Raw genomic sequence first — 497,742 nt, 5'->3', positions numbered from 1 at the left:
GAGGACATATGCCTTATCGCTCACAAGTGATTTTGGCGAAATTGGGAACACGTGTGAATCTTTGTATTCATGCCACGTGCCACTATATGGGTGTCTGCAATATGCTGTGTAATGTCTGTTGTAAGTAGTCCCACTGTGATTTGAGAGTGCATATAGATTATAACGACAACGAGCCACATTGTCTGTTGCATAACTGCTCATATCTAATCCATCTGAAGGAAAGTCAATGGAAACAATCAATTTGCCTCTGAATATTTCCGTTGGAGAGACTCTTTTCAGATGAATTACTAAAATACGGGGAAACTTATAGATTGATAAGGACTTTGTACATTTTCTCCTTTGCTTGCACCTCGAACACACTGGTTTTTCATCTCCATCCAGAGTTTCCTCTCTTGCGAAAGAATCCAAGCTATGTGACAAACTCAATTGGCCAGTTCTTTGTGGTATGGGAAGATACAAATCCCAGAAAGGATCAAAGATTACTGATGAGTGTCCACAGTGTGTGCACTTTATAGTGGATTTTAATTGACTAACGAAATAGTCTACAATCTTGGAGTTGTTCATATTGAAATATATCTGCCAGTACTCTTGTGCTTTTCCGTTATCGCTCAATTTTTCGTCAATCTCAGTCAAGATCGGTTCAGGTTTCTCAGTGATTCTGTTGAGGTCCTCATGTAAACCTTCTGAAAGATATCGAAGGAATTCGTGGGCGTCTTGTTGGGCAGAACCCATGAATCGAGGGGCAAATCTTTGAATCAGGTATTTTTTAATTTCTTTGACTGCTTTTTCTCCTAACACGTTTTGAATCATATCCACAACGGCAGCGGCCGGCAGTAAAAGCGTCTCATCTATTGTGTGAGGCTTTCCATCTTTTGCAATTCTTAAACCAGCGAGGTATGACACCTTTATCAAGTTAGTATCAGTATTGACAAACTTCGTCAAACATTGGGTTTCTTTCTTTAAAAAATTAGATTTTATTTTGAAAAATTCAATGGGCTCACCACTCAAATCATGGTGCATAGTATTTTGGTGTTGTATCAGTAAAGAAGGCTTCATGGATTGGTTCGAAAGTTTTTCTTTTTTCGTTTTTCTAGCGACCCGTGAGCTGAGTCATGTTTGCTATGAACAGCATGTTGCTCACATCACCCAAGCGTACCACCTGAAACGTTACCGCGTACCACTGGTGGTACGCGTACCACCGGTTGGGAACCCCTGATCTGGAGGATGAAAAAATAATGTATCAGTCCTGAATTTATGATGCACTGTTTGGAACCACTGTTTGGAACCTTTGGTGTAGTAATGAATATTACTGGAGTTTTTTCCAACACCAAATCGTTATTTTCAACACCTCGACACGTGTTTCGATCACCAAGTAATCATCTTCAGAGAGGAAGATTAAAACTAGAAACTGATGCGAGCTAACCCTATTTATGCTATATAGGTATCCCATAGAGGTAAACCATCCAGGCGTACCACCCATACAGGTATACCAACCTGAATTAATTTTACAATTTTGCCTTATCTATTATTTTACAATATATGTTTATATAAAACAATTTTCAGCTATATAAAAATTAATTTCACAATATTGCCTATCCAAATTTGTTTTTGCAATGTGTCCTTATGTAGTGATCAGTGAACCCAACAACATTATTTTATTTTAACAAGCTATATAGTATGCTATTCGGTAAAGGTCCGTCATTGTTATTCATAATATTATTGTGTTCACTTATTTCTACACTCTCATAGGCATCTAGTTGCCTGTTGTTGTTAACTTGTCTAACTAATGTTAATGAACTGAAGTCTATGGAATGGTTTTGTTGTAAAATATGATTGGCGACTGCTGATTTTTCAGGTCTTCCATATTTTAAGTGTGTTATGTGTTCCTTATATCTCACTTCAATAGATCTTTTTGTCTGTCCATAATATTTTGCATCGCAGTCCTTACATTCAATTTCGTAAATTCCAGACTTTTCCAAATTCTCGACTTTGTCTTTTGGATTTCCCCAAAAGGCTCTGTAGTGTATGACTTGTTTTAAAAAAAGTTCCTCGTATATTGGTGGTATGGACTTTTTCTTCCTTATTATGTCATCTACAAAACCCCTCGAGAAACCGTCAGTGGCTGCTATTTCCTGTATTGTACGTCTTTCTTTTGTGAACCCACATGTGTTAGAGAGAAAGTCAAAAGACGATGCACTAAAATATTCAACCCAGCACGTTTGTGCTGTCCACAGTGATGTGAACTGTCAGAAATATACCTGTACGTGCTTGTTCCTTTCCTAAATATATCGTATTCTAACCCTCCATATTGGCTCCTCCAATATGGAGGAGCCAAAACGTCAAGAAATGGTAGTTGTCCCTTATTGTCTAACTCATACCTGAATTTCATTGATGGACATCTATTATTCAAAATGGAAACAAATTCGTCAATATTGATTTTTTGGTATCGAATATCGCGAAAATATCATCCACATACCTTAGCCGAATCCTAGGAAAATACTTCAACTTTTCTTTGATTTCCATTTTTAATCTGCTCATGAACAAGTACTTAGGGGGACAAGGGGTTTCCCATGGCCGTTCCTTCCTGTTGTTCATAAAAGCAACCGCACGTTTGTGCTGTCCACAGTGATGTGAACTGTCAGATATATACCTGTACGTGCTTGTTTCTTTTCGAAATATATCGTATTCTAACCCTCGAGATTGGCTCCTCATTACCAAAACGTCAAGAAATGGTAGTTGTCCCTTATTTTTTAAATCATACGTGAATTTTATTTAAAATAGAAACAAAGTCGTCAATATTCGATTTTTTGGTATCTAATATCGCGAAAATATCATTCACATACTTCAGCCAAATCCTAGGAAAATACTTCGACTTTTCTTTGGTTTCCATTTCTAATCTGCTCATGAACAGGTCTACCAGGTAGGGGGACAAGAGGTTTCCCATGGCCGTTCCTTCCTGTTGTTCATAAAAGCAACCTTCTACCTGGAACCGATTTTGTTTCATACACAAATTAGTAAGAGAAACGAATTAATCGATTTCGTTGTTATTGAAATTATTTTTCTCTAGTAACTCCCTGAGGTATTGCAAGGTCTGTGGAATTGGGACGCTAGAAAATAAGGAACTAACATCAAAAGAAACCAAAATCTCACCTTGATGCAGAACCACGTTTTTTGTATGTTTTATGAATTCTAAAGAGTTTTTTATACTTAAACTTGGTTCCGCAATAGACAAGGTTTCAAATTCCTTAGTGAGCCACTTTGCTATTTGGTAGGTAGGAGCTCCAATAGCTGACACGATGGGGCGCAGTCCTGAATGCCACATCATCAATAAAAATAGACGCCTGAAACATTTCTGTTGAATGTTTCATAGAATCCATCAGTAACTTCTGTAAAAAAGAGTTAATTGATAATCCACATGTTGCGCCTGCAGCTCATCAAAAATGAATTTAACATGTAAATTTGGCGTCTCGCAAGATTATTTCTCCTGCTAAGTGAATTTAAAATACATCCTGCTAAGTATCTAGTTGGAAGTTGCGAACTTAAAATTAACTTCAAGTTATAATTAAATGAACTCCCGAGCAGAATTAGTTTTACTGGTGATGCCGAGAAAGTTTTATTACTTTTATATTTGCTATCCATCTGAGATGTGGGAGTTGAATTGGCACACAGCAGAGGGGAATTCATTTGAGGGTCATTAAAGAAGTCTATGTGGGGTGCATATCAAAAGGAAAAGTTACACTTTACTACGCTGTTTAAAAAACAAGTTCAATTTTCGTTTTTATCTTCTCAATCGTTGCAAAACGATTGAGAAGATCTTGGGAAGAAGAGAATGTCGCAGGTGGGTAACTCTGAGAGTGTAGAAATAATTAAACATAATAATATTATGAATAACGATGACGGACCCATACCAAAGAGCATATTATATAGCGTGTTAAAATAAAATAATGTTGGGTTTGCTGATTACTACATAAGGGCACATTGCAAAAAAAAATTTGGATTGGCAATATTGTGAAATTAATTCTTATATAGCTGAAAATTGTTTTATATAAACATATATTAGAAAATAATAGATAAGGCAAAATTTTAAAATTAATTCAGGTTGGTATGCCTGTATGGGTGGTACGCCTGGATGGTTTACATGTATGGGATCCCTATACAGTGTCACCAATAAAGTCCGCATCAAATGGGAAACTTTTTTATTTATCGTTTTATGTGAAATTTGATTTTGGCAGTAGATTTTGCTTAAGAAATGATGTCAAATGGCGTCTACAAAATAGGTCACGTGATTTCCTTAACCTGTCAAAATTGACATTAAAAAAAAGAAACATCGAAAAATGACATTATTCTTCAAAATATCCAAAAATATCAAAGGATAAAAACATTTTCTTTTATAATTTTATATCAACACACCAAGTTTCAAACCCATAATAAGTATTTTATATTTTCACTATTTTTCCGCACTCCTGCTTTTTCTACTTATCAAAATTTAAGCACACCTGTACTAAATCATTTATTTTAACTAAACTCGTCACCGAATTTCTCTACAAGAAAAAATTGAAATTGTTCTAATTTGTTGTGAAAACACTTTGCATCGACAAGTGGCTGATATTTTTAACGCAAGACATCCTGGTAGACATGTACAGCAATCCACTGTAAGTAGGATTTAAAAAAATTTAAACTGACTGGTTCAGTTGAAAATACTTTTAAAAAACGTCATAATCCATCACGCAATAATGATGAGGTTCAGTTGGCTGTCTGCCTGAATGTTATAGAACAGGGAAAATCAAGTATTACCAATATTGTAGATAGAACTGGCGTTAAAAGAGAAAGCGTAAGAGCAATTTTACATAAAAATAAATTCAAACCCTACAAACCCAAATTTATAAATACCTTAAAGGAAAGAGATTTCGATGTTCGACTAGATTTCTCTTTCTGGTTCCAAAGAGAAATAGAATCAAACAGAAAATTTCCTTACAAAATCCTATGGACCGACGAAGCTACCTTCACATCGAACGGCGTAGTCAGTTCCCAGAATTGTAGGTGGTGGGCTCAGGAAAATCCTCATTTTGTGATAGAATGTCAGGACCAATATTCATTTAAAACAAATGTGTGGTGCGGTGTTTTAAATAATCAGGTAATGGGACCATTCTTTTTTAGACACAATTTAACTTCTCAGGATTATTTGCAATTTCTAAATACTGAGATCAGTGATATAGTGGACAATATGCCGGTTGAAATAAGACACAGTCTGTGGTATCAATGTGACGGGGCTCCTATTCATAGTTCAAGACAAGTCACTAGATTTTTTCTTGTGGGGTTACTTAAAACAAATCGTTTATAAACAAAGACCTTTTCGTGACGTGAATCACCTAGAAACTGTTATTAGAAACTCTATTTTAAACATAAACCCTGTGAGTATCAGCAACTCAATAAAAGATGTATCGAGAAGGACAATTATCTGCATAGAACGCGATGGAAGACATACAGAAATGTAGTGTATTTTAAGTCGTGAGTCTTTTTTTCGTGTTTTTTTGCTATTAGGTATAGGTACATGTTTATTTTCAGTTCCTTTTAATTAAGATTAAATTTCACTGTATTTTTTGTTAAAAAAACAATAAACACTCTAAGATATTGTTTCCTAATGTTCCGTTTTGTTCTAATTCATATTGTGAGGCCATTTGCTCATTAAAAAACTCAAGTACTGTATAGTTTGGAAAGCCCCGTTGAAACTAGATGAACTTTGCATCAAGTTTGACAGCTTTTATTTTTCAAAATTTGTTTTTAACATCAAAGAGGCTCTTAAAATATTATTGTATTACAAAAAAAGAAATTCGGTGACGAGTTTAGTTAAAATAAATGATTTAGTACAGGTGTGCTTAAATTTTGATAAGTAGAAAAAGCAGGAATGCGGAAAAATAGTGAAAATATAAAATACTTATTATGGGTTTGAAACTTGGTGTGTGGGTATAAAATTACAAAAGAAAATGTTTTTATCCTTTGATATTTTTGGATATTTTGAAGAATAATGTCATTTTTCGATGTTTCTTTTTTTAAATGTCAATTTTGACAGGTTAAGGAAATCACGTGACCTATTTTGTAGACGCCATTTGACATCATTTCTTGAGCAAAATCTACTGTTAAAATCAAATTCCACATAAAACGATAAATAAAAAAGTTTCCTATTTGATGCGGACTTTATCAGTGACACTGTATAGCATAAATAGGGTTAGCTCGCATTAGTTTCTAGTTTCAATCTTCCTCTTTGAAGATGATCACTTGGTGATCGAAACACGTGTTGAGGTGTTGAAAATAACGATTTGTTGTTGGGAAAAAACTCCAGTAATATTCATTACTACACCAAAGGTTCCAAACAGTGCATCATAAATTCAGGACTGTGACATTATTTCTTCATCCTCCAGATCAGGGGTTCCCAACCGGTGGTACGCGGTAAAGTTTCAGGTGGTACGCTTGAGTGATGTGAGCAACATGCTGTTAAGAGCAAACATGACTCAGCTCACGGATCGCTAGAAAAACGAAATACCCATAACCCAGGGAACGACCTGACATCTTTGTTTTTCTATTACATTGGAATTCATAATTCCTAGGTAATAAAACACTTTGGGAATATTACGTAAGAATCCCCAGATATTACAATTGGTGAACAAAGGGTGTTTCATTTTTTACCTGTGGATCTTTAAAAGGATTGTCTGGTACTTCCACTTGGCATTACAGGTTCGTTGTGGGTGTTGTAATTAATAATTTTGATTTCGTATAAGAAAACTGAACAATGAAACGATTTCTGACGTCCTCTTCTACTTCAAAGGATTGTGCTAGAAAACCTAAATTACCGGCCAATCGTAAATACTATGAAAACTATTGACAGTACGGTTTTATAGTGGAGCCAGGGACTAAAACTAGTGAGATTCCTATTCCTCATGTGTTGTATCAAAAAGAGCATATAGATAGAAACTATTATAAATTTTACAGATGTGTCGAACTGGGTATTTCATTAACACTTTGATCCGAGGCAAAGTTTTTACTCGTTTCTACTCCTTCGACTCGGTACGTGAAAATCTAGTTGAGATATTCTCTGGGCAGTCAACCAGATTATGGATTAATTAATATAGGAAGATACAGTCATAATATATTGTGTGTAAACCAGGTAATATTCTTTGTGTTGGATTTTCTCTATGTTTACTGTTTCTAGGAGTGTGTATTGTTTTGTGTAATATATTGAATGTTAGGCCGTTTTGATTTGTATTTGAATCTCGATAACTGAATTATGACAGTTAAATTTATGGATGTTTAAGTTTTCCCCGATGTCCATACGGTTTCCCTTATTGACTGGTTTTATGTTCTCTGGTGGGGGATAATTATGTTTTGTATGGCGTGTGTTGCGAGGTTTGATTTATATATTATTAGATTTATGTATGTCTTTTGTGCTTTGGATCAGTTTTTTTTTGGTTTTGCCGATATAGAATTTGTTGCAGTCCGAGCATTGTATGCTGTACACCCCGTTTAGATTTTTGTCTTTTTCTTTTTCATAGCTGTTTATTTTTTGTATTATTTTCGTTTTTGACTTGTTTGTGATGTTGATGTTCAAGGGTTTGAATATGTTTGTTAGTTTTTTGGTTTGGTGTCCTACGTACGTAAATGATGTCTATCGTTGTGTTGTTTTATCTGTTGGATAGCATTCACGCAAAGCAATACACAAAACAATACACACTCCTAGAAACAGTAAACATAGAGAAGATCCAACACAAAAAATATTACCTGGTGTAACCCAAATACGGGCAAATTCACCTGCAAGTACCTGAAGTACTTGCACTGAGGCGTTCGGACCGCATAAAAGGACAAACAAGAGGTATATATATATATATATATATATATATATATATATATATATATATATATATATATATATATATATATATATATATATATATATATATATATAGTAATTTCATGAACTTCCACGTATATCACGTTGTGTAGCATTTCTCTGTATAATAAATACATGAAATATTCGATTGTGCAATAAATATGGTTTTTTCAGAAGTATCTGAATCTGTATAATTACTCAAATGCTTTGATGTTTTCTTCATTGCTTCGTCAATTTTTCTGAATCTAAATATGACATCAATCTTTTTGTCACTTGGAATTTTCGAGAAATTTGTTCATCAACTCAAAAATGTGTATATATCTCGTATGTTTTCACATGAATATCCTATTGCTAGATTCAACGACATACAGAGCTTGAATGAATGACTTTCTTTCGCATGAATGATTGAACTTTCTTGAAGAAACCTTTCTCTATAGCAGTGTCATCATTGCTTAGACCTATCACATGGTTCGAAGGGTTCTGTGCGAAGTCCAATAAAATAAAACTAACCTTAATACTGAGCCTTGAAACCCTTCAATTCCAACTGGCAATTGGGCAAATACATTTCACTATTCGTCTTTCTCCATGGTTCAACTTTGCTTTCTGTAGGCGTCGAGAGTAGCTGTTGTTTACAAGTCTGTTGTGGTCAATTCTATGCCTTTTTCAGCCAAGGCTGATGCAATTGTCAAATGTATTGTCAAACCGTCCACCTCCAGAGGCAATCAAACATAAAAAAAAATATGTATTTGAATTCTTGGAAATGTTTCTCCGGAATTCTGAAGACCCTATTCACGAAAATAACGTTTCAACTGATAACCAAAGTTCATTTTCCGCGTGAAGATGTCACTTTTCTTGGGACATCACCTAGCCTCGACCTCGACGATTCTACTAGAGCAGTCTAGTCTCGAAACACTTCCATCCATCTAAGAGCCGCGTTTTATTTCCGTCACAAAAGATTATTCGAGGCAAAAGTCGAGTTTTTCGAGAGGGTTTCTCTTTGAGAGACGGAAGTGGTTGTGTTGATGTAGCGACTGCTTGCTATCGTAGCCCCGATGCCTATACATAATACATGCGAGACGCGAAACGCTTAGGAAAATCTACGAGGTAAATTCGGCGTGAAGGGGAAATAAGGATTTCCACCCTCTGGAGAGCTGGCGGCAGAATGGTAAATGGGTGGACATTTTTTTTATTCTGAACAGTGTGGAATTGAATTATAATTTCAATTGTCGTCGAATAGAATCATGATCTTTCATATCTAGCATTCAAGAAAAATATCTGCGAATGAAATTGATATTCCCATATCGGGGTGAAAGAACGCCTCTCAAAAAAAGTCACAGCAATGAAGAACTCGCTCCGCGGTAAGTATCAGCACAAAACTTGGCAGATCTGATCATAGGAATTGTCGGAGAAAAACAAAGTTGCTCCAACGAATATGCTTGCCGTTCCAATATGACTCTACTCGTCTAAAGTAGTGGAGTTGACTCGGGAAGAGCTGAATCAACCTGACGAAAAAACTTGAAAAATGTCGCATCTTCATGGGAGTTTGCATCCCAACCGTTCCACGGTAGTACTTTCCCCGACAGGTTGTGGACAGGTCGTGGAAGTTTGAGTTCGGAGTGTCTACATAGCAGAATGGTCCTGGATGGAGCGTTTCTCTGGCGAACTCTGTTTAGTTTTCGACACTGGAGGTGGTGATCACAACTTTGTCGCCTCCTTGGAACTCGTTCAGCAAGAGCTCCATATGAAAGCTGCCAATCCATGGGGTCTTCTTCAACAACATTGAAGACCTTGGCTTATCAAAGCACCTAATCTTCGCTTCACTCAGGTCGAGTGGGCTGATGTCGGAAACTGTGGGGTTAATCATGGTCTGTCATGGTGTCTTCAACAACTTAGTCTACTAAAGTCGCGTGATGTGTCACCTTGTCAAAAGTATCACTGTAGAAGCCAGCTCGTCCACCCAGTTGGAGGTTCAAAGTCGAATCTCCTTGTCGTGAATCAATGAAAGTCAAACCCAAATAACTTCCTCAAAGTCACCTTGACTACATCGTGCGCCGTAGGTGAATGTCGTTTTGAGTTCAAAAGTGGTGGGGGGAGGTTTCAAAATCGGCTTTAATCAACTAATGGGAGATTGGTACTCAGTTCATACGTGAGCTCGAGTTAATTTAATTTTCCATTCATTCAAAAAGGTTTGTGGAGATTTGTTCCTAATATTCGACAGTTTTGAATCAGTTTATATCTAACCTCTGGTTGGAATTTTCAGTCATCAAGTAGGTAGATGGTCATATGAGTGAGAATGGTAATTCATATGAAACTCTTGCTCGGTGGAAGTTAGTATACATACGGCCGAGGTAGCTCTTGTCTTCCAAAAAAGGATTTCAGGACTTTCACAATTGATAACCGCCATGCCATCGGTCAAATCTCCTGATTTATATTCGTTGTTATATTTCAGACATAATAGTATCAATAGATCTTCCAAACGGTTAAAAAAATTTGATGATATCTCACACACACTTTTTAACTCAGAAAAGTTTGATCCTATGTCACATAGTTGAATAATTTGTTCGCTAATCGAAGAGTCCAAAACCCATATCATCATCAGACTCTTCAGGTTCTTCTTCCTTCTTCTTTTTCTCCTTGGCAGGCTCAGCAGCAGTTGCTGCCGCAGCTGGAGCTGCAGCACCTCCTGTCGAAGGTGCACTTCCTACTCTAATGTTGGTGATCAGTTCCCTGACGTTGATTCCTTCTAGCTCTTTCTCAAAAAGACCAGGCCAGTATTGGTTCTACGTCAACGTTGGCTGCTTTGAGGATGGTCTGGATTTTCTCACCAGTTACGGCAATATCATACTCAACCAGAATTAGGGCTGAGTAGATACAAGCAAGTTCGGCGTCATTCTTCTAATTAGTGCAAGTTGCCGTTTGGCCTCAGTTCAATGAGAACAAGCACACATTTCAATTGAATGAAGGAAAACTTTCTTTTATTTGAATTCAAAAATAGGAAGTGCCCAATGAAAGACCCTATATACAGAAACACATGTTTCGGTTTTGTGAAATGTTCAGTGAAAAATCCCACAATGAAGTGCTTCTCAAATACGTTCTGGATGTCCATCAAGTTGTGGCTCATTTCATCACGGAACAAATGCTTTCCATCAAGAATGTACAACCAAGTCGATACTCATTTTTCCCGACAATATTGTATCATCTATCCTATGTAATGAATGAATACTGCGCAGTCCATTGACAATACCTCAAAAACCCCAATATAATTTCCTCTTATCTCTTCGTAGATCCCATCGGGCCCAAACTCTTTGAAAAGACATGTTTCAAGCGCAATATTTCGGAATTACTGATTCTTATGAAGCGCACAAAGCTTCATAGTGGTGCTTTATGGGAAAATTCGCCGGGTAAAGACTCTATTGGCGGACATAATCCCATGTTGGTTCAATAAAGTGTGCTACGAGACCGGTCACGTTTATTTACGAGCTACCAACCCAAATATATTAACTTCAAGGGCTAGACCGACCCGAATGGAGGGAAGGGGGTAAAGTACACAGAAATCTCGAGTACGGCTTTACGTGGGATACGTGTTTCACCTATGGATGTGTGGCACGTGTGTTTTCCTGAATAGGAATGCGGTGAGATTTATAATGTGCAGTATATTTTGGAAGAGTATAGAGAGAATAGAAAAAGGATCTTTTTTCAGGGTGAGCCTTTTAAAACGTACCCCTAGGAATTAGTGCCAGGGACACAGTTATGCTACAGCCTTACTCAACAATATTGATGATACGATAAACCACGAAATATTACTCTCCATTTCACATTTTTATGGTTTTCCGAACACTGCTATTGGTCTTATGTTTGATCATTTATTGGAAATGAGCCAATATGTATAGACAGCTGTGGGTCAGTCAGCGAGAGAAAACGTCACTTGTGGGGTTTCACAAAGGTCTTTACTTGGCCTCGTCTTATTTAGTATACAGGGTGTAACTAAATGAGTGTAAAACATTCAAGGAGGTGATTTCTCATCGAAAAAAAGATAAGATCATTCATATAAAGGAATTTCATTGGAGCATCCCTTGTCAAGATACAGACCCGTAAAGGGGGTACATAAAATTTGTATAAAATTTTTTTTCACAAGCACTAAAAAAGTTACAATATTGAAATTAATCTGCCGTTTTGTACTACCAAAAAGACACTTAGCCAGAAATTTATTTGGTTTACCCCATGGTTGTACGGGGTGGAAAACGCAACTCCTAAAATTCATTTCCAATGTAACTTTTTGTATTATTATTTGTTTGCTATATAAAAATTTATTTTCGATAGCCTGTTTCATTCTTAACAAAAAATGTCTCTTGGGTTTTTTGCCCAAAATAAACCAGTTCGCAGCAAAAAATTATTTTAGGAAAAACTACAGAGATACATCGTCATAAATACGAAAATACGAAACTAATCTATCTTGTAGGTCGCTATTAGCGATAGTGACAATCAAGTTGATATGACGCTGTCAGTTTGTGAATCTTAGAAAATGAATTAATACTAAATGTGTGTTGTTGTTCTGTTCTCAATTTGTTACTTTAATAATTCACTTGTTATTAAAATGGCATACACAAATGAGGAAATGGCATTACGTTTACGATCTGTCGCAGGGGAATGGGTTAGAAGCTTCTAGAAGATATATGCTGAAATGTATCCCCAACGGTAGCATCCTTCACATAGAATATTTGCTCGACTTCATCAACGATTACGTGAATATGGTTCATTCGACAAAAGAACGCAGGATTGTGGTCGCCATCGAGAAGGACGAACACCACAGCTTGAGGAAGCAGTATTTAATTTGAATGAAGAACACCCTATTACCAGTACTAGAGTACTGGCACTGTTACCGCGATTGGATGCTGGAAATGATTACAAGAAATTGTGACTTTCTGAAGACGATAGAATTCACAGACGAATGTAGTTTTTCTCGGGACAAGATTATTAATTTTCATAATTACCACATATGGGCTGATGAAAACCCTCACGCTATTGTCGAAACTAACCATCAAGAACAGGTTTCTCTTAACGTGTGGTTCGGAGTTATTGGGGATGATTCAATTGGGCCTCATTTGCTACCTCCTCAGAAGGGATATGTTTTTTATGCATGATGGGGCTCCCGCCCATTTTAGTCAAGTAGCACGTCAGCATTTAACTGAAACATATGCAAATCAGCGGATAGGTCGAGGAGGACCACAGAACTGGCCCGCTCGATCCCCGGTTATCAATCCTCTCGATTTCTCTATTTGGGGCCATTTACAGAATTTGGTCTATCGTACTCCTGTTCGCGATGTAGAGGACTTAAGAAACCGCATCATCGCAGGGTAATCAGAGAGACTCCAGGAATATTTGTGCGAATACGTGGCTCAAAGCGCCGACGTCTAGACGCATGCGTGATGTCTAAAGGTATGAACATTTACTATGATTTCTACATGTTGTGTGTTTTGTTATTAATAAATTAGTTTTGTTTATTACCCTTCAATCGTAATAAGACAAAAAGTTACATTGGAAATGAATTTTAGGGGTTGCGTTTTCCTCCCCTTACAACCACGTGTTAAACCAAATAAATTACTGGCTAAGTGTCTTTTTGGTAGTACAAAACGTCAGGTTAATTTCAATATTGTAACTTTTTCAGTGCTTGTGAAAAAAACTGTTATACAAATTTTATGTACCCTTTTCAAGGGGCTGTATCTTAACAAGGGATGCTCCAATGAAGTTTCTTTGTATGAAAGATCCTATCTTTTTTTCGATGAGGAATCACCCCCTTAAATGTTTTACACTCATTCAGTTACACACTGTATACACAAGTAACTTCATTCCGAGCATTGAAACTTGAAACGTCCACTTTCATGATGATGAAATACAGCTGTATCACTGATTTGCTGCAGACGATGGGTTAGATGCTTAAAAAGTTACATCCAACGATATAAATCGAGTAGAATAGGTATCTCATGCGCATAAATTGAAAATCGACACACTCAAGTCTAAAGTGGTGATACTTGGACAATTGTAATCAACTTTATCCAGCCCGTATTGTCACAACTCAGTACTCGCTTTGCCTATTTCGAGAATGTTTATCATTGTTTCCTCCGATTCCTCCGATTCCCAATCACTTCTAGATCCTCGTTGAGATATCCAACTGTATGCTGATATTCAATGTATTCAAATGTAACGACGGGACAAATGTGCTGTCGATAGCAAAGCAATATATCGGATTCTTGATTTTTTACAATCAGTCGTTGATATGCAATAAAAAAAAGGTTGGAGGCAATATGGATCCCTGAGGAATACCAGCGTTGATGGTGAAAGTATTCGAGAGATATCCATCGACGGTCACTTGCAGGGACCGTTCTTTCAGGAAGCTGAAGAGCCATACACAAAAATGATCCAACAAGCCATAGCATCGGAATTTAGCCAGAAAACGATCAAAGGCCTTAGAAACATCAAGCTCAACAGCTCTTGACTTTCCATGTTTCTCGATTGCGTTAGTCCAAGTATGGGTGACATGCGCATCCCTGCAAGTTTGCGTATTGGAGATTCTTTATTACCTCTATATCATGTAGGTAATCGTATCAATTTTGATATCTAAGAACTTGAAATATAAAAAGATGGAATTGTGAATACTGATTGTTTCGTTTTAGAATATTGAAGTTGAGTTTGAAACGTCTTTCAATCCATATTTTTGCTAGGATGGATTTGGATTATTTTATGACGACTTTTCATATTTGATAGTATCTTCAATAGTTACTTCGACTAGTTTTTGATGAATAGATATAAATAATCAAAAATATACAACCTGTTTATTGAAAAATGAAAAGAATTATCATTCCCTTTGATTTTTCTTTTTTTTTTGCAGAAATCTGTATTACACATTCAAGGCAAACAAAAACAGAAGTGAAACAACCAGTAAGTGTCTTCAGCAACTCTTTACATTTCAATAATCCTTCCTTCAGAAACATATCTGATTCAATTGAAGAATATATAATGTTAGAATGTATATATTCATGAACATCAGTGATTGATAGAAACTGTGAAAATCGTTATTCCTAGCATGTAGTTGCCTTCTATATTTAAGTCGGAATGAAACTTATTATCGTACCATCAAATTACATTTTAGAACTCTTTACTCAGTGCATAATTCAGGAGAATCGTTATTGCTTCCAATTCTTTGTATGGTTGTGGAAATAGGGTTGATTTGATATGCAGATTTTCCGTTTTTGCGTTGGTGAAATGATATAGCTATACGCACAGTGGAGATATTGAATTTTTGAATATGGTATTATGGTACAAATTTCTTGCCATGGATATGCACTCGTTTGTAACGAGAGTTGACTTTGAATGACAAAGTTCCCATGAGAACTAAAGTCATTGGGTTTCAAGAGTCAACAAGATTACCAGATGATTCATTGAGAGCGGCGTGGAGTAGTTTGGGCTGCCTTGCTATTCACTGATGATTTTATAAGTTAAACAAGGGTAAGTTTGCTTGACTTGGGCAGAAGAATTTTTCGTCAACTTCCGTGCTAGGAATCACACGTTGAAGAGTAAGACCCCGTTAGTTCTCAGCTCATACAAGTTTCGAATTTTGTGAGTTGTCGTTCTTAAGATTGGAAACCATGGAAGGACGGCATTTTGCGACGATTGAGGAGTGAAAAACGAATCGCTCAGAGAACTCATGGAAATACAAAAAAAACGCATAACAGAACTGTTTCAAGGACTGAAAAACCCGCTGAAATAATGGGAAAAAATCGTTATATATGTAAACCTACTTTTTATAGATAACCATTCTAGAGAATTCAACATTAAAGATATATGGGTACTCCTGTCACATCTTAAAATAATCGTCATTGCGCGATTCTGTAGTTTTTGTAGTGTTTGTGTGATTGCATAGTTAAGTGTTGGGACACTCTTGTGAAAAAATATAATTTAATCGAAAATTTTTTCCGTATGTAAGTGAAATGGATATTCATTTATGAATGCTTGTCCTTCATGAATCCTAGATATTTGAATTCAGTGATGAGCTCAATTCTGTCATTCATTTCAATTTGATTTAAATCTAATTATCTGTACTTAAACGGTGTAGTAAATATCATAGCCTTTGTTTTGTTGACATTCAGCTTCAATTTATTACTTTTTGAATATGTATCAATATTATTCGATGCTTCATTCATTTTATGAATAGCTTTATCTATATCTTTATCACTAACCGACACTAGGGCATCATCAGCAAAATAATGTTCATAATCACATTACATTCACTGATATCATCAATGTACATTAGGAATAGCAATGGCCCTGAAATACTTCCCTGCGGAACCCCGTGGTTTACGCTTATTGCTGTTGAGACTAACTCAATAATTTTGGTTACCTGCTTACTTTCTGTAAGGTAATCACTGATCCAATCAAGTACTTTATCTTCAATGCCATATTTTTTAATTTTTCAAATTGATTTATTGATTTGAAATATAAATGAAAATTGATTGGTGATAATTACTTATGATAATAACTATTACTGTAATGGAAAAAATGGTCTCTTTTGTTGAACAGTGACATATGTTTCTCATGTAAAACTGACTATTTTGTTATGTTTACATGGTTATGAGTGTTTTGCAGTATCCTAATTACTACTTGACACCTCCATGGTTTGCATATCTTTTTTTTTGTATATTATATGAAGACTCATGTCATTCCAATTTTCAGTATCTGCAGTTCTGAAAAGAAGATTGCAAATTCAACCAGAGTATCGTTTACTATATTTAATTCAACCGTTGTTTAGACAATTCCACAATGATCATCAGATTCATCAAAAATCATTTCTAGTTTGAGTTTGAAGACAAAATTTCTCTCAAAGTATTCATTTCATTCTCCATGAGCCACTCAAAGTTTGAATTTGTCGAAAATGTAACGAAAAACTGCATTTCATTAGTTCAGATTTCCACTGTCTAGTATGATATGGATTGATTTGAAATACCTGAAAAAATAAGTTGAATGATTCCAAACCAAGTTATTTCACGACATTTCGATTGTTAGTATCCATAATCATCTTCGGGTGATAACTGGACTCATTCCTCAGAGATCTGAATATGTATAGGTCATTGGAGTGCTTTCACCTATCCCCCCTTCCCTCTCTCCGCTTCATCAGTTTTAGCGGGAGCTGATCGTTTGGCGGGAGTTGGTCGTCTTCCGCTTGATTAGAGGTTTCTATATGTTGCGTATCTCTACGTTAACTTGGCTAAATGCGTTGTTTGAGAAGATATATGCGGCTTCTTTGAATTTTCTCTTGAACCAGTGTTCCTCCTTGTGGATGATTTCAGCTTGAGCTCCTTTGATATTATGCTGATGAGTCCAAACATGTTCTGCTATTCCTGATTTGCTGGTTTTTTCTTGCTGTGCTTGGCAATGCGAACTTTCAATGGCGTCTCAGTTTCACCGATGTATGATTCTCCGCACTCGCAGGGTATCCGGTATATGCAATTCTTGGAACCGCAGTCTGCGTTTGGTGGCCTAGTTTTCGTGAAGCTGCTACGGATAGTGTTCCCAGATCTGAAACAGGTTCTGATGTTATACTTGGACCCAATCCTTATCATTTCCGATAATCCTCTGATGTAGGGAAGTACAAGTACTGGTTGTGGCGGCTTCTCTGGAGTTTTGCTTACTTCTAGCCAAATTCTGATCCACCATCGCTTTGGAGTAACTATTCCATTGAAGGTAATTTTTGATGATGCCTAGTTCCTCGAATGGCCTATTAATAGTCAGATCTCCGAGGAATAAGTCCAGTTATCACCCGAAGACGATTGTGGATACTAAAAATCGAAACGTCGAGAATTAACTTGGTTTGAAAACATCTAACTTATTCTTTGAGGGATTTCAAATTGATTTATATTATACTAGACAATGGAAGTACGAACTAATGAAATGCATCATGAAACATTGTCAACCACCTTCAAACAAAAGCTGAACACTGTACAATTTTTCCTACGTCTCTGGTAAACAACCACTCCAATTCAATTCATGGCAATCAATCAGGTCCAACAGACCATAAATGGCACCAAAAACTCTGGAAATTTTTCATTTCCAATGCTTATATGATTCCGTACATCATCCGCCCGAAAAAACGAGAATACGAAATTGGTAGAGAGAATATGATGAATGTACGAGCCGGAATGGAAACTAATGTGTACCTGGTGAGTTGGACTCGAATGGAAACGAACCGGGAGTATAAATTCCGGTTATATATCGCCTGCTAATAAGGATCCTTACACAGAAATTTCCCGCGAGATTTTTCATTGGGAATCGCACAAAACTATATATTTCATTTTGCCGCGAGGCAAATTTTTGGAGATCGTATTGATTTCTCACTTGTTTTTATGGATATCTGGTTAGAGGAACAAGTATTTGATCATGTATGTTTTCCAGCAAATATAAAGGAATGGAAATATTTGAGCACAGCAATTCTCGATTTTGATTGGAGAAGGAAAAAGTTATGAAAATTCAAGAAAGTCAAATGAAATATCGGTGAATTATTGTGTTTCGAAAATCATAGATGATTATGATCACCAGTCAAGAATAAAGCTGCAGACAACCCCTTCATGAGCAGTGACTCATGTTCATTCCAGAATGTCGCAACCAAACACCTTCAGTTTTCAACCATTCGTCCTCCTGACGAACCTTAGTTACGCGAAGATGACATTACTGCATTGTACTATCTGCGTTGAGAACAATTCGAGCACGTCGACCGTTACCTCAACGCCTCTGAAAATGTCTACCGCAGTAGTAGACGATACGTCAGGTATAAAAAATCTGCAGACCATTGCCAAAACTCTGAAAATGGCTTCGAAACTTTTATTGAACTATCAGGATATAATCATAAAATTTGTCTACCTATGACTTGGGTACCATCAACTAACCATGCAACGAACCAAATTTTATAATTAATATTGTGCTAATGTTACATCTGCAACTTCTTCGGACTCCATAGAATATTTCAGCATCAACTTGTGCTGAAGGTTTCAAAGCTACAAAATAACAGTGTTGACGCTCATCTTAGTTTGAATTGCGTTTTGCTTGGTAGCTTATTATAATTTGTACTTTGTCTTTGTAAAATGTCTTTGGTAAATGAAATTATGGAATAATCGAAAGTTGATAATGTATACGCAATAACAAGAGGACGATTATGTGAAAACAATCAAAACAAGTTTATCAGGAAACAGGCTTTCACACTCACAACTGTGTATTTTGGATTAGTAAGGTTGTATGTATACAGGGTGTAACTGAATGAGTGTGAAACAATTAAGGAGGTGATTCACCATCGAAAATAAATGGGATCTTTCATATAAATAAACTTCATTGAAGCATCCCTCGTGGAGATACAGCCCCTTAAAGGAGGTACATAAAATGTGTATACCAATTTTTTTCACAAGCACACACAAGAAGTTACAATATTGGAATCAACCTGACGTTTTGTACTACCGAAAAGACACTTAGCCAGTAATTTATTTAGTTTACCCCATGGTTGTAAGGGGTGGAAAACGCAACCCCTAAAATTCATTTCCAATGTAACTTTTTGTCTTATTATTTGTTTACCATTAAGAAATTTCTTTCCGATAGCCTGTTTCATTCTCAACAGAAAATATCTCTTGGGTTTTTTGCCCAAAATAAACCAGTTCGCAGCAAAAAATTATTTTACGAACAACTACAGAGATACATCGTCATAAATGAGAACTGGATTTATTGTTAGTTTGTAGTTAGTATCTGCATTGGACGATTGAAGGGAATGAACAAAACTAATTCATCGATAACAAAACAAACAACACGTAGAAATTATAGTAAATGTCTCTCTGATTACCCTGCACGCATCGATGATGCGGTTTCTTAAGTCCTCTACATCGCGAACAGGAGTACGATGAACCAAATGCTGTGAATGGCTTCAAATAGAGAAATCGGGAGGATTGAGATCGGGGATCGAGCGTGCCAGTTCGTTGGTCCTCCTCGATCTATCCATTGATTTGCATATGTTCCAGTTGAATGCTGAGGTGCTACTTGACTGAAATGGGCGGGAGCCCCATCATGCATGAAAAACATATCCCTTCTGACGCCCAAATGAACTTCCTCCAGCAGTACTGGATGCACTTCTCTTAAAAATTGAACGTATGCCTCACCATTTGATCGAGGAGGTAGAAAATGAGGCCCAATTAAATCATCCCCAATGAATCCGAGCCACACGTTGAGAGAAAACTGTTCTTGATGGTTAGTTTCGACAATAGCGTGAGGGTTTTCATCAGCCCATTTGTGGTAATTATGAAAATGAATAATCTTGTCCCGAGAAAAACTACATTCGTCTGTGAATTCTATCATCTTCAGAAAGTCACAATGTCTTCTAATCATTTCCAGCATTCAATTGCAAAATTCAAGACGGTTCAGAAAGTCTCGCGGTACCTGTACTCGTTGCAGATGGTAAGGGTATAAGAGTTGTTTTTTTTAAATTCGAAATACCGTCATATGATCAACATTTAGCCGGAAAGCAATCTTCTCAGTTCTGGTAGTAGGTTGTCCTCCAATCAAATTAAGTACTGCTTCCCCAAGCTGTGGTGTTCGTATCTCTGTAGTTGTTCCTGAAATAATTTTTTGCTGCGAACTGGTTTATTTTGGCAACAAACCCAAGATACATTTTTTGTTTAGAATGAAACAGGCTATCGAAAATAAATTTTTAAATGATAAACAAATGATGAGTCAAAAAGGTACAGTGGAAATTAACTTTAGGGGTTGCGTTCTCCACCCCTTACAACCATGGGGTAAACCAAATAAATTTCTGGTTAAGTGTCTTTTTGGTAGTATAAAACGTCAGGGTAATTTCAATATTGTAACTTTTTTAGTGCTTGTGAAAAAAATTGATATAAAAATTTTATGTACATCCTTCAAAGGGCTGTCTCTTAACAAGGGATGCTCCAATGAAGTTTTTTCGTATGGAAGATCCTATCTTTTTTTTCGATGAGAGATCACCTACTCAAATGTTTCACACTTATTTAGTTACACCCTGTATATGTATATGTATAGTAGGGAGGGTGAGTGTATACCACAGCACTTAGGCCGCATGTGACCCATCGTACATCCTCTCGAGGAGTTGTCCTCCTAGGTTATCGTTCATCCTGTCCTTTCCAGAAAGGTGGACAGGTCACTAGGAAACATTTCCTTTTTATCGGCAGGTGTAGGCCAAGACACACTCTCTTTGGCAACCTTGATGTATCTCATGGCGGCCTCCATGAAGGTTTTGGAAGGTGCAGCGGCATTACTGTCGTTGCGTGGCTTCTTCATTCTTCCTGGGGTTCCTCTAGTGGAGGTGTTCAAGTGAGGGCGCTTTCCTGCAGGGGCATCCGGTTCCTTGCCTCTATTCAAGGCGGACCTCTTGGCGCCCGCCGCAGGAAGTGCCCTTGATGTTGGAGGTGGAGTGGGGAGAAGGAGGGTGCACTTATAATTGCTTCCACTCCTGCCTCTTTCGCTCTCTTTCTCCTTTTGGCCTCGGCGCCGCAAATTCGACGTCTTTTTATTATGTCTCGTGTTGATCTGGTATGTCCCGCCTCATTCCAAGCGGTAGATTGGGGTTGACATTTCTGTTCATCCCCAACCACCGCCAAAGATTGAGGTGAACACTCCTGTCCAGCTTTGGGATTGGTTTATGTTGTGTCTGTTTTGTCTGTTTCATATATGTGTGTTCCCACGATTAGCAAGAAAAGAGTTGGTCACCTCTAGCAGAGCCCCGCATTACCAGAGGAAGGCTGATTTCAATGAGGTTTCGCCCAATTCCACAAGGGGATCGTTCGTAGCCACATATCACCCTGCGGCCACTCAGCTGTTGGCACGATTTCTTACACCTCAGCTTGGGTAGGCTGGTCCACGGTGGCATATTCTGCAAAATCTTTTAGGGAGTTTTAGTTCCCCTCACGCTACTTATTTAGGCCACTGACCAGAAGTCCGGCGATCCCGTCCGTAAGTTCACATATTGGCTTCCCGGACAGGGCCCCCAGTCCCCTGGCCGTTCCCCTATCCGTCACCTGGAGACGCGCCCGATAGATAGCCCAATCCACGGGGACCAATGAGGATTATCTAGTGATCTGAGTCTTTCGTAATGGTCAATGAGGAGGTTCGAAACTTTTCCGTCTTGGATGATGTCGGATCCTCGATTAACTTTTTATTCCTTTCACTTGCATTTTCCTCTCCTTTCAACTCATTGCTATTATTTTCATCTGTGTAATGACCGATTGTAGTACAACTTTTTGTTTATTTGCATGTTTTCAGCATATTTCTTTCGAAAGTTTGTTTTCTCCTGATAATTTCTTGTTAAAATTATTTTTCAGTTCTCTCATCATCACTCAAAGTAACTGACAGTTTTTACATTCTATAATCTGAAGTTGTTGCTTCCCTCTGTTTTCTTCAGTTCCTTCCATATATTTTCCTTCATTTTATTCATCTGTAGTCCTAGTTCGTTAATTGCTTTGGTTACCCTGGTAACTGTTTCTCTCTGTTTTTATACGGTTTGCATACCAAATTATTCAAAATCAATGTGAGAATATGGTTTCTGTGTTTGAAATTGTTGTACTCAGTATCTGGTGACTAGTAGGTTGTATAGTAATAGATGGATCTCACTTTTGTACTCTTTGGTTCCTGTTAAACCTATCTATTAATCCACTTCCTCCACTTCCTCTACTACTATTTCTCACAGTGCCATACTCATCAGTTTTTCCATGTTTTTCGGTTATTTAATTATTCAATCTTATTTCAGTCCCATAATTTTCGTATGATTTGTTCCAGTGTGTGTACAGCATTCATTATAGATCTTCCTGGTAGATGAAAAACTACATAATAATGAAATATCTGTTCCCCCGCCCCACTGACGAAGGAAACATCTATCTTATCCTTAGTATTTTCATTTACCTTATTCTCATTCTAGAAATAAATGACATCCCTACAGTAATCACTCTTGAAGTTCATTTCGGTACAGTTAGGGATTTCGAGGAAGATCCGCGACATTCGGAATTGGACGGAATTGGAATAACGCGGCGGTGTCTAGGGAATCGCTGACACAGACTTTATCAGATAATTTGGATTTGCATGTCTTATTATACATGGGACTGGCAATGTGTATCGGTCCGATGAGATTGAAAATCAGGGTAGATGTTTGAAAAAGACATTCACGGTTTTTTAAGAGATTACAAAAAATTCCATAAACGAACGAATGCGAGATATTTGTTGATTGGAAGTATTCATGTATATTCCAGAAAAAATCTTTTTAGATTGATTCATGTGAACTTAGCTGAAGTTTATATGAAACTCCCGAGTGAAGTTTTACATTTCAGAAAACAATAATGGAAATTCTTAGTTCTGAAGGTACTAAAGAAATGTAATTGAGTGTCAACCTTTGCTTGGATGTTTTATATTTCGGTAAATTTTCCAATTCATATTAAACATTTCTCTAAAACTTTGAAAAGATCAGTTCATTCGTCAAATCAAGACGAAACTGATTCTTTTCTCATTGATTGACTGCGTAATTTCGAAGGAAACTATGTCTGAGGTGATTAATGAACAACACCAATTTGAGTGTGAGATGAAAAAAATATATTTGTGTCCTTATGAACAAATCGAATCAAATGACTTTATTGATCCTGTAGAACTTACAAAGTTATAGGATAGTTCAAATAACATTTTATACAAACATAAAATAATACTTGAAGTAAAATCAAACCAAACATACAAAATATGAAAGATTGTCATAGGTATACAATATATATCAACATCTATGCTATCAAAATTATGATTGAATGAAAACCTTTTGAGGGTAGTTTTCGGAACCTGAATTCTATCAGTAGTTTTCAATAATTCGGGCAGTTTGTTATAAAGTTTCAGCCCATTATAGTGAAATGAAATTCAATCATATTCCGACCTATTGGTGTGTATGAATACACACATTTCAAAAATGAAAATATCCGGAAATGTAGAAATTTTCAAATGTTTGAATAAATCTCTGCAGGAAGTTCCTTCATCAATGCCTGCTAAAATTTGTATAACCGTTTTTTGGGCAATAAATACATTTGGAACCAATGAAGAGCTTTCCCAAAGGCAAACGCCATATCTGATTCCAGATGATCATAGTGATAATTTACGGACTGTTCAGCGGTTAATATCGGCTCACTATTACGAAACAGAACTAAGTTTGGATATCAGTTTTTACAATGACATTTAACTAACGTAAGTCCCAAAAATGTACATTCATGGGATAAAAAAAGTGTGTTTTCATTTTCATTTATTTCAATTGCAAGATTTGTACAGATTTTAGCCTGTGATGAAACCTTACTAATGAAGTTTTTAAAGAGTTGAAATAAAGCAACCGTGGCCCCAACATCATTACAATATAATATAAATAATAGCAGGCCCAACACTGATCCTTAAGGTACTCCAAAAGTTGAAACTTGAGTATACGAAATACCTTTATAATAACTCTTTTCAGATGATTCACCAAAACAAATTGACTCCTGATTCTGGTGAAAGACTCTAATATAATTTTTTTGATAATATCGTGTGGTCGACGCAGTCGAATGCCCTGCTGAGATCAAAAAATATTCCAACAGGGCACGTGAGACGCTATAATTCGTTTTTAACACGCTTTCATTAGCTTCACCTGTATGTATGTATATTTGTTTGTTTGTTCGTAACTCCCAAGCTCGGAATCTCTATTTGACATTATTGCTTAATCTATTCGCGGGCAGATGGCGCTGTACGTAATTTTCTTGATATATCGACATTATTGCTTGATCTATTCGTGGGCAGATTCGTACGTCCATATATTGCCTGCCTCCAGTGATTCAGTGATTCATTCGCATAAAATGTGTAGAGCTGTTTCTATCCCTTCGTTGCATATTCTGCAGCTGAGGTCACCGTTGTACAACCCCATTTCATTCAGGTGTCCTCTAAGCGGAAAATGTCCGGTTAGTATCCCTGTAATTATTCTGTGCTGATCTCTACTACATACTATATATACTATATATACTTCGGTTCTTTTCTTGGACGGTTCCCTAATGAAGGTTCTACTGTGTTTGTTGCCAGGTACTTTTGCCCAGTACTCTGTGTGCTTCTTATTGGTCCATGTCCTAATCTGGTTTAGTACCAATAATTTCGGTACCCCCAGAGCTGGTTCAGGACCTATATATGAACTTGATGATCCTCGTCTAGCGCATTCATCAGCTTTATCATTACCTGTGATTCCTGAATGCCTTGGCACCCAGTAAAGAGTTAATTTGTTCCTGTCTGCAAGTGAATTCAGTTCTTGATGGCATTCCCAGACCAGTTTTAATGTCACCTTCATGTTTGTCAGAGCCCCTAGTGCGCTTTTACTGTCTGTTAAATTATTGATCAGCTCATTTCTTTGAGGTCTCAATTTAATAAGCCTTGCACACTGCAAGATAGTATACACTTCCGCCCGAAAGACGGATGTGTATAGTCCTAGCGGATAGCTGTAGTTTAAATTTCTATCCGCTCGGTATATTCCAGCTCCCGTTCCATGTTTGGCCTTCGATCCATCTGTATATCAGGTGTTTTTTCCAAACATGGTCATGGTCATGGTCTTCCATTCTCACAGCTTATGATTTTGGTCTTGAAGTTTGTGTTAAAGGTGTACTTCGGTGTCATGTGGTCCGTGCACATATTCAATATGTGCTCATCCACTTGTTCCGAAATTTCAGTTCGGTCCGATCTTTTGTAGTCCGGGGAGTTTTCCAGTCTGAACTGGCCATCCTGGCCTTCCCCATTATCACAAAGTGAAAAGAAAGTAGATTCAGGAGTGTCTCCAATGCAGCTGTTGGAGTAGTTCTTATTGCTCCCGTCATTCCCAAACATGCAAGTCTTTGCACCTTGCCTAGGCGGTCGCCTGCTTCATCTTTGGCCTCCAGACCAGAGACGCGTATGTTTTCATGGGTTTAACCATCATGGGTTTAACATTTAGTATGATTGAAATTTTTCAGACATTAATAATTATTATTTGTATCTATTGTGAATTCATCAATTCATGTGTACACTTATTAAATATCAAATAATAAATAAAACAAAATCAGTTTATGATGTGAATAAATAATACATTCCGTCAACTAACCTTGAATTGTACAAACGTACTCAAAGTAATATGTAAAAACCACCTTCATCACTCACAATCATAGTAAATTATCAATAAATTATTAATGAATATCAGTTACCACGATATATTTCTTGGAAAAATATATATTCATGTATATTTATATACAGGGGTGCGCAAAAGTCCGGAATAAAATTAATATCTTTTTATAATCAGTATTTTAGGAATAAAACGCTAAAACACGTCAGTTGATTTCACGTTGTACGCATTTTTTGGTAAAAAAATGATTTTTTTTTTTTCAACCCCTTAGCTGCAACCCTCCCCAACTTTTTTTTTCAAATGCAAACCTATGTCGTGTATGGGCTCATTGAAAAGCTCGTAAAAAATGGATTCTGACCATACCTTTTTTTGTGGTTACAACGAAATGAGAAAACATTCTTTTGAAAAGTTACAAATATCTAACTTAGTGCTTTCTGCGGGTGAATTAACGTAATAGATGCTGAAATTGGCCTCCACCCTCTACATGGCAGGCAGGTAAAACCCGTCTACGGAATTCTGAATGGCCTCAGCCGGTATGTTATGTGATTCCACTCTAATTCTGCTTTTTAGATCTTCAGTATTAGCCGGCCTATTTTGATAAACCTTGTCTTTCATATATCCCCAATAAAAATAATCTAATGGCGTTAAGTCTGGGGATCTTGGCGATATGTCATCGGGATATTCTCTGACATCAATACCAAATGGTGGGGGAGCGCCGTCCTGTTGGAACCAAAGAGTTTCAGTGGGGATATCTGGATCTGTTTCATTGGAAAACATAACAGCTGAAGCAGGGACTAATTCAAAGTGTAAAAAGTCTAAGTAGCGTGCAACTGTAAGGTTTCCCTCAAAAAAGTATGGTCCTAATATTCTGTTGTTGATGATGCCTGCCCATACATTTACTTTCTGAGGACGCTGCGTAGAAGCTTCGCATATTCAGTGTGGGTTTTCCTGACTCCAGAATTGATAGTTGTGCCTGTTAACTACTCCATGTAAATAAAAAAAGTAGCTTCGTCCGAAAAGAGTATGTTGAGTGGAAACCCATTATTCTCGTCACATCGCCTCATTATTTCCTCACAAAATTGCAAACGTCTGTCATAGTCATCTTCCAAGAGCTCTTGGACAAGACATACCTTATATGGGTGGTATTTCTCTGTTTTCAAAAACCTCCCAATCGTACGTCTAGATGCAGGATTTGTTTTGGGCTAATGAAACCGTTGAAAAATGTGGATATTCCCGCAGAGTTACGGCAATGTCTAATTTTTGATATTCGTCTAGAACATATGGCCGGCCACTTCTGGGCAAGTCCTTCACTGTACCATGTTTTTCAAATTTGTGTTAGATCTTACTCACAGTAGCCTGGGAAATGTGATTTTCCGGATATTTTGCATTAAATAAAGTACATACCTCACTTTGACTCCGCATTCTATTCACACATCCCAACAATATAAAGACTTCGATACGCTGTCTCTCTGACAATACCATTTTTGTTTAGCAACTTAGAACACTTTGAAGGTACCCAATTAATAAACTAAACATACATATTTTCAATTTCACTCAGAAATGCCACAATTTCAAATCCGAGTCAAGACAATAGTTCTTATCAGGGCATTCATTTTGGTACAAAAAATGCAACAACCGTTTTCTCTTTTTGAAGTACACTGGTCAACAATTGCTTGGGATGGAACTAATTTTAGGTTTGTTTTTGGTGAAAAAATAAAATCCACAGAATGTTGATGCCACATTACATTATCAGTTTTACATATAAATCAATGAAATTTGTTGTGGTGCCTGGCCCGGTTGGTCTGTTCTTAAAATTTGTAAACTTTTAGAAAGTAGGTACTGGTGACCCTTAGCAATTGTTGAGTAATGTACATCATCACCACTTATTTGTTTTTTACAACGTTAATTCACCCGTAGATAGCACTAAGTAGGTATTTCTTACTTTTTTGGTTTTGAAAGAGTTTTTTCTCATTTCGTGGTAACCGCATGAGTAAAAAAAAATAAAGGGTATGGTCAGATTTCATTTTTCGCGAGCTTTTCAATGAGCCCATACACGACATAGGTTTGTATTTGAAAAAAAAAGTTGGGGAGGGTTGCAGCTAAGGGGTTGAAAAAAAATATTTCATTTCATTGCCAAAAAATGCGTACAACGTGAAATCAACTGACGTGTTTCAGCGTTTTTTTCCTAAAATACTGGTTAAAAAGATATTAATTTTATTCCGGACTTTTGCGCACCCCTGTATATTTTATTCGGACTGATACAATACAACACGTTTTGTTGGTTCAAAAACACCGTGAATACAGTTGTTAATTCCCACTCAAACATACGTAGATGTCTCAACGTTCACAGAACATACAGCAAAACATTTAATATCACATTTTCAAGTTGATTCTGTATACGAGTATATCCCTAACTGAAAAAGAAAAGAGTCAGTTTCTGATGTATTACAAAAATACTTTGCCATGATGTAAGCTACTCTCCCACTCTTTCTGCATACACCCGAATTTGACGAGCCATGAAGATTTAAATAATATTTCTACTTTCTTTAGTTTGCTAGTTGCTTTATCACAATCGATTGCTTACTTTTTTGCAGCCCAGTGTCCCATCAATATAGCGATCTGACATCAAATATTGTAGCTTCTATACTTCGAAAAATATTGACATTTTCCTCAAATCGTTTATAAGTTAACACAGGACCGTTCGAGCTGAAGGCACACAATATCAGATACCTCATCAATCACTCAAAGTGAACCAGTCCATTAACGTGGTCCGATCGATGAGTGGATAAATCTGTTCTGCACTTTTATCAAGATCCAACGAAATAAAACAAAAGTACTGTCCACTGAATACTGAAAAATGGCAACGTAATTTCTTGAAGAGATTGAAAATGATGAGATGAAATGACTAATAATTTCCATTCAAATGTTCGACTGCTTATTTTAAAGAACCATACGGTTGGGTGTTGAGATGCATGCTGTCGTAAGATATTTTTTTCTACAAGTGAAAGAGGAAGATGAAACAGTTACCGTTTGCATTCGATTAGGGAAAGCTCTGAATAATGATATGAGTACTATCCCGAAAAGCGAATTTTTGTCGATTCCTAAGAAATACAGATCGATCAAAAGCTTGAATTAGTGCTATAAGTTGTTTACGAGTATATTATACATACGAATGCCCAACGCAGCTCAACGACTATTCGAACGAATATATGAGCAGGGAAGGTCGAAGAGAGGAGTCGCTGGATGTGAAGAGAATCTGCTCATAGATAAATGTGTAACGCAGGACTCAATACAGTGTTAGAGTAACCTCTTTATGTCCGGGATCGACTGCTCTAAGGTATTTGATATAACATCGCATGAGCTCATCTTGTATTTGCTTCTAACATAGCGTTTTGTTCAAACAGGGTGGGTCAGTTTCAGAAGAGTTGTATTTTGGAGTGATTTCTTCAATCTCCTTCTGTTCTGCATCTTAGGTTAGGTTAGGTCCAAAGTAAGTGGGTCTATTCGACCCTCCACCGAAACCCGCAAGGGTTTATTGTGGCTCACACATATTCACACTTAACCAAACATATCCAGGCTCTTGACTAACTGATTAGTTTGTATGGTGAGTAGTCTTTCAGGTCAGATAGTAAGATTACGGCTCTGCCGACCTCTAAAAACCTGATTCGGTTCCCAGCGGGGCGGACACAAAGTATATGCTCTGCTCTTTCATCGTTAATAAGTCGGATAGTAAATGTGCAAAATTCACACCTTGATATCCGCGACAACCTTCCCATATGAGGAATTTTGCACGTTAGCTACAACTGACGATGCCTTAGATTCAACTGTGCAGGGATTTTTCGCCTCTAGTTTTGGTGAATCATCACCAAACACAAACGTTTGGTGAGCTGCTCATTAGAGGTTTGTTCCTCCTCTTGAAACATATTTTGCGTACGCCGCTCAAGAATTTGGAGCAAGGTGGTTTTATAAGGTACCCCGCTCTTGAGGAGACGACTTAGTCTTTTCGTGGCTGTACCACCAAACCTCCTTTTTAGGTTCAGTTATTGGATCAGTAGTTGGAGAGTTCAGAAGCTCTCTCTCCAGATCTAAATTTATAAGGAGGTCAGTTGGAGTCGTAAGAGACATTCATCTCCTCTGTAGACTCAGCATGAGAAAGAATTTTTAAGTTTACTGTGCCCATAAAAGTCCCACGAGTAGCAACGGAAAGAAGGTCAATAACGGCAGATCCCCGCATTACCATAACAAGGCGATGCTACAACGAGAGGGCGCCCGGTATCTCGAAGGTCCCGTAGAGGCAGCTGATAGGCTCAGTGTCATTCATCCTTTCGGCACGGATACACACACCTTAGGATTAGGCCATCATTGGGGTGCCATTCAATTAGGAAATAACAGAATCACAAGTGATTCTGCCAACCCGCCACATCTGTATCTTGCTGTTTTCATCATTCGTTGCGCTCAGGAATATTCGAGGGTATGAAGGAGGTGGTGAAAGTGTACACGCATGCTTTCGGTATGGAATTCGGGACAGATGAATGTGCAACGGTTCATCTTGAAAGAGAATGCAGAGGATGTGCAGCTCATAGATATTAAATGGATGTTTGAAAAGTTTCTCATGAAGGATCTGATGAATAACGTTCGAGTCGAAACTGTCTTTTCTGCAATTCGTTTTATCAGATTTGACTCCTCATCAAACTCTTCTCATGACATTGAGTCTGTGGATCATATTGTGGCCAGCTCCTAACTTATGTTGATGTGCGTGATTGGAATTGCTGTTTATAGTTGTGTATGGGTTGATTTATGGGTAAATTGTATGGTGTATCAACTTTGCGAGGATTGGTGATCCAAATAATATTTTCAAATGCTTATTAGAACAAAAAACGAAAACTTCGATAAAGGCCAAAATGTTATGTAGGACAAACGACAGATTATCTGAACATGAAAGAGATACATGAAGAAAAAGTTGAATATTGTTAATCCAACAATTCTCGTTGAACACACAAGAGAAAACAACCACAGTTTTGACTTAACAAACCCTAATATTGCAGATGTTCAACCTTTATTAGGTAAACGACTGTTCAGTGAGATGATCCACATTTTCAAACAAAACATGTTAACACTAGAAGAGACATAAAAGAACTGAACAGTGCATATTTCAATTTGGTAAATTGAATTAATCAACAGTTTATTACAAATAAATTTCCACCATCCTGTGTACTCAGATATCTTTCTACCGTTCATAAATTCAAAAAATGATCAACAAAAACCTCCAATTCTGGTTGTATGAGTTTCATGTAGTTATTCCTTATTTTTGTTTGTTTTCGTTCATATGTTGTCTGTTATGAAACTAAATTATCAGAAGAATCATGTGCTGATCAAAAGTGCTGCTTTGTTTCCTTCTGTTCATAAAAGAGGACATATGCCTCCTCACTCACATGCGATTTTGGTGAAATTGGGGACACGTGTGAATCATTGTGTTCATTCCACGTGCCACTATCAGGGTGTCTACAATATGCTGTGTAATGCCCGTTGTAAGTAGTCCCACTGTGATTCGAAAGTGCATATAGATTGTAACGACAAGGAGCCACATTGTCTGCTGCATAATTGCTCATATCCTTCTGAAGAAAACTCAATGGCAACATTCAAATTGCCTCTGAATCTTTCCGTTTGAAATGAATTACTGAAATACGGGGAAAATCATGGATTGATAGATATTTTTTGCATTTTCTTCTTCACTTGCACCTCGAACAGGTTGGTTTTTCAACTTCATCCAGGGTTTCCTTTTCTGTGAAGAAATTCAGGCAACGTGACAAACTCATTTGGCCAGTTTTTTGTGGTATAGGGAAAGATGAATCCCAGAAAGGATCGAAGGTTACTGATGAGAATCCACAGTGTGTGCACTTCATGTTAGATTTCAATTGACCAACGAAATTGTTTACAATCTTAGAGTTGTTGATGTTCAAGTATCTCAGCCAGGACTCTTGCGCTTTTCCGCTGTCGCTCAGTTTTTCGTCAATTTACATCAAGGTTGGTTTGGGTTTCTCAGTAATTCTCTACGAAGAATTTTTTATTCATTTTCCAACAGATACGCATTTGAAAATGTATCGTGTATGTTGTTAACTTTGTAATTGGTTTTTGGTTCTATTGTGGATTAAATTCATGAATGAAGTTAATGTATTAAAAAAAATTGTAATTGTCGATGTGTTACTGTAAAACAAGCTATCGTATCGTCAACATATCAACAAATCTGAATGCCGTTTTATGGTTTTACGAATAGCTAAAAGGGCGCTAAAAGAATTTCTCATTATGAGACCTTTTTTGTTGGTGCAAGTTTTGCCATTAAATTCAAAATTATTTTACTTAGGACTCTTTTGACGATAGTGAAAGGATATCAGAGTGAACTGATGAGTTGGTATGATTTTTGAGAAGCAGTTCATTTATGGGTTTGTAAGAACGAAACGAATTGAGAATTAGGTGGCAGATGTATGTTGTGGATCTTCTCAATTAGGCCACCGTAGTCTCTCTGTTGTCGGGCAATATATAGGCGCGCAAGCACTATTTCCAAATTAATTCTCATTACTATCATTATTAAAAAGGTTAATGATATTTCATTGTTACCGTCTTCCGATATGCAGAGCTGTACATTCCTCTATAGATCTCCTCCGATGGAAATGAAATTGACATTGAGAGCCGCTCCTTCGTGCAACTAGCCACTCCAGATGATATTTTCGGAAGTTACATGGGTGGTGATCACCAACCGGGCAATCTCTTCACAATGCAGTCCACGTTAGCGTGATGACGAACCGTTAGTCGGAATACATTACCTACCCTGGAATTTATCACGTCCAAAGACGGATTTATACTGGATTTACGGCGGAATTGCGGCAGTTTGCGTAGAAAATATACACGGGATCCTAATTCAGAAGGAACGCTAGTTGATTTGATAAATCGCGTAGATATTTGGGAAGGTGTGTGGCGAACGGAGGTTTTTCATTGTGTCGGAAATAGAAGAGAAGGGTTTCCACATGGGGTTTACCGACCAATAGAGGTGAAATGCGGGCGATCTATATAGTTTTCGAGGTTGGGGATTCAATAAATACGAAAAAGTTATCAGCTAAATGATATCTGAGACCACAAGCATATTATTTATGATCCGGAATCATGAATGACGTTAACAATGGTGACTCTACTCTTGAGAAAACGCTATTCATTTTGTTTGAGTGTCTTCTGAATGAGCAGGGTCTGGTGATAAGTAATGTTATCATCCTGAGTCAACCTCTGCTGTATTGGAGTGGTCTTGGGTTCCATACCACTACTTTTGGAGTTAACCCCTCGACTGGTTCCAAACCTACATTCGGAATCGATGATCTGTATCTGCATACTCATCAGATGTATCGTTTTTTGTGTTCTTGATGTATCTTAACAGCCAATATGAAGTTATTCTTTTCCTGCCTGCGAATTCTTTTCGTTCTTCACGGCAGTTCTAGACTAATTTCGCTGCTATTCATGGATGTATCAATATCATAAGTCGCTGCTATGGTCATTCGTCTCGCGTTCTGAGTACGTTATATAGGATGTAAAATAAGTACGTTAAAATATTCAAGTGACGTATTCCAGAGACAATTTTAAGAAAAAAAGTCTATGTGAACTTGTGTCCGAAAATGCTTCGTTTCGGAGATACGGGGTGTTGAAATTGAATTTTTTTGTTCTCTTTCTGAAAATAATTCTTGCAAAAAATGAGTTATTTGCACGAAATTCGTTACCCGAGTTTTTTGACAGTGAAATTTTGGTACCTTTCATGAAAAAACCTAATTTCCATACCTTTTCCAAGTGAAACATTTCCTCAACAACGCTGAAGGTGGTCGTTTTCGAGATATTTACAAATTTCTATGTCGATACATATCACTCAGCTTCTGGGGCGCTAATAAAAGTTGCTGAGAACATTACAAACACTAAGTATGTGATGGATCTCGTCAAAATAAACAACTTTTTTTATAAAATGTTTAACGAAGAATGATTCGTTTTCGAAATGAAGATTGTTGAAATTTTTCAAAGCATGGTAGGTATTTTATGAATTTTTTGTAATTTTGGTCAAATTTTATACGCAGTATACTCGTACAGATTTCTTCTGAACCGAGCATTATTGAACTGCTTATTCAATCTAAATTAAAAAAAATTTGTCAGGTTTAATTATTCAATTAGAAAGTGCTTCATTCCGGAGTTTGTGAAAGAAACAATTCGGAGAAGTACTATGTTATTTATTGTAAACATATATAAATTGAACGAAACAACTATTACAACAACTGTACAAAGTGACGACCACCAACATTAATACAAGCTTCTGCTCTACTCATCAAAGAATTACGCACCCGTTGAAAAATGTCCGGAGTGTTTCTTATCGTTTCGCAGCAAGCTATGATGCGATCCCTCAACATTTCCTCGTTTTCAATGGGACAAGCATAAATTAGTGATTTCAGGTGTCTCCTGAAGAAAAAATCGACGGGATTGAGGTTCAGTGACTTCGAAGGCCAATGTTCAGTGCCTCCTCTTCCTATCCATCGTTGGGGATATGCTACGTCTAAAAAATTCCTTACTTTCACACTAAAATGAGCAGGAGCTCCATCGTGCAGAAACCAAGAGTGATTTCGGAGACCAATGGGAATATCTTCCATAAGCATCTCCATTCAAATGTAAGGGGAGAAAATGGGGCTCAATTGAATAATCCCCAAATATGCCTACCCATACATTAAAAGAGAATCTGTCTTGAAAATGAGTTTGCGTTATCGCATGTGGGTTACCTTCCGCACAAATGTGGTTGTTATGAAAGTTCATGATACCATATCTTGAAAAATCAGCCTCATCTGTGAAGAGGATTTTCGATAAAATTTGCGGATGTTCGACTTTTCTTTGAAGCCATTGATCAAATTCGATACGTGGTTGGAAATCACGTAGCGTAAGTGCCTGGACACGCTGAATATGATAAGGGTGTAGTTGCTGGTCCTTCAAAATTCTGTAAACTGTCATGTGACTAACATTTCAAGTTTTTCTTGTACTTGTCTCTGGATGTTCACCAATTTCTTCGAGAACCGCCTCCTCCAATTCTACAGTTCTTGTAGTCCGTGGCCGTCCTACTGCAGAAGCTTCCAGATTCGAAAAGTCGCCGGAAAAAAATCGCAAATGTCGCTGCACAAGGAGTCACGCGTTGGGGATACCTTTCCTGATAGATGCGTCTAGCCTCACTTGAATTTCCTTCAGCCAAGCCGTATGCAAAAACCATATCAGCCATTTCAGCATTCATAAAGTCGGGCATGGTACCAAAAAATCACTTTATAAACTCCGAACTGTGAAATAATAGTTTTATTTTTACAAACTCTTATTTTTACAAACAAACTTTCACAGCCTACTCGATTTGATTAACTTAATTTGCAAGCGGAGAGTGACAAAAATTATTGAAATCTGGCTATAAAATAATATGCATCGATATACAAAATTGTAAATATTTCAAAAACGATCACCTCCAGCGTTGTTGAGGAAATGTACCTTTTTTACTTGGAAAAGGTGTGGGAATTAGGTTTTTTCATGAAAAGTACCAAAAGTTTACTGTCAAAAAATTTATGGCAATTTGAAATAAATAATGACAGCTCCCTCTGGATGTTACATGAGAATTATTACAAAACTATGATTTCTTATATCAAAAAAACCCCGGGTACCGAATTTCGTGCAAATAACTTATTTTTTGCAAGAGTTATTTTCAAAAAGCGAACAAAAAAATTCAAATTCAACACCCCGTATCTCCGAAACGAAAACGATTCGTTTCAGTTTGAGATAGCTGACTTCGTTTAGACTTTCGACAACAGATTTTCGAATATTGAGTTCTAAAATATACCATTCTTGGTCGTGATTAGAAGTAACCAGTGTTCAGATGTCAATAGGAAGAATACCAGTTTCATAAGATATGTTCCTGATGGCTCAAACTATCATCTACAAAACAGAAAGGTATGACAAAACTCTCTTGTTCATGGACTCATTGCTTATTTCAAAAAATAATAATAGGGGAGCCCAAGTGGGGATCACGGGATTCACTAAAGCGCGGCAGATTAATATACAGGGGGATATCTTGTACCCGGATAACTACCTCCAGCAAATATGAGCCCCATATATAAGGCCGCCTGTGAAGGATGAAGGATCAGATTAGGGAAAAAAAATGATCATCAGAAATTTTCGAGCGCATCAGATTGAGGTAAGGTGAGTTAATTAAATGCTGAAAAGTGTATATTTCAGTAATCTGACAATTTAAGAGTGACGTAAAAAAAGGGGAAGGCAGCAAAGTTGTAAAAAAAATAACGTCATTTCGACATTATCGAGCGTAGTAATTTTTTTTTATTTTGAAGGAAATAATTCAAGGATAACAAAAAACATATAATCTGAGGATTTCCGCAAGCCGAAATAACAAAAATTCGTCGATAAAGTTTAATGCGTGCAGCTGTGTGATACCTATATTTCCGTCTCCAAATTTCTATTCCTGTTTCACTTTTTCTCTATCTATTACTCTCTCACTCCATCCCCACTCTGAATTCAGTTGCCATCACAGCTAATCACATAGATTCGTTCGTGATGGAGATGAAGATGATTATTAATTAATCGATTGATTATAAAAAATTAATTTTTTTGAGCATTTAAAAAAAAATATTTTCTTAAAAATACAAGTATTCTAATTTAAAAAAAATACATTCATTCATTTGCATGCTATTTCCTGAGATTTTCAATTAACTAGGTCAAATGATTTAAAAAAAATAAAAAAAAATTAAAGAAAAAGATTTTTTTGCCAGATTATGCGAATCTCTCTGAATAATCATCAGATTATTCAGAGAGAGATTGCACATTATAATAATGGCCGCGAGTTTGCGTCAGATCGAAATCGTCAGTTTATTGAATGAGAGCTTTTTTTTTGTTGCACTTTACACAATCTGACGCGCTCGATTAAACATACGAACATTATTAAAAATACGTAGGACATTGAAGCTATCAATATCTGACGCGCTCGAGTATGTCCATGCAACTGTATTTTTTCACATATTCAAAAATCTATAGCCGCTTCCCCCACCGATGAAAAGGTATATATTATATTACATTTTCTTCTTATCATTATCTAAGCTTTGCAACGTAATATGTCTCTATGACGCTCGAGTAAATCCCCATTTTGCCTCTTGGGCTCCCCTACTATAAAGGAAAATCCTGAAAACTAGATCTGTTCAAGTCTTTTTAAAATCTGTTTTTCCGTTATTCATCTGTCGCCCCCATACGAACGATAACACTCAGAAGTTGAGAAACTTTTGCGAGCCAAGGACTAACGAGGTCTTACCTTTTAACGTGTGATTCCTAACACGGAATGCTGAATGCTGAATGAATGCTGAAAAATGAGAATTCGAAGATATATGGAATGGTCTGTGAGGACTGTGACGAAAAATACATCGCTCAGACTGAGTGACCTTGGAGAGCAGCCTTGTAGTGAATGGAAACTCTCTGAAATTATTGGGATTGGTACATAACACCAGATTTTTTAATGAATGTCTGGACATAGCAAAGTGTGGTATGGGAACTTTAAATAGTGATAAATATATCATTCCAAACAGACCACTTCCCATCTTCATATGGGTAGATTTGTTGAAAATAGTAGAAACTTTCAGGAGCAAGTTTTCCGTTGGTCAATGCCGGAATTTTTTCCAGAAATTTTTGATGGGTGTGCCTGTGAGAATGAAGCAATTCAAATTGGATTTGAATTGCTGAAGGTTAAATCCATTTGAAAAAAATTTCTGAGGAAGTTCATCCCATATAAACGCAGTTTTTTGGTTTGAATTAAACTTGTTTTCAATACATTTCCGAGAAAGATGGCAACCGTAGGGATGTGAATATTACTGGAGATATTTTCCAACACCAAGCCATCATTTCAACACTTCGACACGTGTTTCTTCTTCAAGGGAAAGATCATTTTGAAGATGATCACTTGGTGATCGAAACACGTGCCGATCTGGTGTTGAAATAACGGCTTGGTATTGGGAAAAAACTCCATTAATAATCATTTCCTCATCAAAGGTTCTAAACAGTGCCCCACAGGTATGTAGGGATATGTTCAATTGAATTGGCTAACAAATATCTGAAGTTGGCGTACTGACTTAATCTTTGATGAAAATTCGACCCAGATTTTGAAGAACTCAATATTCTGTAAGTAGTATTCATTAGAAGTTAATACATCAACGTAATATGCAGTTTGATCAAAAAAAAAATTTGTTATCCATTTCAATATCTCCCACGAAAAAATGGATGACTTGGTTTCCCAAATTTTTTGAGGTTTCAAAAATTTCTAACAAGTGGATCCCTCCGAAACATATATTGTACTAATCACCTATTAACGATACCGAAACCACCACAACCCCAATAGACACAAAGTTTCTGAACTATATCCTGACCACCCTATTACAGTCAGTGGTGTAATGGTCCCACAGGAGGTCCAACTGGTGGAAAATTCGACCGAATTTCCTGAAACAGTCAAGAGTTTCTACGAACTTATTACCATGTTAGCAGAACACTTAATTGTCTCGGTACATGGTCTGGATCACAAGCGGCCATGAGGAACGAACACGTGGAACTGATGTGAAAATCCCATTTCACACGATTGATCACGGTTGCTCCAGAAAGAGAAATGCCTCACATTTAAGGTGGAGCAGAGGAAATGAAGGCGTAAATCTTGAGATTTCACTGTTTTAATTCGAAAAAGTTTTCTCAATTGCAGGTTTCGTTACTGAATGATGATTGGTTTCCAGGAATTTTGCGGAAATTTCCGATTATTTGATTATTATAGATTTTATACGTCAGCTAGAGAAAAAAAAACCTGAAACATGAAAATCAATAATAAAAAAAATTATACGGGCGGACTACAGTCTTTTAGAAAAATCGAAAACAGTGTACTCGCCGATGATTTTGTCTAATATCTGGACGTATTCACAAAACAACAATTATAATATAATAGTATATTGTTTGAAGGTGATTGACAATGTTTCGTGATGAATTTCACTAGTTCGGACTTCCATTGTCTACTATATATAATGATTTGAAATCCCTGAAACAAGTAAAAAAGAATAATTAAAAAAGAATAGTTGAAAATAACAATTATATTAAGCAACAATAAACCTGAAATGAAATGATAGTGAAATAACCTACAAGTAAAAATATAATAATTGAATAAATAAAAATTAAAGGAATGCAAAAAGAAAATAATAAAAAATAAAAAAGTGTAGAGATTCTAAGTCACGTTAGTTCACGACGTTTCGATTGTTGGTATCTACAATCGTCTTCGTCTTCAATATTAGTATTGATGTTTTACATCCGCCAGGCGTCCCGTGACGTCTCATATTTTTTTATTCAATTTTTTAATTTTTTTTGGTAATTGTCACATTAAATTTTTTTCATTTCTATATACTCTGTGGTGATTTCCATATTTTATTCCATTATTTCATTTTATTCATTATATTGTATTTTCATTTCACGTTTTATTGCTTATACATCTATCATCAATAGAATATGTACATATACTATTGATAATTCAGCTATTTATTTTATTTTTTTTAGTTCTTTCATAGATTTCGAATCATATTGGAATTATATTAGACAATGGAAGTCCGAACTAGTAAAATTCATCATGAAACATTGTCAACCACTTTGAAACAATTATAACTTTCTTCATAGAAGGAGTATCATCCCAAACGAAATTTGGGTTATTATTCAAAACATCTGTAGAAAAAACAAAAACTTTTTTATATCTGTGATATCAGCGAGAAACCAAAAAAAATCCAGATCCATCATTCATTTCCCAAATTAACTCCGCATTCTTCCATCTCCGATACTAATTCGCAAATTTCATGTAAACTTGTTGCTGTCGCTAAGCCGCGACATCAATAAGCGTCCAAGAAGTATTTGTTTAAACTAAACAGAACTTTCGCCTCCCCCGCGAATTCAGCTTTCAGCGAGTCATAATCTCCCACCATAATTCATAAGTTATTGCCTTCTGCCGTCAACAAAATGAAATTGCCGCCGCTTACATGGCACTTTGTGTAGAGTGTATACGTAAGCACTCATTATTGCTTATTAAAGTTTCCTTGGAAGAGGAGACGTAATTTCATAACTTCAACACTTGCTTCCAAAAATTGTTTTTTCCTTATACTAGATTCAATGATCATTTGGATTTTGAATTTTCATTTTCTTTCAAGATCACTACTTGGGCTGAAAAGTCACAGAGATGGCGCTAGTATTGCATTAACCCCCTTTTCAGTTGGCACTATCGCAAATTAATGAATCAACTTTCTTGAACGAATTTATTTTCAACAATCACAAAGTAATTTATTCATTTCAACACTCAGCAACTAACGCTTAATTTATTTCCACTATTTGAATTTTTTGTTTAGTCGCTCGATAAACTTTCTCAACTGCCCTCTTGGGTCGGGAAGACGGGCTTATATCGGTGAAGGTGCTTTCGAGAATTCTGTAGTCGGTTCGGTACTAGAATTTTACCGGCGGTTCCCGACTACATTCTTTTGAGGTGAGGTCATGTGGTTTTTCGATGAGTCGGCTGGCGTATCGGTCAGGGGCGATTTCAGATTCGGGCAGATGGTGTAAAGAGCGAAGATTTCTTGAGGAAATTTCAATACCTTGCGTCATTCAAGGCTTTTTATTTTTTATTTTGATCTTTTGAACAGGAAATGAAAAATTGAAAACTTTGGTGAGTTGGTTATGAAAAACAAGAAAAGGATCATTTTCGGATAATATGTTTTTCCATTCAAGTTCAAGACAGTTTCGGTAGAACCTATTATAGTTCGCACTGCTGTATAGTCTTCCGTATTTATATTTCTTACTTTTCATAATATCGAGATCTATAGTACATTTGATGGCTTCATGATCAATATCTGAAACATGTTGTGAAAGGCATGCAAGATTGGTCACACATGACTTTTGTTCCACGAACCCATGTTGATCGGCCGACATTATATTTCTGTCCTGAGGAAATAACTGTTCACCTGATATTTTTCAAGTGAAAATTATTCGAAAAATAATCAATACAAGACGACGAATATTGAGAAATGCGAGTATTTGAATTAACATGCATGTACAGACTGAAAGAGTTGAATAGATTATGAAGTGTTTGGGTGGTCGATGAATTCATATCCATATAATCTTTATTAGGATCTCCAGTCACAACTAAATTTGAGTATATCAGTTAATCGGTTAAAATTAATTTCAATTTATCTAAAAATAACAATCCATCTGAGGAGGGCGCTCTATAGAGGCACATAATATACAATTTAATTTCTTTGAAATAGCAAATAGAGCATTCAAATACTTTTTCAGAAAATAAATAATCACATTTTGTGATGTTCTGTCCTTTAAATTCAGAAATGAAATCATTATCAACTAATGTCATAGTGCCACCATAACCAGCTCTCCTACAATATGTAGAGAGAGATATATAGTTTTCCAAATAACATGGTTCATCATTCATCAACCAGTGCTCTGTTAATAAAACAACATCTGGTCTTCTAAAAGTATTAGTTATTCGTCGGTTTTATGGCGTATTTACTGAACATTTAGAAGAAATAGGGATATAGTTTGTTTTATATGATGATAGATTAAAATCACTGGAAGGGAAAAAATTAGGGGAAAGAAAAAAGAAAAAAATGAATATAAAAAACATACACCCAACACATCATTTGCCTTGCATGAGCTGAACAAAATGGCAGGTTACTGTTTCTTTTTTTGGGTAAGGTCCATAACTTCGGTAATTTTCAATTTGTATTCATCCGTTTTATCTTTTATATTCTGTTTTTGATTAGTTGAATACCTCAGCGACATTCATACATTTATTGTTTCCTGCTCTCAATAAGCTGTCATGAACAGGTTCACTAGAACCTGAATGACTTCTCTGTTTTGTTTGCAATACTGTAAATTATGAAAAGTTGGTTGTATTTTGGAACTGCAAATGAATTATTATTGGTTAAAATATATTGTGAAGATGTCAAAAAATGTATTTGACTATGAGAAAGCTCTGCGCGAAGTGGGTGCCGTGCGAGCTCACTGTTGGCCGAAAACAAGAACGACTTGATGATTCTGAGCAGTGTTTGGCCATATTTAAACATAAAAAACCGGAATTTTTGCGTCGATATGTGACAATGGATGGAACATGGATCCATCACTACACTCTGGAATTAAAACGATCGTCATCTGAGTGAATAGCAACTGGTGAACCTCGTTCCAAAGCACCCGAAAGCACAACAATCTTCTAAAACCGTTTATGGCCTCGGTATTTTGGGATGAGTGTAGTGTAATATTCATCGACCATCTTTAGAAAGAAAATGGTGAATATTATATAGCGTTATTGGAGCGTCTGAAGGCCGACATTTCGAAGGAAAGCCGCATATGGCGGTCAAGTCATCAAGATAATGCACCATGTCACAATTCGGTCAGAGCAATGGCAAAACTACATGAATTGAATGCCGAATAATGAAATCAGCCTTGGTATGCAATACCTTTCATTACTCCACCAAAATTTGAACTACCGGCATTTTGTTTCGGTTCTCCAATGTAAATATTGAATGTCAGAAGACGTTTTCTGAGCATATGAATTCATTGTACACATATAAGCAACAAAAACATTTTCATGAAACTTTCGACGCTCCTGTTTCTATACAGATACTTTGATTGATTGCTTGTGACAATTACACCAACTTTCAACGAACGAAAAATAATTTCGTCCAAATTTTGTCGGTATTCGATTATATTTTCTGTTGCATTGTTTCTTTTCACGTGATCCAAATTACTTTTGTTCCCGAACTGATATTCTCTTGACAGGAACAAAACTTTCCAATTATAGCCAGGCCTTTCCAGAATTAAATTGTTCGTTCGATTGTATTGGGGAAATCCATTTCCGTGATAATGACTCAATTTTTTGAGTTGGCTTTCCTTATACAACTCGATTTGCTCCGTTGGAATATCGTTGAATAGAATTTTCTCCTTGAGATTTATTGGTTGAAGAGGTCATGAAGGAGGGTAATTCCTTTTATTTATATCGTTCCCTGTATCAATACAGGTTGATGAAAATCTTGCCACCAATTTGAAACCACGATTTTCGTTGTATTCCATTTCAAAAAAGATATTCCATTCACATTTTATTATTTCCACATTTGAGAGTCTTCTCTGCGGAACTCAAAGCGGACTATTTTTTTTTGGACCGAGTGTGACCCTCAGTTGCTTCAAAAATGTCGAATAATTCGCTACTTCAGGACTTTCGTGGTAATTGAAACTCGTGAAATGGCATATTTGTTGAAGATCTCATGTTGCGTTCCCATATTTCCACAATTCAAATGTTTCCACAGATTGAAAAAATTTTTTATTATACGCTTTATATTAGCTTCACCTGTATGTATGTATGTATGTCCAGTACTGTTCACTATTTTTGTCAATGATATCACCTCAACATGCAAACAAGCGCATAGAATAATGTATGCAGACGACACAACTATGATAGTGAGAGAAAACAACTTAGCAAAAACAGTAGAAACTCCCAACAACGTTGCAAACCAATTTCACACATGGTGTGCTAGTACGGGCTTGTGTGTGAACAGAGAAAAATCAAATTTCATCTCATTCATTCCAAAAAACATCAATAATACGTTCTGTTCCCTGATTAGAATTGATGGCAAAAGTATTGAACAGGTCACATCAACGAAGTTTCTAGGTATTACCTTGGACCATAAACTAAGCTGGGAAAACCATATTGATAGCTTATGTAATAAACTAAGTAAAAACTACTTTTGTACTGAGGCAATTGAAGAATACAGTGTCAATGGACGTGCTGTTATTGGTTCACTATGGTTTGATACGATCAAATATATCCTATGGGTTGATATTTTGGGGAGGCTCAACTCAAATAGAAAAAGTATTTCTACGGCAAAAGAAAATTATTAGATGCATAAAAGGGGTACATCAAAGAATGTCATGCAAAGAAATATTTACTGAATTATCTAGTCCAACTGTGCCATCATTGAACATATTTTAAACTATTTTAAACGTAAAAAAACAATTGGAAGTACTACCTACAAATAGTGCTCACCATAACTATAACACACGAATTTGCAGCAGCCGTTTTCGAGACTTGCCATTGGTCAATGCTCTCACATATACAAAGGCATCGTATTTAATAATTATTTCAAGAACAAATATGGCAGTGAAAGAAATTTCAATGATTTTAAAACTTTTAAATCTCTTTTAAGTAAGTTCTTGCTGAGAAAAGTATTCTATTATGTGAAGGAATTTTCAAATGACTGAATATGACCTTTTTTAACAAATTTTAGCGTTGAAAGTAGGTTGTGTATGTAGAATAGTCTTATAAATAGGTATATATTCTGATTTTAGTTGATTAGTCTCATGAAGTAGTAACATTTGTGTACCAAATTATTTTGTAACATATTATGTTCTGCTTTTACAGATGATTGAATTCTATACTATTCTATTCTATTCTATTCTATTCTATTCTATTCTATTCTATTCTATTCTATTCTATTCTATTCTATTCTATTCTATTCTATTCTATTCTATTCTATTCTATTCTATTCTATTCTATTCTATTCTATTCTATTCTATTCTATTCTATTCTATTCTATTCTATTCTATTCTATTCTATTCTATTCTATTCTATTCTATTCTATTCTATTCTATTCTATTCTATTCTATTCTATTCTATTCTATTCTATTCTATTCTATTCTATTCTATTCTATTCTATTCTATTCTATTCTATTCTATTCTATTCTATTCTATTCTATTCTATTCTATTCTATTCTATTCTATTCTATTCTATTCTATTCTATTCTATTCTATTCTATTCTATTCTATTCTATTCTATTCTATTCTATTCTATTCTATTCTATTCTATTCTATTCTATTCTATTCTATTCTATTCTATTCTATTCTATTCTATTCTATTCTATTCTATTCTATTCTATTCTAATGAACTATAAATTGACCTTTTTGAAATATGTGACAACTTCTCGATTACCGTTTTCGAATTTTTCAGTTTCAAAGAGCGACCAATGAAACCAGATCTACTTTTCCGAAATAATCCGTCTTCTGGATAACTTTGAATACTCCTACGATGTACGTTCATTGCAGATAAGGACTCAAGGCACTCGTGATCGCACGAGCTCTTCCTGGAACCATATTCTATGTTCCGAAATCGCGTGGGACCGCTTAAATACGATTAGGGGAGAGAAATAAATTTAAAACGATCTTTCCTGCAGAAATTTATTGTTTGTACTTGACCGAACTCAGTTCGCAGAAAATCCTTTGATTTCGATCGAAATATATATTCGCCGAATATCCACTAGTGGAGTAAGTGTAATGTTATTAAAGGTGGGAAGTATGAAGTTCATATAATATGTGGAAAGAAGGTGCTTTATACAGAAAATAGTTTTCTAAAGAAATAAACTTTAAATGTTCATGCCCGTCACGGATATATCTACACAGTAGTTTGAATGGACTGACGCCTATCAGAAAACAACTACTCCACTGGCTAATACCACGAACGGCGTTAATAATAATAATAATAATAATATCAATAATGTTTATTAAATCCTTCAAGATCACAAAATGATATATATATATATATATATATATATATATATATATATATATATATATATATATATATATATATATATATATATATATATATATATATATATATATATATATATATATTGACATATACAGGCTGATTCACAGTGGATGGTACATTAGACGTTTCTGGTGAACCAGACAACGGATCACTTTGAAAATTTGATGGAGGGCATATTCGGACATTCTCTAGGCAACTAAAATTTTCGACAATGCGCTGTTGCCGCTTCTATTAGAAAGCAGTGGCAACTTTAATTTTTCAAATGAAACACTCTGTATATAATATTATTTTTGGAATCTCCAACAATTGCCCGACAACTTTTCTTGATATTTCCCTATACCTATCTGTTACCGTTTTCGAAATGAAAATTAATTTCAATTTTTTTCTTCGAAAATCATGACTTCTAAAAATGCCGATATCTTTTAGTTAAGGAGTACTATGATATCGAAATTTGGTTTGGAGTTAGGTGATACTTGGACACTTCCCACACGTCAGCCTAATCTCCGTTACTTCAATACAGGGTGGTAAAAAAATACAGTTTTTTCGTTTGCTTGAAAAAGTTGCTGAAATTTGATTATTTCAAATAGAACACCCTGTATATTATTGAAAATTCGGAAAGCTGCTGAAATTTGCTTTCTTTCTATGTATATCATACCTATACCTAACTAGTCAAGTTTCGGACTTATGAACATTTATTTGTGAAAATGTCCCTTCAGAATGGTATTTCCATTCGGTATTTGGTAAGCAGGCCATGATTACTATTTGACAGTAGCGTTGTGACATTCTCTTAATAATATCGCCATTTTCGTCACTTCAGAAGTTGCAAATACCTTCAAAACGATGGAACAAAACTATTCAATCGAAGTTCTTATGAATTTGTTTATTATTTTTGGACAGTGTGACAAAATTATCAGCAGAACATGTAGAAAGTTCAATGTCCGATTTGACATTTTTTCCAATTAATGTTCAGAAAAGCAGTTATTGCTCGAAATTTCGAAAATTGGTAAAGAAAAAAAGATGATTGTTTTTTCATTTTTCACCCATATACCAATTTTCAGGTCTCTAGTACAAATTTAGTTTTTTTACAGTTTTTCGAAAATTTGACATTTGCCGATTTCTCAAATTTAGCCAATCCTCAACAAAGTTAGTGCTTTATGCCTAACTCATCTTTCCAACGCATTTTCATTACCAATTGCAATTCTAAATACAACTTATTTCGCAAAAATTTAAAACACCAGAAAAAATTATGCCAAAACTGATGCAAAGTTGATACAGTTTTTAAAAACAGATGAATATTCCACTTTATTTCTACTTTTTGCGAAAGAGCTTGATACATAAGCATAATTAGAAAACAATATCAATGAAAAGTCAATAATTTATTCTTTACTGCACTTTTCAAACAGTTAAACTTTGATTTAGTAATTACGAAAAATTACAACGCAATTAAACTAAGGGTACTGTGGAAACAATTGAACTGAACTGAATTAGCAAAATATTTTATTGTCATATGACATTTGTTGAATAACTCAAAATAGTGTTTATCAGTTTTAGATTTAAAATAGTTTATTCGTTGTCTAGTGTGTTGGTAAAAATGCTGAATCTTCAAGAGAAAATTGAAATCGTTTTAATATGCGGCAAGAATACCGGTCACCGACCTGCTACCTATAGGAGGTCTCTATTTTAGTTTTGGTTGGATTATATCCGACAAGCGTCAGTGCAGGAATCTTCTCAGGAAATTTCCTGCATATGCAATTGGCAATACAACTAGAATAGTCGACACTCAATTTTGGAACAGGCACACTTGCAGATCGGTTTTGGGCAACTGCTCCAGTGACGTACAGAAAAAAAAACACACACAGATTGATACCTACATTATCAGTCCAATCATCCAAAACAGAAACAGCTGAAAAAAACACCGTAGTCATGCTTCAACCACCGTATTCTCCAGATTTGGCCTTCTGCGAAATTTTCTTATTTCCAAGATTGGATAGGTGCATCATTAAAGTACGGTGTTTTGCGACGATTGAGGAGATAAAACTCGTATCGCATTGTTTTTCGAAGATTTTGAATGAACGTACAAATCATTCACCTCTCAAATGGAGATGGTTACCCAGTGATGAAGTAATAAAAACAATTCCATGAGATTTTCAACACGTCATTAAAAATGTTCAATAAAAATATTCTACTACACATAAAACTCGCAAGTTATCCCCGACTTTTCAATTTAGACATGGAATGGACATGTCCCTATATCCCAACATTCACAGTATCTGTTTCTTCTCAAGGCTAGGAAAAAATGTTCCTCCACGGTAAATGGTATCTTTCTACGATGAAAATACATTGAGATATCAACAGGAAATTTGTTATTTTATGTCAATGGCAATACAATATAGAACGTCACTTCAGCGATTCACCGAATCCCCCACGATTAGCCGATATCAACTTGAGTGACAACTCAATAGCAGTTAATAGGTTCAACTTGTTCCGGAATATATTGATATCCGAACGATATTAATTCCATTCAGGCCAAATTTGTGGCAGGAACACTTACACAATCATTTCATATCTGGACATAATGGCTCTTGACGGCTGCCTCCGACGAAGTTTGGATAGGGTTTTAATTGAATTTATGAAGGTCCGATATTAGATGTAATACCGGTTTAGACGTGAGGTTAGGCTATTCATTCTGCTCGAAATAGATGACTCATGTATTGATCTATGAGTTATTTCCTGTGTTTGCAAATAGTGCGGTTAGGCTAGGAGCATCTCAACAATAACATAGTAAATACAAAAAAAAATAATAACAACAAGCAAATTCTCGTAGGAATGAATACAGGGTATAGCGTATTTGGAAAAATAATAGAATTCATATTTTGAAAATGGCCAAATATAGGTTTCTGTATCTGTATCTGTAGAGTAGGGAGGGTGAGTGTAGGCCCACAGCACTTAGGCCACATTAACCCATTGTACATCCTCCAAAGGAGTTGTAGTCCTAGATCATTGTCCATCCTGTCCTTTCCAGGATCGTGGACAGGTCTCTGGGAGACATCTCCTTTATATCGGCAGGTGAAAATGGCCAAATATAGGTTTCTGTATCTGTATCTGTAGAGTAGGGAGGGTGAGTGTAGGCCCACAGCACTTAGGCCACATTAACCCATTGTACATCCTCCAAAGGAGTTGTAGTCCTAGATCATCGTCCATCCTGTCCTTTCCAGGATCGTGGACAGGTCTCTGGGAGACATCTCCTTTATATCGGCAGGTGTAGGCCAAGACTCGCCGAACACAAACTCTCTTATTGACGATAACTCTGGACATTCGCATAGGACATGCATGACAGTTTCATCTTCCTGATCACACATCCTGCATAGAGGTGTGTCCACTAGCCCCATATTGTGAAGGTGTTTCCTTAGTTGACAATGGCCAGTTAGAAATCCTACTGTTAAGTGTGGATTTTTCCTGGTCATCGCCAGATATTTCTTCGACACCAGCATTCCAGGGTCGCCCAAGGTGATCTTGGCAAGAATGCATTCTTTATTTCCATTCCATCTCTTTAGGGATTGAGCATGCGTGTGATGTTTGGCTAGTTCCGCAATTGTCGAATTCATCAGGCCGTAGGTGCCACTTTTCAACACTTTTGGTTATACAGGAAGTTGGTTTCAACTTCTTCAATCTGAAATTGATACCCTGTATATTTTCACATTTTTGAATACCTGAGAAGTGGAAAACGGCTCGAATTTGTCCGATATTGAAAAAGGTGACTCTAGCGATATCACAAACTACAAAGTAATTTCCATTATATGTAACTTTTTCAAACTCTTCGAGATATGTGTGCAAAATATTATGCACTCCCATATTCAAAAAGTTATTTCTCCTACTCAGCATGGTTTCGTACAACAAAGATCATGAATGGCAAATCTTGCATGTTTAAATGAATATCTCTGTACGTACCTGGACAAGCAAAAACAAGTTGTTTATTCAGACTTTCAAAAAGCCTTTGATCTGATAGATCATTATGTTCTTCTCAGCAAATTGACAAAATTGGGACTCTCCAACCAACTGCTTACTCTAATTGAATAATACCTAGTTGACAGAAACTAATTCATTGAATATGAATCTTTCGAATCGGCTCAGTACATAGTTACGTCTGGGGTACCAAAAGGTTCTAATCTTGGACCTCTCTTATTTTTTATTTTCATCAGTGATTTGGCAACCTCTTCGAATATTCCTAGCCTACTATTTGCAGAAGGTCTGGAACTATATTATAAAATCGACGACATTACTGACTGTCAACAACAAAAAAGCGAACTCAAATGTACGTTTATACAATCAACAATACTACAATCAACCGCGTACTCGAAATAAAATATCTCGGTATACCATATGATAGTGAATTAACATTTACAACACATATAAGGAATATGATTGCTGATGCAAATAGGATGCTTGGATTTATTTACAGAAATGGCAACAACTTCAAAAGTATTGCCAACTTGAAATTCCTACATTGTGCGTATGCCAGATCTAAGCTAGACTCTGTGTTATAGAATCCAGTGTACTACTTCCAAAAAAAATCAATTGAGATCCTGAAATACTCATGCCTAAAAGTTGATGGACGGTAGTACCCCACGAGAGGCATCGATCATAACATTTTGTTGACACGATTTGATATGAGATCTTTGGAAAATAGGTGGGTTATCCTTGATTCAAAATTCCTACATAATTTACTTAACAACAATATTGACAGTACGGTTATTTTACCCAAGGTTAATTTCCTAGTACCAAGGAGTGAAGGTCGGCACAATCTGAAGTTCTATTGCAAAGCAACGCGCACAAATGTAATGACACGATCACCATTGAATTTTATGGCCAGTAGTTTCAATAAAATTCATGAACATTGCGATATTCATTTCGACTCTCTGATCAACTTGGTGTCATGTATCAACAATCACTTTGAATAATTCTATAAATGATATTTGTATCAGTACTGCTACATTGCATGATTTGTAACTTTTTGTGTTATATATTGAATTTTTCATTTCCTTTTCTGAAGTTCTACGTAGGTATATGAATATTTCATATATACTTTGTTTTATCAGTATTTATTTTCATACATTTCTATATTCCATTATTTTCAATATTCATTTCATGTATTATACTCTGTAATAATAGCATTTCCTGTAACTGGGTACTTCTGTTGGAAATGAATCTCCTTCTTTTGTAATTCTAATGTGATTTGATTCAAAACACCCTATACCAAATATGAACCGTTCCCGAGATATATGATTTCACAATTAAATTCAAAAGTTTCAAAAAATACATAAATAATCTATTATTGATTCATCAAAATACGTCATTCCATCATTTTGTAAGAGTAACATTTCCGAAATGATATACAAATATTCTGAAAATACAAAAATGGGCCAAAACCCAGGTAATATTTCACTTTTTCTTGGAAAAATCAAACATGCGCATATCCACTTTAAACTACGGGCTACGAAACCTCCATTTCGAACAAAAACATGAAGTTCACTAGAGCTATTAATTTACCGTCATGGTTTTTATTGAAGATAAAATTTCAGATGAATATATAATGAGTTGAAAAATGTTACTTTAAATTTTAATTGTTAAGTTGGCGGGAATTCGGTCAAAATGTTGAAGATAACCAATTTCTAAATTGCCGACGTTTCGAAACTTCATTGTATGAAAACAAGACATACATATTAAAATGGAAATTTACAAAGCAGTTCTGTTAGAAACAAAATAAATTATGTGATATAAAAATCGTTAAAAAATAATAAATGTTTCGAACACTTTACAAAAAAACAACGTTGATGAGTACTTTCAGGAACCTGTGTACGTATTTATATTTTATGTCGAAATTATTCACTACACCCTTCAACTCGGAAAGCCGCCCTAAATGTAAGTACTCATCAACGTTGTTTTTTTGGAAAGTGTTCGAAACGTTTATTATTTTTAAAGGATTGTTATATTACATAATTTATTTTGTTTCTAACAGAACAGCTTTGTAAATTTCCATTATTTTAATATGCATGTCTTGTTCTGATACTTCAGAGTCCTGAAGATGAAACAATGAAGTTTCGAATCGTCGACAATTTAAAAATTGGTTTTCTTCAACATTTTGACCGAATTCCCGCCAACTTGACAATCAAAATCATATTCAACGGTGGCCATCCTATTCAAAGTTACTTTAAATGTTTTACGAAAGAACAAAAATTATAAAATATCATCGAGGAATTCAGTATTATCGAAACGTCTTTAGAAATGAAGAATGCCCAATCAAGAGCAGTCATCAAAATTCTCAGCGTTTTCAGCAAAATGGTGAATGAGAATGGCATCATTTTTGGCGAACGACACTGGCATAATTTTTGGCGAATGACACAGGCATCGTTTTTGGCGAAGTCGCAAGTAAACATGAAACCTTATTTTTCTCTGAGCTAACTGTTCAATCAGTCTGATCAATTGACAAAACTTTATCAATCAGCGAGCATCCAATTTGGTCTTTATCAACTATTTTGGCTGTCCGGGAAGTTCAAAAAGCTTCGAACGCTTAAGCAATTTGTTACAGTTGGTGGAGTGTAATTGAATACCTAGTTAGATGTATTTGTTTATTTTCGTATGCTACCATACGATATTAATCACACCGTGTCCTGGAGGTGCAGTTTTCATTTGCAACTGTAGGAGTAAGCGTACTGTTGAATATTACAGAAACTCTGGCAAATATTTGACCAAGGCATATGCCAGGTGCAGTCAGTTCCAAAACATAATTACTTTGATGTTGGTGGGGCGTGCTTGCAAATCTAATCGGTAGGTCAAAAGTCGAACATGGAAAATTGAAAAAACGATACAAAACTGCAAAGGAAACTCTTTATGTGCCTTTAACCAGGTGTGAGATAAAGAGACGATATTGGTCATTGGTTGAAATAGAAATTATGAAAAAGTGAATACACTGAAAATACAAAAATGTATAGTTACGAACAAATATGTTTTTGGGAAAATATATCGTTGTGAAAATGCCTGAACACTGAAGAGACTTCATTTTGATTGTTCGGTAACTGTACGCATTCATGAAATTGTTGTCAAATAATTTGAAACTCCGTTAAAAGGGGTGATATAAAAATATATTGATTCGAAACTAGACACAATGGACAACCATATTTTCGACATATAGAATTTTCTAAAAACCATTACGTTCCAAATGAACTGCTATTCTTACTGAGAGATAAAAATATATCAAATATAGTGCCATTACCAGTAAACGTCAAAATACGAATACTGCTATATTTGTAGGAGTGGGTTCCTCGATATGAATATTTATGTGAATTCAAAAACACGTATCTTTCCGATTTTCTCAAATTTTATTGACTACATCTGTGATAGGTTTTCGTGTTAGGCGATTTTTTGATATCGAAAAATATTTACAAGATAGAGAATGTGAATGACGACGATCGGCCTGGACAACCAACAAAAATGTTGAAAAAGTAGAGAAAATTGTTATGTAATAATCGTCAAAATCCTATTAGAGATGTTGTTGAGGATGTCGATGTATAAGCAAATGGACTGCTTCATGACATGCAATTTTTTGTAAATTTCGGGCAAGAAGCGTGTGGCAGTGAATTTTGTTCCCAATTTGCTGAATTCTGAACAGAAAAACCGTCGCATGAGCATCGCTCACGAATTTTTGAAAAGCGTCAACTGCGATCCAGATTTTCTTGAAAAGATCATAGCAGGTGATGATTCATGGGTTTATGGTTATGTCATGAAAACGAAATTCCAATCGTCCCCATAGAAGAGCCAAGTTCGAACAAATGTCAAAGTTTTGCTCAGAGTTTTTTCGATTACTGAGGCATCCTGAGTTCTCACCACATGGTCGTACGGTCAATAAGGAGAATTATCTTGTTTTTTTCAAACCGGCATCAAACCGGAAACCCGTGGGTTGGGTTACCTATCGGGCACGTCCCCACCTGGCGTACGGGAAACCAAATCTCCCCAAAAGCCTTTGCGAAACATGCCACCGTGGACCAGCCTATACCCAAGCTAAGGTGTAAGGAATCGTGCCGACAGCTGAATGGCCGCAGGGTGATATGCAGTTACGAACAATCCTCTTGGGAAACTGAGCAAAACATCTTTGTAATCAGCCTTCCTCTGGTAATGCGGATCTCTGCCAGAGTGATCAACTTTTTCACTGCTACTCGTGGGAACACACATGAAACAAATACAAAAACAGACACAGAAAAAACAAAAACCAATCCCGAGGCTCGACAGAGATGCTCACCCCAAACTATGACGGCGTCTGGGGATGAACAAAAATGTCCACCCCAGCTTACCGCTGGGAATGAGGCTGGACATGATATACTACAAAGGCCAAGAAGCATTTGCCGCACCGAAGCCAAAAGGAGAAAGAGAGCCATAGAGGCAGGAGTGACAGCAACTATAAGTGCACCCTCCTCCTCCCCCACTCCACCTCCAATAGCAAAGGCACTTCCTGCGGTGGGCGCCAAGAGCTCCGCCTTGAATGAAGGCAAGGAACCGGCTGCCTCTGCAGAAAAACGCCCTCACTTGAACACATCCACAGAGGGAACACCAAGAAGGTTGTAGAAGCTGCGCAGCGATAATGATGTCGCTGTACCTTCGAAAACCTTCACGGAGGCCGCCGTGAGACACCTCAAAGTTGCCAAACAGAGTGTGTTCTCGGCGAGTCTAGACCTTCATCTGCAGATATGGAGGAGATGTCTCCCAGAGACCTGTTCACCTTTCTGGAAAGAACAGGATGGACGATGACCTAGGAGGACAACTCCTCGGGAGGATGTACAATAGGTCACATGTGGCCTAAGTGCTGTGAGTCTACACTCACCCCCCCTACTCTACAGATACAGATACAGATCAAACCAGAATTTATTTTGCCACAGAATTTTCGAATTAATCGAATTACTACGTTTTATATTGATATTTTAGATTCAATTATGAATGTTGAAATTATGTTGTATATTTATTCATTGAGTGGTTGGAAATGAAACATTCGAGGAAAGCAAATTATTTATGGTCCGGTACATTTCGAAGTCGGAAATGTGAATAGGATATGATTTATATCCGTGCACATTTTTCCAGATATGCATGGAACTTACTTACCATGGTTCATTTTTATTCGTGTGATGGTAGTGGCGTAAAATCTTAAAAAGTCGAAGTTGCCTATGTGGAGGATACTTTTGGGGATAGTGATGTGGTATAATGATTTTTTTTATTCAGAAGAGAATTATTTCCAGAGCCTCCCCCAATTCAATCGTATTTCATATCTAACGTCTGAGATAAAGCTTGTGGGGAGCTGATTTCAGTTATCAATTCTGCCACATCTATAGCTGCCACATCTACACCTTGAAGTTATGTGAGAAGCAATCGGTGTTGCGAAAAAAACACTTCATGGCTTTTGGATCACGATAATGCATCTGTTAACTCGTCATTGCTCGTTCGTGAATTTTTTGCCAAAAACAACACAGCCATCATATTCACCAGATTTGTCACTTGCCACTTTCCTGTTTCCAAGATCGAAAAGACGCATCCTCTCGACTTTCTCTGAAAAGCGTGTACCACTTGTGAACATTTTTCTGACTCAGAGCACAATCACCATATGCCACTGTCAACATTTCAAATGTTTTTGAGCACTTAATTCCATTCTTCACATGAAATTTCATGCAAATTCTTTGATCCTTTTTTTTTGATAGCAGAAAATCGTCGAAGACGCAAAACTTTTATGCCTCTCACCAACAAACCAAACATGCTATAGATAGACAGACAGATATACAGACAGACAGACAGACATTTTTATCGATCATGAAATCACCAATTTACATCGGGTTGGCAGGTCATAAAACTTAAAAATACAATTGTTAGTGCAGGTTAGCATTATAATAAATAGTAAATGTTTAAAGTGCACGAATTTTGACAGAATAAAAAGAGTTCATCAGCTCATCTCAGTTCATATTGCAGAGAGAGGAAAATTCCTGAATGTTATAAAATGTATTCGTGATCAAAAACGACTTAAGACTATGTTTGAATCTGGCTAGGCTTGTTATAATTTTCAAATCTTTTGGTAAAATGTTGTTGTACTGCATATCAGCGTAGTCTGGTGATTTTTTATAACTAGAGTATTCCCCTTTTTGCAATCTAAATTGATTTTTTTGTCGTGTTTGGTAGCCATGAATGTCGTTATTGAGCTCAAAGTCTTATTCTTGTAAACATATGGTAATAGTTGATATAAATAAATACCTGTGAAAGTTAATAATTGTTTTATTTTGAATACTTCTCGGCAGGACTCACGATAGTCTAGTCTGAACATAGCACGGATTATTCTTTTAAGTGCCAGAAAAATTCTGGTACTGGAAGTTGCTAGCCCATAGACTAAGATGTTGTAATTAATGGTGGAGTAGACGAGGGCATAGTAGACTGCGATTAGCCCTTCTTCGTTCAGGCAGCTTTTCAGGTTATTTACGGCAAAGTATTGTTTATTAAGTTTATAGCAAATCCTGTTAATGTATTCGTCCCAGCTGAGAGTTTCCTCTAGAACTGTGCCTAAAAAATTGCATTTGGAATTGAATAGGAAACTATATTGTCTAAATGTGATACTTTGGGCGATTATGCGATCTACACAGGGTCTGTGGAATCTCAGTGGTGTTGTCTTTGAGTGGTTCACCAGTAGGCGACACCATTCATCGAATTCGTGGAAGACCTTTTTTGTTTTAAATATCACTTCATCTTCGTTTATGCTAGATACGATTATAGATGTGTCGTCTGCATACATGAAGATTTCACCGTAACTTATGTAGTCAGGTAGATCATTGATGAATAATAGAAAAATCAGGGGACCGAGCACACTTCCATGAGGTATTCCCGAATTAACCAGGTATTCGCCTGAAATTTCATTATTCACTCTCACAATGGGTCTTCGCCCTTATAGGAATGACTGTATCCAATCAAGTATATTACCTCTCAATCCTATTGCTGATAATTTTGATAATGTAAAATCAAAATTGAGGCTATTGAAGGCACGCGAGTGCTCAAAAAACAGCCCGAGAATAAACTAATTTTCATCCATCTTGTTAGTAATCAGTTGTACAAAAGAAGTTGTTGCCGTTTCGATTGAGTAGTTTCCCCTGAATCCGTGTCGGTTTTGATTCAGTACATTGTATTTTATAAGAAAACTATTGATTCTTTTGCAAATACCCTTCTCTAATACTTTTGAGAATATACTGAGTAAGACGATGAGTCTGTAGTTGATCATTGAGAGCCGGTCGTCTTTCTTATGTATAGGTGGGACTACAAACAATTTCAGTCTAGGAGGAAAATGACCTAATTCGAATGAGATATTTAGTATCTCAGCCAACAAGGGGGTAATATTAGCGGAACACTTTTTCAGAAGGGATACCGGCACCTCATCTATGCCGGTTGATTTTTATTTTTCATTGCAGCTATAATCTCTTCTATTTCGGTTGAGGAGAATGGTTGAAATACAAATGAGTTGCTTACTAGGCGCTTGGAAGTTGTACACATTTCAGATAGGTTGTTTCCAAAATAAGATTGTAACTGATCTTCAACTATACCATCAAAAAATCTGCCAAAAATGTTTGCAACTTCAATGCCGTCAGTTATTAATTGATCCTGATATTTCAATGAAATATCTGTTTGTTGTTTTTTCCTGTTTAGTCTTGAGTTTACTATTGACCATATTGTTTCAATTTCATTATTGGACGAGTTTATCAAACATGCAAAATAGTTTTATTTTGCAATGACAATATTTTGATTATAAGTTTTTTCCGCAGTTCTGCGCTCAGTCTGTAGTTCATCGCTTATTGGATGTGACTATATAGCTGAAACTGTGTACAACATAAAAAAATCGCTAAAAGAATGTACATACCCCGCTAAATTTGAATATTCACGTTTTTTTTAACAATCACGTAAAGTTCTCAAATTCCTACGTTTTTATTCTCTTTTTCCATTTTGTTTCGCTCTTAATTTCATCACAAATGTTTTTGTAGTGTCATAGTTTGTTTACAGCGACTCCTCATTTCTGCTTTTAAAGTCAAATGGTAGAATTCAGTTCTCCTTTTCTCAACCGCTATGTTTTCTAATTGTTTCATCATTTCCCAAAAAAAACATTATCGATATCACTCACATCCAATTATGGAGATTTTGGAACGTATATAAAACTATTTCGGCGGTTCATTTTCATCAAACATTACCTAAAATCGAGCGGGCATCATAAATCGCCTTTTACAGGAAATATAAATTTCACGGGTTATAAATAGGCTGCGATTCACCCTCCTGAATCCCTATCTGGAAACTTCAAGAGGTCTTCAAGCCTGCATCCGCAGATCCTTTCGTCAATATTTCAACAGCCTTGCCCTGTTGAGACGACACAACTGAAATATCAAAAGATTTCGTGAATGGAATAACTCTTGTGAGGTCCCAACGCGTCAACCCCAACGTATTAAATGTCATCCCGTTTATTGCATTTTTCCTTTATCTGACCTTGGCGCCGTAAAAGTTTCAGCAATGTGTTTATACGAGCATGTTGGTCGCCCGCTTGATTCATCCTGCTTCTGTTTGTGATCTATTAGGAAGTATGTGCAGTGTTGCCAATGAAAATTGGGAAATAAAACTTTCTATGTTATTATACCACTTGTAACAAGTAACAAGAATAAAATTGTATTCGTTTGAAAGTGTCCGTTTGTTACAAGTGGTGAAAAACACAGAAAGTTTTATTTCTCATTTTTCATGAAGATCCACCACGTAGTAACGGCTACAACCATCAATTTATCCAATGAAAATTGTTGAAATAAAAGTGAATTTATATTTATTTCGGATGTATACAGGGTGTAACATAAGTACGTTAAAATATTCAAGTGACGTATTCCAGAGACAATTAAAAAAAAAAGTCTATATGAACTTGTGTCCAAAAATGCTTTGTTTCGGAGATACGGGGTGTTGAAATTTAATTTTTTGTTCGCTTTTTGAAAATAACTCTTGCAAAAGATAAGTTATTTGCACGAAATTTAGTACCCGGGGTTTTTGTTGACGTGGAAAATCATAATTTGGTATTAATTTTCAGGGCGCTGCGTACGCTGTCATTATTTTTTTCAAATTGCCCTAACTTTTTTGACAGTGAACTTTTGGTACTTCTTATGAAAAAACCTAATTTCCACACTTCCTCCAAGTAAAAAAGGTACGATTCATCAATAACGCTGGAGATGATCGTTTTCGAGATATTTACAAATTTCTATATCAATGCATATTACTTCGTAGCCAAATTTTATTCCAATAATTTTTGTCACTCTCCGCTTACAAATTAAGTTAATTAAATCGAGTAGGCTATGAAAGTTTGTAAAAATAGAAGTTCGCTGTCTCATTTTCAACTATTACTTGACAAATTCACAGTTCGGAGTTTATGAAGTGATTTTTTGGTACCATGCCCGAATTTACAAATGCTGAAATGACTGATATGGTTTTTGCATACGGCTTGGCTGACGGAAATTTAAGCGAGGCCAGACGCATCTATCAGGAAAGGTATCCCCAACGCGTGACTCCTTGTGCAGCGACATTTGCGAATTTTTTCCGGCTAATTTTCGAATCTGGAAGCTTTGAAACAAATTCTGCAGTAGAACGGCCACGGACTGCAAGAACTGTAGAATTGGAGGAGGCGGTTCTCGAAGAAATTAGTGAACATCCAGAGACAAGTAAAGGGTGTTTTTTATAGAGGTATAGAACTTTAAGTTGGCATTACTTTTCGAGATGGCGACCGATTTAACATCTGTCAAGTGATTTATTCTCAGTTTGGTTTGGCAATTCATCATGAATAGACTCACGCCTGAACAACGATTGCAAATAGTGCAATTTTATTTCGAAAATAATGGTTCTGTGCGGAAAACGTATCGCGCACTACGTCCATTTTATCGTCGACAAAATCGTCCATCAGAGCAGTTAATTCGATTAACCATGGGACGTTTTCGCACCACGTTTACTCTTATTGATAACTCGCATCCCCAGAGACGCCGTACGGTGCGTACAGAAGAAGCTCTTGCTGCTGTACAGCGTAGCATTGAGGAAGACCCGGAGGAGTCCATCCGCCATCGAGCACAGGAATTGGATCTGTGTCCATCCACTTTATGGAAGATTTTGCGGACGGATCTTGGTTTGCGTGCTTACAAAATCCAACTCGTGCAAGAATTGAAGCCAAACGATCATCAAGTAAGGCGTAGATTCGTCGAATGGGCCCAAAACGAGATTACCATTGTTCCCAATTTTCATAAGCAAATTTTGTTTAGCGATGAAGCGCACTTCTGGTTGAATGGCTACGTCAACAAACAAAACTGTCACATTTGGAGTAAAGGTAATCCTCAAGTGTATGTCAAAACACCGTTACATCCACAAAAACTGACTGTTTGGTGCGCTTTATGGGCTGGTGGAATCATTGGTCCGTACTTTTTCAAAAACGATGGTGGCCAGAACGTTACAGTCAATGGTGATCGGTATAGAGCCATGATTACTAACTTTTTCATTCCTGAATTGAATAACCATGATGTCCAGGAGATGTGGTTTCAACAAGACGGTGCAACATGCCACACAGCTCGTGGTTTCAACAAGACGGTGCAACATGCCACACAGCTCGTACCACAATAGATTTATTGAAAGACACGTTTGGTGACCGCCTAATTTCACGTTTTGGACCTGTGAATTGGCCTCCAAGATCTTGTGATTCAACACCGCTAGACTACTTTCTGTGGGGCTATGTAAAGTCATTGGTCTATGCGGATAAGCCACAAACGCTTGACCATTTGGAAGACAACATTCGTCGTGTTATTGCGCCGATATACGGACACAAATGTTGGAAAAAGTCATCGAAAATTGGACGTCCAGATTGGACTACATCCGCGCCAGCCATGGCGGTCATATGCCAGAAATCATATTCAAAATGTAATGCCACAAGATTATCTTTCGGATAAATAAAATTCATGTCAATCAAATAATCCATCGTTGTTTTATTGCAACTTAAAGTTCTATACCTCTATAAAAAACACGCTTTACAAGAAAAATTAGTTAAACTTCAAATGTGAGTCACATGACAGTTCACAGAATTTTAAAGAAACAGCAAGTATATCCATATCATATTCAGCGTATCCAGGCACTTACGCTACGTGATTTCCAACCACTTATCGAATTTGCTCAATGGCTTCAAAGAAAAGACGAACAACATCCCCAAATTTCATCGAAAATCCTCTTCACAGATGAGGATAAATTTTCAAGAAATGGTATCATGAAATTCCATAACAACCACATCTGGGCGGAAGATAACCCCACATGCGATAACGCAAACTCATGTCCAAGACAGATTCTCTTTCAATGTATAGGTGGGCATAATTGGGGATTATTCAATTGGGCCCTATTTTCTCCCCTTACGTTTCAATGGAGATGCTCACCTATATTTTTTGGAACACAAGCTTTCCCAACTTATGGAAGATGTTCCCATTAGTCTCCGAAATCTCTCTTGGTTTATGCACGATGGAGCTCCTGCTCATTTCAATGTGATAGCAAGCAATTTTTTAGGATAGGATGAGATCACTGTTTCGCGAAATTGCGTCGCTACTGTATCCATATCATTACAACTGTGAAAAGTACTGAATCCGTCCTCAAAGTAATATTGGAGGAAGTTTTTATACCCCCTTCAGTCAGTAGATTTTGAGTCACGATATTCCACTACTGGTCTTAGACTTATCTATGGTCTGAACAAGAAGGTTCAGTAGATACAGACCAATAGTGTATCTTATTGCTCAGAGAATGTGAGCTGATGGTTAAATCTAATACCTCTTGCCTATTACTAGTGACAAAGGTTAGATCCCATCTCTCATTAGTTACAGATACCCCTCCCCCTAGTATATCAAAGAGTAACTCACCTCTACGGTTAATATTCGTGCTGCTCCACGCTGTATGGTGTGAATTGGCGTCACATCCCATTACTATTTGTAGTTTGTTATTTTTGCTATAGTCTATGTGTCGTCTAACAGCAAGAGGAGGTACAGTATCAGAATCTCCCGGAAAGTAGGCGGAGCAGGCGATAAAATTCTTCTTACCGTTTCGAAGTGGGGTACTATCTCCCTTTCTGTAGTCGCTCCTGATGAATAGTCTGCTTGATGCTCTCAACGGAAGAAAAGTAGATCTGCAAGCTTATACAGATGACCTTGTCATCTTGGCAAGGTCCACATTGGGAAGGATACCCTGTAATATTCTCCAAAGCACGATGAACGTTGTCCACAGTTGGTGCCTTAGGGAGCAGATGTTGTCAACCCCAGAAAACTGTGATCATCCCCTCTACCAGGAGAAAAATTTCTGGCGATCCAACGCCACTCACCCTCAATGGTGGAGGTTATTCCATTAGGAACGCAGGTGAAATATCTTGGCATTGTATTCGATAAAAAACTCACCTGGAACGCTCACTAGGAAAAAGTTTTACACAAAGCCAGACTGTCCCTATGAACATGTCAAAGGATTTGTGGTATAACTTGGGGTTTAGGTCTCAAACAAATCCATTAAATGCATGTGATGATTGTCAGACCAATGATCACTTATGGCGCAATTGCCTGGTGACCGAAGGCTTTACAGAAAACGGCCCAGGCGAAGCTCTCTGGCTTACAGAGACAGGCTTGTCTAGCCATCAGTGGTGCCATCAGTACCACATCATCAGCGGCCATGGTGATCCTTCTAGATCTACCTCCACACCACATTTTTCTGGAGAGGCTAGATGGACTGCATACAGACTTGTGCACATTGCCATTTGCACAAATTAATTTGATGCAGAGTGCAGCAGCCTGTTGGTTGACACTGGAAGTCACAGCATTCAGAAAATAACCTCTGGCTTCATGCCTCCAACGGTCAACTACGAACTGTCTTAAAAAATAATGACTACGAGTAGAGGGGACTGAATCCTCCGGGAGAAGGAAATATTGAAAGCAGATAGTTGTTGGTTCACAGATGGATCAAAAACATCTTCTGGTTCTGGTGCAGGTGTTATTAGTCGCAGACCCAGGACAGAGATATCAACCTGCCTAGGAACCTATGCGACTGTATTTCAAGCGGAAATTTACGCTATTGAATTGTGTGCGAAGAGATTGGAAAAATTCAACCTCATCCATAAGTCAATAAGAATATTCTTGGACAGTGGCGTTGGAAGCTTTTGTCTCCGACCGAGCAACGTCTGAATTGGTAGAAAATCGCCAAAAACTACTCTTCTCGATAGGAAGACTCCACATATTGTTTCTGGTCTATTCTATTCTATTCGACCATCCACCGCATCCCGCAAGGGTTTATTGTGACTGACACCTATTCACACTCAACCAAATAAACCTAGCTTCTAAACGAAGCCGATTAGTTTGAATTGTGAGTGGTGTTTCAGCCCACATGGTAAGAGTACGGCTCTGCCACACACACTGTCTTTCGACAGTCCGAGTCTCTGCATATGATGATTCAAATGACCGTGATCTGTAAGAATGCCTGTTGGACAACGTAGTTTATCCCTACTGTAGTCCAACAACTGTTTGGTATCAAGCTTCGAAGGGTGAATAAACGCCTTGGAGTGAGCCAATTTTGGAAGATTCTGCCATCCAGGTGTTCAATATTTATTTGGCAAAGCCTAAAGCGATGTCAATGACAGGTTCTGGTCCGATGAAGCTGCTTGCAGCACCCTCCTTTGCAAGGGAGTCAGCAGCCTCATTGCTTTCCAGGCCAACGTCGCTGCGCTCCAACAACTATTTGCTTTTAATATTTCCTTCTCCCAAAGGGGCATCTTGGGGTACTGTATTACTGAATAAATAAAGAATCTAATAGAATATCGAAGAGTCGAAGATTTTTTTTGATACACAGTACCATGACCCTGAGTTTCGTCTCTGATTTTCATAAGAGGATATCAAAATTAAAATTTCTTTCACTTGTATCAGAATTTGGCTGGAACATAATCAAACTAGCTTCTCTCTCATCGACGTACAAAGACATTATGAAAAAAGTTATAACGAACATCCATTGAAAGAGTGAGTTGAAATCTTTTTCTTCCATAAAATATTTGTTCCTATTTCAAAACCGTCATTCAGCAGCCATTCAAACTTTCGACCCTTACCGAAAGTTTTATTTGTAAAGCCACTGCGAAGCCATAAAAATCTATACAAAAAAGACCAAAACGCTCCCTGAAGCTGTAGGAAAGTTGCGTAAAATACGCTCTGTCAATGTGCTACATTCAAAGTAGAAGAAAAACAATTTTCCAGTGGCGCTGTAGAAAAAAGCGAAAGGATTTCAGAAAACAGTTATATTTATCACGTATTTAAATGTGAGATTTTAACTCGAGAGCTCACAAAACCGCGACGTGGCTGCCTTAATGATTGGTTTCTCTCTTTCCTCGAAAACCGAAAGATTATTGAAAATTGATGATGTTCTTTCAAATGAATCTGATATGGATCTTGGAACCCCTCAGGGCAGTGTCCTTGGTCCATTAATTTTTCTCACATTTATTAACGATCTTCCTAAATATCTAACTGAAGCAAAAGTTCTCATGTATGCAAACGACACATGCACAATAATATCAGATTACTCGAAACTCGCACTTTCAGAAAAACTTACCAGAACACTAAACCAATTCAAAGATTGGTGCTATTGTAATAGATTAATGTTGAATGTTTCGAAAACGGATTGTATTGAATACCATACAGCTCAAAAATTACCAACAGATTGCTCAGTATTAATCAATGACACTTTAATCAGTACATCGAAGTCTGCAAAATTTCTCGGAACCATATTCGACTGAAATCTGTCTTGGGAGGCACAAATTAGTAGTGTCTGTAAAAAAACAATCAGTGTTTCTATCTATTGACTGTTTTGAAATATATGTTAGATAGAGATACTTTATTGAGTGTCTATTATTCGTATGCTTACTCTGCGATTTCCTATAGAATCATAATATGGGGTAAGGGCTTGATAACCAAAAAGTGTTTGTACTACAAAAAAGAATATTGCGATCAATTTTCCACCTACCTTATCAAACTTCGTGTCGCGATGTATACAAAAACCAAAAAATTCTTACTGTTACTTCTATTCATTTGTATAAATTACTGAGTCATATCTACCGAAACCGAAATAAACTGCCAAAAAATTCTGATATTTACAACCACAACACAAGGCATAAAAACGACTTGCTGCAAAAAAAAATCGAACCACACTTACCACAAAAAATCACCTCTGATGATTGGAGCATCTTACTTCATTATGCTTCATAGTAATATAAAAAATAGTAACACGTACGGAATTTTAAAAAGTAGGTTAAAGAAAATTTTAACGGATCATTGTTTTTATAGCTTAGGGGAATTTGATGACTTCCTTTCTAGCAGTGTTAACTGAGTTCACAGTGTTTATTGTGCTTGTCACTGTATCATACAACAGACTTTTATTTATCCATTCTAAATGTTTCCACCCAATGAAAAACTTCTGTTTCATCAAAGTTACTTTTTTTAACTTTCGTGTTGAATGATATTTTCGTTATAATAGAGTTTTTATTATCACTCGTTGGCAAAACCACGGGATCTAAAAGTTCAAAAACGCAAACTTTTGCCAAAGTTTTTTTCTTTCGTGTAACTCAATGTTTATATAGACGTAGTTGTTTAGAAAAACTTCTTTCAGTTTGTGTCTGAAAGTTGCTTCTTTGCACAAACTACACGTCTTCATATCGAGCTTATTTTGAAATCCACTGCTTCTTTTATTCCTTGGAAAAGGAAGGAGTAGTAGAAAGCCAAAAGTTTTCCATTCAAAATCAATCACTCCTAACAAGAATTTCGCTAGTTTGGACTTCCGTTGTCTACTATATAAAATAATTTGGAATCCCTGAAACAACTAAAAAAGGAAAATTAAAAATGAATAGCTGAAAATAACAATTATATTAAGCAAAATAAACCTGAAATGAAATAATAGTATAATAAAATACAATTAAAAATAAAACAATTGAATGAAAAAAAATAAAAAGTGGAGAGATTCCAAGTCACGATAGTTCACGACGTTTCGATTGTTAGTATCTACAATCGTCTTCGGGTGATGACTGGACTGATTCCTCCGAGAGATGACTATTTATAGGTCGTTCGAGTACTTTCACTTATCTCCGCTTTCCATTTTCCGCTTCACTGGTTCCGTGGGAGATGACCGTTTGGCGGGAGTTGGCCATTTTTCGCTTGATGATGGGTTTCCATATGTTGCGTATTTCTACGCTGGCTTGGCTGAATACGTTGTTGGACAACATGTATGCGACTTCCTTGAATTTTCTCCTAAAACAATGCTCCTCTCTGTGCAAGATATCAGCTTGGGACCACTCGATGTTGTGTTGATGGGTCCAAACATGGTCTACTATTCCTGATTTGCTGGTTTCCCCTCGCTGTGTGTGTTTCTTGTGCTCGGCAATGCGAACATTCAATGGCCTCTTAGTCATCTCTCGGAGGAATCTGTCCAGTCATCACCCGAAGACGATTGTAGATACTAACAATCGAAACGTCGTGAACTAACGTGACTTGGAATCTCTCCACTTTTCATTTTTATTTTCTTTTTTCATTTCTTTATTTTTTATTTATTCAATTGTTCTATTTTTACTTGTATTTCATTTCACTATTATTTCATTTTGGGTTCATTTTGCTCAATATAATTGTTATTTTCAGCTATTCATTTTGTAGTTGTTTCAGGGATTTCATCTCATTTTGAATAGTAGACAATAGAAGTCCGAACTAGTGAAATTCATCATGAAACCTTGTCAATCACCTCCGAACAAACCCTTCTAACAATATAATCTTTCAAATTCAAACACGATTTCTATGACTCGCATTTATTCAAATAAGAAAAAAAATAGCATAAGTGGATTCAACTCATTCATGACATAAAGTCGTGATATTATGAATTAATTGAGTGATTCATTTTATAATCTTGTTCAGATTGGTGCTGTCGAAACTTTTTATTCAAATTTTCTAATTATTCAATTTGTTGCGGGTTTTTATATCTTTTTGCTTACCATATAGCTGTTTCAAAAAAGATAGACTGTCAGAAGTTATTTTGGGAAAGTCATCAAAATTTTGTTAGATTGAAATACAGTTTTATTGGCGATTCCTGAAAGGAAAAATAACTAGAATCTTAACATTGGTGACCTCAACGAATGTACGACATGGAAAAAGATACGTCGATAAATTCACAAACATCCTTGCTGGATAGACCTAGACGAGGATGATGATTATATCTGGCCTGATAAATTTGGCATAGAAAGAAGTAGTATACCGTCGAATCCTGTTTCAGACAAATCGTAATCAAGAGACAAAATGAGTAAAGTTTTCAGTTTACATTCACAATTGAGCAAAGTACGAAAGCGATCAGCATTCTAAAATGAGGAGAAACAAGAATTAGAGAAGAAGATGCGCCAATTAGAACAGGAAGAATTATTGAAAAGTCCGAAATTGTTAGAGCTAGAGCACCAATTAGGAGAAGCTGAAATTAATGCTCGACAAGAAACAGAAAGCGGCCAATCGAATTAAGAGAAAAATTAGGATTGAATAGCTCAAGTACCACTGATGATGCAGAATAAACTAAACAAAGAGTGTATCAATGGATAGAAAACTACCGAGAAGAAGGCAGACATGAAGAAAAGAAAAATAAGTAGAGTCTTAACTGGTGCTGAAGAAGTTATTTTTTTGTATGAACTCCACATTTTTGTATAAAATTCACTTCAAAAAGATTGCTCTCTTTTTTTTTCTAGAAGATTCTCACATTCATTTTATGAAAATGGAGAATCAGAAAGCTGACACTACTCTATTCCAAAAATTTCTCAAATACTCACTTCATGAAGTGGATTTTCACAGATACAGATAGATAGAGATACTACTCGTTTTTCATGTATTCAAGGTTGAGTTCACAAGTTCCCTTTTCGAAATATCTTTTCGTTAATCCATTTTCTCAGTTACAATTGTAATAACCAGTTTTTGGGTGTCACAGTTCTTCGGTCGATTTTTTCCACGATATCTTTTTATATTTCCTAGATAATGTGTCCTTTTCTGCTGTATATCATGATGATAATAATAATCTTCATCAATCCCAAGGAACAAGAATGTTTATAATAGGGATAAAATTTAAAATAATGATTAAATAAATTATTTCAATATTAAATATCAGTTACATATACAGCACATAAATATATGAATACGAACACAAAAATACATATATACATACATATTTATACATATACACATATACATATATAAATATATACATTTTTGAATCATAATGGTAATCAAAAACAAATAAAAATGTAATATGGATATCAGAATTTCAATTAGAGAAAGAAAGCAGAAACTTCAATTCCGATTTGAATTTTGTTTTTCGATTCACTTTTACTTTCTCTGGAAGATTATTATATATTTTAATTCCTAAATGAAATATTGATTTCTCCCCAAATTTTGAGCGATATGATTCAACTAGTTTTTTTTTGCTTGTCTTGTATTATAGTCATGGATGGTATTTATTTGAATGAATTCCAAATTCAAATGTTTGTGATTTTTTATAACAGAATGGATGAAACAACAAATTTTTAATTGAAAAATAGACTGAATATCTGAAAGATCACGTGGTATATATAAATTTGACGTAGGTTCAAGATATGGTAATTTGAATATACATTTTATTATTTTATTTTGCAGTCTCTTGAGAGGATTAATTATTGTTAAATTAGCCGTTCCCCAAATTGAAATTAAATAATGTATATTTGAATATACCAAACAGAAATATATACATTTGAGATATTTTAATTCAATAAAATTTCCAATCCTAAATGATATTCCTAAAATTGGTCCGATTTTCTTTTTTAACATCTCAATAAGAGTATTCCAACAGAGACTTCCATCAATGTATAGTCCTAAAAATTTTGTGTTTTGACAATATTTAATCAGGCTTCTGTATTTCTCAATGATGTGGAAAATCACCTTCATCACTCATCTAAATCGGTTTTAAGACTTGTTCTTTTTTTTCGGGGATTTTCACCATTTTCTACTTTTTCATCCCACACATTTCTTGAATGGTTTGAACACTCATATCGGTAGCTTTTACACGTTCTTGAAATTCATCCTTGCATGAAATGTATGATATTTGCAATAATGTCTTTGCTTCAATCATTTGATTAAAATTAAGTAGTGTTGAATATGTTGAAGAACTGAAATTGATTGTTTTCCTTTCAAATGAAGACATTCTGAAAAAAACAATATCTATGAGATCATTTTGAATGATGTTTTACAAAATCTTCGTTGAAGTATCTACAATACATGAAGAGAGAACATTGACAGATCAAGATCTTCAGATGTACTGCAGGTTTTTCCGGGTTTTTCTGCAGCTGAAAAAGCAAATGCTCCACTGGAATCAATCAAGTCACCCCGGAGCTCCAATAAATTTTTGTTGTCGTTTCATTATTTCATGATTTGTATTACTTTCCTCTTTGTTATTAATGTCAATCCATCATATATCAATCTTTTTTTTTTAACAGTTCTAAATTCAAATGTGAAAAACATATTTTCAAGTAACATTCGATAAAGTCCAGGGGCAAAAATCACTGAATCATTGATAACGTCATGATTTTTCAGTTATTTTCAGTACATCTGAAGAATTGCGTTGATTGGAATACACTTTCTTTCATATCCAAGAATCTCTTGATGTAACTTTCAAGTAGTTTCATTTGAATGAATGTTCTAGGTTCGAGTGTTCTTCACCACATTTTTGATTTTTTGTTATTATTCATATTCGTGACTCACCATCTTGGAAATTATTCCACACAGTATCATTCCCTCAGACATACTCGTATGTGTGTATCAGCACAGCAATACCTGAAGAGTATCCCCAGAAAACAACCCCACGAACGCCTATGTTTACTCGCGGCCCTTGGGTAAAGTTTGTTCAGATATCCATCGGATTATTCCGTGTAACCGGCACGCCAAATAGCTTTTCTGTCATGTAACTTTTCTCCCATAAGCCCCTGCGACCTTGCCTAGCGTCATATACATTCGAATCCCGACGCAATTTCGGCCTCCTACTCGATTATGAAGGATATGTTGTTTGATTTGTGTATCTTTCAGAAAGCCAGAGACCTATAGAAAAGATAGATTATTGGTATTCTTCTTTACCATTTCTGTTTATGAAAATTTTTTTGGTGTAATTTCAGTTCTTTCGTATGAGTTTTATAAAGATCACAAAAAAATGCAGGAGACATGAAGTGGAAATGAAGGAACTGCTGGATATTTAATTTTCTCATTTTGGAAACTATTCAAGGATAGATCCACAGTGATCTAGATGGCGGAACATTTCTGAAGGACAGTAGTGAACCAGATACTGATCATCAGCTAAATAAGGGTCTCGAGGATACCAGAATAGTAAAAACGATACTGATCAGTGAATATGCCAACAAGAAACATATAGAATGCATGAGATGAAGGGAAAACAAAAAAAAATGCTTCAGTTCAGCGAGGTTTGGTCCAGAATCAAAACAGAGCTATCAATTTCAGCAGAGCCTTAACCAGTAAGGATGAACCTGAGAAAATCTTTGGTGGCTCAGAGTAAATAACTCATTATACTCAGCAGCCATCAACCAAAAATGTGGGAGAGCTAGTGAGGGCCGGAAACATGACGATCATTGATTGTTCATTTGCCATGGTCTGCAGGTCGAAGATACCTTTTTGGCTGCGATGCGCAAACTGAAAATGGTCGTGGTGCTGACTGATGAATTTGAAAACATCGGACAATCTGTAGGACATCGGCCGTGAAAGTCAACACACTATAAACACATCACTGTCCGCAGTGTGCTGTGACACCAGTTGATGCAGGGTAGCATTGTCATTGATACCTTTACTGCAGTTCATCATGGTGAACAACATCTGAAACGTAGGCAATAAACCTAACTTCGTAAACATGAGACATAATAATAGGCATAGTACTAGATTTTCATGACTCAAGCATGTCCAAACCACTAGGGAGGTGCTAACTGGGTAGCCTGAGGATTTCAAGTGCAGAGTGAGCAAATTGCAAGGGCTGCTAGCTCCATCAACTTTCCTACGAGTTGATGTTCTACTAGTAATTGAGAAATTTCTTGTAGAAGATCCAGAAGAATGACATGGGAAACTGAAAAGGCCTTCAGAAGTACCAGCAAAGCACATGTTTGGGACCTATACGGAAAATTAGTAATTGAATTCAACAAAGCCCTAAGAAAATCTGGAAAGGCCTTGTGAAAAAAATTATGGAAATGAGTTGAACGAGTTTGAGTATCTGCTAGACTATTGAAGAGACTTTGGAAGAAAAATTAGATCCCAATGAATCATCTGAAGGAAATACCGGCAAAATTCCAAATAGCCTGTGACTACCGCCTTTGAAAAAAACTCTTGTAAATACTTTGAGGTATTTTAACGTGTCAAATACGAATCAGGAAATGGAATCGGTGCAATCCCCTATGTCGAGAGTTTCAACATTTTTCAGACTTCTAAAGGATTACAAATATTTATTTACAACATCACCTCTACACCTTACGACATTTTTTAGTTTGGAAAACTATAAATGAAGTCGATTCAACCTTCAGAACTTTGAAGGGCTGTTACTTTGGAAATGAAGCAGACTAAAGCTGACCAACGCTGCTGCTATTGACATGCTAGCCACCCCTGGAAGCCTCGTGCGGGCTCCAGAAAGATCTCGAGGAAAAAGCTCCTGTTTCCTGCAGCCAGGCTCCTAGGAGCCAGAGCAATTCTAGGACACCCTCGATGAGTTCCTGCTCGGGATCAGGTAGTGGACAGCGCACAGCCTGAAGTCACCCTAGAGTTCGAACACTGACTCAAATACTACCTCAGGCCTATCTCAGGTCGTCTAGTGATCGACCATCATCGATCACTAGACGCTACCACGAGGAAAATTATCACACACACCAGGATCATGAATCGTGATGACCTAGGACCATGAGGAAACCCACTAACCCTAGTTACCTAGAATTGGGAGCATGGTTACCTCATTGAACTTGTAGCTTCATTAGATAAGTGTTCTGTAGTATAACATATGATTGTATGATTTGGGAAAGTTCCCAATAGAATTTTGTTGAGGATACAGAATAAGCGAGAGAGATTACGTGGCTATGGTTCTCACCTGAGTGTATGTCGGCTCTAGTAGCAGCTTGTAGAGAGACTTCTGGTTCCAGGAGGATGATCGTAAGAATCCGTAAGAACACCACTAGCTGGCCAGCAACTTTCTTGATTCATTGAGTAGGTTGTCGAATCACCTGAGATGCTTTCTGTAGCGAGTCTATATATCGAATCCCTATTGTTCTGCTTCTGTTTCAGCGACAAACCAAATACATTGATTCAAGGAGCGCTCCATATATTCAATCAGAATAGGAAATACATCCGAATTTCGTGTTGAATACACATTTTGCAAATTGAGTGAAAATCATCGATAGTCGAATACACAAAGAGCAAACTGAAAATAAAAAATAGAAGAGAAGAAAACTGTTGAAGACGGAACAGAACTAGTGAACACTAATCACTAACGTATATAGATATACTAACTCAGACTAGGAATAACACTGTGAAGCCAAACCCAAAATTACCTTGTGAACTGACTCTTGTTTGAAAGTGGTTACCAATGTATCCCAACTGAACTTGAGTCTTCTTGTGGATTCCTTCAATGGCCAAAGTTCCAAACAACGTTGACGACACTTCATAGTATGGAAACATAGGAATACAGAACTAGACACCTTTCTGAAGTACGTCGATAGCGTAAAACCTCTTATCACCTCCACAATGGAGGAAGAAGTCAACAATGAATTGCCATTCTTAGAAGTATTGGTGAAGAGGTCCGACACTAAGTGGAAAATATCTATACATCATAAACCTACTATCACATGAACATTTATGAATCACGAATTTAACCAACATCAATCTACCAAAATGATGATGGGACAAATATTGACTAGAAGACAGTAAGGCCTCACAAGGAAAAGAAGCCGTCACAACAAGTGCGTGGCCTTCCCTACGTCAGAAGATTGTCAGAAAGGATAAGGACAATTTCATCCGTAGCAGCTTCACGAAAATTAGGCCACTAAACGCGGACTGCAATTCCAAGAATTGAATTTACCCAGTGAGTGCGGTAAATCCTATATCGGTAAAACTAAGAGGCAACTGAATATCCGCATTGCCGATCACAAGAGAAACAACAGCGAGGAGAAACCAGCGAGTCGGGTATAGCACAGCATCTCAAAACTCATCAACATAATACCAAGTGGTTCCAAGCTGAGATCATCCACACTTGGTTGAGAGGAAGTTCAAAGAAGTTGCATATATGTTGCGTATCTCGACGCTAGCCAAGCTGGCGTTGAGATACGCAACATACGGTAACCTGTAATCGAGTGGAAAAACGGTCAACTCTCATTAAACCGGTGAAGCGAAGAGAGGGAAGAGGGAATAAGTGAAAGCATTCGAGTGACCCATAAATAGTCATCTCGCGGCAGAATAGTCTAGTGTGTTTCTCTGAAACTTCGTGGAATGACTTACTTCGAAATCTTTATTAATTATTAAAATTTCTTTATAGTTGTTCAATTTTAACGTTTTTGCTTATTTTTATTTCATTTTCATCTATTTTCACTCTGTGATCATTTATATTTTTCACTTTGATTATTTTATTACAATTTCATTTTACGTTTCATTGCTCAATATGATTGTTATTGTAGCTATTTATTTTATTTTATTTGTTTTTTCGGAGATTTCAAATAATATTAGACAATGGAAGTCCAAACTAGTGAAATTCACTAGTAACACACAAAATCAAAAGGTACAGACTTTTCAAAATTTCACCCAATGACAAGTGAGTTTACAAAAATTGGTGGAGAAATTATTAAATAAGTTCTCTGTGTGTTCTCCGAGTGGTAAATCATCGATATAACATTGGAGTCCTTGACAAAGTAAAAACTGGAAGCCCACAAAAGGATGTCAATTAAAGAATGGAAAACAATGGAAAGAATGGCACATGAGTTTTTCGTCTCTCGAAGATGATAACTTGGTTGGTAATTGCATTTCTAGTGATTATGAATTTGAATATTACAACGATGTATGTTACTAAAACAGACGGCCTCTATCGGGTAGTACTGCAAAATACTGAAATTTTGTCTTCAAAATGTACCTTTTCCAAAGTTGACCCTACGTGGAAAATTGCTTTCACCTTGGGGGCGTATGTCTCCACCTCTCGGCAATAAAGAATGTTCCGAAATTAATAGTCCAAAGGAATCACTCCGGATTTTCATAAAACCATTTCATTACGCAAATAGTCGATAACGCCCTCAGGTTTTTCGTAAACAACTAACATCTTTTTATGTCTGATGTGAACACCTAAAAACAATGCTTATCAAGCAACCCTCTCAATCACCAGAATCCATTCCAGTCGAGACCTGAATATCTCCGGTGTATTTTGGGTTTTTGCCTGCTCTAATTCCATCACGAGTCCACTAATGCAGATTGATTAGGGTATTTTTTGAGCAAATGAGTGAAGAAGAGGCCCGACAATGGAACTGTGTAGGCGGCATCACTCAATTACGTTGAGTTTTCTATACAGGGTGGGCCATCGAAAACTTGACATGGAGGTTTTGGGTACTAATCTTACAAATCCAAAAAAACCCTCAGACAGGTCGATTTTTATTGAGAAGGGGACAGTTTTTTCCTCATTGACAGCGTCGTCACTTCAACCCCATAGCAGAGGGGTGAACAAACCCTAGAATTTTAGTAAGGAATAGGGGCGAGTCGTACATAGTTTGAAAGATCTTGGAATTCTCTAAACAATGGTGTACCTTTTTTTGAATTTTGAACGTATTTAAAAGAGTGTTTTCCGATAATTAACTTTCTCAATAACAACAAATTGTTCTACGCCACTGCTCAGTTGGAATGTATTTGGAACTCCTTCATTTGTTTCTTATGCTTATTCTTTTTTATTTTTTCAGTTCTTCTCTGATGAGAGAACTATTACAATTGAGAAATAGTTAAAAATACTGTTTCTATTTCTCATTTTCATGTTAAAAGTGATATCTATATTATTACTAGTAGTGAGTGCCGTAAAGTGTTTCTGAAGAAACAATGGTTCACACAACTGCAGAGAGGTTTGTACTATGTACTGTACTATGGAAATATACGTTGTGTTCCGAGAGCTGCTGAGCTGTTCAATCAACAACATGGGAAGAATGTGTCGCGACAGTATAGTTTTGGTTCAATTGCAAAATTTCGCGCAACTGGATCTGTAGCAAATAAAAAACGGCAAATCGAACTACCAGTTACAAATGAGGCGACACAAATGGCAATTCTGGGCCATTTTGAGCCTGACCATACTTTGAGCGCAAGAAAGTTCGCATTTGTTTCCGGGATCACGAACTAGCATTCGGCATATTTTAAAATCCGCAAAATGAATCCCTACAAGATTAAATTGACGCAAGAACTGAATGAAAATGACTTCTATCGACGCTTGCAACTTTGCGAGTTGGTTAGTGAACGAGCGGTGAAAAATCTACATTATGTTTTCAACATTTGCTTCAATGATGAATGTTTTTTCTAAATGACACAGTTAATCGCCATAATTGTCGCTATTGGGCTGATTCAAATCCTCACATTTTTCATGAACTGCATACTCAACGCTGGCCGCTGACGACGTGGTACTGATGGCACCATTAATAGTCAGACAAGCCTGTCTCTATAAGCCAGAGGGCTTCGCCTGCGCCGTTTTCTCTAAAGCCTTCGGCAACCAGGCAATTCCACCATTTGCAATCATTGGTCTGACAATCATCATATAAATCCAATGGGTTCATTTGGGACCTAAACCCCAAAGTTCGATACGTCTAAAGGGACGGTCTGGCTTTGTGTGAAACTTTTTCCAAGGAGCACTAACTTCAAGCTTTCCGACCTCTCCAATACGTTTTGAACCTTGAAAAACCACATAGGAGCTAATGCCCAGTTTTATCACAACCTCAAACACCATTTGTGAAGGTTTCATCTCCACCAGGGTCCTCAAATCTTCGTCCTGAATTACTGTTGGTCGACCACTCCAGGGGTCAGTTTAGAGGCTCAAATTTCGCAAACCAACACCTGGTTGATTTTTCGGGCTGTTTCGGCAGCACAATTTGAATTCGTGTAGAAAAATTGGTTGAAAAATTCACCCAATGACATCATATAGTAAGAGGCAAAAAAAAGATTCGAAAAATAATGAACAGCATCAATGTATTGACTACTTGAATAGAAGGGGTTATATTTTTAGGAGTGATTATTTATTGGGAAAGAAAGTTTTTGGCTTTCTACTACTCCATCTTGATACAAAAAAAAGTGGGAATCTTCCAAAGAAAAGAAGGAAGTAATCAATTTTGAAATGAGTAACTTCTATACATGGATGTGTAGATCATGCAAAGAAGCAACTTTCAGACAAAAACTGGAAGAAAGCCCACCTGAAACAGCCACTTCCATATGAACATTGAATTACACGGAAGAAAAAAAATATTTCGAAACGAATACGACTTTTATAGGAACACTGAATTATACAGAAGATTCTTATCTCTACTCAGTTTGTATTCCAAACATTCGTTATGGAATAAAATCAGATATCGTTCACATGAGATTTACTTTAAATGAATGGTAACAAATTGCACTTACATAGAACACTGTCATCCTCACTGGTAGACACCGATGTTTCGCCGTAAGACCCTTGTAAAATTGAGTTTTCATATAAAAGTATTTGTTTCGAAAGATTTTTTTTCTTTCGTGTAATTCAATGTTTATATGAAAGTAGCTGTTTCAGAAGGGCTTTCTTCCAGTTTTTGTCTGGAAGTTGCTTCTTTGCATGATCTACACATCCATGTATAGAGTTGCTTATTTTAAAATTGATTACGTCCTTCTTTTCTTTGAAAGATTCCCACATTTTTTTCTGTATCAAGATGGAGTAGTAGAAAGCCAAAAACTTTCTCTCCTAAAAAGTATTGACTACCTTTTGTAGTTTTCAACATCATCAGGAATTCCGCTCTACTTGAGAATTTTCATACCAAATCCCTCTTTCATTGAAATTGTATTCAGTTTTTTTTTCACTCTGTTCTCACATGGATGATTTCGTTATAATTTCTCCGGGTAAATTCAATTCATTATCATTGATATTATCACGGATAAAAACAGCAAGAAAGCAGAATAAATAACATGAAGTAATGATGAAAGGAACCAACTGTAAAAACAATATTGACAGTTCCCTTTGTCACATTTTTTCTCTCCGACGACCTTTTTATCGGAAATAACCGACTTTGAAGTTCCATTACAAAGGTCGGGTCACTGCATGTTATCGAATTCGCGGAATTCCTACTATCGAAGTGGAATACAGGGAAAGAACTCCTTTTTTTCCCAAACAATGCCTTTCTCCGGGAGTAAATATTTTGTCTCGTGGCTAAACAGAATAAAAGTCTTAAAACTCCTCCAGAGATATACCTCTATGTTTTATTTATGACTCCCAAACTCCTCTATTTATTCGCGAGCTTTTTCACCGACATTCTTTGCGGAAGCAATTTGTGTATTGGCAGAGAAAGCTTATATATTTGTTGGCGAACGAAATTCATGTTTCGAATTTTAAGGTTCTGTTTCCGATTTCGTTTTCATGTCCGCATTATAGTCTGAATGCCTGCGGATATTTTTAGAAGACGGTAGAATAGAGTTTTTCGAAAAGTCTGAAAGAATGCTTGTTTGGTATGACAAAGAATGGAGAGAACCTGGATTCATTGTTGTTGTATAATATTAGGTTGTGCCAAGAATGTTGTCCTTTTTGGTTTCATATGTTTTTGTAGCTCATTGAGCTCATTATTATATGATGGGATTTTGAGATAATTCAGGGCGAGGATTTGATGACCTTGGAGAAGACTCTCTCATCACAAACGGTGCGTAAGATAGCGGAAGTGTTGAGAAATAAACAAGAATTCAATCTAGATTTATATCAGCAATGTGGTGGATAAATTTGAGTCCACTGGTTCAGTAAACTACTGAACGACACCCGAAACGCAAGATCAGCCAAAAATAATACCGCTGTCTGTGAGAGTATGCCGGAGAATTCAAGGCAGTCGATTTCGAGTCGCTCACAAGAACTGGGCCTCTCGCAGACCACAACTTGACGAATTTAGCGTCGTGGTTTTGGCCTGCATCCGTACAAAATCAACTGACCCAGTGACCCAGTGAAGGTGAACGACCATATCAAACGACGTGTATTCGTTGAATTAGCTTTGGAGCAGTTAGTCACTGACCCTGATTTTCATCGAGAAATCATCTTCAGCGATGAGGCTCATTTCTAGATTAATGGGGAGGTGAACAAACAAAATTGTCGAATTTGGGAAAAAACCACTTCAAATGAGATCCAGAAGCGTCCAATGCATCCCGAAAAAGTCACTATTTGGTAGGGATTATGAGATAGCGGCATCATTGGTCCGCATTCCATTGGGAACAACGTTGACCAGGCCATCACTGTCAATAGCGAGCACTATAAGTCTATGACTACTAACTTCTTCTGACCTGAATTGGATGATCTGGAGACCAACGACATGTGGATTCAATCTGAATGAGGGCATGGTCATTTCACGAGGATGTCATGTGAACTGGACACATACATTGTGCGATTCGACTCCTTTACATACACACACACATACTTCGTTCAATTCAAATTGAAAAATAGGAAGCGCCTAATGAGTTTAAGTAATTTGAACTTGTTATTCATCGCTCATGCTGAAAATCTAGTAAACAGTTTACCAAACAGTTCAAAGGATGTAGAAGAATATTTAATAATACTGGAAATTAAATGTTTTTTGGGGCAATTGATGGATATGATATTCTAGCCGTGACACAGACGTCGTTTATTGTTAGACGTTCTTGAAAATATCATCAATACCTCTCTGAATGAAGGATGTTTTTCCTCAATGCTTAAGTTGGCAAGAATCTCCCCAATATATAGAATAGGATCCCCAGAACTACCTCAAAACTTCAGGCAAATATCAATCTTGCCTTGCTTTTCAAAAATATTTGAAACTATTCTTTATAATCAACTTAATTAAATCCAGACTAAATTCATTTATTCAAAAACACAAAATATTATCAAAATCACAATTTGGTTTTCAGGAAGGGAAATGCACCCAAAATGCACTATTGCAGCTAACTGATAGCATATACAAAGCACTAGATAGAAGCAAACCGTCAATAGGAGTTTTCATCGATTTATCAAAAGCATTTGACACAGTTAACCACTCCATACTATTAACCACTCTGGAGAACATTGGAATAAGAGGGAACGCAATCAAATTATTGAATTCATATTTGACAGATCGGAAACAAATCGTGAGAATTCAAAATATAAAAAGTACTGAAAGGAAAATTGAATATGGAGTACCACAAGGAACGGTTTTAGGTCCAGTACTATTCTGTATATATGTGAACTAATTATTATCTATAGGATCGTCAGGTGAAATAACTAGTTTTGCAGATGACACTGCGGTTTTCTACTCTGGGGAAACCTGGCTTGAGGTCAAAGAACAAGCAGAAAAGGACCTGGAAATGATTAAAGATTGGTTTGATTACAAACAACTTTCCTTAAATTTCAACAAGACATTTTTCTTACCTTTCTGTAATTATAAATCTTCCTTGCCACAATATTAATTCATAACTATTCAAAATACATTCAGAATATCTTCAACGACAAATATAAAATACTTAGGAGTTTTAATAGATTCTCATTTGAGATGGAACTTCCATATAAATTATTTGGTGAAAAAATTAAGAACTATTCTTTATAAGTTCCGCCAACTTAACAACAGATTGGATCTGAAACAAAAAAAAAATAGTTTATTATAGTCTGGTACAAAGTCATTTGACATACTGCCTAATAGGATGGGGAGGAGTATCCAAAACTTACCTGTATCCATTAAACGTAATACAGAGGAAATTCTTAAAACTGATGTTGAACAAGTCTCTCCGCTATAGTAGTGACAAGTTGTATGAGGAATCTGGGATGTTCGACCTAAGACAATTATTTTATAAGACACTTGTGCTAAATCAATTCAAGGAAAAGAGAAAACTGAGTCGGCCGAGCCATGAGTATATCACACGTCACAAAAATAAATATATTATACCATATGCATCCAAGAATGTAGGTCAGAGGTCCTATAATTTTCTGGGACCAACTGTATTCAACTCCCTACCAGATAGCATACATTCCCTAGAATCATTTTCACATCTGAAAAAAGCGGTCGATAAATTAATTAGAAGCGAACCTCGTGAGAAAATTGGTCAAATATTTGATGATGCCATTTGAAATGTTCTATTCAAATGAAAAAAAAAAATACTCACCGTTACGCTCTCGCAAGACAATTTCCAACTTGTAAGAAATTTTATTTACACCTCCCATGTGATCTATTTCATCCTTACACGTGTCCAATTGTTTTGTGATCCGAATGATTTTTTTTATACATGTGATTCATTTTATATATAAAAGTCTCGGATGTTCTTATGATTGTTATAATGGTTATTTTAATCTATTTTATTTATACCACATATGATTAATTTTATATCTACTTACACGTCTACAAAGTTTTTGAATGTTCTGTATATATTTATTTCACCCTTTTGTTAACCTCATACTTATTATTAATTTTAGTATCTGAAGTTATAAAAATTTATTTACACCACGCACAAGCAACACCTGTTGCTTCTGTGGGTTTCCCAATGTTTATTTGCAAAATGTATAGCCTTATTATGGTTGCTGTTTTTCTTTTGTGTAAATAAACGATAATGATGATGATGATGATGAACTACTTGATTACTTCGATAAGAAAAAAATCCCGAGTCCTAAGCAGTATGGTTATAGGAAAAATATGTCCACTTTGAATGCTATCAAATCATTAACTCGTGCCATAAAAACCAGTTTTGAAAGAAACGAAAAATTTTTGGAAAACTTCACAGACCTGAGTGCAGCTTTTGGTTGTGTTGATCATGACATACTACTGAGGAAAATGGAGTACTACGGAATAACAGGAGTGGCACTCAAACAAATCAAATCCTACTTGTCCATCAGCATCAGTATCAATAAAGGGGAGTGTCCAGCTACAATCCTTGGGGAAGTTATGGCACAAGCAAAAACCTGGTTCTTGACAAACAAGCTCATACTCAATGAAAGAAAAAACCATAAGTCTCATTTTCGAATTGAGAATATACAATATAAAAAACGACCTAGACATGCTGCAAACTAAATTTTTGTTTGTAGATGTAGATGTCAGGCTACTATGGAACATACATATATATACATATATATATATATATATATATATATATATATATATATATATATATATATATATATATATATATATATATATATATATGGCTTATCTCTCTGGAGCTCGGCAGCTCAGTTTCATTTGAATGTTATATTCGTCATTCAGAAGAGGACTGTAAGATCTATTATAGGAGTTAATTTTGAAGACTCCTGCAAATCAATCTTTAAAATGTTGAGAAAAATGACACTTTACTCTCTGACAATGGACACTGGATAATGGACTCTGGACCATAGAGCAAAGATGCCTTACACCAGTGTATGTATGTACTGTATTATTTTTATTGCACAGTTAAGTATCTTCTGGAGATTTTATATTTTACCTTTCGAACCAAATGAAAATTTGAATTTGAATGAAAGTTTCTTCATTTTCAATAAGTTCCGCCACTAGTTTGCCGTGTATTGTAATCGCTTTCCTGAGTTCGTGAGCTAGGCCCAGTTTTTCACATATCCCCAATATATCCAGGAACTTGGCTTCCTTGATTCATCAAATTGTCTCTCAAACCCCACTGACTTTATATCAGCCATTTCCGGAGAAACCATTCCTCCATAAAAAGTAAAAAAGCCGACGTGTCCTGGGAAAAGAAGTCCCGGCCTGTCATGTACAATAAATCGAACTTTTCTGGAACCGCGGTCAGCATGGCTTGGCAGAGAAACGACAAAACCTATCACAGTTATTGTTCGGGACGTCCAACCGGAAAAGATTTTATCTCTGAATTGGATGAGTTACATGGATTTCAAATACCTACTTCGGAAAAATGCTGGTAGTTTTCTTCTGTTTGATTGGCGATATGGAAAAGTACACGAAAATGCTTTGGTCTTAAGAGACGAAAGTATTGCTCCTACATTCTCCAACTTCCGATAATAGAAATATAGAAGATTGGAAAACAATTTTGAGCAGATCAAGGAAATTAAACTTGTTACGGTACAAAATAGTTTATAGTTTCAAAATTCGCTGTAAAATATATAATTCAACACAATTATTTCAGGTAATATTGAAAATGATGATAATAAATGTATTTGCATTATAGATAGAGAAACATACTGAATATAAAAAAAATAATGGAATCTCAACTTAGTCGAGAGAATTGAGATTGTGCTTTTAGTTGGTGATAATGCTCAAATAACGAGGGTGGCCGCGGAAAAATTTAACAGAAGACATCCAAATCGTGAACCAATTCAACATATAACAGTTTTCAGAATCAATACGTAATTCGATAAAACCGGGAGAGTAAATCTGTTTTTTCGTTAACCAGCTGTCGCACCCCTACGAACGACAACCCTCAAAAGTCGAAACTTGTGCGAGCTAAGGACTAACGAGGTCTTACCTTTCAACGTGTGATTCCCAACACGGGTTTGGGCGATACCAAGTGGAAATCGATCGTTCAGCCTGGGGCTTGAACCACCGACCAACACGGCGGTCGATTTGATTGAGTGAACAAAGCACCCACGTCGAACCGGCTACCGTCCGTTAGCCGTTAGCCGAGACGTTAGTATATCTATAAAACGTACATGTTTGAAAAAAATATAAAGTTATTTGCTTCATACCGAAATTCATACACACGTTGGAAAGAGGCGATGAGGAACGAAGTTTGGAATTCTGCTCATTCTGCCAAGGTGAATATTTGAATAATAATAACTTTCTGGACAATATTCTCTTCACCGATGAGGCGACATTTACCACTAACGGTAAAGTGTCTACTCAGAATTCCAGGTCCGAGCAAGGGAGAATCCACACTGGATGATAAATGCAAGACAATATTCACAAAAAAATCAATGTCTGTGTAGAAATATCAAAAAATTGTATAATAGGTCAAATGTTTCATGAAACACACTAAACGGTGGAGGATTTTATGATTTTTTGACAAAGAAATTCTTAGATTTCATGGAAGAACTAAGTATTGGAGAACGCAGAAATATTATATTCCAACTAGATGGTGCCTCCATTCAGAATGTGATTGCTATGTGGCAATATCTTGACGAAAAATTTTAAGGAAGATGAATTGGAAGGAACAGCTCTTTCATTTGTTGGCTTCCTAGATCACCAGACCTGACTCTGTGGGAATATTTGGAAGAAAGTGTTTCTATAAATAGACCATGGAATTTGAACGAATTGGAGAAGAGGATAAGGCAAAAGTGTGGTGAAATTATTTGAGACAAAAAATGTATAGAGCTTGAAGGAGGATATATTGAGAACTGCAATATCTGAAAAAACTGTTTCTTTTATAATTCAATTTATTTCTGTTGTTGGTTATTTTTCTGAAATCAAAAACACGTTTTCAACTTTCGATTTGTTGATTTCAATTGAACTAGAGACAACTCCATGAAATGGTTACAACCTATGTTACTGAGTATTCAAAATACTAAATCATTGAATGGTTACTTCATCGTTTCTGTGAAGTTCATAGACTTTCATAGAGGGACAGTCAAAAAATCATCGTATTCTAAAAACACTTTGTGTGATTTTCACTAGATAGTTTTACAAAAACGCAACACGTGTTTCGCCATACAATGGCTTCCTCGGGCGTGTCTTAATGGATTAACACACGCCTTTAGTGGATTAAGACACGCCCTTAATGGATTAAGACACGCCCTTAATGGATTAAGACACGTCCGAGGAAGCCATTGTATGGCAAAACACGTGAGACAGATTCTGCATACGCCGCTCAAGAATTTAGTGCAAGGCGGTTTCATAAGGTACTCCGCTCTTGAGAAGACGACTCAGTCATTTCCTGGCTGCACCACGCTGTCCCACGAGTAGCTAGGGAAAGACGGTCAATCACGGCAGAGCCCTGCATTACCGTGACAAGGCGCTTCTACGACGAGGGTGCTCGGTAACGAAGGTTTTGTATAGACAGCTGATAGGCTCAGTGTCATTCATCCTTTCGGCACAGATACATGGATTGAGTCATAGTTGGGATTCCATTCAATTAGGAAATAACAGAACCGCAAGTGATTCTGACATTCCCGTATCAGCGGGGCTACGTGGAAGCAGGCATCCTATGAGAGGTGTACTCAAACTCTACATCCCAAGCCAGTGCACTGGCCAAAAACAGCATACACAGTGGTTCAGGCAGTTAAAGATGAACAAAGACACGCCTCTAACATCCTAGCACCAGCATGGTGTCTCCTCAAGACAAATATCCCCACTATATCCCATCGATATTATTACCAATGTCTGGCCTATAAGCTATGCAGTTTTTCTGTGGAATATGTGCCATGATGAGGCAGCCAAGAAATTCTTCTATATGTTTTTTGCCATCAGAACACTGTAACATATACGACTGTCATGTCACTTTGCGGGATTTATTAGAGCTGAATTCTGCACCGATCCACCACAGCAGAAACACTGAAAGATTAATGAACATTTGCCAACCGCATTCCCTTCTAGACGAACCATAATTCATCGAATCATACGAATAACAGTCATTACGAAGGCGTTTTAGAATTATAGAGTAACGTCTACACGATTTGTGTCATGTTCTAGTTCAATATCATCCGGATTCTCGAGTTCGAAGTTTGCCTAATCAAGACTTATTAATTACGGCAAATATGCATTACCGCCCCAGAAAACGTCGGCCTATGCGAGAGGAAAGAGACATTGTCACTCATATTGAGGTGCAGAGTACGTCTGGGGTAATCAGTATCATGTGAATGAGTTTGATATTTGATTCTCGAATTATCCTTCAAGTAAATTTGGAACTACTATTTGTTATCAGAAAACATGAATTGAAAATTGAGGTTCTCTTTTCACTCTACACCTATCAACTACTCGTATAGTGTTAAAGCAGTGGAGCACTTTCTTAGAATCCCGTATTCAACAAACAAAAAGTGATTGATGATGAGATTCAGAAGATGCTTCAAAACGATATCTAAGCCTTGTGAAAGTCCGTGGTCTTCTCCTGTTTGCCTGATAGGGAAACAGGATAGATGGTACCGCTTTGGTGTAGATTATCGTCAACTCAATGCGGTTACAGTCAAAGACGCATATCCCCTACCCTACATATCATCTATTCTGGATCAGTTACGCGACGCGAAATACTTAAGCACGTTAGATATAAAAAGCGCCTACAAGCAGGTACCTACAGCCGAATCATGTAGAGATTTAACGGATTTACGGTCCCTGGTGACTTGTATTGTTTCAAAGTTATGCCTTTCGGTCTGACTAATACTCCTGCCACTTGGCAAAGGCTAATAGATTCTATCTTAGGACCAGATTTACAACCTTTCATTTTTGTATATTTTTGATGATATCATAGTGGTATCTAAGGACTTTGAATCACATATCAACATTCTGACAAACATTTTTGATAGATTACATACATCAGGGTAGATTGTTAGTTTCAAAAAATGTTACTTCTTCCACTCTGAACTGAGATATTTGGGTTACATTGTGGATCAGTTTGGTTTGAGACCTGATCCTTTAAAAGTTGAAGTCATGTTGAATATTTCGGTACCAAATAATGCCAAACAAATTCGACAGTTTGTAAGCACCGCTTTGTGGTATTGTCGATTTATCCCACAGTTCTCCACTATCGTTGCACCTGTAATTGATTCCACACAGAAAAATATACCGTTTTGCTGGACAGAGGATTGTAAGAAATCTTTTTAATATCTCAAGGAATGTTTGTTTAGTGCTCCTATCCTCACACGTCCCGATTTTCAGAAAACGTGTTATTTGCAAACTGATTCTTCAGCATTTGGAATTTGTGCTGTGCTCAGCCAATATATTGAGGACGGAGAGAAAGTAATCTGTACCTTTCTAGGTCGCTAACTCATCAGGAGTGAAAATAAAGTGCAACCGAAAGAGAATGTATTGCGATTATTTGGGCAATAGAAAAACTGAGACATTATTTGGAGGGATTTGGAGGGATTTCAAAATAATCATTGATTGTCACTCTTTGAAGTGGTTACATAATTTGAAAGGACCTCAAGGTCATCTAGGACGTTGGGCTTTACGACTACAACCTTATGATTATGAAATTATTCACCGAAAGGGATCAGAACATATTGGTCCTGACTTTTTGTTTCGATCTGTTAATCTTTCAACGGAGTCTGTAGAAAGTAAACGTGACCAGAATGCCAGAAAATTACCATACATATTTTCTTCAAGGGTCAGTAGTGAGCCCAATATTATTTCCAATATATGTAAGTGACTTCGTAATCTTCACAACTGGTTCTGCAGGAGTTCCCTGCAACTGGATGCAGGAAATCCAAGTCGATACATTTTAATGAAAGGAAAAACCTAGCGCCTACCATTCATGTAAACATCAATGATGGAGTTTTGGAAAATGTACCATGTGTAAGGTTTCTGGGCCTGTACATCGATGAATGTTTTGACCGGAAGAGACACTGTGACACAGTTATTTCGAAACTCAACTCTGTCAGCTGTCTATTCAGAAACATGAAATCAGGTTTCATGGAGATACAATTGATAATGCTATAAAATACACAGGTCGACTCTCCAGATACGGAATATGTTTTTGCATTCAATGCAATTTTGCTATCGTTTTCATTGATTTGTGATACTGTACATTGTCTCGATGTAGCAGCACTTTCTCTTCCTTCAACTGGGAGAGTTTCTCCGCAAATTCGGCATTCAAACGCTCCAGTAACACTTTTCATTATTCATTGTTTCCTTCTTAAGATAGTCGATGAATATCACATCACGAACATTCCAAAATACCAAGGACATAACCTCTCCAGACGATTGTTGTGCTTTCGAGCGCTTTGGACGAGATTCACCAGTTGCTCTCCAATCAGATGACGATCGTTTCAATTCCGTAGTGGAATGATGGATCCATGTGTCATCCATTGTCACATATGGGCCCAAAAAATCCAGTTTGTTATGTTTAAACATGGCCAAACACTGCTCAGAATCATGAAGACAAACAGAGATTTATCATAGTCTACTACACATGCAAAATAAAGTCAACACGTTAATGAAGAAAAGAGAATTGAAACTTTCTATGTTTTTACCACTTTTATTTGTTACCAACGTTACTGCAGTTTCGGCCTATGAGGACATTTTCAAACTCATACATTAAAATAACAATGGTTTGAAGATTAGCCCTTATACACCACCCCTGTAGGTGATAATAGAGGTACTTGACTTGATTGAGTACTTGAATTTACAATTTACAAAGCGGATGTGCCAATTTGAAAACCGGTGAGTACACTTAATCGATTTGATCATTTAACAGGTTGCATCCGCAAGGTTCATGGTTGTGAATTTCCAAGGATTCTAAATAATTGAGTTTGTATTTTTTGTCTCAAACATTTTTCCATACGTTGAATCGTTTTTGAGATAGAGGGCAGCGCGAGCGCAAATTGAATATTATTTGAAGTCAACTGGCTATCCCGATCGAAATCAGATCAAACTAGGAACTTTATACAAATGTACAGCTGGGTATGTCCACTTTCCTAAGCAAACTCCCTAAAATGATTAACGTCCAAGTCAGCAACCATCGTTTGATTGTTGTTTCTAATGAAGCCATTGCTTCCCTTGAACGGTATTTTTTCCCATCAAGTAGCAGTGTAAAATTGAAACACGAAATTGTTCATGATCAATTGTTTCAAAAATAACAAAAGTAGTGTCGCTCTTAGCACAATAACTCTCAAACTTATGAGTAAAATGTCATGAAATTTCAACAGCTTTCTTTTGAAGGTTAGTACCAACTGAAAAAGTGGTAAATGAAATAAGACTAGCGTCACTCATGTGAGAGGCCCGTAGCAAATAATTACCACATTCTCTATCAACAGTTTTCTTGCAATATCTTCATCTTTCAGTCGATTTCCTCGCATTTCATACACCTCGAGCAATCGAATAACAAAGTTAGTTAGTGTGCGGTTTGAACTTCCAGAAATTTCTTCGGGTATGATTATGAAAGGGTGTTTCTAACAGTTCCACCAATAAAAGCCAACTTATAACGTCGTTAATCATGAAAGCAAAGTTTCGAATGTTATTGAGCCTTCGGTAATTAACTTGGAGCTTTGGATTTATTCCAGTTGGATATATTTCCCTGGTAATTCTACAGAAGTTTAAGACATGTAAGAGAGTTACAAGCCGCGCTTGATGTTCCAAGTGTTGCTGAACGATTGGGGACTAGTTAATCGAATGATATATACAGGATGAATCGATGGTTGTTACCATAGCACTTTCTAATTGAATAATTAAATCTGATAATTTTTTTAATTTGGATTTCGAGTTCGATAATGCTCGGTTTAGAAGAAGTCTGTACATACTGCGTATGAAGTTTGATGAAAATAATTAAAATTGCAAATAATTTGTGACGAAAACCTACCATGTTTTGAAAAATTTCAACAATCTGTTCGAAAACAAATATTTCTTCGTTGACCATTCTGAAAGAAAAAGTTTTTTATTTTGACGAGAGCTACCACATACTTAGTTTTTGTTATGTTCTCAGCAACTTCACTCTCTCACTAAGTAATATGCATCGATATAGAAAATTGTAAATATCTTGAAAACGATCACCTCCAGCGTTGTTGAGCAGATGTACCATCTTTTTTTGGAAAAGGTGTGGAAATCAGGTTTTTTCATGAAAAGTACCAAATGTTTACTGTCAAAAAAGTTAGGGCAATTTGAAATAAATAATGGCAGCGTTCGCAGCGGTACCCCGAGTACTGAATTTCGTGCAAATAACTTATTTTTTTGTTTGAAGGTGATTGACAATGTTTCATGATGAATTTCACTAGTTCGGACTTCCATTGTCTGCTATATAAACTGATTTGAAATCCCTGAAACAACTAAAAAAGAAGAATTAAAAATGAATAGCTGAAAATAACAATTATATTAGGCAAAATAAACCTGAAATGAAATAATAGTGAAATAAAATACAAGTAAAAATAGAACAATTGAATAAATGAGAATAAAGACCTAACACAAGAGTAACTAAATGTCAATATATTTGGTAAACGTGTTTAATTTAATTAACTTTAACCCGTCATTTGTCGCTATATGAGCATTTTGCTTACATTTTTGGTAAAATTGTTGCAGTTTGGCAACGCCGATTTGAATAACTTTGCGCATACGTCTAGCTGAGTTTCTATCCTTACCTGAACGATTCGTGTTGAGCAAATTCAGTCAGTACCTGCATGCTTCATTTTGAGTTAGTCTGTTTGCATCAGCGTTACTTGCGGGAGCATTTTTCTCATCAAGCGACAAACCGCGTAGTATAAATTTTGTGTTGTGAACATTTTACTCATTGAGCGAATAAGTGTGTTTGTTGTAAAGATCGGTTTGATATAATGAGTCGTGGAAAAAGAATAGTACAAATGGCTTATGGTGAGTTATTGATGATTAATAGTATAAATTTGTACTTATTTTATATTTCTTCTCAGAGGCTAATATTCCATGGCTCGCTGCACAAAATGTCGATTCTAATGAAGAACAACGATTGGATGAATATGAATCAGATGCACCCTCGGTACATAGTAATCATCAAACTGATTCTTCTGCAGTACATTCTTCAGAGGAGGAAGAAGACATACTGCCTTCTGGTCTTTCATTTATTGGGAGGGATAAATCAACCGTTTGGGCAAAGCATGCGCCTCGTCTCAATGTTCGACGAGGGAGAGAAAATATATTGATAAAACTACCAGGCGTGAAAACAGTAGCAAGATCCGCAAAGACAATTGTAGATTCGTGGAACTTATTTTTCCCTGATGAAATGATATTGCTCATAACAAATTGTACAAATATATATCTTCAAAAAATGCGTCAAAATTATGCACGAGAGAGAGATTGCCCCGATACCACTCCTCAAGAAATAACTGCCCTCATAGGCCTTCTCTACATGGCAGGTGTAAAGAAATCCTCTCATCTCAATATTCATGAACTGTGGGCAGATGATGTCACTTCTCCTGTATGTTTTCGCGCTGTGATGTCAAGTCGCAGGTTCTATACGCTTTTAGAGGCTCTTAGATTTGATAATTTGAATGATAGAGATCAGAGAAAGGCAATAGACAATCTGGCACCAATAAGGGAAGTTTTTGACAAATTTGTGACCAAATGCTTGAATAACTACCAGGTGGGTCAGAACACGACAATTGACGAAATGCTACCGGCATTCCGTGGACGATGCAAATTTCGTCAATATATATCCAACAAGCCGTCAAAGTACGGCATAAAGATTTACGCTTTAGTAGATTCTACAATGTTTTATGTCTCAAACTTGGAAATCTATCCTGGAAAACAACCCGAGGGAATCTACAGTTTCAATAATAAAGCAGAAAGTGTAGTCAAAAGATTAGCCGATCACATTTTGAACACAGGTAGAAACATAACAATGGATAATTATTTTACGTCTATTCCATTAGCGTTAGATTTGCTGGAAAAAAGAACAACTCTAGTTGGAACTGTAAGAAAAAACAAAAAGGAAATTCCTCCAATTTTTGTTCAAACTAAAGAACGTCGGTCATGTAGTAGTATGTTTGCATTTCTAAAAAAGGGAGTTTTGGTGTCGTATGTGCCCAAAAAAAATAAAAATGTGCTACTTTTTTCAACTTTACATTCTGGCGACAAAGTTGATGAAGACACTCTTGGCAAATGTAAACCAGAAATAATAACATTTTATAACGCTACAAAAGGTGGCGTTGATGTTGTGGATGAAATGATATCCCAGTATACTGTTTCCAGAAACTCCTGCAGATGGCCATTGACAGTATTTTATTGTTTATTGAATATTGGTGGAATCAATAGCCAGATTATCTATACAGGTAACACAGAAAACAAACTCGAGCGACGAATGTTCCTGAGAGAATTAGCTTTGCAACTTATGAAGCCACAGGCACAAAGTAGACTATCTATCCCAAATTTACCTCCAAAGTTGCGGGAATCAATAAGGCAACTTGCAGGCATTGACGAAGTTCCAGTACCAACTGTTAGTGTCAGCGGCATGTGCTCATTGTGTCCACGTCGTAAGAACAGAAAAACCAAAAAAACATGTTGTAAGTGCTCTGTTTACTTATGCAATGAACATTCCATAGTGATATGTCAAAGATGTATTCAGAGCCAAGAACTCCCAACAACCCCCTAGCTCTGTGTTATTAGGCTAAAATGATTCACATTTATAATGGTTTATCAATATATTATTAAGAGACACTTGTTTGCTGAATTATTTTGGCTAAAATACCCATACAATCGATGAAATCCTTAATGTGAGCAAAATACTCACGCGCGACAAACCACGTTTGACAGTAGGTAGCGACAAATGACGGGTTAACAAATTTCACTAGTTCGGACTTCCATTGCCTACTATATAAAATGATTTGAAATCCCTGAAACAACTAAAAAAGAATAATTGAAAATGAATAGCTGAAAATAACAATTATATTAAGCAAAATAAACTTGAAATGAAATAATAGTGAAATAAACTACAAGTAAAAATATAACAATTGAATAAATACAAACAAAATAGAAATGAAGGAATGAAAAAAGGAAATATAAATGAAAAGTGTAGAGATTCCAAGTCACGTTAGTTCACGACGTTTCGATTGTTAGTATCTACAATCGTCTTCGAGTGATGACTGGACTGATTCCTTCGAGAGATGACTATTTTTAGGTCGTTCGAGTACTTTTACTTATCCCCGCTTTCCATTTTCCGCTTCACTGGTTCCGTGGGAGATGACCGTTTGGCGGGAGTTGGCCATTTTTTCGCTTGATGATGGGTTTCCATATGTTGCGTATTTCTACGCTGGCTTAGCTGTATACGTTGTTGGACAACATGTATGCGGCTTCCTTAAATTTTCTCCTGAACCAATGTTCCTCTTTATGCAAGATCTCAGCTTGGGACCACTCGATGTTTTGTTGATGGGTCCAAACATGATCTGCTATTCCTGATTTGCTGGTTTCCCCTCGCTGTGTGTGTTTCTTGTGCTTGGCAATGCGAACATTCAATGGCCTCTTATTGGTGAAACTAAGCTATTCAGCTATTCATTTTCAATTATTCTTTTTTAGTTGCTCCAGGGATTTCGCATCATTTCATATAGTAGGCAATAGAAGTCTAAACTAGTGAAATTCAACTTATTTTTTGCAAGAGTTATTTTCAAAAAGCGAACAGAAAAATTAAATTTCAACATCACGTATTTCCGAAACGAAACATTTTTGGACACAAGTTCATATAGACTTTTTCCTTAAAATTGTTTTAGGAATACGTCACTTGAATATTTTAAGGTACTTATGTTACACCCTGTATATCTGATAGTGGTATAGACATCCAATTCTAGACAATGATTACTTCTAATCATAAAGGCATCCAAGAAGGGTAACTTCTCCTTGTTTTCTAATTCATATGTACGATAGTTTCAAATCAAACAGAATCACAACAGATCCGTGAAATATGCCTATCGAGAAATCCACCTTAAAAAAGAAGCCCAAAGTACACTACCTCAAATGTGACGTGTAAACGTGTGCGTATTATGAATATTACAACTCTTCCAACTTTTCCAATCGGCGACTCTTAGAAAAGAAACTATATCAACATCTTTATAGATCATCTGATCTACAATTTTTGACGAAACTGATTTCATGATGAAACTGACGGTTTTGCCGAAAATCGCGACCTTTGACCCGAGTAAATTTTTTTCCAGGTATCAGAACGATAGAGATTTTTCAAATATCATTTACGATGATGCTTTGAACAACCCTACCAACTTTGAGCTGCATGCGAATTTTTGTACCCTCGGATGTCTAAATTGACCGGATTATTATGCGAGCATGTCACTTGCAATTCGAAAACTTCCACGCGCCTCGGAACTTGAGAATACTTGATATTCCTCTAACACTAACACCCGAAATCCAAACTACAAACTCACAAGTACAGCTCTTCTAAACGCAGGTATCAGATGTCTTTTGTGGCTGTAAGGGACTAAAGTTACAAATTACATCTGACACCCACAAACTCTATGAGGCATTGATATAGCTGAGGACGACTTTTTGAGGACAGAGAACCGCCTCGGGAATATAATTTACTGCAACAAACTTTGGCGTAATACCATTTAACGCCGTTTTAAGCTCTCAAAAGCCGTGGGTATCAGAAGAGTCTCGGCCTAAAACTTCAACGAAACAAATTATTCAAACCATCCCCACATTTCATCGAATGGAATGGTTGAGAATTCAATTATCTTGCTGAAAATTTTTATAGACGAGGAGTACATAATAATTCTGTGAATCAATCCATACAGTTGGGAAATTTGTGGGACGGGTAAATTAACAATAATAATTTTTCTTGGCTTGAATTTGACTCAACATATATAATACACCGTTGTTACTAGTAACATGAAGCATATGACTGAATGAAATGCGAAATGAAACAGGATGCCACGAAGTTGAATGTGAAATCTCTTCCGACATGAAATGGTGTTACTACTGTCTCACTTTATCCCTTGTTTTCTTGGTGTTATATCTGAGCTGTTGAGAGAACCGTCCTGTACTATTCGGTTACTCTACTCGTAACGCCGAAAGATTAACGTTCACCTCACGACGCAGAAGCGACGGTTCATTTCACGATTATTTACGATCACCATTCAAAATTTGATATTCACCACAATCACTAATGAAACAATCACTTATTTGTTTCCGAATTGTGATGAAAGATTCCGCCATAATCAACTAAGTACCATGTATTCGTTGCTGACCCGTTTGAGGATCCGCTTTCCACCCCTAAGGCGAAACCTGCACCCTCAGTCGCCTCAGATTCAACTATTTTCATGCAAAAACCTCTGTCAACTCTTCATTTTTCCAATACTCAGCTTTGTATGTCTGCTAATTTGCCCCCTGTTTTCGTCGATTTTACGCTCCTCAGTCATGATTTTGGAGTCTTTCGTCTCTTGCATCCAGTATGTAGGTCTACAGTACTTAGGCCACATGTGACTCATGGTTCATCCTCCTGTTAACAAAGCTAGAACACTATGGCGTGAGAGGAAGCCCACTTAACATTTTCAAATCTTACCTATCCAATAGACTGCAATGTGTTTCTGTCAATGGGGGTAACTCTGAACAAGCAAGTGTCCAATACGGAGTACCACAGGGCTCCGTCTTAGGGCCACTATTGTTCACCATATATATCAATGACATATTTAACTTCCTCTTGCCAGATATGTGTATTGCTTCTGCGGACGACACTTCTCTGCTCAATTCTTATCAGAGCTTCACTACACTCAAAACACACATGACAGCCACGAAATCTAGAGCAGAACCCAAACTATCACATTCTCCTCTAACAAAAATCTTACCAATGGGTCAACTGCCAAACTGTTGGGAATAATACTTGACGGTCTCAAGTGGAATAGCCACATTGATAGTTTGTGCAATAAACTGTCCAGTCAGCTATTTGTGTTACGCAAACTTAAAAAAATTGTCAGTACTGATGTACTGCTTATCTTATACCACTCCCTTTTTCACTCTCACATATCCTATGGAACCCTGCTGTGGGGTAACTCCACTCAGGCTATACGAGCATTTCGACTGCAGAAGAGAGCACTGAGAATCATCGATGGAGCACGTTTTGATGAATCATGCAAGCAAATTTTCATCAAACATAAGATAATGGCACTACCTTGTATTTACATATATCAAACTCTCATTGAAATTCATAAAAATTAAGAAATGTTCAAGCTGAACTCTGATTTTCACAGCTATCCAACACGCAGTGGCTGCCAGCTGCGACCACTAAAGTTGAGATTGAAATCATCACATTCTAATACATTGAATCTCAGCCTCTACAATAAAATTGATATGAATGCAAGATGTCTTGGTTTGTATGCGTTCAAGACAGTTATTGAAAAAGCACTCATTGATAACTGTTTTTATTCCGTTAGTGAATATCTGGAGGCAATATCAATTCAATCCAATCAATGCTGATGCCCCCATCGTATATTTTTATATATATATATATATATATATATATATATATATATATATATATATATATATATATATATATATATATATTATTTCTTTACATAATTGTATATTTTTTGTCTTTGTCTACTGCGAATAAGTATGTGTTTATATAAATCACGAAATGTTTCAACACTCTTTGTAAATTGACGTACTACCCATGTATATTGTGCATATCGTAGTCAATAAAGCATTTCTTTCTTTCTTTCTTTCTTTCCCAAGAAGTGTTTTCCTAGGTCATCTTTCATCCTGTCCTTTCCAGGAAGGTAGACAGGTAGACAGGTAGATGTCTCTGTGGGAGGCATCTCCTTTATATCGGCGGGTGTAGGCCAAGACTCGCCAAATACGCACCCTCTTATTGACGATAACTACGGACATTGGAATAGGACATGCCTGACAGTTTCATCTTCCTGTTCACACATTCTGCATAGAGGTGTGTCCACTAGCCCCACACTGTGAAAGTGTTTCCTTAGTTGATAGTGTCCAGTCAGAAATCCTAATGTTAAGCGTAGATTTTTCCTGGTCATCACCAGATATTTCTTCGACGCCAGTTTCCCAGGGTCGTCCAGGATTATACTGGCAAGGTTGCCTTCTTTGCCGTCTGTATATATGCGTATTGTATTTGTGGCATCTGACTGAGTGTTAGGCTATAGGCTTATTGAAACATGAAACTCATTGCTCTACTAGAGATCATCTTGGGTATCCATTCTTTTACTGCCAGGGGTACATTCCTGGAGTGGAGTTGCTGGGTAATTTTCGGAAAGGTCATTTTATCGAACGCTACCTCGATATCTATGAATGTACCCAGCGTGGATCTCTCGATTCTGCCAACCACATGGTGAGGGGCCGAATCAGTAGACCTTCCCGGAGTATATGCATGCTGATTTGGATGAAGTTGCTTGTACTTTTACTCAGTCAACGTATTACCTGATTGCTCTTGTGCTGATTTGAGATCCAATCTTCCAGAGACGACTGATCTCTTCTCTCAGCAACAATGATATAATAATAATAATAAACGTCTTTATTGTATTAAATGACATATGATATACAAATGAAATGAAAGTGTTGCGAAGTCTAGCTCAGAGCTATTCTACTCAACCAACAGGGGTTTGAACCCCGATTTGAAAAAGAAAGTTCACAAGTTAGGTAAACGATAATTTTAGTAAATGTCTGTGGATTACAAAAATTATTGAGTGGGGCAGTACACATGAATAAGTTATACAGATTAATCACCATCACATATACATTATTGAAAACTTACTAGCCTGAATAATTGCAGTCAATTAAAAGGTAAAATGTAAATTATCAGAATTTGCTATATTACATCATTGTGTGAGTAATAAATAGTTCTTCAATTTATATTTGGATTTATTTATGTTATATAACTTGAATTGGTCAGGAAGAAGATTGTACATTCGAATGGAGTTAAAAATAAAATATCGTTGAAATATCGCAGTTTTGTGCTGGGGCATGGTCAGGGCAGATGTGTTTCTGACATTTTTTGAATGTATTCTAGAACGTGGAATGAATTTATGCAATAGAGCTGGTGGGTTGGACTTGTTTAGGAGTCCATGTGTGAATGAACCCAAGTGGAGTTGCCGTCTATTCTCCATGTTCAGATAGTTGCACTCTTTGAGTTTATGGGAGATGGAGTCATATTTTCGTATTCCATAAATTAGTCTGCAACAATTATTCTGCACTTTTTGTATCCGATTACTATCATCTTTAGTTAAATAGGGACCATAAATGAAATCGCAATAGTTGAAATGACTCAAAACTAGACACTCACACAAGGTTCTTTTCATTTTAATACTTAAAACGTGTCGATTACTATAGATCAGTTTGAGGGATAAAAACGCTTTACTGACGATATTACTTATATGTTGAGAGAAACGTAAGTCTGTATCCATAACTAAACCAAGATTCCTAGCGGAATCACTAGCTTTGAGAATATTATTATCAATTTTCAGTGTCATATTATTTTTTAAAAAATTTTTATTATATCTGTTTCCAAAATATAGTACTTTAGATTTGTCAGGATTGATCTTTAAGTTGTGCTCATTGGAGCACATATCCTTCTCTGAATCTCAACTAACCTACATTGAAATACATGTGAGTCAGCGGAAGTTGTAACTCACAGTTATGTTCAATATTTGGCCCGGTACAAGCTCCTGCAGTTTCATCCGATGAACAATCCGTAACGAATTTTCACAGTCACTATTGAGAGTTCCTTCAAAATTCTATGTCTATAATCTTTCCCTTGATAGCATTTGCAAAACCTCAACTATCCTTCATTGAAATACTTATGAGTCAGCGGAACTCATACATCACAGTTTCTTTCTGTAGTTGGCCTGGTACAAGCTCCTGTAATTTTCTATAATAACAATTCGACCACTTCAAATAGTTCCTTGTTTTGCGGTGTATGGTGAAGGGATTTCCGAAGGGGACTTCTGAACTTTAACAAGTGAAAAAGGCCATTTTATTCAGTCTGTTTTGGTGAATATAGCATCCAACAACACGTATGTTGGTTGCAATGTGGTGGCTTCTGGCTTGAAATGGATGATCAACGTGCCATACACCTCAAGTCACATTGAATATTCTGCATGTAGCGATTTGAGGGCATGTTCATCTCACGTGGAGGTGATGTGAACCAGTCACTGAGATTTGCGATTTGACCCCGTTAGACTGTTCTTGTGGGGTTTTTCTAAGTTTGCAGGTGTATGTGAATGAGCTACAAATCACAGCGATCCTCAAATCCAACATAACCCATGTCATTGCCAAATTCAGCCTGATTTATGTCATGGAAAATTGGACGTTTCGAAGGCGCTCCATCCAAAGGAGCCACGGCAAACATTCGAATGCCGTTACATTCCACACATAATATCATCAATAGGTCTTTCAATCGAATAGAAATTCAGATATCTCTCACACACTTCGTTTTATTCAAACTCATTTCCATTTCAATCATCAGGTATTTCGCCACTTCAATAGTGATTCTCACACTTTTCACAACATAAAGTCAGCCACAAGTAATTTCCTCCTTTGAGATTAGCTAATGGCAAACATCTTGAACATCCCCATTCAAAAATAAATTCCTCCTCTATCACCGTCAAGCGTTGGGGACGTGCTTTTGCAAATTGCTTCTTTATTCCGTTCATTAGGGTATTGACAATGGAAAAGTTTTCTTTGTGGAGAGTTCAGTTCGTGGAGCGGTGCCCACAATTTTTTGTTGTACTTGGGGAATACAATACAAGTAGTTTGAAGTAGAGTTCGTTTTAAGAGAAGTAAATATTTTCAGTTTCAACTAGAAGCTGATGAAAAAGTTAGAATTTTCATGAGTTTCAATGTTATTTCACATCCATTGTTAGGATATTTGGATGTTTTTGGCACTCTTAAGTATACAGTTTGAAGTTTTGAAGTATTTGGATGTGAGTTTTTGCAAAAAATAGCCGTATATATGTTTCTTTTTCTTTACTCAACATGGTCTGTGCTATTGACTAGACGAGTAGTTATTTCCTGGAAGACATTTGCTAGATCCCAATAGGAAGGAAAACTACGAAAGGGGTTTGTTTTGAATTATCATTTCAAATGTTCATTTTATTTCCGTGTAGTCCGCTGACTGAATGAATTGCATGAATATTATCATTATTACCATCAATTCGTCGTAACGGAGGTATTCAGTTTTGCTGGAACTTAATATTAGGTTGAACCTTATTCGGGTTTGACAATGATTCAAGTCGGTAGAGAGATAAACATAATCTCTTCAGAATAGTCCGCTAGATTCCCTGATATAATGCCTTCAGATGTTAATGAAGGAATATGTGGCATCTGATGTGTATGATATACAGGCCTTATCGTTTCAGATAGGAAAAAAATAGGAAAAGAGGTGCTTGCAATCGAATTACTCCGGCTTGAGGCCAATGGCATGAAACCTCTAATGAAATCTTTTGCTCAACGAATTTTTGTCTGCACGAATCACGAGGTTAATTCTTACACATATACCTGATAGCTTGTTTCTGCAGTACTACTACAGACAGAAGTACTGATGAATTGCATACTCTCCAAAACGGTATTCCATAACGTAGGTGGTATTCAAAGAGGGCGTAATACACCGTTCTGGCAGTTTTGATTCCCAAATTTATTGAAGTTACACTCACTGCATAACATCTAGAACAAACTCTACATTCAAGTTGTTTGATGTGTTCAATAAATTTGAGCTTAATGTCAATGTGAATACCTAGAAATTTAGATTGAGTCTCGTCCTTGATCACTAAGTTACCACCAAATGACAGGTCATCAAGAGCATATTTGTTTCAGTTATATTGAAGGATAGCAAATTAGTATCACACCACTCGCTGATTTTTTTTATATCAGTAGATATTGCATTGTGTGAATCATTTGAGTTTTTGTTGTTCCACAATATCGTCGTGTTATCAGCGAAAAGAGTTGAATTTCCAGAAATGGTCAAATTTGCAATATAATTGACAATATTACTGAAGTTTTTTCCCAACACCAAATCGTTATTTTTAACACCTCGACACGTGTTCCGATCACCAAGTGATCATTCCATAGACTTCAGTTTATTAAGATTTGTTAGACAAGTTAACAACAACAGGCAACTAGATGCCTATGAGAGTGTAGAAATAAGTATACACAATAATATTATGAATAAAGATAACGGACCTATACCAAAGAGCATACTGTATAGCTTGTTAAAATAAAATAAAATAATGTTGTTGGGTTTACTGATTACTACATAATGACACATTGCAAAAATAAATTTGGATAGGCAATATTGTGGAATTGATTTTTATATAGCTGAAAATTGTTTTGTATAAACATATATTGTAAAATAATAGATAAGGCAAAATTGTAAAATTAACTTAGGTTAGTATGCCTGTATGGTTGGTACGCCTGGATGGTTTACCTGTATGGGTTACCTATATAGCATAAATAGGGTTAGCTCGCATTAGTTTCTAGATTAAATCTTCCTCTTTGAAGATGATCACTTGGTGATCGAAACACGTGTCGAGATATTAAAAATAACGATTTGGTGTTGGGAAAAAACTCCAGTAATATTCATTACTACACCAAAGGTTCAAAACAGTGCATCATAAGTATATCATTGACTTATAATAAGAATAAGATGGGTCCTTAAACTGATCTCTGAGGAACACCACACAAAATTTCTTTGTTTTTTTCTGAAAGGCCTGTTGTTCTTACCATCTGATCCCTTCCTGAAAGGCAAGATTCAAACCATTTGAGCGTCATTTCTCTGCAGCCGTATTGGTGAACATTGGCAACATTCTGTATTCAACAAAAGCAATCTTTACTAATGACGTTACTAAGCGTTCGTTGACACGACTCTCGCAATTAGGAAAAATACACGAAGTCGGCTCGGAGGTGTTGAAAGAGATATGAAGCGCATAAATTGTATCAAACGAGAAGAGTAGGCGTTGATCCTAATTTATTAGGAACTTATTCAATTAGCGCGCAATCAAGTCGACTGTTTATGATGCTCACCGAATCTTTTGTGTGAATTATAGCAGAATAAACAACAGTCTTCCTTGCGAATTCCTATTCGGGAAGACAAATTATTCCAGAAGATGTAAAATATAAGCTTCCACAGGATTTCCGCGGGAATATATTATTCCGAGAGTCGGTTAGAAAATGTGATATCCGCACAAAGATGAATGAATTAATAATAGAGGAGTTCCTTTTCTATGATTCTGCGATCAAAGTTGAAAACATCGATATTGAAACATATAATTAATGTGTAACTCCGCGCTGTCTGTTTACCTGATTGTCTGTGCGTTTGTCTGCGCCATTTTCAAAGAGAGTTCAACTGACTTTGTTGAGGTTCTCCCTAATGGGTAGTGATATGCTCCACTTGAAATTCAGGGTTCAATGTATTCAAATTGGATCATAAATGGAATAGTCAAATATTTATTGGAAAAAATATGTGACTATGTCAAATAAGTACTAGAAATTGATCAATGAAACGCAAAATATGTATTATTCATCAATGAAAATATGCATAATATGTATAATGAAAATATTCATCATACAATATAACAACTTTTATTTATTCATTTGGAAGGTTTTACACAAAATAATAATAATAGTAATAGTTGAAAAAAAAATGACGATAAGTTCAAAAGCACCTATTTCGTATATCAAGAACAACACAATTTCAAGAATTTATTAAAACACAGATATAATATATAGATATGAAGTAACAATTTTATTAAAACAACGATAAATATAAAATAAAAACAACAATAAAAATTAATTGGCGCTCCAGGGCGACTTCGTTGATTACAGTGGCACATTCGCTTTTTCGGCTGCAGGAAAACCCGGAAAAACCTGCAGCACCACATCATCTGAAGATCTTGATCTAACAATGTCCTCTCTCTTATAAAACAAAATGTAGAGTGTCTCCATAGGCTCCAATAAATTCAATGCATCGTATATAAAGAATTTCACTAGTTCGGACTTCCATTGTCTACTATATAAAATGATTTGAAATCCCTGAAACAAGTAAAAAAGAATAATTAAAAATGAATAGCTGAAAATAACAATTATATTAAGCAACAATAAACTTGAAATGAAATCATAGTGAAATAACCTACAAGTAAAAATATAATAATTGAATAAATAAAATTAAAGGAATGAAAAAAGAAATAATAAAAAGTGTAGAGATTCCGAGTCACGTTAGTTCACGACGTTTCGATTGTTGGAATCTACAATCGTCTTCAGGTGATGACTGGACTGATTTCTCCGAGAGATGACTATTTATAAATCGTTGAAATACTTTCACTTTCTCTGCTTTCCATTTTCCGCTTCACTGATTCCGTGAGAGATGACCGTTTTGGCGGGAGTTGGCCATTTTTCGTTTGATGGCTGGCTGAATACGTTGTTGGACAACATGTATGCGGCTTCCTTGAATTTTCTCCTAAACCAATGTTCCTCTCTGTGCAAGATCTCAGCTTGGGACCACTCGATGTTGTGTTGATGGGTCCAAACATTGTCTGCTATTCCTGATTTGCTGGTTTCCCCTCGCTGTGTGTGCTTCTTGTGCTCGGCAATGCGAACATTCAATGGCCTCTTAGTTTCACCAATATAGGATTTTCCGCACTCACAGGGTATCCGGTAAATGCAATTCTTGGAATCACAGTCCGCGTTTGGGGGCCTGGTTTTCGTGAGGCTGCTACGGATAGTGTTACCGGATCTGAAACAGGTTCTGATGTTGTACTTGGAACCAATTCTTCTTATCCTCTCCGATAATCCTCTGATGTAGAGAAGTGCAAGCACTGGTTGTGACGGCTTCTCTTCCTTGCGAGGCTCCTGCTGTCTTTCAGCCAAAGTCTTTTCTACCATCGCTTTGGAGTATCCATTCCGCTGTAGATCATTTTTGATGATGTTTAGTTCCTTCTCGAGACCTTCCTTCGTATTACAGAGCCCAAAAGCATGGTCTAATAGAGTCTTGATGATTCCTCTTTTTGTCGATTGATGGTGGTTGGATTCGTGGTTCAGATACTGTCCCGTATGAGTGGGTTTTCGGTATACAGATGTTTCCCACTTAGTGTCGGTCCTCTTCACCAAAACGTCTGAGAATGGCAATTCGTTGTGGATTTCTTTCTCCATTGTGAAAGTGATGGAAGGTCTCACGCTGCTTATGATCAACAATAAGTGAATTATTATTCAGAAAGTACGAATCTTCTCAGAATAGTATTACACAGTTTCGGAGCCAAGTAAGTCTGGGGAATAACATGATAATTTTTTCTGTGGGTGTTGTACAACTGAGTCGGTAGAGCAAATTTTCTGTTCTTATTGTAATGTATGATAATATTATAATAAAACAGCTGGCGAATATCAAAAACTTTGGCTTCGTTGAACAGAATTTCAATTGAGTATGCAGTGTTTGATGGTTTAAAACGTATTGAAGGGGTTGAAAAGCTCGAAAATTAGGTGACATATGACAATAATTGTCACGTAGAGAGGTCTGTTCTTCTTTGCTTTTGCGTAACCACAATGATCTTTTTTTGGAACGGCCTCTCGTTAATTGACTATCAAATTTTCAAGCACTTCGATAACTTTCTCACCGATAGAACCTACGCCAATCAGAACCAGGCAAAAACGGTCTTCGTCAACTGCATCCGATTCAGAGCATACAATTTTTATGGTGATGGTAAGTATAAACTCGTTGACAAAGCTAATCATGTATTTATGAATTTCACTATAATAACTATACATTATACATATACATTGGTTTAATGTATGTGTTATACTGACATATGGTTACGATTTTTAGTGCGCAGCTAAGACAATTATAGATAAATAAATGAATATGCATATATAAACCCACATAAATACCACACCCATACATATTTATACACATCCTAAATGAACGAATAGTTAGACATCAACAGGTAAATAAGAAAGTCAATAGATAAAATATATAAATAAATAAGATAAACAGACACTGTTTTCAAAATTGCAGGAGCTATTAAAATCAACATAAGCAGTGATCGAACAGGGAATAATTTTATTCCAGAATTCCATCCATATCTTTATCAAAGTACTCTTAAACACTATAAAACACCTGGTCAATGAGAACTTGCTTTACAGACTTCCTGAACTGATAAGGTGATTGGATATCTTTAAGACTGGTCGGTAGATGGTTATATATTTTAGCTGCATTATAAATCAATGAGTTTTTAATCAAATTTGATGATGGAATAAGCAGTTTTAATTTTTCGCTTTGGCGAGTGAAACCAATAACAACATAGGAAGATGATTTGTTCTTATGCACTAGGCACACAGTTTCGAGTATGAATAAAGAAGAAAGTGTTAGTAATTTTTGCTCCTTGAACAAGGGTTTACTTAAATACGAACAAAACTTCTGAATTAACATAATCATGACCATTTCCAAGAAAGAATAAACAACAAAATTTCGTAATAGACGCTACAAAAGGCAACGGCTTGAATTCTGTTCAAATTGTCAGAGTATATATCTGTCTACGTCGTACAACTGAACAACAAGGTTGACAAGAATACTATATTCAAAGTACCACAATAAACTGCAGAATATCTCAAGCTTCCAAATGCCGAACATTCCACAGGGCACCGTTTCAGAGGAACTTCAGCAACTCTTTTAGTAAACGCTTTGAAACGGCACGGCGGTTGGAAATCAAACAATATCGCAGAAGGTTGTGTGCTGAAAGAAAAATATGATTGAAACACTACATTCCCTCAATGATGTTCGTGGCTATATAATTAGTTATTATCGAACACAAATAAGATTTTTCTCCATATATTTTCGAGACTGAACATTTTTCCAGATGTTCGCACACGAAAGCAGCTTCATTGAATCACAAGAAAAAGCGTCTAAGAACGACAAACAAACAACCATTATCATTTAAAGATATATAAGAATACTCTTGTAATTTAACAAAATTGTTATTTTTCAAATACAAAGACTAGCTCAATGGTCCGTTAACCAATCACAGAGCCCTTCGGAAAACAATAATTTCCATCAGATTCTATGATTGAATTTTCCAATTCCAACATAATTCCGAAATTCCCTCACTTTGAACATTTCGCCTACGAGGTTTGTTGTTTCAGCAAGTGAATGTCAGAAAATTCCTTTTTGAAAATTGACGGTATAAATCTTGTCAGTGAAGGTAAAGTTATGCATGGCTGCTTCTGCTGGCGTAAACAAAAGAATATGGATGCGCTGGGTGGAACTTTTCATTTTCAATTAAATTTACTGTTGAACTCTTCGACTGGAAAACATTCGAAATCAAAGAACGTTGGATTCTATCGTTACCGAGTGAAAGGAATTCCAGAAGGAATAAACTGTTTTATTTGGTTATGGTGTATGAAAGGACCGGCATATTGCTGAAAGTTCTGCAATTGATCAAGTTTATTTCATCAGTTCGAACTTCCATTTGAAATATAATATAATTATATTCGAAATTCCTGAAAAAATATTGAGAAGATTAACCAAAAATAACAATTTTATTTGAATGAAAAAACTGAAATTACAAAGAAATAACATAAAACCAAAACAACAACCAAAAATGAAAATTGAATTATTAAGAAAAGCTGAAAATTACAAATTATTATTAGCAAGAAATGAAAAATAAAAATAAAAATTGACAGATTTCAAACCAAGTTATGTGACAACGTTTCGATTGTTAGTATCCACAATCGTCTTCGGTTGATAACTGAACTTATTCCTCCGAGATCCGACTATTTATAGGCCATTCGAGTACTTTTACATATCCCCACTTTTCTCTCTCTCTCTCTCTCTCTCTGCTCCATTGGTTTTTAGCGAGAGATGACCGTTTGGCGGGAGTTGGTCGTTTTTCGTTTGACTAAATGCGTTGTTGAGCAACATATACGCGGCTTCTTTGAATTTTCTCCTAAACCAGTGTTCCTCTTTATGGATGATTTCAGCTTGAGCCCACTTGATATTATGTTGATGAGCCCAAACATGCTCTGCTATTCCGGATTTGCTGGTTTCTCCTCGCTGTGTGTGTTTCTTGTGCTCAGCAATGCGAACTTTCAATGGCCTCTTAGTTTCACTGATTTATGATTCTCCGCACTCGCAGGGTATCCGGTAAATGCAATTCTTGGAATCGCAGTCCGCGTTTAGTGGCCTGGTTTTCGTGAGGCTGCTACGGATAGTGTTCCCAGATCTGAAGTAGGTCCTGATATTATACTTGGACCCAATCCTTCGTATCCTTTTCGATAATTCTCTGATGTAGGGAAGTACAAGTACTGGTTGTGGAGGCTTCTCTTCCTTGTGGAGCTCTTGCTGTCTTCTAGCTGAAGCCTGTTTTACCATCACTCTAGAGTAATCATTTCGTTGAAAGTCGTTATTGATGATGCCTAGTTTCCTTTCGAGACCTTCCTTTGTATTACAGAGCCCGAAAGCACGGTTCAGTAGAGTCTTGATGATTCCTCTCTTAGCCGATTGATGGTGGTTGGATTTCTGGTTCAGATACTGTCCTGTGTGAGTGGGTTTTCGGTATACAGATGTTTCCCATTTAGTGTTGGTCCTCTTCACTAATACGTCTAAGAAAGGCAGTTCGTTGTGGACTTCCTTTTCTATTGTGAAAGTAATGGAAGGACTTACGTTGTTGATGTGCTTCAGTGTATAGTTCTGTATTCCCATGGTTCCATATTATGAAGGTGTCGTCTACGTATCTCAACAAGACTTGGGGCTTTTTGCGGGCTTATTCAAACAAGCTTGTGAGTTGTTGCTCGATACGTGGAGTGTTCAAAAAATAAGGTGAATGTACATTCGATTATTAGTTTTTTCAATTTTACACCCATCTCAGAGGCTAGTTGGACTGCATACAGACTTGTACACATTGCCAAATGCACAAATCAATTCAAGACAGAGCGCAACACACTGTTGGTTGACAATGGAAGTCACCGCATTCTGGAAATGACCTCTGACTTCATACCTCCAACTGTCAACTACGAACTACCTTATGAAGTGCTATTACCGAGTAAAGGGGACTGGATCCTGCAGGAGAAGGAAATATTAACAGCAGATAGTTGTTGGTTCACAGATGGATCAAAAACACCTCCAGGTTCTGGTGCAGGTGTTTTCAGTCGCAGACCCGTGACAGAGTTATCTACCTGCCTAGAAACTTATGCGACTGTATTTCGAATGGAATTTTACGATATTGAATTGTATGCGGAGAGATTGGATAAATCCAACCTCACTCACAAGTCAATAAACCTATTCTCGGACAGTCAAGCGGCGTTGGAAGCTCTTGGCTCCCACCGAGCAACGTCTTAATTGATAGCAAACTGCCAAAAAAGACTCTCCTCGATAGGAAGATTAAATAGATTGTCTTTGGTCTGGATTCCTGGCTATACTGGCCTGGAAAACAATGAAGCTGCTGACTCTCTTGCATAGGAGGGTGCTGCAAGCGGCTTCATTGGACCAGAACCTGTCATTGGCATCGCTTTGGGCTTTGCCAAATAAACACTTAACACCTAGATGGCAAACAGAGTTATGGACTTCTGGCATAATCTTTCTGACTTGGCTCACTCCAAGGCGTTTATAGGTCACTGACCTATAAGAATCATCACATATACAGAGACTCAGACTGTCGAAAGACAGTGTGTGTTGTCTCTGTTTGGAAAATGATGCAGCAGAGCACATATTTTGTGCCTGCCCTGCTGGGAACCGAAGCAGGTTTTGAGAGTTCAGCAGATCCGTACTCTTACCATCTGACATGAAAGACCACTCACTTGCCTTCACGATATAATCATTCATGATATAGTAGGGAACTGACTAGGGACTTTTTTTTCCTAGTTGGTATTTCGGAAGAATATTTTCAATCGGTTTTTTAGTGATATTGATCAAATTTTTGAATGGAGATATCAATGAAGGATGTTGATGGTGAATTACTATTACCTATCTGATTCGATTACCTTCTGATATGGCCAAAAAAGTTTCGCACGTCTTTCACTACCACCAAATGATTTTTGAAAGTAGTGGAGAATTTTCACTCGTTTTCAAGTCATACAAATACAATCATATCAATTGCAAGCATTGGTCATTTCACGTGACTTACAGATAACATATTCAGTAGCAATTTCAAAGAAAATTCTATAAAGCAAATTGAGAAGGATATAGCTAATGTGAAATATTTCATTACTTTCTCTAGTTCAATGTGATATTCAGAACATGCTGTATGATTTCATGAAAACAGTTACGTGAAACTGCTGGGTTTATTTGGTCGAGTGTAAATAGGTGTGGGCCACAATAAACCCTTGCGGGTTGCGGTGGAGTGTCGAATAGACCCACTCACTTTGGACCTAACCTGACGTAACCTAGCCTAACACTCATCTCAAACATATATTCACATTCTCGGCTGTTCAACATGTAAGTTTTTTTTGTTACCAAGATTGAAGAGATCTATGGAAGGAAGGTGTTCTCTACGACGACTGAGGGGTGATGAAACAGTTGAATCACCAACAGCATATGCAGAAAATACTTCTATGAAGATTCCTGCACTGACAGCTGTTGTATACAATCAAACGCCCTTCGTAGAATTAGCCAGGGAAATGGTTGTTTTCTGATAAGTGACATTTTTCCAACCTACATCTTTCAGATGATTTGATTTACAGCCAGTCTTCAAGTATGCCCACCGAATGTATGTGAAAAATTCTTTCCTTACATGAGAAATTGGGCAAATTTTGCATACGTGATTTGTTAGTACCTTATTTACTAGATGGGGCGATGACAAATGTGTTGTTTGTCGTTCGTTTCAACTTGGTTAGAGGAATGATAGTCCGAACAGAATTCGATTTTTAATTATGTAATATCATCAACCTAATGTTGACTATGGCCACTGCATTGCACTAACGAGAGGCCAAATAGCTCGAAACTGGCCTGCAAGTGGTCTGTTTCTATAATTGAGAATCGATTTCAGCAGTTATATCCTCAACAGCATATGCAGGAAACATTTGTGTGAAGAATGCTGCACTGGCACCTGTTGGATATGATCCAACGCCCTTTGTGGTATTAGCCAGGGAAATAGTTATTTCTGATAGATATCAGTCTATTGATCAACAGTGTTTGTGGGTAGAGACTGGCACGAATAAATTATTTTTTGGTTAATTTGATTCACAGCCAATCTTCAAGTATGCCCACTGAATTTATATGTGAAAGAATGAAAAACATTCATGTGAATTATTTTTCGAAATATATTCATTTTGTCGTATCGAAATGAGGGGTTTGAAATATTGCTGGTATCAACTTGAAATATCCATCATTTGTTGTTTATTATTTACACAAAATTGTTGGTGTTTTGATGTTTTGTGGGTGACTGTGAGAGTGAGTGAGATACTGAATTTTGAAAGTAAGGTTCTTTATGGATATCCCAAATCATGTAAAGAAAAAAATAATGTAATTATGTTCCAAGTAATGCCCTGCGCAAATTGGTACAGATTTTTCCGGAGACTAACAAAATGAATGAATTCAAAGCCTCTCAAGGGGTAAAAAAATTTGTATTTGGTGTGTCATTTTCATCTCTAAAACCACTCTGAAGGATGTGACTCTCGTGGTTAATGGTCAATCCCAAAATGACTGGCGTTCAAATTCTGGAATGTGTCGCGTACTCTTGGGCGATTAAGATTATTTTCATATATATTACACTTGAGATTAAAAATAAATTTGAGTTCTTGCCAGTTTATTAATAACATCAAACATGCTACATAAACATCGGCGACGTTTTCCGCGGGACCTAAATCCAGTTTACGTGGGTTTAGAGATATCCACAAAAAACGAGTGTTTATTGAATATCTCGGTAATTAGGAAAAATAAAAATTGATAGTAAACAGGTGTGTTTTGAATTATTGAGATACCCACAGTTGTTTTAATTTGATTTTTACACGTAGTTCATACATCTTTTGAATGCAGGAAAATTTTCTAAAATAAATATTGATTTCATTTTGGAAATGATGCAATTGGTTCCATCTACCATTTTGTTGGTACCTACTACAAAATGGCGAAACATTTAGTAATTTTCTGAAGACAAACACATTAATATCGATATTTCTAGAAATATCGTTTCTTTGCCTTTATTAAACTGACACCAATCCTCACGTTTTCCGAAAAACACATACTCAACATCCAGACAAAATCAACGTTTTGGGAAGAAATATTGGGATACCATATTGTAGGACCTTCATTTATTGATCCAAATCCAATAGATAAACTGTATTCCAATATGCTGGAAACTACTATTGACCCTCTCATCACTGAAATCGTCGAAGAGAATCCTAATGAATTCGATATGGGTATTGTATTCCAACAAGATGGAGCACCACCAGATCTTTCCATACAAGTAAGAAACTATTTAGATACTACTTTTCCCGGTCGTTGGATTGGCCGTCGAGGTCCTACAGAATGGCCAGCCCGCTCGCCAGATTTGATACCTTTGAACGTTCATTATGGGGCTATTTGAAGTAAAAGGTGTACGAAACTGAATCTGCTTCAATTCTGGATATACAGCAGAGAATAATAAATATTTGTATAGATGTTGACGTTACTGTGTTCAAAAATGTTCGGCGTGAAATATCGGACAGGCTGTTCATATGTGAAGAAGTTCAAGGCAACCATTTCGAACTAACCTCAAGCTTATTACCTCATATTATGTAGTTAAAAGTCAATGTATTCAGGCAATTATCAAAAGTTCCGCCATTTTGTAGTAGTTGCAGATATTGACTTCATATTCTAGAGTTGTGAAGTATTCGTCAGGAGCTTCACATTGATGTATCACAAGACTCTCCTTTCTATTCAATGTTTTTTCCCAGATGGCGCCCAGTCGCCATCTTGAAAGTTTCATCTGTCTATTGTACTTCAAAATATCCCTTATCATTATCCCAAATTTCAATTTTTCGAGTTGACCTGTTCAAAACATTAGAAGAGGAGGGATAAATAACTAGTTGTAGTTTGAAGGTGATTGATAATATTTCATGATGAATTTCACTAGTTCGATCTAGTATATGCCCTTCCACTTCAAGATAAGAATTTCACCATTACTGTCAAATCTGTGATCAAAAGTTCCCCGTGAATCTTTTGCTAGGCTTTTGGAATCCTTTATTGTACATTTTCCTAGTCTATTTTCCCTCAATGTGCCAGTGGCTCTGAATCCCTTCTCTTGCAGATGCAGCAATAAATCTCTACTAGTGAATAAATTGTCGAAATAAACACAATGACTTCTAGGGTTTTCAACACAGTCTAGTAAATTGACAACTACCCTCGTTTCCAAATTGAGGTCTTGATTTTTTGCTACGTTCGTAGAGGTTTCAGCACCACAGTACAAATCGAATTTGAAGCAATAACCATTAGAGCCCCATAAAGCCCAAAGTTTATATCCAAAGCGGATCGGTTTCCCACGTATAAACTGTTTCAGGCCATGTCTATCGAAATATTTCACAATCATTTCATCAATAGACAAATCTTTAACGAAGATCCCAAATTGTTGAAATGATTCATTGATCATAGTAATCAACGGACGAACTTTGAAACCCTTGTCATTCTTATTATTGTTATTTTGTACCAGGTCGTTATCATTAAAATGTATGTATCGTTTTATTTTGAGATACCGATTTCTAGACATACATTTCTTTACAATATCAACTCCAAGATCTTCTTCTTCCGACCAGTAGTTTTTTTCAGAAGGCAACTTGTGATAACCTGAAAAAATCAAGATACCCATAAAAGCTCTTATTTCTTCTGGTGAAAGACTCATGTTTGTATCATTTTTTACTGCCGCAGCGTATGTTTCTTCAGTTATGTAGACCATAATGTCTTCTGTAAAAAATTTTTCGAAAATTTGAACAGGAGTCTTGTCTTTTAACAACACTTTTAATTCGGCTAACTTATCAATAACTTCTCCACCTTCTGCTGGTAATTTTGTGTAAATAGGGTTAATTTTGCGCCACTTAGGTGATATATTTGTAAGGAGTCTTTTCTTCTTCAATCTCGGAGGTACATTTGGAACGCTATGAGAAGGTCCTGCTATTGGTTCTGCTTGTAATTCTTCGATTTCGTCTTCTTCTTCAATAATATCTTGCGAGGTATTGTATTGCAACTCAACTTCTCCTGGTACATCATGGACATCAGCTATTCCTATAAAAGAACAAATATTGTATAATAAGTTTACGTAATAATATTATGTTGTGCAACATACCTATTATATCTTCATCTGCCTCGTCCTCATCTGTCAGTGAATAAACGTCTGGCGGGAGCACGACCATGGTAGCAGATTCAAGTTCTTCAAAAAGTTTTGGGTCATCTATTATATCTTCCAATTCTTAGACAGTTAACGCCCGTTTAGTTTGATACATTTTCGGTTATCGCCGTATAAAAGACGCTGCACATACACTTCACGTAATACAGTAACAATCAGTAATCAAACTAGGTTATGTTTAATTTTGTGTGGTTATGTTTCTCATAACAGCTGTGGACAGTTGATCATGGTAAGTGCCAGCGTCTTATAAATAGGACGGGCATATATAGAGCACTGTATATCTTTTGCTCTTTCAGAACATTTTGTAAAACATACCTATTTAGTAACAATAATATACTGTGAGGTCAACCTATGCAGTTATTTCATTTACAAAATACACACAACACGAAAATCTAAAAATATGGTAAGTGATGTTCAAGAACCAAATAAAAGGAAATATTATAGAATGCTTTGCAATAAGAAATTACGGCTTATAATGAAAATAAAAATATAACACACTTCCTACAACTATATTTGAACAAAAAATATTAGACTTTCTACAATTATGAAAAAAATGGCATAATAAAAAAATGATTTGTTGTATGTCCTATTTATAGGACACTGGGACTTAATGGGTTAATAACCATTACATGAGAGTTGCATACTCTATTTTTTCTAAACCCGATAAATAATGAAAAACTATAAATATTATATTTGTATTGAACACATTTACAGTAATCAACTCATATTTAAAAAAAACACAAACTTAATGGTATCATTATGGATATATGAAAACTATAAAGATTCTAATTATATTTATATTGAATATAACAACTGTAATTATTCTGATCTTTCAAAAATATTGGAGTCGATGGTATTCCTTCCATATCGCTGATTTCATTTTGATAATATTGGTAGGTAATATGAAAACTGATTTTGCCAAATAAAGCAATTAGTTACTTAGGTTAGAATCTAGGACAAACTAAGGAACAGGATTCTTGATTGAAAAATCATGGGTTTTTATTGGTTGATAATCTGTATCGTTATGAAAAATCTGTATCATAATGGATATCATTATGAAACGGATTATGGTCATATAAGTGTATTGTTAGAGTACGGGTGTAGAAAAATAGTATTATCATTATTATGGATGGATATTCGTAGATTTTTTTCATCTCAAGTAGGATATATCACAATTGAATCTAATTCATCCATGCAATATTTAGGTTACAACCGTACGATAAATATATTGTTTATTTGAGTTTAAACTCATCTCCAAGTAGCATAGGGGTTTGACCTGGTGTAAGTACCATAATATTTGTTTCTGTTATTTGCGATTGTAATTACGAACATAAAAATACCAGACTGGCGAGATGATAAAATCTATAGTGTATAAAACGATAGTGTCTTGTGAACAAAGAACTGATAATCATGTGGAATAAAATGGCTAATGTAGGGTTTGCTATCCTCCGTAGGTTATTTTTATAATGCAGACAATTGTATGAGAATAGTTGCATGATAATATTTGTTATTGCTGTACAAGTATCGGAATGCAGAAAAAGATGACATGAAGCTATATTTTAATATTTAGAGATAATCATGAAAACTGAATGGGATTTCGTAATGAGAGGAAAAATGCAGTTGAGGTTTCACGAGGTTCAACAGATTCAAGTTTGAAGGGGTGAAGTTGCCGTATGTCCAGAGTTGACGTTTTCTTAACAAGCGCTTCTGTGGGGTGTGTTTTTTATTTGTGATTATTTTCAGAGTTGATTTTTGTATTCGTTCTAGAGTTTCTGTACGAGAAGCACTTGCTGCTCCCCAGGTAACTATTCCACAGTAGAGTTGAATTTCGAACAAGGTATAGTATAGCATATGCGCATTTGAGCTATATTTAAGTAGAGTGTCCTGTATTTCAGTATATATGAATCACTACGTATTTTTTTCAAATGATAAATATGTGCATCCCATTTCGAATAACCATCGACCAAGACCAAGACCAAGATACTTTATTTTATTCACTGAAGAATTAATGACATTCACATTATCATATTTCATAAGCAGTAATTTGAAACTTGGTGAATTGCTCTCATAAGATGTTAGGTTGATGTGAAATGTTTTGGCCATATCAATACTCAGTAGTTCACTTTCGAATTTTAGCTTTGAAATTTGGTTCAACTTTTTCCTTCAGACAGCTCCATGTTCACGATTTGTAAATAATGTGAAATAAAATGAATAATGTGAGAATAATGAAAAATTATAATCGCTGGTGAGGATTCTAAAACTCTCAGGTGAAAATTGGTGGAATGGAAAACTTCTTGAAGTATTACAATATATTATTCAATTCCAGTTGTAGGTGTTTGTAAAAATTGTGGGAACAAATATTCATCAAATAACTTTTTCAGTACACACTTTCACTGGAAACCTGTCAAGCGAGGTTATCTTCATATTTTTTGTAAAACGCGAGCTAATTGCGTTCGTAATTTCCAGTTTATTTACCGCAATTTGTCTAAAAATAAAGACGAGGATATGAAAATATTCAATGTTGATTGGATGATAATATGCTATTAAATATTTCAAACACAGTTCTCAATGACAGCCTGTGATGATGTCATAGAAATTGTAAAATGAGCAATGGAATTATTATTTATATACTCGATTGTCCTTGAACCGGTACAAGGTTCCAATATTTTTTTTTCAATAAAAAGTGTATTTGTTTTGTGAAGTGATACTTCATCTAAATTCAGCTTGCGGTCAACAGCCTTTTAGAATTTCCCCTTCTCCAGTCTCATTAGCGTATGTAATATGGTGAAACTTCAATATAATCTATTTTTACTATGGAAAATAAAAAAATATATGATTGAAAGTTGTCTGAAACCTTATATTTTACTATCTACTCGCTCACCATTGAATTGATAATTATGTTACTTCCGATTATGTAGGATATTCAAAAAATGTATGATTCATGTGAATGTCGGATCTATTGCTTCCACTTTTTTTTCGAAAAGTGTAAGATATCACGATCAGAGGTAACCTTGTCAGCTATTTTACGGATATTCGAGCTTGGGTCTGCAGGATTTCATGACTGAGGTTTCTTCTATAATTGCGGTAGGTATTATCGAAGATAGTGAGGTAATGGTCCAGTTGTGCTCCAGTTGTCCCCCCGAAAAATACTACATCAATGGTTTGGCTCTCCGGTTTCATCCCATTGGTGTTGGGTTTGGCTCCGTTTCTATTGACTGAATGAAATGATCTGATGAGTGTGCAACCAAGTGCAGGCAACCAGCCTTTATTCATGTTAATTTCCTTGTCCAAGATGAAATCAGCTCCATATAAAGTCTTGGTTAGTAACTTTGGGTTCTATCGGGTACTTAGGTCTCTCAAGAAGGCGATCACTTGGGTACCGTCTTTAAGTAGTGGTACTGCTGATTTGCGACAATTTCTCTTGTTTTCAGGAAACCGGGTACTTACACTTCTCTTTATGATTTCCATGTACACTGACTCAAAGCTATAACAAATTCAGAATACCCTCTGTGTTGCTAAAGGTTTTATGGTTTTCGTTTTTACCTGAATAGCGTGGTTTGGAAGATATACGGGTGAAAATTTCCACTTTCCAGTAAATTGTTAAACAATCCTGAATAATCGAAAGCGTTCCACAATATTCCAGAACAATCCGGAACACTCTGGAATGTTTGGAAGTAGTCAGGAAAGTTCCAAAATATTCCGGAACATACCAGATCAGTATAAAACGATCAAGGGAGTTATATGGTGTGGTATCCGCCAATTACTCATTCAAAAAAGGTTTCTGATTCAGTCTGAGGGGTGTGCTTTCGAAAATTTGAGGGATTGATAGTGCAGTACAATTGTGAGTACCTCACCACAGAACATAACGCAACATTATGAAATTTTATGAAATATTCTTGAGTGGTCTAGAATCTTCGGGAACATCTTGGAAAATTTCAAACTATTGTGAATCGTTTGAAGGTGACAATGTTTCATGATGAATTTTATTAGTTCGGACTTCCATTGTCTGATATTATATAGAATGATTTGAAATCCTCGAAAGAACTGAAAAAGAAGAAATTAAAGAAGAAGAATAAAAAAAAGATGGCTGAGATTGTTTTCTTTCCTCAGTCCGAAGTCTTCAGGACTATCTGAATTAGTTGCATATGTACATAGATAGCTGCACAATTTAAACTAGTATGGTTAGGTGAATCATTTATGAGAAACAAACAAATGAGCGGCCACAGAATCAATCCCTGAGGAACTCCTAGGTCCATCTCATGATATTTGGATCTATTTTCTCCGATTCCAACTGATATTTTTCTGAAGCGCATGTATAACAAGTGAATTTTATAATATATTTCTTCATTTTATAGATTAGACATGTAACGTATTCAAAAAACCACTTCACTGTGAGCGCTACCTTCGGGATGATATTGTATAGTATTCGCTATACGATACCATCTTCGGGCTCTGTCTTCGGAATGCTATTGTATAGCTTTCACTATACGATAATATCCTCGGGCGTCACAATAGTATATTGTGATAGCGTTTTGTACAGCTTTCGCTATACGATAACATCTTAGGGCGTTACAATGCTATATGGTGATGCCCGAAAATGCTATCGTATAGTGAAAGATGAACAATTGTATTAGGAAGACAACGCTCAAAGATGCTATTGTATAGCGAAAGCTATAGCGGAATATATTCAATAGCATCTTCGAGTGTTATCTTCGAGATGCTATTGTATAGCTTTCACTATATGTGATTTTATTGTGTACTGTGTACTGTATTGTGATAGCGGGAGCTGTAGAATAGCATCTTTGGGATGCATCACTATAGGGTGATGCCCGAAAATGCTATCATATAGTGAAAGATGAACAATTGTACCAGAAAGACAGCGCTCAAAGATGCTATTGTATAGCGGAAGCTATAGAGGAAGATATACAATAGCATCTTCGAGTGCTATCTTCGGGATGCGATCGTATAGATTTCACTATACGATAACATCTTCCGGCGTCACAATACTGTATTGTAATGCCCGAAAATGCTATCGTATAGTGAAAGATATACAATAGTATCTCGTAGACAGCGCTCAAAGATGCTATTGTATAGCGGAAGCTATAGCGAAAGCTATACAATAGCATCTTCGAGCGATATATTCGGGAGACTATTGCATAGCTTTCGCTGTATGATATCATCTTCGAGTGCTATCTTCGGGATGCTATTGTATAGCTTTCACTATACGATAGCATTTCGAGCGCTCTTTTCGGGATGCTATTGTATAGCTTTCACTATACGATAACACCTTCGGGCGTCACGATACTATATTGCGATGTGGTGTGATATACAATAGTATCTCGAAGACAGCGCTCAAAGATGCTATTGTATAGCGGAAGCTATAGCGAAAGCTATACAATAGCATCTTCGAGCGATATATTCGAGAGACTATTGCATAGCTTTCGCTGTATAATATCATCTTCGAGTGCTATCTTCGGGATGCTATTGTATAGCTTTCACTGTACGATAGCATCTCGGGCGCTTTTTTCGGGATGCTATTGTATTGATTTCAGTATACGATAACACCTACGGGCGTCACAATACTATATTGTGATGTGGTGTCATATACAATAGCATCGCGAAGACAGCGCGCGAATATGCTATTGTATAGCGGAAGCTAAAGATTAAGCTATAAAATAGCATCTTCGAGCGGTATATTCGGGAGGCTACTGTATAGCTTTCGTTATATAATAGCACCTTTTAGCGCTGTATTCGGCATCTCCGGGCGTTACAATACTGTATTATAATGCCCGAAGATTTTTTTGTATAGTGAAGCACATTTTGCGGTTTTGGAAACTTACAATTGGAAATCCCACATTAAAGTGTGTTTTTATTAGGTTATATTGGATTTCCGTCAGGTACCGGTTAGTTCCATGAAATGTTTGACTCAAATCATCTATTATTCTGAATACAATAATTTTCCAGTCTGAGGAAGATTCAAAATCGAAGAAACAATTATTTATTTCTGCTCAAAACCGTATAGTGAAGCAATATTCTAGATTATCAACAATGTTCATTGACACTAATGTATAATCTGCCATATTGCATTGAGTTCGATCCGCATTTTTCGGTAAAACAATATTCCTGAGTATGTAAAAGTGAAACTCAACAGGCTAACGACAATGACTTTGTTTCCGACAGTATCATAAACTTTCCCTAACAATACTCACGGAGACCATTTCCAATACCCTTGCGTGCAATTTTTTCCTACTGCCCTTTGACGGTCCTTGTAATCTCATTTTAATTTCCAAAATGTTCGTGACCGTGTATGCTTCTAGAACGATCCGACAATTATGTTTGCCGATTGAAATTATTCGCGGCACATCGTTAGACTGGGTTAACACTGCAGTAATTGTGCTTATCTCAAGGTCGTTTCGGATAATTAGCCGAGTAGCGTTCTCAAGTAGTGTTTTGGAACATTTTCGAGCACATGGCTTGAGTGGTGTTGCCGTACATTCTGGCAATTTATTTATATCGACATAATTGTTGTTGTTTACCGAATTCCTTGGACAACGATGATGAATGAACCAATTGAAAAATGCCAGAATGACTCAGAATCGCAATATGTTCATGGTGAATCAACAAAGTGGAGAATTGACTAAAAATACTCCATTCACCAAAATTATCTTCATGGCATCGTCATATTGAAACTCCTTTATCAGATATCGGTCTTATTATGGTTTTCGTTAGACGTCTGCAAATAAACTGAAATAGTTCAGAACAAAGGTCAATAGGCGACCTGATATCGTATGTCACCCATATTTATAATAACGCAATCGAGAAACATGGAAAGTCAAGAGCTGCTGCGACCCTTGACCGTGTGTGGCATGAGAGTTTGCTGGCCAAACTTCGATGCTATGGCTTCTCTGTATCTGTAGAGTAAGGACAACAGCACTTAGGCCACATGTGACCCATTGTACATCCTCCCGAGGAGTTGTCCTCCTAGGTCATCGTCCATTCTGTCCTTTTCAGGAAGGTGGATAGGTCACCAGGTCATCTCCTTTATATCGGCAGGTGTAGGCCAAGAATCGCCGAACACACACACTCTCTTTGGCAATCTTGAGGTGTCTCAAAACGGCCTCCGTGAAGGTTTTGGAAGGTGCAGCGACATTACTGTCATTGCGCTGCTTCTTGGGGTTTCCTCTGTGGAGGTGCTCAAGTAAGGGCGCTTTCCTGCAGAGACAGCCGGTTTCTTGCGTTTATTCAAGGCGGAGCTTTTGGTGCCCGTCGCAGGAAGTGCCCATGCTGTTAGAGGAGGAGTGGAGGAGGAGGAGGGTGCACTTATAGTTGTTGCCACTACTGCCTCTATCACTTTCTTCCTCCTTTTGGCCTCGGCTACGCAAATACGCTCAGGCCTTGTCCTTTGTATTGAATCACGGGATGATCTGCAATGTTCAGCCTCATTCCGAGTGGTAGATTGTGGTGGACATTTGTGTCAATCCCCAGCTACCACCATAGACTGAGGTTGAGATTTCTGTCCAGCCTCGTGATTGGTTTTTGTTTTTTCTGTGTCTGTTTTTGTGTTTGTTTCATATGTGTTCCCACGAGTATCAGGAAGAGAGTTTGTCACTCTGGCAGAACCCCGCATTACCAGAGGAAGGATGGTTACAATGTAGTTTCGGCCGGTTCCCCAAAGGGATCGTTTGTAACCGCATATCAACCTGCGGCCATTCAGCTGTCGGTACCATTTCTCACACCTTAGCTTGGGTAGGATGGTTCGCGGTGGCATGTTTCGTGAAGGCTTTTGGGGAGTTTTGGTTCCCTTCACTACACTTATTTCTTCCACTGGGTCCGGCGACCCCATCGGTAAGGCCACATTTGCTTCCCGGACGACAAGGCTTCCAGTCCCCTGGCCGTTTCCCTATCCGCCTCCTGGGGACTCGCCCGATAGGTAGCTATGGCTTCCTGAAAGAACGTTCTGTGCAAGTGGCCATCGATAGATATCTCATGAATACTTTCACCACTCTGGTGTTCCGAAGGGATCCATATTGTCCCGAACCCTATTTTTATTGTATATCAACGACTTATTGGAAAAAAATGAGAATCCAATATATTGCTTTGCTGACGACCAGTACATTTGTGATTAGTTAGGGAAGCTATGGATTATTCTGTAGACGACCCCTCCCGATATAGAAGGCTCCGACACTCTGTCGAATGAGGCCCTCATGTCGCCCGTTAACGGACGAATAGATTTTTCATCCATCCCCATCCAGCCAGGTAGGGGTACCCCGTGAAGGGCGGTACTGATGTCTGAGGAGTCCATACCGTCAACATCCCCTCAGTCATGAACCCATTTCTCCTTCTTCGACAAAAATCAGCCAGAGGGTAAGGGAGCTGGGCTCCAACCTGAATGAACTCAAGACGACGTGCAGCACACTTGTCTCGTCTAGTCAGTTCATTTGGATTTCAGGACATCGGCTGCGGAGGCACATCTTCACCGGCAGCAGGAAGTTGAATATCTCAATTACCATCTAAAAGTATTTTGAATTGGGGAGAAAGTGAGCAGGTTCAGTTCATTGCCACGAAAACCCAGGCATCGGTTGTCTCCAAAAAGATAAATGTCTCCGAACCGTTTACAATAGTGTCATGACAGACAACTCCGCTTTCTGCTTCGATAAGTTTATTGGAGGTTAAAATGGACACCAATATTTCTTGGAACAATCAAGCTAAGTTGCTAGAATTGCAAAGGCTGCTTCTCAAAAGCTTGGAACACTATTCCGAACCAGAAAACTGTACACACCTCAGCATGTATGGTGCTCAGCCCTTGAGCATATCTTGAAGCTCCTGGATTCCCTGCAGAAAAGAAACATCCGTTTCATTAGTGACACGAGCATCACTTGCAACCTTGAAGGTCCCAAACATCGAAGAAATACTGGAAATAAGTACCTTTTCTGTAGATACTTTCACGGGAATTGTTCCAATGGAAACGATCTTATTAGCTCAAGAGAAGTAAGTATGCATTCTTTAGTCTGAGCAAAATTTAATCTCGAAGCAAAACTTTTTTGGCTTTTGAAAGAATGATATGTTAACATGGAACACTATTCAAATATCTCCGAAGGAGAAATTAATTGTTTTCCTTCGAAGAGAAGCATTTTTCATTGAAACGCATCTATTTGTATAAATCAAATAAACTCATTTACTTCATCAGAGATGAACTTATGCTTCTGTTCATGAACTGTACCTCTCATTTGGATGTATTTACTTACTTGAATCCAATGTATCTCATCTGTAATATGAATAGCTGTAAGTGGTAAGGAAATAAACTAAATAATACATTACATATCATCATTGGTTTATTTGAAGCAATTGCAAATCATAAATATTTTCTTGAAACAGCATGTGATAAAAAACAGAAAGTAATAGAGAACTGAATTTTCTTTGCTTAAATATCATATTCCAAACGGACACTTTTGAGAGATCAAAGTGTTATACAAAAACATAAATGAATATTCAATAAGAAAACATATATAAAAAAGGGACATATTCTTGACAAACTGCAAATCAACAAATAAAATAAAATCGAAGCATATTAACAACATTACAACTCAGATAAGAAAATGAATTAATTATGTAGTAATTCCACACAAATGAAGTTTTTAAAACTAGATGCCTTTCTGGTGAATAACATTAGAAAAATCACTATCGTCGATCAAGTTCTGCATTCTGCTTTTGTTTGTCCACAATTGCCGGAACATGACTTGGATTATGAAGCGTAAGAAGAAATCAGCACTTGCAGAGCTCGGCAAATGTAATAATGCATGTGTGAAAAATTACGGAGCATTTGTATAATTTTCACAAAATGAGAGCAAAATTAAGAGTTGCCGTCAAAGTTCACCACTTTCTCTTCGGTTATACGTATACAACGCGTACTTACTGATATAGCGGAGTTTCATCCAATTATAATACTTACCCATGAAAATATCTTTCAACTGTGCAAGTCTCCAGTCTTGTAAAATCTGTTCCATTATGGTAGACACAAAATAATCGGAAAGAAATTGCACTGCCTACAGACACATAAAACACTTCCTCCTCAAAATCGCAACACACCAACATCACTTTCCAACACATACTGGCGTGTACGCGATGCTTACAACGGAATTCCCCGCTCCCCTCTCACTTAAAAGGGTCACAGAAAGACCAGAGCACCACAGTTTTTTTCAAATTGAAATTCCTGTTATTTTCAGTCGATCATTATATAGTTTTGTATGTAGATTCACAAAACTCTTGTTATAAACGAATTGAGTTATTTGGAGGGATAGAGTATTGAATTCAAACAAACACTGTGTGTTCAGATCCAGTTGATATTGCTCTCCATTTCAAACAGTTTATTTTTCCCTTCAAATAGGTGGTGTATTTTGGGATGATATTATATTTTCTTGATTCAAAATAGTTTATTTTCGCAATGATATAATCAAACGAATGATGTCGTTGAAAGGCCAAGAAATCTGATTTCTTTGTCGAAAAAAGTGTGATTTTCTGGTGGAAGATGGCGATGTTGGCATAAAGTAATAGTTTTTCCAATAGAGAAAACAATTTCAAAGCAACCTATGATCTTCTTTTGAAGAAATACTTTTTACTGTGCGTGTATATACGTTTCCAATAGTTTCCCAGTGAACATTTTCGGAAAAGCTGTTAGAGTCTGGTCGTATACTGCTGTGGATGCGATACGTGAGCTCCTGGAAAAGGATTCCGACAGCAAACATGGAAGTCAACCACTAAGGTGAGTGTGTGAGATTTTTGTCATTGGCGATATACATGTGTATATATATTTCAATTCTATACAGTCCACTGCTCATGAATTCTCGCCCAAGCAATTCAAATCCAACGTGAATTGCTCTCTCAGCCACCAGTCACAACAGCATGTTATGTATACTCAATCTCCAATTTTCATGTCCTAATAAATGAATGGAAAAGAACATAATAAACGCAATAGAATCTTCGTAATCAGAAAATCAAACCAATATAAATATATAAATCAATAGAGAATCTGCTATAGTGGGGTAGAAGTGTATATTATTGTGTAATATAAATCACTGAAGAGTTATAATAGACAGAAGTCGTATCCATGAATTGGTCCTACAAGTTGAATGGTCAATAGAAAGCAGTAAAATGTAGGTACATATTCAACATTCCTCAGATGTCTTATGTTTCAACTTATTTTTTTTTCATTCAATATCCAATTTTCAGTCAAACTTTGAGAATGCAAGGTGAGTCTCAAAAATTTCAAAAATTTCTCACTCTTTTTTTGAATTGAAGGGGTTATATTTTTAGGAGTGATTAATTTTTTGGGAAAGGAAGTTTTCTTTGGAAGATTCTCTCATCCCTTTTATTTTGTATCAGATGGAGTAGTAGAAAGCCAAAAACATTCTTTCCCAAAAAATTAATCACTCCTAAAAATATAACTCTTTCAATTCAAATAAGATTCCTCTTGGCTGGGATTAAATCAAATAGGTGAATGAATGTCATTACGATGTCATCGATGACATAAGCAGATCAAGCTCATTCCATGACATTCAAAATCGTAATTCATGAATGAAGTGTGTGTATTTTCTATAATGTTATCCAATTTGGTACTGAAGAGCCTTAGGGCAAGTGTCTTAAGGCGAAACATCGGTGTTTACCAGTGAGGGTGACAGTGTTCCATGTGAGTACAATTTATTACCATTCATTCAAAGTAGAACTCATGTGAATGATATCTGATTCTTATTCCACAACAAATGTTTGAAATACAAACTGAGTAGAGAAAAGTATCTTCTGTATAATTCAGTGTTCATATAGAAGTATTTGTTTCGAAAGAATTATTTTCTTTCGTGTAATTCAATGTTTATATGAAAGTAGCTGTTTCAGGAAGACTTTTTTTCAGTTTGTGTCTGAAAGTTACTTCTTTGCATGATCTACACATTCATGTATAGAGTTTCAAATTGATTACTTCCTTCCTTTCTAAGATTCTCTCATCCTTTTTTTTGTATCAGATGGAGTAGTAGAAAGCCAAAAACTTTCTTTCCCAAAAAATTTCTCACTCATTCTGTAACCATTCTTTATGGCACATTAAATAAACTCGTCTGGTTCATGGGACTGAATATGTGATACATGTTTTTTAGGGACCTATTATAGCCCGCTCAGTTTGACCAACACACTTTCCATCGTGATTCTCACGGCTCATTTCGTAAATCATAAACTTTTTCCTCTCCCTCCTTTTGTAAGGTGAACTTTCCACTTTACTCTATATTACAGGTCAGCTGATTCTTCATTAACTCAGCTTTACTCATTTTCCAGATTTTTGAACGTTAACATCCTAGAAAAACAGCAAGAAACATTCTATCCTCCACAATTGAGCTGCCAAAATTCTGCCAAAGTTCAAATATATCATACTGAGATAAAAGGAGAATTTCAATAAATATATTGATATGTTGTGGTCCAATTTCAAATGTCAACCACAAGAATTTGAATACGATGACGTTGGTGAGAGAGTTCAAAAATCCGATGACTTTCAAGCTGGGTTATTTATTCATTGTTGAAAAATATTCAACATGTTTTCAAAATTTGTCGGGTATGAATATTTTACGGTTGAACTGAGTTGCGAAAACGTGACTGGTGAAAATGAAAATATATTCAACGCGTCACTACTTTCCTAACTTCTCTGATCAGTATAATATAAATAAATCTTCTCGAGGCTATTTTATGTGAATAACCATGTACAATAGAAATACAAACCGCGCTATCATATCACTTTGACCTTACAGTCTGGTATAGATTACGATAGTTCGCTATTTTCAGTACAATGTTTGACTTCCGTTCTTCAACATTCATTTACGATTTGAAAAATATTTTCGCTTGGGACATTCTTTGGTAGAGTTCCTATAAAGGAAAAACCTGCTGAAAATAATTATAGTTTTCTTCAACATTCGGATCTATTTCGAAGACCATTCCTAAAGTGATACAGTGGATCCTAGAAAAATATTTGTACTCTTCACACTCAACAATTATTATTGTTTGTAAACATGCAAAGGAAAATACGAGGGCGGTCCAATAAGTATTCAGTCTATAAAAAAGAAAGCGAAAATTTTGGAAAAGTGACGATTCATTTTTCAACACAATCTCCTATTAGCTAGATACACTTGACCCAGCGATGCTCCAACTCCTTTGACCCGTCTGAAAAATACGTTTTATGAAGGTCTGCAAAGTACGCCTCCATGGCAGCGATAACCTGTTCATTCGCCCCAAATTTCTGCTTGGCGAGTGACTTTTTCAAGTTTCGTAACAAAAATAAGTCGCAAGGGGCTAAGTCCGAAGAATACGGTGGATGGGACAACCATTTTGGCAAATGGCGGAGATGTGATCCGGTACGTTAGGAGAACATTTTTGTCATTTCCAAATGAAGCCGTTTTTTCTGCAATTCGAAGTAGAATAGGCACATTTGTCAATTTCGAATTTTATATCGATAGCATGAGTATACTCTTCCACAGTATTGTGACGCTAGAAAACACGTTTCGCGGTTTTGTGAACTTTCAAGTGAAAATCTCACATCCGAGTGTGTTTTTTGAAAACGACAAATTTGATATTATCCATATAAAACAAAAGGGTGGCTTTATGTCTCTTGTTTCCGGGGGTGCCATAGTCATCATTATCGTTTCTTACATAGGCTTCTACTCGCTGGTATTCAGGTTAGGTAAAGTCAGGTCCAAAGTGAGTGGATCTATTCGACCCTCTCCACAACCCGCAAGGGTTTATTGTGGCGCACACCTATTCACACTCGACCAAATAATCCCAGCTTCTTAACGAAGCCGTAATTCGGTCTCTAGCGGGGTAGGCACAAAGTATATGCTCTGCTGTTTCGTCGTTAATGAGATAGTCGGATAGTCAAGGTGCAAGATTACCACCTTGATACCCGCGATAACGTTCTCAAATGAGGGTTTTTGCACGTCAGCTACACCTGTCGATGCCTTAGAATCAACCGTGCATTTTTCGCGTATGGTTTTGGTGAATCATCGATTGGGCGCAAATGTTTGCTAACCTGCTCATGGGGGTTTTTTCTCCACCTGATACAAATTCTGTGTACGCCGCTCAGGAAATTAATGCAAGGCGGTTTCATAAGGTACCCCGCTTTTGAGGAGACGACTCAGTCGTTTCCTGGCTGCACCACTAAACCTTTTTTAGGTTCAGTTATTGGATCAGGAGTTGAAGGGTTGAGAAGCTCTCGCTCCTGATCTAAATTTACAGGAAGGTCAGTTGGAATCGTAAGCTCGATATCCATGTCCTTTGTAGACTCGCTCCTGATCTAAATTTACAGGGAGCGTCAGAAAGAATTTTCAAGTTTACTCTGTCCATAAAAGTCCCACGAGTAGCTAAGGAGAGGAGATCAATCACGGCAGATCCACGCATTACCGTGACAAGGCGATGCTACAAGAGGCGCCCGGTATCTCGAAGGTTCCGTAGAGACTGCTGATAAGCTCAGTGTCATTCATCCTCTCGGCACGGATACACAGACCTTAGGATTAAGCCATCGTTGGGATGCCATTCATCTGGGGAATAATGAAACCACAAGTGATTCTGTCATTCCCGTATCCAGCGGGGCTACGTGGAAGCAGGCATCCAATGGCTGGTTGGCTCATTTCCCATATCCCAAGCCAATTGCACTCGCCAAAAAAAAACATACACAGAGGTTCAGGCAGCTGTGGTACCACTCGCTGGTATTCGCTTTATGTACGGGATCAACCCAAGTGGAAGGTAGGGTTATTATTTTTCATGTTAGGGGTTCTAAAAATGTATGGACAGTTTAACAAGTTTCAATTATTTTGTGATAACTTCATTATTGAATGGAGATATTCAATGGATTGACAGATAATTCACTCCACAAGTTATGGTCTCATAGAAGATGTACAGTTAATGTAAAATTTTCATTCAAATAAGTATACAGGGCATTTCTTTAATGTCCCCCCCTTTCATTTTTTGAACGAGTCAACTAAAAAAATTGGAATTTGAGATAATGGAATTCATGCATGAATACTTTATTTTGAAGTGAAATTGACAGATGAAATTTTCGAAATGGCGACTGGGCGCCTTCTGGAAAAATATTGAATGAAAGAGGGCTCTTGTGACACATCTATAAAATGAGGTAATGAGCTTGAGGTCAGTTCAGAAAATGCTCGCAATGGTTGTCTTGAACTTCCTGACATATGAACATCCTATCCGATATTTTACGCCGAACATTTTCGAACTCAGTAACGTCAATATATCTACAAATATTTATTATTATCTGCCGTATATCCAATATTGAAGCAGGTTCAGTTCAGTTCACCTTTGGTTCGGATAGCCTCATAAAAAAAGTCCAAAGGTGTCAAATCTGGCGAGCGGGCTGGCCATTCTGTAGGACCTCAACTGCCAATCCAACGACCGGAAAAAGTAGTATCCAAATAATTTATTACTTGTCTAGAGTAATATGGTGGTGCTCCATCTTGTTGGAATACAATATACATATCGAATTCATTAGGATTCGCTTCGACGATTTCAGAGATGAGAGGGTCAACAGAAGTTTCCAGCATATTGAAATACAGTTCCCCTGTTGAATTTTGATCAATAAATAGAGGTCTTACAACATGATTTTCCAATCATCCTGCCGAAACGTTAATTTTTTCTGAATATTGGGTATGTATTTCCCGGAAAACGTGAGGGTTGGCAATTTTGTCTGTGTACATTGCCGTATAAAGAAGTGACGAATACTGAAACAAATATTGTGGAGATAGGTAGGAAGTCTTGTAATGGTTTCTGTCATGATTTCGCATCATGTATCATTACAATTTTGTATGGACGATACTTATTCCTCTTCAAAAGTCTCCACACAGTAGAAGGAGACACCTCACAAACATTCACGACGGAATAAGTAGACTGTTCAGGATTAACTACCATATCACCAATTATTTGCACTGGCTGTTCATCCGAAATGGATGATGACCTGGGGGCTTTTTGTTATGTACACTACCTACCGGTAGTTTCCTCGAATATTTTCCACAGATAGGACGATTCGGAAAACGTTCATTGAAAATCGTTTCGGTCTCGTGGAAGTTACGCGTTGCACCGTAAATAAAAAATCGATTCAATTTTTTTTTCCAATGGACGAGAATTGACCATTGTAGAAATTGTTGACGTGGTACCTTTCTACTAGTAAAACCGAAAAGTAAATGAGAACAATGATGTTCATTGTCGTACTGACATTTTTTGTAGTTTTTATAAACAAAAAATAACTCAACAAACCTTATCGGGTTGTTGGAATTGCCATATGGCAGATAAAAAGGAATATTTCTAGAAATATCGATATTAATGTGTTTTTCGGGAAATTATTAAATGTTTCGCCATTTCGTAGTAGGGAAGATATCGACTTCATATTCTAGTTTTGTGAAGTATTCGTCAGAAACTTCAAAATGATGTGTGATAAGGCCCCCCTTTCTATTTAATTTTTTTCCCAGATGGCGTCCAGTCGCCATCTTGAAAGTTTCATCTGTCAATTTCACTTCAAAATGAAGAATTCATGCAGTATTTTTTATTCGACCCGTTCAAAAAATAAAAGAGGGGGTGGCATTAAAGAAATGCACTGTATGTATAATGTATATGTATGAGACAAAAATCATATATGCCCATCATACCTACTATTTTTATGAGTCGTTTTTGTGATCAGGCCGACAAAAAACCAGAATGTACTTCACAAAAAAATTACTGCCGTTCAGTATTTTGATCTAAGTATTCGTTGTACATTTCGCAAATTCAGTATTTTATTAAGCAAAGCCATCCTTCTGCAATCCCTTCAACTACCAAGGAACCCTCAAGACGCCTCTCTGAACGGCCTCTCAAAGGACTTCGAAGCTCCGTATCAGGTGCAAACTGCAGTTGCAGGTCCGATCAATGCGCGCGGCCCGCGAATAGACGATTCGCCGGCCGGAGGACGCGTCAAACTACGGCAGTTTCTCTCCGCGCCTCGATCTCATCGCCTGCCGCGACGCGACCCTTGATTGTCACGCTTTTAGACTGTCGCACGCACTCTTGATTCGATTCGCCGGGCGGGAAAGCTCTTTTCGAAAAAACCGGAGCGGTGGTTCGGGTTGTGAACAGTTCACGATCTGGATTTTTTCTTTATCGTAGAGAGACCAGCTGGGATATGCGAGGCTGACTTTCTGGAAATTATTAGGTCAGACTTTTTGCCAGATGTAAAAAAATATATCATTGAAGAAAATTGTAGAAAATCCCGTTTTGTAATTGATCGAGTCATAGTTATTGATATTCAAATTGCAGTAGTTTTTGAGCTATTATGAATTTCAAAATTCTTGAAAAATTTTCAAAATAATAAAAGAAATTTGTTCGATTTTTTTTGGTTTATTTGTCAATTGATGCATTCCTTTCGAAATCAGATCAATAACTACCGAAGTGAATGTATTGAAAAGGAAATAATGGAATGAAAATTCGCCAACTACATTGAAAAAGTTAGTCAGCGTTATTAATAAATAGACTCCCAAAATCGGGCGTTGTAGCCAACATTTTCAAATTTCTTCAAAAAAGTTATACATTTCAATATTTTCCGGTCTGTGATGGAAATACTATCGTCGCTACAAATAACTAAACTCTACCCAGCATGTATGGAAAATTCAAACTTCAAAATATCTCATTCGAAAAGTTTTCAGCAGAATCATATTCCTGAAAAGTTTCTCAAATAATAATAATAAAAATGATAATATTGTTTATTATGAATAAAAGGAAAAGGGTTAGCCAAAGGCTATCTTCCACTCCTCCCAAAAATTAAACAGTGAGTGTGAGTAAATAATTATAAATATACTCATCCACTATCATAACGATGATAGAGAAGAGAAAAAAATTATAGATCATATATTTGCTAATAACTTTTAATATTCTTAACATTATTTTGGTCGATTTAATAATTCTATTGCACTCCCATTGAATTTTAAATTTTTTAAATTAGCACTGAACAGTAAGCATCTGTGACTTTATTTCTTTCTTGAATTGATGAATATTGCGATTTAAAAGGGGTAAAATTTCATCCAGATGAGAAGGAGCTACATAAGAGAAACATCCGTGAAATTTGGAAGTACGGCGCAGAAGTATGTTGAATGAGTTACGTCTCAAATTGACCATATGCATGTCAGAATGTCTGCTTAATGAACTATACAGTGTGTCCAAGATAAGGATCCTAAGCATGGGAATCTCAGTACCTGTTGGACATACAGCTTAGGTTAAATTAGGAAAAAGTTGTGTTCTTCAAAGCTTATTTACATGCCGTTTAAAAACTTGAAGAATTTTCATGGCCTGCTGAGATATTTGGGAAAAACGAGAATTTGACAATATCAATTTTATTTTTTTCTGACTTTATTTGAAAAGATATCAAAAAACGAATAACACTTTTTCATTGGCACTTTCAAGGTACTACACGATGGTATTTTTAGTTTTTATATCCGACGTTTCGTTTTCAAAAAACCATCATCAACTTTATTTTTTTAAATAGCCCTAAAAAAGTACACCCTGTATCTGATTCCATTTTTTATTACGAATTCAACGATGTAACACATGCCATTGTTTTCTTTTTAGGGAAAATTGCATTTTTTCTATTTTTAAAATGTATTTTTAAGTAGGTTAATAATGAGTTTTTTAAAGTAATGAAAAACAACAAAGAAATTAACGCATTTTTTATTTAATTCAAAGGAGGTGTTCAAACAGGTTTCCGTTATTTTCCAAACATAAGTATGATCTTCTAACTGTAGAACTTAAAACATCACGCAACATCTCTGGTGTAATACTGTTAAATGCGACAGTTACACATTCTCGTAACTGCTGTTCAGTTTCAAAAGAATGTTGGTAAACCCGGTTTTTAACAAAACCCCATATGAAGAAGTCCAGAGGAGTTGAGTCAGGGGATCGCGCTGGCCAAGACACTTCACTAAAGGTTCCAATCCACCTTCCAGGAAATCGCTGCGAAAGATACTCTCGAACTTGTCTAGAATTATGTGCAGGAGCACCGTCTTGTTGAAACCAACAGTTATTGACTTGTGCCAGAGGTAAATTATCTAAATAGTCTTCTACATAGTTTTGCAATAAATGATGGTATCGTTCGGCGGTCAAAGAATTATAGTAAAAAAACGGACCCAGTATTTTAGTTCCTAAAATTGCACACCACATATTAAACCCAAAACGTTTTTGATGTCTTGATATTTTCTTAACACGCGGATTTTGCTGAGCCCAGTAATGCGTATTGCGGCGGTTGAAGATACCATTATTAGTGACCATACTTTCGTCGGACCATGTTATTTTTGAAGGGAAATTATAATCTTCTTCACACGCGCGTGTATACCATTCGCAAAAATTTCGGCGCCGTTCGAAATCCCCTGGTTTAAGTCCTTGGCAAATCCTAAATTTATAGGGGTGATATCTATTTTTACGCAAAATAAATTGAGCTGTGGATTTGGCTACTCCTACATTATTTTCGATTTGCCTAGTTGATATTTCAGGGTTCTCAACAACTGCTTGCAAAACATTATTTTGGGCTTCTTCTGAAGATTCCTTTTTTCGAGATAAAACAGGCTTTTTAAATGAACCATATTCTTTTAAATTTCGAGCCAGCTCTAAGAAAATGGACTTACATGGCTGCTTTCTTTCTGGATATGTATTAAGATACATTGCTGCTGTATTTACAGTATTTTTGTGGCACAAAATGTAGCACGTTAGCATGTCAAACTTTTCTTCATGGCTATAATGCTCACCCGGCATATTCGACGATAATAACACAATATTATCTATTCAACAATAAACAATAATAACGACAACAGTAACAATAACTCTAAAAACAACAACTCGACAAACAGGCTAACAACAACGACAATTACTATTTTATCGTGTAATTAAATAATATTTGACAGGCTTGGTGACAGGTATTTACGTCAAAGCATTTGTTTGCAACGCCTACTTAAAGATTTTTTTAAAAATTGAAAAAATGTAATTTTCCTTTAAACTAAAAAGAAAACAATGGCATGTGATACATCGTTGAATCCGTAATAAAAAATGGAATCAGATACGGGGTGTACTTTTGTTTCGTGTCATATAAAAAAATAAAGTTGATGATGGTTTCTTGAAAACGAAACGTCGGATATAAAATCTAAAAATAGCATCGTGTAGTACCTTAAAAGTGTCAATGAAAAAGTGTTATTCGTTTTTTGATATCTTTTCAAATAAAGTCAGAAAAAAATAAAATTGATATTGTCAAATTCTCGTTTTTCCCAAATATCTCAGCAGGCCATGAAAATTCTTCAAGTTTCTAAACGGCATGTAAATAAGCTTTAAAGAACACAAGTTTTTCCTAATTTAACCTAAGCTGTATCTCCAACAGGTACTGAGATTCCCATGCTTAGGATCCTTATCTTGGACACACTGTATAGATAAGCAGCTGTTTTAGTTTGAAGCAACTCAATCAAAAACATTTTTATCAAATATTGGACTCTGTATCTCACATTCAGCTCCTACATTTCAAACAAAAATGGTGTGATATGTTCACCATATGGTATACAGCATACGAATCGCATGCAAGCATTTTGTATATGTTGTAACTTTTTGTTGTTATATTGCGGCAAAAATTGTAATACACCGAACAACAATGATCGATAAGGGGGTAAATAAGAGTTTTAACTAACCTGAGTTTCATTTCTTCTGATAACTGATACTTGAATTTATATAGCGATTTGAGTATGAAAAATGATACTTCGAAAATGTTCGTCACATGTTCATGAAAAGACAAAGAGCTATCTATGGTTACGCCAAGATTTTTAGCACTGTTTATCCAGTCAATGTCTGCGTTATCGAGAGTGAGCCTAAAGTTGCACTGAGTTTCTACAATTTTTCTTTGAGACCCTATGCATAAGGCCAAATCTTATTTGGATTGATTTTCAGTACATGATTCTCCAAGTATAGGATTGTTTTGTGCAAATCTGTGTTTATATTGGCCACGCAACTTTTTGTATCGGTGTTATGATAAGACAAATATAACTGTATATCATATGCGTATAGATATACTTGACAATGTGATTGGAAAGTGGAGTAATCAAAAATATAAATACTGGAAACATCAAAGGTCCTTAAATACTTCCCTGCGGTACACCTGATATTGTTTATTTTAGGGATGAATTCGAGTAATCATCCAGTTTGACCCTCTGTGATCGGTTTGCGAGATAGCTGGTCATTCATTTAAGAGAAATGTCAGCGAATCCTGCGAACTTGAGCTTGCTGATGAGTAAATCAAAATTAACTAAATAAAAAGTTTTACTTTGATCAAGCAGTACTAAAATGGTGACTTTTGATTAATCTCTGAATCTCGCAAGATCGTCGATTACTTTCATCATCATTCGAATTCACCTTTTTCTTTTCACTCAAAAAAAGAAGCTTTTCGGCTCTGTCCACCATGAAAGTTATCTTTGGATACAATCTGAAAGGAAAACCTCTTCCACATTAGCGTTGAATATCACGGGAAAAAAAATTTTGGGACGAAAACTTTTATATAAACATTGAGTTAAACGGAAATAACTCTCACCTATTCAGTTTGTATTGCTAGCATTCGTTATGGAATCGAATCAGGACATTGAAAGGGATCTTACATTTGAAGGTAAGATCTCGTTAATCCTCAGCTCACACAAGTTTAGACTTTTGAGTGGAGGGTGATACCAGGTTGAAGAAAAACACATTTCAACAGATTTCAACAGATAATTCAATGTTCATGTGAGAGTAGTTCTATCGACAGTAATTTTCTCTCAAGTCAATGTTTATGTGAAAGTCGTTTCCACATTTTTTTGTGTGGAGATAGAAAAATACAAAGCCCAAAAATTTTTCTTCCCAACAACTGATATTGAAAAATGATAATTTGGAGTTGTTTCGAAAACATTTTCTAAACATTCCTCATTCTCATTTCTTGCAAATTTTTTCATTATTCAATATACATTTTTTAACAATTCTACACAATGATAAAATCAACAATTACAACTATGAACATATCAACAGACAGACAGACGTTTCAGTTCGGTAGGAGGATATGTATAACGATAATAATAATAAAATGCAGACAAACAAATGCAAAAAACTGACGGCCACTATCTTGCACTGACGAGTGGCTAAGGAGTCCAAAACCGGTCTGCAAGTGTGCTAGTTCCAAATTTGAAGGTCGACTCTTTCAGTTGTATTGCCAATTGCATATGCAGGAAATTTTCTGTGAAGATTCCTGCACTGACGCCTGTCGGATATAATCCAACGTCGTTCGTGGTATTAGCCAGTGAAGTAGTTGTTTTCTGATAAGTCCATTCAACCTACTGTGTAGGTATATCCGAGACTGGCTTGAACATTTAAAGTTCATTTTTTTAGTGTATGTCATCATTCAAATTAAATGGTAGATAATTTTTCAAATTTCATTCATTTCGCCGTTACAACTCATTTTACATAAGTTCTCAACATTTATATTATACATTAGGTAACTGAGCATGAACTTTTTATATTGTAGCCTTGATAAAGACAATCAACATTATCGAAAGCTCAGTACAGCTGACTGAGTACCCATTATTTTTATCTTCATATACTTATTCATTCATTAATAGCGAAACATGTTTCTGATAACTATTTGAATACAATTACGGGATATTTCAACATTATAATGAATAACTTCTCTGAAAAAAATACCACAGTATCGTATCTTCATGAGAGAATAATCTGTCTAGTCTTTGGTATTGAATATAAAATAAGAGCCAAGGTCGAACTTTCGTGAGACTCCTATTATTTATTGTTTCCCCTCGCACTTATATTTGTCTATTTTTATATACTAATTATCTCTCAGGACCACCAAATGTATAATTTTGGAATAATGAATACCTTTTTGCTGCTTTCAATCGTCATTTGGCAAGATTGCTCGTTGCGACCAGATTTTTTCATCTGAGAATCATTATTCACTCGTTTCGCCATGGTTTTGGCAAGGACTTTCAGAAAATTGGTTCAGCAAGAGATTTGTGTGGTTTTTCGTTGGCAAGCGACTGAATTGAATGACAAAAATAGCTCTAAATCATTTTTTAATCCGATAACATCGAACCGAGGAAAAAATTCAAAATGTTTTTCTGCGTTTTCATTTTTTTTATACAGAATATATGAGGTAATTCTGATTGCTCAGGATCGTTATATCAATGGTGAATAAAATAAAACCATTATTTCAACACCTTGACACGTGTTTCGATCTCCAAGTGATCATCTTCAAGAGGAAGATCAAATATTTCAATCTTATAATAATAATAATAATAATAATTCATTCATCGTTAAATTATAATACATAAATATAAAATGAAGTATATGGAGTACAATATACCTTGATGAATGAACAGATACTTCCACTGAGGAAGAAACCCTGTATGTGGGTAAATTACAGAACAATAACAAAATAGAACAATTATGATAATTAAAAACAATATGATTGAAAAATATTAGAATCCAGATATCAAATATAATGAAGTTAATGTTTCACTGTTTTTGTTTGAATTAAACACTAAAATAAATTAGGACAGAAAAAGTCACTGAATAAAATAAACATCTGAAAACTTCTGAAAAATAAAAAAAATCTACATTTATGATTCACAATTTTGTATAAATAAAAACTACTAAATAAAATAAACTCAATATGAAATGAACACTACAAACATCTGAAAGTACAATCCCATGGAGGTGATCATTTGGTGATCGAAACACGTGTCGAAGTGTTAAAATAAAAGTTTGGTTTTGAGAAAAAACTCCAGAAATATTTAATATCAAAATCATCGAATTTTTTCGAATTGATGAAATGTCATAAGTGTTAGGAATCACACATTGAAAGGTAAGACCTCGCTAGTCCTCAGCTCGCACAAGTTTCTCAACTTCTGAGAGTTGTCGTTCATATGGGGGCGACAGCTGATTAACGGAAAAACAGATTTTAAAACAAATATTCGAAAATTTTGTACTTTGAAGAGATTGAGAATGTGTATTACTCTATAAAGGCATCCAGTATTATACTGCTCAATGAAAATGGTTGAAGTTTTTGTGCTTTGAAGATACTGAGAATGTACGAAAGTACGAAAGCATTGAAGGGCGACACAAAAATATTTTTTTCTGAGATACAAGTCAGAATTCATACTTGCAAGTCAGAATTCTGTGATACAAGTCAGAATTCTGACTTTCAAGTCAGAATTCTGAGATACAAGTCAGAATTCTGACTTGCAAGTCATAATTCTGAGATTCAAGTCAGAATTCTGACTTCCAACTTAAGATCCTGAGATGAAAGTCAGAATTATACAAAAAGGGCCACACAAAAATATTTTTTTCGATTTGTATAATTCTGACTTTCTCAGAATTCTGAGTTGCAAGTCAGAATTCTGACTTGAATCTCAGAATTCTGACTTGTATCTTAAAATACTTACTTGTATCTCAGAATTCTGACTTGCAAGTCAGAATTCTGACTTGCAACTCAGAATTCTGAGATGAAAGTCAGAATTATATAAATCGAAAAAAATATTTTTGTGTGGCTCTTCAACGCTGGAATCTCAGATTCAAGTCAGAATTGTGACTTGCAACTCAGAATTCTGAGATGAAAGTCAGAATTATACAAATCGAAAAAAATATTTTTGTGTGGCTCTTCAACGCTTGAATCTCAGATTCAAGTCAGAATTCTGAGATTCAAGTCAGAATTGTGACTTGCAACTCAAAATTCTGAGAAAGTCAGAATTATACAAATCGAAAAAAATATTTTTGTGTGGCCCTTTTTGTATAATTCTGACTTTCATCTCAGAATCTTAAGTTGCAAGTCAGAATTCTGACTTGAATCTCAGAATTATGACTTGCAAGTCAGAATTCTCACTTGTATCTCAGAATTCTGACTTGAAAGTCAGAATTCTGACTTGTATCACAGAATTCTGACTTGCAAGTATGAATTCTGACTTGTATCTCAGAAAAAAATATTTTTGTGTGGCCCTTCAATGCTTTCGTAAGAATGTGTATTACTCTATAAATGCATAAACATCGTTGATGTTTTGGTATAAAGTGACCTATTTTTAGTCTGAAAATAACTGAACTGATATAATGTAACATAAGGTAAGTTATAAGAAAAAAGCCGAAAAATGTATGCATTGACAGTAGAAGAATCACAGAAAAAAATTCATTAACACGGAAATTGAAGGTCATAACATCAATCTTACTACTAAATACTATGCGTGAACTGAAGTGAACCGTACACTGACTTAGGTTTTTTCGAGTTGAAATAGATGAAATAAACCAATCGAAACAAGAATTCGAACTACTAATTACTCACACTGGATCTGAAGGACGGAAGACTGAATAGATTGAAAAAAAATAGTGGAGAATGAGAAAGAATCAAAAAACCAGAATGAAAAACGAAGGAAACTATCATTCTGAATAAAGTAATGCGCGGATCAGTGATCCAGGGCCCACCATACATTCTCCCCAAATTCTTATATTTTCAAAAAAGAATCCAGAAACCCTACGAATCTAACATCCAAGAGAATGTATGACCCTCCTTTCCGATCTTAATTGTCACCGGTAAAGTGACTGGTAGAGATCCTACATATCCATCGGCCTATCAAAAACAGAAGAAGAAACTGAAAGCAGGCAGAACTAGAAGTGACACAAATTCATATAAAGACAAAGCTCAAGTTTTGAGAATGAAAAAAAATGAGATTTTTTTGTAATTGATCTCGGTGAAAAGAAATCTAAATATGGAGTCATTAGTCACTGAATTCGGAGAGTTGGAATGTTAAAAACAAAAAAGCAAGTCAAAATATGTTTTTTTCCGTTAATCAGCTGTCGCACCCGTACAAACGACAACCCTCAGAAGTCGAAACTTGTGCGAGCTAAAGACTAACGAAGTCTTACCTTTTAACGTGTGATTCCAAACACGGATTGGACGATAGCAAGTGAAAATCGATCGTTCAGTCTGCGGCTTGAACCACCGACTCCCACATCGGTCGATTGAGAGAGTGAACAAAGCACCCACGTCGAGCCGTCCGGCTACCGACCTAAATGATTCATTACCTTCTATGATACGATTTTTTTTCAGTTTCTATCAACTTGTTAGAGCTAATAAATATGGCAGTGAAGGTGCTGTGGTTATTCACATGGAGCAATTGACTACATCCAATGTAGTGTTTGTAGAAATGAACCAATGTCTTGGATACATCTAGATATCTGTGAAAACATTTGGTGAAAATGATGTTTTTTGGATTTTTTTACCAACCTACAGAAACTAATACAGTTTTGAATGTATCATCCAAATGTAATCCATTATAATTTGTTGAAGATCCCAATATCAACTTTTTCACCACGAATAAGTTCTTGCAGCCTACTAAAATCAATACTATCAGTCAAAAGCCCAATAATGTCGTGTATATGATAGATACGGATGAAATGAAATCAGTTGATATTCTCGCCGATTTCTAATTTATCTATTACTTGTCGAATCATTTTATTACAGACAAAAAATACGCAATAGCCTTCAATGAACAAGAACAACTCTGAAAGAACAGTGCTTGCCCTTCCTTATATCAGAAGACTGTTGAAAAGGATGGGAAGAATTGGGTCCAACCGGCTTCAGATCCAGAAATGGCATCCGTAGCAGCCTCACGAAAACCAGGCAACCAAACGCGGACTGCGCTTTGCCTTTACCGTCTATTCTGTGAGTTTGACTGTATTTTTGAACAGAAAATAAACACACAGCGAGGAGAAACCAGCAAATCGGGCTAGCATAGCATGTTTGGACACATCAACATAACATAAATTGGTCCAATGTTGAGATCATTCACAGGAAGGAACACTGGTTCAAGAGGGAGTTCAAAGAAGCTGCCCGCATATATGTTGTCCAACGAACCGGTGAAGCGGAGAAAAGGAAGAAGAGATAGGTGGAAACGTTCGAATTACCTATAAGTAGTCATCTCTCGGAGGAATAGTCAAGTTATCACCCGAACACGATTGTAGATACTGACAATCGAAACGTCGTAAAGTAACATGGTTTGGAATTTTTTTATTTCATTTTCATTTGTTCAATTTCCAGTGATTTGCTCATTTTCATTTCATTATAATTTCACTCATCGGTTCAGTCATTATTCCCAGCAATTCATTTTAATTTTTGATTTTATTTGTTCGTTCAGAAATTTCAAATCATATTATATTAGACAATGGAAGTCCGAACAAGTAAAATTCACTATGAAACATTGTCAACTATTTTCAAACAAATTTTTGTTGGTTACAAACATTAACATATTTCATTTATCATACTCTCATACTCTCCTTCCAGATTTTTGAAGCCTGGAGGTATCATGATCATGCAAAAATATTCTCTTATCGTTCGAATGTGAGGCTGCGTTCTGAAGAAAACCGTGACAGGCACCATATCCCAAAAAAACTAACTCAAATTCATCACGACCGGTTCTTATTGGCTGAATCCACTCCGGTTATTCATTTCCACCATAATTTCATATCAATCAATGAACCCTTTTAAAATATTATCCACAACCGAATAGAACGGAAATTGACGATAAGGATTTCAACTGAGAGCTACTCCCACGCTTGCCTCTGGTCATATTTTGAAGATTATACCAACCCACCATTAGGAATCACGTGTTTCCGAATAAACGTCAATATCTACCTATAATGATGTTGGGAAAATCCAATTTTCCAATGGAAATGTATTTCGGGAAGGAACATAATCTCAAACTTTATATTATGACACACTAATATGGTTTATGTCAATATAATACCTTCATAAATGATTTTGAAAATAATCAAATTCAATATATACTATAACTAGTTCGAGAGATAAATTCATTTTTATATACGTATGTATCCCTCCCCGATACAGTCTTCAGACACGTTTGGATTTTTGTTGGTATTGGTACATGGGATATTTCTTTCTTGCTTGGGGTTTTGCTTGGGATGGAGTTGTTACCCATCCTTTTTTAGACGAAGGTTCCATATATGCAGTGCGGCTGAGTTGGTATTAATCGGCACGCTGTACTCTCTTTACACCAGTGACCATCCGAAGTCCGAGCGTGTGAAGATATCTCTCTACGCCGATTATACGGCTCTCCTCTCGTCTCCCATTGGTCGAGAGCTCGTGATCGTCTACATGCAACATGCATTGGACGACCTCGAGCGCTGGTACCTCGAGTGGATGATACGAGTGAACCCAGACAAGACTCAGGCAATAACCATGGGAAGAACGATGTCTTCTCCGGCTAAAAAAGTGAGGATATCCGGAAGGGAGATCGACCGGCAAGTGCGGGTAAGGTACATCGGTCTTCTAATAGACCGTGGGCTCACCTGGAACCCGCACTTCACAACCGTGAAGGCAAAGATCGAGGGTCGGATCAAAAGCCTGTACCCTTTGATCAATCGACGATCCAAACTGAACCTAAAGAACAAATTAATGATCTACAAAACGATGTTTAACCCTGTCAACATGTATGCTTTAGGCTTCTGGGGACAAGCGGCTCAATCTAATATCTCCATTCTGGATAAATTGCAAAACAAGTTGAAACGGATGATTGTAAACGCTCCGTGGTTCGTACAGAATGAAGTCATACGCAAATATTTGCAGCTGTCTTCCATTCAGCAGTCCACTCAGTCGAGGAATCGGCAAGTCTTTGATTGCGCAGAAACCCACGATGATCCGTTAGTTAGGGAAGCTATAGATTACGTTGTAGATGACCCCTGCCGATATAGGTGGCCTAGACACTCTGTCGAATTAGGCCTTCATGCCCCCCGTTAAAAGGGGGACATGGAGGGGGACTTCATCTAAACACCCCAGCCAGGCAGAGGTTCACCGTCAAGGGCGGTACTGATGTTTGGGGACATTCATTTCGCCATCCCATGATCAGTTTTTGACCCGATTGTCCTTCTGACAAACTCCAGTTGCAAGGGTAAGGGAGCCAGGCTCTAACCTGTTTGAAATCAAGATGGCTGTGGTGTTTTTGGTCGAGTTCCAAGCACACTGCTGCTTGGTTCGGATCTTTCCTGCAGTGATGAGAAATAATACCTAAAAATCGGTCGGTAGGAGACCTCCTCGACTGATTTCAGCATGGTCCTGCAGCGAGATAAAGGGAAAGCATCTGAAATACTAACCTCTATGAGGTATTTTGCTTATATGTCTCCAAACACTTTTCTGCAGATCCTTTACAAGAAAAAACTCAGGGAGTTTTAAGCGTTACATCCAACAGATGTCATTTATAGGATTGACAGAATTCGAGGATTTATTCATTCAAGAAAACAAAAAATTCTCACGCTAGTCTGCAGTAAAAAAAAGTTTAGCAGTACCTACATTCGTGATTCAGCTTTGCACCACTGATTTTATCTTATGGCAGATCCAAAAGGTGATGTTTGGTGTTGAATTGTTTTTGTATTCTGGTTTCAAATGAAACATCTGTGTCAAATTCGATATAGACTTTCGTGTGATCAGCTGGTGGTGGATATTATCAAGGGTGAGCTCATTTTCTAATTCAGTTTTTATAATTCTTAGGGTTTTATCAACCGAAACGTTGGTGAACAAACTCGCAACATCGATACTCACCAGGAGATCAATGAAAACAGAAGTATTCTTCATGTAACTGTTTCTGTTTTCAGACAAAGGTTCCAAAATTTGACTAGGAGAAACAAGATTCATTGTCGTTCTCATCAAACAAACGGAATCAATCAATACCAACAGAGTTTTCAAACTCCTTCATCTTCGCGTTGAACAAACTCAGTCCTCAACTGTCTTGCTTCTGCTGGTCGAATCGAACTCGTGTCATTGAGAGATTGAAAAATAAAAAACCACGTAGGCGAAATGAAAGACGAAAGAATAATCCACATGGATTTCCATTCAATTCCTATGTTTCCGCCCAAGCAGCTAAGTGATTCTAAAAGTTCCATCCACTTTTTCCCTCGGCAGAGTACGTTGTATTTTATTTGATTGTATATTACTTCTACGGCTCCTTCTGCTCCTGTCGACGACCATTTTTCAGTGTTGAGTGCTGGAAAAAAGGAAAGTTCGATCAAAACAACGGAAACGGGTGAAACTGTGAAACGAGTGATTCATTGGAGTGTTTGATCCGATTTAGATGTGTGCCACTTCAACGAGAAATTGCTCCGAGTGGTTCTAGAGGATTGAGTCGCACTATCGCATCTGTTTTGGCGATTGCAGTGCCGTTCGTGGAAGGTTGAAAAGATCGGAATACATTCTCGTTAATGGGAAGAACCTTTGGCGTACAATGAATATAATGAAAACACTTCCATCACATCAGAACGACAATACTGTTTGGGAAAGGAAGTTTTTGACTTTCTACTACTCCATCTTGATACAAAAAAAGAAGGATGAGGGAGTCTTCCAAAGAAAGGAAGGAAGTAACTCTATACATGGATGTGTAGATCATGCAAAGAAGTAACTTTCAGACACAAACTGAAAGAAAGTCCTCCTGAAACAGCTACTTTCATATAGACATTGAATTATACGAAAGAAAAAATTCTTTCGATACAAATACTTCGAAACAAATACTTCTATATGAACACTGAATTATACAGAAGATACTTTTCTCTACTCAGTTTGTATTTCAAACATTCGTTGTGGAATGAAAATCAGATATCATTCACATGAGTTCTACTTTGAATGAATGGTAATAAATTGCACTTACATGGAACACTGTCACCCTCACTGGTATACACCGATGTTTCGCCTTAAGACACTTGTCCTAAGGCTCTTCAGTACCAAATTGGATAACATTATAGAAAATACACACACTTCATTCATGAATTACGATTTTTAATGTCACGGAATAAGCTTGATCTGCTTATGTCATCGATAACATCGTAATGACATTCATTCACCTATTTGATTTAATCCCAGCCAAGAGGAATCTTATTTGAATTGAAGGATTTATATTTCTTAGGAGTGATTAATTTTTGGAAAAGAAAGCTTTTGGCTTTCTGATAGTATGACGTATGATAGTATGTTGTAGATATATGATAGTAATGTTGAGATAGACTAGTGGCTACCATTAAACAATATTCACACTAGTGATTTCACTTTTCACTTAGACTGTGAATACCATTTCATTGATGATTACGCACAGTTGTAATTTTCTATTGAATTCTTTGATTGGGCTTCAGCTGCAAATTCTTTTCGAAAGAATTGTGGACATTTTTTATGTAGATTCCATCAGTTATTATAATAGATACATTCTTCTGACATTAAATAACAGTGTTTGTTTGAAGACGATTGACAATATTTCATGATGAATTTCATTAGTTCGAACTTTCATTGCCTGATATTACATAAAATGATTCGAAATCCCTGAAAGAACTAATAAAAAAGAAGAACTAAAAAAGAATAGCTGAAAATAACGATCATATTAAGCAAAAAACACTGAAATGAAATAACATTGACGATTCTAATACATGCTATCTGTGTTCAATGGAAAATAAATATTATTATTATTGTTATTATCACCTTATCCTAACTTCAACTTGAAGATTCTCCTAGGTTACATTCATTTTGAAGACCTAACACAAGTGTAACTAAATGTCAATATATTTGTTTGTTTGCTCCAAAGGAACTTGATTGATAAACGTGTTTAATTTAATTAACTTTAACAAATTGAAATTACATGGCTCAGATGTGATTGTAAAATTAACCAAAATCGTTAAGAAATACTATGTTAACGGTAGATTTGATCTTTTGTTAGAAGTTGAAAAATGTTCTCCTTAAACTTATAATGAGAGGTATTTATAAAATCTGATGGCAATGTATCTATCGAGTGGTCCAACGGAAAGTATGCACCTTGCTTTTCTCCTTTTTTTGTAACTTAATGCAAAAATGCGTTACAGGTCAATTTTGCTTTTGAGGGGGACACATTTCAGATGTATATTTCTGCCTGTGCCTTCAACCCCCTAGCGAGGGTGAGTAACAACCCTAAAATTTCAAATAGAAAGTGGGGTCGAGTGATATATTTCTGTTTAAAAATCTATATATATAGATTTTTAAACAGAAACAAATATATAGATTTGTGTGCCCTTTCAAATATATCATTTGAAAGGGCACACAATTCTCTTTCCAATGATACCTTATTTGTTGTATTCACTTGAATAGTTATAAAAAAGCAAGAACATTTACTCGATATTTTTGGTGTTGATGAAAATGCGGAAAAAACGGCATTTTTATCACTACTACATTCCTCAATTTCTCTCGTGCGTTTTTTGGTTCAAATAACAACAGCAGATAAGTGTACAAAAATAATTTAGGCAAGCGTTCATTGATTCAGGTCGGTTGCTTTTGAAATTATTTCAACTTTACTGTAAAAATGGTTTATTCCATTCCTGAACGAGTTGAAATTGTTAAACTTTATTATCAACATAATAGTTGTGCTAGACTCACTGCTCGTCTCTTTAATAACAGTCATCCCAGGAAAAATGTGAATGATTCGTACGTTGCCAAGTTAGTCCAAAAGTTTGTCGATACCGGATCTGTCTGTAATGTGAAACAACAGCCACGGAAACCGATCAGAAATGAAGCAGTGGAAGTCGCTGTTTTGGGACATGTTGAATTGGATCATACTCAAAGTACCCGTCAGCTTGCTGCAGCTTCAGGTGTCTCCCGTGTTCCCATAATACGGATATTAAAAGCCTATAAATTTCATCTGTACAAAATCAAATCAGTACAGGAACTTAATGAAGATGATCCTGATAGAAGGCTGCAATTTTGTGAACAACTGAGCCAGCTACTAATTGATGATCCGCACCTATCATTCAACACATGCTTTTCCGATGAGAGTACATTTTTTTAATGGAGCTGTGAATAGGCATAATTACTGTTATTGGGATAACAGTAACCCACACTTATTCCGAGAGGTCCATACCCAGTATCCTCAAAAAATCAATGTCTGGGGTGGCATATTGGGTAGTCATATCGTAGGGCCACTTTTTATTCCTTGGAATTTAACTGGTGAGGTCTACCTAAACATGCTTGAAGATACAATTGATCTTCTCATAACAGAAATAATTGAAAATGACCAAAATCATAATGATGATCGGCTTCATTTCCAGCAAGATGGAGCACCTCCTCACATGTTGCTCCGGTAAGAGAGTTTTTAGATGACCGGTTTTCTGGACGGTGGATTGGAAGGAGGGGCCCCATCGAATGGCCTGCCAGGTCACCTGATTGATCGCCTTTAGACTTTTTTCTTTGGGGAAACTCAAAAAAGAAATGTTTTGCTACGCAGCCCGATTCCATAGAAGATCTTCGCCAATTACAGCAGAGTGCAAAAGTATAACACCTGATATGCTACAGAATGTTAGGAATAGATTTGAACAGAATCTGTATTATTGTATGGAAGCAAATGGGTCCCATTTTCAGCACTTGCTGAAGTAGGATTCTACTAAGTCAATTACACATTTGAAAGTACTGGGTTGTAGTTGTTTTTCTTCTTAATACCTACATGTTTGAGTGAAATACAACAAATCAGGTATCATTGGAAAGATAATTGTGTGCCCTTCCAAATGATATATCACTCGACCACACTTTCCATTCAAAATTTTAGGGTTGTTACTCACCCTCGCTATGGGGTTTAAGACACAAGTAGAAAAATACATCTCAAATGTGTCCCCCTCAAAAGCAAAATTGACCTGTCCGAGCATTTTTGCGTTAATTACAAAAAAAAGGAGAAAAGAAAAGTGCATACTTTTCGTTGGACCACTCTGTATATTATAGTACCAATATTATAATACAATTTTCCATTGTTTCCTAAAAGTGCTTGATTTGAATTGAGCCGTTATTTATTCCTATTAAACAATAAAGATACGGAGTCCACATCAATTTTTGATAAGTTAGAATTTGACCATGAAATGGATTTGAATATAGAAAAAAAGTAAACTTCGTAATTATTATTTGAATGGAAAACTATGAGTGATGAATGGAAAAGAGGCTTGCTGTTCGTTTGTGTTCCATCATTATAGTAAGAACCCTGTTACCGTTATTTCAACATTTCATAGACAATCATACTTTCAGCAAGTCTAATGAAAAACAAAATAACAGCATGTCACGGAATTTGAATATAAATTTATTTGAAAAAGTTATTATCTTCAACTTATTGCCGACTATGCAAAAGACCTCATTCCGAGTTCCATCATTTCTATTCGCAGAGAATTTAGCATTTCGCGATTCGCAAATACCCCTATTACTTTCAGTGGACTCTGCATATTTGATCCTTTCATACAACTCAATATTATTCTTCTTGTCTTCATGTCGTTAGTTATGAGCTGTTCGTTGAAATACACATAGGACATGAAATTCAATAAAGAATGTTAGATATGTTTTATTGAAATCCGTAATATGGAAGCTTCTTTCCAGTCTCTTGAGAAGCACAAAGTAATAAAGTGAAACTCAGACATATAATTTATTGAGGACGACTTCTACAATATTATTGCTCGAAAAAAAAGCCCCGCCGGGGTGAGTGGCGGGGGATCACTGTCTCTCTCTTATGGGTGTTTGACAGTCCCCCGGTGCAGACCACACGGCACTCACCCAGTAAAGTTATCGGTCAACCACCCAATTCCGCACCTGAGGGTAACAGGCGTTGGCCGGTTTCAAGCTAGATGTGTGGGAGAGGTGTCTCGCAAGAGCCCTCGGTGGTTACTCATCCAACGCTGGAAAGGTAACTTTCCTAACATGAGTGCCCCTCGGGGTAACGTAAGGGTACGCGGTGCAGACCACACGGCGTACACCCAAAAGTTGTTGATGAACCGCCTAATCCCGCACCTACACGGGTAATGGGCGCGACATCTTCGACATATGATGTGTGGTAGAGGATGCTCGAGAGAGTCCTCGATGGTTACACATCAAAGGGAACTTTCCTAACATGAGTTCTAGGGGGGAGGTGAGTGCCCGCTCGCGGCTGGAGGCTAGTGAACCTCATCTCCAACTGGCGTTGGCTTCTTAGGGGCAGCGGCTCCGTTAGCGGGTAAAGGGATACAGGGTTGCGGTAATCCGTTCATGAGTGCATTGCAGCCCCATACTGAGGCACTGGACGGCTTATGCTGTTCCGTGATCCTCGTCTGCTTCTGTACGGATCCGAGCGTTCGAGGTGTCGGGGCTCGCGGTCCTTCCGGGCTCTAGTATCCGAGTCTAGTCTTGAAGGGCACCAAGGCAGACGCTTGAGGTGTCGGACCCCGGTTGGACGGAGCTACTAGTATCCGAGCTTAGGACCCCGACCGACCACTTCCGGGACCATATTCTCAATTGATTTGGCATGGTTGGCGGAGGCAGGTGTGCGACGCGATCACTCCCTGGCGAAAGAAGAGCTTAGTTAACTTGTACGAACGTTTGGTCGAACGCTGCCGATGGTCCTGTCTCTTGGTTAGCCACACTGAGTAGATGTAAGGAGGCAACTCCGGGTTTGGTTAGCGGGAGGAAGCCCTGCGAAATCCTGTTGGTGTGGGGTGAGGGGCTGTACCCGCAAGGATTTCCCGAAAATCCACCCCTCCACACCCGATCGCATCCAACGCCAGGGTGCGTCTGAGGGGCCTAACCGGCCCCCCAGGCCCCCCGGCGCGGTCGTAACTATGACTCTCTTAATGGTGATATTGACTCAACCCATAGTTACTTCTGCACTTGGAAGGGTGAAGTCAAACTTCTGTATCACCCGAAGATGACTGTGGATACTAACAATCGAAACGTTGTGAAGTAACTTGGCTTGGAATCTTGTAATTTTCATTTCTTGTTAATATTTTTTTTTATTTTAATCTTGGGTTAATATTTAAATTTTTTGATATTTTGGTGGTTGCTTGTATTTCATTTTATAGTAATTAAAATTTGTTGTCCAATATAATTGTTATTTTTCAGCTGATCTTTTGAACTTTTTCACATATTTTTTCAGGGACATATTAGACAATGGAAGTTCGAACTAAAAAAATGCACCACAAAACATTTTCAAACTTCTAAATTTCTGATTTCAAACTTATATTCGTAAAAAATCTAATTACTAACCCATTAGTGCATATTGTTCGTTTTATTGAACATGCCTATGCACGTCGGCGAAGAGAACGTGGTTTGTTAGGTTATGTTGTCAGTAAAGACAATTGAGGTTAGGACATTTGTGATTCACCTCTGCCTAGAGTAGCAGAATAACTATTGAAAAATTTGGAAAATTCGCAGAAAATCTGATATTATAAAATAAGTCGCGAAATCAAGTAAGTTACAATATTCATAAATTAAAAAGAGCTGGACTGATTCAACAGATCGACTTTCAGAATATCTGGATGATTATAAAAACAAAATTGCATAAAGAGTAATTATTGATTTGAAAATTCATGGAAATGAAGAGAAGCTTGACTGGATTGTTATTATTGTTATCAGATAGAAGTATGATCATGGACAGTTTCAAACTGCTTGAAAATCATAAGTGAAAGTGAAATTGACGAACTTCATGAGTTGATATATTGAGTTGAAAGACTCAGTATGTTGGAGAAACTTTTCCATTAGTTGTCTATTTTTCAAGTTACTGGCTTGTATCAATTGACGATACTAGGTTAGCTAGATTATGACAGTTGTAATGCTGAGCGCAAAGACAATTGAGGTTATGGCATTTGTGCTAATAGAAGAAAAGTTGGCAATATTGCCGTAAAGAAAAGTAATTTTAGGAAAGATTACTCTTCCTAAAAGACATTTTTGTATCACTGGTGGAAAAAGAAATAGTACTACAGAAACGCCATATTCAGTGTTGCCAGTTTCACTGTTTTTGCAGTAGAACTTCAGTTTTGGTTGCTATCGTCTCTACTTCGATGATTATTGAATGACGAACAGTGGAAATTGATATAATTCAGTATGTATCTATATAATATATTTTTTATTGTCTTTTGTATCAATCTACTGATTTTCTGCCACAAAATCTTCTGATGAGCTTTAAAATAAGTTGGCGATTCTGGACGTGTTATTATGACCATAAATTCTATGTAAGAAATTCAATATAGATCAGCTTTTAACTCATCACAATGTGAATGGATTCTTAGGCTATACGACTTCCGTCGGATTAGATAGTATGTAACATAAAAATTATCTCCCAATGAAGTTCTTATCAATATTTATTTACGTTCATGCGCCTTATCGACATGGTACAATGAAGATAGTAATTACTTATAAGGAAACCGCAGAGCTTTATCTCAAGTATATGTGGAATGACAGAAACAGCCATAAAAATTAATTCCTTCGAAGAAATTTCAATTGCAAATCATAAATTTAAAGTAGTTCCTTGTAGTTAAGACCGTTCACAGTAACAAGCATTATTGAATAATATGCCTATTTCGATACGGAATGGAATACTATCTCATTGAAATGGTTATTTATGGCTGAGTTCCAAGTTTGCTTCTAGCAATCACGAATTTTTGTATTGATAAGATACAAGGTGGAGTTCTTGATAATTTGGGGAACACATTTATGAGGAGCCAGGCCTCAATTTGATATTTTGGTTTTGTTTCAACTGTAATTATTAGTAATGGATATTGAACTGACATTACAGCGGACATAACACTCAAACCAAGTATTCCATGAACCTAAACATTCTATTGAAAAATCAGTAGAAATCTGTTTTTGCGTTAACCAGCTGTCGCTCCCTATGAGTGGCCACCCTCAGAAGTCGTAACTTGTGCTAGCCGAGGATTGACAAGGTCTTACTTTCAACGTGCGATTGACAGTACTGGATTGAAATATGGTGTCTTGTAGTGATGACTTGATAATTATAACAGACATAGATTATATTGAATAATCCTCTAAATGAAATAATGAAATTGAAGAAAGAACTGGAGATGAGTTGTAGATTTTGAGTGTGGAATACAACCAGAGCATGCTTCTCCAATTCATCATTCATCGAGTCAAGGTATATGTATTTCCATGACAAAGAATATAATTGAATATGGGACATATTTTCTTATCATTCAGTGGTCTATGCTTGAAGACAGACAGTAAACAAATCTAGAGAAATGAACTTCAAATCTTCAAGCCCGTCTCGAATATACCTTCACAGTAGGTTAAATGAACTGACGCCTATCATAAAACAACTACTCCACTGGCTAATACCACGAACGGCGTTGGATTATATACAGCAGGCGTCAGTGCAGGAATCTTCGGAGAAAATTTTTTGCATATGCAATTGGCAATACAACTGAGAGAGTAGACCTCCAATTTTGGAACAGGCACACTTGCAGACCGGTTTCAAGCTCATTAGCTACTCATCAGTGCAAGACAGTGGCCATCATGGACCTAAAGTCAAAGATATTTCATAATTGAAAACCGAAATTCTTTTAGAGTATTCCATTCCTCGTCTTAAGTTGGAGCGAACATGAAAAATGTCACTCCATCTAGTGGACGAGGTACTAACCAACTGCATATCCGTAATTTGCCCGATTCCTCTTATTCGTTATTCTTGAATTCCTTAAAATGGGGTTTCATATTTGAGTGAGGTGCACCGCTTCTTCTTTTCAGTTGAAATTCTCCGAGTATTTGTGGATCTCTATTGCCTCCCGTACCAGTCGGCTATGGTATCCCTGGTTGGCGGCAATTAGTTCTGTGTTTCCAAACAAAATTCTGTGGTCTCTTCCACTAAGTGAGTGTTCTACCACAGCTGACTTGCCGTTTGGTCTAGTCTTCAGTTCCTTTCATGCTCTTTCAGTCTTGTTCCCATGGATCGTTTGGTGGTTCCGATATATACCTTTCCACAAGTGCACGGTATGCGATAGACCCCTGCTGCTGATAATGGGTCTCTTTTGTCTTTAGCCGACCTGAGGCTTTGTTGCATCTTCCTCGTGGTTTTGAAGACTGTTTCGATGTCGTGTTTGCCCAATAGTTTTCCCATTCTGTCCGTGACCCTAGGGATGAACGGTAGACATGCGCGTGCAACCATCTGATCCTTTTTCGCTGTCTGAACCGAGGTGCCCTTCGGTTTCATGGCTTTTCTGGTCTCGGAGGCACTGTATCCTTTCGATCCCAAGGTCACTTCAAGGTATTTCAGATCCCTCTCCAGATGTTCTGGTTCACATATTCTCCGTGCCCATTCCGTTAGAGTGGAGATGACTCCTCTATTTTGACTAGTATGGTGGTTCGATAGTGCGTGCAAGTATCTATCTGTGTGTGTGTGGGTTTTCGATACACTTTGTGGGTTAGTCTGGTATCAAATCGTTCTACTAGTACATCTAGGAAAGCTATCCGTTGGTCTTACTCATTCTCCATGGTGAATTCTATGCTCGGGTGTTGGGCGTTCAAGTGGTTTAGAAAACGGGCGTCTCTTCCATGTTTCCAGATGACGAAGGTGTCATCCACGTAACGTAGCCATAAGGTCGGCTTCAATTCAAAAGTGTCTATCGCCTTTCCCTCAAACCGTTCCATGAAATAATTTGCTATCACTGGTCTGAGTGGACTCCACATCGCAACGCCATCTAGTTTCTCATTGAAGTTTCCTCCCCATAAGAAAAGTAACTTCCTGTGAGGCATGTTCTAAAGAGGAAACACGTGGGCTCAGAGAGTCTTCCAGTGGGACATTGGTAAACAAAGACACCACATCGAAGCTGACAAGAATATCCATCGGCTCCAGCGTTAGGCCCCTAATTGTATCAACCAAGTCTGTCGAGTCCTTGACGTAGGAGTTGGTCTTTCCCACATGGGGTTTTAGGAGTGGGGCCAGAGGTCTCGCCAAGTGGTAGGTCGGAGATCCCGGGGTACTGACTATCGGTCTCAGTGGCATATTGGTTTTGTGTATTTTCGGAAGCCCGTAGAGCCTAGGTGGAACAGCTTCAGTTCTTAGAATGGCTTTCTGTGTGGTTTCAGACAGTGAGGAATATCTTATGACTTTGTTCACGTTCCTCAACTTAGATTGCGTTGGGTCCCGTTGAAGTTTGCGATAGTTTGCCGGGTCTAGTAGTTCTTCAATTTTGTTGTTATATTCTTCCATTTTCAGAATCACCGTGGCATTTCCTTTGTCTGCTGAAAGTATCGTGATGATGCATCAGAGTTCAAGCTCTTCAAGGCTGCGATCTCTCTTTTGGGGATGTTGCATTTAGGAGGTCGTGCCTTGCTCAAGATGTTTACTGTCACAATCCTGATTTCTTCCGCTCCTTCATCCGCTAGATTCATGATTGCCACTTCTGTACCAGCGATAATTTCCTCGTTTGGAACCCGTCGTGGCTTGATCGCGAAGTTACCGCCTCGTGCTAACACTGACGTTTCATCTTCAGTGAGAACCCGGTCCCGTATATCACCGTGTTCAATTTCGAATAAATTCTCTACACTGAAAAAATTAACTTCAGTCCATGTCCATGTGTTACGTTTCAATTTAGCGCTAGATCAGAACTGCTCCTATGTGACCTTTCAAAGCACCACCTTACCTTCTAAGATCTCTATTCAGAGAATGTTGAAAATGTAATTCAGTCACAAGTTGATTTCATAAATTTAACATCATAGTAATGGGAATCTTCCGTTCCATAGAAAACCATACCTGAAATGTACAAGAATATGCTCCCTGACTAATTGCTTTGATCAGTACTTCCCTTCGCATTCGACGTTGGAAATCCGAAATTCCTCGTTAGGTTGAAATAGTTGTTATTGTATGTTTCTCAATTTTCCTCACCTATCATTTTTCAGCCGTTGTCTGCCTTATTCTCTGTACCTTTCCAAGAATATTTATTGCATAGATTGTTATTCATCACTTCCAGAAGGTTTACTTACATATTAGAGCCAAATCATCTGGAAAACAAAATTAGTTAGCTCTGGGTTTCTGAATACTGGTTGACATTTTCGATAAATATTCTGCATAATATGAATGTTCAAATATTCGTATTAAATGGAAAAGATGTGGGACTTACTTTATATGTTTCTATTCCATGGCATGAATAAGGATCAATGAATAGTTGAAAATAGGTTGGAGTCAATATTTTTGTAAACATTCAATAACCAGGTTAAGAGACAGCTGTTGGTCGACATCTGCTCACACTGACATTCTGCCGAACTTTTGTAGTGTCGTTCCGACGACCTACACCGAACTAGTTCTATAGTCGTTCACAGGCGCGAGATTGATCGGTTACTCAAATTGTCAAGGGTTGTTTTAGTGTTACATTGCTTTGAGAAGGAGTTTTGATGGGTCATGGATTTGTTGATGATGTCTCGAGTAGCTGTGGAGGAATTGATAGATTTATGATGTTGTGCACAGCGCTCCCTTGGTGCTTGTAGCGTAGATTGGACGCACTGTGGCAACAACTGGATAGCTGTCAGATGTGGCAGTCTCTCGGATTTCGGTGTTGACCTTCGTTGAGCTTGGTTGAGAGTTCAAGTGTATCATCTGACTGGCTTGTAGAATATATGTATATGGTTGTATTTTTGCCATCCTTCACGTGGATTATTTCTACATGTCAGGATTGTATAGTGGAAGACTGATTGGTCATTTTGGTGTGGATAGTTGCAGTCTGAAACTTAAACTCTTTTGAGGATTTGTGGTGGTTACCGAACTCATTGTGCCAGGTGGAAGGATTTCCGAAATCAGATTCATAAGAAACAGAAGGCCCTTAGTCACTCATCAAGTCTCAGTAGGACTTCCGTGCAGAGCACCGCACACGAAGAAACGTATAGAAAACCCCTTGGCCAGGGGTTTTTTACCTGAGGTGTATAACACCTTGTTGACAAACTCCCCGGACTTGGAGGTGTTCAGCTAGCCTTGGAGTCCCATTTGGTGATCCATTACAGGTCCATCTCGTTGTGCCCTACAGGGTGATCTATCTTGGTGGTGCTACAAGGTGATCTATCTTTGCGGTGCTACAGCGTGATCCATCTCCGCCGTATTACAGGGTGATCCACCTCCGTCGAACTACGGGGTAGCGTAACACCATATACCGGGTGGCCCAAAAGGAGCACGCAAGTCAAAATTGGTTTATTTGAATATTTGTGATATACTGAGTTATTTAAATAATTGTTCGCCCTTTTGTTCATCGTTACCTGTTTGATATAGTGATTGCCTTCCAGGCTGAATTCAGCGCTAGTTGGCAACGTGTTTGGTTACATTTGTAAAACGCAAATTGAGGTGTTGTCTTCCTTTTACAATTGCTTGTTGACACCGATGCGCCTACGCCTGAGTTCACGCGACGCAAACGAGATTGTCTTACCTTTCAATACTAATATTTACGATTTCGCCCACACCAACTCAATTTTCGTGGTAGTTTTGCTCAACATATTGTAGTTTTCTTTTAAGCGTCGTTACTAACATAATTTATGGCTGATTGAATATGTGGTTATTTACACCGCGCTCAATAACCTCTTGTATTGACATTTGAACATCGCGTAGTAGTGTGAATATCGTATTGTTGTCTTAGAAGCGTTGTCGGTTAATTCATGTAAGTTAGGTTTACTGAATAAATCATATTGGGGATCTTTATCTTTTATTTCCAATAAGAATTGGTGAGTTATTGATATTGTAAGTTACTCAGGGTATCTGGAGGATTAAATTTACCTGACGCCCTTTAAGATCAATTTGAAATTTGCTAATTTGGTTAACCCACTCCCGTCTCCACTGTTTAGCTTAGCCGCGGCTACCCATCTGTCTTATTTGTCACCGACAGAAGATTAAGTCTCCTCTTGTGGTTTGTGAGGTGACACATGATTTCTAAAATATTGTTTTCAATTATGTCCTTTTTCAATTTATCACAGAAGCCGAAATAACGTTTATGATGTCATTCATATTTCCCATTACTATTTTTCCTCTGATGTGCAAGTAAAACATAAAGAATCGGGACGGTAGCAATTAACAAACAACTATTATTATTTTTCAAGTCCACGAATGATGATATAATACCGCTGATGCGATTCGATCAAGTCATTCGAAGGAAATTCATATAATTTTCACTTCTATTTCCTAGTTGCGTCAGCTGTTCGTCTAATTGCTGACTTTTATCACTTATCATTACTTTCGAAACTTAACGAGTTCCCGGTATGGAGAAAATTCGAATACTGCTGTACTTATGCAAAAATGTTTATTTTAAATAATTGCCACCGAGTTATCCTAAACACGTGAAGGGTAAGGTGATAAGATGTGGAAATAGAGCTGGCTATGATCACCAGTGGAATGGGGGGAAGGTATGCTAATTTTGCTATATTTATGTTTTACTTGGAAATGATAACTTCCGATTTTCAGTAACCATATATCACACTTTCCGTCAAAAAATAGTTGAATAGCTATTACAGGACTGTTAACTATAACCGACTCGTTTTTTGAACACTGAAAAATCTTACGATTCGTTCTCAAGTAGTGAATTTATTTCCACCAAAATTATGGAAGTGTCCAATCTCCATATAGTCTTTTTCAACTAAACTTATTTTTTTAATACTTTTCTGCCGGTCTTTCATTTGAAATTTCATTCAAAATATTAATAGAATGAAAATATGTTTTCAGTGAATAATTATATTTTTCAAATCTTTTGATTTGATATGTAGAGTTGTAGGTTGTGGCAAATTATAGATAATACACAATACTAGTACGATTAAAAGGTATTATTTATGACAAAAATCAGTAATGAGCTTGTAATGAGTAATACTTATACATTTCCTGATTACTGATCAGTTAAAATTCATTATTTTCTGTATAGTGTTAGATATTTATTACAACTAGTGGCAACGCTGTACGTAACGATATTTCTGTCTTTGTCACTTTACCGTAACTTCCATCTCATCGTTGCAGTCCTCACTAATGAACTTGCAGCCATGAGCGTATCATTGGTTTGTGAATTATACAGCGTGAATTGTACGTTTGACAGTTAAGTTAGTCAGCAATCGACGTGTTGTGATAACAATTGGTGAAAATAATAGTGCTAATAAGTGTTTAGGAGTTACATAATTATATTTCTACACCGTTCTCAAACTACTCAAAAAATGGGAGACATGGTCGGGCCTTCCACGTCGAAAAAGGTAAAACGGTCGGAGTCTCGGTCAGTGAGAGAAAAACAAATTGTACTGCGAGTATTTCACTGTTTTGAAAGAGATCATCAACCACCAAAAGATGACTTTGTGCATATGTGCTGTAATTCTACGTGTGTACCTCCGAATAACCAACCGGGCATTTCTACATCATTAAGTTCCACAATTACAAAAGATAAATTAGTTGATATGTGCTCTTATTGTACCGGTGTACCAAAATCATCGATTTACAAAATACTAAGAGAAGCAGAAATTCATGAGGACGTACAAACGCCAAAAACTAGTAGCGGACGAAAAAAAATCACAGTTGATGAAGAAGCCAAAACCAGTATAGGTACGCAGAACTATTCACAGTTTCTTTTTCAGAAATGAGCTGCCCACACTACAAACAGTTCTGGAGGCACTTAGCGATCATGAATTGGTCCCAAAAATGGGTAAAGAAACTTATAGGAAACTTGTACACGAAATTAAATTTACGTACGGAAAAGTTGACAGGAGAAGCATTCTCATTGAACGTCAAGAAATAATAGCATAGAGAAGAAACTATCTAAGAAAAATTGACGAATTTCGGAAGCTCAAAAAAAAATTGTACTTCATGGACGAGACATGGGTTAACCAAGGATATACGGTCAAAAAAGTATGGCAGGATGGTAATATAACAAGTGCACGACAAGCCTTCATTGAAGGTTTGTCAGTTGGGTTAAAACAGCCATCTGGAAAAGTTAGTCGTCTGATAGTTACGCATATAGGAAGCGACAGTGTATTTTTACCAAATGGTGAATTAATATTTAAATCTAAGAAAACAGGCGACTATCATGAAGAGATGAATGCGGAGGTGTTTGAAAAATGGTTTGAAGGCATCATTCAACTTGTGGAACCTGGGTCTGTCATCGTCATGGACAATGCCCCATACCATAGTCGACATTTAGAACCATTACCGAAACAATCATGGAAAAAAGCAGCAATTCAAGAATGGTTAATTAATAAGAACATCCAATATAACAAAGACAGTTTAAAGGCAGAACTACTTCAGCTAACAAAATTACACACAGACAAATATAAAAAATTCGCAGTGAATGAAATGGCGTTAAGTCGTGGAATTACAGTTTTAAGGTTACCACCATACCACTGCGAATTAAACCCAATAGAATTAATCTGGGCGCAAGTAAAAGGATATGTGGCACGAGAAAACAGAACATTTAAATTAGTGGACGTGCAACATCACCTACAAGAAGCTATTCGAACTGTTTCTGCAGAAGACTGGAAGAAATGCATGCAGCATGTTTTAAAAGAGGAGCAAAAAATGTGGGAAGTAGACAACCGTATTGAACACAATATTGAACCAATCATAATTCACTTTGATGATAGCGGTAGCAACAGTGACGAATCTGAGGTTGAAGATTAGGCGAAAATTTGTACATTTACATTTATATTATATTCTATTATCAAAAATTTGTAATTTGTATTTTCTAGTACCCCTGACGATGAGTTTAAGTTACTCGAAAGCTTGAGAATAGTTATAAAGAGTTCACTTATCAATTGCTGCAACCCATATATATATATATATATATATATATATATATATATATATATATATATATATATATATATATATATATATATTGTGTTTTTTACTAATATTGTTAATTTATTTGGTACCTACTATAGTTACCACGATTATTACTCCGTTTTCATAAGGCCCACCTAATGACTACAACGATTAGGTAAATCATGATATTGCAAAGTTTCAATGAAATAAATAAAAAATTTGTATGAATATTTTAACTAATTATTGTACTAAGAATTTTTCTTTCATTCTTAACCCTCTCAAAAATTAATAGGCACGTTCCTGATTTGCTGTCAACTGGGCTTACTTCTTCTCTCAATCATTATTGGTTTCAGTATAGTTTTTATATTCTCATACTCACATTTATGTGTTGCATGAAAATATTCATTATTATTATTAATAATATTTATTCAACATGTAGCATATATATTATCCTTTCCTGACTACTTTTTCACCCCAAAATGCTGAAATCACCAAATGTTCAAATATTACTTTCAATTTGTATAACTAACATTCTTGAAAATAGTAACACTTTGACAATAATATTTCATCTTCGACAATATCCTTTGAGTTGTTTTTCTTATATTTCTTAGAATAGTAACACTTTGTCAATGAGATTTCATCTTCAACAATGAAGTACCTTTTGATTTGATTTGATTGCAATAATTGATAGTTACGTACAGCGCCATCTGCCCGCGAATAGATCAAGCAATAATGCCGATAATTCTGTCAATACAGATCACGATCTTGAGAATTACACACAAACATGCATAAAAACAATCATACATACATACATAAATACATACATATATACATACATATATACAGGTGAAGCTAATATGAAGCGTGTAATGATAATAAGTAAAAATGTCGAAGACTGACTGATTATAATAACGTTTTCTTTATTTTTCTCTCAAAACATAATCCTTGTAAGGAAGTTTTGGTTTTGGTCGAAACTGAGACCGTTGCCGGTTTAGGTCGGGCACTGCTATTAGTACTTGTCCAAGGACGCCACAAATCAAACAGATAACAAAAATTTTGAGTAATTAGAACTGCACCAATATCAAATTTCAACACTCAAATCGCGATCAGTTCCTAAACTGAACACGACGACTATAACCATCCCCGCATTCCCCGATTTCTATTCGCCACCGCAACATGACGTCAAATTCAATTTTATGACTCTTCAGTCTATCATAAAATTCGGTTAGTAAAAATTATCCAATGCGAACCGCCGATTCTACGGACCACGTGGACTATTTCGCAGCCGGTTTATTTCTACGTATGTATTAGTTTTTCCGGCCTTTGAGAGTGCCGTAAACTTTAAGTGAGCACAATATCGTTTACTTTGATTAATCCTGCGACTCAATAGTGTTAAAAGTAGTTTCACAATGTTGCCTCATTCACTAGTTAGGTAAATCTGACACATTACAGGTGTGTGCTATGAACTTTCCAAAATTCATTAGCATCTGAATACATACACAATCAGTTATTGCAATACGTTTTGTCGCGAATAAGTATTCAGTTTTCGATCTGAATATATTGCTCTCATCTGTAAATGAATTCACTCCTTCATCTCAAACACGATATAACACAGACCAAATGCACTTCTTTTCTCTATTCAAAATTCTGCATTTACATATTTCCATTTCCAGAAACCTGTGTTGTTTCAGTTATGAATTCCAGAAAACAACGAAACTGCTTGTCACAAAATCATTAAACTCCACTCCAGGAAAAACTCAACAATCAGAGTTGACGAGGGTATACAGTTTTTTCGAAATAATTATGAATCCAGTCTAGTTGAAAGGATTCGTACATGCGGAGTTTCATCAGGGAATAATAGCAGGGCATGTATGTAATCGTTACAGAAATGAAAAGAGAAGGCTTCCATTGAAATAGGGAGTATGGAGAGCTTGAGAATATTGTTACACTGTTAAATGATTAGTATGTTTACTCAGGTTCAAGAGCTTCGATCTTTGTTTACTTTCAGTGAAAATTCTTCGGTTATTCTTCAGTTTCGTAAACAGTTTAATGAGTTGACTCGCTGGGCGAAGAGCAATGCATTCGAGCTCTGGTATTACACAATGGAAAATGTTCCTCAATTTGGGTTATTACAGTAAATGCAAGTTTGAACAAAATAAAGTTAAGTTTAATTCATGAGTTTTTTAAATTCACTTCGAAAAGTATTCAAATTGATGTTTCAAATGTTTTGTTTTGATTTTTAAAGGGATTTGTTTCTAATTCACATATTGGCAACAGCGCCTATATCAAGTTGAGATAATTTATACGTACCTCGATATTCTACTTTGAAGAAGGAAAATTATCTTTATAAATCAACGATTAAGGCAAAATATAAATTATAGTTCAATACCACCTCCACAAGCCACATAAACAACAGTTGTTTCGTTATTTATTTATATAGAGGAAGATATCTTAGGTGCACAACATGTCATATGTCACAGAACGTCTCGAAACTCGGAACATAAGTAAACAAAACAGCACGCCTCTTATATATGTCATTTTTGTTTGTCTAATACAGATAACAGATTCATTGTCGTTTATTAGCTATAACCGATGTTGTCAAATGGTGAAATAGGAACGAATCCCTTTAAATGTTGAATGCATTATTTCATTCTTCTTTTTTAAGTATTCAAATAATTTTTTAAAGAAAAAGGTTGAAATGATAAATTTAAAATGCGTTGTTCCAGAGCTCTTTTATGAAAACTACTTGATTTTCGTCAGGAGGAACATTCCCCATTGATTGAGTTCTAAAGACAGATCATTTGTCCAAACTATGCGTACCTGTGAGTAGTCCAATATGAAAAAGTGTTGACTACCGAAAGATTTGTGTTGTGAATGAAGATTATAAATGATGGCGCATAAACTTATCAAAATAATGACTGCTTTCTTCGATTTTTATATTTTTACTCTGCTGTTTCGATCTGAAATTTCGACTTATTTTGATGAATAAAAAATTCTTGGCTCTCATATATCACTCGATTCTTCACTCACATCTCGACGTAGACAATTTATATGGGCTATACAGGCATTCACCCAAACTGCTTTTCAAAGGAGTCGACCAGGAGTGTACTGAGTACCTGTGTGCCAGGAATCTCCACATTTGCTGAATGATATTTCCGGTTCGGTGATGAAACTGAAATTTCGCTAATCACTGAGAACCTGATTTGGTACGTGGTGTTTTTTTGCGATACCAGAAAAGGCCCAGATCCGATAAAATCTTTCTATAAGAGAGTCAACAGTTTCATTACCTTTCTTATTAGTCAGTGGGCTAAACTTGAAGACTGGCAATAAACAAATCAAAAGAAATGAACGTCGAACGTTCAAGCCAGTCTCGAATATACCTACACAGTTGGTTGAATGGACTGACGCCTATCAGAAAACAACTACTCCCCTGGCTAATAACACGAAGGACGTTGGATTATGTCTGACAGGCGTCAGTGCAGGAATCTTGACAGGAAATTTCCTGCATATGCAATTGACAATACAACTGAAAGTGTCAACCTCCAATTTTGGAACGGGCACACTTGCAGACCAGTTTCGGGCTCATTAGCCACTCATCAGTGCAAGATATTGGCCATCATCGCCCTAAAGTTAATGATACTCCTTAATTGAAAATCGGAATCGGAACGAATCAGGTTTTTAGAGTTCGGCAGAGCCGTACCTCTCACCATACAAACTAGTTGGCTTCGTTAAGAAGCTGAGTTTATTTGGTTGAGTGTGAGTAGGTGTGAGCCACAATAAACCCCCGCGGGTTGCGGTAGAGGGTCGAATAGGTAACGAATAGGACCTAACCTAACCTAGGCTCATGAACTAGATATCTTTTCAAAGAAAATTCATTGATGTATTTCATTTTTCACATGTTTTCTTTGAAAGTTTTCCATTTCCTCATGAATGATGAGTGAAATGGTTTGTATAAATGTGAATTTTCGACGAAATTGAGTTTCAAGAGAAACTTCACCGTCTTATTTCATTACACATCCCAGAGGCACTGTTTAACGAAGGTCTACATATGGAAGTGAAGTTATATAACCCGTTCCCAACTCAATTACCACCTACAGCTCGTAATTGCTAATATTATCAAATAAATTGTATATAAGGCCCATTAGCGTTTTCCGTTTTCATTACGTGAAGCGGATTCTCTATGGAAACACAGAGCATCGACTCTTTGAGTGCGAGTGCTATTATTACAATTTGATCCTCTCAATGTTACCCATACTTATACGGAAACCCCATAGCGTTTGCGGTACTGTAGGTGCGGGGATATTACATTATGGAGGAAGCACCTATCCACAGCTAAATTAATTAAATTCAGTATGAAAGGTATCTTAGGAATATAGGTAACGTATACGGATTAGCTTAATGAAACAAATTTTGGGTTAATGGGTGATCGGAAATCGAAAGTGATAATTTATGGGAGAATAATAATGTAATGGATCATTTTAACACAGTTCCACATCGAATACCCTCAGACAAACTCCACATGTATTTATTTTATATAATGCTCGACGCGCTGGCAGATATTCTCCTGATAATCTTACCAATATACAGGCCGGTTTTTTCATCATGTGGTAAGATTGCTATAATCTAAATCGTAACAGATACGAAGACGATTAAAGGGGAAAAATATTGTATTCAAAGTGTACTATGACAATGTAATAATAAATATTCGATGAAACGTTTCATAAATATTACTGGAGTTTTTTCCCAACACCAAACAGTTATTTTTACACCTCGACACGTGTATCGATCACCAAGTGATCATCTTCAAGAGGAAGATAAAACTAAAAACTACTCAAAACTAAAGCTACTTATACTAATCAGGTACATCATTCAGGTAGGTAATCAGTAATACCACCCATACAAGTGTACCACCCTAAATTAATTTTACAATTGGCCTTTCTATTAGTTTATAATATGTCCTTATGTATGTTCAAATGTTACAGATATATATATATATATATATATATATATATATATATATATATATATATATATATATATATATATATATATATATATATATATATATATATATATATATATATATATATATATATATAGAACAATTTTCAGCTATATTAAATTAGTTTCACATATTGCCTATCTAAATATATTTACTTTTTGTAGTAATCAGTAAACCCAACAATATTATTTCAACAAGCTATATAGTATGCTATTTGGTATTGGTCCGTTATCGTTATTCATAATATTATTATGTTTACCTATTTCTACACTCTCATAGGCATCTAGCTGCCTGTTGTTGTTAACTTGTCTAACTAATCTTAAAGAACTGAAGTCTATGGAATGGTTTTGTTGCAAAATATGATGGGCGACTGCTGATTTTTCAGGTATTCCATATTTTAAGTGTGATATGTGTTCCTTATATCTCACTTTGATAGATCTTTTTGTCTGTCCATAATATTTTGCATCGCAGTCCTTACATTCAATTTTGTAAATTCCAGACTTTTCCAAATTCTCGACTTTGTCTTTTGGACTTCCCAAAAGTGTATGACTAGTTTTAAAAACCACCTTCATACCAGTTCCTTGAAAATCTTTCCAAAGTTCTTCGTATATTGGTGGTATGGAACTGAGATGTATTTATCTTGGTTTTTGTCCTTTCTGAAAGTCGAGATTTCGTTCATTCTTAACCTAAACTTCTTTTTCCTAATTATGTCATCTACAATACCCCTCGGGAAACCGTTAGTGGCTGCTATTTCCTGTATTGTACGATTTTCTTTTGAGAACCTATCATGCGTTAAAGGGAAAGTCAAAAGACGATGCACCAAAAAATTCAACCCAGCACGTTTGTGCTGTCCACAGTGATGTGAACTGTCAGGAATATACCTGTACGTGCTTGTTTCTTTTCTAAATTATCGTATTCTAACCCCCCATCTTTGCTCCTCATTACCAAAACGTCAAAAAATGGTAGTTGTCCCTTATTTTCTAATTTATACGTTAATTTTATTGATGGACATCTATTATTTAAAAAGGAAACAAAGTCCTCGATATTCGATTTTTTGGTATCGAATACCGCGAAAATATCATCCACATACCTTAACCAAATCCTAGGAAAATACTTTGACTTTTCTTTAGTTTCCATTTCGAATCTGCTCATGAACAGGTCTGCCAGGTAGGGGGACAAGGGATTTCCCATGGCCGTTCCATCCTGTTGTTCATAAAAGCAACCTTCTACCTGGAAACGATTTTGTTTCATACACAAATTGGTAAGAGAAACGAATTCATCGATTTCGTTGTTATTGATTAGTATAAGTAGCTTTAGTTTTGAGTAGTTTTTAGTTTTATCTTCCTCTTGAAGATGATCACTTGGTGATCGAAACACGTGTCGAGGTGTAAAAATAACGATTTGGTGTTGGGAAAAAACTCCAGTTATATTCATTACTACACTAAAGGTTCCAAACAGTACATCACAAGAAACGTTTCATGTCAACATGGCCACCATCACCTTTTTTTAAAATACGGACCTGTCTTTTTCAATCCCGATATTGATAAAGCGATAAATTCACAATCCAACGGTATATCACATTTGATATTTTTGTAGCGTTTGATTTGAAATAACCACCATTTTCAGTGACAACAATCAAACAGAAAAACAATTTATTTTATCATTTGAATACATCTTTGTTATGTTCATTAACGTCTGACAGTTCCCAACAGATATCAACAACGCATTTATTTTTCCTGCCATAGAATCCAAGCAAAGCCTACGCAAAGATGGTAAATGAATCGAGATGCTATTTGATCATATCAAAGTATACAACAATTGAATTTTGACCAAAAACTGATATTTTCGTTACTTCCAGGATTGAGAATTATAAAAATATTACGAATTATAATCGATTAGGGAGAAATAAGCCTTGAAAGAAGGATTACGGTAATACATAAATTCACAAAACGAAAAAGTATGAATTTTCATTGTGTTAGAGTACCTACCTGTCGAATTTATTGGGTTGTCTGAATTATATTTTGTAGAAATGGAAACAATTTGAAAAAGAAGTAACGACAGTACCATAATTTAAAATTGTTATCACTGATGTTGATAGTTACTTCAAATGAAAAACTATAAAAGTATCGAATGTGATGTACCCTCAGATTGTGAATTTATTGCTTTATCAATATCTGTGATGAAAAAGGCAGGTTCGTATTAAAAAAAAAGTTGATGGTGATCATGTTGACACGAAATGTTTTATCGAATATTTATCATTACATCGTCAAAGTACACTTCGAATACAATTTTTTTATTTTGTAATATTCTCCGAAATGACAATTCCATTCGAAAAAACAGATAACAGCATTTTTAGTTTTCCCCGTATAACTCAAGAAGGGCGAGAGTCCCCGTAAATTTTTTTCGACCATTGTATTGTTCCCGATGATAGTTACTTTTCTCCCCATTTTGAATCAATCGTTTTCTGTTACAGTTTAGAATATAGCAATGTTAACATATTATGAAAGAAACAACCTGTATTGTTGGCCACAGTATTACATGCGGCGTCTGTTGTCAAAAATAAATTGCAAGGAGCAGAAAACTCCTTGAAGACAAAGCAAACATTCTCTGCCCTGTTCGAATACTTCCTATAGATGGGACAAAAGATTGATTGCGACTCGTCAATATATGAATTGATGATCAGGCAAAGTAGGAAAGCCATCAAAAACGAATATTCATTGAAGATTCCGACAATTTCGAAAGCAATGGTTAGGAATAAATAACTATCAAAGCGGGGTGTTTCCTAACGGTCCGAATCTTCAGAGGGTGTTTTGTTACATTCCTTCAAAAAAAAAAAAGTTCTCATGAATATATTTTCAGCAAGAATTCTCGATGAACATTTGGGTGGGTGGGTGACTACCTAATCGGCTCATTTTTTCTACCAGCAAGAATAACAGATGAATCCTACACGGACTTTTTGCGAGATCATTAGACCCTTCTGTTAGGTATCTGTAAGAGGTAACATGTGGTCTATACGCGACGTGGCTCCAGCTCATTTTAGTGTTCTTGCCAGTCAGCATTTCGACATCACCTACCCAAATCGCTGGATTAGACGTGCAGGACCTCAAAATTAGCCAGCTCGCAGTCCTGATATGAATCCTCTAAATTCTGTGGGATCAAATCGGTGTAGAGATATTTATGATATTTCATATTTATATTTCATAAATATCTCTACACCGATAAACTTCAACATCCTGTATCTCAAAAATGAAGCGACTGCGGACATACGTTTAAAAAATTTGTTTTTCTTAAAACGACCTAAAATTACCCTCCGTCACTTCTTCTGATTGTTCCATTTCTTTTTTTCTTCGGAAGATTCCCATATATTTTTGTATCAAGATGAAGTACTGGAAATCCAAAAACTTTCTGTCCCAAAAATTAATCACACCTATAAATATAACCCTTTCAATTTACCCTCTAAAGTTTCGTACCGTAGTTGGTAAACACCCTGTATAATGGGTTTGCAATAGTAATTTAATCAACTGGAGTCATTGACATCCGAACTACGCAGGTACTGCACATTACAATTTACGCAATCGAAGAAATACAAAAACATCTCAAGATAATTAGTTACCTATCATGAAGCAAGAGCAATAACAATTTGGACTTTGAATAGCATTCTGATTATGATTCATATGTAGTTCTACTGCAGCAGACTGCTCAGGGGAATCCCAGATCTTTGAAAAAGAAAATAAATAATATGTATGTTACAATCTAGAATTCGACATTATTTCTTTCTTTCTTTGTGTTCAGATTGTCTGGAAAACAAAATGAACATCGAATCGATTCATACGTTCACAATTCTACCACTAACACAAACGGATGGTTCAATCACCACAACAGCCATAGAAAGAGCAAATCTACAAGCTGAACAATTTGCATTCCTTCTTGTTGGAAATTTGCTCGCGTTCAGCTTATTCCCGATAATAGTCTGGTTCACATGTACTCGATTTAGCTCTTTTTGGTGACATTTTTCAGCCCTGTCCAAAAATTACGACCAGGTGTCATTCGATTCGTATTTTTGCCTAGAAAGTTTAAGGAAAGGTCCAAAAACGCGCTGATAAAAATTACAAAAGTTATAAATAATAGAGTGAAAAAAATAGGGCTTTAGTTTTTTCTCAATATCTCGTAAAATTTTAAAAATGTTGGAAATTTGAAAAAAGATTTAAAAAGATCAATGAATTTGCGTAAAAAAAGTCCCGACTCCCGAAACTGTATCTCGATTATTTATAATTTTCACAGAGCCCTGAAAATAGAGCCAAAAGCGGGTAGTCTGGCTTCCGCGCGCCTTTCGTCACTCTGACATAAAAACAAAAAAATCTATTTAAACATATCAAATGTAAATATTAAGGAATGAAAAAATTCATGTAATGTTGGGATACATCAATAAACAATAATCCGCAGTCAAAAAGTTTTTATCCCAATTTCAACGTTAATTATAAATTTGTTAATTAATAACTTTTTCTGAATTGTAAGTTAATATAAAAATCCCTATAATTATCAAACTGAAACCCTGGCATTTTTTTCCTTCGGTGAAGTTATCCTTATCAGGCAAAAAATAGATTACCGTTGCCAAAATCAAAATATTGTTATTGTCTATTTTTTATTAACAATTGAAAATTATAATTTTATAAAAAATACACAACAAATTTTGTTTTTCATTTTTTTATTGTTTAAATGTCTTATGGCTAAAAACTAATCAATAATATTTTTTTACGGCTATTGTTAATAAATTTATCATAAACAAATACATTGTTTATAAGCAATTCGAAATTTTTTTTTGCATTATGTTAATTGAAAAAAAAATCATGATTTTAAGGAAAAAATAGTTTCTTAAAAAAATTTCTTTGTTGCTAAAAAATGCGTTTGTTAATTAACAATCGTTTTTTGCAACTAAATATTGAAATTGAGAACCGTTTTTTTTTAATCATAAATTCTATTGTTCTTCAAGGTTTTGAAAAAATTGTGAGCATCGGAAATATCAATAAGTGAATGTTAATGATCCTACAACTACTAAAAATGCAAGTATTGAAATCCTCATGATTTATTGTTACATGACACGAAGTTTATGTTGAAAAGACCTAAAAATTCGCCTTTTTTTAATAAATAACGATCAATAATTAAATAAATAATAGGACTACAACTATAGTAGAGGGCTTAAATTGTTGATAAATTCATAATGAACAAAAAATACTTGAAGCATATTTATCATAACTGCAATAGTTTGAAAGTTATTATAAGTATAAAAGCGAAGGAGCGAATGAAAAAGACAAGTATCAAGGTATCACAATATCAAAAGTTTTATAAAAAATAGAATGAATTAAAAAAACACATAGGTACTTTTATTATAGAACAAAGTATTGAAAAAAAAATTTGTTCATAACATTTTTTTTTTAAAAACAATTAACAATTGAAAAAAGAATAAAAAAAAAGTTTTTTCAAAACTTCAAAGAACAATAGAGTTTATGATTTAAAAAAACAGTTCCTCAATTTCAATATTTAGTTGCAAAAAACGATTGTTAACAAACGCATTTTTCAGCAACAATGAATTTTTTTTTAAAAACCATTTTTTTTCTAATCATGATTTTTTTCAATTGACATAATGCAAAAAAAATTTGGAATTGCTTATAAACAATGTATTTGTTTATAATAAATTCATTAACAATAGCTGTAGAAAATAAAAAAAAAATATTATTAATCAGATTTTAGCCATGAGACACTGAAACAATAAGAAATTAGAAACAAAAATTTTGTAATGTATTTTTTATAAAATTATAAGTTTCAATTGTCAATAAAAAATAGAAAACAACAAATTTTTTATTTTGGCAACGGCAATCTATTTTTTGCCTAATAAGGATAACTTCACTAAAGGAAAAAAATGCCAGGGTTGTTGTTTAATAATTAAAGGGATTTTTATATTAATTTTCATTTCAGGAAAAGTTATTAATTAACAAATTTATAATCAATGTTAAAATTGGGATAAAAATTTTTTGACTGCGGATTATTGTTTATTGATATATTCCAACATTACATGAATTTTTTCATTCCTCAATATTAACATTTGATATGTTTAAATATTTTTTTTGTTTTTATGTCAGAGTGACGAAAGGCGCGCGGAAGCCAGACTACCCGCTTTTGGCTTTATTTTCAGGGCTCTGTAAAAATTATGAATAATTGAGATACAGTTTCGGGAATCGATACTTTTTTTACGCAAATTCATTGATTTTTTCAAATCTTTTTTCAAATTTCCAAAAATTTTGAAATTTTCCCGAGATATTGAGAAAAAAAAACCCCATTTTTTTTTCACCCAATTGTTTATAACTTTTTTTTCTTTCAAGGACTTCACCTTAAACTTTCTAGGCAAAAATACCAATCGATTGACACCTTGGTCGTAATTTTTGGACAGGGCTGAAAAAGAATCCAATATATTGCTTTGCTGAAGACAACGAAGCATTTGTCATTTCATTTGGATTCCAGGACATCGACTACAGAAGATCATCTTCATCGGCAGCAGGAGGTTGCATATCTCAATTAGGATTTTGAGTGATTTCGAATTGGGGTGGAAGTAACCGGGTTCAATTCAATGCCACAAGAACCCAGGCATCGGTTTTCTCCAAGAAGATGAATGTCTTCGAATCGGTTATAATAGTCAGATCAGATAATTTCGATTTCTGCTTCGATAAATGTGCTGGGGGTTGAAATGGAACCAATATGTCGTAGCACAGTGATGTCGCTGGAATTGCAAAGGCTGCTTCTCAACAGCTTGGAACAGTGTTCCGTACCAGAAAACTGTACACACCTCAGCAACTTTTGATGCTTAATAAAGCTTAGATCAGACCTTCTCCGGAGTATTGTTTCCATGAACTTCCTGAGAACGGTTTTCCCAATTAATTCAATCTCCAGCGATTCAAATCTGATGTGAATCGCTATTTTCGCACAGGTACCGCTCTGATTTTCCTGTAGTGCTTGTATTTTGTTCTTGAAAAACGTTTTCATACGAATCTTCGATGTATTCTGGGATGCAATATGCTTTTATTCATCAATTATCATCGACTTTCTAACATCCGGTTTTTCAAGGTCAAAGACAGATGGAAAATTCTAGGTTTTTATCTATTTTATGATAATTATTCCAACTAACTGCAGCAACTGAATAATCAACATTGAATTCCAGCGTTCGTTAGAGTAATAAAAACATAATAAATCATCATTTAAATGCGGAACACTTTCATCACTGAACTTGAGTGAAAAACACTCGATATAAATAATGACCACTTTGAGAAAATCATTTCATTCTATCAAACAACAAAAATTTTCAGTGGCTTCTCACATATTTTTTTTGATATCTCGACTTTGAAGTCTATTTGTTTTTCCAGCTTATTCATCTCATTAATTGGTCAATGGAAAACTGGTTTTCAAAATTATCTCTTCCATGATATACTGATCCAAGCATCAATGATGCCTCGCAGGATATATTATCCGCTAGAATCTTCTTAGAAATCCGAGGGATGTCATCCCCTGAATTTTTTCGAAGGAAATGATGGTGATACTTCATTAAAGAAGGCATATGATCTACTATCTACTACTATACTGATTTTGCAAATCGGTATACTTAATTAGAAGAAATGCAAAAAATGTAAAAATGTTTAGAAATTTTACCACAAACCAACTGTTTTGATCAGGTTACGGTATTACTCTTTTTAAGGCATACGTCAAATCTCGGCTGGAATATGCCTGCCTTGTATGGTCACCCATATACAATGTCCACATAAACAAAATCGAGTCCATACAAAGAGGCTTCATGAAATATATAACTCACAAGCTAGAAGGAGTTTACCCTGAACAAGGCATCGACAACAAAATACTACTAAATAAATTCAGTCTATTATCCCTGACAAAAGTTCTCTTAATTTGTCGTTATGTATTTCACTATGCTCATTCCATCTGATGTCTATTGCCCCATCAGCCTATATATTTTATAGATTTTGTCTATGATACATATATTAGGAATCCACATTAAGGCCAAATCCAGAATAGTATTTTTATACGACGAGAAAGAGTATTTTGTTAACATATCATAACTGAATCATAGTTCGAAGTAAACAATTTCAGATCTTTACAATTGTATTTTTTACAAAAATTGCACCCGCAAAGCTCAGGAATTTATGTAAAAAATCAGTTTTCATAAATTGCTTACCTATACATAAGAATAATTCGGTCCCAGAAACAGTTCCTTGAAGAACTCCGAGTCTAATTGTTCTAGTTATTCTTCAGTGATCATGACTTGTAGATGATTCCTTATATAACTGTTCATAAAATCAAGAATTGTTTGTTGATTCTTTGTAGTAACTCTGTTGAACTATAAATCATTATCACAGTTTATTGCATGATTTTCACTATAAAGGGTTTCTCAAGCGTAAAGTGATTATTTTGCGCTTGAGAAAGCTATTTTATAGCGAAACACGAGTCGTGATTCACCCTTTATAGTGAAAATCATACAATAAACTGTTTTAATGAGTTTCAATGTGGAATTTCATCAAGCATAGGCCAGTTCTATTCAATCTGTTGAACTACTTTGCGAGACCCGCAAATATAACACGTGGTGATTTGGACTTCAGATAAATAAATGTTCCGATTGGAATGTTTTGCAAGGATTTATTGTATCCGGAAAAACTCATCGCAATACGTATAATCTAACCGCATTCTACATTACGTATTTGACAGCCAGTCTTGAATTAACCGCGGTGTTAAATAACCAGATAATACTTCATTGAAATATGGCACGTACAACAACAATGCATTTAGTTCCACTTGGAAATGTATAAATAGTTTGTTTTATCCAGTGTTATCTAGTAGACACAACTCATACGGAACGTGCTCTGTAGCTTTATATGAGCAGAATATAACTGTGGATTTGACACTGAAACATGAAAGATAGAGCAGTTGCAATTTCCGTGAGAATATCGATATCATGTGAAGTTTTCATTTCGCAAAGTTCTACATGAGTTGAGATAAAAACTTCAGTGAACTTTATCAGTCGCGTCAATGAATAGTGTGCAGATTTCCCCAAGCACCGGTCAACTACATGCAAAATAAGCTTTCCGGTGGCTCTAGTATATGTCGTGGATTTTTTTCGCGAAAGAAGTTGAATTCGAGAAATTTCTGGCCGCCAGCCACGACGCAGTGCTTTTTAGAAAGGGAAAAAACGGAAAATTTAGAAAAAATTACAAATTTATATTGTAGAAATTGTTCATACAATCCTAAAAAGTAAACATATAGTCAGAAGAAGATGGACAAAAGAAAATCTTAATGGAATCTTTTAACGAACTTTCGTTCAGATATAGTTTCTGTAAATGATGAAGATATTCTAAGAGCCGCATAAAAACTTAAACCAAAAAAATCTTGTGGCTCAGAAAGGATTCCCTCTCATATAGTTAAAGGATTCATACAACTCTTGATAAAACTCCTAAAAATAATATATAACTTAATCTTGCAAACTAATACTTACCCTACACTATGGAAACGCTCTAAAGTTTGTCCAATATTTTGAAGTGGCATCAGGGAAAATATACAAAACTATCGGCCAGTAGCACTGATTTTTGCACCCAGTGAGCTTTTCGGATCAATTTTATTGTTCATGAAAAAATTTTAAATCACGTTTATCCACGTCTAAATGAAAAGCAACATGGGTTCTTACCTAAAAGGTCCAGGATAACTAACCTAACATGTTTTATATAAGAGGCAAATCAAGTTGTCTAAAATAATAGTCAACTAGATATTATTTTCACAGATTTCAGTAAAGCCTTCGACACGGTTGATTATGAGGTTATGTTGAAAAAGCTTCACACTTTTGGGCTGTCAGATCGACTCTTGAAGCTGTCAGCTTCGTATCTTATAGACAGGAAACACAATGTAGTTTATAAGGGATGGGAATCAAATGATTTTTTCACAAGATCTGGTTACTACTAATAGATGGTTATTACTAATAGATGATCTGCCAGAGGTAGTTCAGGACTTGCAATGTGCACTATTTTAAATTATTCAAGGAAATAAAAAGTAATGAAGATGTGATTTTGCTAGAAAATGACGTAGATAGAGTTTACGAGTGGTCCCTGTCAAACCACCTCACATTTAATGTTGACGTTGCTTCAGTATGTCAATTACTAGGAAAGAAACTACGGAAGGATTTGGGAGTTACGCTAGATGAAAAACTCACTTTTGATCAACATATGACCGATATTATAAACAGAGCATATAGAATGTTGGCTTCATTATTAGGAATTCATTCAAATTCACAAAAATATCCACATTACTAAGACTTTATAATGCAGTTGTCCGTGGTATACTGCAATATGGTGCAATAATATGGTCTCCTTATTATTCAGGTCATAAAAATGGAATTGAATACGTGGCTGATGTGTGCATATTACATAGAACGTGACTTTTACAATTGCGATATCTCAGGAGCGGTGATACTTACAGAAAAAATCATAGGAACCATTTTTGTAGAGATTTTGAGATCTACAACTTTGGTCTGATAGATTTTTTGAATAAACCTACGGTTTTCGAGAAAACTCAAAAAACCTGAAATTTTCAACCCGAATAACTTTTGAAGCGCTTATGGGACAGACTAGGACTTTCAAATTTCCATTTTCCATGGTGAAATGAGGTCTCCTCTATAATTTAGCCCTGTCGCAATTTTCGTTAATTCAATATTGTATAATGACCGGACTATGCAGGATGTTGTAATTTTCCAGGAGACAAACAGCTTTCAAGAGGTAAGAAAGTGTTGGACTGATTTCCCTTCTTGGGAGATGAATAAAATTTTGAAATAGTTTCGGAACTCTCAATGAAATTGGCACTCTGTAGTTTGAATATCCCTTGTCACTGCCAACCACAACATCTCACCAGTATCCAATCTGAAAAAAAGCGACTCTACTTCAATGAACAGTTTGTGAATGAAATAAACCACTAATGACACACGCAACGTAACTAAATTATCGGAGCACTTATCACTTCATGATGTGATGAAGGCCTTGTCAAGTTTGGTTGAATAACCCTCTTTGTATCCAATGAAAACATATTTGCAGTGATTTTTGATTGGTTGTTGAAACCTGATCACATGATGTTTTTCCTCGAAAATAAATGAGTCACTTGTGTTTTGAATGAAAATTTTCTCAGTTACCACACACAACTTTGTCCATGAAGAATGTTCCCCTTTTTCTGAAAGGCATGCTTTTGAAGCATTCCACAACATTTCAGAAGGACCCTGAATATTCTGGAACAATGCGAATCGAACTGTTACTGATGAACTGGATAAATTCATATTTGATTCATTCTAAAATGTTTCTTTTATTTCGGAATGATATTCAGACAATGTTCACACTTGCATATTCCAAACTATTAGTTGAAAATGTACATTCTGAAATGATATATCACACCTTCTCAAATAATTGATTTCCAAAAATAATGGTTCGTGTTGTATCATCCAGTAAATGATAGCACGTAAACAGGAAATGGTTTTATAATAGCAGATTCGATGATTTTACTACTGTCATTCTTGGTTCGAATTTAATCTATTATTATTCATGACCTACGATTTGAATAATTCATCAGCGATATTACTTGCATAAGCAAGATTTTATGATATCATGAATGTGTGTTTCCAACAGGTTTCATTAGTTCCATTTTGATAATTACGTTCATGTTTGATTGTAATGATATGGTTCGATTCGGAGTAATTGAAAAAGAAATATATAATAATAATATTTATTTGCCATTCAATTTGAAATACACAATAATCTTAGTTAACGACAAATAAATATAGTTCCCACAGAAGGATAAACCTGTGCGTGGGCTATATCATTTTAATATACAACAGATTATAATGAATTAAATATTAAAAATAAAATTTCTTTCGGTATAAACAAAAAAAAAGTACTAGAAAAATATATACCGATATCACATCAAAATTACAAATAGTTAATATAAATAAAACGATTAGGTTATAGCTATAATGAAACAATCGCAATAGGTAAATTACATCAAACATCACTCACACATCAATCAAACAAATACCAAATTTTTTTAAATGAAAGAAAAAACAAACAAACCATGTATAAGTTGACCTACAGATTACATACCTCTAATCACATACATCTTCTATAGACATTTATACATTGTAATAATATGTATTTTTCACATTAACATATTGGTGTATCTGTGCTCTAGGCAAACCTGAGATCCAAGCTTCAAGCTTATTTTTGAACATATTAATGCCAAAGATAGTTTTGATATGTGCTGGAATAAGATTATACAGCCGAGGAGCTAAGCAAGTATAACACTTTTGTAAAGTATTTTTCTCTGATTTTGGTACATAGGTTGAATTCATTTTGTGGCGAGTTGCATAATGGTGTTGAATTTTTCTAAGTTCATGTTCATTTTTGTGTTGCCTTATAACAGTTCTGAAGAAGTAAATTTGCCTTATGTCTAAAGTCCATGTTTCCTTATATAGATCTTCTGTGAGGTGAGTTCTTTTTTTATTTGTGATAATTTTCAGAGTTAATTTTTGAATTTGTTCTGAGATTTTTATATGAGAATCACTTGATGCTCCCCAGGCAACTATTCCATAGGAGAGGTGAGTTTCATAAGCATGAGCATTTGAGCTATATCTAGGTAGGATGTCATGAAATACTCTTTAGCAGAATGGTGCACCTTCTGATTATGCATAGCGACAATTTTTGGATGATCGTTCTGCTGGTCGCTGGATTGGCAGCAGGGGTCCTACAGAATGACCACCAAGGTCTCCAGATCTCACTCTTGTAGATTTCTTTCTATGGGGTCATTTGAAGCCCATAATATGGAGTAGGTGGAGATATGTTGCATATTAATATTCCGGGGGTTGAAATATTGTTTTGTTGAACGTTACAACTAGAAAGTCATTGAAAACAACTCTATTCCTTTTTTGAAATTCTATCAACAGTTCCCATTCATTAATTGATACCTGGTGCGTCTTATATCTCCATCTCAACTGATACCTTATGTATATTATATCTACATCCCAACCGATCAAAGCACTCTCAGGGCCGCGTTATGTCGATGGATATAGGCCGAGACCGCATATGCTGGATATGCAAGTGAATTAGGCAAGTGAATTAGGGTCTCGGGCGCCTCGCGGCAGGCCCTGCATCTTGTGTCAGATACCTCTATAGCCATCACGCGACTGCGGTAGACTAAGGTGTTGAAGACACCATCCTGGCAAGCCATGATGAACCCCTCAGTTTCCGACTTCAGCCCACTCGACCTGAGAAAAGCGAACGTCAGGCGCTTTGATAAGCCAAGGTCTCCGCTGTTATTGAAGAAGACCCCATGCATTGGCTTATCCTTGTGTCTCCGCAGAAGTTAAAGTGATCTCTGCGGCTTTTATCTTAGCTTTTTGCTGAACGGGTTCCAACTCGGTGACAAAGTTGTGGTCACCTCGTTCAGAAAACTATATCAAGTTCATCAGCTACTCAAGCAGCTTCCATAAAGAGAAATACTTCAATTCCTGCTCTCTCATGGTCACGGACCATGCAGAGAAGGGGATCCGAACTCCTGACGACTTTAAAGGCTGTATCCAGTATCATTCTGTCATATAGACACTTCAAACTCAGAAGTCCACGGCCTTTCTGTTGTTGTGGGAAGTACAACCGTGGAACGGACGATTTGGGATGCAAACTCCAATAGAGATGCATCATTTTTCGGGTCTTTACGTAGAGTTGATACAACTCCTCCCGAGTCCACTTCACTACTCCAAACGAGTAGAGTAAGATAGGAATGGCAAATATATTTGTTGCAGCAACTTTGTTCTTCCCCGATAGTTTCGATGACCAGACCTGTCGAAGTTTGTGCTGATACTTGCCACGGAGAGAGTTTTTCACTGCTGTTACCTCTTGTGAATAGCGTTGTACCAACCCGAAGTAAGTATATGTCTCTCCGGCATCCAGATGGTGTAGAATGCTTCCATCTACGAGCTGCACATCTTCTCCGTAGTCCCCGCATCGTCCTCTTTTGAGTTAGACCATTGCACATTTGTCTATCCCGAATTTTATACTGATAGCAAGCGTGTACTCTTGCATAAAGTATATTATTATTATTATCATTATTATTATTTGTTCACTCACTCGAATTAACTGCCGTGTTGGTCGGTGGTTCAAGCCCTAGTCTGAACGATCGATTTTCATTTGCTATCGTCCATTCCATGTTAGGAATCACACGTTAAAAAGTAAGACCTCGTTAATCCTTAGCTCGCAGAAGTTTTGATTTCTGAGGGTTGTCGTTCGTAGGGGTGCGACAGCTAGTTAACAGAAAGATATATATTTTTTTAAACAGACTTTCAATCACGTGTTCACCTAGTATTACTTGTTAAAGGTAAAGTCCCATTTGAATGTTATCAGATCTGTTCCAGAAACATTCAGCGAAAGCATATTCGATTCTCACCAATCTGAGTGGATAGACCGAGTCAAAGTAATTTATATTAGTTTTATCTTTCATATCATCTCTTTGCTTTCTCTCCTTAGGGTTTTCTGTGTGTTGTTCTGTATTTGTGTTGAATTATTTTTATGATTTGAGGTAACCCAACCACAAAATATCATTTTCTTTACAATCATCACTGTCGAATTTTTGTTCTCAACTTCCATCAACTCACGATACATAGTTCTGCTGCACGAAGTGATCAACATATTGTTTTATTCTCCGTTCAAATGACCAGCTCATAAAACATTCACCTAACGACACCTTCTTGATGATTTTCCATTGTTTTTCAACGCTGATGACGATATGGGAGCTATTATTGAAAAGTACATTTTAATTTTCTTATCGAAATGGCTTATGTACTTCCAAGAAACCAGAAACTGATGTGATTACCTATTTTTCTTCGCGAACTATCGCGTGTCACAACTGTTTCCAAAACAATATAATTTCATATCAATAACAACGCAGACCCGATGTCAAATGCCAATTCAAGTACTATTGCATGGAGTAAAACACATCCGGTGTATGGTAATTCATATTTCTGAATCGAATCGTGTTCAGGTTTGATTCGAATACAAAATGAGGATATTGTAAGGAAATGAATTTTGAAATATTGAATTTTCCCAACTACCTACACAGTAGGGTGTGGTGAACGTCTGTCGAAAAACAATATCCAGCGTGGTATTAACCGGGGATGTAGTTGTTTTTCGACAGCTGCTTACCACACTCTTCTGTGTAGGTAGTTAAGAGTGATTAATATTTCGAATTTCATTTCATTCCTCAAACGTTTGTATCTCTCCCCGATAGTTTTTACTATTGATTAATTTTTACTATTGATTATCGATATTCTCAGCGCACTTGCACATGTAATGCTAGATTTTTCGAAAGCTTTCGATACGATAAATCATGTTATTCTCCTGATTATCCTGGAATCCATTGGTTTGTCAAATATCGTGGTCCAACTGTTTGAAAACTATTTAAGCGAATGAGTGCAAAGAATCAAACTAGACAATATAATATCCAATCCATTGAAGATTGATTGCGGTGTTCCACAAGGCTCGATTTTGGGTCCTCTTCTATTTATATTATACACCTCAAACTTTGTAAACGTAGTTAAATACTCCAAAATGAACTTATACGCCGATGATACACAACTACATCTTTCATTCCAGCCATCGGATATGAATACCGCAATGCAGATACTAAATGAAGACATAACCTCATTGATTTCTACCTCTGCACAGCATTGTCTTCGAATCAATGCTAGTATAAGTTCAGTTTTGGTCTTTGGGGCTAAGAGAGAACTGAATGGCTTTCAATTAACTTTAGATAAGGATGTAGTTACACCGACTGAAGATGCAAAAAATGAAGGTATCATTCTTGATTCAAACTTGAAATTCAAACATCACATCAATAAATACAATACCAACAGACAATGTCTCAACAAAAAATTAAAAACCATACTCCGTGAATCTCTTGTATTATCCATAATCAATTTTGAAAGCCCAGTCTATGGGCCATGCATTGATTATGAAGATATCGAAGAATTTATGTTGGTCAAAACAATTGTTTACGTCTGATACACGGCATCAAACGTGGCCAACATATATCACATAAACTCAAAAATACCAACTGGCTCAATAGTGCAATGCTGCTTGTCTATATCATAAAATTATCACTAAAAAAGCTCCCAAATATTTATACAACAAATTGTCATACCGTTCATGTTCATAATATCAACATTCGTTACAGGGGAAGACAAGCACCCCCTATACACCTTACAGAATTATTTAAAAAATCTTTTTCATACCTGATCACACGAGTGTATAACTTAATATCTGATGAATTTAATATCTGATGAATTTAATCTGATGTCTTTGAAAAAGCATTCAAAAGCATTGAAACGAAAATATTTGAACAAAATCTAATGTACACACCCATTGTCAATAAAAATGGTGGTTCGCAACATTACTACCTTCTTTTCTCTGACTATATTTATATCTAATATACTATTGTGTTAATTATATATTCAGTACATTCATTCCCCAATTTATTATTAGTTTTAAATATTTTTCTCTATTTTTTTTCTAATATTTTCTTCTTCTTTTTTTTGCATTATATATATTCATATATATATTTATACAGTGTGTCTCACTTCCCATGGAAACACCCCCGTATCTTCCGTAATATTCGGGGTAGAACGATGAAACTATCTGGACTGATGGAAATGCTCAAAATGCACCTACCACCTGAATGGGATTGGCCAAAGTGATATACACTGTCCGCCACTCGCGATGGAACACCCCATTTTCACGGTAAAACATATTAGGGGGCAAAATAGGCTCAAAATTCCTTCAGATTCGTGATCAAGACTACCAACTCACCACGATTACACTTTTTCCTGAAAAAATTTCACTCCTGAAAAAATCGAATTTGTCTCACTTCTTATGGAAACACCCCCGTATTTTCCGTAATATTCGAGGTGGAACGATGAAACTCTCAGAACTGATGGAAATGTTCAAAATGCACCTACCACCTGAATGGGGTTGGCCAAAGTGATATACACTGTCCTTCAGATTCGTGATCAGGACTGCCAACTTTCTACGATTACACTTTTTTCCTGAAAAAATTTCAGTCCTGAAAAATCTGAATTTGTTTCACTTATTGAAACACCCTCGTATCTTCCGTAATAATTGAAGTAGATTTTATTTTTTTTTTACATCAAAACATGAACGGAATTGTTTAAGAGAAACTCGACTTTTATTTTCACTTGAATAATTAATTTTTTATTTTGTTGTTAGGAAAGTTATTCTTTCTCGATAAGAGAGAAAATGGTAATTTTATAAGAGGAACGGAAACATGTAATCAGTGAGGTTTTAGAATGGTCAATGTTAGTTCATATTCTCATTTTTCCATTATTAAAAAAAACAAGGATATTTTGTGGCGAAAAATGTTATGCAGTTCAAAATTCTTTCGAAGTACTACTTTCAAAATCACATTTTCGATTAAAAAATGAAACAGGCAATTTCAAATGATTTAACTGTTGATAATTTTATATTTTCGTGCCTTATATGAAATTTCCCTCCAATCGAACACATTTTTCTATGCGCCTTCTATTATTTCCTCCAACTCTTCTCAGTTCTCCAGGTGTGATTTCTCTACTCGCTTGTATAATTCTTGCACGGAGATCTTCCTTATTTGTTGACCTATCCTTATAAACTTCATTTTTCGAACTTTTCCATAAATAAAAATCCAGTGGAATTAAATCTGGGGATCGTGGTGGCCATTCTACGAGAGGGCTATTGGGTTCTATCCATTTCATAGGTATATTCCTATTCCACCAAACCGTTGTTATGCCACAATTGTGAACTGGTGAACCATCCAACTGAAAAATCATGCTGTGTCTCACATCCAAAGGTAGTTCTTCCAACACATCGAAAAATGCATTTTCGAAAAAATCAACGAATAGTCGTCCGTTTGAATTTTGATTGAAAAAAATGGCCCGATAATATTTTCGTTCAGGATACCACACCACACATTAACTTTCTAAGATATTTGGTCTCTACAATTCACCACCCAATTTGGATTTTGTTCAGCACAAAACCTCATGTTCTGGGAAGACAGAACATCATTCGTGGTAAAGATAGCCTCATCACTGTATGAGATATACTTTAAAAAATTCCTGTCATTGAGATAATTTCCCTGCATCCATAAACAATACTCCATACGGCGGATTTCATCTCCTTCGTGCAAAGTATGTAAAAATTTGGGTTTGAACGCATGCATTTTATGCCTCTTTGAACACCTCTATATTTTACTGCGGCTCATATTGAGTTGAAGCGATAAGTTTCTCAAATTAATTCTAGGATCAGCTTGATGAGCCGCCAATATCGTATCATCATCAATATGATGTTTTACAATTTTTCTGTCATTTGTTACTTGGCCGGTGCTCACGAATAGATTATATATTTTATGTACAGTTCCAGAGTGTCTTCTATTAAATTCAGCGGTCGCTTCACGACAAGACCTCACCCCTTCACCAACAATTAAAACAATTTCAATTTTTGGTTGAAGTGACAGACGTGCCATGTTGAACTTTGTCAGTCAAAATGAGCTGATATCAGGTAAAATGGGAACTTCAGAAATAATAAAATATGAACAGGAACTCACGAACTTAAAACAACTGGAACACAGAAATAAAATCCAACACAAATACAGGAACAATAAACACAATGGGAAAAAAACATGGCAGAAACAACAGGAACAACAGTGATTCAAAGAACAACAATACTAGAAACAACAAATGCAATGAAAACTGGTCTGGGGGTAAATACAACAAGATCTTTCAACAAAATTGTCAGGTTGATACTAAATATCAATGAGCAACTGTTTTCCATGGTGATTTCAGGGCACCGCATGATTCAATGAAACTGATGTAATTCAATCCCTTCAAATGATTTTAGATAACAATTCAGCAAGTAGGTAAAATAATCTAAATTCTACCTGTTCACCGAGTGCGATTTTTCCTTGAAAAATTATCAGTTGTTTCGGTGTTGCAATGAGTATGAAGATTAATTTTGTTTCGGATGGTAAAATGTTCCCTCAATATTTTGATAAAGGACCCCGCACATTTCTCATGAGAAATTACTTGTCTTGAATTTTCCCGAAATTTTGATATGTTGCTTTGATATGATGCTCTATTCATCCATGGTGATTTGGTAAAATATACTGAATAAATGACAATTGATTTCAACGATGTAGCTTCAACAAAATGTCAAAGTTCGAAAGATTATGTTGAAAGACACAATATAAACTGTGAACTGATGAAAAACTATGAAAAATGAAGTGAAATTTGAGCCTTCTCTGAAATACTGTGTCACGTAGAATTTATTAAATATCAGCTGTTTCAAAATATCACTGGATGCTTTGAGAAAACATAAGCAATATTATGTTAGTAATTGCCAATATTGAGACCTTGACCATCTACACCGAAAGCTATAAAACATTGGCAATAAAAATTTATTACTCAATAAATTTGCAATCATAATGTATTTCTGGCTCACGCTTTTGATTGTTTCATATTCTTGGACAGAAAATTTATTTGAGAATGGCAATTTGTTTTTACGAATATACACAACTCCTTTATCAGAACAAATCGGTATTGATTCGAAATGAGCCTGAAGACAAATATGTTTTCTAGGAGTACATTAGAATGACTGGTTTGGATATGGGAGGTTTATATTAGTCAGTGTCATCAAACAACGATAGGATTCAATTACGAATTTGAAGACAATGAGCCTAGAGAACGTTAACTGGCTCAAACCATTTCCTTGGATCCATAATATATATATATATATATATATATATATATTTTATATATATATATATATATATATATATATATATATATATATATATATATATATATATATAGAGATACAGTGTCATTTTTATTAAAACAACCATAAAAATTAATTGGCGCTCCGGGGCGACTTCATTGATTCCAGTGGCGCATTTGCCTTTTCAGCTACAGAAAAACCCGGAAAAACCTGCAGCACCACATCATCTGAAGATTTTGATCTAACAATGTCCTCTCTCTTATAAAACAAAATGTAGGGAGTCTCCAGAGGCTCCAATAAATTCAATGCATCGCCAGAACACTTCGTGACACGACTATCGTCAAACTTAAACCAGTCCGTTTCTTCTTCGACCAAGGCGTAATAATGACCAAATTCAACGCCAGAATCACAGTGAACAATGACTGCATGAATATTATAATAGTGGTCTGCTAGGTTGAAATGTTCATCTATTTCGAACCTTCCAAAGAGTTTCTTGCTTCCGTTAGAGGTTGAGTCCTGGTTGAAAATCATCAGTATTATTATTAGATTGACTGGAGCCTCAGCTATACTTGTTTCCTCATAACAGTCAGTTAGTTTGGCGCATATTTGACAATACAGTCGATCATCACCTGTTGAAAATTCCATTTTCAGATGATTTAACAATAAGCTTTGCACGGACTGGTTATTAGTCGTATTAGGAAAAGCTAGATGAAGTTCCAAAAATTCACATAAGTTTTCAGTACTTCTTGAACATTTACCACAAAGTGAACAAGTGAGGATTTTTCCAGCAAAAGATATACAAACACAAGACGAGATGGCTTGTACGGAATCATTCAGTCCAGAGCGGTCAGGAGTATTGATTTTGCTATTGTTTTGCTCACGAAGAGTATTCAACTAGAACCCCAAGAATTCGGAACAATCCTCTTGTTGTCCTAACGAGTATCTAGTGGACTTCAAAGACTCCAGGAAATCGGTTGGAGGAAAAGATGATACCTTCTTACGAAACTGCAGCTGTATGAACAGTTGTTTGAGTTTGATGAATGAGTAGTGTTTCCTAAATCATCCAATCCAATTTTCTTCTCTAGATTTTCAGGACAACTATCTACTGATTCGTAAGGAAGAACATGTTTCACAGAATCTCCATAAGAACCATTTCTCGAACTGCGATCGATCCTTCCAAGTGAAGAAGGGTTTCGCAGAGGGATCGATTCGGCTCTTGCTTCAAGAAGCTCTTCCTCTGAAAGGGTACCAGTTCTACGAGGACTGCAACTCATTTTTTGAGGGCAAGAATGACCTGAGTCCACTGACCGCACTGAAAAAGAAGGTGGATCAATCACTTGTGAATTAACCTTGATAGGAGACTGATGAATATCCACATATCTCGGCTTGTTTCGAAGAGGTTTCAGTTCCGTACTGAAATTAGGGCAATGCATAATCTCATCAAAATTATGTGAAGGAGGAATAGTTCCAAGTACTGAAGCAGCATTGCCACGTTAAATAGCAATACTAATTCTTTCTATCAAAAAAGAGGTAGAACGGTGATCTTTCGTTGCTTGGCCTATTCTCCTTCCGAGTTCATGAACGAATAACAGAGACTCCGGGACATAAACACCAAAAGTTTCAACCGCTACTGGATGAAACAGATAGTTGTTTCCAAGATTTTGGTATTTTTTCCTTTTCAATTTCTCGCCAGACAATGCTGCAGTTCCAGCAGACTTGGAACTTTCGGCTAGATGGGAAGCCGCGATCGTGTCAACGCAAGTAAAGTGTCATCATTAAAGTGCGCACCATATGTGAAACTTTTTTTTCGAAAAGTTTCAATGAAGTTTAACTCTGGCACTTGTTTGTGCTTCAAATTTAACTTGAAATTATGCGGCCAACTGCGACCCAATGACGTTCAGTGTTTGTCAAATTCAACTTTTTTTTGAAAAAAATTGAAAAGTGCATTTCTAGATCGAATTCAACAAAAAGTTACTTGAAAAGATTGTGTCTACAGCAATTTTATATCCATATGCCGAATTTTATGCAACTAGGATAAAGTTAACGTTCTGCTTATTTTTGACAGATATCCCCTTTATTTAAAAAAAAAACAAGTTCGATTAATTGTCATCAATTCATGTATGCATAACAAACTCATCATGTAGTTCAACTTTTCTGATACATTTTTACTCATACGGACATTTTTAGAGAGAAATTAAAAATTTGCTAGAAAAATTTTAGCATGACTGGTGCAAAGTTTCAATAACTTATCTATTTCCTTAAACAACTGATGGAGTATGAAAAATGATTTTCCATTCAATATATCCATATGTTCTGTCCTGTCTTGTACCCGAAAACCAAATAAGACATATACAATTACTCAATGAATGGTATTGGATTATCCAGGGTAGAGACTGTCAGAGATTTAGGTATATACTATAACTCCACACTCTCATGCAAAAACTATTTTTATTACATAGCATCTCAGGCACTGAGAATTATGGGATTTATAGTGAGACAAAGTGCACATTTCAATGATATTAAAGTGATTACTACACTTTATAATAGTTTGGTCAGACCTAAACTTGAATATGGGACTGTAGTATGGCATCCTTCCTATATTGTTTATAAAAATAGATTAGAAAAAAATTAAAACAGATTTCTGAGATTTTTATATTACAAGAAATATTAAGTATTGTATTATAATATAATTAGAACAGTAGCTCTACGAAATGAATTTAAAATACCCAGCGTAGAAAATAGAAGACAGGCAAGTATAGTGTTAATGTGTTATAAAATATATAAAAAAAATTATAACTGTCCCAATCTCAAATATTTACTAAATGAGAGAATTCCCAAAAAAACAACGAGACTAACCTATCATCACAATGATCAAAATAACAAACAACTTCCTGTTAATGTCAGATATCAACTTTGTTCTCCCCTCCAAACAAGTTTATAGTGGCGTAAAAAAATACTTTTCAAGTTTAGAATAACTATGTTTCTTCCTTCCATTCGGCTTTGAGTATTAACTACTCGTAGATACAAAGTAACTGTATTCACGTATAAATATTACAATTCTATTTATAATTTAGACTGTATTGACATTTTCATAAGAATAATTATTTTCATGTAATGAGGTTTTTACGTGTTTGAAAATAAATAAATAAATATGTTTCATGATGCCAATATCTAGACGCTGTTCATCATCTAAATGCCCATTATGGTTACCTTACGAGAAATGAACCAACATTAACAAAACGCAAATTTTCAGGAATACAGAAAAATAATATTTATCGGATCAGTACATTTTATCATTGCTTTCAATCGATTATCTTGTAAATCTGTCGAAAACTTATAGATCAGTTGAAAAAGCACATAAAACTTCCTTAATCTTGACAAAAATGACTTGCAACGAAAATATACGGAAATCTTACGAAGAAATCAAGCCTCTGAAAATACAGTTCGTTTTCACGCTGAATTTCTTTCAGAAAATCGTTCATTTCGACATAAAATACTGAAACTGCTGAAAGCACTTCAATTTGGTATTTGATGATGAAAGATTATTTACGTCTGATAGATACATTTCTCCAGAGTAATCAGTCTGAAAATTCCGTAATTTATTTGTGATTGAAAATCTGAAGTGAGCGATCTAAACATTCCGCAGATGATTTAAACTGTTGCCATGAACCAAAATATTTACGTTACTTCATCAGTGGAAAGTTAAAGAAAACTTTTTGAAATATGAATGATATTTGGGTATGAATTGAGTTTCAGACGGTTTGAATGAATACTATGTGTCTTTACTTGATTTATCATTCTATAAAACATTCATAGCGATAAACTTACGAATAAATCAGATCAAATCAAATCAAAAAATCTTCATTTCCGTAGACCTAGGAAAGGCATGGAAAAAGTCACATAACTCAGTACAATTACAATGAGGTCACAATCATAAAACAACATAATAATTATAAGACATGTATTATATAACATTTAGACCATAAAAGGGATACAAAAATTAAAATTTAAAATTCCAACTCAGACTGAAAAAATTGATCAAGCGAATAAAATACCTTCTCACATAATAGTTTCCGAATTTTTGTTTAAAGAGCTTTACACTAGTTATTTTTTTAATGGATATTGGGAGCTTGTTCTACAGTTTTATTGACATAATATGAGGTCCATCAGTCACCTTGGCTAACTTATGACTAGGAATTAAAATGTTATAGTTTTTTCTCAGGATGAAGCCCAAAAGAAGACATGTATCATCTCTGTTCTGAAACTTGGGGCAATTTGATTTAACGTAGATTACGCAATTAAAAATATACATGCAAGTAACAGTTAATATATTCAACTTTGCAAATAGTGGTTTACAGGAATCGAGTGTTTCTTAAAACAAATTGTTCTAATAATTTTTTTCTGTAAAATGAATAAGTCACTGATTCTATTGCAGTTGCCAAAACAAATAATACAGTAATTGAGGGCAGAGTAAACATATGCATGATAGTAACTTTTAAGAACTTCAATAGACACAAAATTACGCAGATTCCATATAACGAAATAATGTGTCGCTGATTTCTTCAGTATGAAATCAACATGATGATTCCAATTGAGTTGGGAATCAATAAAAACTCCTAAAAATTTTTTATAGTCTACCTGTTCAATACTTTTGATCTCAGACCTAACCAATACATTACAATCAGTTTCCTGAATTTTAAAGAGAATGGTGTTGGTTTTAAGATTATTTAGAATCAAGCCATTCTTAGAACAATAATTTTGCATGTTGGATACAGCAACATTTGCTCTTACTGACAATGCTTCACATTCCGAACCACTGACAGTAAAAGATGTGTCATCAGCAAATTGTATAGAGCACTGTGGATGATTAATTTTTGAAAGGTCATTAACAAATGAAATACATAGTGTAGGCCCCAAAACACTACCTTGGGGCACACCTGTAACAACGTTTTGAGATTCAGAGAAAAATGACCCAGTCTGAAGCCTAACTTTAACAACCTGTGTACGACTAGTTAAATAGGTTTCAATCCATTTCAGACTTGGACCACGGACGCCCATGTCAAACAGTTTATCAAGAAGAAGACCATGATGTATAGTATCAAACGCTCGTGTCAAGTCGAAAAGAACACTTAGTGGTTTTTCACCGTTGTCGAAGTTTGATAATACATGATTATGTAGAGAAAGGATGGCATCCTGGGTTGACAAGCCCGTCAACAATTCAACAACAATTTCAACAAATTCAACAATGTTGACACTCCGTCAAAATCAGGATATGTCAGGATTGATTTGGATTTCAATAAAAAATATCTGAAACGCAACACGTGACTCGCTATACAACAGGTTTGTCAGTTGCGTCTATAGACAAGAGTAAGAGAGAACTCCAAACGGCCCAGGCGAAGCTCTATGGCTTACAGAGACAAGCTTGACTGGCCATCAATAGTGTCATCAGTACCACACCGTCAGCGGCCATGTAGATCCTTCTAGATCTACCTCTTCTTCACATTTTTCTGGAGAGAGATGGACTGCATATAGACTTGTGCATATTGCCAATTGCACAAATCAATTTAATGCAGAGTGCAACAGACTGTTGGTTGACACGGGAAGTCACAGCATTCTGGAAATTACCTCTGTTGTTGTTGGTTCACAGATGGATCGAACACACATTCCGGTTCTGGTGCAGGTGTTTTCAGTCGCAGAACCAGGATAGAGGAATTAACCTCCCTAGGAACTTATGCGACTGTATTTCGAACGAAAAATTACGCTATTGAATTGTGTGTGTGTAAATTGTTGACACAAGTCAACAAAAATATTTTCGGACAGGCAAGCGGTGTTGAAAGGTCTTGGCTCCAACCAAGCAACCCTAAATTGGTAGCAGATTGTCAAAAACGACTCTCCTCGATTGAAACATGTAACATACTGTCTTTGTTCTGGATTCCTGGCCATACTAGCCTGGAAATCAATGAGGATGCAAAAGAGGGTGCTGCAAGCAGCTTCATTGGACCTAAACCTGTCATTAGCATCACTTTAGGTTTTGCCAAACAAAAATTGAACACCTGGATGTCAAGAAAATGTATAGACTTCTGGCAGAATCTTCCAGAATTGGCTCACTCCAAGGCGTTTATTAACCCTCCGTTTATTAACTGGACTACAGTAGGGATTAACTACGATATCTGACAGGCCTTCTTACAAGTCACTGTCATTGAATCATTATATGCAGACACTCGGACTGTCGGAAGACAGTGTCTGTCACCTCTGTTTGGAGAATGATGAAACAGCAGAGCATATACTATCTGCCTGACCCATTGGGGACCGAATCAGGTTTTTAGAGTTCGGCAGAGCCGTACTTTCAACATCTGACCTGGAAGACCACTAATCGGCTTAGTTAGGAAGCTGGGATTAAATGGTCTAGTGTGAATAGGTGTCAGTCACAATAATGCGGGTTGCGGTGGAGGATGGAATAGACCCACTCACTTCGGACCTTATCTAACTTAACGCCGAAGTAACCGCAGGGAAAAGCTTTTCTTTCGTATGTTGGGAATGTTACAGATCATTTCGGGAGAATCTTAGAGAAACATGACGTGATACCAATATTTAGACCAACAAAAAAACGAAAACTATCAGAAAAGGTCTAAGGTCACCTAAGAACCCCAGAGAACCTTCAGCAACACCCGGGGTATACTGGATTCCTTGTAACTCCGGGGCGGTCTACATTGGGACCACGAAGAGAAGTGTATGTACCGTCACTATGAATGCAAGAGAATGTGAGTACATTGTCTCATTCGGAAATACAGTAATACTCGATAAAAGTCAAAATAACTCTCTACGAGTATATATATAGAGGCAATAGAAATTCAGAAACAGAGTGATAATTTCAATAGAGAAGCAGAACCTTCCTATCCTCAAAGGTACACAAACAAGTTCAGGTGATCCAATTAAGATAAATCAACCCACGATCATTAATAATAATATAAAACCAGCATCGAGGTAAATGCGTTGAGCACATCGGGAACAACTCAAGCACCAACTTGGGCACTGCGACTGTTACCACAACGCCTTTGATGATACATACTGCTGTAGTAGACGAAACGTTATGCATAAAAACCCGTAGATCACGGCCAAAAAACCCAGAAAATAGCTTCCACGTGGTTAAGATCAATTTATGTTTATACAACACCAAGAATTGGGACCTACCGCACCAAAAAACGTATCATGCCCTTCATCATGTTTAGAACGGAAGTGTTTTTACGTATACAAATAAAAACACTTCTATTTGCAACTGAAGTTACTACAGTTCCGTCCTAAAAAGACATTTTCAAACTCATACATTAAACTGTAACTTCAATTACAAATGAAAATGGCAAAAAACATGAGTATCTACCACGTAGCAACGGCTACATCCATCAATTTATTCTCCTGATTCGTTCATATGGAGGTTTCATTTAATACACAACTCAAAAGTTATCTCCCCAAATGAGACCAAGTTATAACGTAACATTAAAAAGTTAGATTTTCCTATAATAAGAGAATTTCTCAAAAGCGTGTACATACATTTCATATCGTTTCACTGCTGAGAAAATGTATTGTTTTTTCAAAGAAAAGCGCATGGTATACAAACTGAATTATTCAAGGTATCTAGTATCTCCAAATAACTTTCCATGATGATAAAGCCGAGTAGAATTAACGTTCTTTACTTCAGGAAACTTAGCGCATTACTTTCCCAAGTTCCTCTCTTTTCTGTACACATGAATGCGCTTGCAGTATACTGTGTAGCTTTATTTTCTTCTGCAATTGCGAACAGTAAGGAATTCTTGCAATTCAGCAAAGGCAGTTGTTAACTTTTTCGTTGCACTTAGATCTTTCCCATTGTTGGAATGGAATGAATAGGAAATTGAAGTTTATGTATTTCCAAACTCCACGAAATCCTTATGAGACAAACTTAGAGTTCATTCTGTTATTCTGCATCGGTGAATATGGAATCTGGTGAATTACTTCTGGGGATTTTGTGGTATTTCAATTAAATTCAATAAGGTTACAATGAACGTCAATTTGTAGGTATAATCCAATATGTGGAACAAGGTAGTACTATCAGATGTGCCTCAGGGATCTTATATGGGCGCATTATCGATTATTTTCTGGGAAAATTTCAATCAATTTATTAACAATAACTCATTCTTGATATCCGCTGATCTGCAAAATATTTTCAATAATAAGTTGTTTAACATCAAGTTGCTGGTACTGAATCTTAATGAATGTCATAAAATGACATTCCCACGTTGAAACAATCTTACCAACTCAACTCACAGAATCCATAAAACTGCTTCACTAGTGGTCGAGGGAATCAAAGATTCAGGAATAACATTCAACAGCAAAATGAACTACAAATAACGTATAACGGAAACTTCATCAAGAGTGCATGTAATGTTAGATTCTACTTCATAATTTGTCTGTGGTTCTGATAACTGTGCTCTAGTGAGATCTATAAACTCGACTGGATTTTCATTATTATAACTGATCTGTTACCGGGTTTTCTAAAAAAATATGAGTTACAATGACTACTATAAATACTCAGAATTATTTTATAATTTTTGCTATCTGCTATTTTTCTGTTCACAAGTAACATCGATTACCCTGGATTTATAAGAAAGGTTGCTCCATTCATTGCCCTATTGGTGATAGAAGAAATAGAAAAAAATATTTTTGATGATTCCCTTTGTTTGAAATAATTATGGCCAGAACGACTGCCTAATTAGAAAAATGAATTTAGCAGATACTCAAAGTTGTTTACTCGAACTGGTTCAGTGTATTTCATACCAAACTGGTTGAGTGCGGTGTCCTACAAGGAATTATTATAGGATCCATGCCTTTCAAAATTTATAATAATGACCTCAAATTTCGATGAATGAAAAAGTTATGAGTTTTTCTTATCATGAAACCAATGGGGAATATTCCTCCTGACGAAAATCAAGTAGTTTTCATAAAAGAGCTCTAAAACAACGCATTTTAAACTTATCATTTCAACCTTTATCTTTGAAAAATTTTTTGAATACTTGAAAAAGAGGAATGAAATGAAGCATTCAATATTTAAAGGGATTCGTTTCTATTTCACCATTTGGCAACATCGGTTATAGCTAATAAAGGACAATGAATCTATTACCTGTATGAGACAAACGAAGATGACATATTTCAGATGCTGTTCTGTTTACTTATGTTCCGAGTTCCGAGACATTCTGTGACATATGACATTTTGTGCACCTAACCTATCTTCACCTATATGAATAAATAACAAAACAACTGTTGTTTAAGTGGCTTGTGGAAGTGGTATTGAACTATAATTTATATTTTGCCCCAATTGTAGAATATCTAGGTAAATTATAATTACCTATAAATTATTTCAACTTGATATAGGCGCTGTTGCCAATATGTGAATTAGAAACAAATCCCTTTAAAAATTAAAACCCAACATTTGAAACATCAATTTGAATAATTTTCGAAGTTAATTTGAAAATCTCATGAATTGAATAAACTCAACTTTATTTTGTTCAAACTTGCATTTGCTATAATAACCCCAATTGTGGAACATTCCCCATTTCCTCAAAGCCAACAATTGAGAGTCTTCCAAAAAAAACTAGTCCCAAAAATCCAATCACTTCACTTCATTTGTTTTTATAATTTATAAATCAATTTACTCATGGATTACGCATAATTATATATATATACATAGATATACACAGATGAATTCAAATATATTTCACTAAAGGAAAATCTTTGAGGTGCTCTGAGAGCGGTGACTGTGCGACAGTAGTGATTCACGTTATATTTGAATCGCTGGAGATTAAATTCTTTTGGAAGAACGGACTCAGAAAGTTCATTTCACAGTTCTCCAAATTCGACGTGTACTGAGATAAACCTCAAAACTATGAGCAGCCACATTCCGTCGCGTATTTCTGATATGTACCGCTCTTGGTGGAATCAAATGTACCAAGTCACCTTATCACCTCCCGTGAAAGTATCCAGGAACAAGTCTACAACCTATCTTCGATGTTCCAGACTGTCAAGGATGCAAGTGATGTTAGTGTCTTCAATCAGACGGATGGCTCTTTTCCGGATGGAATCCAGTAGCTACAGGGAATGCCTAGGGCGAAGCTCCATATATGTGTACAATACTCCAAAGAAGGTCTAATTTGAGCTTCAAGAAGCATCCAAAGTTGTTGGAGTTTTCTGGTTCGGAACAGTGTTCCAAGCTTTAGAGAAGCAACTTTTGCAATTCCAGCGACATTATTATGCCAAGGCATATTGGTATCCATTTAAATTTAATGTTTGTTTTTTAAGAATTAATGCTAGTTAATCGTATTCTGTTCGAGTTCAACTCACTTAATGCCATAGAATGTTGTGTTTATCAAGATCAACTTGCCTTTTCCAGTTTTGAAAAAATATTTTTCTTTATGAGAGTTTCACATGAACGAAATTTCATTCATACAGACTTGGAATTGTTGTAAATTAGCTCTGGCGATTAAAATTTCTGACTTGTTGACAAGTTATTCAACATTATGTGATACTGTTATGATAATATCAACATATATGACCATATGATTGATTTTGCAGTATGGGAGGAACACTGATGGACCTAGATCCTAGCAATGAGGTTCACCAAGTTCAACATTTCTTGGCATGGATGATGACAAATTGTCTTCGACTCACGTGAAAAAAACCTAATTTGTAATATTGTCTCGGAGACTCAAGCCCTGTTGTCCACGAATTCAAAACTCATACTATGGCATGTGGGAGGCTATTCATAAGTCAAACAAGAAATAGTTATAACATTTGTGACAATATAATGACTCTCATTAGTGTACCAATATTATGAAAATGAATTTGTCATCTTTTGTTGATTCAATCTACGGTAATTTCACATTCCAGCGACTATCAGAAACGTTTTATAGGATTAACATACGTAAGCTTTATAATTCCTGGATGTAGTTCATGGGTTTCTCTATGTCGAACCAGTGAGGAGATGAATGGTAAGGCTTCTTGAAATAGAAACTCGCTAGTTTTGGATTATAAATTGGTGTTTGGTAATGGATTTGTTCGATACGACAAAATGAGGATATGCCATAGTACAGTTTCTTTGTTTGTGAGCTAATATAGGAAACACTTTTTTTATAAAATTTGATTTCATTATTCAATATAGTTGCAGTCTAGGGCAATACAACGATTATAGTGGACATACAATTTTTCGATATAATTTGTACAGTGAAATTTGTCTTCAGCCTCAACCCATTTCGAATTTGAGCTCAATGTCGAGAGTAACTTTGAAGTATGGTAATCTGTAACACTTTTACTGTGGGATATATATTTGTATTTATATTAAAAATTTAAAAACTGTCAAGATGAGCACATTATCGAATTCTTATTTGTATTTTCTATTGTTCTACTAATGTTTAATTTTCATCTATGAAGATGATTGGTTTTTCAGGGATACGAAATATCTTTGTCAGCTTGATAATTGAATTTTTAATCTCCATTTTTCAATCGATCCAAGTTATCTATGTAGTAATAATAATCAATTGAAATTGAAATCATTAATTTTTCGATATGTTTTGGATCCGTGGTCAATCTTGAGAAAACGAGTATTGGAATTGACTTCCGACATTCGATGAATGAACAAAATTCACTGATGATGGAAGGTGCATTGACCTTGTTTGAATAAATTGTTAAGTGTTCAGCTTCTTCAACTGAAAGTTGCGACTTTGCACGCAGAGAATCATCATTTATCAAGTAAATATATTTATAATCCAGGGAGCAAAAGCAAAGCTGTCAATTTTTATTTTTCTCGCAAAGTTGCTAGTTCCATACAAAAAAGTAAATTACAAAAAATCTTCAAAGACTGGTGATGTTTATTCAGAGATGATGGTCTTCTAATAGTTTCTGTTCTTGAAAAAAGTATCAATGAAATAAGTGAAGGAATTATTTTACGTAAAACGGTTTTATTGAAAAAAATTATGATAGTGCTGTAGATAATGTACTAGAAAGTGAAAAATTATTCGGAATGTCCTGAGTTGCAGTCAAAAAAATCAAAATATACTTTATTGTCCAAGAATAACAATTCTCATGACAAAGCATACAGTCACCATGATAACATCACAAATATACAGTTAGCAAGGAGATCATAAATACACATAAATTCTCACTTGCAATAAGCGGACATAATTACATATACAAAAGCAACAAGATTTACACCACTAAGCCAAATAACATTGAACAACAAAACTACGATGTGCCAATTAAATGAATAAAGTAACATGCCGGTAAAACAAAAAGAAAACATTTTTACATTTTGTACATGAAATTACAAGGACTACCCTGAATATATGAAGAATTAGGCATACGTTATATGACCGCCGTCAAAGATAGAGATCCCAGCAAAAAAAATCCTGAAAGTATTCTTCCAGGGTATAGTAGGCCCTCCCAACTATGAGCGTTTTTACAGATTTTCTGAACTTGACTTCGCTTTTGATGACACGCAAGGTTAGGGGAAGGTGATTGAAAATTTTCTTGCTCTCAAAAATTAGAGAGTTGCGAATTAAGGTTGAGGAGGGAATTGGAAGCGAGATCAAGTGGGAGGAGCGAGTATTATAGGTTGAATCAGAAGTAATTATAGCTTGGTATTTCTTGTGCATGAGGCAAGCCATTTCCAAAATGTAGATACAAACCAATGTCAGAACTCCATGTTGCATAAACAAGGGACGACAGGAGTCACGGTAATCAGAACTACATAGGTATCTAATTGCCTTTTTTTGCCCTCTTTGAAATAAATACTGAGCACAAGCGCTCCAGAAGCAGATTCCATAACGAAGATGAGATTCTATTAGTGCGTAGTATACGTTCTTCGCTATACCCAAATTCAACTCATTAGCAACGGCACGAACCGCAAAGCAACCTGAAGCTAATCGATTGCATAGTTTTGTAATATGGTTACCGAAATTCAATTCATTATCAATCAGAAGTCCCAGAAATTTATTATACGTAGAAATGGTGATTTGTTCCTTGTCCAAATAAACATCATCTAAGTCGCCCCTGAATGTTATGATATTTATTTTGCTTATATTGAAAGCTAGAAGATTGGAATCACACCAATTCTTAACTTTTTCTATATCTATGCTTATATGGTAGTTCTGAAGAGCTTTTGTTGTGCCATAGAGTCGATGTATCATCTGCAAAAATAGTAATTTCACCATTGATGTCTGAGTTGGTGAGGTCGTTAATATAAATGAGAAATAGAGTCGGGCCCAAAACTGATCCTTGAGGAACTCCACTCTCAATTACTTGCTTTCCAGACTTAATACCATTAAATGATACAATTTGGCCACGCTCCGATAAGTACGACCTGAGCCAGGACAGTACCGTGCCTCGAAACCCATAAACTTCAAGTTTGCGGAGCAGTATTCCATGATTTACGCAGTCGAATGCCTTTGATAAATCACAGAATATCGCCACCGCAGCCTCTCGTTCAGTTAAATTAATATAATTAATATAATAAGAATAATAAGAAAATTAAAATGGCGTCCTGAGTGTTCTTAGAACTTTGAAATCCATATTGGCGGTTACTTAGAATATTAAATTTTTCGAGAAATGCTGTCATTCTACTCTTCATAATTTTCTTGACAATTTTTGACAGAACAGGTAGTATAGAAATTGGTCTGTAGCTGAAAGGCGACTCAAAATCATCACCTTACAATCAACGTTATCGATCAGATAAAAAAATAATAATATATTTGCTCGTAGCAAACCTGATAATGTATGTTGAAATTTCCCCAACAATTTTACTATTTTTTTATTTGGGTGGTGTGATGACTTCTACCTACATTTCTTTTTTTTCTTTTTAGTATATCATCTTCAACATTTTTTTCTATAAAACCGTTCGATATAAAAATTATTTTTACTCATTTGTTTTTCAAGATTTCAATTTCAAATTCTGTTACTCAATTCTTCTCATTCTCTTTGGTTCATTCAGTGCCTCAATATTACAAGATGATATGTAATATGCCATTTTATAACTGTAGCAGTTTTGAATTTATATTTTTTCCAAAATGTACTACCATTCTACTAGTCAGGATAGGTTAGGTTAGGTCTGAAGTTAGTGGGTCTTTTCGACCCTCCACCGCAACCCATGAGGGTTTATTGTGGCTCACACCTATTCACACTCGACCAAATAAACCCAGCTTCTTAACGAAGCCGATTAGTTTGTCTGGTGGTGAGTGGTTTTTCAGGTCAGATAGTAAGAACTCTAAAGACCTGATTCTGTCCCCAGCGGGGCAGGCACAAGGTATGTGCTCTGCTGTTTCATCATTTTCCGAACAGAGGCAACACACACTGTCCTCCGGAGGTCCAAGTCTCTGTATATGATGATTCAAATGACAGTGACCTGTAGGAAGGCCTGTTAGACATCGTAGTTCATCCCTACTGTAGTCCAACAACTGTTTGGAATCCAGCTTTGAAGGCTGAATAAACGCCTTGGAGAAATGCATAATGCCATTCAATGTTTGTTTGGCAGAGCCTAAACCGATGCCAATGACAGGTTCTGGTCCGATGAAGCTGCTTGCAGCACCTTCCGTTGCAAGGGAGTCAGCAGTCTCATTGCCTTCTAGACCAGTTTGGCCAGGAATCCAGACCAGAGACAATCTCTTAAGTCTTCCAGTCTACTACGTAAGCCCTATCATCTGATAACTATATTGGGGTAGTTGTGAAAAAATATATAATTCGCCATTTGTAGATGCGGCCATCTTGGATTCACAATAATATACAATTCATTGAATTGTATTGTCATGAAAATTGTATGTGTGTACCAAATATTAGACCAATCTGTCAACAAACAAACATGGCAACCCAATGCTTTTTTTATTCTTTGTTAATCCTTGAGAAATGTCTTCAAAAAACTAATTCCTCAACCTACATTCATGATTCCATCCTTTCCACTTTTTACTTCAAAAGAACCGCTGGAGTACATAAAGTTAATGATGTAATTATATAATAGTTCAAGCAAACAGAGTTCCCCAGATATTCAGATCATCACCTCAAAAACATACATTAAGCTATGTGTTGGCTCCCTATCAATTAAACACAGGTCCCGCAGTTTATTTATAGAAAACAACATATTGAATGATGATTGTTTTGTTCGTGGTTCCCAGGATGGATTTTTTTATAGCGTATCAAATTCATGGCAATTTATAGCATAAACTAAGTGATTGCTGCACGCAAATGTTCATTGTTTTGACGTAAACAAAACAAATTGCAATAGTTCAGGAAACGTTGGTTGACAACGAGAATTGGAAATCTGACAGGCTCTACGATCTCACTGAAAACGGAGTTGCAATAGAATAAGTGTATTTTCATACAAGTTGTTTCATCAAAGCTATTTTTCAGCCTTTCTCTGCAGGTTTTGTGGCTGACTTTCCATCTAGGACTGCGATAGACATCATCAAAGGCAACTAACGAGGTGTTCAGGTTTTCTTTCAAAGTCATTCTTTGATAGTGGGCATGGCTTCATTTTTATCAGTAATAATGATAATAATAATGTTTATTTATCAAAAATTACAATTTCGAAAACAAAATGTTTATGTAAATAGTGCTTGAAGGCTGAATAAATAAACAATAAACAATGGCATCATCGTAAGACTGTTGCTTGTGCGTGATGTAGCCGCTAGAAATGATAAGAAAATATTTGAAATCTCACATTTATAGGTGAAAACGTCACATCCAGGGGCCTATAACACAACCACAACAAGTCTAACAAGTGTATCAATAAATTATACAAGTGTAGATATTCTGTAACATAAAGTAACTAGTGGGGCACTGGTAATTACGGGACTTTCTCTACAATTGTAGTATCTTTTCGTAACACAAAAATGAGACTTGTACAGTCGTGTTACAGAATTGTCGACAATTGTAGACGATTTTCTACCTATCTTGATTGATAAGTAGATTGAGCGTACTAGTGTAGTGAAGTCTTTCATCGTGAGCGTATATCTATAATTCGACTGTCGATATGTGATCAAACGATTCGGATAGTGAAAATGAAAATGGTCGTGCACTATATCGCTATCGGGAGAGAAGTAACTTTGTCATACTGACAGACGGGGAATTTATGGAAAGGTTCAGACTTAGTCGACAACACTGTCAAAGTCTTCTTCAAGATATAGGTCCAGCCATAGCGAATATAACGATTCGAGGGTATGGCTTGGTCACCATTACAGAAACTACTTATTGCTCTGCATTGGTTTGGAAACGGAGGGCAATTCCATGGAGTATGTGATATGTACGGATATCAAAAATGACCGTATGCAGATGTGTTCACGAAGTTACTGCTGCCGTAAATGAAATAAAATTTGATGTATTAGTTCGATGGCCCGACAATACAGGGAACGTAATAGAACGTTTTCATAATTTGGCAGGATTTCCTGAAGTTTGTGGAGCTGTAGATGGAATCCTCATGAATATCGATGCCCCCACAAACAACGAACCTGTTTACGTCGATAGTCATGGAAAGCATTTCATCAACTGCATAGCTGTATGTGGGCCTGACTTAAGGTTTTATTATATAAGTGTAAATTGCCCCGGAAGTGTGCACGACGCGCGGGTACTCCGTAACAGTTCTCTGTTTCGTAGAATGGAAAACGGTTGAAGACCTCATGCAAATGCTGTCATTCTTGGAGATTCCGCTTATCCTTCGCGTGAATGGTTAATTCCACCAACCTATGACGAATTGATGAACCCAGCGCAGATCGCCTTCAACAGAGCTCATAAACGGACTCGACGCATTATTGAAAACGCTTTTGGCGTATTGAAGGAAAAATTTCCATGTTTGAACCACCTACGAGATGATCCAGCCTTCGCAGCAAATATTTTTAAATGTTGTGCAACATCGTGCAATATTACAAAAATTGATGAAGATGATAATATGGTATTAAATGGTGATGATGATGATCAAGGTGTCGAAAACAACCTCAGAGATAACGAAGCACCTCCACTTGCAGCAGCAGCTCGTGCTAGAGTTCAACAGTTTATAGATTATTTTAGGATAAATAATTAGCGTGAAGAAGAAGAATCAACTTAAATTAATTGAATATGTAAGAGAATATGATTGTTTTTCACGAAACTGAATATTTAAATATGTGGTACGCTGGCCCTCTCCACAAGAAATGTAGTCTCTTTCAAAACTTTGTGTAAATTTGGATCTTGGAAGGTTTAGTGCAGTTTCTGCAGTTTCTGGCATTATCAACTTTTCCCTTAAAATAAAAAGCATATTTTGGATAGAATATTATGAATCAGGGCCTATGATTCTAATTCATTTTCAGCAACTGAAATATTTTAATTATTGAGAATTTACACGTATGGTTACAATATGCCAACAATATGCACTTGCCTATTAATATTGAAATACCTCGCATAAGCTCAACTGAATCATAAGAGTACCAAAACTATAGTACGCACGCTCTTACGTACCATTGTAATTTTCTTCATATTTTGCCATAATGTGTCTCTGGCATATGTCCACTCTTTATCTGAAGACATTAAACAAACACTTTTGCAACATTTTCTAATTCTTTCCATTTCTCAACTTTGTCTGTTTTTCAAACGGTGGGAAAAGGCACCGAATAGAATTTTTTAATTTCCTTTAACTTTTTGTAAAAACTGCATTTTCCTCTCAAATATTACTTGTTTGCTAGCCATAGCTACAACTATTATTTCACTTGCAGTCCTTGCGCTTCACCACTAACACGAAAACACGTTGAGACATGTTACACCACAAATCGCGTTACCGAAAACATTGTTCCTACATTGTCTTGTAGGAACAACATATACAAGTGTAGAATATTTTACTTGTAGCTACAAGTATATGAAATTCTCTTATGCTACGAAAAATTAGGATACTTGTAGCTATAAGCGAATAACTCGTTACTTGTAGACTTGTTACAATTGTAAGATTTGTGTTACAGGCCCCAGGTCAAGTGAATAACACGATCGGTTTGAAATCTCAGTTAACATAATATCCATGAATTACATTACAAATTATCTAAATATTACCAATAGATATACATTGCCAAGTCCGTGGTGCTGAAGCTGAAGAAATCTTAGAGAGAGGTCTCAAAGTGAGATAATATGAATTGAGAAGGGATAACTTTTCAGTTTCCGGAAACTTTGGTTTCGATATCCAAGAGCACATCGATCTTAGAATCAATCAAATATGACCTCAGCGTCCAGGGGCGCTGACCAAATCTTACAATTGTAACAAGTCTAAAAGTTACAAGTAATTCGCTTATAGCTACAAGTATCCTAATTTTTCGTAACATGAGAGAATTTCATATACTTGTAGCTACAAGTAAAATATTCTACACTTGTATATGTTGTTCCTACAAGACAATGTATTTATTTACCTGCTGTTTTCGGTAACGCGATTCGTGGTGTAACATGTCTTAACGTGTTTTGGTGTTAGTGGTGAAGGGCAAGGACTGCAAGTGAAATGATATTTGTAGCTATGGCTAGCAGACAAGTAATATTTGAGAGGAAAATGCAGTTTTTACAAAAAGTTAAAGAAAATCTATTCGGTGCCTTTTCCGACCGTTTGAAAAAACAGACAAATTTGAGAAATGGAGAGAATTAGCAATAGTACGTAAGAGCGTAGTGTACTAGTTTTGTTAATTTAATGATTTAGTTGAACATATGCGAGGTGTTTCAATATTAATAGGCAAGGGCATATTGTTGGAATCAAAATATCATGTTTAAGCTTAGTAATCGTACGTGTCAATTCTCAATAATTAAAATATTTCAATTGCTGGAAATGAATTAGAATCATAGGCCCTGATTCATAATATTTTATCCGAAATATGCTATTTATTTTGAAGGAAAAGTGGATAATGCCAGAAAAATGGGTACAGGCGGTCATGGAAATTGAACGATATCGATAATATGGTGCTAAATATATTAGGAAAAGAGTCCCCAGTGATTGTAGGTCTTGGGGTACCAGCACCATTGGATGAAGTGGACGATGCAGAACCGCTACCTCAACAGCCAATAATATTAACGCAGGACCCGGACGTACCCTCAACCAGCCGCATAGGTAAAGTTTATAAAACATTATCAGTCCTAGTTTATATAACATTATTAGTAATGACTTTTTTGCATTTGGTTTGTGAGAAACTACTAATTAAAATGTTTTATGTAATTTTCTTTATTATACAAACACTAACTAGTTATTTATCTAATAGTTCACATCTGCCAATTACCACCACACAGTTTACATTTTTTAGGAAAACAGAAGCGTAGCATGACAGGTCAAGAAGAAATTGCAGACAAGAGGAAAGTAAAACTTGACTTGCAAATTGAACACCTGAAACTGCAAAATCACAAGACCAAACTAGAGATTTCACAGTTGGAAACTGCACTAAACCTTCCAAGTTTCGAATTCACACAAAGTTTTGCTAGAGACTACATTTCTTATGGAAAGGACCAGCGTACCACACATTTAAATATTGAGTTTCGTAAAAAACAATAATATTCTCTTACATATTTAATTAATTAAAGTTGATTTTTCTCCTTCACGCTCATTATTTATCCTAAACTTTCATAGACTGTTGAACTCTAGCTCGAGCTGCTGCTGCTAGTAGAGGTGCTTCGCTACCTCTGAGGTTGTTTTCGTCACCTTGATCATCATCATCACCATTTAATACCATATTATCATCTTCATCAATTTTTGTAATATTGCACAATGTTTGCTGCGAAAGCTGGATCAACTCATAAGTGGTTCAAACATGGACATTTTTCCTTCAATACGCCAAAAGCGTTTTCAATAACGCATCGAGTCCGTTTATGAGCTCTGTTGATTGCAGTCTGCGCTGGGTTCATCGGATCGTCATAGGTTGGTGGAATTAACCATTCACACAAAGGATAAGCGGAATCTCCAAGAATGACAGCATTTGCACAAGGTCTCCAACCGTTTTCCATTCTACGAAACAGAGAACTGTTACGGAGTACCCGCGCGTCGTGCACACTTCCGGGGCAATTTACACTTATATAATAAAACCTTAAGTCAGGCCCACATACAGCTATGCAGTTGATGGAATGCTTCCCATGACTATCGACGTAAACAGGTTCGTTGTTTGTGGGGACATCGATATTTATGAGGATTCCATCTACAGCTCCACAAACTTCAGGAAATCCTGCCAAATTATGAAAACGTTCTATTGCGTTCCCTGTATTGGCGGGCCATTGAACTATTACATCAAATTTCATTTCGTTTACGGCAGCAGTAACTTCGTGAACACATCTGTATACGGTCATTTTTGATATCCATGCATATCACATACTCCATGGAATTGCCCTCCGTTTCCAAACCAATGCAGAGCAATAAGCAGTTTCTGTAATGGTGACCAAGCCATACCCTCGAATCGTTATATTCGCTGTGGCTGGACCTATATCTTGAAGAAGACTTTGACAGTGTTGTCGATTAAGTCTGAACCTTTCCTTAAATTCCCCGTCTGTCAGTATGACAAAGTTACTTCTCTCCCGATAGCGATATAGTGCACGACCATTTTCATTTTCACTATCCGAATCGTTTGATCACATATCGACAGTCGAATTATAGATATACGCTCACGATGAAAGACTTCACTACACTAGTACGCTCAATCTACTTATCAATCAAGATAGGTAGAAAATTGTCTACAATTGTCGACAATTCCGTAACACGACTGTACAAGTCTCATTTTTGTGTTACGAAAAGATACTACAATTGTAGAGAAAGTCCCGTAATTACCAGTACCCCACTAGTTACTTTATGTTACAGAATATCTACACTTGTATAATTTATTTATACACTTGTTAGACTTGTAGTGGTTGTGTTATAGGCCCCAGGTTTCAATGTAGCTCACAGGAGGGCGAAACAAAGGCAAAGTAGGATTCAGCCACCGATTGACCAAGGAAGACGTCATGAAGTGGTTCCAACAGAAGTATGACGGAATATTCACGTCATTCTCATGTGTAACACTCAAAAATCTTCACATACCAATTTCCTGAGAAGTTGGGCCATAAAACCTAAAATAACTTTCTTCCTCCAGACACGTTCGATCCTGATTCTGGGAATTCATCCGCACCAATAAAAAGGCGCAAAATCTGGAGTGTCGTTTAAGGGAGGCGAAATTGATTGAAAAAGAAATTGCACTTTTTGTCTGCGAAAAGTTGCGTCTCAGATTCGAATTTTATTGGCTTTATGACGGTTTGAAATGTTTTCTATACGTGTTCTATTAACAGAAAAATTCAATTGACATGTTTGCCGTTGGTGGAACATGAAAAGGTGTTGAGGAAATTACGTTCGGAGTGGAAACCGGGAAACTTGGAAATTTCTTTTGTTGATTTGGGTCGGTGAGAAGAACATTTCTTTCTACTGATTTTTGGCGAATCAGAATATATTCAACTTCGAATCTAAGGGATTTTAGTAAAATTAACTTGTTGGGTTACACGAATTCCAGACTCTTTTATGTTCAAATCTCTCTAGTTATCAAGTATATCAACTATCAAGAATGTTTTCACAACAACATGAATAGCAAAATACAGGATGAGTCAAGGACTGTGCCAAATTTCCATAATTTGAGGAATATCAGACCTTTTATGTCCATTCTGATAGGGAAACGTTTTTCTCATATATTTTCAATTTTATCGCTTGGTTGGGATCCAACCATAAAATATCAAACACTTTCAATGCTTACCGCCTAAACTGATAATATTGTGTGTGCCATGAACTGATTATTAAAATGGGAGTGTTATTTTGTATTTTCTGGTTTTGTTTGGATGTGTAGAATAATGTATATATATATATATATATATATATATATATATATATATATATATATATATATATATATATATATATATATATATATATATATATATATATATATATATATATATATATATATATATTCGTCCTATTATAATAAAATTAGAAACATATTTTTGCATTTCATAATAAATATAATATAAAATATAAAAAAAATAATATAAATAAAATATAATTGAAAAATACAGGGAATTTTATGTTTGATGAAAGTTTCTGAAACATAGACTCAAACACAATCCGGGTTCCCCAGGACACTGAGGGCATAAAAATAGCGACGCTTTTCGTATTTTTTGTGTTTGCCAACAGTATTTACATCTACGTCGCATTGTATTCCCACTTGCATCTTTAGTAGAATATTCTGGCAAATGAGTTAGTGCCGGCTGCCTAGGAATTTCTTCTGATATGAATCCTATTATTTTGGTTATAACCGATAACCTGAAGTCATAAAGATTCATCTCAGTCGGTGCATCTTTATTATGCAAAATGTATGCATTTATCAACATAATTTGAACAATATGTATGCCCAGCTTTTTATACCATCGAAGTGTTTTGTGTTCACAGCTGTAATAATGCAACAGTTGATCACTAATGTCGAAACCACCTTTATTCTTATTATATTCTTTCATCATTAGTGGTTTCATTTGTTCTCTGCCCCTCTTGGATATGGTATTAATCATATCGCCTGTAAACTCTGTAGAAATGGCTAAAATTTCCCTCCTATCTTTAAACTTACAGATACAAGTTCCATCGTGTAAATATTCACAATAACTTTCACCCATCGCTAATTGTCTGCTAAGGACAGTCACTGGTGTTCCTGCACGTTTTGGTCGTAAAGTTCCATTAGAATAGGTCTTCAATTGTAAAAGTTTTCTTGACAGTTCTACACTATTATGAAAATTGTCCATATACACTGAGTGACCCACATTGGTTTTTTTTTCCAGTAACTGTAGTACAACTTTTTGTACATGTTTTCGTCCTCCTACATTAGGTTCAGCTGAACATCCGTATACCAATATTTTCTGAGTCATTCCCATGTCTGCCAGCACATACAATTTCATGCCATATTTGTGCCGTTTTCCCTTGACATATTGACGGAAGTTTCACCTACCTCGCCACAAGACCATGGATTCCTCGATTGTTAGTTGTCGATTTGGATAATATACCTCTTGCATCCTCAGGTTAAAAAATTGTCTATAAGTAATTGGTAGAAGTCATCATTGGCCAATAATTTTCCAAATTAGTTTTTAAACCTGTTTTTGTTGTAAATGGCATTCTTTCGATGTTCAGAGCTATTGTGTACCAAATTTCTGCTTGAGGGGTAATATCAGCCTGTCGAGGAATATATTCATTCATAGCAGTATTTTCTGTAGGTATTTTTTCGTCAGAATCAGCTGATGATTCTTCAACTGGAATTAATTCAAATTCATCGTCGGATTCTTCCAGAGCTTGTAACAATTCTGCATCGGATAAGGGACGTTGATATAGTTTTCGCCTTTTGGAGGTTGATGGTTGACACTCATCTGACATGTTGCAAAACCAAACGATGTTCACACACAAATTTGCAGTCCCTTTTTTGTTAGAAAAAATACACTCCCAATTTTAAACACGAAACGGTACTATTCACAAATGCACGTCTATACGCATACTAAATAACTGAGCAGATAAATTCAAAATCTTATCTACAGCAGGTATAAATAAACTCAAAATCCCTTTCTCATAGATAATAAAATCAAATTTGCATAAATATGATGTTTCTTAGAACGGATTTCAACCCCAAACACAGTAAAATACACTAATATAAAAACCATGGCCATTTCCATATAATACAATGCATAGGCTAAATGTCCTATCATTTAAGAAAGATTTACCTGCAGTGCTATGATTTGTATAGCCCTTTATGATACTTCGAAACCTAAACACGGTAGCCGTGTCGGTGGCACCTCTCCGATAACACGTAGAACACGGGAGCCGTGTCGGCGGCAATAAAAGTGTTTCGTTTGCCTTTTTAATCTGTAAATTACGTATAGAATGAAGATGGTGATTGAAATGTAAATGGGAGTCATCCAGAAATCGCTATTATCAGATTGTCTGGTTTCTTTTGGGATGAGTTGTAACTTCTCTTCTTCTAGGGTCAGATGTTGTTGTTTATCCAGGGGAATCTTATCTAATTTCAATGGTTTGAATTTCAGCGAGGAATTGATGTGAGCTGTCTTGATATTTGGTAAAGTGAGGGGTTCGTCTAATATGACACTTTCGGCGTTTATGAAGGCTTTGTTGTTGGTTTTGAATTCACAACCTGGTGGAAGTTTTATCAGATGCACTCCTTCCAGAACCATAACTTTCGTACTGGAACAATGTATAGATATCTTCGTGGCCTGTGGAAATATTCCTATGTAATATGCTTCTGACATTTCTAGAATCAGTGTTGCATTCATCGAAACTGGAACGTGTTCACATCTTGCTTCTTCATCTGTTATTTCCAACATATGGGTAACACATTCAGGGGATCTGCCAGTATTTTGGAGGAAATTTTCTTCGCAAAGGTAATCCAGGCCAATTCGTTCACAAGGTGAATTTTGGTATTGGTAGAGGTAGGGACTGACTGTTAGGTAAGGAGTTGGTGGAATGATTATTGTCGAATTTTGTGTAGGAATGGAATATAAGTGGAAGTAGGTGAATGTATCAGGGAATATTAAGGGAACATGAAGGATGAATACGATTTTATGATCCGTGTGGTAGGCGTCTATTTCGATGACGTCGTAGTATTTATGGATGTCGTCCTCCTGGTTATAGAGTAACTGGTTTTCTGAGTGGTAGGTGAGCAGTGTCCTTACGATCCAACTCAAATCTTCGCTTTTGAGGACGCTGTTATGGACTGTATTTATCCTTGCCAGGGATACTGCCATTTTTGAGTCATTCAGTGTTTGTAAAATAACTTGAAGTATCAAGTTGATTTGATCCAATATGTTTCTGGTTTCCAGATAGTGATTGAAGTCAAAAACGAGTCTATTGAGATCGGTTTCCATTCTCTTGACTTCTATTGAGATGGTATCTTGATTATGTGTTATTAGGGAGATGGTTTCGTTGTAGCTCTCCATTATTCTTGTGTTTAAACTGATGTGTTGGTTCACATGACTTATTATGTTCCTTTGGTTGTTTTCTAGGGAAGCAATAGCATTTCCTTGCATCTTCTTGGTCCAAGTTTCCAGATATTGCCTTGATTTTTGCTGGGTTTGGTTTTATCCCATTTGTGTCCTAGAAAGCTGACTTCTTTTTTCAGGAATTCGCACTTGTCTACTTGTATTTTGAAACCAGTTTCTCGTAGACGTTGGAAAACTTTTGTGAGGTTCACTGTATGATCCTGCAGAGATGTAGAGAAGATGATTATGTCATCCATATAAACCAAGCAGATAGTCCCTTGTATCAATATATGGTTCTGAAAACCGGGGTCTTCAGTATTCCAATACTCGTTCAGAATTATTGTTGATACGTTGATGAACTGGAATAATTAATTTGGGCTTCCATCGTATTCGGGTACAATCCAAAAATTCTTCAGGTTGAATTGTTTTGCCATGTTGATGGGATTTTAAGGTTGGTCAATTGTTTGAGGAATGATGGATGGGAGAGAATTGGTACTTGAAGGTGAATTTAGTAAAACTAAGGTAGGGTGACGTAAAATAGTATTTGCAATTGATGAAGTTCAGTTCATTTGTGCTTACAGGATGACGATGATGGCTCGTTGCATATTCTGTCACCAAAAACTTATTTCTTTGTAGATATTCCTTGACGGACGATAGTGAAGAAGTATTCTTGTCTACGGCCGGAATTCTTCCTGGAGTACTTGCTTCTCGGTGGAACTTGGTTCGTGAGAATAGTGGATAAACGTTTGAGAACGACGAGGATCTTCTAAGGACTCTTCCACTATCCTACTGACTGCGCCAATTATATTTCTCGTTCACACAAAAGGGTTTTTAAAAACTTTTTATTTGAACAGAGTAACAACTAATAACTATGAAATATAAGTACTGGCTATTACAAATCAATTGCACCTATTTATATATAAATTATTGCCGACTTTGCAGATATCAGCAAAATAATGTCTTCGGGTCATGGAACAATATTCTGCTGATGTAAGGGGTTATCGAACTGTAACTAGCGTGTGGTGCCAATCTGGCAAACAGCTCCTAACCAAGTATTTATAACAATGGATATTTTGCTCCCCACGTTTATCACAAAAAATTGATTTTTTTTGTGAATAGATCTCTTCTGATTTCAGACTCATCAAAAGACATTTGTTACATCAAGACATAGGACTCATTATCGATTTCGAAATTAGTTTGGAATTATTTTTTAGTTTGTGTTGCTATCAAAGCATGTTTTGTTTAGTTTCGTAAACTATTATTTATTTAGGTGATTTGTCCCAGTTCAATAATATTGATATTCTCCACAGAAGAATGGATGATATAACATGTTTTGCCATCACATCTCAATGAAATAATGTAATATCTGGAAATAAACAACTACTAATGGACTTGTAAGATTTATTGGCGATGGAAATATCCTCTGATTAACGAGATAGTTCTGCCGCCAAGTCAATTGGCAAGGATCGTGGAGATGTATTATTAGTTGAGAAATTTGAATAATATGTAGGGAGTGTTAGCAATGACCTCCAGCACAACTTTGTGAATTCGATTCTTTCAAAATGAAATATTCTGAATGAATTATTTTTGGAAATATGAAAGCAGTTTTATCGACTATGAGATAGGATTCCTGTGTATATTTTAATCCTATTTTATAATGATTTGGAACAAAGTGTCAATCAATACTGATAGCATTGTTTCCAATGTGCGTTGTTTATCTTCAAGTGGCCTCAATTCAATGCTAAACAAATAATTTTCTTTTCAAAACAGATTTATTAATGGAAATGTCATTCAAATGGTTCACTTTGCAATAATACTTTGGAAATTGAGCGACTATTATACATACGCAAATAATGTTGTGAATATTTTCCATATATCAACAAATCAATCAATTTCCTTATATTTAACTTGTTGTTTGGAGATATGGAATTGATTTGATGGAATGTGAATCAAACAGAAACTAGTTTTCTGTCCAGAACATTTGATTTGATAGTTTCCTTGTATGAGATACATCAATTACTAGCGACGTGCCCAGGCTCCGTACGGGTGCAATGCAGATACTATATATGAATTCATCCACCGGATATTCAACGCCATGGAGTGATGGAATGGTAACTTTATTTTATGAACGCCACTTTTTCCTCTGTGGATGGCGTCCCAGTGAGAATTTTTTAAAATCCTTTCTAATTGCACATCTACAATATGAAACAAACCTACAAACAAAATTTCAGCTTCCAAAAATATAGTGGTAAGGAGAAACAGTGATAAATATATAATTTTAATATTCAAAAGCTCCCCGCTCAGGTTGGAATATTTAAAATTCCTTCTCACTTCTTCATGATGATCTACTACCACACAGTAACGGCTACATCCATCGATTCATTGAAAATCCTTTTTTATTGCACACCTACAACATAAAACAAACCTACATACCCGATTCCAGTCTTCAAAAATATAGTAGTTCATAGAAACAGTGATGAAAACCTAATTTTCATATGTGAAAGTTCCCCGTTTTTCCCCAGAAGGGCATACCGGTTGTAATATTTGAAAGTCCTTCATTTCTCATTTTTTATGATGATATATCACTACGTGGTAAGGGCTACATCCATCGATTTATCAAAAATCATTTTTATTACAAATCTACAACATAAATTAAACCCACATACAAAATTTCAGCCTTCAAACATAGGTTAGGAGAAACAGTTACGAAAAGCTGATTTCTATATGACAAAGTTCCCTTTCATCCCCAGGAGGTCGCTCCAGTTGGAATATTTATAAATCCCACATTTCTCATTTTTCATGATAATCTCTTACTACGTAGTAATGGCTACATCCACCGATTCATTGAAAAGCATTTCTATTGCACATCTACAACATAAAACAAACCTATATACAAAATTTCGGCCTCCTTAAATATAGTGGTTCGGAGAAACCAAATGATGAAAACTGATTTTGATACGTGAAAGTTTCTTCTTTTCTCGCGGAGGGTGCTCTGGTTGTAATATTTAAAAGTCCTGCATTTCTCATTTTTCACGATAATCTCCGACCACGAAGTAAAGGCTACATCTATCGATTTATTGAAAATCATTTTTTATTGCAAATCTACAACATAAATTGAACCTACATACAAAATTTCAGCTTTCAAACATATAGTGGTTCGGAGAAACAGTTATGAAAAGCTAATTTTCATATGTGAAGGTTTTTTCCGCAGAAGAGCGCTCCAGTTGAAATATTAAAAATCTTTTACTCCTCATTTTTCATGATGATCTCCTACCATGTAGTAACGGCTAAGTCCATCGATTTTTCGAAAAACATTCTCCATTGCACATCTACAACATAAAAGAAACCTACATACAAAATTTCAGCTTTCAAAAATATAGTGGTTCGGAGAAACAATGATGAAAACTGATTTTCATACGTAAAAGTTCCTTTTTTTCCCGCGGAGGACGCTTCGGTTGTAATATTTAAAAGTCCTTTATTTTTCATGATAATCCTCGACCACGTAGTAAAGGCCACATCCATCTTGTTATTAAACTCATGTTTTATTGCACATCTTCAATATAAAACTAACCTATATATAAAATGTCAGCCTCCAAAAATATAGTGGTTCGGAAAAACAATGATGAAAAGCTAAATTCCAACCGGAGCGCCCTCTCCAGGAAGGCGCTCCGGTTGGAATATTTGAAAATCCTTCATTTCTCATTTTTCATGATACTCTCCTACCGTGTACTAACGGCTACATCCATCGATTTATTAAAAATCATTTTTCATTGCACATCTACAACATAAAACAAACTCACATACAAAATTTTAGCCTCCGAAAATATAGCGATACGGGGGACAATTGATTTCAGCAACGCATTTGCAGCTTAGCCTAGTACCACTGACGAAATTTATGGCAAGTCTGAGTCACCATTTCCATGTTTTTGGACACAGTTTCAACTTACTTTACAATGAAGTGTGGAATGGGAGGTAGAGGAGGAATTCCGTTTGGCGATCGATGACAACGCCTTGAATTCTAAACGAAGCGCCTTGCAGAAGAACCTCGTTATTCTTCAGTTTTCGTGAATTGAGTCTTTGTCGAGGTCATCGCCTTTTTTCACGAAAATTAATGGTATGGAACTCTGTCTCACTATAGAGAGAATCGATGTTTTGAGAAGAAAAAATCATCGAATGTATTCAAATCAGTAGAATCGATTACTTTTCCCCAAAGTTCTAAAGTGATTTTTGTATGTTGACTCATTGAAAATGCTAAATCCCTAATTCCTTCTCCCACATTTCCAACTCAATCCATTCCGAACGGTCATTAAAATAGGTATGTACCTCCTAGTTTGCATAACTGCAATTTTGAAATACTTCGGCCCAAAAGATAGAACTCGGATGTAAATCTCCTACAATTTACATATCCAAGGAGTCTTTGACGACATTAATTTCCTAGTTCCATCTGCATACGTTTTCCATGGATTTGAATTCACGTCCATTAGCCGGATTCCTTTCCGAGAAACGCTACAAATGTTTCGGTTTGAAAATGGAGGAGAGAGTATTAACGGTGGAAGGGGTTATTACGTTTCAATAATTGCATTCTGTTTTACGAGCAGTTGGGGGGTCCCATTGCGCCTTTCGTATACTAGGTCTTTATTCAAGTGATTTCTTTGGAATTCCACTGTATTTGTCTTCCCATAAAACAGCAAAAGTCATTTCTTCTTTAACAAATTCAAATTATACACTGTTCTACAGGTTACACTCAACTACAGAACAGTGACTTATGTCACTGTTTGGAACCTTTGGTGTAGTAATGAAAAAAAAAAAAACAAAAAAAAAGACCCAAATCGCTATTTTTAACACCTCGACATGTGTTTCGATCACCAAGTGATCATATTCAAGAGGAATATTAAACTAGAAACTATCGCAAAGCTAACGCTACAGGTAAACCCCACAGGTGTGCCACCCATTCAAGTATACCACCCTAAATTAATTTTTTAGGGATATACGTTGAATTACAAAACAATACAATTAGGATTAGTTATAAAATAAAAACAAAACAAATAAAATTAGCTGAAATAAAAAGACCTAATGGCAAAGATGGAACAGTAAAAAATGTTGAGCTGACAACTTGCTGAATTGCATTTTTGCATTTGTATGCAAAATACTTTTCGAAACTATAGGAGCACTTTCCCAAAACAATGTTCTTTACTGAATTTTTAAATTTCTTAAGTTCATTTTCTGCAGAAAAGTGGCCTACATGTCACACATCTTCAGTCTGAATATTATTCTCGATAATGAATATACTCTGTATCAGGATCAGACTTCCTGACCCACATAAAGGTATTCCATACCAGAGATGACTCTCCATAAGTGAATAGTATGCAGTTATTGCTGCTGAAATTCCGAGTTCACGAGATATAACATTTATGGCGGAGCAACCAGCAGATAGATCCTTTTCTAAAGCAGTAATTTGCGTGTCAAATTTTAAATTACTGTAAATAAATATACCAAGAAATTTAGTTACAGTTACGCCAAAGTATCGTGGTGTCATTCGCAAAAAAAGAAAATGCTCCAGATAAATCAAGTTTTGCCATATCGTTAATATATAGCCAGAATAAAATTGGGCCTAGGACTGACCTCTGAGGAACACCACGTACAATTTTTCCACTATCAGAAGTGTTGTTGCTCAATGTTATTTCTTGACTTTTACCAGATCTGAACCATTCTGTGGCTGTTTCCCGGAATCCATAATGAAAGAGTTTCTGCAGTAGTATTTCATGTTCCACGCAATCAAATGCCTTAAAAAGGTCCAGCGGATGCCGCTACTTCTTAATCATTTGAAGTTGTGTAGGCGTTTTCGAGATGTTTTTTTTGTGTCGGAAGCCAAACTGTATGGGAACTTAAATATAATGTTTTTCCAAGAAACTCACGATCTTCCTTCTAACTAGTTTTCAAATGATTTTTGATAACGTATGTTCCCCAATTTGGGTTATAACAGCAAATGCAAGTTTCAATAAAATAAAGTTGAGTTTAATTCATGAGTTTTTCAAGTTCACTTCGAAAAGTATTCAATGTGATGTTTCAAATGTTGGGTTTTAATTCTCAAAGGGATTTGTTCCTAATTCACATATTGGCAACAGCGCCTATATCAATTTGAAATAATTTATACGTACCTTGATATTCTACTTTGAAAGAAAATTATCTTCATAAATCAATAATTAAATCAAAATATAAATTATAGTTCAATACTATCTCCACAAGCCATATAAACAACAGTTGTTTTGTTATTTATTTATACAGAGGAAGATAGGTTAGGTGCACATATATCACAGAATGTGTCGGAACTTGGAACATAAGTAAACAGAACAGCACGCCTCTGAAATATGTCATCTTTGTTTGTCTCATACGGGTAACAGATTCATCGTCCTTTATTAGCTTTAACCGATGTTGCCAAATGGTGAAATAGAAACGAATCCCTTTACATGTTGAATGCATTATTTCATTCCTCTTTCTTAAGTATTTGAATAATTTTTCAAAGAAAAAAGTTGAAAGGAATAAGTTTGAAATGCATTGTTTTAGAGCTCTTTTATGAAAACTACTTGATTTTCGTCAGGAGGAACATTGTCTGTCGAATACAGTGAGATTTTTGATACCATGAATCACAGTCTGATGTGCGCTAAACTTGTTTTTCTTGGTTTCAGTATGGAGGCACGCGACTTTATTATTTTCTTTTCAACAACTGGTAGAGAAAAATGTGTTATGATAGAGGGTAGTCTGTCTGATAATATGGGTGTACATCATGGAGCCCCGCAAAGTTCAAATCTTGCCCCGCTACTCTCTATTATCTACACATCTGAATTCTTGATTGTTGAGCGTTTCAGTAACACCGTAGCTTCGTCGGCAGTAATAGTACATACACTGCTCTGAAACTCTTATATACAACCGTATCAGCTACCTCACCTAATAGGTTAATGGTGGATGAGATGACAGATACAATTTAAAAAACAATCACAATCAAATACAAACGTGAACTACTCACCATTGATGAACCCCCTTTCATGCTGACAAGAATCACTCATGTTGAAAGGTTACTCACTGTCCGAGAATCAGGATTATTACAAATACAATGCAGAAACAGAATGTTGTAAAAAGCAGCTTGGCAGCTATTGGTTGGAATGATTTTTGCAAAGGGTAGGAATTGAAGATTTTTCTGATTGATTCTGCCATTACTTGATGAAGATCCGTAGTAATTTCATAAACTACAACTCACGATTTGATCTCTAACGATCAAGTCTGTCATACCAACGACCTGTGTTCAATTCTTCAACGAAAACTTTTTTCATGACGTCATGAAACAAAAATGTGTTAAGAAAAAAAGATGGGCTGGCGTAAGCGCGCCACGTGACTGGATAGTCTCGTGAAATATTCACGTTCACAGAAAATTCAAATCTCCCGCCACGATGTTGTGAGATGCAGAAGCATGCGCTTGGATTAGCTGGCGAGCTGCGTGAAAGTTTGAGGACATTACGTGACAATTTGGTGCGCTCTGCTTGACTGGGTGGTATGTCTGTCTTGTATGGCGAGCTGAGAGATAACCTGACTGGTGTGATGACATTTGTCTCGCTGAACCGACGTGAAGTTTGTGGAGGTCAAATCGTGAGTTGTAGTTTTTGAAATTGAAATTGAAGATTCTTGGTTAGAGACAATTTTTATATGAAAAATAGTTATTTTATGAAAACCGCAGTGTTGATTTGATGAACGGGAACTGATAGGTGTAAAAAAATTGAAACACATGTTGCCTCTTCGACTTCCATAGCTGTTCTAGCGATCAACAGGGCGTCAACGCTGCTGTAACGCGCGATGCAACGCACTCCGTGTGTACGTATCCTCATTGTTTTCTAAATTCTTTACCATCACCCGAATTACTGTTGTATATAGAAATTGAAGACCAGTGTGTGTACTATTACTACTGATGAAGCTACGATGTTATGGAAACGCATCGACAATACAAACTTCATTTGTGTCAAGTATTCTTTTCATCAAGTATTGGGTCGGTATAGTCATAATTGAGAAGAAAAAAAGTTTTCAATTCATTCTGTATGATTTCAGAAGCATCATTTTCACCTGCTGTATCGAAACAATGTTTACCGGAGCGTGATTCCGAGAAAAATATAAATGAAGGTTGTTTGAGAGACACTGCTGAGAACGCCTATTTGATTCCCTTTATATTTCCGAACAAAGGTTCTTTCATAACTGTGAAACTGCAAAAACTTTTCTCTTTTTATCACACGCTTTTTGTTGTGAATATTTAATGACAAAAATAAACGCAATTTGTTTCCGAAGCGTCCTTTTCCTCGCTCACAAAGGAATAATAATGTTTCGTCTTGTTTTGATTATTGGGTGTAAATATTTCATTTTCGCTGATGAAAGCGGGCGACGAAAAAAAATCATTTGAATTGTACCTATGAATTCAACATATGCTTCAAGGCATCCGATCAACAGTCAGACAACAAATTGAATACTGAATTACTCGAAGCTTCGACGATGCACTAGAATTGCTCGAAAGACTGATTTATTGGAAATTTCAACGTACTAAATCTTCAAAGTGCATTTTTTTTGTTCAATATACATTTCAGCCTATTCAATCGTTATTCTGAACACGTTTCGTGACATTTGGAGCGTTGAATTTCCTGTGTCTTAAGGCAAAACATCGATGTATACCAGTGAGGAAGACACTGTTCTATGTAAGTGCAATTTTTTTACCATTCCTTTAGTGTAGAACTCCTGGTGAATGATACCTGATTTTATTCCATAATGAATGTTTGGAATACAAACTGAGAATATTGTCTTCTGTATAGTTCAGTGTTCATATAGAAGTATTTGCTTCGAATTTCTTTCGTGTAATTCAGTGTTCATATGAAAGTAGCAGTTTCAGAAGGGCTTTTTCTTCCGGTTTGTGTCTGAAAGTTACCTCTTTGCATGTCGTTTAAGCGACCCAATTTCAGTAGTCGGCTCTGTAGAGAAAATCTTATCAATTCTTGTGCTGCAAGGTAAATCAGAGATACTCTCACAGAACTTCCTCCAAGGAATTACTGGGAAACATGTTATCAGGCTCTGCCTGTTTCGTTTTGAAAGAATGAATGAACCAATGAATAAAATAAGTCTTCCTCTAATACTCACATTGAAATATGTAACAACAAAAACTTACCCAGCATTCCGTTACCAATGCTGACTACAATTTCCCTTTCAAACAGACGAACGACTCACCAATACAAACAAGGACGAACAGAATGATGAATGCGACTTGATGAACGTAAATGAAACAAGTGTAATCCTGGATTTCCTCACAAAGAAAAATCACCCTTCCGTTTTTCCATTGTCACGAACCTAATTGGAATAATTAATATATTTTTCAGAGTTAAGTTGTTTGAATTGATTACTTTCTTGCTGTATTAATTACTCCTGTAGTCATATCGCAATTTGATCTGCACTAATTAATGGGGCTTCACTGGGAAAATGAGAATTGAAACTGTTATTGAGACAAGTTTATTCTTGGAAAATATCAGTTTCATAACATTAATTGAGTTGAAGGAAATAATACATTTCAGTTGAAACACACAATCTCGTTTCTGGAAATTGAGGGATAGGGGTGAGGCAGGTGGTAGCACTAAATTAATTGAGTTTTGTTAATTTAGTATTTTATAGAGAGTACCAGATTTCCTTTCATGGAAATATTTTTTTGATACGAATTGTTGTACTTATGATGCGCTGTTTGGATCCTTTGGTGTAGTAATGAATATTACTGGAGTTTTTAGTTTTAATCTTCCTCTTTGAAGATGATCACTTGATGATCGTAACACGTGTCGAAGTGTTAAAAATAACGATTTGGTGTTGGGAATAAACTCCAGTAATATGAATTGTTGTCTTGGTAGGTTCAATTGGAACCCATGGCGTAAAATAGATTTGATAAAAAACACTTCTCTTACGCCAGAACAAAAATGTAGTCTCTCGACGTTAGGTTCATCAGAAGATGACTAAAACTAGCTCTTTACAATTGAGTTGGAGCCCCTAATGAGTTCTCATTACTTATTACTGTCACCGTATGAAAAACATATTGTGCTCAAATCCAAGCCACAACAGACATTGTTTGGCCTTGAGACTCATTGAAAGTCATTGCAAATGCCAATCTAATTGGAAATCCATTGGACATTTTTAGTTTTGATATCAGACGTGTTAACAAATGAAGCAGATGGTTTTCTGGCTCGTGAACATGCCACATACAACTGACCATGTAAAAAACATGCATTTTTTATATAAAATATTCCGTCTGGTAGAATTTTTTCGACTAACCATTAACGAATATTTGTTGCAGTTCCATAGTTTTCCTACTTGTTTGCACGATATCTGGGTTCTCCAAGTTTTCACCAACAATGAGGCATTCTGGTCCTGATGAAGTGCTCGTCATCGTACTTAAAAAGTGCACAAATCAACTCGCAACAGTATTTTGCAGACTTTTCAACCTGCTTTACTAGGAAGGGGTTGTTCCTTCTTGTTGCAAGATTGCTCCCATTCAACCTATTCCTGAAAAAGGCCAAAAAACTCTTCCAAATAACTATAGACCAGCCGATTTGCTATCAGTTATACCAGAAATCATGGAAAAAGTCGAAAACCACCATATTCTGAAATATTTGAAAGGCTTCAACATCTTGAGCGATCATAACCTGGTCAGTTAAATCATGACAAAGTTGTATATTTTAGAGATCTATTCAATGATGTAAAGAAATCGAATATAGCTCTCTTGGTTCTGGAGATATACAGGAAAAACAAGAAAATCCCAAATTATGTTTTTGCCTATCTTCTTTATTCGCAGAGATATTGAAAATCTGTTCACATTTTGCTATTGGCACTTGATGTGGGCTCTCAGAATATATCGATGAATCTTTTATACAGGGTCATCATCATATACAGTCATCTGACTTGGACCACCCCCATGTAAAGAACTGCAGACATTCCGCTAAGCCGTGGCTTTTGGTTGAAGTCATTTTGCTTAATTTTATTAATTGAACCAATTTTCATCCGACCATGAATATCCACGCAATGAAATTGTTGAAACGTGTGACGGACTGCGTTTGAATGTTATTTCTGTAGACGATTTGGCAGATAAAACATAACATCAACTAAATTGCCATTAAGGTCATTTGTAAATAATATATGACAACAAAGGGCTATTTTTAGTAAGGAAATTATTTCGTTAAACGCATCCTGTCTATTCAAACGCCACTTTCATACACATTGACCGTATCAACTACTTTAAGTTGGGATTCTCGATAACGCAATTTGTTCGTGAGAAACATCTAGATATTCAGTGGAAATAATGCCTTTATTTCCAAAATGACACGCAATCACAGCAAAATGACATAGTTTCGAACAGCAAAAAGCTAATCCGTTGAATTGTCAACCATCATCTACTTGTTAGTGGGTGTTTGAATGTTTCGACAACCGATGGTTGGCATCTTCAGGGGTGCAAAGACTATCTTCACATTGACTGATTACTACACAATTCAAACATATTTTGGGAATAGAAACAATTTCTTTGACTCTTCTTTTCAACATCTTCAATAAAATATGGGAATCTTTGGAGAAAAAATAGCCTTTGCAAATTTCTGTGATACTCCATATCCTATTCTCATTCAGAATACATGATTTTTTTTTCAAAAAATCTACTAGAAGTTTTGCATTCTGAAGATCTTTTCAAATTATAATAAATCAGCAAAGCAAACAAATTTGTCCAATCATTTTAGGTCGATTTAGACCTGTATTTCGGAAAGTTGACATACCCAGCTGTAAATTCAAACGAACTTTGAATTTTGGCATCATAAAAGTATTCTCAAAATTCACATATGATCCGACGGCCGCAACTCCAAAAATTGGTGGTCATAAGTTAAAAAACCGACTTTTTGCACGTTTTTTTGCCAATATCTCGTTTCCTATGGGGTTTATGCTAGTTGTGATCATTATCAATATTGTAGAAAACTGAATTTTCTATAACTTTTGTTGAAAAAATTTTTTCATACGTTGACTCGTTTTTGATATACAGAGCAGCGCGAGCGCAGAATAGATATAATTTGAAATCAACTGGTTGTGCCGATCGAAATCAGCTCATTTAAGGTTTATAAATTATTACTTAATGAATCATTATAATTAATGTTAATTCTTTATCAACAAATACATTATATTCAAATATTTTTTTATTAATGAACCAATCTATGAATACAATAATGCAATTTACTCCTGTATTTCAAAAAGTCATTAAGGGATATACTTTAATTACATTTCAATTGTAGTCTATTCTACGGTAATTGCATTTTAAGTAGAAAATAAATTTATGATGCACTGTTTGGAACCTTTGATGTAGTAATGAATATTACCGGAGTTTTTTCCCAACACCAAATCGTTATTTTTAGCACCTCGACACGTGTTTTCGATCACCAAGTGATCATCTTCAAAGAGGAAGATTAAAACTTTCTCTTTGAAGATGATTACTTGGTGATCGAAACACGTGTCGAGGTTTGAAAATAACGATTTGGTGTTGGGAAAAAACTCCAGTAATATTTAGAAAATAAATTAGTAAATTTTTTTTAAAATTTTGTTTCTTTACGCTCTAAGCAGATGTGATACGACTTCTGCGTTCTTTATTAAAAAAGAAAAAAAAACGTTTTAAAGAACACTCGAGAAACTATCTAATTTGGATTAACTTGCCGCAGCATTTGAAAAAGAAAACTGCCTGGTTCAAAGATTATTTGATAGTGGATTGCAAACTTTATTACATGTTTATAATGCTCCAAAGTCTGTAGATACTATCGATCATCTTTGTTATGCAAAATATGTCAAGCTAACAAAGCTCAATAAACTTTTGCAGTTATCAAATATCCCACCAACAAGTGGAGCACCTCACCAACATTTCAATCGTGTTTATTACCAAGTTCAAACTTGGTTAGGACATGATTTGGAACCCCAGGAATGGGGTTGGACAATGCGTAACAGATTGCTAGAACCTGTCATGACCATTTTACCACCTGCTCCAGATGAGTTACTCAATACGATATTCTGTAACTGCAGAAGTGGTTGTGGTTCAAGATTCCGTCCTTAACTGAACTAAACTAAAACTTAAATCTTCTTTATCAAAATAAACTATTTACATGCCTACATGTCATGTATATCTCTACCTTAAGGGTAGAGTAGCAAAGTGACTCCAGACAGGCACCCCCTGGCGTCCCCGCTGAGAGGAGGCGTTGGGGAACGCCCCCCGCGATGTTAGCGGGTTGACGCTCACCCAGAAACATAGACTTTATTAAAAAACGACTAGGTAATGTGCCTCCTGCCGCCAAGGCTTATGCACATCATTACATGGTTTTGATATTCAGGTCGTTCAAATGAAAACATAGCTGTCGATGTGTTGGTTAGCTGGATACTCCTGGAAAGAGTTCATGAAAAAACCAGGACAGAATGTCTACAAGAAGTTTTCAATGCCACTTTTTTCATGAACTCACAAACGGTCATTTACATGTCACTCATGGAAAATATCGAGAGCATCATAAATCAACCCACCGTGACGGCGGGGTTGATTATGATAAACTGCTGTGATATTACTAGTCAGCGGACTTTTCGAAAGGAACCACTTGAAATGTTTGTAAGCAAGCCTTCGGATCAAATAAGTAATCGGCTCAACCTTCGCTATTTCTCGTAAACGCTCCAATGAAATATATCGATCATCATCAGTCACGATACGAAGCACATTATTCTGCATCGTCTCGAGTCTCCGCAACGGAGTCCTCTTGAGGCTACAGAACACAGCACAAGCATACAACATAGCTGGCCTGATAATTTGCTTATATATCAGGAGCTTCTTGTCCACACTCAGTTTGGAGTTTCATGCAATGAGGGGTAGTTTCGTTTAATCGCCGCTCCCGCTCTCTGAATTGCCAGACTCTGGGTGACTTTTCTACTCAACCATCTTGGAGGATCATTACCATTATAGAAAGCCAATTGGAGGAGACAATCTTCTGAACTACCAAGTAGAGAACTCTTCATTTCTTTTGTAGTTGAAAATAGCCTTTATTTTGAGGTAGGTATAACCACATTACCCCTCCATCAGAATCCTGTTGTCTTTGGCTCTCCAGGTCAGTCTCTATTCGTTCCAGTAACTAATGAATAATTTCCCGTAAATGCATAAAATATTTCTTTCCCTTACGGAGTTCTACAGCTCTTTTGCTTCATTCTTCCTTGTGTCAGTGGAGGGTGACCCCTGTCGAACTCGTGCCTGTCGATGGTGAAGTATTATTGGTGCAATCATCTGATGAACTTTCATTGCTGTAACTATGCTTGCCTATTTGCAATGGGAAATCCTATTTCAAAGGCATAACTATCCCATTGGACCCAGAAAGTATTGGAAACCCAGAAAGTATCGGGTTTCTGAAAATCAAGCCGAACTCCGTCATTGCTTTTATCCAGTTTCAGATCAACATCCTACCTTTGGCTTGTTCCGATCATCCCATCCATTCCATAGATCTGTTATTTCCGAATCTGGGCTCCGGGTTGTCGGATGTTTTTGAGGATATTGGATGCTGAGTTATTTCCTCTTCATTCTCAGTTACAGGGTATTTCTTTCACATTATTTTCATTCATCACGATCAAACTCATACATTCTACTGTACATTCGACATTTACGGGCATGGTCATCTCTATGAAGTCAATGGTCTGTACCTTCTGAGATGCTTTCTTGTATTAACCACCTACGTCTTCTCTGAGATGTTGGAAAACCTTCGATTATTTTTTGCTGTTGCTGTATTTTTGCCTAGATATATTTTGCTACTGCATTTCATTTTATGGATCAGTTCTTCGTATGCCCCAGTTTTCCGTAGTTGTTACAGCAACCAATACAGCATGCGTTGTTAGGAGACGACTTGCCTCCGAATTTGTTATATTCCAGTTCACTTGAGCTCTCGAAAAAATTTGTAATCCCATCTTCTCCACAAATTCTTTTGCGATTTGGGCAGTTTGACTTGAAATTCCTCATATACTTCTGCAAGGTCTTTTATAGTTGTTGATACCTCTCACGTACGTTTTGGCACTTCATTATAGACAATCTCCTTCATTATCAAAACTTACTAAAAAACTTTTCTGCTAATCTTATTGTCTCCTCTTTCCCCATTTTTCGGTCTCCTTTCTCTTCTTTCCACTTCTTGTAGTTGTTTGAGTAGAATGTCTACTAGGTGTTGTTCTGAAGCAAGAACGTCACTTTAGAGATTCTCTCTCTGGAATCTGTAGAGCAGGGAGAGTGAGTGTAGACTCAGAGCACTTAGGCCATATGTGACCCATTGAACATCCACCCGAGGAGTTGTCCTCCTAGGTCATCGTCCATCCTGTCCTTTCCAGGAAGGTGGACAGGTCACTGGGAGTCATCTTCTTTATATCAGCAGGTGTACGCCAAGACTGGCTGAAAACACACTTCCTTATTGACGATAACTCCGGGCACTCGCATAGGACATATCTGACAGTCTTATCTTCCTGTTCACACATCCTGTATAGAGGTGAATCCACTAGCCTCATATTATGGAGGTGTTTCCTTAGTTAACAGTGGCCAGTCAGAAATCCTACTGTCAAGCGTAGATTTTTCCTGGTCATCGCCAGATATTTGTTTGGCGCCAGCTTCTCAGAGTCGCCCAAGGTTATCCTGGCAAGATCACATCCTTTGATTCCGTTCCATCTCTTCAAGGATTGAGCATGGGTGTAACATTCGACTAGTTCCGCAATTGTCGAAGTCATCAGGCCGTGGGTGCCACTGGGTCCTTAAATTCCTATTCCAGCCGATCCCTTGGCTAAAGAGTCGGCTATGCGATTACCTTCATTCCTGTACCCACCTCAGGATAATGTTATGATCTACCGAGGCTTTGGCTAATTCTTGGTGACAGTCGACAGTCTAGTAGTAGCCACGAGGTTATACGTTTCTTCTTCCGCATTATGTCATCCACAATACCCCTCGAGAAACCATTAGTGGATGCTATTTCCTGTATTCTACGTGTTTCTTGTGAACCTCTCATGTATTGAAGAAAAATAACTCCAGTAATATTCATTACCACCCCAAAGGTTCCAAACAGTGCATAACAAATACCTTCTGTGTATATTAAAGTTTGGAAGTAACTGTTGTTTGGTTGCCAAATTCATATAATCAATTCAACATCAATAATATGCCGTTTGCAAAATTTTATTCAGCACAAACTTGCCTCAACTCCATTTCAAAAACACAGCATTCATACAGTAGATTAAAATTAACACTTACATACCAGTTATTTTTAATATGTGAATGAATAAAAACAACGACACTGGAATATCTTCCAAAAGGGCTCTTGTCATGGTAATTTTTTCGATAGCACCAGTCCGTCTAACACACCTCGCTTTCAGGATGTTCACCCAAAAAATATAGTCCATTCAGAATGTTTTGTAATCACAGCGTTTTAATGAACTGTGTGCCTGGTGCAGATAAAATAATCCCGAGTGACGTTCATTGTTGACTAAACCGTCCCACCAGGTCCATTTTTTCCATAAATGTGGAGTGCTCTCCGGAATGGACACAAAGGACGTTCATTGAGGGGCTCGTTTGAATTTTTATTACTTTCCCGGAACAGTTGACCTGAATCCATTTAATCGGTTTGTTGGTTTACCGGCTCCTGATGCAAAATTTCAGGAGGCTGATTTCATTGAAGGAGAACAAAAGTTTTTGTTCTAACAACATCAAATAACGGAAAAAATAATATTATCACATTTCATAACAAATGAGGCTGGTACATGGTAAGGCTATACAAGTCGTTCTAGAGTTTTTCCAACCAGGAAGTTGAAGATACTGAATTCGGCCTGAAACTTGAAACAGTAATAAATCATGATGAAAGCAATATGAAAAGATGGTGCGACGCAAAATTTCTCAGTTTTAATATCTCTGAAACGAACGTAATTTGCTTCAAATGTTCCATCAGCAATTCACAAATTGACAACATCTTGGTTGAGAATAAACCATCAACCAAATTTCTGGGACTATCTATTAACAGTTATTTGAAATTTGAAGACCATATCAAGAGTCTCAAATCAAAGGTATCCTCAGGGTCTTATGCTGTGAGGCTGACATCTTATGAGTTGGGATTTGCTGATGCCAAAGTAACATATCACTATCTCATATTGTCTCATCGACGATATGGAATTCCTTTCTGGGGTGCATGTACTGTGGCAACACTGCAACCAATTTTAGTTATACAGAAAAGAGCTGTACGATTTCTGTGTAACGCAAAACCACGAGATTCTTGCAGACCACTGTTTGAGTTTCTCTTACTAAACTGTGTATGAAACAAAATCGGTTCCAGGTAGAAGGTTGCTTTTATTTTCAAGTATTTTCCTAGGATTTGGCTAGGATATGTGGATGATATTTTCCCAATATTCGATACCAAAAAATCGAATATTGACGATTTTGTTTCCTTTTTAAATAATAGATGTCGATCAATAAAATTCACATATGAGAAAATAAGAGACAACTACCATTCCTTGACGTTATCTGAGCTTCATAAAGCATCAAAAGTTGTTGAGGTGTGTACAGTTTTCTGGTTCGGATCAGTGTTCCAAGCCTTTGAGAAGCAGCCTTGGCAATTCCAGCGACATGATTGTGCCTTTCCAACCCTCAAGAAATTTTTCGAAGCAGAAAGTGGAATTGTCTGACCTGACATTATCATATCCAGATTGGAACCCAACATAAACGAAGCTTTCACTAACTTCTGAGAACATTTCCATTGGTGCTTTGAGGCAGCATTCCCTAAATGTTATAGAAATACAACCTCATAGCAACAAAAAAACAAAATTGCCCTTTCTACTCCGCTAAAAGAAAAAAATTGAAGATCTTAGGCACATGAATTATCTGAAAAAACACGAGAACTCGGACACTAAAGACACTGCAGCAAAGAAAAGCGTAGAAATTGAAATTCGCCAGGAAAAAAGTAAATGAGTCTAGCAATAAAAGCAAAACTCTTTGGAGTATAATCAAGCAACCATCTAGAACAACTGAGAGTGAACGTATAATCCTGAATCACAATCAGAAATGTATCAGTAATGAAGTAGAAGTCGCGAAAACATTTGGAGAATACTTCTCAACCATAATCGACAAAAAAATCAAAACACATTTCTCGGGTAATTACTCAGACAGCTGCACAACAATGGCGAATGTTACTACAACGATGTTTTTCAAACTCGTAACAATGAGGCATAGCCTCATAACCTAATAAAAGAAGCGCAGGGCATGATGAGGTCTCTACAAAAATTATTAAAGAATGTGTAGATATATTATCAGACCAAATAGCGCATATTATGAATATGTTGGTTTTGAAGAATATCCTGATCTTCTCAAAATTGCCATTCTAGTACCCGTATTGAAAAATAGTGACAAAAAGAGTATCGAAGAGTATCGAAAATTTTCGTCCCATATCAATTATCGGCGTACTCTCAAAAATTTTGGAAAAACTAATATCTCTCAGAATAAACGACTACCTCGAAACCTTCGACCTGATGACAGAGTGCCAACATGGATTCAGGAAAAACTGCTCAACAGAAACCGCAACGCTAAATTTCACACAACACATACATGATTTGATTGACGGAAAGAATATTGTTGTAGGAGTCTTTTTTGACTTGAGCAGGGCCTACGACACTTTGAACACTAAATTTGTTGCAGACAAACTCTTCAACCTTGGGATTCGTGGTAATGTAAATCAATTAATTGTTTCTTTTTTGGCGAATAGATGTTTCCAGGTAAAGCAAAATAACATCGGATGAATTTTCAGTTAAAGCAGGTACCCCTCAGAGCAGCGTTCTTGGGCCACTAATATTTTTATTATATGTAAATGATCTTCCTCTCAATATAAGTCATGGAAAAATATTTCTCTATGCAGATGACACGTCTATTATTCTTTCTAGTAAAACATCTGACGATATGACACAAATGGTAAATGCTGTTCTAATCGAATTTAATGGGTGGTGTAACAAGAACAGACTCATTGTCAACCAGAACAAAACGGTATACATGCAATTCGCGAATTCATCGAGAAGTCAACATAATCTCAATTTCTTAAGTGCAAGTTAGATACAAATTCACTGGTATCAGTTTATTATGCCAAATTTCACTCGATCATGTATCAGAAAATTTCGGTCTGGGGACTAGCTACTGGATCAGACAGGATTTTCATAAAACAAAGAGCACTGCTGAGATTGATATTTAATTTAGACTTCAGAACTCCATGTGGAAATATATTCCAACAAAATGAAATATTGACAGTTGCAAGTCTGTACATTTTAATAACATTGACATATGTATATGAAAATAAAGAAATTTTCCAAACAAAAACAGAGATGCATAGCTATAATATAAGAAGAAAAGATATGATCATAACACGAAAACATCATCACGCAAAATATGGAAAATCTACTAAATTTGCCGGGATTCGAATGAATAATTTACTGCCAAACGATATAAAGACTCTGTCTCCTCATATCTTAAAAAAAAAATTAAACATTATTTATCTGAAAAGGGTTTTTACATAGTAGACGAATTTACACTTGAAGTAAGCAATGAGCGATCGTATTTCTTTTGAAAACTTTATTTCAAAATGTCCTTGTTACCTCTCCTTGTTTATTGTTTCTAAGCAAGCTGGTGATACATATTTTTCCTTTTCCTTTCTATTCATATTTAAATAATGTATTTGTACCACATCTATATTATTTCATTAAAACAACGATGAAAATAAAATAAAAACAACAATAAAAATTAATTGACGCTCCGGGGCGACTTCATTGATTCCAGTGGCGCATTTGCTTTTTCAGCTGCAGGAAAACGCGGAAAAACCTGCAGCACTACATCATCTGAAGATCTTGATCTAACAATGACCTCTCTCTTATAAAACAAAATGTAGGGTGTCTCCAGAGGCTTCAATAAATTCAATGCATCGCCAGAACACTTCGTGACACGACTATCGTCAAACTTAAACCAGTCCGTTTCGTCTATGACCAAGGCGAAATAATGACCAAATTCAACGCCAGAACCACAGTGAACAATGACTGCATGAATATTATAATAGTGGTCTGCTAGGTTGAAATGTTCATCTATTTCGAACCTTCCAAAGAGTTTCTTGCTTCCGTTAGAGGTTGAGTCTTATTTGAAAATCATCAGTGTTATTATCTGCATATATATATATATATATATATATATATATATATATATATATATATATATATATATATATATATATATAGATATATAGATATATATATATATATATATATATATATATATAGATATATAGATATATATATAGATATATATATATATATATATATATATATATATATATATATATATATATATATATATACATATTACTGATATAATTACATAGGATTTTATATGATGCCTGAACAAAATTATTTTTACTGTGAAACCTAGTTTACTTGCAATCTATCTAGACCTAGAATTTTATTTATATGTTTGTTTATACCTTTGAATGTTAAAATGTATGCATGTTCATAACTTAACTACAATTATCCCATCTACACATTATGTAGCAAAAAGGATCAATAAATCTATCCATCTATCTATGCCAGGGGCTCCGATCTGGATATGTTTTTGTTCAGGACCTGTTCATGTGTGTCGATTTTCTGTACACTCTGTGACCCAATGTACCATCTTCACGTCTGTTGCCAAGAACATCTAAAGAGGCTAGAGTCCCTTGGGTTGTTGAGTTGTTCATCAGATCTGTTGTATTGATACCTACAGGCTCCAAAATAGCTGGAGCTGCTCTTGAACAAAAAAGAAGCATCTGCGGAATTTACTCTTCAAGGAATCTTGCACACAGGTCTTCTGGATCCAAAAAAGGTCTCCCAGTGGAGTCAATTTCTAGCGGGTATATACAAATTCCACTACGAGTGAAAGTTGGAAGAGATTGATGTTCGTAATTTCCATTCGAAATATTTATTTCCCTATTTCATTGATTTATTGTTCTTGAACAAAGTTTCACCAATTAAATCAAAACTTCTATTCCATTCTAAATTGCCCGATTGCGTTTTGAAACGTAGGTTCACAAGATATCAAATCTGAAACTTCCACGAGGAACATAATTGGGAAGTTAAATACATATATATGTCGAGAAACCGATTAGGCTTGTCAAAAATGATTTATTTACTGATGTAACGCAGGTGATGAATCGACTGCTATCCTGCATGCAGCTTACGAACTCGCAACATTGAGTTCTCGATATCGTGAGCTGGATTTCAGACATTAGAGCTGAATGATGAACACGATGTGGGTCATTTATCGTCTGTTTCTTTATTTTTGGTGCCGTCACTCAATCAGGCTGTTTTGTGTGCCCTCCGAACTGTTGTCGAATATCAAATTGGGGTGATCAATCATCATCTGATTAATGGTCGAGCCTTTCACTATTATTTGGCGTTTCCATATTATTTTTCACAAATCTGTGTAGGAATCAAATCTTTCATCGACTTTTCCTGAGACTTGATAGGTAGGATTGTACATCATTCACAATCTGAATTGTTTTATATAAATTCAAGATTGAAAACAAATGTTCTGCTGATCAAATGGAGATGGATGATATGAATAAAAAACCTACTGACGAACTGAATGGAGTTGATGATTTTTCCAAGTTGAAATGTTGCCTGAAAATATCCTGATGTTTTTTTATAATAGGCAAAAAAGTGACACAACTTGTGATCGCAGAAGCGGATTTTATTAGAGTGGAATTTCAATTCAAATATTAAATCGTCAACATTTGGAAAACTGATCTATTGAATTTAAGAAACCTTGGTCACAAAATGTAATTTCATCACAATCCTTCAAGCACCAATTATTGAGTACACGTATATAGTAATAATATACGCCTTCGTTACTACAACCATAATTATTTTCACAGTACCAAATTATTATTATATGATTATAAAGTTATAGGAAGAGGCGAAATTCAATTTTCGCACTTCTGAAAATAACTGTTGAACTGTTCTTTCACTCAACCTAAAGAAGTCTCCGCATGGGTATCAAAGTAACACAGCTTCAACATGAGTATATGAATGAATGTATAAAGCGATGGCGATGTAGCTATAAAATACTTCAAAGCGATGGCTGAAAGACAGCAAGAGCGTTGCAACCGGTGAAGCTGTTGCGCTCATTATGTCATCCCTGATATGTAGGAGTGCACTTGTACAACTTTGGCCTTTTCTGAATCCAGACTATATAGGGTATCTATGCGGCAAACATCCAAGGGACCATTCCTTGGACTATCTTGAGGATATCATGTCTTTTGATGATTTCGAAAATTTATCACCAAAAATTACATGTAACGTTTCTTAATCTACAGGAACTGTTGAAAATGACTCACCCCCGCTCGGATGCAAGAATTCAAACTTCTTCTCATCGACTCACGAACTCTTTCAAAAATACCAGGATCGCTTCAGATTGCAATTGCAATTATCCGATTTCTCAAATCTTTCATTGGAGTAGTATGAACTAATGACTATAGCTGGCCCCATGGGAAATATTCCAGGGAGTTTAAGTCCGGTGATCGAGCAGGTCATAAGTGAGGTCCACCTCGACCAATCCAGCTATCTCCGTAAGTTACTGTTAGAAACTCTCGAGCCAATATGCTAAAATGCGCTGGTGCATAAACCACATTGCATTCCTTGTAGCCAATGGTACATCCTCCAGAAACAGAGGTAGCGTTTGTTCCAAAAAGTGGCGGTATACCTCGCCAGTAAGTGTTCCTGGGAAAAATACCGGTTCGATTAGAAAGTCACCTACAATTCCCACCTGAACGTTTAACGAGAACTGATGGTGAAAGAGATCTTCAAGCACCTCATGTGAATTTTCTTCAGCCCAAACATGATTATTGTGAAAATTTCTCATGGCGTTTCTGGTCCTCCATTTCACTTCAATGCTTCTGTTTCACGCAGTTGTTAGTGTATACTTTGGAAGGTTTTTCTATTAGGCATATTACGATTCCATTGAAGCAAGTCCATAAATTCAATTCAATTCGGTTTATTGTCCCAAGAAACAATGAATGCTTATAATTAGGGACCATAACTAACTACAAAGTATAATAAAATAACAGAAATAACATACTTTACAATGAACACATATTATATCTAGAAAAATAATACCAATGAAATGCAGTCAAATAATGAAATTGGTTACAGAAAGTATATGTTGAAAACATGTAATGGAAATAAAATGCAAACTATGAAATTCCACTAATTAGATTTTTTTTTCAATTGATATTTGAATTTTGTAATGCGATAATACTTCTTTATTTTTTTCTGGAATTGAATTATATATAATGATCCCATCATGATATATCGGCTTTTTTCCAAAATTTGTTTGTATCTTAATTTGTGACAAAAATTTGGTTTGTCTTGTAGTATGATTGTGAATATGTCCAACTGAAATAAAATTTAAGTTTGATTTTTTGTATTATTTTTTACAGAATGAATGAAGCAGCTAATTTTGAGTTTATGGAGTGAATGTAAGTCCCATAAAAGATTTGGCTCATATAAGTTCAATGTTGATTCCAAATATGGTAATTTATAAATGCTTCTTATTATTTCGTTTTGTAAGGTTTTCAGAGGTTTTATTTTAGATTTACCTGCTGTTCCCCAAATAGAAATGAGATTGTACAAATGTGAATAAATGAGACTGAAATATATATTTTTTTTTAATTTCAAAGGTATAAAGTTTCTAATTTTGTAAAAAATTCCAATAAGAGAAGATATTTTCTTCCTAATTTTTTCAATATGTTCATTCCAGGATAATTTCTCATCACTGTGTAAACCTAAAAATTTTGTTGTTCTTGTATGTTTAATAAAATTTTTATCAAACGTAATCAAACTATTGGAAGTATCAATTGGTTTTAGGGAAATATTCATATATTAACATTTATCGAAATTGAGCCTCAACTCATGAGAATTTCTTCCAAATAATTCTTCATAAAATTTTTATTTTTTTCGTAATTGTCTGAGAAATATATAATGGTAGTATCATCAGCAAATAGTTTAATTATACCATTAAATTTCAAATTGGCCAGTGAATTAATATAAATAAGGAAAAAAACAGTACCAAGGATGGATCCTTGGGGTATACCACAAGTTATATTTCGAAGAGAGTTTTTTTGATTATCTATATAAACATACTGTCTTCTATCATACAAATAATTGTGAAGACATTCTAGGGGATTTCCTCTGATTCCAGCCATCTCTGCGTTACTATAGCCATTCATGATAGAGGACTTCACTAACAAGACTACAAGAATTTCGTATACAGAAAATGCACGTCAAATAAGGAAAGTCAATCGGTTTCAATCTATTCAACACATACAAATGATCACTTACGAGGCATACTATTCAAATTGAATGTCTGCAGCCGTTTGTAGTAATCGGAATGTTGCTGATAGGTACCAATGGAATTGTTAGATTTTTTTATCACTTGGTAGGTCCAGTGTAGTACGCTATACTTTCATTTCGGTTACGTTAATAATTTTAAAATTACCAAAGTTGTTATTGTCGAAATTCTTTTGCGCCCTGTATCTTCAAAAATCATCGAATCACAAAATATCCTTAGAATAGTCCAAGAAATAGTTCCTTACCAACACTTTATGAAGAAAGAAGATGCTGCGGAGTGTGATATTTGTGGTGTGATCAACAGTGTGAAACACATTATCCTGGAGTGCCCAGTTTTTGAATATGAAAGACAAGAAGCAAGACTTCCCAGTGATCTCAATTCTGCCCTCTTGAACTCTTCAGTAACCTTTTTGAAATCTATTCATATATTACATAAAATATGATTATACCTGATTGTTCCTCTCCGGTAATAACCCTTCGCGGTTGATGCGGTTATTTAAAAAAAAATTGTTCCTTAAGTTTTTGTCGCATGTTTATTGAACACCCTGTATATTTGGCACCAATGAGTTTCTCTCAAGATATTGTCTTGACTGTTTTTAAAACTTCCGATAGTGTTGGCAAAATAGTGATTCAATGCAAGTCTTTAAACTTCGTGATATTACTTTTTTCACCAAAACTTTAACCACTGCACTCTCACACACAGAGGGAAAACGTTTTCAGAAAGACATATTATATTAATTACATGGGTGATATAAATGAATATTTATCAGTTTAACTGATCACATCCCTTAGCATTTGTTCTTTTATAAACAAATACGTCACTAACTTCCAGAAACTCAAAGTTTGAATCGTTCAATCGTTTTACCTTATATAAATCTGAAAGTGCATCTGAAGGTTCAGAAAACTGAATTATTTTTTTGTTAATCTAGCATTGCAGACAATTTTCTACTTGAAGATTTGTTATATTTTTACGAGACCGTATCATATCAAACTTGCGCAAAGTTACATTCTTTCCCCCATGGTATGTACGAGTGAATTTTTGATATCTTTCTGAGTGAAAAGTTTATTATTAAATGCTTCCGACACAGACATTTTCAAATGTCTTCCCCTGCGCATTCGCCAAAAAACTGAAACGTTTTGAAACACAACTTAAATAATTGATCCTCTATTGTAAATATACCAGTCAGTACAGACTGAACTTGAGTGCCATTCTGGTCACGAATTCTTAACATTTCATTGAAAATACGAACAAAATTCAATAATTTGTAGGTAGAATTTTAACAGCAACAAACCTTCTATTTCAAAATTTTTGAGGAAACACACATAAACAAAAACTTGCAACTTTCTTGAATTCCATAAAATCACTTGAGTTCTGAGTTTTCATGAGTTGCATTATCAAATACTCACACATATAAAGTCAATTTCAAATTAAAAAAAGAGAAAATTTCATATTTCAAAGGAGTTTTATGAGAACCAGTTCTGAAAAAAATGGAAATATGGCAATGAAATTACTTCTTTTGAAATTATAGAACAACATTTGGGAGACTAATTTCGTTTGAAGAATGTGATTACAGTAATCAACGGCCATTATCATTATCGTAAACATTACTTCTATTCTTTCATTAGTTTCCAGAAAATAACTCATACTTTTTTTTCAGATATCACCTCGGAAGGAACTGAACCCCATCAGGAACATTCTGGTATACAGACGGAAATAATTCCCACTCCAAAGACACAAAATTACCTTGAAAACGAACATCCAGAATAAAAATAAAGTGATTCAGGTCAGCAGTGAAAATAACTGCGAAAATCAAATTTTAATCTTACCGCCAGAAAAACACTCGACAGTCATTTATTATTATGTGTTGGGTGCAGTTGTCGTGATTCAAGTGTGCTGTGTAGTGAAACTTGAGAAACAGTCGAAGCTAACAACCCAGAACTTCCAGATTTATGGATGAAGTTGATAGGAGCAGCTCCGTTACCATTTAATCTTGTGAGTGAGAGACCCTTCAGCTAGTTTGCCACTTTGGGATCTACAGGGTATTTCCTAAGAGCAACGTTCGATTAGTGAATGTATTGCTATATTTCCTTTTGTGAAATTCGCCAGAAGATGGCCAGTAATTTTCATTATTTGAGATACTAGATACTAGAATTATGGTGGAATTGCATCAGTATCAGCGACAAAATTTTATACTAACAAAAAATCAACAACTGTGTTGTAGTTATGTAACGGGTTTTTTGCCGAAGCCGTTTTATCTGTTATTGCTGTAGACACTATCATTAGTAGGCGATGCTTGCTTTCTTCTAACTCGATTACCTGATTTGTGTGATTAAGATAAGATAAGATGTACTCAAACGATAGCGGTTTGCCCGAAATTTGTTACAATGTCTGGTATCATAGTCATGAAGGTCTGATAGATTGCTTGAATAATGAAGTTGATTTTTTATGAATTTCTATGAGAACGTTGAACAAAAATAATGAGGGTAACGGCATTATTCTCAATTTCAAAAACAGAGATAGACAATGATCCCTGTAACCAGAATTAGTAATTACTCTGAGAGCTTTTTTATACAATTTAAAAATATCAACAGTTCCAGTTGAGTTGCCCCAGAGTATAACACCATAGCTAATTTGAGAATGGAAGAGGGAGAAGTATGTTATTTTCAGTGTATCAAAACAAGTTATATTTCTCAAGTGACGAAATAAAAAAATGCTGAATTTCTGGCGATTTTCCCCTGCTCCCCTCTTCCTAGTAGTAGTTTCTGTACAAGATTTTTTGAAATATTTAGGCCACCAACTCTTGTTGTCTAGTATATCTTCGGTTTGAACTAATTTGACCACAAAATATGGTCGAGTTTTCTTTGCATTAGCGATGATAGAAATATATTCCATTGGTGTGAAAATTCGATCTCGGCGTCTCACTATTCTTTTAATTAGACCAAAATCCCTGTCACATGGCAGGAATGAATGGCCACGAACAGGAAAATATTGATGAATTTCGGTAAACCTTCCATGCATGGTGAGAGCTGATAACAATCTAATAATAGTATGATTGCGGTTCTGTCCGCCACAAGCATCACTAAAGATATGTAGTTCGGTAATCTGTTTTGGTATTGTATCTAGGTAATCTTTCAGAAAGCTTGCAACTTCGTTTGAACCCCTTTTGGCGGTACCTTCAAAGTATATGTAAAATGTAGCATCATTGGTTTTTAAGTTGTGAACACCAAAAACATATTGCCAAAGTTTTCGAAGGTAGAACATATCGTTTTCTGGCACATCAGGTAAAGGCAGATTCTGCATATAATCGAAAACAATCGCACCGATATGTTGGTTTTGGGCACACAAATCTCGGACATTTTCAATTTTTTTATAGAACTTTGAGGCACGTCTCTTATGTATTATTAGTTCTGCACTAGCCACACGCTTTGCGTTGTCGTTTAACACATGTGATTTTAGTTTCACTGCCAACTCTTCACATGTTGGACAGACATCTACTTGTGGTCTACCAAACCGATATCCAAAATTTTCGTTGAACTGCTTTAAGTAGTATTCATACTTAACGCGTTTTGCAAGATCTCCATTTTCCAAACAAAACATTCCATACATTTTTTTTACTATTAAGGTCGATTCAAGGTATTTTAATGGTTTACTACCATAATGAGTTTCTTTCATCGGAAATGCAGAAATATGAGTATGGATTTTACAGATAATAGCATCCGGTATAGCATTACCTCGATTACCATGACGACCACGTTTGTCAGTGGGTCTAGAGTAATTCGAAAGTAGTGTGGTCAGACGGAAAACTGCTTTACTTGATAAAGCATAAAGACTCAGAAATGCTTTTTTACATACTTCACGTCGCACGCTTCCGTTCAGAACATGATATTTGAAATTACCTCGACGATTCTGCTTTGGTTCCGGTTATTTTGGCCTACGTCTTTTAATATCTTCAACATCCACAAGACCCATCAAAAAAGTGTCTTGTTCGTTTTTGGGCTTACCACAGTAAAGCGATTTGAAAGTCGTTATCTTTTCATCGTGTGACAACATCTCCATACATTTTCTTTTACATCTGAAATTTAAATAAATTAAATATTACCAGAAAGGCTGATTGACTGATCAAATTTGGAAAACTTTCTTAAATCAATGGAATCCTTACCTACAGTCCGGCCCTGTTTGTTTTGCAGCTCTTTCGATTCCTTTTTGACTTGTGTACTTTTGCCCAAATAATCTTGCTTGAATCCGAACATTATTATTATACTTTTCACTGTTTCGAACACCTTTTTTTTCGTTTACATTGTGGTTCTCCACTATCACTGTTGGAATATGACATATTCTCATCTATTTTATTACAAAATACTACGTAGTTTCACCTAAAACAACAAAATAATGTTACTTTAGTCAATACCTAATGCATACTAATAATAATTTAGAATGATTACTACTGGTTGCTGTCAAAAGTCCGCTTGCAACGCCCTCACATTGAGTGTATGAAGGGAACAAGTAGTGGATTTATTTCCTTTATACACTCAACCAAAATTTTGTGACGCTTTAATGTTCATATAGTAAATCGGATTTGTCTCCTTTATAGACTCAACGGTGCACTGACTAATTATCTGAAATATATATATATATATAACACTTCATTTTGACCAAAAAGTGGAGTTGTTTCGTTTATACAATAACCAATTCAACTGTATCTACGAATGAGATAATTCATGTGCCTGCCTTCTTTGTTGATAGCATGTTTGGCAGCAGCTGATTTGTCGGTTCAGAGAGACAGGTACCTACACTTTTTCCCGTGGTTCCAATGTAGACCGATCCGCACCTACAAGAAATTTTGTGGGTATTGGTTTTTCGTCGTATTTCTCAAAGATTCCATATCTCTATGAAAATATCTATCAAAAATTGTGGGACGAAGTCTGAGGTTACTCTAAACACAATTGAAATTTTCATTTTGGACAAACCAACACATCAGCTGTATCCAAACATGCTCTCCACAAAGAAAGCACTCACATTCTCCCATTAGAAAATACAGAAACGCTCGATAATACTCAAGATCACTATTCAAGGGTATATAGAGGGGCAATAGAAATATAAAAATACTGGAATAATGTCAATAGAGAAGAAGAGGCAATGAACATCAATAAAATCTGGCTACCTGGCGTTAATAGTACACAAACAAGGTCAGGTGATCCAATTACTAGAAAACAAACCACTCCCACTGATAATATTATAAAACAAAAGTCAAATACTACCATCGTAGTAAATGCGTTCGGAACAACGATAGCACCAACTAGGACCCTGCAACCGTTACCACATCGCCTTTGATAATATCTACCGCTGCAGTAGACGAAACGTCAGGCATAAAAAGCTGCAGACCACGGCAGAAAACAACGGAAATTAGCTTTCACACAGTTATTTCAGGCTGTGAAAGTTTGTATCCTTTGATACAAGAAACATCAAATTTCAAACCAAGATGCATCACCCTACTAATTCTATAATTTGATTTGTCGATTCTTGAATGATGTTAAAAGGATAGATTCCACAAAAATCCTTGAATTATGATCCTGCTTTGTAAGTTATTCATTCACTATTTCACACGCTTTATATTAGCTTCACCTGTATGTATGTATGTTTGTTTGTTTGTTTGCTTGTACCTCTTAACCTCGGGATCTGTATATGATTGATAGAATTATCGACATTAGGGGATACTGGGGCAAGATGAGATAGCTAAGACAAAACTCGTTATACAAGGAGAAATAAACTCTTTAATAACATTCTTTAACAAAAGAGGTAACCATTATACATTTCTCTCTTATAATTAAACACTGTAGCATGCAAAATCACAGAACTTTTTTTGGCAAATAATGAAAAAATAAACTCGGCAAATTTCCCGTTTTGCCCCATAACTGGGGTAAGATGGGAAACGCTGTGGGGCAAAACGAGTACGCTTTTTAATTGTGTGCCTCTTCATCTTCCTCATCTACTCCGGCACATGAATTATGCGCCCAACCGTGGCAAACACCGCAGATGACCCAACCTTTGGTTGAATCTGAGTATAAGTACCCACAATAGATGCACGCACAGTCATCATCCTCTTCTTGGGATGAACTATCTTCTGATTCAGTTTCTTTTTTGCACCTTTTGGTTTGACGCTTTTTCTGCAGATTTTTCTTGTCAGTTGTCTTTTTAATCTGCTTTGCAGTCTTTTTTCCAGGTTTCCTTATTTGTTTTTCACTTTTTTCAGTCACTTGATTATCAGTCTTGATTATAGTATTCCATTATGCCCCGATCATCTTACCCCGATCCACACGTAGGTAAAAAAGATGACGCAATTCTGACCTCAAACTTTACCGGCGAAAAATCTGGTTTGAATTTAATGTTTTGGGCTCGGGATTGAAATGATACATTAACACAGGTATTCACATGTCTGTACATCAGTTTTCGAATCAAATATCGCGTAAAAACACTTGCAATATCACTTTTTCCTCTCTGCAACGCAGAAACGAGTTCTAACCTGTTTGCTCTGCTTGGACACACTAGCGGAGAGTGAAGTTCGTGCAAATGGCGCTGTCGCCGCTCCGAACACGATTACTATTCACGCACACAAGCTTACTTCCCGTGCTGACCCAAACTTCATCTTGCCCCGGTCTCCCCTACTGCTCGATCTATTCGCGATATATCGACATCATTGTAATATGCGGCTGATTGATCCCAAAGTTTACATGAAATAAATATAGTTTAAAAAGACTAAAAATGACGCTTTCATAGCATACGAAACTAAAAAATAAAGAATAAATATACTTTTAAAAACTCGCTTTCAAAGAACATTGAACTAAAAAGATAAAACATTTTTTAATACGCTCAAAACAATAACAAACTAAAAATACTAGTATTATTGTAAAAAAAGCGTGGGCGATTTGTGACATATTTTTTTGTATATCAAGCCCTCGATGAAGCATATGTCCTCTCTTATGAACAGGAGGGAACGAAGCAAAACCTTTGATGTGATTTTTTTTTTCTTCTTTCCTTTTTTTTATAATATTAGTTCTTTAAATTGATTTGTATTCATGATTGTTCCAAATTCCATTATTTTTTGTAATACATTCGAATATATTTCTTCAAAAAATTAAACTGACAGATATTTGAAAAAAAAATATTTTAAACTTTTCAGCTCGATGTTCTTTCCAAATATATTTTTCTTATTGCTGCTTATTGCAAACTGATTACTTTGTCCGATCTTCGACTTGTGTGCATCGTATGAGGGGAATTTTTTGCTGATCTGCTCAGGGTAGTCTGTTTCCTAGTCTGATGCAGATTTTGCTTCTGCTACTCATAAATTGGGTTCATGAGATATTTTCGAAATATTCTGCTATCGAAGAGGCGATAAGTCGCTTCACTACTGCATCACCTAGCTTTGTTGAAGGAATCAAGAAGGACAGTTGGGGGGTCCTGATCAGGGAAGGATCCTTTGGAAAGGCCTCAACTCAATTTGACTCCAGAAACGAAAAAATGAGTTCTATGTTTTTCTAATCAAATAACTTAGTTTTCGAAGCAGGTTTTTGCGAAATCATTCTAATGAGCTGTTATAGAAACTCCTTCAAGTTCCATGAAATGTTTGAAGTTTCCCGTGCTCGACATTAGAATATTCGCTAAGAGAGATTTGGCATAGTTTGAACTAATACTATACATAGCATTCATTTAATGTACCCCCACCTTTTATATTTCAACTCAAAAAATTGAAATTTGGTATAATGAAATTGATGAATGAATACTTTATTTCAAAGTGGAATTGACAGATGACACTTTCACCTGGGAGAAATATTGAAGCTCCTGACAAATGTTTCACAACCCTAGAATATAATGTCAATGGGAAGAGAGTCTTGTGTCAGATCATTTTGAAGCTCCTGATGGATACTTCGCAACCCTAGAATATGAAGACAATATCTTCAACAACTATAAAATGGCGGAACTTTCAATAATTGCCTGAATACATTGAAATTTAACTACATAATATGAGGTAATAAGCTTGAGGTCAGTTCAGAATATGCTCGAGGTAGTTGCCTTGAAATTTCTGACATATAAACAGCCTATCCGATATTTCACGCCGAATATTTTCGAACACAGTAACGTCAATATCTCTACAAATATTCATTATTCTCTGCCGTATATCCAATATTGAAGCAGCTTCAGTTTCGTACACCTTTTGCTTCAAATAGCCCCATAAAAATAGTCCAAAGGTGTCAAATCTGGTGAGCGGGCTGGACATTCTGTAAGACCTCTACGGCCAATTCCACAACCGGGAAAAGTAGTATCCAAATGGTTTCTCACTTGACACCTCATAAACATTTGCGACGAAATAAGTTGACGGTTCAAGATTTACTACCATCACACCAATTATTTGCACTTGCTACTCTTCCGGAATGGACGGATGACCTGGAGGCTTTTTGTTATGTACACCACCGGTAGTTGTGAATTTGGATACAAGTTCCCTCATATTTTCTACAGATAGGACGATTCGGAAAACGTTCATTGAAAATCCTTTCGGTTTCGTGAAAGTTACGCGTCGCACCGTAAATAAAAATCGCTTCAATTAATTTTTCCAATGGACGAGAATTGACCATTTTAGAGATTGTTGACGTGGTACCTTTCTACTAGTAAATCCGAAAACTAAATGAGGATATTCAACGAAAGTCATTTTTTGTGGAGGAAAAAAATCAGTTTTTTATCGACCTTTTTTGGGTAATTGTTACCTTCCACAATCTGTTTTTATATTTTTCAGATTGTGGAAGGTAACAATTACCCAAAAAAGGTCGATATAAATGAGAATATTATAACAATGATGTTCATTGTCGTACTGACATTTTTTGACGTTTTCATAAACAGAAAATAACTTAATAAACCATATCCGTTTGTTGGAATTGCCATATGGCAGGTGAAAATCGATATTGATGTGTTTGTCTTCAGGAAATTATTGAAGTTTCCGCCATTTTGTAGTAGTTGAAGATATTGACATTATATTCTATGGTTGTGAAGTATTCGTCAGGAGCTTCAAAATGATGTATCACAAGACCCCCTCTTTTCATCCATGGCGCCCAGTCGCCATCTTGAAAGTTTCATCTGTCAATTTCAATTGAAAACAAAGTATTCATGCATTAACTTCATTATCCCAAATTTAAATTTTTTGAGTTGACCCGTTAAAAAAATGAAAAGGGGGAACTTACTTTATATCATTCATATAGATTATTCTGTTCGAATATTTTCATTCATTCTGTGGGAGGTCTCCCTTCAAAATGAGTTCTCACTCACTTCATATTAGAATTCACTCTCAGCTCGCCTGCGAAATCATCTCGCTCCTTTCAAATTGATGAAAATCTCGCCAAAAAAAGCTGAATAATGCATTCTTCACAGTACCTCCTCTATCATTTCGGCCATTTATATTCGAAACGGTGTCATCCATCCAGGAAGTTCGGAAAGCCAACGTTATTTTAGAATGCGACGCGCGGAATTGCTTGAAAGGTATTCAAATTTGCGAGCAAGCGACAAAAATAACAAGAAATCTTATTATTTTTCCGCGAGTTCCGCTACATCCGTAATTGTGAAGGTAATAGCAATATCTCACGTTTTCTGAGATGGAAATTGTATCGCTGCGCGCTGTTTGAAAAACTCGTTGGAGGAATGTAATGAAATATATTTTCATAATAACAATATAACTTTCGAGAATTCTTCATGTTTGAACGAGGCACAGTAATTCCTGGGCATTTATCAATCAATTATCACTTTTAGATAATCCACACCGAAAGTTTTCTTATCGCTGTGTTTTAAATATTCTAATTTATTCTTGGTAGATACTGGTAGATACTGCTATAATTGATTTGAACCACCACATGACTAGTTCTCCAGACATACCTACTAAGTTAGTGTATTTGCCCTGAACTATGATGACAGAGTCATACATAAAGGTCACTTTTTATGTTCATTCCGATGCAGAAAACGAAGTAGCTCATCCATTGTAGAAGAACAAATGAAATTCTTCCTGAAGATGGCTATCTGAACTATGCCACTGATCTCCGCATAAAAATCATCCACACCAATTTATGCATTTTATCCACCAGCGGCTCGTTCTCCTTATCGACGCTTATTTTCAGTATGTTCCCTTTATTGGTGTTGAAACTGATCAGATATAACCATTTCTTAGGTAGGAAGCAGATGAGGAAAAATATGTATCCAAGATAGATCAAATTATACCAAAAAATATAAAAAAACGTTACCTTAAAGAAATTCAAGCTGCAAAAAAAAATGTCAACAATAACTTTCTTGCAAGCTCCAGCAATAAATCTCGTGAAAGTTGGAAACTGATACATTTTAAAAGGGACGAAAACAAAGTACTTGAATTCTCCGGAAGATTCCAATTACTTTTTCTGGAATATTGCAGAGAATATTTTAATTTCTTTGCCAGCAGTAGATGAAAATACCACAAATTCTCTGGATATTTTTCCGAAACCTAAGGAATCTTTTTTCTTCTTGCATGTGACAGAAATGGAGGTTTGCCATACGAAACCTCAAAATCACAAAGTGCTGTGATGTTTACGAAGAAGCGAGATAATTGTGGGACCTCTCACTGCACTGATCAATAAATGTCTTTCTGGAGGTACATTTCCCGATGTTTTCAAATTCACGAAAATAATACCAATTTGAAATATAAAGGAGATAAGAGCGATGTGGATAAAAACCGCCCCATATCCCTAATCCCCATATTTGGAAAAATATTTGAAATCTCACTGAAACATAGGTTAATGGACTTCTTCTAAAAATATTCTGTACAAGCAATCTCTACGGTTGTTCGAGGCATAGTCGAGGGTTTTGAAAGGGGTAAACATTCTCCAATAATAATGTGTGATTCAAGCAAGGCCTTCGACTGTGTCTCGCATGATCTACTATTGAAAAAACTAAGTTTTCATGTAATGAGAGGTGTGGAACTTAATTTCTTCAGTGCGCACCTCAAAAATAGGGTACAGTCAGTATGCATCAACAATGTGTCTTCAACGTATCAACATATAAACAATGGTGTACCACAGGGCTCCGTACTAGGTCACCTCTTTTTTATTATATATATGAATGATATTTTCCACACTATATCCCCAGGTTTCTGTGTGTGCTACATTGATGACACTAGTGTGTTATATATCATTGTAAGTAGCTTTTAACGGTCTGGTCTACATTTTCGTCCCATCGTAGATCTTGGTCCACATATACACCAAGATAGTTCATGTTGTTTACCTTATCAACTGTAGGACATGTGCATATCCTTGGGGTTTGGCAAATAGGTTTGTGTATATTGAGCTTATTTTTGGAAGGTTGATATTTATTTGTGAGGGTGAATGTTACGTATTTAATTTTAGCGATGTTATGGCTCAAAAGACTTGTGTTCAATCAAGAAAAAACAGATGTGAGTCCCCTTTCAGCTCTTTCAAAGACGTTGTCCCAAGTATCGCCTAGAAATGATAAAGCTGTATCGTCTGCATAAGACATAATGCTGCCTTGGATGTTTTCAAGTTTGTTAATGTCATTGATGTATATTGAGAACAAAATTGGGTCTAGTACTGTCCCCTGGGGGACGCCCATGGTTATAGGTAGGGGATCACTATAAATATTGTTGATTTCAACAATCTGATTTCTGTCAAATGAGTGATTTTCAAAAAGCTTAAGAGTGATTCCTCTTGCTTCAATGAATTCTAAACTCCTCATTAAGATATGATGATTGACTTTGATATGACAATTGATTTTGAAAAAACATTTGACCATGTTTACTCTATTTCTATAAGTTTTGTTAGTGGTAGGTGTTATATTGAGGTTATGTAATCTATGGTGGTTTTGAGATATACAAAAACTTCATCATTCTGATTGAATTATGAATCGTTATATATCATATCAAATTGAGGAATTCTGAAGCTTTACACTTCGCTAACTAACCAAGAATACCTTCACATCTCTGTTAAAAGAAAATTTTTGTAACAATTAGTTTTCGAGATAATTTGAAGATTTACAGGTATTTTCATTGAGTTCAACTCTTTTTAAAATAAATGAAATTGTTTTTGACGTACAATTTACGTTCATAACTTTCATAAAAAAAATAAATTTTTGGTTTTTATGACAACCTGCTAATACGTGTCCATTGAATTTCGTTAAAAAGTAAGAATTATTTGTTTATTACGAGAAGATTTTATCGGGGGATGGGGTTGGTTACTACCCTTACATTCTAGGTAAATTGAATGGCACCTCCTTATGAAGGTTGCCTTTTGACGAGGACATTTCATGCTTCTAATAAAAAAGTTAATCATACTAAAAAATTACCTACACGACGAATACAACCTGCTGATTTCCTTGAATGCTGATGACACATAAAAGTTTAAGAAACTGTTTTATGGTTAATAAATCCCAATCATTGTTTTTAAAGCACACACAAAATAAGGATAACTCACATAGGAAATTTAGAGTAAATGTTCAAAATGTGCGCCATTTTGCTTCATGCAACAATAAAGATTCTGCTCGAATATTGATCTTACATTATTCAACATCTCAGGAGTTATAGCTCGGCATTCATCAATAATTCTACGACGTAATTCATCCAACTTGGCTGGCTGTGTAGCATAAACTCTAGACTTTGAATATTCCCACAAAAAGTAGTCCAGTGGTGTTAAATCTGGTGATCGTGCTGGCTATTCAATTGGACCTCTCCTGCCAATCCATTGTCCTTCAAAATGATCATTCAAAAAATTTCGAACCTGCTGGGCATAATGGGGTGGTGCACCGTCTCGTCGGAAATGGATAAATTCATCTTGACATCTTGGATTCTGTTCAATTATTCCGACTATACGAGGTTGTATTGCCTCTTCAAGAAGTTGTAAATAAGAATCACCGGTTAAATTTCCATCAATGAAAAATGGACCTATAATATGATTGCCTAATATTCCGGCCCAGACATTCAACTTTTGGGGATGTTGGGTATGTATTTCTGCGTATTGTCTTGGGTTTTCATTCGACCAATAACGGCAATTGTGACGGTTCACGCAACCATTTGAATAAAATGAGCTTTCGTCTGAAAAACAGATGTTATAAATCAGCTCGGGATTTTGCATTATTCTCTCACTCATGCCCTCACAAAACTCCTATCTTCGGTCGAAATCATCCTCATTGAGTTCATGAACAAGTTTAATTTTGTAAGGATGGAATTTGTGTTTTTTAAGGATTCTCCATGCGCTCATATGGCTTATTCCGGCCATTGCTGATTAACCTCTGGTACTCAACCTGGGATTGGCGATGACTTGACCAATCACTCCAATCGCATTATCGTCATTCACTACCCTTCTCTGAACATTTTTTTTCTAATTTAAAACCGAACCTGTCTCCCTGAATTTTGTGACCCAATCCAGAACGTGATTTCTGCTTAGGTGTTTACCAGGGTTTTGCTCGTTAGATAAAATTGATGTTTCATTAGCATTTTGGTTGTTGCCAAAAAATAAAGCAATAACTGAAACCCTTTCAGCAGTGGTGTAAGGTATTTTTAAACAAATAACAATACACGACCCGTTTAAACAAATCAATCGAACGATGTACTAATGGAAACTGGAAGAAGAGGAGTAGGTATTGATTTAAAAAAAAAGATTTCATTCAACAAATAACTGATGAGAAGAACTGCTCGGATTTTTTTTTTAGGCATACAAGTTACCGAGTGGTATGTCTAATGTATTAATAACATGGCAATTTTAACTTCAAATTATCTCGAAAACTAATCGTTACAAAAATTTTCTTCTAACAGAGTTGTAAAGGTATTCGAAAGACCTTTAAAACAAGGTGCCACTTGACCTACTTTCCCTATCTAAATAAGGGTCGTCGGACGCACCCCTCCGAGGGGGTGCGTACTACAAAACATCTGATTAGTCTGAAAGGTGTCCTCCTCTAATTAGAAATCGATGTGTCGGAGCTTCTTTTGAAAATATTTCTTTTCATATTCAAAAACGGATCTGTTAAGTTTTCGTTGTTGAACACTGTATAACAGGGGTTCATCAAAGGTTTATTCCAAGCTTCTTATGTTGAAGTGTACTATATTGAGATATTCGTTGCCTGAGAAGTTTTTAACGTTTTCAACAATACTATCGAATACCAGAGTATCTCTTTCCACACTGTCCTTGAGTACATCTAAGTAGTCCATCATTATATAAAAGAGGATAATAACAATGAAGATATTCCTTAATTAAATTCAGTGATTACAGACTGGTGAGGTAAGACGCAATTAGTTTCATCGACTATAGTTGCCCCAAGCCTCTAATTTATTTACAGAGTGTTTGCAAAGTAAGAAATTACAAAAAAATAAAAATGAATAAAGGATTAGAAATATCCTTACACAACGTTATACTTGCAGATACAGATGTCGACATCCTCAGCAACTCCTCAAATAGTGATTTGTTGATTCTCCATAACAATTCTCTTCACTTTCTCAACATTTTCATCGATTGTTGATGTGCTCGGGTGTTCTGGGCGATCGTCGTCATTCACCGCTTCTCGACCTTCTTTGAAATGCTTGAACCACTTGTCAACAACCTTTTGACTCAGAGTACAATCAATGTATGCCATTGTCAACATTTCAAGAGTTCATACCCACATGATTCTATTTTTCACACAAAATGTTATGCAAATTTTTTGATCCATTTTTAAACACGCAAATCACGTCTGACTTTTATGCCTCTCATCAATGAACTAAACATGATAAACAACTGAAATTATGAACATATGTTCATATATCAACTCAAAAAAATTAAAAATCGCCGATTGAATGAAAGTAGCCGGCGAAATTTGAACATCCACTTCATTTTTGAACAATCCACAATAGTTTTCAATGAGAATATAAAATCAATTCAATTGGAAATCTCCACAGTTCATATCTCATCACATCAATATTAATTGAAAAATAAATCTTTCATTTTTTTCAGCTCCGCTAACAAAAGTGCTATTATTCTGAAATTGAAAATATAAATCGCTCTTTTAACGCGAATATCGCAGCATGCGGAAAATGTGAATATTTCAGCATGCAGCATGAATGTGTTACCTTCTGATTTATCACATTTTTCAGGAAAGCTGAGCAGCTATCTATCGCGCGTGATGAAAATGTTCGGGAAGATTTACGGACCACGGATGTATAAATCACAGGGAGCTGGAAAGAACTACTCGCTCAGTAGATTACATTTTTTTATCGTGCTTCAGTCTGAATTTTCAAGGTCTCGCATGAGATAGAAACAGTAGGAATAAAAAGTTATGCTTTTCTGGGTCATGTTGAAAACTACCTCATAATAATAATAATCCAGACTCTATCCAGATCACTCTGTCAAGATAGTTGTTCTGATTATTGGAGTACTTGGTGAAATGATGTCCTCTCTACTATCGAATCTTAAAATCATACCGGCTAGCCGCACTAAGGCAGAAATCTTAGCGGCACAGATGCAGAAGGCTGCCATCCTTAGCTCACTGCGCTTGCTCAGGGCACATGATTCTCGGACTCAATGATCACTTACCCCACGGTGTGGGGAGTGGTCATTGGTTGATAATGCTGGCGGGCCCTCCTGAATGTATCGGGGCTTCGGGGGATATGGTCTGACCAGCGCACACTACGGTAAATAATAATGATAATAATAATAATAATGATAACGATAATCTGTTTGGATTATAAAGAGCTGGATGTAAAGAGAACCTGCTCATCGATGGATGTGTAACGCAGGACTCGATATAATATAAGCGTAACCTCTCTATAGCCTGGATCGATTACCGTAAGGCATTTGATACAATTTTGCATGAGCTCATCTTGCATTTGCTCAGATGCCTTGCAGTACCCGACAACAAAGTGAGATGCATTGAACAACTGATACCACTTTGGCGAACTCGCTTCACCATTACATCTGGTCAAGCAAGAGTCCAAACAGGGTGGGGCACTTTCAGAAGGGGTGTATTTCCCTTCTCTTCTGCATCTCACTATTGCCATTATTCGTTGCGCTCAGAAATACTCGAGGGTATAATTGTGGCACCCCCGGGAACCGGAGGCACAAGGTCACCTATCTTAAACTTCATGCCCCTGGAGAGAAGGATCTCCATCAGTCCTTGAGGATGGTGAAAGAGTAAAAGTATGCTATCGGTATGAAATTCGAGATAAACAAATGTGCAATGGTCTATCTCAAAAGAGGACGATGCGCGCACAACGGAGAGGATGTGCAGCTCGTACATGAAAGCATCATACGTCATCTGGATGCCGGAGAGACGTATACTCACCTCGGGGTGGAACAACGCCACTCACAAGAGGTAACAGCAGTGAAAAACTCTCTCCGCGACAAGTATCAGCAGAAACTTCGACAGATCTGATCTTTGGAAGTGTCGGGAAAGAACAAAGTTGCTGCAACAAATTTTCTGCCGTTCCAATCTTACTCTACTCGTTTGGAATAGTGAAGTGGACTCGAGAGGAGCTGTATCAACTCGACGTAAAGATCCGAAAAATGATGCATCTCTATAGAGTTTGCATCCTAAATCGTTCGTTCCACGGTTGTACTTAGGGAGGCCGACAATAGGGAGGCCGTGGACTTTTGAGTTTGGAGTGTCTACATGACAGAATGGTACTGGATATAGCCTGTAAAGTTGTCAGGAGTTCGAATCCCCTTCTCTGCATGGTCCGTGTCCATGAGAGAGCAGGAATTGGAGCATTTCTCTCCAGGGCAGCTGCCTGAGCAGCTGATGAACTTGGTATAGTTTTCGACTCTGAACGAGGTGACCACAACTCTGTCACCGAGTTGGAACCCGTTCAGCAAAACGCCCAGATAAAAGCCGCAGAGATCACCTTACTTCTGCGGAGACACAAGGATAAGCCAATGCATGACGTCTTCTTCAATAACATTGGAGACCTTGGCTTATCAAAGCGCCTGACGTTTGCTTTTCTCAGGTCGACTGGGCTGAAGTCAGAAACTGAAGGGTTCATCATGGCTTGCCAGGAGGGTGTCTTCAACACCTTAGTCTACCGCAGTCGCGTGATGGGTATAGATGTTCCTGACACAAGGTGCAGGGCCTGCCGTGACGCGCCCGAAACCCTAATGCACTTGCTATCAGCATGTCCAGCATATGCGGTCTCGGCTTATATCCATCGACATAACGCGACCCTAAGAGTGCTATATCACCATCTACGGCAGTCTTACGGTATTGACGAGACACTGGTGTTGCCCTACGCTGCGGGGGACATTGAATCTGCGTGGGGAACGAGAAGTGCCGAGTTTATTGGAACTATTCGTTTCCCATCCTCAGGCTCATACAAGCAAATAAGCCTGATGTAGTCCTTCTCGACCACCAGAGCGAAACGATATTTGTCGTGGAGTTTTCAGCTCATGGTGAGACGAATATCGTCAGAAAAGAAGAAGAAAAACGTTCACATCAATCAATCAGTTCACATGCTTCTCGGACCCAATGATCACCTAGCCCTGACCACGGTGAGCTGTTCAAGTGACTTGACACATTTGATTCCACCAAGATCGGTACATATTAGAAATTCGCGATGTCCTGAGGGTGCTAATCGTTTCGAAGTTCAACTCAATACAACTGCATTCATGTGGAATAAACTTCCTGAGAACTTTTTACCAAATGAATTCAATCTCCAACGATTCAAATCCAATGTGATTCGTTACTTTCGCACAGGCACCGCTTTCAGAGCGTCTTAAGTACTTTTCTGTAGTGCTTCTGTTTTGTCGTTTAAAAAAATTAATTGAAGGAATTTGGATCCAATATTTTGAAATTTACAGTGATGCAAAATACATGACGAGATCTGCCACGATATGAAATCTGAGGTCAAATTGTATTCTCATCAATAATAATAATAATAATAATTTCTCTATTTTCACAAATTAATTTGCACATCAACAGTCTGATAATGTAAATAAAAAAGAGGGAAACGGCAATAAATTCAAGTATAGAAATGATATAAGACAATGTATATACATATACATATATATCTATACCTATATACATAGAACATCCACGTCACAAATAATTATTACAAATAAAATAAAGTATAAATATAAAATATATTAAAGTTACTGAATTTCACTAGTTCGGACTTCCATTGTCTAATATGGAAAATGAAATCTCCGAAACAACTAAAATAGAAGAATTAAAAATAAATAGCTGAAAATAACAATTATATTAAGCAAAAATAACCTGAAATGAAATAATAGTGAAATTAAATACAAGTATTTTTGGGAAAGAAAGTTTTTGGCTTTCTACTATTCCATCTGATACAAAAGTAGAGAGCCAAAAACTTTCTTTCCCAAAAATTAATCACTCCTAAAAATATAACCCTGTCAAATAAAATACAAGTAAAATTAAAAGGATTGAACAAAAATAAAGGAATACAAATAAATATTAAAAATAAAGTTATTTGTATTTTATTTCACTATTATTTCATTTTAGGTTATTTTTGCTTGATATAATTGTTATTTTCAGCTTTTCACCTTTAATTCTTCTTTTTCAGTTGTTTCGGGGATTTCAAATCATTTTAAATATTAGACAATGGAAGTCCGAACTAGTGAAATTCATCATGAAACATTGTCAATCACCTTCAAACAAACATTAAAGGTACTGATTCTACGTTTGTATAAATGAAAAAGGTGTATATTAAATAAACCGTACACTTCATATGAAAATAAAGTTACGGTTGAAACTCCTCAACAGTGTAGCAATTTTTCGACAATAAGAATTGCTTAACTTTTCTTTTGGAAATATGTGCATTTCCTGAAACTTTAATGTCGTCGGGAAGTTTGTTATACAGTTTGCATCCCTGATATTCAAATATTTTTTGGTAGAGAGCAGTTCGATGATTATGACCTCGAAAATCTATCAATATCTGTCAAAGAAGATAAAAATTCCACACAGATGAGATGTGATGAGATGAGATGAATTAGAGCCTTCTTCAAAATTCACATTACATTTTCTAACCTGATAACGAAGACGGAGAACTACAGGAAAAGAGACAATTAATTATTTTTCAATATATATTATATCCCTCTACTCAGAGAATTCCTAGAGATCGCATCGATAGGCGATATTCAACTTCCAGGAAATCCAATCAAAGCAGTCAACCGAATTGAAAATCAACTCCTAGAGATTGCAATCTGATGGAGTAATTAAAGTTTTTTAATTGAAATTACTTTTAAGCCACCTACTCAAATGTGCAAAAAAGCGATCTTCTGGCGTTCGATTTAATAACGGCAGAAATTACTTCAAAGTGAAATTTGCTTTTTATTGAAAAAATGTTTCGAAGGAGGTGATTAGATAGATATTGCAAATTGTGAGAACAATCAGACTTTATTGCAGAGCAATTGAGAAGAGATCCTCTATAGATTATTCGCGAACGTCCGAAGGGGTGACTTCATAGATTCTTCCGATTTATTCACGATGTTGAAGTTTTCTTCACCTGAGAGAAACATAACGATCATTGAACTTCAGCGCCCTGTATCTCTGAAACAAAGCAAATCTGGAAATATGTTCATGAAAACTTTTTTCTTTAAAATGACCCAACGAATCACCATCTGAAGTTTCGTACCGTAGTTAGGAAATACCCTGTATTGTGTAGCAATTCTGAGTGATGTTTGATTCACCCAAGTCAACTTGCCAAGTTGGATGTCACACCAATAGGTGTTTCCACTTATGTTTCGCTTGCGTTTACGCAGCTATATTTATTAAGTACATTCTTTGACGGTACCGGTACCGGTACTGACGATGCCCAATAGGCTGAAACAGCTGTCTACCGGTGGCTCTTAAATTGAAATCAATATGGGAATGATAAAAAAAGTACTTATCTATTTATTTTTTGATTGACCTTTCTAGATTATATATATATATATATATATATATATATATATATATATATATATATATATATATATATATATATATATATATATATATATATATATATATATATATATGTATATATATATATATATATATATATATATATATATATATATGTATATATATATATATATATATATATATATATATATATATATATATATATATATATATATATATATCAAAAGGGGAAAATTCGTGGACAGAACACTCAAAAAATAGGGGCAAACCGCGGACACGTGTTTCTGGCTATTGGCCTCATCAGCGCGGTGCAGCCAATTGCAAAGATGGACAACAACTGGTTACCAAAAATGAAAAACATCACATATGCACGGTGTCACTAACAGGAGTTAACCACACATTTGTGGTTTCAATTAGAAGACCTAGAATTCCCAGGCATCATACTCTATATATATATATATATATATATATATATATATATATATATATATAATATCTCAAGTTGTTTCGAAATAATTTTTTCTTCCACGTGATTCAATATTAATATGGACGTAATTGTTTCGAGAGAGTTTTTTTTTTAGTTTCTATTTGAAAGTTACATGATATTCACATCTTCGTGAAGAAATCATTTCAAATTATTTGCTTCTTTTCTTTTTTGGAAGTTTCAACTTATTTTTGTATAGAAAAGGAGAAGTAGTGAATCAACACCTTTCTTTCCCATAAATGAAATAAATTGTATTGATGTTTTGGGTGGGTTTTGAAATTATGACCAATGCCAAGTCAATTCAATGCACCATTCGTTAATCGACAAAAAGTTGGGAACATTTATGTGTAACCACCCCACAGAAGAAAATATATATTAGCAACCTGTTTTCCGATAGTTTTCTAATCATTACTGAGCTCAATTTTGTTAAGTCGTACTTCGTCATAACTCTAATCCTTTACTGAATTTTGCACGTACATGCTCTATATTTCGCAACATAATTCCCGAAAACCTTACCTGAGCTCTTCTCGTAGTTGTAAACCTCGCCATATTCCCGAGCCTTCAATCAGCTTATATATTTCCCGCTTGTTGATTTGCAAAACATTAATTGGTTTACTGTGAACGACCTACTTTCTATGGCCTTTGTTTTTGAACACTAACTCTAGTGAAAATGTTTTTGTAAACTGTTGTTATAGAAGTTGTTTAATCGATTCCGAAGACTTCACTTTCAGCTGTGAAATGTTGGACGCTGAGAGGGTCAGTCATCAATGGGGAAACAAGATGCATAGAAATCTTGCGTTTCCACCGATTCGCTTTCGTTCTGTCAAAAACTCTAGATGCGAGAAATGAGAGACAATTTTGTACCTAAAGACGCTGATGAGGCTTGTGTACGAATAATAAAGACATCAATAACACAGGCCAACGATGAAACAACTTTTTTACTTGAAATACCTCATTATTCTATTTTTCAGGGTGCTAAAACAAAGTATGACACTTATTAATGATAATAATAACAGTGATATTCATTAATTCCTTTAGGACATCCTAATATACATACATTATTTCAAAAATATATAAATAAATGACATAAATAACAAAAATGATGATGTGATGTAAGAAAAAAAAATAAAAAATAAAAATCATTTTTCAATGATTCCAGAATGGTTTCAACATGAGATTAAACATGATAAATATATTACCACACAGAAGAAAGAAAATCAGGTATGATATTTTATATACTTCATGAGTTTTTTTTGAATTGGAAAACATTTATTGCATCTTTCAACGAAAGTGGGACTTGTTATACTCATTCAAACCTTTATGAAATAAAGACTTCATCGTACTAGTCAAATTAGTTCGAGGAAGGTAGAATTTTTGGAAGCTACTCGCTCTTGTTAAATGGTTATGGATTTGAGATTTATATATACAGAATTCTTCAAAATAAGTTGGAAACAAGTTATGTGTTAGTTTGGAAGTGAATATCATTGCTAACTCGTACAGTCTCTGGGAAACAGACAGCCACTGCATGCACATGTTTGATATACTAGAATACCTATTCACTTGTGAAATAATCCTCATTCCACGATTCTGTAACTTTTGTGAAGCCGATACCTTATTTTGGTCAAATGAGTACAACAGACTAGCACAATAATCAAAATAGGGTTGGATTATACAATTCTATAATGTAATTTTTGAGTACATCGGAAGCTGAAATTAAATTCTTGAGAAAACATATATTTTTTTTTGTAATTTTTCTATATATATAATCAAAATGAGCATGGAGAGATAAACGATTATCCACCATGAAACCTAAGTATTTGAATTCACTGACGAACTCTATTACATCAACTGCAATTTGTAATCTTATGTTGAGATTGTTGATGAGTGATAGCTTATAACCAGTTGATAAGATCATATATTTTGTTTTGGAGGTGTTGAGTTTTAATTTTTTGCAATTCATGTACTTGAAAACATTTCTTAGTTCATTATTCATTTGATCAGCTACTGTTTCTATATTATCTCCTGAAATTGATAACAAAGTGTCGTCTGCAAAAAGGTTCATGAAATCACAACCATGGATGGTATCTATATCATTCAGGTAGATTAAAAATAATATAGGTCTCAAAACACTCCCCTGAGGTACCCCGATAGTGACATCGCGAGATGATGACACTGAATCCTTTATTTTGGTTACCTGTTTGCGTTGTGATAAATAATCAGTCAGCCATAACAAAACAGTTTCCCTGATACCAATACTTTGCAGTTTATTTAGTAATATGTGGCGATCAATTGTCTCAAAATCTCTTTTAAGATCTAAAATACGGCTATAATATAATGTCCTTTATCTATTGATCTGATTGATTGTGACTTGTAATGCAGACTCACATGAATGATGTTTTCTGAAACCTGACTGATATTTTAGTAAAATATCATTATTTTCTAGATATTCAATGAGTTGATTATAAACTGCGAGTTCTAATATTTTTCCATACATGGCAAAGTGTTGATTGGTCTAAATTCCCAGGATTTATTTGTGTTAGGGACTTTCTGAATTGGCACAAGGACACTGGTCTTGAGCTCCTTCGGGAATCTGCCAGTGCTCAAAGATGTATTTATAAAATGCAACAATGCATGTCCTATAACACCAAACGTTTTTTTAATAAGTTTGCAATTGAGTATTTCACTACTGTATTTTATTTCCACTCCGTTCATCAATTTAGACAGATCTCCTAACTCCAAAACTTTGAATTTCTCGAATGAGTTGTTAATCGATATAACATTGTGAATCAGAATGATCAATACTGTTCAAGCTATATCACCTACCATTTTTTCACATTTGCACATCAATTTATTATAAATTTTTTGATTTATTGCAGAATTCAACAGCTTTCATATACTACAAATAAAATGGTAAAATAGTTTGTGCTTGATGCAAAAGAGTTGGCAGCATTGCTGAAACTCATTTACTGTCCAGAAAAAGGGGAATTATATTGTTCTGTCACAGCTGATGTTTTGTTTACTGTCAACCTAACTTTACTTTCTGGTTTCCAGTACATGTGCTCATTGAAATGTCTAATCATGGTTGTAAGAGCTCTGCTGACAGTTTTTGTTATATTTGTGGTGAGTTTGTTATTAAAAAACATCAAAGAAACATCACAGACTTTGTGAAAAGGGTTCATTTCTCATATTTTGGAATTAAACTTGTTGATCAGGATGAATCTTGGACCCCGCATGAGGTATGTTATGTTTGTGTTGAAGATCTTAGAGAATGGTCAAAAAAAGAGAAAAAAGCTTTCAAGTACGCTGTTCCTATGGTATGGAGGGAACCTAGAAACCACACTGGTGATTGCTACTTTTGTGGTATTGATATTAATGGCCATAACTCGACAAACAAGAAGGTAATAAGCTACTCTAACCTAATTTCCGCCATCCGACCAGAAGGGCACGATGTAGATTTGTCGGTCCTAGCACTTCCAGATGATTTGAATTCTGTTCGAACTGAAATGTTTTCTGATGTACTGTCAGATATAGATGAGCAAGATGATGAAGAGTTCCAATGTGCTATAGCAAATATAGAGCCTAAACTGTTTACTCAGATTGAGCTTAATGACTCAGTTAGTGATCTTGGGTTAACCAAAGGAAAAGCTGAGTTGCTTGGTTCTAGACTGAAAGAAAAGAACTTGTTGTCAGATGGAACTAGCATATATGTGTATAGGAAGAGAGAGCAGTAGTTTTCGGAATTTTCTGAACAAGAAGGTGATTTAGTGTACTGCTCAGATGCTGATCAAAGAGTTTGGTGTTGAATACAAAAAAGAAGACTGAAGGCTGTTTATTGATTCTTTCAAAACTAGTTTTAGAACTGTTTTATTAAACAATAATAGCACTTATGCATCTATGCCAGTTGGCCATTCTGTACATATGAAAGAGACCTATGGAAACCTAGAAATGGTGTTGAATAAACTTGGCAATTCGGCTCATGGTTGGATGATATGTGGTGACTTGAAAGTAACATGCATGAATCTTGGTCAGCAAGGATGTTTCACCAAATTTCCATGTTTTTTGTGTGAATGGGACAATATAGCAAGGGATCAACATTGGTGCAGAAAGAACTGGCCTGTGAGGGAGTCTTTAAAACCCGGCGAAAAGAATATTCTCCGCAAAAACCTTGTAGATCCTAGAAATATCCTCTTACCACCTCTACATATAAAGTGAGGCCTCATGAAACAGTTTGTAAAGGCATTGCCTAAAGATGGACCTTGCTTCAAGTATCTCTGTCAAAATTTTCCAAACCTTTCAGAGACCGAACTTAAAAAAGGCGTCTTTGTAGGATCCGACATTCGAAAAATGATGATCGACGTACACTTGGAAACCACAATCACCATACATGAGAAAGAAGCATGGATATTATTCGAGCAAGTTGTTACAAAATTCTTAGGAAATGCAAACGACCAAGAATATCGTACCATCCTAGCTAACATGTTGAAGAATTTAAGAAACTAGGATGTTTGATGAGCCTGAAAGTCCACTTCTTGAACCGTCATCTTGATTACTTCCAGGAAAATTTGGGAGATATTAGTGAGGAGCAGGGTGAGCGTTTTCACTGAGATATTGAATTGATAGAAAAACGTTACCAGGGCTGCTGGAATATCAACATGATGGGAGACTACTGTTGGTCACTTCACCGTGAAGCTCAAAAAGTGACTCACCGCAGAAAAAGCTACACAAGAAACCCCAAAGATAAAAGAGAAAGGAAGTATAAACCAATTCCATCTGACTAGTGAAACCTACATTACAACACTGTATCATTATTTCAAGTAACCTACTATAAATAAAAACCATGATAGTGATTTAACATAGTGTTTCATTGATTTTATCATATACCGTACAGATTTTAAATCATATAAAAAAGTCTATTCCTCAAAAACTATGGGTAATACAAAAAAACTAAGACCAGTTTTAGATTCAGCAATAAAAATCAGCTATTAAAGTAAACAAAGTTTTCAAAAACATTTTTTGTTGGCCTGTGATAATCTTGTTGGAACTGCAACTGATCATTGTTTACACCGTGTTAGGAATCACACGTTAAAAGGTATGACCTCGTTAGTCCTTAGCTCACACAAGTTTCTCTGAGAGTTGTCGTTCGTATGGGGGCGATAGCTGATTAATGGAAAAACAGATTATAAACAGATTTTTTTTTGTTATGCAACTTTGCTGTAATGATGAATGCTACTGAAGTGTCATTCCAACACCAAACCGTTATTTTCAACACCTCAATACGTGTTCCAATCACCAATGTGTCGAGGTGTTGGAAATAAAGGTTTGGTGTTGGGATAAACCTCTAGTGATATTGATCATTGTCTCGTTAACAACCCAAGAAAGTTGAATGCTTTGATCTTTGGGCCAAACAATATCAGAAAGATAATTGATGACAAAATGAAAATAAAATACTTGACGAAGACCTATCCATTGTAGATCCAACGGAAAGTCTAGGGCTCATTTTCGAAAGTAATTTACGGTTCAAAACACAAGTGGAAACACTTTCTAAAAGGCTTATGGAACTCTTGAGATTCTTTGTGGAGATAGAAACGTTGTCGCAAAGGCAACAAGAATAATGTTATGTGATAGTTTAGATTTCCAACAAATTGGTTGAAACGGGTTGGTCGAATATGACAATGCGTAGGCGGCTGCATATAGTGTGCTTATTTCACGAAATAATTATAACGAAGAATTTACTTATATGGAAAAATTTCATTTTGAACCGATGTTCATACAATCAATATTCGGTTCAAAGGTTTTTCAACTCCACCAGTTGAAAAAAAATCTGTTTGAAATCTGTTTTTCCCTTAATCAGCTATCACCTATCATGAATTGTTTAAACGATCTTTCAGTTACCAAATTGGCTACGTGTATAACGGTAGTACTACTATACTATACTATATCCTATACTATATCCTGTGGAAGCATCAAACCAAATAATCTTCGAGTTGTCAAGAGACACTGTTATTTTTTTTTAACTTCTGTATTCTACGCATTTTCCATAATATTAGGATTTTGTGAGGTTAAGTGGTAGAACAAATCAGTAATTTTGACGTCAGCCCTAAAATTAAAATTAATTTGCCAATGTAAATAAATATAGTTCAAAAAACTAAAAAATACGGTTTTGAAGAACATTGAACTAAAAAGTTTAAAATACTAGTATTATTGTGGAAAAAAAATATTTTTAACTTTTCAGTTAGATTTTCTTCAAAAGCGTGTTTTTTAGTTTTTTAAACTATATATATTTTTCATTTTTTAGTTTCGTATGCTATAACATCGCATTTTTCAGTCTTCATAAACTATATTTATTTTATCTAAACTTTGGGATCAATCAGCCGTATATTGTTTAAAAAAATTGGCATTTACATTTTCCTATTCACGACAGGAAGCCTAAAAATCAGCTACCAAGCCCAAGGCAGCAGGCGCACAAAGGAGGGTTACAAATTAGGCAGCAAGCGGGTGTGTTGTTGAAAAAAATCTTTTTTCAAATGAAGAAATACATGTAAAGTGAGTTCTCATTATATCAAGGCGAATACGTTCAGCGCCATCTGCCCGAGAATAGATCAAGCAATAATGTCAATAATTCTGTCAAATACTGATCCCGAGCTTGAGAGTTAGAAAAAAAGAAACATACATACATACATACATGTGAAGCTAATAAAAGCGTGTCAAAAATGTATATGTACCTCAGATTAACAGAATAAAGACACATCATCATTATGTGGATATATTTTGCAATGTCTTGCAAATTTTTTTTCACATGTGTAAACACATATGCATTCCATACAATAAATCCTCCCAATTCACCAAAAAGAAATATCAAATGTTACTCGAAGTTGATATTGCAGTAATCATTGAAATGTCAGCTTTGACCTGGTATATCCTCCATTCCACCATCGATATATTGACGGTAATAGAACTTCACCAGGAAATCATTTGCCGATGATGAACATCGTGAATAATCATGTTCATCGGAAATTGACCATGGCGACCAGACATTTTGGCGTCCATGTGGGTGGCTAATTCCGCGCATTCGGGGGTTAAGCTTTATTACCTTTGGCATTCCGCTCTTTAATCAAGTCGCTCTGCTGCACATTCTACCCTTTTCACACAACATCGCTTTTATTTTCCTGCGGAATTTTTCAACGAACGGGACGGGGTGAATTCTCGGGGATCAACGTTTTAAATATGTTAGCCCGGTCTGTGTGTTATGCTACGGAAGCGCAGAAGGGCCACATATTTTTATCATTTGTTTCTTGGAAATTACGACTTTGAATCTCGGAATTTCGACTCTTATCTCCAAATTTCGACTTTAATCTCAAAATTTCGACTTTCATCTCGAAATTTCGACTTCAATCTCGAAATTTCGACTTTAATCTCATCATTTCGAAACTACGACTTCAAACTCGAAATTTCGAGATAAAAGTCGAAATTTCGAGATAAAAGTCGAAATTTTGAGATTAAAGTCGAAATTTCGAGTTTGAAGTCATAATTTCGAAATTACGAGATTAAAGTCAAAATTTCGAGATAAATGTCGAAATTTTGAGATTAAAGTCGAAATTTCGAGATAAAAGTCGAAATTTCGAGATAAAAGTCGAAATTTCGAGATTCAAAGTCGTAATTTCCAAGAAACAAATAATAAAAATATGTGGCCCTTCTGCGCTTCCGTAGTTATGCAGTCCCAGATGATAATTTTGTTGGTGGATACTTGTACTGAATATTCAATTTTCTATATCTACACGGCAATATTGCTAACGTCTTTCTTGCTGAAAATGCTATTCAGTTACTGGCAGTAATTTTCATGCCATTCAACGTGATGCCAGTAGAAAAATGATTGAACATGGAATGAATTTCATTAGTTCGGACTTTCATTCTAATATTGAATGAAATGATTCTAAATCCCTGAAAGTACCAATACAAATGGGAGATCAATAAAATAGCGGAAAATAACGATTATATTGAACAAAAACACCTGAAATGGGATTTCAGTAAAATAAAATATAAGTAAAACATTGAACAATTGAAAAACAATTGATAATAAAAAAAATGAGAGAATTCAAGCCAAGTTACTTCACGATGTTTCGATTGTTAGTATCCACAATTGTCTTCGGGTGATGACTGGACTAATTTCTCCGAGAGATGATTATTTATGGGTCATTCGAGTACTTCCACTTATCTCCTCTTTCTGCTTCACAGATTTATTGGGCGATGTCCGTTTGACTTGAGTTGACCATTTTCCGCCAAATGGTCATCTGTTTTAGTGAATTATTATATATTTATCTACTCTGTAGATTTGAGACTGCCTGTGGGCAGTGTAAGGGCAAGTTTTTTATCGCTACACATAGACCTTTCTGTATGACTTTCAAATTTTCTTTATGTTTATGAAATATTGTGTTTATGAAGTATTATGAATATTGTTGATACTTAATTTCTGTAGAAAAGTAGCCTACACGAGTCAGGCATCTTCAATTTGAGTATTATTCCCGAAGCTCTTTTCTGGATAACGAGTATACTCTGCATCAAAATCTGGCTGCTCAAGCCCCAGAAAGAAATTCCATACCGGAGATGACTCTTCATAAGTAAATCGTATGCATTTATTGCTGCTGAAAATCCGAGTTCACGAGATATGACATTTATGCCAAAGCCACCAGCAGATATTTTTTAAAGAAGTAATTTGCGTATCAAATTTTGAATTACTGTCAATGAATCTACCAAGAAATGTAGTTACAGGCTTACTTTCAATCATATGTTTACCTAGTGTAACTTGTTCTATGTCCCACTTGAATGTTATCAGATTTGTTTCAGAAACATTTAGCGATAGCATATTCAATTCACACCATTTTTTCATTTTTTCCAAATCTGAGTGGACAGATCGAGTCAAAGTATCAGGATCTTTATTACGCTAAAGTACCGTAGTGCCATCCGCAAACAAGGTCAATGCTCCAGATATATTAAGTTTTGTCATATCGTTAATATATAACAGGAATAAAATTGGGCCTAGGACTGACCCTTGAGGAACTTCGCCTACAATTTTTTCACTATCAGAAGTGTTGTCGCTCTAAGTCATTCTTTGACTTCTACTAGTTATATAAGATCTGAATCATTCTAAGGCTGCTCCCTGGATTCCATAATGGAAGAGTTCTGCATATATATTGTTTGACTGCCCTGTCGTTAAAAGACAAGCCTGACTTTGGAAATCATGGACATTTATATAAGAAGACGCGATATTGGGATCTGACAGACAACAATCCCAGAAAATACAGGGGTACGCAATATCCCTGAAGAAGCTAATTTTGGAACGGAAAATATTCACGAGGGTGGTCAAAAAAGTTTTTGACATAATAAAGACATGAAATGAAGAATGAAAGACATTTCTTCAGATTTTATTTCTCAACATAGTCTCCTTTTGACTGTGCATACTTCTCCCAGGTATGCTCTGAGTTCTGTAACCCATGCAAATAGTGCTCGGCGTTTCTTTCTGCAAAATAATTGTCCACGAAGGTGATTGTCTCTTCATTTGACGGAAAACCTCCGTCTTTCGAGCACAATTTGAAGATGAGGGAACAAAAAGAGTCGCTTGATGCTAGATGTGGTGAGTTAGTTGGATGGTCAAACAGTCCGAACCGTTAATCCTGGATTTTCGCCACGGTAATCGCTGAAGTGTGAGACGATGCTTTGTCTTGGTGAAACAGGATTTTTTTCTGCAAATGTGGACATTTTTAAGCAAATTCTGCCTTCAGCTCACCAAGTAATGATGCGTCTTCCAATAGTTTTGTCTTCATGAAGATAATCTGTCGTAAAAACTCCATGACTATCTCAAAAAACAGCCGCCATCACTTTCAAAGCCAAAAAAACAGTTTTTGATTTTTTGAAGCCTGTTCTACCTTTGCAGTCCACTATTTGGGCCGTATTTTGGGTTCGGGTAAATAATGGTGCATCCAAGTTTCATCTACAGTAGTCATTCAGTGCCAAAACACGGATTGTTTGTGCCAAAATTGTGCCAGCGGAGCGTTGAAAATGTTTCTTTGAACAAGTTTTTGGTGTAACGTGAGCAAACGCGGCACCTATCACGCGAACAGCTTTCTCATGCCTGAATATTGGTTCAATATGTGACAAACATGTTCTTTTGACATGGTCATAACCTCTGCTATAGCTCTCACTTGAATTCGGCGGTCGTCTAGCACCATTTGGTGAACTTTGGCGATATTTTTGTCGGTAGTTGCTGTTAAGTAAATGATGGTGCAGAGTCCCTATACACAGAATCTAACTCATCTTCGATTTGCGTACGCGTATTGCCTTTCAAAAACAAATATTTAATGACAGCTTGATAATCAATTTCCATTTAAAATACTCCTCTCACTTACTCAAACGACTAATACATAACAACTGCGCATCCAAGATGGTTGAAATTTTTATAACCCACAGTCAATATATGCACAACGAAATTCTAGAACTTTCATTTACGAGTGCTGCTATCTTCATGTTGAGGTGGGATCCTTTTCAGATCACTTTTGTATAATGGATTTCCATCTGACAGTTCCATCACATATGTGTCAGATTAGATCAAATTAGATTGTCGGGGAGCTAGCCCATGGCCTGATTGACTGCGACCTTTTCGGATCTATTGTGATGCTCCGTGGTTGTTAGAGCTCATTGTCTAGCTTGATCTCTATGATGAGACTCCTTAGCCTTGACACTGACCCCTTTACCTAGCTGGCAGCCTCTGGTTTTGCTTTCCCGCATCTTGTGTGTCTCAGCCTTGCTGTCGCTTCGAATTTACAGAGCACATGCAGTGCGGTTTCTTTCTCTTCTTGAGAGAACCTGCATTGGGTTTCTTCTGTCAGACCCATGTTGACCATATGTTTGCTGAGCCGGCTTTGCCTCGTTAGTAGACCCAACACTACCCTTATAACCTTACTTTTGTGGTTAAGAAGGTCTTTCGTGAATCTGGGCGATGGTTTCTTCATGAACTCGTTCTTCCGCCTCATTCCTAGGAACTTATTCCACCAATCTATCGATTGTGCTCGCATACATGACTTCACACATGCTTTCGCTACCCCGCAGAAGGGTTCTGGGCTAATCATAGCCTTGGACGCGCCTTCACGGGCTAGAACATCGGCCTCCCCATTGCCCTTGTGACCCTCATGTTCGGGTATCCAAGCTAGAGTGACCTTATTTTGGGTACTTAGCTCCTTGAGGGCGCTCAGACAGCTTCCCACCAGTCTTGAGAAGAGCTGAGCTCTTTATTTGCCGCCTGGCTGTCGGAGAAAATGGAAATGGTTTTATTTGTGACCTTCTGCCTGTTTATTTCCCCTATATAGTGTTTGATGGCCGCTACTTCTGTCTGGAATACAGTGGCGTTATGTTCGAGGCTGAGTGAGATTCTCGTCTCTGCTCTGCCTTCGTATATACCGGCTCCCACTACTTGGGTCTCTAAGTCATCTGCATACCAAGTTTCGTCCGCTTTTACCGGTGGGCCGTTTTGTCAGTCCTCTCTACTGGGTATGATGAGTTTACAATCTTTTTGAAAGTTGTACTGCGGAACTGTTTTATCCACGGTTATTCCTAGTATTGGATCTGCATTCAGTTCATTATATAGTTTCATGTATTCTGCACCATGTGACTGGCTGATTGGGGTTTGTCCCTGCAGTATCCTCTATGTCACCAGTCGAGCTTCTCTTTGTATTTAGATGTGCAGTGCTGCAGTTGGGGTCATTCTCATGGCTTCCCGCTGGCCTTTGTAAGCCGCCCAATAGCCTAGCCGTACCCGAAATACATATGTGTTTCTTTACTTCATCTAGGAATGGTTCAAAGTTTGACCGTTATCTAAAAATTTGAAATTGAACTCATCTGATATGATGGGTTCAAAAATTGGTAAAATCCTTCGTCTGGAGCACAAGAACAACTAAGAACTACGCATCAGAAATGAAACCCATTTGGAATTTTACTGATGCACCACCAGAGAATTCTCTTTGATGTGCTATGATTCTGTAAGACGATATGATAGATCTATAGCAAGAACTGATGAATGACAATAGTATTGGGGATAAATTCAACAGTTGATTCAGCTCTGGAAGATTTTCGATCTGTAACCCCCTTTTGTAGTTCCTCAGAAATAAAATCCTACTGCTTGAATTCTTACCGTACTCGAAAGTTATAGTGAATGAAACGTTTCTTTTATCCCACGATGATAGAAAAGACACTCCTGAATGATTGAAGTACTGGAAAGCCAACACAACCGTTTGATAAGACTGTACCTACAACTGGGACACTGATGATCGTGTTGCCGAGTCTTTTGAAACTTTTGAAAGCAGCGCTGGGTCACGTAGAAACCGTACTAAATTCGAAATTCAGCCAGAAACATGTTCAGAATGCCCACCAGGGGTATGGAGTTATTTACATTGATAGAATGATATCACAGCCTTTCTCGTTATTATCTTGCTACGAACGTATAGCCAGGAAAGTTAAAACCCATAAAATTTCACATACATAAAATTCACGGCTCGTGAATATGTATATCCATACGAGTTACCAGGATGTGATAGGTCTTTGTGGTGTTTGTATACTTTCATTTGATGGTTATGAACCTTAATATTTCACGTTTCGCTATTCAAAAGGTGTATATTATGTGTGTTCAACTTCCGGATGAATACAGGCATTGACCACACGTGGAAAGGTATTCAAAAAAGTCTCTATGATATTTACAATTTGAAGAAAAAAACTTCTTTGCAGAAGTGTATAGAATATCTTTTCGAAACGTATATTATCAGTACTGAATCTTGAAGGCCACCTTGTTTACCTGATTCAACCGTATTAGATGAATAGATACTCTTGAAAACGAAGTTCTTGGTTCAACCCATCAACAACAATAGTAGTAGTAGTAGTAGTAGTAGTAGTAGTAGTAGTAGTAGTAGTAGTAGTAGTAGTAGTAGTAGTAGTAGTAGTAGTATTAGTAGTATTAGTAGTAGCAGTAGTAGTAGTAGTAGTAGTAGTAGTAGTAGTAGTAGTAGTAGTAGTAGTAGTATCTTTATTCATCATTAAAGCAATCTACAGATCTTTGCAGTTGAACACATAAAATGCTTATCAGACTAGTCAAATATGGATTTACATACTAGTTCAAAATCTTAATATTGAAATAATTATATAATAAAACAAAGATTGAAGAAAATCATTCATTAACTGTATAAGATTCGCATTAAATTATCATATTGAAAAATATTCTTCCAGGGAATAAAATGCCTGATCAACAAGAAATTCATATAGTTCACTTTTAAATTCATTCAAGTTATTTTGGCCAGAACATAATTCCAAATATTTATTATAACATTTTATTTGTTGATATCTATGTGATTTTTGTCCAAGAGTCATCCTTGGTTGATATATTTTGTTCTTATTTCTTGTTTCGTGGTGGTGATTATTTGTATTCTTAGGGATATTTTGTTTAAAATCTATGATAAGTTTGAATATATAGATACAAGGCAGGGTTAAAATTCCAGACCTTTTAAACAATTCTTTACATGATGTCAGAGGCGAAACTCCCATCATACTTCTTAGTATTTTTTTGTATAATGAATGCATCATTTGCATACCTTTATGATCCCCAAAAGATAAGACCATATGATAAAGCACTCTGTACATGGGCGAAATATACCATTTTTAAAATATCGTAGCTAACTAAATTTCTCAACTGCTTTAATAAGAAACAAACAGAGCTCAATTCAGCTACCAGTTTATCAATGTGTCCTTCCCAAGTTAATTTATGGTCTATTGTGATTCCTAAAAATTTTATTGATTGAATTTGTTGAATTATTTGTCGATTCATTTTTATAGTTAAATTACGACTAAGATTTTTGGGTGAAAATGTCATAAAAAATGTTTTATTAATATTAACAGATAATCCATTGTTTTGACAGTAATCGTAAAATGCTTGGGCGCTTATGTTTGCTCTCGCACAACATTCTTGAGCTGTTTGGTTTTTTAAGCAGGAATTTGTGTCATCTGCAAACACAATTTCTAAATCTGATTGTTTTTCTAAGTAAGTTAGGTCGTTCATGAATACTATGAATAAGAGTGGTCCAAGTACGGAACCCTGAGGTACTCCCTGCGTAACATATTGTATATCAGATATACAATTATTCAGCACAATACACTGGCTTCTCCCATGCAAATATGATCTCAGCCAGTCATTGCCTATTTCTCTCACACCCTGATATTCTTATGTATCAAGCAGTAGCACATGGTCTACTGTATCAAATGCACGACTTAGGTCAAAGTAGAGCGCAAGTGGGGTTTTCTTTCTATTCAATGTGTCATAAACAAAGGACGTAAGTTCATTTAGGGCAGTGGTAGTAGATTTATTTCTTCTAAATCCATGCTGAAATTTCAGTAGTATATTATTTGATTCAAGAAAATTAATCAATCTGCTGTTGCAACATATGTCAAAGACTTCAGCAAGCTGACTTTGTAGACTGATATTTCTATAGTTTTTTAAATCATTTTTCTCTCCTTTGTTTTTATATATGGGTATTGATTTCGACCGCTTCAGTATATTGGGATATTCCCCACATATGAAGGACTCATTGATGAGATAACTTAAGGGCTCACATAGAACGTGGGCAACTGCAATTAGTACTCTTCCACATATTTCATCTATGCCAGGACATGGCTTCAGCGATAATCTTTTTGATATTGATTCAACTTCAGTGGTTGTAACTGGGGTGAAGAAAAAAGATTTCAACTCACGAGGAGGGAGTTTGATATTGTTATAGTCTGGCTTATCGCATGGAACATCTACAGAGTACTCATTAAATGCATTCACTATACATGATATACCTGATATTTTCTGTCCTCTATAGTTTATAGTATCAGGAACGGTCATACTTTCTTTCCTACTTCCCTGCTTCATTTCTCCAACTATTTTTCAGCTTTCCTTCATTATATTTGTGCTGTTGGCTAACCTGTTATTATTGTAGGTATGTTTTGTACTAATTTTTAGATTTTTGTATATGTTTTTCAAACTCATATATCTATTTTTGATAGTACCATTATCAGTGGATGTTTGGGTTTAATTTTTTTGTAAGGAAATGAATTGTTGAAATGAAACATGAAAGTATCATAGAATGTATGGAATTTGTTATTGAAGCCTGGAATTTTTTCCATATCCTTCCACTGCTTCCTCTTCAAGAAAGCAATAAATGATTGAGTGTCATTTTCATAAATATGTCTTTCATATATTATATTATCTGTTATGTGCAGTTCAGGAATATCAATTTTGATGATACATACCTGGAATGTATGATCAGACATATAAGAATCTCCCACTATAACTTCCGCTGTTTGTGCATCTGTGAACATAACATCTAATAAAGTCCTTGATGTACCCTGTATTCGTGTTGGTTGTTTGATTACATTTACCATATTGAATTCATTGAACATATTGTTCACTCGCCTAGTGGAACTATTATTAGACAGTAAATTAATGTTTGTATCCCCACAGAAGAAATAGTATGATTCGTTTTCATAAATATCCAATAATAATTTATATAGTTGTTGAATGAACAATATCTCATCACTACCGGGCGTTCTATACAAAGCAATGTTAAACAATTTTTTTTTATTTTCCATTTGTACAGAAACAATATTTACCTCGAATGACTTTTCAATATTTTCTCTGTAATTTATTCTTTTTAGGTTAAGTTTTGAATTGGCGAATATGCATACTCCCCCATAAACAAACGAACAAACAATAAACTCATTGTTTATTGTTCATGTTTGAATTGTTTGAAATGTTTGAATGTCCATAAGGACGAAACTGCAGTAACGTTAGTTACAAATAAAAGTGGTAAAAACATAGAAATTTTCATTCCTCTTTTCATAATGATCTCCTACCACGTAGTAACGGCTACATCCATCAATTTATATTCTGTCGATCTATCCGAATTTTATCTTCATTGTTATAAAATAGAAATAAAAGTTCATTGACACAAGTGAATCAACCGTTCAGATTGTTTTTGAACAAAAATGGCTTTTGTAATTATAATTCCTGAAAAGTCCGATTCCGCTTTAACTGAAAAAATGCAAATATTTCGAGTCGCATTGTTGAATTGTTACATATTTCGTCGTCGAAGCATACATCGAGCTACCAAGCCCTTATACAAAACACATCAATCAATCGTTCACTAATTTTCCGGAACTTCATGGTAGCACATTCATGTTTTTGATGAAGGCTTTATAGCTTGTGAACAATATTGAGTTACGGATAAAAACGACATTGACTGGAATTATCAATAAAATAGATACATTCATTTAATGGAAAAATTAGAATTAACTGGATAAAGTGATAAACTCAGTTGTTGAAAGGTTTTGATAACGAATATTGTTTTATTACTCACGAATATTATTATATTTTTTCAATATCGGAACTTTATATACATCATTCACCAAGTTTAGGTTATTTCAGAAGTTTTGTCCCTTACGGTGTTAAGTGTTTTCGTTTGAATATTTTTTCTATTGTGTTGTGGAATGAATTTAACGAAAGTGAATTTTGTACATTGATGCTGTTAGTTTATTTTTCTGAATTTTGATTTTCTGTCTCTTCTAAGCTCAAACGCTGGTTTGCAAAATTTGGTTTCGAAGCTTTTAGCCTCCAAGATGAGCCCAGAAATGGTTTACCTACAGTAATCCAGAATGAGGATTTCAGGACCCTGACGAGAGACCCGTCACGAGAGGAAGATCGAATTGATCTTCCTCTTGAAGATGATTACTTGGTGATCAAATCACGTATCGAGGTGTTGAATTTTCTGGTGTTACAGCCTCATTTGGACGATCACTGCGTTCTGCAACATCGGTGTCTCTACGACCACGTTCGAAGTCAGCATATCAACGTTTAATTGTTTTTTATGATGGAACGGAGTCCTTATAACACTTTTCAAGCCATTGTTTAACTTGAATGGTATTTTTCAACACGCTTCTATCAGCTTCACCTGTATGTATTCATGTATGTATGTTTGTTTGTAACTCTTAGGCTCGGGATCTGTATTTGACAGAATTATCGACATTATTGCTTGATCTATTCGCGGGCAAATGGCGCTGTACATAACCTCCTTGATATAATTCGAACTCACTTTATATGTATTTCTTCATTTGAGAAAAGTATTTTTTTCATTAACACGTGCATCTGCTACCTTATTTGTAACCCTCCTTTGCGCGTCTGCTGCTTTCCTTGGTCTTGGTAGCTGATTTTCAGGCTCCCTCTCCGGAATCGAAAAATATCAATGGTCATTTTTCTAAACAGTATACGGCTGATTATTTCGATAATTTGAATATAATAAATATAATTTAAAAATACTAAAAACACACTTTTATAGCATACGAAACTGAAAAATGAAAAATAAATATAGTTCAAAGTAAGTATCAATCACGTTTTTGAAGAACATCGAACTGAAAAGTAAAAAATATTATTTTTTCAGAATAAGCTTGGAACAATAACGATCATCGAGAAATACTAGTATAATTGTGAAAAAAGCAACAGTCGCTTGAAATACAAAAAATATGGCACACAGCGCCCACGCTTTTTTCACAAAAATACTAGTATTTTTTGATCGTTATTGTTTTAAGCTTATTTTGAAAAAAATATTTTTAACTTTTCAGTTCGATGTATTTTGAAAGCGTGTTTCTTAGATTTTTTAAACTATATTTATTTTTAACTTTTCAGTTCGATGTTCTTTGAAAGCGTGTTTCTTAGATTTTTTAAACTAAATTCATTTTTGACTTTTCAGTCCGATATTCTTTGAAAGCGTGTTTTTCAGTTTTTTTTCAAACTATATTTATTTTTGACTTTCAAGTTTCATATGCTATAAAAGCGTGTTTTTCAGTTTTCCAAACTTCATTCATCATTTTGATTTTCTTTTGAACAACCTATCAAGGAGGTTACAAACAGCGCCATCTGTCCGCGAATAGATCAAGAAATATCAAGTAGATCACGTACAGCGCAATCTGCCCGCGGATAGATCAAGCAATGAAGCCGATAATTCTGTCAATACAGATCCCAAGCTTGAGAGTTACAAACAAACATACATACAAACAAGCATACATACACACAAGCGTGTAAAAAACAAAAGTGTGTTTGATCCATTGTTTTGAAAAAAACAAAAAAAAGTATCACTCTTAGCACAATAATTCACAAGCTAATGAGTAAAATATAATGAAATTTCAATAGCTGTTTTTTGAAGGTTAGGCCCGAGAATTTTCTGCCCATGTAGTATGTTATCAATGCCATCAATAGTAATGTAAATATGAACTGTAACATGAAGTACCGTTTTCTCATGTTCATTTCTAATGGTGATTCATACTTGTTGTATTTATTTTGCTTCAGGAATCACACGTTGAAAGGTAAGACCTCGTTAGTCCTTAGCTCGCACAAGTTTCGACTTCTGAGGGTTGTCGTTCGTAGGGGGCCGATAGCTGGTTAACGGAACATATTTCAAAAAATAAATTGATGGATGTAGCCGTTACTACGTGGTAGGAGATCATGATGAAAAGAGAAATGAAAATTTCTATGTTTTTTACCACTTTTATTTGTAACTAACGTTACTGAGAAATTTTCATTTCTCTTTTCATATTTTGAAAATATTTTTAAATATATTCATTTGACAAATATTCCTGCCCAATTCCTCATGAAAGTGTTAATAGTTGCACCACAATATGATTCCATTTGACGTGAACTGTAATCATCAAGAGCTATCTGAAGCTATTTGTTGATGTGGTAGAGACATTTATTTCATTTACATCCGATGAAATCAGTGATTATTTCACTATTACTCGCGAACCCTTCTAAACTTCTTATAATTCTGCTTATTCCATTCAACTATAATGAACGACGGTTATACAGTTTTGTTTTTTAATGACTATCTCACTGGAAAATCGTCTAAAAAGTCGCATTGAATTTGAAAAGTGGAATTGTAGAGTTCCTTCTCCAGTTCACGGCAGTTATATTTAACGATGAGATTTGGGACAAGCAACTTTGTTCATAACTTCTTTCGGCTTTTGATGAAACGTTAATGTTTTCAATAAATATTCAACATCATGAGACGCTGTTTTCCATTTTTCATTGTCGAAGTTTTGTAACGCATTCAAATTGTATAAAAATAACGAGAATATTTTCGCAATGATCAAACATGTAAGTATGGATGTGAAAATTGATTTTCTTTGTGCGGTGTCAAAAATCAAATGATCACAGGTATGCGAGTAATTTTCGTGCGGTTTTGTGTAGTTTTCATAGTGACATAAAACTAAACTTCATCTGGGCTTTCTTTTGAGTTCTTTTTCATGTCGAAGGTAGTTGTGAAAACCTTATTGATGAACAACTGATCAAACCTGAAATTGATGTCACCTCAAATGCAACAGTGGACTTCCTGGGATTGCATCTTCACGAAACCTAATGAATACATTATAATAATAATAATAATGGTCTTTATTGGGTGAAATACCATATAACATCCAAAAGGTGAAGTTCAAAACTGCAGTGTAGAACACTACAGGTTTGTTCTACCAGTGTTTGATGAGTTTCTGACCAAACACTCAAGAAACCCGATCGAACAGCCACCGTATTCACCTGGAATGGCTCCGACAAATTCCTTTCTTTTTTCGAAACTCTACGAAAATATATGATAACTGAATTCCAGAATAAATCAGCGATAAATAAGCTTATAAATTCTTGTGTATCACTAACAATAATGTCATTATTCAAGGCATTATACTAACAAAACTACTATATCTGACCTTTGAGGTTATTTTATTTTCTGTATGCGTTTCGAAAACTCAGTTGTGGCGATGAATCAGATGAGAACGATTGAAATGTAAGTGAATCAATTGATTGCCCAATAATGAGAAATAAACAAATTCTTATTGGGTTTCATTGTTACCATACTCGTTTTATTGATGTTTATCGATCATCAAATTGTCATGGGATGAATTGTCATCCCATGACAATTTGATGATGTAGTAGAGGATATGCGTTTGTCTACTTCTGAACTGATTTGCATCCATCCTTCAATGAGGTGGTGATACAATGTGAGTTTTTCAGAGAAATATGCATTCGTTAATATTTCTGAGCAACTACCAGGCTCAGGTTCTTCGAAAATCTATTTTGCTAACACCACATACTTTCTTCTATAGTTTTATGAAAAAAAAAATTGATAATAATAAAAGTATGACCACCTGTACTTTTCCTAACCAACGGGGATAACTTCAGCCATTGTTTCTTTTTTGATAAAAATGGTTTTCTCATAAACTACACCTCATGATTTGATTTCCACTAACTTCATTTGAACACTAGCTTTACTATCAGTGATTTAAATACTACAAGTTGCTTCTTACACTAATACACTAACTATAATAATTGAGACTACCTCCAACAAATTACCTAAACCTCTACAAGAGGTACCTCGTCAGTTATGATCACCTAAAGCATATTACCGCACTTCTACATCAATAATAATTCTTTCTCGGTTTTTCCAAGAATCCATTTTCCATTATCTCAAGAATGCGGTTTACCGAAGATTTTTTCACACCAGTATATTCATGAAGTTGTTGTGAAAACTTTCCAAGATTTTCGATAACTGCTTGAAATACTTTTTGCTGAGTTTCTTCTATGCATATAGTTTTCATATTTTCTTTACTGAAATTGTTTGCTAATCCATCTGTTTAAATTGTTTCAAAGTACTGCATTGAACTTATTTTTCTGAATCGCTCATTTGAAATATCTGCAGCTTCATGCATTGTTTTATAACCATCTCCACAATCCAAAACAAGGACTTTTCCCAATCACCAGAAATGAATACTCTTCTCGACGCCCGTTTCATCAACAAAGTTGACGTCTCCACGAGATGATGAAAACTAATTCCCAACTTTAAAACTCTCAATTTATATCTAACAGGAGACACTTTCATTTTCCGAAAGTTCTCGCACTTTGCTGAAATTTGCGGGAATTTTCACAAAAAATTTTCACGCAGAGATCATTGATATGTATCAGAAAATGAAAGTGTGCCCTGTTACATATGAATTAAAATCAAGAGTTTTAGAGTTCAGGAATTAGTTTTCGTCATTTCCTGAATATCTTCATCTCCTGAAGACGCCAACTTGGTTGGTGAAACGCTGATCGAGAAGTATATTGCATTTCTGGTGATTGGTAAAAGTACTTGTTTTGAATTTATTCTATGCCAGAGGTTCCAGTTAAGCTTTCATCTCCACAAATCAAAACCAATTATATTTGTATTGAAGCAAGTTCAACAAATAAGAACTCTCAAAGTTGAGTTATAAAAAGTCAAACTGAAAACAATTTGCCAAATTTTTTAATGCTGTAACATATTGTCAAAGATGAATATAACAGTTACCTGTTACAAGTTCAATAATGGTGATCTATCGAAATCCAGTTAGTCATTCATTAGAATGAATTTTTAAGTTTATTAATTTCCATTGCTTTCAAATGATTCAGTTTCAAACCTTTATTTTCTAGGTTTGAAATTTCGAACTCGATTTTCTTTTAAAAGATGATTTGAATATGTTTAACTTCTTTTTTTATTTACATAGCTCATATGATGTTCCTGAATTCGAATCCTAAATAGTCTGCCAGTTCGACCAATATATATCTTAGGACACGTTCCACACTTTAATTTATGCACTCCGGATTTCTCGAATTTGAATGTTTTATCTTTATTTTTCAACTAACTTTTCCAATGTATTACTTGTTCTAAATGCAATTTTAATATCTCGTTTCCTCAAAAAGGAAACCCCTTATTCCGTTGTTTGTCCAAAATACGTTGAAGCTCTATAGTTTTGATTATCTAACTTATAAATAGGAAAAACGTCTCGGATCGCTTTTGGGTAAACTTTTTTGGAAAGTATTTTGTTTATTATACAGGGGTGCGCAAAAGTTCGGAATAAAACTAATATCTTTTTAAACAGTATTTTAGGAAAAAACGCTGAAACACGTCAGTTGATTTCACGTTGTACGCATTTTATGGCAATAAAATGAAATATTTTTTAACCCTTCAGCCGCAACCCTCCCCAAGTGATTATTGTTAATTTGTATCTTGCATTTCAATTCGTATATCCTGTGTAGCTTCCGCGGTACGACATGACACACCGTCACTTTGATTATAAAATATTACTCATTGTCAAATGCCTATTAGGTAAAAAAGGAATAAGAAATTATTCGTTTCGGACTTTATTTTACCCATCATCAGTCCTTAAGCATTATTTTATCCATGTTTTAGCCCTGATGATGGATTCAATTGAGTTATAAACGTTGTAAAAACTTCAAATTGTTCATGTACGAAGAATTGTTGATTTTTTTTTCTCAACTAATAAGCATACGAAAATAATATTTGGATCACCAATTGATCACCAGGAGATCCCTTGTATATTCGATCACTTTCTCTGTAGAGTACTGGGAGATGAAGAAGATACTCCAAATAACACTGAAATCTCTCTATTTCGTAACTACATATTTTTTTCAGTTTCTTCGTGGATTTCTATCAATTAACTCGAATTGGTTTGCGAATCGATTCAGCCATTTTGTCAGTTTACCATTGGAAAAGACTACATATGAGACAGTTGGTCGCACCAACTTGCTCAACATGTGGCTCCTCAGCAGACTAGACTGATTGTAGAAAATTGACTCTTTTTGAGGAATACCTCCTACAAATTCAGTTTCTAATCAGAGGCTAGAAATCAGAGAAATCTATGCCTTCTGTTAACTCTTCTACATGATAATCACAAGAAGCAACTAGGAAACTGGTAGGGTAAAATGGGTCGTCATCCACATTATAATTAGAGAAGATAGAATAACATATTGATAGAATAGCTAGTGCTGAAGACGAGAAATACAGATATCGACGGTCAGATGGTATACTGATCTTTCTACTGCATATCCACACACTTTGACAGGCGCTATAGGCATGTTCTTCTTTTTCAGGTTGGCATTTCTGTTATTACTGAATCTCACCTACTTCTCTGATGCAGCAGTTAACCCTGGACAGATATGCTCAGAAGATAAAACATCCAAAAATCCCATTTTCTCGATTCCTGGGCACGACGTGATCTGTGAAGGCTCACTACCAGAAAATGATCGGTTGGGGCTTCCTAATCAATATAACAAGGAAAGACTCGATAGGAGATCGCTTCAACTCATCGCAGTGGAAGGAGTTCTGCACAAACATTCTTTGGACCTATTTCCAAATGTCAGAACAGTGTTCATTTATAAAAGCGACATAAAAAACTTCACCTCCATTCTGAAGATAGGAACAGCCCTACACATTGCAGAGTCGAAATTTCCTGATATCACTTCTGACACCTTCACAGAGAACAGATATTTCACAACTTTGGGTCTACACTCCAATCCCAATCATACGGTTCACGTCGGTGGTTTCAAACGTTTATGGTTGTTGAGGGTCTTGATTATCTACAATCAAACTCTCACCACACTCCAGGATGGTTTTCTGACAGGACTGCAGAAGGAGTTGAGGGAATTGATTCTCAACAGGAACAATTTATCCGTAATCCAAGACAATGCGTTCAAAAGCATGGAGAACTTGAGGCTGATCAATCTGGATTACAACCCTTTGAAGAGCTTCAATCCGAAGCTCCATTACTTGAAAAGGATTGAAAGTATTTCCTTGGCGCACACGATATTATTCAAGCTTGGTATGAGACTATTTTATCCAGTTAGGAATTTGAGGAGTATTGAGCTACCTACCACTGCTTTGTCAGCAATGGAAGAAACGGATTTGATCCAGATGGCTATAGTTTTTCCGAATTTGAAATGTATTCACTACAATTCACTGGAAGATATTACTACGCCATTGGGACCACTGTTACATAAAATGGATGCAATGGGTTTGAATGTGACTGATTCAATGAAATTGAATTCAGCAACAAGTACTCTGTATGAAAACAGTTCTTATCAGACATGTGAGCCATCATGGACCTTTCATAAATAGTTTTGTATTTTCAGAAAAGTAAATGATCTGTTTCATTCCTAATTTTGACAACAGAATGAATTTGTAATGCACTGTTAGCAACCTTCGGTGTAGTAATGAATATCACTTGGTGATTGAAACACGTGTCAATGTGTTGAAAATAATGATTTGGTGTTAGGATAAGACTCCAGTAATATTCAACAGAATGGATGATTTGAAACTGTTGCGAGGGACGTGGCAACACTACAGATGATTTTCAGGTTCACAACGTCTGTGAAGTGACCATTTGTGCGCTGTCTGAATATGTCCGACAGGTACAAAACTTTGGAGAACTATTATCGGTATCTGTAGAATAGTGAGGGTGGGTGTAGACCCACAGCACTTAGGCCACATGTGGCCCATTGTACATCCTTCCGAGAAGTAGTCTTCCTAGGTCGTTGTCCATACTGTCCTTTCCAGGAAGGTGAATAGGTCACTAGGAGATATCTCCTTTATACTGGCAGGTGTAGGCCAAGACTCGCCGAACACTCACTCTTTCAGATGTCTCACAGTGGCCTCCGCGAAGGTTTTGGAAGGTGCAGCGACATTACTGTCGTTGCGCGGCTTCTTCAACTTTCTTGTGGCTCCCTCCGTGGAGGTGCACAAGTGAAGGAGCTTTCCTGCAGGGGCAGCCAGTTCCTCGCCTTTATTCAAGACGGAGCTCTTGGCTCCCGTCACAGGAAGTGCCATTGCTGTTGAAGGTCGAATGGGAGAGGAGGAGGGTTCACTTATAGCTGCCTCCTTCGATCTGTTTCTCCTTTTGGCCTTGGCGTATCAAATGCGCTTACGCCTTGGCCTTTGTATTACATCACGAGGTGATCTGCTATGTTCAGCCTCATTCCAAGCGGTAGATTGGGGTGGATATTTCTGTTCATTCCCAGCCACCGTCTTAGATTGAGGTGAGCACTTCTGTCCAGCCTCGGGATTAGTTTTTGTTTTTGTTGTTTCTGTTTTTGTGGTTGTTTCATTCAACTGTATAGCGGGGGAAGAGTTGGTTACCTCTGACAGAACCCCGCATTACCAGAGGTAAGCTGATCACAACTGGGCAAAACCTCACTTTTGCCCAGTTCCCCAAGGATATCTTTCGTAACCGCATATCACCTTGCGGCCATTCAGCTGTCCGCACGATTCCGTACATCTCAGTTTGGGTAGGCTGGTCCACGGTGGCATGTTCTGCAAAGGCTTTTGAGGAGTTTTAGTTCCCCTCACACTACTTATTGTTAGTCATGTTGAGATATCTTATAATGTCATTTGCATAAACTACACAGAGTAATGTTCCCAGGATCGAGCCTTGCGGAATTCCTCGAGGTATGTGTAAGGTATCTCAGTAGGACTGATTAAGTTTCACAACTTGCTTTCGATTGTTCAGAAAAGACTCTAGAAGGTGCAGGGGTACTCCCCTGACACCATATCTCGATAACTTAGAAATCAGTAGTTTATGATCGACGCAGTCGAAAGCGTGTGAGAAGTCCAGAAATATGACCAATACAAATTTGTTGTTGCCCAGATGTTTCATTACATGGCTCCGGAATTAACAGAGAGCAGATTCTGTGCTTTTCTTTTTAATGAAACCATAGTGCGATGACGAAAGCAGATTATATTTGTCGAAGAAAGCACACAGCTGGTTTTTCATGTTCAACTCAAATAGTTTTGAAATACTAGAAACCATGCTTATTGATCTACAGTTATTCAGATCACTCTGGTCTCCTTTTATGTATTTCGGAGTATTTTAGTTTTTCTGTAAAAACCCCTTTTTGTGCTGATAACTTAAGTAATACTGTTAACGGCTTGCATATACTGAGACCAATTTATTCCAGAAAAGTATTACTAAATCCAATCATGTCAAGGAATGTTGAATTTTTCAAGCTGAGAATTAATTCTAAGAGGTCATTTTCTGCTATTGGGGACATATAAAATGTGTCAGGGCACAGAGGTACATTCTTATTTATGAAATCCATGTCATACACCAAGTTAGCCACAGGTGCTTTGGTAAAGTTAAAATTGAATTCGTTGGCTAATACCATTTCATCGAATAACAATCGCTCTGCCGATGGCAAATCATTTTGATTGTTTTTCTTTCTTTGTAATGCGTTGATGATTTCCCACGTCGATTTTGTTTTGTTTTCTGCATTTTTTGCATTTCAGTGCAAATAGTATTTTGATAAAAATGGGGAAATGTATTTTTTGCATAGGAACATGCATACTTGTTAACTTGGACGAAATGCTTTCTCACATAAATAAAACAGGTCTATTTTTGAATGATAGTGGAAATACAATTCATAATGAACGGTAAGTGAAACTTCTATAGTGAACGTCTCTTATGATATATGGGAAAATGTTTCATTTGATTCTATTGTACTGTTCAGAGTTAATATAACTCCATTTTTCGAAGAGGTCGAACAAAACAATGATATAAATCAACTTAAATATGCTGACAAGACTGGACATATGGTTGGACGGTCCATTCTCTTTATATTCCCGAGAGAGTTCCTAGAGCATGAATAAATGAGTTTGAGAAAATCGTTCAGTCAATAACTTCAGTTCTTCCACATTTGAGAAATTCAGAGTCAGCAGAATTTCGTCGCTAAACCTATTGTATAAAACTCTATTTCGCTGATAACTCCTAAACACTGAATAGAGGTTGCATAACGAACTTCCATCCTTTTTGAAGTTTCACTCTCATCAAATGTAATTTTGGGGTCATAATTTTTTGAATACTTCATAATTTCATTATGAGGTCGTTCAATTTTTCCCACTGATCAATTCAAGATATTAAAAAAATTTCAAGTGCAGTAAGTTTTATGATCAACAGTATGATTCAATTAAAACAAGATTTATATGGCTGGGATTGAATGACATGAGCGAATAAATGTCATTACGTGCTGTCATGGATGTCATGAGTAGATTAAACTCACTCGTAACATTGAGTCGCAATTTCTAAATGAATTGAGTGCTATATCTTATAATTTTCTTCAAATTGGTGCTGCAGAGGCAATAAGGCAAGTGCTTCATTCCGAAACTTCAGATGTCCACCATTGAGGATGACAGTGTTCCATGTAAGTGAAATTTCACCCCTTTCATACACTCCACTCGTATTGTATATAAATACTGTGATTTATATCTGATTCAGGTCCATGATGAAAAGTTGGAGCACAAATTGAATAGGAAAGTGTGTTCTCTGTATAATTCAATGTTCATATACAGGGCGCTCCAACGAAAACTTGACCCCCCTTTAAATCAGAAAAGGACGTGTAATCGGAAATTTCAAAGAACATTTCAATTTTTATTTTTAGGTGACTAAGTCTGATATGTAAAGTGTTTGGGGTGCTTCTTGAGAAGACAATCTATTGTCATGTCAGAAACACTATTAGCCCCAATCAACACGGTTTCATTAAAGAACGTTCAACCAACACCAATCTTGTAATAATCACTCAATATATTGCAGAGGGTATTGATTGTCAGTCTCAGACTGAGTACACTGATTTTTCTAAAGCGTTCGACAGACTTCACTATAGTATCCTGCTCAATAAGCTTTCGAATTCGTGTTATTCAATGAATTAATTACCCCCTTCAAATCGTATTTTTACAACCGTAAGCAGTACGTCCAACTCGATGGCCTCAAGTCTATCGAATATATAGCCACATCCGGTGTACCACAAGGATCAAATCTAGGACCCTACTGTTCAATATGTTCATTAATGATATCGGAGCTGAGATTGATATCAATTTCCTTTTATACGCAGATGACTTGAAACTCTATCACAATATAACATGTTCTTAGTATTGCGAACGTCTCGCCCTGAATAAGAATCGCATTGCTACATGGTGTCGAAAGAAAAATCTATCTTTCAACATATCCAAACGAACTTGAATTCACACAACTACGTCATAAACAATCAAGTTCTGGAGCGTCCTGACACACTCACTGATCTAGGTGTTACTTTTGATTCATCCCTCTCTTTCAATTCATTTTTTTATTCAACTTATTCACTTATTAATACGAGGCTTATTCCAAGGTATTTTCCAACCCACACCGTATATTATCGCAGTGGTTTCACCCCTTCATCTGCAATGTAGCAGAGAACACGTTATTTCGTCGTTGTTATTGTATATTGTTTCCAATATCCGAGTAGATCCTCGTCAGGATTAATGGGGTACAATTTCAGCTGCAATTATAATCCTATTAGTTTCATTTCACGCCAAACTCTCTGTTATCAATAAATATTATCGACTGACACCCGGTATTTGTATCACACTGATCGACTACCGATTTAATTCATTTGTTTGTATGGAAACTACGATGGGTGGAATATTTCTGTGTGGGAGTTTTTCAAACAATCCAATGATCCAAGCTGTGCAAATAATGCACAGCTTGGATCAAGGGTTGGGATTCGATGAAGTCGACGAACTCCTGGTCTTGAATCGCGTTTCTACTTTTCCATCTTTATACTAAAAACTGTGATGAACTTCCAAAGTAATCTTTCGTTCTTTGAAAGAATTTACATTTTTTTGTATCAAATTAGAGAAGTGGAAAGCAAAAATATTTCCTTTCTTGAAGGACCCATTTTTCATCTTGGATTGTATTGGAAAATTTAATTCAGTTCCTCCTCTCATCCAATAGATTTTTTTGTAATAGAAAATAAAAAGGGTATTTACTCCTCTATCAGTTTCTGATTTTTAATTCTCTATATGATTTTCGAACTCTGTTATTGAGGTTCAATATGATGCAGAACTTTAATGATAAGTCAAATTTTCTGATGAATCCCTAATAAAAATTTCTCATTCACAGAGAAAATTTGAGACTCACTGTATACATGTAAATATGTGACTAGTTCAGCTTTTCTTGGAAATATCGCCTTCAAAACGTGCTCATCGTCAGAAATCTTGTGATACACGATTGATTCACCGAAGATAATTTAATTTTCCAACTCAAATTCAAGCCATACACAACGTTGACTCTAGCTTGTAGGAAACTAATTAGACTGATGCGAGTATCTGATCTTGATTCTGTGAGAACACATCCCAGATAGAAGATAACTCCTTAATTTTAGAAGCTGTTTCCACCAAAATCGAGTTTGACAAATTTAATGTCGGAATACCTACCTACACAGAAATAATCCTCTTGATGGGAAAAGCGTCTAATTAGTTTTATTTAATGCAACGAGTGCAACTGCTGGAAAGTTCAAATCAGATTAGGAAGTTTCTTTCAAGGTTTGAGCTACTTATTCGGGATTAAAGGGTCGGTTTTCACTGATTTCAATGAAAGATAAAATTTATAGATTCGATGCTGATACATGAATTCGCCTTTGCTCACCTTGTCCTGGCCGACAGCCTTTCAATTGAGCATCTTTCCTCTATCTACCGCTACCTCTACCAAGGGAACCCCTACTCCTCCTGACTCACCCCCCTCTCGCATCCCCGTCGCAGAGCGACGACAATGCGGGAGGACGAACCAGCGGGGTGGAAGACCCTTTTTCTTTATTTGCTAATTCAATATTACAATGTTCCCAACATTACAACAGTAATACATATACAATAATAATAATAATAATGATACCCTGATAATACTAATACTAATAATATTATTAAAATAAATGAAAATTCTAACATATCCAACTTAAGTAACTGCTCCAAAGACACAACTAAACAGTAATAATAATCTACTCCTCTTTTTGTTATCCCGTCCCCCAGCCTGCCTTGTCGAGTTGACCTGACGAAGCACTCATCCTTTCCTTTTTTTTCCCCCAATTCCTGGCTCCACTGTACGCCGCAGCTATCTTCTTTCATTCTTTCATTCATTACTGACAACATTCTCTGCCCATTCATTCACAAATCTTATCCAGTCGTCCCTCTCTCCATTCCCTTATCTAAGTGTAATCTCACCTTTTTCCCTCTCCATTCTTTCTTTCCATTTCCAGAAATAGTTCCGATTCAAGGTGCGTTCTTTTCTGCTTTTGGGCAACCAAAACGATGCCAGTTCCACAATAGTTCCACTATTTTTTTCATGAGATCAGAGTATCTGCATTTTTTGAAGACCCTGTATGAAGCAAATGAAAATATGACTCGGAGTGAAGATCCTCATAGTATCACTCCACTCCATTTCAAATTTAATCATTTTAGTGCAAGAGAGTTCATGATTATCAGCATTTATAAAAGTTCATGTTTGGTAAAAAAAATATCAAAATTAATTTATATCTTTCAAACGGTGATAGATAAGTATAGGGAAATAGTATATGAATTTGTTGACAAAGTGATAATGAATCATAATATGATATTATATACGGGGTGTTCCATTTGAAAAATCAAAGAAGCCGCTACTGTTAGTAGAAGCGACAACGCCGCTTCGTCTAAAATATTTTAGGCTTGTAGGTCATATTGACTAATGCATACTGTGGAATTTTCAGGTTGATCCGTTGAATAGTTTGCAAGAAACGGCTAATTAACGCTCATCATGAAAAGCCCTGTACTTATATAAGAACCACCTTATGAATGTTTGAAAATTTATTATAATCTCTTTTAATGAGGTTGATCAAGGAAATTGAACTTCCGAGTATAACCCCAAAATATGTAAACCAATACAAATCAAAACCATCGAGATTCATTAACGAAATTTCCGCTCATACTCTTTGAGGACAAAGTTGATCAAATGTAAGGAAAACGCGCAGCAGAAAAACAAATCAACCCTTCGATAAACAAACCGCTTGAGGCGAAGTTGAAAAATATGGTCATTAGTTTCCGCATTTCCGCTAGCCATTATTTGCGTGGAGAAAAAGGACATAATTTGATTAAGGAATTCAGCGTTGATAAAGGTTGCCTTGTTGTCGGATGAAAAACAATTAATTGGCACGAGAAGGTTTCCAGGATTAATGATGCCGAGTGTGATGAATAGGCGTGTCAGTCGTTTGCTTTGAATTGTAAGTAAAATGCCTTGTTTTGTCGGGATCGTTCATTATTTGTCCAGATCAGGAAAGATTCGACATTCCTTGCTACTTGGGTAGTTTTAAGAAACATGAGAGAAGAAGGATATTTTTCACACACTCACGTGAATGATTTGATTTGTTGGTTGAGGGACAAATGAATATTGGTTGATAAAACCTGTAGAAACCTAACAATACTGTGTTAAGAATCACACGTTAACAGGTATAACCTCGTTAATCCTTAGCTCGCATAAGTTTCGACTTCTGAGGGTTGTCGTTCGTAGGGGTGCAACAGCTGGTTAACGGAAAAACAGAAAACAGACACACCAGATAGATCTGGCAGTGGTTTCAAAGTACCTACGTATTGTTATAAAATAGGCCCTGAGAAATCAATAAAAGGAAAATATTTTCAAAATCTCAAGAAAATTCTCAGAAGAAAGAAAGTTTGATCACCCTGTACATGAACAGCAATGCAGTTCTTTAATCGGAAACACGTCACAAAGCGAGGGAAATGCCAGAAAGAAATTCACAAATTGAGTATGAAATTAATTATTTCAGAATAAATACAACTGACAGAATTTGCTCAAGATTATCAATAACAAATAATATTGTATTTGTTGCGGAAAATTGGAAAAAAAATAATAAAATCGTTATAACTGATTAGAAATGTTGAAATGTTTCAAATGAATAGTTGTAAACAGTTTCCTTAGTTACGAACAATGGATGATGCTAAAATAAAATTAAGCAGGATCAAGTGATCAGATTCGACGTGGAAAGCCTCTACACCAACGTACCTGTTAAAGAAGCACTTCAGAAGAAGCTATCCGATGATGGTGACCTGAAAGATAGAACAAACTTACCGACACAAGTAATCATGGAATTACTAGGATGCTGTGTACGAAACTGCTACTTCCAACTGAAGGACGAATTCTTTACGCAAGATGAAGGACTGCTAGTGGGATCGCCACTTTCACCGATTATAGCCGATATAGGGAATGCAGAACTAGACACTTTCCTGCGGCACATCAACAACGTAAGTCGTCCCATCACTTTCACAATGGAGAAGGAAGTCCACAACAGATTGCCTTTCTCAGACGTATTGGTGAAGAGGACCGGCACTAAGTGGGAAACATCTATATACCAAAAATCCACTCACACGGGACAGTATCTGAACCAGAAGGCCAACCACCATATATCGACTAAGAGAGGAATTATCAAGACTCTACTAGACCGTGCTGTCGGGCTCTGTAATACAAAGGAAGGTCTCGAAAAGGAACTAGGCATCATCAAAAGCGACCTTCAACCGAATGGTTACTTCAGAGTGATGGTAGAACAGGCTTCAGCTAGAAGACAGCAAGAGCTCCACAAGGAAGAGAACCCGCCACAACAAGTACTTGTACTTCCCTTCATCAGAGGATGTTTTCCGGGATCGAATTGAATATTTCTGGAGCCCTGAAGTTTCAGGCATTTTGAGTTATTCTTAGTTTTGTTAAAGGCACTTTAAAGTTATTTTTGTGTCTAGTGTTATACACATGTTTAGAATCAATCTGGGGGAATGTATCTTTTTTCTTATACATTTACAGTGTCACCATTAAAGTGCGCACCTTATAGAAAACTTCGGCACTTGTTTGTGCTTTAAATTTAACTTAAAATGATGCGGCAAATCCATTGCCCTTCGTGGTATTAGCCAGGGGAGTAGTTATTTTCTGATAGGCGTCAGTCCATTAAACCTACTGTGGTAGGTATATCGAGAGTGACTTGAACGTTTGAAGTTCATTTGCTTTAGATTTGTTGTTCACTGCCAGTCTTCAAGCGTATCCCACTGACCAATAAAAAAGTCGAAAGTTTTAAATTTTTTTTTACCCACGTAATCAGATTGTTCTCTTGAGAAAATTGAATGAAATCTTTCTTTCTGTGGATACTCAAATAGTTCTATTGAACAGTATCTGGTTTTCATTTCATCCCCAGTGTAACGAACCTATTGAAAGTGAGTAAACTAATGAAAATAGTAATATATCCACTGATAATATCGATGGCTTGAAATGAAGCAAGTTTCCCCAAAGTTGGAATAGGAAAATCGTTTGTGAATAAAATCTGTTCAGCTCCAACATACTTTGAAAGATTCACCGACCCACGAGTGGATATCATTTTTCACTCTGAAAAGTTTACTTCTGAAAGAGTCCTCACACACTCATACTCATTCCTCATTCCGAAATCCACCATTTATCTTGCCGTTTCATATTTTCGCCCAGGGAAAAACATCTTACTTTCCAGCGTGACAACTCTTATGAATCGAGTGAATCCAACCTGCTGACAGCTGACTGGCTTATCGGGCCTTGAGTAAGTGTTTCTGGAAAAGCCGAAATTCGGATCTATGTATCTCTGACAATCTGATTGCCATCCTCTGTCGATTTCCGGAGACTGGATCAGTAATCAAATCAGACTTTCCTCGAGATTTTCTCTGTTCGCACTTTTTCGGTGACAAGCGAAGAAAACTAGGGATTATACCGTGTGTTCTAGTGGACAACACCGAAGTACTTTCAATTAATTAGGATGGAATGGAAGTAAGGAATGTATAAATAATAAATTGGATCATTTAATCAAAATAGCTGGGCGACAACGAAGTCATTGTAGTCGTCTGAACCTTCGCCCTTTTTTGAACCATAGAACTCTTCAGTTTCATGGCTCTGTTGATCACGGGTACACTGTATCCATTCGATCCCAAGGTCACTTGGAAATGTTTCAGTTCTTTCTCTAGATGCTCTGGTTCACATATTCTTCGATCACGTTCAGTTAGAGTGGAGATGGAATGGTTGTACGATAGTGCGTGTAGGTATCTATCCGTGTGCGTGGGTTTTTGAAAGGGACGCTCTGAACATCTACTTAGACCAGCATTAAGTTCACCATGGTGACTGAACAGGACCAGCGTATAGCATTCTAGATGTACTAAATAGCAAACAGCATGACGGCAGGTAGAAAGGAATCGACGAATGTTGTTGACAATTCACCTAATCTAGGTAAATGTATCATCACACCAGACTACAGTTGTCAACATAAACACACTTTATGGATTTCACCTAATTCAGGTACAGGTAACTACCTGAGTCAACATAAATATGCGTTACGCAGCCGTAACACTCAATCATCGGAGATTACCTCAGGATGTATAAATCTGAAGATGCTAGACACTCGCACTGCTAGCTTCTCCAGAGCTTCTTCAGGAAGAAACTTCAATAATCATATCCTTCAAACCCGAAAAATAGTGACACTGATGTAGACTTATGTACTTCCTGAGTCCTATAATGTATCATAGAAGATATGAGACATGATTCTTGACTGTAGATGATTTACACAATATCAGGTTCAAAGAAAAAACTCCAAGAATCACTTAAGTAAGCACATCACGAAGTCAAAGATTTCTCTCATAATTGTGACCTATTGCCTATACGGAAGTTCTATTCTTGGAGAGATTGTTATCTTATCTCAAGCATTTCATTATCATAACTGCGGATCAACATGGTTTTGTGCAAAATAAATCGACCACAACTGCAATACACTCATATTAATGTTCTTGAAGTCATTAAATGCATTGATGCGGGTGAGTGCCCTATTGGGGTATTTTGCGACCTAAGCAGGGCGTTCGATTGCATCAGTCATACAATCTTATTGAATAAACTATCTCGATACGCTATCCGCGGTGTCACTTATGGATGGATAAAACGTTTTTTGAGTAAACGTAACAATCGTGTCACTATTGGTAAACATATGTCATCGTGCAATGATTATTCTGAGGTAGGTATTCCTCAGGGTTCGTTCCTAGGACCTACCTCATTTATACTTTATATCAACGATATTGTGAAGATGTGTGATAGCTCAATCATTGTTTACGCTGATGATACATCAGTTATTGTATCAGCTAGGGATGAATATTGTATACGTCAGAAATGTAAAAAAAATTCCTTTGATATGGCTCAGTGGTTTAGAGCCAACTCACTTCATCTAAATACAAATGAAACAAAATGTATACGCTTTCACAATAGACAAAAATAAGCTAGTGTAGTTGATTTCGGAGACTTACAGTCAGTTGATAAGACCGTCCGATTTCTTGGATTATATATAGACGAACATATTTCCTGGGGAGAACACTGTAAAATGTTAATCAATACATTGAATTCTATTTCCTATCAATTACATAATTTGAGATCAGTTCTGTCTAATGATCAGTTGCTGATGCTCTACTATGCCCAAGTGGACTCCAGACTTCGATATGCCATCTCCCTCTGGGAGATGACTAAACATTACTCCGAGTAATGTTTAATCTATCCTCTCGACAAAGCTGTGTTGATGTATTCAAAACATGTAAAATCATGAGGCTACCATCACTCTCTATCTTTGAAGTTTGTGTGTATATATTCAGTAACTATAACAGTTTTTCAACCAGATCTAGCATTCATAAACATGACACAAGAATAAAAAATCAGCTGTCTGAATATGTATATATGTGTTACACAATTATTCTATACTATAGATGAACGACTACTCATATACAATACTTGTATTGTCCTTCTGGAGAATAAAGAATCATTATTATTATTATTGATAAAGTCTAGTAAAAGTGAAAACATATTTGAAAAAAAAATTGAAATTATGACTAATTGATATAACAATAGGTGAGATACATGAGCTACTGGATAGAAAAAGATAAAGTAGTGTTACAGAAAGAAAAAGCATATGTTACAGATAAGAGTGTAAAAATTCACAAGCATGAATGGAAATATCACAATTCATCATCTACATCTGCTTTATACGTATATTCCCACTTTCATTCGTATGTTTTAAATTCACATTTGTTATTATTGTTCATCATGTGGGGCACTTTGTAGTGTTGTAATCTTTCTGAACAAGGACTTACCTCATAAACAACAACTTTGCAAATGTGCAGTCATCAATGACCATATTAGGAATAAAATATTTAATGAAATATAAAACATATGACTTTCACTTCCTCTGTGTATATGGTGCATGAATTATAGTTTTTTAAAACAGAAATTTCAGATTGTAATGCTCTTTGTTCACTGGTCCATGATATTTTATTTTTCGTTTCAACTAACATCGCGCACAAAATGTCTAACATTCAAATGTATGCAATTGTGCTTGACGAGTTCAAGTGATTTTTCTCATCTCAATAAAAGGATTCATTGAAACGTGTGTGATTGAATAAATATTTTGTTCTTTCTCCCATATTACGTCCAATTTCTACATATGGTACGGTGAGAATAACGACAAACTGAAAGATAAAGTGAGTTTTCCATGTTAAATGATAATAATAATGATAAAAATAATAATTCTTCATTTCCTGATACAATTTATATGAAAGAAGTCTGAAATAGCAGTTAATGGCATGAGAAGTAAAGATCCATAATTCTAAAATACATTCCCAATTGACAGTATCGTGAGCAAAAATTCTTGATATGAACTTGTGCATCCCTTTGAACTTTCAGTCATCATAAAACACAGAAATATATTTGTCAGTTTATTAGTGTTCAACCTGTGACCAACCAATTACTGATAGTAATCATAACTGAAAGATAACCGTATAATGCAGCTAATTTATTACGAGCAGCAATTAAAATTGATTCACTGACATCATTCAATCTGTCCTGCTGTGAATATTAATGATTTCGCTTCTCAAGGCCTTCAGTATCTAACAACAGAGATTCGTCACTTTTCTAGTACACCCATTCAATTTTCTCTATGATCTAACGGTTGATTATGGATCTGCTGGAAGAACTTCTTCCTAATAAGAACAGAAATGCTGTCTATCGACGGTTGTTTCGCTAAACAGGTTACTATCATCAGATGATGTTAACTTGGTTAGCGGAACGGTGGTAAGAGAGTGTTTAAATCTTCACAACTATCTACATGAGTATATTCTGTGTGGTGAAGTTATAGACGATGTTATGATGATGGAAATCTTCTGAGTGGATCATCATCAATATGGTTTCAGTAAAGGTATTAGATTGAAGAAATACTCCACCTTCGTGGGTTGGTTTACCTATTGGGCGCGTCACCAGGTGGTGGATAGGGGAACGGCCAGGAGACTGAAGGCCCTGTCCGGGAAGCCAATGTGGCCTTACGGACGGGGTCAACGGACTCCTGGTCAGTGGCAGAAATACTAGGGTGAGGGGAACTAAAACTCTCCGAAAGCATTTGCGAAACATGCCACCGTGAACCAGCCTATCCAAGCTAAGGTGTAAGGAATTGTGCCGACAGCTGAATGGCCGCAGGATGATATGCGGTTACCAACGATCCCGTTGGGGAACCGGGCAATCAGCCTTCCTCTGTTGATGCGGGGTTCTGCCAGAGGTAATCAACTCCTTCCTTGCTATTCGTGGAAACACACATGAATGAAACAAACACATAAACAAACACAACAAAAACCAATCCCAAGGCTGGACAAAAGTGCTCACCTCAATTTATAGCAGTGGCTGGGGATGAACAGAAATCTCCACCTCATTCCACCACTAGAAATGAGGCTGGGCATAGCAGATCACCTCGTGATGTAATACAAAGGCCGTGGCGTAAGCGCATTTGCAGCGTCGAAGCCACCCCACCTCCAACAGGAAGGGCACTTCCTGCGGCGGGTGCCAAGAGCTCCGCTTCGAATAAAGGCGAGGAAACGGCTGCCCCTGCAGGAAAACGCCCTGACTTAGCACCACCACGAAGGGAATCCCGAGAAGGTTGAAGAAGCTGCGCAACGTCAGTAATGTTGGTGCACCTTCCAAAATCTTCGCGGAGGCCGCCGTGAGACACTTCAAGGTTGCCAAAGAGACGTTTTGTTCGGCGAGTCTTGGCCTATGCCTGCCGATATGAAAGGAGATGTCTTTTAGTGTCTTGAAAAGAACAGGATGGATGCTGCCCTAGGAGGACAACTCCCCGAGAGGATGTATAATGGGTCACATGTAGCATAAGTGCTGTGATCTTACACTCACCCTCCCTACTCTGCAGATACAGATATTCCACATCCTTATAATAATGATTTACAGTTCAGCTGAAAAGTTGTGGGCTAATATGAAAGAAATTTGTCTTTGTCATTTGATATAGCTGCCTTTGAAGATGATATGAAATTTATAGAGGTCACACAATTTTTAGATACCATTTTTGTAGTACAATTTGTCTTTGCCTCAGAATAGACTTCAGTTCCGATGATTACCTCTTCATCGGCGGTAAATCAATCAACTTGTGATTTAAGAACAGAAAAAAGTCGCTGGTGGCCAGTTCTGTAGAATACGGTGGAGGCGGATACAATTCAAAGCACAATTCATTCAATCTTGCCACCGTTTTCATTGATTTGTGACAAGGTGCATTGTCATGACGATACAGCACTTCTTTTTTTTTCAAATGGGGCTATTCTGTCGCGATCTCGTCATTCAAATGCTCCATTAACGCGATGTAGTAGTCGCTGTTGATGGTTTCTCCTTTTTGAACTAGTCGATCAATATTACACCATTTGGATCCCAGATTACTGATATCACAACCTTGCCAGACGACTGTTGCGTCTTTGCATGCTTTGGAGGCGGTTCAAAACGTTCAGTCCTCTCACACGCCAATCATTCAGGTGTGAAATGCCCTTATTCATCCATTATGACATATCGAGGCATGAATTCGGTTTTTTTGGGTAGAATCATCAACTCGTTGTTTTTGGTCAATTGTGAACTCGCGCAGCACATATTATGGAAGGATCTTTCTTTTATCCAAATATTCATGCACGATATGTCCAAAACGTTCTTTTAATATCTTTAGAGGCTCAGCTATCTCGATCAACTCCACTATGCGGTCATCCAGAATTATTTTGTGGACTTTTTCGATGTTTTCGTCACTAACATTTTACCTAATTCTAACTTCTGTCAACGGTTGATTTACCTGGTACGAAGTCCGAATGATATTTATCAAGCCAAGCCTTGGCTTCGGCAGTATTTTTTCGTCAAAAATCAACACACACACAAAAATCAACACACAAAAATTCTTTATATTCATTTTCTACAAACTATCAATAGTTGGTTCATTCAAAATGTTCTATCCCACAAACTAATGATCCGAAAGCTGTGAAGATTGAAAAATAGAATCAACTAATAACCATATAGATTCAATACCAGTGGTGTCATCTGTATATTAGCCTGGGAGGTGAGGTCATTTCATTTCACCTGGAAAGCTCACTTGGAAAAAGTTTTACACAAAGCCAGAGTGTCCCTATGGACATGTCGAAGAATTTGTGGTAAAACTTGGGGTTTAGGCCCCAACCAAATCCATCGGATTTATGTGATGATTGTCAGACCAATGATGATCACTTATGGTGCAATTGCCTGGTGGACGAAAACATCCCGGAGACAGGCTTGTCTGACCATAAGTAGCAGTGCCATCAGTACCACAACGTCAGCAGCTATGGAGATCCTTCCAGATCTACTTCCTCTCCACATTTTTCTGGAGAGAGAGAGGCTAGATGGACTGCATATAGACTTGTGCACGTTGCCAATTGCACAAATCAATTTAATGCATAGTGCAACAGACCACACATTTTTGTAAAAAGTTAACTTGGAACTCTGTTACTTTTTTCTCCTCCCTTCGAAAGGTTTCTCCTTTTTTAATGAAGATGAATAAGTAGAGTTCCAAAAAGCTTCTTTCCCTGAAAATATATCCCTTTCATGATGATGATAATCTACTGAAAAGTGTTCTGTCGATGAATCAGGAGGCACCCTTCACAAATATAACTTCACCACATAGTTTATACTCGTGAAACCATTAACCATGGTTAATCCAAGTAGCCGCAAAGCCACTGCCGGAATATCAGCTCGAAGATTAAACTTCTAAATCATATGAAATGTCGAATAACAGTTTGTAATCAGAGCCGTATTCAACGGAGCAGGAACTGGAAATATGGTGGATTACGATTATTAACCTGCTGATTTCCTAATTATTTCTTCGGAGGGAGAAGGTAAACTGTAACATTTTGATCCTGTGAAATTCCGGTTTTCTTGGATTCGGAGAAGTTTTGTCATATTTATAAATTTATGGCGCATTATGTTGAGGTGCAGGAGTTTTTCTTCTAGTTTGGAAAATGGAAATGAATTCGAATTGATGAATTCCATCCACAATTCGTGGAAAATAATGATTACTCAGAAAGGCAATTGAACGACATAGTTGTAAAACATTGAAGATATTATTATCAATGACATGAATGTATGCATCAATTCTGAATATTTCTAATCTGTGACTGAAATCGATTATTCAATAGCATCAAAAGTTGCTAATGAATGATCAGAAGTATCCACGTCATTGCAGGGCATACCAGAATATTCTGGAATGTTGTGTGATATTCTAAATTCCTGAGAATCATTCAAAACCTTTCTTGGGGTGGGTCTCCCTGATGGAAGGTACATAAAGCAATATATGTCGACCTCATATAATCCCTTATTTTTTCATTTTTACTAACACCTAATCTCATATCAACTCCTTGAGCGAATCTCAATGCTCCAGCTAAGGTTGGAATTTTGTTAATTCTGCCAAGGTGAATATTTGAAATGAGTCGACATTTACCACTAACGGTGCAGTGTTCACTCAGAATTCCAGGTACTGGGCAAGGAAGAATCCACACTGGATGATAAATGCAGAAAAGACAATATTTAAAAAATCAATGTCTTAGCAGAAATATTCAAAATCACATAATAGGTCCAGTGTTTCTTGAAAATACACCAAATGGTGGAGGTGTTTATAATTTTTTGATAAAAAATTGTTGGATTTCATGGAAGTACATGGAAGGAACAGCCCTTTTGATTGTTGCCCCTCTAGATCACCAGATCTGACTCTATTAGATTTTTTTCTGTGGGAATATTTGAAAGAAAATGTTCACAGAAATTGACCACGAAATTTGAACTATTTGAAGGAGAGGATAAGGCGAAAATATGGTGAAATAACACCAGGCAAATTGAGAAAGATCCGCGAGAATATGAGACGACGTTATGAAAAATGTATAGAGCCTGAAGAAGGATATATTGAGAATACCAATATATGGAAAAACTGTTCCATCTATCATTCAATTCATTTCTGTTGTTGGTAATTTTTCTATAATTAAAAACACGTTTTCAACTTTTGATTTGTTAATTTTAATTGAACTAGACACAACTCCATAAAATGAGTACAATCTATGTAACTCCATAGCTGAGTATGCGAAGTATCGTTTCATTTTTAAACAGATTTTTTTAAACAGATTGAATTGTTTTTTCATCTTTTCTGTAAAGTTCATAGACTTTCAAACAGGGTCAGTCAAAAAATCATAGATTTGGAAATTTGTCATCATATAACTAACACCCTGTATCAGATATTGGGCTGGAACTTGGAATCTAGATGTTCGAAGTATGTCCAAATCAAATGAGGTAGGTACTTTCCTGATAAAAAAATTCTTAATAGTCCTTCTCGAAATTTCGACCCATTTTGCAGGTCATAGTAAGCCTTGAAAATGGGAATAATTCATATCTGCCAACATATTTGGATAGAGATCGTCGTGTATCATATTTGAAATTGTCATTTTTCAAAATCGGTTCATGAGTTCCAAAACAAGAAGGTGTTGCGGTTTGAAATCACACACACTGTATATACAGTTTCAAAGTTTCAATTCATGAGTTTCATTTCCAGTACTTTTAATATTCATAACTATATTGACTGCCTCTGTATAGTTGTCGAAAAGGGTTATGAAGTATCACAATAATTATCAGACAATCAAGAGATGAACTGTTTTCACACAGATTTATTCAACTGCAAAGGCGAGATCATTCCTAGATCAACTTTGGTCAGTTTGGTATCTGGCCTTGATCACATCATTTTGTGAAAACTATATTATACAGGGTGTTCATTGAACATGCGGCAAAAAATTGAGGGACTTTTCCTTGGACTATTCTGAAGATATTTTGTCTTCTGATGTTGTTTGATTGTTTCGAAGATGCGGGGTGAAAAAAGTTTCGACAATAACAATTTTGGTAATTTCAAAGTTATTAATCTAGCCATAATGAAAGTATGGCGTATACTAGACCTAACAAGTGAAAAAAATTATAACAAGAGCATTGAAGCGAAATTGAGAACCCGTAAAGCCAATGACATTAAGAAAAGTGGAAGTAGAAGAGAATGTGCTGGCCATGATAGAAGAAGATCCAGTACTTCTACTCGAAGTAACGGGACGATTTGGAACATTCTTAGAGATTTTTTTGTTGTACCCATATCACATACAACGAGTTAGGGCACTTCTTCCTGCAGATTTTCTTCCACGTATTGCATTCTGTCAATGGCTTTTGGGCACATTGGTTTAAATCCCTCAACTACTGACGCTCATTCTTCTCACCGATGAAGCCAGGTTCTCAAGAAATGCCACAAGAAATTTCCACAAAAACAATGTTTGGGCTGAAAAAAATTCACATGAGGTGCTTACAACATAAGTTCTTGTTTATCGTTTGTGTGGGAATTGTAGGTGACTTTCTAATTGGACCGATATTTCTGCCAGGAAGAATTACCGGCGAGGTCTACCGCAAATTTTTGGAACAAATGCTACCTCAGTTACTTGAGGACGAGCCATTGGTTACAAAAATTGCAATGTGGTTTATGCACGATGGTGCACCAGCGCATTTTGATATATTGGTTCAAGAGTGTTCAACAGTAATATACGATTGCTGGATTGGTCGAGGTGGACCTCACTTATGACCTGCTCGATCACCAGACTTCAATCCTCTGGATCATTTCCTATTGAGCCACCTAAAGTCATCGGTTTATATCTATCAAAAATCATCAAAAGACAAAATATCCCTAAAATAGTCCAGGGAATATTGAATTTTCGCCGGATGTTCAACACCCTGTATAACAATCAAATAAGTTGTACGTCTGGAATGACGTACCCGAAGAAATGTATGTGTTTGTGTCTTCTTTGAAAGGATACTATAATTAACTGGAAAACCTTACCTCCAAAATATGTTTTTTCACTTGAAACAGATAGAATAATAATTGTGGATTGCTTTCAAATTGAGGCTATGCATATATTGCTATTCGAAAACTGTTTGACATATGTTTGAAGGTGATTGACAATGTTTCATGATAAATTTCACGAGTTCGGACTTCCACTGTCTACTATATAAAATGATATGAAATCCCTGAAACAACTTAAAAAGGAGAATTGAAAATGAATAGCTGAAAATAATAATTATATCAACCAAAATAAACCTGAAATGAAATAATAGTGAAATAAAATACAAGTAAAAATAGAACAATTGAATAAATAAAAATAAAGAAATGAAAAAAAATAAATAAAAATAAAAAGTAGAGAAATTTAAGTCACGTTAGTTCACGACGTTTCGATTGTTAGTATCTACAATCGTCTTCGGGTGATGACTGGACTGATTTCTCCGAAAGATGACTATTTAGAAGCCGTTCGAGTACTTTCACTTATCCCCGCTTTCCATTTTCCGCTTCACTGATTCCGTGGGAGATGACCGTTTTGGCGGGAGTTGGCCATTTTTCGCTTGATGATGGGTTTCCATATGTTGCGTATTTCTACGCTGGCTTGGCTGAATACGTTGTTGGACAACATGTATGCGGCTTCTTTGAATTTTCTCCTAAACCAATGTACCTCTCTGTACAAGATCTCAGCTTGGGACCACTCGATGTTGTGTTGATGGGTCCAAACATGGTCTGCTATTCCTGATCTGCTGGTTTCCCCTCGCTATGTGTGTTTCTTGTACTCGGTAATGCGAACATTCAATGGCCTCTTAGTTTCACCAATATAGGATTTTCCGCACTCACAGGGTATCTGGTAAATGCAATTCTTGATCAACTAATTAGTTTCGACGTGGAAAGCCTTTACACCAAAGTTCCGGTCGAAGAAGCACTCCAAATCATACAGAGAAAGCTATCCGAAGACGGGAACCTGAAAGAGAGAACGAATCTACCTATATAAGTAATCATGGAATTACTAGGATGCTGTGTACGAAACTGTCATTTCCAACTGAAGGACGAATTCTTTACACAATATGAGGGACTACCAATGGGATCGCCACTTTCACCAGTCATAGCCAACATATATATGGAGTGGTTTGAAACTCTGGCCATTGAAAAAGCCCACAAGAAACCTCGAGTCTGGTTGAGTTATGTTGACGATACCTTCATAATATGGAACCATGGGAATACTGAACTAGACACCTTCCTGAAACACATCAACAGCATGAGACCTTCCATCAATTTCACAATGGAGAAGGAAATCCAGAACGAATTGCCATTCTTAGACGTTTTGGTGAAGAGGACCGACACTAAGTGGGAAACATCTGTATACCGAAAACCCACTCATACGGAACAGTATCTGAATCACGAATCTAACCACCATCAATCGACTAAAAGAGGATTCATCAAGACTCTATTAGACCGTGCTTTTGGGCTCTGTTATACGAAGGAAGGTCTCGAGAAGGAACTAGACATCATCAAAAATTATCTTCAACGGAATGGCTACTCCAAAGCGATGGTAGAAAAGACTTTGGCTGGAAGACAGCAGGAACCTCGTAAGGAAGAGAAGCAGCAAATCAGGAATAGCAGACCATATTTGGACTCATCAACACAATATCGAGTGGTCTTGCACAGAGAGGAACATTGGTTTAGGAGAAAATTCAAGGAAGCCGCATACATGTTGTCCAACAACGTATTTAGCCAAGCCAGCGTAGAAATACGCAACATATGGAAATCCATCATCAAGTGAAAAATGGCCAACTCCCGCCAAAACGGTCATCTCCCACGGAACCAGTGAAGCGGAAAATGGAAAGCGGGGATAAGTGAAAATACTCGAACGACCTATAAATAGTCATCTCTCGGAGGAATCAGTCCAGTCATCACCCGAAGATGATTGTAGATACTAACAATCCACTTCTTATTTTCATTTTCTTTTTTCATTCCTTTATTTTCATTTATTCAATTGTTCTATTTTAACTTGTATTTTATTTCACTATTATTTCATTTCAGGTTTATTTTGGTTAATATAATTATTATTTTCAGCTATTCATTTTCAATTCTCCTCTTTTAGTTTTTTCAGGGTTTTCATATCATTTTATATAGTAGACAATGGAAGTTCGAACTAGTGAAATTCATTTGACATATATTTATTACAGCACCTCATGCAAAACTTTGTAAAATCGTTTTTTCAGATCCACAAATGGAAAATGATAAGAAATAACAACGGCATTTGGACTTCCCGTCAAGGAGACACAAAATAATCGATTCGATGACCAGCCAGCATTCGTAGTGCGACGAAATTGGCCCTACCGCAACACAAACAAACTTCCCCCAATAAGCACTAGTCACACTGCATTGCTCACGAAATCAATCAACCTATGTGTATCCCCTAAGTCATATTTGATCCCTGTTTCGATACACACCTACACACTCTCGTTACTCTGGTAATTTCCACGGCAACAGATGCGTAGTGGATGATATTATAATAGAAGTTGTATATCCATAGGGTGTTCGATATGATTACATCTTTGAATTGAAAAAGAGGAGTACCCCCATTGATAACCTGGGGCCGTCGTAGTTTAGAATTGCATCTTAACGTTTCGCCATTTTAGCATCTTTGAGTACGGGATTGTTGTAGTTCTCTTGTAGTTCTCCGTTTGTTTATGAATTTCAATGGCTTTCCGTACACTCTGACTATATTACCCATGATCAGGTTCAAGAAGTTCCACATCTTCAAACAGTATCGTGTTATCTCCTTCACTATGCGGCTGTTTCGCTACTGCCGATTTGTCTATTCGACCTAATCTACAGTTATACGATGCAGAAAATCTCAAAATGTTTTCCACCATTCATTATCACCCTCAGATATGTTAGAATGGTGAAACCATCAATGAGTACACGTTTAGAATCTATATAGGTTCATCATCAGCTGATTATTTGAAAATTATACAATAAGAGAAGAACAACATAACAATAGTTAATACAATGAAGTATAAAAATTTCTACAAAATTCCGAGAAAATTTTATGAAGGAGTGAAGAAAATTATCACATATCACTAATGAATAAATGGTAACAATGGCATGTTAATAGTAATAAAAATTCAATTTTTAGTAATCTGAAGGAAGTTTATAACATCCTAGCTATAAATGACTGAAGTATGGGAGTCTTCAAGCATTTATTCTCACTAACTAATAGCAATATAAAAAACCCCACTGGAATAGATGAGAAAGGAGAACCAACTGTAAAAATATATGAACAAATAAAGTCGAGATGACATGGAACAGTGACAAGAGACAAGACATCATAGAACACAACAGAACGTTCGCAGGTCCATTGTCACTGTTCCATGTCATGTCAACCTTATTTTTTTATATATTATTGGCAGTTGATTCTTGATTTTCATCCAATTCAGTTTACATCTCTTTCATTATAATTTGTTTTCATGTGGAGTTTTCTGATTGTCAATTAATGAGTACTGAGGCTCTGACCCTTCCATACTTTAGTTATTTATAGCTAGGATGTTATAAACTTCCTTCATATTATGAAATATGAAATTTTCATTACTATTAACACGTCATTGTGACCAATTATTCATTGGTAACGTGTGAAAATTTTCTCATTTATAAAATGTTTTTCTCCATGTAAGTTTTTTTATTATTCATTGATAATTCACTCCGCAACACGACGAAATATGTTACAAACAATCATTTCAATAATGATTCATGGTTCCCAGCAACGCTTTCTGTGAACTTTGGCTCGTCTGAAAGCAGCAATGATCAAGGAATCGGGTGCTTGGCTGAATGCTTTACCTGTTGCATCTCTTTGAACACTGTTAGACGATGAATCTTTCAGAATAGCAGTAGGTTCATCTATTTGTGTACCTCATACTTGTGTTTGTGGTAGTATAGTTGATGATAAAGGTATACATGGTTTGAGTTGTAGAAGTGCAGGGCGTACATCTCGGTATCACCAAGTGAATATATCGAAATGAGCTATGTTGTCAGCGGATGTTCCTGCAATTCTGTAACCCTCAGTTACCAGTTGGGATGATGGTAAAAGATCACATGGTATGTCTCTCTTACCATGGAAATTACGATAAACCTGTGGTATGGGACTGCACTTGCATCGTCACGGTCGCAGATTCCCATCTAGCCGGAAGTTCGAAGTCTGCTGGAACTGCAGCATTGTCTGGCGAGAAATTGAAAAGAAAAACATACAAAAATTTTGGTACCAACTATCGGTTGCATTCAGTAGCGGTTGAAACTTTTGGTGTCTATGGCCGGGAGTCTCTGTTATTCGTTCATGGACAAGGTTAATTCACAAGTGATTGATCCACCTTCTTCTTTGTCAGTGCGGTCAATGGACTTAGGTCATTCTTGTTCCCCAAATATGAGTTGCAGTCCTCGTAGTTCTGGTTACCTTTCAGTGGAAGAGCTTCATGAAGCAAGAGCCGAATCGATCCCTCTACGAAACTCTTCTTCACTTGGAAGCATCAATCGCAGCTTGAGAAATGGTTCTTAAGGAGATTATGTGAAACATGTTCTTCCTTACGAATCAGTAGAGAGTTGTCCTGGAAATCTAGAGGAGAAAATTGGATTGGATTAATTTAGGAAACACTTGCTACATGAATAGCATTTTAGAAGTGTTGTTCATGACGAAGAATTTCAAGAACGAAGTTTTAATGATGAACGAGAACGGGAATGTTTCCTACTTATTCATTAAACTCAAAAACCTGTTCATGCAGCTGCAATTTCGTAAGAATGTATCATCTTTCCCTCCAACCAATTTCCTGGAGTCTTTGAAGTCCACTAGATACTCATGAGGATAACAAGAGGATTTTTTCGAACTCTTGGGGTTCTTGTTGAATTAAAACTGCTAAACCTAAAAACCGATGGCATTTATCCTTCAATAGGAACAACCACTCTGAATTGCTACAAAAGCATAACTTTTGCAGTCTCGAAAAAAAAACATGAATATTATAGTATTGCACTAACCTATAAAATTATCAAACGCATAGTTGACTGCCCAACATTACTGGAAAAGTTTAATATTTGCATTCCTAGAATCTGTTCCAGACACCCGAGTACTTTCTATATAAAAACATCTCGCACAAATGTTCTGAAGAATTCTCCGATCGGTACCATGTGTGAAGTGACAAATTCTGTTAGCGATAATTTAGATATATTCAGTTGCAAATTGTCAAATATAAAATCCCATTTACTAAAATAATTGTTTTGTCACCTATAATAAATATAAAATGTGTAATTTTTATAGTCACTTGTTTGTATTGTTTGTAGTGTTTGTAGACTTCACAGTCACTTGTTTGTGATGTATTTATTATAATCTGTTATTTCGTGCTCTGTAATTGGCCTATGTCCTGTAGAGTATTGTATTACAAATAAATGAATAAATAAATTCTCTTCGTGAGCAAAACAATAGGAAAATCAATACTCCTGACCGCTCTGGCTTGAATGATACCTTACAGTCCATCTTGTCTTGTATTTGTAAATCATTTGCTGGAAAAATCCTCACTTGTTTTCTATGAAGTAAATGTTCAAGAGGTAGCGGAAACTCATGTGAATTTCTGGAACTTCATCTAGCGTTTTCTAATATGACCAATAACCAGTCCGTACAAAGGTTATTGTTGAATCATTTGAGAATAGAATTTTCAAAAGGTAATGATTGACTGTATTGCCAAACATGCGTCAAACAAACTGACTGTTATAAGGGAACAAGTATATCTGAGGCACCAGTCAGTTTAATAATAACACTCATTATCTTCAAACAAGACTCAACTTCTGACAAAAGCAAGAAACTCTTTCGAAGGTTCGAAATAGATGAACATTTCAATCTAGCAGACCACTATTATAATATTCATCAGTCATTGTTCATTGTGGTTCTCGCGTTGAATTTGGTCATTATTACGCTTTAGTCAAAGACGAAACGGACTGGTTTAAGTTTGACGATAGTCGTGTCTCGAAGTGTTCTGGCGATGTATTGAATCTATTGGAGCCTCTGGAGACACCCTTCATTTTGTTTTATGGGAGAGAGAACATTGGCAGATCAAGATCTTCAGTTGATGTGATGCTGCAGGTTTTTCCGAGTTTTCCTGCAGCCGAAAAAGCAAATGCGCCACTGGAATCAATGAAGTTTTCCCGGAGCACCAATTAATTTTTATTGTTGTTTCATGATTTCACAAATTTGTATTAACTATTGTTGTTGTTCTTTTATTGTAGAATTTACAAATGATTTAGCTGAAGATGAACCTATATAGGTTCGAAACATGTACTGATTAAAGGTTTTACTGTTCTAACATCTGGGGGTGATTATAAATTGCGAAGACGACTTTTTCTGCATCTTAAATCTACTTCACTACACTTCGAGATATAATGTACTTCTACCATAGGCTAATCCACGTACAGTTTCTCTGATGTTCATTCAGCTTTGTACCTACGAATCTTCTGGTGATACCGCAGGTGCATGGTATAGGATACACCCCCGCAGGTACTACTTGCCTCCGATCATGGATACCACAGTCGGCTTGTACGAAAATCCATAAAAATGCTCTCCTTCACTGTTTTCGTAACTATTTCCTATTGGCAGACACAACTGTCTCCAACATTGAAGCCTCGTTTACATAATGCCAGTTGAGGAGACAATTGTCGGGGTCAGTAGTGTATTATTCTGGAACAGTTTTTGAAGAAAAGTATCAATATGAAGAATATGAACATGTACAAGGTATGGCATATAACAATTTAGATAGGGAAATTGAGAAAAATACAGATAGGATAGGGATAGAATAATGGTTTCAAAGTAGACACAATTCAGAAGTAGGTCAGAAAACAAAGGCTCAAATTCACATACAGATTAATATACCCTCAGATCAAACTATCAGAAATCAAAAAGTTTGTACCTTTAACATATTTTGGTGAAAAAACAGAGACGATTGCAAGATTTTTTGAAAAAAATCAATGTGTAAGTGGCATTCAGGCCACAAAATATCTGGAGAAATCTGGAGTTCATAAGCTCATGTGTGCGGCATGTAATAGTGTTTATGTGGGATAGTGAGACCAAAATTCCTCAAAACGGTATGCAGACTAGGTAAAAATGATTCGACTTTTTCAAATCATTTCCTGGAATACATCCACAAGTTTTCCAATATAAAAGACACGGAAATTTTGCACTATGCAAGAAAGGGTTGAAAACCCACATTGTCACAGGTAAATAAAATATACGTAATGGAGTCATTAAGGACCGTCTGTTGTTACCAATTATGGTGGTATTGGGGCTAAATTATACTTTATGGAATACTCACGGATTTCGCGATTTTTACTGAGATACTACATGATAGTAGGAATTTAGAACACCTTTTATTTTTTGTCGGACTCAATTAGTTTTCGAGATATAGCCTGTCAAGTTTATATGACGTCAAATTTTCCCTTTTTTTCAAGCAATAAATGATTGCAATTCACATATTTTTTTAATTAACACAATGTTTTCCATATCATCGCACCTTTTTCCATCCCTTTCCAATCACTTATTGCCAAGTTTCCTGAAATTAGAATATAATTTCATAATTTGTCAGGTGCACACATCGATATAACCTTATCGGTTATGTCGAATCATAATCACTTTTTATGAAATGCATTAAGTTTCACTATTCGAAAATACGTTCCTTTTAGAATCTGGAGGTCAGGTTAGATGTTGAGAAAACATAGTTTTTTTAAATTCTAAAGTAAGGTTAGACTGAGTTAGGTTAGGTCGGGTTAGGTTAGGTTGAGTTAGCATGTGACAAATTATGGAATTTCAATCTAAAATATGACGTCATACAGGCTATATCTCGAAAAGTAATTGAGTCCAATAAAAAATAAAAAGTGTTCTGAATTCCTAATATCATCACATAAAGTAAAATTTTTCCTGGTATTTGTATATCAGGGTGTACATTGTTGATTATTTCAGTGGTAGGAAAATAGAGAAAGTTTTATTTTCCGTTTATCATGTCTCCTACCACATAGTTATAATGCCTAATGACTACATCCATCAATTTATACTCACAAATTACACGAGGGTTCACCATGCTTCTATGGAACTTATCTTTGGCTTTCCACGTGTACCTTATTTCGTATTCATTTGATCCAGGATTTTATCGAAAAGCGCACTTGCACTAATCCATCGATTGTTCAGCCAAAAGTTCTGCTCACCTACGGTTTCATCAAGCGTTCGAAAGGACAAGGGTCGTTCAGGAAAACAAGTTTCCCTCTGAATTCCTTTCGATCCTTCATTGTTTCACGAAACAAAAGACTACGTAGATGAGGAAAAAGGAGAATGTCATCCGAGTCTGTAAGTGAAGAACATTGTATCGGATATACTGGAATTATTTCGCGAATATGAACTTTCCGGGCATTGAATAGAGAGTTCGGGGTGGGTTGGGAAAAATATGTTTTTGGATTCATCAGAACATGAATCAATATGTTGGATTGAATTCTTGAGCTATGATTATGGTCTACAAAGGATTAATCCATTATTATTTTCCATCTATACATTAAGTTTAAGTTTGAAAATGTCCTTATAGGACGACACTGCACTAACGTTAGTTACAAATAAAAGTGGTAAAAAACATAGAAAGTTTCAATTCTCTCTTCTTCATTATGATTTCCTACCACGTAGTAACGGCTACATCCATCAATTCAGTTGATTCATCTTCTGTTTCTTCAGGTTGTGAAAGGACATAAACCCAAAAAACAGTATGGAATATTGTGTCACCCACAAAAAAATGTCGTTTTAAGAATATAATTATCTGAATTTGGGCACTGCAAATTCAATCGATTTCAACACATTCCTCGTAAAGTGATTCTATCAATTAATACGCCAGCAATTATAGTCTCACCGAGATATATTGGATATGTTATGCTTTGTCCTTTGAATAATAATATGTATCCCTTACCGCATGGATATACATTGCATATCGATCAATTTCTATGCTAATCTAATTATGCGCTATATTCATTCATAATAAAATACCCAGTATTGATGTACCTACTGAATTATGTGATTGTTATTCAAACAATGTTTCTTGAGGCACGTTTGAAAAATTAATTGTTCTCCAAACGATTGTAAAAATAGTTTCATTCTTGAAAAGATTGATGAGGTTTAAAATAGATTTATTGAGACTTACTACCACAGGAATAATGGTTTGGTTTTTTGTTTCAGGTAACTGGAATCGTGAAGCCATAATTCTTAAGAAAATACGGTAAGAAAATAACATGGTTTTCAAGCAAAAATTCATATCAATCATGCATTCTAGAAGGAAATAACTGTTTTCACCCGAAAACAAGCATTTTTCTCATTCACCAGAAATGCAATAATCATCTATATAGACGCCCTTTTCACAACCTAATTGGCGTCATTAGGAGAAAAAAAAACATTAATTAATCAATTAATTAATTAAGATATAAATAAGGATTTTCAGAGTTAGGTATCAAGACGTATTTCCACCGTATTGCCACTAGTTTCTTTTTCAAAAACAGAAATTGGCGGAATACTGTATCCGCCAATTGAAACAATTGGACTGGTTGAGTGTTTTTTAGACAAAAACCACGTGAATCCACTGATAAAACCAAAAATTTCAGATTTATTCACTATTTGGCTATCTCAAAATCATTTTCAATTTGACGAAAAATTCTATTCATGCAGTGAATGACTAATAATGGGGAACTCTTTGAATCCCTTGCTGGCTGAAATTTTCATGGATAACATAGAGTATGAAATCCATAATAATCAGTTAACTAACAGTTTTTTGTACTGGAACAGATACATAAATGATATCTTTATCTGTTTTATTGGTTCATACAGTCAATTAGGCAAGTTCATTGAATATGTCAATTTCATTCAACCATTAATAAAATTCACTACTGAGACGGAGGTAAGTAATTCAATAAATTACCTTGACGAAAAACCATTACGAAAAATAACAATAACAATTTTTCACAAGCCATCGTACACGGACATTATCATACATAATTCCTCCACACACCCTTACCAGCATAAAGTTGCTGCATTCAATAGTATGCTTCACAAACTATCGAATATCTCACTGTCTGAGATTAATTTCCAGAGAGAGCTGAGTTTGATTAAACAAATTGCGGTTAACAACGGATATATGGAAGATGATATGGACTCCATTCTTTCCAAAAAAACTACAAAAGTAAGTCATGGACTTGGTCTACCCAAATTCAAGCTGCGATAACGTCAGTTATAGGACATTGTCATATTTGGGTGAACCAACCAATAATATTGCCCGTTTTTTGAAAAAAAAATGCGTAAACGTAGCTTACAGAATGAATAATAATCTAAGTAAATTTATCAAAAATAATAAAGATAAAACTTTAGTGCCGAATAGATCAGGAGTATATAAGCCAACTTGTGGCTCTTACCCAAAACTGTATATTGGCCAAACAGGGAGAACATTTTCCCGAAGAATTGAATAGCACAGAAGTAGTTTTGTATATAGAAAGACCAATTTCACATGGACATGAGTTCAATCATGAATACGATGTAATACATCGTTTGAAACTAAATCTTATAGAATGTTTAGAAATCAATAGATTAAGGAATTCGTGTAATTTACTGAATGATCAATTAGAATTGTATAACTCTTCGTTACTAAATATTTTTTCAAATGTGAAAAGTGGGACATAAGCTCACGTATGTCAATTAATTACAAACTTAAGTTAAAATCAGGTACTTGAAATGTAGGTAGATACTTCAAATTGTAAAGTAAGGTATATTTAGCATTGAATATGTTGAATTTGTTAATAAAGACATGTCTGAAGAAGCCATTGTATTTCAAAACACGTGCTGCGTTTTTGTAAAATCTTTCAGTATAAATCTCACAATGTGTTTTTGGAATACGTTAGTTATTAATTTTCATTAAGTATTGGCCAATTCCATCATATCTTTCCAACTTTTTTCGATTTTCCATAATTTATAAATGGAGTGCATGAAACAGTACAAGAATGATCAGTTATATTTCCAATCTCCATTTCGTTTCCATCTCGTGAGTTTGTAACTGTCTTTTGATTTGTAAGTGGCCCCCGTATACCTTTCAAACACTCACCTATCTCCAGAATTCGCATCAGTTCATGTAGTCACCAATCGAACATGAACTATGCCCTGTCGTGAGGACATAAATTAGGGGAATATACCACAAGGCACATCCCAGGATGCTTTCCCTCTGACCACCAAAACCGCAACTCTGAACTTCTGGAAGGGGTTAAGTTTGGTGGTTATTATTCGAAAGATGACATTGTGGTCGGGAGGGTCGCTAGGGATTTTCTGTAATAGCTCAATGAAATTTTACCAGAAAGATAGTTTGGATAGGGAAATTTATTGCTTGTTAGAAACTCCATCTAAGATCAATAAGTTTGAATAGGTTAGTGGATTCCTTGCTTCTGATCTTCTTCATTAACAATCCGTTACTTTTTGAAGCTGAATATGAAGAAAGTTAGCTGCAGTTAGTTACAATTTTGAGTTCAATTGGAAAAGAAAATGTTTTTTCGGGTTAGAAACATTTTTGAGAATAAAACCTTCTGTTTTTTACGTCTTCATGACTATTTTATTCTCAATTGTCTGTATTTTTTTCAAGGACAGAACGCAAGCACTACAGAAAAATATTTGTGGTGCTCTAAAACGGGTGCCTGTGTGAAAGTAGCGATTCACATTGAATTTGAATCGCAGGAGATTCAATCCAGTTGAAGAAACGTTCTTAGGAAGTTCATTCCACATAAACGAATTTCTCTATATGGAAGAGGTCTTCAACAGTGTAGTTCCTGGTGTACTGAGTCGAACCTCGAAATTATGAGTAGCCACAGTCTGTCACGTATTTCTGATATGTACCGCTCTTGGTGGAAGCAAATGTGCCAAGTCACTTGAACACCTCACGTGAACGTATCTTATAGAAGAGAGACAAATCTTCAACCTTTCTTCGATAGTCCAGACTATCAAGGCTGCAAGTGATGTTCGCGTCTCCAATCAGGCAGAAGGTTCTTTTTTGAATGGAATTCAGCAACTTCCGGGTAAGCTTACGGGCGGAGCTTCATACAAGAGAATAATACTCCAGAGAAAGTCTGATTTGAGCATTATGAGGCATCACACGTTGCTGAGGTGTGTACAGTTTTCTAGTCGGGAACAGTTTTCCGAACTTTTGAGAAGCAGCATTTGCAATTCCAGTGACATGATTGTGCCAATATATATGGGTGTCCATTCTAACTTTTTCCCAACAAACTTATCGAAGCAGAAAGCGGAATTATTTGTCCTGAGATTATTATATCCGGTTGGTGAAAACCGATGCCTGGGTTTTTGTGGCACTGAATTGAAACTGTTTACTTTCACCTTCATTTCAATCAGATCCTCATTAAAATCTGCAACTTTCTTCTGCCGGTGAAGATGTGCATCCGCTGCCTGGAAGCTCTATGACGATGGAAAAATCAAGCAAAATAATAATAAGGATTCAGCAACGGCCATCCAAAAAGTATATCAATTCAGCGACTGATTTGCTTAAACATCACAGGAGCCATGAGAACAACACCAACCGCGCCAATTAAATCAATTACTGGTCTGACCACTCTGGACCTTTACGCTAAGGAGGTTGCGTTAATGGCCATGTTAAGATTGCGCACGGCTGGTGTAAACTACGAAGAAGGAATGGGTCAATTGAGGCTGAGCCATGGCGAGAAGCGCTCACTGCGCTTCTGCAGGCAATCAGGGATTCATTTGAACCCAGGTTATTGTTTAATAAGCCTTACAAAATACAAATAAATTAGAGCACAGAGTCAGATGCTACAAATGCAATACGCATATATACAGATGGCTCCAAAACCAAAGAAGGCTCGGGATGTGGAGTGTACTTCATATCACTCAATCTGAGGATTGAGTGGAGAATGGAAAAAAATACCAGCAGAAATACCAAATAGAACTGGCTGGTATCTCAAATCGCCACAAAAGAAATAACCAGGAAAGGAATTTCTGGCAAAAACATAACAATCTGCTCTGATAGCAGACAAGCCTTATTGGCCTTGAACATACAACGTGTTACCTCGGTGAGTCTTGGCCTACTCCTGCTTATATACAGGAGATGTATTCCAGTGACCTGTGCATCTTTCTAGAAAGGACAGGAGGGACGATGACCTAGGAGGACAACTCCTTGGGAGGATGTACAATGGGTCGCATGTGGCGTAAGTGTAACTGCAGTTTATATTTCTATCCGCTCGGTATATTCCAGCTCACGTTTCATGTTTGGTCTTCGATCCATCTGTATACAAGGTGTTTTTTCCAAACATGTTTTCGGAATGACTAATTGTCGTCCACCCTTCACGGCTTATAGTTTTCGCCGTGAAGTTTGTGTTAAAGGTGTAGTTAGGTGTCATTTGGTCTGTACACATATTCAATATGTGCTCCTCCACATGTTCTGAAATTTCTGTTCGGTCCGATCTTTTATAGTCGGTGAGTTTTCCAGTCCGAATTGGCCCATTCTGTCTTCTCCCATTATCACAAAGTGTAAAGGAGGTAGATTCAGGAGTGTCTCCGATGCAGCTGTTGGGGGAGTTCTCATTGCTCCCGTCATTTCAAAACTTGCAAGTCTTCGCACTTTGCCAAGTTTGTTGATCTGCCCTTGATGTAGGTTCATTACTCAAAACTCTCCACAGGCAAATAAATACTTCCTGAAGCCACAAGTGAAACGTAGAAAACTCTAAAACAGCGATAATTTTCTACAGAACAGCCATTTCATTGAATTGATTGTTTTTTTTGTGCAATTAATTTTCTGCCCACCCTCGTAACATGTAATGGCATCTGCATAGCTCTTTATGAGCTCGCGTGCCCGTAATAGCCCCTCCTGTTACTATCGCCGTGTTATCGTTCATAAACGTTATTTCTAATGAAATTACTGTCGTTCTGGTATGTCTGGGATTTGTTGAATCGAACGTTATCTTCATTTTATTAAGTGCAAGTTGGCTATGAATTCGATGGGAATGGTTCATAAATGGCATGGTCGTTTATTTATGTTTATACTAACCCGATTTGTGATGAAAATGTGGTAAATCCTTTCATTCAACATGTAACGGTTTCCAGGATTGGAAGAAACATAAGTGAAATATTTTTTATGATGAAGAAGGGGTTATTACGGAAGCGCAGAAGGGTGGCAGTATTTTAATGTTTGTTGAAGCAATATAAGTGTTTCTCGAGTGTTTATGTGTAGCAAAAACAAAGTTTGTTAAAGAATTGTGCTATGGTGAGCCAATGTATCAAAGGATACTTTTTCAAGTATTTCACTTAGATCTATCCAAAAGAAATCCAGACAATATCCTTGGGAACTAAAGTCATTAAAGGGCATCATTCTTCGATCTTATCATCAAAATCTTCAGTAAAATGGAGTGCACAATGTGTTTTGGAATAGGAGATCTATAGTTGACAGCAGATTGATAAAAGTAAACATATAAAGAAAATGTTTCCATATTTAGCAAAATATCCAACAGGAATACATTGACTCAAAGACTCCTTGCTACCCTGATAGTCAACATATCAATCAATCAATCGATCTGTTTAAAAAAAAAATCTGTTTTTCCGTTAACCAGATGTCGCACCCCTACGAACGACAACCCTCAGAAGTAGAAACTTGTGCGAGCTAAGGATTAACGAGGTCTTACCTTTTAACGTGTGATTTCTAACACGGGTTGGACGGTAGCAAGTGAAGATCGATCGTTCAGACTAGGGCTTGAACCACCGACCAACACGGCAGTCAATTCGAGTGAGTGAACAAAGCACCCACGCCGAACCGCTTGGCTACCGACTGACCAATTTATTCAATTCACAAACATATTTTTGTCTATAATAGATGTGAGTATATTCTCAATGATGATTACAGTAGATTAAAAAATTGAAAAATAAATAAGTGGCGGTGTTCAGTTCTTGGGAAACGCCTAAGCTTTGCTTAGGCGTATTTTCCCAGATCTGAACACAACCATGAATCTGAGAGAAAAAAACTATTCATCCCTTTCGGTAAGAACTAAAAATTTATAAATATATATATTATATTATAATAATGAAAAAAAAAATAGAAAGCAACGATCAACCTGAAGAAGTATTAAACCAGACAATAAGGCGAAGAGGAGGCAGCTGTGAGATAAATTTAAAAAAAAATTCAGACATGATTCACTGAGTTGATTCAAATATTTCTTTTAAGAAATCAAAGTTGTGATCAATGAAGGATCTAATTGTTTTCTTGCGTTTATTAATTTTTTTTATATTTCTTAATTCAATGGGAACTTGATTGACAAGTTTCGGTCAAAGTAAGTAACAAACCTTTGGGTAAATACGTTTTTACAAAAAGGAATACTAATTGTTTTCTCGGATTTGGCTCGAGTGTCATGTAAATGTGTCAGATATGTGAGAGGCGAGTTCAATGTCCATAGTACACAGTGATAGGTGTATAATTTTCTGATATTGAATAAACTAGCCTCCTTATATAAGCTATCAGTTGGATGTCTTCTATCTTTCTTCAATACTATTTTAAGCAATGTATTTTGTATCACTTGAAGATTATTCAACCCACCCCAAACAATAATACAGTACCTTATAACTGATTCAGCTGATGCATCGTATGTCATTAGTAATAAATGTTTATTTAGTATGTTTCTGAGTTGGTTGAATTTAAAAATAAGTTTTCTAAGTCTTCTCACGAGAAAATCTACATGTTTGTCCCAGCGTACATGTTGGTCAAGTATCACACCCAGATATTTCATTGTATTCATTTTTTTTATATGTGGACAAGAACAAATTAAAGGAGTTTGGCAATTGGTATGAAAATGTTTCCCTCTAGTGGTTGGTCTCTTATTGTTGATGAAAAGGTTGAGAATTTTGTTTTACCGATGTTTATACTCAGGAGACTAAGATTCAGCCACGAGAATAAAATGTTCAATCCATTTTGTGCTTTTGCAAAAGTAGAGTCCCATGTGTTACCATAGAAAATCAATGCCGTATCATCGGCAAATGAAACAATATCATCATCGAAGTCCTTCAGGCTGTAAATGCTGTTAATATATATTAGAAAAAGATTTGGACCCATGACAGTGCCCTGGGGAACACCCATGGCAACTGGTTTTGACTGGCTATAAGAGTCGTTTATTTTGACCTTTTGGGTTCGGTCTTGTAAATAATCAGCTAGTAGTTCCAGAGGCTTATCCCTCACTCCCACATTTCCAAACCTTTGTAACAAAATATCATGATTAACAGTGTCGAAGGCTTTGGCCAAATCTAAGAACACCGCTAGACATTTTTTCTCTTTGTTAGCTTGATTCAGTATTTTATTCACCAAGTGAAAAACTGCGTTTTCGGTTGACATATTTTCTCTGAATCCATATTGGCAAGGTGATAGAATCTGATGTTTTTGTTTATGTTATTGATAAATGTTGTTATTTGTAAACGCTGTGTCCGACTGATTATTAAATAATTCACCTATCACCAGTCCCGACATTTCTAAACGTAGAAACTCGTAACTCTTTTACATAGAAATCAATCATGCATCTGCGTAAAATTGCCAAATCAGCATCATCTATCACAATTTTGAAATTTTTAATTCATTTATTTTTATTTGGAGTTGAAAAACTTTTTCCTCATCATTTTCGTCTCTGATTTGATTTCTTGTAGAATTCGCACGCAAACACCTTCAAGGTCAAAATAAAAAATTGGTTATCATTTCACCTATAATTGCTATCACCTGTTACCTTCAGAAGAAGGTCATTTTTATTCCCTCTGCAGTTACTTCCGCTTGCATAAATCTCAATACATTGTTCTCAGTTTCTGGTGTTAGGAATCACACGTTAAAAGGTAAGACCTCGTTAGTCCTCAGCTCGCACAAGTTTCTCAACTTCTGAGAGTTGTCGTTCGTATGGGGGCGACAGCTGGTCAACGGAAAAACAGACAGACAGATTCATTGAGATCCATGTTATCCGTTTTACTTTTCGAAGGTTGTCAAAGACAACGAATAACTCACGGTTCACCATACCGAATAATTTTTCCAGTTTCCCTACCAAAATGATGTTCACTAAACGAGTTCCTCGATGTTAATGAGCTGTTGTCCCACTCTGATCTACCAGCAGATCTCTGATACGCTCTTTTCATATTAATATACATAAGATTCGTCACCAGTCATAACCCTCTTCAGCGAATTTAGATCAACAATTCCTGAGTTTTTAGTCGAAATTCGGCAAGTTCAGCACGAACTTCACTGCATGGCATAAACCAATCGAGATGCTACATACTCGGCGTCTTTCCTAATAGTGATTCAAAAATTCTCCATAACAATTTTCTTCACTTTCTTAACATTTTCATCGGTTGTTGATGTGCTGGGGATTTTAGGGTAAGCATCGACATTCACATCTTCTCTACCTTCTGTACCCCTTGTAAACATTTTTCTGACTCAGAGTACAATCACAGTATGACACTGTCAATAATTCAAGTAATTTTGAATACTCAATTCTAGTTTTCACACCAAATTTGATGCAAATTCTTTGATACTTTTTTTTTGATAGTAGAAAATCACCAAACACGCAAAAAACTTTCATGCCTCTCATCAACAAACTAAACAGGCCAAATAGCTCATACTGTAAATAGCCTGCGAAACTTGAATATTCACCTTATTTTTTGAACAAACCTCGTATTACGTTTGCATTGAACAAGCAAATCAAGTATCAACCAATAATTAGGTAATCAACTACCTATATAAAGGATTAGTCTTAAAAAAATGGGAAAAAATGCTTCCAAGAAGTAACAACTTCACTGAAACAATTAAACAAAAACACAAGTTTTGTGAAACTATACAAAAAACTTTGTATTTTATGCCTGCACTTCTGCGACCCTGTTCGATCTGTTTTCCCAACCATTCATGCTTGAAACAGGCTTCATCGACTCTTCATAAACAAAAGGCTGACGCGAAGGTTGGAGTAGAAAGCATTCCTCCTCCGGAAGAGCCGCTTTGTAAGGAAATCGTGCTGACATAACTTTATTTGTAGATTCCCATCTACATGTAAATTTGTTGTTTCGTATTTCGGTATCAAAAGGACGTCTGGGAGTTTTTCAGCGTTCTCGTCGAACCTCCACGCATCCAGAATTGATCGACGAAATTCAATAAAGGCGCCTCGATCCTCATCCGCGAATGTCTTCGAGAATGCTGGGTTATTTCTGTAACGCGAAATGAATTTATTCAGTTTGAAAAGAAAACTTACGTTTTCGATATAGTGTGTCTGAAAACATTATTTACGATACTTTCATCGTACGGAATTCAAAATCAGTCAGAGAATTGTTTCCATTCAATAAAATAGAGATTTCCACACCAATTGCTTGACAAAATAGTTTAGGCGCAGGTTTTTTAATAGAGATTGAATCTCGTAGATTTTTAGAATTTATTCCTGACGTTTCGCTGTCTTGAGTGGCTAGCTTCTTCAGATGTTCATATATCTTCGATGACGGGGTATAATGACAGCGTAAAGCGTATTTATGTTCATTCAGGTAGTTTGGTGTGCTATTACCTTTACTTGGATCAGGTAAATGGTCAATAATATTCGTTGACTCTTTTGTTATTCTTGAACTCCTCAGAATGGGATTCCATATTCGGATGGGGTTCATAGCTTCTTCTTTTCTCTTGAAATTATCCGTCGTGGATCTATATTGCCTCCCATACCAGCTATAGGATTTCTGGTTGGATCTAGATATATGATATATATGTTATCTATTTGATCTCAAGGTCACTTGAAAATGTTTCAGTTCTTCATCTAGATGCTCTGGTTCGCGTATTTTTCGAGCCCGTTCTGTTAGAGTAGAGATGACTCCTCTCTTTTGACTAATATGGTGTTTTGATAGTGTGTGCAAATATCTACACGTGGGGTTTTGGCACACTTTGTGGGTTAGTCTTGCAACACATCGTTGAAAAGTAGGTACATCTGGGAATGCTATTTGCTGGTCCTGTTTAGTCTCCATGGTGAACCTGATGCTGAGATGTTGCGCGTTCAAGTGGTCTAAAAAAAGATTTAGAGCCCTCCTTCTATGTTTCCAGATGACGAAGATGTCATTCACCTAACGTAGCCTCAAGATCGGTTTAACACAACAACGAAGCTGGCTAGAATATCTGTCGGCTCCAGAGTTGAGTCCCTAATTTTACCAACGAAATCTGTCGAATCCTTAGGGGTTTGCCTTTCCCACTTAAGGCTGGAGAAGCGAGGCCATGCAGATGCTTTGCCAGGTGGTAGGTATTCGAGCCTGGGACACGGGCTATTGGTCTCAGTGACATGTTGCACTACATATATAATAATAATAATATTCATTTGACTACGTTACATAATACAATATGTTTGTAGTAAGTCATGTTTGGCTTTACATTTGAAATCCACAAGTTAAAATTTACACGGAAATAACAACAATCACATATGTGAAAACTTTGAAAATCAAAAGGAAGTAGTGACTTGTGTGTTACGACAAGAATGTGTATTGAAGTCATCGACAGAATAGAAGCAATGCTTCAACCAATAATTTTTCAATTTTCTCTAGTAAGTGTCCAGACTGAAAAAAATTTTCAATATATTTGCACTAGTGATGTTGTTACGTGATGTTTTTTATGATTTTCGTTAAATTACCTAGAGAAACAAATATATACAACTTCGATGTTTATTTATTTATTGTTATGACATTTTTGAAATAGTGCTTCCATGAGATCAGTTAAATTCTAAGTTACTGTACCCTGAAAATAATACGCTCTGTATATTCAATTGCATCTAGTTATCATTCAATCACTTACCATCAATCAGTTCTTGTTTGTAATTGCCTTGTAGTAATTGGTGCTTCGAGTGTTCTCTGAGATTTCTGTGAAATACAAATACGAAAAATAAATAACCTAACATTCTAATATTTACTTCTTCAAAATATACATTTACATCACTGTTGAGTTATATTGGCAATCTGTGTCACTTCTGTTGAGTTCATATCATTGAAAGGTTTGATTAAAAGGGTTCACCTCTGACGTTATTGAAGATGATTTTACTCCGAACAGACCGTCTGTGACATCAATAACCATGACGACCAGATAACCGCAATAATTAACCTATTTCATAGTATTGCGAAATAAAACTGACTAGATGACAAGTTGACATACCTTTGAAAGAGGATATCCTTTCTTTTTTTTATCATCACGGCACATGGCTAGAGCTGAATTTGAGAATTGTGCTCACATCTTGGATGGATTTGCCTTATACGTATTAGGAGGTGAATATAAGAGTTTCATATTCTTGAGAAAAGAAAGAAATACCCACTTCAGTGTTTTGAGATTTGAATTATTCTATCTTCCTAATCAAGCCGTAATCGTTAGACCTCACTTCAGGCCATCCACTATATACAGGTACATCTTCCACTAGCTTGTCAACTATCCATTGAGAGGTATCTTAATAGGCACCTTTTCCAAATAAAACTGGAACTTGGCACATAATTGTTCGTATAACCTTACTTTGTTTCAGGCCTTTTTATTCTTGCCCTTTCGCTTTATCTCTTCGTTGTACGCTGTTTACATCTTAACGATTGAGTTTATCGTTACGTTTGTTACGTTACTACAAGAAGTCTCTGGTCTAGAAGATCATTCTTATTAGTCAATGGGCTATGCTTGAAGACTGGCAGTAAACAAATCTAAAGCAAATGGAACTTCAAACGTTCAAGCCAGTCTCTATATACCTACACAGTAGGTTTAATGGACTGACGCCTATCAGAAAATAACTACTCCCCTGGCTAATACCACGAAGGTCGTTGGATTATATCAGACAGGCGTCAGTGCAGGAATCTTCACAGAAAATATCCTGCATATGCAATTGGCAATACAACTGAAAGAGTCGACCTTCAATTATGGAACGGGCACACTTGCAGACCGGTTTCGGGCTTATTAGCCACTCATCAGTGCAAGATAGTGACCATCATCGACCTAAAGTCAATGATATTCCACAATTGAAAATCGGAATTCTTTCAGAGTATTTCATTCCTCTTCCGAAGTTGGAGCGAACATCAAAAATGTCACTCCATCTAGTGGACGAGGTACTAACCAACTGCACATCCGTAATTTGCCCGATTCCTCTAAATAAGGAATAAAAACTTTCTTATTAGTCAATGGGCTATGCTTGAAGACTGGCAGTAAACAAATCTAAAGCAAATGGAACTTCAAACGTTCAAGCCAGTCTCTATATACCTACACAGTAGGTCTGATATAATCCAAAGCCCTTCGTGGTATTAGCCAGGGGAGTAGTTGTTTTCTGATAGGCGTCAGTCCATTAAACCTACTGTGTAGGTATATAGAGACTGGCTTGAACGTTTGAAGTTCCATTTGCTTTAGAAGATCATTGATTACAACTATACCACTTACCACATAATCTCAAAATCATTCATGAACACACCAGATCTCTACAAAGTTTCGAACGAAGAGAATATCCCTTGGAGAAAGATATACGCTGGCAACACCTTGATCAGCCGAGCTCTTTCCATTATTTCTATTGCTTTACTCATATTAATATCACACCTCTTGTTGCTTGTCAATTATCCTGTTTATTGGTTACATTTAAATGCTGCTTTTTGGCTTCACAACAACTAACTAAATATCACAACTCTGAAATTATATTCACTTATCACTTACTTATATGTAAACTGTGATGTATATATACATAGAGGTATCAAATGATCATATCCTTCTCCCCATGCTGATTGAATGATTCAATGTTAAGTCTATATGTAGTTGAGTCAACTTGCACAACGAATAAATTCACTTCCTATCACATGAGAGAATTTCTTCCCCGACCCACTCTCCGAAAGTAGCTTACCACATTATTTTAGTTAATAAAACCCTATTATAGCCTCCAAACGTTGCTCCTATCATTTAGAGGCGTTTGCAGGTTATAGTGTCCTTCAGTTGGCGAAGATCAAATAGAAAACCCGAGAATTTTCTCTTCAGTTGAGAAATATGTGCAGACCAGTTGAGTCTAGTATCTTATGTAATGCCCAGTAATTTAACTTTACTAGTTTCACAATTAGATATAATTTGATTATTAGCAGAAATCTGGATGTATTGTGTTTTCTGACAATTCAGTTTCAGCTCAACTGATTAGCACTATTAGATGCCTCGTCGCGATGAGACTGTAACATATCATTATTTTTAACCGACAGAATGAAAGTGATGTCGTCCGCAAAGAGAACCGATTTGAACGGCATCATATATTTGCACAAGGCATTCACATAAATGACAAATGAGAGCGGGCCCAAAACAGACCTTTGCGGAACGCCATGCTTGATAGTTTGAAAGTTTGATATGGTACCGTTGAGCGTCACTGCTTGTTGACGATTAGTAAGATAGGTTATTATCAAGTGAAGGGGAATACCTCAGTAATAGTTTAGTTTTTCCAACAGAATTTCATATGAGACGCAGTCGTACGCTTTCGACAGGGCGCAAAGCATCAACGCAGTGTGATTGCCCTGCTCAAGTTCCTCAATCGCGCCAGCCACGACGTCGAACACTGCATCTTTTGCAGTTGTTTCCACAACTTAAGGAACTAGCAGTGTTCACATAACACTTGACTTACCAGCCACAGACACTTTTCACCTAACAAAATTAACGGTTTCTCCTTTCCATAATATTTAAGACACATTATTTGAGGAGCAGACATTCAAAATGCGTTTTGCCCAATACTTCAGCTTTTGAAATGGAGATGGCGATCTATTCTTCAAACTAAGGCGCATGTTTCAACACAACCATGAACATTCAAAAGGCGTTCACTCCCATATGAAATCCCCAGTGAAGATTGATTGGACATTCGACGTGCATTTTGTCCACTACGCATAGACTTTCAAAACGCCTTTGTTGTTACGCTGCAGACTTAATGCATTCTGAATGCACTTTGGCAAATAGTAAACAATTATTATTGCTATTACACTGTTTGATGATCTGAAACAATGGAATGTGAACATGTAGCAGTTGATAGTGATCGCGGAAGTCGTAAAAGAGGGAAAAATTAAACTAAGAGAGAGCGAAATAAACAAATAAGGTGAATTATTAATAACTACTTAGACGTTATGTTTTGAACTTTTAATTTCTTCAGGTATTCTGATTTTGACTCCAATTTGAATATGTTTACATATCCCTGCAATCATGAATCATGTGATATTTCGCTTCAAGAACTTTGTGTTTGTCGAGCGAAATTCTATAAACAACCAGATAAAGTGAAACAAGATACCAAAATTTCCCATCTTCTCCAAGTGTCTACACCCAAAAGAAACAGAAGCAGGAAATTACAGAACGAGAAGCATCATAGTATGACTATTAAGCATAAAATATGGACTAGTTCAGGAAAGCGAGACGTTTGTCAGAAAATGTTTCTCAATGTATTTGGAGTAAGCCAGCGGCGTGTCCAAAGTATTGCAAAAAAATGAAAACTGGTGTTGGTATATTAGAAAACAGGGGTGGTGATCACCGCTCACATAAAACTACTTCGAAAAAACTGAAAGTCATGGAATTTATCAGAAATTCAAAGGGCACAAAAATTCACTATGGACGCGGTAAATCCCGAAGAATTTACTTACCTTCCGAGTATAACATTGCTAGTCTCAGGAAATCGTACAACAATTCTGTAGAACTAAACTACCAAGTCAATTACAAATTTTTTAGTCGCATATTCAATGACAAATTTAACATAGGTTTTGTTTCTCCAGCCTCCGATGTTTGTGGCTTTTGCATGCGTCATCGAAGACAGTTAAGTTTGTGTAACGAGCCACAAGAAAAGACGAACATAATGACCGATCTGAGGGTTCATAGATTGAGGAGCAAGCAATTTTACAAGATGATGAAAGAAGAATCAGAAGATAGTCTTTCTTTTTGCTTTGACCTACAGCAAGTGCAGGTACTACCTAAAGTGCCATTAGGAGATGCTTTTTATGCACAACAAGTGTCTTTATATTCTTTCTGCATCACTGATATTTCGAGCATAGCACCCATTTTCTATTCCTGGCTAGAGACTCAAGCCGGTCGTGGATCCATCGAAGTAGGATCTGCGTTGTTTGATTTCTTTTCAAAAATGGCATTTCCGGACCACGTAAAGGAACTGCGACTATACTCAGATGGATGCGGTGGTCAAAATAAAAATGGTCATATTGTTCACATGTGTATGATTTGGCTTCAAAGACATGCTCCTCTAACGTTACAGTCCATTAGAATATGTTTTCCAGTTCGTGGGCATTCGTACCTACTTGCTGATCGCGTATTTGGAAGAGCCGAAAAATTGAAAAGAGCACAAAGTATGATAAAATCTCCAGATAAATACTGGGAGCTTTATTCTAAAATCGGAGAAGTACGTAAATTAGGAATAGAATGGGCAGCTATTTATGAATTCAAAAAAGCCTTGACATGTTTGAAAACATGTCAGGAATCAGCGAGGCAAAGAGAATCTTCATCAAAAGACTGAGAAAAGTAGTTGTAGGAATAAAAACTGAGCAGTTTTATAGAAATGATGATTGTTCGAAAAAATACGAAACTGTGTTGAAGAAAGGAAATAAATTTGAAAGTATCGTGCTGTCACCAATACCGCTTGGTAGGGAAATAAAAAGGAAGAAAATGAAGAGCCTAAATAAATTATTGATAGAATTGGCTGGTGAGAACTGGAGGAATGATCCAGAATTGTCATGGCTTGCTCCAATTTTACCCAAAAATGTTGAAGATATTCCTGGAGACGAAGATGTGGATGATGAAGATGATGGTGATTCTGAGCAGCGAAAACTATGTCAATGTCAAGAAGATGATGCTGAGATGAAATTATAGGTTCAAGGTTTTGAGTTCATTCCTTCTGAAGAAGTACTGTTAATGAAATTGTTATTTTTTTCAATTACATGCCTGAAAAAAGAATAAGTTTTTGAAATTGCTTGTTTTACTATCAAACAGCATTAAGTCTCTTGAGTTCCCAAACAAAATGCGTTTTGTCCGATATGGACAATCAAAGAGCATTTAGGCTCATTCGTTATTAAAATTTTTGGGTTGAATAACAAAAGGCGATTTTTGGCATCAAGTTAATATTGGAGGTCATATTTTTTGCAAATTTTTCGGTTCCTTGAATCTCACGAAAACTTATCAGTTTCCTCATAGTGAACTTTGCCGTTACCTGAAAATTATGCAATTTGGACAAAATGCATTTTGAATGTCTGCTCCTCATTTATTCAATATGAAAAAAACTGGAAGTCAGTTTGGAAAGTATTTCAAGAATATAGTGATATTTTTCAATCCATTCATTTCGTTATCGTTTTCGTGTACAGGCCATACGTGTTCATATATTTCAAATGAATTGGATATGGAAGAGGAAGTATTGTGCCATTTATAACACTCGTTTCAAATTTTTTACTCAAAAAATATCACGTATCTGCCATTCTATTGTTTGTTTCTCTCTGATTATGACAACGAACATAACATCTGCGTACATTTCATAACTCCATTGTTTTTCAACAGATAGTACAATACCCAATCAAAAAAAGGTAAAATCAGTAGCATGCCAAGCTCACTAATTGGCGAAAATCGTAATGAATTTCACTCGTGTGGAAAACTCATTCCCAAATAATCGAACACTAGTAATTCCACTCATTCATTCACGAGTCTCCGTTCAGCCGTTCGATATGGAAATATCTGCCACAGTGAGCTTCTCCAGATAAATTGAATCGGCCGGAGCTTCGCGTATTTTTGGAAGAACAATTTCATGGAATTGATTGATGAAAAACTCCGAATGGAAGTGTCTCCAGCTGTGTGTTTGAGCGCCATTTTATTTTTTCGATATCGAATTCATTATTGTAGTATTATTCATGGGGTTCGTATCTATTTCTGTACAGTACTTTGTATATTTGAAAGTAGTTGGAAATGTTTTTTGGTGAATTTCATTAGTTCTGACTTCCACTGTCTACTATGATTCTACTTTAATTCGAAATTTATGAAAGAATAAATGGAATTGAAAAGAATGGCTGATATTTCAATTATATCAAGCAATATCAACCAATTCAAAAGTAAACTAGTCAGATTTATAAAGAACTTACCTAGAGAGAGTGTTCATTATTTAATTTGATTCAATAACACAAGCCAAAAAAAACAGTTTTAAATCATGAAATTTAAACCTCGCACTACTAAAATATGAACTGGGCCCTTTCTACATCCTACTCATTACATTTATATTATTGTATTTCATATATTTCATATTATTAATTTAGTCAATATTTGTATCTCCCTAGTTTATCAAAATATATATATAATGTGTGAAACTTTAATACTTGTTATCTTCACAAACAAGTATGAACTTCCGTGATATGTCTGTATGTGGATGTTGGTTTCTGAATTTTTATATTTGATTTTTTTTTAGCTATTACAACATATTGTTTCACCTTAGTAATTATGATTGTGTTATATATAACATTATTTTATTTTTTTCATTTGTTAATTTAACCACACATAGGGTTAATAAACCCTCAGTGGGTTTCCAATTTACTCATCATTATCTTCAAGATGTTAAATTTATTTTATATGCAACATGTATGAATAAATATAATTTTTTTTTTCATCGTAATGTGGTAGACTAGGATGTTGAAGACACCATCCTGGCAAGCCATGATGAACTCCTCAGTTTCCGACTTCAGCCCACTCGACCTGGGAAAAGCGAAGGTCAGGCGCTTCTATAAGCCAAGGTCTCCAATGTTATTGAAGAAGACCCCATGCATTGGCTTATCCTTGTGTTTCCGCAGAAGTAAGGTGATCTCTGCGGCTTTTATCTGAGCTTCTTGCTGAACAGGTTTCAACACGGTGACAGAGTTGTGGTCACCTCGTTCAGTTTTGAAAACTATATCGAGTTCATCAGCTGCTCGGGCAGCTGCCCAAAAGAGAAATGCTCCAATTCCTGCTCTCTCATGGTCACGGACCATGCAGAGAAGGAGATCCGAACTCCTGACGACTTTACAGGCTGTATCCAGCACCATTCTGTCATGTAGACACTCGAAACTCAAAAGTCCACGGCCTCTCTGTTGTCGGGGGAAGTACAACCGTGGAACGGACGATTTGGGATACAAACTCCTATAGAGATGCATCATTTTTCGGGTCTTCACGTCGAGTTGATACAGCTCCTCCCGAGTCCACTTCCCTACTCCAAACGAGTAGAGTAAGATTAGAACGGCAAGCATATTTGTTTCAGCAACTTTGTTCTTCCCCGACAGTTCCGATGACCAGATTTGTCGAAGTTTGTGCTGATACTTGTCGCGGAGAGAGTTTTTCACTGCTGTTACTTCTTGTGAGTGGCGTTGTTCCACCCCGAGGTAAGTATACGTCTCTCCGGCATCCAGATGGAGTAAGATGCTTCCATCTACGAGCTGCACATCCTCTCCGTAGTCCCCGCATCGTCTTCTTTTGAGATGTACCATTGCACATTTGTCTATCTCGAATTTCATATCGATAGCATGCGTGTACTCTTCCACCACCCTCAAAGACTTATTATTATTTTTTTTTCACCGTAGTGTGCGCTGGTCAGGCCCTATCTCCCGAAGCCCCGATACATTCGGGAGGGCGCGCCAGCATTACCAACCATTGACCACTCCCCACACCGTGTGGTAGGTGATCATTGGGTCCGAGAATCATGTGCCCTGACCAAGCGCAGTGAGCCAAGAATGCATCTGTGCGGCTAAGAGTCCTGCCTTAGTGCGGCAAACCGATATTGAGATTCGAGAGTAGGGAAGACATCATTCCACCAAGGACTCCAATAATCAGTACAACCATTTCGACAGAGTGATCTGGATAGAGTCTGCGGAGTTCGAAAAGAAATTCTCGATATTTTATCCGTTTTTCCTCCTCTTTTCTGACGATATTTATCTCGCCAGGAGCTGAAAACTCCACGACAAATATCGTCTTGGTCTGATGGTCGAGAAGGACTACATCAGGCTTATTAGCTTGTATGAGCCTGAGGGTGGGGAACGAATAGTTCCGATAAATTCAGCACTTCTCGTACCGGTGTCTCGTCAATCCCCTAAGAGTGCCGTAGATGGTAGTATAGCACTCTTAGGACCGCGTTATGTTGATGGATATAGGCCGAGACCGCATATGCTGGACATGCTGATAGCAAGTGCATTAGGGTCTCGGGCGCCTCGCGTCAGGCCCTGCACCTTGTGTTATCATCATTATCATTATTATTGATAAAACGTGGAATGAAAACACAGTGGAACGTAAAAAAATAATCAACGTCCACAAAGAATTCTCATTCTCAGACGAAATTAAAATTTTAATTGAGAAAAACATTTTCATTAAATGATGATTATCTCTAGACAACAAAATAACAAAAAAACTTTTTTCAAAAGCATTGAATTTCTCTATTTGTTCAAAACAATTCAAATAAATAAATTACGTAAAAAATTCATATCCTATGTTAGCAACTGCCATTGTTTTATGTGAAAACAGACATAGATAGATATCAATTGAAAAAAAAATTATCAACAATTTTTAGATATTTCATTTTGCATTAATTAGAAGAAATCATAATAAACAAATTAATAAATTTTTATGAACTTTTATCACAGGGTCATATAAAGTACATTTATCAAAAGACCTCCACGAAGTTTAAAATTCATAAGCCAATTATTCATACCTTCTATCCCATTATTCATGCCAACGGAGATTGGGAAAAAATTTGTTGGTTAACAATTGAATAACTTTTTGAAAAATGGTAATAAAACTTTTTTTTCAACGAAACTCGATTCATTCAAGTGTTAGAAGACAGTAGATTTTTTTTCAAATTTTCAAAATTAAAATGTATGTTATAAAAATATTATTTCCTTTGATAAACTCTCTTTAGCGGCAGCGCGCGCATGCCGTAACAGCCGTGTGGAACCCTATTTTCAACGTCAAATTAAAATTATTAATAATAGAGATAGAGTTTCGAGAGTTGGGCCTTTTTTTATTGGAAATTTCCTCCTCTTCAACAAGCTTCTTTCAAAATTGCTTAGATAATGATGTTTTTTGAGTTATTAACGAAAAACTAACTGCACCAAACTAACTGCACCAAAATCTTTCAAAAAAAAATTTCTAGAGGTGATTCCGAATAGAATGAGCAATCGCTTATATTTTTAGGGCCTTCATCTCTATTTTTCACGTAGATATACTTGTTGATTAGACTATTTTGTCTGTTTGATGGAACTCGAGTCTCGAGTTCGTTTTTGAAACTAAAACAAGTATTTTGTTTCTGTGTTTGAAAACGAAACTTGTCGCAAGCGAGTCCGTTCAGTGGAAATCCGCCTTCAGAACAGTGTGTCAGTAATTTACAAAACTTTACGCTACTCGTTGAATATTGCAACTGATTACCCTAAAATGTGAAGGCGTGAATTGTATACCACCCCAAATTCTGTTTGGAATGTTAACTCTCCGAAAAGTTGTGCAACATTCAACTTTCCTAATATATTTCAATGGAATGTTATTGTTGTTTAGAGTTTGTCTACCGTTTCGTTAACAAACTCGTTGTTAGAATTAGCATGCTCGTTAGGAACAGAATATTTCGACTGAAAACTGGAAAAGAGCAGGTCAACTGTAAATAGCTCTAACATATTTGAGTTGAATTATGGAACTTTATTAACTGGAGTCAGCTTTCATTCCCAATGAGTTAGGTTTTCATGGAGTTATAGACAGAAAAGTTTAGAGTTGTGTGAAAACAAAAGATAAAGTGGGCTTATTCATTCAGGTATTTATTCAAGCAGAAAGGAGTTCATGTGGTAGGCTTCTATAGAAACAGCAATTTGTATTAATGGGTTCTCAACTTCAGAAACGAAATTTCTCGTTTTACTTGAAAGCTGTTCATTAGATTCAATGGGTTTGTTATCAGTTGAAATGGAAAAAACTGCTTTGAAGTGAAAATTCGCTGCGTCGTTCTCATCAAGAATTATTCAGTTATGAAGTCATGTATAAAACAAATATACCGAGTACCTTCCATTTATGGGATGATAGATCAGTGTGTATTCTTTCGTTGACGGTGCTAGAATAGTAAGTAATTGGACAAACTGGTGCGGTGGACCATGTGCGATTACTATAGTCAAAATTACGGATTATGAAAGAGAGCAGGAGAGGCTGTTGCGTCTTTTTGAGGAAGTCCAACCAGAAGATGGATTCGATGAGGAAGACGAATTAGAAGAGAAAGATAACATTGAAGAAAGTTCAGAGGGAAGCGAAACAGAGGAAGAAGTTGACCGTACTTTACTGGAAAAGACCACAAAACAAAATGGGCCAAACATAGAGGACCTAAATATGTTAGAACTCGAAGAGAAAATATTGTTTTGCAACTTCCAGGATCAAAACCATGTGTTACAAATATAACCAATATCCAAGATATATGGAATAATTTATTCGATTCGAACATGTTACAAATGATCGTTGATAACACTGAAATTGAGGCAGAGAGGCACAAGTTTAGCCGTAAACGAGATATTTATCCAACAAACATTGACGAAATTCGTCCATTGATAGGCCTGTTATATCTTGCAGGTGTGGGAAAAGCAAGTCATTTGAACACCCTTGATTTATGGAAAACAGATGGCACTGGTATAGAAGTGTTTCTTTCGACAATGAACATTACCAGGTTCAGATATTTATTGAGATGTATAAGGTTTGACGACATCACTACTAGGGACGATCGACGTATTCTGGATAAATTAGCTCCAGTGAGATGTCTGATAACAAAGTGGAATGATAATCAGAAAAAATGCTTTTCCCATTCGCAATATGTAACGGTGGGTGAGAAACTAGAAGCATTCAGAGGAAGATGCTCCTTCCGTCAGTACATTCCCAGCAAACCTAACAAATATGGAATGAAAATATTTGCCTTATCCGATGCAAAATTATTCTATACCAGCAATATGGAAGTATACGTCGGAAAAAATCAAGCAGAAGGCCCCTATTATCAAGATACTAGTACCAAAGCTGTGACTGAACGAGCCTGCCAACATCTTTATGGTTCTAATAGAAATGTAACCACTGACAATTGGTTTACTAGCACTGCGCTTGAAAGAAAGAAAGAAAGAAATGCTTTATTGACTACGATATACACAATATACATGGGTAGTACGTCAATTTACAAAGAGTGTTGAAACATCCCGTGATTTATATAAACACATACTTATTCGCAGTAGACAAAGACAAAAAATATACAATTATGTAAAGAAATAAAATATATATATATAAAAAAAATATATGCGATGGGGGCATCAGCATTGATTGGATTGAATTGATATTGCCTCCAGATATTCACTAACGGAATAAAAACAGTTATCAATGAGTGCTTTTTTGATAACTGTCTTGAACGCATGCAAACCAAGACATCTTGCATTCATATCAATTTAATTGTAGAGGCTGAGATTCAATGTATTAGAATGTGATGATTTCAATCTCAACTTTAGTGGTCGCAGCTGGCAGCCACTGCGTGTTGGATAGCTGTGAAAATCAGAGTTCAGCTTGAACATTTCTTTATTTTCATGAATTTCAATGAGAGTTTGATATATGTAAATACAAGATAGTGCCATTATCTTAGGTTTGATGAAAATTTGCTTGCATGATTCATCAAAACGTGCTCCATCGATGATTATCAGTGCTCTCTTCTGCAGTCGAAATGCTCGTATAGCCTGAGTGGAGTTACCCCACAGCAGGGTTCCATAGGATATGTGAGAGTGAAAAAGGGAGTGGTATGAGATAAGCAGTACTTCAGTACTGACAATTTTTTTAAGTTTGCGTAACACAAATAGCTGACTGGACAGTTTATTGCACAAACTATCAATGTGGCTATTCCACTTAAGACCGTCATCAAGTATTATTCCCAACAGTTTGGCAGTTGACCCATTGGTAAGATTTTTGTTAGAGGAGAATGTGATGGTTTGGGTTTTATCTTTGTTCATTTTCAGTTGATTTGTGTTAAACCAGAGTTCTGCTCTAGATTTCGTGGCTGTCATGTGTGTTTTGAGTGTAGTGAAGCTCTGATGTGAATTGAGCAGAGAAGTATCGTCCGCAAAAGCAATACACATATCTGGCAAGAGGAAGTTGAATATGTCATTGATATATATGGTGAACAATAGTGGCCCTAAGACGGAGCCCTGTGGTACTCCGTATTGGACACTTGCTTGTTCAGAGTTACCCCCATTGATAGAAACACATTGCAGTCTATTGGATAGGTAAGATTTGAAAATGTTAAGTGGGCTTTCTCTCACGCCATAGTGTTCTAGCTTTGTTAACAGTAGCTGATGGGAAACACAGTCAAAGGCCTTGGAGAGGTCGTACAGCGTAACACCTGTTAGTTCACAGGACTCAAAACCCTCAATTATCTTTTCAACCACCCTGCTTACTGCTTGGACCGTGGAACGATTAGTACGGAAGCCAAATTGACAATCATGGATTGTGTTATGTTTGTCAAAAAATGAATTTAAACGAGTTTTTAAAATCATTTCAATAATTTTTCCTAGAATTGGAATGATTGAAATAGGCCTATAATTGTCGGGTAGGTCTTTAAATATGGTTTGACTTTGGAACAGAATGGTTTGACCCTTCTGGGAACGATAAAAGGCAGAAGAAAAGAAATACCAATTTTTTTCTCACAAAATTCAGGACGGCCTATTGGTTGTAGTACGTTTGGGTTTGGTTGCGGAGGAACTTTGGTATCATATATTCGACTATACATTATGAAGACAATGTTGATGCAGAAACTGGAAAACCAGAAATGATTTTAACGTATAATATACAAAAAGCGGGGTCGATGTTGTAGATCAGTTATGTGCACAGTATAATGTGGCACGTTGTAGTAGAAGATGGCCAATGGTTATTTTTTATAGTATACTGAATGTAACAGGAATCAATTCTTTCGTAATATATAACAGTAATCTGACAAACTCTACAAAAACAAGAAGACAATTTCTGACAGAGTTGTCTTTCAGTCTTATGTATAACCATCAGAAATGCCGAAGTATGAATGCAAATATTCCAAGGACAATAAGGATGCGCTTGAAAGAGATATGCCAATTGGACGATGATTCAGTACCCGTTCAAAGAAGTCCAGGAGAAATTGGGAGATGGCATTGTTGTTGGAAAAAAAATCGTAAAACAAAATATTTCTGTGCGTTATGTAAAAAATATTTATGTTTAGAGCATGTCATCCCGATATTTGAGGATTGCCACAAATGACATATATACATAAATTGAACATGTAATTTCACACCCTTCATTTTCTATTGGTGTCGATTTCAGTATATTTCAGAATTATATCTTCGTTTTTTTTTCTGAAAATTATGTCGAAGGAATAAAATAAGTAGTGATCAAAAAGTCGTTCATTTGTCTACTTTCGCAGGAAATCAATATCTGAATGAACTGTTGAATAGTAACAAAAGAATGTTGGGGAAAAATGATGATAAAACAATATTAACTGAAAAATTCGAAAAAATTATTCAATAAATATAAATATATTATTCAACTGGTCTTGTGTACCGTGTGCGACTATTGCTGTGTAAAATGTTACTGCGTCTACCGAAGGGTTGGAAAAATATGTTCTTTAAAGCGTGCTATTTAGTTTCTTAAACTATATTTATTTTACATTTTTTAGTTTCATATGCTATAAAAGTGTGTTTTTTAGTATTTTCAAAATATATTTATCTGATCCAAACTTTGAGATCAATCATTTATTTATTCATTAATTTGAAAATAGGAAATCCTGATATAAATACTAGTTCAAAAAGGGTAAAAATGATATATAAAAAATATTAAAATAGTATAAAAATTCTTCTGAAAATAAAATACGTTCAAATAATATATAAATACAAGAAGCTAAAAATACAAATGTGTTCTGTCCCATAACACAGAACAAATCAGGAGTATTCAGAATAGTTAGTTCCATATTACAATTATACTAGGGCATAAAAACAATTATTCGAGTGGGTATGAATTATTTAACATATCACAATGTAGCAACGACGTAACATAATGTATACAGAACACATAAAAGCTGGAACCAATAAAACAATTCGATGATGTGTATATATATATATATATATATATATATATATATATATATATATATATATATATATATATATATAAGTTTGAAAATGTCCTTATAGAACGAAACTGCAGTAACGTTAGTAACAAATAACAGTAGTAAAAAAATAGAAAGTTTCATTTCTTTTTTCTTCATTAATTAATCAATTGATAATACAAGTTAAACTCTTTTGGGCATTTTTTGAAAATTATTTTCTTATATTCTGTTCTACTTCTATTTGACGCTTGAGTAAATCCCCATTTTGCATCGTGGGCTCCCCTACTACAATATAAACCGATTAGATTTTATCGACCATAGTTTTCCTAATTTCTGTTCACAAATCCAATCCAATGTTTCTAAAATAACCCCAAAACCGAAACTGAGCTACAAATCACAGCAGTTTATTTATAACATCTGCGTTTGACAGATACCCTCACGTGATTATTTCATTTCTGTTCAGTGTTTGGGATACAGATTGAGTCGTAAATCATACATCACCGACACCAGCGTTGTAATCTACATCGATCCCTGAAATTGATAAAACAACAGGGTACCAAGGCCATTGAAGCTAGACCATATCTATACACTGTCAATGAAAACATGCATAGAGTAAAGATTATAAAATGAAATAGCTCTGATTTTTCCATAATTTGTGATGCACTGTTTGGAACCTTTAGTGTGGTAGGTAATGAATATTACTGAAGTTTTTTCCCAACATCAAACCATTATTTTAACATCTCGACACGTGTTTGAATCACCAAGTGATCATCTTCAAGAGGGAGATCAAACAGTTCGATCCCACTCTTGAAGATGATCAGTTGGTGATCAAAACAGTTTGATAACGATTTAGTGTTGAGAAAAAACTCCAGGAATATTCATAATTTGTAATAGTAAAATGTCATGCAGTTATAATACAAGAACCAAGGGTTTCTTTTAGTCTGAAAAAACCTTAATTCTACATGAAAGATGCACGATGGTGTGATGAAACATTAAAAATCAAAAGTTTGACTGAAACTGAGGAATAAAATCATTTACTTTGACTTTAAGTTCTTCACAAGTTTCTACCTCATGAAATATCATTGTATCGTGAACAATTACAGTTTATTACAGTTCAATTTAAACATACTGCTCATATAAAGGTTGAAATGTATTGGGCCTAGAACGGTTCCTTAGGGTACACCATACTCCTTTTTTTGTTCGCTGAGTGCATCGACTATGTTCACTTTTTGTATCCGCTTCTTTAGATATCTCCTGAATAGTTCAAGGCATCTTGGGGTTCCTTGGAGTTCCTTGGAGCACACCATACTCTTTTTTCTTATTCGCTGAGTGCATCGACTATTTTCACTTCTTATGTTCGCTTTTCTAGATATCTGCTGAACAGTTCAAGGCATTTTTTCTCTGATACTCACGTATTCCAGGGTTGTAAGGAGATGCTCTTGATTGACTCTATCAAAAGCCTCAGTGAGGTCAATGAATATGCATAAACATGGTTTTTCCTCTTCTAAGACGTAATATAATTCATCAGTTAGTTTCAGCGCAGCATCTGTCTAACTATATTATTATTGGAGAGGAAGAATTTTATATTTGTCAAAAAAAGGTTGTAAGTCTACTTTCTGCATTTCTAATTTTTGAAAAATGAGTTACTGAAGCAATTGATCTGTACTTTTTGACTTCGGTTCTATCTCATCTGTTGTATATTTGCACGACATATGTTGTTTTTTGAAGCGTCTGGCTAGTCTGGGTTTTCCAGACAATGTATGTCAGGGGTTGTAGGTATTTTTTGGTCTGTAATAACTTGGTTGTGTCAGCTGTAATGCCATCACTTTTCAACGGATTGTATTTCTTTTTCGTCGGCTGGGAATAATTCTATGAAGTTTTGTCAAATTCAATAACTGGAATTCATTATCTTGGTTTCTACAATTGAACTCCATATACGTTCAACAGACAAATATTATTGAATGACTCGCATTTGTTCAGCAACTCAATTTCCTCCGAGACGAGAAGGGAAAAGTAATCACAGGAAACAACCATTTATTCGAAAAATCTGTACTCAATTCAATACAGCCTCCATCCAATCCCCGATTCCCAACCAGCTCGAGAGTTAATTGAAGAAGGAGTGCTGTGAATGATGGCCTCGCAGAATACCTCATAATTCAGGGGAACGCTTCAAGCGAGAAAGATGAGGGCAATTAGTACGACGAAAGAGTCCCAATTCCAGAGAATTGACCATTATACTTGTGAATGGCGTAGAAAGATTCAGAATTGAAATGGAACTGGCCCCGCAAAACAAACGACGCTCTTGATCGTGAATGGTATCAGGGTAGGACTGGTTTTCAGTCTGACATGTGGTTTTTAGATTCTACCGGTTGGAATAGAGTGTAAAACACAATACACGTTTTAACCTTCTTAAACCCTAGCGGGGTACAGCTGAACCCCAGACATGAATTTTTGGGTATATTTTCTAATATATTATTTTTACCTAATATCCTTCGAGCTATGCTTCTTAAATATATAGTTCGGACTTCCATTGTCTATTATATAAAATGATTTGAAATCCCTGAAACAAGTAAAAAAGAATAATTAAAAAGAATAGTTGAAAATAACAATTATATTAAGCAACAATAAACCTGAAATGAAATGATAGTGAAATAACCTACAAGTAAAAATATAATAATTGAATAAATAAAAATTAAAGGAATGCAAAAAAGAAAATAATAAATAAAAAAGTGTAGAGATTCCAAGTCACGTTAGTTCACGACGTTTCGATTGTTGGTATCTACAATCGTCTTCGGGTGATGATATTCTTTTTTACTTGTTTCAGGGATTTCAAATCATTTTATATAATAGACAATGGAAGTCCGAACTAGTGAAATAGGTTCGCTAATATCACAGCACAGTTGTTCAATAACCACAACCAAAAAAACTCTTTAAAGAAACTTTCAAATGATATAGTGACAAACTAACCTTGAGACGTTATTATTTAGGGTGGTATCGGTAACGATACAGAGTAGGGTAGACTGGGTACGGTTGTGCCAGGTTACGGTTGTGACAGTCGTCATTTTAGCGAAACTAAGGAATACCAAGGAGGCTGCAAAGGGAGGGAGGAGCGGTATGTGAGTCTGAACGTGTTTCACAGTATTGCGTCAGCCATCGTTTAGTATTAACGTTAGCAGAGGCCTACATTTCTTTTCATCAGTTGAAAGTAAGTATTTTTATTCGATTTCTTCTAATTATTGTTCTTGCATGTGTACAGATAGAGTAATAGGTGTTTTTCATAGTTATAAGTTGAACAATAGTAGTTGAACAGCAGTGATTACTTTGTACGTAAATTATTTTATATTGTCATGGCGATGGTTTTTTGCGGAGGAGTGTGTTGTGTACGGTTGTGACATTTTTTTTGGGTACAGTTGTGACACAAATAAAAATTGTGTTTTTGCTTTTAGATGCCAAGAAAACGCTTGAGGAAGACCAAAAGAGGGCTCTGTGACATAAGAAAATATAAAGAAGCTTATGAAGAAGTGAAACGAGGGACTTCTTTGTGGAGAACTGCGGAAAAAATGCACGAAATTAATCGCATGTCTTTTCACCATCGTTTGTAACAGATAGACCAAACTCTGACGCTGGAGAGACTAATGCTGCAGAACCATATTTCTGAACAGAAAGACTGAACTCTGACACTGGAAAAACTAATGCTGCAGAACCATCTTTTGCAACGGACAGACTAAACCCTGATGCTGGAGAGAATAATCCTGGACCAAACGATGGAATACTACCACTTTCAGCTTCCTTATTGGGCAAATCTTCATTTTCAAATCTAAACAATGTTCAGCCAATTGCGCCATCCTTAGCTACGATCTCTTTTTTCACCTGACGTTGTTTGGCCATTTCCAAAGGCTCCCCAAAGAAATACAAGAGATTCAAGAACTAAAAAGTCGACTCCTGAAAAAGAGGCAGACCAATAGAAAATTCCAATGGAAAAGTAAAAAACAAAGTCACGAAAATCACCACCATCATCGGATGAAGAGGAGTATTTCTATCTGGTTTGTGTAGGTGCATATTCTGAAAGTAGGACTTGCGAAAAATAGATCAAATAGCAAGAAAAATGTGAACTTTGGTCCCACTTACAGTGCGCAGGTTGTAGTTGCCATTACATTTGTCATAACTGTGATGAGACTGACTAGATCTCAGTATCTCACTATTCAGTTTTCAGAACTCAGAATTAACCTTAGATTTCTTATATTACACGCAATAAAAGTGATTTCAAATCATTTCTGTGTATTTTAGAACTTGTCACTACCGACCCCCAGCTCTGTCACAACCGCCCTTGGGGTGTGGTCGGTTGTGGCATTTGTTCCATCTCTTCTAATTTTGGTCCCATGAGTTAACCTTTTTGTTCAGGCACAGTATTTTTGTATGTATGTATACACGAATACACACTTCACTATGAAAAATGCATTTTTTGCATCTAACTGGCGTACTGACAAAATTATGGGTGATCAAATGACAATTGTCACAACCGTACCCAGTTTATCCTACCAAGCAATGCAGTATAATTGTGGTTCTATCCTTATAAAATATATCAGGTGACCGAATTAAATGAAAAAAAGTTTGACATTTGCAATTTGGCACTTCTTTGAATGAATGAATGACACACATTTTGTGTTCAACATATGTATTTTTTAGATGAATGTTTGATTTTTTTGAACGGGACTCCGTATCAATCGTCATCGGGTGATATAGAAGTTCGACTTCACCCTTCCAAGTGCATAAGTAACTATGGGTTGAGTCAATATCACCGTGCGGCATTTTATTTTTCGAGCAATAATACTGTAGAAGTTGTCCTCAATAAATTGTATGTCTGAGTTTCACTTTATTACTTTGTGCTTCTCTAGAGACTGGAAAGAAGCTTCCACATTACGGATTCCAATAAAACATATCATTTTTATTAAATTTCATGTCCTATGTGTATTTCAACGAACAGCTCACAACTAACGATATGAAGACCCTGTAATAATATTGAGTTGTATGAAAGGATCAAATATGCAGATTCCACTGAAAGTAATAGGGGTATTTGCGAGTCGCGAAATCCTAAATTCTCTGAGAATAGAAATGATGGAACTCGAAATGAGGTCTTTTGCATAGTCGGCAATAAGTTGAAGATAATAACTTTTTGAAATAAATTTATATTCGAATTCCTTGACATGCTGTTATTTTGTTTTTCATCAGACTTGCTGAACGTCTGATTGTTTATGAAATGTTAAAATAACGGTAACAGGGTTCCTACAATAATAATGGAACACAAACGAGTAGCAAGTTTTTTTCCATTCATTACTTATAGTTTTTCATATAAAATAAAAGTATGGTCCTATAATTTGATCGTTTAATATGCCACACCATACATTCGTCTTAAACGAATGTTGATCTCGACATTCGATTACGAAATGTGGGTTTTTTTTTGGCAACTTCCTGCAGTTTTGCGAGCTCACAACACCATTTGAAGAGAAGGTCGCTTCATCTGTCCATGAAATTTGATAAGGAAAATGATAATTCTCTTCTTTTTCCCCTTGAAACCAAAAAGAAAAATACAAGCGCATATTGAAGTCCCTTTCTTTTAATGTATTGATAAATTTTGGTTTACAAGGCGTAAATTTATTTTTGTGTAAAATACGTCGTACACTCTCTCGGTTAACATCTGTTCTATCTGCAATATCTTGAATACTTGTTTTTTTATGTTCTACGACATCCAAACATATTTCAAATTCCACTTCTTCAGTATGTCTAGAAGGCTGATGTCCTTTTCTAAAATTACTCTCAACCAAGCCAGTAGATTAAAACTTAGCTATTATCCTACTAACTGTTGACTGATGAATATTTCTTGCAGGATGTCTGGCATTGAAAATATCAGCTACTTGTCGGTGACCGGTATTCTCGCCGCATATTAAAACGATTTCAATTTTCTCTTGAAGATTCAGCATTTTTAACAACACACTAGACAACGAATAAACTATTTTAAATCCAAAACTGATAAACACTATTTTGAGTTATTCAACAAATGTCATATGACAATAAAATATTTTGCTTATTCAGTTCAGTTCAATTGTTTTCACAGTACCCTTAGTTTAATTTCGTTGTAATTTTTCGTAATCAGTAAATCAAAGTTTATCTGTTTGAAAAGTGCAGTAAAGAATAAATTATTGACTTTTCATTGATATTGTTTTTTAATTATGCTTATGTATCATTTCGCAAGAAGTAGAATTAAAGTGAAATATTTATCTGTTTTTAAAAATTGTATCAACTTTGCATCATTTTTGGCATAATTTTTTCTGGTGTTTTGAATTTTTGCGAAATTAGTTGTATTTAGAATTGCAATTGGTAATAAAAATGTGTTGGGAAGATAAGTTAGGCATAAAGCACTAACTTTGTTGAGGTTTGGCTAAATTTGAGGAATCGGCAAATGTCAAATTTTCGAAAAACTGTAAAAAAATTAAATTTGTACTAGAGAGCTAAAAATTGGTATATGGGTAAAAAATGAGAAAACAATCATCTCTTCTCTTTACCGATTTTCGAAATTTCGAGCAATAACTGCTTTTCTGAACATTTTTTGGAAAAAATGTCAAATTGGACAGGGAATAAAAATCACTTGATCGGTCATATGCATGTCATTTGGCATCATTTTTAAAGGAGATATCAAAAGTTGCTTGAAGAGATGAACAAAAAAAAATCCCATTTGATGCGGACTTTATGTGTGACACTGTATATTCTGGTCTAGTCGAAACAAATGAGCATAGATATCAACATAGTTGTTTCGCTACGAAACAACTGATTGGCAACTAACTCATGGCATACCTCTTCATTGAGAGATGAAGTTTTCATTTCACTATATTTCAGAATGTCTACAGAAATGTATATTTCTGTTCAGATTTCAAACAACTGTTATCTTCAAAACGATGGTGTTTTGAATAAATAATCATAAACATTCCACACCATAAAATATAACAGAAAATTACTTTCACGAATCTACTATGAATAGTCAAGACAGTACCTTAAAAAAGTTCGTACTCGAATGGTTATCAAACAAATGGAATTTCAAACGTAGATATGTTGAATAACTGTAGAAAAATGCTGTCTACTTCCTCAGCACAATGGAATTTTCATGAGTGATATTACAAGAGGACTTTTTCGTCTGGAATTTATCAAGAGCACACACTGCGAGGGGTATAATAAACCCTAATGTTTTTCTCGTGCATAAAATAAAAACACGTTTTCTCCATTAAAGTATGACATATAGATGCAGTTAGATAAAATTTTCGTTTCTTCTTTAATAATTTCGTCTTGAGGTACATGTTATTCCTTCAGTGTACAGAGTGATTCAAGAAAACCCTCTACGTAAAAAAATTTTTGAAGGCCACTGAGAACTTTGAACTTTTCTGGGATGATTCGATATATTCCAGAAGATTATTATCCGTGATAACCTATTCCAGACTAGCTTATATCTCAATAATGAGTTATTCTGAGCACGAACTCATGAATGTCAATCAGACATTCATGAGAACTCATGAATGTGAGAAAATGTCAATGGAACAACAATTCTCATTTATTTGGAAAGTTTTCGACAACTTCATCACTGTTTAGTTATAACATCGATGCGGATTGTGAAAATGTTGGCGATTATTTTCGAAAAATAAATGTGTCGAAATTCAGATACTTTTTTTTGTACCTTGGGAGCTGTCTGACTTGTCCATTTTGTCCAAGTCTCCAGAAAACACTGCAGCCTCTTGGGCTTATTGCGTTTATTCTCCCATCTCCTCATGACACCCATTCCGTCAATCTCGTTCCCTGTACTAGTTTTTACAGGTTCCATGTTGGATGTTTGTCATATTCTTCTGGACGTAATTTCGTACGTCCATATATTGCCTGCTTCCTGTGATTCAGTGCTTCACATTCGCATAAGATGTGTAGGGCTGTTTCTATCCCTTCGTTGCATAATCTGCAGTTGAGGTCTTCGTTGTACAGCCCCATTTTATTTAGGTGTCCTCTAAGCGGACAATGACCGGTTAGTAGCACTGTGATTATTCTGAGCCGATCCCTACTATATTGAAGTAGTTCTCCAGTTCTTTTCTTGGACGGTTCCCTAATGAAGGTTCTACTGTGTTCGTTGCCAGGTACTTTTATCCAGTACTCTGTGTGCTTCTTATTGGTCTATTTCCTAATCTGGTTTCGTACCAATGATTTTGGTACCCCCAGAACTGGTTCAGGACCTATATATGAAGTTGATGATCCACGTCTAGCGCATTCATCAGCTTTATCATTACCTGTGATTCCTGAATGCCCTGGCACCCAGTACAAAGTTAATTTGTTTCTGTTTGCAAGTTCATTCAGTTGTTCGTGGCATTTCCAAACCAGTTTTGATGTCACCTTCGGGTTTGTCAGAGCCCTAAGTGCGCTCTTGCTGTATGTAAAAATATTGATCCGCTCATTTCTTTGAGGTCTCAATTTGATAAACCTTGCACAATGCAAAGACGGATGTGTATACTCCTAGCGGAAAATTCGGATACTCAGGAACGATTCCTTTCCATTTCATTCATATTGGATTTAATATGATGTTATGTATCACGTTCACACGAGCAAACAATCGACTACTCTTAAAAAAAGTGGGTCCCTCAAGGATCGATTTTAGGTCCACTGTCTTGGATGTATTCACATCAACTTCCAAGAAACATATTTCTGGCTACCATCGTAGCCAACATGATATATTTATTATTTATGAACGGTCACAAAACTGCTTTTTCCTATTGAAGGACGAATTCTTTACGCAAGAAGGACTGCCAATGGAATCGCCACTTCCACGGGTTATAGCCGACATATATATGGAGTGGTTTGAAACTCTGGCCCACAAGAAGCCCAGAGTGTGGTTGAGATACGTTGACCACACCTTCATAATATGGAACCATAGGAATACTGAACTAGATACCTTCTTGAAACACATCAACACGGGACAGTATCTGAACCAGGAATCAAACCACCATCAATCGACTAAAAGAGGAATCATCAAGACTCTAGTAGACCATGCTTTCAGGCTCTCTAACACAAAGTAAGGTCTCGAGAAGGATTTGGGCATCATCAAAAATGACCATCAATGGAATAGCTACTCCAAAGCGATGGTGGAACAGACTTTGGCTAGAAGACAGCAAGACCCTCATAAGGAAGAGAAGCCACCACAACCAGTACTTGTACTTCCCTACATCAGAGGATTGTCGGAAAGGATAAGAAGAATTGGGTCCAAGTATAACAGATCTGCTTCAGATCTGGGAACACTATCCGTAGCAGCCTCATGAAAACCAGGCTACCAAACGCGGACTGTGATTTCAAGAAATGCATTTACCGGTTACCTTGCGACTTTGCGAGTGCGGAGAATCATACATCGGGGAAACTATGAGGCCATTGAAAGTTCGAATTGCCGAACACAAGAAATACACACGGCGACAAGAAACCAGCAATTCAGGAATAGCAGAGCATGTTTGGACACAAGTTTGGATCACTTGGTGATCAAAACACGTGTCGAGGTGTTGAAATAACGGTTTTTTGTTGGGATAAAACTCCAGTTCTATTCAAAAATCAAGTATCAATTTTTTCAATATCAATGTAAAACGACAATAATATTTTTATTGTTGTGAAACTATCGTTAGTGAAGTCAATGAAGTAGTCAAAGCTTGTAAATTTCCCCTTCACCAGTAATTATCTTTCTGAGGTGTCTTTGGGAATAATTGGAATGAATGAACAAATGACCATATTTCGATTCTTATTTTGAAGTCACGAGTTAGGCATAACTTTTCACTTTCTCGAAGATGATAGTACCAAATTTTTTTTTTCATACTGCTCACATTTCCAAATCAAACATTTTTGAGCCATATTTATCCCTCTATTGTACTTTTTATATTTTCACCAAAAATCATATTTTTGTATCTTCTGATCCAGCCCTGTTATCCTTCGACGAATTCTTCTTTTCTTTTCACTGATTCAAAGCTTATTACTTGAGCCTTAATTACGTTCAGAAGCAAAACTGAAAATTTTTCTTATGACGCTTTCGCGTACAACTTTTTAATGCCTAAAGTTTAATGAGATGGTTCTCGTTATACAGTTTATAGAATTGCCTGAAGTAATTATTTTCATGTATTTTTTCTTGCTTACAAAGAGTTATTCGTGACTTGAATGTTGAATTTATCGAAAACACTTAGTTTCACATTGGAGTAATGACTGAAGTTGATATCTTTCCATTCGAAATGTGGTTTTCTAAGAACTCTGAATTGATTTTTCGAAAGAATGACACTCTTTTCAAGTACTCGTAACACCGCAACTGTCACACCCTGAGTGAAAATGACCAAGTTTCAAATTCCATGAAAGTTGAATAAGACATTATTTTGATGCCCTTGAAATTCACTTCGTCTCAAGCGGTCTGTGAATTTGTAAGATTCTCATTTACTAAGACTTGAAAGACTATGACATATTTTTTTACAAAAACGCCACCTATGGGCCAAACGACGTGGATAATATCGAAACATGTGAAAATGCCTTTGAACAAAAGCGTACATCTGGTGTTGGTAACCTCATTTCATAGTGTGATCAGAACTCTCTTTCAATGGTAATGAGACAAATATAATTCGATTTCACAACTACCAAAAACAATGCAGAAGTTCAACACTAAAAACGGATGATATGTCATTATAGACGTTGGTTTGAACCAACTTCTTCGTTTTATATGATGCCCAAGTAGCCTCCCCATTACAATATGGGGTAGGTTTCTGGGGTGTATGCACTTGAGTACCTACCTGACGTATTTATTGTTCAAAAATGATTTTCAAGAATTATTTGCGATACCCCAAACAAATCTTCTCGTAGACCGATTTTTAAAGATTCAACCATTTCAACACTAATAAGTATTTTAATTTCACAAATGTGTGTATATGTATTCACAAGTAGAAGAAAGTTTATCAGAATTCAACACATACACAGTTAAAATACAAGGAATTGCACTGATTTCCACATTCCGTACTGTGAATACGTTGTATTTTCAAAATCTCCTCAATATTTGAGTCTGAGGATTTTTAGTAAACTGCCCAAAGAAATAGCTAGCACCGCTATCATTACAATTAGATGAGTTTTCTACTCTTTATATTGTGACTATTCAATTTGTTTCATCATCTTTAAGGAAATCATGTATTTCCTTATCATTATTATTATCATTATTATTGAACAGAGAACGAATCTCGTTGGTGTAAGATTTCAAAGTTCACCTTCACATAGATGCACAGATGTAGTCTTGAAATAGGATTTACTGTTCCTCAATCATACTTGTCCACTTGAGTTTAGCAATGCATTTGTGGTTCAGTCTATTATCATCGATGAGATCTACAGCTGGTCGCTGGTCACGAATGGGCTCTGGCTTTTCACCGCTCAGTTAATGGAATAGTCGAAACGGTAAGTATATGCGTTCATACTATGATGAAGATTCAGTATGTCCGAAACGTCCTGTTACATTTCAATGCATTATCACTGTCCCATATGTCTCCTGTCGTCGTAGATGATCCACTTTTCATCACTCGTGAGGATCTGATCCAGAAAAGGATCGTTTTGGTTGCCCAATAGTAAAGAAAAATAGACTTCGAAATTTCGCAAACCAACGTCGAATAGTGCGTTCTTCAACGCTATCATTGCCAAATGCATGGTTGATTTTTCGGCCGTTTCGGTAGCACTTTTGTTCAATCCCCAACAACACGATTTCTCAAAAGGTAAATCGACTAATACCAACCTTGCTCTTTTCACAAACCACTTAACTGAAAATCTTCAGAGGAGGCTACAAGTTGACTCAGTCTATTCTGACTTTTCCAAAGCCTTTGATAGAGTCAACCACGGCCTACTTATATCTGAAATTCAAGCACTTGGTATAGGCGGGAATGTTCTGCAACTAATCAATAGCTTCTCAACTGGTAGAACTCTGTGTGTAAAATACGGAGATACAACAACTACGCCCATTTAGTTTCCATCAGGGGTACCGCAGGGTTACCATATGGGCCCACTGCTGTTCAACTTGTTTGTATCGGACATAGAGTTTGTTTTCAAATATCCAGAATTTTTTATGTTCGCTGATGATCTCAAACTTTAATCAAGCAATTACTTGCCGGGAAGATGCTGAATTAGTTGAAATAGATCTCGAAACCTTCCATGTGGTGAAGAAATAATTTGTTAGAGGAAAATATTGATAATTGTCAAATCATTACGTTCGCTAAAATTAGAAGTCCATTATTCTTTGAATATACATTAAATTAATATAGCTCTGAAAAGAGAAACATTTATTCGCGATCTGAGAGTTGAATTTGATAGCGAAATTAATTTTAATCATCAAGAATCAGAAATTGTAGCAAAAGTCCCAAAATGCTAGGTTTTGTGTTTAGAATTTCTACTGATTTTTCAATTGAAACAAAAAAGATTTTATATTGTGCTTTCATAAGATCCATTCTTGAATATTGTTCGATTATATGGTTCCCATACTATAATGTAAATATCGATATGATTGAGAATGTTCAAAAGAATTTCTTAAAGAATTGTGATTTCCACCTCGGTATTCAACATAATGAATATGGGTACAGTCAACTCCTAACCAAGTAAAATATAAAATCATTGGAAGATAGGAGAATATTTATGAACTTGAGTTTCCTCTTCAAATTAATAAATAGTGAGATGAACTGCCCAGTACTACTTCAACTAATTTTCCATATTAAACAAAAAGATACGAGAAATACTGACATTTTTCATATACATTTTTTCCATACCACCATTACCATTTTCTTTGTAATTACCAGAATTGTTTCATCTTTTAGTAATATAGTCACTAGACATAAGGATTTATTAATATTTTGTATTTCATACTTTGCTAAATTTATGATGCACTGTTTGGAACCTTTGGTGTTGTAATGAATATTACTGGAGTTTTTTTCCAACACCTATTCGTTATTTTCAACACCACTTTTTTTCATTCTTAACCTAAACTTCTTCTTCCTTATTATGTCATCTACAATACCCCTCGAGAAACCGTTAGCGGCTGCTATTTCCTGTATTGTACGTTTTTCTTTTTTGAACCTATCATGTGTTAGAGGGAAAGTTAAAAGACGATGCACTGAAAAATTCAACCTACCTACCAAATAGCAGAGTGGCTCACTAAGGAATTTGAAACCTTGTCTATTGCGGAACCAGATTTTAGTATAAAAAACTCTTGAGAGTTCATACAAAATACAAAAGAAAGAAGGTGAGATTTTGGTTTCTTTTGATGTGAGTTCCTTATTTCCTAGTGTCCCAATTCCACAGACCTTGCAATAGCTCCGGGAATTACTGAAGAAAAATAATTTCAATAATAACGAAATCGATGAATTCGTTTCTCTTATCATCTTGTGTATGAAACAGAATCGGTTCCAGGTGGAAGGTTGCTTTTATGAACAACAGAAATGAACGGCCATGGGAAACCCCTTGTTCCCCTACCTGGCAGATCTGTTCAAGAGCAGAATCGAAATGGAAACCAAAGAAAAATCAAAGTATTTTCCTAAGATTTCGATACCAAAAAATCGAATATTGAGGACTTTGTTTCTTTTTCAAATAATAGATGTCCATCAATGAAATTCACGTATGAGTTAGAAAATTAGGGGCAACTACCATTTCTTGACGTTGTGGTAATGAGGAGCCAATATGGAGGGTTAGAATACGATATATTTAGAAAAGAAACAAGCACGTACAGGTATATTTCTGACACTTCACACCACTGTGGACAACACAAACGTGCTGGGTTGAATTTTTTAGTGCATTGTCTTTTGAATTTCCCTCCAACACATGATAGGTTCAAAAAAGAAAAACGTACAATACAGGAAATAGCAGCCACTAACGGTTTCTCGAAGGGTATTGTAGATGACATAATAAGGAAAAAGAAGTTTAGGTTAAGAATGAACGAAATCTCGATGCAAAATGCGATGCAAAATATTATGGACAGACAAAAAGATCTATTAAAGTAAGATATAAGGAACACATAGCACACTTGAAATATGGAAGACCTGAAAAATCAGCAGTCGCCCATCATATTTTGCAACAAAACCATTCCATAGACTTCAGTTCATTAAGATTATTTAGACAAGTTAACAACAATACGCAACTAGATGCCTATGAGAGTGTAGAAATAAGTAAACATAATAATATTATGAATAATGATGACGGACCAATACTAAATAGAATACTATATAGCTTGTTGAAATAATATTATTGGATTTACTGATTACTACATAAGGACACAGTTTAAAAATAAATTTAGGTAGGAATATTGTGAAATTAATTTTTATATAGCTGAAAATTGTTTTATATATAACTATAACATTCAAACACTACATAAGGACGTATTGTAAAATAATAGATAAGGCAAATTGTAAAATTAATTCAGGGAGGTATACATGCATGGTTTACCTGTATGGTTTACCTGTATAGTATACCTGAATAGCATAAATAGCGTTAGCTTAGGAAAGTTTCCAGTTTAATCTTCCTCTTAAAGATGATCACTTGGTGATCGAAACACGTGTCGATGTGTAAAAAATAACGATTTGGTGTTGGAAAAGAACTCTAGTAATATTCTTTACTTTGCTAAATGTTTCGTAAAATTGTAAATTATAATGTAGACATCACACATGAGTATTCAAAAATACTTTGTAGTTCCTCACACTTTGTTAAATATGTTTTGGTGAATTGACTTTGCCGTTGAATGAATAGATAAATGAATAAATTTCATTCAAATGTCTCTGGACCTCACAAATGCACAATATTGTACCATGAATTCAGCGAAAGCCAATTTCCAGATTGTTTTGTAGTTGCTCCACACTGCAAATTAAATTCGTTTCAGGCACTTTATCAGGCGATATATTTTTCGCATGTATATATTTCCGTACCAGCAGATAGCGGGCCCATATTTCCTACATGATGAATTAACTCCTGGCAAGCAAAATATCGGACAAAATTTAATAAGTAAAAATACAAGCTGGTTTTATGGCTCGCCAGAGTTTCATTACAACCAAATATTGTTTTCTCGGGACAATAAAAAATAAGAGGTTTTTATGCGGTCGTCGGCAAACATTATTTTATTTTATTTCTTAGGAATTGGGAGAGACGTTTCTGGCTTTCTCGACAAATGTGCCACGACATAGCATGGGAAAGGTTTTATTGTTCGGAAAATTTATTTCTTTTTTATTGAATGATATCATTTCAGAAGGCAGTGAACGGACTCAAGGTTACATCCACTGGTGTTGTTAAGAAGGAAGTGGGGAAAGTTTTTGGACTCTTTTTATCATTTTCAGACCAAGAAGCGGTGGAGTAACAATCACGACAGCAACTCAAGCATTCAGAGCATGTCTAGCTAACAATGCATCATTAGAAAATCCAATTAGTGGATAGATATTGTCTGATCCATAGGAGAGAAGTTTTAGGAAACGACGTTGTACTGGTTCTACTTTTTCTGTATACAACTGATAAAATGGATTCTAGATTATGGATGCATATTTTGATTTTGATCTGACGAAAGCACAGTATGAGGTTTTCGATGTAGATGGAGATTCGTGCAATAAATCCATACATTTTATTTGCAGCAGTACGAAGGAGAGTTTCGTGTAGAAGGTAACCCCTAGACCGGTGTATGTGGGAGGCCGTTGAAGTGGAATATAGTTTTATAATAATCGATATGGAAATGGACGATTTTTTAGTGTGTTCGTCATGACATTTACTCGCGTTTAACGGAAGATTATTGCGAAATCGGTATTGCTCAACACGTTTCAGATTGAGGGAGAGTTGAAGGCAGCCCTCGATGCCATTGATCTCACAATATAATTTCAGGTCATCCGTGTATATCAAACAGTTGATGTCAATGACCTCAACTATATCTTAGATTAGGGTCAGAGAAAAGCGGTACCTGTACAATTTCGATAGCAGTAATCTGTGATCAAGTCTGTCAAAATTCAGCGTTTCCTATCTTTGAATTTGAATAAAACAGATAGATAGATAGATAGATAGATATTTATTTTCTCCTTCATTGCCACTATTACATGGATTAGGTAGGTCAGAAATACATAAAATGAAATGTATAAGGTATATATACTAAACACATCTTCCATAGACATGGATTGTGAACGTCAACAAGAATATAAACCAAGGTAAGCTTATGGAAATTACATAAAATATGAATTGTGTACAATTAACTAACATACACCAGATACAAACTTAGTATACTGAAGATAAAATCCATGTATATACCAATACACTGTGTACACCGATACACTATTTGTGTGTTAGTATACACAGAAGTGAGTTATGTATAACTGAAAATCGCAATTAAGATACAGGTCCAGATAACATTACAATATACCAACTGACAAAGTGTGTGTGTAAGATATCATGTACATTTATTTTTAGTTTGAAAAACTTCTTGATGTCATATGTGTAATGTGTCATATGTAATGTCATATGTGTAATATAACATCATTCAAATGTCTGCCACGGCGCGACGGAAACATTCAATTTTTGATGTTTCTGGCGCATAGATAGATGATATATAGACATTTATTGATTATACACCAACTTACATTGGACTGATAAGTCAAAAACAAAACAATATTGAGATATTGAAACAATATAAAAACTTCAAAAAAATGTTCAAACCAAGCAACACTGAAGATAGGCAGTACGCAGTTTATTGTTTATTGACAGTCCGAAATGAATTCTGAAATACTATAAAATGCCCTGGATAACAGAACATTTCAATTTGGTTTCGAATCTGAACAGGTTTGGCTGATTCTTCACGTCATCATGTAGCATGTCAAAAAAGTTTGCCACAGCATATTTTGGGGATTTTTCATAAGTCGAGTAGTTGACAATTTCCAATCTGAATTGGTATCTTTGATGAGTTGGATAGTGGTGGACATCCGCGTTTTGCATAAGATAGTTTTTATGAATGTAGGCAAATAATAATAATGTATACAAATAGATACTCGTGAATATCAATATTCTCTTCTCTTTGAAAACATCTCTTCGATATTCTCGAAAATCCAAGTGGAATATCAATCGTATGATTCTTTCCTGCTCTGAAGACTCTGCTACTGCCAGTAGCAGGACCATAAACTATAATTTTATAACTAATAGAAGAATATACCAATGCATAGTAAACGCTCATGGGACCTTCTTCATTATAACAGCTCTTTGAATTTCTTAACGCAAAGAAGTTCTTATTCAAGGTTTAACACAGTGACCCAACGCATTCGTCCCATTCGAGGTTTTCGTTGACGATTGTACCCAAAAACTTGGAGCTACTTCGAAATGAGATTGGTGAACTTTTTATATCCATGTTTTCGCCGATGGCTCTTCCCGTAGTCGATATGTGGAATGGAATAGCAACAGCCTTCAAGTAGTTCATTATCAAATTGTTCTTCTGACACCACTGGTCGAATTAATTCAAAAGGTTTTTTGTTTTAACTACTAGTTCATCTAAGTCAGGGCCAGATATCAAAATTGGGGAGTCATCAGCGAACATGTAAACCTTCTCATCTTTCACATGTTCGGCAAGGTCAGTTATACATAACAAAAATCAGTGGACTCAGGATGCTACCCTGAGGGACTCCTGAGTCCACTAAGAATTCATCAGATGTTTTATGATTCACTCTATCAGTTTCCTCCCTTCTAGGAATGAACGGAACCAGTCCCCAATTTTTCCACGTACACCTCAACTTGGGTGGTTTAATGCTAACGACGTATCATTTTTAGCCACCCGGCTGAGTTGACATAGTTTTTTGTATAGATTTTATTGGATTTGCATCTTTTTCATAGTGTACTACTATAGTACTAGTCAAGCCCTAGCGTTTGATACCCATATCAAGGTAGTTGTGGAAAAATACGTAATCAGCAATTTTGTAGCTGCCGTCATCTTGGATATACAATAATATAGAATTTATTGAACTGTATTGTCATCACAACTGAATGTGTGTACCAAATATCATTTCAATCTGTCAACAGGAAGAGGGTCAAACTTTAATTACTAAATTTAACTCAAACATACAAACCAACATGGCGAACTGAATAAAACCGTTCAATTACTACGCGAAATGAAATGTTCCCGTGGAATATAATTGGAGACACAGCCCTATGATACAATTGAAATAGAGACACATAGTTTTCCAAATGTTTTCTTTCTCTGAAAGTTACGCACTTCCTGAATATTCTCGAGGAGCAACAATGTCGCAACAATGTCTCGTTTTAACGAGTTGAAAACTTCAACACATCCCGATTACTTTGGTTACCCTCCGCGGGTTACCCTGTACACTGATAAAACATCTTGTTTGTGGGTAGTTTCTCCAACTTTTCCTCAGACAGGAGTGGAGTACGTGAACGTAATGACTTTGTGAGGACCTCAGGGTGTGATAATGATCTTAGAAGATGCCATTTCCACATTCATTATTCAAAATTAATTTTGAAGGTTCCTAAGACGCCGCCATATTTTTCCATCAGCGCTTTGAGGCTTGAGTTGAAACGTGGAGCACGAGTTGAATATTATATTGCTTCATTTATGATGTGAACATCTCTCTGTCAAATCTTGAAAATGTGGAAATTAATTTTGTTTGTGGTCTTGAAACGGATACGTGGAAATGCTAGCACTCGAGAAAATATGATATTGAAACCATTTCATCGGTGATTGCGATTTTCTTAAACTTAATCAATGAGTTGTGAAAATACTTTTGATAGGGTGAAAGTTTGTTTCAATTGAACAAAATGTATCTTTCAAATATATTCATCGAAAACATTCTTCATTATTCATGACAGAAGATTTTTGTCGTTCAAATAATTTAATCGTTGGAAACGATAAAGAAATTCCAAAATAATCATTTCTTCCATGGAACGGTTTTATGCCACAATACATTTTTGATTCCCTCAAATGCAATATTAGATTTACCTTCAGTAAATCAAATATTTTCCAGGAATTATTACTTTATTTCCTGGGAATCTAGATTTTTCATAATGAACTAATGGAGAGAAATTTTGGGTACAAAGTCCATTTCAACTGTCACAGTTCAAATCACAAAGCCATGAATCATCGTTATGAGAAAATATTGCAAACCAGCCAAAGCAATGACTTTGAATTCTATTCAATGAACCTTTTTCCTGAAGTACGAAACATGACTCACTTGCAGCGCTAGTAGTTCGGTAGGGACAAATACTGCCTACTCCTCATATAAAAAACATATGGTAAAGTACAATTTAAAAATAATGTTTTAACAGAAGAAGCTGTTTCTGGAGCAAAACCGAAATTTGCAACGATAAAGGATAACAATGTTGTAACACTAAAACGTTGGTTTGCATGCCGTCATTTAAAAGTAACTGAAAAATAAGTGAATTTTTAGACAGGTTAATATATCGACTCTAGTAAAAGAGGAGCGGTAGATTCAAACTGTAATAAACGAAATTAAAATAATTATGAATTTCAAATTTATTTCCGAATGAAAGATGAATCGAATATAGAAGGTAATGAAATAAATTCAATTAAATATAATGAATGAATATAATTTAATAAACGATTGAGGTTATATCTCATTCTAATCAATGGTGATTTACTATGTTTAGAGCATACATATGAATATTTATTAATTTTTTGCACTGTTAAATCCACACTCTTCGAAGCATGTATCCATTTCTTACATCTAACCTCATTATTATGAGGTTTCATAAATGGTATAAAACACGTTTTCTTCCGGATATCGATTATCCGACGTACAAGAGCAATGCTTTGTTGGCATTATACTAGCACGAAATGATTTTTCATATCAGATTTATATCCAATGATAAATAAATTAAATTTACGTAAATGATAAATAATAAATTGATATTCCGTAAACAACACTGTTTTACATGTGAATAGTTTATGTTTGTCTCTATTACTAGTGCTGCCTCTGGTGACACGTTCGCTGTACTATTCTCAGGAAAAAGGCTCATTAACTCCAAATACCGTATGAACAGTGAACAGTAGAGTGGGAGTTTTTAACCCTTTTCTTATCTATTGTGATGATGTTTGGTTGTTAGTCTAGCTTGATGTCTTTGATGAGACTCCACAGCTTCGACACTGACCCCTTCATATAGCTGGCAACCTCTGGGTTCAAAATGTTCAGAAAACATAGCGAAATTTATTATTCAACAGTAATCCAAAATATGAGACCACGTGTATTTGGCGCTACCACAAATAATGACGTGAGTCAAACTGAAATTCCCAAAAACTTTAATGAGAACTACAGATATATAGTTGAACGCATTTCCGAAAGGAGCGCGAGAGTCCGCACTCAATTAAATTGAGAATAGTGTAGTAAATCATCCCCTGGAAAAGTAACGCCGGACGCCGCTGCTCGTTGTGATTGTGACTTGACGAAGATCGCGCTCAACTCGACTAGCGCTTCGCGATTGTTCTAGGTGTTGCATTGCTTAGAAATACTTCTAGCGACTTCTCTTTAGCTTCGAGAGACTTCCATTATCATGTAAAAACACGATCAATACGCAGATAGAGGGAGTCTAGTTGAAAGTGCGGTACGAAGTAATAATAATAAATTATTATCCAAAGAGAAATTCTTATTGACAAAGCTTTGGTTAATATTGCTCCTCTAGTATTCAATTCATTCTACAAAAAATAGAGGGAGGGGATTGAAATAACATGACGAGCAGCTTCTTCAAACTTCTTCATAAGCTGGTTCAGCTCCCGTAAGCTCACACTGGGCTATCTTTCAGAAACTATCTCCAGTTATGAGTAGCTCTTGATACACCGGTTGTTTCATTATTTCTTTTTTCCATTTTCGGAGCAGTGGAATGTGGTTGTCTTCCAGAGGCAACTTTTTGCCAAGTTCAAGGTATATCCCTCTGTCCAGGGCCACATCATGTAGTCTACCATTCCGGGCCTCTCCACTCCAAAGAACATCATTTATCTTTTTGCAAGTTTATCCTGAAACTGCTGTAGGGGTTCCAAGATAAGTTTCAACCATTCTGAGGCTGATCTTTCCTCATTGGTGTAGCAACATTTGACAAAAACTGAAGTCACCGATCCAATTTTTCCGATAAGTTCTTTATCGCGATTCTTGGCTTCAAGTTCGTCAAGGTAGTCGCAAATATCTAAACTTTGGACTAGAACATTCGACCCATCGAGAAGGGTAGGGACTTCACCTCCTGGATGGATTTTGCTGTAACATTCAGGCTTTTTGGACAAATGGGCTGAATTTCATTGCATACACCCTGAGCAATCCTTCAAAACGGGGAAGATCTTCAGAACCTAGAGATAAGTATTTGGGAAACATTTTGGTCACTTTTTTAATTTTTACAGAACTTCACAATTCTGTTCGGAAACCTTCAGCTATTTGTCATAGACTAGACAAGTGGAAAAATTGAATAACCTCAAATTTCCAACCAGTGCTCAATAATCTATCTGCATTAACCATATCTTTCTCTTTCACCTAACATATGCTATTGAATAACTATGATAATTTCTAATGAGTCGATAGATATTTGAAGTTTCAGTTGAAGTGTTTGTATTATATTTTCAGTGTAGCAGCAAAATAAATATTCGGTGTCAGAAGTGGGACAATTGTCTCAAAATTTTCTGTTTCATGATGGAAACAAGGAGTGTTGATAATGACGAACTGAAGGGGCTAAATAAAATAACAGCGTCCAGAATACCCTTGCACATTTTCGGCACCAGTTCTTGAACTATAACGAAGCGTAGATACGAGCGTGCAGAATGCACTTGTGTTAATTAAAAACTTTGTTTCAGGATTCCGCAATGTGCAAGCCAACTTCAACTGATGAAATAGGGTGAGTATAACGCTGCAAACTTCTTTAATGAAAGCACTGCTCTCATTAGAATGAGTTTATATTTTTTAGGTGAGATCACATTTTTAATTGGATTCATTAGGCGAAAAGCGCTGATTAATATTGAAAAAATTCGCGAGAACCTTGATGAAATTCAAATGAGTAGTAATTCTTCTTGAATCATAAATGAGAAAATTTCAATACGATATTTCACAGCTCTGAAAATATATTAGCTCAGAAACCTGCATATGCGCTTGTTTCCCATGCTAGGAATCGTGATTTGAGAAGTGGTACTTCGATAATCCCTAGCTCATACAGGTTTCGACTTCTGAGGGTTGTCGTCTGTCACCTCAACTTTTGAGATAACAGAATGGTTTTTACAAATTGGTTTAGACTTTCGCGGCTGAGGTTTTCAGTGTTACTGTTTTTTGAGTTTGAATGCCGTTGATTCTTGGAATTTCTTCCTGACGTTTTGCTGGCGCGAGTGGCTAGCTTTTTCACAGATTTAACCATCATGGTTTAGTGTCCGATGACTAATTTTTAGGCTTCGTAAAGCGTATTTGTACCTGTACTTGAATCTGGAACATTAACAATCTTGCTGCCTAGTGTCATTCTGTTCATTATTCTCAAATTCCTCAAAATGGGGTTCCATATTCGATTGACGTTAACCGCTTCTTCTCTTCTGTTGAAATTCTCCGTGGCAATAGAGATCCACAAACACACGGAGAATTTCAACAGAAAAGAAGGAGCGGTGAACCTCAATCGAATATGGAAAGAATTCGAGAATAACAACAGAATGACAACAGGCAGTAAGATTGTTAATGTTCCAGGTTCAAGTACAAGTACCACTACAGGAACAAGTGCAGGTACCAGTTCAGGTACAAATACAGGTACCAATACAACGGATTACCTGACAAGGCATAAATGAGCTTTACGGAGCCTAACCTCTGAAGAAGTTAGCCACTCGCGCCAGCAAAACGTCGGGAAGGAATTCCAAAAATCCACGGCTCTCAAACAGTAACACTGAGAATGTTTTTTTCTTCTGTACGTGTTAGAGGTCAATATCGAACCGAGTGTTATGACTGGACTGTCACTGGGTCACCAGTGAAATAATCCGAAACTTTTCACACGCTTTATATTATCGTCACCTGTATGCATGTATGTTTGTCTGTTTGCTTGTAACTCTCGAACTCGAGATCTGTATTTGACAGAATTATCGACATTATGGCTTGATCTATTCGTGAGCAGATGGCGCTGTACTTAACCTCCTCAATATATCGACATTACTACTTGTACGTAACCTCCTAGATATAACTCGAACTCACTTTACATGTATTTCATCATTTGAAAAAAGTTTTCTTTATTAACCCTCCTTTGCGCGCCTGCTGCCTTGGGCTTGGTAGCTGATTTTCAGGCTCCCCCTCCGGAATCGAAAAATATCAATGGTAATTTTTCTAAACAATATACGGCTAATTGATAAAATGAATATGATTTGATAATGCTAAAAGACACGCTTTCATAGCAGACGAAACTAAAAATTAAAAATAAATATAGTTTGAGAATTGTGAAAAACATCTCACTAAAGAGTTGAAAATATTTTTTCAATAAGCATAAAACACTAACGAACGAAAAATACTAGTATTTTTGTTATAAAATCGTGATGGGCGCTTTGTGCCATATTTTTTGCACATCAAAGGCGTCCGTCGCTTTTTTCACAATAATACTAGTATTTTTCGTTCGCCATTATTTTAAGCTTTTCAAAATTCAAAATTCAACTTCCCAGTTCGATGTTCTTTAAAAGCGTTTTTTTTTTTACTTTTTCACACTATATTCATTTCATTTGTCATCCCTTGCGATGATCTCACCTATTGTCACCACTTGACAGCTGCTTTCACCAGATGCGGATTTCTCTACATCAAATTTTGAATATCAAGGCAATTCCAAAATGATCCTGAGTTCGGCTTTCTGCACCAAGAGAATGTTTTCAGTTTCAGTTGAAAAAGATCTTAAGGATATCTTGATTTGTCAAACTGATCCTTAATTGATTTATCCCACACAGCACCAGATATTCATGGAAAAATCTCTCTATGTCATGAAACGAATGTATATATTCCAAATATTCATAGAATATTGTTGAAATATATACATACCTTTAGAATATTCATAGAATATGCTTGATACTGTTAACCAGTTTTTGAACTCAACGCGAAGATTCTGATGAATTGCTCCAACTGCAACTGTTGGAAACGACAAAAAAATTCGAATGGGCCAATAAATGAACCAAAAGCGACAAATCTGGGCAACAGAGGAATGGGAAAGTGAAATATTGGAGTAAACGTTTCTCATTGGTCAATTGAAGTGTAGCGCGCGACCGTAGAAGAAGCTTCGTGAAAGCGGCTGCCCCTTAACCCTTGGCACCTTTGCGTTTGCGTTGAAATCGACATTTGATTCAACATGGCGGTTGACATGGCAGGTCCGTATGTGTATTGCATAGTGCATTGGTGTTATTATCAAAGTATACTTCTCTCATGTTCAGTGTACCATTAATAGTTTGGGATTGTCCAATTTGCAATACAGCCAACAGTTGAGTTACAATTCAATTCAATTCTTTATATATCCATTCGAGCAAATACAGCTATAGGATAAGTCAAAAAACATATAGACATACAACAAAGTACAGTGAGTGAAATGATAAAATAAAATATTTTATGTACATGCATAACAAGGATTGCAGACAAAATACATATTCAGAAATCATGTGTATCAGCGCAACATTCTATAGAAACAGAACATGAACCAAATTACTCTAATATCACAGTTTTACATACAGAAAAAAAATTCCAAATGCCTTTTTCTTGAAATAGTTGAAATTAATGAGTCTCCTAATTGTATGAATAAGAGAACTGACATTAATAATCTCAGCAGTATATACAGTAACTTGCTGGAACTATACCAAAACTCATATTGATAATAATGAAAATTGTATCAATCAACTTTCCCTTTAGAGTCAAAGATTATCAAATCATCATGCCCATTGAAAAATGACATTTATGTGAAGGTATGACATTTGTCAAACCAAAAAACTCCATTAATGTTCAACTTTTTTCGCCGATTTATATGTTCAATTGATTGTTTTTTACTCTCTTTTACTGTAAGTATGATTTCTAATTTTATTCATTGGCAAAAAAACCCACAACTCAATAAATTATAGGCCCTGAAGAAGCTTCCCACTAGAAGCGAAAGCTTGGCAAAATAAAGCAGAGTTTTTAATTTTTTGACTTTCGTCAATGACCCACTTACTGTCCAAAAATATCGGATGGCGGATTTGGAAATGAGATAAGAGAAATCTCATCATATCTTCGAGTGACTTCTGATGCCCGAAAAAACCATAAGGAGGTTTTTTCTCTTGAAAAGATGTAGGTATATAATAACGAAAGAAGTAATTAGGAACTCATCCACCTTTGAACAATCCGCTGAAACACCCGACACAGAACAAGTGAGTGTTCCCACGAAAAACCTGATGCCATCATGCAATTCCACTTCAAAATCGAAGAGTGAGCTGATTACTCCAATGTGAAACAAAACAAGCGAGTGGGAAAACTGGAAATTCGGTTTTCCGCTGGGAATAAATGAAACTGACAAAACTCGTCAGGCATAATTAAAACTTTCATGTCAATGATGGGGCGTGATGGGATTGACAAACTGCAGAAGCTGATTCTATTGACATTTTGATAAACATGTTGAGGACTTGTCACTAACGATGTATTACGATTCGTAGAGGACTAAAACAGTGTCGGAAGAATGAATGATTCGAAGACTGAAAGAACAGAAATACTCAGAGAACCACCAAGATGTAATAACCGGAATTCCGGGAGGAGACAATTTTTTTATGGATATGTAAAAGTAGGGATGTTTATTCAAAACAATCATTATGAAAAGTGCGTGGATTGAAAAGTATGTTTCACATTGTGATCATCATAAGTTGCACTTCCTTACATCAGAGGATTATCGGATAGGATGAGAAGAATTGGGTCCAGTTTCAACATCAAAACCTGCTTCAGATCCAGAAACACTATCCGTAGCAGCCTCACGAAAACCGGGCTACCAAACGCGGACTGCGATTGCAAAAAGTGCGGAAAATCATATATTAGTGAAACTAAGAGGCCATTGAAAGTTCGCAATGCCGAGCATAAGAAACACTCACAGCGAGGGGAAACCAGCAAATCAGGAATAGCAGAGCATCTTTGGACTCATCAAAATAACATCTAGTGGTCCCAAGCTGCGATCATACACAGGGAGGAACATTGGTTTGGGATAAAATTCAATGAAGCCGCATACATGTTGTTCAACAATGAAATATAAGATATTTATTTACATTTTTCATCACACTCTGTCAATGAGAATTTATTCTTGGACAATAAAGTATATTTATCTATCTATCTATCTATCATCTGCTCACATAAATAGGTACTAGCAAACATGCACAGAATGCGTGCTACATGCTTTCTCAATTCCGGGTAATTATCCAAAATCTTGAAATATTGTGTATATAATATAACAGCGTTAACCTCTTCAAATTTTTATTTCAAAATACTGTGCGACTGAAGATGCATCAACTCCATTTGCAAATGAACTGGCGCCCGTAAAGCTTCAAAATTGAATGTGTTATTGGAAATTCTGAATTCCATGTCATTCATTACTTGAAAGTCATCAAAACAATCATTGAATTCCGTAATCAGATTTTGGAGAAGTTGAGAATATTGATCCAGTTTTTTGGTTCACTGTGCCAAATGATTTTAAATGTGGTGAATGATCCAAAGTTTTATTTTTGCACATGATTTTCCCACAGCCTCAACTTTTTTTCAAAGGGTTGAATACATGAATACTTTCAATAAATATAATATACATATAATATATATAATATAATATACATATAATAATGTAAGTAACATTCAGATTTTTACCCTGTAACTTATATTCAGATCAGTCAAGTGTTTAGGCGCTTGTCTAGTCACCAGCTGCTCTTGAAATTAGTTATAAATCTACTGTGCGCATTTTTTCAAACTACCAAATAGTATTTCTACATATCCTTTCTATATTTTTTGCTGAAAACAGTTTGAAATCGAATATAAGAGGAAAGCAAGCTGTTGACCGCGATCCGAAAATAGGACCGTCATTTCTGAAACGCCCACTTTATGAAATGTCATTTCCTTCACCTCTTGTCAAGCAAATTGTCTTCATTAAAATAGATGCGATTCAATTTCGTGGAAACACGATGTTTTTGTGACCCCAATTTTGTTAAACGTCGTCTTACAGTAATAAGTGTCTCTGAAAATGAATGTCGGAAAAGTTATTATTACGTTTATTACGATTTATGGTGATATTCATCTCTGTGCCACTAACTTGTAGGTTACTACCCCAAATTAACTCTCAAGTTATGACTTCTTGAAAGTAAAATTAGGATGTGTTTAATGCGGTACCTTTATAAACTTAATTACGTGTTCATTAATTCATTCCAGATATATATACCAACAAGTTTGGAGGGAGACTTTTCATGAAACATTTCATTGCAGTGCAGAGCATTGAATGAGATTTAAGAATGAGATTTTTCAATCACAGTTCACAAAACCATTACAGTGGTTGAGCATATAATAATTATTACATCGATAACTTATACCAGGAAGACTACAGCAAAACACATGTAAGGTTTTGTGAACACTTGAAAAACTTTTGTTATTTTTAACACCTCAACACTTATTTCAACAACTCCATCCATGAAAAGAGGGTTCTGAGATTTGGTATAAAATTCTAACATTGGGTCACAGGTTTTCCTAACCATCTGAATCTAGAATATTCATTATACAATCACTAAACCGTAGGAGCTGGAACAATAGCAAATCAAGAATGAAATATAGGGTAAAGACTACCAATATTCATGAATTAAACCAAAACAAAAAAAGATAAGATCAGATACAAAAGTTTTTTTTATTTCATTTGAATTTGGATTTCGTAGATTTGAATATATGAGTTTATTACCTATCAAATATTTAGAAATTTTATGATTATCTTGTTGTGAACCATGCGCATGTACTTCTTACTGGGAGAAAGTTGTTGTTGAGAACCATAATCACGCTTTTTTTTCTTTTTGCTTTTCAAGCGGATATATATGTAGGTATATATACTATACGTATTGTGGGGTATGTTGTTCTTATCATTAAATCAATTGATATACTCAGAAGCTTCGAATTCCAATATACAGGGTGTAACAACTACAGAGATACATCGTCATAAATGCGTAGTAGGTCGCAATTAGCGATAGTGACAATTGAATTGGTATGACTCTGTCAGTTTGTGAATTTTCGAAAGTTAATTGATACTAATTGTGTGTTGTTGATCTGTTCTTAATATGTTACTTTGAAAAGTCACTTGTTATTGAAATGGCATACATAAATGAGGAAATGGCTGATATGCATTACGTTTACGGTCTGTCGCAAGGGAATGGGTTAGAAGCTTCTAGAAGATATGCTGAAATGTATCCTCAACGGCAGCATCCTTCACATAGAATTTTAGCTCGACTCCATCAACGATTACGAGAATATAGTTCATTCGGCAAAAGAACGCAGGATTGTGGTCGCCATCGAAAAGTACGAACACCACAGCTTGAGGAAGCAGTACCTACTGAAAAACCTACTACCAGTACTAAAAAGATTGCTTTCCAAATAAATGTTGATCATATGACGGTATTTTGGATTTTAAAGGAACAACTCTTATACCCTTACCATCTGCAACGAGTACAGGCACCGCGAGACTTTCCGAACCGTCTTGAATTTTGCAATTGGATGCTGGAAATGATTAGAAGAAATCGTGACTTTCTGAAGACGATAGAATTCACAGACGAATGTAGTTTTTCTCGGGACAAGATTATTAATTTTCATAATTACCACATATGGGCTGATGAAAACCCTCACGCTATTGTCGAAACTAACCATCAGGAACAGTTTTCTCTTAACGTGTGGCTTGGAGTTATTGAGTATGATTTGATAGGGCCCATTTTCTACCTCCTCGAATAAATGGTGAGGCATACGTTCAATTTTCAAGAGAAGTGTATCCAGTATGGCTGAAAAAAGTTCCTTTGGGCGTCAGAAGGGATATGTTTTCTATGCATGATGGGGCTCCGGCCCATTTTAGTAAAGTAGCACGTCAGCATTCAACTGAAACATATGCAAATCAGTGAATAGATCGAAGAGGACCACAGAACTAGCCCGCTCGATCCCCGCATCTCAATCCTCTCGATTTCTCTATTTGGGGCCATTTACAGCATTTGGTTCATCGTACTTCTATTCACGATGTGGAGGACTTGAGAAATCGCATCATCGATGCGTGCAGGGTATATTTGAGCGAATACGTGACTCAATGCGCCGACGTCTAGACGCATGCATAATGTCTGAAGGTAGACATATTGAATATTTACTATGATTTCTACAAGTTCTGTGTTTTGTTATTGAAAAATAAGTTTTGTTTATTAGCCTTTAATCATTTGATGCAGGTACTAACTACAAATAACAATAAATCCAGTTCGCATTTATGATGATGTATCTCTGTAGTTGTTCGTAAAATAATTTTTTGCTGCGAACTGGTGTATTTTGAGCAAAAAACCCAGGAGACATTTTTTGTTAAGAATGAAACAGGCTATCGTAAATGAATTTTTAAATCGTAAACAAATGATAAGACAAAAAGTTACATTGGAAATTAATTCTAGGGGTTGCGTTTTCCATCTCTTAAAACCATGGGGTAAACCGAATATATCACTGTCTTTTTGGTAGTACAAAACATCATGCCAATTTCAATATTGTATCTTTTTCAGTGCTTGTGAAAAAAACTGTTATACAAATTTTATGTACCCCCTGTAAGGGGCTGTATCTTAACAAGGGATGCTCCAATGAAGTTTCTTTATATGAAAGATCCTATTTTTTTTTTTCGATGAGAAATCACCTCCTTAAATGTTTTACACTTATTCAGTTGCACCCTGTATACGATAAGATCATGCAGAAGAAAGGGCTTCCATAACAGGTATTCCTCTGAAGTTTCCCCCAGACATTTCATAACTATTTCAAAATGAATAGGAACGTTGGATCCATATACCGTTTCTTTGAGAATTCCCAATGAAACGGTTTTATCCCGGTTATATATGATTCATAAATGTTGTAGCGCTACAAGGGGAGAGCTGCCTCTATTTCGGTTTCATGTTAATGGAAACATTTTCATCTCTATACAATTGCTCGTTTGGAATTGAATGAATAAAAATGTCCATTCACCAACAGGCTCCATTGTCCGAATGGGAAGCGTATCGATTTACACATAAATAATGCAATAACATCGACAAAACAGACGTTTGCCGCGCCAGTTTCTTACATAAATGACCAATCCACTCGTTATTCGCAATTATTTCAGTAAAGGCCATCGGTGAAAGTTCACCGAAACTAATTCACATCATCATATATTACGTATCAAGAAAAATGTCCGGATTACTATCAAATTTGTTAGCAGTTAGACGGTAACAACATCAACTGGATAGAATGGCATTTTTTCGTAATTATACGAATAGTTACGTCACCAAGAAATGGAATTCTTCGTCGTTTGTCTCATCATGTCTATTCTTCTCACGAACAAGACAAAAAGATATTTTTCACTTGAACAATCGTTCTTCAACAAGAACGAAAAATCGAGTCACTTTGGTCGAATTGCGACAAGACCAAACAGTCATTTCTTGATGAGAGAGGTCGCGAGAAAAATTTCGAAAATTAACCTTGTTTTCACGGCTCGGAGAGACAAAACATCATTCCCAATATAAATCGAAAAATAAATATCTTGTCATTTGTCTCCTTGAAAAAAATAACTCCGGCCGATGCTCCGATCAAATGTGACTCAGGTTGCGCTCCGCCCCAGTTGCAGTAATAATAGCTGTTGCTTGCAAAGGATTATTGACTCTTATAGCTCAAAGCAAATCGTAGATTACCTCACAAGAAGAGATAAATTACTAGATCTCATTATACCATTCGAAGAACTTAAAATCAATACCGTTGAAGTTACTGACTGTTCGACCTTTACCGAGCACGCTTTAATATCTTGCTATGTCGAACCCGTCAAAATTAAACGCGAGCCCTCGGTCCATCTTCATCAGATTATTCAGAGAAATGCCGTGCTGATAATATTGAGGAAAAAGTGAATTTGTTCAGTGAGATTATATTAAATTTGTTTGATATCCATGCTACGATGCAAAATGCTAGAGTCACTAAAAAAAGGGCAACTTGGCTCACGAATACTCTGAAAATGATGATGAGGATACGCGATAATGCATATAATAGATTTGAAAATTCTCGAAAGCAGCGCCATTGAGAATATTATAAAGCTTTGCGTTACGAGGTAAACTAAGCAATCAAACGTGAAAAAAAACCATATATTCAATTCCAACTCACCCACGTTAGCAGTAACATATAGAAGGGACTGAAAAATCTGAACATTATTACTAGTAGTAAAAGGTCTTTGATTCCGGACAGTTTAACTGGTGATCTCAATGTACTGAACAGTAACTTTATCTCTGGCACAGGTTCGAATATCCCAGACATACCGTCAAATAATTTTCCAATCATACTCTGTAGAATATTAGACAGCTCTCGTTCTCTCCTATTGACGAATTGAAGGTTCCAGAAAAGTTACTTTCTATCAAATCCACGGCCTCTGGCCCAGACAAAATTTCCTTAACAATGATCCTGTATTGCTGTCCTCTGATTTTTCCATGTATCGTTCACATTTTTAACTTCTGCCTAATTAATTCTGTTTTTTCTTCTGTTGGAAACAATCAAATATTATTCCGTGGCTAACGCATGACGTTACAAGCATGATTGATCTAAGGCCTATAAGCATACTCTGTCAAAAGCTCTTGAAAAAAATAATTGACCAACAGATTCGGGAGCACGTCCTGATGCACAATGTTCTTCAACAACACCAGTCAGGTTTCCGTCCAAATCATAGCTGCGCCACTGCTCTCCTCAAAGTGACGGTTAACATATTCTCATATATAGATGCGAACAAGCTTTGTGTTCTCCTACTTCTTGATTACTCCAAAGCTTTCGACAGGATTAATCAAGAATTGTTGTTAGCTATTCTACTTTATATATATATATAGTATTTTCTCCATTAGCACAGCAACTTATTGCTGCTCATCTCAATAAACGTACACAAAGAGTTATACTGAAGTCTACATCATCATACTCGACTCAGACACCTTGTGTGGTGTACCTCAGAGATCAATATTGGGACCGCTACTCTTCACTATTTACACCTCTCAATTCTTTGAACATTTGAAACATGTTACATCACATTTCTATGCGGATGACACGCAGCTGTTCCTCGCTTTTGATGAAAAAGATATTGTTGCTGCCTGCAATGAAGTTAACGAGGATCTCGCGATATTTGTCGATATATAAAAAAAAATGTTTGTCCATCAATCCAACCAAATCCAAAGCTATACTTTTCGGTAGAAAATCGATCAAAAATAGATCCCGACCCCTGATTACCCTTCACATTCGCAATGAAACACTCGAATTGTGACTCCTTCACATTTTCCACGCATATATCATATATCATCGAAAAAGCTTTCGTGAACCTAAAATTGATCTTTTCCAACAGAGAGATTCTGAATGAAGCTTGCAAAATTACCCTATGCGAGTCTTATCTTATCTTATGGGCCGGCTATCAAAAATTCCGATAGAACTCGTCTTCAAAGACTCGAAAACTCTTGCACCTGACTGATATGCGGTATTAAAAGACGGCCTCGGACCTCAAGTTACATGCACTGTAACCTGTACCCATGCACAACACTTCGCTTTACCGATCTTGCTTCTCCTATGGTATCGCTAAAATCTACAATCGTATCCCTGATGATTTCAAAAACTTGTCAACCTTCAATTTCAAGAAAAAGGTTAAAGGTCTTTTGCGAGATGGTACTTTAACAATAGACTTCTGATTATATTGATGAACTTATGTGAAATTCATTGCACTTTGTGACATAATTATTATTTTCATTTATATTGATATGTAAATTATTTTTCTTTTCTTCTGGAGGGACCAGTTCTTGTCACTGGTCCCTTCACGGGGTTGCGTGGAAGAGCGTTATTCTATCGTTCTCATAAGGTAGAAGAGCGAACGATGCCATTTGCTACTCATTATTAATTAACCTTGTTCTCTGTAACTGCTGATTGTGTAGCAATAAAAACATTCATCATTATTATCATTAAAGTTGTATTCCTCTCGAAAATTCTGGAGCGCTGCGTCTGTTCAAGAATTGTTTGACGAACTCTCAGAAAGTTCAATCGGGTAGGAAACTCAGTCTATATCGGAAAGTACAGTGAAGTGATAATGAGATGACATTAGAACATTACTGCGAAGTTCATTAAGAATGTTTGTGATTTATTATCTATGTAGTATTTCTCTGATGCTCAAACTCCTATCCAGAAAATGAAGGAAAATGTAGGTTTTCAAAAATGGTTCAGTTTCTGTCCCTGATGGAGCAATTATTTCAGTTGAAAATTGAATAGGGTGGGAAGGGAAAGACGTATTTGCAAACCGGGAGGACAACAAGAGAAAACATATCATCTGAACAAGACATTTTTGGGTAACGTATATAACGAGACACACACTATTTTTATACAGTCCTAGTCTCTGCATATGGTGATACAGACGAAAGTAACTTGTGTGGAGACCTGTTAGACAACGTAGTTCATCCCTACTTTAGTCCAACAACTGTTTGATTTCAAGCTTCGAAGCTTGGGACTGAGCCAATCCTGGAAGATTTTACCACAAGTCTTTTAACCTTCTTGCATCCAGGTGTTTGTTTGGAAAAACCTAAAGCGATGCCGATGACAGGTTCTGGTGCAATTAAGCTGCTTGCAGCACCCTTCTTTACAATTTAGACGTTGCTCGATAGGAGCCAAAATCTTTCAACAGTGCTTAACTGTCCGACTGCTTGATGATGTTTCTGATACATCTGTGTACCAACAACTATCTGCTCCTGATATTTCCTTCTCCCAGAGGGACCAGTCCTCCCCACTCGGGAAAAGTACTATTTAATGCAGTTCATAGGTGACAGTTGGAGGCATGGTGTCAGATGTCATTCCCAGAATGCTATGGCTTCCAGTGTCAACAAGCAGTCTAGTGAACTCTGCATAAGATTGATTTGTGCAATCAGCGATGTGCACAAATCTCCATGACCGCCGACGGGGTGGTACTGATGGCATCACAGATGGCCAGACAAGGCTGTTTCTGTGAGCCAGAGAGCTTTGACTGATCCGTTTTCTATATAGCCTTCGGCCATCAGGCAATTGCTCCATAAGTGATCATTAGTCTAACAAACATCACATATTTCTAATGGACTTGTTTGAGAACTATATTCCAAGTTTTCCAACAAATCCTTTGGAATGTCCATAGGGATAGTGTGGATTTGTGTAAAACCTTTTCCAAGTGAGAGTTCCACGTGAGTTCTTCATCAAGGACGATGCCAAGATATTTCATCTCCGTGCCAAATGGAATGACCTCAACTTCGAGGAGAAGTGGCGTTAAATCGTCCAATTTTCTCCTCCTGTTGGAGGAGTTCACCAGAGTTGACAGACATCTGCCCCCTCTGGCATCAACTGTGAACAACGTCCGTAGTACTTTGGAGGATATAACAAGCCACCCTTCCCGACGTGGACCTTGCTAAGATGACAAGGTAATCTGTACAAGTTTGCAGATCTACTTCCCTCCTAACGAGGGCATCAAGTAAACTATTCATCAGGAGCAACCACAGAAGGGAAGATAGTACCCCACCTTGAGGGCAGCCTATGGTGACCCTGAACCTAATGGCCTCGTCTTGAAGAGTGGAGATTGCAGTTCTGTTCACCAGCATGGCATAGATCCAGTCTGTTGTTGTCGATTCTATGCATTCACCATTCAGGGCTGATCCCATAGATTTAGGTAGTGCATTTTTAAATGTATGTTCAATATCGAGAACAAGAGGGACCGCAATCCGCATCAGGAGCAACCACAGAAGAGAAGATAGTACCCCACCTTGAGGGCAGCCTATGGTGACCCTGAACCTAATGGCCTCGTCTTGAAGAGTGGAGATTGCAGTTCTGTTCACCAGCATGGCATAGATCCAGTCTGTTGTTGTCGATTCTATGCATTTACCATTCAGGGCTGATCCCATAGATTTAGGTAGTGCATTTTTAAATGTATGTTCAATATCGAGAACAAGAGGGACCGCAATCTCTTTGTTGTCGAAATTTTCTCCTACAAGGTTAAGCGTTACTCACTCCACTAGAGCCCATGGCCAATGGACGAACTGTTCTGCCCTACATGAGCGGTGTGACGAAACAAATTGGAATGATCTTCAAACAACGTGGATTAGAAACATTTTTCAAGACCTCAAAACTGATGAAGAACAGTCTCAGGTCAGCAAGGAACCGCAGGGTTTTATTGGGTACCCCCAGGAGTATACCAAATACCATGTAGTTGTGGTTAGTTCTACATCGAAACCACGGAAAGGAGCGTTGAAACGGGCTTGACTGAGCATAAAATAAGTTGCCATTATGTCCAAACAGATATGTCGGCAGTTGCAGAACATGCTCGCTCAGAGAGCAGCCATGACATTGCCTCCGAAAGTAGGAGGTTCTATCCGAGGCATAATGGCCATAGAAATGCATGAACATAAGTATAATTCCAACTGTAACAAAGAGAGCTTGGAAATGGATACCGGCACTTCATAACACAAAAATTCTTTCTACAATTGAAGAAAGGTTAGTCCAATCAAGGGCAAGAGTAATCAATCTTCCGACACCTAGTCTCACTATGAGTACAAGGGCACCAGGAAATTAGTTATTTCCTCATGATTTTCTGGAAATACATTTTCCAGTACATTTATTTCGTCGCCAAAGACGACTCCTGAGCTCCATGTGTAATTCAGCAAATTATTCCAATGAAATTCCGAAGTTATTGGAAATAAACATTTATTTTTTTTCATTTCAGACATTGGAAATACAAATTGATGTAACTCCAAGGAATGAGAACAATACTGAACACCATTTCAATTTCATAAAGAATAATTCAATTCTTCATCTCAGATACTATGAATAACATTATGTAGAACATCAAGGGACCATTCCGCTTCAATTATTCAAATGATTCAATTCAGTTTTCGAGTCAAAGCTTTGTGTAGGTACCTATTCAATGTAGAATTAACATTCCCAGACCTCCACTCATTGGGAGCTCCTAAAATCTCGACGTGGATGTGTTCTTTGAGAGGATTGCTTCTCTCTATTCCGCATTCAGTTCCATTATGTTTACAAAATTACTAGATTATGACCGGCAATGCCAAGATTAGGACCTTTTATCTGCATAACGTGTTTTGGCTCTACAGATTGCGTCAGTCTTTGTTAGAGCACTGCATTCGAATGAGGCGATTAGCCGTTTCAATTTTCTTTGTCTATCATCGACCAAATGTTTGTTTCACTTCACTTAGGTTAATCAGGACATCATTTGGAAGAATACATGAAGGCGTTTGAACGTTATTTCCTAAAGAATTGATAATAACGAAACGTGAGCTGTTCCAAAGTTGGGATTGATGTTGAAATGTATGTTATGGTTTATGTTTTTATACATATATGCGATTACAGGTTGTTTAAACTTCAACCTCATTTTTCACTCATCGTTCTTTTGTTATTGTTTACAACTACTTTTATTTCAAAAACTATCAGAATATAATAAAATTTGTGAATAAAAAAAACTAATCAATAGAGTTTATTGTATGATTTTCACTATAAGGGTTTTACAAAAACCGCGACACGTGTTTCGCTTTACAATAGCTTTTTCAAGCATAACTGAGCGTTACTTGAAATGAATGAATGAAAATCGTATATTCACAAATTATTTACAGTTTTTACAATTTTGTGTGTGTACGTGTTTGTGTGGGGCCCTGCTATAGGCTTATGCCTCTTCAGGGTGAGTGAGTTATGTGTGTGTTTTGTGTTTTATGTTGGTGTTTGTGTTGTTTTGGTGTTCCAGTTTTCTCAGTTGGTTTTTATGTTGATCCATGTAGTAGTCCGGGTTCATTGCGGTGGTCGGTGGTCCAGATGTTGTGACTTGGTACGGGTTTTTGGGCCGGGGTTTTGTGTGTTTAGGATTTCGGTACTTTCCGGGGCGCTGCTGTCAGGTGTCCGCTATCTGTATCCCAGTGGGAAATCCTCTAGGATGTCCTGGATCGGCTCCGGTGGGTCTTCCATCGCTCCCAGGAGTCTGGCTGGGGGAAAGGGGAGCTTTTTCCTAGGTTTCCTTCGGGATCCTCCTTGGGGGATCCATGGCGATGTGAGCGTATCGATGGCATCGGTGTTGTTGCTGCTCATCGTCCTGGTTGCATATCGTCATCGGAGTTCCTGAAATCTTTGGTCGATTGGTATAGTATTTTTGAGGTTGTATAAGTGTAGGGAAGGGTATCGGTAGTGCAGGTTGTGTATGTTGCGTAGTATTCGTCGTTCAGTCGTAAGGATGCGGTGGGACAGTCTCGGAGGAAGCGTACAGTATATCATTGCTTTGTAGTCGAGGACTGGTCTTATATAGGTATTATAGGTATGAAGCAGAGTTCTACTGTCGCATCCCCCAAGTTTTCCTCTCAGAGCTTTTAGAAGGTTAGCTCTCTTCCGGACTTTGTCCAGTGTCTCTCTCAGGTCGATTTCCCAGTTGAGGGTCCTCGTGAAGGTGACCCCCAAGTAGGAAACCGAGTCCTGGAGTATGAGGTTTTCCCCCAAAAGTCTGAGATTCAAGTTGTCCGGGTTTAGATTGGGACGGGTAGAGGTGTTAGGGTGTCGGAAGAGGATTGTTTGGGTTTTTGTGGGGTTGATTTTGATACGCCATTTGTTGCACCACTGCTCGAATGGTCGATCATATTTTGGGCTTAAATTTGCAAGCGGCGGGTGTTGGGGGCAGAGAAGTATAGAATGGTGTCGTCGGCGTATTGGAGGATTTTGTGGGTTATGGGAACATCATCTGCATAGATGAGGAATAGGGAAGGGGCGAGGACTGATCCCTGGGGGACTCCGGCTTTAGGGGAGAAAGGGGTGGATAAAGATTCTCCGACTTTGACGCGGATAAGTCGGTTGGATAAGTAGGATGCAACTAGTCGGATACAGTGATGAGGCAGATTGATTTGGATAAGCTTCCAGATCAGGCCCGTGTGCCAGACCTTGTCGAAAGCCTTTTGGATGTCTAGGGAGATTACAATGGTGCAAAAAGAAGCGTTGATATTTTGGGATATGTGGGTGTGAAGTTCGACTAGTGCGTTCTGGGTAGAATGTTCGATCCTGAAACCATGTTGATAGGGAGGGATAATGTTGTGGAGTGTGAGGAGCGTTACTTCTAAATTACAACCTTATATATTATAACCTAGTACCTATTCGTCTACCTGAGTGATAAATCTACCTTATACTTTGAAAAGTCAGGTATCTCGAAAGTCTACCTGTAAATATACCTAACTATTTTTACCTGCGAATGAACAGATTCAATAATGGAGAATTATTCAATTCAGTTTGATCGTTCATAAGATCTTGAGACATTTTGAATTTGTTTATTTCCATACCCTCTAACAGGTTAAGTTTCAAACCTTTCTTCTGGAAATGGAGGGGTTTGTATTCATGGTTGAACTCATGTCCCTCTGAGATTAGATGACTGGCATATGTAGAATTTATTTTTCCGTTCTGAAAACTATATTTGTGTTTCTTTATGCGGGTTTTGAACGTTCTTCCAGTTTGACCTATATGAAATATCGAACATGACCCACACGATAATTTATACACTCCTGATTTTTCTGAAACTGAACTTTTATTTTTCAATGTGCATGCCCAAGTTGTTGTTGGTTTTGAAAGCAGTATTTACACCTTTGCTGTGCAGGAAATCTGAAACATTTGTAGTGGGTTGGCCTAAGTAGGTTGAGGTTCATAGATGAACCAGCTTGTAATTATTATGAACAACATTTCTATCTTCCTTTCTGAAGGTTTCAAACATTTCTTTCCGTACTCCGTTTTCTAGACATAGAATGTTTACCATTGTGAGTATTTTTATTTTCAAAGATGAATCTGATTTCATCATTTCAACAATGATTTCATCGATCTTGTATGAATAGATTTCCAGAATCTGAATACAAAAATTTTCATTCAATTCATTTCACTTCCTCAAATCAGATGAGACGTAAAACAAACAGAAATTATCATTCTAGGGAGAATCTGAAAAATATCTGAAAATGACACGTTACTTCATATCAATATCAGCGTATTTTCTGATGAAAATGCATAACATCAATAAAAATTGTTGACGTGGGGGTGGATTCCTAAAATTCCTACAATGTTTGATAAAAAACCCCCTACATCACAAGACCTCAAAAAATGTTTACAACGCCTACTAATTATACAAACTTCAAAAAATCAGTCGCGTCAATGAATCAGTTGAACAGCGAATTTCCGCAAGTTCTCAAGAAACGACAGTCCATGCTTGGCATCACACATCAAGAGGTAAGACCTTATTGATCCGTTTATCTCACAAGAATGGACTTCTGAGGGTTGTCGTTTGTAGAGGGAAGATAGCTGGTTAACGGAAAATGGATACGGAAACAACTTGAATACTTTAAATATTTGTGTAATTTTTCATATTGTTCAAAGTGAGAAAATTTTAGGTTCAGAAAATTGTTTATTCATATTGCTTATGCAATATGTGTGTAGAAAAACAATGTTTTGCAACACTAATTCTTCTCTTGAAGATGATCACTTGGTGATCGAAAAACATGTCGAAGTGTTAAAAATAATGATCGACGCCCATTCAGGTTCCAACAGGTGTACCGCAGGGATTCCATATGGGCCCACTGCTGTTCAACTTGTTTGTATCGGACATAGAGATTGTTTTCAAATATTCAGAATTTCTTATGTTTGCTGATAATCTCCAACTTTATCGAGCAATTACTTGCGGGGAAGATGCTGAATTAGTTTAAAAAGATATCGCAGCCTTTTCAATGTGGTATAGAAATAATTTGTTAGTGGTGAACATTGATAAGTGTCAAATCATTATGTTTGCTAAAATTAGAAGTCCATTATTCTTTGAATATGCATTGAATAATATAGCTCTTAAAAGAGAAACATTTATTCAGGATCTGGGAGTTAAATTTGATAGCAAAATTAATTTTAATCTCCAAGTATCAGAAATTGTGGCAAAAAGTCTCAAAATGCCAGGTTTTGTGTTGAGAATTTCTACTGATTTTTCAATTGAAACAGGAAAGATTTTATATTGTGCTTTCGTAAGATCCATTCTTGAATATTGTTCGATTATATGGGATCCATACAATAATGTAAATATAGTGTTGGATTCAAAATGTATGTTTTTATCATTCCCTCTGTATATAGATTTTTTATTTATTTTATGTGATGTCTGATAATATTTTTAGTTAAATCAAGTTTGTTAGTAGAAAGAAGATGTTGATGACAGTTGTCAAATAAATAGAATTTAAATACGTCAGTAAGACTTTATTTGATAATAAAATTATATCCATCCCATATTTAAAATATAGTTTTGATTGGGAATGTCCAAAGAAATTCTTAAGGAATTGTGCTTTTCACTTTGGTATTCAACGAAATGATAATGAGTACCTACAGTCAACTCTCAACCTAGTTACAAATAAAATCATTTGAAAATAGGAGAATTTCTATGAACTTGAGTATCCTCATCAAATTAATGAATGAGAACTACTTCAACTAATAACTTTTCATATCAAACAAAAAGATACGAGAAATCCTGACATTTATCATATACATTTTTTCCGTAACAATTATGCTTTGAACAGTCCGATGACTCGTATTGTGAAGCTGGGAAAGCAATATCATAATAACTTAGATCTGTTTAATGTATCACTTCCGGTCTTCGAAAATCAATTGAAAAGGCTATAGCGTTTTCGAAGCTTTTTATGCCTTACCATTTTCTTTGTAAGTACCAGATTTGTTACATATTTTTTCTTGTAAGTACCAGAATTGTTTCATCTTTCAGTAATATAATCACTAGACATGTGGATTTATTAATATTTGGTATTTCACACTTTGCTAAATGTTTTGTGAAATTGTAAATTGTAATATAGACATCAGACATAAGCATGTAAAAATACTTTGTAGTTCCTACACTTTGTTGAATATGTATTTGTAAAATGACTTTGCCGTTTAATAAATGCATAAATAAATAAATATGAACATTCTCGAAACATTTCATTAAAATATACATATTCCTCTCGCCGATTGTATCAACAGTCTGAAGGGTTATGAGAAACTTTACGCTTGATATAGCGATATAAAACTTTTTCTCTACCATAAAAATGAAACACCGATTTTACACAGTCGCCATCAAGAATATAATAATCCAAAAATATTACGAAGTGCTTTAGAGTCTCTACGTTGGATTTTCTCCTCCTATATATAGATACAAACCTAATACCATCAGATGGAAAGTTTAGCGCAGCAGTTTCTTACTTTTCCGAACTATTCCTTCTCGAATTCCTTCCTAATGGTCTACGACTCCACCTAGCCAGATCGTGGATAGAGTCGGGCTTAAAGTTGTTTTCTTCGGAGATCAGGAAACTGAAGTGGCAGTTTTATTGTTCGTTTGCGGGGATATGAAATGATGGTCTTTAGTGAGTGCTCTTGAATTCGGGCTACAAGGGATTGTCGAAACGAAGTTGTAATTGGAAATACTTTTGCAAAGTTTGAGAAAATCTCAACATAGAAAGTCGGGGATGGTCTTCAGAGTAATCGTTTCGATTATGCCCGACATTGGTGTCAGGAGTGGGGTTTTCACTGCTGGATCAACATTTCTTCCATTCGTATTTTGGAAACAGAAGATAAAAAAGAATAACTCATTCGATTGAGGCATCGCGTGTCAAAACACCGATTATATCATCTGTAATGAACGTGTTTGACGCACAAAAATGACGTTCATATAGGAGAAGGTCACATTGTACTTTATATTGTGAATATTGTTAATAGAACAGTAATAACCACACACAGGGTGTATTTTGAGGGTTTCCTGAATTTGTTCAGATTGTTCAAATTGATATTGACTGATTTTTGTACTAAAAATTGAATAAATTCGTATTATTATTGTATTATTATTATTAAGTGTGGAAATATCCTTGTAGGACAAAACTACAGTAACGTTAGAAACTAATATGAAGTGGTATAGAAACATATTTTATGTCTCATTTTTCATAACATATGATGAATCATTACGGCTCTTTAACAAACATCGGAACCTTCGCCATTTTATATAATCTATTTTCAGCAAATGAAAATCATTGAAGATTTGAAATAAAAAAAATTGGTTAAAATTTATTTTAAATCAAGTCATTTCATGAAAAGATTTTGATGACATGGAAATCTGATGTTGCATTGCATTGTTATTATTGGAGTGTAGATCCAGGTGACCACACGGGGTGAAAGACCCCTTGTGCGTCCCACTGTCCTCCGACATTGCTCATTAGCCACATATGCTCTTTTTGCTCTACTCTGTAGGTGAGAGTTCCATGTTAGCTTCCTGTCGAGGATAGTACCAAGGTATTTCACCTCTTCAGTGAGTTATGGATAGTGAATTACTCACCAATAAGAAAGGTTGATATAAATGATGCTCTTTCCTCTAGTTATAATATAAACTCAAAAACTGGTTGATGATTTTTAGAATTCACACAAGTCATGCTTGATTTGCGATATTATTAAGCTCTTCACTAACTGGTGTCATTATTTCATCACTATTCCATACGGTTTTGAATCCCGAAATTGAATATTCTATCAACTCAAAGTGAAACTTTTATTCCACACAGAAAAATCCTTCGCAGTTGAGTGATTCGCACAACTCCATATTCGAAAGTGTAAATATTCAGTACGTGAGTGCGGGTGTCATGTTCGAGAAGTTCTAAATCCGGATAACTTGGTATCACAGACGGATATACACATACTGCGGAATAATGTTGACTTCCTTATATTAGCTTCTTGTCGAGGGATTCAAAGAACTATTTACCTACAACAAATATTCCACCTTCTTGCGTGTGACGTGTTTGGTATGTACTTAGTGGGGGTTGGAAAGATACTTTTGAGGGTTGCAACTTTAAGGTTGGATTGGAGAGGATTGAGCAAGGCATATCGAAACGATTTGGAAACTAGATGTAAATGCAAATAGGATTACTCATGAATAACAATGTGGAATCACAAATATTAGTATATCGGTAGTAATTAATGATGACTATTTCTGAAATATTCAATGCAGTATCTACATTTCTCCTACTTTTTGAGGGAATGAAATTCACATCTGTCAGTTTCACTTTTTCAATTCAGTATTCTTGCAACAATTTCAAGATAGCGGCTGGGTGTCAGAAAAATATCAAGTGGAAAAGAGAGTCTTGTGACAAGTCATTTCGAAATTCCTAACGAGTACTTGATAACCTAAAATATAGAGTCCACATTTTCATCTACTACACCTACAACTACAAAATGGTAAAGAAGAAAATAGAAATGAAACTTTATATGTTTTTCACCACTTTTATTTGTAACTAACGTTACTGCAGCTTCGTCCTATAAGGATATTTTCAAACTTATACAATGAAGTTTGTAGTAAAGTATCAAAAGTAATTTATATTTCTTCAAGGTTTATAAAGTTCAAATGAAATAACTTTGTGGAACAAATATCAAAATTTGCTTCTATACCTGGGAATCCTAATGATCTATAACTACAGAATTTATTTGTTGATATGAAACCTGTGATTGATAAAAAAAAATTAGGTTTGCAGTTGTCATAATTCATGATTTGAATGTAAACAAAAACTGGAAAACAGAAATAACCTGTTCCTTCAAAACAGTGATTCATGTATCAGGTCCGGAAATTACTGTTTTTTGGATAAGTAAGCAAAAATCTAGGACGAGCCGATGAGCCATGAAATACGTACTTGGCCGCAAAAAACCTACTTTCTTGAAAAAATGTGTCCAAGAAGTGAATTCGAAAAAAATATATCTTCAGAAGGGTTTATTAAAATTTACAAAATTTCCAAGTCAAATTCTCAAGTGTGCTATGCAGGTTTACAATTTTCACTTTCAAAAAAACATTTTTATGCCTCAGCTAAGCCATCATTTCTCTCTGCAAATCTCACCATATGATCACTGTAGCCTTGAAATGCTTGGAATAACGTTGCATTTTGGATATCGCATGCGGTATAACTTTATTGACACAGTTGTGATCTTCCATGAGCACAATTCAGTGAATTGCGGCATAATGTTGAAAAACTAATATTTCTCTGTATCTGTAGAGTAGGGAGGGTGAGGGCAGACCCACAGCCCTTAGGCCACATGTGACTCAATGTACATCCTCCCGAAGAGTTGCCCTTCTAGGTCATCGTCCATTCTGTCCTTTCCAGGAAGGTGGACAGGTCACTAGAAGACATCTCTTTCATATTGGCAGGTGTAGACCAAGACTCGCCGGACACACACTCTCTTTGACAACCTTGAGGTGTCTCACGGTGGTATCCGCGAAGGTTTTGTAAGGTGCAGCGACATTACTGTCGTTGCACGGCTTCTTCAACATTCTTGGGGTTCCCTCCGTGAAGATGCACAAATGAGGGAGCTTTCCTGCAGGGACAGCCGGTTCCTTTTGGCGTTCGCCTCAAAAATGACCTTCCAGTTAGGGGGTGGAGTGGGGGAGGAGGAGGGTGCACTTACAGTTGTTGCCACGAGGTGATCGGCAATTGAATACACACATCTCCCAGAATATCAATTCTTCCTTTGGTACCGTCGCCATCCTCCTAGACTCAGAAAAACCATTCGCCAAGCTCTGGCACGCGGGCCTGATCTGGAAACTGATTCAAATTCAACCATCACCCCACTTCATCAGACTAGTCGCTTCCTATCTCACCAACCGACAAATCCGCGTAAAAGTCGGCGGAACCCTATCCCCACCAATCACTCCCGAAGCCAGAGTCCCCCAAGGATCTATCCTTGCACCCACACAATTCTTAATTCATGTGCACGACACTCCCATCACCCAAACGACACAATCCTATACGCATCAGCAACCAGTACCCGCATCCTGAAACAAAAACCCAAACAATGATTGGTCACTTTGAGCAATGGTGCAACAAGTGGCGAATCAAAATGAATCCCATCAAAACCCAAACAATCCTATTTAGACACCCAAACACCACTACGTGTCCTAAACTTAACACTAACGACTTGAACATCAGACTGTTGGGAGAGAACCTCCACCTCCAGAACTCGGTGTCTACTACTTGGGGGTTACCTTCACAAGTACCCTCAACTGGGAGACCGACCTCAGAGAAACTCTGGACAGAGTCCGGAAAAGAGCAGACCTCCTAAAAGCTCTGAGAGGCAAGCTTGGTAGATGCAACAGTAAGACTCTCTTACACACATACAAAACCTTCATAAGACCGGTCGTAGACCACAAAGCCACGATTTACAGAACACTCTCCCAAAGACAAGTCCACCGAATAGTAAGAACCGAGAGAAAAATCCTTCAGATATCCCTCACACAATTTATACAACCAAATAGATATCACCCCGATCAATTTGATATTTCAGGAACTCCAAGGCAGATACGCTACGAAAACTATGAGAAGCCAAAACACCGCGACCGTCAACACGCTTACCACCCCATGGAGGCCCCGCGAAGACGCCAAAAGGATACCACAGAAAAAGCTACCGTTTCCCCTAGTCAAACTCCTGGGGTTAATAGAAGACCCTACGGAGCAGATCCAGAATATCCTTGAGGAATATCAATTAGCCATCAGACAGCGGAAAATCACAGCCTGGAACGCCCTGAGAGCTCGAATGAAACCAACAACTCTCAGACTCAACACAAATCCATACTCCCATGAACACCGACCACAGCAAAGAATCAGGACAACCGAATTTACTATTTATACTTATTATTTATAAACCATAATGATAGTTCATCTACATACTAACACTGATAGGATAAAATCGTAATCCCTGAAGCCTATAGCAGGGTCCCACAAATATTCAAAAAACATTGTTAATTACTAATCCTAATAATGAATAAACGTTATCAAGCAAAGCAAAGCAAGGAAGCAAGGTGATCTGCTATGTCCAGCCTCCTTGCATAAATTTGCTCGTGGGTTGTTTTCTGTTTTTGGTACTTCTTACTTGTGTGAGAAAACGTTTTCCAAGATGGAGTACACAAAGAATGTTTACAGATCTCAATTAACCGATGAACATCTTGAATCTCTTTTGATAATTGGTATAAGTAAAATTGATCCAGAACTACAAAGTATTGTCGGTGGAAAATCACAATTACATAAATCTCATTAGTGTTTTTGTTTTACTGTGATTCATTTAAATTATTTGTTAGTTATTGATATGCTTAAACTTAGATACTTAAGTTAAGTTTTCTTTGTCATCATTTCTGTCGTTAAGTTTTACCTTGCAAGTAAATAAAACCGAGTAATTATCATTCTGTGTTTTCTGCTTCAACTTATCACAGCAATAGTAACAACAATTAGGTAATCATTGGCTGTCGCGGGCCAAATTGATGACAGTAAATCATTAGCTGTCGCGGGCCGGATTGATGACACTGGCGGGCCGGATTTGGCCCGCGGGCCGTAGTTTGGAGATCCCTGGTCTAGATTAGTGGAGAAAACAGGAAAACGCAAATGGAGTATCTTGTAAGACCCAAAGTAAAGATGTTTCAATGCATAAAATAGATCATAATCCGTTTTGCTCTTGCCTATACGAAATAAAGATACAGGTCTTCACACTACAAGTATTATCCAACTCAATAAAGCTCGTTCTCCGGCATGAACATGGTATCAATTTTTCTATGCATCTATCTGAAACAATTTGATGCTCAGCCATCATACGAATTCATGAGAGGTATCAAAAATAAATGTTGGCAAAATGGAGCATGATCAAGGTTCACAAAGTCTATAAATTGATAGTATGCTAAGTTATCCACAAAATACAATTGTCGTTGGTTGATTGGAAAAATAATTTGAAAGAGAAAAGAGAAATTAATTTAAAAAACTGAAGTAGTTTAGAAATTGATAGAACTAAAAAGTAATATTTACCAGTAATATTTACCAGACCCTGCGGCACCGGTTGTTAGAATGAGTCCGCGGCAACATTTGCCTTTTGGGAACAACTTGAAGGGGCTCAATCCAGTAGTGTTATGCAGCCCGTGCTGAAGGATGAATGGTACAGGGACTTGATAGGTATCACTAACGGAGCAGCTGGTATACCAGGCGACCTCCCAAAGTACTTAGAATTGCATTCATGCAGGATGTGGACAATCCTTCCCCCACACTAATGAGACTCATATGAACTATTCAAGCGGCTGCTCACAAAATATGACTGATCTGGAGACTCAAGTGGACCAGCAAAGTCAAAAACAAACGGCGGGTGACAGTACCCCGATATAGTAGTTACAGGACTGGCAAGTGTCGGACTGCAACACAAACGACTATCGCACGACGAGCACAGTTAAGCAATCTGGGGAAAGCGACGAAAATTGCTGGGGGGACGTGTAATGAAAATCCATCTGAAGACCGCAGCAGATTTATCTGTAGATTGGGGTAGATTGGGGTGGATATTTCTGTTCATCCTCATCCACTGCCTAATTGGGGTGAGCACTTCTGTCCAGCCTCTGGATTGGTTTTTGTTGTTTTTGTTTCTGTGTTTGTTTCATTCATGTGTGTTCCCACGAGTAGCAAGAGAAGAGTGGGTCACCTCTGGCAGAGCTCCGTATAAACAGATTACAATGAGGTTTCGCCCAGTTCCCCAAGGGGATCGTTGGTAACCGCATGTCACCATCCAACTGTCTGCACGATTCCTTAAACCTTAGCTTGGGTAGGCTGGTCCACGGTGGCACGGTGGTCCACGGTGGCAAAAGCCTTAGCAAAAGGCTTTTGGGGAGTTTTAGTTTCCCCCACCCTTCTTATTTCTGCCACTGACCAGGAGTCCGGCGACCCCGTCCATAAGACCACATTGGCTTCCCGGACGGGGCCTCTAGTTCCCTGGCCGTTCCCCAATCCGCCAACTAGCTTATCGACGAACTCAGTACCGCCATAGAACCTATGAATATTTTATTGAATTATCAACTGAGTGATATTGACTTTCTCATTGTAATAATACAAATCAAACAAAAGTTATTTTTATTAGTAAATATTCTATCTATATCTATATTTATCTTTCTATCTATATATTGCCTAGTTCCAATCTGAAGTGATCTGAAGTAAAACTCCACTGTACTTCATATTGAAGGTTTCTTCTGTTCATATTATTAACTATGTGTTGTGCTACTGAGCTCAGTGTTATTATTACCAAAATGAGCGACATCGTCGTCCAAAACATCCAATAAAAACTTCAGCTCATTCAACATGCAGTCAAATCATAAAACCCATTTCATTTCAACAGTCACGCCAGATCAATATCAACTAGCTTTCTCTGTTACATTGAACCGTCCCTTTGACATTTCTGAATACGCTTGTAATGATACGGTTGTGAAAAAGACATAAAAGAAATCCTCGTTCCACGGTGGTTACTACAAAACGTAATTTGATGACGTGCTATCCAGTTGCACCGCATTCAATTGAAACATTTTATTTCCTTGTTTATGGATCCATCACACGTGAGGGATATAATACTGTCACGATATGCTTGACAAGCAGGGATTGGATTAAATGTCTCTTTTGCTAGACTTTTTTATAGCACACAATGGCGGTGGTTTATTGAATGAAGGAATAAAGGATTTTCCATGACAAGAATACTTCTAGAGAGAATAATAATGATTCATGATTAGCTGGAAAACATTGGTATTCGCGGAACGTCGTATGAACTCTCCAGAAGTTATTTGAGTGATCTCGATCAGAGGGTCAGTAGAGGTGATACAATGAGTAATTCAAAAATTGAGGGGTTTAGGGATACCCCAAAGAACTGTTTCAGGCCCCGTTATTTTCACAGTTTACCAGAATGAACTGCTTCTTGTCGGTACAAGAGGTAAGGTTTTCAGCTTTGCGGATGACACTGCCATCCTATACACAGGACCTACGTGGGATCTACAAATTAGGTGTAGCAGAAGATTTTCTAGCAATCGAATGTTGGTTTTGACAGAACAAACTTACAATTAACTTCGATAAAACTAATTACTTACCATTCACGTCATACTCCAATATATAGCCAGATATCTGATGAGTAAGAAGAACTACTGTATAACTGAAAGTGACTCAACTAGATATCTAGAGGTAACAAATAATATACACCTCCGTTGTTACTTGAAAATAAAAGAAACAGTAAGAAAGATAATATCTCAGAAACTTTCCAGACGTCAAACATCTGGAAACCCTAAATTTTGCACTTGTTCAGTCCAAGTTGTCAAACGGGATGATAGGATGAGAAGAAATCAAATATTGTTGTTCGGTGAATCTTGATAAAATTCAAAAAGGGATATTTAAAAAATAATACTTCACGAAAATCAAACATACTCATGTGACAGTGTTTTCATAGACACACAGGTTCCTGACATGAGGCAATCATTCTGTTTGAGTATTTTGAATATGAGTATCCAAAAAGGAAATATTCAATAAATCCTAGCAAGGCACTCTAATCAGACATTATAATCGAGCTTCATGGAGCAAGAGCCGAATCGATCCCTCTTCGAAACCATTTATCACTTGGAAGGATCGATTGCAGCTTGAGAAATAGTTGTAATGCTGATTCTGTTTTCTTCTTTACGAATTAGTAGACAGTTGTCCTGGAAATTTCGCGAAAAAAAATTAAATTAGATAATTTAGGAAACACTTGCTACATGAATTGAGTTTTACAAGTATTGTTCATGACGGAGAATTTCGAGAACGAGGTTTCAACGATGAACAAGAACGAGAATGTTTCCTTCTTATTTAGCAAACTTAAACATCTGTTCATGCAGTTGCAGTTTCATAAGAATGTATTATCTTTCTAACCAACCGATTTCCTAGAGTCTTTGAAGTACACTAGATACTCATTAGGACAACAAGAAGATTGTTCCGAATTTTTGGAGTTTTTGTTGAATACTCTTCGTGAGCAGGAAAATAGCAAAATCAAAACTCCTGATGGTTCTGGATTGAATGATTCCGTACAGTGTATCTCGTCTTATGTTTTAAGATCTTTTGCTGGAAAAATCCTAACACGTTCACTTTGTAGTATATGGTCAAGAGATAGCAAAAACGTATGTGACTTTCCGAAACATCAACTAGCATTTCCTAATATGACTGATAACCAATCCGTGCAAAGCTTATTGTTGAATCATCTGAAAATAGAACTTGCAACAGGTGATGATCAACTATATTGCCAAATATGTGTGAAACTAACTATTATAAGACGACAAGTATAACTGAGGCACTAGTCAATCTAATAAAAATACTGATGATCTTCAAACATTACTCAACCTCTGACGGAAGCACCAAACTCTTACGAAGGTTCCAAATAGATGAATACTCCAATCTAGTAGACCACTATCATTACCTTCATACAGTCATTGTTCTCCGTGGTTGTGTCGTTGAATCTGATCATTTTCACGCATTGGTCAATGGCGAAATTGACTGGTTCGTGTTTGACGATAGTCGTGTCACTAAATATTATATCTTGAACTCATTGGAGCCTCTGGAGACACACTACATACTATTCTATGAAAGAGGGGACACTGGCAAATCAAGATCTTCAGATGATGTGGTGCTGCAGGTTTTTCCAGGTTTTCCTGCAGCTGAAAAAGCAAATGCACCACTGGAATCAATCAAATCGCCCCGGAGCGCCAATCAATTTTTGTTGTTGTTATTTCTCAATTGTATAATTTGTCTCTGAGTCTATATCTGTTTGAAAAAGTGAGAATATTTTTTCTGTTGAAAATTGAATAGAGGAATGTAAGCTTTCATGGCTGGCGCCAATGTTTTGGTTTCATGGTTTTGCAGTGGTCCTGAAAGCCAACCAAAACTTAATAAAATGGATTTTGCTCACCGAAAGAAATAGAAAATGAAAATTTGGAGGTGAAGGTAGATGGTTTTCCAAAATAACACTTGAAAAATGCAAGGGAGAACATTTATTTTGATTTCTCACAAAACGGCTTGGATTTTATGTTTACGACTGTCATTCAAGAGACTGTTGTTTTGGTATATTACAAGATCATTATTTCCAAGCTTTCAATATTCAGTAATATGTGTTCGATCGTGAAACATCTTGTATGAGACCGCCTCATGTGAACTGGCTCATTTATTGGCTCATTGCGTGTCCTTAGGTCACGCAATGATCACTTTCCTCACCAGTTTTTTATTTCTTGTAGTCAATACACTATGTATCCAAAATAAAAAATAGCAATATGGAAAAATCGGTAAAATTTTAAGAATTACTATGTCCCTCATATCAGGAAAATGTTTCCTATTTCAGAACTCATCTGAGTAACATTTCAAAATTAGAATTATTTTGATTCTGTGTGATATATCAAGTAAATTGTCGCCAAAAGGATTAACTTATAAAGGGTATACATAAAAAAGTAACACTGGTGATGGTTTCCTGAAAACGAAACGTCGGATCATAGGTTGACTCCATTATGTAATGCTTGAAAAGTTGTAATGAGAAAGTGGTTATAGTTTTTCAGTACGTTATAAGAAATTGCTGATATTCCGAAATTACTCGAAATTTTCTAAATTCTGGAAAGCTGTTCGAATTAAATTTAAAATGGACAAGGTTTTGTTCAATCAAATGACTTGCTTCATCTCATGTTTTACAATTTTCTGATCCAACTGTTGATTGGTTTGGTTCAACAAAAAACTATACATTGTCTATGAACGTTTCGTTCATTATAACATTGTTAATCAGAAATTATTATTATCTGATTCATGTCTAACATTCATGAACATTTGATATTTTTATATTTCATAGCATCAGATTACAAAATTGTGTTTGAATTGGTAGGGGTATATTTTTAGGGTAAATTTTTGGGAAAAAAGTTTGGTTTTCTAGCCGAAAGCGTATAAAAGTGAGAGGCAAAAACGTTTTTTATTCAAATCATGTTTCAATATTGGCCTGATATAGACAAGCATCTAACATTCGTCGAACAAAAGGAACATAATTTCCAATCAGATGTTTTTTCATTAACAACGTTGTGAACACCAATAATGCATTTACGCCACTATATTTAAACTTTCAACTACTGTGTAGTTAAATTCTCCTCGTTAATGACTTAACTGTTTCATTATCAACAGCAGATGTTGAAAACATGTGATTGAATTAACAAGAAAATAGCTTGAAATAATATAAATAATGTCGAAGGAAATTGAAATTGAATTGAAATTGAGACGCTGTTTGAAATTTGGAAACCAGGACCATTTACCGAAACGTTATCCATCTAAAAGGAGCTAAGTACAAAAATTCAATTTTTTCACTGATTATTCAATTTGCAATGCAAAATTGATGAATAAGACAGGTAACTGCATTATACAGACCTACATCAGTGATTTATGAAGCACTAGACAATTCAAAGCCAGCAATTTGTATTTTTGTCGACCTAAGCTTTAGACACCGTTTGTCACAAAAGGCTACTAGAAAAATTGAAGAATATTGGCATGCGCGACAATATGTACTATCTCCTGGGACCGTATCTCTCTGATAGAAAACAAGTGGTAAATATCGATGGTATACTGAGTAATCAAGCGATAGTTACGTATGGTGTCCCCCAGGAAACAGTCTTGGGCCCTATTTCATTCACCATATATATCAATACATCGTTAACATTGAAATCAGCAGTTCTGCCGATGATTCAGCTGTATCGTATGAGTCAAACAACGTGAGAACAGCTCAAAATGAAAGCCAAAGTTGATTTCAACACAATCTTCAGGTGGTTTGAGCGTAACAAATTAACATTAAATGGGGACAAAAACAAATGTTTGCCATTTACATCCAACACTAATAACGTTCCAAACAGGGTCCTTTGAAAATAAACGAGGAAACTTCAATACCGGAGGCCACTACAATCGAATATTTGGGATTGATTCTAGATCGACATATGAAATGGGATCTACATATGTCACATTTAAACAGAAAATCATGCGAAGTTTTATCACGTTTCAAATTATTGAAAGGAAATCTTGAACTACCCAGTTAAAAACAATTTACAATGGATTAGTACAATCACAACTTATTAAATTATCGCATGGCGCGGTGTGAACGATAAATACTGAAACAGTCTGAACGTGATATATCAACATATCTTGAAATTCATATATGGATAGAAAATGACACCCATATAGTACTAGGAACAACATATATCGCCTTAGAACCAAGATGTAAAAAATTAGTCGGTCAAAGGCATTGTAGCATTTGTTCGAGACGAGTTGACCAATATGGAAAAATCAAAAATCCCCAATCGGATATACATAGCCCGCGAAATTTGAATATTCACCTTAGTTTTCGGAATAGTCCACTATTCGGGAACAGAAAATGAAAAGCACACCCTTGTTTGAAATTAATAAATGATAACTTTAATAACAAAGTATACTACATTCCACTGCAATTATTTTCTTTTACTCCACTTAATTTAGAAAACGCACTGTCAAGTATGACTAATGGAAAAATTTTCTCACCCAACCTGAGTTAGAGGAATAGAATGATGTCCCACAACAACATGGTTCAATTTTCCTTTATTCAATACTATATCAATAACGAGAACTTGAATACATGGAAAACATAAAAACTCCAGACGTCAAAAAATGGACAGAAAAAATGTTCAAATTCACCTCTCCAAATATTAGATTCAGTTGAGAAAATCAGTGGAAACATTTTGATTCTAATTAAGTGAAATTTTTGAAATTTGGAAGTTGGTATTCAAATAATACTTTCCTGTATTTCTTATTCTTCTTCGATACTAGTCACAAGATCCTTTTTTTAGACTTCTTTCCAAGGGCACCAAAAATTATGACCCAGGGCTCATACGAATTGGAATGACCTCCAGCAACTTTTTGAAAAATTTCAAGAGGGGCTCAAAAAAATTGCAAAAGTTATAAGCAACTTAGTAAAAAAAGGGTGTTTGGTTTTGTGTAAATATCTCGGAAAATAACAAAGATATCCGAAATATTGAAAAAATTGTTAAAAAATATAAAGAAAAAAATCACACAAAATGTGACAAATAGTTTTTTGTTTTTTTTCGGTAGTATTGAAAAAATATATTGTAAAAATTAATTTGTTCAAAACAAATTGTTTATTCAATAAATAAAGAAGTATAAATTACAAAAGGTTTTTTTTCAGAATATCAAAGAGAAATAAAAATTATTATTAAAAAAAAATCGTTTCTTAATATTCATATTCAGTAGCAAAATTGGTAATCAATAAATGCGTTTCCAAGCAACAAAAATTTTTTTTTCTACAAATGATTTCGTTCGTAAATATCATAATATTCTCCACTGATGAAAATCCCCCCGAAAAAAATTCAAATATCTTATAAACAATACATTTGTTTGTAACAATTTTTCAACCAAATAGAGCTGAAAATTATGAATAATCATTCTTATGTAACTTCAAATAATATGAACGAATAAATTTGGGTATCAAAAAATATTTTTTCTGCTTGATTTGTATTCTTCACTTTCTCACGTCTTTGTGTTGTAGTAACAAAGTGGAAAATAATTTTTTCTCATTTTTATAATGGGATTTTTTTAAGGCTTTCAAGAAAAGCTCTAAGATGTGAAGATTTGATGTTTTTAGTTGAAAAATTATCAATGTTTTTATGTGAATCTGAATCTTATAAAAATTAAGTAAGTAACTGAAGTGTATTTGATGAAATAATCTCAGGAATTTTTTTCCATGGATTTTTGTTTATTCAAGTGTCTAAAACGTATGTGAATTTTGTTTTTCTCAATAATGATATTTAATAGGTTGAAATAATTTTAATTGTTCTATTAAAAACATCAGGTGAATTTTCACTTTTCTCAAAAAATATTCATTTATTTATCAATTTCGGTTTTGTCCCCTTCAAGGTAGTCCCCCATTGACCGTACGTTCATGTGGTAAAAACTCTAGATTTATATTCGTAACTACTTTTCATCTGACTAGAACAATCGCGAATTTGAAAAACTTTTTGTATTCCATTATTCCAACTGCAACTCCTGAACTTCAACGAGGTTAATTTCCAGTGAGGTAGCAAAAAAGGTCACACAATCAACCTTACTCAAATTTCGCAACGTTGTACCAGAAAGAACCTCTGTTTGCTTCAGTTCACGTTCAAAAACTTTCCAACTATTGTGCCGTTAATTCTATCGGACTCTCCCTTGATCTAATTTAGTGATTGTGTTTAAAGTTGCAAACCCGACTTGTCTACTGATAGGAAAATATTCGGGATCCTTTCTATTTGTTGAGTACAAACGAGCCAGACCTATAAATTCAATTCAAAGTTCTGAAATCCGAACAATTTCCAAACTCGATGATTTATTTTATGCGATGGATCTGAAACAAATATCACGTTAACTGTAACTTAATAATACTGAAGCTTTCGACACTCCAGATCTTGCGATTCCATGTGAACATTCGAGACGCTGAGAAGTACCCCAAAGCTCGATGCTTGGTCCACTCATCTTCTCAATGTACTTATCTAATTTGGAGGGTTTTGTTGAGAACTGTTCCATACATCAATATGCAGATGATACTCAGTTGTACACAAATTTTAAAACTGAATTCATATTTTTCATCTGTCGAAATCAATACTCATATTACAATTGATAAACTAAATGAACTGGGTTTCCGTAGCAATTTTTTTTCATATCCTGAGGGCAGAAAATATATTGTAGAAATTGACAATCAGAGATCTCTCCCGCATGATTTGGAGGCTGGTATACCTCAAGGATTGATTCTTGGTCCGCTAATTTCTCTACTATATTCAAATGATCTTCCCAACTTAGCAACGGAACAGAAACGTCCGAAGTGCTCATTGCAAAAATGAATATACTGGCAAAGGAATTTACCACGTGGTGTGGGAGACATCTCTGATGGTGAATTCTGCTAAAACAGTTTGTACGCACTTTTTCACCAAAAATGAAATATCCGATGATTGTAGAATCTCAGTAAATGATAGTGAAGTCGCTTTCGTTAAATCCACCAAATTTCTAGGAGTATTTGTGGACAATAATTCGAGACAGATTAGCAATTTCAATCACATGAGCAAAAAATTGAATAGTTACTTTGCTATATTACAACTGAATGTTTTTTTGTGACGAGTCAGTTGATCAGCATTTACTATGTTATTGTTTATTCCCACATTTCTTATAATATTATTCTATGGGGTGGTGCAGTGGAAGCAGTGGAAGCAGGGTATTCGTCTCTCAAAAGAGCAAAAACATAACGTGAGTTATGACCTTCAAAAATGACCTAATACTGTCATTCCATCCGATTTTATGTATACAATATGCCTGTGACTGTTTCAATATCATGTTAATATGATCTGACTGGAATAAAAATTATTATTATTGATACATATTTTTTCCTCGAAAAATCTTTAGTTGAACCCATACGAGTCCTGTATCTGTAGAGTAGGGGGGGTGAGTGTAAGCCCACGCACTTAAGCCACATGTGACCCATTGTACATCCTCTCGAGGAGTTGTCCTCCTAGGTCATCGTCCATCCTGTCCTTTCCAGGAAGGTGGACAGGTCGCTGGGAGACATCTCCTTTATATCGACAGGTGTAGGCCAAGACTCGCCGAACACACACTCTCTTATTGACGATAACTCCGGGCACTCGCACAGGACATGCCTGACAGTCTCATCATCCTGTTCACACATCCTGCATATAGGTGTGTCCACTAGCCCCATATTATGGAGGTGTTCCTTAAGTTGACAATGGCCAGCCAGAAATCCTACTGTGAGGCGTAGATTTTTCCTGGTCATCGCCAGATATTTCTTCGGTGCCAGGTTCCCAGGGTCGCCCAAGGTGATCCTGGCAAAAATACATCCTCTTTAAGGATTGAGCATGGGTGTAACATTTGTCTAGTTCCGCAATTGTCGAAGTCATTAGGCCGTGGGTGCCACTGGGTCCTAAAATTCTTAGTCCAGCCGCTTCCTTGGCTAAAGAGTCGGCAATGCGATCACCTTTACTCTTGTCGTGCCCTTTAACCCACCTCAAGATAATGTTATTATCTACCGAGGCTTTGGCTAAATCTTGGTGGCAGTCTAGTACTAGCCTTGGGTTAACACGCTGTCTGTTCAAGGCTATTAGTGCTTGTCTGCTATCAGTGCAGATTGTTATGTTTTTGCCAGAAATTCCTTTCTTGGTTATTTCTTTTGTGGCGATTGAGATACCAGCCAGTTCTGTTTGGACCACGCTGGTATTTCGTCCCATTCCCCACTTAATCCTTATGCTTAGTGACCTGGAATACACTCCACATCCTGAGCCTTCAACCCATATGTGTTATTTCTTTAAGTCTAAGAATTAAACGAGAATGTCTGCATCGTATAAAAATGCATGTATGTGGTTCTCTTTAGGAATTCGTAAATTTGATCACATAAGTGTCACTCTAATATCCAAATTTGACGGTATTTGAAATTTTGGATTCATCAATATATGTCATTCCTTCAATCTACGATGTTTATTCTCATTGTAGTGTGACGGTAGCTTCAGTTATCGAGTGAGTGATTGAGCTACAATGCAGATGATTGAAGTAACCTTTTCTACAGTAACCTTTTCATTTTCGGGTTTTCTATCTCATCACCACAAATGTTTTCTCCTCGTGAGTTAATAATTTCATGAACTCTATTCTATCGAAATGAACCTGAGTGATAATTTCAAAATGAATCGACAGGTTTTCGATAAAGGGTTCGAAGTGGTTGATGGGTTATACGACGCGTTATGTTAGGTTAGGTTGGGTCCAAAGTGAGTGGGTCTATTCGACCCTCCACCGCAATCTGCAAGGGTTCATTGTGGCTCATACCTATTCACACTCGACCAAGTAAACCCGGGTTCTTAACGAAGCAGATTAGTTTGTATGATGAGTGGTCTTTCAGGTCAGACGGTGAGACTACAGCTCTGCTGAATTCTAAAAACCTGATTCGGTCCCTAGCTGGGCAGGCCCAAAGTACATGCTCTGCTGTTTCATCGTTAATGAGGTAGTCGGATAGTCAAGGTGCAAGATTCCCACCTTCATACCCCCGACAACCTTCTCATATGAGGGTTTTTGCACGTCAGCTACACCCGACGATGCCCTAGCCCTAGAGTCACCCGTGCAGGGCTTTTTGGCCTCTGGTTTTGGTAAATCATCACTTGAGCGCAAATGTTTGCTAGCCTGCTCATGGGGGACAGATTCTGCGTACGCCGCTCAAGAATTTGGTGCAAGGCGGTTTCATGAAGTACCCCGCTCTTGAGGAGATGACTTGGCTGCACCACCAGCCAAGAAACGACTAAGTCATTATTGGATAAGGATTGACATTTGTCTCCCCTTCAGACTCAGTGTCAGAAAGAAGTTTTGAGTTTACTCTGTCCATAAGAGTCCCACGAGTAGCTAGGGAAAGAAGGTCAATCACGGCAGAGCCCCGCATTACCGTGACAAGGCGATGTTACGACGAGCGGGCGCCCGGTATCTCGAAGGTTCTGTAGAGACAGCTGATAGGCTCAGTGTCATTCATCCTTTCGGCACGGATACACACTTTAGGATTGAGCCATCGTTGGGTTGCCATTCAGTTAGAAAATAACAGAACCACAAGTGAATAAGTTATTCCGATATCCAGCGGGTCTACGTTTGGCCAGTGCATTGGCCAAGCCAATGCACTCGCCAGTGGTTCAGTGGTTCATGATGCGTTATATAATGAAGATAAATCTTTTGCGAGTCCTGGTTCAAATAATACATCGGAAAATGGGAAATGTTCCTCCTGACGAAAATCATGTAGTTTCCATAAAAGAGCTCTGAAACAACGCATTTTAAACTTATCATGTCAACCTGTTTCTTTAAAAAATTATTTGAATATCTAAAATAGGGGAATGAAATAATGCATTCAACATTTAAAGGGATTCGTTTCTATTTCACCATTTGGCAACATGGGTTATAACTAATAAAGGACAACGAATCTGTTACCTGTATGAGACAAACAAAGATGACAGATTTCAGAGGCATGCTGTTCTGTTTACTGTTTCTGTTCACGAGTTCCAAGACATTCTGTGACATATGACATTTTGTGTACCTCACCTATCTTCCTCAATATGAATAAATAACAAAACAACTGTTGTTAATGTGGCTTGTGGAGGTGGTATTGAACTATAATTTATATTTTGCCTTAACTGTTGATGTATAAAGATAATTTTCCTTTTTTAAAGTAGAATATCTAGATACGCATAAATTATTTCAACTTAATATAGACGCTGTTGCCAATATGTGAATTAGAAACAAATCCCTTTGAAAATTAAAACACTTAAAACCTTTGAAACATTAATTTGAATACTTTCCGAAGTGGATTTGAAAAACTCATAACCCAAATTGAGGAACATTCCCCATTGTGGTACGGAGTATACTGAGTTCGAAAAGAATTTGAATTATACAGCATTGTAGAACTTGAAGAATCTATAGTACCTCTACCTTTTTTCAGCGAATGATTCTGAGCATGCTATCAAATGTCCGAAATCAAGAAGTCAAAACTTGTTTTTTACACACTATGTATATTTTTTAGGCGAACACCACATACAATGAATTTCAAGTCATTCACGGATAGTGAAATCACAAATTGAAATAACGAAAAATTTTCTAGAATCACACCCTGATCATTCCAGGTTGAGCTACTGACTCTATCATAGGCCAGTAAGTACACGAGCAGGAAAAGCAATAAATCCCGTCCCGGTAGTTCAGTTGTTCGTTCCTTGGTGGAGACATCCTTCCAAGGATTTATGTGACATCACCCGTGTTTTCTCGTTCCCGTCCTAAGGTCGGACCTTGCTCTATAAAGAACGGAATGTTATCCTGATGAATATTCAGGCTCCACTTTCATTCTGAGCCAAGCAGAAAAGAGGAACGTAGAATATGAAAGCGCACTTATCAAAAAATGTGTTTGCAAGCCAAGAGCGTTCTTATTATTCTTTGTTTGCGGCGATATATCAAATGCTCGCACGGGATATTCACATAACGGACGTTTTTATAGTTATTAGTAAACGTCGGGTGATATTAATGACCTCGAGGTCAGATCTTCATGAAATATTCACTAGAAAACAGAAAGAGCATCGATCAATTTCAACCCAGTGGAAGGGTAACTGGAAATTTTATTTCCGAATGTCTATGATGTTCGTATTAGCCCCAAACCGTATATGGAATTTTTACGGTTTTCAAGGAAATAAATAAAAACAGGATGATATTTACCACCGAACATCAAAAATGTTGAAGAACTCAGATGCCAGTAAGAGATCTACTTGTATTTTCAAAGACACTGTGAAAGCGTTCGATTCAGTGAGTCATCCTCAATTGTTCGACATTTCAGAAGACCTTTGTCTGCGAAGTATGTCTGGAAAATCAGTTGATAGCTATTTCATGATTCGAAAGCAACAAGCAATAGTTAAAAGATGTATAGAAGGAAACGGTTACAATTAAAATCAAAAATTAAAACACTGGAAAGAAAAAATGGATAACGTCTAAACTTATCGAAAAAATCAAGGAGAAAAATAAGAAATATAAAGAAATGATGAATAATCCAAATGATACAATAATAAAGGGACAATATTCTTCACTCAAAAAAAAATAAGAGAAGCTGTTGAAGTTGGCAAAGAAAAACTATTCCCAAAAACTAATTAATGATTCTAAAGCATGGGAATGTGTACATGAAATGTGCAATAAAACCAAATCAGAAACGGTAATAACGAATATTAAATTAACACTTTCAACACCAGGGCGGTCATTAGATACCACTTGAGGACATTTCCTCCAGTGCCAGGTCGCCTGTGACCGACGGTAGTAACTTGATTTGGAGAGCTATACAGACAAGACGACCGCTTTAACACGCATTTAGCTATATAAGCATGACCGCCATGGCACTGCTGATCATTTCTCTCGTATGAATTTTTTGATTCCAATTGCTCCTCCTAAAATTACCCGTTTCAAAATTGATAATGGTTTTTTCTCAATACTAAATATAATAAGTATGCAAAACTCAAGTATTCTTTATTGAAATAAGTACGAATAAATAGCGAAAACGAGTGTACATTTCTACACTAAGAGTAATGAACAAATACAAATTTTGGAAGAAGAAAAAAAGGAATTATTTGTGACTAGTGGTAAAACATTCCAAACAATAGTGGGGTTCATTTTTACAATTTGCGCAGTGTAAATTGTAACCTTTTCTACTTTATTTTTTTTAAGATTAAATTTCACTTTTTTATTATAACATCCCCTGCAATATTTTCTTGTTTTCACTGCCGGTCCATCTCTTTTTGCAAAAGTGTGAGTGTTCATTTTTTGTCGTTTTGCTGATGTAGTTGCAAATTGTTGATTATCATTCTCTTCAGAATTCTCGGTATGTTCGAGTAAACTTGTTATTATTTTCTGTCGAAATTCAGATATGGTTATATTCTTTCCAGTAATATTTCTATACACTGTGTCTGTAAAGTATGGAACAAATTCATTTTTAGCTAAACAGGTCATTTTAAGAAATAATCCTGAAACACGTCGATTTTTGATGTTAATTTACCGTATTTTAAAATAATAATCTAATATACAGGGTGAATTACGTTCAAGTAATGACGTCATCGTCATTTTTTTTTAAATGGAACACCCCCATTTTGTCTCAATTTTCGGATTACTCTAGCTGAGCTGATTCCAAAAATGTATCACATGTTGATTCCAATTGGTACAGGTTGGACAAAAATATAGTAGTTGTGTGTGTGTGCTAATAAAGTAACGCGTAACATTCTTTATTAGGTAAATTAACAATATTATCAAAAATACTTATTGTCTAGCGGACAGAATATGCTGGAATATATGACTTCATATTAAATGTTCGAACTGCAGCCCTTGCTGTATTTGACAGTAACCCAAACGGTGTACAAATTCTTGTTGAACCTTGTGTATGGTTTCTTGCGTAATATTGTTTATTTCAGTTCGAATTTTCACTTGTACATCTTCAATATTTGCTGGTTTCGTTTTATAAATAACATTCTTCAGATGGCCCCACAGAAAATAATCCAAAGGATTTAAATCTGGTGACCTCGCTGGCCATTCAGTGGGTCCACGTCTACCAATCCACCTGTTCGGAAAAATTTCATTTACGTACCTTCTAACATCTACAGCATAATGTGGAGGTGCACCTTCCTGTTGAAACCATAAACTTCCATCAAAACCTCCAGGATTACGTCTCACCATTTAACGTGAAAGTGGACTCATCAGAAAAAATAATGTTTTGTATCAAGAGAGGGTCTCGGTGACATTTATCCATCATTTCTTCGCAAAATTGGAGTCGTCTATCGGGATCATCTTCGTTTAATTCTTGCACAAGTTTGATTTCATAAGGATGCCATTTTTCAAGCTTCAATAGTTTCTGTACCGTTGTTTTGCCAACACCGATTTCGCGACTAACTTTACAAACAGAAGTGTGCGCATCTTCTTCAAAACTCAGTAAAACATCTAATGCTGTACCAGCATTTGCAGGGGGACGACCTGGTTTGCGTACATTTGCAACCTTACCAGTTTCTCGAAATTTTGTTTCCAGCTTACTGACTGTCGAACGCGTTATAGGTCTTTCTGGATATTTATCATTAAACAAATTGCACACTTCCATCTGAGTTCGCGATCTATCTCCATACCCAATCATCATAAGTATTTCAAATAAAAAAAAAATATTGTTGGGTTTACTGATTACTACAAAAAGACACATTGTAAATATATTTAGATAGGCAATATTGTGAAACTAATTTTATATAGCTGAAAATAGTTCTATAGATAGCTGTAACATTTAAACATACATAAGGACATATTGTAAATAATAGAAAGGCCAATTGTAAAATTAATTTAGGGTGGTACACTTGTATGGGTGGTATTACTGATTACCTACCTGTATGATGTACCTGATTAGTATAAGTAGTTTCAGTTTTGAGTAGTTATTAGTTTTATCTTCCTCTTGAATACGATCACTTGGTGATCGAAACACGTGTCGAGGTGTAAAAATAACGATTTGGTACATTTACTGTTTGACTAACAAATACCTCATCTTTGTTTTGCGTGGGATTATGCGCCATCTTCACCTACCAAAACGTTTTCAGTTTCGTCTGGTTGATCACCATCTGGTGATAGGCTATCATCTCTACGGCTAACAGTATACGTAGGATCTTGAAGTGAATCTGACGTTTCATATGGGTCTGAGTAAACCAACGTTAAATTGTTGTTTCTGATGAGGTGGAGTCCTTACATAATTTTTTTCCATCAAGGGGCAGTGTAAAATTAAAACACGTAATTATTTTTGACACATTGTTTAGAAACTAACAATGAAGTGTCACTCACAATAACTCACAAACTCATGAGAATATCATGACATCTCAACAGATTTCTTTTGGAGGTTGGTATCAACTGAAAAAAGGTGAATGCAATGAGATCAGCGCCATCTCAGCCCATATAACATTTCGTGAAGCTCGTTGAATACCGTGAATAACGCTTTTGTTTGCTACAATATGAATCCCACGAATTTCCACGTTCATAAAATTGGGATAAACTTTCCATCGCTTCATTCCGTATACCACGGTTCAAATTGACAATGTGAAAGACGATATTGCGAGTAACTCAGACCGATTCTGAAGCGCAGTTCCCAAGTCAGTCCTTTTGTAATCAAGTACCGTCTCGAACTCGTGCCAATTATGTTAAGTGTTGACATCTTCTAACAATTCATCAAATTGCTCGATCGTGGAATAGTTGAGAACCAATTACCAGCATGTCGTAGCCAATTGAACGGCTATACATCAGCGTATCCAATAAACCTTGATATCCATTGAGGGTATTACTAAAAATAGACGTTGCTAACCGTTTGCGTGCAATAGAAATGCACTGAAAAACTTTGATAATGATTTAATTTATGCGGTAGGATTGTCGACTTTATTGATGATGTCTTTGGAGATTATTATAACATCAATCTTGACTTTGCCGAGTCAAAATGTCAGAGTATGATTCTGTGAAATTGAATTGAGAATGAATTGAAAAAAAATTCTAGTTCCTCACTAATATACCAGGTGTTACAACATCTCTTTCTATATGCGGTAGCATATCCATTGCAATGAAAACTTTCGAGTTTATTGAACGAAACTGGTCGATACTTGATGTAAATTGACATCGATCAAAACTTAATTACAGTTTTGTGATTTTCAAAACAAAAGCTCAATAAAACCGCGACACCGGTTCTGCTATATCATAGTTCCCTCAGCCAGGATTGATGAAATACTCTAGTAGTATAATTGGCCGCGGTGGTAGTGCGCCCGACTCACGATCGGAAGACCGTGGGTTCGATTCCCGCTTCGACCAGATATTTTTCTCAAGAGAATTTATCTGGTTGAACTGAAATTATTCTGTAACCGTGTTAGGAATCACACGTTGAAAGGTGAGACCTCGTTATTCCTTAGCTCGCACAAGTTTCTCAACTTCTGAGAGTTGTCGTTTGTATGGGGGCGACAGCTGATCAACGATAAAAACAGATTTTAAACAGACTCAAACAGAACAGAAATAATAATGTATTACCTGGATCCAATCCAATGATTGAACCTAACTATATTCAAATAAATGAATAAAACGAATATGCCTCTTGATTTACTAGCGAAATTATGTTAAAATAGGTGGAAACAGGTGGGTTAATTCATGATTACAGAGAAGTTATTAAAAAATTAATATCACGGTGGATTTATAGTATCTAAAGAAAGAAGTAGCATGTTGGAAAAGTTATTCTCATTCGTCAAAAGCCAAACCCACATAGCAATAGATATTCCAGGAATATTTCATAAATATACATTCAAGGATATTGTATTATGCTATGAATATTCCAGAGGAATATTCATAGAATATCTTGAAATGTTCTCAGAATATGTAAGGTATATTCTATCAAAAATATTCCACGAATATAACCCCAGGAATATTCATAAAATATTTCGTATATTCTAAGTATATTGTTGGAATATAAAAAAAATTACCATTCTTTCACCATTCTTCAAATATATTTTATGAATATTCTAGGAATATTTGAAATATTCCAAGAATGTGATGAGTAAAATGAGTCTTAAAATAGTTGCATTCGTTGCATTTTGATGCGAGATCCACTCAAGTGATAAGACACATAATATTCATAAACAAATATATTCCAAAAACGATACACACTGAATTATTTCACTAGAAACACTACCAATATTGAAAATAAAAAATCTAATTCGAGATATTCATTCACTAAATAAAATATTCCTGAATATTTTCATGTTACAAATATTAGAAGTATTTGAATTTGAATGTTCCTACTCTCAACAAAATGTATACTGAAATAACAACTCTGTGAACTCCTCAGCACTAATTGAAAAATAATAAATATATCATTTCATTGAGAAAGAAAAAATGTATCACATGAAAAAATGAGCGAGATATAGATATAGGTTTCTCACTTCAAAAACTAAACACACAAATGAAGTATTTTAAATGAGTGCTATGATGGGTTCTTCAATGAATTTCACTTACTTAAAGTTATCCAAACTTTGCTCACCAGAATAAATTTCCTGATTTTTATCCAACAATGCATCAGCCAGTCTTGCATTATTGATACCTTAAACGCATTATCACTATTTGGAAGTAGAAAAACAAAATTGGAATGAAAATCAAATAGATATTTTTCTCATAGGTTCCTCATGAACATCTACAACTTTTAATGACCTGGAGAACAACTTGCATTCCCGTTGTTGAAAAGTACTCGTTACGTTTTCAGTTTCTTGGCCAGGTAAAACTCTTTTTCCTTGGCATATTGACACTATCTTGAGAAAGAATGATAAAAATTATGAAAAGAAATGATACAAAAGAATGTGTCATTCACTTACTTTTCTCTATTGAAAATACGCAACTGAAATCACTCTCGTTTGAACATGTACTTAGTCAAACCAACAAATCCCACACACCCACTCTCCTCGGGTTCAAAATGAGGTATTTTAGGTTATGCACCATGACTTTATTATCGATACTATTATCTTTCACTTACTTTTCTCAAAGACTGAATATGTAACTCTACTGTTTGAAGATGCAAAAGCAAACTATTCGCTGTACTGCAAATTGGACAGCCTCAAACTATAAATGTTTCACTAAACATGAGAAAATGATATATTGATGGTAACACCAATGCCAAACGCCATGTTGAATCAATTGACGATATCAAAACAAAGCTGTCAAGCGTTAAGGGGCAGCCGCTTCCACAGAGCTTCGACTGTCGCGCACTACACTTCAATTGACCAATGAGAAACGTTTACTCCAATACTTCACTTCCCCATTTCTCTGTTGCCAGGATTTGTCGCTTTGTAATTGAATAATTTCAAATACAAAAAGAAAAAGAGGATAAGAATCCACAGATTTATTAATGCAACTGATTCATTTATTAGACGATTCAAATTTTTTTGTCGTTTCCAATAGTTGGAGCGATTCATCAGAATCTTTGCGATGAGTTCAAAAACTGGTTAACACTATAAGGGTTATATACATTAGGTTATGCACTCGATTAAAATCTTCAACTATTTTTGTTTTTAATAATATCGAATTATTTGAATACGTTATTATAAGATGATTTAAAATTTCAGTAATATACCCTATAGAATATTTCGAAATATACCCAGGGGTAAATTCTAAAAATATACCATTTGGTATATTCGATCGACAATATTCTTAGAATATTCACGGAAGAATAATCCATTCATAGACATCCTAAACACGTTCTAGGAATATTCTGAAGGCATGTATATATTACAAGAACATTCTATGAATATTTGGAAAATATACGTTCGTTTTATCATATAGAAGTAATATTCCATGAATATATGGTGCTATGTGGGAATATTCTTCCTAAAAAGTAATTTTCCTCAGAAATACACCCCTTTTAATTTTAACGAGAATCCTTCGACTGGGATTGAATCAAACAAGCGAATTATTGTCATCACGTACTATCATCTATAACATGAGTAGATTCGACACATTCCTAACATAAAGTCGTAATTTCATTAATGAAATGAATTCTTTAACTTTAAATGTTATCCAGATTGGTGCTAAAGAGGCAATGAAGCATGTGTCTTGTCCAGAACCATCGAACTTTCACCATTGAGGACGACAGTGTTCTATATGAGTGAAATTTTACCTCTTTGATATACAGTATTTTGTATATTATTCCTGCATATGCTGTTGCAGGAATAACTTCAATGAAAAATCCTGCACTAACATCTGTCGGATATAATCTAACGCCCTTCGGGGTATTAGCCAGGGTAGTAGCAGTTTTCTGATAGGTGTCAGTCCATTAACCTACAGTTTAGGGAGTTGAGACTGGCCTGAATAAATTGTTCCTGTCGATGACTTGAAGACAATTTTACTTTTCAAATCAGGCAACTTCAAAATTCTAACAGTCCTGACTTATCAATAAGTTTATGAAACTCATTGATCGAAACGTTTATCTATCCTGGTATACACTTAAGATGCACTGTTTGGAACCTTTGGTGTGGTAATGAATATTACTGGAGTTTTTTTTCCCAACATCAAATCGTTACTTTTAACACCTCGACACGTGTTTCGATCACCAAGTGATCATCTTCAAAGAGAAAGATTAAAACTAGAAACTAACGCGAAGCTAACCCTATTTATGCTATATAGATATCCCATACAGGTAAACCATCCAGGTGTACCACCCATACAGGTATACCAACCGAAATTAATTTTACAATTTTTCCTTATCTATTATTTTACAATATATGTTTAACTGTTATAGCTGTACATAAAACAATTTTCAGCTATATAAAAATCAATTTTACAATATTGCCTATCTAAACCATGGAAAACCCCTTGTCCCCCTACCTGGAAGACCTGTTCATGAGCAGATTCGAAATGGAAACCAAAGAAAAGTCAAAGTAGTTTCCTAGGATTTGTATGTGGATGATATTTTCGCGATATTCGATACCAAAAAATCGAATATTGAGGACTTTATTTCCATTTGAAATAATAGATGTCCATCAATAAAATTCACGTATGAGTTAGAAAATAAGGGACAACTACCATTTCTTGACGTTTTGGTAATGAGAAGCCAATATGGAGGGTTAGAATACGATATATTTAGAAAAGGAACAAGTTCACATCACTGTGGACAGCACAAACGTGCTGTGTTAAATTTTTTAGTGCATCATCTTTTGACTTTTCCTCTAACACATGATAGGTTCACAAAAGAAAGACGTACAATACAGGAAATAGCAGCCACTAACGGTTTCTCGACGGGTATTGTACATTACATAATAAGGAAGAAGAAGTTTAGGTTAAGAGTGAACGAAATCTCGACTTTCAGAAAGGACAAAAACCAAGATAAATACATCTCAGTTCAATACCACCAATATACGAGAAACTTTAGAAAGATTTTCAAGAACCTAGGTATGAAGGTGGTTTTTGAAACGAGTCACACACTACAGAGCCTTTCGGAATGTCCAAAAGACAAAGTCGAGAATTCGAAAAAGTCTGGAATTTACGAAATTGAATGTAAGGTTCATTAAGATTAGTTAGACAAGTTAACAACAACAGGCAACTAGATGCCTATGAGAGTGTAGAAATAAGTAAACACAATAATATTATGAATAACAATGACGGACCTATACCAAAGAGCATAATATATAGCTTGTTAAAATAATATTGTTGGGTTTACTGATTACTACAGAAGGACACATTGCAAAAATAAATCGAGACAGGCAATATTGTAAAATTGATTTTTATATAGCTGAAAATTGTTCTATATACAGCTATAACAGTTAAACATATATTGTAAAATAATAGATAAGGAAAAATTGTAAAATTAATTAAGGTTGGTATACCTGTATGGGTGGTACACCTGTATGATTCACCTGTATGGGATATCTATATAGCATTAATAGGGTTAGCTTCGCGTTAGTTTATAGTTTTAATCTTCCTCTTCGAAGATGAACACTTGGTGATCGAAACACGTGTCGAGGTGTTGAAAATAACGATTTCGTGTTGGGAAAAAACTCCAATAATATTTATCCTGGTATAGTTCATCAATTTCGTTGGAAATATCAAAAGATCAAGTTTCATCATTTTAATAATATGATTATTTTCCTTTCATTCAAATACAGACCAATCCAGTTGATTTCCATCATCCAACTTTCCCTTCTTCTCCGAGTTTAAATGTGGAACATAAAGATTGGACCCCAATTTCCCCATCACAAATCCATCATTATCGTTATTTTCTTGATTAGTATAGAATATCTCAAAGAATTTTCAATCATCATCCTCCTTTATGGAACCAGTCTGCGAAGATAATTCGAAATATGCCGGCTTTGTGATATTCAATAGGAAATCGGAGCCCAGTTCGATTTTCTCTCAATTATTTTATATAATGCGGTTGACAGCATCCGTCTGTCCTTTTGAATGCCTTGCCATTATCCTTTACGACCTAATGTCCTCTATCTACTCGAACAAACCCCATATCATTTTGATCCGGTCGAGTGCTTCCATTTGGGCTTTGTGGAGTTCGATTTTTTTGATGCGAATCAGAAAAGATTGCTGCTGAAAATACAGTCGTTTGCTATCCATTCTGATGAATCTCATTTGATTCATTCAATTTGAGATGTTGCACGGCCTCAATGAATTTTGGGTTAGGCTGATTCAATTTGAGGAAAAACAGGGCAGCACATTTCACTTCCTTTAGTCATTCTATAAATTGGAAGATTCGATATGGTTTAAGAAAATTATGATACAAACTTACATATCATGAACACCTGCTTTGGAAACCAGCTGACAGTGATAGTGTTGTCATATAAGTAAAAGTCAGAGTTGTCATTGAGCAGTGATTACATCATGAATACTTCTACTAACAAATCTAAAGAAATGAACTTTGAACGTTCAAGCCAGTCTCGAATATACCTACACAGTAGGTTAAAAGGACTGACGCCTATCAGAAAACAACTACTTTCCTGGCTTATACCACGAAGGGCGTTGGATAATATCCGACAGGCGTCAGTGCGGGAATCTTCACAGAAAATTTCCTGGATATGCAATTGGCAATACAACTAAAAGAGTCGACCTTCAATTTTGGAACGGGCACACTTGCAGACCGGTTTCGGGCTCATTAGCCACTCATCAGTGCAAGATAGTGGCCATCATCGACCTAAAGTCAATGATATTCCATAATTGAAAATCGGAATTCTTTCAGAGTATTTCATTCCTCTTCTTAAGTTGTAGCGAACGAAAAAATGTCACTCCATCTAGTGGACGAGGTACTAACCAACTGCATATCCGTAATTTGCCCGATTCATCTGAATAAGGAAGAAAAACGTTTTTATTAGTTGGTGGGCTATGCTTGAAGAATGGCAGTAAACAAATCTAAAGAAATGAACTTCAAACATTCAAGCCAGTCTCGAATATACCTACACAGTAGGTTGAATGGACTGACGCCTATCAGAAAACAACTGTCGGGTATAATCCAATGCCCTTCGTAGTATTAGCCAGGGAAGTAGTTGTTTTCTGATAGGCGTCACAAGTTTTTCAACTTCTGAGAGTTGTCGTTCGTATGGGGGCAACAGCTGATTAACGAAAAAACAGATTCTAAAGAGATTTTTCAAACAGAATAGCAAATGGAAATGTGGAAAAGGTACGGGGAATTTACCAGGGCAGAAATTTCAACAGAGTAATTCCATGTACTGAAACCTTTAGAACGCTTCATGAGACATTATGTGGAACAGAGAGTTTTCATGAAAACGCAGGTGGTGGAAGACCAGAAACTGTAACAACGCCTGAGCTAGAAGAAGCTTTACTTGATTTATTTATCCATTTATTCAATGTTCTATGGGTGACAGCCAACTACAGAACATGAATATAAGTCAAATCACAATGCAATACAATTACAATAAGTTATAAGATACAAACAATACACATAGAGTTAGCTGAAGTAAAAAGACGTAATCTCAGAGATGGAACAGTAAAAAATGTCAAGCTGACAACTTGCAGAATTGCATTTGACACACATGTTATGCAGAGGTGAACGTTTCAGAGTATTTGTACATGGTGTTGGCAGATAAAAAGGATTACCCACTCTAGAGGTTCGTCTAGGTACATTGAAATTCAGTTTTCACAGAATATGTGGGCCAATAATCAAATTATTATTCAGTTTGAAAAGAAAAATTGTAGAGTGACAATCACGACGGCAACTCAAGCTATTCATAGCATGTCTAGCTAACAATACATCATGAGGAAATCCAATTGGTGAATAGATATTGTCTCATCTGTAGGAGAGACGTTTAAGGAAACGACATTGTACTGATTCAACTTTCTCTGTATACAACTGTTGAGATGGATTCCAGATTATGGATGCATATTGTAATTTTGATCTGACGAAAGCATAGTATAAGGTTTTCGATGTAGATGGATCAGTGAAATATCTGCAGATTAGTGCTATAAATCCATGCATTCTGTTTGCAGCAGAAAGAATGGCTCCAATCTATGGTGCGATGGAAAGTTTTGTGTCGGAGGTAACACCTAGATCGGTGAATGTGACAGGCCGTTGAAGTGGAATATCGTTCAATAAATATTGAGAATTTTTTGTACACGTACAATATTTATTTTATAATAATAACTTTTCCATAATAATTTCTACTGAACCGAAAGAAGCTACCCATGAAGTCATAAACATTATCGAAAATCATTCATCACGATCTTTTGATAAAGAAGAGATCAACGTTTTGAAATTTGGCATCCCGTCTTCCGAGAAAGTCATTGAGGATGTCATTGCTAGTGTCGAAAATTCGATTCAACATATGCCTGATTCCTCGAAGGGACTGGCTCGAAAGAAAGTCAGTGTGTTAAAAATTCTGGAATTGTGATCATTGATGACCCATCTTCATTACTTTTTTTGTCCTGGTATACTTATGACGTTTGGCAGTTATTACTGGATACGAATTTATCAGGATCCAATGCATGATATCTGTGTTTGTATCTATCCGTGACGTTTTCCTGGAATGGGAGACTCGAATGTTTTTATATTCTTTCTGGGTTGCTTCCAAAACATCTTCTGAAAGTTGTCCCACAGGTAATGGCAAACAGGCTATTATGTCACTACTGTGAATAAGCAGCTTGTGAACAGAAGCACTCATCTTGTACCACCCGTAATTTTGCACGCAAAGTTTTGCAGTCTCTAGACAGTAAGATTCGTAAATGTCTAGTTTTATATAGTGACAACTGGATATTGTGCTCAATATGTTGGCAAATCTCTTCAATAGATTCTCATCCAGACCTGTTATTTCTGCAACAATAGAGGAATTGTCAAAAAATGTTCTTGCGGTGTTCCCGTCATTTGAGTTTCCTCCACCCTGCTTTGGCTGATCTACAAGTAGACCCATCTTCTCATAAAATAGATCAGTGATATGTTTTTTTCTTTCCTTCACTGCGTTTTTTGCTGTATCTCCTCTTGCTTGCCGCTGTTTTGATCCCATCTTATAGGCTATGTGCAAAAGATATTCGTAGCACCTGAGGTATGAATGCAAAATTGAGATTCCAAACTTGAATGCAGAAATGTTGCATGGTCTAGCTATCACTTTCTCAATGTCATTTGTATCTCTTGGTGTGACTCGACATATATTACAAGCCTGTGTTGACGCTGTGTCCGTCAACACATTACACGTTTTCCCATCCATCGTTGTGCATTTGGGTATATGCTTAAACTGAATACTTTTTTCTGCGTTCAGCAGGATTTTGAATTTGCTGCATAATGAATCCATACATTTGCTTTGTGGTTTCAATATTTTCTTTTACAAACTTGAAACATATAGGGCGACAGTATTTTGTCGAAGATGGACTGAAATTCTTCCAGAATATAAACTTTTGTTCTCTATGCACAACTGACATTTCTAGTGGCACGATTGTACTAATGACAATATTGGAATCTGAGTACTTGGATCATTTGTTAAATTTCGCTTGTAAATACTGTGACATCCACTCCCATCCAAGCCCCATTTATAATGGACATCAATCTGCGTTCCTTCAGTAGGGAGATGCAGTTGAAGAACTTCACTCTAGACTTCGAATAACTGGCGGATTGTCAAGTCCAAGAGATCTTAAAGAGGTATCGCAGCCTTGCTTTCAGAAATTATAATACTATTTGGGTAACATTTTTTTTTTCACTTCTGAAATGGTATTGTAAGCAGGATAAATACTGGCCCCTCTTGTTTTGGCACCTCTCTGAATATTAATGTAATGTTCTTTGATAAGATTCGTATAAATAATGAGTGCCAAAGCTTCTTCCGGGCTGTATTTTTGTAATGAAGGTATTTCTTTCACATGCTTCATTTTTCTCAAACTCCTTGGTGAAGTTTCGAGAGCAAGCTTTATAACGTTCGCAGTTTTTTTTTTCTTCCCGTCTTAACTAAGCTGGATTCGGCAGCATAAGAAAGTTGCTCAGGAGATACATTGTCGACAAAAGTTCGAACATTTCGTTGTTTTGTGCGCAGAGAACACTCCTCAAAACTTTTTTTTGGTCTGCCTTGGATTCTTTTTCTCCTAGGTGTAACTGCTTCAATATTCGAAAATTGAGGAACTTGGAATTCTTCGCTCAACCACCTTGCATGTTTGTCAAAGAATCGTTCTTGCATGTTGTGGCATTCTCCCCATTTAGACCTCAACTTCGTGATGAAAACTTTTATTTTAATTCTCAATGCTTTTTCTGTTGTTGATGGACAATCCTCAATGTTGTATTTGTCGACAATGTAATCAAACAATCGTTTATTGCACTTAGGTATCGATGACTTGAACAAACTTTCGCTCCTCAGTATCAAGAACAGTTCTTTTCTGGTTATTTTCGGCAACGCCACAGCGTCATCGACTGTCTGACTACCTGTGAAAAATGACGAATTATGTGAAAATGTGGCAAAAAGGGGTGCTAAAAACTATTGCGAACTAAAGTTCAGACACGTGGGTTATGTTTGTTCACTTTTTCTAACCGGAACAATGTGGAACTTTTTTTGAAAATCTGGTCAAACTAAGGCAAACAACAAAAAAAAATGTGCATTCAACGGATATGTTCGAATATTTAACTAGGATATTTCTATAACTATATAATTATATTGAAATTACAATGTACTTACCACAAGGTAAAATATCCATATTGAAAATATTCCACTTAATGCACTATTACTTCACAAAAACACAACAAATCGATACTACGGTTGGGACAGAACTGATGAGCCGAGTAAGGGCGATGAAAGAACTCAACGTTTGGCTACCTGCCTCATGGATTAGGGCATTTCTAGAAAAAACCTAATCTTGTATTGGATATAAGGGATATTTGAGATCGGTTTGGCATTAAAATTTTATTCAAAATATAACTTTATTTTTTTGACTTTTGTCGTCGTAAATAGGCTGTTTTGCCGTGTGTGGCGGCGTATTGTTAATAAGGTGTATGCGCAACTTCGCCCCAAAATAACCATCTTCGTATATCTCATAGTTTCCGAGATCACAATGGTGAGGATCGAATTTGAAATACCCTGTATGTATCCATTATTCATTTTGCAATGAATGTATGCATTACTACTTCGTAGACTCCTGATGAATAAACAAGAAAGCATGAATATTTGTACGTTGTAGAACGGCCCTATCAAATATACGTTACCGCTTCTTTTTACAGATATCGTAATTCATTTCCGACTATTTCCCTTCGTTGATTGACTCCGCAAACACCATATCTTCCACGCCACTGGCAGGAAGGTTAGCTCGGAAAAATCTGTGTTTATGGTTCATCGGAGCCTGAAACTCTCTATATCATCCCTTACAACCTTTATCGAGAATTCCTAAGTATTTCTGATCCTCAACGTTATTATCCTCCAATTTCAAAGCAATGTCAAAATAATCATTTCCGGAAATACCAGTTACAAACGTGATTTGTATTTTTGAGGCTTCGTCTGTGGGTAATAGAACAAAGTGAAAATGTTCGAGTTTCAGAGTTGATATATTGTGGACACACTGAATGAAAGACTGATGAAAATCTGACTTGTTTACCAAAGTTTTTCTCATTTCACATTGAAAAACAACACTTCAATGTCAATATATTGTTTATACAAATCCTGTGTCGTAATTTAAATCATTATGAATATTACTACCTAGCTATTTTCTACATAATGAATTCATCACCTGAACTATTTACAAGTAACAACTCTTGAGAGTGTAGAATAATGAATAACAATTTTTACTTGAGCAATCATTTTACCTACTTTTAAGATCTGTCCTAATTACAAATTTTTTCGTTGCAAACTAAATTCAGTGAAGACGAACAATTTATTCTATTTGATGTTCGAGCAATAATCTTTCATTTTTACATCAATTGATTTTTGAACACACCAAAAAGGGTGGGTTTTGAACCTGTTCAAAAGACGATTCGTCAATGTTGATTTGATTATTTTGAAAAGAAGTCTTCTGGTTTGTCCGATATGATATTTTGGACAAGAACCAAAAGTCAACTTGAGAACTCTCGATTTCTCTGACACTGAAGTTTTATCTTTTTTATCTGTGCCGGGAAAAAATTTTGACATTTTATCTCTGGTGACAGGTAACAAAATTACACTTTTTATGAATTTACTTTTTTTCGCGGGAAAAAAGTGAGTACTTCTTTCACGGATGAAATGATATGTTCCTTAAACTATTTGGTACAACAGTCGAATTTCCTTGTGGTGAAATTATATTTTTTCTGCCATGGCCACAACTGCCGTTGATGTACCAGGTCGCAAATCGGGTGTGGGTGTTATTTCAGCACTGCCAAACGTTCTAAACACTTCATAACCTCTTTCTGTCCTGTGTGCTACCGATTCATCAACATACCCTTCAGCGACCGTTGATGACTTCCAACCGCCATGTTTCTTCAGTGTTATCGAGTCTCCCCCAGATTCAACTAAAAGTGTAGCAGACGATCTTCGAAATGAATGACCTGTATATGAATTGGCATTTCCAAGTTGAAGAAAATCATCCACTGATTCAGGTACTTCATACAACTAATTGTTACCCACAACCTGATTGATGATTTTTCATTGCGATATGCATAAAACAGGCGGCGATCCTTTGCTGCTGCTGCTGGACGAAGGGCTATGTACATTCGGTAGAATTTAATATATTCTTCGGTAACTACAAATCACCTGTTCACATCATTCTTTGTTTGCTTGAGTTTCACAATTAAAAACGTTCCCGAATCTTCAATATCATCTAATGTTACCTGGCTGATTTCACAAATTCGACAAGCTCCTGCAATCCCAAATACAACAACAACCTTGGCCATTAAATAAACTTCATCGGGAGGAATATTTAAAAAGTCACTAACATGTGTACTCGTAAATATCGCAGCTTTCTTGGGTGTGTAACCTTTTCCATTTCGTTTCAGAAATGTAATTATTTTGAAATATTTTGGAATGTCTATATTATTATTGGATTGAAACATACTTTTAATCAAAAATATTTCGACCACACTGTTGATGGCTTTTGTTGTTGTGCCAGTTCAAAAAATAAGCCAATAACACCGTCTCCGAGAAAGAACTGCATGTCTTTTTCATCTTCCCTTCCATGAATCTTGAATACGAGGTTTCATGAATTTTCCGCGACTTAGCTGGCTATAATTTTTATGACGCTACTTTCGCTGCTTCTACTAACTGTGGTTGAGTCAGAGAAAACTCGGAATTAGACATTTTTCAAAATAACTACTGACCACAATTTTTAAATTAAATCACAGAATTAAATTGACAGGAACGGACTGGTTTAAGTTTGACGATAGTCGTGTCACGAAGTGTTCTGGCGATGTATTGAATCTATTAAAGCCTCTGGAAACACCCTACATTCTGTTTTATGAGAGAGAGAGGGCATTGGCAGATCAAGATCTTCAGATGAAGTGGTGCTGCAGGTTTTTCCGGGTTTTCCTGCAGCTGAAGAAGCAAATGGGCCACTGTAATCAATGAAGTCGCCCCGGAGCGCCAATTGATTTTTATTGTTGTTTTTATTTTTATCGTTGTTTTATAATTTCACAAATAATTGACAGATATTTGATTTTCTATTGATTGGTTTCCTAGCAACAGCCTATACCTGTTCAAAAATTCAAATTCCACATCGATATAATTTTCTGATTTTAACATATTGTAATAATATATTTGTTACGATATTAAATCGCCGTTTTTTCCGTCACAGAAAAAAATTGTGTATTATACACGGAAAAATATTAGATTTTAGCTCTCGAGCTTGTATAATTTTTTATATAATTTTTTCCCTTGTATAATAAATAACTATTGATTTTAATGAATTTACTCCAATCATTTTTTGTTTTGTAGGCTACGTCCAATTCTTGGCTTTGAAAAACTGAACTTGATATTAAGTATCATTCTTTGAAACTGGTTAGACCTGGTTTGGAACTTGTTTCTGCAATTTTTAATGAAGGATTGAATCAATAATATCCACCTCGTAATCGTTGTTGAAAGCAATATGCCTCTTTGAAAATTGCTTTCTAAAAGTGGAATATCCAGTAGTCTGTGAATCATACTATTAATTGCTGCCACTTTATGTTGATATGGATGTATAGATGATTTCTGTATAATGTCTGTGTGAGATGGTTTATGGATAATTACACCAATTCACATTGGAGTGTGTTTTTTGAATACATCATAATGGATCATAATGAAGGTGATTGAAATCACCTTCAGCATGGATACTTTGAAAATATGCGTACTGTACTTTGTAGTGAATAGCTTCGAGAATCGAATTATGTCACTAATAAAGAAATTCGCAATACTACTACAACCGTCAACGACGTCTTCCCACACGCGTGTGCCCGCATTCGGGTCGCGTACTCGGCGATGGCGCTCAATGGCCCCTCTACCCCGTGCATCGTCCCCCGTCGTCTTACAGTAGACGCGACGCGTAATGGCTCACTGCATTACATCAAGTTAAACTTTTAAACGATTCGTTCATATTACTTAGTATAAACGACGGAGTTTTTCTGTATTGAATACTTAACACGACAATTGTATCAATTTTTATATGAATCTGACAGATATTCTTACACATGTACTTACGGTATATTATCTGCATGTAACTCTGAATGTATAGGCAGCGCACGCCGAGATAGCTCTCAGGGATCAAGAATTTTTTTGACTTATTCAATACTAATCATTATATTATGGTCAAGAATACACAAAACCTTTATTAATTGTAATTATATGTTATTCTAATGTATAAGCTGTATTAATGTAAAGTTTCATCTAAATCCGTTCAGTCGTTCAGGCGCGAAAGAGCCACAAACATACATACATACATCCACACAAACTTTTACATTTATATTAGTATATTGATATACTGAGTGTTAATTAAGTTGTTGAAATAAAAATAAAAAAAAAGTTATTCGTAAATATCTTAAATATCCTTCACCTACTTCAATTGTAATTTTGCAAGTCCAGTGGCGTCTCGAGCGAGATTTGAACGAATATTTTTTACCTAAAAATTTACGCCACTGACTTTTGTGCAATTTTCATCGTTTCTTTGGATCAAGCAATCAGAAATACAACTTTTTTGTCTCTTGATTTTTTTTTCGTATCTTGCTTAGCTTTTAAGAAAAAAAAGTCGACCTAATTGCATATCCCTGGATTGTATGTATTGTTACATAATTAGTAATGAAAAATTGTTAAAATAATAATTTCCAAAAAAAACATTCAATTCTTCAAATTATTCCTTGTGAGGTCCAGTGATATGCAGTTAGGTCGATTTTGTTCGGCTAAGCAATATACAAAAAAAAAATCAAGATACAAAAAAGTTGTATTTCTAATTGCTCAATCCAAATAAATAATAAAAATTACACATAAGTCAGTGGCGTACATTTTTGAGTCAAAAATATTCGTTCAAATCCCGCTCGAGACGCCACTGGACTTGGACACTGAATTACGTCCGGGCTAAATTAGTTTCTTAATGATATGAATACCATTGCCAAATTACAACAAAATTAGGTAAAGGATATTCAAGATATTTACGAATAATTTTTTTCATTTTAATTTTTACACCCTGTATCTTGAGAACGAAGGATTTGCAGACCCATGTTTATATGAACATTTCGTCTTAAAATCACCTAAAGAATCGTTTGTTGAACATATGGTACATACTAAATCAACACCCTGTAGATAGATTCTAAACTGAGACCACAACTTTTCCATTCGAACATCCAAATGTGAAAATAATTTAATGCCGTTTGGTGTTTATGAGATCTCTCCTGCTGTTATCAGAATTCGTCCCTGATTTCGTTTGACTGGTGTGCGGTAAACAACCCCCTGTAAGTGAATGAAGGAAGGACCATCTGTTTATCAATTTCTGCTGTCAATGATTTTCATTTGTGTAAAGTGGAATACGTTCCAAGTGCTAAATTGGATTTCGGGCAGAACTTGGCGAAAACAAGGTTGCGAGTAAGTGCCGTTTATTCGCAAACAGGAACTTGGACAGTTCCGTTTGTGAGATAAAAGATGGATGACCAGTAAATGGAAATCAATGAATGGAAGGAGGATCGTTAGCAAACTACAATAATAGTGATTTATGGGTAGAAAGCGGGTAATACATCGATTCCTTCTGGAGTTACGAAATAGTGTAGTAGTATTGACATTCATTTAAAATGGAGGCAGGTGCAACGGATGTACATTATTGGTATGCCACTTCTGTCTTTGGCATTTCCTTCTTCATTTTCTTCCATTTATTATATACCACTTCCCATTGTCGTTTTTTATTGCTTCGAATCAAACCAAATCAAAATATACTTCCTTGTCTACATTTTTTTTTCCTTACGAAGCATTTATATTAGTTTCTATCTCTGATTTGAAATGAAATAAAAGTGTGTGTATTCGTTCTAGAAACGTATTGATGCCATTATTGTGTGGAATATAACATAGTTTCAATTTCCTCCACTTCTCTGGGTGGAAGTTATTCGAAAATTCCTATTTTTCATGACTCTGGCATTAAATCAGGCTGAATTTGACCGATGACAAAATAGTGTATCTAATCAACAAGTTCAAAAACATGAAAGAAAGAAATAAAGGTCCTAAAAATATGATCGATAGCGCATTCGATTCGGTATCACCTCTAGAAAAATGTTTTTGAAGGATTTTGGTGCAGGTGAAAAATTGCAATTGTTATTAACACAATAAGATTAAAAAAAATGGTATTTAGTTTTTCATTAATAACTCAAAAACTATTAATATTTAGGCAATTTTAAAAAAAGCTCGTTAAAAAGGAAGAAATTTCCGATAAAAAAGTTCCAACTTTCGAAACTCTATCTCCATTATTTATAATTTTAATTTGACGTTGAAAATAGGGTTCCGCGAGGCTGTTACGGCATGCGCGCGCTGCCGCTAAAGAGAGTTTATCAAAATAATTTTTTTATTACTTAAAATGTCCTTAACACTTGTAACACTACGAGTCCCGTAGAAAAAAAGTTTTATTACCATTTTTCAAAAAAATATTCAATTGTTAACTAACGAATTTTTTCCCAATCTCCGTTGGCATGAATAATGGGATAAAAGGTATGAATAATTTACCTATAAATATTAAACTTCGTGGAGCCCTTTATATATATATATATACATATATATATATATATATATATTTATATATATATATATATATATATATATATATATATATATACACTTCATACGATCCTGTGATAAAAATTCATAAAAATTCAATAATTTGTAAATTATGATTTTTAATAACTATTTCAAAATGAAATATGTAAAAATTTGTTGAATTTTTTTTTCAATTGATATTCAAGCTATGTCTGTTTCCACATTAAACAATGGCAGTTATCAACATAGGATATGAATTTTCTACGTGATTTGTTTATTAAATTGTTTTAAACAAATATAGAAATTCAATATTTTTGAAAATTTTTTTTTGCTATTTTGTTGTCTAGAGATAATTATGATTAAAAAATAATTCTTCTTATCTTTTTGACATATAAGTCTTGATTTCTCCTACATTTTGTCACCATTCAGACAAAGGAAGGTAAAAATTGCTCCATTATACATATACTAAATTTCAAGATCTTTCAAACGATGTGCGACTCCCCCCTTATTCCCTATTAAAATTCCAAGGGTTGTTCACCCCTCTGCTCCGGGGTTGAAGTGAGGACGATGTAAATGAGGGAAAAACTGTCCCCCTCCCAATAAAAATCGACCTGTCTGAGCGTTTTTTCGGATTTGCAAAATTTGTACCCAAAACCTCCATGTCAAGTTTTCGATGGCCCAACCTGTATATGAATTCTGAAAGCCTCTATATTAAACAAGAAATACAATCGATACAGATTTTCAGAAATCAGTGACATCTTCTTCTTTTAGGTCCTACGGAGCTGAAATTTGGTATATAGGTGCTTCTTAGGTCTTAGAAAGGATTTTCAAATATTCCAACTGGGGCGCCCCCCGTGGGGGTAAAAGGTGCGCGTTCACATCTGAAAATTATCTTCTCAGCACTCTTTCTCTGTACCGCTACATTTTCGGAGGCTGAAATTGTGTAACTAGGTTCGTTTTAAGTTGCAGGTATGCTATAAGAAAGGATTTTCAAATTGTTCAACTAGTGCACCAGCCGCGGTGTCAAAAGGGGTGCCCTTGAAACAAAATTATCTTTTCATCACTGCTTGTCCATACCGTTAGATTTCTGGTGGGTGAACTTACATTTAGTATCAGCACTGCTCATGTGCGGGGCCGGAGCGGGTCGCTGGTCCTGATTATACGTCTAATGATCACAGTTCACCAAAGTATTCCATAATTAAACTGTTTCAAGTTCCAACCAGAACATAATACGAAACTATATCCTCAACAACACCGAAGTTGTGTAATTGACTTCATTCTAGAGGAACGGTCTGCGCTTCCATTTGTTCTTTACCAACTTCCGTGATGGAATCGTTCCTCTGACAGTCCCGTCCAAAACGCAAAAACGAAATGTAAAGACGTCTTGCTCACACTAATGATTTCTACATGAAATAGTGATTATGTGCGTCGCCAGAAATGATTTGCGTTCGAATTCAATGTTTACACTATTCCACTGATATGAAGTTTCACAGTTGACTAGCACAAGATCTTGACATCTCATAAAATAAGTATGTTTCATTAGTTTCTCATGATTCCCATCAAGAATTTTTTCCTGTTATAGGGCTGTTCCTGTTATACGGCTGATTGATCCCAAAGTTTAGATAAAATAAATATAGTTTAAAAAGACTAAACACGCTTTTATAGCATACGAAACTAAAAAATGAAAACCAAATATAGTTTACATAAACTGAAAAACATGCTTCTGAAGAATATCGAACTGAAAAGTTAAAAATAATTCTTTATAAATAAGCTTAAAACAATAACAAACGAAAAATAGTAGTATTATTGTGAAAAAAGCGTGGGCGCTTTGTGTCATATTTTTTGTTCGTTATTGTTTTATGCTTATTTGAAAAACATATTTTCAACTTTTTAGTTAGATGTTCTCCAAAAGGGTGTTTTTTAGTTTTTAAACTTTTCACAAGCCTCAGCATGTGTGAGTCTTCATATGGAAACTCATTAAAGTCTCATTATGGATTGCTTTATTATGTACCAACGAAAATGATAACTCAATCAGGAGCGATATCAATGGTCATCATTCAAATCGATAGTTTCTATAAATGGAACTGAAACTGTTTTTGTCCATATCCATTATATCTTGGGGTGATTTATTATTGTTTGTTTTCGAAATATCTTAATTGAATAAAAAACATTGTTCACTCGATCATCAATTATTCTAAGAATGAAAGTATATACGACAGCGATATCGGAAAACTGACCTAGAAGGTCAGTTGGGGATAATTTATAACATTATGATACACAGCGTGAACGTAATAAGGTATCTATTTACGTGAAAAATATCATTTCCAGTACTTCTTTATATTGTTGCATTCGAAATCCATCAACAATTCTGTTAAACCGGTAATTTATTTTATAAATGTTATCGAAGAGACAGTTTTGCTGGTAGTTCATCTCCACGTTACACGCTACATAAAACACCCGGTCTTTTCCATACAGTATTCATCTCAGCTCTCCGCGCGATCCTAATAATTCAGCAACTGTCATCAAGAAAAAACTCGACGAAAACACAGAGCGATAGTTGCTTTATTGCCACCAGTTCACCCTCATCAGGCTGGCCAATATCGCAAGCAGCACCCAACATAAAAGCGGAAAAAGCCCCATAAAATGGAAGATCGGCCCGTAAACTACACATTATTTAGGGCAATCTTTCCCACGAGATCCAAGCAAGACTCACTTCAATAATAAATCTGAGGGATGGTCGGTTTGCCCCGGCAAACGTGCAATTCAAGTTGGAAATAGATAAGAGGAAGTAATGGGAGTATTTTCGCTTGGAGTAATTTCTAGGAAGGATTAATGGACGCTGCTCTGGCTATTTCATGAGGTGTGCTTCAGATTGGATGGAAGTGTCTGAATCGTTTTCCTGTAAGAAAAGTGAATCCCTAGTGGGATAAATTTGAAGGTATATGAACCCCAAAAAATAGCACTGGAGAACAAAATGTATTCAAATATTAAGTAGAGAGAAAGAAGAAGAAATTTTGCAGCGGGACAATTGGACTTCAATTGTAAACTTCCACCAAAACAGAAATGATAATAGGGGAACCCAAGCGGGGATTTCGGGATTTACTAAAGCGCGGCAGATTGATATACAGGGAGATACCTTGTACCCGGTTAAGTACCTTCACCAAATATGAGCCCAATATGTAAGGCCGCCTGTGAGGGATGAAGGATTAGATTAGTAAAAAACAATTGATCATCAGAAATTCTCGAGCGCGTCAGATTAAGGTAGGTTGAGTTAATTACCTGCTGAAAAGTGTATATTCCAGTAATCTGACAATTTGAGAGTTACGTAAAGAAAGGAGAGGGCAGCAAAGTTGTAAAAAAATAAGGTCATCTCAACATTCTCGAGCGTAGCAATTTTTTTTTTCAATTTTGAAAAAAATAATTCAAGGATAACGAAAAATATATAATCTGACGATTTCCGCAAGCCGAAATAACAAAAATTCGTCGATGAAGTTCGATACGTGCAGCTGTGTGATACCTATATTTCCCTCTTCGAGTTTTTATTCCTCTATTCTCCATTCACTTTTTCTCTATCTATTACCATCTCACTCTGTCCCCACTCTGAATTCTGTTGCCATAACGCCATCATAGCTGAAAACAGAGACTCGTTCGTGATGAAGATGAAGATGATGATTAATTAATCAATTAATTGATTGCGGCATCCGTTACTACGTGGTAGGAAATCATAATGAAGAAGAAAGAAATTGAACTTTCTATGTTTTTCACCACTCTTATTTGTAACTAACGTTACTGCAGTTTCGTCCCATAAGGACATTTTCAAACTTATACGATACATAAGTTTGAAAATATCCTCATAGGACGAAACTGTAGTGATGTTAGTTACAAATAAAAGTGGTAAAAAACATAGAAAGTTTCATTTCTCTTTTCTACATTAATTAATCAATTGATTATAAAAAATTATTTTTTTTTGAGCATTTAAAAAAAATTATTTTCTAATAAGTACAAGTATTCTACTTAAAAACCATACACCTATTTATTTGCATGCTATTTCCTGAGCTTTTCAATGAATTAAGTTCAATGAATTTAAAAAAATAAAAAAAAATATTGTTTTTGTCAGATTGAGCGAATCCCTCTAGATTATCGTCAGATTATGAGACAGCACGTCTAAAACATAAAGATGAACCATATATATCTCAATCTGACGCGCTTGAGTATTTCAAAATGGCGAATTTTTTTTGCACATCATAATAATGGCCGCGAGTTTACGTCAGATCGAAATCGTCAGATTATTGAATGAGAGCTTTTATTTGTTGCACTTAACACCTCCTTAGAAAATCTGACGCGCTCGATAATTTTTTTTTCACTTTTAACCCTAACGTACAATCACCCACATCATGCAAACAATAAGATTAACATACCAACATTATTAAAAATACGTAAGACATTGATGCTATCAATATCTGACGCGCTCGAGTATGTCCATGCAACAGTTTTTTTTACATATTTGAAAATCTATAGCCGCTTTCCTCACCGATGAAAAGGTATATATCATATAACATTTTTTTCTTTTTATCATCTGAGCTTTGCAACCTAATATGTCTGTATGACGCTCGAGTAAATCCCCATTTTTCATCGTGGGCTTCCCTGCTATGATGTCTCAAGACACACGTTTTGCTAACCCAGTTAGCATCATCAGGAGATGAGTGAAACTGACATTTAATTACTCAGTTGAATCCACATAGCCTCAAGTATTTCATGCAAATGACTGGAACTTGGCGATACTCGATGAAAATCTATATCTGTAGTCACTATTAAGATTTGTTTTGATATCCACTAGGAACTCAAAAGTCTTCAATTTTTCGAGAAAGGTTTGGAACTTGATCTTCTGGAGAGTATGAAAATCAATACGAACGTTCAAATTCAGCTGAACAGCTTTCCGTTACTCAATATGATATTTCCAGATATTTCACTTTATCGCCCAAGAATGTTCAATATGTAATATTTATTTATTCATTGACTTGTTTTCTATATAATTAATATCACTGAAATTCTATCCCAACACCAAACCATTATTTTAATCACTTCGACACAAGTTTCAATCACCAAGTTATCATCTTCAAGAGGAAGATTGAACTGAGCTGAATCTTCCTCTTGACCACAGGTCAATCTCCTTCTTAAATACAGTTCAATCTTCCCTTTGAAGATGAAGAAGAGGAAGATTGAACTGAGTTCAACCTTCCTCTTGGACACGTGTCGAAGTGTTAAAAATAACGGTTTGGTGTTGGAATAGTACTTCAGTAATATTAATCACCACACCAAAGGTTCCAAACAGTGCATTTCAACTTCAATTGAATGAGTATTTTCCCTTTTTTTAATCCACATTTACTTGCTTTCACTAGTTGAAGAAGTTATTGTTTTCGCTCGTCTCAAAAATTCAGAACGAAAATTAACTATCTGAAACAACAAGATCATAATAATATTCTGGAAAAAAAATATTCCATTCTGAGAGTATTGTGAATTGTTTGAGTTTTGAATAAATATGTCCATAGCCCCACATTTGAATGGAAAACCTTTGCTCAAAACAGTGCGAACGAAAGTGGATGAACTAGTAAACGTATACCAATGTTATTACTGTTTCTACGATCGGAACGGAATCCAAACTGACAGCCGCTGTACTGTCGAGATGAATCTGCCAGGGGAAACTTGCACAAATCTCAGTCGGATATAATTCAATGCCCGTCGTGATATTAGCCAAGGGAGTAGCTATCAGGTTATTTCAAACATGTTGTCCATTTCTATGAATCTATCTCAGTGAATACTTATTAGATTTATTCAAATAAATATTCACTGATTCATTCGAACCAGTGCACTTTCGACAACGTAACACAAGTCGATTGATTCCGTCAGTTTGAAAATCACGTGCTCGTGATTCAATGAAATAGACGAAGGTCATCTTTGGCTTGTCCTGATTGGCGGAGGTTCTGCTGGTGAGAAAGTATTTGGAGTGCTTGAGAAGATAGCAGAAGGTCTGGGGAGTATGGGGGCTGGGGCCGTACATAACGCTCAGTTTGTTCAATTTTCGAACGATGATTTGTGGAACGTTCTGATGGGCGTTGTTGTGGAGCAGGATCGGACCTCTTCTGACGCACTTTCTGGCACAATCAGCCGCTGACTACCATGGTCTTTGTTTGGTTGGTTTTTGCCTTTAGGAAGTGTCTGGGTAGCTCATCGTCGATTTCCTCACACTAGAACTATTCTGTGGTGCTTTAGTCTGGTTGCAGAAAGTTATAGTGGCTGGGTGGCTCAGCGATGTCCAACCATTGCCCTGAACGTCTTCTGTTGTTGTAGAGGATCCACTTTTCATCACTCGTGGCGATCCCATTCCAAAAGATTGTTTTGGTTGCGCAAATGCAAAGTAAAACGAACTTCATAATGTGAGAATTTTTGTCGATCGTCCTAATCGTGTAGTACCTACTTCTCGAGATTTTTTCCCTTTCCAATATGTCTTCCATCAAAAACCGCTTGGGAGCTAACGCCCTGTTCTTCCGCCATTCCACGCCCGTTTGTGATAAGTCAGTCTCCACCAGGGTCCTCAAATTATCGTCCTGGATTACTGTAGGTCGACCACTTCGAGGCTCATCTTCGAGGCTGAAATCTCCGGAACTAAATTTCGTAAACCAACGTCGAACATTGAGTTCATTGCCAGATAAACTTTTCGACCCTTCACCGCAACCTGCAAAGTTTCATTGTGGCTCACACCTAATCACTGGAAGATTCTGCCAGAAGTCCATAAATCTTCTTGCCATCCAGGTGTTCAATGTTTGATAAATTGATTTAGGTTTTTGCGGCCAACATTTTCATTGTTACGATGGTTTTTGATGGTTTCCCGGTGAACCGTCAAGATAAATAAACCTCTGAACAAGTCAGTCACTCGTGCTGGCGAAACGTTAGGATACAGTTCCAAACCACGACGGCCTTCGAACCCGAATGAAGATTGTAACAATCTTCAATGTTTGCTTCTGCTTCTTGCTGCACCCTTTTTTGCAAGGGAGTCAGCAGCCTCATTGCCTTCCAGGCCAGTATGGAAGCCAAGAGCTTCCAACGCCGAGCTGTCCTGGGTTTGCGACTGAAAACACCTGCAACAGAACCGGAAGATGTTTTTGATCCATCTGTAAACCAACAACTATCTGCTCTTAATATTTCCTTCTCTCGAAGAATCCAGTCCTCTCCACCCGGGAACAGTACTTTATAAGGCAGTTCGTAGTTGACAGTTGGAGGAATAAAATCAGAGGTCATTTTCAGAATGCTGTGACTTCCAGTGTTAACTAACAGTCTGTTCCACCCTGCATTGAATTAATTTGTGTAATTGGCAATGTGCACAAGTCTATTTGCAGTCCATCTAGCCTCTATCTCCAGAAAAATGTGGAGAGAAGGTAGATCTAGAAGGATCTTGTGACAAAACACATCTATTCGATTTATTTCCATTTCAACTTGTATCGTTTCGCCATCTGGTGAATTTTCTCGGTAACTTATCCGCCGCAGTAGGGGCCGATTCTTGTTGTTTACAGTTTTCTACCGCCCTTAATCATAAGTAGCAACGGCTCTCATGCCCTCCGGGATAGGCAACCAATATTTCACTTCGACGGGTTTTTTTCATTTGCAAAGTATTTCCGGTGTCGGGTTTTTTATGAACGACTGAAGATTCTTTTTCGTCTCTAGAGACCTGAGTGAAAACGTTTTTGATGCGCCATATTTGCTCGATTGTTCGAAGATTTTTCTTGCTTGCTTTTCTATAAGCAGTCTATAAGCAGTTCATCTAGCCTCTAAAAATATGGAGAGAAGGTAGATCTAGAAGGATCTTGTGACAAAACACATCTATTCGATTTATTTCCATTTCAACTTGTATCGTTTCGCCATCTGGTGAATTTTCTCGGTAACTTATCCGCCGCAGTAGGGGCCGATTCTTGTTGTTTACAGTTTTCTACCGCCCTTAATCATAAGTAGCAACGGCTCTCATGCCCTCCGGGATAGGCAACCAATATTTCACTTCGACGGGTTTTTTTCATTTGCAAAGTATTTCCGGTGTCGGGTTTTTTATGAACGACTGAAGATTCTTTTTCGTCTCTAGAGACCTGAGTGAAAACATTTTTGATGCGCCATATTTGCTTGATTGTTCGAAGATTTTTCTTGCTTGCTTTTTAAAGTAACTTCGTTCTAAATTACGTTACTGTAGTCCTTAAGGACAAGATTCACCGTTGAATCCTGTGCCTGTAATTATTTTAGGTGGGTAATGATTTTTATCACTATAAATGATGTAACACGTGTGTGAAGTTTTTATTAACTACTTTTAACAATTTTATTGAAAGATTTGTAATTATTTTAGAACAAAGTCAACAACCAAATAAGTACTCTGTCTCCCCCTCGAACTGAAAATAGACTCTTTCGCACCCTATCCTGTGTCCCATTGGATCAGCAGCAACCCCTTTCAAAAAACCACCACCACCACTGATTGCCATACAAGCCTGTCTTTGAAAGCCAGAGAACTTCGCTTGGGCCGTTTTCTGTAAAGCCTCCGGCCATCAGGCAATTCCACCATAAGTGATCATTGTATACAGTTCAAAATTCTTTATCGATCAGTGTATATCGACAGAGTAGAATGAATATTCATTAAGATATGGAGCTACAAAAACACATGACATTAAAACGGATACAACTTTTGAAGCAACCCAATATTTTCCGGCGGCATTTGCTGAATCCTAAAGTCCAAGAATACATTCATTTTTTCAATTCTATTCCCGAATCATTCATCCAGCTTCAATCAGAAAACACTTTTCCTTCCAGATATAACTGGGAAGAAATTCAGCACACAGTAAACCATTATTGATATTCATCCACATACGTTTGGAATTCGTCGTAAATTCGCCTCAGCTTTCTCAAGTCTTTGCGAAGAATATGAAGTAGAGAATATTATGTCAAATATAATCCACGGGGCCTCGCTTCAGCATAAATAGAATATTCTGCCAAGTCAATCCGACGATGAAAAAATGCGAATGCCTTTACGAAATTGGCATTGACTTTGAGATGAGAATTGATTGAAATCTTATTCTTGTTTTTGTTGGCTTTTGGAAACCGGCGCCAAATTTTGTTACTCTGATTGCTGAATACATAAATGATATCAATATTATCATAAGTCATTGGAGTTTCTGGAGTATTGAGAGAATACAACAGTGACTTTTTCAGGGGGTTGACTTATCCCTCTCAAAAATGTTGAAAGGCATATATGTTTATTTTAACACCACTGTGAGGAATAAACTATTGTACAAATAAGGATTGAAGTAACAACTGAAAGAAAAATCCTCTTAGGTATCTCCTTTTCATAAAAGAGAACGTATGCCTCTCCACTCACAGGCTGTTTTGGTGAAATTGGTGACACGTGTATCTGGTGTCTGTAGAGTAGGGAGGGTGAGTGTAGACTCACCACTTAGGCCACTTGTGACCCATTGTACATCTTCCCGAAAAATTGTCCTCCTAGATCATCGTCCATCCTGTCCTTTCCAGGAAAGTGAACAGGACTAGGAGCCATCTCCTTGACATTGGCAGGTGTAGACCAAGAATCGCCAAACACACACTCTATTTGGCAACCTTGAGGTGTCTCACGGTGGCCTCCGCGAAGGTTTTGGAACGTGCAGCGATATTACTGTCGTTTCGCGGCTTCTTCAACCTTCTTGGGGTTCCCTCCATAAAAGTGCACAAGTGAGGGAGCTTTCCTGCAGGGGCAGCCGGCAGCCTTTATTCAAGGCGGAGTTCTTGGCGCCCGCCGCAGGAAGTGCCCTTGCTGTTGGAGGTGATCTGCTATGTCCAGGCTCATTCCAAGCGATAGATTGGGGTGGACATTTCTGTTCAGCCTCGGGATTGTTTTTTGTTTTTGTTGTTTCTGTTTCTGTGTTGTTTCATTCATGTGTGGCAAGGGAAGAGTTGGTCACCTCTGGCATAGCCCCGCATTACCAGAGGTAGGCTGATTACAATGAGGTTTCGCGCAGTTCCCCAAGGGGATCATTCGTGACCGCATATCACCCTGCGGCCATTCAAATGTCGGCACGATTCCTTACACTTTAGCTTGGGTAGGCTGGTCCACGGTGGCATGTTTTGCAAAGGCTTTTGGGGGTTTTAGTTCACCTCACCCCTCTCATTTCTGCCACCGACTAGGAAGCCGGCGACACCGTCCGTAAGGCCACATTGGCTTCCCGGATAGGGCCTTCAGTCCCCTATCTGAGGACGCGCTCGATAGGTACCCCAACCCACGGGTGGTGACACGTGTGAATCATGGTATTCGTGCCACGTGACAGTTCAAGGAGGTCTGTATTATGCTGTGTAATGCCCACTGTAAGTAGACCCACTGTGATTCGAAAGTACATATAGATTATAACGACAAGGAGTAATATTGCCTGCTGCATAATTTCTCATTTATGATCCATCTAGAGGAAAGTTGATGGCAACATTCAACTTGCCTCTAAATATTTCTGTTAGAAACAATATTTTGAAATTAATTACTAAAATAGGGCGAAACTTATGGATTGATAGACTTTGTGCATTTTCTTCTTCTCTTGCAACTCAAACATATCGGTTTCGCATGTCCATCCAAAGTTTTCTCTCTTGTGAAGGAATCCAAGCGTTGTGACGAACTCAATTGGTCATTTTTTTGTGATATGGGGAGTGACAAATCCCAGAAAGAATTTCGATTCTTTCTGGGTTAGTGATGATTGTCCACAGTGGGTGGACACGCATCACGAAATTATCTACAACTTCAGAGTCATTTCCTCAAATATCTCAGCCATGACTCTTGTCCTTCATCACTGTCGCTCAATTTTTCGTCAATCTCTGTAAAGATCGGTTTAGGTTTTTCAATAATGTTATCAACTTCATCATATAAACTTTCTAAAAGATAACGAGGAAACTCCTGGGCGTCTTGATGCACAAGACCCATGAATCGGTGGGCAAAATAAGATAAGATAAGATAAGATAAATTTATTCAGGTAATTGAATATTTTGATAATGGTATAAGAATCAATGAAAAATAAACAATTTTGGAGGCTGATGTACCTAAGCAGAGCTTGAGTTGTACTATCAACCTATACACAACTCAAACGTTCATTATTTATATACACATATACATGCATATACACATATATATATATGCATACATACACACATATAAACAAATACATATAAATGAGGTATCATTGTTGCATAATGAAGCAAACACTTAAACTGCCAATGTAAATACAACTGATACAAATAGTTGGAAGAAAGGAAAAATGGAAAATAATAATAATGATAATAAATGGGCTTTATTCATTGACATACATTGTTATAAAGAAGAAGTAGATACAAAAATCCCTAGGGGATAGCATGTTTCATACAGAAATAGAAAAATAATTACCTAGTTCATATTGGAAAGTGAGAAGTTCATAAATGTTTGTGGAACTAAGAAAAAAAACAAAGGTTATAAATTTCAAAGTGAATATTTAAAATCTATTAAGCTTTAATAAGGTAAAATATATAGCAAAACATACACAAAAGTGAGACAAAGGAAAAACCATATGAGCAAGGCATAACATGAATATTTCATCTATCCAGGAGACTTCAGATAATATGTTTTCAACTGTTTATTGAAATTACATATGGAGTAGTGTCTAAATTCACTGGGCAGAGCGTTATATTGTTTGATACAGTTGGAAATAGAAGTAGAAGAAAAGCAGGCTTAAGTGTTTTGGAATAACAAAAGTGTGACGATTTCGTGTCCTCGAATATAATTTGGCTTTTTGTAGATGAGGAATTTTTGTGTATTGACGAGTAAGTAGAACTGCCAAGTTTCAACAATTGGTAACCAACCGGACACCTTGAACTTGGGGGATATATAGTGGAATTTTCTCACACCATAAGAAAGACGAATGCAATTGTTTTGTATTTTTTGTAAGTGATTCACATCAATTTGTATCAAAGCAGGCCCGTAGATTATATCGCAATATGCTGATCTAGACAATATGAGGGTTTCGTGAAGTTTCAACCTCAATTTGGAAGTAATAGAGTTGACGTAAGATACTGTACAAGCTATGACAAAGTGAATTTACATGTTTGTGAAGTCTCAGATCAGCATCTAGCCACAAACCCAGGTTCTTGCTCACTTTAATTATTTGTAGTAAGTCTTGTCCAAGTTTGATTTCAATTCTTCCTTCAATTTCATACCTTTTGTGTTTCGTTCCAAAAAATATCAGCTGAGATTTTTTAGAATTCAATTTCAGGTTAAAGGCTATAGATAGATCCAGTACCTTTTGTAGATCGCTGTTAATTTTTTCCATTGCCATCTGTTAGTTACCTGGAGGAAATCGATAATATATGAGTATCATCTGCATAATGATGAACTGTGCAACGATCAATTATTTTATGGAAGTCAGATATATACATATAGAGAGAACAGAATGGGGCCAAGGATAGAGCCCTGAGGTACTCCATAGTCAACAGGTAAAGCACTAGACCACTTTCCATCCAGACATACTGACTCAGTTCGATTCCTGAGGTAACTTTTCAATAGAGCTGATTCTGACTTTTTGAGGAGACTGTGTTCACTACTCTATTAGATGAATCTTCCAAACATAATTCCTTGGTAACTTCTGCCAAAGCTCTGATTGAAGCACCCTTCATACTGAAAATACTATTATTGACATCTTTCATCCTTTTTTAAAGGCTCCATTGACCATCTCGTGTTTGATAAACATTATATTACACTGTTTATGAAACAAGTGTTGCCAATATTTTCAACTCATTAAGCCCAAGAGTTTTGACTGTAGAATGTATCACTGGTCTAACTTTGTTTTAGCTATTGATAATAAGTTTACTACTGCTATTTTCTTCTGAGTAATCACGGATGGTAGTCTACCCATCATTGGAAGAGCGGGATAAGAAATTTGGAGTTGAACTCCTAAAACTGATTGGATAGATTAATGACGAGTTTGTGGAACAATGATAATTCCAGAACTTGTTCAAATGTCTCTGCATCGTCTGAGAAAACCGGGACATGGTCAATTCACCTCATCCGTTTTGGGTGAATCACAGGAAATTTCGATTCAATTTGTGGGTTCAGGAATATTTCATTTAATTTGTGAGTAGACGGAAGTGTACCCAACACTGAAGTGGCATTACCCCTTTGAATGGATAGGAATGGGTGTTATCGATAGATTTCGTCATTCGTCTACCGATTCATTTCAACAATTCAGAGGCATGATGTTCAAAAACACCAAAGGTTCCAATTTCAATCGGAAAGCAACACTAGGAAATTACCAAAGTGGAGTATTTCAGAAACTTTGATTTTTATGCAATCATATCAGCTGCACCACTGGAATAAGACGTAACGACAAATTTTGAAGCTGCAACTATGTCTACGTAGGTGAAATCCCAAATCAGAGGTTTCCAAATTTCCAAGTAATTTGGCATATCCCATCCTAGCTGCAGAACAGAAAATACATTTTCTGAGGTTGCTACCAACAATGTGATAGGTTAGGTTCGGTTGAGTCAAAAATGAGTGGGTCTATTTGACCCTCCGGTTCATTGTGGTCACACCAGCTTCTTAACGAAGCCGATTAGTTTGTATGGTGAGTGGTCTTTCAGGTCATATGATGAGAGTACTGCTCTGCCAAACTATGAAAACCTGATTCGGTCCCCAGCGGGACAGGTATGAAATATGTGCTCTGCTGTTTCATCATTTCCCAAACTCAGGCGACACACACTGTCTTTCGACTACAGAGACCTGTGAGGAGGCCTGTTAGACATCCTAGTTCATCTCTACCATAGTCCAACAACTGTTTGGTATCAAGATCAGAAGGGTGAATAAACGCCTTGAAGTGAGCCAATCCTGGAAGATTTTGCCAGAAGTCCATGAATCTTTCTGCCATCCAAGTGTTCTATGGTTGTTTGTCAATGCCTAAAACGATGGAATGCCTGAATATGAATTTAATCATGATAATTATTTCTAAATATGTAGTCTACTGTACTGTGTCACAAACAATGTATCTCTTAATCAACTGTAATCGCTTGAGATGGTCCTTTTCACCAGGAAAAGAAGTTAAACGGGCTTAAAACCTCCCGAAATCTTCAAAAGCAAACTAAACTTCTCTGAAGAGGTGAAATACCTTGGTACTATCCTCGACAAGAAGCTAACATGGAACTCTCATCCACAGAGTAGAGCAAAAAAAGCATACGTGGCTTATGAGCAATGTCGGAGGACAGTGGGACGCGCATGGGGTCTTTCACCCCGTGTAGTCGCCTGGATATACCTATGATAAGACCTATGTTAACGTATGGAGCCATTGCATGGGGACCGAAAGTTCTACAAGCAACGGCCACCCAAAAATTATATCAAATACAGCGACTGGCTTGTTTAAACATCACAGGAGCCATGAGAACAACACCAACCGCGGCAATGGAATTAATCACGGGTCTGACCCCTCTGGATCTGTACGTTAAGGAGGTTGCGTTAATGGCCATGGTACGATTGCGCACGGCTGGTGTAAACCTCGAAGTAGGAATGGGTCAATTGAGGCTGGGCCTATGGCGGGAAGCGCTTACTGCGCAACCTATGCTGCAGACAACAAGTGCAATTGAACCCAGGTTTGTGTTTAATAAACCCTACAAAATACAAATTGAGCAGAACACAGAGTCAGATGCTACAAATGCAATACGGATTTATACAGATGACTCGAAAACCAAAGAAGGCTCAGGATGTGGAGTGTACTCCAGATCACTAAGCCTAAGGATTAAGTGGGGAATGGGAAGAAATACCAGCGTGGTCCACACAGAACTGGCTGGTATCTCAATCGCCACAAAAGAAATAACCGAGAAAGGAATTTCTGGCAAAAACATATCAATCTGCACTGATAGCAGACAAGCACTATTAGCCTTGAACAGACAGCGTGTTACTTCATGGCTAGCACTAGAGTGCCACCAAGATTTAGCCAAAGCCTCGGTAGATAATAACATTATCCTGAGGTGGGTTGAAGGGTACGACAGGAGTAAAGGTAATCGCTTTGCCGACTCTTTAGCCAAGAAAGCGGCTGGACTAAGAATTTCAGGACCCAGTGGCACCCACGGCCTGATGACTTCGACAATTGCGGAACTAGTCAAATGTTACACCCATGCTCAATCTTTAAAGAGATGGGATGAAATCAAAGGATGTAATCTTGCCAGGATCACCTTGGGCGACCCTGGGAAGCTGGCGCCGAAGAAATATCTGGCGATGACCAGGAAAAATCTACGCCTTACAGTAGGATTTCTGACTGGCCACTGTCAGCTAAGGAAACACCTACATAATGGTGATGGTGACCACAATTCTGCGTTCTTTTGTCGAATGAACCATATTCTCGTAATCGTTGATGAAGTCAACAAATATTCAATGTGAAGGATGCTGCCTTTGAGGATATATTTCAGCATTTTTTCTAGAAGCTTCTAACCCATTCCCCTGCGTCAGACCGTAAACGTAATGCATATCAGCTATTTCCTCATTTTATGTATGCCATTTCAATAACAAGTGTTATTGAAGTAACAAATTAAGAACAGAACAACAACACACAATTAGTATCAATTCAATTTCGAAAATTGACAAACTGACAGCTTCATACCAATTTAATTGTCACTATCGCTAATAGCGACCTGCTAGATAGATTAATTTAGTATTTTCGCATTTATGACGATGTATCTCTGTAGCTGTTCCTAAAATAATTTTTTGCTGCGAACTGGTTTATTTTGGGCGAACAATTCGAAATACATTTTTAATGTTTGATTGTAAACAAATAAAAAGACAAAAAGTTACTTCGAAAATAAATTTTAGGGGTTGCGTTTTCCACCCTTCACAATCATGGAGTGAACCAAATAAATTTCTGGCTGAGTGTCTTTTTGGAAGTACGAAGCGTCAGGTTAATTTCAATATTGTAACTTCTTTAGTGCTTGTGAAAATAATTGTTACAAAAATTTTATGTACCCCCTTTAAGGGGCTGTATCTTAACAAGGGATGCTCCAATGGAATTTCTTTATATGAAAGATCCTATCTTTTTTTCGATGAGGAATCACCTCAAATGTTCTACACTTATTTAGTTACACCCTGTATAAACGACCCAATTTGTTTCATTCCGTTCAAATACAAAATGTGGTCCTCCGGAAAGAAGAAGAACGCAACTTCATGTTTCAAATCGGTGCTTTCATAACAACTGACAATATATACATTCATAACCCGTGACTGTTATCATTTTACCCACGTATTAGCAAATTGCCCCATAAATTATATTTCGCCCGTATCCAGGATCACCGTTAAAATAATTTATTCTCTTTGTTACAGACACAGGATCCACCCCTTCGCGTGAAATCACCCCTCAAGAGGACTCCTAGCCCATCCATCACCCTTCACTGCAGTAAAACCACAAACCGCAATAACATGAACAATGCTTCCCCGCAGATCAATTTGCGTCACGTCCATTCGAAAACTCGTCAATAAACGTCCTCTATCAGCCTGAAACAAAATATGGGTAACGACACCAACGGTTCGTTGTCTCACAACAACACCAGTCCCCTCCCCGAAACAGAATGGACAGACGACTTCGTCATCTTCGTCAAGGCAACTATCATGGGTTCTATTATCATTGCGTCGATTTTTGGTAACTTGTTGGTTATAGTTTCGGTGATGAGACACAGAAAGCTCAGGATAATAACCAACTACTATGTGATATCCCTAGCGCTGGCCGATATGTTGGTAGCCATGTTTGCAATGACCTTTAATGCCAGCGTGCAGATCTACGATGAGTGGAAGTTTGGCTACTTCATGTGCGACGTCTGGAACTCCCTGGACGTTTACTTTTCAACATCCTCCATCCTTCACCTCTGCTGCATCAGTGTTGATAGGTATTACGCAATAGTCAAGCCCCTCAAATACACCCTTACCATGACTAAGAAGGTCGTTGCTCTGATGATCCTCAACACCTGGCTGAGCCCGGCCGTCTTGAGCTTCCTCCCCATTTTCATCGGATGGTACACCACGACTGAGAACCAGGAGTTCCGCAACAACCATCCCGACATATGCGAGTTCATCGTAAACAAGCCATACGCTGTGATCAGCAGCAGCATTTCTTTCTGGATCCCTTGCACCATCATGATCTTCATGTACCTTTCTATCTTCCGAGAAGCCAATAAGCAAGAGAAGGAGATGTACAATCGACACGGAGCCGCTAAGCTCTTGCACCAAAATAACACCAACGGAGACATGCTGTCCAACTCGGGAGGGTCTTCCAAGACCCTGACGCAGCACGAGATCAACCAGGACCTGCACCATACGCCGTCAAAGGAGAGAAATATTTCCAAGATGAAGCGTGAGCATAAAGCTGCCAGGACTTTAGGAATTATAATGGGAACCTTCATACTGTGCTGGTTGCCCTTCTTTACGTGGTATGACACTGTGTATCTCTGCGATTCCTGTCGTGAACACTGCCCCAAAGAAGTAGTTGCAGTAGTTTTCTGGATAGGATACTTCAACTCCACGCTCAACCCTCTAATCTACGCCTACTTCAACAGAGACTTCAGGGAAGCCTTCAAAAACACCCTGCAGTGTGCGTTCTGTAGTTTGTGTAAACGTTCCCCTTCCAATCTGGACTTTATAGATAATAGGAGGCCCTCGATAAGGTACGAAGACAGAACTAGAAGCGTCTACTCAGAAACCTACCTCAAACACGTCGACAGAAGGTGTTCTGAGTACGGTTCCAGTCTCTGAGTAGACTTGACTAGTAGCAGGCTCACCACTACGAGTTTTTGATGTAGTCCTGAGCTCGCTACTAGTGTCTAGGTTTAAAAACTTAAACGATGGTGCTGTTTTTGTACACTTTGAAACGAGTATCCATGATTCAATTTGTCTTCGGCAAATTAGAGTATGCGCTGTAAAAAGTTCAGTAGGATTTTGTATTCAGTCTTAGTGTATTGTATATAACAAAATTGCCAAAAACTATGTTAAGTGAGAGATATAATGGAACTAACAATAATGTTGCTACAGTTTTCGGGATAATGTTTGGAATGGAATTCCACAGTTTTCACTGTTAAAAAAAGATTGGATAGGGATCAAGGATTTTTTTGTATTTTTCAAAGAAATTGTTGGTGACACATCGGAATTACTCGATGAATCTTTTCATTCCAAACATCATACCATTTCGGATATTTAGTTACCTATTTTTCAAGCCAAAGATGTTGAGTTGTATTGAACAAAAAAAAATTGTCACCAAAGTTATTCTTGTTCATACGTTTGAATCAGTTTGATAATGGCGTTGTAATGACTGAATCGTTGATGATATAAGATTGATGAAATTTGGGTTTGCTCGGAATACTGTTAAAAAATCATACAAAATTTGTCATTGTCTGTTAATTCTGAATAGAAAATATAGTGGAATGAGAATGCAGCTTTGAAGCAAATTCAATGATTTTCATTTTTTTTTGAATACCATTGAATGTATATATGTCCACTATTTAAGTAAGGTTATACGTGTTTCATTTCACCTAAATGTACCATGTGTTATGTCGAAACAAATGTCACATGAGCTATCTACTCAATTAATGTTTTTAATATTCATTCAAGATTCAAATGAAAAAAAGCTTCTGAAACCAATCGATTATCATTTATGGTGGGATATTTTTAATCATTTGTCAGGATCCAGGATACATTCACTTGTAGAAGTAGTGAAATTAGCTTGTTTTTGAAACTTACTAAGGAAACATTAACCTCAAAATTTTCACATGCTAACTGAAAGTATTGGTCATCTGATCGACTTGAAGAATGTTACCTGTCAATAGTTTTCCAGTTTATATACTTATAATGTGTGAATAACAGTAGGTGGTGGATTTGCCTATACAGGAATCGTAAATAAAAGTGTGTATACATGTAATGTAGAACAGAAGGGTATTCCTAATCTTCTTACTAGGTCCCAGAAGGTAGAGTTGATAGATGAACAGAATATGCTTCTTCTTTGTTGAATATAGGATAAAGAAAAGAACTCCGCCTAATTTCTAAATAAATCTCAGTAATTATTTTCCTTATCCTGTATACGATATGAATTTCTACAAAATTAATAGGTCATCAATCGCACAAGCTTTTTCTTGTTTCTTCAAAGACTGGTGTATGTTCATAAACTAACTTGATGAACTGTTCATGAGAAATAATTCTATCAACAATAACTCCATCTCCACAATAATCATATTATTCAGAAGTAACTCACTATCAGCGGAAAATCTGAGAACACATAATTCTCTTGAAATCATGTTAGAATCAATCTGACATACAGTAACTACGATTCATCTTCAATATGACGTTCAGCAATTACGATACCAATAATTTCATGTTGATGAATATGCTAACAACCAATGTTTTGAATTCAAGTAACGCTCAGTTTGTAGAATTTTCCTTTGCACTGATATAAATTATATTTCTCTCATTTCCATAATAGATAAACTGATTATTTTCTCTTGAAATGACTCCTAGATCATTATTCCTTATTTCTGTCTACTTTGTCGTTTATTCTTGTACCGATATAGCGAATTGCCATGTCAATTTTCTGAGATGATATTATTATGTACATTGTCAATACATTTGATAGAATCAAAACAGAGAGAGAGAGAATCCTTCAAATTGGAAGGAAAACATTCGTATGAGCGATTATTTTTTTGGAAAAAAAAGCTTTTTTGTTTCCTATTTCTCCTTGTTTATGCAAAAAAGTAATAAATTTCTGAGGAAGGAAAAAAACACCGTTTGTTTAAAGGTGATTGACAATTTTTCTTTCGAAGAATTTCGATAGTTCAGACTCCCATTGTCTTATATTATATAAAATGATTTGAAATCCCTAAAACACGCGATACAAATGAAAAGTTAAAAAGAATAGCCGAAAATGACAACTATTTCAAGCAAAAAATGCGTGAAATGAAATGACAGTGAAATAAAATAAAAGTAAGAGATAGAACAATTCAACAAATAAAAATTAAGAGTTTCCAAACCAAGTTACTTCACGACGTTTGACTATTTGTATCCTCATTCGTCTTCGGTTGATAACTGGACTAATTCCTCCGAAAGATGACTATTTATGGGTCATTCGAGAAGGGTGAACTGTCCAACAGTGAACCAGTTTTCATCTGAAGTGTCAGTGCTTATTCATTTTCATGAAAATACCATAGAAAAATTATCGAATGAAGTGTCCTGAGTTTCGACACTTTATATCTATGATCATTTGTGAACGGATCAATATAGTTTTTAATTTTTTTTAATGACACATGACAGTGAACCACCATCCAGTACACAGTGAATCATATTTCATAGCTCAAATGAAACGATACATTACTCCAAAAAACTTTATTGTTTTTTTATAACTTCACATACAAGTTAAAATAGAAGACTTCTGATGTACGTACTCGATGTAAGTACTAAATTGGTTGAATACTGTCGAAAATAAACTTCTTAAAAGTGGAAACAAAAATTGAATATTATTTCGAATCAAAATTAAGAAGGTCCTCCTTGAAGGGATATTTCGAAAACAATTTACTAATTTTCACATTTGGAAAATATAAAAAAGTTGACATAGAGAAGAGGCAAATTAAATTTCAAGAGCTAGCGTATATTGAGACCGGAGAAGTCTATATTGAAAGAGTAGAAGGAATTGTTGCACCTGGAAGTGGAACCATGGTCCAATGGTTTTTGTAGAATAATTTTGACATCCGATTTTGACACTGTAGCTAGATCGGGATTGTCAGGAATGGAGAACACATATTTTTTCGGAGATTTTTTTCTCAAAAAACTAACATCATAATCACCTTCTTGGACAGCTGAAACTTTAGCTAAATAGTAAATTTTATCTTTTTTACCACTAAACTCAATCAGAACAAATTCTCCTTCGACAGGATCTCTGGTGAGATTCCATAACTGATTTTTCGCAATAAGGATAGTATCTTCATCTGAATTCTCATCAAATTCATCTGTCAGAGCATCATCACTTTCCAAAATCATGAAAGTATCAGATTCAGAAGTAGAACTTTCCTGTAAAACTTTCCTTACAAATGTTTTCTCCTTCCTGTTAGCGCATGCAATTTTTGTTTCAATTTGTCGCTTCTTTGCTTGTTTCTCATTTTCAATCTGTTCCTTTTCTGGAGTATCTGTTGCTATTATACTTCTACTCCTTTTTCTGTTCTTCTCCACATTTTTTCTTGGTTTTGCTTTGAAAGGTGGGCGGAATTCGGTCGGATTTATGAATTTTCTGTGATCTATATTTCATGATTCATTTAGTGATGAATTTTCTTGAGGAGCGATGTTTTCTTTTTCTGAACAATCGGGATCCATATCTATAGATATGTTGTCCGCCGCAACAGCGGTAGAATCAATTTCCTCAGGTTGTGGACGGTCAGTGACTGTGCTAGGTAAAAAGTCGATTTCTGTAAAAATCGTTTCATCAAAAGGAACAATTCTGGTTGCTTTGAAGCTATTCACCATCGAGGTGGGTATCATAGTTCTCAGATATGCTTCACCGATCAAACTTCTCACTTCATAAATTGATACTGGTTGGCCGGGATTTCTCATCATCCAAGAATCCATGGCACTATTATAAAATGTTTTGAATGGCTTGAATAATCCAACATCTAAAGGCTGTGTTTATTTTTTTCCAGGACTCTGGAATATGTATTTTATTGATAATTGCCATCTCGTACGCTAATTTGCGATAATCTTTTTTTGTTAAGCCATAGAAGAGATGAGCACAATTTTTTAAATATTTCTTCAATGCCTCTTCTTGTTCCGCATTGAAAATCTTATTTATGACATAGTTAGGAAGTATCCTGACTTTATGACCTTCGCGTGCTTTTTTTGTTTTCCAATAATATCTCCTTAAGGTTGCGTAAGGAAGTTCTCTACGTTTAGCTGCCTTTCGAATCGTTTCCCCGCTGGCTATGAGCTCAAGAGCTGCCCTGTTTCCTTCTGTGTGAGCCCCTATTTTTTCTGCATTCTGCACGTTATATATATATATATATATATATATATATATATATATATATATATATATATATGTATCATTTATTTAGCACAAGCTAATGCAGTTACAATATTAGTCTTAATCTAATTTAAAAATTTAAATGTCACAATTAAAATTTAAAATCATGTACATTGAAACATATAAATAAAAACAGCACAATAAATAAAATAAAAAGAAGAAAAAAAAAACTGTATTAGCAGGTTCCTATACTAAACACTTTGTAGGTCTAAAAGGTGCACTTTTAATTTTCTTTTAAATATATTTAGAGAGGTAGCATTCTTAATATCCTCCGGTAGTTCGTTGAATGCTTGAACTCCTTTAATGAAAACTGTATTATTTGAATTGACATTACTAGTCTGACGTATATGAAAGTTATTGCGATTTCTTGTATTGTATTCATGATATTCAAAGTTATACTTTAATTTGTCACGTAGATATACAGGAACATCACCAGTTTTAATTTTAAAAATAAATATTAATGCTAAATAACGAAAGTAATTTTTTACTGATAACCATTTTAATGTATTCAACATTAATGTTATATGTGTTCTTCTATCACAAGATAATATTATTCTCATTCCTCTATTTTGAAGTTTCTGAAGTCTTCCAATTTCATTTTGGTTTAGTAAGTACAAGATGGTTCCACAATAAGTAAAATGAGGTAAAATCAAGCTATTATACAAAAGTAAAAGCGACCATTGGTTCAAGTGCTTAGATTGCCTACTTATGTAATTAATTTTGAATGCTATTGTTTTAATAATATATAAAGCATGTTCCTTAAAAAATATTCTATTATCTACAATTACACCCAAATATTTAATTTTTCTTACTAACTCAATTTTATTATTTGATATTTTAATATTGTTATTATATTTTTTGAAGTCATGGTACTGCTTCTCATTTCCTATAATCATGAATTTTGTTTTATTTTCATTAGTGGAAGCAGCACCAGTTATATACAGATTTTAGTGTCTCATTTATTACATTAATTATATCAAGCAGATCATTTGATGCATAATATATTAAAGTATCATCTGCAAACAGATGAACAAAGCATCTATCAATTATAAATGAAATATCATCGATATACAATAAAAATAGAAGAGGACCTAACACGCTACCTTGCGGTACACCACACTCGTTTATAATTTCTGAAGATAAAATGTTATTTAATTTTAATTTCTGTTTTCTATTATCTAAATATTCCATCATCCATTTTAAAGCATCATCAATAATACCAAAGCTTTCTAGTTTTCTAATAAGTAAAGAGCTGTTAATAACAATTACAGAAGTCCAGTTGTACACAGTGAACCAATGGTTCACTGTGTAATCTCTCCCTTGGTTCACTGTAGGACAGAAGGTACAAAAACATTTGATGGCTAGGAATAAGAATTAACCATTTGTTTAATTAGGCTTTTGCTATTGATCAATGTCCTACATAAAACTATTATCCATATGAAATCTCAAAATCATGTTGACAAGGTGTGGTTATCTAACTGACACAAAAATATTAAAAGAATTTTCTTTTTTACGTACCTGGGCAAAGCACTTTATAGAACCTACTCAATCAAATGTTCGAGCGATACTAATAGGTTGAAGGGTAGTCCGATGGTAGACACTTCAACCACGGCAATCGTTTTGAGTTTTATGTAAGCAACTGCGCAGTGTACTTGACTGATCCACTGTGGGACACGGTTCATTGTTGGACAGTCTACCCTACTTCCACTTATCTTCTCTTTCCTCTGTCCGCTTCACTGGTTTAGTGGGAGATGACTGTTTTGCGGTAGTTGGCCATTTTTCGCTTGATTATGGGTTTCCATATGTTGCGTATCTCTACGCTTGCTTGGCTGAATACATTGTTTCAAAGAACCGCATACATTTTGTCAAAACAATGTATTCAGCCAAGCTAGTGTAGAGATACGTTCCTGTTAAACCGGTGAAGCGGAACGAGGAAAGAGGAGATGAGTGAAAGTACAAGAATGACCCATAAGTAGTCATCTCTCGAAGGAATTGATACAGTTATCACCCGAAGACGATTGTGGATACTAACAATCGAAACGTCGTGAAGTAACTTGGCTTAGGATCTCTTCATTTTTGATTTTTCGTTTAATTGTTCCATTTTCACTCGTATTTTATTTCACTGTGAATTTATTTCAGGGTTTTTCTGCTCAATATAATAGTTAATTTCAGCTATTGCTTTTGATTTTTCATTTGTATTGGTTCTTTCAGAGATTTGGAATCATTTTATATAAAACTATTTTCTACCCGCGGCTTCGCTAGCGTTTATGCCATTAAATAAGTGTCAGTACAATAGAAATAAATCAATGTGAGAACTATATTTTAATGCTTGGCTGGGATTATCAATTTTTTAAAATTATTACATACGATGAAGTTTCGAAAATTCAAAATATGCTTCATTGAATTGCAATAACAAATGTTAAAATATATTTAACTGTATCAAACAAACTTACATTCGCATTTATAATATTAAGTAGGAGTAGGATTAGACGATGGAAGCCCGAACTAATGAAAAAAAAAATAAATTGACTTGCAATTCAGAATTTCAGCAACCATATAATGAAGTTATGGGGGTTCAAAGTTCAATCTCTTGTTATGCCTCATCAACTAATAATTAGATTCTTGTGATTCAATCAGTCGAAGCGAATTTTCAGAAGTCAAATGTCAATTGCCGAAACTAATCTTTCCATCATTTTTTATTTCTGGGCATTGCCTACCCAGTGCTCTGAAACAATTAACATTAACACCTCTCCCCGATAACTCAGCAATCAAATATTCTCTATATGGAATCCGAAATCATGATACTAACCGCCTGATCGTAACTGAATTATGTGGATAATCCGGTTTGATATCAGTTTAATAATTTAATGACATTTTGATTGAAGTTGTGTCTATGACAGTTTATTGCCCTGCAATATTTCATGTAACGGCAAAATTAGATTGAGTTTTATAGACACTAGGGTTGAACCTCAGATTTTTCATGCGAAAGTCAAATTGAAAAAACATTTTATGGGGATTGTCGAAGGTATTTTGGAGCAACATTAACCACTGCAGTGTTTGTGAAAGATGTTTTCCTCATACCAACGGTAGCAAAAAGTTTAAGAGTTCCAGTGATATACTTCAGATGACCCCATGACCAGAAATCTAGAGAATTCATATCAAGACTGCGAGCTGGCCAATTTTGAGGTCCTTCACGTCCAATGCCGCGATTGGGTTCGGTATGTTAACGAGCAAGAACACTGAAATGAGCTGGAGCCATGTCGTGCATAAACCACATGTTGCCTCTTGAAAATACTGATACTTCTTCCAACAAAATTGGCTAATGATCTGGCAAAAAGTCCATGTAGGATTCACATGTTATTATTGCTGAATTGAATTGGCCAAAATGGTAGTCACCAGTAATTCTTATTGAAACGTTCAGCGAAAATTGTTGCTGAAAATGAATTTCTTTACTAACGTGGTGAATTTCGAAGGACCAAATGGTCACTGTGAAAGTTCATAATAGAATCTCGTGGAACCACCTGCAAAATATCATTCTTGGGTAGAAATCCCGAAGCAGTAGAGCTCGGACCCGCTGTATGTGATATGGATATAAGGGGTTTATTTTCAGAACTGTCCATACGGTATTTGGGCTGACTTCCAGCTGCAGTGCAATCTTGCTGGTGCTATTTGAAGGATCTTCTTCTATCGCATCAAGTGTAGTTTCTTCTGGTTCAGGCGTTGTTACAGATTCTGATCTTCCACCACCTGCAAGTTTAATAAAACTCCCAGATTCATATAATCTTGCATTTAGTGTTCTAAATGTTTTGGCACATTCCAATAGTTGTATTTTCAGTTGATCAATCTGAAAATATGAAAAACTACAACAACAAGTCGGTGGTGTACTTTTTAGCCCTATATTTTTGGCTGTAGTGCTCACTGGGACTTCACTGACCTTCCACTAGGCTAAATAACCGCCTTATTACTCCAAATAACTAGCAAATTTCAACTAGGTCGGTGTAAGGATGTTTATGACATTTTATAAATACCTTTTTTCTCAAACTTCAACGCCCTGTATCTCAGAAACGGAGCAACTGCGGACACATGTTCATGATAAATTCTTTTCTTAAAACGACCTAAAGAGTCACCCTCCAAAATTTCGTACTGGAGTTATGAAACACCCTGTATATCTGTTGTTGCTTGAGGTGTTCCACTAACTTTCACGTAAAACACATTGTTTCGGTGAGGAAAACATTTAAGGTACAACTTCTTCCGCGTTGGTTATCTCTAGTTCAGTTTCTCATTTCATTTCTCGATGGTGAAACAGGCAATTCCTAGGGAGGAAACAACGAAAATTTTAACATAGATTTTCAAAATAATAATGGCATATTGTGCGTATATACAGGGTGTTAATTAAGTATATACCTTAAATTCTACAGACGGTTCTTTATGTAATTTTAAGACGAAATGTTCATATAAATATGGGTCCGCAAATCCTTCGTTCTCAAGATACAGGGTGTTAAAATAAAAATAAGAAAACAGTTATTCGTAAAAATCTCAAATATCCTTCACCTAATTTCGTTGTAATTTGGCAATGGTATTTGTAATATTAAGGAGCTGATTTAGCCTAAATTTGATTCAATTTATTGAGTCCAGTGGCGTCTCGAGCCGGATTTGAACGAATATATTTGACATAAAAATGTACGCCACTGACTTTTGTGCAATTTCTATCATTGTTTTGGGTTAAGCAATTTGAAATAAAACTTTTTTGTTTCTTAAGTTTTTTTCGTATCTTGCTTAGTTTTTAAGAAAAAAAAAGTCGACCTTATTGCATATCCCTGGACCTCACAAGGAATACTATGGGGAATTAAATGTTTCTTTTGGAAATTATCATTTTTACAATGTTTCATTACTAATTATGTAACAATAACAACAGATATTAAATAACATTAACATCTAGACTAACGAATTGCACTAATTGTTGGAAATGGCCTTCTTCAGCTTCAATACAATTGTAGTGGCATTTCTTCTAAAAGTCCAGGTGAAACAAATTCTAAAAACCTTCGGTATTTTTCTCCATTAAGTCTAGGTGGAAGGAAGTGAGGTCCAATGAGATGGTCACTGACAATTCCAACCCAAATATTAAAAGAAAACTCTTCTTGAAAATTATTTTCTATCAAGGCGTGTGGATTGTTTTCGGCCCAAATGTGATTGTTGTGGAAGTAAATAATTGAATATCGAGAAAAACAAGCTTCATCTGTAAACAATATTATTATTAGGAAACCGGGATTTCTTCTCATTTTACAGCGTAATCAATTAGAAAAAGCTCGTCTTACAGGCAAATCTCTGGGCAATAGAGCTTGCACACTTTGCATGTAATAGGGATATAGCTGCTGGGCTCATAAAATCTGCCACACATGGGTAATATTCAGTTCTTCAGGTATTTTCCGAGTACTGGTATGAGGATTTACTTCAATCTCATTTAAAACAGCTTCTTCAATATGAACTGTTCGTACCGTCGCAGGCCTCCCAATGACAACCGTCGATCTTTTAAAGCTGCCAGAAAATCGTGCATGAAGACGTACAAAAGTTCTTCTATTAGGCACTACACGCTGAGGAAATCTTTCATGGTAAATGCGTCTTGCAGCATTTGAGTTTCTGTGAGCCATTCCATAACAGAAATGCATATCTGCCAAAATGGTTCAAAAAATAACCACTAATCACACTTTTTATAACAATTATAAATTAAAAGCTTATAAAGTTGACAACAACTTTCGAATTGTTCATTGAATGCTGCAATTGTTTTCGAAGGCAACCCTTGATTATTATTCATGGTATTTTCAGAAGAGAACGAAATTCAATGTTGCAGCGGCTAGACGGTTGTTTTGAAGCCGAAGGAGGCCATTTCCAACACTTAATTAGGTGCAATTCGTTAGTCTAGATGTTAATGTAATTTAATATTTGTTGTTGTTGTCACATAATTAGTAATGAGAAATTGTAAAAATAATAATTTCCAAAAGAAACATTTACTTACCCATATTATTCCTTGTGAAGTCCAGGGATATGCAATTAGGTCGATTTTTTTTCTTAAAAACTACGCAAGATACGAAAAAAATTCAATTGACAAAAAAGTTGTATTTTCAATTGCTCAACCCGAAGAAATGATAAAAATTGGACAAAATTCAGTGACGTACATTTTTAAGTCAAAAATATTCGTTCAAATCCCGCTCGAGACGCCACTAGACTTAATAAATTGAATCACGTTCAGGCTAAATAAGCTCCTTAATGTTATGAATACCATTGTCAAGTCACAACAAAATTAGCTAACGGATATTTGAGATATTTACAAATAACTTTTTTTATTTTCATTTCAACACCCTGTATCTTAAGAACGAAGGATTTGCGGACCCATGTTTATATGAACTATTTCGTCTTGAAATTACCTTAAGATTCGTCTGTTGAATTTATGATACATACTTAATTAACACCCTGTATTTTTCCTTCCAATAGTTTCGTGAAAAAGTATGACCAATACTTTTAAAGGCACTCGTCTACGTTTTCTTTTGAATCATGAAACGCAAACAGTTACACAATCAATTCATTGCAGATCACCGAGTCAAATTTATTTGAATACCTAGATTTGATTGACGATATTTGTAGATCACATTTTCAGTATTCAGCTACTTCAAAAATTCAAATTGGAAGAGGTATACTTTCAGGAGGGATTACTTTTTTGAAGAGACACGTTTCAGCTTTCCACGTCTCCATCTTCATACAAAAAAGGAAAAGTCCAAGCCAAAACACTTCTTTTTCAAAAATGTATTCAGGAAAGTGCCATGGAAATAACTAACTTCCATTGAAGCCTGTTGCATGTTGCACAGAAAAATCACAAAATACTCTCCATAAATGAGTTGAAGTTGGTCTATGCTTGGGTATTCAAAAACCTTCTGAAGAACAGGAATACTCAGGTTCTGATGCTATCAGCATGCCCAAAAAACATCATATGTTTATTGTTCATTTCAACGATTCCGTCATTGTTGTTATTTTGTATTCATTTCTTGTTATTTTTCACAATATAACCAAAGTCGAAAATTGAATCTACTGTGTATATGTATACTAAATGTTACATTTTAAATGTATATGTGAGAGTTTCAGATATTCCAAATATCTTGTAGCGAAAAACAATCATACTATAGGGGCAATTATAAGAATTTAATATACCGTGTGTTCCCATGGGCATTGATCGTGTTTTGGTGATTAAGTTTTTTTATTGGCAGAATATGATGTTTCATATTTTTAATTTCAATCAATTCATTTGAATTTTGCTAAAGTTGCAATTTTGCTCATCAGGAAGAAATAGTAAGTTGCATCAGAAAAATATAGATATGACCTAATATTTCATTTCTTTCCATCTTGTCCATCCCATTCACATAATCTGTGGATGAAATTCGAAATACATAACTGGATATACTCAAAAAATATCTTAGAACCAATGGGGGGTAATTTTTTTCTCAAGCGAAATCACTCAATTAAATTTCGATAGTTTTTTGTTTCTCTTCAATCAACTTTCTGTTCCCTGATCATAAATGTCGGGTCAGAATTCATAATTTGTTTTTCTTTTTGGAGGTCAACAACTTCAAAACTCAAAAATTTCATGAAGTGATGATGCTAGTGGTATAAAAACTTGCAAAATATCAAATCCTTTCTATGGTAACATACATCTTCATCTTGAATAAAGGTTAATTTTATTCAAAATATCTGTTTTTTTGTTTGCATAATGTTTTCCCCATCTGAATTTTATCAAACAATGTCATTTCTGTCCTCCATATTTCATTTAGTTTGTAAAAATTTTTGATTTCAGAAAAGTGAAAACCCTTAAATATATTCAATATATCGCTATATGTCAATGTGAATATTATACGATAGGAGTGGGGTCAGCGAAGAGAGGACATGTGAATTTCTACGATTCAAAAAAAAGAAGTTCTGCCAACATATTTTTTTCTTTCAGATGTTCATGAAAGGAGTTCATGCTTATACATAAAAAAGATAAGCCCAAAAAATTTGAAATCTCACAATTCAGGCACTTGGTTCTGCAAAAAATATTGCTTGAGAAAGAAGTCAGTTTAATTCGTAATATTTTATGGAACACTCGGTATGGTTCGACCAATAATAGAATTACGTTACGGAAGCAATAACCCAATAAACAACAATATTACAGGATATTCGACATCGAAAAAGACAATTTTTCGAAAAATATATTTTTTCGCGTACACATGTGCGCACAAAAAAATCAGGGAATCCGATGTAGGGAACAAAAACTTTATTGAACAGTTGAAAGCCACGAAGAATGTTTTTTTTTGTGCGAGTCTTGGTTACTGAAGAGGTTCATTCAGTTCCGAAAATGTGGAATGAGCTATTGAAATTTCTTTCCGAAAGTATGGAAGACCGTGCTGAGAATCTAATTCACCATAACAACTTTTCTGTACTATAGACAATCATCTCATTCCTGTTTTTCATTTTCTAAAAATCATTTCATCAAGTAGTATGCGAAAGGCTGCACAAAAATTGTTCTTCGTCATATTCACAACTGAATATTTCCAAATCGTAATTTTCAACACCTTAATACGTGTTTCAACCACCAGGTGATCATCTTCAAAAAGAAAATTAAACTTCAATGATTTTCGAAAGGGAGATTAGAGATTGATCTTTCTCTTGAAGATGATCACTTGGTGATCGAAACACGTGTCGAGGTGTTGAAAATAATGGTATGATGTTGGGATTAAACTCCAGTAAAATTCATTACTACACCAACGGTTCCAAACAGTGTATATTCACTACTGTTCAAAAAAAATTCAAACAAAACTGCATCAGATTCGTTGATTTCCATGTATGAAAATCATATAGCTATCGATATTTTCATGTATAATTTTGATCGTCTTCCTTTGACAAATTTCAGTGTTCAACATAGAAGAATCGGACAGAATTTGAATTCATAGAGTGGTGGAATGTTCATAATTTTTGTATTATAAAACATGAGTTGAAGAAATATTTTGAAACCAAAAAAGCCAATGTAGTTGAAAACTGTGATGTCTATGCTACAGATATCGATGTAGAATAAACCACTGAGAATATGTGGAGATAGATTTCTTTTCTTTTTGACTATGATTCTTGTGGAGCTCACCTGTTCTATATTTTCCAGTTCTTGTCCGGTTTCAATAGGTCAACTTTCAGAAAACTGCGTCAAAATATAGCAGCATTGATGAATTATATAAAAGCATTAATGGAGTGAACTCAAAAACCTAGTTGTTAGTATAACACTGGAACTGTCGCTACTGAAAACACTGAAATTATCAGAAACTTTCTACTCCAACTTATCATTTTACTGTCAATAATTACAACAAAAATAATGAGAAGAGAAATGAGAATTTCTATGTTTTATACCACTTTCATTTGTAACTAACGTTACTGCAGTTTTGTCTTATATGGACATTCTCAAACTTGAACAATAAACTTATTGTACCATGAATATTACTGAAGTTATTTTTACATCTCGACACGTGTTTCGATCACCAAGTGATCATCTTCAAGAGGAAGATAAAACTAGAAACTACTCAAAACTAAAGCTACTTATGCTATTAAGGTACATCATACAGGTAGGTAATCAGTAATACCACCCGTACAAGTGTACCAACCTAAATTAATTTAACAATTGGTCTTTCTATTATTTAACAATATGTCCTTATGTATGTTTGAATGTTACAGCTATTTATAGAACAATTTTCAGCTATATAAAATTGGTTTCACAATTTGCCTATCTAAATATATTTACAGTGTGTCTTTTTGTAGTAATCAGTAAACCCAACAATATTATTTCAACAAGCTATATAGTATGCTATTTGGTATTGGTCCGTTATCGTTATTCATAATATTATTATGTTTACTTATTTCTACACTCTCATAGGCATCTAGTTGCCTGTTGTTGTTAACTTGTCTAACTAATCTTAAAGAACTAAAGTCTATGGAATGGTTTTGTTGCAAAATATGATGGGAGACTGCTGATTTTTCAGGTCTTCCATATTTTAAATGTGCTATGTGTTCCTTATATCTCACTTTGATAGATCTTTTTGTCTGTCCATAATATTTTGCATCGCAGTCCTTACATTCAATTTCGTAAATTCCAGACTTTTTAGAATTCTCGACTTTGTCTTTTGAACTTCCCAAAAGACTCTGCAGTGTATGACTTGTTTTAAAAACAACCTTCATACCTAGTTCCTTGAGAATTTTTCCAAAGTTCTTCGTATATTGGTGGTATGGAACTGAGATGTATTCATCTTGGTTTTTGTCCTTTCTGAAAGTCGAGTTTTCGTTCATTCTTAACCTAAACTTCTTTTTCCTAATTATATCATCTACAATACCCCTCGGGAAACCGTTAGTGGCTGCTATTTCCTGTATTGTACGTTTTTCTTTTGTGAACCTATCATGTGTTAGAGGGAAAGTCAAAAGACGATGCACCAAAAAATTCAACCCAGCACGTTTGTGCTGTCCACAGTGATGTGAACTGTCAGGAATATACCTGTACGTGCTTGTTTCTTTTTTAAATATATCGTATTCTAACCCTCCATCTTTGCTTCTCATTACCAAAACGTCAAGAAATGGTAGTTGTCCCTTATTGTTCCATATAGGACGAAACTGCAGTAACGTTAGTTACAAATAAAAGTGGTATAAAACATAGAAATTTTCATTTCTCTTTTCATCATGATCACCTACCACGTAGTAACGGCTACATCCATCAATTTACAATAAGAATAAATAATAATATTGATATTTTCTATGAACAACCTCCGATTCACTGAAATTGCTCCTCAAAATTGACTCAACTAAACAAATTTAAAGATAATTTGGAAACATTGGATTCAACAATATTCATATATTTACTCTGAATAACCTCGGAAAGTAACCTCTGGTTTTATCAAAAACTTGGGTGTTCGAAGGCATTGTCATAGCTGCCCTTTAAAAGAGACGCCAACTTCTTTTATGCTCAGTCAGCGGTTTAACGCTTCTTTTCCTGATTCCGATGTAGAACGAAGCACAACTACACGGTATTCAATGTACTCCTGAGGTACTGATGTCTACCGCAGTGGCAGACGAAACGTCAGGTGTTAAAACCTGCAGAACCTACCCGTAATCATTGGATAATATTTATTTTTTCCCGAATCATAAAGTCCAACTGTAAAATCATTATATCAACAAAGATTTTGAGAAAATAATTGAAGACAACCACTCATATCTCATTAGGTACACCAGTGTCGCAGTTAATGATATCAAAGGGAAAAGAGGTGTAAGATCGGGTGATCTAACCGGCCACTCTGAAATTGCCTCATAAGTACAAATTAATGTGGAGGTGCTATTTTTTGATGAAATTGTTGGGGTTTTCTTCGAAAGAATGGGAATTCAATCGTTAATGGAAATTTTCCTCTGTTTTCTGTTATACACATTTGGAGTAATTTCAAACTCATTCTGTTGAATAATCTTATAAATGAAACGATACTTATACGTCTTCTGCACTGAATGTCTCTACAGAAATAACTGATATTAATAGTTGATCAAAACAGTCAGCTGAGGCTATTTCAGAAGACAATCTTCACGAATACCACACGATATAAAAATTCTCTCAGAAAAAATTGAGCAATCTGCATATGGTTGCCCTCATGATATTTCTGAATAACAAAGTTTTAGTAAAAAAATTCATCGATACAATTTTGAGATCCTGGGTATTAATTGCGAATAATTCAAACTGGTTTTGCCTATATCGATATATCTCAAAAGCTAAGATTCGTGGACATTTTCTACTACTCGAAACCTTCCTGAAAATGATTTTTTTTTAAATATATGAGACTAAAGAAGTTATTGTGAATCAGTCAATCAGTAAACCAAATGATGAGCCAATTAACCTCCCTACACTTCACAAGTTTTAAAGGTGTGTGGTTCAAGTGTTTTCCAACTTGAATACATTCAGATTTCTTCAATAATAATCACTAATAAAATTGGGATTTCGAATTTTTATTCAATGAGTTGCGGTTATCTGGGAATTGACCTTTGAGAGACATTCAAAAATATTGATGTTCAATATGAATGTTATAATTATAAATTAAATGTCAGCGTTTCGGACTATACTGTAAAAATTTTATAAATGATGATTTCTCAGTTTTATGTGATGTATGTTATATCCACTTTCCAAATAAGTTAATTAGTTGCCGGTTTTTTTTCTGTCAGTGTCTACGATTGAATTCACAAGAGCGGAAGCCACAAAATGATAAAAACTTGTATGGTTCTTCAGGAAACTTTGATGAGATAGTACCTTTTCAAATTATTCAAAAAAATTGGAAAAGAAAGGCAAAGAAATAACTTTCATCTTTGTGAATAGTTTATTTTGAAATAAATTTTTCTCTTTGTTCCTTTGGAATATCATCACATTGTTTTGTATAAAAAGAATTCGAAAGCCAAAACCTTTTTTTTTGCAAAAATCAATCTTTCCTGAAAATAAACTGCTTTCAATTCGAATCTCGAAAATCTTCTGGCAATAATAAAATAACAGATTGCTAATAAATAATTGATATTTCAGGACCATCGATAAAAATCGACCAGAACAACTTCAATTTTTCGCTATGTATTTATCTATGGATCCTTTTGTTTCCTTTGTATATAGAAATCGATCTTCCTTAGATTTTTTATTCCTGTTGTATATTTGTAAAATATATCTTTGCTTTGTTATTTCAATTTTATGAAACTGACAATTGCTTCGAAATAAACAAGGACAGAATTAAATGAATAACAACAATTTTACTTGCATTTTCATTTATACCCACACATCATATGAGTCTCTGCAACCACTGATAATATCTGTCGCAGTAGCAGACGAAACGCCTGAAACTCCAGGTTCCATTCGAGCATGGTCCACCAGCTCGGATTTTGCTCTATTCAATCATGAGCAGATGATATTAATTTCACCATCAACTTTTGGTGAATATGATCTAATCTGCTATTCAGTGTCACTGTTTTTCGAGTTTGAAAGCCGTGGATTTTTGGAATTTCTTCCCGACGTTTCGCTGGCGCGAGTAGCTAGCTTCTTCAGAGGTTTAACCATCATGGCTTGCTGTCCCATGACTATTTTTTAGGTTTCGTAAAGCGTATTTATGCCTTGTCAGGTAATCAGTTGTATTGGTACTTGTATTTGTACCTGTACTTGTACCTGCACTTGTAACTGTACTTGAACCTGGAACATTCACATTATTGCTGCCTGTTCCAGGTTCAAGTACAGGTACAAGTATAGGTACAAGTATAGGTACAAGTGAAGGTACAAGTGCAGGTACAAGTGCAGGTACAAATTCAGGTACCAATACAACTGATTACCTGATAAGGCGTTAATACGCTTTACGAAGCTTAAAAGTTAGTAATCAGACAGCAAGCCATGATGATTAAACCTCTGAAGAAGCTGCCACTCGTGCTAGCGAAACGTCAGGAAGTAATTCCAAAAATCTACGGCTTTTAAACTCGAAAAACAGTGACACTGAAAACCTCAGCCGCGAAAGTCTAAACCATTTTAATCTGTAATTGTTTATGTTGGTCATACGAAAGGACAATGAATCTCGAATCCTTGTCTTTATGAAAAAATACTCTTCCAGAATTTCCTTCATTAAGTCATCTACTATATTTGGAATATGCCCGTTGCTTTCAACAACGTCCCGGGTAACATTTTTATAAATAATAGTAGTTATATATATATATATATATATATATATATATATATATATATATATATATATATATATATATATATTTTTGTTAGTTCACACCATTGTCTACACCATGAAATAGCAGGTATGAACTCACTTGTCTATAGTTTCGTTACTTTCCCCTCGAAGAAAAGAAGATACGATATTGAGAAATATGTAATCAGGGTCATAACTAAATTCAACGGCTATTCTCTAAATACAGTAGACAAGTTGAATAGAAAACGTAGATTTGGGGAGAATTTTTGTAAATCTTCGACTTTTCAAGACATGAATTCAAACTAATAACATGCAAAAAATTGAAAATAAAAAAAATTGAACTACATTTCTAATCAAGTTACTTGACGACGTTCCATTTGTTGGTATTCACAATCCTCTACGGGGGATGACTTGATTGTTTCTTAGAGAAATTACTATTGCTAGATTATTCGAGGGCAATAACCTATCCCTTCTTCCCTCTCTCCGGTTCAGTGGGAGTTAACCATTTAGAATGGGTGGACCGTTTTTCTCGCTTGATTACAAGTTTCTATATGCTGCGTGTCTCCACGATAGTTTGGCTGAATGCGTTGTTAGACAATATATATGTAGCTTCCTTGAACTTCCTCCTGAACCAGTGTTCCTCCCTATTGATGATCTCATCTTGGGACCAATTGCTATTCTCGATTTGCTGGTTTCTTCCCGCTGTGTGTTTCTATTCTGCTTGGCAATGTGGACTTTCATCGATGAAGGTTTTGCCACACTCCCAGGATATCCAGTAAATGCAATTATTGGAATCGCAGCCCGCGTAAGGTGGCCTAGTTTTCTTGAGGCTGCTACGGATAGTATTTCCGGATCTGAAGTAAGTTCTAATATTCTACTTGAACCCAATTCTTCTTATCCTTTCCGACAATCCTCTGAAGTAGAAAAGGGCAAGGCTTCTCTTTCTTGTACGGTTTTTACTGTCTCCTAGCCAGAGTCTGTTTTTCCATCACTTTAAAGTACCCATTCCATTGAAGATATTTCTGGTGATGCCTAATTCTTTCTCGAGACCTTTCTTCGTATTACTAGAGTCTTGATGATTCCTCTTTCGATAGATTGATGGTGGTTGGATTCATGATTCAGATACTGTCTCGTATGAGTGGGTTTTTGCTCAACAGATGTTTTCCCCTCAGTGTCGTCCTCTTTAGCGATATGTCTGAAAATGGCAATTCGTTGTGGAAGGTTTCACGCTGTTGTGTGCTTGTACCGTGTCTAGTTCTGTATTCCAATGGTTCATTACCCTTAAGGTGTCGTTAATGTGTCTCAATCAAACTCGGGGCTTCGTGTGGGCTACTTCAATGGCCAAAGTTTCAAACCACTCGATATTCGTATATACTCGTATGTTGGCTACAACTGGTGAGGGCGATCCAATTTCAGCCCGTCAGTAATTCAGTTTTTCGCGGAAGAAAGTATACATAAACAAGTAAATCAACATTGCTAGATTGGCAAACGACCAGAACATTTTTTTGTCCGAGTATTTCTAGTACTCGTAAACATTGTAGTTTGTTACTGCATTTTACTGTATGTGAATATGTCACTATGCCATTTTTCTGTTTAACCGCTTTTTTTGACTATTCCTATACAAAATGTATGCCAGGAAAAAATGTCTCGCATCCAAGCTCATTGTCCTGCCTCTTCCGAACCATTGAATGGATTAGTCGTAACGCATCGTTCTGAATCCATTAATCGTGACACTATCAATAAAAGAGCTGATCGGTTTCCGTCTCACGTGCCGACATTACCTACAAACGACTATCGTCAACTGCGAGTCTGGTGAATGGAAATGGGCCATTCGACTATTCGGTTGGGACATCAAAGGGCGTCCTAATTCGAAAGGCGTCGTTGATCAATGCAAATTGATTCGCTCAAATGAGTGAAGCTTGTTAATATTGATAACTACTGTTTTGATGTGTTCATTGATTTCTGTGAATACGGTCGTATAACTGAAATGCTGTGAACGTCAATATAATGTTGACTCGAGGTGTTCGAAAATATCTCGCTGTGTCGGAAACTGGAGCTAGAGCAAGAGTGTGTACCAAAGTTTATTGCAGATTCAAAAAAAATTTTGATCGTTATCACTGATTATCCAAAAAGTCCCTCGCCGTGTATGTTTGTCTCAACATAACTCAAAAATTACCGATCGAATTTACAAACGGTTTTTCGACAATGGACGCCGTGGTTCGATAGGCCCCTGCTGATTTTTGAAAAGGGACAAATCAAGAATATACAGGGTGAGTCATCGAAATCTTGACATGAAGGTTTTGGGTACTAATCTTGCGAATTTCAAAAAACGCCCAGACTGGTCGATTTCTCTTGGGAGGGGGACAGTTTTTTTCTCATTTACAGCGTCGTCACTTCAATCCCGGAGCAGAGGGGTGAACAACCCTTGGAATTTTGATAGGGAACTAGAGGCGAGTCGCACATGGTTTGAAAGATCTTAGAATTCTTTAAACAACGGTGTACATTTTTTTTATTTGAACAAACCATATGGAATTTAGAGTTGAAGTTACTTACTTCATTCTCATGTTAGCATATGCTCAAAATGAGTAGTATCTCCAGCTTCCATGCGATAATAAAGATTCCGCTGGAAACGATCTCGAACATTGTGGAGCTGGAGTGATTTGGCGACATTCATTTGTGATTCGTTGCCATAAATCTTCGAGTAATGCAGGAGGAGTACAGTAAATTCTGCTTTTCAAATGACCCCACAGTAAAAAATCTAACGGCAAAAGATCTGGTGATCGTGGTGGCCATTTGATAGTGCCCCGCCTCCCAATCCAGTAATCTGGAAAAGTCTGATTTACATACTGTCGATCAGGCAGAGCATAGTGCGGAGGATCCCCATCTTGTTGACATATTAACAAATCCTCCCGATGATTGGGGTCGCGCGAAATTTTGCTATTCAATCGAAAACATACTGTCACGACATATTCTTCCCATGTTGTTGATTGAACAGTTCAGCGGCTCTCGCAGCACAACGTCTATTTCCATAGTGCACTTCAATCAACTCAACCTTCTCTGCAGTTCTGTAAACCATTGTTTATTTAGCAGAACTTTACGGCCTCACCACTAGTTATAATGTAGATATCACCTTTAACATAAAAATTAGAAATAGAAACAGCATTTTCAACCATTTCCCAATTGTAATAGTCCTCTTATCAGAGAAAAACTAAAAAATTAACAAAAAGTAGCATAAAAAATAAATGAAAGAGTTCCAAATACATTCCAGCTGAGCAATGTCGTACAACAATTTATTGCTATTAACAATATTGAAAAAGTTAATCATCGGAAATAACTCTTTCAAATAAATCTAAATTTGGAAAAATATATACCATTGTTTAGAGAATTCCAAGATCTTTCAAACGATATGTGACTCCCCCCTTATTCCCTATTAAAATTCCAAGGGTTGTTCACCCTTCTGCTCCGGAGTTGAAGAGACGACGCTGTAAATGGAGAAAAACCTGTCCCCCTCCCAATAAAATTCGACCTTTCTGAGCGTTTTTTAGGATTTGCAAGATTAGTACGCAAAACCACTATGTCAAGTTTTCGATGGCCCACCCTGTAAATAGTTATATGGAAAAGAAAATAGTGTGCTCATTACGGAGAAAATGAATTTCAAATGGTTATTTTTTGGTTATTTATATGAATGATGTGGGAAATACCTTGTTCTAATCTATACTATATTTCCAAAATAGTAAGTACTAAATTCTCAGAAGTGACTGACGTTTTTGCCTTAGTCAAAATATATAGTATCATAATCTTGACAACGTTTTCTGAGAATTTACTGCCTACTATAGTTCTTGTCTTTCTACAATTTTTGAAAAACAATTGAGGAAAACGTTACAGAATTAAAGGAAATTTCTGAAATTTTCCCTCTCAGTGGAAGAGCTTCATGAAGCAAGAGTCGAATGGATCCCTCTACGAAACCCTTCATCACTTGGAAGGATCGATTGAAGTTTGAGGAATGGTTCTTATGCAGATTCTGTGAAACATGTTCTTCCTTACGAATCAGTAGAGAATTGACTTAAAAATCTTGAGAAAAAAATTGGATTAGATAATTTAGGAAACACTTGCTACATGAATAGTATTTCACAAGTGTCGTTCATGAGGAAGAATTTCAAGAACGAGAATGTTTCCTACTAATTCACCAAACTCAAATACCTATTTATGCATCTGCGGTTTTGTAAGAATAGATTATCTTTCCCACCAACCGATTTTCTGGAGTCTTTGAAGTCCACTAGATACTCGTTAGGATAACAAGAGGATTGTTCCGAATTCTTGGGGTTCTTGTTGAATACTCTTCGTCTTGAGCAAAAAATAGCAGAATCAATACCCCTGATCGCTCTGGATTGAATGATTCCTTACAGTCTAGCTCGTTTCGTGTTTGTAAATCATTTGCTGGAAAAATCCTCACTTGTTTGCTTTGTAGTAAATGTTCAAGAGGTAGAATAAAAGTAAGAGAATTTTTGGAGCTTCAATTATCGTTTCCTAATAAGACTAATAACCAGTCCGTCAAAGCTTATTATTAAATCATCTGGAAATGGAACTTTTAACAGGTGATGATTGACTGTATTGCCAAACTTGCGCCAAATCAACTGACTGTTATAATAAAATAAGTATATCTGAGGCACCAGTCAATCTAATAATAATACTGATGATCTTCCAACATGACTCAACCTCTGACAGAAGTACCAAACTCTTATGAAGGTTCGAAATAGATGAACACTTCAATCTAGCAGACCACTATTCTAATGTTAATGCAGTTATTGTACACGGTGATTCTGGCGTTGAATCTGGTCAGCATCACGCCTTGGTCAACGACAAAACGGACTGGTTCAAGTTTGACGATAGTCGTGTCAGTAAGTATTCTGTTGATGTATTGAATTTATTGAAGCCTCTGGAGATACCCTACATTTTGTTTTATGAAAGAGGGGACATTGGCAGATCAAGATCTTCAGATGATGTGGTGCTGCAGGTTTTTCCGGGTTTTCCTTCAGCTGAAAAAGCAAATGCGCCACTGGAATCAATTAAGTCGCCCCAGAGCGCCAATTGATGATTTTTGTTGTTGTTTTATAATTTCATCAATTGTATTGAAAAATTATTTACTTTTAGTAAAAATTAATTGACTATTTATGTGAATTATGTGAAAATGTGTGATTCTACTCTGGTATATGTGTTTCTACTATATTTGAAGAGTATTGGAGTGACATGTCACATAAATGAAAAAAAATGAGAAACTTCGGAATTTTCAGGTTATTTGTTTGAATTATTTGAGGAATACGTGATTCTACTATCGTTCATGTATTTCTACTTAAAAATTATTTGAAAAAACCATCTGAAATATTCACAGATAATTGCATCAATGTAATAATTGATAAGTTTCATCGCTTTCAATTTCATTGCTCTAAACTACTGGATGGGCTAACCAGTTTGTAGGCTAACACACAGATGATGCTACTAGTATTGTATGATTCATAGGATCCTTTATGAGATCGAATCGTCACGTGTGATGAAAAATGGATATTATAGGACAACAAGAGATGTTCAGGACAGTGCTTGGACATCAATGAGCCACCCAGGCACTCAAAGGCCAAAACTCACCAAAAAAGACCAAGTTCACTAAGATGGTCAGCGACTGGTATGATTCACTATAACTTTCTGCAACCAGGCCAAACCATCACAGCAGAGTCTCATTGTGAACTCGAAGAAATGTGCCAGAAATTGCGTCAGCACTGGTCAACTCAAGAGGTCCATTCCTGGTCCACGACAATTCCTGTCCACACGTTCCACAAATCATCGTCCAACAATTGAACGAATTGAACGTCTTAGTTCTGCCTCACCCACCATACTCCCCAGATCTATTACCAATCTACTACCACTTCTCCTGTAGAACCTTCGCATATTAGGGCCAGACAAAAATGGTCTTCGTCGACTTCATCGCATCCCGAGCATTCAATGTTTATGCTGACGAAATTAATAGATTTGTGTTACGTTGGCAAAAGTGCAGTGATTCAAATTGCGCTCATTTCGATTAAATTCTATAAGCATTCACTGTCCTCACCAAAAATGAACCCTGTAGAAAGATTCCTAGGTAGACCATTGTTCTTTTTTCCCTTAGTTCAGAATTCTTGATCTTGTTAGCTACTAACACAGACGTAAAAGTATTCAGCAGTGACTTCTCCAATCCGGCGACAGTTGTAACGATGCCAATTCACAGTTCCAGGGAACATTCCAGACAAATTTGAGCAGTTGGAATGAGTCCTGTATCGGTGTACCAGTCGGTTGAATACTTAAAGAAGATATACTGCTTCATATTTAACGTAAATGAGCGTTCCACGCTCTTCCTTATCGCTAAACTTCGGGAGCTGGAGAGGTTAATGCGCGTCTCTTAGAATATAATCTCCTGGAGTCAGTTGTCCGAAATTTATTCGGGGTATTAGCGAATTAACGATGTTCCGGAATGCGGAATTCCCGGAGTGGTAATCGCCGCAGTATTGCTAATTTTTCGGTGGGGATTATAGTTAATTATGTCATTGTTTCCGTTTCACAAATTCAAAGATAGTTGAGAAGTAATGGCATTACAACTATTGATAATGAATATCAATTAATTCTATAGTCCGTTCATAATTTGTTGATAGCTCACTGCAAGTTTGACCCTCATTAGAGAACTGAAATACAGAGAGGACAGCTAATATGATATAATAACAAAAACCAAACTAAAACTGGCAGTTTAAGATGTTTTCGACTAACCCACCTTGTATCTGAAGAAATACAATACAGCTATAAAACTTTTAATCCGATTATGTAGGTATTTTGAGTGGAAATGAGTGACCAGTGTCGTAGAGTATATGATTAAAACATTAGTTACTTTAAATAAATAAATATATTAATATTCTTAAACTGTAGGTACTGTAAACTGTATTTTTATTTTAAAAAAATTTCTTTATTTTATTCAAAAATAATAAGTTACTTGCAATTTGTAAAAGATACATTTATTTAATTAATACCTATTTTTAAATGATATAAACTACGATTACTTACAAAACTATTCAGATTCAAAATAAACAGGATCATCTTCGGAATCCGAGTCGTCTTGCAGGTTAATAATTAGCGGTTGTGTCTCTACAGTCGCATCAATTATATTGTCAAGATCCCACATTTTTTGTTCTTCTTCTATTACATGTCTTACTGCATCTCGCCAATTTTGTTCTGTAATATGTTGTAAAGACTCATGTAACAATTCACGTACAGCTTGTATTTTATATGACGTATTTTTTCTAGCCACATAGCTTTTCATTTGTGCCCAAATGAGTTCAATTGGATTTAATTCGCAGTGGTAGGGTGGAAGTCTAAGGACTGTGATGTTTCGTCTTTCCGCCATTTTGTCAACTACGTATTTCTTGAACTTAGATTTGTGTTGCCGGGCAATTTTTAAAAGTTCTGCTTTAACCATTCCATCTTCGTAAGGCAGGGACTTATTCCGCAGCCAGTCAATGATATCCTGTTTCTTCCAGGCAGTCGTCGGAAGTCTTTCAACTAGTCGTGAATGATAAGGTGCATTATCTAATACTATAATTGAGTTTGGTGGTATATGTTCAATCATCTGCTCAAAATACTCTTCGAAAACATCAGCAGTCATCTCCTCGTGATAGTCTTTCGTGCTTTTGGATTCAAATTCCAACAATCCATGCTTAGCAAATCCTTTTTCACTGCCAATGTGAGAAACTATTAATCTACTGCCTTTACCAGAGGGTGGGGAAATACCAGTAGACCAACCTTCCATAAAGGCTTGCCTGGAGCTTGATATAGATATTTTTATCTGTCCGAATTTTTGTGAGAGTATGACCTGCGTTTACCCACGTTTCATCCTGATAGTAAATTGGCCTTCCTTCAGCCCGAAATTTTCGTATAGATCTTAGATACTTTCTTCTCCAACATATTACTTCCCGGTCAATCAAAAGTGATTTTCGGTCTGATTTCTCCCACCGGAAATTTAATTCTTTTAAAACTTGCCACAATTTGGTTCGTCCGACATGAGGCAAATCCGGTTCGTCTCTAACTTTTTGTAAAATTTTGTTTAATATGGGTATTTCTTTTTTGTAAAAAAATTCGTGAATTTTCCTTCGAATACCATTTTTGGCAAATTCATCAATTTCAATAGGTTTTTTCCCCCTCTTTAAGTATTCGTTTGTATTTGGGTTAGCTATAGCTTTTTTTTTTCTTTCTGATAGGAACCTATATATTGTTGACTCCCCTACGCCCGTCATGTTGGCACAACTCTTGATTATGTTCTGAACAGTATTTGTGGGATTCTGAGAAACCAGAGCATCGTGAACGTTCAAAACAATAGTCTTCTCTCTTGGTGAATAGACAGACTTACTGACTGTACGCAACAGTACCGGTATAAAACTTGATGATGTTGATGATGATGACGAAGCCATCGCAAGCAATCAAACAAAACAAGCAGGAACGAAAGGTACGTATATGTTTGTAGGAATATGAAAAAAAGTTACTCACGCACTGCACAAAATTCGCAAAATAAATATTAGAGACGTTAATTACTGCCGTAGACGCCGAAACACCAACGAGCCGTAAACTAAATGCGATTGAAAAATGTACTAAACGAAAAATTATTTTCGTTCGTAACAACTTCACCCTTTCAAGGCAAGTTTCTAATATAAACTGAAGCTTTATATTTAATGAATAAACACCTCAGGAACCTCCGCCTATGATTTTACGAGTTTTACGACCGTTTTATGACTTGGGCCTCATTTTGTGCTATCGACAAATTATGAACGGACTATAGCTGTGATGATCGAGATATCAACAATTTATGGGCCATTGGATGATGAAAATTATTCAAAGAAGAAGTATTAGAAGCCGAGCAGGTTGGAATTGCTTCATATAACAATTATAAATTGAAAAACACCAATCCAACTGTTTAAGATAAGTTATTAAAAAAATCATTCATGTTTGAATTTATACAAATCAAACACAGTGAAAGCTTTAGATCAGACATACTGGATACTGAGTAGGCTCTAGAATAACTCAATCGAAATAGGTCCACACTTTATCCAAATATTATCTTGATCTAAGTCATCACTTTGACTTTTATATTATCAGTCATTAGATTATGACGATGAAGCATATTGAATTCAGAACTGAGTCGCATCAGATCTCGCTGAAATACGTTCAACAGTAACCAGTGACGGCTCGTGCATTGGAGAACAGGGGAGGCTAAAGTCATAAAGACTATATACACACAGAAAAGCCCGCCGGAGGCGCGAAAATTTTTTGGGGTACCGCACCTATTTAAAGCAAAATACGTAATATTTGCATATATGCAAACATAAATTGTGTATTGCCAAAAATTATACATATAAAACTGACCTTAAAAAAACAAAAACAAGGAAAAAGGGTTGTCTTTGAGTTATTTAATTTAAATTAACTCTTCTCAGTCAATGAATAATACTTTTCTCTTCTAATATAACAGTTTTGTTGAAAATTGCTACAAATATTTCACCGTGTCCGCGAAAAGCAAATTCTTGGGAACCCAAATAAATCGTAATATCGATGTCTTTTTAAATTCGACCGATTTTCCCTATTATTGATTATTGAAAGAAATTATGGCCTCTTTTTGAGCTGTATCTAAAGCTGTTGGTATATTTTGTTTGCTGAACAATTTTAATTTACAAGACGAAAATATATGCTCCTTAGATTTAAATTGTCTTTCTGTAGAACGAGGTAAATTTTTTAAATCGGGGTATCCTATTTTAGACCACGTTTGGTATTCGATTTGTACGGAAAATAAAACACAGGGCCAACAAAAAAGTTTTTCTCGTTTAATGGAGCCGGTTAATCAATCGCATTTATCGTACCAACTAATATTAAATCCTCGTTTTTGTATATTATCTGTCGCTTTAATCGAAATCATATTTGGTTGAGGCCTTCCCAGAGTTTTAACAATGTAAAATTTATTATCATAAGATAAAGACTTAAAATTATTTGTCAGTAACCAATCGACTATATCGTCAGATGTTTTAATTTCGTCCAACTTATCCGTAATAAATGGAAAAAAAACTCACCGAAAAGTGAAAACCTGAGAACATCTTGGAATTGAAAGAAAACACTTTGAAAACACATTAAAAATATTACCAAAAAGCACTGTCATTATACAATACTGCCTGTTTTATACACAAATAACAAATATTATCAAGAAACACTAAAACGATTTCCCGAAATATTTTTCAGTCCCGGTTCCTCACGGCATCCCGTCCGAATGATTTAATCAGAAACAAACGCAGTCCTGCACTAACGAAGACCAACTGGAGGCTAGCCTCCTCTAACGCTGTGATTTCTGCAACTAAAATTACAAATCGTGACGTATGTCGCTTGCTGGATCGGTCTCGCGGTGCTTGTGTTTTTTAAAGCAGTCGGAGGCTTGGCTCCCTTGCAACGTATCAACGTATGGCATTTATTATTTCGGGTTGATGGTTTCTTCGTTATTCGTTCGTGGGCGGTGCGTTTGAGGTTCGTTAACGCAGGATACAGTATGGTACGCACTACGTAGTGAGTGACAGTGTTTTTCGGGCATATTATGTATTTATATTGAAAATTTATTGTAGAGTAATGATACACAAGCATTCTTAGAAAAAAATTATCATGATTATTTGTCAATTACTTTCAATTTATTGCGATGAATAGCCTCAAATTTTATAGGGAGACTAAGCCTCCTCTGACGAGCCGCCGCTGACAGTAACTCAGACATTGAGTTCGTCAGAAGGATTTGTAACAATTTAATGAATGTATCAGTAGTTTGTGGTTCATGAGAACTGGTACTGATTTTATGGCATCTGATGGTGATGATGATTACATGATTTTTCATAGGTATGAGATTGATTTCCTGACTATTCAAGGTTATCCATCATGTTTTTCAATGACTCATTCATATATATGGCTGCAGTAACGTTTGTTACAATTAAAAGTGGTAAAAAACATAGAAATTTTCATTTTTTTTCATTATGATCTCCTACCACGTAGTAACGGCTACATCCATCAATTTAAATCAATAATAAATGCAAATAATGATTATTGGCTTTCGAAAAAATTAAATTATTCCAAATATTGAATCAAATTAAATGTTTTTTTCTTAAAGTAATCCTCAAATTTCAAATAATGGAATTCATCTTCAGATTGTCCCATACATAGTACAACATGACGATAGTATCAAAATTAAATTTGATGAATATTTGGAATACATGAATGAACTTAAACAAATAATCAAATAAATCACAGGGACAAATAATTTTAAAAAAAAACGAAGTATTAATTGTGACATGCGTAGATAAATACACCCACTTCTTTTTTTTTTTCTTCTGATTGGTTTTAACCACTTCCGCTACATTTTGGAAAATTGATTTTTGTCTAGCTATACAGTGTGTCCAAGATAAGGATCCTAAGCATGGGAATCTCAGTACCTGTTGGAGATACAGCTTAGGTTAAATAAGGAAAAAGTTGTGTTCTTTAAAGCTTATTTACATGCCGTTTAGAAACTTGAAGAATTTTCATGGCCTGCTGAGATATTTGGGAAAAACGAGAATTTGACAATATCAATTTTATTTTTTTCTGACTTTATTTGAAAAGATATCAAAAAACGAATAACACTTTTTCATTGGCACTTTCAAGGTACTACACGATGGTATTTTTAGTTTTTATATCCGACGTTTCGTTTTCAAAAAACCATCATCAACTTTATTTTTTTAAATAGCCTGAAAAAAAGTACACCCTGTATCTGATTCCATTTTTTATTACGAATTCAACGATGTAACACATGCCATTGTTTTCTTTTTAGTTTAAGGGAAAATTGCATTTTTTCTATTTTTAAAATGTATTTTCAAGTAGGTTAATAATGATTTTTTTTAAGTAATGAAAACAACAAAGAAATTAACGCATTTTTTATTTAATTCAAAGGAGGTGTTCAAACAGGTTTCCGTTATTTTCCAAACATAAGTATGATCTTCTAACTGTAGAACTTAAAACATCACGTAACATCTCTGGTGTAATACTGTTAAATGCGACAGTTACACATTCTCGTAACTGCTGTTCAGTTCCAAAAGAATGTTGGTAAACCCGGTTTTTAACAAAACCCCATATGAAGAAGTCCAGAGGAGTTAAGTCAGGGGATCGCGCTGGCCAAGACACTTCACTAAAGGTTCCAATCCACCTTCCAGGATACTCTCGAACTTGTCTAGAATTATGTGCAGGAGCACCGTCTTGTTGAAACCAACAGTTATTGACCTGTGCCAGAGGTAAATTATCTAAACAGTCTTCTACATAGTTTTGCAATAAATGATGGTATCGTTCGGCGGTCAAAGAATTATAGTAAAAAAACGGACCTAGTATTTTAGTTCCTAAAATTGCACACCACATATTAAACCCAAAACGTTCTTGATGTCTTGATATTTTCTTAACACGCGGATTTTGCTGAGCCCAGTAATGCGTATTGCGGCGGTTGAAGATACCATTATTAGTGACCATACTTTCGTCGGACCAACTTATTTTTGAAGGGAAATTATAATCTTCTTCACACGCGCGTGTATACCATTCGCAAAAATTTCGGCGCGGTTCGAAATCCCCTGGTTTAAGTCCTTGGCAAATCCTAAATTTATAGGGGTGATATCTATTGTTACGCAAAATAAATTGAGCTGTGGATTTGGCTACCCCTACATTATTTTCGATTTGCCTAGTTGATATTTCAGGGTTCTCAACAACTGCCTGTAAAACATTATTTTGGGCTTCTTCTGAAGATTCCTTTTTTCGAGATAAAACAGGCTTCTTAAATGAACCATATTCTTTTAAATTTCGAGCCAGCTCTAAGAAAATGGACTTACATGGCTGCTTTCTTTCTGGATATGTATTAAAATACATTGCTGCTGTATTTACAGTATTTTTGTGGCACAAAATGTAGCACGTAAGCATGTCAAACTTTTCTTCATGGCTATAATGCTCACCCGGCATATTCGACGATAATAACACAATATTATCTATTCAACAATAAACAATAATAACGACAACAGTAACAATAACTCTAAAAACAACAACTCGACAAACGGGCTAACAACAACGACAATTACTATTTTATCGTGTAATTAAATAATATTTGACAGGCTCGGTGACAGGTATTTACGTCAAAGCATTTGTTTGCAACGCCTACTTAAAGATTTTTTTTAAAATAGAAAAAATGTAATTTTCCTTTAAACTAAAAAGAAAACAATGGCATGTGATACATCGTTGAATTCGTAATAAAAAATGGAATCAGATACAGGGTGTACTTTTGTTTCGAGTCATATAAAAAAATAAAGTTGATGATGGTTTCTTGAAAACGAAACGTCGGATATGAAATCTAAAAATACCATCGTATAGTACCTCAAAAGTGCCAATGGAAAAGTGTTATTCTTTTTTTGATATCTTTTCAAATAAAGTCAGAAAAAAATAAAATTGATATTGTCAAATTCTCGTTTTTCCCAAATATCTCAGCAGGCCATGAAAATTCATCAAGTTTCTAAACGGCATGTAAATAAGCTTTAAAGAACACAACTTTTTCCTAATTTAACCTAAGCTGTATCTCCAACAGGTACTGAGATTCCCATGCTTAGGATCCTTATCTTGGACACACTGTATATCTCATTTGTCCCTCTCTCTAGATCGTAACAAATCAGGTAGTGAATGTGAAAATATAATTTTTATTTATGTTGTAGTCTAGAAAAAATGTGTAGGAAACTGAATGCACATGTCATTTCTGCAATTTGTTTCCAGAAGAAAACCATTCCCAAATAATCAGAGTTTAAACAAATTGATGAAGTTTGCTTCACAAGGCCATGACAGTTGTCTTTTTGCGCGCAAAAACTGAGGTGATTGTATGCAGATAACAATATGTTGTTGAAATGGATGCAAGAAACCTGAATATTCCACAACGAATCCGTGATGCAATTAGACTGCAAAATAATGCAAATCAATCCTCTGCAGATGAAGACAAAGCCACACGAGAAAAGCACCGCATTCAGTGTTGCCAGGTCTACTGTTTCTGTAGTGAATTTCCTGTTTTGGCCCTCAAGCTACTGCATGAGACCTAAAATCTACTGATGACTTCACTTTATGTGATACTTTTCAATACAAGCATTACTGTTAAGCATGATGTGGCAAAAATATTCCAAATCAATAAGTTCAATAGGAGTAAGAGAAGGTGAACTCTGCATCACTACTGCTTCCAATTCGTATCTAGAATTGGTCGGCAATTTGAAAATAGGATCTTTCAATCTTCCCCAGGAGTGGAAGTCCATAGGTGTTAGGTCCGGTGACCTGGTAGGCCAACGTTTTGGTCCTTGGTTGGCTATCCAATTATTACCAAAATATTTCTTGACGTATCTGCTCCACAATAAAATGAGGGTTTTGTTGTGCTCAGGTATAAGAATTGAAGCGGTTGAAAGTGCCGCCACTGCTCACATGAGCATCGTCTGTCCAAATAAAATTTAATTTGAAATCACGCACTTGGTTACAACCTCCAGGAACCACTGGCAAAAAGTCATGCGGCGTTCAGAATCTGGTCTCAGTTGATGAACTCTCCCTGTCCCATGTGGTTTATATTTGTGTTTTTTTTTCAAAATTCTACTATCGTCAGTTCTTGGTAGGCCTGTTGATATTTTTAAATTTCACGTTGATGTTTTGGGATTATTTTCAACTGCTCCTAAAACGGCTGTTCCTTCCAATTCCTTATCCCCACTTGATTCATATAATTTTGGACTTTTCTTTTAAAATTTTCTCACTATCAATTAGGCAGTGTTGACATCTGGCAAAAATGTCTCTGAAAGGTTGTCTTGTCTCTGGATACCTCTCGTGATATAAATTTTTCCCGCTTTGTATAAAACAGACTATCATAAGTATCCCATTTTTCATAATTCTCATACTTCATTGCGAATGTGTTTGAAAATTTAACAAAAATCACTAATTGAAAAGCTTCTTCACTGTCTAAATCAAAATTTGACAGCTACCAGTAAAGATTTGCATTCTGTTTTATCACCGCATTGTCCAAAACCTACATGATTAAAGGGTCCGTTTCAAAGTCTACATGAAAAAACATGAAAGCGCTGTATTTCAAAGATGACTCTAGCAAAACATCAAGTCTGCTTCATTTTTGGAAAGGTAATTTTGAACTCGATTGAAATATGCAGGAATATACAGGGTGTCTCATTGAAAGAAATAGTTTTCAATCAATAGAAATTCTACCTACTTGAAAAGGTGCTTTGAAAATGTTCTCGTGGAAACAAGAAATTTTTGACAGGAAAAAGTTTACAGCAACTTTTCGAAAAGGCACATTTTCGAAAAACATGCTGTAACTCAGAAACAATGATAGATATCGATATGCGGTTTTAATCATTGAGTTTGTCATGAAATTTGACCCAGCCATCAGTTTTCATTTATCTAGTTTGAAAACAGGAGTATCTATTCAAAGGTGTGAAATTTGGCCCACTCTGTACAACTGAAGACCCGCACTTCCAGCATCCCCAGAGTCAGGCTCGTTCCACCTCAGCTCATAATTCATAGAAGTCGTTCGCTATCGGTTTTCCTTTCCGAACAAAACTAACTCGAGGCGTTTCGGAACACATGGAATTTCGGCAGTATCCGGCGCGTAATTGCCTTCAGAAATTCGCCCGAGAGCGGATATCTTTGGTATTCCCACAGACCGTCGGAACTTTTCAGGTGCTACATCTTATTCTTTATTCGGATTACGGAGTGAACGTGTTCAGATTTCTTGTTCAGTTTGCAGGAAATGTTTCCAAATGGATATCCCATTTTGTTTGATTTCGGCATGGGAGAGACAGCGGCGCATATGGAATAGTTCAAATGCTTTTTGTTGTTCTAGTATTGAATAGAACTGGCCGATATTTGATGAAAATCCATATTAAAAAACTAATCGGTTTAAAAAAAAAATCTGTTTTTCCGTTAATCAGCTGTCGCCCCCATACGAACGACAACTCTCAGAAGTTGAGAAGCTTGTGCGAGCTAAAAACTAACGAGGTCTTACCTTTTAACGTGTGATTCCCAACACGTTATCAATATTAATACAGTTTATTGTATGATTTTCACTATAGGGGTTTAACAAAAACCGCGACACGTGTCCCGCTATATAATAGCTTCTTCAAGCATAAACTGAGAGTTCCAACAATATTTCACTAATCACAAACTAATTTATTCATTACAACACTTAGCAACTAACGCTATTTCCACTATTTCAATTTACTCAGCCACTCGATTTTTCCGAACTGCCCTCTTGGGTCGTGAAGACGGTCGATAACGGTCCTTTCTAGAATTATGTAGTCTTTTCGGTACTAGAATTTTACCGGCGGTTCCCGACTGCATTCTTTGGCAGTGATGCCATGTGCCTTCAAACCCGAACGAAGATCGTAACAATGAAAGCTTCTAAATGTCTATATGAGGAATTGTATTGCCGTTCAGATATTCACAATATCAATATCAGCTACTGATATTATACACCGAACAGAATTATTTGTGAAATCTGTTCCATAGGTACCACGGGCCTGATTCTTGTGTCACTAGGATGTCTTGTTATATTAACGTAATTCAAGATTTTAAGGCTCATGTTGATGAGTGCGAATCGTTAAATATGACGTCGGTTTCTATGGAAAAAATCTTCTCATGACTCGACAATCAGACCCCAGATTGCACCGGTATAAAACTCAATCCCTAGTGAGTTCAAGCTGATGTCTTCGAAGAAGGGCACTACTTGAACGAAATCTCATGTACACCTACTATCGATAAGAATGGTACTACTTCCTTTGTACATATTTTTCATATATTCGATGGCCTATTTACATATTCAGTACATTAATTCTGCAACTTGTAATTTGTGATCAGTTCTAAACATTTTTTTTAAATAAATAGAAAATATATTTTCGATCTTTAAAAACGTACATATGAAATAATATTTATTTTTATTAATTTATTTATCGGTCAAGTACACTACAGAATTATTATAAAATCCCAAATGGTACATCAAGAAAGTTTCAATTGTTGAAACCAGTCAAGCATTAGAGTTCAGTTATGAACCCAACAAGTAAAATCCTTAATAAAAACTATTGTAATTGCTTGAAAATAAATAAATCTATTTATTTATTAGTCCAGTACACCACAAACTATTAATAAAATACCAAATGGAACATAAAAAAGAAAAAATATTTAAAAGACAAGAATAATCTTAAAAACATTCAACACTAATGATCAATTAAATTATAAAACAAAAACGTAACTATGTACATTACAGAATTGTAACAAAGTCTCAAATGTTACATCAATGTGTCAAGTTATTAGAGTCAAGTTATTACTTCATAATGAATAAAGGCATGCATTTTCATTTGTCAAGTAGTACATTAAGTTCAAATAATGAATAAAAAATAAAAAAAAATCAAATAAAAAATAATAATATACGACTATTCAGAAGTTTAATGAACAATCTCCTGATGAAGTCGTCTGATTACCATTTTTTTGAATTTTGAATATGACAAATGAAAAAGATCCAGTTCTGAAAAGTATGTATTGAAATGTTTTTGAAGCCTACAACTTATTGCCATGGAGCCATAGTTAGTCTTGTGGAATCGCAACCCAAATGAAAAAATGTGATTGCTTCTCAAGGATCTTGAGTTAACAGAAAGGCAAAAGTCATCTAAAATAGCTAAACAATTGTAGTGGAAGTTTATTATTTAATGAAGGAAAAGAACCATTGCAAGGTTACGTCTGTCCTCAAGTGATAATAAATCTAATACAGACAGCCTAATTTGCCGGGTAAATCCAAGGTAGGGTAGGCCAAGTTTCCAAATTATATATTTAGAGAAGCGATTTTGCACTTTTTCAAGTCTGTCGTTATGACAAGCATAAAGAGGACACCAAATAACACTATTATATTCCAAAATACTCCGAACCAGTGAAAAGTATAATGACTTTATATTCTATAATATGGCGGGTATTTCTTTTGATGAATCCGAGCATTCTGAATGCTTTATTACAGATAATATTGACATGATCAATAAAGCTTAGATCTTTATCGAAAGTAATTCCCAAATCGCATAAGCTTTTGACAGTTTGAAGAGTTACATCATTAATGGAGTAGTTTCCAATGACAGGCTGTCTTATTGTATAAAATCTCAACACATTACATTTCTTAATGTTAACTTTTAGACAATTAGTATCACAGTTGGTACAAAAGCTATCTAGGTCATTCTGAATACATTCAATATCATTAGTAGATTGTACTTGTTGTAATGTAATTTCTTATTATTATCATTATTATTTCCTTGTTTCATTATTGAGAATCTAGTTCATGAATTATTTATGTTCATCTTGCAATTACTTGGTTGAATTTAGAAATGTATGTTTTGCTGACAATACTTTATGAAGTTCGTTGTCGTTATCATCTCATTTTAACTTGTTTAATTTCGATTGGCTAGAATATGAAAGGTAAAACAGTAACTAGCGTCTGTGATCACGTGACAAGAAACTTCATAAAAAGCGAGTGTTCTTTTGTTTGGGGGAACACTTACACTTGCATTAGCATTTTGAACAGACGACATGTAAATTGTTTATCAAAACCTGTACTCTATTTTATCTATTCCGGCGACTTGTGTTTTTGTGGTGAATAGAAACGTTTTTCTGCATTGAAGTTTTTCATTCCAATCATCTCCAACACACTGTTTTGAAAAACTTATGGTCGTCCGCATACAGAGAGATATTACAGTGTTTAAACACTGATTTAACATCATTAATGAAGAAATATGCTTGATTCATTTTCTCTTTTGCTGTAAAAAATCATTTCCTTTTGGCATTTTTCGTCTGTCAAATTTTGAAAAAACAATTATTAATAAAATAAATAATGTGTTTTTTACAATATCATTTTACAACAAAATGAAATAGTGAAAAATTCATTGAAACCAACAAAAAATCAAATTCAATAAAAACTCAAAAGCGCAATTTCGTAAGATTCCAGACGCTGAACTCTACGTAAAAGCAGCAACCTCGTCCCCCAACGGGGGAGTTATTTAGATCGGATCATATCGCTTTTCCTGTAGAACAACAAATAAAGAACTCTCGTTCCCTGGGGTTTCAATATTTTTTCTTCCTTCACGGTCTTGACCGAAGAATCGTAGTTCCTTATTCAGTAGTTGTAGCCGACGTAGAAGGCATCGGTCACGTAGTGTCCAATCTGTTTTAAAAAAATATCTGTTTAAAATCTGTTTTTCCGTTAACCAGCTGTCGCACCCTTACGAACGACAACCCTCAGAAGTCGAAACTTGTGCGAGCTAAGGATTAACGAGGTCTTACCTTTTAACGTGTGATTCCTAACACGGGTTGGACGGTAGCAAGTGAAGATCGATCGTTCAGACTAGGGCTTGAACCAACGACCAACACCGCAGTCAATTCGAGTGAGTGAACAAAGCACACACGCCAAACCGCTTGGCTACCGACCGACCAATGTTGGCATGTTTGCCTTCGTGGTTAACGACGCGAATAGCTTGTATTGCTTTTCTGTTGAAGACTGTGTTTCCGACGATAACAACGTCGAATCAATCTTCAAGTCGAATTCAAAATTCAAAATCTTCGTGCAACGGTCGTGGCTGTATTCGAAAAATTTCAGATGCAAATTGAGGATAACGGGAAGTTTGCAGAGCATAATTTGTTCCCACGCTTCGACCTTCTCGTTTGTTTTCCACGAAGTCACTTCCTCTAAACTGTTCTTGGAGACGTGTTAGGAATCACACGTTAAAAGGTGAAACCTCGTTAGTCCTTAGCTCGCACAAGTTTCTCAACTTCTGAGGTTGTCGTTCGTATGGGGGCGACAGCTGATTAACGGAAAACAGATTTTCTTTTAAACAGTACCTTAAGCGCTTCTCTGGTCAAAGATAAAAAACAGGCGTTAGATCTTTCAATAAAACCAATTGATCTCCAGCTACTTTCATTTCAGTACATATCTATCAAATCATTCTAGGACTAGAGATCCTCTTTTACATTTAAGTTTATTGAGCGTTGCGAAATTATCTGACCCCTAGTTCATAAAAACGCAAGGTAATGAGGTATGGTAAGGTAAGGTATTGGGAAAACACACTTGCGTTCTAGATAAACAGTAAGGTGAGGTAACGTCGGTAAGGCAAGGTAACGCAAGGTAAAAAGTTGGCTGATTTCAACTTTCTGCGTTGCGTTCTCACCTCCGACCAATCAGAAAGAGCCATACTACAAACTTTGACGGACATATCCGAATGGTGTAGAGGTAATGTCACCAGATAAAGTTAAACGTCACATTGTGAAATTTGATTTTTCTTTTGATGGATATGAATACAAAAATTGCCGCGATCGTGTCAATAGTAAGTGTTTATCTTTTACTCAAGAGAAAGAAACGAAAATGGAGGAGGTTTAATACCAGACCCATTCTGAGAAGCAGGAAGACCCAGGGGCAATTTCAGTTATTTAAAAGAATGAAAAATGATGATCAATTTTTGTACACAAGAATGAACAAAATATGTTTTGAACATTTAGTGAAATTGTTAGCTCCTTCATTGTTAAAAAAAAGATATGGATCGATATATCCAGAAGAGAAATTGGCCATAACACTCCAGTGAAGTGAATTGTTGAAATTGAAAATATATAGAAATGAAAGTTATTTATTTCATATGAGTGATTGCTGCTGTCAAGATTAGGCTGCACTTTAGTATTTGGGATAACGCCCACCAGGGGGAGTGGCATATCAATCGAAAGGGGATGATGAGAAGAACACAATGGTATGCGTTTTATCACGAGGAAATAACAGAAATAAAATTTGAAAAATGTCAAAATTTTCTGACTTGAACTAACCTAACCTAACCTAACCTAACCTAGCCTAACCTAACCTAACCTAACCCAACCCAACCTAACCTAACCTAACCTAACCTAACCTAACCTAACCTAACCTAACCTAACCCAACCCAACCTAACCTAACCTAACCTAACCTAACCTTACCTAACCTAACCTAACCTAACTGAAAATTCAAATACATGTTTTAATTTTTGTCTGTCACCTCAGTCTCATTAGCGCAGTGGTAGCGCTCTTGCTTGTCGAGGCTGAGGTACCAGGTTCGAATCCCGGTTGGGGCAGGCTATTTAGCGCACACAACACGAACAACACAAACAACAGAACACAACGGTGAAGTATATATATGATAATAATGTGAATCTCATTCCAGATGAATCTGATACGATTGGCGAACGAAGTCGTTAAAGACAGGGAAACTTGTCTTCAATGGTTAAGAGATCAAGAATTGCTTCCGCCGATAAAAGACAGAATATGTCGCAGTTGTCGAACGAAGAAAATGATGTGGGAGGCAGATCATGGTTTAGGTCGATGGCGGTGTCTGAAGCACAGAATAAATCAAAGCGCATCAGCCGAGACATTCTTCGAGCACTTGTCGATGCCTATCGAAAAGGCCGTGACATTGATATACTGCTTCGCCAATGAAATGGATTACGAGAAAGTCATCAAAGAGAGTAATATCCGTGACTACGAGACATCGAGTGCCACTGTAGCTGATTGGTACAGCTATTGTCGAGAAGTCTGTATGGTGGCCTTGAACGAGGTCTACAAAGATGGCCAGATCGGAGGTGTCGGTCATATAGTAGAGATCGATGAAACCAAAATTGGAAAAAGAATGTACAACCGAGGTCGTAGAAGAGAAGGCCATTGGATACTCGGAATGATCGATAGAGAGGGTGCCACTCCTCCTGGTGGGCGTTATCCCAAATACTAAAATCCTGCCCAAGATTATGGAAATGGAATGTCAATATTTGTTTATGCATTCCTGCCAGCCCAAAAATTACCAAAACCTATAATCACTATGGCAATTATTCATGCTTTACTTTTTCGTGAACGTCAAAAAATGGATACTTCACCTTACCTCTCTGCATTACCTTACCTTACCTTGTATTATTATAAACTAGGAGTGAGCAGCTCACTGATAGAAGCGCGCATCAATTTCCCCGTCTAAAAGAACAAACACGAAAATAATGAGCTCATCCGCAGTGTCATCCCTCATTCTAATGAGGCAAGGACCGAAAACAACCCTTGAACGTCTAACAAATTGCTCAAGTTCGTCGCTGAGACCCTCAGAATTGCCGCTAACCCTGCCTGACCATGCTCGAGATATGATTAATTATCCACCCTCCGTATTATCTACATGATTTACTCTTTCGGTCAAATGAATGCTTCTGCGCACTTTGCGACAAGAAGTTCGAGACACGCCACATGTCTTCAGTTTTTTGGTGGAGTTTTTGTTCCTAGCAGGCTTGTCCAGTGTGATTTTCTGTGTGACCAGTTAATTTGGGGTTTGTCGGAGGACATGATTTCGGAGATTGATCCCTTGTAACAAGATAATTAGGAAGCTGAGTTGACAAGTAACGAAGACAGGAATTATATCGTTATGAGAGATTATTTCAGCAACTACGTGTCAGGGACTTATGGTCCGCAGAGTTATGAAGACGAACAATAATAACTCTTCAATCATCTTCATTGATGAGTTTCCGGAATATGATTCAATCTTTTCATTTATCCGTGATCAAAATTCTCACAATACAGGATGTTAATTAAGTATGTACCATAAATTCAACAGACTATTCTTTAGGTAATTTTAAGACGAAATGTTCATATAAACTTGGGTCCGCAAATCCTGCGTTCTCAAGATACAGGGTGTTAAAATAAAAATAAAAAAAAAGTTATTCGTAAATATCCTAAATATCCTTCAACTAATTTTGTTGTAATTTGGCAATGGTATTTATAACATTAAGGAGCTAATTTAACTCGAACGTGATTGAATTTATTAGGTCCAGTGACATCTCGATCGGGATTTCAACGAATATTTTTGACTTAAAAATGTACGCCAATGACTTTTGTGCAATTTTCATCATTTCCTTGGATTGAGCAATTAGAAATAAAACTTTTTTTTTCTCCTGAATTTTTTTCGCATCTTGCTTAGTTTTTGAGAAAAAAAGTTGACCTAATTGCATATCCCTGGACCTCACAAGGAATGATATGGGAAATTAAATGTTTATTTTGGAAATTATCATTTTCACAATTTTTCATTACTAAGTATGTAACAATAACAACAAATATTAAATAACATTAACATCTAGACTAACGAATTACACTAAATTAAGTGTAGGAAATGGCCTCCTCCGTCTTCAATACAACCGTCTACCCGCCACATCATTGAATTTCGCACTCTTCTGAAAATACCTGGCATATTTTTCATCATGTCACATGAATTAATGATTTTATTCTGTAAATCATTTTCACTTTGAATAGCAGTTTTGTATACCAACGCTTTAAGGTGTCCCCTGAGAAAATAATCTGAAGGATTCGTTTCGGGCGAGCGAGGTGGCCATGGGTGTAGGCCTGCTCTCCCAATCCAGCGATTATGGTAATTTTCATCCAAAAATTGCCGTGCCACTACACTCAATTGTGGAGGAGCACCATCGTGCATGTACCACATACTGAATCTTTCCATGACTGGAATTTACAAAAATGGTTCAAAAAATAACCACTAAACACATTTTTTATAACAATTATAAATTAAAAGCTTATAAAGTTGAAAACAACTGCCAATTTGTTTATTAAATGCTGCAATCGTTTTCCAAGGCAACCCTTGATTAAAATTTATGGTATTTTCAGAAGAGTACGAAATTCAATGAAGCGGCGGCTTCACACTTAATTTAGTGCAATTCGTTAGTCGAGATGTTAATGTTATTTAATATTTGTTGCTATTGTTACATAATTAGTAATGAAAAATTGTAAAAATAATAATTTCCCAAAGAAACATTTGATTCCCCATATTATTCCTTATTGGGTTCCTCCTTGGGTTTTTTGCCCAAAATAAACCAGTTCGCAGCAAAAAATTATTTTACGAACAACTACAGAGACACATCGTCATAAATGTGAACTGGATTTATTGTTATTTTGTAGTTAGTACCTGCATTAAACGATTAGAGTGTAATAAACAAAACTAATTTATTGATAACAAAACATACAACTTCTAGAAATCATAGTAAATGTTCAATATGTCTACCTTCAGACATTACGCATGCGTCTAGACGTCGGCGCATTGAGCCACGTATTCGCTCAAATGTTCCTGGAGTCTCTCTGATTACCCTGCACGCATCGATGATGCGATTTCTTAAGTCTTGTACATCGCGAACAGGAGTACGATGAACCAAATGCTGTAAATGACCTCAAATAGAGAAATCGAGAGCATTAAGATGCGGGGAACGAGCGGACCAGTTCTGTGGTCCTCGTCGACCTATCCACTGATTTGCATATGTTTAAGATAAATGCTGACGTGCTACTTGACTAAAATGGGCGGGAGCCTCATCATGCATAAAAAACATATCCCTTCTGACGCCCAAAGGAACTTCCTCCAGCAGTACTGGATGCACTTCTCTTAAAAATTGAACGTATGCCTCACCATTTAATCGAAGATGTCGAAAATGAGGCTCAATTATATCATCCCAATAACGTTAAAAGAAAACTGCAAACCACCAACAATTCTGAAACATAGCTTTGACTTTGATTTTCTCAATGGAAAAAATATTCAAAATCAAGTGGGTTTTGAGTATTGTGAAACAATTACATCTCGAAAATGTCAACACACACACACCATAGAATAATGCCTATCCTGAATTATCCAAACATCCTGAATTATCCAAACCAAACTTCCGTCTAAACTAATTTCAATTTGGAATAACAATACCTCGGTAACATCAAGAAAATCCGATTATAATGAAAAGTAATAACTTTCTTTCAGAGAATATCAATGAGACTCGAAGCATATTTGAAAAGTTCGGTAACTCCTAACTTTTCCTCACGAAATAATTTCTGAGAAAACTTTTATATTTCTCCAACTCCGTCAGTTATATGTTTCTATATTCAATGCAGGTAACGACCTCTTCCAAATTGCTGCAGTAAAGAGTAAGTGCAGTCAGTGGCGTAGCAGGATGGTTTGAACCAAATCCTGCTTTACTTCGTTACAGAACACCTAACAGGAGAGACAGTCATCTGGCATTATGATATTGAGAGGTCAAGTTTTTGAGACCTCGACTGTATGTTGGGAATGATTTGATGTCATTTCCAGCTATCAATTCAAATTATTTGAACTTTTTCTGATATTTAATTTCATGCTATTGAGAAATCATCACAATGTCTTCTCCCATGCCAGAACAAAAATACCTACATGGAAAAATTATCTTGATATGGAAGTCTGAATTGCTGACTTGGTAGGTAGAATCGACACCAACGTGTGAATTAGAATTAATCGTAATGAAAAAACAGCTGAGCATTTTGCTAAAATAGCATAACCAGGACATGATTTAAACGTAGGCCTCTTTGACTCATCAAATGGCATAAATCACATTCAACATTCCAACCAAACTGCACTGGCGAAGTGCACAAGTCAATATGCAAAATGTGCAGACGATGTAGTTCTAGAAGGATCTCCATGGTCGCTGACGGTGTGGAACCGATGACACCACATATAGCCAGACAAGCCTGCCTCTGTGAGCCTGAGACCTTCGCCTGAGCCGTTTTCTGTAAAGCCTTCGGTCATCAGGCAATGTCTCCATAAGTGATCATTGGTTTGGCAATCATCACATTTATCCCGCGAAATTTGGATATTCACCTTATTTCTGGAACAGACCTCATATTTCAACGTGACATGTCACTCAATCACTTCGTATGAAATATTTGAGAGGAACTTAACAGAATTAGGCCCGGATTATTTTACATGAAAAAAAATATAATGGTTTCCAGTTAGAATTTTCAAGTTTTTGCTGAATTTATGCAAGCCTCATTTCTTATCATTGACAAAGAGATTGGTTAAGGATGTTCTACTATATTTTACATCAAATACCTGGGTCTGATAACTAAAATAATGTGGAGCACGAATTTGGACCGTACCAACACGGCCAGTGTTGCCAGGTCATTTTCGTGCACTCCAGCAGATGTTATGTCAGAAAATCATACTACGTACATGTAGAAAGTAAACTTACTTTTTGACATTCAGTTGTTGCTGAGACTTCGTGATATAACTATCGTCCTCGCAGTCAACGCATATCCATTGATGATGTCTATCGAAGCAGGCGAAACATTTGGTACTTCAGGTTCCATCAGATCACGCCCCACCAGCTCGGATTTTGTTCTATTCAATCCTTATGGAATCCTAATGAAACTTTCGGTGCCAGAATTTTTTCGTCTAAGTGGATAAACAAAATTGTCTGCAAATTTGTTAGTAAAATCAGAAGTACTACAAAATAAATTTCAAACAACGGAAAAAGTGGCTTAATTTTTGAGGAAACGAGATAATAAAATTGCCTATAATACAAGTAATACGATGGGAAAGTTAGTTAAAAATAAGGTATATATTGGTCAAACTGGCAGAACATTTAGAAATCGAATCCAGGAACATTATACGAGCTATGTAAGTAAGAAAACAAATTCAACATATTCAAATCATATTCCAGAAGAAAATCATATATTTAACGAAGTGTTGGAAATTTTGCACATACAAAATGAAAGTTTGAAACTGAATCACTTGGAAGCAATGGAAATTAATAAACTCAAAAATCCAAACATTCTGATGAATGACCAACTGGATTTGAATAGATCACCATTATTGAACTTGTTTTCTTAAAAACCGAAAAAGAATTATTATTGATATAGATGTGAGGTAATACGCTTCTGGTGATCATATTTGAACTCGTAGAGGTTTAGGTGATTTTTTGGAGGTAGTCCCAATTATGGTTACCTGTAGTATATAAATATTAGTATAAGAAACAGCTTGAAGTATTCAAATCACTTGATAAAGATACAGTGCTAGCGAAACATCGATGTTTCGCCGTAACATCGATGTATACCAGTGAGGATGACAGTGTTTCATGTAAATGCAATTTTTTACCATTCATTCAAAGTAGAACTCATGTGAATGATATCTGATTTCATTCCACAACTAATGTTTGAAATAGAAACTGAGTAAAGAAAAGTATCTTCTGTATAATTCAATGTTCATATAGAAGTATTTGTTTCGGAAGAATTTTTTTCATTCGTGTAATTCAATGTTTATATAATAATAATAAGATGTCCTCATCTTTTTTTTGTATCGAGATGGAGTAAACATTTCCTAAAAATTAATCACTCCTGAAAATATAACCCCTTCAATTAAAATAGTACAATATGTTGAATCTAACCTCTGAATAAATAACTGGTGTTCTCACAACTACCAAATCAAACACTCACCCTGAGAGGCTAGAGATTGCGAATCAATGAATTCTGATGAACAAGGTCACATTTCGTAATGGATAGTTCATGCGAAGGCCGTCATTTGCGTGTCTGTGGAATCCCGGCAGAGGTTTTTCATGACACGAGGTGGCTATTAGCTGCTCGAAAGATTTTTGGTGTTTCGTAACGATTTCATACACGTAAAAATTCCATAATCGACATGCAGCTACGAGTCTGTCGAATATTGTAGCTCAAGCAATGTGAATTTACTTTTCGAATGAAGTTTTTTTTTAATAAGAATACAAATTGGCCGTCTCCATCAAAATACTGATAATGATCAAAGTAAAAATCTGCAGATCTACAAAAATTTCCAACCCAGTTATTCTGGTCGATAAGCGACAGCAAAGAATGATTTATTCGTACATTCATGTGAAAGATGTTACCAGGGTTAACTTTGCTAATCAACCAAACTGGAAAAGTAAAAAAACTAACCCCGACTTGAATAACAATTTTTCTAATTCTTGTTTTCCTTCGACATGCGAAATCACAAAACTTTCGAAGCGGAAAATGGGATATTTATTAAAATCAAACAAAAAACTCAGTCTTGCGTAACTCTTGTTTTCAGAATTTTGGAGTTGTTTTTGACTTGCTTTTCCGCAAAACACATGCCAAAACAAATACCGATTGGAGTCAAGAAGAAATTTATGAGTGAAAGACGTCTTGGCTAATCTTAATGACAATAATAAGTGCCTAACAATATTTCTAGACCTGGCCAAGGCATTCGACACCGTGGATCACAAAATATTATTACAGAGATTGGAAAGATCGGGGATAAGAGGCACAGTACTTAATTTATTTGAAAATTATCTCCAGGATAGAACTCGGAGAGTGAAAATCAAAAACTGTTATGGCAACCCCCTTCCAATCACCATAGGCGTACCGCAAGGAACTGTAATGGGGCCCATACTCTTCCTAATTTATATTAACAATATTGGAATACTGAGAAACACCGAAAGCTCAGTAATCTCATATTCTGATGACACAGCGATCATGTTTTTTGGAGATTCTTGGTCAAAAGTGTACGAACAAGCCGAACGAGAGTTAAGTATATATTTCGATTACATTGATGGCAGTCTTTTAACCATAAATACCGATACACATTCAGTGCTGATGATAGAGACCAACCAGAGTTTGAGGGAATCACAGTAAAAAAAGGAACTTGTGACCATATACACTGTACATGTCGAACTATAAAAAAAATTGATAAAATCAAATACCTGGGTGTAATCTTAGACCAACACCTTCGATGGTCTGAGCATGTATCATATACAATTCTGAGACTTCGCAAACTTATACGTAAATTTTATCAGCTGAGAGATATTTTAAGCAGGAGAACCATTATGATGGTGTATTATGCACTAGCAGAGTCCATTATACGTTACTGTGTCATTATTTGGGGGGGTATGTACAAAACAGCCTTATGTGATCTAAAAACTACTCAAAACACAATAATAAAGATTATTCTTAAAAAATCAAAACTATTTTCCACAAATGAATTATATCGTGAAGCTAACTTACTGAATCTTAAACAAATTTATATATACCAATGTATACATTGGATGATGAAAACCAAAAACTACACATATACCAGTCATTCCTACAATACGAGGTCTATTTCTAATAATCTAGTGTCTATTTTTTTATAAAAAGTCTCTACCACAAAGATTCATAACTTATTTTGGCCCAAAACTTCTCAACATGGTTCCCGAGTACATACGAAAAATCAAATCGAAACTTAAACTCTCTATAGAATTGAAAAAATTCATTGAAGAGAATTATGTCAAGCTTGGAAACATTGTTTACTGATATACATGAATGCATTAAATCACTGTGGAAAACAGGTCGTTATCACCACACGTAGTATTTGCAAAAACAATTTTCTCTCTCTCTCTATGATCGTAGTTTCTTCTTTCCCTTTTTTTTTCTTTTTTTGATTGTATCTACCAACTAATATTATTATTAGGTATTCAATCATTTAAATTTAATTTAGGATTTTTTTTTATTTTTATATTTTGAAAAATGACTCTCTAGCACAAGGTGAGTTGTAATACAAGCCATTGGCTTAGATAATGCACCTTGTGCAAAGCATAAAATTATCTTGTAAATATGTCTGAATAATCCAGGGACACCCTGTATGTATATGTCTATGTCTATAATTCAACTGTAAAATTGTGCAAGACAATAACTTCCTTGATGTAGTGTTTGAAGCTGAGGATAATGTTGTGAATCATGCCGTGAAGAAAATAACGCTGTACGCCACTTATAGCCATAAACCAACTGTGACGTGGTCGAGGCCGCACGCGTCTACGATTATTCTAGTCTTTGCACCGGCTTCGATGGAATTCCGACAAATTTTCTACGGCCTTTGATTGCCAAATATAAACACGATCCACTCGCCTATCGGGACAGTCAAATGGAAGTGACAGTGCGGTACGCGGAGCGATCTAATGAGTCGGTAGACTTTTGAATATTGGTTGAAGTTTTGGTTGAAGTTTTGTTATATTAATAGTAAAATAAGGTTGAGTTTGATCATTGTTCAGTTTGGTCAATTATTGGGAGAAAACGTAACAATGTTGATGTGTTAAGGATATTGATGGCTTCAACACCTGATGACGAAAAAATGTTCCTTAGCCAGTCAAAAGTATTGGCTGACAACAAAAACCATTTTGATAAAATATTCTATTATCACAACAAATCATCTCTTCTTCATTCATACATTCACTGTGTGTCACGCTACATTCGTGGGGCATTTGAAACTCTCGTTGTTGAGGGACCAAGTGGAGAAGAACTTTTCAATGAAAATGAAATGATAATAATAGATAGGATAGATAGAATAGCTGAACAGATATCTAGTAGTATAAGAAACATTGTGATTTTGGTACTCTCAAACGATAAATACCATCGCATTTGTTTCGTTATATATAATATAATTCAAAATTGCCCACTAATCGTCTCTTATATTATATTTCATAATATAATATACACAGTGAGGAACAGTTTAGCATTATCTTCAATGTATAAATCCGTTATTGGATAACGAATGACATCAATTCAGGACCGATTGGTTGGTAATGGACTTCACCAGCTCCCTACTATCCCACTCTCAGTACCATTTCCCCTTCAATGAATCATCTTTCAGCACTATCTTCCTTTCAATGTATGAATATCAGGGTTCAGGTAGTAGCTGATTAGTGACATCAATTCAGGATTATTTAACTGCTAATAGACTTTACTAACTTCCTGCTACCCAACTCTAAGTACCATCTTCTCTTCAATGAACCACCTCACAGTACTATCTCCTCTTCAATGTATGACTTTCAGGGTTCAGATAGTAGATGATCAGTGACATTATTTAAAGATTATTTGACTGCTCATGGACTTCACTAACTGTTACCTGTTACTCAACTGTAAATACCATCTTCTCTTCATTAAACCATCTTCCAGTACTATCTCCTCTTCAATGTATGAGTCTCAGGATTCAGGTAGTAGATGATCAGTGATTTCCTGCTACCAAACTCTAAGTACCATCTTCTCTTCCATAAACCATCTCTCAGTACTATATCTTTTTCAATGTATGAATATCATGGTTTAGGTAGTGGATGATCAGGGGCAATAATTTATGGTAATTTGGTTGCCATCAGACTTTACTGAATCAGTACTACCAAACCCTCAGTACCATTTAATTACAATAACGTATTTAGTATTATTATTATCATTAAAATTTTCTTATTAGTCAGTGGGCCATGCTTGAAGACTGGCAGTAAACAAATCTAAAGCAAATGGAACTTCAAATATTCAAGCCAGTCTGTATATACCAACATAGTAGGTTTAATGGACTGACGCCCATCAGAAAACAACTACTCGCCTGGCTAATACCACGAAGGGCGTTGGATTATATCCGACAGGCGTCAGTGTAGGAATCCTCACAGGAAATTTCCTGCATATGCAATACAACTGAAAGAGTCGACCTTCAATTATAGAACGGGCACACTTGCAGACCGGTTTCGGGCTTATTAGCCACTCATCAGTGCAAGATAGTGACCATCATCGACCTAAAGTCAATGATATTCTACAAGTGATTGATTCTATCCACTAATGTGTTTCCTCCTGCATGGAAAACATCTATAGTATCTCCAATCTTCAAATCTGGCACTAAAACGTCTATTGAAAATTATAGGCCAATATATATTATGTGTGCCCCAGCAAAATTATTTGAACATATTGTATACAGCAGATTATATCAGTTTGTTGAAAAGTATCTCAGGGTGGAGCAAAACGGTTTTGTAAGAAATAAATCTATTGAGTCAAACTTGTTAACTTACACTCACAAAGCATATGAGGCACTTGAAAACAAATCTCAATTGGATACTATCTATGCAGACTTCCAAAAAGCTTTCGATAAAGTAGATCATGATATTTTATTGTTGAAGTTGAGTCATCATGGTTTAACTAAAAATACTCTCAAATTGTTTAAAAGCTATTTGGAAAACAGAGATTCTCTTGTAAAATATCATGGTTTATATTCAAGAAAATTTGAAGTTACCTCTGGAGTACCACAGGGATCAAATTTAGGTCCCTTATTTTTTGTTCTTTTTATAAATGATTTGCCAGCAGTGCTGGAATTCTCAGAATGCCCAAGGTTTGCTGATGACCTAAAAATTTATAAACAAGTACAGTGAGGGATTGTGTAATGCTTCAAAGAAATCTGAACAAGGTTTATGAGTGGAGTTGTGAATATAAATTATTTTTCAATGTTGATAAATGTTCAGTAATGTTGGTTACGCGCAAAAGAGACCTTATTCAGTTCAGTTATGAACTGAATAGGGTCCCTCTTGAAAGAAATACAGAAATAAGAGACTTAGGGATTACATATAATAATACATTATCATTCAAGAATCACGTAAGAAATATTACAAGAAATGCAAATGAAATGTTAGGGTTTATTATCAGGCAAACTAGAAATTTCAGCAATATACATTCGATCAAACTATTGTACTACACATTGGTTAGAAGTAAATTGGAATTTGGATCAAATATATGGTTTGGCGAATATAACTCCACATTATATGAATTGGAAAAACTTCAGAATAAATTCTTAAGATATCTTCACTTCAAAAAATATCACGTATGCCCAGACTACCGTTAAGTGAGAACATCTCATTTGAGAGATGAATTCAGGATACTTTCTTTGCAAAATAGGCGCAAAATATGTGTAATATCATTCCTTCACCGGCTTCTTAATAATAAACTTAACTCACCTCATATATTATCATAAATCAATTTTCACGTTCCAGCCAGAAGGACAAGATCAAATATAATGTTTTATATACAAAATTTCTACTCCATAGGTGCCCCACTTACAGGTATGTTGCGTCTCGCAAATGAACTGAATGTAATAATTGATATAGATTGGACAGATTCTCTAACGAATTTGAGAAAAAAATCATTATACAGCTAGCGGCAATGTCTTTGTAGGATCATCACACTTATTAATCGACGCCGTCAGTAACTCATTTATAATTTTTACTTCTTTTTATTTTCAGTGTATCTATTATATTGTATGTAATAAGGTCATCCTTGTAATTAGACCTATGTGGTCTGTTAGGGTGAATAAATAAATAAATAAATAAATAAATAAATAAATAAATAAATATAATAAGTAATTGTGAAGATACATTTTCGAGAAAAGTTAATTTGTTAGAGGGTTCGGAATGAGAAGTTTCACGTTGTAGCGACAACAAAAAGTGAATGTGAAAAAACAGGGTCAATGAAATTTTACAACTGATCCCCGTTGCTTCATCAGTTACTGGTACTAGGAAATGGTACCCAGTAGTGGAACCCGTTTCAAATAAAATTTATTGTGAAAATTATATAATTATTATCATTGACGATCATAATCATCATAATCCGGACTTTCAATCTCATTTGTTGTTTTACGATGTATTGTTAGTCATTTTGAATCAGCTGCATTGAAGTTGAATTAAAAAATCCGCTGTGTTTCATTGGGAAAAGAACAATTACACCATTGGAATACTGTATCGACCACGAAGAGTCTTCGCATTTACAAGTTATCTGTAATCAGTTTCCACCATAAAATGCATCCACGAATTGAAACCTCTATCCAGATAACGCTTTGCAACATTATCCATCAATACGTGTTAGGTTGATTAGGTTGTAGAGCTGAATTGTTGGATTCAAATCGAGAAATACCGTCTTCGACAAACTCCAAAATGATATTCAGACTTCTGAGAAGAAGGCAAAATAGTGGAGACAACCCAGGAAAGAATTTAAATCGAATTTGCAGAGAGATGAAAATGCCACGGTTAATTTCATGCCAGAACGCACTCCTGGATAAGGTGCTGATTTACTTTTTGTCAATATTGAACCGGGATGTTTGAGTTTCTCTTGCTGGATCAACTGAATAAAGTTTGATAAATAGTGGAAATTGGAAATTATGTCTATTAGAAACTGAGTTTTCTATAGAGTTAATCAAAAGGACATGAAAGCATTGAATTTTTCAGGTATTTTCATCATACACACTCTGTAGAAAGGGTGTAGAAAGGGCCAAACTTCCAGTTCTTTTCGATAAGTTTTTGCGTTGATTAAATATCCACATTTTTCCACAAAATTTCAATGATATTTAACGAAACGTTTTGAAGACCAAAATCTGCCACTTCAGATTTGAAATGATGGAATATGTTTAGCAGTTTTCTTTCGCTAGTTTGCTTGTTTTCAGATTTTCCACACAGCTATCGAAGAAAAAAATTTGCTTTGTGAGATGATCAATTACGAACTCAAAATCGATGATATTGGATGTCTTTATATCTGTATGTTGCAAGTAAAAAACAAAAAAACGTTCTGGAATATTTAAACCTACCTACAATTCCTCATCAATCTCACGTCGGGTTGAAACACTAAATGAATTATATTTTTTCCCTACTGGTGAATATTGTATTTGAATAGAAACTCCTCATCACCCCCATCGAAGTAAACATAGTTTCTTAATTGTGTTCATGGCATTTCCTAAAGAACCACCGCGTTAGGTAATGGAATAAAAGACATATACAAGCTACTAAAATATATTATCCAGTGAAAAACAAGTTAGATGTAGTTGAACAAGGCAATTGGGTGTAAGTCAAAGAAAATCCTCTATTGGCTGCATCGGTCGCCTCATTTGCATCGGTAACAACGTTGAGAACGAAAGGTTTCGAAAAAGCTGAAAAAAAAAATGAAAATTGAGGTTAGTTTGCCAACTCTATGACATGATAACTGACTATTCCTAATCCAATGTTTCCTCCAGAAAATATTCCTAAAAGGGAAAGCAATGTATTACGGAATTGGGCGTGGGTTCGATTCCCGCCTCGACCAGATATTTTTTTCGAGAGAAAAAAGATGTGTTTGAACGTTTGATTGAGTTTTGAACAATCATTCATTGAATAAACATTGCAACCAGTTTGTATTATTTTGTTTCAATTCTGAATTTCATGAGTTCGATAGTGAAAACGCGCATAACTTTTGGTTTCAGGTTAGATATCATAATTTCATCAGTTTGGACATTGTCTAATATAATATAGAGTGATTTGAAATTCCTGAAGAAATACTAAAAAGATTAACCGAAAATAACAATTTTATTTGAACAAACAAACTGAAATTACAAAGAAATAACATAAAACCAAACAACAACCAAAAAATAAAAATTGAAATATTAATAAAATCTGACAATTAAAAATTGAAATATTAACAAAAGCTGAAAATTAAAAATTATTATCAACAAAAAATGAAAATTCAAAGATTCTAAACCAAGTTATCTCACGACGTTTCGATTGTTAGTATCCACAATCGTCTTCGGGTGATAACTGGACTTATTCCTCCGAGATCCGACTATTTATAGGCCATTCGAGTGCTTTCACCTATCCCCTTTCCTCTCTTTCCGCTCCCGTTTGGCGGGAGTTGGTCGTTCTTCGTTTGATTAGAGGTTTCCATATGTTACGTGTCTCTAGGCTAGCTTGACTGAATGTGTTGTTGGACAACATATACGCGGCTTCTTTGAATTTCCTCCTAAACTAGTGTTTTCCTTCGGGGATGATTTCAGCTTGAGCACACTTGATATTATGTTGATTAGTCCAAACATGCTCTGCTATTCAGGATTTTCTGATTTCTCCTCGCTGTGTGTGTTTCTCGGTAATGCGAACTTTCAATGGCCTCTTAGGTTCACCGATGTATGATTCTCCGCACTCGCAGGTTATCCGGTAAATGCAATTCTTGGAATCGCAGTCCGCGTTTGGTGGCCTGGTTTTCATGAGGCTGCTACGGATAGTGTTCACAGATTTGAAGCAGGTCATGATGTTATACTTGGATCCGAACCTTTCCGATAATCCTCTGATGTAGGGAAGTACAAGTACTAGTTATGGAGGCTTCTCTTCCTTGTGGAGCTCTTGCTGTCTTCTAGCTAAAGCCTGTTCTACCATCACTCTTGAGTAACCATTTCGTTGAAAGTCGTTTTTGATGATGCCTAGTTCCCTTTCGAGACCTTCCGAACTGATGAAACACACCAAGAACCATTGTCAACCACCTTCAAACAAACGTAGATATCATGAGTTCAGAAAAGAGTTGGTGATCGATTGAGGTGGATTTATACAGAGTCTAACTTCGAAAAATTTTTTTTTTAAATGTACATCGAAAACGCGATGTTCATTTCTCTGTCAGCACCAACAAAAACATCATAAACACTACTAATTATCTAATGTAAATAAATGTCGATAAAGAAGAAGTCAGTAATAGTGCAGACTTGAGTTTCAATACTATATTGTGAAAACATTTTGTTGAACAACTTGTCAGGTTTATGAATTTTTGGAAGGTTTGTTTCCATCCAGGTTCAAATAACGTTCATCCAACTGTTTTTTAAAATATTTTTGCATGTATTGAAAATCTATCAAACACCGAAGTATTCACCAATATCGTTTCTGATTTTTACAACGAACCCATGTTTTGAACTTAATGATCATTTTTAAAGTATCAATGAAAGAGGTGAAAATTCCAATGCAGGTAGAAGGGTGATCCCAGAAATATCCGGCCCAACAAAAAACTTGTTCTTACGATAAGAACTGTCTTGCCCCTCAAAATAGTGATTAACTGCTTACATCACTTCATAGTTGGAGAATCTTTTACCAATGAGCCATTTTTTCAAGTTTGAGAACAGAAAATAATCCAAGAGGTATAAATCTGGCGAATAGGGTGCATGAAGTTGCCATTCAATCTTTAATTCGATAATTTTGGTCATTGCGATATTGGGTTTGTGAGCTGGTGTATTGTCTTGATGGAACAACAGTTTTTTCTTAGCAAACTGCGGCCGTTTTTGCTTAATTCATTGCAATAAGCTCGCCTCATACTCACCGTTGATAGTTTTACCTTTTTTAAAATAGTCAATAAAAAATATCCCACACGTATTCAAAAAAACCGATTTCATGACCTTTCCTGCAGATGAGCTGGTTCTCCCCTTCGAGTCCACTGTTTTGATTTTTTTCTCCCTTGGGAGTAACGTGATGGCCCCATGTTTCATTCGCGGTTATGAAACAACGCAAGAATTCTGCTTTGTTGCTGTGAAACTTCGCTGAACACCCAATCGAAACATCTTTACGACACTGTTTTTACCCGAGTGTGACCCAAACGCGGTACCCATCTTGCTCACAGTTTTCTCATGTCCAGATTTTTAGATAATGTACGATGTACTGAATCTGTTGGTTCGCACACTTACAGTCGACGATCCTTTGTACCGCTTTGTAGATTTTCTTCACTTCACTGAGTCGTTACCTCATTTGGTCGACCATTGCGATGCTTGTCTTGTCAGCTCGTATAGCCCCATCAAAACTCTGCTACCTAATATTTCATTGTTGTAAACGAAGGAGCAGACTCACCCAGAGTACAATCCAGTTCAGCTATCATATTGGGTTGGCTAAAACGTTTCGAATGGAAGTATTGTACCACATAACGATGACCAATATTCTCCATTTTCAAAAATCCTCCGGAAACGTTCACTGTTGATAGTTGCCAAGCAAATACTATACAACGCATCGTCTTCAAACTTGAAACATATGCTTCATATATTGTGTACTTCCTAATATATTGATATTTTTCAAATAACTACCCCATCTCTAGGTCAGACCGGATACTTCTGAAAACACTTAGATTGAAAATTTGAAAATTTCACTTACTGACAACGGTGTTCAACTGATTACCACAAAACCTGTCCCCTACTTCTGCTGCACCAGTTGTCATAAATGGATTTGGTATAACAACATAGTCAGTAGTACAGGCCTCACCAACCCCAGGGTTTCCTGGAAGTCCAGGCATTAATGCAGTTGCAGCAGTATCTCCAGTTAGAGTGAAAGAAGTTGTGTCAGCTGTCTGGGCCCATCGAATGGAGCAGTAACCTGAAGGAAAGAAACTATCGTAATATATATTGTCATTATCTCGAATAACAAACCGCATACTTTCTTGAAAAAGAGCAAGAGAATATAAAAATTTGGAAAACAAAAATGTAAACACAGCGAGAGGAGTTAAGCACGAAGGAAGTCATGGATATCAAAAAACGTATGTATGCCAAGGAATTTCTACGCAGAGGCAATCTTTATTAGAAAATGGTAGGTTTTTTTGAATAAGCAGAAATGAATATGTAGAAACTGTTGGAAATAATGAGAGGTGAAACCAGCGTAGAATACCTCTGGCATAGAATATAATCTTCAATCTTCAATTTTCAATCCAATCCAGTTTCAATATTATTCTGTGTTTCACCAATCAAGTTGGCATCTCCAGAAAATCAAGAAAACTGAAAAACTTTTATAATTTACTCAACCTTCAATCTACCTACTGGGAAAGTGATTGTTGAGATTCCATATAGTCGTATCTTTCATTCTCTTCCCAAAGGAAACAGATTTTAAACAGATTTTTTAAACAGAATGGTTCAATTACAACGCAAATAAACTTCATTAAAGTGTACTTGTGATGTACTGTTTGGAACCTTTGGTGTAGTAATGAATATTACTGGAGTTTTTTTCTCAACACCAAATCGTTATTTTTACACCTCGACACGTGTTTCGATTTTTTGGTGCATCGTCTTTTGACTTACCCTCTAACACATGATAGGTTCACAAAAGAAAAACGTACAATACAGGAAATAGCAGCCACTAACGGTTTCCCGAGGGGTATTGTAGATGACATAATTAGGAAAAAGAAGTTTAGGTTAAGAATGAACGAAATCTCGATTTTCAGAAAGGACAAAAACCAAGATAAATACATCTCAGTTCCATACCACCAATATACGAAGAACTTTGGGAAGATTTTCAAGGAACTAGGTATGAAGGTGGTTTTTAAAACAAGTCATACACTGCATAGCCCTTTGGGAAGTCCAAAAGACAAAGTCGAGAATTCGGAAAAGTCTGGAATTTACGAAATTGAATGTAAGGACTGCGATGCAAAATATTATGGACAGACAAAAAGATCTATCAAAGTGAGATATAAGGAACACATAGCACACTTAAAATATGGAAGATCTGAAAAATCAGCAGTCGCTCATCATATTTTGCAACAAAACCATTCCATAGACTTCAGTTCTTTAAGATTAGTTAGACAAGTTAACAACAACAGGCAGCTAGATGCCTACGAGAGTATGGAAATAAGTAAACGTAATAATATTATGAATAACGATAACGGACCAATACCAAATAGCATACTATATAGCTTGTTGAAATAATATTGTTGGGTTTACTGATTTCTACAAAAAGACACATTGTAAATATATTTAGATAGGCAATATTGTGAAACTAATTTTATATAGCTGAAAATTGTTCTATATATAGCTGTAACATTCGAACATACATAAGGACATATTGTAGAAAGGCCAATTGTAAAATTAATTTAAGGTGGTATACTTGTATGGGTGGTATTACTGATTACCTACCTGTATGATGTACCTGATTAGTATAAGTAGCTTTAGTTTTGAGTAGTTTTTAGTTTTATCTTCCTCTTGAAGATGATCACTTGGTGATCGAAACACGTGTCGAGGTGTAAAAATAACGATTTGGTGTTGGGAAAAAAACTCCAGTAATATTAATTGAAGTGGACACTTCAAGAAGCTGGCAAGTCAGATATTGATCAGGTGACAACAAAAGCCTTCACAACTATCCTTCCTTCATCTGGAAGTCACTTTGAAAGAGGTTACGGACCATAGAATATAGGTACCATCTTGGAAGCTTCAACATCCGAAACAGACTCATTTTTCGGCTTTTTAGGCCGTTAATTTTTGGAATTTTCTCCTGACGTTTCCGTGGCTCGAGTGTCTAGCTTCTCCAAAAGTTTGTACATTCTGAGTTATTCCACGATGATTGGATATTACGTCTGCGTAAAGCGTATTTATGTTGATACAGGTCGTATGGATTAGGTAGTGTGAAGCGTTCTCTCTCGTACTCTGATGTGCTACTACCTGAATCTGGATTAGGTAAATTGACAATGATAATTTTCGACCCTCTTCTACCTGGCATCATACTGTTTGCTATTCTTGAACTTCTTAGAATGGGATTATATATTCCGTTGAGATTCACAAATGCTTTTTCTTTTAATTATCCCTGTGTTCGTGGATCTTCAATGTCTCTTGTATCAGTCGGCTATGGTATCCCTGGTTAGAAGCAATGAATTTCGATTTGTCAAACAGAATTTTTTGGTTTCCTTTGCTGAATTGTTTGTGATTTGAAGCTGAAATTATCTAAAAAAGGGAATGATGGGTTGGAAAGGTCATTTGGAGATCGATAAAAGTACTCTGAAGATCTGGTGATCATTTCTGAAGATATTATGATGTTCAACCTGTGTTAGTTGTCTCACCTGGTGTCATTCCAACACAAATGCCATATCTTTGATTGGCGATTTGTCTAGTTCCTGCAACAATTGTACCATCGGCTTGTGTTACTAGGTTCCCATTCAAACCATTGCCATAATTGAAACTATTGACGGTATTAGTCAATTCTGTGTAATACTGAAGACATCCTATTGGAGCTGAAACATACTTCATTGCAAAATCGTCAAAACTTCTGAAAATTGTGAAAAATCAAATGATGAGAATAATGATCCGCTTTTTTGAGAATGAATGTTATAAATATAATTCACCTAACGTTGGACAGTCACAATCGATTTGAGTAACTTTGATGTTCCAACTTCTTCCTAAAGTCACAGTAGTTCCTGTGGAGATGACGATTTGAATTGGATTGGTACCATCAACAGTCAAATATATATGTTGCCCGGAATTTTCACCGCAAATCACTGGAACGACAGATGCAGCGCCAGTTATTATCATCGAATCGTCTACACAGTTGCCATTTCCGTCGGGTTGGGCTAACACCAAACTCAGAAAGTCCAGTCTTATCTGAAAAATGTTTTCATTTTAAAAAAATGCTAGTTGTAAACTTTTTGATTTTTTTGCTTTTAGGAGCCATCTGACTTGTCCATTTCCTCTACACGAAAAAAAAATGTCATTTTGAAAATAATAGATAGCATCATAATGGACAAAATCATGATGACGTTTTCATTATATATTACATTGAATTCAATAATAAAAAAAAATTTCTATTAGAGACATTTATTTTTAAAACATTAGGAATAACACTTCTGTCCTTTTTTTGTGTACGGCAAGTAATGTGCTTGCTCGTAAGGGCCGTGTGTTAAATCAGACAGATGAGTATAGATATGTACAAAAAAAAATGATAACAAGTGCGCCAAGTAGTTTCTTGTGCACCGACTAGCCTAAACCTGAAATGAAACTACTAAACAATCCAGATACGCGAAAACAATAAGGTGGAATACAACAAAGGAACAAGAATAAAAACGTTGAATGTTGCTTCCCCAAAATACGCCTGTTCAACGGATTTATTCTTCACTTATACTACAAACTAAACGCTTATATAAAGACGAAGACGAAACTATTCGGAAACACCTATTCAGCGAGGTTCTTCTTCTTCTTCTTCTTCTTATGGCTCTGCCTTTACGGCAATTTGCCGATGAGGTTCATTGCTTTCGTAAACAATAATGTCAGAATCCCGCAAAACAACACCATTGATAAAACTTCTAATCGGTACTTATCTAGCTGCTAGTGATGTGTAGATTCCTATGGCCCGCTAATACGCAAATTCGTGAAAAGCTCTTAATTCCACGTCCACACGGTCAAAATAGGAACACCACCATCCATATGACTTCGGAAAATTTGTGGTTTAGTCGCTACGTACAAGGCAATAAAGTTCAGAAAGGTCTGACCCCATCAACTTCGACATGTTCTCAAAGATAGCACCGTCCGTGTAAAATTTCGATTTAAAAAAAGGTATTCTCGTAAATTATTGATTTCGCGATACATCCGTGCCAAAATAAAATAATGAATGACAAAATTATACGCTTACCTCCACAATGCTCGACTGCCCTAACATTGCCGAAGATGTTTTTAAACGGTCCGGAAGAAATAATTCATTCGATAAAATTCATCCCAATCGATAATAAGGATATTGCAAAATCGCTCCACAGCAGAATTACTCAATCACAATTTCACAACAAGGCACGGCAGGTTTATATCCGTCAAAAGACGTAATTTTATATTCGAAAACCAGAATTTGCCTGAAATCAAATCTTCCGAACGTTATCATTCAGTTTCACTCACGAATGCCCTAGAGCGGACGGATGAAAGAAAAAAAACATTCCTTTGTTTCTTTCAAAAAAAACTTATCGAGTCGGCTGGAACTATATAACGGGTGTTTCACAAATAGAGTTGCCATAATTTAATAATTAGCGTTCAACTATTCACAACTAATCGTAACATATAATATTCCTATGGTATGAACAAACCATAACCTGAATTATATTTACGTTTCGAAAATTACATACAAAATATGACGAGAATTTTGAGTATGATGGAAAGCATCATATTTTCATCTCAAAGAACATGCATTGAAAAGGAAAGTATCAATACGATTATAAATACAATTGTGACCTAACTGAACTGTCATTTATTATAATTTTGTGAATAATCATGGACATTATCAAGAAAATCAACTCCGTTCGTTTCAAACCTACCACTTACCTATCATAAAGCTAACGAGGTTCGGTGAAAATAGTGACAAAAACAAATGTTTTCGAAGTGAACTTCCAGGATAGTGATACACAATATCAATCATCATCTTTACCTTTATTTAATCACTTTATTTTTATCAGTTTGGTCCCATATAAGACGTACTAATGATATTGCATAAATTACTGAATATCTGATGCATAAGAATGATGAATATACGTATATATGGCTTTCCATGAAAAACGAAAAATAATTGGTCTTCAATGAATTTTTGGAATGATGTGTTCGATACAACTTTGAAATACCATTATTCTGGATTACTAATAACTTTCATCTGCAAATATTTGTTTATCATCCGTTTGTAATGATACGGAAATGGAACATTTCCACTCTAATGTTGTGAATATATCGGTAGAAATAAAGAAATTCCATTCATTGAAATATACTCATTTTCAATTTCTCACAGAAAATCATAGGAAATGAGATATATTTGTGTGTTTATAGTTTACCAAATATTTCAGGCATGGAAAAAATGTATATATAACATCACATAATTTTTTTTTCAGATGAAGGTCATAATCACATAATTCTATGAGTTGTTCTATGAATGATCATTCTGATTGGTCGACTAGGTAATAACGAAAAGTGGAGGAGTGGGGGTGGACTGAAGAGAGGCCACCCTACTCGTATAATTTTTCAGTATAGGTGGTACTTTAAACTCAAAACCAATTATCACCCACCTGACATATATTCCGGGATTCTGGAATTATTGTAAATATACATTGAGCCGCTGCATTAGCAGTATTGGGGTATCCGCTATTGAAAAAATAGGTGTTGTTGTTTGAAGATGTGTCGCCGCACGTCCCTTGGACTAGAACAGAAAATAATCTTACTTTGAAATCCATGCTGGTCATTGGATATACTCACACAGGCAACATCTTCCAATGCCATTAGCACAAGGGCCAGACGCCAAACCTCCTGCGTATCCACACTGATCTCTTCTGATACATATTCCATCATATCCTTGCAGGGTTTTGCATATTGAATTGGAAAAACGGACCAAGCCAACGCCCAAGACTGAAATCGTATTCGAAAATTTCACTTTTGTGTTCAAGATAGATGGTAATTGAGAATGAATGATTATGTTGAGAATATCAATAGTTTTTGGCACCTATATGGTTGTATTAGTTTTTTCTTCTTTTCTCTCCTCTCTATCACTCAATAACTTTTGTGAGGATGAAAAATAGCCTCTAGCTAACCCTTTTCAATTTATGTATGAAATGTACTTTTTTATGCATAATAATGAGCAGGGTAAACAAACAAAGGCATCACAAAAGGAACATTTTCGAAAAAATGTTTCTTGTGCGTGATATCGCCTGGTACAAAGTAATAACATGAATAAATATACAATACATAGATAAATACACGAATATCGTAAAAACATGAATAAATACACAATACATGAATAAATACATAAATAAATCCATAATATATAGATGAATAAACGAATGAAATGAATGAATGAATTAGTTGATATATATATATATATATATATATATATATATATATATGTATATATATATATATATATATATATATATATATATATATATACAGGGTCCTGCAACAGTGGCGCGGTGTTCCATATCTCTATATAGGAAGCAGATAGGAATCTAATTTTCTATAATATTACCTTATTGCTCGAGCTCGACAAAATAAAAATATTGGCGGTCACACAGGGTGTTCGATTTTTTCTGGGCGGATCCCAACTGTGTCTTTTTAAATGGCAACCTATATTTTTTATCTCTTTTTCGGTTTCTTCATAGAAAATAAAATAAACTTTATGTATATCTGCACTTCGAAAATATTGACGGTTTTCGAGATATCTAGCATGACAGGTTTTTTTTCCAATATTCGTCACTCAGAATATTTGAAATTATAAAGTGGTGCCAAGTCCAGTTGAAATTTTTTTTTGGTCGAATATTCTACATTGGTAACTCTTTCAAACGATATATCTGAAATCGACCTGTGATATACAGGGTATGAAAAACCGCTTGCCAAATATTGTAAATGAAAATTTGCAAAATCTTCCTTATATTAAATGGAACACCCTGTATATTATTGATCCATAAGAAGCGCCAACGAAACCTCTACAAATTTCATTAAGTATTCCCTATGGCTAAGTTCAATAGTTTTTCTTAAATGAGCATTTCTTTCGAAAAATGGTCATTTTTTCAAAGCGAAATCCATTTGACGACTGATAAGAATATACAAAAAATACCCTTTCCTTAAAATATCGCCCATTCCTAAAATTACCTGTTGCTAGATAAACAAGTTGCGAATTACACCACAAAATGGACGTTCTTGAATAGTTACAATAATTTCAAAAATCTCGGAATTTGTGCCATATTCTTTCGGTAAAAACAACCTTTCAGCGAATGAAATATTTATTGGAAATCAAGTAGTCTGGCAAATGACAGAACAAAATATTTGGCTGCAAATGAATATTGAAATTTTTAGTCAATCGTGAAGTTGAACTGTCGGTATAATTTCATCAGAATGTTGTTATCAAAAAGTGATTTGATTGATATGATTTTCATATTAGGTGAATCAGACAGGAATTGTTTATTGGCAAGTAGAATTTATTCTCAACGGTATCCAGATAGAAGGCATCCAGATGAAAGATCTTTCCGAAAGGTCTTGAGACGATTCGTTGAAACTGAATCTATTAATTATTCCAAACATGAGCGCATCAAGCCAGCTACTAATGAAGATAATGAATTGCAAGTTCTTCTTGCTGTTGAAGAAGATCCTAGTAGGAGTCAACGACAAATTGGGGAAATAGTGGATATAAGTAAGAGATCAGTGCAACGAGTATTGAAGAAACATCGCTTGCATCCATACCACGTTCAGTTACATCAAGAACTACTGTATGCTGATTTCGAGAAAAGAGTGAGATTTTGCAATTGGGCCATGAACAAAATTCGTCGAAACGAATATTTTTTCAATAATATTTTATGGTCGGATGAATCGACATTCCATAAAAATGGATTTGTAAATCGACATAATTACCATTATTATGCGACAGAAAATCCTCACTTATTGAGACAGGTGGATTATCAACATAGGTGGTCGATAAATGTCTGGGGAGGCATCATTGGAGAATATGTAATTGGTCCATACTTTTTTGAGGGACATATGAATGGTGCAATGTATCTCAATTTCTTACGAAATGATTTACCAGGTTTGTTAGATGATATTCCTCTTGACCTCCGCAATAGAATGTGGTTACAACATGATGGTGCACCTGCTCACTATTCGGCAGAAGTGAGAGATCATCTAAATGAAGTATTTCCCAATAAATGGATAGGACGGAATGGGCCTGTACGGTGGCCCGCTAGATCACCAGATTTGACGAAACTAGATTTTTTCTTATGGGGATACATAAAAAATATGGTTTACGTTGAGCCACCAACTTCTCCCGAAAATATGCGACTTAGAATAACGAATGCTTTTCGCAGCATTACACCAGCTGTCTTGCGCAGGGTAGAACAATCTTTCAAACATAGACTTCAGCTCTGCATTCAAGAAAATGGAAGACATGTTGAACATGTTTTATAAAAGTTTCATTATCAACCTTAATTAAACTCTCCCTTTTGTAGTTTTGTAATTTGCCAGTTGACAAATTTGAATATCTAGAACTCAAGCTCTGAATGAATATAATAACATGAAAAAAATAGTTATTTATAATGTTTCTTTCTTTTAACTTGTTTGGTTTGATATTGCACGATTTATGAGTGAAATTCTGCATCCAATGAAAAAAAGATTTTCCATTTAGCAAAAAGTGATAGGTACATACATTTATTTCGTTAAAAAATATTTGTTTGGACACCTTCTAATGTACAAAATTGAAACAAGATATCTTTCGTATATTTTTATCAGTCGTCAAATGGATTTCGCTTTGAAAAAATTACCATTTTTCGAAAGAAATGCTCATTTAAAAAAAACTATTGAACTTAGCCATAGGGAATACTTAATGAAATTTGTAGAGGTTTCGTTGGCGCTTCTTATGGATCAATAATATACAGGGTGTTCCATTTAATCTAAGGAAGATTTTGCAAATTTTCATTTACAATATTTGGCAAGCGGTTTTTCATACCCTGTATATCACAGGTCGATTTCAGATATATCGTTTGAGAGAGTTACCAATGTAGAATATTCGACCAAAAAAAAATTTCAACTGGACTTGGCACCACTTTATAATTTCAAATATTCTGAGTGACGAATATTGGAAAAAAAAACCTGTCATGCTAGATATCTCGAAAACCGTCAATATTTTCGAAGTGCAAATATACATAACGTTTATTTTATTTTCTATGAAGAAACCGAAAAAGCGATAAAAAATATAGGTTGCCATTTAAAAAGACACAGTTGGGATCCGCCCAGAAAAAATCGAACACCCTGTGTGACCGCCAATATTTTTATTTTGTCGAGCTCGAGCAATAAGGTAATATTATAGAAAATTAGATTCCTATCTGCTTCCTATATAGAGATATGGAACACCGCGCCACTGTTGCAGGACCCTGTATATATATACACATATATATATATATATATATATATATATATATATATATATATATATATATATATATATATATATATATATATATGTATATATATATATATATATATATACATATATGACAATGAACAATATAATATAAAATATAATTAACCGGGAGTTGATCATGATAATTTTGATTCAAAAAGTAGGAGGCATGATTTAGAAAAACTCAGACCGACTGTGAGTATTATTTCTCGGGTTGCTATTAATGAAGTATTTTAGTCGTTTTTTGAACATATTAGTGCTCTTCAGAGATTTAATCTCTTTCGGAATGTGATTATAGCATTTTGGTACAAGGTAAGAAACCGATCTTTGTGTGGTTGTTTCAGCCATAGAAGGAAGTTTGTAATAGTTTTTATTTCGTGTGTTACCCTGTTATGAGCAGGGAGTTGGTTGGAGTGTTTTGAAGTATGATATTTAATACTTGTGATGAAGAAGTATAACTGCCTCAGGTCTAAGATCTGTGATTCAGAATAAAGTTTGTCAGAAGGATATCTGAGGTTTTTAGGAGTATATCAGCTTTATGAATCTCCTCTGTATTACTTCTAATTGGTTTATGTGCGTCCTTAGAGCTCCAATTATATCCAATTATATCCCCTGAGCATTTCAATGAGGACTAGGACTGTACCTTGCGGTACTCCATAGTCAATCGTCTTTACGTCACTGAGTACATCATCAACATTTACTGACTGAGTTCTATTATTCAGATACTATTATTACTATCATCATAAAAAAGCATATGTAGTTTATGAGCAATGTCGAAGGACAGGACAGGTGACCCCGTGTGGTCACCTGGATCTACACTGCGATAATAAAGCCTATGTTGATTTACGGGGCATTGCATGGGGACCGAAAGTTCTACAAGCAACGGTAATCCAAAAATTATATCAAATACAGCGACTGGCTTGTTAAACATCACAGGAGCCATGAGAACAACACCAACCGTGGCAATGGAATTAATTACGGGCCTGACCCCTCTGGACCTGTACGTTAAGGAGGTTGCGGTAATGGCCATGTCACGACTACGCACGTCTGGTGTAAACCTTGAAGTAGAAATGGGTCAATTGAGGCTGAGCCTAGGGCGAGAAGCGCTTACTGCGCAACGTCTGCTGCAGGCAACCAGTGATGCGATTGAACCCAGGTTTGTGTTCAATAAACCCTACAAAGAACAAATAAAACAGAACACAGATTCATATGCTACAAATGCAATACGCATATATACAGACGGCTCAAAAACCAAAGAAGGCTCAGGATGTGCTCAGGGGTGTACTCCAGGTCACTAAGCCTAAGGATCAAGTGGGGAATGGGAAAAATACCAGCGTGGTCCAAACAGAACTGGCTGGTATCTCAATCGCCTCAAAATAAATAACCAGAAAAAGAATTTCTGGCAAAAACCTTACAATCTGCACTGATAGCAGACAAGCCCTATTTGTCTTGAACAGACAACGTGTTACCTCAGGGCTAGTACTAGAGTGCCACAAAGATTTAGCCGAAGCCTCGGTAGAAAATTAAGGGTACGACAGGTGTAAAGGTAATCGCATTGCCGACTCTTTAGCCAAGGAAGCGGCTGGACTATGAATTTTAGGACCCAGTGGCACCTACGGCCTGATGACTTCAACAATTGCGAAACTAGCCAAATGTTACACCCATACTTAATCCCTAAAGAGATGGGATGAAATCAAAGGATGCAATCTTGTCAAGATCACCCTGGACGACCCTGGGAAGCTGGCGCCGAAGAAATAGCTGGCGATGACCAGGAGAAATCTACGCTTAACAGTAGGATTTCTGACTGGCCACTGTCAACTAAAGAAACACCTCCATAATATGGGGCTAGTGGACTCACCCCTATGCAGGATGTGTAAATAGGAATTTGGAATAGTCAGTCATATCCTATGCGAGAGCCCGGAGTTATCGTCAATAAGAGAGTGTGTGTTCGGCGAGTCTTGGCCTACACTTGCCTTTATAAAGGAGATGTCTCCCAATGATCTGTCCACCTTCCTGGAAAGGACAGAATGGACGATGATCTAGAAGGTCAACTCCTCGGGAGAATGTCGATGGGTCATATGTGGCCTTAGTGCTGTGGGCTTACACTCACCCTCCCAACTCTACAGATACATTATTGTATGTCTAGAATCATTGATGATGATGATGAAATTTTTGGCATCTGATTTGTGTATAGGACACACCTAACAAATCAATAAATCAGTGGCAGATCAATAATATCCTCAATGATGAAAACAATTCTCAGCAATCATCAAACTTCAGAAACAGTTTATTTCTAATATCTAGTACCGGGCCACAGCTTTCTACCAAATGATGATAATAATAATAATAATAATCTTTATTCAGCAGCAGATACATCAGTGAAAAGAGAGAACAAAAAAGAAATATCAAAAAAAATAATATATACATATATAAATAAAAATATATACATATGAGATGTGCGCTGAAAAGGCGAAGACCATCGATGGTCTTCCACTTAACCTGTAGGTATTCTAAACAACATAGGAAAAGAAATATTTTGAAAATATAAAAAAAAAGTTCAAAAATAAAGATGAATCAAAGGATTCATACCAGCGATGATTATATAAATATAACGAAGCATTGCCAACATAAAAAATCATTGACTGTAACAGAAATGAGGAAAGAAGACTTTTTTCTGTACAAGCAATAGAACGTGCAGTTGTTTACATAAAGCAAGACTGAAACAAAGAAAAAGTCAGTTGGCTCGAAACCAGAGTTATGAAAATAACAAAAGGAGAGCCTTTCAGTATCATTTTTGAATATACTCATAACAATAATGATGAATTCAAAGAAATTGAGATTCAGAAAAATTTGAAAAACGCAATCAAATTCCAGATCTCAAAGCATTGATGCGTTTTATTCCGGCGGATACAAAACAATTCTATGAAAATTAGAAGTGAACAGAATTAGAAGATGACTTGGAGGGATTTGGTCCAGATTTGGACTTCAAAAATGAGTTTGAGGAGGAAAATAAGAATGATTAAAAATTTCAATTGCAAATGTATTCTGCAATAAACTCAATTTTTGTTCAGTTGAGAGTTTTGTTGCAGTTGAAATAAGTATTTCATAACAACTGACGTTTCATTTTCATTTTGTACAGCATATTTCTTAGTGTAAAATGGATTTAGGTTCACTCATTCGAAAGGAACTAAACGACAAGTCTCAAAATTATATGAAAAGTCGACCTTTTTCTTCAGAAATCAAGTCAATTGAATTATTCACATCAATCATAAATGAAATTTGTCATTTGAAGTTATTAAGTAAGTGTCTGCAATGTTGGAACTTCAGAAGGCTTTTTCTCGAAACTACGCAAATGTCGCTTTGTGTCCTTATGATAAGCATGACCCATTTATAAGTGAATGGGGTAAGTGAAAGTAGCCACTCAAAAAAAATTCTTGTCATCATCCCTGTAATAACTATAAGCTAATACTCTTACAATTTCCCCTCAACATGATATTTCAAAAAGATAGCAAACAGTTAATCAACTCACTTGCCACAGAATCCTGGATATGAAGAGAAAAAATAACTAGCATTATCAAACTAGAAGTTTTCAGATTCATCGTTCACTTCAGTCACTTCACTAATCACTAGACAAATCTCAGAGCAATCTAACGATTCACTATTTTAGGGTGCTAATTGCATTTTGTGATGATTGACACCGTTATGTTCAAAATGTATATAAGAATATGGAGGTATTCGTTCGAAATACAAAAGAATTAGGTCTGTATTTATACGGGGTGGATAAAAATGATCCTCAGTGTTGAAATAATTGTGGTACATAATTTCCTAATGATATTCAACGACAAAAAGTCCTCAAAAGTGCTTATGAAGTCATCAGTGTTATAGAACATCTGAAAACTGAGTGAATTGCATGCAGCGATGGTTTGACAGCCAAAATGTTGAAATTTATCGCGCATATAAAAGCAGAAACTCTAGTTTACATTCTCAATAAATCTATCAGATCATGATAAAACCCTTCAGACCTCAGAAGCGATTTCAATTAACAAAAATTGTGACAAATCACCAATGAGTAATATCCAATTTCGTTGATTACATGCTTCAACTAAATTTTTTTAAATCCCATTCGAATCACAATAAAAAATTGTACACACTTCCGTGGGATACGCAATTTAGCTTCAAGAAACACGAGAAAATGGTTAACACTTTCGCGGACAAGGTTTTCAGTGTCACTTCCAGGGTTTGAAGGCCGTATTAACCGAGTAACAGCGAAACGTCAGGAAGAAATTTGAAAAAATCCACGGCCTTCAAACCCGGAAAATAATGACACTATCGAAAGCATATTTGACTGATCGGAAACAGTGCGTATACAGAGCAAGTAGAGAATAAAAATGTATGGGGTACCACATTGAACACTCCTGGAACTGATTCTCTTTTCATTATATATTGATGGCCTTTTTGCTGTCAAGAGCTGTGTAAAAATCATCAGT

General features: G+C 36.0%; 5 protein-coding genes and 1 pseudogene across 6 annotated transcripts; 3 read left to right on the top strand and 3 right to left on the bottom strand.

Moving 5' to 3' along the window:
- Positions 1-10,423: 10,423 nt before the first annotated feature.
- On the bottom strand, positions 10,424-16,336 carry LOC111503167 (large ribosomal subunit protein P1-like; annotated as a pseudogene).
- Positions 16,337-128,920: 112,584 nt separating this feature from the next.
- Positions 128,921-430,578, top strand: Octbeta2R (Octopamine beta2 receptor). The gene is made up of 5 exons (XM_074176875.1): positions 128,921-129,155; positions 233,586-233,920; positions 304,523-304,562; positions 351,299-351,339; positions 426,629-430,578. Exon 5 carries the CDS (start codon positions 426,812-426,814, stop codon positions 428,048-428,050), a length of 1,239 nt encoding a protein of 412 aa, XP_074032976.1. The 5' UTR covers positions 128,921-129,155; positions 233,586-233,920; positions 304,523-304,562; positions 351,299-351,339; positions 426,629-426,811; the 3' UTR covers positions 428,051-430,578.
- On the top strand, positions 200,832-203,442 carry LOC141482900 (uncharacterized). Its single transcript, XM_074176874.1, has 2 exons — positions 200,832-201,544; positions 201,735-203,442. The coding sequence occupies exons 1-2, from the start codon at positions 201,394-201,396 to the stop codon at positions 201,977-201,979; spliced, it is 396 nt and encodes a 131-aa protein (XP_074032975.1). The 5' UTR covers positions 200,832-201,393; the 3' UTR covers positions 201,980-203,442.
- LOC111514378 (uncharacterized) lies at positions 272,070-276,386 on the top strand. Of its 2 annotated transcripts, none has more exons than XM_074176872.1 (2): positions 272,070-272,203; positions 275,323-276,386. In XM_074176872.1, exons 1-2 carry the CDS (start codon positions 272,151-272,153, stop codon positions 276,344-276,346), a joined length of 1,077 nt encoding a protein of 358 aa, XP_074032973.1. In that variant the 5' UTR covers positions 272,070-272,150; the 3' UTR covers positions 276,347-276,386. The 2 variants fall into 2 exon arrangements, with proteins under 2 accessions (XP_074032973.1, XP_074032974.1); XM_074176873.1 differs by lacking the exon at positions 272,070-272,203 and adding an exon at positions 272,314-272,417.
- Positions 350,312-399,223, bottom strand: LOC111514171 (uncharacterized). The gene is given in 4 exon segments (XM_074176712.1): positions 350,312-350,711; positions 370,920-371,027; positions 399,112-399,172; positions 399,175-399,223. Coding segments are annotated over 4 exon segments (618 nt in total).
- Positions 430,579-480,611: 50,033 nt separating the features above from the next.
- Positions 480,612-496,948, bottom strand: LOC111504687 (uncharacterized). Its single transcript, XM_074176871.1, has 7 exons — positions 496,785-496,948; positions 489,571-489,720; positions 489,384-489,514; positions 486,702-486,957; positions 486,420-486,590; positions 483,758-483,976; positions 480,612-480,762 (listed from the first exon to the last, which is right to left on the bottom strand). The coding sequence occupies exons 1-7, from the start codon at positions 496,852-496,854 to the stop codon at positions 480,629-480,631; spliced, it is 1,131 nt and encodes a 376-aa protein (XP_074032972.1). The 5' UTR covers positions 496,855-496,948; the 3' UTR covers positions 480,612-480,628.
- Between the last annotated feature and the right edge of the window lie 794 nt (positions 496,949-497,742).

This window comes from Leptinotarsa decemlineata, unplaced genomic scaffold, assembly GCF_025532065.1.
Source record: "Leptinotarsa decemlineata unplaced genomic scaffold, Ldec_3_MD MMD2_tig00002082_RagTag_RagTag, whole genome shotgun sequence".
NCBI lineage: Eukaryota > Metazoa > Arthropoda > Insecta > Coleoptera > Chrysomelidae > Leptinotarsa > Leptinotarsa decemlineata.
Note: the sequence above shows the minus strand (reverse complement) of the source record. Positions and strands in the feature narration are given on the sequence as shown.

What these genes read in the sequence shown, in the direction of transcription:
- LOC111504687 (XM_074176871.1), bottom strand. Translation starts at nt 496,854, where the DNA reads ATGAATCTGAAAACTTCTAGTTTGATAATGCTAGTTATTTTTTCTCTT. An exon ending in CATTGGAAGATGTTGCCTGT is followed by an intron (nt 489,515 to 489,570) that starts GTGAGTATATCC and finishes TTTCTGTTCTAG; the next exon opens with TCCAAGGGACGTGCGGCGAC. An exon ending in AATCCCGGAATATATGTCAG is followed by an intron (nt 486,958 to 489,383) that starts GTGGGTGATAAT and finishes AACATTTTTCAG; the next exon opens with ATAAGACTGGACTTTCTGAG.
- Octbeta2R (XM_074176875.1), top strand. Translation starts at nt 426,812, where the DNA reads ATGGGTAACGACACCAACGGTTCGTTGTCTCACAACAACACCAGTCCC.
- LOC141482900 (XM_074176874.1), top strand. Translation starts at nt 201,394, where the DNA reads ATGGTGCTAAATATATTAGGAAAAGAGTCCCCAGTGATTGTAGGTCTT. An exon ending in ACCCTCAACCAGCCGCATAG is followed by an intron (nt 201,545 to 201,734) that starts GTAAAGTTTATA and finishes TACATTTTTTAG; the next exon opens with GAAAACAGAAGCGTAGCATG.
- LOC111514378 (XM_074176872.1), top strand. Translation starts at nt 272,151, where the DNA reads ATGCGTTTCGAAAACTCAGTTGTGGCGATGAATCAGATGAGAACGATT. An exon ending in CAGATGAGAACGATTGAAAT is followed by an intron (nt 272,204 to 275,322) that starts GTAAGTGAATCA and finishes CTTCTTTTTCAG; the next exon opens with GTTGGCATTTCTGTTATTAC.